We start from the raw sequence: 576,716 nt of genomic DNA on the forward strand, positions 1-576,716 counted from the left end.
TAAAACCCGTTATAATTTTACATACATTGTGTTATATTTAAGCAAAGTAGCTTCAGATTTTTATGATTGCTTATTTCAGAAATATCCCAGACTTTATTGTGTTAGAGTATCAAATGCAAAGCGAATTACACCATTGCCACATCTTGGCCATTGTGGGCAGATAAGAGCTGCTGGCCAAATACATTTTCTAGGAATTATTCTCTCTACACCTACAGTATGAGCATAGTCCAATTTACTTTGTATCCCCAGAAACTTGTAAATCTAATTAAAATAGATAGTATGTTGATAGTTGACAGTATGATTTTCTTTTAATCTGAAGACTATTTTTCTGAATTCTTTGTGCGTCAACCCACCCAAAAAAGCAGCACAGGTAATATATGTATTATAAATTACTTTTTATTACATAACGTTCCAGTAATGCATAATTGCCCAATAAAAGATTCTAAACAAATAGTCTCCTCTTGATACTCTCCCCTATTCACTGGGCTATTACCAAGGCATAGTTCATTTACCACTTCCATATTACAATCTCAGAGTCTTGAGACAGCAGTCATGATCCTTAAAGTGCATTGCTGATTTATGACACGTGGGGTCTTCTATATAAACACTAGTGCAGGGAAAACAACAAGTTGGGCGGTTCACCATTGCAACCAAGTTCTGGAAAAAGTAAGCTGAAACTTTTCACTTTGTCAGCACTAGTTTATACATTGTGGCCCATCGTAGTGTAGGATAGGCAGTTACTGCATTATCTTACTGTAATAAAGTTAAAAAAAAACAGTAAATCATAAGAATGAAAGAAAAGTAGACATTGAAATTATTTCCTCCAAATACCTTGAATTTACAACTTATGTAAAGACATTCAATTCTGAAGTGGTGCTTTAAGTGCAACTCCATACAGTCACCATGTCTGACCATGACACACCGGGACTTTAAATATTTTACATTAGCATGTTCGATCAGCATAGAAAAAGATGCAGTCCTCATAAAAAGTAGGATTGTATACAGTGTCTAAAGGAATGATTAGAAAGAGATCCATTAAATTTACCCTGTATGTGGGCGATCATAGTTCATTGATGCACTTATATCTAAAGAGAAACTTGTTTCCATATCATAGCTCTGTAGTATATGCAAAAGTTCTGTAGCCTCCAGTCTTGCTGCATCTTATGCCATGTTTGCACGCCTTCTCAAATCCTAGTGGGTTAGAGAACTTATGTGGTCATGACAAATCAAATTGTCAGGACAGAATAGTAAAACCTGATTTAAGGAAAAAAAAACAAAAACCTCATCCTAAAGAAATGCCTGACAATTTTGTACCAAAAGTTCAGGTTGAATCAATTTCCACAATGGACAATGAGTATGTACGCTTCCATTACATAGATAATTCGGTATAATTTCCTTCTAGAAGTTCTCTTATAATTCCTTTTTCAAAAGATGGTAATGCCTTTAGTTCTTTGAAGGGTTAAACATGGACAGTGATGCTGGCTCATGCAAGGGGCAGATGTCCACTCTACTGGCGAGGGTAAGTACATGGAGCATAAGCAAGGGTTTTATAGGCGTAAACGCACAGTATGTAAAGTACAGGAAATGGAGAAGAGAAACAATTTTGCATACCAGAACAAGTAAACAATGTCATCTTGTACGTATTAACCTAAAACAACAATGTAGTGATGGAGGGAGGTTAACTCATTCAGAGTAGTACATGTGGCCGTAATGTACACAGGCACTAAATGGATTGCAGATACTACAAGCCCTGAACATCCTGGCCCTGTGGAGAGGTGTCATTTTTCCACCACAGAATGCTATATGATGATTGCTTCATGATAAACTGACCAACCCTACAGCACATTACACATAACCTACTACCAAGCAGGATATGGCCAGTGCTGGGCCTGCAGAAATACGCGTCCATCATCTGCAAGGTAGACCAGAAGTAAGGTAGATCAGAGTTTGGAGTTTCTTGGCCAGTGAAATCAAGGACATTTTCTGTAAGCCCTTTGCAATGCTACATGGCCTGTGATATGCATTAAACATCTCTGGCTGGACTTGATGTATTTGTACAGAACAAGCAGGTAAACAGCGCATACAGAAACCAGAACAAAACATCTTATCTAAAATAATAATAAAAAAAAATACACACAAAAAAAAAACATAGTGCAAAAATCTCACACATTATATCTATATAAAAAGTTCAGTTGGCACCAAAGGTGATAGTCTGTTTTGTGAGAGGGTACAATGCAATGTCTGTTGTATAGTGCTAACATTTCTGAACAAAGTTCTTTGGAAATATCCCAGTTTTCCCATACAGCTCTCCACTCATCCATTCATCATCTACCGATTCCAGTGCACTGATCACATCACCAGCCTACGGAGGAAAGGAAAAAACACCTTAACGAAAAGTACGGCATAGAGAACTCAGACAATGCATGCGATTTTAGTATTAATGATTGCTGCAGATTGTTATTTGCACATGTGAGATTAAATATTCGCTTACAGTTACAATTCTTCTACCATATTATAAATTTCAGGTGCAAAATATCTCTATTACGTGATGGTCTTACCAATGGACCCCGGTTGCAAAAAAATTGAAAACCACCTAAATTTGATTTTCCCAAGCAGAAAAACTCTTACTAGTAATTATGTGTAATTAAGTGTATGGATGTACATCCATATAAAGTCACCCTTAATACTACCTGGTCCAGGGCTGGCGACCAGCAACCATGGCTTCCTGCAAAATACAGAATGTGGAAGTACTGGTGGGAGGTAAGCAATACATAGTACCAGCACTCCTGTAGCATAATAGCTGACCTCTCTTTTTACCATTTATTTCTAGATTTTGCTTTCCTTTAATAAATAATCCATATAAAACAAAGAAGAACTACAGTGGCCCTCACTGTTTATCAGCTGAAGGGGTGGGATTTAACCCCATGAAAGAGAGCTTAAAGGGGTATTTCAATTACTACAAGGTATCTTTGGATAAGGGGTAACTTGCTGATCGGTGGTTGTCCCACCAATCTAGAGAACCTGGACAAGGGAAGGAAACAAACAGTCAACCAATCTTCGCCAAAACATAGTACAGGAGATCCATCACAGTAACTTAGGTGGGAATCGTCACATTAGGGAGTCTAAAGAACTACCATTTTTCAGTACCTTGAATGAAAGTTCATCCTCATTCTCCCCACTGAAGTCATAAAGTGCCCGAGCCTTTCCAAGTTTCCCTCCCTGAGTTTGCTGCACCGGCGGTCCTACAAGAAACACAAATAAATGACTATGGACTAGAGGACAAGCATGCTTTAAACAGGGCATTATACATGGCTTCCTTGTATTTCAGGATTCAATTATTTGAATCATATGCAAGGACAGCATATTACAGGAACAGGTTTGCTTACCCATTAGTCCAAACACAGGAAATATTGAGTCTTACAAAGAATACAGAGGACTCAACGTTTTTAGTCGACTGTATCCATGAAGACTGCTCTCCACCGCCACTGCCAAAAACTTCTATACCACTGACTGCCATGCATCTGTGTATATACAGGTCTGTATACAAGGCAGCGGTCAGTTACTGGCTAGAGGTGTGTAGAGGTGCTCGAGTGTTCTCTATGAGTACAGCAGAATACTATGAGTCATTCATATTGGTTGGAATTCTATAATTCACAAATGCCACAATATTTTCTTGGACTATTAGTAGGGCAAATATGTCCCTCTAATATGGTACTCTAAAACATGTAGGTGGTAGATCTTCCTTGAAGTATGCACTTGCTTCAAAATCAAGTATACAAATCTGTTAATGAAATATGTCACCAGCAGCCCAAAAAAAAGGTGTAGGATCAGTCTGCACACTTGTGTATGGGAGGGGGATATCCTGATTCTCCTCCAATGACACATGTTGGTGAAGAATAGCATATACGTATGAAGGTGCCTGATCTTTTGCTCCTACTGGAGATATCGCCTTACCCGAGTGGCCCGGTACATTTCCCTTGACCCACTGATACATGCATGCTCAGCTGCGCATACCACTGGGTCAAATGTTCAGCCAACAGTTACTGCAGGAGTATGGCCAAAACTTTTAGGTTAATAAAGATTTAACATTAATGAAAAGTTCTGCAACTTTCTAAAATTCCTCACCTTTTTACTTTTTCAATTTCATCTTTTTCTTTCTTTATTTTTTTACATAAGACAACAAAATACAACACAAAAAAGAGATTCACAAACCCACTAATACAACAACACTAAAAACAAACAAAAGAACAATTGTGGCTATATGCTCAGATACAGCAAACAGGCCCATTTTATCTGTCAATCATGATGTACCCAGGAACATCCGGTCATGTTATTTCTCAGTACTCCTACTACGCTAAGATATTGTTTACCATTAGTGCAAACCTGTACACATGGAATCCTCATCCAAACTGAGAAGAGAGTACAACTATATCCAGTCTAGGCAATACCCCCTCCAGATACATTACTATCAGCTAAACAATTCTCTTACTACAATGTCTCGGCCCACAGTCCAGGCTGTATAACTCACAGAAGACTACCTAGCCTGGACACACGAGAGCAGTTCTAGCAAAGTACAAGTTTTGCTGCCTATGAATGTAAAACAAACATTTTCAGATTCACTCAAAGCTAATATTCACTAATATCTTTGATATTAGAAAGTTGTAGAACTTTTCAATTATACCATAAGTCACCGTTATAAAAAAACACACAAAAAAACAAAACAGGGTAGCGAAACAGTTACAGGTAGCAATTGTCTTGTTTATCACACAGTTAAGACATATAACACATAAGACACTCATCAGTTTTACCAGGTCTTGTCAATCACAGCCATATGACATACGTATGAAAACACGTGAGAATGGAGTCTTACAGAAGTGGAGCATATGTGTGACAGATCAGAACTGGGGCAGAGCTTGTGTCTACGTTATACCAACCTATAAAGCTACATGCTCAGTAAATTGTGCATCGTATGGTCTATGGAAAAGAATATCCGTGTACTGTCCATGCCCCCCACAGAACCATTTATTTCATGCAGTGAGTCTGGACCGCAAAATGGACAAAAATAAGACCTGTCCTGAGATTTGCCTTGAGCTCACAACTGCCTTCACAGACATGTGATAACACACAGGCAAGTGTATGGGGCCAAAGAAAAATATTGGGGCCGTGTGTTACAAACATGTCTAGCACACTGACAAAGGACATGGCCTTAAAATTGCATTTAGGCAACATGTACACAAATGTATTTTTGTGGCTGGGCTGGGATGCATGGCATTGGTTACAAAACAGACGGGAATAGGACCAGTCCTGAGTTTTGCTCCCATCTCACGGCCCCATACTCAGAACTGTGAAAATACACGGCTGTGTGTACGGGAACATAAAAATGAATGGGTCAGTGTGCAAGTTGCAAAAAACACAACTAACACACTGACAGTGCACACAGATATGGTGCCTTTGTAGCCAGTACACATGACTAATATACTGCTCATTGATGCTTATTTGAAGCAGAAAACATTGCAATGTTAGGAGGCTTTATAAACAGGTGTTGATTTCTTTCTGGCTGTTGTGACAACCCACCTATATGTGCGACTGTACCAATCTTAATGCACAGCGCACGGTTATAATGTGTCAGTCTACCTAGTGTAAACAGTCTTTATACTAGAGGGTGAAAGGACAAGAGACAGGTATGGACTCTACTTATTTTTGTATTTATTTTCAACAGGCAGCCATCACTGGAGTGGCTTTCCATCCCCAATGAACTACTTAGTAAAATCTGTAAATCTCTGCATATAACCCTGCCCTCTCATTCTGCTCTCTACATTTTTCCCTTTTTAGCCATTTTTCATGTGACATCTGCTTATCTTGGTCAGACAGCTCCCATTCTGTCATTAACCTTCCACCTAATGGTGATAATGAGGTGAATTTCACAGTGGAAAGACGTGGGGAGATTATTACCTGTTTAGCCACTAGATGTCAGCAAATGCAGAAACAAAGCAAAAATTAAAAATCACAGCCAAAAATAAAAATATGTTTAATCTTCTAATGATCCAGTCACTAACATTTCTTTTACAAAAAAAAAAATTCACAAATTCATTAAATAAGATTTTCAGTATGGTACACTGACAACAGGCTGCATAATAATGATTCTCCTATCGCGTGTAAAGGGAACTTGTGTAGAGAGACATAGCAAGGCCTTTAACATTGCTCAATGATTTCAGAAATGTTAAATATAAACTTTGTATAAGAATGACATAGCAAAACTGGTGCCAAAAGATCTGATGTTGGGAAGAGTTCTCATTGATCGTTGGTATCATCTCAGACTAAGGTTGCGTGAGCCCATGCTGTACCTCTGTATGCTTTCAATTATAATTGGAGGCATACAGATGTTTTAGTTCATAAAGAATCTGTATGGAGCGTTGTCTGCCATATTGCAGAGGAATTCTCCTATAGAAGCATTCTTTCTAGGGCAGACTATTTCTGCAATAAGGAACCATTAGGAGCACCATACATAGATACACAGATTGTCTCCAGTGTCTCTGCTACATGCAGAAGGCCTAACATGGTCAATGCCTGAATTTACATAGTTTCTGCTGTGGCCATCTCCCAGGGTAGGCTATTCCACATATCTACATCTAAAGAAGCCATGTCAACTGAAGACTGAAACTTTCCCACTTTCTATTTATAGTACTGTGCAAAAGTTCTAGATGGGTGTGGGACACAATTATACAAAGTAAGAATGCTTTCAAAAAATATAAGTGTAAATATATTATTTTTCTCAATTAACAATTAAATGAATTAACAAAAATCTAAATCATATCAATATTTGGTGTGACCACCCTTTGCAGACGAGCCCTGGAGGTGATGATATGAACCCCAGAGATCCCTGATCTCATCATCAAGTCTGTCTGGGATTACACGAAGCAGCAGAAGGATTTTCAGCAAAGCTACATCTACAGAAGATCTGTGTTTATTTCTTCAAGATGTTTAGAACAACTTCTCTGCTGAGTTCCTTCAACAACTGTGTATAAGTGTACCTAGAAGACTTGTTGCTGTTCTGAAGACAAAGAAAGGTCACACCAAATACTGATTGAATTTAAATTTCGTTTTTGTTCAATAACTTAATTTTACTAACTGATAAACACGAACTATTCGCACCCTATTTATGAAAACATTCTTATTTTGCAGCATTTTTTCTACACCTGTCTAAACCTTCTGTACAGTACAGACTCCCTTTTAAGGGTTTTTGTGTTTTTTGTTAACCAATAACTCCCGCAGATCAGCTGTATATTCTGCTTTACAGGGTTTGTCACATCACATTAATCAGTCACATGGCCTGCCCTCAACGCAGTCCCATTCAAGTGAATGGGCTGAGCTGTGATCCAAGCACAGCTGCTAAACAAATGTATGGCGTTGTGCTTGATTTTCTGTAAAGAGGCCACAGTGTTCTCCCAAACACTGCAGTCTATTCAGACAGCCAATTGGTGGGTGGTCTGGATGTTGGATCCCTGCCGATCTTCAACTAATAACTTATCCTAATGATAGGTTATCAATGAATAAGCATAAAAAAAAACACTTCAGGCTAATGGGCCACAGCGAAAGAAAGAAGCGGAAAAATCTGCAGCGGAAATGCATTGCGTTTTTTCCTACAGCACTTTTTACAGAAAGTCCGCAGAGTTTTCCTCTGCAGACTTTCTGTTTCAAATCATACTTGTAGGGAATCTATGAGCGTTTCCGTAGTTATAATTGACATGTTGCGATTTTTAAAAACGCAACGTTTTTGGAAAATGCAGCATTTCTGCTGTGGGTATTTGTCTGCAATGTGTAGATGGGATTCGCTAGACAGGGACCATAAAACATCACAGCCACACCGTGGTGTTTACACCACCTGGCAATGGTTTTACCTTTAACTGGTTATTTCCACTGCTGGTTACACCACGTCTTTCTAGAGCAGGGGTAGGTAATCTTTGGCACTCCAACTGTTGTAAAACTACAACTCCCAGCATGCATACTTGTTCTGCTCTACTTGGAACTACCACTGAAGTAAATGGAGCATGTTAGGAGTTGTAGTTTCACAGCAGCTGGAGGGCCGAAGGTTGCTGACCCCTGTTCTAGAGGATTAAAACACTTCTGAAGCATTAGTTACACTTCCAGTACACCAATAACGGTAAAAATCAGTATAGTTAGGAAGCCAATGTGACGACTACAAGCAGAATGAATCCTGTGTCCTGATGCTGCAGGCATAAGTATGTACATATGAGAAATGAATTATTAATTCAATATATTTGTTGCTAAGCACGTCACTTTCACAATCTAAAACAAGTTATCTTCCTGGATTTACTTTAGTGTGATTGTATGCACCCAGGCATTTCAGTCCTAACACACAAGTCATGTAGAAAGTGACAACTAAACGCCTCGCTGTCAGCGGCGCGGTGCTGGATACGCTTATAGCCCTCAGAGGATCTCATACATTATTCACAGATCACACTGATGAACCGCAAAGATTTGACATCTTTCTCTTATACAGAAATCTCCACTCATCAAAGCCTTGGCAGACTCAACATGATCACAGGGGTATTTAACACTGGAACCTGAGGTTTTGACATTTTAAATGACATACACACCTGAGCAGAGCTGTACAAACGCAGCTGGCAGAATCCCTTCTCTGCCATTCAGTCGTCCTTTGTACCACTCTGAGTCCAGTCTTTCTATAATCAGTATCTTGTCTCCTTTTTTAAAGGGTAAGTCATCTTCTGTCTCTGCAGTGAAATCGTACAGCGCTTCATACCATTCCCCAGATAGTCGGTTTAGCTGGAATAGAAACCATGTCATGAGTGGCACTGGTACGTCTGCATAGAAAATCACAGCTTATACCTTACACTACTATTGGTGACAGTGTCTAGCACAATCGCACATTTAACACTGGAAAATTGCTTACAATATGAATTTCACCTACAGTAAATATCAACATACTGGACATCAGAACTGACACTATATTTGTGAGCATAGTCTTACAATTACCACAATTATAAATGCTAATGACTCCATACCAAATACCACAGATACAGGCAGAGGTGCAGTATACATTATAAGCAACGTACAACACCGTATTTAAGAGCATGGGCAATAAGACAACAATACCACAAGGGCAATGACAGCCATGTCCACGCTTGGTAACTAAATAATTTCTTCATTACCAAATTATTTATCACCATTTTATTATAACTGCTCAACAGGATAATTTTTATTTTGTTTGCTAAAAGCCCATACATATCTAAAGCTTTGCACAACTGAGAAATTGCAAATATTGTATTAAAATTAATGTATGAAACTACACTAGTCTACAGTCTCAGTCTAGAAAATCCTGTACACCATGCTGATACAAATTACCAACATTGTCAAGGTCTATGATAAGAGGAATTGGAATTGCTGATGAACTAGGGACACAGAAGATTACCAAGACTGCATCTTAAAGGGAGTCTATCATTGGGAAAAGTGGTTTTGAGCTAAACACATGTCTGAATAGCCTATAAAAAGGCTATTGTACTACTACCTTTACTTTTTATGTTGCCCCTGCTGATTCTTTTTAACCCACTTTATTTATGCAAATTAAACCCATGCAGCATCCCGGGCATTCCCCAGGTCCTCCGAGCACCCCCCACGTCATACGTTTAATCCCGACCCTTCACTGCTTGTGCTCCATCTGTCCTCCTTCTCCCTGGATATTGTACCGCGCTGTTCGAGTTCAAATCTCAGTTCTCCAGAGAACTACACCAGAATGGCCGCTCGGCCAGGCCCGTGCATGTCCGAGGGACCATTTTGGTGTAATTCTCCGGAGAACTGAGCATACCAAGCAGTACAGAGTATAGTACTAAGTAGTATGATTAGCCCACTTTAAGGAGGGTCTCGCAACTTCCCCAAACAGACATCAAGAGAAAGTATGATCAGGCTTATTGATATCAACATGTCTGATCCTTCGGTTGTCATGGGATATAAGACACCCAATTCAATGAGAACCAGCGACAGTCGCCTCTTTTCAGGAATCTGGAAAAAAAAGCACCCTGATCCGAATATTCAATGTGAGACTCAGGCTGGTTAGAGTCATTGTGTCTGAGGTTAATCAGCAAGCAAAGCCACAGTAGGATTTCAAAGTTCTGCTTTGGTTTTCACTGTGGTATACCCAGAGTTTGAATATAAAGTGGAATCTGAAGCTGAAAACCGCCTCAAATTCCTCTGTAAATTACACTGCAATTATATCCGTATATCTAGTCTTAAAGGTCCCCAAAAGCAGAATACTTCATGCTTGCCAGTCAAAACAAATACACACTTTGCACAGTCAACTGTGCCTGAGTATGAGGATAGGAAGAAGAGCAGGCGGCAAGCTTTAAACGCAAAAAGTATTTGCTTTTTACTGATTTTAACCCCTTGGTTGATGGAAACATTCTTGATCACAAGACAATCATTCTTGTCCCCTTTGACAATGTGAACATAACATACACTACTTTACTATCAGTCATTTGTCATTCTGCTTCCCAGCTAAAGCCTTTAGAACAAAAACAGGGCACAAACTATTGCTCGTGAATATAGAAAACATCATACCTGTGCAGAAGATGCTGATGGTTTATTTTTTTGTGAGTCCCGCGAATCTGGGGCTAAAATGGAAGCAAAGTGGTACAGATTTTAAAAGATAGAAGGTAAAAGTCTATCTACAGACTTGCAGAAAGTGCTGTAATGTCCAGGGGAGAGCTTTCTCTTCTCAGCATAGATATCAGTAATCCTGCAGAAGGAACAGGTGGCATTAGAGATCTTTCTTCTTGCTAATGTGCATACTTTCCCCAGGGAACATTGCCTATAAGACATCATACACAATCTGGATCTCTTGTTATGCTGCATATACAATACTATTCACAAAATTACCTGTAGTCTTGTGTGACAGATCTTCAAGGATTTCCACAAAATTGATTGGAAAAATGCCAACATGTCCTTTCAGCTCTCCCTTAACCCATTCGTCATTAATGTATTCTCTCAGTATGATTGTGTCGCCCTCGCTAAAGCTGAGCTCATCTTTCTGATCACCAATAAATTCAAAGCGCGCCACACAACGTGGACCCCTGGAAGAAGCATTGACAAATGGGAAAGAGCTAAATGCTGAGTGTTCTTCAGTGAACTACAAGTCTTCTATAACAGTCACAAAAAATTCAATGATTAAAAGGAGCTTGCAATACGTAAATAAAATCCGTTTTCTGTTTTAAGAGTACCTCATCTGCTATGTTTGTTGATACCTGCATTTGCATCTTTCCTCATAACTTTGCTGTGTTGTCTCTCTGTTATTTGGCCTAAAAGTTTAAAGTGCCGCCAACTATATAACAACTGACATGTATAAGGAGCTTTGGAATGTATCATACGTAATAAATGTTTCTGTCTCCAGGTTCTTTCTACATAGAAATTTATGGAGACGGGAGGGTATAAGTAGAAACTGTTGAAAGACACATTTTGCTGCACTGTGAGTGAATAGACCACTTCTGACACTGCTACATTTCAAGATAAGACACAAAAACTTTAGAAAATGAGGCAATAACTCAATTAACAGTACCCTCCTCCCCTCCATAGATTATGTATGAGAATAAGTTGCCGACACAGTCGTGCCATTCCCTTGTCAAAGGAATGTATCACCATGCAGTACAGCACCGTTAGCATCAACAACTGTGTAGGGACATACCCACAACTAACACCACTCAGTTGGCAAACTATTCATAAGATTCTAGCAGGAATAATCCAGGAACGGAAAAAAAGATGCTTCAGAATTATTATATTATGGGAATTGTACACTCAAAAAGGCAAGAAAGGACTTTAAGGCCCTGTTCACATGGGGCAAGATGGGGCGGATTGTGGTGCTGAATCCACGTCATAATCCGCCCCCTCACAACAGCAGTCTATGTAGACCGCTAGCAATCTTTTTTCCGTGAGCATGTTGCTGCTCACAGAAAAAAGAAGCGAGCTGCCCTTTCTTCAGGCAGATTCAGCGGCTGATTCAACCCCGGTGTCCACCTCGTGACAGCACCCTCCAGACTACGCTCATTCATTTGGGCCTACTCCGGAGCGGGAAGCCACGACTGTCGGAAGCCGCGTCAGTTGTGGCAGGCGGATTTTGGCCCTATTCTGATGTGGCTTCCAGCGTCAGAATCAGGACCAAAGTCTGCCATTCCGTTCCCTGTGTGAACGGGGCTTAATAGATCGCTACCTCTAGCCCAAGATCTTTTGATATTTTCCTGCCTAAGGTAACAAAATGTCATAGCACAGTTTTGTTCCTTTTATTTCTGTACTGAAGTCACAAGGCAACTAACATGTTGCATCCCAGACTGATCGTGTTTTTAAGGCTGAAGAGAAACATTGAGTTTTTGTTGCATATTTTTCTGTGTCTTTGACAGGAATGACTTCAGCATCTAGGAGAAGCATACATCATTCCTTTACATTTCCCATTAGTTTTTTTTAGCCAACCCTGGCTTTGGCGCAAAAACTACAACAAATATTCCATGTGTACCTCCAGATTTAGACACTTCTCTCCCCTCAATAATTATGAAAAGGAATTAGAAAAGTAATATGTCTTCAAGAAGTGCAACAACTGCATTAAACTGTGTCAGGAAGCTTAAAGGGGTATTCCCATCAACATAATCAGATCTATATTTGTAGATAATTAAAAGTTAAACAGTTTTGCAAATATAAGTAATTAAAAATTCTGCAGTGTTTTAAAGATTTCCTCTAATGCTAGGTTCACACTAGCGTTCACCTGTCCGTTCTGAGCTTTCCGTCTTCTGCATGCCAGAAGACGGAAACCACAGCCCGGGACTGGCCGTGAGCGGCGGTGAGCGTTTTAGGCTCTCCGCCGCGAAACCGGATTTTTTTATCCGGACACAGAGTACTGCATGTCCGAATTATAAAACCCGGTTTCGCGGCGGAGAGCCTAAAACGCTCACCGCCGCTCACGGATGGACATCTCTCTCACTCATTCAAATGAATGGGTGAGAGAGACTCCTGCAGGTTTCCGTATCCTGCCTGTGTTTTAGGCAGGAAACGGAAACCTGAAGTACGGAGTTCACAACGCTGATGTGAACGAGCCGTAACTATCTTAGTAGTGACAGTCTGTTGTCTTGATCGGTTGCCAATGGTTATGACCACAAACGCAGGAACTTTCTATAGTCTGGGATATGTCAAAAACCCAGCCATGATCTTATTGTAGCCGGGTTATCATGCAGGGACACTACACGTATCAGAAGATATCCCGGCTGCAATAAGGAAATCATAGCTGATTTTCTGACCTTAGAAAGTTCCTGCATTGGTGGTCGTATCCAATGGCAACCAATCAATACCACAAGACTGTGAGCACAATATATTTAGAGAAAATCTTTAAAACTCTGCAAAATGTTTAATTACTTATATTTGCAAAAATGTTTAACTTTTAATTATCTACAAATTTAAAAATAATTATGTACATACCCCTTTAAGTAAAATATTGGTATAAAGTAGTTAAACTGAGAAGTGACATAAAAAAATTAAAAAAACACCTAACATGTCTATGAAGATGCTACATTATTACACAGTGTGATCCACATCTTCTGCCTGTCTAGTCCACTTTTAAGCGGTATAAATTTGTGACGGTAATAATAAATTGATCCCAATGACTTCATACAATTCCCATTATATATTACATCTGAAATAAGAAAGAATTCTAAGACATGTCTATCAAATGTTTTGTGAAGAATACTTACTTTATAAAAGAAGCTGTAGGATTTTTCTTCGGGAACCCCTTATCTGGCACATCAACCTAATGGAAATATATTTGGAGAACATATTCATTAAAATGTCCAGCTTCCCTTACTATTTACAAGAGGCTGTCCATGCCGTCTCAATTATACGGCGGGGTCCATGTGCTATACTTTGGCTAAAGTCACAATGGATCCCAAAATAACATTTCCAAGAAAGAAGGCTTTACCAGTTCCATGATCTATAACTAACACCTCCCAAAGCAAAACCAATCCAAATATTTTTGCCTTGAAGTAGGGCCTAAGGTTTACGTAAGCAGAGGTGTATGCACAAAGCCATACACAGACAGAAAAGAATCCCTACAGCTTGGGACTATGGAGCTGTGAGAAATCTGATGCCTCTGCATTGTATTGTATTACAGAAATATTCTCTCAATAATAATGAGCTGTGTACAACTTTCTTTTGTTGTATGAAATTTCAAGCATATTAGGCTCCATACCGTATAACCTTACAACTGTATAGAACCATAATTCTCTTCCTCCTAGTAAAACAGAATCACATACCAAGATGCGGACATGATTGATAGGGAATATGCCAGTGTTTCCTTTACATTTGCCTTTGTACCATTCTCGATCTATTTTCTCCAGCAGATACACAATCTCCCCTGAGGTCAGACTCAAGTCATCTGCATGTTCTGAAAAGGAGAGAAAAATTGAAATTACTGAATGGATGTGTCAATAAATTCTGGAATATCCTCTTCTTCATATATTTTTCTATAGGGAACGTGCTCACAGATAATGTCAAATAGGGTGTGTGAAAGTTTTGGGTACAGAAATATTTATTCCTAGCCAGGCTGGTGCTTTCCTTAGGGATTTGGGCATCCTATTCATGTATATTCCTCTATGCTATAGTAGTGTTGTACCTACTGTGAATACAACCTTCATCAACTAACCATTTTACAATATGTATACATGTCCTCCAACCACATTCGGCTGTATTATTAACATCACTCCACACAGAGAACTAAATGATCCTGCAGTGTGTCTGTGTTTCTTTCTTTTTTAGTTGCTATGATTCCTAGTATTTCTCTATCTGCCATGAGCTTGTATGCGTTTCTCTCTTGTTATATACTACTGTACCATCTATGAAACTGTATCACTGAAATTTCCCCATAGTGGGACTATTAAAGGATTATCTTATCTTATCTCTTACTTAGAAATATCCTATGATCATTTCTTTTCTTTTCCTTTCTATTTGCTATTGTTCATTATGTGTCAAAGCATCTTAAGAACCAATGCCCAGTTAAGCCTTGTGGACTCTTTTTAGGAAAAGTAGTAGTCTTAATTTCAGCCCATCTTTTGACAACCAAATTGGAATTCACGCAGGATATATTATTCTCCATTTGTCATACACTGCTAACAGCAGAAGACTAGGATGAAGCCCTTGAATCTCCATTATATGTATCCCCTGCAATAAACAACTGCAATGACTTCCACCAACGCTATCCCTCCCTGACGCGTATATATCAAAATGGGACATATCTCGAATGATAGACCACAAGCTGACTTCTGGCACGTCACATGGGCGTGCCCTTATATTAGCTCACTTTTAAAAGAGGTAACCTTTATGCAAGCAAATGACTGACTACTCTAGAGATCTGTTTATTGGGCCTTTTGGAGGAGTTGGCCTGGTCACACCACAAGCATATTTTCCTTCAGGAAGCATTATTCTTTCCTAGGAAGGTCATAGCGACTCAGGGAGACAGACTCCTAACCGTGGGACAGTAGAAGAAATTAGTTACTACCACAACCCAATGTCAGAAAGTTGTGCACTATTATAGAGGCCGTACCCAATAGATTGCAAGGGTGTGGAATACATAGTGTGAATCACCAGTGACTCTCGTCTAGACTTAGGACCCTTTGATCACTAGTATGCTGACTGTAACTTCCGCCTATATCTTGACAGTATATAGATGCACAAATTCATATATTAAACTTCAAACAATTATATACCAGCCATAAGAAAACAGAGAAAAAAATGCTTCGGTATAAAAGTGGAGATCCATCATAGCTGGATGGTGGAGTATGCTCCAGTGACAGTATACTTCTATCGTCTTGTACTGTGAAAGGGGGTGCGGGGGTGTTCTTTACCACCCAGTGATCACAATTTGATGCTAGGCAGACCCCCCTGACATTGCAGTGGTATCGATAGGTGAAACTACCAGCACCGATATCTCCAGAATCAAGACAGAAATCTATGAAAGTGTGCTGAAATCAGTCTCAGACAGCTTTGCAATGGTATATAAAATGACCTATCTTAGAGGACATGATCATTTTCATCATCATTTCCATTTAATTTTTCCTGGAATTCTTGGAAATATTAATTTATACAACATATTTTTATAATTCTATGTATTAAATTATTTTTTTGTAAAAAAAAAATAAAAAAATGCTGTATATAATTTGAGACAAAGGAACCTTCAGTTCTCCCTATAGAGCTTCCTGGTGCTTTAATGCATTTTGGACAGCAGAGGGTGTGCAGGGTCTGTAATAATCCGCCTGGCTGAGAGCTGCAGCAAATGACATCATGAACAGTCTGTCTAACATGGGAATTACCTCAGTCACGCAGATCACAGCCCAGCATGGAATCCCATTGTCTTATCACCTCATTTTTAGGTTCGGAAAAACCATTGATAGACAGTATGGTAAGGGAGCTATGCTACTGGCTGTGTGCAAATAGGAGTTAACTCATTTATTAACATCTTTTACTAGGACCGACATTGAATTCAATCTTTCACTTCACAAAGACAAAAGTACACACAACCACATACCACACATAGCACTATATATATAATAAAAATTACGGGAAGTATTTGTATGCTTCATGCTCCACTTTTCTTTTACTTTATGAAATATATAGTTACTCTGTTAAATCTTTTGTTAAGATTTATGTTTTTCTGTTCCTTTATAAATATCACACTTATTCTCATCTGTGGTATTACAGGAACCTTGAAAGTCAAAATTTATTTCTTCATGTACGAGAGGCAAGTATGTGCGACATTGGCTGGCTTTATTATAACTTGTACTATCTGGTCAGTTAGAGAACGGTTGATAGTGTCGTCTTAGTGGTATCTTTTTATTATGATGTCCTATTTTTATAGAGCCCTACGTGTGCTTTGTAGCTTTATTTCAATTACACAAGGAAAAGCCATCCTTTGAGTGCAAAATACTAATGACAACACAGCAAACCTACAATAGAAAACTTCTCAGTATATACCAGAAAAGGTAGAGATCAAAACTAAAGTGAGCTTAACATACCGCTAACAAAGTCATGCAGCACCAATGCGTGAGGTGTATGGCTGTCCTCCATTCTATGGGGCAAGTCCTTATAAAAACAAAGAGGCACACATTTTTTTTTTTGGTATACAGCATTATAATACATAACACGACATGACATGAAAGATAATGGTTTATGATGACAATTTAGTTCAGACAATGAATTCTTTATGTAAAAAAAGTAATATGTTTGACTATCTTCAACTTAGCACAAATAGTGTCGGCTCAGGGTCTAGAAGAAAAATTAATATGGCGCCTCCTTAAAGAGTTTATCCTGTTTCTGTCCTTAGGACAGGCCATCAGTATTAGATTTGTAGTGGTCAAACACCTGGGACACCCAAAGATCACCTGTACCAAGAAAGCGCAGCTCTCAATAATGTTTACTGCCATGCTGCTCACTCACTGTAGCGACAAGTATAAGTACTGCAGTGCTGTCCCATTGAAGTCTCTGTAACAGCATTGCAGTACCTACAGTAGCTGCTACGATTTGTAGGGTGAGTGTGCAGCATGCCTTGCAGGATGTAAACAACACCAATAGCCGTGCTGTTTTGGTACAGGTGATCTGCAGGGGTCCTGGTCTAATATTGAGAGCCTGTTTGTAATGGTAGCAATAAAAAATACAACATTGTTTTTCAAGTTGAGACCTCCAGGATTCAAGATGAATAAAACCTCTCACCTATCACCACCTTCACCAACTGAGGTTCTTATCATCCTTTAATAGATGCCACTCCTATATTCTAGCATAGTTGGAATGTTTTCCCAAGCCCAACCATTCCCAAGCAATCACTGCAGATAGATTTGGTGCCTGATATGCTAACTAGATTCTTTGAAGTCAAGTGGTGTCCAAACAACGCAGCCCCTTCAAATAAACAGATTGATGGGGGATCTAGGTAGTCAAGCCCCACCAATGCGATATTGATGACCTACTGTAAAGAAAGGTGATCAACATCTTAGCCACAGAAAAATCCTTTAAAGGGGCTCTATCACTAGGAAAAGTCATTTTTTAACTAATCACACCTTTGCATAGCCTTTAGAAAGTCTATTTCACACCTACCTATAGTATGTAGATTGCCTCAGTGGTTTCTGAATAAGTCCGTTTTTATTCATATGCTAATTAGACTGGTGCACGATACATCGTGCACATGTCTCCTATTGTTTTCTATGGGAGACTGCTGATGATGATGACTTAGCTTCCTGTTTGCTTCACACACATAGAAGATAATGGGAGAGAGGAGGCTGCTGGGAACTTCCTGTGCTGGCTGGAGGCTCATTAGCATATAAATAAAAACGGACTTATTAAGACATCACTGAGGCAATCTACATACAAAAGGTAAGTGTGGAATAGACTTTCTAAAGCCTATGCAAGCATGTGTTTAGATAAAAATGACTGTTCCCAGTGATAGAGCCCCTTTAAGATTATTGCATGACCAGTAATATACAAGACTTACAAAAGGCTGCAATGAGACATTAGAAGGAAAAACTAAAGAAAGTACTTGTAAGTAAGTGGAGGTCAGAGTTAAGGGAAAATGCCACTCTGTTAAGAGCCACAATTTGGGGTTAAAGAGGACCTTTCATGTCTTCTAAGATGTGGCATGTTATATATCATTGCAAAGCTGACAATGTGCTGAATTCAGAGCATTTTCAATTTTGCAAGTGTGAGCCCCTGTGTCGGAGATATCACTGGCATTAGTTTCTTCTACCAATATCACCGCACTGTCAGAGGGGCCGTCCTCACATCACAGAGTATATGCCAGTAAATCTGAAAGTGTGCTGATTCAGCACACGGTTAACTATTTGCAGCGGTATAGAACATGTTTCATCTTAGACGACATAAAAAATCGTCTTTAAATACAACTGGAATCAGATTACAGAATCATTGCTGTGATATGCATATGTCAGGATGGAATATAGGGTGTCTATAGACTATACTCCAAATATTACTGTGTCCTTATAATACAATATATGCTTTGATTTGGGGTCCATAAAATCTAAATAAACTAAGAAACCACCTACCTTTTGCTTCTTTTCTGAGCTGTCATTGAGTGGAATGATGATCTTCATATTAGTCGCTTTTACATCCCCAGTTACACCTCCCTTTTGGCAATGGAAATAATTATTATCTTTTTGTTCCAGCAGCACCAGCACCTCTCCACGCTGAATGGAAGGAAAGAAATGGAAAGCTGTAAAGACTGATCCATCATTATTATACATATAATAGATGACGTATTACAGACCGGCTGTTTAATCCAGTCACTGGTCAGGTAAATAACAGAGTCTATATAAACAAGATATTCTAGTGGCTCCATATTTATATTACTATATGCATGCCAGCCTTGCCTCAGTCACACAATTACTCTATATATATATATATATATATATATATATATATATATACACACACATAAAAGAGTATTCCTATCTCCACACATATTTACATTTCTAGCTTAAGCTTACTGAATGGTCTTACATTTCTTTACCTATCATGCCTCATTTGTCAGATTACACCTACAGATACAGTATGTCCTCAGCGATTACAGCTTGTTGTCTAGGTTGCAGACCCCTATCTAGATGCGGTGGTCCGCTGATTCAGCCCCTGTTCCCGACCAGCTCTAGTCTCTTCTCTACACTGTGGTGGACATGTAATAGCTCTGGAAGATGCACTTAGCTGCTGAAAACAGATAAGGACTAAAACCTGCTTCATCATTGCTGCTCATCTCGGTATGTAAATATCAAGCAGAGCAGTGCTAGCCTGAGCTGTACATCACACTGGCTAAGACTACACAGCACATGGTGTGAAACCAGGAAGTGGAAGGGAGTAGAGACAGAAGAGAAGGAGAAACCCTGAGATGAGAAAACCCTCTTAAGTGCCGCCTGAGATTCCACTTAAATTGGCAGAGAGAAAAGTCTTGGACTTTTCTCTCTAGTAATTTCAACATAAAATCAGGAAACCAGGCGGACCCCAGTATATTTTAAGGGGCCCTTGGGTAACCGCTTTTGTAGGCAGACAGGGTTTCTGAACTTCAGATCCCCATGCAGACCTGAAAGATGGAAACCGAGTGATAATGTCAACCTAGCCTTAGATGATACCAGTACTTTTTTCCCCCCTTTCCTCTACTTGTCTCAGCCATTCAATTCTATAGGTCCAGGGACTACACACGTCAAAAATGGATGACACAAGGACGGCACAAGAATAGAATGCAGAAAGAACACAGAAATACACTAGAATGTAAAATGTCCAATTTTTACTTGTCTGCAAAAAGGACAGCTAGTGTTAAAGCAGCCTCAAAGGGAGAAGTAAGATTTACCTTGCACGGCAGCTCTCCATGATTGGAGGATACAATATCCTTTTCAGCAATTCCATGAGGCAGAGGCAACTTTATAAAAACAAAAAAAGAGCAGAAGGTGACATTATTATAAATGACCTCTTTATTTAAAGTGTTCTAAGAATATTATTTAGTATAAGAAACATTTAGAGAGGCTAAAGTACAAATGACAATATAAAATGACCAAAGCATTAAAAATTATGGTAATAGATCCTGCGAGATCAATGAGTGAATGGAACATTTGTCCCCATAAAGAGTTTTTTCTTAGTCAAGTTTTAATCTGCAAGAAAGTCGGTGAAGCCTGGATCACACAAATACACACAAAGCTGCTTCTTTTCAGGGGACCTTGTGCAAAGTAACCAAACAAGGCTTATGTCAATATGTGCAGGTAGTGGTGTGGCAGGAAGCTGTGGCCATTCTGCACTAAAAATAAAAATACATGGGAAAACAGCATTTTAAGACGCACACAACTGTTCCACGTTTTTTGTTTTTTTCAGGAATACACTTTTGCCTGATCTGACATTAATACAGCAATTAACCCACTAAGCGCATGCTACTTTGGGACATTTTTATAGGATGAGTTGCCGTTTTGAATCGCACAGTTTTGGGGTCCATATAAAGTACTAAACAAATTTTTATTAATTTTTTGGGTGGACAGAAAAAAAAAAAAGAAAAAAAGGAATACCCCCTTGCAATTCCTCTGTAATATCTGATGCTTTGTTTTTATGTCGTTCACTGTGCAGTATACATTAGATGTTACTGTACTTTATATATTGTATGTACTTTATATGTTGTAAGCACTTTATGGGTTATTATGAATACACTTGTGCCAAATTCATATAATCTGGGTTTTTTTTTTCTTATACATAGCTTTTATTGTTCAGGAGAAGTAAATTATTTGTTTTTATGGCACCCAATTCTGAGAGTCTCCATTTTTTCGGTTTACTCTGGACTGATAACATATACAAAGTTAAAGAGGACCTTTCACCTCCTGGGGCAGAAGCGGGTTTATACACTGCTAGAAAGCATATAGCGCTGTACTGTGAGAGTGGTGAGAAACGCCTCCACCCTTCCTCCTAATAGTGCTCGTCCATAGATGAGTACTGGGGGGCGTTCCTCACCGCTCAGCATCCTCGCTGGGCGGTAGGCAATGCTCCCTCTCACAGTACAGCACTATAGACACTGCTGTGAGGAAGGGCGTTCCTGACTAACTGTCAGAAACGCCTGTCTGATAGTGAAGAGCTACACCGATAGCTCTCCACCGGGAGGCAAAGAACGGAAAAGTCGATAGTGCGCTGAATTCAGCGCACTGTCAGCTTTCTAGTGGTGTATTACACCGCATGTGCCCCAGGAGGTGAAAGGTCCTTTTTAAAGAGGGGCCTGGATTCCTTTCTTGAAAGCAAGATTATCATAGGTTATAGGAACTAGAAATTTTTGGAATAGAATTTTGACCCAGGGACTTCATCCAATTGACATATTTGGAGTTGGGAAGGAATCTTTTCCCTCATATGGGACAATTGGTGTGAGCCTCATGGGTTATTTTTGCCTTCACCTTATAAATGCATACTTTTTGTGCGCCAAACAGTTGTTCTCATTGGTACCATTCTAGGTTACATACTGTAGGACATATTGAATAACTTATTTCCTTTTAGGGGATAATTTGCAGGATAAGGAATCAGTTAACTTTATAGTATAAGTTATTATAGTCACTTTACTAAAATTAAATGTATTTAGCCTCCTGTATCAAAGCAAAGTCACTGTGTGGGAAATCACATCAGGGGTCCCGTTGTGTGGGAACAAAACATAATGTCTGCACATCGGGACCCCTGATGATTCTTAGTTAGATGACGTGTAGGGTCTAGTTAGAGGTGCAATGACTATTTTGGTGTTATCCTGTGTGAGTGAGAGGAGGTTTACTGCTCTTAGCGTGGCAATGAATTAAGAAAAGTCTTCGTCTAGCAAAATAATAATTTCACTCAAGAGAAAGCAGCAATGTACTGCAAGTTTACCTTTATCCATTGTTGTAAAATTCACATAAAAACGCTGACCATGAGTAAAAAATGAAAATTGTGTTTAATAACTTTTCCCTTCTGTTGCAGTCTAAACAAGGTGTGACCCTGAGCAAGCATTAGCTCTGTTTACATCAGAACTGCCCTTGTATTTCACAAATACTAGATAAAAGTCCCCCGAACCAAGAAATGCAACAAACCGAGAACATTGTTCCCTTTGTTATTTCAATGCACACCAAAATAGTTATTTCATATCAGTGTCCAGGGAATAATAACAAATTGCAAACACAAAAACTGTCCTCCAGAAAATATGTAATATGGCATCTCACACAGAGAAGGACATAGATGTAAGTGGACATGTTCATGCACTAACCATATAGTACTTCATACTTTCATGGTGATATTAGGATTCCAACAGAGTGTAGGATATATGAAATTATATATAGGATTATTGAGTATAGAAATAATAGAAAATGACTGGTATAGTGGCCTTACCATGTACTTATTATATAGAGGATGTCCAGGTTTAGGTCGAGGAGGTAGATCTGGTTGCTGTCTTTTTAATACTTGACTTTTTGATCTGTTGAGCCCAGATGCGTTATGTTTTGCACTTATGCCCGCATCAGAGGATGATCGGGGAAAGGCATCTCGATTTGAGGCATTTTTGGAGATTTTAGGGGGTGGAGGTCTTCCAGGTGGTCCTTTCTGTGGAGGTGGCTGTGAAGTGTCCATTACTTTAACACCAACTGGTCTAGATCAGAATAGAAAGCGTGAAGCAAGAAGTAATCAAAATACATATAAAGTATCAAAAAACACAATGAGGGGTGAATATGATAACTCTGAATGGCAAAGGTAAAAATGTGCAGCACTTGAGGTTTTGCTTTCCATGTTGGTTTTGCTGTCTACAGATCATATAGTATGGAAATTTGGGGAGAATGACAAATGTACAATGTCATACTCAATCAACACAATTTTTAGCACTAAAACACACATTATGTCATGTTGATATATCCCTACCTGGTAGGTAGTACTGGCTTAGCCCAAGACTCTTCTGCATTGTCAAATTGCTCCCATTCCTGCAAAAGTGTGACGGCAATGCTGGTTATTCATACACCCCTGTACGAGTGACCACTGCTACCACAGCCAACAGTATTTCAGGAAAAGCAGCATCTTATATTAGATGGCAAATTTCGTAGTACAAATAAATAGATGATGCTTACCTTTCTGACTGTGGGACGTGCCCTTGCAGTTGGTTTACCATAAAGGGTCCCAACTGGTTTTTCAGTAGGTAATGGTGGAGGAGTCTGAAGTTCTTCACATGCTGTAAATAGAGAACATTAAACTACTATGGACTGTGATGGACAGTCCATGGTCATGTGATGCACACACAGATGCATGGATCGTTACAAGAGAGCTCAGACATGCTGTGACTGTAACGAGCTGTTCACCTGTGAGTACATCACATGACCACTGACTGTATATCACATGACCATGGACTGATTTTTCCACTAAATGTAAACAATGAATCACAACAAGTAGAAATCTAGAAAACTGTTGAGGAACTGATACAAAAAGCATATTGGAAAATAGTTTAACTTTTCATTACACAAACAATAACATTTATTTACTGAAAATGGACAATCCCTTTAAGTCATATAGGAGCAAACTTTGTTCCCTCAAAAAATTATTTTTCTTTTTCTTGCATTGGTATTGTATTTATTCCACAAAGCGCCGGAACACGAACATCCTATATCTATAGATATTATAGGTCAACTTTTCATTTCTGCTACTTCATGTCTGTGTTTTAGTAGGGTCACGATTTAAATAAAAATGCCTAATGTACCAAAGCAAAAACTGCAATGTTTCTTGCTAATTTGACATAGTCCATTTGTGACATTATAACTAGATTACTTTTTATATATCAATATGTTTACTACTATCTGCTATGTCCTGCGCTGTCATGTTAGTGGCAGGAGGATACAAAGTGACAGTCTCTAGAAGTGTGATAATAACCACATAATCATGATGTACGTGTTTGCAGGAGACAAAGAATCTTTGTGAAATTCTCACATTTGCCTAGTTTGCCAGAGATCCGGATGACTGTAGGCTTTCTTAACACGGTAGGAGGAGCTGGCTGCTCCTTCTCAGCCTCATCCTTGGAAAACAGCTGGAAGGGATCTGAGGAGAGAAAAACATTTTTCCTATGAATTTGGAATGTGGACATAACAAAGGCAAACACAGCAATGACATGATTCACTGCTCAATGTGCGGACATAGATGTTAAAGGGACAATAAAGGGAATTTTACAAAATTTACAAATACACTTTCATGGTAAGTCACTTAAATCTGAGACAACCTGTGTATGTCCATCATCCTTCTGTGCAGATTGTTGTATTTGACGCTTGCATATGTTTGTTTGCTGAGAACAGACATCATTCAAAATGTAATACTATAAAGTTAATGTAAAACTATGATGCTAAAAATTTTAAGACAGTCCTTTAATGTTAAAATGGCGCCCGTGGACATAAGTTAGTCATAGGCTATCCCACTGCCCGGACTGTGACTGTAAGCTATGAGTGAACCTGGGAGAATGAGTTTATTTCTCTGCAGCACCTAACTGGAGAAATGAAGCATTAGGCTTCAAACACACGCCAAAGTGCGTCTGATGATCCGTTCAGTTTAAAATAGACGGTCCTATCTTCCTTCAATTTCATTGGAACAGAACGAGTAGGAAGCCCCATAAAAGTAAGTACATAACTGAATGCACTTGGGTGTCACTCAGAGTGTCATTCAACTGCATTCCGCTGCAAAATCGGCCCCAAATTGGATGCACAATAGTTCATGTGCATGGTGTCTTAACAGTTCCTTCTGAAATCTATGGGGTGTCTGCATAATACATTCAAATGATTTGCTGATCACTAGGCATACGAGGGGGGACCCAAAAGTTTCCAGAATGAGGCTGCTGCGCGTGCAGTTTTCATAGTTTTTCTGCACCTAGTTATTTCTTCAACCACGCCTTCTCAGTCAGTGTGCCAAGCGGCGTTGATGCGGAAGGTTTGGTCTACCCGCAGTGAATTTTCTTGCAAGAGCTGTTTTGTCCAGCCGTCGTTTTTCTTCATGGAGAAGTTTTATGAGCAGCGTGCGGCTGTGAAGTTTTGCTTTCTGCTCATGGAAAAAAACATTGAAAACCGTTGAAATGTTGAAGACCGCTTACAAGGATGATGCTATGTGTCAAGCTCAAGTTTACTCGTGGTTCACCAGCTTTAAAAATGGTGAAATGTCAATTGATAATCAACCGCGTTCTGGACGTCCGTCAACTTTCCGAACGGACAAAAGTGTCTAAAAAAAATCAACGAGTTCGTCTGTGAAGATCGACGACGAACCATTGAGGAACTCAAAGAGTTATCTGGAGTGAGTTGGAGCTCAATTCAGTGCATTTTATCGGAGGATTTGGGCATGTCACGGGTCGCTGCAAAGTTTGTGCCGCGGCTCTTGACTGATCAACAGAAAGAGCGTCGCATCGAAACATGCTGTGCCATGAAAGAACATGCCGAAACCGACGGAGAATTTTTTTCTAAAGTTATTACGGGAGATGAGTCTTGGTGCTATGCTTACGACCCAGAAACCAAACAACAATCAAGCCACTAGAAGACGCCATCCTCGCCCCGCGCCAAAAAGGCTCGTCAAGTGAAGTCCAATGTGAAGACAATGGTCATTTGTTTTTTCCATGCAAAAGGGATTGTGCACTTGGAATTGGTTCCAACAGGTCAGACTGTCAACCAGGTTTTCTACTTGGGGGTTCTCAAGAGGTTGCGCAACAGTGTGCGGCGAAAAAGGCCCGAAATGTGGCAGTCTGGTGATTGGTTTTTCCACCACAACAATGCCCCAGTCCACACCGCCATCTCGGTGACCACTTCCATGGCAAGAAACGGCATGGCTGTCTTGCCCCACCCACCCTATTCACCTGATATGGCTCCCAGTGACTTTTTTTTTTATTCCCATGAATGAAGAGAAACCTCAAGGGGAAGCATTTCGCCAACGTGGAGGAGGTGAAGAGGAAAACGACGGAGGCGCTTGCAAAGTAGATGAGTTTAAAAAATGTTTTGAACAATGGCAGACGAGATTTGACAAGTGTATTGCTGCTAAAGAAGAGTACTTTGAAGGAGATTGAAGGAATTTTGTACAAAAAAAATACACGCTTCAAAAACAACTTTTCTGGGAACTTTTGGGTACCCCCTCGTATCTACATTGGGCAATGCTCGGGAACCAAAGCTTGTTCAGCCGATCACTGGATCATATAAAAGAGTCTTAAAGTTTAGCACTCTAAATCCCATGATCAGACAACCATGTTTAATAATTATTGGTAAGCTGGTATCTACATAATATACTCTACTTACACCCAAAACAACCACCCAATAAAACAAAAAATACAAATAATAAAACATTTCTGCATAGATAATTGGTCAGCCCTCCAATTGTTTAGCTATTGACACATGAAGTACATGTTAATACAGTCCCTAATTTATGGAACAAGTTTACAACAGGTGTTCTTTCTGTTACATGAAATATCTATGGATCAATGGTCCATTTAAAGTAGTTGCCCAAAAGACACATATCCCCTATGCACAAGATAGAGAATAAGTGTCAGATTGCTGATCGTCCAAACTCTTAGATACATACTCCTAGCGAAAGGTATGATCGGTTCTACATTCAATGCTATGGGTCTGCCAGGGCTGTAATGACGTTCCATTCAAAAGGAGGAGGCTTTAGGGGACTTTTGGTCCCTCTATTCTCCCGATTACTAGGGAAAACAGCGGTCAAACTCAAAGCAATCTGACACTTATTCCCTATCCACAGGAGAGGGGTTAAGTACCCTTTATGGGACAACCCCTTTAAGAGAAGATTTCAATCTAGTAGTGCATAGAAACAAATAAAATACCACCGAATATAAAGATTGAGCTGTTATCTATTCTTACCAACATTTGCCTTGGAATCACTAACTTCTGGACTGGGCAAAACTGGGGATAAAACATCGTCATCAAAGTTGATCAGGTCCAGGTCACCCACTGACTTGCTCTGCACTACTCTGGCTCCAGGTGTTTCCACGTTGTTAAATGCTTTGGCTTGAGAAGCTACAGAGAATTTTGGAGCTGGAACGAGGGGTTTGGCTCCTGTGGATACTGAAACAAGGCTGTCAGTTTGAATGGATTTCTTAGGCAGCAGAGGCCTGGGAGCAGGAACTGGTAGCTTTCTTTCAGACTCTTTACCGTTGCTTCCAGACGTCCCAAGTAGACCATCAGGGAACTCACTGCTGTTACTTTTTGAGAGATTCGGCTTTGGTTTCTTTGGCAAGTCTGGTTTGGTCACACCACTAGTATCTTGTAGACTTGATGGTACAAGCCCTTCTCTTGGTGTAAATTTTGGTTTGTTGTCTTTCCCAGGGTCCCATTCGCCAGATATTCTGTTGGAAATTGGTTTGGGAGCTAATATAGGCTTTGTGGTGACAGCACCCCTAGTGTTGATGGAACGTGGTGCAACTTCTGGTCTTTTAGGATGTTCCGAACTTTCACCTTGAGACTCAAAGGCTTTAATCCTTGACATAATACTGTTTTGGCTTCTTTCATGGCTCATATTGTTCATTTCAAATAAGTCCTCCAGAAAATTATCATCAAAACCAGAACAAGTCTGGCTGGAATGAAGTTCTCCTTCGGATGTACCCTGGAAGAAGATCTCACTGCTACCTTGATAAATACTTAGATTATTGTTTACAGGTTTAAGGTTAGATTTTGTCCTTGGCCTTGGCACTGGGTATCTGGTGACATTTGATTCTTCGTATCGGGTGCTAGTCCCAGCAGAATTACTGACTGCTATCTGGATGGCACTATCCTGAACATTGTTTGTCACAAAAGGTAGTGGCTGGCGTGGTCTCTCAGTTGTCCTTTGCACTATTAGTACATAAAAAGAATATTAAAAAAAAACATACAAGTACTTGACTACAGGTTACAATAAATTTTAGTTCAACCTTACTAACTAAGCCGAGATAAGACAAACACTTCTAGACAAATTCAATATACTATATCATACATGTAGAATTAAAACTATTTTGCTGCCTTACTACCATAATCTGAAAAGAGGTCACATTTATTCAATACATTTATTCAATACATACTTCAATTTAATAATACATAATAATACATTTTATTTATATAGCGCCAACATATTCCGCAGCACTGTACAATTTGTAGGGTTCAAATACAGACAAAAGATACATTAAAAGGAAATAGTCACTTTACACAATGGGACTGAGGGTCCTGCTCACAAGAGCTTACAATCTATGAGGTAGAGTGGGCAACACAACAGGTAGCAATTTGATAACAACTATGCTGTATCAGCATTTATAACATGCAAAGTTTCTTAGTAAACCATAAAACCTACCTGTGGCTGTAGCTTGATCACAGGTGACTGGCTGATGAATTACATTATTGCCTGGCCCCGTGTAATCATCCTCCAAGCTAAAGTCAGTTTGTGTGGCACATGTGGTTGTCCGCCTGGGTTCAACATTAGAATTGCTTGTGGTTACCTGCACTTGTGAGATTTCCTTAATTACCTGCTCATATGACGGGGGCTGCTGAAAACATACAAAAATGGTCAAATTCTGCTTTCGTGAAACATTCTAAAATATTTCATACTATATATCACTTTTATGTTTGTGAGTTGACTATACCTAAAAACACTCCATAGATAAAGAAGCATAATATCATACTAAGCGGCTCCAAGAAAATGGCCGCAGACATGCGTAGTCGTCTCTGTCCAAAGCCCGATGGCAGTGCCGACTGCATAGTCCTATAGAGAGGCGTTTTTAGGAGGAGAAATTTGAGTCAGTTTCCTGACCAAAAAACTCTGTGTGAATGCAGCCTTAGAAGACCAGCACCGGAAGAGGATGCAGCGAAGAGGCGTTCCAGAAGAAGATGAGGCAGTGCTGGAGATTTTCCAAGCAGCACCGGGAACGCCTCCAGCACTGCTTGACTGCAGGGGAACGCCCCAGTGTTGCAAGAAAAATCATTTGCATACTGAAGAAAACCGGGAATTATCTAAAACTGCGGCACGGAAGACGTCTAAAGGTAGGAGAAGAATAGCAAAATGGTCAGGAATAGGGCCTGCTCCACATTATGCAGCCCGAGTTCATGACCCCCACACAGTCCTGCGAAAAACACGGTTGTGTGCATGGATACTATACATCTGTAAGGATCTATAACTACATATAGTATATGATAAATATATATAGTCATGTACACAGGGCCTTAAGAATAGCATACAGACTGATGCATTGTTTTTTTTAAAAAGTAATGCGTACCTCTGGAGGATGGGAGTCACTAGGCCTCCACTGGGGTGGAGGTGGTGGAGGGAAACCTAAGCCACCAGGTGGGCCACCATGAAACCAAGATCCAGGACCAATAGGTTCAGCAGCAACAATGGTGATCTCAGGACGTCTGTTAACAGAAGAAATCGTTTGTGAAAAAATGCAGTAATATACCACACCACGCATATTTGTCTGTCAATGAAGCGCATAACCAACACAGGATTTGCAACCAGGCATATTATGAGTGAATCTTACAAAAGACAGACAAGACATGTTTATTCCTCTTACTGCTCCAGCAATGTCATATATAAACTACTAAAGAAATTATTGTCCCCTTATGCCATTGTGTTGAAATCAAGGTACTAGCTCTGGAATGGAAGTTTAAAGTTAAAGTTTAAAGGAGTTGTCCTGAAATTGAGATAATCTCTGTGGAAGTGAGGGAAGGTGTAAAATAGAAAAGAAAAAGGCTCATCAGCAACGAGGCCACTGATTTGTCTCAGTGGTCACGTGGGACTTAGACTTTTTTTTTTTTTTTCACCTCTCCCGGTCTCCAAAGGGTTTGGTCCAATTCCTGGACAACCCATGAAAGGGGTCTGTCACCAGCTCACTTGATATGAAACCAGATACAGCGAATTGTTGGGGGACATTATGCAGAGCACCATCACACTTTTAGGTAGTTAAATAGATGCAACATTTCCTTGAAACATCACTACTCCATACTCTGCTTTACATATCTGTGGATACTTACCATATGATCATTTAAATGTCTTGTACTTTATGAATATAAAATTTAAGAGAATTCATTCCTTGTGAGTGCAAAGTTCCATTCACTATGAACTCTTACATCTGCATCCAGAAGTCACTTGAATCTCTTTCTATATGATTATCCCCCTAGAATTTAGTGTTTCTAGTTTGATATTGAGTCTACTGGTGACAGATTCCCTTTCCTGAAAAAAAACCAAAAAAAAAACAAAAACACAACAGCAGTTCCTCCTTTTGTACTGAAGTCACATTAGCTGGTGTCCAGGAAGCTGCAAATAGGTAACTAATGGAATTACCATGCTGTTTATCTGTCCTTGTGCCTGCTGGTGATAAAAGTGGGAACACTGTAGAAATTATAGCGTATTAAGAAAAAATAAAAAGTGACCACAGTCACCATGGAAACATTATTTGTCGGCTGAAGATACAACACAGTAAATAAATATATTCAGACTAGCATCTTCCCGCGACATCGTCTGCGGGTTGGTGTTGGCGCTGAGTCTCTTATATTTAACCAATTGCTGTTGTGGATGATCAGCCTGCTCCCGTGTCTCTTGGCTCTGCTATATCGCTGAATATGCGCAGCATACTCAGTTGTACGTACATCTCTGCATATGGAGAGCGTCCTCAGCAGTGCTACAGCGCTGTCTAAGCTCTGCTACATCTGGCCATTTGGATTAGACGAGTGTTCTTATGTCAGTGTCTGAGCAGCTTCTGTGTTGGAAACGTCTGAACAGATGTTGCAGAAATTTGCCACAGTTCGATCAGCCTGCTCCCGCGTCTCGGCTTTGCTACATTGTTGCATATGCATAGGATACCCAGCTGTATGTACAGGTTTGCACATGGAGAGCCGTGCTACCGCACTGCCTAAACTCTGCTACATAGGTCAATTGTGATTACAGGGGGTTTGGTTATGTGACTGTCTGAACAGTTTCTGTGTTACAAAGGGCTGAACGGATGTTGCTGAAATGTGCCGAAGTTCTCCCCCCTCCCCCATCAGAGGCAGAACAACACATTCCCTGTAGTACTCACTGAAACTCTACACCTGATATAGTCCTCTTGCTCACACACAGCCTGCATGTTCTGTAGTTTCCTGATCTTCTATGAGACTCCATTTTCTTCAGCTTTCACACTGTCCAGCTTCATCCTATATAGCTTTGCCCACAAAATAGTGTGTAGCTCCGCTCACTGCCCAGCATGATCCTATCTGAGAATGGCTCAAGGACCTGTGATGACATCATCACAGGTCCTTTAGTGTTGTGTGAACCTAAATTCCTTCATTCCGGTCGTGTAGGGACATCATTTACCGGGATAAAAAGTAGCCTATGTTTTAATCGGGGTTCCTATTTATGTATGTGGCAAATTTCATGCAAATCCCTTCAGCCATTTTTGCATGATTGAGGAACAAACATCCAAACTCACAAACATCCATACTTTCACATTTATATAATCCTACGGTAGTAGGATTAGTAGGATAGGATGACAACCCAAAATTGCAAGTGTTCTCCTGAGGGTTGATTTTCTCAAAGATAATGGACTTTATACTATATCTGCATAGTAAAGAATTACTTGATTTGTCCAACAGTGGGAGATGCAAAAACATTTTGATGAGATAGTATCTCGCTGTAAACCTATGTTTTTGGTTTTTTTTTAATTTTATATATATATATATATATATATATATATATATATTTTTTATTGATTTTCTTTACATCCTGTATTGGGTCACAGGGGGTATAGCCAATGTGGCAATCACGTGTTCCCCCTTGTCAATACTACGTTAATTTAGGATTTCACCTTATTACTTTCCGTGTTTATGTTTCAGCTGGACCAGCTCTGGCTCGGAGTTTCCTCCATATTTGAAGTCCCTTTGCATATCAGGATTGCAAGGAGGCATTTCATTTTAGCCACCCATACAATTCTAGTGAGAAACTGGAAAACAGTGTTTTGTCTTCAAGTAAACTTCTAATAATATGGAACAACTGTTTGCCAGCAGCAAATAGGCAAACAATGGACGGTTTCAAGTGGTAACATAACACCAACAGCGCTACTCTATCTATATTAGGGATCAGCAATGGTTTGGCTTCTATGGGACTACACCTCCCACTATGCCCCATTCACTTGTATGGGTCAGAAGAGCAGAGCAAGTAGACATGCTGAGAGTTGTCATTGCACAACAGCTGGAATGCTAATATTGGCCTAGCCCGGTCTATTATACTAGCAACTATTTGCAATCCAGACACTCATTTTGTCTGCTTTAAGATTAAAATCTAACACAACACATATCTATTCACCAATTTTGCTACATAATTAGGACACCTGCTGAGTAGGACTTGTAGAAAATAAATGACAACCCCATACAGCTATAATAAGACCTATACTAGTTGTCACTGGGCTTTCCAAGAAATAGATAAGAGTATGTTCACATGGGGAATGTGGTGTTTATTCCTGCTCAATCGGGTCACAGAGTCTAATTATCAGGGGCTGATCACTAATGAAAGCTGCGGTGGAAAGCTAGAGGGTGGGAAACTGAAGAGGAATCTGGGGTGGAAATCTGCCTCAATGACTCCTCATTTTCCATGGTCTGAATGAGCCCTAATAGATAAAAAGGTTAAATCTATTACTTGCTCAACAGGATATGCATTACCAAATTCTGACTAAAATAAGTTAGCTGAATTCCTCGATTATGGTGGGAATGATCGACTATCAGGCATGTAGAATTTCAACATTCAATAACTTTGTTCTCCCTGGAGATAAGCTGCGGCAAGAGGTGGTCAAAATAATCATGTATGTGTATGGGAGAATTGGGGATCAGGCCCTTTTTTTGTTGAGACTTTTAGGTTTTCATTTGATTAGCAAAAATTGTCTTTAATTGAAAAACAGAGTCACATGATGTCTGTCAACCGTGACAATCAGGATTGACCCAACAGCCCTGTGTGGCATCACACTGAAGAAGTGAAAGGGACAGCAGAGGTGGACATTAAAACTCACAGTATGAATGCAGTCTCTTATCATAGAAAAAACTGAATAAAGGAAATGAAGAAAATGAAGCTGAAGATAAAAACAGAACATACTGTACAAACTGCATGCCAAATAATATGAGCAGGAATCTTTCACAGCATATGTCAACTAACATAACCGCTGGCCACAATGGTAACAAAAACATGCAGCCAGGCTGCATAATATGATAAGGTGTGACCAAAGACAAAAAAAAACCAAAAAAAAAACTTGCTGTTACGACAAAATACAGTCCATTAGGTGCCACCTCAACAGGGTATACCTGGCATACAACATGTCTATAACATTAGCATGTCTTGACTTTAAAAAAAAATAGAAAAGTAAAAGGTTCCTAGAAAATCATTACATTAGTCTGTGACCGTCCTGCTCGCATATTGTTGCTATAATTCACTGCAAACAATGGAAATCTTTCCCTCTACTCTTGGCTAGTAGATAAAAGTGTCCAAAAAACAAAAGAATAGTACACAGGGGAAACATTTAACACTTGCCATTGCTAATAAAGAGAAACAAGTCAGCAAAGCTCTGTGGAGTACTGCAGCGGAGTAGAACCTACAAACCACTAGGAATATTTTTGAAAGTTTTGGGTTTTTTTTAAGAAAAAAACAGGGTAATCATCTGAAAACACAACATGTCACTATGCGGAAAACAGTAAATATGTAAGGACAGGACAACCAATCACAGCACAGTGATATCCTTCAGCCGTGCTATGATTGGTTGTTACGGCCAACAAAGAGACAGTTTCATAAATCTCCCTCCTTCCTGCTTACAGATTAACCTGGAGTCTGCTAAGGATTGTGATTTATAGGAGTATCACTACAACCAAGCCAGAAGAGTCCACATGAGTCAGCACAAGGCATATTCCAAGCTGGAATGAAGTCATAGGTTTCCACTGCCAGACAAGTCTAAACTGTGCCATTATAGGAACACTCTATTTACTTCCACGGCTGTTACTGATGAATTGTGAAGCACAAAGAACATTACATCCCGTTATGTCTATAGCTTTCCATGACACGAGTACAAATTGCATAGTACTGAGACTTTTCTATCCCTGTAATTTCTGGCTCACTTTAATATATAATTAACTATAAAATATCACTTCTGACACATCCTTTACGTTATTGTAACCTGCTGCCATCTTTGTAGACAACCCTGCTTGCCCCTTCTTTAAAGACCAAAAAAAAAGAAAACCAAGCAAAGATTATTATAATAATATATTGTAACACATTTGATTTTAGGTTTCATCTGTCTACTTGTATAATGTCTATGTTAAAGGAGAGCCAACAGAGTGGGTTAAAGAAACGAAAAGCTTCATATAAAGTTCCTATAAAGTGCTAGGAAAATAAGATTTTGGAAAACCTTAAAGCAACACTCCAAGTTCTCCCTTACTACACAAAGCCAACAATACCCTTTACACACATGATAGTCCTGCCTACAGAAATTGTGTTCTTGCACACATGCCTTGGTGAAATGGTGCATATGTAACAGGGAGATAGTAGAAATGTGCTTCCAGGCTCCTTAGGTGCTTTTTTTTTTTCAAGCTCTTCCACCCTGACGTCTACTGTCAGATAGATGGCAGATTTGGCCATTACATATCTAATGTAAATGGCCAGCCCAAAGCTTATATGGTTAACAAGTTTGTACTTTATAAACATTCTTTATTTGCTATATTCAGTGAAAGAAATCAGCTCTCCATATATTCACCAGGGAAAATCATCTTTCCATGTCTTACAGAGTCTGTGATAGACTTGTTTTATACACAGCAGCCAATCTGGGGAAGCAAACAGGTAACCTTTGTCTATATGCATCTTTTTATATATCAAATGCTAATAGGGTTTCCAAAATACATGGCTATGGTGGTGTAAGATAAAATAAAAAATATGGAAGTGAAAGTCGCTTTCTCCAGGTCCTCTATTCGGGTAGCATGTGCTCCAGTCCCTCTGGTGTTGGGATTAGCTGGGTCGGAATGGAATCATGCGACCACTACACATCAATGGCCTCCACAGTCACATGTGCAGTAACAGTGACATCACTGCTGATCATTCACAAGTGTGACTGATAAGGACATTTATTGGCTGCAGAAGTCACATGAGCCTCAGCACCTCTAGCCTAGCACTGCAAGAAACGGGAATGTGCTGCTTCAACAAAAGACCAAGAGTAAGAGAACACAATCCCTTTTTAATTGTACGTCATTCCTGGCCTTTCCTTGGTTTTCAGTTTATTTAGGAATACTCCTTTAAACTTCTGGCTGGACAGTTACTTTAAGTTATAGACTTGGTGATTAAAATGACCCTTCTCCTTCGACACCAAGACAACAATCTGAATGTTTCCAAGATACCATCAGGGTAGTCCAAAGACAAAGCCATGGCATACAAGGGGCCAAACTGAAATTTTCTATACTAGATTTGTCAAAACAAATACCAATAAGGTCTCTGGAGAAATGAAACATGTCCGTGATTACATAAAACATAGGAAAATACATCAGTAATACCTTCGATCCCTTTGCTGTTCACTCTGTCCAGTTGTTCTGGATGCTGATAAAAAACATAAGTGGTATAATATGGTAAAAACAATCGTAAGTAAAAAGATATTTACAACAAAATGCAGAACACTAAAGAAAATTATGTATACAATATTTGTACAAATGAATATGCAAAGTAAAAAAGATTAAAATTTATGGTTGTATACAATACTTGCTCTTCATAGCAAAGACTGAAAGCAGCTATGACGAAATGTCTATTTGTAAGCTCAGTAAGAGCAGAGATTACAATGAATAAATGCTCTATAAACGACCTTAGATGAAAACTTCTCATAATTCGGGTTTATACCGTTTTTATTAAATAGGAGCACCACAATGGTAGCGGGTGTGCAAAATGTTTTTTGTACAAGAATCTAATCGAGAGTCAACATCATAGTCTGGCTGGACCCATGCAATTGTTTCCACTATAAAGTTTAACAATGGAGCAACCTGATGCACTGTGTGCCACTTTGTTAAAAACCAGCATAACTGCTGGTCTGTGGGGGTTCCAAGAGGGCAGGTTAGAAATATGACTCCCTATGAAAAGCAACCACATTAATCTACCGCCAGCACTGATCTAGTAGTTACATCTAACACACATAGTTTAGATTCACAAAAGCCTTTTCTGTCTCTCATTCTGTATGGAATCAAATATATCCCTTGTGATGGCTTATATTTTGTCCTCGATGGTCAGTATGAGCGAGAGAGAGTTAATGGAAAGAGAATAGTTAATGTCAGCATCCCTGATGGTCTAGTGTAGTAAGAGGGCTAATACCGGCATATCTCTGGTGATCTAGTGTAGTAATGGGGCTAACACCAGCATTCTTGGTGGTCTGGTGCAGTAAAGGGGTTAATTCCAGAACCATAGGTGGACTAGGTTATTTAATGCTTGGTGTCCAGTGGTTGCCTCTTCTTTCCTGGCTCCAGCCAGGTCTCTACTGACAACAAACTGAACTTAATATAGTCATTGCTTTCAGCGCACTCTTCTACATTTCTAATAGTAATCCATGTAAGGTACAGAAAAGAGAAGAATAGGAGGATGTGATATAGCAGTTACATTTCTGTCTGTAGCATTATGATTGGGCAAAGCACTTGTATATGGGTGGTCTGGTACAGAGCTCCAGTTAATTGGACAGAACGGGTGGCTTTGGCTTTATGTATAAATGAAATATCACTAACAAAAGCTTTAAGCAGATCTCAGAGAAATATTTTACATAGGGAAAGTGAGCGTCACTGTGTTTGTATAAGTTATGGAAATCCATTAACTACATACAGACACTGAGATTTAGCTTTGTGCTCACAAACATGGTTGTGAAAGACGTATGTGAGAAATAAAGTAGAACTTACTTCTCTTAATGACGGCTCTTATGGATGACAGAGGTCCTTGTCTGGAAAACAGAAGAAGAAGGGGTTACTCGAAGGAGAAAAAAAACATCTTGCAGGCTCCACAATAGCGGACTCTGCTGCACACTTTCCATTATAAAAGAAAGGGCTGTTCCAATATCTAAGGCCAATTTACTTTGTTTATTCCAGTGCTGTAAAGCAATCCCAGGATCCCGCCCTCTGTAATAGAAACCAGAATCATGACAGAGCCTCCGCTCCATAGGAAGTACGGTCGGTATTTTTCTTCCAGAAGGTAAGAAGTACCGAGATACAAGGAGATTTCATACACAGCTCTTGTACTTCGCGTGAACTACGGCGAAGTAGCAAGAGGAGGATTTTCTGTTTATCTGCCAGTGAACTTCAAGTCTCCAGATGAATGGTCCCTGGAGAGTCAGACAAGATTAAAAACACGTATGCACTCACAAAACAAGCTGCAACACTAAGCTACACGGCAGCAAGTCAAGTCGCTCACGGTTTCTCAGTAAAAAGCCTCATACCTTCCAACACGACTATCACACAGCTTTCTAGAGAAATGACTAGCAATTTGCACTAGTTATGCATTGTTGAGTCCCCTCATCTGCTGCAAGTCTAGACATTTGTCATTCAATAGTCTAACAAACATGGTTGACAATCTTTGTGGAAACTGTACTGGAGGCCTCTTTTGGTTGTCATCCAGCTCACTCAGTTGTTTGCTTCTCTCTCGACAAGATGCCCCCTTTATTGGGATTGGTATAGGACCTCGCTGTCTTGCATTTATAAATGGTATACATGGGAAACCCATTTATATTTTGTCTTTTCCAAGATTGTTCCCATACTCACAGCCAATTATGAGGGGGAAGGGAGGGATGTGGTTTGAACTGCTGGGACCCCGAATAGCAGCGGTTAATACTGAGCTGTTTAGTCTCTCTGTGTAATAATTCTGGCTAGCAGAGGTGACGACATTCTGTTTCCCAGATAAGTCTACAGATGACAAACCCTTCATGTATATTTTACATCTGCAGAGTAACCGTTCAAACAGCACAGTCAGGCTAAGATAAGATGTGGAGAAAAGGGATGAAGCTAGAACCGAAAATATCTCATAGCCACACGTGTTCTCAATTATAGTTTGCTTTAAAAAGTCAGCATATGCAGATTTTCCTGAAACTTGCTACGACACACCCAGATCCCCAGGCTTTTAGCATTACATCACTTCAGTGTTAGAGGGTGGACAAAATCATATAAAAGCCCGGACACTGTCACATCCAGATACTGGAGAAGATGCAACCAATAGCATCAGATGTTCTTATCATGTGCTAAGGTGTATCAGAAATCCTAAATAAAAGAGGTGCTCCTGGTGCAACTCTGTGGCCACTTCTACATTTTCCCAATACATATTTGTGGGGCTTAAAGAGGACCTTTCATCAGATCGGGCACAGGCAGTTCTATATACTGCTGGAAAGCTGACAGTGTGCTGGATTCAATGCACTATCGGCTTTCCCAATCTGTGCCCGGTGTAAAGCGCTATCGGTCCCGTAGCGCTTTACAGTCAGAAGGGCGTTTCTGACACTTAGCCAGGAACGTCCTTCTGCCCAGCAGCGCCTATCGCGCTGTGCTCTAAGACTAGGGAGGAACTCCCCCCTCCCCTCTTGATAATACTCGTGTATGGACAAGCTGTGTGAGCAGAGGGAGGGGGCGTTCCTCCCCGCTCACACTCTACAGCGCGATAGGCGCTGCTGGGCAGAAGGACGTACCTGACTGACTGTCAGAAACACCCTTCTGACACTAAAGCCCTAAGGTACCGGGACTGATAGCGCTTTACACCGGGCACAGATCGGGAAAGCCGATAGTGCGGTGAATTCAGCACACTGTCAGCTTTCCAGCAGTATATAAAACTGTCTGTGCCCGATCTGATGAAAGGTCCTCTTTAATAAATAAGGTGTTTTGTTTAGATATAATGGGGGGGGGGGGGATTTATTACCCTCCTATCCTAGTATTGTGGCGTGAAAAACTTGCAAACTTTGGGTTTGAAACTTTTTAAACACCAGTTGCGACAAAAATTTTTGCCATTGGTGGTTTCATAACATCCTCGCAATTTTGTGGGAAGGGAGTTTGCTGGGGAAGGGGCCATCATCCCCAATCAGGTTTATCATTTAAGCCAGAAAACTGGTGTTCTTGAAGCCTGAAATCGCTGCCTTAGATTTCAGTGCAGGCGAATCGGCCACTGGCATGTACCTCCTCATAAATCAGGTGCAACCTCTGCTGCAGTAGTAGATATGAAAACTGCTCTTCATAAATCTCACCACTATTTCTCAATATAAATATGAAAACCAAAAAACAGTATTGGTCACGATTAGTCATAAAGGGGTAGTGCCATTAACTAAAACGATATATATCTTTTGAAGTTTTCACTTAAGAAAAAAAAAAAAATACAAAAGCACCAGTCTTCAATAAATAAAATTTGCAGAATAGAAGCACTGATGAGTTTTGCAATTATAAATCACATATTGTACATACAGTAATATAGTCTGAATTAGCACTTACCCAGGAAAACGGTGTTCTGGCTTATTCCTTTCTGGACGTTCTGTTAAAAAAAATAATAATTACATTTAAAAAAGAAAGTAAAATTTGAATGCAAACAAAAAAAACAAAAAACAAACACACCCCCATTAAGAAAAAGGACGCTTGTTGCCACAGTCAAGTGTTCAAGGGTTTATTAGCTAGAGAAGAGGGGTGCGGACGTAGCAATGACTACCAGGCCCAAGAGCTTCAGGGGGTCCAAAGGCCTCTCTATAGCATAAGCCGACACCAGGATTACAGATAGCACATGGTAAGTGGTGTTTCATTACATATTATAAGGGTAACTATATACATCACATCTATTAGTAAAAGTCATTCTTTCTTTGATGATCACTGTGCACAAATAAGGACTCGAAATATGAGCCATGTAATGCTGACAATGCACAGACAAGAAGTCCCATCCTTCCCAGCAATTGAATCGTTTTCAAGTTCACGGAAAGTTGCACAATCACATTTTTGTGAGTTATTTTTACTTCACTACCCTTTTGAAAATACTTTTTTGCAATACACATAAGATACGGATAAACACTGCACATGGGGGGAGAGGGGAGCAAAAATAAAACCCGGTTACACTGGGCATGTCACTGAGTTAGCAGATTCATATATAGTTTTATGGGAAAAGGTTTAGTACAACTTCTAGAACTGAATCTCTTCCCACAAAACTATATACAAATCTGCTCAGCTCCTCCTGCTCTATAAGGGCTAGTTCACACGGAGTTACATGAATTCCGCGTGTACACATTCTGTCGCGGATGCCGGTGCAAACCTGTCATGGCATTCCGCTCTGGATTAGGCCCAAATGAATGGACCTAATCGGGAGGGAGCCTCGTGCCGCAGACACCATGGCCGATTCAGCCGCGGAAAGATAGGGCAGCTTGCTACTTTTTTCCACTACTAGCTAGCAGAAAAAAGAAGCAAGCGGCTCCCCCTAAGAGTCAATGGGAGTCACTTTTGGCAGCAGATTTATTTATTTTTTTAATGTAGATTGTGAGCCCCATATAGGGATCACAATGTACTTTTTTTTTCCTATCAGTATGTCTTTGTAGAATGGGAGGAAATCCACGCAAACATGGGGAGAACAGACAAACTCCTTGCAGATGTTATTCCTGGCAGGATTCGAACCCAGGACTCCAGTGCTGCAAGGCTGCAGTGCTAACCACTGAGCTACTGCGTTGCCCCAATTTTTGGCAGCAGATTTTAAGGTGGATTCCATGTCAAAATCTGCTGCCAACTTCCTTCGTGTGAACTAGCCCTAAAAATGCTGCTTGCCCACAGGTTCTCTTTAATTCCTTCCATATTTAAAGATGGTTGGGCTCTGTCTCATTGTATTTGCCAAGATACTGCTAAAAAAAAAAATAGAATAGAATGAAGTCGGTATTCCTCCAACGGAACACAAGAAACAAGATTTTAACACAACCCTATAAAGTTATAGAATCACAAAACACACAGAGACTAGATGTATAATTTACCCAGCAGTATGTTTTTGGAAGGAAGTCTGGGGGAAACCCACAGAAATGGATATAATCAACCAAATATAGGATCAAGGCAATGGCTTCGCAAAATTAAATCCGAAAGTGAGGACACTTGGTCAATCTAGCACATGTGTATTCCTGGATCAGTCGCTTGCTCCTCCATATAGGTTACATTGTTTCCTTGAGACGATAATTACCAGAGAACTACTAGATAGACACAGAATGCAGCATAAAAATCTACAATTACACATGTGGGAAGCCATTGTTGTATTACAGCAAATATACAAACAGGGTGGAAGAAAATTCAACCAGCTAAATGGATTACAAGTCTACATGCAGCATGCCATATTTATTATTACATGAGTGGTATATTGTACAATGAGGGTAAGGTACGTGCACCTCCATAACATTAGTATTCTGAAGATACACAATTATAGACACAGTATTCACATCACATACAGATATATATATATATATATATATATATATATATATATATATATATATATTATATATCCTATTTAATATTATAAATGTGAAATGTTTGTGAGTTTGTGACTTTGGATGTTCGGATGTTTAGCAGTCAATCACGCAAAACCCGCACCACCGATCTGGCTGAAATTTTCCACAAACATAGTTAATACACAAGATTGCGCAATAGGCTACTTTTGAACACAATAACCCACATACATTTTCCACACGAACCCCTCAAAAAAACAAACTGACATCACCATTTCTGCAATCTCACACACTTTGGACCATAGCAAGCCCCTAAACTTCACATTACCCCCTACAGCCTAGCCCCTAACGCCACACATTCACATTCACATATACTTTCCCACTTTCACCCTCACCTTCACCATCCTGCAGGAGACTACCTCTGTCACTCTCCGGACCAGCCATGTTTGCCCACCCCCACCGCTGGGAGGATCCGTGGCACCGCCCACCACACTCCTCCACTAGCTTCACAGGAGCATGCGCACTTTGCACACAAACAACGTGTTACTAGCACGCCACCATTTTGCGCCTCCACCTTAGGCCGCAGCACAAAAAATCCTGCCTCCAGCCCGCAACGGTACCCGACACCGCTATCACCTCCCTGCTGTTTCCTCTGCACGATCCATCCACCAGCCCGACACTGGTAAGTTCACGTACCACTCTAACACTGCCAGGACCTCTGCCCTCTCTACTCTGCTGTGCCAACACCTGACGCTCCATAATAACCTTACCCCTCTCCCTCAGTGCCCTATCCTTCCACTTGTCCTCCGCAAACACACCTCACAGTCACTTGCACCTCACTTCACCCCTCTTGCTACGGCCCATGCCACTGATGTTCCTATGGCAACCGGCCGCCATAGCCAACGCTTCCTTGCACACCACCGCTCACACTGCCTCTGCTCTCGGCCGCCATACCCCCTTGTACTATGCCGCATGCCGGCACTTTCCGTCTGCCAGGTGGCCGGTAGCTGTATGCCCGCCATAGCCCTTCCCTTACACAATCACGCATACACTGTGCTACCCCCGTCATGTCTCCGGTTCCTGCCAACTTTGCGTCCTCCGCCGCCTTCTCTTACCTGTCCCGCGGCTCCCGTCTGTCCCTCGCTGAGTGGAGGCATCCTCCTGCTCATCTCCGCCGCCTACACTGGGCTAGGCTGCCGCCGCGAAGGTTCCTATAGCAGCCGCTAGCTCTCCCACACCGCTCAGTGTGTCCAGGCTGCTGCAGGCTATGCTACGTAGCCTGCAATAGCACTGGCACGCTTATGCAATACATAGCAATATATTACGATTGCAATGCATTGCATTGTTCAGGACACCCCTGCTGGTGTACAACGGTATTGTTTTGCAAGCTGCTGGATGCAGCCTGCAAACCTCATTAGCATTAAAATAAAAAAATACAAAAAAATAAACAATACTGTGAAATACACACATTACCTATCTCCGCCGCCGAAATCCCCCACTCTACTAACTGAACTAAACATTACGCCTGCATACACTCACACTATTAGGCAATGCATTGCAATACATTACTATTGCAATGCATTGCATTATTCAGCGCACCCCCTGCTCTCCTTCACACCCACTAAACGCCCACATTCACACGGCGTAACGCGGCGCTCATTTGGTGCGTTTGCGCCGCGCTATTTACGGTGTGCATTTACGGTCGCGTGTACGTGGCGTTAACGCGCGTAAACCCGATCATAAAATTTCACCCGCGACTCGATTTACACACTTCTACAATCACCGCAGACGAAGTCGCGGGTAGCAGCTAGTATATATATATATATATATATATATATATAATATATATAGTTTTATTTGCGCACACAAGTGCTATATGTGGGTGTGCATGGTGCAATGGACCCAAATGGTTTAGCCAAAATTTGGTAAAGTAATCCATCTTCAGTTAAATTTGCGTTTATAATCATTTATAGGGTAAGTACAGATGTGGCAGATAATTTACATCAATAACTTTGCTGTGTTATATGTCGATTTTACTCCAGAGGTTACACTATGTCTAGCAAAGTGTGAAATCCATGGTGGCATGCTCATACTTAAATGCAAAAGCTTTATGTTACCAGCAAGTCAGATCTTAAAAACTCTGACCACATATACAGTCCTATGAAAAAGTTTGGGCACCCCTATTAATCTTAATCATTTTTTGTTCTAAATATTTTGGTGTTTGCAACTTCAGTTTGATATATCTAATAACTGATGGACACATTAAGGGTGCATTCACACTACGTAACGCCGGGCGTGTATGAGAGCCGTACACGCCGGCATTACGGCAGACTGCCGAACACTTCCCATTCACTTCAATGGGAGCGCTCGTAACAGCGGCGTTTACGAGCGCTCCCATTGAAGTGAATGGGAAGTGTTCGGCAGTCTGCCGTAATGCCGGCGTGTACGGCTCTCATACACGCCCGGCGTTACGTAGTCTGAATGCACCCTAATATTTCAGGATTGAAATGAGGTTTATTGTACTAACAGAAAATGTGCAATATGCATTAAACCAAAACTTGACCGGTGCAAAAGTATGGGCACCCTTATCATTTTATTGATTTGAATTCCCCTAACTACTTTTTACTGACTTACTGAAGCACAAAATTGGTTTTGTAACCTCAGTGAGCTTTGAACTTCATAGCCAGATGTATCCAATCATAAGAAAAGGTATTTAAGGTGGCCAATTGCAAGTTGATGTCCTATTTGAATCTCCTCTGAAGAGTGGCATCATGGGCTACTCAAAACAACTCTCAAATGATCTGAAAACAAAGATTGTTCAACATAGTTGTTCAGGGGAAGGATACAAAACGTTGTCTCAGAGATTTAACCTGTCAGTTACCACTGTGAGGAACATAGTAAGGAAATGGAAGACCACAGGGACAGTTCTTGTTAAGCCCAGAAGTGGCAGGCCAAGAAAAATATCAGAAAGGCAGAGAAGAAGAATGGTGAGAACAGTCAAGGACAATCCACAGACCACCTCCAAAGAGCTGCAGCATCATCTTGCTGCAGATGGTGTCACTGTGCATCGGTCAACTATACAGCGCACTTTGCACAAATAGAAGCTGTATGGGAGAGTGATGAGAAAGAAGCCGTTTCTGCACGTACGCCACAAATAGAGTTGCCTGAGGTATGAAAAAGCACATTTGGACAAGGCAGCTTCATTTTGGAAACAAAAATTGAGTTGTTTGGTTATAAAAAAAAAAGGCGTTATGCATGGCGTCCAAAAAGAAACAGCATTCCAAGAAAAACACATGCTACCCACTGTAAAATTTGGTGGAGGTTCCATCATGCTTTGGGGCTGTGTGGCCAATGCCGGCATCGGGAATCTTGTTAAAGTTGAGAGTCGCATGGATTCCACTCAGTATCAGCAGATTCTTGAGAATAATGTTCAAGAATCAGTGACGAAGTTGAAGTTACGCCGGGGATGGATATTTCAGCAAGACAATGATCCAAAACACCGCTCCAAATCCTCAGGCATTCATGCAGAGGAACAATTACAATGTTCTGGAATGGCCATCCCAGTCCCCAGACCTGAATATCATTGAACATCTGTGGGATGATTTGAAGCGGGCTGTCCATGCTCGGCGACCATCTAACTTAACTGAACTTGAATTGTTTGTCCAAAATACCTTTATCCAGGATCCAGGAACTGATTAAAAGCTACAGGAAGCGACTAGAGGCTGTTATCTTTGCAAAAGGAGGATCTACTAAATATTAATGTCACTTTTCTGTTGAGGTGCCCATACTTTTGCACCGGTCAAATTTTGGTTTAATGCATATTGCACATTTTCTGTTAGTACAATAAACCTCATTTCAATCCTGAAATATTACTGTGTCCATCAGTTATTAGATATATCAAACTGAAATGGCTGTTATAAACACCAAAATATTTAGAACTAAAAATGATTAAGATTAATAGGGGTGCCCAAACTTTTTCATAGGACTGTATAAGGCTTTAACTTGAAAAATAAATTCCACATTAGCTGGACAATAAATGTAGATTGAAGTCCAAGGTCATTGGCCACAAGTCCGGTCAGGGGGCGTTCACACTTGCGCCTGTGTCCGCCTTGTGTCATTCCGCTGGGTTTCCGTCCTCAGCCCTGCTGAAACTGGACAGGAGACAGCTTCCAAGCAGTCCGCTTTAAAACCCATTCAATTCAACATGCAGGACTTTGTGTCTGTGCAAAAAAACAAACAAACAAACAAACAAAAGGGTTTCCAGGCGGAGGGGCCACATACGGACACCAGCAGTCCCCTTTAAAAATTCATTCAAATGAGTGGATTTTAAAGCTGATCGCCGGCAAGCCGCCCCCTGTCCAGTTTCCATGGAGTTTATGTCGGAAATCATGGGGTGGACAGTGGCGGTAGTGTGAACCCAGCCTAACATTTTTTTCAACTCAAGTTAACAAACAGTTTCAAAACTGTAGCTGGGCTATCCTTCAGAAGGCTTCCAACTGCAAAGGGAACAGGTCAGCTGCTGCAATCTCAACATGCAGGAGCCTCCCTGCAACAGAAAATGTATGGTGCCGGTGCGGACTTTTTATGGGGAATCCTAGCCTCCAATACCTGTGATCAGAGTACACTAGTACACAGAGTACTGTACATTACAGTAGAGGCCCAATAGCTATGGAAGACGCTCTGTATTTTTAAAGACCCAGCATCCACTGCACTATTATGGCGGATGTCAGGAAGGGGTTAAAGAGTCACTAACAATTCTATGTTATTTCATAGAGCATGGGGTTCTGCACCACAATATAATGTACTTTAATTAAACATGTAGCTGCTTTCCGCTTGAAAACTAAAGTTCCTGCCATTAGCTAATGGGAGTCCCATAGCTCTCTGCCTGAATGGAGCAATGGAGCAATGGAGATGCATGCCATTGTGCTTTATTGAAGTCTTCAAGATTACCAGAGATACTAGAGTAACAGTTTTCGGCTACCTCCAGCAGTCACAGAGCCTTGAATGAGGCACAATGGACATTTGCACCCACTGCAAATCTACGAGGGGCAAGGGTGTGAATCTGAGTGTAGTATCAAGTCTCCTTCAGATATACATTATTATATATCTGAATATATAATATAATTGGGATTTTCCATAGGTTTCTATACACCACCATGCAGCCAAGGACCCAATAATAATTACATATAAATATACAAAGGGGTTGTTTTGTTAAGAAAACTCAATTTCTGAGCTAACAGAACAGGGATCTCCTATTCAAGATCCTATTTACTTGGCAAAAGTAGAGTGTGGTTACAAAGTGTGTCTTTTGCTCTGGAGGATCAGTTTGTTCTGTCCTGCCTTGTATTATACAGATAACCCATTGATTTGAATAGCTGATGTGCAATGCATCATTTTTCTTGTGGTGGCCCTATAGTGACACAGAACACATATAAGGGGGACCCTGCTAACAAGTATTGTTTAAAGAGAAGAACCTCTTTAAATGCAGTCACTGTACCTTCTACATTGATTTTTTTTTTGCATTTTCCTGCAGTATAAATTTCTTAAAATAATATTAACCTAATGCTTTTTTTGTTGAACCTTCATTATAACAGGAAGTCCAAAAGTCATGCTTCAACAATACATCTTATATACATTATTTACTTGGATGTGGCTCTGACTGTTCCGTACATACCACAGATTTCCCAACAGTCAATGGGTTAATAATCATGATTTCTTTGGTTTTTAGAATAGCAAAGCTTGCATGAAGAAATATCATGCAGCAGCCAGCCATGCTGACTATTTTTGACACTACAGTCCACCAGAGAGCTTTTTGGCTGGCACAAGACCCATACATCACACCACTGAATGGATTAATGAAAACAAAAGCGGCAGTCTAGAACAAAAAGGCAGCTGAACTGATCTGCAGGGATCTCATTGAAAAGCTACAACAGCATTAGCACTCAGAGGCCACTTGTTGTTTCGGACGATGTTAGCCAACCCGTGCAAAACCTGGTTATTCCATAGCCGGCTGCCTGTTAGTGACACCTCCATTGAGAATCAGTACAATGACGTACACAGGCCACCGTCATAGATGCTGAATAGCGATGAGTTCTTTGCTTTGCCATTTACAGAAACAGGTAAAATTAGGGTCATCCACAAACCGTGCAACAAAAACTCATCATCTGTATATCAAGATCTCCAAGATCTGAAGAAATGCCAAGATGAAATTAAGTAACACATGTTCCAAACTACATCAGTGGGAAAATATGCGTATACTGTAATGAGGCTGTCAAGATGGATCCCAGTCATTTCTATGGGATTTAAACAGATGCCAAAAGCTTCAGTCTTTATCAGATCAGTTTTGATATATTTTACTTTTTTACTTCGGCCACTTGATAAACTGAACAAGCTTATAAGAAGTTGCTCTGTCAGCTGCAAAACAAAAAAGGAGCAAAAAAATAACCCATAACATAAAGTCAGCCGAAGTCATCTATCATTTTTTGCTAGATTCCAAGAGAATGTGGAAAGTGCCATCATGGTACCCCTAATATTTAATAGTATGAATACATACCATATATGCTTTGTTACTCTGGAATATGGAATAGTACTATTTACATAGCTTTTCAGTGAGAGGTGTCATTCCTGTTCCTATGCAGTGTGCATAAGATAATGTGGTGATAAAGCTAGTGATATGTGCAACAGGGGTCATATACAGCGACCCTCTTCATGCCAATAACTGAGTGGATACAAAAGGAATGGGAAATATACAGGAAGGATTTATCCTCTTACTTTCTGCTTAATCCACTTCTGGCTTTGGCCCAAAAAAATGCAGCAAAATCTGCAACAACAAAAAAAGCTGCGTTTCTGCAACGTGGGGCTTCAGTCTTAAATAGAGTTTTTGTTATAATGGAGATTAAACTACTTGGACCACCTATTACCATGCAATTTTAGTTTTATCCAAAAAGGACAAAAGTTTAATGCTTGTATTCTGGAATGCTGAAGGCCAAAACATAAGAGGAGTTCTATAGTGCAAGGTACTCCGATTCTGATATATCGGTCTGTAGATCAATATACCAATTTCAGGATCATCTAGGCGTTTACTTTGCAAATGTGAAATGGAGTGATTTTTACTACGCAGGTCCATCATGAATCCCATGGTTTAAAATCAGAAATCTCAAGTTTAAGATGCATGCAATTGTTCTACAATGCTTTTGTGACTTTAAGACGCTCTATTCCCAGGGTAGAGAGTAAGTGTCATATTGCTGGGATACCCAGTGCTCAGATCGGGAGAATGGGGAACCTAAGTGCTTGCAGCGCTCCATTCACTTCTATGAGGCTTCTGGAATATTACAGTCCCATAACAGTGAATGGAGCACTGGTCACACAAATCCACTGACTCTTCACTCACAGAAAAATTGCAGGGAGACTGTAATAGCACACCCCCTTTAATAAGGCTGATTTACAGTCCAAGTGTCAGGCTAAGAAGCACTGCTAGACTATGTAAAGTGCCTATCTACCTTCATTCACAGCTGTATAAAACAGGCTGATGCAAAGTACACTGGAAGGAATGACCACTGTGGTCCTTTCTCCCCCATTCAATTGCATTAATGATATGCAGCACATCCATGTTTACACTGGGCAATGAGCTGACAATAATCTTGTGTTTGCAATGCTGTATATATAAAATGTAGCCAGTAAACAAACAAGCGCTTGCTCAATTCTCAAGAGCACATTTGAGGAGGCCAGTTATCATGAATGAGTGTTCATATTGCTCCTGATAAGTGTCCCCCCCCTGACTTGAGAAGTTGCATAAACATTGATGTTCATCTTCACCATGTGCACATGTTTTTGCAATAGGAAAAAAAGAGATAAGTGACTGTCAGACAACTTTGGCACTGCTTATCTTATGGGGAAAAATGGAGTCAGGCTGGTTGAATTCCAAACTCTTGGATTCTTGCTTCTCCTGTCAGGGAGGTTCTTCAGCCAGTGCCACTTAGATCAGACCATTAAGAGATTGTGATCAGTAGATTCCAGCAATTTCACATCTATTTCCAGCTTTAAAAATAGCTTTGAACCCTTTGCCAGACTAATTACAACATTTTTCTCATCTTTTGCAAAATTCCCTAATGGTTGCATAGCAGTCATATGGCACATTGCAAATTTACACAACCATAACACACCTACCAGAATTACAGACAAAAATCTAACCACAGACTCGCATGGGTCTAATGCTCAGAATTTACAACAACAATCCTACAAGGCTGCTAATCTGGCTCATTAGACCTGCAGCATGGGTGGGATTTGCAACTGTAAAATGGGTGTCGATACTATTGCCCAAGTCTAGTACATGTAGTCATGTCTGGTCCCTATTCATTCATGGCCAGCGTGTGACTGTGCTGTGGCCAGGAACCCTGTGTGGCAGCACCCTAGGAAGAACCAATGCAATACAACATGAAAACAGCACCTTAAGGATTTTAGATGTCCACTATGAGCATGTACACTCATATAGAAGAATTGAAAACAATGAGGATTCCATACAAATCTAAGAGAGGAATACAATTATGATATGCTTAGATGAATGATATGTTATAGAAGCAAGGCGTTCTGGGAGAATACTTCCATAGCTCAGATACATGGCGTCCAATGGAGCATCATATGGCAGCACAAGCAGTTCCTATAGCTTTGCAGTATTGATTATTACTATCACTCCAAAGTAGAGATATATACGTGCTCAGATTTCCCTGGTCTACAAATGCAGTGTATTTGACAAACACAAATCCTTCATTGTAACAAACCTATAATACCCAGGAATATCTGGAAGAGGCAGAATGGAAGCTTAAATTCATTGTGCACTCATGCACCTATAGCGACATTTTAAACCTTTGATCCTATAAAGGGTCACATAACACGCATACACGGCATTGTGGGTGGAGGTCTATTTAATACACTGTCAAGGTGCATGTAGAGTTATATAGGTAATGCAGGGAGTGTATTATCATACAGCCCATGCTTTTGACAAGATTGTGCAAGAAACCTCAAGAAACCTCAATATGCAGACTATTTCATCCAATCTGCTCATAAATGCTTTCCTGGTCTACCAATGAAGAACTAAATTTAGGAGCATAATAAACTGCTGAGAAAGCAACCCTTTGCAGCTGTATCCTCACCTACAGGTCAGCTCCAGACTTGAGCCATAAGTTTAGAAACAGAGAAGGAAAAAAACGAAAACCACAAAAAGGAAAGGAAAAGAAAACCTTCTTCCATGAATCATTGTTGGCAATGATCCGCGACAGGATAGGGGAGGGGGGGTTCAAAGCAGGTCTATGCAACATCTGGAAATATACTGTGCGGCTCTACACATACCTTTTAATTTATAGGAGACCTTATACATTAACCTTCACTCTTCCAATAGCAGTAGCATATGCTTTCCATAAGGTATATAGCTAAAGCCAGACTGCATTCTAAAGACCCCCAGGTGTCTCACGTATGGAATACATTTAACAGTGTAATCTAAAAAAAACTTAAAAGTTTAGCAAACCATCTAACGGTATACCATAGACTAATGGTTTACGTTTGTTAAATGTGATATAGACTGTGTTCACAACCTGCAGTCATTCTATAGTTTACATATGCCTTTTTAAGTAAAAAATGAGAATTAGGTACCTTTAGGAACGGAAAAACAACACAAACTGCACCATAAACTATGATCTTAAGATCTCAAACCTTATCAACACTTCAAAGAAATGACTCTTCTGCATAAACATAAATATATATCATTTCATTCTTTGGGCTTGTACTTACAATTCATAACACGTTGTAGTATCACGGTGGTGAGGTGTGTCAAAAGAAAACACTCAACTTTGTATGTCCGTACTCTCATACGTAACTATGTGTGTACAAGAGATCAGCAGAGACAAGGTGCACTCATTCCAGGGCTTTAAGGGCAGGGCTTACCTGTATCCAGAGGAAGGGACTTTACTCAGGCCTGTATACAGTATTCTGTAATGCAGAGTAGAGGCATACTTGTAACAGACAGCGAGCGAGGGATGAAATCACAGAGCAGCATCCAGAAGAGAGGCGGAGGAGTGGAGGGATGGGTCCTCTGTTACTACACTTATGATTGGAAAAGCTAAACTGGTCAAAGAGCAATGAAGGAATGCAGCCATTCAGGAAGTGCCTGGTTCCTCCTCATTTTCACCACTCACAAAAAAGGAAGCCTGGTTAAGTACTGAACTTTCTCTAATATATAGCCAGTGGGAAATGAATGAATAGTTATAAGGTTACACGCTTTGACTATCACCACCTACTGTCAACTTTGTGAAATGCACAAATTGCAACTGCATATTCCCTCAATGCAGGATTAGGATTTACCAGGGACAGCGCAAATTTGCAGAGTTTTATCATTAGCAGTAGTATAAAAAAATGATATAAAGTTTTAGCAAAATAAAAGGTGTGCTGTGTTTGTCCAATTCCCTTACAAGGTACGTCATTTGAGATATTATATAAACAGATCTGCTGATAAATCCAATATTATGAGCTGAAGACAAAGAGTAAAACCAGATCTGCTTGTCGAAATTTTTTCTTTTATCTGATTGAGATGGTTAGATTGTAATGGTCATAAAGAGCAGAATCATTATATGACCTAAATACATTAAAAAAAAAAAAATTATAAACTTTTCCTCTCCTTATCACTATACACACTATGAGAACAAAGTGTAAATAAGATTTAGGATAAGTTCACATTGCAGAATTTATAGAAGCAGAAAATTCTGTTTCCAGGAATTTAGAAGCAGAATTTGTATGATTTACCAAATCCGCTGCAGAATCTACCACTGAATTACACATTGGCTAGGTGGTAGTTTTTTACCTCTCGCACATATCAATGTGATTCTCAAGAAGAATCCACCAGAAGACTGGGCAAGATGCTTATTTTTTCCGCTAGCTGAAAATGAATAGAAGCCAATTTCAAACAGAATCTGGAGAGAATTTTGAAATCGGCTCCAAATTTTTTCTTTTTCTTTTATAAATTCTTTATTTATAAAACACAAGAATAAACAAAAGGGAAAACAATGTGAGGCAATGAACAGGCCAGCAGCAAAACCTAGGGGGCCCACAAACAAAATAAGGGCCCAAAAACTCCAAACAGGACAGGGAGCGCGGGGACAGGGCCTCCCTACTAACAGTAATGTGAGAGAGGCACCGATACCGCCCAAGAAGCGCCAAAGAGGTGGAGGAGAGATAAAGAGGAGCAACAAGAGGAGTTCGAGAGGGGAAGGCGGGGAAATAAGGAGAGGGAGGAGAGGAAAAGGGCAGGAGAAAAACAAAAGGGACGTAGAGAAGACAAAAGAGGGGGAGGGGAGGGGGGGCTCCGGAACCGAACCACCAGGCGAAACCCAGAACTAACCCATGACATCTTTGTAGGACTGGGACCCCTGGAAAAGGATCCACGGGGTCCAAGCCTTCAAGAAAGCCTCGTGAGAATCTCGGAGAGACGCCGTGAGGTCTTCCATCGATTGGATGTCCTCTACCTTGCAGATCCAATGGCGAAGAGACGGGGGGTTGGGAGATTTCCATAACACCGGGACACAGCCCCTGGCGGCATTGATCAGATGTCGGATCGCTGATTTACGGTAGGCTCGGCGGGGAATATTTGAAAGGTGGAAGAGGAAACAAGCCGGTGTATTAGGGAGAGCAGTGTGGAAAATCTGGAATATCAAGTGGTGGACACCATCCCAAAAGTCCCTCAGAGCAACCCCAGAAAACATGGAGGAGAGTCCCCTCCTCCGAACCGCAGCGCCAGCAGAGCGGAGAGGCAGACGGAAAGAACTTGTGCAAGAGAGAAGGGACATGATACCACCTAGTAAGGATCTTGTAACCCGCCTCTTGATACTTACAGGCCATAGAGCTCTTATGGGCAAGTTCCAAGATCCTGGAGCATTCCACATCAGAGAAGGAAAGCTTGAGATCAGCCTCCCACTTGGACAGAAAAGCAGGCCTGTGGTCCGGAGGAGGGGAGACCAGCAGCATGTAAAGTTCCGACAAGGAGTAACGCAGAAGCCCAGAGCCCGCACAGGCCTTCTCAAAGCCCGTATAGGCCTATCGAAGTCTCCTGGGTCATGGAAAGAGGAAAGGAAATGGGAGAGCGGCAAAACCCTCCAGGGGCCGAGAGGGGGTAGGCCCATGTCGGAATGTAGATCTGCAAGTCAGCGCCATGAACCATCCGCACGGTAATGAAGGACCCTCTGTAAGCCTGCCTCCAACCAGACTCGGATCGGACCTCCGGAGAGCCCAGCAGGAAATGTCGGGTTCCCTAAAACAGGAAAGAGGGGAGAAGGTGAAGGGGAAAGGCAAGCCTTACGAAGAAGCGATCTACATATCTTAAGAGTCGGCCCGATCGTGGGATGGGAGGTAAGAGAGGGAGGAGCGACTGAGTCCAACCAGGGAAGCAAACGGAGTGGAAGATTCGAAAAAGAATCCTCCAGGGAGACCCACTGTTTGAAGGGGGAGTGGCGGCACCTATCAATCACGCGCTGAAAGAGAGCAGCCTCATAATAGCGGCGGGGGTCCAGGAGGCCCAGTCCCCCCATTGTTTCGGGAGAGTCAGGGTGGAACGCGCCAGCCTAGCACACTTACCCTGCCAAACAAAACGGACTAGATCCGAATAGAGCAACTTAAAAAAGCTAGGAGGGATATGAATCGGCAAAGTTTGCAGTAGGTAAAGGAGCCTAGTTAATGGGCAAATCCAGGATCTCTTTTAAAAACGGAAACAATAATGATAGTGTGAACAAAGTATCACACAATGTAAACAGTAACAGTAAAAACAGATTTTATCTTGACAAATTTACCATAAACTTTTTTCCAGCACTTGACAACTTTAGATGTGTATTTGCTCAATCCTTTCCGCTACAGCTAACCATCTATTGTAGTCTGTAGGAGTCAGGAGTCCCCATGCACAACTACATATGTTGGGCATATAAGGGCTGGATAACTATATTTCAACTGGACAACTTTTTTTGTTCACTGGAGAGATTATCCAATGCCAAAAGGAGTCTGGCAGCAGTTTAGTATGGTGAGTTATGCTAGGTTCACACTTGGGCCCCAAAAAACGAAAACACTATCCGCTTAAAAAGTGTTTACTCACAGAAACTAGACTATGGTGGGGTCTGCTGGAAATTGGCAGACAGAAAAGTCCTGCTTCCAGGACTTCTCTCTGCATATTGTAAGCACAATGGAGGATGGAGTCCTGGAGCAGTCACCCAACACTAGTGTGATGGCAGCCATAGAAAAGAGAGATAACAAAATCTAAAGTGTATGGCCACATCATACTATCAGTTGGTGATAAATGTCAATTGTGGGACAAGAATACACACCCTTCACCTTCTGGAACAATAACACCAGTAATGCGGCGTTCACACTAGCGTCTTCTGTCCGCCCAGGAGTTTCCGTCATAATAAACAGAGAAACTGCATAGGGGACGGCTTGCCGGTGGTCAGTTTTAAAACACATTCATTTAAATGGGCTTTTAAAGCAAACCACTGGTGTCCATCCGCAGCCTCTCTGCGGGGAAACTTTTTTTTGCATGGACATAAAGTCGGACATGCAGGACTTTGTGTCCGTACAAAAAAAACAAAACAAAACACGGTTGAGAGGCTGCATACGGACACCGGTGGTTTGCTTTAAAAGCCCATTCAAGTTAATGGATTTTAAAACTGACCACTGACAAGCTGTCCCCTATGCAGTTTCACCGGGAATTAGGACGGAAACACGGCGGACTGGTAGGGACGCAAGTGTGAACATTCCCTAAGTTTTATAGCCCGATTGAGATGATTACTTGTGTGTTGCGATTATATGTCCAATATAATCTTTGGACACGAAGGTGACAAGAGTGGTCACCAAGATGACACTGCTTCCACCAGCTGCAATGCATTATTATGTACTGGATGTTTGATAAGAACGATAATAAGATAAGATAATCCTTTAATATTCCCACAGTGGGGAAATTTCAGCATGTTACAGCAGCATAGTAATACAGATACAGGATAATACACAGTAATATATTACAGACGTAGACACACATATGCTGAGAAGAGAAGATATACTAGGAGTCCATAGCAGCTAAGGAACAGAAGAAGAAAGAAGGAAGACGTCATAATCATTAGTTTTCTGTGCGGCGTGATCTTCGCTTGGACTGATGTAGATTATACAGCCTGGTCGCGGTTGGAAGGAAGAACTTGTGATAGCGCTCCTTCTCACACTTGGGGTGAAGCAGACGGTTACTTACAGTGCTGTGAAGTGCCATCAGGGTCCCATACATAGGGTGGGATTTGTTCTCCCGTATGGAGGTCACCATGGACAGTATCCTTCTGTCACCCACCACCTGTACTGGGTCCAAGAGGCTCCCCAGGACAGAGCTGGCCCTTCTGATCAGCCTGTCAAGTCTATTTCTGTCCCTTGTTGATATACTGCTCCCCCAGCAGGCCACACCGAAAAAGATGGTTGAAGCAACCACAGAGTTAAAAAGGCCCTAAGAAGTGTCCCCTGGACTCTGAAGGCCCTCAGCCTCCTGAGCAGGTAGAGTCTGCTGTGGCCCTTTCTGTGCAGCGCCTCCAGGTGATCAGCCCAGTCTAGTTTATTGTTGAGGAGCACACGCAGGTACTTATAGGTCCTGACTATCTCAATACATGTCCCTTGGATCTCCACCGGGGTCAGAGCACTTCTCCGTTTACTAAAGTCCACCACCATCTCCTTGGTCTTCCCAGCATTAATCCTGAGGTGGTTCTGCTGGCACCATTCAACAAAATCCCAGTTTAAGTCTCTGTATTGAATGTCCTCCTTGTTGTTCCTGTACAACTGGACATACACATTATGCGATTCTTGCTGAACCTGCTGATTTCATCAGGACAGACCTACTGGACTCCTGCAACCCCCCTTCCGATATCTACCAGATCCTTTTTTGTTCTTGAGGAGGTAAGCCACAGATAACACAGGGAGGATCAAATGAGCTTCAATATTCTGAATTTTTCTTTGTTCATCATGAGAGCCACATCCATCAAACACACATTACACATACATATATATCACACACACACACAGTACTTGAAATTCAAACAACAAACTCACATTTTATACTTTAAAGGGTTAATTATAAACCTCATAGAAGGGCAGTTAAATAAGCGTGAAAATAATCACTGCCAAAATAGATGTGAAACTCTTTCTCCCTATTAAATCAGTAGAGGGCAGTGTGGATCGCTGCTGCAGTGTTACAACAATACAGCGACTGAATACACTGTGACCTGTCATCTTACACCAGAAGAACTTGTTAAATCCAAACACAAAGTGGAAGGACAAGATGATGTTTTTTTGTCATCTCATTTAAATCTGTTCTACCTATATAGAAAAGTATCGGTTTTGCTAGATTTTGCAACATCCAGGTGGCTTGGTCCCACCTTAGGCTTAGGCCACATGGTCAGGGCTGTGGAGTATGGAGGCCAAACCACTGACCCAGACACCTCTACTTTTTCCCCACTCTGACTGACTTCCTAAATAGCTGACAGCCATGGTTAGTCACAAGCAGTAACGCTCCTCTAATTCATTATAAAACTTGTGACTAAATACAAATTGTCTATAATTAAAAAGAATCATTTTATTTTTATAACTTTTTCCCCACCTCCAATTTTGACTTCACAGCCTTATTTTTTTGTTTTATTACAGATTTTTCAAATGAAGTCATAAATGCATCAATGGCTGCACGAAAAGATGGGGCTGTATATACGGTCAACAGCGAGTTATACCAGGGACCCGAAACCTTGTTGAATTTAGTAGGACAATCTCTACCCTTATATGCCAATTGATTATACGATAAAATTAGGTTCACCACTTTCCTCCACCAGGAGAGAAAGGGTTGGGTGAGGAGCCATCCACCGTAGAGCTATGGCTTTCCTAGCTAAGAATAGAGATTCCCGCAACATGATACAAGTATGGTGTAGCCATAGCTCCTCGTCCAAGGCGAGTGGAACAGGGGCGCTCAGGACTTCTGACAGTAGGTGCACAACCTCCGCCCAGAAATTTTTAATGACAGGGCAGTCCCATATCATATATGGCATGTCTAATTTGTAGAATCAGGGAATATTAAACGGTATACTTAGGAAGTCCTCTACGCCAATTTTAAGCAAAACGGGGACGTAGTCTCATACAGACTCAAATGTTAGGAAGAGGAAGTATAATTGCTTCCTTTAGGTTTCCCATACTGTCTGAAGCCACTTCTGGTTATAGGTTCCAAAAAAAAAAAAAAGACACTACAGTAAAATCTGCAAAAATATTTTTTTTTAGCTTTGCAGCAATGCCAACCCTCAGACTTAAAGGGGTTTTCTAGACATTTCATATTAATGACCTATCTTTAGAACAGGTCATCTACAGTATATAAGATCTATAGAGGTTCAACACTAGACACTCCCACTGATCAGCTGTTCTCAGGATCTGTCGGCGCTGGAAGTGCACATTTGACAGTGGACGTAGCTGGCTCTAAACACACGATGCAATATGTTACTACAGATCAGTTTCCACTTGATTGGGTCCCAAGTACATGTCATCATTATCAGCTGCAATGGTCTAAAACGCTGCGTTTCAGCAATGTCTGGCCTCAGCCTAAGTTGGCATAGAAGAACCCTGAGATCTCGGCTTTGCTGAAGCACAATGCAAGTAAAATTTCCTGTGGTGGGGCACACTGGTCCATCTCATGGTATGGCTGAATTCCCCTTTGAGGGCAGATATTATTCTAATTCTAAGTAACAAGGTCAAGAGCTTTACCATTCATTACTTCATAAACAGCACATCATGACAAATGGTTGAAACACTCAACAACTGAACAGATGCCAGAATAATGTGAACAGATGATATTTTACAATTTTCCACGAGACCAGTAACAAGACATATGCTAGAATGTTAATAACCTAAAATACAAGCTGATCACACAGAAAACTAACAAACGTGGAATACTGCTAGCAAGGAGAGTATGATGTGCAATTCTGAACTAAATTCAGGTAAAGCGTGAGCGGGCAGCTGCAAAGATTCACAGGACTAGTAATATCAGAACTGACATCTTGTCCATCTTAAATTGCATCATTCAATTCTTCTAATTGATTATCCTATCCTACTAATATTATAAATGTGATAGTTTGTATGTCTGTGTGTTTGGATGTTTTTTACTCAATCACGCTGAATGGATGAATAGATTTGAATGAAATGTGGCATATAGATAGATTGTAGCCTCGATTAAAATATAGGCTACTTTTTATCCCAGTAAATGACATGGCTTTGTGACTGTTATGAATTTATGTTCATATACTATATTACACTGCTCTTATCTCAGCTTCTGAGAAAGCCAGGGCTGTTTATCTATCTGTGTAAACACACACTAACCCTCTGTGGTTTCTGTACATACATTTGCATATTATCTGATCTGCTGCAGGTACTGCAGACAACTTGACATGGGCAAACACCTTTAATCCAAATTGGCAGTTTGTCAATTTTAAACATGTCTGGAAAAAGAAAATCTAATTTGTCGCAAACAAGAGCTATGAAGGTAGCCAGAAGTCAGAGTTCTCCTCAAGCGGAACTGAGGGAGATCATCGACGCCAACAACACATGCATTATATGGTGTCCCAGCAAGCTGCTGAGATATCGGAACAATTACAGGTACAGTGGGAAGAACAACTTTGGTGCCAGGCCAACTTGAGAGCTGCCGAAACACTGAAGCAGGCGGATCATCAATGTCAACAACACACTCATTATATGGCGTCCCAGCGAGCTGCCGAGATGCCGCAACAATCATGGGCACAACGCGAGGAACGCGTTCAACGACAGGCCAGCTTGACAGCTGTCGAAATGCCGGAGTAGGTGGATCATCAACACCAACAACACGCTCATTATCTCGCATCCCAGCGAGCTGCTGAGATGCCGGAACAATCAAAGGCACGGTGCGAGGAACAAGTTCAGCAGTAGGACAGCTTCCTGTGTAGCTACTACACTAGATCCACATCACTCAGCAACCCCTTCTCTCTCAATTCATTACAAAAGCCTCCTTGTCTCATTAGCGTAGCCCATCTCACCCTGCCTGTCTCACTAAAACTAGCGATCATGCCCATTACTAGCTCCTCCCACATCTCCCTAGCTAACCCATTCCAACCACTGCTAGAAGACAGTTAGAGGGGGAGGAGGTTTTCCCCAGACATAGGAAGGCTTGATAAGTACTGCAGGGGATAGGAGAGGGGGGGGGGGGGGAGAGAGAGAGTAATGGTGACGTTCCGTTTCGGAAGTTGTGAAAAGAAACGTCACTGGATTATCACAAAGTGTCCCTGGAGCGGTCATGTGACCACTCCAGGGACACTTTCTAATATTCCGGTGACGTTTGGGTAATTACAGATTTATTTTTTTTTTAAATTGAATTAAATAAGAAGTTAGGTGGGGGAGGGAGTTTAGTTTAGGGGTTAATTTTCAGTTTATCCTGGATAACACCTTTAAAACGCAGCTTTGCCACCTATTCAGGACTGCCATCTGCAGGCAAAATAAGGTAGTAGGCCATTAGCAACTCTGATGGAATATCATGGTCTAGTACCGTATGAAGTGAAACTGAATTTCTTATAATACAAAGGTACAGTTTAGGCTATGTTCACATCTGGGTTGGAGTCTCTGTTTGGAGACTCGCAACGTGCATCGAAAATTGGCAAATGAAAAATCCTGCAAGACAGACTTTTTCATGCAGCAGTTTCAGTTAAAAAATACATGTGACGTTCTGTGAAGTTACTTGCTAATAAAGTGTCCTTTCTGTTCTGCTTAACAATACAGCAAAATGGGCTCTGGTTGCATGAAAATGCTTGAAGGAGATTTATGGGTAAGCAGTGCAGGTCCAGTTCTGTCCCTGTTGCTACTGCCACTTGCTTTATGCTCAAACGCAACCCTGTCTGAGAAAAGCAAGGCTACCTTTCAGATTCCACTGAGGGAGTAACTCTAAAACATAACTTTTAATAAATAAACATAAAAAGGATTCTAAAATATTAGTCCAGCATACTTAGGTATATGGGGTCAGGTTGATTATCAGATGAGCCTATTGGATAAACTGGCTAATAAATTTGCTACTGTTCCCTGTACCACCATACCACTGCCCCTATAATGGCAAATAAGGGGTTAAATAGTGTGTCACAGCCATATAATTTACATTCAGGCTCTGACCAATTTGGCAGGTATAGCTAGGGTATTGGGCATAGCATTTCCCCAGCCTGCTCACCTATAGTAAGGCTACAAATCAAATGCCGATAGCCTGCCTGCACTTCTATCATAAATCCCCTCAACGCGTTTCTATGTCCTTGTATCAGGACAGTTCATCAGGAGGAGTTTTGTGGTCAAATAGATGAAGTGCGGTGAAAACCGCAGTTCCCCTGTCCCGTGTGGTAGGACAGGGTACCGATGTATGCCGCCGAGCGCGGCGTTCCTCACGACTATAAACCCAAAGACACGCCCCTTCTCCCGCCTCCTGTGTCGTGGCGCGATCCTATTGGTCGCGCCCTCCTATCTCTATTGAAGGCTGAAGCTGCTGTGTCATGCAATCATGTATTGCGATCGTGTGGGATACTGACGTACCGCAGAAACAAGCGAATGACAGGTAAGTGAAGATAATCTTTCAAGCGGCTCTAGAACAGGATTGCCAGATACATCATATAAGCGTCCAAGTCAAGATTTCTCCTTCTACATATCCGTTTGAAGAAAACATCTACATTAGATGGCCACAGACTCTGTACCACATAATATTAATGTGGATTACAGAGAAGGATGTCACGGATGTGTACAATATGTCTGAATCACACCATATAATATAAAGATGTAACGCCTGAAAAAAACGCACTATGTGAACAGTGTTCTACTATCACCTTTGCATATGCCTATGAGGACAGGTGGGAATATATATGAATATGCTACTTTATGGTGGAGCATAATAGTAGTCCAGAAAATTTACAATGATGTTAGTCAAATCCAATCCGTCTATACACAGGTATAGAATCTGATAATTTATTTAAATAAAACATGTATATCCAATGTTTTCATTTAGTCCTTTCGGACTCAAGAACTGTAACCTATATATCCACGCAGCCTCTTTCTGAAGAATTTTCTTGTGCAAATCACCCCCCCTTGGACTGGGTCTCACAAGTTCAATGCCTTGAAAATAAATCGCCTTTATGTCACCTCCATGATGCTCCCAAATATGTCTACTTAATGGTCTATCTTCCTTGCGTCTAACATTACCCACATGTTCTAGGATGCGTTGACGTAATTGGCGTGATGTCATACCCACGTAATTTTTTGGGCAACTACATGTTGCCAAATAGACGACTCCCTCACTGACACATTTAATAAAACTGCGGATGTCATATTCCTTTTCAGTGTGGACGCTCCTAAATGTGGAACCAGGTTTCACATGTTCACACGCTTTACAGTTACCACATCTGAACATTCCATTGGGGATATGTCTATTTAACCATGTGTTAGCTGTCACTGGTGCCAAATGACTATGTACTAGTCTGTCACGGAGGTTCCGACCCCTCCGAAATGTAATCGAGGGTGTCTCGGATAACACTTGTTCAATATCCGTATCTAGTCTAAGAACACTCCAATGTGAGTTTAAGATAGACCTCACTTCCTTATGTTGGTAATCATAAGTGCCAATAATTCTCAACTGACCAGTCAGATCTTCCTTCGGGCGGGGGTTAAGCAAGCTAGTGCGATTTTGGTTACGTGCGTTCAAATATGATGCGGATAAGACATTTTCAGGGTAACCACGTGCTTTTAAGCGACTGGATAGATCTTGTGAGGCATCCTGGAATGCAGTAAATGAGGAGCAATTTCGCCTCATCCTCAAAAATTGGCCTTTAGGGATACCCCTCCTAAGGGGGAGGGGATGATAACTATCCCATGCCAAGATGTTATTCGTGGCAGTATCTTTTCTGAAAACCTCCGTTGACACATCCCCTGCCTCATCTATCTTTATCCTCAAATCCAAGAATGTAAATTGGTATTTGTCAATATTTGCTGTAAATTTTAGATTGAGGTCATTGTCATTGAGTGTATCAACGAAGTCAAAAAACTGTTGCTCAGTTCCTGACCAAAAAATCAGGATGTCATCTATAAATCTGAGCCAAACGTGGACCAATGAAGTCCACGCTTCCATAGATTCCGTAAACACATACTGTTCCTCCCACCACCCTAAGTATAAATTAGCAAAAGTGGGTGCTGCGGGACTACCCATTGCGGTCCCGACCATCTGCAGGTAGAGGCGACCATCGTATGTAAAAAAGTTTTTTTTCAGAATAAACTCCATGAGGTCCAACACGAATTGACTGTGTTGGGCAAACTGACTGCCACGAGTTTGTAAGAAGCGCCCTACAGCTCCACACCCCTTGTCATGGGGGATGGAGCTGTAGAGCGCCTCAACGTCAAGACTGGCGATGAATATGCCAGTAGGAAAAGTTACTTCATCCAATCGTCTTAACACATCCATTGTATCCCTCACAAATGATGGTAAAGAGAATACAAACGACCTTAAGATTTTATCCACATATATACTAATGTTAGTGGAGATGCTATCAATTCCGGATACTATGGGTCTCCCTTTAAGAGGGGAGGTCCCTTTGTGTAGTTTCGGGAGACAATAGAAGGTAGGTGTTACAGGTTTATGGGGTACTAGAAACTCCCATTCTGTGTGAGATATAATCCCATCATTCAAAGCTCGATCTAATAGGGTGACCAACTCTTTGATGAAAATATCAGTTGGATCTTCCTTTAATACCCGATAAGTATTAGGATACCTCAATATGTCGTAGCACATGGTTTTATAGTGCTCACGGTCCATAATAATGATGTTCCCCCCCTTATCTGAGGGTTTTATTACAACTGAGGTATCTGTCTCCAAATCCCTAAGGGCTTTGATTTGTTTTTTTGTGAGATTATTATGAATGGGGTGGGTTTGTAGGCCAAGTGATGCCAAATCTTTCATTACCAGTTGTTCAAAAATATCAGTCTGGTATCAAAGAGAGGTGGATTTTTTCGACTTTTTGGTTTAAGATCCGTGTGTTTAATCACTCCCCCTTGTCCTTCATCCCACATAGCTTCTAGTACAGCTAAATCTGGTAAATCTTCCTGGTTTATGCCAAGCTCTCTACATTTGTTGGCATCATTTATTTTCATGAATTTAGCCCAACGTAATTTTCGGGTAAAAAGATTAATATCTTTCACCCAGCTAAACTCATTGAACCTTGGTGTAGGTACAAAGGATAGTCCTTTGGTTAAGACCTCCTTCTCAGCCAATGTGATGTTCCTTTTAGAGAGATTAACAACTTGGAGATTTTTGTCTACATAGATTGAACCAGATGAATTAGCATCCCCATCCGATGTCCCCACCTCCCCACTTCTTTCAATTTCTACTTCTCTGTTGGGGTTGTTTTCGATTTGCCCCTCAGGAAGTATGTGGAAATCTAGGGACCCTCGGATAAAAAACCAGGTCGATCCCTTCTATTACTTGATTTCTCCCTAGGGTTACGTGATGTCTGTCTGTTGTTACTTTGAAAACCTCCTCCTCTTCCCCTTCCCCTCCCTCTTGTTTGTCGGTTTTGTGAACGGCTACGTCTTTCTGTGTCTGATGCATCTGTGTCAGACATAGACACTTCAGATTCAGCATTTGTGTACTTAGGTAGGTATGCTCTGTTATCTTTGAAATCATTCAGATCTCGTTGGTATTGATGATGTTTTCTACTTTTTATGGTAGAAATATATCTTTCAATATTAGTCTGAAGGTTAGTCTCCAACTTATCATAATCTGATTCACTGCTGAATGTTTTAGCCTTTGAAATAAGTTCTTTTAAATTAGCCGTGTACCTGACAAGAGCAGCTTCTTCCTCCTCAATCAGGAGTTTCATTAGGTTTATTGAACTCATAGTAACCTCCTCCTCCCATTTTTTCATGAAGGAGGGGGATCTAAGTCACTCTGGAGGGAGGGTAGTGTTTCGTAAACCTCTAGGGACAATTTTATTTTCTACATATTTCCCTAATCCTTGTATCTCCCACCAACATCTGATGTACTCTCTATATGATTTCGTCAGAGTTTTAAAGTGGTCTTAATTGACATGGACTGTTCAGATGTCGGTAATTCATTCTCTGAGAAAACATTAGTTGCCTCTTCCAGCCATTTGCTGGGATCTATGTCGTTACTTAGAAACCTTGCCATCAATGCTCAAATTTGTGGGCAAGGACTTCCCCAAATTAAACAAATATCACTGTGGGATCGCTACTCAAGTTTTGTATAGACTTCACTGAGGGAGTAACTCTAAAACATAACTTTTAATAAATAAACATAAAAAGGATTCTAAAATATTAGTCCAGCATACTTAGGTTTTCACCGCACTTCATCTATTTGACCACAAAACTCCTCCTGATGAACTGTCCTGATACAAGGACATAGAAACGCGTTGAGGGGATTTATGATAGAAGTGCAGGCAGGCTATCGGCATTTGATTTGTAGCCTTACTATAGGTGAGCAGGCTGGGGAAATGCTATGCCCAATACCCTAGCTATACCTGCCAAATTGGTCAGAGCCTGAATGTAAATTATATGGCTGTGACACACTATTTAACCCCTTATTTGCCATTATAGGGGCAGTGGTATGGTGGTACAGGGAACAGTAGCAAATTTATTAGCCAGTTTATCCAATAGGCTCATCTGATAATCAACCTGACCCCATATACCTAAGTATGCTGGACTAATATTTTAGAATCCTTTTTATGTTTATTTATTAAAAGTTATGTTTTAGAGTTACTCCCTCAGTGAAGTCTATACAAAACTTGAGTAGCGATCCCACAGTGATATTTACCTTTCAGATTCCGCCTACAGTACAGTAGTACTGTGTCTCTCACTGTCCATATATCCATGTATGAATGAAGCCATATGCTATTTGTATGCCTTAGAGAGTTGCCGGTTGAAAATGCATAAGCTGCACCAAAAGAAAGGTTCCTGCTACACAGAAAGGGGAAAAGTCATTGCGGATGTTGGGGGTACAGTCAGGCTGCCCCACTAAAAACTAGGTTACGTTGGAGTTAGACTCTCATAACAATGTCTATTTAATTGTCAGAAGTTTTGGAACGTCTATATAACTTCAAACATTACATGTATATATGATGGTTCTTATTTTATGCATTTATCTGTCCTACATTACTTACTGTACAGCTTGTGATAACTGTGAGGCACTGTGAGGCGCTCCACGAGCTACACAAATAACACTCTCTACAATGCCTGTTATTGCTTTCAACATAATGAAGGAGGACATGTCAATGATACAGTGATGTCAGAGACAGGAGACAACTTGACCTAACTCTAGCTCACACATCAAAAGACCTAGTAATACAGAAGGAAAAACAAGCAAGAAGATTAGTAACTTGTATAATACCAGATATATCTATGGTGGGCAGACAAAGTGTCGTAGTAGTGGTAGCAAGCAAGAAAACGGATCAAACCCTCAGGCCTCCCATTTCCAAGGAAGCCCCAACAACTGAACAGTCAGGAGAAAGGATAGAGTGGAACATCTAAACCTTCACTACTTTGGACCATTTGGATCTTAACATTAACATATTCCGTATTTAATTACTATATAGAGAAGTTATCTGGACACTGAATAGCAGCTTTATTTAATAACAGTATCAGATGGGAAGTACGTGGCAGTATTATGTGGGCACAACGTGGTACTATTTAGATTTAGAGGAATTGCTTAGACATTATATGGTAGTTTAGACAGTGTGGTATTTCAAGAAAAAAAAAGGGAGGAATTAGATTAATTCACTATTAAGGAACCTGACAATTCTAATTTTAACAGAATTGTTAAATAGATTTTTTAATACCTTACAATGGTGTACCAAACCAAATGGTACAGGAGTTATTCATTCATCTACTGTGTACACTGGCAGCATGCCTTAAGTAGCCACCTGCCCATATCCATTGCCGGCCAGGGTTAAGATGATGATGCCTGTGCTGAGCATTGGTGGTGCACTCGGAGAGTGGCCCCTGTTTTATGTGTAGTATTGTTATTTCCCTCTATACTTCTTACGTGGAGAGAGAAAAGGAATGGTATTCGGGTTACCAGGCCATTTGTGACCTTAACACGTGGGTGCACTGTTCCACCATTCTTTCTTCCAATTGCTGGGCACTGTGGGGCAGATAAACTAATACCGTCTAACCTTTAGACAGTACTAAGTATATGTGAAAAACTACGCACCAAACAATACACTAAAATTAGGGATACTGAGCCAAGGTTTTGTTGGAAACTAAGCCAACTAATAAATGGCTTAAAGTTAGACTAGACAGTCTTAAACTGCACCAGACTTTCAGAACTTAATTCCACTTATTAGCTCAGTTTCCAACAAAATTTTGGAGCATAGTTTTGTGGATTAAGCCACGCCCACCCATCAGACGAGGCACAGAAAGTGTCTAAAACACACAAAAACTGTGTGGAACAGGTACAACAGTTTTTTAGTGCATTATTATTAGTTTATCTGCTCCACTATGTTCAGCAATGGCAGGAAAAACAGACATATACACTCACCGGCCACTTTATTAGGTACACCTGTCCAACTGCTCGTTAACACTTAATTTCTAATCAGCCAATCACACGGCGGCAACTCAGTGCATTTAGGCATGTAGACATGGTCAAGACAATCTCCTGCAGTTCAACCCGAGCATCAGTATGGGGAAGAAAGGTGATTTGAGTGCCTTTGAACGTGGCATGGTTGTTGGTGCCAGAAGGGCTGGTCTGAGTATTTCAGAAACTGCTGATCTACTGGGATTTTCACGCACAACCATCTCTAGGGTTTACAGAGAATGGTCCGAAAAAGAAAAAACATCCAGTGAGCGGCAGTTCTGTGGGCGGAAATGCGTTGTTGATGCCAGAGGTCAGAGGAGAATGGCCAGACTGGTTCGAGCTGATAGAAAGGCAACAGTGACTCAAATAGCCACCCGTTACAACCAAGGTAGCCAGAAGAGCATCTCTGAACGCACAGTACGTCGAACTTTGAGGCAGATGGGCTACAGCAGCAGAAGACCACACCGGGTGCCACTCCTTTCAGCTAAGAACAGGAAACTGAGGCTACAATTTGCACAAGCTCATCGAAATTGGACAATTGAAGATTGGAAAAACGTTGCCTGGTCTGATGAGTCTCGATTTCTGCTGCGACATTCGGATGGTAGGGTCAGAATTTGGCGTCAACAACATGAAAGCATGGATCCATCCTGCCTTGCATCAACGGTTCAGGCTGGTGGTGGTGGTGTCATGGTGTGGGGAATATTTTCTTGGCACTCTTTGGGCCGCTTGGTACCAATTGAGCATCGTTGCAACGCCAAAGCCTACCTGAGTATTGTTGCTGACCATGTCCATCCCTTTATGACCACAATGTACCCAACATCTGATGGCTACTTTCAGCAGGATAATGCAATGCCATGTCATAAAGCTGGAATCATCTCAGACTGGTTTCTTGAACATGACAATGAGTTCACTGTACTCCAATGGCCTCCACAGTCACCAGATCTCAATCCAATACAGCATCTTTGGGATGTGGTGGAACGGGAGATTCGCATCATGGATGTGCAGCCGACAAATCTGCGGCAACTGTGTGATGCCATCATGTCAATATGGACCAAAATCTCTGAGGAATGCTTCCAGCACCTTGTTGAATCTATGCCACGAAGAATTGAGGCAGTTCTGAAGGCAAAAGGGGGGTCCAACCCGTTACTAGCATGGTGTACCTAATAAAGTGGCCGGTGAGTGTATGTGTTACATCCTGGGGACTAGAGTAGTCTAAGTCACCGAGGGCTTCAAGTCACTAGGGTGTATTAGGCATTGTGTATTTGCAATGGCAATACTAAAGTATGACGATCATGGCTGTCCGGTGTTGTCACTGTGTGTCAGTCATGTACGGGGTGTATGAAGTTGATGCAAAGGTTGATAGAGCACAGCAATGTGCTTCCATCTCTGACAGCAGAAACACCCATCATGACAACAAGGTTCATCAATCAAGCAAATAGGATGTGATATATTCCATGTAGGTTTTCTCCTCCTAATACAAACTATGATCAACATTTTGTGAAGTCATCAAGACATCTGAATCAAGTCTAGGTAAACCTTTTACTGGACAAAAACACAGAGGACCAATGGTCCTGACTGGGAGAACTGCGCTCACTGGGACAACAGGAGATGACAAAACAAATATCCAAGATATGAAGCCGCTGTGTATATTGTTACACTATTCACTGTGCGGCGGGGGATATTTGAGGATGCTTTATTGTTTTAGTTGTGCGAGTGCATACTCCATTGTGATTTGTATTTGATATTTCTTATTAAACTTCTACACACATATGTATTATCATATTAGGTCAGATGTAATTTTGCTTTATATGGATCTTATTTTTTTGTATTTCTGTATTCTGTTGCTTTCCAGCCATACTCTCTTTTTTCTGCTTAAGTAAACCTTTTAGACAAACGTTTTTCTTCAGATCACCCAATGATGTATTATGGCCTGTTGATTCTCATTTTCATGCTGCATAGAGAATTCCCCAAACTCAAGGGTAGAAGATTTTCCAAAAATGGAAAAAAATTCCAGCATCACGTGGACAAGATTTTTTTTTTTCTTTAAATAAAATGTAACATTTATTCATGTTAAAAAAAGGAGAGAGAAACAAATAAACCATCTTCATGTAGTCAAAAATGCCTTATGCATTTCAGAGCACATGGCTCCTTACTCAAAGCAAGGATAGATAAACAGGTCACAGGTCATAACATTTCTAATTGACCTTACAAGAACTATAACTATAACCTGAATTTCACCTCCTAGTTCTCTTTAACATCCAATATTTCATCATCTTATTTTCCATCCACTTACAAGAAACACTAGTTAAACAAGGAAGTTGATGGATGGATTGCTCACAAACGGAGTGGCTAGATATCAACTCATGTTTCATGCACATGACCAAGTGCGCAGTCTGAGGTCTTACGAAATTTTTAAAGTCGATCCTATAAAATATCGGAAACAAACAAGCCTTTGGAAGACCCTTGGACTATTTTGTAGAAATATATCACTATCTTACAATGAATTGACCTACATGCAGAGAGGTACTCTTGATAATATCGAATATAAAGTGTTTTAATATCGAATATGTAGATCTTAGAGTTCTCCTTTTCTCTGACTTACTAAGTCGTATGTGACGGTTATAACTTCCCATGCGTTACGGATATATATATATATATATATATATATATATATATATATATTTTTTAAATTACAGAACCTCTTAGCTGTAGAACACTACAGCGAGGTCTACAGGCCCAATAGTAGGCGGCTGTATGTCTGAACTCAATGTGAACTACTGCAAAGACACTGCAGCGTGGACTCAATGTGAACAGTGTGTACTGTGCGACACTCCATGTGAATAAGGTGCAACTAAAATCCTGCCAGTTTAGCTCACTGGCCAGGTGCACCAGTACAAGTGAAACACACATGGCTGCCAAGGGTTAACACTCACCTCAGGCCAGTAAACACACACACTTACCCCTGCAACAGCTAGGGGCCACCACGGAAGTTTAGAACATTCTCCTGCACACAGCTTGGAGTTACCAGGGGAGTTTGCATGGTCCTGCACACAGCTTGGAGCCTTCAAACACCCATCTCCCGCACACAGCTAGGAGCCATACATGAAGTCAGACAGTAACACATGGGCTATCTCAGAGACCAAGCCTGCTGCAGCTCCACAAGCTAGAACGGCGTCTACCGCTCCTAGCCCTGGTGTAGAGCTGACAGTTCAGGGCTTACAGGTCCTACCTAGCAGCACCCAGATTGAAGTAGAGAAACCCCACACAGAGGCCTAGTCTGACAACCTGCCTGAATATTGGAGCCTATCTCTGACTACTGTCATTCACTCCGTGGACTTTGAGGAAATTTTAGACAAAGTGTGAGCACCCGGCGAGCGTCGGCTCACACTATTTAAAGGGAAGGCCCCGCCCAATAGGGGCGGTGGCCATGACCTCACCGCTCATGCTCAGTAGGGGAGAAATGGCACTTAGCTTGTGAGCAGCTCCAATACGTCTGAGCATGCTCAGTAAGGTGAAAGCTGGATGGTTAGTCTGACCCGCAGGTGGAGCTATGCGCTATGATAGCAACCTGCGGGACCCAATCCTAACACCATGTTGACTATGATACCAGTTCTCTAGATCCTTACAAACGTAAGCTTCAAGATTAAACTTACGCATCTACATTTATAACATCCATCTAATATTGACATATAAATTACCGCATCATTTTTTCCTTTACTGCCTACTTGGACATTGACCTTACTTTATATTTTTCATCCTGTGCTAGGTTTATGAAACTGATCGTACACGATTGATCTTTGTATCCATGTTTTTCCTCCAGTGTTATAGTGGTTGAGAACATGTATGTTCTCCATTACATTTACTGTTACATCAATACATCCAGATCTTATACTCTTAAAGAAGGCATGTCTGTATTATAAAATAAGTTGGTTAGGAAAAAATCCACTCCGGACATCATCAGGTGGTTTTTTGACACAACATGGTTTTTCCGCCTGAAAAAACCAATTTGAGTCAATGGGAAGCGGAAAAAACGCCTCATGGTTTTGGTCTTTGCCAATTCTGCGTCCAAAAACCGCAACGCGGTTTTTCCGCCTCTCATTGACTCCTGCTGGTTTTTTCAGGCGGAATCTGCCTGAAGAAAGGTCATGTCACTTCTTGTTTCCACTTGCAGAAAAAAAACGCTAACGGAAAGAAAAACGCTAGCGGGATTACATAGGACTCTATTGTTTTGAGGCAGATTCAGCGTCAAAATCCTGACCATTTTAGTCCGTGTGATCTAACTCTTAAAGTTACACTTTAATATAAGGACAGGGTAGCTATATGAAACTCCATGTGGCTTTTCTTTTAACCCATCTATAGGTGCAGACTGTCCCAGTACTGTTCAATGTCTGTTGCTCCAAGCCAAGATTTTTAAGAGCTGCCTGTATGCTCCTGACAAATTTACAAGGCAGAACTAGGTTATATTTATATATTTTTCTAGTCCTGCGCTTTTATTGGTTCGCACCCACTTGTAAAAGGGACAATTCATTTACTAAAATTGTATCAGAGAGTTGTTATTTATGAAGTTCCCCAATGTATGTGTAGAGCTATCAAGGCAAACCCGCACCTTAGTTTATCAATTGGAAATGTCACATGGAGTCCTAGAAACTTAATCGCGCAACATGTTTACGTAAAAAGCAGGTGTAAAGTTTCACATTTCATATTTTTAGTATCTGATCTGGAGTGACTCACCTTCATGGGTGTTGTCTCATTGTATATTGCACAACCTGATCTGCCTGACTATCCTCATACCTTGCTAGTAACACTGTGCTAAAGCAGAGGTTCTGACACATGTGTCTGCAAGAAAGCAAACCACGGCTGATAAGTACGAGAAGTCCAAGAACATGAAAATACAAGGTAGACATCTCACAAAAGGACTAGAACATTCATGGAGTCAGACTTCTACTCTCCATCAGCATAGCGAATGTGGATGCATGTGGATTTCAATTAATTGAATATCAAAATTTATACATGACTTTATGTCAGTTCATAAGCAATACTGACCCCAACATCACCTCAATCCAATTTGTTTTAAAGAAAAAGAAAAAGCCCTCAATGGGTTAAACTAATAAAAGAAGCCATGCTCATTTTAGTGATCCCACACAAGTTTCTGCACTTCTTACAATAGTGATGACATTCTGACACAGATATGGGATTGCCGCAGCCACTTACTGTTACATATCTTTGTAGTTAGTCATTGCTGCAGCAGGCAATGCAGAAACTGGTGTGTGTGTGTGTGTGTGTGGGGGGGGGGGGGGGTATGGTTGGTTTTATTTCTTTTAACCCATTCTGTGAAGGCCTATTTACGCCCTTCCATCTGCAGCCTATAGGCCTAACTCAGGCCAAATCTATCTAAAATAGAAACATAGAGGGTCATGATTCAGTATAGTAGTTAGAAAAAGCGGGGCGATAAACTGCTGTTCTATTTAACAAGTGACATCAAGGGCTGCTATAGAGATTATTGAATGGAAATTGAAATAATCCATGTATCAGTTTTTCCATACCAACTGGGCGATATACCCATCCCATTACGTCTCCTATGACTCACAACAATTCAACAAGCAGAAAAAAGAAATCCTGAAATCAGGTGATCGATCCTTGGTAAATCATTACCAAACAGCCCTGTTAAAAAATAGCAGACAGCCTTGTAGACAGCTTAAGATAACACTCAAGACCTTACCATGATGTAAACATATGATCTCCAGACTTACAGCACAGCTAAAGGTAGCTATTATTTTAAAGGGATCTTCTGTACAGCAAAAAAAAAATAAAAAGCAAAAAACAAATACCGTAGCTTGTAAAACATAGAATAAAGGTACTTAAAGCTGAGGCTACACTTTGCAGAAAAACTGTGTTTTGTTGCAGATGTTGCTGCGTTTTTTTTGAACCAAAGACAGGAATAGATTTTGCAGAAGGAAAAAGTATATAATAAAAAAAAAAAAAAAAAAAAAAAAAAGCCTACTTTATATTTTGCTTTCCCTTTGAAGCCATCCTTGACTTTGGTTCCAAACAACACGGTAAAATCTGCAATAAAATGGGGCCTTAACTTTACACCCAGAATGCAAGCCTTACATCACCAGGCACAATGAAGTAGTAAAGCAATGGACTCAGGAGCAGTAAAAACATGTTTCATGGCATGTTGAATCAATCTTCTGGCAGTCTGATAGACAAGTCTGGATTTGGTGCATGCCAGGAGAACATTAACTGCTTCAGTGCATTGGGCCAACTGCAGAGATTTATGGAAGAGGGATAATGCTATAGGGCTGTATTTTTAGGGGTCTAGGCCTAGGTCCCATAGTTGCAGTGAAGGAAAATCTTAATGCTTGGACAATTGTATGATTCCAACTTTGTAGGAATAGTTTTTGCAAGGCCCTTTCTGTTCCAGCATGACTGTGCCCCACTGCACAAAGCAAGGTCCATAAAGACATGGATGGATTAGCTGGTGGCCTGTACAGAGCCCTGACCTCAACCTAAACAGACACCTTTAGAATAAATTAGAACGGAGACTGCAAGCCAGACCGTCTTGTCCAACATTTATGTCTGACCTCACTAATGCTTTTCTCAATGACTGAACAAAAACTCCACAGGCCCTAAGTCTTGTAGAAATCCTGTTGGTACTATTCCGTTATCGGGCCAGCAGCAGCGCAGTTCAGCAGCAGCTTTCGGGACAGCAGTTCAGCAGCGGGAATTACAATGACATCCGAGGACTGCTGGCCCGATGCTTGTGCCCAGTAACCAGTACATCGATGACCCCCCTCCCCCATCCTTCTCCTCCTGCCAGTGCTGCCCCCCAGCTCTCCTTACATCTTCCCCGTACCCTCTCCCCGCCACACGACTAGGCCTCACCTCAGCGCTAGTACCGAGACCGAAAGGAAAGACACCGGGGCTCAATCCAGGCCCTGACAAGAAACACGCCGACTATAGGAACGGTGAGCTACAGCGAGCCGGAGGGACAAACTTTCTGCAGCGTCCGGCGGCTATCTAGTAGCATTCATTGCTCAAGATTTACGGTGAGGCCTATTACAGGGAGAGGGTACGGGGCAGATGTAAGAAGAGCTGGGGGGCAGCACTGGAAGGAAGAGGAGGATGAGGGCATCGATCGATGTACTGCCTACTACACACAAGCACGGCCTCTATCATCGGGCCAGCATCGGCTTAGTCATGTGGCGGGGAGAGGGTACGGGGTAGATGTAAGGAGAGCTGGGGGGCAGCACTGGAAGGAGGAGGAGATGGAGGGGGGGTCATTGATGTACTGGCTACTGGGCACAAGCATCGGGCCAGCAGTCCTCGGATGTCATTGTAATTCCCGCTGCTGAACTGAACTGCTGTCCCGAAAGCTGGTGCTGAAATGCGCTGCTGCTGGCCCGATAACGGAATAGTACCATCCTTGTTTAGCTCTAAATGGGGGAGGGAGTTTTATCTCCTTATAATACCTATGGATTTAGAATGGGATATCAAAATATTCTGAAGGTGTAACGTGTACATGTCCCAATACTATGGTTCATATGGTGTACCTAGGGTGATGGTCATAAAGGCTGCATGACTAAAAAACGTCCCTTCACCCTGTGACCACAAGCATCAGGAATTGACCACCACTTGTGCAGTGTCCAGAACTCTCTGTATGGACCTCTCCTCCTCCCTGATGACTGGCAGCGCTAGGAGCTTCCTGACTGGACGCTATAGCCATCACTCATAGCACAGAAAGAGGGTCAGAAAGCATTGGGAACTGCCCGTGAAATAGCCAACAGCTGAGTACATGTGATTGCAAAGTCAGGCTCATTACAACTTGGATTTCTTGACCATGCAAACTGCATGACCAATTCCCCAGGTAATACAGGTCTCTATATAATTGTGGTCACCAATTTTAAGGAGTGAAAAGTGCTAATTCATCTAATCTGAGCTGCACGTTTGAGTGAACATTATTTCATAGGTTTGCTTAAAGACAGTATGTCGCCATGTACAAAATACTGAATACCATACCATACACCATTTGATGCTCTTCCCCAATCAATTTGGTGCTTTTAGTGTTAGAATCTGTCCATCCATTCAAAAGCTACAGCCCCTGGAACATTATATTTAAAGTAACTCTCATTCACCAAGTGGGCAGGAAACTTTAGTTTATTTGCATGGAAAATAAAAGGTTACCGCTCATTTATAGAATAAGAGTTATTTTACATATACTCTTCCAGGCACCGTATCTTATAAATGGGTGGATGGATTTTAAAAATAAAAATGCCAAACTGATCAAAGGCACAGTGAGAATCAAATGATATATGGCCATTAGTATTTTGTACTTGGTGACAGATCGTCTTCTATAAAGAGTTTGTCCAGGGTAAAAAGAATTTATTTTAAATTAGGCTGGGAAAAAAAAAACCAAAACAGGGTCCGTAGCCTCCCAGCGTGGTCCAGTCCTGCCGCTCTGCTCTCTATTGCCAGAAGTCCTTGTTGGCTGCGATGTCCTGTGTCCCTTTCCTTGATTGGCCTCAGCGGTCTAAGCAAAGAACGTGGGACCCCACAGGTAGTGACATGTGACCAGGGGCTTCCACCAGAAAAAAACAGCGGAAATGCAATACCGGACTGTGCTGGGAGGCACCAAGGAAAGGTTAGACTTTTTAATTTATTTTTATTACCTTCCCTGGCCTAAAATAAAAAAAATATATAATTAAATAAATTATCCCTGACAATCCCTTTAAGGATTGAGCAGTATGGAGAAGGATAGCTATATTTTTCACATTCCATTTGTAGCCACAAGTTCATTAAGGGTTTCAAGAATTGGGTTCCCACAGAGAGCATGTACAAACCTGAGCTATATGGACTTTACTTTAGGCTGGGTTTACATGCTGCATTTTCTACTTAAGAACTGCATGCAGTTTTTAATTGCAGTAATGAGTTCCAGATTTATACTATATCAGTAAACCAGAGGCTATTAAAGGATCTAAAAGGATCCCCACAGCTTTTGGAAAGAGCACTCTGACCTCTTCATATAAATATTAAAAAACAAAACAAAAAAGCAGTGTTTTACATTTGGTATCACACCTTATCCCCCATTAAATGAAATGCAGCTCAGCTGTGAAATGGCCTTATATGCTTGTCACAAGTCGAACCGAAACTCAGGGAGCACTGCTGCTTCTTGAAAAAGCTGATCCACAAGGCGCCTGGCTGTCAGACACATTTTAATGCACATGTGCTACTCAATGTAAATTTAATGTAAATGGATTTGCAAATGAAAATAGTGAATCATACTTACCTCTGAGTGTCTTGATTTTACTTCCTACTAGGCTAAGGAGTGGGACCCTAACCTGGCACCAGCAGTGGATTAGGATTGCCGTGCTATACCTTATATCTGCAGACAGTTAGCTGTCATGAAATCCACATCGGCTTACCCCCTGCAATCTCCAGTATCTGCATTGCAACTGCAAATCTCACACTGTCAGTTATTGCTGGAGATTTTTACCCAGACTTCACCCTTTTCAAGGACTTAAAGCCATGGGGTTCCTGCATGGAAACTGGTATGTAAGACACAGCAATAAAGGACGCAATTTTGCCATAGCAGCTTACAGCAGAAAATGCTATAGAGTGGGAAATTCTGCAGTTAATTTACTCTCACTTTTTTCCCCTTTTTTTTTTTGTTTGGGCAAACACTTCCCAAGTAGGAAGAGTGTGATAAAATAACTACCTGTATTAAACACGTATTACCTACTCATTTATGCCCACAACACTCCAGTCTTTATTAACAGTTTTTGTTTACTTGGCCGCAGTGGTGAGGTAGACCAATTCCATGTCACCTCTGCAGTCTTTACCGTCTCAGCAGTACTTGGCATTAGTGTATTCAGGTCCATGGTTGGCTGCGCATCAGTTTAGGACTATATCATCGCTGCAATGATTGCCTAACCTGAAAAGACAATTAAAATCTACTTTTTACTACTATGTATTATTTTTAAAACCTAAACATTTGTACAATTTGAAAGATCTCATCTGGCATCCATGCCAGTAATATGTAAACAGGTAGATGGCTGCAAGATCTAGGCCCAAGATGGCGAACCTATGGCATGCCTGCCAAAGGTGGCACTCAGAGCCCTCTCTGTGGGCACCCATCCGTGGAACAGATTATACTGTGTGGGGCCTGTTTGCAGCAGATTACACTGTGTGGGGCTCACCGTGGCGCAAACTGTATTGTGTATTGGCCACTGTGGAGCAGACTGTACTGTGTGGGGGCCCTTCAGTATTTTTTTTTATCACATAGTATCTGTTTCACAGCGGACAAATGATATTATTACAGCCCGTCCATAACTGTCCACAATTGTGGATCTGCACAGTATTAAGGTTAAATTGCCATGTTGGCACTTTGTGATAAATCAGAGGGTTTTGAGTTGCAGTTTGGGCACTCTGTCTCTAAAAGGATCGCCATCACTGATCTAGGCTGTCCTTTTCTGTTCTTCATCCCATATACTTTGACGCTAATATATTTTATATATGCATTTCTGTTGTGATTATTTTAAGTCAGGGGTATTGTGACAGGGCTCTAGTTCAGCCCATGTAAGAAACTGGCAGCCTAGTGGCAAGATCACCAAAACCTACACCATCCAATGCCCAGGTTAATAAAGTGGTCAACCCACAGAGGTGGGTTGGTCGCTGAGAGATGGTCAATGAACCTCAGCTAGCGGAGGAGAGACACTCAATTGATCATTGATATCATGTCACTATAGGAACCTCCAATGCAGCCTATGTTTACCTTGTTCCAGTTCCTGAGCATCAGCAGTACAACTTAAAAGAATTCCACAACTACATTTGCCAAAACTAGGCCTAACAGGGCTTTCAATGACAGCAATAGGAGTTATTAACCATCACTTATGGCCATAATGCACCATGCCAGTACAAGTAAACATTACACGGGCTCAAGCATGTCTCCTCACAGATACGACGGAGTAAATATAAACCAGTAGGGAGCACCAGAGTGGTAAGGCAACACAATGGCTCAGTTGTTAGCACTGGACTCCTGGGTTCAAATCCAGCTAAGGCCAACATCTGGAAGGAGTTGGCGTTTGTTTTCTCCTGGTACTCCAGTTTCCTCCCACACTGCAAAGAATTGCATTGTGAGCCCTATATGGGACAGTGATTGACATTGACTGTAAAGCGCTGCACAATATGATGGCACTATATAAATAATAATGTGTAAACAATGGCCTAACTTGAGGTTGTGGTTGCAGCCACATCAATGAGACTTAGGGGACTAAAAAGGTGACATTTCCTAATGAGGGGACCAGTACTATATAAGTGAAAGCGCTTGTGATCAGAGTCCTGAATCAGATTGTGTGAACTGATGAATAACTTCTCACTCTGTCGTGTCTGTGTTCAACGATACAGATACCTGCTGATATGTTAAGTGCTGTGGAATATGATAGTGTCACCATATACACTGAATAAAAATCTAACACCACGTTATAGTTTGGGGGCCTGGAACCCATCTTGCACTGGGGCCCAGGATCTCTGTCAGTATCCCCACATGGGTAATTTCCTGACCAGCTTGTAAAATCCCTTTTCAGAAATCTCCCTCAAACTACAGTATATTAGCAATGTACAGAACTACACACGCTACCAGGAAAGCTTAGTGACTACTGATCTAGCTTATACTGATAAAGCATGATTACAGTTTCCATGGAGATGGTTACCCATCTTTCCCAAATTTCTGACCAGCAAACACATCATTTTATATCACTAGAAAAGAAGGCAGATTTGCCACTCCCGTATACAATGAATGAACATACTGATAACAAAGGACAATGCAAAAACATCATTTTTACAGGTATTTGGCCAGCATGTAATAGGCAATGCATTATATAGGATATGGAGGAGAATTCTAGACATTTGGATTCACTATCACCATTGTGCGCTTCAAGGCTCTCCTTATGAAGACATGTCTAATTGCTTACATGGCGGCACCATATTCCGCAGCGCAGTACATGCTGTATTCAGTAAAACTTTTCCCATCCACTGTAGAGGGCTCCTATGCAGACAATGGCCAGTGATAAGACTATTACCTCCCCAGGCCTCACAGCCTTACAGACTGGTTACTTTGTTCCCCTGACATAGAAGTCATATTGTCTAGGTGAATGTTCGGTAGATGACAGTGGGAAATGGCTGCAGCGTGGTATCGGCTTATGTCACCATATGTTCACTATTCCCTGTAAGGATGTAATCCTCCCCTGAGGATTACCCTGGCACACACATCCATCATGTGGGCACTGCAGCCCCCTGCCCATGGTTACCTGCAGCCTGGTTCAGGTTGGACCTCCTGTGTCTCCTGTTGCCAGCACTATCCCTCAGCTCCTCCTCCTCTTCCTCCAGCCAGGCTTCAGCCATCAGCAGACAGCACAGGGTAACAGCATTGGAGGCTCACAAAATCGCATTCCTTGTGGCCAGGGCTGTGGAGAAGCCTTCCCTATCCCAGAGGAGGCCGAGCTGCGATCAGTGTGTGTGGCAGCTCCTTACACAATGCTCAGCACAATGCCCGGTACCATTCCCATCCATTCAATAGACACAAAGATGCCAGTGTCAGCCCTGGATGGCCGTGCACCTGATCCCTCGATGACACATGCAGGCCAGGCTCGGCACACAAACTTTGCCCTGTGTGCACATGCATGCAGCAGCCCCTGCCCCTGTGCCCACGCTCCCACAGGGGCACTCCTCAGCTGCGGTGCAGGAGGAAACTTCCACAGCTCAGATGCTGCCCTCCCTGCCTTCCCTCCTTCCTTGCACTTTCTAAATATTCCGGTGTCAACAGGAAATTGTTCTCTCAGTCTCCCTGTGATAGTAAAACAAAAGGCAGAGGGGGAGGAGGAGGAGGAGGTACCTGCTGCTGCAGGGGCATACTGAGAGCAATGACAGCTCCAACCTCACAAGAGGAATGCCAGCTGAATGGAAGCACAACACACAAATGTGGAGGCTCCTACAACTCATCCCTATACATTGTATCCTCCCTCCCTGACTGCTAAGATGTCTTCTCATACTGGAAGGAATGGATTGCCAATGCTAATGTATACAGAAAGCAGCAAAACACACCAGAATGCTAGATTCTTAACAAAATAAAGGTGGAATAAAACATACAGGTGTAAAAATATACAGGAATAAAAAATAAAGATGATATATAATAATTAGAATTTTATATATTCCACAGCAAATCACAAGATCAGGCATTGCAATAGGATATGAGTATCCAGACAACATTAGGTTCACACATTGCATATTTGTTGTGAAACCACAATATTCTGAAGTATAGCACAATGTAAAAGAATGGGGCTTTAAAGGGTTGGTCCAATTGTGACAAATTGCTTTGATTGTGCTTCAATCAAAATTTTAAGAGGGCTGAAAAAACGAAAAAAAATCAAATCTTGATTTTTTTTTTTGATTTTTTTTTTCCTGCTACAGCATTTCCCATATGGAAAATATATTATTAAGATAAGATAATCCTTTAATAGTCCCACATGGGGAAATTCAGTGTTTTACAGCAGCATAGATAATACAATAAAAATACAAAAGCTCCACGGTAGTGGCATTACAGTGACAGTAGGTACAGATAAAAGATAAAGGTAAAGAAGATAGTAGGAGGGATATCACAACTTAAGAAGTTTATAGACCAGGTGTTTTCTGACACAGGGATAGCTAATGTGTATGTGTTTCACTTTATTTTTTTTATACTTTTTATATAATTATTTATAGGTGTCTTAAACCCCCAGGCATTAGCACCACGTCTCCACTGTATAAAACCTCCTTGCCCGCCACCATATATAAATTCCTGTCATCCACCGCACAGGAATGGGTCAATACTGGAGCCTACACTGAACTTAACTGTTTTTCACAGATTACCAATGCAATGACTGTACACGATTTCTTGTCCTACAGACATAGGATCAGCCAATAGCCCTGGTTTATAATCCGGCAACAAGAGTACTCATCTATAACAGGATGTATACAGAGGTGAAAAGCAGAAAAAGAGGCAAAACACACAGCTGAAAAGCAGAATAACAAGCAGAATACAGTACTGAAAAGCAGAATAACAGGCAGAATACAGTACTAAAAAGCAGAATAACAAGCAGAATACAGTGCTGAAAAGCAGAATAAGGCAGAATATATTGCTGAAAAGCAGAATACAGTGCTGAAAAGCAAAATACAGTGCTGAAAAGCAGAATAACAGGCAGAATACAGTGCTGAAAAGCAGAATAAGGCAGAATATATTGCTGAAAAGCAGAATACAGTGCTGAAAAGCAAAATACAGTGCTGAAAAGCAGAATAACAAGCAGAATACAGTACTGAAAAGCAGAATAACAGGCAGAATACAGTACTAAAAAGCAGAATAACAGGCAGAATACAGTGCTGAAAAGCAGAATAAGGCAGAATATATTGCTGAAAAGCAGAATACAGTGCTGAAAAGCAAAATACAGTGCTGAAAAGCAGAATAACAGGCAGAATACAGTGCTGAAAAGCAGAATAAGGCAGAATATATTGCTGAAAAGCAGAATACAGTGCTGAAAAGCAAAATACAGTGCTGAAAAGCAGAATAACAAGCAGAATACAGTACTGAAAAGCAGAATAACAGGCAGAATACAGTACTAAAAAGCAGAATAACAGGCAGAATACAGTGCTGAAAAGCAGAATAACAGGCAAAATTCAGTGCTGAAAAGCAGAATAAGGCAGAATATATTGCTGAAAAGCAGAATAAAGTGCTGAAAAGCAAAATACAGTGCTGAAAAGCAGAATAACAGGCAGAATACAGTGCTGAAAAGCAGAATAACAGGCAGAATACAGTGCTGAAAAGCAGAATAACAGGCAGAATACAGCGCTGAAAAGCAGAATACAGTGCTGAAAAGCAGAATAACAGGTAGAATACGGTACTAAAAAGCAGACTAAGGGTGCATTCACACTGAGTAAACGCTAGCTTATTTTGTAGAGTAAGGGTGAATTCACACTGAGTAAACGCTAGCTTATTCTGAACGTAAAACACGTTCAGAATAAGCGGCGTCTAAAGCAGCTCCATTCATTTCTATGGGAGCGGGGATACGAGCGCTCCCCATAGAAATGAATGGGCTGCTTCTTTCACTCCGTGCAGTCCCATTGAAGTGAATGGGGAGTGCCGGCGTGTACGCTCCGGCATGAGAAGAGCTTGCCGTATACGCCGGCACTCCCCATTCACTTCAATGGGACTGCACGGAGTGAAAGAAGCAGCCCATTCATTTCTATGGGGAGCGCTCGTATGCCGGCTCCCATAGAGATGAATGGAGCTGCTTTAGACGCCGCTTATTCTGAACGTGTTTTACGTTCAGAATAAGCTAGCGTTTACTCAGTGTGAATGCACCCTAAAATTACACTTGTAAATTTTGCTATCCCATTGACTTCAATGATATTTTTTTACAAGTGTAAAAATACGCCTGTAAAAAATACGCCTGCAAAAATACGCCTGTAAAATGTCATTGAAGTCAATGGGATAGCAAAATTTACAAGTGTAATTTTACTCTACAAAATAAGCTAGCGTTTACTCAGTGTGAATGCACCCTAAGGGTGCATGCACACTACGTAACGCCGGGCGTGTATGAGAGCCGTACACGCCGGCGTTACAGCAGGGCTACCGAACACTTCCCATTCACTTCAATGGGAGCGCTCGTAACAGCGGCGTTTACGAGCGCTCCCATTGAAGTGAATGGGAAGTGTTCGGCAGTCTGCTGTAATGCCGGCGTGTACGGCTCTCATACACGCCCGGCGTTACGTAGTGTGCATGCACCCTAACAGGCAGGATACAATGCTGAAAAGCAGAATACATCAGAATGCAGTAGTGAAAATCAGAATAAAAGGCAGAAAGCAGTACTGAAAAGCAAAATTCAGTAGAATACAGAGGAATATGCGACATTGCAGTACTGAAAAACAGAATAAGAAGCAGAATATAGTGAGCTAAGAGGTGAAGTACAGCTGAAAAAGTAAGATGCAATATACAGTGTTGATATGCAGACTAAGGGTGCATTCACACTGAGCATACGCTCAGCTCCTATGGGAGGCGGCATACGTGCGCTCCCCATTGAAATGAATGGGCTACTTTTTTCCCTATTACTTTCAATGTGATACGCGCATATCACATTGAAAGCAATAGGGGAAAAAAGCCTCCCATTCATTGCAATGGAGAGCGCGTGTATGCCGGCTCCCATAGAAATGAATGGGATCTGCTTTGTATGCGCTCATTCTGAACGTGTTTTACGTTCAGAATGAGCTGAGCGTATGCTCAGTGTGATTGCACCCTAAGAGGCAGAATTAAAGGCTGAAAAAGCAGAATAGACTAAGCAGCAGAATGCAGTGTTGAAAAACATGATACAGTGGAATAAGGGGCATAATACAGTGATGAGGGGGCGTGGCTTGGTCATGGAGGAGTGAGGACGTGTGTTGCCTCTGCTCCATCTCTGGCCCTCGGTGAAAAGCCGTTTTGCAGCTGACCAGCACAACTTTCACTCACCTAGAGATGGGGAAGAACCGTAGGCCTTCCCAGCGGTCCTCTTCTACCCCTCCTGGACCTTCTGGACCGTCGTCTATTACCCGCTTCCTCCGGGTACCGCGCTGTGAAGAGGTCTTCTCCCTGGCCGGATCCAAGATGGCGCCCGTCACTGCAGCTGCTCCACGCGGCCGGCCTGCCGCATCGCCGACTCGCTATCCGGCTGCCTCCGATGACGCTGGCTGCTGTTCTCCTGCCTCCCTTGATGGTCTGGTCGTCTTGCCTTCGGATGAATCCCGTCCTCCGGCGCATCTCTCCTGCGGCTCTGCTCTCCTCTCCCCTGGAGTGACTGATGTCGGTCAGGTAGGCCGCGACTCTCCCCTGCCCTCCCTCCTGCCTGCACATGGTGCGGATAGCTCCTGGCCGTCTCTGCCGCCCTCTCCTGCAGCCCCACAGCTGTCCCCCACTCTGGAGCCTATGCAGGTCGCCCCTGGGGCCCCTGCTTGGGGTGAGAACAGGCCTGCCTGGCTCTCTACTATGTCCCCCCCCCCCTCACAGCTGGACCCTGCATCCCCTCCAGGCTCTACTGGTCTGTCCCTGGATCCTGGGACTGTACCCCTGTGTTACTCGGCCCTGGACTGTGCCCCTCCTGAGGACTATGGCCTATCCCCCTCGCCTGCTGATCCCAGGGATTCTGGCTCCCCTCCTGTTGCTCCTTCCCGGCCTCCCCAAAGTCATCTTGCTTCTACTGCTTCCTTGCCGGTCCCTCCTGGATTATCTTCTGTTGTTGTGGATTGTGGGCCGCGTTCTTGTATTGCTAATGGGCCTGCTAGTGCTTCCCCTGCCTCCATTGCTGATACTCTTGTAGAAGTACGCCGCCTTAGTGCCCACTTGGCGGCTGTCCCCACTAAGTCGGATATGGAGGACTATGTGGTATGACTCGAGCAGTCTTACAAATCGGAACTCTCCGCTGTCCGTTTTTCTGTACAACAACTGGAGACCAAAGTGGATTCCCTTGAGGCGGCCTCTGCTTCCCACGATTCTCGACTCTCCACCCATGAAGTGACCATTGCTTCTCACACCCAACAGCTGCGGTTTCTGTCCGATATGTTGGATGACCTGGAGAATCGCAACCGGCGTAATAACATTAGAGTGCGGGGTCTTCCTGAATCTGTTGAGTCGCAACATCTGGATACTACCCTGCGCACCATCTTCAATTCCATTCTGGGGGCCCCCCTTGATTCGCCCATTGAACTTGACCGCGCGCACCGCTCTCTTGGTGCACGCCCTCCTGATGTCAATAGGCCTCAAGATGTTATTTGCAGGGTTCACCGCTACCAGCTGAAGGAGGCAAATATGCGCAAAGTCCGGGAAGCCCCGAAGGTTCTGTTCCAGGACGCGGAGATACAGTTACTTCCGGACTTGTCTCGCCTTACCCTTGCTAAGCGGAGGGCACTGAAGCCTCTCTTGGAAGTTCTCAACCAGCACCAAGTACCGTATACGTGGGGCTTCCCCTTCCGTCTGCAGGTCCGTCATGGTGGTCGTGTTGTCTCCATGTCCCATCCGGATGAACTTTACAATTTTGCCTCTACCTTGGGCCTCCCATCGGTCCCTGCCCTTTCTTGGCCTCCGTTCCCTGGTGATCTCCTGTCGGCTCCACCTGCTTGCCCCCAGAGGCGCTCTAGGAGGCATCGTAAGACCCGCTCCCCGGAGGGGGCGGATCTGTCTCTGGCTGCTTCTGGTGCTCCCACCTGATTGCTATTGTTGCTGGAGCCGTTCCTGTTTGTTTGCAGTGGACTCTCTTTCTGTTTTTGGGACATTTATGGGAGGGTACTGGGATGTGTCCTGTTTGTGATTTTTCTTTTGCAGGGTTCCCACCCTCTCCATGGAACAGTTCTTTTGTATGGTCTGCTCTCTCCATTTTCTCTGTTTTTGTTTTTGCAGAGACGCCTTGGGGAGCGTCATGCGGACCTCTGAGGTTCTAATTTGTTGGTCAGCTTTTTATACTGTGTTAGTTTATCCATGGTTTTGGTGTTTTCGCCTGGGGGCCTGGGTTGGGGTGCCGGCTCCTTTATTTGGAAAAGCCCGTTTCCCACCGGGGTCTCCACGCTTTCTGTTTGCGTGGTCTTTGGCAACTTCTCTCTTTGCCGTCTCCCCACCTATTTGTGTGGAGTTCTTCCCTCCACCCCACTTAGTTGGTCTTGTTTTTGTTTGTGTCTCCTTTCTGTTTGTTCGTCTCCCCCTTTTTCTCCTCCCCTTTGTCCTCTTTGATTGTTTTTTGTTTGTCTTCTAGTTGCTTCGTCCCTCTCTTCTTTTCCCTTTTTTTTTCTTTCTTTTTCCTTGGCCATGTCCTCTGTCAATTTTTGCACCCTCAATGCTAGGGGCCTTAACGTTCCTCAAAAGCGTAATCAGATTTTGTATCAGTTGCATAAACAGCAGTCACATATCCTTATTTTGCAGGAAACCCATTTCAAGAAGGACCGCGTTCCGGATATTCGCAGTCGTCACTTCCCCAAGTGGTTCCACAGCGTCAATCCAGTTGCTAAGTCCAAGGGAGTCTCGATTGCTATCCACCGTTCCTTACAGCATGAGGTTCTGGACACCTGTATAGACCCCGAGGGTAGGTTTCTCTTCTTGAAATTGCGCACGGGCGGTACGGTCCTTACCGTGGCCGGTTGTTACCTCCCGAATCAGGGTCAATTGGTGTACTGTAGGTCCCTTATCCGCAGACTGGCAGACTTCAGTGAGGGAGTTGTAGTTTTGGGTGGTGATTTTAATTTCGTTCTGGACCCTCACGTTGACTCCTCCCCCCCGCGCCCCTCCCACGCTCCCTTGCAATTGCGCCGTTTGTTGTCGGCCCTTCATAATTCCCAATTGGTTGATGTTTGGCGTATTCTGCATCCTCAGGGTCGAGATTATACTTATTTCTCCCCGGCTCATAACTCGCATAGTCGCATTGACTTTTTTTTGACTAGCCACCACGCTCTGTCTTGGTCCCCGGTAGTTCGTATCGACTCGGTTCTTTGGTCAGACCACGCTCCTGTCCATTTGTCCCTGGATATTCCTGGCTTATCGCGTCGTCCCTTTAACTGGCGCTTGAATGAGGGCCTCCTGAAGGACATCCCTTGTAGGGAGGCTGTCGGGGAGACCATTCGGAATTTTTGGCTTGATCATTCTCTTGATCCTACTTCCCTTCCTATGCAATGGGAAGCCATGAAATGCGTGGTAAGGGGGGTTCTTATCCAACATGGCGCTCGTCTTAAGAGGGAGCGGGCCGTTGGGGTTACTGCCCTTTTGGACCGGATCCACGTCCCGGAGCTGTCTCATAAACGGACCAGCTCCCGTTCAACCTTCACGGAGCTTCTTAATGCTAGGGAGGAACTTCGTACCCTTTTGGACAGGAAATATCTGCGCTTCCGGGACCGCGTTAAAAAGCATTACTATGAGTTTGCTGATAAATGTGGTCGTTTGCTGGCTCGTCGTCTCCATCCGCGAGATTCCCCGGCGTATGTTCCGCGTCTGCGTGCTGGGTCGGGTGGTCTTGTTCATAATCCCACTGACATTGCCGCTGAGTTCCGCTCGTTTTATTCGAACTTATACGATATCCGCGGTCATTACGCGGATTTGGATCCGTCGGTGCTCAGAGACAAGATCCGTCATTATGTCTCGGATACTGCTCTTCCCTCCCCTTCGTGTTCTGATGCGGAAGCCCTTGAGATGCCATTTTCGTTAGAGGAAGTCGCCGTGGTGATTCAGTCTACACCTGCGGGTAAGGCGCCGGGACCGGACGGGTTCTCTGCTCGTTTTTATAAATGCTTCAGCGCTCTCCTTTCCCCAGATCTGGCGCGGGTGTTTAATAGTGTGGGGGATTCGTCTCCGTTCTCTGCGCAATCCTTGTCTGCTCTGATCACTGTGATTCCTAAGCCGGGTAAGGATCCTGTATGCCCGGGAAGTTACCGGCCTATTTCCTTAATTAATATAGATGTGAAATTGTATGCGAAATTATTGGCGAATCGCCTTTCTCCCTTCATGCCCGCTTTGGTTCATAGTGATCAGGTCGGCTTTATCCCGGGTCGGGAAGCGCGGGATAATATTTGTAAAACTGTTCTTGCCATCTCCGTAGCCCGTTCTTCTAGGGTTCCTCTTTGCTTGCTTTCGATTGATGCCGAAAAGGCGTTCGATCGCATCCATTGGGGATTTCTTCGGGAGACTCTGGCACAGATTGGTGTTGGCTCAGGTTTTCTGGGCAAGATCCTAGCTCTCTATGGGAATGCGTCGGCGCGTGTTCGGGCGAACGGAGTGATCTCGGATTCCTTTCCGGTCCGTAATGGTACCCGCCAAGGTTGCCCCCTCTCGCCGTTGCTCTTTGCTTTGGTGATGGAGCATCTGGCGGTGGCGTTACGCCGTTGTCCAGATATCCACGGTATTCAGTTAGGGTCCCGGGTGGTTAAAGCGGCGCTATATGCGGACGACCTTCTACTATATGTCTCCGAACCGCGGGTGTCGTTTCCGGCTGTTTTATGCGAGTTTTCCCGTTTTGGTACCCTTAGTAATTTTAAAGTCAATCTATCTAAGAGTGAGGCTCTTAATGTCTCGCTCCCCCCTTCTGAAGCTGCATTCTTGGCGCAATCTTTCCCTTTTCGGTGGCAACCTTCCTCCTTTAAATACTTAGGGATCCACATTTCCCCTGATCCTGCTTCCCTTTTCCAACTTAATTACCTCCCACTTCTGGAAACCATTACTACTGACCTACGTTCTTATGGTGCTCGTCTCCCCTCCTGGTTTGGCCGAATTCATGCCCTTAAGATGGATGTCCTTCCCCGGTTCCTGTACTTATTCCAGGCCCTTCCCATCCCTCTCCCACGCGCTTTTTTGGCCCGGGTACAGTCCTTGTTTGGGAGGTTTGTATGGGGCTCCTCTCGGAGCAGACTTGGGGTCCGTACTCTTGTCAGGCGTAAATCCAGGGGAGGCGTTGGCCTCCCTGATGTGCGCCTTTACTATCGCGCCTCGGTTCTGCTTCGCCTGTTTGATTGGCAATTTCGTCGCCATGATAAGCAGTGGGTCTCCATTTGAATTCGATCTGATATCATCTTCGCTATCCGCTTGGCCGTGGATTCTGCCGCACTTTCGTCCCAAATCCCCTGGCCTTTACGTTCTCCCTTCGCACTTCCTGAAGGTGTGGGATCTGGTCTGCTCTTCTGGCCACTTGGCCCGTGTCCCGGGCCCTTTGACCCCCCTTTTTGACAACCCTATGTTCCCCCCTGGACACTCTGTTGACCGGTTCCTCTGTTGGGACAGTGGGAGTGGTACTCTTCTTCAGGAGGTGGCGGGTGATTCTCCGATTCTTCCTTTTGCCCAGCTCTGTAGCTCTCACCCTGATCTGCGCCTGTCGTGGTTGGAGTACGCCCAACTCCAGTCCTTTTTGAAGCGGTTCTCGCTCGCCTCTCGTCTCTCTTCTCCATCCTTAGCCTTAGAATCTTATATTGGGCGACAGACTCCCCCCCCTCGTGCTCTTTCCCTACTGTATGATGTTCTTCTTTTGGATGTCGCTACGGAATTCCCTCCCTACGTTGGTGCCTGGAATGCCGATCTCCCTGTGGGTCTGTCATCTGCGGATTGGGATCGGTCTTTCCTGCTTTCCCACAAGTTGGCCCTCCCGTGTAGTGCTCAAGAGAGAAATTATAAGATTCTGTCCCGGTGGTATAGGTGTCCAGTGCTTCTTCATAGGATTTTTCCTGCAGTTTCAGACTTATGTTGGCGCTGTGGCTCCGCTAGGGACACTATGCTACACATTTGGTGGGATTGTGACGTTCTGCGCCCCTTCTGGGACGCGGTGTTTTCTTTGTATTCCAGGGTCAGCGGGCGCTCGGTCGCTATTTCTCCCCAGCTGGCACTTCTGTCGGTCATCCCTGGCAGGTTGTCGGAGATTAAGAAGGACCTCCTGGGGCACTTTCTCATGGCCGCCAGGGCTGTTATTCCAAGACATTGGCGCAGCCCCACCCCTCCCTCTCTGCTCGAGTTCCTTCAGGAGTTCCTTCTTATTCAGCGGATGGAGACCTTGGTGGCGGAAGACTCTCCCGCTTATTCCAAATTTGAACTTCGGTGGCGTCCCTGGGTCCTGTTCCAGGAATCGTCTGCCTTCTCTACTGCTTTTGCATGAGTGTAACATGGCCGTCTGTTTTCTTCTCCTTTCTCTTTCTTGCTTCTTTCCTCTTGCTTGTGGTTTCTTTGTCTTCGTCTTGTGTTTGTTGGTCTGTTTCTTGTCTACTCCTTATTCCCTTTCCTCTTTTTGTTGGGCTGTATTTGATTCGTGCGGAGGGGGGTCTTTTTGGCCTCCCAGCCCGCTGATTTCTATAGTGTTTTATTGTTGCTCGACTTTTTCCTTTTTGATTGTTTTGTATTTTATTGAAAAATCTTTAATATAACCCGTTTAAGCATAATACAGTGATGAAAAACAGAATAAGGCTAGGTCGACACTAGCGCTGCTCCCTGTTGTTTGGGTCCACATGGGGATCCAAACGACAGAGCATATCTGCTAAAAAACAGTTACCCATGGACACCCGCAGACCCATAGACTATAATGGCATCTGCCAGGTGTCCGTTGTCCATGCAGAACTTTTCTCTCCACCAACTTTAGGCAGAATTTGCGGTGGAGTTTCCCATTTAGATGTGAAACTAGCGTAATAGCCAGAATGCAGTGCTGCAAAACAGATGTAGTGGCAGGATACAGTCCTGAGAATCAGTAAGAATTTGGCACAGAATTTGATGTTAAATTTGCCAAGCAGAAAGTTTCTGCTTCAGGAATTTGATGTGGTTCCTACTTGACAAAAACAACAAGAATTTTGACACTGAATTTGAAGCGGAATTTGAAGCAAAATTTGGAGAAAAGTGCACTCTTTTATGCCTTTATTGGGCAGGCACAAACTGCGATTTTGACAAATTCCACACCAACAGAAAAGGTGTACCTTCCACCACCCATTCCTTTCAATGGGATTTCTCAGGCGGAATCCACCTGAAGAACGAGTAGAATGCTCATTTTTCTGCTAGCCAGAAAAATCGGTTAGAAAAAATCTGCTACTGCCTCCTATTGAAATGAATGTAAAGTGGATTTCAGGAGGAATTTAAAATTCACAGAATATAATACTGAGAAGCAGAGTAAGTGACAGTATACAGTGCTGAGGAGTAAAAGAGTAGTTGTTAGAAGCAGAATACAGTTCGGAATACAATTATTATTGTATTTTTCAAATGGGGTTACATGTGGAAGTGGGGGCAAGATTTCGTAAACAAAAGTCCCAGCCAGAGCTGGGTCCTGTTCAGAAAATTATGGAACCACTGTTTTAGTGCAATATAAAAAGAAAAAGTTGTAAACATATAATCAATTCCTATAAATACTAATTGTATAAATGTATAACAAGGCAAGTCACCTGCAAGTGACATATAGATTTAATCTATTCCATGTGTAGTAAGGACAAAAGGCTTTATATATGTAAAGTGGACTAGGACACATCCAATAAATATAATAACCTATTATCTATGTTTAATTATACGTTAATTGATTCTTCAAGAAAAACCTGTTCACTCTCTAGCAAATCTACCAACACTGGTGTTCATATGTAAATCCAGTTCATGATGCACATTTTGTCTGTCAGTCTTTCACTACCAACTAGGGCAAAGCAGGGATCCAGTGGCTTCTTAATCGCCACCACCTTTTGTAAGCAGCAGGCTACTTAGGCATGTGCCCTAGTGGATTTGGGAGGACATCAGAATCCTGGCACAGTCATTGCATATGTAAGTGAAGTGACTACATTTGAGCCCTACATTTATAGCACTGGCCTTAGGTGCTGGGAGAGGACCAGGGATGAAGGGGATGCAGCAGTCGGGCACTAGAAGTGAGGGAATATTGGGCAGACTCCTGGGAGAAGCAGTTGCTGGTGGCATGGACACATGGTGGGCTATTGCTGTTAGGGGTCACAAAGGTTGGCTAATACTGTGTGGGGAAACAAAGATGGAATACTACTGTGTAGCGTACAAAGGTGAGCTACTGCTGTTTGGGGCAGGGGTGAACCTGCCCCTTTCACCGCCTGAGGCGAATGACAGAAAGCCGCCCCCCCCCCCCTGGGAGGAGGGGGCGTGGTGGAGCGGAGGGGGCAGGGCTTAGCGAAGGGGCGGGGCTTAGCGCCGTTCGCAGGCAGAGAGCAGGCACGGAGAGGACCTGCTCTCTGCCTGAGCATGAAGGGAGGCTGCTGGTGCAGCGCTGCTCCAGTGGCCTCCCCAATCCACCGCTCCGCGATAAGCCAATCCAGGACAGCTTGTCCTGGACTGGCTTAGGTAAGAAAAAATGCCGCCCCCCTGGGGCCCTGGCATAACGCCGCCTGAAGCGGTCGCTTCAGGTCGCCTCATGGGAGGTGCGGCGCTGGTTTGGGGCCACTGTGTGCAGTCCAAAGGATGAACTATTACTGTGTGGAGATACAAAGGTGAATACTACTCAGACACAAAGCTACTACTACTCTGTAGAGGCACTGTACGCTACAACTGTGTGGGGAACAAAGTATAGAAATAGTATCATATTAGTCAAAGGGCGGCATTAAATATGGGGAGCACAAATGGCGCATTTTTACTCTACGGGAGCGTAAAAAGGGCATTTACTTTGTGACTGATCTGAGTAATATTAGTGATTGGAGGTACTATTGCTGTTTAGGGGGCTAAGGGCAGCATTATAACTATCAGGAGTTCTATTAGATTATGTGGCATTTTTAACATCTGCGGCATTATAGATGAGTTGCATATTGAGAAATGGGGAGGAGAGTGCTTAAAAACTGAGGAGCCAAAGATGTCTGCGTAACAAGTTCATTACTGAAATAAGTTAGCTATTCCTGTCTAGCCGAGAAGGCAATAACCCTTTAAGCCACCTGTATCCAGCATATCAACACAGTCCTGCAAATAGATTATGGTGAACTGAATCAAATGGTCTCTTCTCTTTGTGAACAGATGCTTCTGAGCTGAAATATTTCTGATCATCTGTTTGTGGAACTATATTTCTTATATCGGTTACTGTGAGGATAGTTTGGGCCCCAAATTCAGCACAAGTCCATCTGGCTTTGTGTTTGTCACTGGTGAATACGTTTATGTGTCTGGGATCTATCTCTCAGTCCTGTGTGAGATTTTAACAGTTAGTACTACGTTTGTTGTCAGTCAGTACTTGCAATTTCTGATATTTGCTCCGCAGATACTAGCATAACACTAATTCCCTGATTTGTTAGCTTTAGGGTAAGGAAAGTAAATAAAACTTGTATGTCAGACTCTCAAGGGTTGCGTGCTTGCACGTAGATTCCAGACCAGAGCAATGGTTGCTTATGTATTGGCAGGGGTCATCGGAAATTAAGGGGCATTGAAGGCAAGTTCAGAACTATTGAGCCAAGAGCTCAGGGTAGTAGTAATGAGTTATTTGTGAATGAGCCATCTTCACCATAAACCCCAACCTTAAGGGAGTAACTCCGTCCCCTTTAACCTGAAGTTATGACGTGATATGACTCAGTCTTGCATACATTATCACCCTGTACTTCCAATCTACTGTTACAACAGCCAGGGGTTATGCCATCAGGTTTAAAGGTAGAGCGGAGGGGTGGGCCCGACAGCACTGACAGTAGCATACTATAAAGAGTTCTTTGGAAGAAGAAAGAGCTGGCTCTTCTTAGCCAAATGATCCAGCTCACTAAAAGAAGCCAACTCTCCTATCAATTCTGTTGTTTCCTTCCATTTCAGACATTATAGAACTGGTACTGTTATTTTTAGTATGGTATCTGTGATGTGAACAATTTTCTATATCAGACAGCGTGATATAGAATATTGTATTGTATAGCAATGTGCTGTATAGCAATCACTTCCCATGTCTAGCACGAACATAAAGGCTATTACATGTCTTCTTTTAAAGGTTAACATGTAAAGAATGCTCTTCCAGTTAATGATATATCTAATTAGCTAATTAGCTGTGTATTTCCTTTTCAATCAACATCTGTTATTTTCATGTATCAATGCTGCATTATACTAAAAAGCATTGCTTTGCAGTACACATCCAACTTGCTAACCTGATAAAAATTAGTTGGTCATTTTCAGCTATGGCTTGGTTCACACTTGCATTGGGTTCTCTGACGTTCAGGTCTCCAGGGAACCCAAACAACTGAGAGCCCAATCTTTAAAACAGTAGTTACTTGTGGACCCCATAGACTGTAATGGAGTCTGCCACGTGACTGTCGGGTTTCTGACATTTTTATACTGAAACTGGCAGATTTCCTCCGTGAAGATGCAGATGTGGACCTAGCCTATGCCTGTTTCAGGAAAATGCATGTTGATAGAGGGACAAAATAAAAAAAGATACCAAAGTACTTACAGAACACTTGAAATTCTTAGCATTTTTTACTCATTGAACACGTTGTATGTGTGATTTTAGAGCCAAATACAGGAATGCACTAGAGAGAAGTACTAGTATTTCCTTTAGGCTAAGACCCCATGGCACATCCCACAGCAAAAAAGTGCTGCTGTTAAAAACACGGTGGCAGCGCTTATTACAGAAAGTACACAGAGGTTTCAACACCCTGGAATGCAACTGGGACAGCAGGGGAAGCATGGCTGGGGGCATCTAACAAGCCCAAGTCACTGTATTATGTCGGAATCCCTGTCAGCTTGCGATATGTGGGAGCTGACTTTTTCCCATAGGAATGCATTGACCAGCGTTGATTGGCCGAATGCCATACAGAGTACAGCATTCGGCCAATCAATGCTGGTTCTGCCAGAGGCTTGTCTGTGAGAAGGCGGAGTCTAATATCGGACCAAAATGGAGACTGATGTTGACCGATCTTAGAATCCGCCTTCTCCGGCAGAACCAGCATTGATTGGCCGAATGCTGTACTCTGTATGGCATTCGGCCAATCAACGCTGGTCAATGCATTCCTATGCCGAGATGTAGCAGAGCTGGCCGTGCACTCAGCTTGACTACTCTGAAGATGCAGCCAAGCTGAGCGCACGGCCAACACTGCTACATCGGATATGAAGCAGAGCTGGCCGTGCGCTCAGCTTGACTACTCTGGTGATGCAGTCGAGCTGAGCGCATGGCCAGAACTGCTACACCGGAGATGTAGCAGTGCTGAGTGTGCGCTGAGCTCTGATACACCCGAGATGCAGCAGAGCTGAGTGTGCAGCAGGGTTCAAGATGTAGCAGTGCTGAGTGTGCGTTGAACCCTGCTGCACACTCAGCTCTGCTGCATCTCAGATGTAGCAGTGCTGAGTGTGTGTTGAACCCTGCTGCACACTCAGCTCTGATGCATCAGAGATGCAGCAGAGCTGAGTGTGCGCTGAACCCTGCTGCACACTCAGCTCTGATGCATCTCTGGTGTGTGTGCTGAGCTCTGCTGCTTCTCCGTGTAGCAGAGCTGTATCAGCACTGCTACATCTGAGATCGGACCACAATGGAAACTGCTGTGGACCGATCTTAGAATCCGCCTCTTCTGGCAGAACCAGCGTTGATTGGCCAAATGCCATATAGAGTACAGCATTCGGCCAATCAATGCTGGTGAATGCATTCCTATGGGAAAAAGTCAGATCGCGCATACCGCAAGCTGACAGGGATCCTGACCAGATAGAGCCCCAAAGAGCTGGGTGAGTAACATTCCCCCCTAAATAAAGGTAATCTCTAGATAACCCTGCCTGTAGATCTATCCCTGTCTCACAGTCACATAGTTCACAGTCTCAAATTAATCGAATGTTAAATCCACCATTCGTTTAAATTGGAGGTCACCTGATTTAGCCAGCCAATTACTTTTTCAGATTTTTTTTCGATGCCTCCGTTGTCGTAGTTCCTGTCCCACCTCCCCTGCACAGTTATTGGTGCAAAAAAAGCACCAGGGAAGGTGGGAGGGGATACGAATTTTTACTGCGTTTGCCTCGTGGTGTTCGATTCCAATCGAATACCTCGAACGGCCTGATATTCGATCGAATATGTATTCGATCGAACAGTGTTCGCTCATCTCTAGTTTTTATACTTCCATGTACGGGGATGCATAGTGTGCCTATTTTGCAGGGCCAGGTATGCTTTTTAGTTATACCATTTAATTATACCATATCACTGGAGAAACAGCAAAAAGACAGAAAAGACGGTAGTTTGGTACTTTTGATTTTTTTTTTTTGCACTATGGCATTCATTCTGTGGGAAAAAATATACATAATGTGTATGTGTTTCACTGAAATTTTTTACTTTTATATGTATCGTAGTGAAAAGGGGGTGATTTTACATTGTTTTACAGTTTTTTAGTTTTTGGGTTTTTTTGGTAATGCTTATTTATCTTAAACCTCATGGGGTCTGATCACCAATAATGCATTGCAATGCTAATGCATTGCAAATTTCCGGCAGCCTGTCATACAAATGAATGACAAAAAAGCATGGGAGCCTGCAATTCTGCCCATAATGGAGGCACTGCCAGGAAAATGGTGCCTCGGTCAGTTTAGACACTGATCACGGCCATTAGCTCTAGGTCTCTGCTGTATAATACTCCTTACTGGCCGCCATATTTAAATACCCGACATCCTCTGGACTATAACGATGGATGTCATGAAGGGGTTAAGTGGAATCTAGCATTAGATTAGCATTACATAGACACATTTTTCTCTAAGCATATGCTGGAATAGCCTTTATTAGGGCCCGTTCACATGGAGTAAACGCGCGTGCATTTTGGCAAAATACACGTGTAAAAAATACACGTGTACAAATAAGACTCCCATTGACTTCAATGACATTTTACACGTGTATTTTGACACGTTTTTTTACACGTGTAAAAAAATGTCATTGAAGTCAATGGGAGTCTTATTTTTACACGTGTATTTTTTACCAATGTATTTTGCCAAAATAGAAGCACGTTTACTTTGTGTGAATGGGCCCTTAGAAAGGCTATTCTAGTCCTACCTTTCATCTTCTTTTCTTCTAAGCTATTTTTGAATTACTCTTACTTATGCAATGCAAATTTTGTGCAGGGAGCACAGGGAGCGTTACTCCTGTGCTCAGTGGCATAAAGATCATGGTTGCAGGGGATGCGACCAGGCCCGGAGGGGTATGGTGCCCGCGGCCAGCTAGAAATGGTCAAGACCCCGGACCACCATGATAGTGGTGAGGGAACCAGGCTTTCCCTGATGGCTATACATGCTAACAGAAAGGGGCCCCATCGGGCCCCTTTTCAGTTAATGCCAGCCCACCTCTCACCCATCCTCAGCTCATCATCCACTCCGAGACTCTTCTGGCTGGTTTTTGCAGAAAACATCATCACACCCCATGTACCCGCTGAGGCACAATCACTGGCCCCAGCAGTGACGTCTGGAGCGCAGGTCCTCAGTCGCAAGACAGAAGAGGAGCGAGGATACACAGAAAAGGTAAGTTAAGGTGAGTATAAGTGTTATTTCTGAGGAGACCCCAAAGTATAATAATAGCACAGGCTTTAGGAGAAAGCACTTGTAAGCTCATAATACTCTGAGGGGACCAATGTGGGCATATAAGGGTATGTTCACATGGATATTTTTGCAGGCGGATTTTGACGCGGAATCCACCTCAAAATCATTCATTTCAATGGGAGCCACTCGCTTTTTTTGTCCCGCTAGCGATTTTTTTCAGGTATCGGAAAAAAGAAGCGACATGCCCTATCTTCCCACGGATTCTGCGGCTGACTCAGCCACAGTGTCCACGGCACAAGTCTCACTACCAGTTAGGCCCATTCATTCAGCATCCTGCATGGAGAATTCATACGGTGAAAAAGGTTTCTGCCGTGTGAACAGACCCTTTTATAACTGTGGGGGCCACTGTGGAGTGCAAAATACTGTATGTGTGCCACTGTGGAGCGCATATTGCTGTGTGGGGCTGCAGTGGAGTGCATAATGCTGTTTGGAGGGCTGCTTTGGATCGCATAATGCTGTGTGGGAGGCCACTGTGGAGCATATAATGTTGTGTGGGAGTTCACTGTGGAGCACATAATGCTGTGTGTGGGGCCGCTGTGGAGCACATAATGCTGTGTGGGGGGCTACTGTGGAGCATATAATGTTGTGTGGGAGTTCACTGTGGAGCACATAATGCTGTTTGGAGGGCCGCTTTGGATTGTATAATGCTGTGTGGGAGGCCGCCGTGGAGCACATAATGTTGTGTGGGAGTTCACTGTGGGGCACATAATGCTGTATGTGGGGCCGCTGTGGAGCACATATTGCTGTGTGGGGGGCTGGTGTGGAGGGTATAATATTGTGTGAGGAATCGCTGTGAAGGGGGCCGCTGTGGAGCACATAATGCTGTGTGGGGGTCCACTGTGGAGCACATAATGCTGTGTGGGGGCGCTATGGAGCACATAATGCTGTGTGGGGGCTACTGTGGAGCACATATTACTATCCCATTTAACATGCCAGCGCTGCGCTGCTCACTCACCATATTCTTGATAACTGAAATTAAGGGTAGTAAAGCAGTATCCCTTTCAAGTATCAGAGTTATCGCTGCAGCACCCATAACCATCACTATCAAGAATTCGCTATAGAGAAGGGCCCCAGACAAAAGTTTGCACCCGGGCCCAGGAGACTTAAGCTACGCCACTGCCTTTACTCCGAGCACATCACCGTCATCGGCAGCCTTCCTGCCTACTCCTGCATTCAGGCCTGCCCCCCTTCTTTCAAAATGTGTCCTCCTCTTAAACCTTTTCACTATGTCGCTGGCAGCATATCTTCGGCGGATATCCAAATCCTGTACTTCTAAGGAGAATTGAACATACAGAACTACAGAAACATACTGCACCTGTGCGGGTTTTAAATCTCAGTGAGCCTGCACACGGAGTTTACGCTCGCTCATACTGGACATAAAACTCGTTCAGAGTGAGCGGCGTAAAAAAACAGATCCCATTGACTTGAATGGGTGCGGGCATATGCGCGTTCTCCATTGAAATCAACAGGTAAAAAAGCCTCCCATTGATTTCAATGGGGAGCGCGCATATGCCGACACTCATTCAAGTCAATGGGATCTGTTTTTTACGCCGCTCACTCTGAACGAGTTTTACGTTCAGAATGAGCGAGCGTAAACTCAGTGTGCAGGCTCCCTCACAGAAAATACTTGCTGCTGAGTATGAACAGGAGGACTCATTTTGAAAGAAGCAGTGAAAAGCACTGCTTGAAAAACCACCTATGTGTTTCCTCTGTGGTTTTTACCGTATCGCCTTTTCACTGGGGCACACTATGTGGGACTTTAGCTTTAAGTGGTGTGTATTTTTGTGCTTTTTTTTTTTTTTTTTTTTTTTAAACATGTCCACACCCTGGAGTTTTTAGGCTGAGGACTCACATTGTGGAAACACAGTATTTTTTAGTGTTGCAAAATCACGACCTTTCACTTGTATGAGCATTCTAAATATAGGTGAGGCTGTACTGTTTGGAACTTCCATACAAGTGAGTGAAGTCACATGCCACTTCACCAATGCCAGAAGGCTACACATGGCCATAAGGCAGAATGAGAGGTAGGGCACGCTTGTATCGAGCATTTATAGAATATCCTGTGGATATGCTCATAAAGGCCCAGATGGGAATATCATTTAAAGAGGATCTTTCACCACCTCTAACAAGTCCAGCTCTTTACATCATTTAATTGGTGCTGTTCCATCAATTAAATTGGAATCTTTCCTCTAGCGCCTACCATTCCAGAGTAATAAGTGCAGTTAGTTTTGATGCCTGATATGCTATTTAGGCTCTATACTGTCAGGGAATCAGAGAAGCGACGTCTGTTAGCAGATGCAAAGAACTTAAAGAGGACCTTTCATGGATTTGGGCACATGTGGCGTTATATACCACTGGAAAGCCGACAGTGTGCTGAATTCAGGGCACTGTCAGCTTTCCCGATCTGTGCCCCGGATGAAGAGCTATCATTGTCGGTACTGTAGCTCTTCACAGTCAGAAGGGCATTTCTGACAGTCTGTCAGGAACGTCCTTCTGCACAGCAGCGCCTATAGCACTGTGCTCTGAGACCGGGGAGGAACGCCCCCTCCCCTCCTGATAATACTTGTCTATGGACGAGTGCTGTGAGAAGAGGGAGGGGACGTTCCTCCCAATAGCTCTTCACCTGGGACACAGATCGGGAAAGCTGACAGTGCGCTGAATTCAGCGCACTGTCGGATTTCCAGCGGTATACAACACCGCATGTGCCCAAATCCATGAAAGGTCCTCTTTAGACTTGTAGAGCTGGCAAAAAGTCCTTTTTAAGAAAATAATATGTCACTGGTAAAGACAATACAGACATTTGTACACAATTTCTTTTTTTAATGTAGATTGTGAACCCCATATAGGGCTTACAATGTACATTTTTTCCTATCAGTATGTCTTTGGAGTATGGGAGGAAATCCACACAAACACGGGGAGAACATACAAACTCCTTGTAGATGTTGTCCTTGGCAGGATTTGAACCCAGGACCCCAGCGCTGCAATGCTAACCACTGAGCCACTGTTGCCCACATTTATACACAATTTCTAACAAAGCTTAATATATTTATTATTCTGAAGTGTGGAGCTATCCTAATAAGTAGCGTACAAAGGAAAATCGTTCAGTTAACAATCTTAGGCCTGTTCACATCTGCGTTTGATATTCCGTTTGGGAAGTCTGCTTTGGGACTCCCCAAACAGAATATCGAACACAGATGTGAACCAGGCCTTACAGTCTAAATGATTTTCGTTATTTTCATAACTGCATCAATTGAATGACAGCATTTCATGGCTTTCTATTGGTAAGACTACTGTTGCTTTCAAGTTACTTTGGCTCAAATATCCCACCCCTACTGCTGCTATCTTCATAGACGTGTGAGATGACCTTCTGTCTGAGAAAGAAAGGTGCAAGTTTTCTAGCATTTGACATATCATTGCTACCTGAATATATAGTGTGTACTCAGGTCTGTCACCTCACTGTGAGAATAAATTGACACAGTTTATTTTTTAGACAGTATTTCCATATAGATATCAAGCAAAATGTCTCTAAATGTGTATGCTGCCACAAATAATGGCTCATATTATACTAATACCATATTAATTCTGTCTAAGACCTCGTGCACACAATAGTGATAAGTGGCCATTTGACGGCTGTTTTTAGAACACATTCTAGTAGATTTATTTAAATGGTCTAAAAGCAACACTGTCTTAGTCTCCCATAGCAACCAATCACTGAGCAGCTTTCATTTTGTATTCTACTGTTCAAACTTTAAAGCTGCGCTGTGATTGGTTGCTATGGGCAGCCAGGAGAGTTTTGCTTCGAGACCACTAATAAATCTGTCCCATTGAATTCAGTGGGCCTATTCACTTGTCTCTTTTATTGATGGTCCGTTTTAAGGGCTCGTTCACACGGAGTTACGTCCTGCGAGATTTGGCACGTGTACGCCGCGTGACCCTTTGCGTGCCATACACGCTCCCATTCATTTCAATGGGAGCGGGGATCATATGCACTGCGCTAGTTAGCGGCCGTGCATTTATAAAGTGAATGTAGAAAAAAGAATATTGCATCAGTTCTTCACAGACGTCATGTGTATGAGGCCTAAGGCAAGGACTACATGGCAACTACTATGGCAACTACTATGTGCTACTTATGTTAGTGAATGGAGACACATTGCAATCCCAAGAATGCCGCAACTGTGACTTCTAGTCGTAAAAAGGTCAAACACTGGCTGATATCTTAGCGACGTCCCACTACGGTGTCGCAACGAAACTCCCTTCATTATTATGAGTGAAGGGCAATACAGCAATCTATTGGTAATGCAACAGAAGTTGCAGCCAAAGTCGTCGTGTGGTCCTACTCTAACAGTTACACAGTAAGACGCTGCAGTAACAAAATGCACTAAACTCATGACAATGGCAAATGCCATTGACTTTCTTCAAACCATTACTTTCTGTTAACCTCCCCCATACACACACACACACACACACACACACACAAAAAAAAACAGGCATAAATCAATTAAAAATATCTCTATACTGATTAGTATCAGATGAAGGTACAATATGTATTCCAGCACAATGGCATCAGTAAATGCAGGCTTTATTGTGACCTGCACCAGATCCCTGAAACACTCCCCAAATGTTATGACTTACCTGCGATATGCAAATCCTGGCATTATGCTTGATCTTGTTTCAGGTAGCACACTTTGCTTTTTTTCATAATCCAATATTTCCAATGAACCTGACCTTGTAATTAATTTCCTAGCAAACATCCTCATTGTTGTTTAAATGTATAACACACTACTATTTATACTGCTTCGTGCATATCATGGGCACAGTATAATAGGTAAAACTAGATATTCTCTGCTGCAGATATTGCTACAGTACAAATCAAAGTGAAATGCATGGTAAATCTACATGTATTGTTAGGGCCCCTTCACACGGAGGATACGCTGGCTGATTTTGAGCGTGTAAACGTTCTGAATCAGCAGCGTTTAAAACAGATCCCATTGCTTTCTATGGGAGTCGGCATACGTGCGCTCCCCATAGAAATGAATGGGCTTCTTTTTCCCATTCATTTATATATACACTCACCGGCCACTTTATTAGGTACACCATGCTAGTAACAGGTTGGACCCCCTTTTGCCTTCAGAACTGCCTCAATTCTTTGTGGCATAGATTCAACAAGGTGCTGGAAGCATTCCTCAGAGATTTTGGTCCATATTGACATGATGGCATCACACAGTTGCCGCAGATTTGTCGGCTGCACATCCATGATGCGAATCTCCCATTCCACCACATCCCAAAGATGCTCTATTGGATTGAGATCTGGTGACTGTGGAGGCCATTGGAGTACAGTGAACTCATTGTCATGTTCAAGAAACCAGTCTGAGATGATTCCAGCTTTATGACATGGCGCATTATCCTGCTGAAAGTAGCCATCAGATGTTGGGTACATTGTGGTCATAAAGGGATGGACATGGTCAGCAACAATACTCAGGTAGGCTTTGGCATTGCAACGATGCTCAATTGGTACCAAGGGGCCCAAAGAGTGCCAAGAAAATATTCCCCACACCATGACACCACCACCACCAGCCTGAACCGTTGATACAAGGCAGGATGGATCCATGCTTTCATGTTGTTGACGCCAAATTCTGACCCTACCATCCGAATGTCGCAGCAGAAATCGAGACTCATCAGACCAGGCAACGTTTTTCCAATCTTGGATCCCCACAACAAGAAGACGGTGCTCAGAAAAGAAGAAAAACATTACTTTTCACCCATAACAAACAATCACAGCACCATTTTATGAGCTGTGCCGTAAATGAAAGTTGTGCTATAATGGGTTTCTGTGGGTAACAAAGATGGTTATGTGGTGTACAAAAATCAATATTTTTAGCCTGGAAATCCACTTTATGATGATTTGATTGCAAAAAGCAACAAAGCTGCAGCAAAAATGAGACAGAAAAGCACTGTGTGAACACACCCTTAAGGGTGCATTCACACTGAGTAAACGCTAGCTTATTTTGTAGAGTAAAATTACACTTGTAAATTTTGCTATCCCATTGACTTCAATGACATTTTACAGGCGTATTTTTACAGGCGTATTTTTTACAGGCGTATTTTTTACAGGCGTATTTTTACACTTGTAAAGAAATATCATTGAAGTCAATGGGATAGCAAAATTTACAAGTGTAATTTTACTCTACAAAATAAGCTAGCGTTTACTCAGTGTGAATGCACCCTTATATAGAGAGAGTGGAAATGCCTGTCACTTCAGTTTAATTAGCAGAACCATTGACAGGAACATGGAGCGTTTGTGATTTTTCCCAAGTAAATCAAACATTACCGTTCTAACTGATGCCACAACAGAAAAAGATCTCATTTCCCCTGCTAATATTGACTGAGGCATAATATTATGCCACAGGAAAGTGAATTGTGTTTAATGTTAAACAGGTTGTCAGTAAATATCAATTAAATATTTGTTCATGCATGTACAAGTGTATACAGCATATATCTAGTAATAGGTTTATTCAGCATATTTCTTGTCTGGCTGCGATCCAGAATGGCTGCCTAAGAAATAAATAGAACATTTTGCATACAATAAAATAAACGAAAATACTAATTTCTAACTACAAACCATGTTTTCCTAAAGTTATATAGCTAGCTGGCTATAATCTTAGTGTTCACTCTGCCATTGCTAATGTCTGTTGCTGTCTTCCATCATAGGAGACAGCAATGGACATTAAACTATCACAGAGAATGGTCACAGATTGATTCTGTGTCTGGTCCCATTGACTTTAATGTAAACAACATGACAAAGATATTATGTTTGTTTACCTTTGTGACGGATGATAAAGTTTAAAGTCGTGCATGCAGGACTTTATATTCCACTAGCAGGAGGACCCGGCTTCGCACGGGTGTATTTCATTTTTTGTTTGTGTAGTGGCCCTATAAGAATTTTGTATTGTGTATTTTGTATTGTGTATTTTGTATGTAGTTTGTGTGTGTGTCTCTGCCTGCGACTTCATCTGCATGTTGTTGGCATCAATGATCTGCCTATATTCAGCAAATTGCTGGCGTCGATGGTTTGCCTGCTCCGGCATTTTGGCAGCTCTTAAGCTGTCCTGCTGCTGAACTTGTTCCTCACGCCGTGCCTGTGATTGTTCCGGTATCTCAGCAGCTTGCTGGGACACCATATAATGAGCGTGTTGTTGGCGCCGATGATCCACCTCAGCTCTGCTTGAGGAGAACTCTGTTGACTTCTGGCTACGTTCAAAGCTGTCATTGTTTTAGAATTTCGCAACAAATTAGATTTCCTTTTTCCTGGCATGGTTAAAAGTGGCAAACTGCCAATTTGTATTAAAGGTATTTATCCATGTCAGTGTGTCAGCATGTTGCCTGGAGCTGATCAGATAATGTAAATGCATGTACACAATCCACTGAGGGTTAGCTGAGTGTTTATACAGAGAGAGATAACAGACCTGGGACCTGAGATAAGCTGCTGCAGGAGCGGTTTAATATAATATGAGAACATAAATACATAACAGTCATGAAGCTATGTCATTTACCGGGATAAAAAGTAGCCTATGTTTTAATCGAGGTTCCAAACTATCTATGTGCCAGATTTCATTCAAATCTGTTCAGCCCTTTTTGCGTGACTGAATAACAAACACACAAACATCCAAACGTTGACATTTATAATGTTAGTAGGATAGGATAGGATTACAAAAGTAAATAAACATAATGGAAGATAGCCATCAGTCACATGGTTTGAAGTAATGGTTAATGAATAGTTAAATAATTTTCTTTACAGGGACTCTATCATTCAGAAAACAGATTTTTCACTAACCCTATGTAGGAATAGCCTTTATAAAGGCTATTCTAATCCTACCTTTGTTTCTGTTTTACAAGCAGCGGTTTTTGTGTAAACTCATTTTTTGCAGACATGCAAATGAAGATAATGGAGCACAGGGGTGTTCCCCCTGTGCTCCGAGCACAGCAGCGTCATAGCCTTCAGTGTGTTCGCTCCGTCCTCCTGGCCGTTGTATTCACACCTCCTCTGATAATGAGATCCCTTGTTTTCCCTTCTCTTTTGCAGAGTCTACAGCGCATGCTCCGGCGTCCATCTTGGTTTTCCTTAGAATTAAACAAGCGTACTTCGCCACAGTACGTTTGTTTAGGATGAAAGCCAAGATGGCCGCCAGAGTATGCGCTGTTGGCTCTGCCCAAACCCGAAGTGGCAGAGCTGACAGCACATGCACAAGATTGAGATCTCGTCGAAGACTGATGGTGCTGATGATGCAGCAGAAGAGGAGGCAGAACAAGGGAGCACATAATCGGAGGGGGCGTGAATACAATGGGCACGAGGAGGGAGCGAACACACTGAAGGCTATGACACTACAACTTGATCTTCATTTGCATATCTACAAAAAATTTAATTTACACAAAAACTGCTGCCTGGAAAACAGAAACAAAGGAGGAAATCGGATAGCCTTTATAAAGGCTATTCCTACATAGGATTAGTGGAAAAAGTGTTTTATGAATGATAGAGTCCCTTTAAGATGTTCTTCAAAAAAGGTGGCCAAATTTTATCCTTTATTATAATTCCTGTACTCTGGTGTGCGTATTAATCTTATTTTAGGTAAAAGTGGTAGAATATTTACATTTGTAATACAGGTTCAGGGGTTCTGCTATTCCTGAACTTTAGAATTAAAGGCCCACAAAAAGAAAACAGTTAATGTCAATTCAGGGAGTAGAAAATTTTCTGTTCAAGGATACGGTAACTGCTTTTGTCTATTGCATCTGCTCATATGTTGTCGTAAAGGTGTGTATGTCCACTCGAAGTCCTGAGCATCAAACAGTGAACACATATGACCGAAAAACTTGGCTCAAAGTCATACACTTCTGCAATTTGAGGGTCCAGCCCAGCCATTTGTTACATAAACCATCATGCATCTGTTACTTTTTTCTTAGTTTAGAAAAGTGATTTAGGAGTTTAATAAGTCTCCTTATTGTTTTGACTATGGCTTCAATATAAATTAGATTTTATTCATCAAATGTTTGAGTAAACCCTAATGTGTGATCCAGTTGATGTTAGGGGAAAACCAGGTGCCAGCAACTTTTAGTCATAATTTGTCTTTAGCAAATATATAAAGTCATGGGTACAAATCTCAACTTCCTAATCCTCGTTTAAATTAAGTAGCTGATCTGCCAGCCTCAAAGGCATCCATTGATTTAAGGGGAGCCATTTGATAGACGCTGTTACCCTGAGCATTTTAATATTTTGTTTATCCAAATCCATTCAGCCATTCCAAAGTGTGAGAGAGTGCAGGGTGTGGTCTGGGAAGACAGGTACATTCCAGCCAGGCACCTACAGGGTGTATGGTAAAGACCCACACCAGGGAGGTCAGCTGACTAATCAGGCCCTAATAACAGTCTGTGTGTGACACCACACAGACAGAGTTGAACTGTCCAGACCGGACCGCCAAAGCAGGTACTGTGCCACCCGTTGTTCTTGCTAAGGTTGGAGACTGGTAGCCAGTCTCCTGTATAGTAAGGGAAAAGTTTCCTTATGTTTAAGTTAGTTTTCTCAGTCGAGAAGGACTTTGTTTTTTGTTTATCCTGTGGCTTTTCAAAAGCAGTGTATGCACTACATGTGAATAAAGCCTGAACTTGTGTGTAATCCAGTGTCTGTGTCCATGTTTCCTGCACTGCTACAAGCATCTACCTGAGCGATTCCCCACATATGGTGCTTCGGATGCGGGCATAAGTGCAGTGAGACATACACAAGCTGAGATAGAAAGCCACAGCTATGGATTGTGAAACAGCCGGTACTGGCTAATCAGCAGCAGCAGCAAGCTATGGCAGTACAGCGAGAGACTAACCAGCAGTTACAGTAGAAACTTGTAGAGACTACTGCAGTGCAACAAGAGGCTAACAGGCTGTTGCAGCAGAGACATGAAGAGGCCTGTCAGCAGCAGCAGCAAGCTAATGCAGCACAACAGGAGACCAACCGTTTTTTGGCCAAGCAAATGTCCATGTTGCTTGCTGCTCAGCAAAAGGCCGACCCAGCAAAGCCAGAGTGGGATGCTAGGAAAGAGGTCGGTACTATTCCGTTATCGGGCCAGCAGCAGCGCATTTCAGCACCAGCTTTCGGGACAGCAGTTCAGTTCAGCAGCGGGAATTACAATGACATCCGAGGACTGCTGGCCCGATGCTTGTGCCCAGTAGCCAGTACATCAATGACCCCCCCTCCATCTCCTCCTCCTTCCAGTGCTGCCCCCCAGCTCTCCTTACATCTACCCCGTACCCTCTCCCCGCCACATGACTAAGCCGATGCTGGCCCGATGATAGAGGCCGTGCTTGTGTGTAGTAGGCAGTACATCGATCGATGCCCTCATCCTCCTCTTCCTTCCAGTGCTGCCCCCCAGCTCTTCTTACATCTGCCCCGTACCCTTTCCCTGTAATAGGCCTCACCGTAAATCTTGAGCAATGAATGCTACTAGATAGCCGCCGGACGCTGCAGAAAGTTTGTCCCTCCGGCTCGCTGTAGCTCACCGTTCCTATAGTCGGCGTGTTTCTTGTCAGGGCCTGGATTGAGCCCCGGTGTCTTTCCTTTCGGTCTCGGTACTAGCGCTGAGGTGAGGCCTAGTCGTGTGGCGGGGAGAGGGTACGGGGAAGATGTAAGGAGAGCTGGGGGGCAGCACTGGCAGGAGGAGAAGGATGGGGGAGGGGGGTCATCGATGTACTGGTTACTGGGCACAAGCATCGGGCCAGCAGTCCTCGGATGTCATTGTAATTCCCGCTGCTGAACTGCTGTCCCGAAAGCTGCTGCTGAACTGCGCTGCTGCTGGCCCGATAACGGAATAGTACCAAGAGGTCAATAAAGCATTGACCAAGATAACATCAGAGGACGAGGTAGAGGCCTATCTGTCTGGGTTTGAAAGAGTGACCACCCGTGAGAGGCTTCCACCGCAACTCTGGGCAAAGGTGTTGGCTCCTTTCTTAGTTGCTGAGCCCCAGCAAGCTTATTTTGACCTGAGTAAACAGGATGCAGGATCCAGGCTCAAAGAATCCATGAGTGGGAATACCAGGAGGCGTTACCACCAAGGTCCCAAATGCACCAGTTAGTAATAGAAAAGAGGACTTTAGTCTTGGAAACAGGAATTTGCTGCTGGCTAACTCTCATGTGTCATAAAAGGTTTGTCCTTTTAAAGAATATTTTGCTATAGTCAAGCAGTGAATAACTATGAGGATTACAGATACCTATCTTTTATCACGGGCAGACCTTGCTTAAAACAAGAGAAAGAAGTTTGTGATGTGACCATCTCAGCAAATAGTCTTTGTCTGCAATTATAGAAGAGTTTCAACCGAAAGTGCCACAGGGGGCAAAAAAAGATATAGCCCTGGCTGACTAATACTGCTTAGTGTGAACGAAGCTTTAGTGCCCATGCTGCTAAAGTAATCATTAGCTCTACACTGTCAGCTTCATTGTTCTTTGAGCAGGTAGTATGACAAGTATGCATGGTTTCTTACATAATATAATGCAAATCTGGATAATCCAAGATGAATGCAAGTTATAGAGATTGATCATACAGCATTTATCATTTATCCACAGTATATGTAATAAACATGGATTTGCTAGGGGTCTGATGTCTGGGACCTCCAGCAATTGCAAGATTGGGTATCCCCAAAAGCCCTATATGGATGAATCAGTGGTGCACACGTTGATCTATTGCTTCAAGTTTTACCTAGCTTTCTATTGATGTATCTGAAAGAAATGAATAGCTCCTCTCCACTATAGCCTGTGTCATCTCTCTGGTAAACTGATTAATTTACTTAATCAAACACTAGAAAAGTCTCATTTCAGATAAATTGTTAATTTAGATTGGGATTCCCCTTCAATAGGCAAAATGTATTGTGGAACTAGATTGCATATTTTATTATATAATCTGTAACATCTAGATAGGTAATATAGATATATAGGTAATGATGATATATGAACCACTAGCCTCTGCCCACAACTTCGTCTGTGTGTTGTTGGCATCGATGAGCCACCTATATTCAGCAAATTGCTGCCTTCGATGGTTTGCCCGCTCCGGGGTTTTGCCAGCTCTCAAGCTGTCCTGCTGCTGAACTTGTTCCTCACACCGTACCTGTGATTCTTCCGGCATCTCAGCAGTTCGCTAGGACTCCATATAATGAGCGTGTCGTTGGCGTCGATGATCCGGATGCATCGGCATTTCGGCAGCTGTCAAGCTGTCCTGCTGCTGAACTTGTTCCTCACACCGTTCCTGTGATTCTTCCGGCATCTCAGCAGCTCGCTAGGACGCCATATAATGAGCATGTTGTTGGCGTCGATGATCCGGATGCTCTGGCATTTTGGCAGCTGTCAAGCTGTCCTGCTGCTGAATTTGTTCCTCACGCCGTGCCTGTGATTCCTCCGGCATCTCTGCAGCTTGCTGGTACACTATATAATGAGTGTATTATTGGCGTCGATGATCCGAATGATCCGGCATTTCGGCAGCTCTCAAACTGGCCTGCCGCTGAACTTGTTCCTCGCACCATGCCTGTGATTGTTCTGGCATCTCAGCAGCTCGCTGGGACACCATATTATGAGCGTGTTGTTGGCGTCCATGATTCCCCTTAGCTTCGCTTGAGGAGTACTCTGTTGACTTCTGGTTATCTTCATATCTCTTGTTGTTTTACAATTTTGTTACAAATTAGATTTTCTTTTTCCCAGAATGTTTAAAATTAGCAAACTGCCAATTTGGATTAAAGGTGTTTTCCCATCCAATGTGTCAGCACACTGCCTGGAGCAAATCAGATAATATGCAAATGCATGTACACAATGGACTGAGGTTTATCTGGTGTTTACATAGAGAGATAACAGACCTGGCTTTATCAGCCTGCTGCCAAGAACAGTTTAATATAGTATGTCAACATTAATTCAAGTAGCCTATGTGTTAGTCGAAGTTTCAAACTATCTAGGTGCCAAATTTCATTCACATCCGTTCAGCTGCTTTTATGTGATTGAGTAACAAACATAAAAACATAATATTAGTAGGATAGGATAGGATTAGCCAGCTCTCAGTTGAGGATAAGCAGAGGGTTTATTATGATATTCCATATATAAACATCCTTTATTGAACTGCTTTTCATCTGTTCTATGTAAGTTTCCATACGACTGTTATGCCATTAGCCTATCTAATAGCATAAATCCCTGTGCTAACATAAAAAAAATGTGAAAACCCTTCTTTCCTGTTAAGATGTTTGGAATAATTTAACCCCTAACGAATTTTAATTTTTTTCATCTGCATTTTCCAAAAGTTATAGCTTTTTAACTTTCAATGTAGGAGACTATTTTTTTGTGGAACTGCTAGTACTTTATAATGGAACTGTAAATATTCCATAGAATGTACTGAGAAGGTGGAAAACAATTAGAATAGGGTAGAATTGACAAAAGAAAGCAAATGCATCATTTTCTTAAAGGATTTTGTTTTTACAGCATTCACTGTGCAGCGAAAAGGTCGGTATGATTACAGCTAAACTAAGCTTACATAGTTTTTATGTTTTATCGTTACGTTTTAATAACTTTGCAAACATTCAAAGCTTTGAAAAATTGTAAAATTCCTATCTGTTCTTTCTTATTCTGACACTCCTAACTTTTTTATATTATTAATAGCATTTTGGGTAATGTATGAAGCTTTGGTCACTTTTTATTAAAGTTCTTTTTTTGGAGATGAAGGAAGGAAAAAAAAAGTTTGATTTCTGCATTTGGACTTTTTCCCCTGCGGAATTCACCAATTTTGGATGAATATGTTTATATTTTTAAAGTTTGGCATTTTCGGTTGCGAGGATGCCTAATTTCTTTCTGTTCATATTTTACTTATTTTTATATGTGATCTACAGTGTAATTAAAACTTTTATTAGTTTATTTTTTCAAACATATTTTAAAACTTTTATAATTTGTTACATTTTTTTAGACCCCATAGAAGACTTGAACATTAGAGTATTTCATCTCTCAAACAATACACTATGACTGTCATTACTTAGTTTCTATTATGGGCTGCTTATGCACACTGCCATTTAGATGCCTATTGCAACTGACCAACAAATCTGAAGTCTAACAGCTACGATTGGTGCAGGCACCGATTGCTGCCATTAGCAGTGGTTGTGTCCTGTATAATACAGCTGGCACATACCAGGAATGGAGAGTGCTCAGCTTCTACGCATTCTCCATATCACCATAATGCAGGGGTGCCCAAAACGTTGATTGCGATCTACCGGTCGATCGCAAAGGACGTATGGGTCGATCGCGTGACATTTTTTGTTTATTTATTTATTTTAACTTTTTTTGTTTGAACCAGTGCAGGAAAGCTGCCGCTCTCCTTGCGCTGGTTCAGACGTCTATGTTTCAGCGTAGGCGGCGTCATCACGCCGCCTACGCGGATATGCAGATGTCTGCCAGGAGAAAAGGATGCAGCGGCGGCAGCGGGAGCAGCAGCAGCATCGTGGTCGGTAAGTATGAGAACTTTATGTTTGTTTGTCCCTGTTCACTGCCGCCCCCGCTTCCCCTTTTACTATAGGCCGCGGCAGGCGGTAGTGAATAGGCCCGGGCCAGGCCGCGATCCCACTACCGCTATTATTATATTCGGGGGTCTGAAAAGAGTATAAGAAGAGTATAATAATCGGAGGCCCAGGGGAGGTGAGAGAACATAATAAACAATGTTACTTACCTCTCAGGGATTCAATGTCAATCTGACAGTGCTGTGGCCCAGGCCCCGCCCACAGGCCCCACCCTCACGAAGTGGGTAGTAGATGTTTTGACTTGGTCATTTTATAAGTAGCTCACATGCTGAAAAAGTGTGAGCACTCCTGCCATAATGATACCATGATGTAATAGTACAACGAAACAAATAGCAAACAAAATCTGAATTGATAAAATGATGGTTGTCTCATGTGTATGTCTAATACATAACACTTTCAAAGTGCCCTAATAGGTACCTGTGCATATTTCTGTAAACCTTTGCATTATGCTGGTATGTAAAATATTATTTATCCAGCATGCGAGAAGAAAACATGGTCAATGTTTTGGTCCTTCCTATACCATGGTCAGAGGTTATCACATAAAGAAAAAAATAAATAAAAATATACTATAAAAGAAGTAACATTTTTTTTAAAATACACACTACATAGATAGATAGATAGATAGATAGATAGATAGATATTATAAACACTAGTCATGAGATAGCATATGTACTTAGCCAATAAGCAAAGCAATATACTACATACCTATTGCATAATGACTAGAGATGAGTGAACACTGAGATGCAGCAGAGCTGAGTGTGCAGTAGGGTTCAGCGCACACTCAGCTCTGCTACATCTCTGATGTCCGCTGATGTCATAGGGGGTCAAGGCCAAGCAGGCCGGGCATCAAAAAGTGTGTTATACAGTACTGTTCATGTACAATAGTGATGCCAGGAAAACACCATAGAGTGGGTTCAAACCAGCGCCCGATCTCCATTATCCAGGTTTCCGTTTTCTGCCAGCTGAAGATGGAAACCTGGCAGTCAGTGTCTGCTGGTGAGCACCCATGAGCGGTTTGAGCTCTCCGCGGCAAAACCGTTTTTTTTAACTGGACACAAAGTCCTGCATGTCCGACTTTGTGTCCGGCTAAAAAAAAAACAGTTTCGCCGTGCAGAGTACAAAACGCTCACAGGCGCTCACGGCCGGACACTTTTCAAACCCATTCAAATGAATAGGTTTGAAAAATGCCTGCAGGTTTCCGTCTCCTGTCCAGTTTTGGGCAGGAAACGGAAACCTGCATAATGGAGGCCGGGGCGCAGGTGTGAACCCGCCCTATTCTAGGAAGAATTAGAAGGCATTTTTTTGCAGTATGGCAGGTGATGGTGCTACAAACTTGGCCCCCCACGTCATAGCACCCCTTTTCCACACAGAATTGTTTCCCATAATTGCAAAAATTTCAGGTTCAGCAGAACCCAAAATTTTGGGGGTACACCAGCACAAACCATTATTATACTCCGGATTATATTCAGACCCCACAGTATAATGATCGGAGGTCCAGGGGAGGTAACAAACATAAAAACCAGTGGTACTCATCTCACCTGCGCTCCGCTGTGACATGCTGCTCTTTTTGATCCTCTTCAATGATGACATAGATGTTGGTTACTCTGGAGTCATTATGTATCACGACATCTGCCTGACCCATGTGTTGCTGTGACGTAACTATAGAGGCCGAAGAAAGCATGGAGTTATGCCAGAGAGATCAGTAACACTGGTATTTATGTTTGCTCTTCTCCCCTGGGCCTCTGATCCTTAAACTTTGGGGTCTAAAGACCCCAAAGTACAATATAGCAGTATTTGTTGGGGTTCTTTCAACAAATACTCTTGCCATGGGCATGAGACTTACTTACCCATACCCTCTTCTGCTCACGGCCTCCTCCTCTTCCCTTTCTTCCCTTCAGAGTGGCCCAGTAATGGCTTATGAGATGCAGAGGGCCCCTGAAGGGTAGAAGGGGAAGCAGAGATGGCTGTGAGCAGTAAGTAAATAGGGCCCATTACCTATTGGGGTTACTCCAGCAGGTAATTACCTATTTTTTTAATTTATTTTCTTTAAAGGGTTGTGGGCCCTTTGGCAGCCATTACGGCGGTAGTTGCACCACTGGCTACAGGTATTATGTGTTCTACACTGTTTGTTTTCTGTGGGAGCCATCATAACAGCCAATCTTAACTCACCAGACAGGTAAAATTTTAAACGGAAGATGAATGCTGCAGAAGGGGAAACCAGGACTGTGGAGTTGGAGTTGAAGACATGGAGTCAGAGTTGGGGTCAGGTTTGGGTGGAGTTGAATCTGTAGTATGTGATCTGGCAGTTTGAAGGGTTAAACATATAAATTTTATACTATATTTATCAATCCTAAGGCCCCTATATAAAACAGACATAGTAGACAGATGATTTCTTCCAATGTTTTTTCCTGTTCCTGCTCAGTTGTTGAAAGTTCTCACATGAAGGTTTTATCTTTTCCTACATAGTTCTGATTTTGTCCGGGGTCATATGAGGGTCTTGTTTGGACTCTTCTGTCCCAGGGCATTGATACCATATAGTCTGTTTATAAATTGTCTGTTTCTCTCTAGCATACTTATCTCAGTCACTAGATTGTATTTCCTGGAATTCCTTAGAATTCCATGGAATAGGCTGTAATCTCTTACCCAAACCTTGCCCCTATTAATATGGTTTTAGCACTGGAGTCATCCTTGCTGTAATCCACACTTCTTGGAGTTAGACGTTCTTTCAGCAATGATTCCGCTTTGTTAGCATAAACTGAGATTTACTTCTTTGGATCACTTCTAGACACTGTTTCTGGACATTGTTTCTAGATAGTTACTTGGTCTGTCTAAATCGACTGGTAAGGGCTTGTTCACACGGGGCAAGAAGGGGCAGATTTTGACACCGAATCCACCTCAAAATCTGCCTCCTCACAATAGAGATCTATGTAGACTGCTAGTGTTTTTTTTTATGCTTGCAGTTTGTTCCTGCTCGCACATAAAAGAAGCGAGCTGCCCTTTCTTCAGGCGGACACCTCCCTCTGGACTAGGCCCATTCATTTGGGCCTAATCCTGCCGTGGCAGCTGTGACCGAATATGCACACACGGAATCCCCGTGTGAACTAGCCCTAACATTTCTATCCTATTTCTCACCATATTGGCCAAAACAGATTGTTAAAAATATATTTCTCCTTTTAATGCTTATTGCTTTGCTACAAATAAGTTATTTCACTATAGATGGGTAAGGAATATGCAACTAAGACCTCATTGTTGAAAAAGAGGAATTTGCTGTTAGCTCCACCTATTGGAAGGTAGCGCCCTAAAGATTAATACCTTCCAATAGGTGGTACTGGGAGCAAATTCCTCTTTTTCACCAGTAAGTTTGTATTTGAATATTCCTTAACCAGACTTCTTAGTAGGATATGCATGGCCTAATTGACCCTTTTGATTCACCATACATGAGAATCTATCTAAAAACAGTCAGCCATTTATAAAGGAGTCAGGCTTGGAGAAGAAAATTTGACTAAGGGTATTTTCAGTAGCGTAACTAGGAATGGCAAAGCCCCGTGGCAAACTTTTGACATGGCCCCCCCCCCCCCGACCGACACCGAAGACCTCGACTGCCCCCCTCCTCCGCATTCCTGCGCGCTCCATTATGCCCTATAGTGGCCCCTGCACACAGTATTATGTCCCTTAGTGGCCCCTGCACACAGTATTATGTCCCTTAGTGGCCCCTGCACACAGTATTATGTCCCTTAGTGGCCCCTGCACACAGTATTATGTCCTTCAGTGGCCCCTGCACACAGTATTATGTCCCTTAGTGGCCCCTGCACACAGTATTATGTCCTTCAGTGGCCCCTGCACACAGTATTATATCCCTTAGTGGCCCCTACACACAGTATTATGTCCCTTAGTGGCCCCTACACACAGTATTATGCCCCACTGTGGACACCCATAAACAATTATTATACTCTGGGGTCTTTTCAGGCCCAGGGGGGATAAAAAATAAAAAAAACACTATTACCTATCTTCCAGCTCTGCTGCAGTCCTCCGCTGTCGGCCTCCGCTGTATTCCATCTTCTATGACGTCAGATGACGCCCGCGGCGTCACTTACCAATCCTGGCCCTGCCAGGATCGGTAAGTAAATAGGGCCGGTTACTAGTTGGAGTAACTCCAGCCGGTAATGGCCTATTAAACCCCCCACAAAAAACCCGCAGCGGTAGCAGTTGTCACCGGGCCCCCTAATGTCCCGGACCCTGTGGCAGCTGCCTCTGCTTCTACGGCGGTAGTTATGCCATTGGGTATGTTCACACAGTGTTTTTTGTAGGCGAATTTTGACGTGGAGTGTGCATCGAAATCCACCTGCAAAAAAAGGCTCTCATTCATTTCCTTGGGAGCTGCTCGCTTTTTTTCCCAGTAGCGATTTTTTTTCATCTAGCGGGAAAAAGAAGCGACATGCTCTATCTTCCCATGAATTCTGAGGCTGACTCAGCCTCAGCGTCTGTGGCGCAAGACTCACTCACGATTAGGCCCATTCATTCGGGCCTAATCAGGAGTGGGATGCCGTGACGGGATGCCGATGCCATGTCAGTTTTAAGGGGTGGTAACCACAGATATACCCATCTATGCGAAAAACTGTCATAAATGGGTTAATAAATTCTCCTTACTGTACTATTGATTTGGGCAAAGTTTGCAGAAATATTAGGTACATATTAACTTTTAATTGAACTTATAAAAGCAGCAAATAGCGCAAATTGACAAATAGCCATTCACAGCACTTATTTCTTGGTGTCTCTTGCACTTTACATGCAGAAAGGTATTTTGCAGATACTGATCCTTTATCAGACTCTCACTGGTGGGGTCACCTGTAGTCACAGTCCCTTCATTCCTTATTGACCATTCTCTTTCTTACAATCTACAGAGTTTCTTCTACTTTGTCAAGGTGTGGGTCAACCAGTCCAAGTATAGTTCTGAACTTGTTTGGCTTATAAGAGTTATGCCATGAAAAATATTTATTTTCTACCACAGGACAGAGAATAAATTGCTGATCAGTAGGGTTCTGACCGTTGAGACTCTAAGGCTGCATTCACACTGAGTAACGCTGGCGTTTTTTGTGCTTATTTTTGCACATAGCGCCGTGTATACGCCGCGTTTGCGCCGTTCAATGCGACCGCAAAATAGCGCGGCGCAAACGCGGCGCTATGTGCAAAAATAAGCACAAAAAACGCCAGCGTTACTCAGTGTGAATGCAGCCTAACAATCCTGAGAAGGAGTGTTTTTATCCCTGCAGTGAATGCAGTCAAACGCCTGGTGGATACCAATACACATTCTCTCCCATACATTTTAACAGAATCCCTGGAGATAGCCAGCACTTGGCTACCGATAGCATTCCTTTTGTATTCAATGGAATCAAGGAGCGTCAGTGTCCACCAGGATTTCGACAGCCTTCAAAGCGGCTGCATTCACAGTAAGGGAAAAACACTGCCTGATCCCAGGAGGACTGGTGGGTGTCAGACCCCCACCAATAAGCAATTTATCATTGCTATAAAAAATCATTTATACTTGATGAACAATTATTTTTCATACCATAACCCCTTTAAACAATGTTATGGGAAAGGCTCCTTTTTCAAATAACTGCTTTGGGGACTGACTTCAGGACATGTCTCATTCTCTATTCCATATCCTCACAGTTTCAGAGGCTCCTCACCTCCTCAGGCTTCCAGACACTCCTTTGGGAAGTGCTTCAATAGATGCAAACAACATTTGTCCATAAATAGAATACAATAGGAGAAATATAGAAATATACACTGCTGTGCACTTTTAGGCAGTAAGGGTGAATTCACACTGAGTAAACGCTAGCTTATTCTGAACGTAAAACACGTTCAGAATAAGCGGCGTCTAAAGCAGCTCCATTCATCTCTATGGGAGCCGGCATACGAGCGCTCCCCATAGAAATGAATGGGCTGCTTCTTTCACTCCGTGCAGTCCCATTGAAGTGAATGGGGAGTGCCGGCGTGTACGCTCCGGCATGAGCAGAGCTTGCCGTATACGCCGGCACTCCCCATTCACTTCAATGGGACTGCACGGAGTGAAAGAAGCAGCCCATTCATTTCTATGGGGAGCGCTCGTATGCCGGCTCCCATAGAGATGAATGGAGCTGCTTTAGACGCCGCTTATTCTGAACGTGTTTTACGTTCAGAATAAGCTAGCGTTTACTCAGTGTGAATGCACCCTAAGAATGCTTTCAAAGATAGAAGTGATACTAGTTTATTTTTGTTAATCAACATAATAAAGTGAACAAAAGAGAAATATAATTTACATCGATATTTGGTGTGACCAGCCTTTGCCTACAAAACAGTATCAATTCTTCTAGGTATACTTGCACACAGTTTTTGAAGGAACTCGACAGGGAGGTTGTTCCAAACATCTTGGAGAACTAAGCACAGATCTTATGTGGATGTAGGCTTGTTCAAATCCTTCATGTAATCTCAGTTAGACTCGATGTCAAGATCATGGCTATTTGGGGGACCATATCATCATCCTAAAGGGTGGGTGGTCACACCAAATATTGATTCGATTTATATTTCTGTTTTGTCCATTCTCTTAACCCTTTCTCACTGCAGCAATTTTTTCGATTTTTGTTATTTACTCCTCATATTCTAAAAGACTTTTTCTATTTTTCCATTCACAGAGCCATAACAAGGTTTAATTTTTGCGGGACACGATGTACTGGGAAGCTATTAAAAATTAAGCATGGGATATAATTAGAAAAAATGGTATTTTCTTTTGGGTTTTGTTTTTACGGTATTTACTGTGCAGCAAAAATTACATGTTTTACATGTTGCATTTCACAGATCCTTACAATTATGGAGATACCAATTCCAAAAATTTGGAAAAAAAAAAATTCTAGGAGTCTCCATATTGTGACACCTGTAACTTTATTATATTTTTGTATACAGTGCTGTTTAAGGTATCATTTTTACGGAACTAGTTGTACCGTACTTTTTATTTATACCATTTTGGGAATGTCTGATATTTTGATCGTTTTTATTCATGATGAAACAGCAACAACAAAAAATGCAGTTCAACCTTTTGATTTTCACCATATGGGAAATAAAGGGTTATATGTAGAGATGAGCGAACAGTGAAATATTCGAGATTCAATATTCGTTTCAAGTAGAGCCTCAATATTTGAATACTCAATTGAATATCAAATCCCATTATAGTCTATGGGAAAAAATGCTTGTTTCAGGGGAAACCAATAAAGGAGAGTCACCAAGTCCACGAGTATAAGGAGGAGAGTGTTTAAGAGGAGCGAAGTGCAGAAAAAGCGCATGGACCCCATTATAGTCTATGGGGTCTGTGTGCTCTAACTGCACAGCGCTTGCAGTTGCGCTGATAAAAATTAAGCTCCATCGTAACCGCAAGCTGCCAGCTCTCCCAACTAACAATGACGAGCCTGTGGCAAATCAATGCTGGTTCTGTAGCAGGCTCGTCCTTGCTAGTCAGGAGAGCTGGCAGCTTGCTGTTACGAGGGAGCTGACTTTTTCTCATAGGAATGAATTGACCAGCGTTGATTGGCAAGTGTACAGCATTCAGCCAATCAACGCTGGTTCTGCCGGAGGCTTGTCTGTGAGGAGGCGGTGTCTAAGATCAGACCACAATGGAGACTGCTGTGGTCCGATCTTAGACTCCGCCTCTTCACAGACGAGCCTCCGGCAGAACCAGTGTTGATTGGCCGAATGCTGTACACTGGCCAATCAACGCTGGTCAATTCATTCCTATGAGAAAAAGTCAGCTCCCTCGTAACAGCAAGCTGCCAGCTCTCCTGACTAGCAAGGACGAGCCTGCTACAGAACCAGCATTGATTTGCCGAATGCTATACACTGTATAGCATTCGGCCCATCAGCGCTGGTTCTGAATCGAATATTTACTGAGAATAGCTAGTAGTATTCGTTCGAGTTCAAATATTTTGAATACTGTAGTATTCGATCGAATACCTACTCGATAGAATACTACTTGTTCATCTCTAGTTATATGCTTGTAGTCTGGCCATTTTTGGATACAGGGATGCCTAATTTGTTTATATTTCTTTTTGCTTATTTATATAAGTATATGATTTAGAGAAGGGGGGTGATTTGAGTTTTTATTTTTTATATATTCTTATCCATTACCTCTCCCCTTTCACCTATATCATTAGATTGTTTGTCCCATAGGCTACAAAACAGCTATATTACAGTCTATGGGAAAATTCACCACTGCACACCTCACCTGCCTAAAACCTTTGCACAGTACTGTATTTCATAGCTATTGTTGTTTGAGTACACAAATAAAGTTGTTATGGTGCAACTGTACCATATAATTTAATAGGAATTTGCAGTGCCAGCGTCATGCAGGTTAGAAGGCATTCATTATATACACTTGTGGAACCCAGGCACATAGGATAGGCAGGACATTTTATTTTTATCTTTCTTTGTATTCTGCATGTAGTTTACATCTGATCTATTCTTATATTAATTCTTTATATATATTACCATGCAGTGTAAGGGTGAGTTCACACTGAGTATACGCCAGCTTATTCTGAACGTAAAACACGTTCAGAATCAGCGCGTATAAAGCAGTTCCCATTCATTTCAATGGGAGCCGGCATACGAGCGCTCCCCATAGAAATGAATGGGCTGCTTTTTTCACTATGAGCGCTCCCATTGAAGTGAATGGAAAGTGCTCGCGTGAACAGCTACCTCTGCTAATGCCGAGCCGTAAACGCGAGCACTTCCCATTCACTTCAATTGGAGTGCTCGTACTGAAAAAAGCAGCCCATTCATTTCTATGGGGAGCGCTCGTATGCCGGCTCTCATTGAAATGAATGGGAACTGCTTTATACGCGCTGATTCTGAACGTGTTTTACGTTCAGAATAAGCTGGTGTATACTCACTGTGAACTCACCCTAACATTGGTTCATATCTGAACACATTTAACAATATTAGGAGATATTAGGAGACCAAGACCGTATAAATGTTTGCAATGACAGGTCTGATAAAGAAAAGTAACCACTGAGAAAACAGGAAGTGGAAGTTTATCTGGACATCCGCAGCTAAGCACTGTATATGTCCATGACATAACTGTTTCATTTCCATGGGATGGCAAAGAGACAACAAAGACTCAGATATGGAGTTGTATGCGAGCGCCCATTCTGGTGCATAAATTTTACTTCTGATTTCATTTGAAGACATAAAGTTTTTTTCTTTCCGTTTATTTCATACAAATCCAAAATAATAAAACATTATGGTAGGCTTCATAGCAAGTCCAATGTAAGGGTCATTGATGAAGTTTGTATGGCAGTTTAGCTTCATCCTAGATCTTGCCTTTATATAATGGCGTAATAAGATCTATGTAAATGATTCATTATGGAGGAAATTATAAAAATATGAAACATGCAATGGACTGGTCTATTCATCAGATGTCAATATCAAATAGTTTGTGACTTCTCAATAATCACAGTCTTAAAGGGGCTCTATCATTGAGAAAATTCATTTTTAACTAAGCACATCCTTGCATAGCCTTTAGAATGGCTATTCCACACCTACCTTTTGTATGTAAATCACCTCAGCGGTTTTTGAATGAGCCCGTTTTTATTCATATGCTAATTAGCCTCTTGGTGCACTCCGGAAGTCTCAACGTGCACCCTCTGTGCTATTCTTTCCTATTTATGTGTAAATCACAGGCTGCTGCTGCTGATGACTTGCTGCTTCCTGTTCGCAAACACTTAGGAGATAATAGCAGAGACGAGTGCTGCTGGGAACTTCCTGTGCTGGTTGGAAGCTAATTAGCATATGAATAAAAACTGACTTATTCAGAAACCAGTGAGGTAATCTACATACAGAAGGTAAGTGTGGAATAGCATTTCTAAAGGCTATGCAAGGATGTGCTTAGTTAAAAAATGACTTTTCCCAATGATAGAATCCCTTTAAACAGATTGTATGGAGAAGGTTACCTGTTCATCATACATTCACATAAAAATGACATATTCCATCTATGTTATGGAATAATAAAGATTATAGGTTTGGCAGTCATAAAACAGTGTTGAGGTGAGATCAGTGGCGTAACTACCACCATAGCAGCAGAGGCAGCTGCCACAGGGCCCGGGACATCAGGGGCCTGGTGACAGCTGCTACCGCTGTTATCATTATTCTCGGAGGTCTTTTCGGACCCCCGAGTATAATGATCGGGGCCCCCTGTGGTGGAATACTTTCCACCAACAGGGGGCCCCGAAGCTGCAGCAACGGCTGACACACAGGAGCTGAAGCTCTGGCTCCTGTCAGCGCTTCAGGACGCTCCCCCTCTCTCCCCCCCTCCCTTTCTCTGTCTGTCCTCTGCCCACCAATGAGAGGAGGAGGCGGGGCTTATCCCTGCCGAGCTCCTGCCGTCCTGCAAGAGAAGAAGAGGAAGAAGCTGCTCCAGGAAAATGAAACTGAAGAAAGAAAACAGGTCCACAGGTACATACTGGGGTTACTATGATTATTAATATCAGGCATTTGGGGTGATTACTTTTGTTTTAGTAACTCCATGTGCCTCATATTAATAGCAGTTAACCCTATCATGTCCCTCACATTAACCCCTGTGAGCCTCACCATAAGAGTTACTGATATGTGAGACATATGGGGGTAATAGTAATTAAGATAGAAGATACTTTATTATTACCTCCATGTCTCACATATCAGTAACTCTTATGGTGAGGCACACAGGGGTTAATGTGAGGGACATGATGGGGTTAACTGCTATTAATACTGTGTGCAGGGGCCACTATTGGGTATAATACGGTGTGCTGGGGCCACTATTGGGTATAATACTGTGTGCAGGGGCCACTATGGGACATAATACTGTGTGCAGGGGCCACTATGGGACATAATACTGTGTGCAGTGGCCACTATTGGGCATAATACTGTGTGCAGGGGCCTCTAAGGGACATAATACTGTGTGCAGTGGCCACTATTGGGCATAATACTGTGTGCTGGGGCCTCTAAGGGACATAATACTGTGTGCAGTGGCCACTATTGGGTATAATACTGTGTGCAGGGGCCACTATGGGACATAATACTGTGTGCAGGGGCCACTATGGGACATAATACTGTGTGCAGTGGCCACTATTGCGCATAATACTGTGTGCAGGGGCCTCTAAGGGACATAATACTGTGTACAGTGGCCACTATTGGGCATAATACTGTGTGCTGGGGCCTCTAAGGGACATAATACTGTGTGCAGTGGCCACTATTGGGTATAATACGGTGTGCAGGGGCCACTATTGGGTATAATACGGTGTGCAGGGGCCTCTAAGGGACATAATACTGTGTGCAGGGGCCACTATTGGGTATAATACGGTGTGCAGGGGCCACTATGGGACATACTACTGTGTGCAGGGGCCACTATGGGGCATAATACTGTGTGCAGGGGCCACTATGGGACATAATATTGTGTGCAGGGGCCACTATGGGACATAATACTGTGTGCAGGGGTCACTATGGGACATAATACGGTGTGCAGGGGCCTCTAAGGGACATAATACGGTGTGCAGGGGCCTCTAAGGGACATAATACTGTGTGCAGGGGCCACTATGGGGCATAATACTGTGTGCAGGGGCCACTATGGGGCATAATACTGTGTGCAGGGGCCACTATGGGACATAATACTGTGTGCAGGGGCCACTATGGGACATAATATGGTGTGCAGGGGCCTCTAAGGGACATAATACTGTGTGCAGGGGCCTCTAAGGGACATAATACTGTGTGCAGGGGCCACTATGGGGCATAATACTGTGTGCAGGGGCCACTATGGGACATAATACTGTGTGCAGGGGCCACTATGGGGCATAATACTGTGTGCAGGGGCCACTATGGGACATAATACTGTGTGCAGTGGCCACTATGGGACATAATACTGTGTGCAGGGGCCACTATGGGACATAATACTGTGTGCAGGGGCCTCTAAGGGACATAATACTGTGTGCAGTGGCCACTATTGGTTATAATACTGTGTGCATGGGCCTCTAAGGGACATAATACTGTGTGCAGGGGCCTCTAAGGGACATAATACTGTGTGCAGGGGCCACTATGGGGCATAATACTGTGTGCAGGGGCCTCTAAGGGACATAATACGGTGTGCAGGGGCCTCTAAGGGACATAATACGGTGTGCAGGGGCCTCTAAGGGACATAATACTGTGTGCAGTGGCCACTATTGGTTATAATACTGTGTGCATGGGCCTCTAAGGGACATAATACTGTGTGCAGGGGCCTCTAAGGGACATAATACTGTGTGCAGGGGCCACTATGGGGCATAATACTGTGTGCAGGGGCCTCTAAGGGACATAATACGGTGTGCAGGGGCCTCTAAGGGACATAATACTGTGTGCAGGGGCCACTATGGGGCATAATACTGTGTGCAGGGGCCACTATGGGACATAATACTGTGTGCAGGGGCCACTATGGGGCATAATACTGTGTGCAGGGGCCACTATGGGACATAATACTGTGTGCAGTGGCCACTATGGGACATAATACTGTGTGCAGGGGCCACTATGGGACATAATACTGTGTGCAGGGGCCTCTAAGGGACATAATACTGTGTGCAGTGGCCACTATTGGTTATAATACTGTGTGCATGGGCCTCTAAGGGACATAATACTGTGTGCAGGGTCCACTATTGGTCATAATAGAGCGCGCAGGAATGCGTAGGAGGGACTCGGTCGAGATCTTCGGTGTCGGGGGGGCCCCATGTCAAAAGTTCGCCACGGGGCCCCGCCATTCCTAGTTACGCCACTGGGTGAGATATTCATTCTCATCCATTTCTCCTTGTGCTACCACATAGTATAACACCACTGCAGTCACCTAATATGATATGTCCCCACATGATAATGTCACCCCCCCAAGTGACCCCATAGTATACAGTCCCTTTCCTGTTGCACCCACAGCATAATGTTTCCCTCCAGCTACAGCCACAGTTTAACCCCTTCCCGACATCCACTGTACTAATTGGGTGGCTGTCATAGCCGCGAGGTGTCTGCTGTTTTATTCACCGACACCCAGAGAAAGCTCTGGGGTTGGGATCTCATTGACGTGACAGCCTTGTGAAAGCTTCCAGGCCTGTCATTCAATGGATTCTATTGTAGGCTACTCAATTGCAGCCTGTGATAGAACTGCTGCTTTTTTTTTTTTTTGCAACACATTGCAATGCATTAGCATTGTAAGCATTGTATTAGTGATAAGTCCCCCTGGGGTTCAAGACCCCTTGGAGATCTAATAAATGCAGAATTTTTAAAAAAAAAAAAAAAAAAAAAAAAGTAGAAAAAAAAAAAATTAAAATAACACATATAAAAGTACTTAAATACTGTGAAACACCTACCGATTAGGTATCCCTGTTTCTGAAAACATGCAGCCAACAAATCTAAAAAATATTTTTCCTGTAGGATAGACGCCAAAGCGGGAAAAAAAATCTAAAGTTTTTTTAAATGTTTTGCCTCTGATAAAAGTTTTAAGAAAAAGTGATCAAAGCAAAAGAAATTCCCCAAAATGGTATAACTAAAAAGTACACAAGGTCCCGAAAAAAGACACCCTATGCATTCCATTACACAGAAGTATAAAAAAGTTACAGGAGTTAGAATACGGCGACTTTTAGGAAAAAAAAAAATTGGCACAGTTTTGGATTTTTGATAAGGGGTTGAAATGTAACTAAAACCATATAAATTTAGTATCCCTGGAATCGCACCAAAACATAGAATACAGATGACATGCCATTTTGGCTGCACAAGGAACGCCGTAAAAACAAAGCCCATAAGAAAGGCACACAAATACACTTTTTCTTCAAATCCCCCCCATTCAGAATTTTTTTCCAGCTTCCCAGTACATTATACAGGATAATTAATGGTGGCATCATGAAGAAAAATTTGTCCTGTAAACATTAACACCTAATATGGCTCTGAGAGAAAAGAATAAAGAAGTTATAGGTTTCGGAATGGGTAGAGTCAAAAACGAAAATCGAAAAATACATGCGGCAAGGGCAAGAAGGAGTTAATGCCCCCCTCCAGTTGCCCCCAGTTTAATGTCCCCCTCAGATACCCGCACAATATAAAGTTCCCCTTCAGCTGCCTCCGCAGTTTAGTTTCTCCACAGTTTAATGTCACCCGCCAGTTGCCTCCAGTTTAACGTCCCCTTCCAGCTACCCCTAAAGTATAAAGTCTTCCTTCAGTTACCCGCAAAGTTTAATTTCTCGCTACAGTTGCTCCACAGTTTAATGTCCCTTAGCAGTTGCCCTACCATTTAATTTCCCTCTCCATCTGCCCCCACAGCATAATGTCCCCCTCCAGCTGCCCCAGTTTAATCTCTGACTCCAGTTTCCCCCATAGTTCAATGCCCCCCTTATTTAAACCCTTCCAGGCTTCTGCCATAATGGTACAGCAGATGTCAGGTATTTAAATATGGCAGCCGCTCAGGAGCTGAATGGCCGCCATAGCCACCTCTGCTGTATTATATATCGGTTGCAATAAGGCCTCTGGCCCCTTGGTCAAAGCTGATCTAGGTGCCATTTTGCCAGGGATTGCTGGCACTCAGAGTGAGATCCAGGGATGGCATCTTGTTGTCATGACAGCTGTGAGCCATGAATGCTCCCAGGCTTACCTGCCATTTATTTGTACAAATGCTGATATTTTGAATTCATTGTTATGATGTAGTGATCAGACACAGTTTTTCATCAGGAGAGGATAATAGATATAGATTATATATATCCAAAAATAATAAATGGTTTTGTGGTTAAAACCACATTTCCCGACCCCCCGGTGGTGGGAGTCAGTACTCAGTGTCAAAACCTGTGTGTACTTAGTGTCTCTCCTGATGAGAAGCTTATTTCGAAACGTGATGAGAGAGTTACATAGCATCAAGCAGTGAGCTCTCCCAGTGTTACTTATCTTTTAGATTGGGAGATCATTCTAATATCTGGGCTTTATCTATAGGTTTTAGGAATTTGAACAGTGGATATTAGGTGTCGGGGAATTTGTGCAATTAGTGGTGCGGCAGAGTATATTCTTAGACTGACTCGCTAATAACTGGCACTCAGAGATTTTATAGTTCAAAAACATCTCTGGAGCGTTCACTGACTGGTCTCTGATGCATTATTTATGGCTCTCTGCCCACCCATTCTTATAAAATCTATTCTGAACATGGGTGTGTGTGAATAGCCTGGGAGAATTTAATTTGGTATTTGGTGCAAAAAATATTAACTAGGGTTGAGCGATCTGGATCAGAAAAGATCGGATTCTGTTCGGCGATCGAGAAAATTTCACGATCGCGATCGGAATTCCGATCCCGATCTTTTCGGGCGGGATCGAGATTGGGGCTTATTTCCCACAATGCTTGGCTACTGGCAAAATCATAGTGGGAAAGGCTTAGCACCCATAGGAATGAATGGAAGCAGCCGGCCACTTAACCCCCTGCGTGTCGGCTGCGTCCACTCATTCCTATGGATTTATCGCAGCCTGCTACTCTTCTGCTTTGTCCCTGTTTTACAGTATACTCAGCTGAAAATACGGTAAAACAGGGACGAAGCAGAAGAGTGGCAGGCTGCGGTAAATCACTGTGTGCTGCGCTGCTGTGAGGACGACGAGGCAATTTCATGAGTAGATAGATACTACTGTACATTGACTTGTCTATCTACTAGAGAAGTCAATGTACAGTAATATCTATCTACTCGTGAACTTCGCTCAACTCACCTGCTCAGAAGTGCTGCGGCTGCCCTCTGCTGGTCCGGTCCTCTGTCCTTCATGTGGCTTCAGAGTGCCCTGCGCCCTGCCCCGTCTCCCTAAGGTGAGCGTGGGGTCCAAAAATTGAATCAATTTTTGGATTACATGCTGTGTAGTCAATAGGATCGTTTTTAAAATCCGATCTCCAATTATTTAAAAAATCCCATTGATATGCATTGGGATCGGGATCGAATGGAAAATGATCAGAAATCAGATTTTAGAAATGATCCTGAAATTTCAAGATCAGCTCAACCCTAGTAGAAGCCAATTTTTCTAATTTTAAGAAAAAAATTCCATCCTGGTTGTAAATAGAGATGAGCGAATACCTTTCGATCAAGTAGATATTCGATCGAATATTAAAGGTATTCGAGATATTTGATTCCAATCGAATACCACATGGTAAGTGCAGTAAAAATTCGTATGCCCTCCCATCTACCCTGGTGCTTTTTTTGCACCAATAACTGTGCAGGGAAGGTGGCAAAGGAAGCAGGAAAATGTAGGCATCAAAAAAAAAATAAGGAAAAAGTCATTGGCTGGCAAAATCAGGTGACCTCCGATTTATAAGAATAGTGTCAGCCATATTCGTGTCAGATGCGGTTTGGAGAGCTAGGGAAAGAAATCGTGAACAGGGTGAGAGAAAGTTTAGCTTGTGCTAGGCAGGAAAAGTGAAAAACAACAGCTCTTTTCAGAGCTATACTGCAGGAACAGTGTACACCTACACTGAACCTTCCAATGATGCATCAGAATAGCATCAAGGGACAGGGGTGGGCACGTGGATGTGGAAATTCAGCTGGGGATCCAGTCCACAGTCCATGTACTGGAGAGGGGCTACCAGCAGAGCCCCTCGTCAGTAGCACAACGAGGCGAGGATGTGGACGTGGAAATCCAGCTGGAGATCCAGTCCACAGTCCAGCTACTGGAGAGGGGCTGCCAGCAGTGCCTCTCGTCAGTAACACAAGGAGTCTGTGCCAGCAAACAACTTCCTCGTCCTCCTCCTCGTCCAACACCACCACCTTCACCGTAAATAAATAAAAGGAAAATGTTTGTTTTGGTACCGTGTTAGCCAGTGGTTATGAAATATATATAAAAAAAAAAACTTTGCAAGTCTTCAGTAGGTGATACCTTTTTTAATGGCTAACTCATAATGATGACAGAATATGACGTTTCGAAGCTTCCTCTGAGCTTCTTCTTCAGATATATCTAAAAACACCTTCTAGAGGCTGCATATTTATAACTGGACACAGGGGTAGGATTACAGGAGGGAGGGGGGAAGAGGCTTATTACTATATACATATAAAAACAAACAATCAATTGCCAGATCCCAGGTTCTTATCTTAATGACTGTCTTAATGATTTGTATAAAAAGACATAAACCCACGTGAAACGTTCATTCCATTGTCCAGCGTCTGGAATAGGGTCATGGCCTTGTACTCATAATTCAGTCGCTGTTTCCTTGATTTAAAGTTCCCTTTCAAGATCAAGATTTTCATGTCATTGATGATGTTGTGATCTTCCTGGCAGAAATGATTTGGCACGGGAAGATCAGTTCTCTGTTGTTTGATTGTATGGCAATGTGAATTAATTCTCATTCTGAGTTTCTGACCGGTCTCTCCAACATACAGATTTTCAGTGGAACATTTGGTGCAAATGATTAAATACACTACATTAGGTGTGTTACAGGTGAACGTACCTGGGATTTTATATTCCCTGTTAGAGTTTGGTATCTCTAGCCTGTCAGTGGTCAGTATGTGCGGGCAGGTCTTGCACCTCTTCTCTCCACATGGAAATGTTCCTTTGTTAGTTGGAGGTGACAGTGAGCTGCTAATAATCATATTCCTGAGGTTTGGTGGCTGTCTGTAGCACAGGAGAGGGGGGTCTGAAAATATGGATTTTAGATGGTTGTCTTTTTGCAGTAGTGGATGTAATTTGCGTGTGATACCTCTCAGCGCCTCCAGGTGTGGGTTATATGTGACGACCAGGGGCACCCGATTGTTCTCCTGTTTGGTATTGTATTTTAATAACTCCGATCTTGGTATTCTGGTGGCCCTGCCTTCCCGTGCCAAATCATTTCTGCCAGGAAGATCACAACATCATCAATGACATGAAAATCTTGATCTTAAAAGGGAACTTTAAATCAAGGAAACAGCGACTGATTTATGAGTACAAGGCCATGACCCTATTCCAGACACTGGACAATGGAATGAACGTTTCACGTGGGTTTATGTCTTTTTATACAAATCATTAAGACAGCCATTAAGATAAGAACCTAGGATCTGGCAATTAATTGTTTGTTTTTATAAAGTATATAGTAATAAGCCTCTTCCCCCCTCCCTCCTGTAATCCTACCCCTGTGTCCAGTTATAAATATGCAGCCTCTAGAAGGTGTTTTTAGATATATCTGAAGAAGAAGCTCAGAGGAAGCTTCGAAACGTCATATTCTGTCATCATTATGAGTTAGCCATTAAAAAAGGTATCACCTACTGAAGACTTGCAAAGTTTTTTTTTTTTGTTTTTTTTTTATATTTCGTAAACAAATAGTTAATAAACCCCATTAATGTTTTAGGGCTCACCTTCAAGGGCCTGAAATCTAATTTTTTAGGGGTCACCCCAAGGGCCAAAAACTAAAACTCTGCTGGTTAAAGGTTCAATTCACCCAAAGGGCCTAAAACACTGCTGGTTAAAGGCTCTACTCACCCCAAGGGCCAAAAAGTAACACACTGCTGATAAAAGGCTCTACTCACCCCAAGGGCCAAAAAGTAAAACATTGCTGGTGCAAGGCTCAACTCACCCCAAGGGCCAAAAACTCTACTGGTTAAAGGCTCAACTCACCCCAAGGGCAAAAAACTCTGCTGGTGCAAGGCTGAACTAACTTAAAGGGCCTAAAACTATGCTGGCAAAAGGCTCAAGTCACCTTAAGGGCCTCAATCTCTGCTGGTAGCTCAGCTTAAGGGCCTCTAACTTAATTTGGAAGGGCTCACCTCTAGGGCCACAAAAGTAATTTTTGGAGGTCTCACCACATCTCACACATATAAACAATGACAGTTAAGGGTGGGGGCTTTTGGATTTCCCATTGCCGATGCCATCTGTGGTTTTCATGGGCAACATGATTCAAAGGGGTGCATGCTAATGTTTCTTTAGCTTTAAATTTGTGTTTCTGTCCATACTATTGTGGAGGAAAGAAGGTTTCCAAGTATTTTTCCACTTTCATAGAGGTTCTATTGAGTTTGGAAAGTGTCTAGTTGATAGGCTGTGATCTTAGGGTAATACTGGGACTTGGGCATGTTAGATGCCCCCAGGCATGCTTCCCCTGCTGTCCCAGTTGCATTCCAGGGTGTTGGCATCATTTGCTGAGGTGTCATTGTGGACTTGGTGACTCTCCTTAGTCGAATTGTGGTTTCCCCTGAAATGAGCATTTTTTCCCCATAGACTGTAATGGGATTCAATATTCGGTCGAATAGTCGAATATTGAGGGGCTACTTGAAACGAATATTGAATACTTCACTACTCGCTCATTTCTAGTAGTAAATAACAGTAAAGAACTTTCTTTAATGTCTGTGGAGAAACCTCCTTTCTTCTAAATGTATAGGATGCCTCCTTGTTACAGTTAAAGTCCTGAGTATAATAGATCCTGGCAGAGATGTCTCTACTGACTTTTGATATATTTGTGCAGTATTTGGCTCTCATTAATCTTTATCCAAACTAAATAACCCTAGCTTGGATAATCTCCTTGGGTACAGTAGTCCATCCATTCCATTCTTTACATAGGTTTCTCACCTGTGAACCCACTCAATCTCTATTTTGCTTTTTTTTGTACAAAACTACCTTTCATTGATCTCCATTTGGTTTACTTAACTTTTATTTTATTGATATTTGTATTTTTATGACAATTTGTTACATCTTGATGCTGGTATATTTGTAAGGGTCTGTTCACACGGTGGGAAATGAAAATGAATTCTGTTTATTGTCCACCGTGGGTAGTTTTGCCATGATCTAGCCGCGACGGGATGCCGATGCAGTGCATCAGTATTCCATCGTGGCATCCCGCACCTGATTAGGCCCAGATGAATGGGCTTATTCAGGAGAGAGTCTTGAACCGCAGACAGAATCCGTGACAAGATCAAGCAGGATGCTTCTTTTTTCCATGTCCCGCTACGATCTCTGCCTCCCATTGAAAACAATGGGAGGTGGATTCCGGGAGGAATCTGCTCCGGATTCAGGGGCAAAATCTGCCCGCGGCAAATTCCTCCGTGTTAACTGACTCTAAATTTGTAAACAATTTTTCTATTAAAATATTGATAAAAAGGAATTGTAAGTCAAATATATGGTATGTAATCAAACAATGTTAGTTTTCATGTAAGCAATGTATACAATAAATTATTTTACTAGAATGTAAGCTCTACTATACAGGAGACAATGCACGTGCCACTTAAATACAATATAAAACACTATTACTTTTGCAATTGAAAAAAACAAACAAACTTCCAGGTGACTAATAACTGGAAAAAAACTTTAATCACTAAATTTGTCTTAAATATTCAATGTTCAGTACAACTAGCTGTTTTCCCTATGGTCTATGACAGTGCTACTGATAAATACACATGGAATGTTTTTACTATCTCAATATACCACAAGAGGGTGCCATTGATAAAGGAAATCGCACTCCGAGCAGCTTTACACACCTGTTTCTTGAAGGCCAGTAAGTCTTTCTTAAAATTTGAGCTATGTTTCTAGCAGTGCCAAGTTGTTAAATTGCATCTGTTTACTACCAGTGATCTTTGTCTTCATCTGTACTACAAAGCGGATAGCAGCGCTAAAACAAAAACATTCTCAATTTCACCCTTATATCCATACTCCAGTTTATAGCACCATTAGAATTAGACAGGATTATATAGATTTAGGTTGGTAGCTGAGTAGATGTAACTTTAAATTCTACCCCTTATTCAACAACCGCTTCATGATTTTATGGGGAAAATTAATCATTTATGAGTATCAGATAGAAAACAAATAAAAAGATAAAAAGCTTCTAAGTGTATTGACACCATTAAAACTGACTTTGTCGGGCTTTGACCGTTACTCTCTTAGTGACACCTTTCTCAAGTTACTTACAGTATATGACTATAGTATAGCATGTCTATGTGCAGTTATTTCTCTGTTTGGAGACTTCCATACGGTCTCCTAATGTCATTCTACTTTTGTCTTTTTGTCACACTGTATCCTATCCTATCCTATCCTATCCTATCCTATCCTACTATCCTGTTTATTCCTCAATCACACAAAAATGACTGAACGGATTTGAATGAAATTCGGCACATAGATAGTTTGTAACCTCAATTAACACACAGTCTACTTTTTATCCCGGTAAATGTCATGGCTTCACGACTGTTATGAACTTATGTTCAAATACTATATTACACTGCTCCTGCAGCAGCCTTATCTCAGCCAGGGCTGTTATCTCTGTGTGTAAACAAATGCTAACCCTCAGTGGTTTGAATACATACATTTGCATATTATCTGATCTGCTCCAGGCAAGCAGACAAACTGACATGGACAATCACCTTTATTCCAAATTGGCAGTTTGTCAGTTTTAAACATGCAGGGAAAAAGAAAATCTAATTTGTCGCAAACAAGGAGAGCTATGATGGTAGCCAGAAGTCACAGAGTTCTCCTCAAGCGGAGATGAGGGGGGTCATCGATGCCAACAACATATGCATTGTATGGCGTCGAAGCGAGCTGATGAGATGCCAGAACAATTACAGGAACAGTGCAAAGAACAACTTCAGTGCCAGGCCAACTAGAGAGCTGCTGAAACGCGGGAGCAGGTGGATCATCAATGCCAACAACACGCTCATTATATGGCGTCCCAGCGAGTTGCTGAGATGCCGCAACAATCACGGGCACAGCGTGAGAAACGAGTTCAGCAGCAGGCCAGCTTGAGAGTTGCCAATTCGCTGGAGCATGCGGATCATCAACGCCAACAACACGCTCATTATGAATAGCTTCCCAGCGAGCTGCTGAGATGACGGAACAATCATGGGCACAGTGCGAGGAACGAATTCAGCGACAGGCCAACTTGAGAGCTGGTGAAACGCCGTAGCATGCGGATCATCAACGCCAACAACACGCTCATTATATGGATTCCCAGCGAGGTGCTGAGATGCCAGAACAACCACCAGCACAGCGCGAGGAATGCGTTCAGCGACGGGCCAGCTTGACAGCTGTCGAAGCGCAGGAGCAGGTGGATCATCAACACCAACAACACGCTCATTATATGACATCCCAGTGAGCTGCTGAGATGCCAGAACAATCACAGGCATGGTGCGAGGGACAAGTTCAGCAGCAGGACAGCTTAAGAACTGCCAAAATGCCGGAGCAGGCAAACCATCAACGGCAGCAATTTGCTGAATATAGGCGGATCATCCACTCCAACAACCCGCAGACAAAGTCGCAGGCAGAGGCTAGTATATTATAATATTCCGACTATGATAATAGTGACAGATGTTGCAGATGGTATAAAGTCTACTTGTGGTGCAGGAGACAGTGTTTGGGTAAAACCTTTCCCCTTTCCTGCACTTGGATGCCAGGAAACAGTGTTTGGGGAAGGTTGTTGCCTTGTTACATGCGTATACTTTCCTGCCATCATTCCAGTTACATATGTACACTTTTTCATGTGTGCTGTTTATGCATGGTGAAATAGCTTTGTTCTGCTGATATGACCGCACATCTGGAATAGATCATGAGTTTGTAGGCAATATGACTAATTTTAATGACTATGCGTGCCTCATTGTGTATATAGAAAGCACTGGAGGATGACGATTTTATTATGCTCTGCAATCATTATTACATTACTTACTAGCCACTGCTCCACAATACGTATACGTTCTGCTGTTGTCAGATCACGGTATGAGGACACAATATAGGATCTCCATGACAACTTCCCTTGTTCTTCCCTCCCCCTACGATGAAGCCAATGGTGTGGGCTGAGACAACAATCTTGTGGATGAGTGGGTTGCCTATATTTCCGATTGGACCACATCATACACACATCTCTAGGGGGACAGAGTCTGAGACATAAAAGACCCTGGTTTCATCAATCCGGCTGTCACTGTGATCTGATACTAAGTCACACCAGTTTCTTGAGAAGTCCCCGAAGAGCCATTGTATATATGGGGAAAGATGTTGGAGAAGTGAGATAACAAGATGTAGTCAGGGACTGACAGTGAGAGTAGGGAAAGGGTTCCAGAGACCTGGGGGAGGTCACTCATTTCAGAACGCTTTGACTCACCTTCTCCGGTCATAATAGAGTTAGACAATTCGTATCACAGTCAGTATAGGGCAATTTAATGGAAGGACAGATGGAATAATAGAATTCTTTAAATAGCAGATGAGTAATGAGATATACTCCACCATCTGCAATTGACTGTGACAGAACTCACAATTTAAGCTGTGGTCTTTTTAAAGCGTACAGGTGTGATTGTGCACCAGCCTATTATCTCTGACCCTATCCCTTTACAATATACTATTATTAATACGTGAATCCTACACTCTCTTCTATCTAAATAATTGATGTTATTATTACATTATTCCATGGATGCTTTGCTTCATCTACGGGTTCTTCTCTTAAACTTAACATTTTAAAATAAATACATTTTAGAGGGGTTATTTGTTATTCTATCCTTTAGATGGGAATAGTTGTGGCATCTTTGCCACACAGACCTTTCTTGAGGCAAAGTTATGTCCATTCCCTTTTTTTGCGTCCCACTCAACACTTTGCATCAACAACCTTTTCACCTCCCAAATTACATCTTCAATCACTAAAATGACGTCTAGGTTTTTGACTTCTGTAATGGTAGTAAAACATGACAAAAACTATATAAATTAGGTATTGCTGTGATCATGCTGTCCCAAAGAATATAAGGAATGTGTCATTTGTAACACACAGTAAATTCTGTGGAAACAAAACCCATAAGAAAATGGTGCTGATGCATTTTTTCTCGAATTCCACCCTTGTTCTGAATTTTTCTCTTGCTTTCCAGTACATCGTATGGAATACGAAATGGTATTATTATGAACTCCAATTTGTCCAACAAAAAATAAGCCCTCATATGGCTCTGAATGGAAAAAAGAAAAGTTATTTTGAAAAGCGGAGAGTAAAAAAAAAAAATTTAAAGCTGAGAAATAGAGATGAGCGAACACTAAAATGTCCGAGGTTCGAAATCCGATTCGAACAGCCGCACACTGTTCGACTGTTCGAACGGATTTCGAACCCCATTATAGTCTATGGGGGGAATGCTCGTTTCAGGGGTACGCAAAATTCGATAAAATTATACTTACCAAGTCCACGAGTGACGGTCGGGCTGGATTCTCCTTGAAGTCTTCACCCGGCACAGCATACATTCTGCCAATCAATGCTGGTTCTTCTCTTACCTTTAGAAGTCTTCTCCGTGCAGCGTCCCCGCGGCGTCTTCCGGCTGGAATTCACTCTGCCTAGGCATCCGGCCTAGGCAGAGCCGACTGCGCATGCGCGGTCATGCGCGGACATGCGCAGTCGGCTCTGCCCGACCCGACGCCTGAGCAGAGCCGACTGCGCATGCGCAGTCAGCTCTGCCTAGGCCGGATGCCTAGGCAGAGTGAATTCCAGCCGGAAGACGCCGCGGGGACGCTGCACGGAGAAGACTTCTAAAGGTAAGAGAAGAACCAGCATTGATTGGCAGAATGTATAGCATTCTGCCAATCAACGCTGGTTCTGCATCGAACCTTAAACTTCGAACAGCTAGTAGTGTTCAATCGAGTACGAGTATTTAGAATACCGTAGTATTCGATCGAACACCTACTCGATCGAACACTACTCATTGGAAATTGTCGCGTGTCCACACCGCAGTTTTTACCATACAGTGGACATGGGATTCACTAGAATCCCATTCACTTTGCAATGACTGTAAATCGCCACAATTTTTTTCACTCCATTTCTGCAGCAGGCAAATCGCAGCGCTTATGACATGTGGGGCCCTGGCCTTATGCTAGGTTCTCTCTGCTTATGTCTTTTGGACACCATAAGGTCCATTCCATGATGGATACCAATGGAGCTATACATGTGTATATATATATATATATATATATATATATATATATATATATATGTCAGGGGCATGGAGAAGTATGGAGAAGTGAGGAGTCAAAGATGTCTTTGTTGCAAACTTTACAGAGTCATGTCACAGCTGGAAGAAGTGGTCATGACGGTCCATAGGGAAGTGACAGGAAATGTGGGAAGACGTCTCCTGTGAGTAAAAAAATATTAATCAAAAGACTAATACCCCCTCCCCCCCAGTACTCAGTTCGGGATGGGGGGGGGGACCTCTTTTGATCATCCACCTCAGGCATCAGAGACTAGGTTCATCACTGTCCCCACTTGTCCCAGTCTTGTATTTGTCCTACTGGGCAGCTCCATTTGGATTTCATATTGGCACCTTTGTTATTATTGCTGATCTGCATTTCAGGCAAACAATAGAAAATATACACTTTAAAGCTACATTAAAAGGCAATTATTAGATGTTTTCTGCATTCACAGAGATGGCGTATTGTTACAAATGCCATTAGAATATCAAGCAGTGTTTTAGTGTTACTGAGCAGCACATTGCATTACTCAGTCACAAGAATGTCTGTTCAGACGTCACAGTTGTCACTGCCAGGTTTGTGCAATTGCTACATGTATTCATTTATTATAGGGTTGAGAAAGCATACTGAACAAAAGCTGTGACGTCAGTTCATGCTACTCAGACAACTAAGGACCAGTTTCAAGGCGTAAAACCCTAGTTACTTTTTATGAATGTGCCTGCTTTAAAAGAAGACATGTCCACATTCCTGACATGAATATGCTAGTAAATATTCTAATTGTATTCTTCATATCCTTTACTCGGTGTTGTGCATGGGGTATCTAGGGCCACACTTCCCTTTGACAAGGAAATAGTAAAATCACTTCTCTATTTACTACAACATTTCTAGTAGGAATAACAGAGACAAAGCTATAAGAAAATATGGTTGAGAATTGCTGGGGAGAGGAAATACATATATTTACTAAGACAGACAAGTCAAGGCGGGGGGTGACAGGTCCTCCTTAAAGGGACTCTACCATTAAAATCAAATTTATTCTCGTTGACACATAATAATAGCCTTAAGAAAGGCTATTTTTCTTCTACCTTTAGATGTCTTCCACTGTTTGGTATAAATCCCAGTATTCGTTGGTATGCAAATGAGTTCTCTCGCAGCACTGGGGGCGGGCCCCAGCGCTCAAGCATCACTGGGGACATCCCCAATGCTGGGAGAGAACACTCTCCAGCACCGCCTCCAACTTCTTCAGGAACGGCCTCTTCTTCTTCCGGCGTGAGCGGTCAAACTTCTAGGTTTCGGGCCTAGGGCAGAGCCGACTGTGCATGTCCACAGGCCACAAGAAAATGGCTGCTTACCCATTGGGGACGCCCCCAGTGCTGCTTAAGTGCTGGGGCCCGCCCCCAGTGCTGCGAGAGAACTCATTTGCAGATCGACGAAAACCGGGATTTATACCGAACGGTGGCATGGAGAAGACATCTAAAGGTAGGAGAAGAAGAGCCTTTCTTAAGTCTATTCCTATGTGTCAATGAGAAAAAATTCGATTTTAATGGCAGAATCCCTTTAAATTTGGTTGCGGTGGACAATATTGACTGCTAAAAGGAGACAGAAGGTTTATACTCCTGTAATCTGGTTCAAGTAGCAGATTACATAATTTACTCACTTGCTCTAGTATAAGGGCTCTGTCGTGACTGTAATACTACTAATAATACATTTTATTTATCTAGCGCCAACATATTCCGCAGCGCTGTACAATTTGTAGGTTCAAGTACAGACAAAAAGATACATTACAAAAGAAATAGTCACTTCACACAATGGGACTGAGGACCCTGCTCACAAGAGCTTACAATCTATGAGGTAGAGGGGGTGATACAAGAGGTAGCAGGGGCGGCATTGCTTATACAGAGGTCAGACACTTTTGTAATAGAGGTGACTGTCATTACACAAACATAAAACCGTATGAACCGTCACCAGTCATATCCTTTAACGTGCAGATGGTATCTGGACATATAAAGTTAGTCTCAAATGGCTACAACTCCATATGGTTGTAGGCAGTTTTGTGCAGAATTCTATGGGACAGAACTATAGGTTTTGTGTCCTGCTGCATTACATGCCATATGACACAAATATTCTTCCCTAAAAAATGCAATCGTAACACATTATCAAGAAAACATCTTTTCACAATTGTGTGTCTGGGTTATTTTGTGACTGATAACAAGTAGTTAGAGCATAAGCATCCTGTTCCCCCATGATACCCAGAACCAGCTTGTCATACATGCTGTTCTGCCACCTATATCTCAAAGACACAAACAGATAAAGACACAAAATGATCATGCAACTTCTACTAAATCAAATGTTATGGGCATTGCTTTTGGGGCCAAACAGCTTGAGCACTATTTATCAATTCATTCTGTTTCTTGCACTTTTTCGCATACTCTTCTGTAGCAGGTGTAAGCGGCCATCTGTTCCTGTCTAAGCCCTGGGCAGCATTGCTAGAATGTTTGTGTTGCTGGGAAAGTTACAGATGTCTTATGGGCGGTAGAGTAAATGGTGCTTTAATCACTGGATGCTATACACCTTCTGACATATTTCACATACCTCCAATACTTAATGCAGCAGATTTTTCATCATTGATGCATGAAACTATGTGCTGCCATTTTCTCTATTGTTTTTGTCTTTTTTCCCTTATAAGACAGCGTGCTATTTTCTGTCTTAGCGTCTGGAAGAATATTTCTCTCCAAACAAAGCAATAATCTACAGGTATTATTGTCAATGACATTGAAACAAACCTTTCACCTGATCATCTTCTTGTCAGATCTATATTTGACAGCCATTTCAAGCGAATATTTTTCATCATAAACAGAAATCTACTTGTAAAGGGCATTAAATGAAGCATACATGGAAAATGAAATACATAAAAAAAATGGACTCTATTCCGATACTATTGGTAGAGAAATATGTGTTTATTTCTATTTCAGCCGTGGGATTATAACATGTCAGGGCTACATAGTTAGACTGAAAAAGTATTTTTTTGCTCAGAAGTAATATGAAGTATGTTTTTTTTTTGTTTTTGTTTTTTTTTTTTTTACCTATATGCCTTCTCAAAAAAAAAACACCCCAAAAAACAACACAACACTCTGCCTTTACTTTTTGATTATCTTTTTGCAGCTGCTAAACCTATACTGTGCCATACTGTATTATGTGGCAAATGTATATAATTCATGCTGTTCAATAAACTATTATTATGCAATTACACCTTTAATTGGGCTATTCTACAGGGGACTAGGGATCACACATGAGACATAGTTGAACCCGGCTAACAGTTGGCTAAAGTAAGGGGATGAGACTCATCCTGTTTCCAACGAGGAAAGATGTGTTCCAAATCTTCCAGTGAGAGAAAGTTTAAGGGTCCATTCACACGGAGGAAAATGGTGAGGAATTTGGTGTAGAAATTAAGCTAGCAGAAAAAGGAAGCCATTGAACTTAATGGGAGGCTTTTTTTTCAGCACTGAAATTCCACACCAAATTCCTCACCATTTTCCTCCGAGTGAATGGACCCTAAGAGTGTATTCACACGGAGGAAAATGGTGAGGAATTTAGCTCAGACCGACACTAATTAACTTGTGATTCAGACTCCAGAAGTAAGACTGAAAGCATGGCTACCCAAAACTATATAAATCAAACTTTGATTTCAAGCACGACTGTTAGAATTTGTTTCTAAATATTTATCTATATTACCAAATTATTGATGATCAATCATCCTTTCCTCACAGTAACAAATACAAGAGTGAGAAAAGGCAGGGTTAAAATTGCAATCCCTCTGCCCAGTAAGGGCTAATTCACACAGGGCAAAATGGTCATGATTTTGACGTGGAATCCACGTCAAAATCCTGCTGCCTCCCATTGAAATCAACGGGAGCTGGTCATTTCCTTCTGGGAGCTGCCCTTTCTTTAGGTGATTCCGCGGCTGATTCAGCGTCCAGACTAGGCCTATTCATTTGGGCCTAATCTGGAGCGGAGAGCTGACTTCGCATGCCCATGGCCACAAGAAAATGGCAGCTTACACTAGCTTACTGTGTAAGTGGCCACAAGAAAATGTGGCCAATTTCTTGTGCTCATGTGCATGCGCAGTCAGCTCTGCCTGAGACCCGATGGCAGACTCGACTACACATGCCTAGAAGATTGAAACCCAGGACTGAAGAAGACACAGGGAGAGGGTGTTCCAGAAGAAGATAGAGGCGTTGCTGGAGATTTCTCTCGCAGCATTGGGGATGCCCCCAGTGCTGTTTGAGTGCTGGGGACCGCCCCCACTTCTGCGAGAAAACTTATTTGCATACCGAAGAAAACCGGGATATCTAACAAACGGCGGCGTGGAGAAGACTTCTAAAGGTAGGAGAAGAATAGCTTTTCTTAAGGCTATTCCTACGTGTTAGTCAGAAAAATAGGGTATCAAATGATAGGATCCCTTTAAAGATAACAACCAGAAATAAGAAAATGTCTGATGTGTGGTTACCAATTATATCTAATTTCATGAAATAAGAATATATCCATGGATAGAGTAAGATTAGTAGCAAGAAGGGATTGACTGTATTCGGTGTACATTTTAATAGTGAACTTACATAGGACAATTGCCTGAAAGTGTAAATAATGTGTGATGTGAAATACAGGCTTAATTATACCCCATTGCAATCCATGTAGTAACTGGAGAAGGTACAAAAATGACTTGTAAAATCCTGTGGTCAAAGCATAAGGTGGAAGACATAAGTGCTGAACGTTGTGTTTTGGTATATTTCCATGGAGTAATCATTATGGAAGTGTAACAAGTTTAGCATAAAACACATCATGAGTTAACTTTGCAACTTATTTCCATACTAAAATGTCATTTTATGGCTTTGTCTACAATGATGTGGAGTTATCCTTTAATCTTCTTGAGAAGCCATTGAAAGAGCTGTCTAAAGCTGGTCATACACATAAGATAAAGTTGGTCAACAATATTCATAAGCAATTCATACAGTGTAGATAGTTATCTTACCCAACATGTCCACACACATTCTCGGACTGCTGAGCAGTGCCTGTGTGCTGCACAGGAAGAGGAGAGAAAGGGCAACTTATCTGGCAGAGAACATAAGAATCATGCATTTACAATCGAACTGCCTGACCCCCTAGCATTTGGCATTGGGGGAATCTCAGAAAGCCGTAATACATATTAAATGGTGGTAGAACCCCTAAAAGTCGGTGTTGAGCTGCTACACAGCTAATGTGTAGCTTAAGACCTACCCTTAAAGGGTACCTGAGTTTTCATGAAAAATTGAAATATGTTCTATGACTCTATAAGCCTATATACATGATGTCCTATCTGCTGCTAATAAAACAGATTAGAGCTGAAATACATTTTGCATTTCTGTCTCAGGCTGTGAGCATCTACAATAAGGAGCAGTCAGCCCCCTCCTCTCTCCATTACCGATAATGTTCTGCCATTTTTCCAGGAGTAACTGTACAATAGCAAACATACACCTGAGAAAAGCCCAAGTGACCATAATTTATGAGATCCAGGAACACTGGACTGTAATTTTAAGGCAAATACATGTAACCAAGCAGATAAACACAACAACAAAAAAGAAAGACAATCCATTGGCACAGCAAGTAAAGCTGCTTGCAGTCTGTGAATAATATCCCATCTGTAATCACTCAAGCAGACTGAAGCAGATACTGTGAAGTACAGAGAAATCTTTTCTGACATTATAAGCTATGAGATTTGCAGAATCCCCAGTATTTTGCACACCGCAACAGTCTGCAGGCATGTCTGTGCAGGCTTCACTGTACTGTAGGAAGAGAGAAAAGAATGGCCTCCTACACTCACTGATAAACAAGATGGAATGGAATGTATCTAGGGACAGACTTCCTTAGTAACAAAACTATGAACAGTAAATTAGCTAGAAGGAAGACACCTAGTGGCCGGAAGTTTAGAGAGGTTTTTCAGGCAGAAAGCAGTCACATTATTAATTAAATGGCATTACATTTTTGTCCAGAAGCTTATGCTCTATGACTTGAGACTAAGTTGTCTGAATAGTTACTGATTATTTAACAGCAGATGTCAGTGAAAGCACATTTAAGGACCCCATACACACTCAAACAGCTTATTTTGTTGAGATCAGGCAACTATCTTATGCATACAGAGGCCTCTGGGAAAGGAAAGATCCGACATAATGGGGAAAATATATTAAACTGTCTAAAAGTAAAACAGTCTTAGTTGCCTATAGCAACCAATCACAGTACCCCTTTCATTTTCTAGTAGCAGAATAAGAAATGAAAGCTGATCTGTAATTTGTTGCTATGGCTAACTAAGACAGTTTCACTTGTAGACATTGAAAATAGTTAAGTTATAGTCAAGTATAATCAATAATTTGCTGTTAGTGATCTGTGCTAGTAGACTTAGATTAGATGTAAAATTCATCTAACACAACTCATAAGCACAGATGTAGCAGTTGTCAATGGGACTTTTAAATTACATCAGCAACGTATTGCTTGTGAATTAGGGGCAAATACCTTCCCCCACTTCCTTTCTGCCCATTCCTGTGCCCTCCCTGCATTCTGCAATATAAATCAATGTGAAACAGTGTGAAGCCGCATCAAATCATGTCGGCGCAACCTCTGTGATAGGGATGTGGAAAGTCTTGCCATGCAAATTTGTAAGAACAGAAATATTGCCATGTTAAATAGTGCTACATCTGTATATAGGGCAGAGAGAGAATAGACAGCTTATAGAATTGCCTCTGCATGTAATGATAGCTTATCCTCAACCTGTAGAGTACACACTGTACAGACTGAGTACAGACTTTCTTTAACAACACTCAAATTAATATGTCAATTCAGACAATGGGACTTGTTCACAAGAGTTTACAATCTATGAGGGGGTGACATAAAAGGTAGCAGGGACAGCGTAGGAAGTAGAATTGCTTATATAGTGGGTCAGCCATTTTTGTAATAAAGGTTATTTTCATCACGCATGCAAATTATGCTGTATGAGCCATCACCAGTCAGTGTCCTTTACTGTGCAGATGGTGCCTGGACATATAAAATTACAGTCTGATACGGCATTATATCCTGTGGAATAATGCAGGAGCGTGAACAGTGGAGGGTTTGTTTTAGGGATTCTAACTGCGGAAGGATTACATTAAGAAATGTGATAGGTCTGTATGAAAAGATGTGTCTTTAGGATTTCTTTGAAGCTGTAGAAATTGGGAGTTAAAGTTAATCTGATTGTCCGGGGTAGAGCATTCTAGAGGAGTGGTACAACTTGGGAAAATCTTGGATATGGAAGTGGGAGGTTCTGATAATGGATGTTAATCTTAGGTCATAGAGTGAACGGAGAGCACAGGTTGGCGGTAGACAGAGATGAGGGAGGAAATGTAGGGAGGTGCGGCGTTATGGAGAGCCTTGTGGATGAGGGTGATAACTTTATATTTTATTCTATAATGAATAGCAGCCAGTGTAGCGACTGGCACAGACCAGAGGCATCGCTGCAGCGTCTAGACTGATAGATGAGCCTGGCCGCTGCATTCAGAATAGATTGTAGATGGGAGAGTTTAGTGAGGGGAAGACCGATTAGTAAGGAGTTACAGTAGTCAATAATATTTCATGGTAAGGAAAGGGCGGATTCTGGAGATGTTTTTGAGGTGGAGGTGACATGAGCATGCAAGTGATTGGATATGGGGGGTGAAGGAAAGGTCTAAGCCAAACACAACCCAGAGGCAGTAGACATACTGCCTAGGAGTTATGGTAAGGCCAGAGACTGAAATGGAGATATCAGGGTTAGGTCTGATAGATGGTAGAAACAGCAGTAATTCAGTGTTTGAGAGATTCAATTTCAGAAAAAGCAAGGATGTGATATTTGAGACAGCAGAGAGACAGTTACTGGTGTTCTGTTTTATTGCAGAGGTGATGTCACAAGATGAGGTATATAGTTGGGTATCATCAGCATAAAGATGATCCTGGAAGCCAAATCTGGTCATAGTTTGTTCAATATGGGCTGTGTAGAGAGAGAAGAGCAGTGGAACTAGGACTGAGCTCTAAGACACCCCAATGGCAAGGGGAAGAGGGGAAGAGACAGAGCTTGCAAATGATACACTAAAAGTGCGGTCTGAGAGATATAAACTTTTGGACCCAGTTATTAAAAGAAAAGCAATACAAATTCCTTAATAAAATGATTTAGAAAAAATGTTCCAAGTAATACAATATTAAAAGCAACTGAAATACCAAATACTCTTTAAGGCTGCCTTCACACGGAGTAATGCTGGGCTTGTAAAAATCCTCATTCACAGCCGTACACGTGAGCGCTGCAGAATGGTCCCGAACACTTCCCATTCACTTAAATGGGAGCGCTCGTAAAGCCGAATGGGAAGTGTTCGGGAGCCTTCCACAGCGCTCGCGTGTACGGCTGTGAATGAGGATTTTTACAAGCCCAGCGTTACTCCAAGTGAAGGCAGCCTAAGGCTAAGGCCCCATGGGTGGTATCCGCAGCACTAACGCACTGCGGGAAGAACCGCTGCATGAACGTATTGCGGTTCTTTCCGCAGCGCTTTTAAGAGAAAGTCCACAGAGTTTTCCTCTGCGGACTTTCTCTTAACATTATATTTTTGGGAAAGCCGCTGGCATTTCTGTAGATATAATTGACAGGCTGCGATTTGCAAAGCCGCAAAGTGGGGATGGGATTCACATGAATCCCATCCACTTTGGCCTGCACTGTATAACGCTGGCGTTTACGTCCCGTGGGGCCCCAGCCTAAGGCTGAAACCAGTGGCGTAACTAGGATTGGCGGGGCCCCGTGGCAAACTTTTGACATGGCCCCCCCCGACCGACACCGAAGACCTCGACCGACCTCCTCCTACGCATTTCTGCACATTCTATTATCCCCCATAGTGGCCCCTGCACACAGTATTATGTCCCTTAGTGGCCCCTGCACACAGTATTATCCCCCATAGTGGCCCCTGCACACAGAATTATCCCCCATAGTGGCTCCTGCAAACAGTATTATCCCCCATAGTGGCCCCTGCAAACAGTATTATCCCCCGTAGTGGCCCCTGCATACAGTATTATCCCCCATAGTGGCCCCTGCACACAGTATTATGTCCCTTAGTGACCCCAGAGTATAATAATCGGAGACCCGGGGGAATAAAAACATAAAAAACTACTGTTACTTACCTGTCCCCCGGCTCCTACACGGCCTTCTCCGCTGCTGTCCTTGTACAATGACGTCAGACGTCACATGACCCGGGACGCAGGCCGGGTTCATGTGACGTCAGAGACGTCAGAAAGGACGTCAGGAAGGAGGCCTTGCAGGATCGGGGAGAGGTAAGTAACATGTTTTTTATGTTTCTTACCTTTCCCGGTCCGCCAATCATTATACTTGGGGGTCTGAAAAGACCCCCGAGTATAATGATAGCAGCGGTAGCAGCTGTCACCGGGCCCCTAATGTCCCGGGCCCTGTGGCAGCTGCCTCCGCTGCTATGGCGGTAGTTACGCCACTGGCTGAAACCCTACATTGTGAAAACACAGTGTGTTTGCTGCGGTACAAATGGTGCAGCAAAAAACACTGTTTTTTTTTATAGACACCTGCAAGGTGGATGGGATTCTGGCTAACCACATCCAAACATTGCAGAAAAAAATGTCAATTATATCTGCGCAAATGCTAGCATTTTCTGTATAGGTATAATAGGGAGAGAACATGCGCAGAGGAAAAAGCTGCAAAAATAAAAAACACTGCAGAAAAAAATGCCATTTGTTTCCGCCGTGTTTTTTCCACATCGTTTTTTTGCTGTGTTTCATTACACGGGGCCTTAGCCTAAATGTCAAAAGATAAGTTTTTCTCTACTTTATGACCTACCAATTAAGCCAGTGAACACAACTGACCTCATATATATATAAGGTACAACATGTCAAAAAAATAGTCACTCCAGCTTGCTAGGCCCTCCGAGTACATCTATAAATATAGACTAAGCTATATATAAGCATCTCATCAAGCAGTCCCTCAGGGTAAAGCTCTCAGCTGTTTAAATACTTTGCAGCTATTTCAACAATTTGGACAGGGTGGTATAATTCACTAAAGTAGGTAGAAAGGCATATAAAATTGTGTAAGCCCTCATAATAACTGCACTAACAAATGTATTCAAACATAGGAATGATGGAAATGTGCTGTACTGGATTTTGCAATGTGTGAAAACAGGGTGCAAAAAAAAATTCATCTAAGCGGTTTCTGTTCTAGGAAAAGCATACATTGTATATTGCATTTACCTTTTCCTGGCACAGATTGGCACAAGAATACGTGAAGCTCTCTAGTTGCTGTGACCTGGCATAGCAGGTACATCTGGTTGATGGTCAGAGCACTGTCTGGCACAACAGACATTTTCTTGACTCTAGGTCAGAACTATACACAGGTCCGCTTTAAGTATAGGGTAAAAAAGTTCTCCTGCATCGATTCTCCTGGCAGCAGCAGCATTTTTAACTCTTTCTATGTTTTCTATGCTGACATGAATGAAGTTATAAACAATGGTGGAGCAAAAGCCTTTTAGACTGAGGTCCCACGTTGCGGAAATGCAGCTTTTTTGTTGCAGATTGTGCTATTTTGTTTTGTTTTTTGAGCCAAAGCCAGGAGTGGATTTAGCAGAAGGGAGCAGTATTAGAACTTCCCATATAGTTCACATATCTTTTGTAGCCATTCTTGGCTTTGGCTAAAAAAAAACGCAGCAAAATCTGCAACAAAAAAGCTGTGCTTCCGCATCGAGGGGCCTCAGCCTTCGGGCTAGTTCACACGGGGACATGGAGGAGGATTTTGATGGCAGAATCCACGTCATAATCCTCCTCCATACAATGTTAGTCTATGTAGACTGCTAGCTTTTTTTTTCTGCTAGCAGAGAAAAAGAAGCGACATAACCTTTCTTCAGGTATTTTCCGCCTGAAGAAAGCAATAGAAGTGAATGAGAGGCGATTTTTACCACGCGTTTTTTTGCAAAAAACCGCATCACTTTTTTTTTTTTACAAAAACCGCGCGGTAAAAAACGCAACGCGCTTTTTGCGGCCCATTCTCTTAAAGGATGGGAAAACCGCCTGGAAGTGGTTTTTACAAAAAAAAAAACGCTCCACAAAAAGCGTGCCATGGTCAAAAAAAGGCTTTTTAGGAAGCGTTTTTTTTCAGGTGCCAAAATAAGCCACACGTTATTTACATGTGAACTAAGCCTTATAGTCAGCAGGACACTAAAGGTTTGCAACCTACAGAGACAAAGGATATAAAGGTCCTGACACAGGTGGTGCAATGACACCACTACATCACACCATCTATGCTGGGAGGCGGATAGCATAGGAGAGGAAGAGAGGATGCTTTTTAGCTGTGAGCATTGAGAAGCAGGCACAAATAATCCCTTCCCATTACTTGACATACATGTACATCATAAGTGGGAAGCTGTTTGTGCAATTTGCCATTAAATAAATGTCAAGGTGATCACACAGGCACAGCAACTGTGCCCATGTGATCACTGTGGGACCCTGGCTGTAACCGATAACCAAGGTCCTTCTGTAACAGCTGGAAATAGCTCCCTTCTTAACCCCATAGATGCTGCAGCCAAAGCTAGCCATGACATTTAAGGGAGTAAATTGGTTATAAGCATAATCATAGGCTCTCCATAATGCTGCACCTCCCTACATTTCCTCCCTCATCTCTGTCTATCACCCAACCTGTGCTCTCCATTCACTCAATGACCTAAGACTTACAATATCTATTATCAGAGCCTCCAACTTCCAGATTCAAGACTTCTCCTGAGTTGTATCACTTCTCTGGAATGCTCAGCCCCAGACAATCAGATCTGCAATTATTTAATTAATTAATTAATTAATTAATGTACAATCTGCACATTAACCCCTTCCCATCATCCTACAGTAGATCTTTGCTTAGTTAATATTAGGCAATATTTGTAATATATTATTAGTGATTATTAAATATCCTTCCTTACTTGTACTACATCTGAAGTAATAGTGTTGGAGTAACTTCCCAGAGACCATCACTGTTACCCTAAATGAACTATGTTTGGGTACTTTGTGACTATGGGGCTTGCTGGATACATTGTTTGGTGGATCTGAATTTGTATGAAATAATATAGGTAACCACAATCTTTGTAAACCACAGTCCTAGTTGGTTTTAATGCAAAAGACCACATTCATTATTCACTGGTGGTTCTAATTATGAAGACTATTAATAGTTAGCAATGGGCAATAAGTACTAGAAGGATTTGACATGTTCAACTGGCAAGGATCATGATTTATATGTGAGGATATGTTCATACTGTGCAGTAAGTGCGAATTATGGAGATCAAAACACAGCAGTAACTTTTTGTAAAATCATGGCAAAAATGTAAAATTTTGCTGAAGTTTTCTATAATTGTTATAATTCTTACATAGTACATGAATATGTACACAAAAAAGAACATACTCATATACATTGTGACCAGGAGCGTAACTACCGTAGAGGCAGCGGAGGCGGCTGCCACAGGGCCCGGGCCATTAGGGGACTCTGTGACAGCCGCTACCGCTGCGCTTTTTTTTTTTAATAGGCCGTTACGGGCCCTATTCACTTGCCGATCCTGGCTGGGCCGGGATCGGTAAGTGACACCGCTGAGATCTGAAAAGACCTCAGAGTATAATAATTGTTTATGGGTGTCTACTATGGGGTATAATACTGTGTGCAGGGGACACTATTGGGGATGATACTGTGTGCAGGGGACACTAATGGACATAATACTGTGTGCAGGGGCCAGTAAGGGACATAATACTGTGTGCATGGGCCAGTAAGGGACATAATACTGTGTGAAGGGGCCAGTAAGGGACATAATACTGTGTGCAGGGGCCAGTAAGGGACATATATACTGTGTGCAGGGGCCACTAAGGGACATAAGGAGATCGGAGGAGGGGGCCGGTCGAGGTCTTCGACGTCAGTGTTGGTTGGGGGGGGGGGGGGCATGTCAGAAGTTCACCACGGGGCCCTGCCATTCCTAGTTACGCCACTGATTGTGACACATCCACACTCTCATATACACATTACAACATATATAAATTTATGTTTACCCTCTGTCACACACATATATATATATATATATATATATATATATATATATTCCCACACATGCTCACACCTATATAAATACACTCATACTCATACATACACTTATACATGCACGCACATATACTCACCAAACTGTGGCACACATACACACACTCACAGGGCTTGATTTAGGTTACATGGCACTTTTTGTGAAATTTATTTTGGCACCCCCCATAAGAAGATATGAGAAGACCAATGGATTATATCATCGGGACTAGCTTTAATCCTGAGGCTGCTGTAAAACTAGGATTCTATAGGAATACAACTGCTAAAAATGTGCTAATACTGTATTACAGCAGTGTGAAAGCAGCCCAAGCCAGACCAAAATATTGCTAATTATTTTAAAGTACATACAAATACAGTACTAACATTTGAGTGGGCAACCAAAGTAATACATGGATTGGGTATAATACAGCACTTACAAGGATTATCAAAATTCAGACCCAGGCCATAACTATAAAAGACCCCATACCAGACCTACAAATAAATGTATACCCCATATCGCTATATAAATTCAGACCCCAGTCACAACCCTAGGCTTACTCCATACTGAACTAAGAGTATAGACTAGACCCCATAATTAATTCAGACTCTAGGTAGACCCCAATTAAATCAGTCAGTTCCCAAAATGAATTCTGACCAGACCCCAAACTAGCCCACAGAGCTCATTTACACCTCAGACCACACAAAAAATCTATTTCAACCCAGATCAGGCTCCATCATTTACTTGCTGATTTTGTTGGGTCCTCTCCACATCCAGCTACCTCTACACCAGATCCTGCTGCAGTTTATCTGCCCCATGTGAACGTGTTCTTCCGGGGGACTTTTGTATTTGGTCTTTCTTTGGTATTTTATTAGAGGTATAGGTGGTAAACTTATTTCCTTATTATTATCTAACTCCAGTGTCATGTGCAAGGGCCTGGGGACAGAGCAAGACATAGATTTCCTCCTATTCAAAATGCAGAATATCAGTTTTCCCCAAAGTATTTCTCTAAGTCCCCCTCCCTTTTAGAGAAACAGTAACTGAAAAAGATGCAGCGAAAAAAACTTTCTGAAGCCAAGTTCTTTAAATGAAAGACTGCCGTTTCTTAACCTTTTTATGATGTTTCCATGGGAAGAAAAATGTTCCTTTACTTAGCATTATTGAGTCTTTATCAGTTTCATATGCTTAGGAGACTGTCTAAGGCTCAGTAGATTAATTTATTTGTTGTAGTGTTATGAGCCACACACAACATTTAATATTAAATGTGCCAAAGAATCATATTTATGTTAGCAAAAAACGGCTTCTAAGGGGCCGATGACTCACAGCCGATAACTATGAGGAATTATGTTTTGTCATTTTAACTGTTCTGCTATAAACAGTTCATAGCACATGAACATTACTGTCATTTTAATAGCGTGCACTGCCATTGACTTGATAACCGTAGTACAATTTGCTGTAGTAACATACAGATCTGAAGCTATATTACATAAAGCTATTAATGGAAGAATTTTAGAACAAAGTACAAAAAGAAAAATATTTTTTTTAAATAGTTACATCTTAAACATTTGAGGACACTTTTTAATTTAAAATGTGACCACCAGGGGGAGCTTCTGCCTCAGGAAAAAAAAAATCAATTCAACTTTTCTTTTAGTTGCAAAGAAGGTACAATAAAAGCTGTGAAATATAAGCTTATACCATACGTGTGACACTGCTTAAAGTTAGTAGAACCACGACGTTGCAGTCAGTGCTTCTGGTATTTACTTATGCATACAGATTTTTTTCAGTACATGGTATATAATAGGTTTATACATGATAATAATAAAGATGTATAAATTGCTTGTCTTTAATAGCAATAATAAGTAGCATAAAGGCAATGTACTTTACATTCGGAATACCGAATGCATAAAAAGCGCTGAGCAATGAAACTACACGGACTCCATAGACTATAATGGGGTCCGTGTATTTTCCCTGCAGTGTCCGCACAAATCATGGGGAGAGAAAAGTACTACTTGAATAAGTTCTGTCCGTATGATTCATGCGGACACCGCACAGAAAACATGTGTATGCCTGATAAAACTGAGAGCCTTCAATAGGCTCCTGACTGTTATGGCAATGGATTGCTGGCCCCAGGTCTCATACTGAAATGGGTGCTTTGGAAAAAGCTTTGACTTAGGTGTCACAGCAGAGGTTATTTTTGCAAAGACCAATTGGCTATGGTGGATGCTCAGATACTAAGAGGCTGCAATATTTAATTACCCAACATTACTGGGTTTTTTTTGGTCCGGAACCTGAGGCAGCCTCCGTGTCAAATTCGGGACCAAAAAGCTCCGTCTGAACTCAGCCTTATACTTACATAGACATGAGTCTGATGAATCTCATCAGACTCACTGCTGATGCTCTCAGCACCTGCGCAGTTCTTCAGTGAAGCTGAGCAGCGCCGCAGCTCCCATGAGGCGACCTGAAGCGACCGCTTCAGGCGGCGCTATATCAGGGCCCCAGGGAGGGCGGCATTTTTGATTACCTAAGCCAGTCCAGGACAAGCTGTCCCGGACTGGCTTAGCACCGAGCGGTGGTTTGGGGAGGCCACTGGAGCAGTGCTGCTCCGGCAGCCTCCCCTCACGCTCAGGCAGAGAGCAGGTCTTCTCCGTGCCTGCTCTCTGCCTGCGAACGGCGCTAAGCCCCGCCCCTTCACTCAGCCCCGCCCCTCTACCCCGCCCCCTCCTCTTGGGGGGGAGGGCTGCTTTCCGTAGTTCACCTCGGGCGGCGAAAGGGGTAGGTTCACCCCTGAAGCTGAGAACATACACCCTGGCTTCACAGCACAAGTGCCATAGGTGTAAGGCATGCACATTGAAACTGAGGTGCACTCCTCTGGCTTCAGTGAAGAACTGCATTGGCATAGGGAGTGTGATAGCAGGATGGGTATAAAACTTTTTTATTTTTACTGTGGGCATGGATATCTTTACATCAGGGTGATTTGGGATGCTAAATCCTGATCCATAAGGACTTGTGGGTGGTTTAGGGGATGTTCACATGGCAGAAAGCTTCCGCCATGTGGCTTTTTCACGCGGCATCCTGCTCCTGATTAGGCCGGGATGAATGGGCCTAAGGGTGTCTCGAGCTGTGTGCGCCGTGGCTGACAGCCACAGAATCTGCGTGAAGATTGGGCATGTCACATTTTTTTTCATCTACCTGATAAAAATTGCTAGCGGAAAAAAACTGCAAGTGACTCCCATTGAAATGAATGGGAGGCATTTTTACTGGCGGATTTTGAGGTGGATTCCGCGTCAAAATCTGCCTGCAAAAAACTCTGTGTGAACATACCCTTAGTGTTCCAAATCACCCTGACAGGCTCCCTTTAATGTTTGTAAAGTTTTTATAGAGGTGTGGAATACTTCTTTGTGATACTTTGTGTAAATAACAATCTGTTAATGGACATATTTTAAGGGAGTTCTTAAGGATTTAAGGCAGCAAATTATTCAGATCTTTCTAAAAAAAAATCTCCGATATTTCCATATTATATTTATCAAAATGGCAAAACAGCTTCCTCAAACTGCCTGCAACAATCTGTCATAGCACTGTAGATGGGCCTGTGTAAATATTTTATCATGTACATATAATTCACATTTGTAGTGCTGACTGGTTGTGCATTCATTGTAAAATATATGTCAATGGGGAGTAGTCATATGGGATTACTTTACACTAACATACAAACATCGGAAGTAATAACTTTTAACAAGACACTTTGTAGATGATTTGTTTCATACTTGAGTTCTATTTACTGTAACTTTGGCTTTTTATGGGCCATTATGTCAATAGAAAGGTATGGTGAGACTGTTTGTTGTCAAAAGTTAAATATTTGTTTTTAGACATTCACAGACAGTTAACATGTAATATTATATTGGGGAATGTAAGGCTTGTTACTTAAGATAGGCAAACTGCTTTGTAATGAGCTGTGATCAGCACAAATATTCCAAATTGTTCAGTTTTTAATGAAACAGAACAAATGGCGACTTATTTTGGATAAACAAACATGGCCGTGCTTTGAGAAAATGTTTAACCGGGAATTACAGAGGAGACACATGTGTATGACTGAGACACTTTCTGTGACATTGGAGCACCAGCTGACCTCTCAGCCAATAGACAGTGGTAGGTGGACTTTACAGTGCTGTCCCACATCTATTATCTATTACTTCTGGGACACCCCTACACCCCTCTCTACCCCCCCCTTCCCCATCCCTTACACCACAACTTGGGAGTGTGACCTGCAGATACCAATTTTTCCAACTGAATGGTCTAGATCTTTTTTAGTTTACTAATAAGCTGGTGGGACTGCGCGGGGAAACAAACATTTTGGAAGTTTGTATTTGATACGTATATTAAAGTCAGTGATAGTGCCCTCATGCTCTCTCTCCAGATGGCCTTTCTTTTCTTAGTCCAAGGTAAATTGTCTAAAGTAAAGGGTGACCTCCTACAAGACTTCCTTCTGGCAGCCAGAGTTGTCACTCCCAGACACTGGGGCTGTCCTGCCTCCCCCTCCATGTAGGAATGGCTCCAGGAGTTCCTTCACATAAGGTAGATGAAGATTCTGGTCGTAGCAGACTCTTCCAAAACCTCTAAGTTAGATGCTTTCTGGCAGCCGTCAGTGGAGTTCCAGGAATCAGACAATTTTTTTTACCTCATTCTCTTGATCCTCCACTTCATGCTCTTGGTGTGACTCTGATTTTGCACTTTTCTCCTGACTTCTTTTCCCTCCTCTCCCTTTGTCTCCTCCCTTTGTTTTCATGCTCATCAATAGTGGTCTCTCAGCCAAGAGAATTGCCAAACTGCAATATGTGAGGGCCATGACAGCTGGTAGAATATGAAATGAAGTATGTCTATCCTTTCAAAAGCCAAGAGGTGGACAGCCAGGCAAAATTTTCAACAGGTCGGCTGATCACAAGGTCTATCAGTTCTGGTGCAACAAAAACGGCAGTGGAGGTGACTTGTATGCTTCGTCATAGTACGATCACAGACATTCATGCAAGCACAGTGTGACACGTTACACAAGTCTCAATTTGAATATCATCATAAGAAATGTCGGATCAAGTTTTCAAAAAAGTACAAAAAGTATACAGCAGATTGGAAATGGGTGATTTGGAGCAATGAGACAAAAGTCAATAGACTGGGCTTTGATAGGTGCAAATGAATGGCGAAGAAACAAGGGAAAAGGGGGCTAATGGATTAAGAAGGAACTGTCAAGTTTGGTGGAGGAAGTCTGTTGATATGATATGGGATTGTTTCACAGCCAAAGGCATTGGATACTTGACCAGGATCGATTGTGGTCTCAACGCTGAGCTATAAGTGAGTATCCTAATAATAAAAATAATAATAATGCATTTTATTTATATAGCGCCAACATATTCCGTTGCGCTGTACAATTTGTGGGGTTCAAATACAGACAGAAAGATACATTACAAAGAAATAGTCATTTCACACAATGGGACTGAGGGCCCTGCTCGCAAGAGCTTACAATCTATGAGGTAGAGGGGTGACACAAGAGGTAGCAGGGGCGGCATTGCTTATACAGAGGTCAGACACCTTTGTAATAGAGGTTGCTGTCATTACACAAATATAAAACTTTATGAGCCGTCAACAGTCGTGTCCTTTAACATGTGGATGGAGCTTGGACATATAAAGTTAGACTGAGATGGCATCATATCATGTGGGGTAATGTGGGAGCGGAGACAGAGGAGAGTTACATTTTGGGGATTCTAATTATATTACGGAAGGGTTTACGTTAGAAATTGTGATAGGCTTGTCTGAAAAGATGTGTCTTTAGTTTGCGTTTGAAACTGTAGAAATTGGGAGTTAATCTGATTGTCCGGGGTAGAAGGAAAATGTTTGTTCTTGTACCGTGTTAGCCAGTGGGTAGGAAATATAAAAAAAACAAAAAACTTGATAGTCTTCAGTAGTTGATACCTTTTTAATGGCTAACTAATAATGATGACAGATTACAACATTTCGGAACTCTAGGCTCCTTTCTCAAGTAAATTTAAAACCATTTCTGAAGGATGCATATTTATATACAAAAAGGGCACATAGGGATAGAATTCCAGGAGGAAGGAGCTTAGAGGGTTATTAGTAATTGGTAGAAACAATGCAAACACTTGCAGGTCCTTATCAGTTCTCAGGGTCTCAGGTCAGTGGTTTCTGTAAAATGACATAAAATCATGTGACAGATTTAGCCCCCTCTCCAGTGTTTGAAGCAGGGTCATAAATTTACACTCATAAATGCGTCGTTCTCTCTTTGATTTGAAATTCCCTCCCAAAACCAAAACTTTCATGTAATCGGTGATATTATGATCCTCATTGCAAAAATGCTTTGATACAGGAAGGTCTACACAGAACGAATGCGTATGAATTCACATCGCCATACAATTAAAGAACGAAGACTTGACCTTGACAATCATGCGCTTACCCAATGTAATAACAGACAAATATTCTCCCTGCTTCTTTAACTTAACTTCATAGCTTTGTTAATATAGCTGTTATTAAACAAAAGCACAAGAGGGAAAATATCCAAAGTGCAGAAATGATATTTCCAGATTTTCTCGAAAAGTTCTGATATATTTCACATTCACAGCATATGCTTTCTTACTGTGTTATTTCAACATGGCTTTTGTTTCTGTACAATGGGTCAAATTTGATGCAGTATTTTCTACCAAATATTCCCTCTCAAACATGTTTAAAATATGAACAATTATCTGCTTTCTCAATAAATAGATTCTCCTGTCTCCAAATATCCTATGGAATATATAATAAGTAGAGATGAGCGAACACTAAAATGTTCGAGGTTCGAAATTCGATTCGAACAGCCGCTCAATGTTCGTGTGTTCGAACGGGTTTCGAACCCCATTATAGTCTATGGGGAACAGATACTCGTTAAGGGGGAAACCCAAATCCGTGTCTGGAGGGTCACCAAGTCCACTATGACACCCCAGGAAATGATGCCAACACCTCTGGAATGACACTGGGACAGCAGGGGAAGCATGTCTGGGGGCATCTAACACACCAAAGACCCTCTATTACCCCAACATCACAGCCTAACAACTACACACTTTACACACTCAATACCACCTCCCTGACAGTAGGAAAACACCTTGAAACATGTGTATTTGGCACTTGCAGTGAGGAGAGCTTGTCACCAGCAGTGAATTTGGCCCTTGTAGTAAGTTGAGGTTGGCACCAACATTTGTTTTGAAAATCAGGGTGGATTGAGCCTCTAACCAGCAGAGTTTGGGCAAATTCATGGTGGAGGGAGCCTCTAAAAACCCCAGTTTGGACCAATTCATGGTGGAGGGAGCCTCTAACCAGCCCAGTTTGGGCAAATTCATGGTGGAGGGAGCCTCTAAAAAACCCAGTTTGGACCAATTCATGGTGGAGGGAGCCTCTAACCAGCCCAGTTTGGACCAATTAATGGTGGAGGGAGCCTCTAAAAAACCCAGTTTGGACCAATTCATGGTGGAGGGAGCCTCTAAACAGCCCAGTTTGGGCAAATTCATGGTGGAGGGAGCCTCTAAAAAACCCAGTTTGGACCAATTCATGGTGGAGGGAGCCTCTAACCAGCCCAGTTTGGACCAATTAATGGTGGAGGGAGCCTCTAAACAGCCAAGTTTGGACCAATTCATGGTGGAGGGAGCCTCTAAAAAACCCAGTTTGGACCAATTCATGGTGGAGGGAGCCTCTAAACAGCCCAGTTTGGGCAAATTCATGGTGGAGGGAGCCTCTAAAAAACCCAGTTTGGACCAATTCATGGTGGAGGGAGCCTCTAACCAGCCCAGTTTGGACCAATTAATGGTGGAGGGAGCCTCTAAACAGCCAAGTTTGGACCAATTCATGGTGGAGGGAGCCTCTAAAAACCCCAGTTTGGACCAATTCATGGTGGAGGGAGCCTCTAACCAGCCCAGTTTGGACCAATTAATGGTGGAGGGAGCCTCTAACCACCCCAGTTTGGACCAATTCATGGTGGAGGGAGCCTCTAACCAGCCCAGTTTGGGCAAATTCATGGTGGAGGGAGCCTCTAAACAGCCCAGTTTGGGCAAATTCATGGTGGAGGGAGCCTCTAACCAGCCCAGTTTGGACCAATTAATGGTGGAGGGAGCCTCTAACCAGCCCAGTTTGGACCAATTAATGGTGGAGGGAGCCTCTAACCACCCCAGTTTGGACCAATTCATGGTGGAGGGAGCCTCTAAACAGCCAAGTTTGGACCAATTCATGGTGGAGGGAGCCTCTAAAAACCCCAGTTTGGACCAATTCATGGTGGAGGGAGCCTCTAACCAGCCCAGTTTGGGCAAATTCATGGTGGAGGGAGCCTCTAAACAGCCCAGTTTGGGCAAATTCATGGTGGAGGGAGCCTCTAACCAGCCCAGTTTGGACCAATTAATGGTGGAGGGAGCCTCTAACCAGCCCAGTTTGGACCAATTAATGGTGGAGGGAGCCTCTAACCACCCCAGTTTGGACCAATTCATGGTGGAGGGAGCCTCTAAAAACCCCAGTTTGGACCAATTCATGGTGGAGGGAGCCTCTAACCAGCCCAGTTTGGGCAAATTCATGGTGGAGGGAGCCTCTAAACAGCCCAGTTTGGGCAAATTCATGGTGGAGGGAGCCTCTAACCAGCCCAGTTTGGACCAATTAATGGTGGAGGGAGCCTCTAACCAGCCCAGTTTGGACCAATTAATGGTGGAGGGAGCCTCTAACCACCCCAGTTTGGACCAATTCATGGTGGAGGGAGCCTCTAAACAGCCAAGTTTGGACCAATTCATGGTGGAGGGAGCCTCTAAAAACCCCAGTTTGGACCAATTCATGGTGGAGGGAGCCTCTAACCAGCCCAGTTTGGGCAAATTCATGGTGGAGGGAGCCTCTAAACAGCCCAGTTTGGGCAAATTCATGGTGGAGGGAGCCTCTAACCAGCCCAGTTTGGACCAATTAATGGTGGAGGGAGCCTCTAACCAGCCCAGTTTGGACCAATTAATGGTGGAGGGAGCCTCTAAAAAACCCAGTTTGGACCAATTCATGGTGGAGGGAGCCTCTAAACAGCCCAGTTTGGGCAAATTCATGGTGGAGGGAGCCTCTAAAAAACCCAGTTTGGACCAATTCATGGTGGAGGGAGCCTCTAACCAGCCCAGTTTGGACCAATTAATGGTGGAGGGAGCCTCTAAACAGCCAAGTTTGGACCAATTCATGGTGGAGGGAGCCTCTAAAAAACCCAGTTTGGACCAATTCATGGTGGAGGGAGCCTCTAAACAGCCCAGTTTGGGCAAATTCATGGTGGAGGGAGCCTCTAAAAAACCCAGTTTGGACCAATTCATGGTGGAGGGAGCCTCTAACCAGCCCAGTTTGGACCAATTAATGGTGGAGGGAGCCTCTAAACAGCCAAGTTTGGACCAATTCATGGTGGAGGGAGCCTCTAAAAACCCCAGTTTGGACCAATTCATGGTGGAGGGAGCCTCTAACCAGCCCAGTTTGGACCAATTAATGGTGGAGGGAGCCTCTAACCACCCCAGTTTGGACCAATTCATGGTGGAGGGAGCCTCTAACCAGCCCAGTTTGGGCAAATTCATGGTGGAGGGAGCCTCTAAACAGCCCAGTTTGGGCAAATTCATGGTGGAGGGAGCCTCTAACCAGCCCAGTTTGGACCAATTAATGGTGGAGGGAGCCTCTAACCAGCCCAGTTTGGACCAATTAATGGTGGAGGGAGCCTCTAACCACCCCAGTTTGGACCAATTCATGGTGGAGGGAGCCTCTAAACAGCCAAGTTTGGACCAATTCATGGTGGAGGGAGCCTCTAAAAACCCCAGTTTGGACCAATTCATGGTGGAGGGAGCCTCTAACCAGCCCAGTTTGGGCAAATTCATGGTGGAGGGAGCCTCTAAACAGCCCAGTTTGGGCAAATTCATGGTGGAGGGAGCCTCTAACCAGCCCAGTTTGGACCAATTAATGGTGGAGGGAGCCTCTAACCAGCCCAGTTTGGACCAATTAATGGTGGAGGGAGCCTCTAACCACCCCAGTTTGGACCAATTCATGGTGGAGGGAGCCTCTAACCAGCCCAGTTTGGGCAAATTCATGGTGGAGGGAGCCTCTAAACAGCCCAGTTTGGGCAAATTCATGGTGGAGGGAGCCTCTAACCAGCCCAGTTTGGACCAATTAATGGTGGAGGGAGCCTCTAACCAGCCCAGTTTGGACCAATTAATGGTGGAGGGAGCCTCTAACCACCCCAGTTTGGACCAATTCATGGTGGAGGGAGCCTCTAAACAGCCAAGTTTGGACCAATTCATGGTGGAGGGAGCCTCTAAAAACCCCAGTTTGGACCAATTCATGGTGGAGGGAGCCTCTAACCAGCCCAGTTTGGGCAAATTCATGGTGGAGGGAGCCTCTAAACAGCCCAGTTTGGGCAAATTCATGGTGGAGGGAGCCTCTAACCAGCCCAGTTTGGACCAATTAATGGTGGAGGGAGCCTCTAACCAGCCCAGTTTGGACCAATTAATGGTGGAGGGAGCCTCTAACCACCCCAGTTTGGACCAATTCATGGTGGAGGGAGCCTCTAAAAACCCCAGTTTGGACCAATTCATGGTGGAGGGAGCCTCTAACCAGCCCAGTTTGGGCAAATTCATGGTGGAGGGAGCCTCTAAACAGCCCAGTTTGGGCAAATTCATGGTGGAGGGAGCCTCTAACCAGCCCAGTTTGGACCAATTAATGGTGGAGGGAGCCTCTAACCAGCCCAGTTTGGACCAATTAATGGTGGAGGGAGCCTCTAACCAGCCCAGTTTGGACCAATTAATGGTGGAGGGAGCCTCTAACCACCCCAGTTTGGACCAATTCATGGTGGAGGGAGCCTCTAAAAACCCCAGTTTGGACCAATTCATGGTGGAGGGAGCCTCTAACCAGCCCAGTTTGGGCAAATTCATGGTGGAGGGAGCCTCTAAACAGCCCAGTTTGGGCAAATTCATGGTGGAGGGAGCCTCTAACCAGCCCAGTTTGGACCAATTAATGGTGGAGGGAGCCTCTAACCAGCCCAGTTTGGACCAATTAATGGTGGAGGGAGCCTCTAACCACCCCAGTTTGGACCAATTCATGGTGGAGGGAGCCTCTAAACAGCCAAGTTTGGACCAATTCATGGTGGAGGGAGCCTCTAAAAACCCCAGTTTGGACCAATTCATGGTGGAGGGAGCCTCTAACCAGCCCAGTTTGGACCAATTAATGGTGGAGGGAGCCTCTAACCACCCCAATTTGGACCAATTCATGGTGGAGGGAGCCTCTAAACAGCCAAGTTTGGACCAATTCATGGTGGAGGGAGCCTCTAAAAACCCCAGTTTGGACCAATTCATGGTGGAGGGAGCCTCTAACCAGCCCAGTTTGGGCAAATTCATGGTGGAGGGAGCCTCTAAACAGCCCAGTTTGGGCAAATTCATGGTGGAGGGAGCCTCTAACCAGCCCAGTTTGGACCAATTAATGGTGGAGGGAGCCTCTAACCAGCCCAGTTTGGACCAATTAATGGTGGAGGGAGCCTCTAACCACCCCAGTTTGGACCAATTCATGGTGGAGGGAGCCTCTAAAAACCCCAGTTTGGACCAATTCATGGTGGAGGGAGCCTCTAACCAGCCCAGTTTGGGCAAATTCATGGTGGAGGGAGCCTCTAAACAGCCCAGTTTGGGCAAATTCATGGTGGAGGGAGCCTCTAACCAGCCCAGTTTGGACCAATTAATGGTGGAGGGAGCCTCTAACCAGCCCAGTTTGGACCAATTAATGGTGGAGGGAGCCTCTAACCACCCCAGTTTGGACCAATTCATGGTGGAGGGAGCCTCTAAACAGCCAAGTTTGGACCAATTCATGGTGGAGGGAGCCTCTAAAAACCCCAGTTTGGACCAATTCATGGTGGAGGGAGCCTCTAACCAGCCCAGTTTGGGCAAATTCATGGTGGAGGGAGCCTCTAAACAGCCCAGTTTGGGCAAATTCATGGTGGAGGGAGCCTCTAACCAGCCCAGTTTGGACCAATTAATGGTGGAGGGAGCCTCTAACCAGCCCAGTTTGGACCAATTAATGGTGGAGGGAGCCTCTAACCACCCCAGTTTGGACCAATTCATGGTGGAGGGAGCCTCTAAAAACCCCAGTTTGGACCAATTCATGGTGGAGGGAGCCTCTAACCAGCCCAGTTTGGGCAAATTCATGGTGGAGGGAGCCTCTAAACAGCCCAGTTTGGGCAAATTCATGGTGGAGGGAGCCTCTAACCAGCCCAGTTTGGACCAATTAATGGTGGAGGGAGCCTCTAACCAGCCCAGTTTGGACCAATTAATGGTGGAGGGAGCCTCTAACCAGCCCAGTTTGGACCAATTAATGGTGGAGGGAGCCTCTAACCACCCCAGTTTGGACCAATTCATGGTGGAGGGAGCCTCTAAAAACCCCAGTTTGGACCAATTCATGGTGGAGGGAGCCTCTAACCAGCCCAGTTTGGGCAAATTCATGGTGGAGGGAGCCTCTAAACAGCCCAGTTTGGGCAAATTCATGGTGGAGGGAGCCTCTAACCAGCCCAGTTTGGACCAATTAATGGTGGAGGGAGCCTCTAACCAGCCCAGTTTGGACCAATTAATGGTGGAGGGAGCCTCTAACCACCCCAGTTTGGACCAATTCATGGTGGAGGGAGCCTCTAAACAGCCAAGTTTGGACCAATTCATGGTGGAGGGAGCCTCTAAAAACCCCAGTTTGGACCAATTCATGGTGGAGGGAGCCTCTAACCAGCCCAGTTTGGACCAATTAATGGTGGAGGGAGCCTCTAACCAGCCCAGTTTGGACCAATTAATGGTGGAGGGAGCCTCTAACCACCCCAGTTTGGACCAATTCATGGTGGAGGGAGCCTCTAAAAACCCCAGTTTGGACCAATTCATGGTGGAGGGAGCCTCTAACCAGCCCAGTTTGGGCAAATTCATGGTGGAGGGAGCCTCTAAACAGCCCAGTTTGGGCAAATTCATGGTGGAGGGAGCCTCTAACCAGCCCAGTTTGGGCAAATTCATGGTGGAGGGAGCCTCTAAACAGCCCAGTTTGGGCAAATTCATGGTGGAGGGAGCCTCTAACCAGCCCAGTTTGGACCAATTCATGGTGGAGGGAGCCTCTAAACAGCCAAGTTTGGACCAATTCATGGTGGAGGGAGCCTCTAAAAACCCCAGTTTGGACCAATTCATGGTGGAGGGAGCCTCTAACCAGCCCAGTTTGGGCAAATTCATGGTGGAGGGAGCCTCTAAACAGCCCAGTTTGGGCAAATTCATGGTGGAGGGAGCCTCTAACCAGCCCAGTTTGGACCAATTAATGGTGGAGGGAGCCTCTAACCAGCCCAGTTTGGACCAATTAATGGTGGAGGGAGCCTCTAACCACCCCAGTTTGGACCAATTCATGGTGGAGGGAGCCTCTAAAAACCCCAGTTTGGACCAATTCATGGTGGAGGGAGCCTCTAACCAGCCCAGTTTGGGCAAATTCATGGTGGAGGGAGCCTCTAAACAGCCCAGTTTGGGCAAATTCATGGTGGAGGGAGCCTCTAACCAGCCCAGTTTGGACCAATTAATGGTGGAGGGAGCCTCTAACCAGCCCAGTTTGGACCAATTAATGGTGGAGGGAGCCTCTAACCAGCCCAGTTTGGACCAATTAATGGTGGAGGGAGCCTCTAACCACCCCAGTTTGGACCAATTCATGGTGGAGGGAGCCTCTAAAAACCCCAGTTTGGACCAATTCATGGTGGAGGGAGCCTCTAACCAGCCCAGTTTGGGCAAATTCATGGTGGAGGGAGCCTCTAAACAGCCCAGTTTGGGCAAATTCATGGTGGAGGGAGCCTCTAACCAGCCCAGTTTGGACCAATTAATGGTGGAGGGAGCCTCTAACCAGCCCAGTTTGGACCAATTAATGGTGGAGGGAGCCTCTAACCACCCCAGTTTGGACCAATTCATGGTGGAGGGAGCCTCTAAACAGCCAAGTTTGGACCAATTCATGGTGGAGGGAGCCTCTAAAAACCCCAGTTTGGACCAATTCATGGTGGAGGGAGCCTCTAACCAGCCCAGTTTGGACCAATTAATGGTGGAGGGAGCCTCTAACCACCCCAATTTGGACCAATTCATGGTGGAGGGAGCCTCTAAACAGCCAAGTTTGGACCAATTCATGGTGGAGGGAGCCTCTAAAAACCCCAGTTTGGACCAATTCATGGTGGAGGGAGCCTCTAAAAAACCCAGTTTGGACCAATTCATGGTGGAGGGAGCCTCTAAACAGCCCAGTTTGGGCAAATTCATGGTGGAGGGAGCCTCTAAACAGCCCAGTTTGGGCAAATTCATGGTGGAGGGAGCCTCTAACCAGCCCAGTTTGGACCAATTAATGGTGGAGGGAGCCTCTAACCAGCCCAGTTTGGACCAATTCATGGTGGAGGGAGCCTCTAAACAGCCCAGTTTGGGCAAATTCATGGTGGAAGGAGCCTCTAACCAGCAGAGTTGTGGGAAAGCAGGGTGGAGGGAGCCTCTAACCAGCAGAGTTGGTGGAAATCAGGGTGGAGGGAGCCTCTAACCAGCAGAGTTGGGGGAAATCATGTTGGAGGGAGCCTAGTATTAGCAGAATTGTGCAACGCTTATGGTGGATGAGTATGAGGATGCGGAGGAATTGGAGAGGTTGAGTACAGACATGGAGTTTCATGTTGGGGTGCTTTACACAGGTGGGCACAAAAATGAAGGCTCTATCCAGTGGTGGTTCATTTTTATCAAAGTGAGCCGGTCGGCACTCTCAGCTGACAGACGGGTGCGCTTGTCAGTGATGATGCCACCGGCTGCACTGAACACCCTCTCAGATAGGACGCTGGCGGCAGGACAGGACAGCACCTCCAAGGCATATAGGGCAAGTTCAAGCCACAGGTCCAACTTCGACACCCAATACGTGTAGGGCGCAGAGGGGTCGGAGAGGACAGGGCTGTGGTCGGAAAGGTATTCCCGCAACATGCGCCTATACTTCTCACGCCTGGTGACACTAGGACCCTCCGTGGCGGCACTTTGGCGAGGGGGTGCCATCAAGGTGTCCCAGACCTTAGACAGTGTGCCCCTCGTTTGTGTGGACCGGTGAGAACTTGGTTGCCTACTGGAGGAACTGCCCTCCCTGCCGCCACTGTCACATGCTGGAAACATCTCCATCATATTCTGCACCAATTGCCTGTGGCAAGCATTGATGCGATTGGCCCTCCCCTCTACCGGAATAAAAGACGAGATGTTGTTTTTATACCGGGGGTCAAGGATAGCAAAGATCCAGTACTGGTTGTCCTCCATGATTTTGACAATACGCTTGTCGGTTGTAAAGCACCCCAACATGAACTCAGCCATGTCTGCCACAGTGTTAGTTGGCATGACTCCTCTGGCCCCACCGGAAAGTTCAATCTCCATTTCCTCCTCATCCTCCATGTCTACCCATCCGCGCTGCAACAATGGGACGATTCGAAGTTGCCCGGAAGCCTCCTGTATCACCATCACATCATCGGACAACTCTTCTTCCTCCTCCTCCTCCTCCTCCTCCATTAAACGCAGTGAAGCGGACAGATGTGTGGACCTACTCTCCAGCTGTGACGGATCGGATGCTATCCCTAACTCCTCTGTGTGATCTGAGTTATCCCTGATGTCAATCAGGGATTCTCTCAGAACACACAAGAGCGGGATTGTAAGGCTCACCATCGCATCCTCAGAGCTCACCCTCCTTGTGGACTCCTCAAAGACCCGTAGGATGTCACAAAGGTCTCTCATCCATGGCCACTCATGGATGTGAAACTGAGGCAGCTGACTTTGTGGCACCCTAGGGTTTTGTAGCTGGTATTCCATCAAAGGTCTCTGCTGCTCAACCACTCTATTCAACATCTGAAACGTTGAGTTCCAGCGTGTGGGGACGTCGCACAAAAGCCGGTGTTGTGGCACATGCAGGCGTTGCTGGAGAGATTTTAAGCTAGCAGCGGCTACTGTCGACTTGCGAAAGTGGGCGCACATGCGCCGCACTTTCACCAGTAGCTCTGGAACATTGGGGTAGCTCTTTAGGAAACGTTGCACCACTAGGTTGAAGACGTGGGCCAGGCATGGAACATGTTGGAGTCCGGCAAGCTCCAGAGCTGCTACCAGGTTCCGGCCGTTATCACAAACGACCATGCCTGGGCCCAGGTGCAGCGGCTCAAACCATATTGCCGTCTCATCGAGGAGGGCATCCCTCACCTCGGAGGCAGTGTGCTGTCTGTCCCCCAAGCTGATCAGCTTCAGCACAGCCTGCTGACGTCTACCAACGCCAGTGCTGCAACGTTTCCAACTCGTAGCTGGGGTCAATCTAACAGCGGAGGAGGAGGCGGTGGCGGAGGAGGAGGCGGTGGCGGAGGAGGAGGCGGTAGAGGAGGAGGAGGAGGGGGGTGTTCTTCTCGTGTCCCTGCCAGGAATGTTAGGCGGGGAGACGAGGTACACCGGGCCAGTTTGGGAAGCAGTCCCAGCCTCAACTACATTCACCCAGTGTGCCGTCAGTGAAATGTAGCGTCCCTGTCCGCATGCACTTGTCCACGCGTCGGTGGTCAAGTGGACCTTTGTGCAAAGCGCGGAACTAAGGGCCCGCCTGATGTTGAGTGACACGTGCTGGTGCAAGGCGGGGACGGCACACCGGGAGAAGTAGTGACGGCTAGGGACGGCATAGCGAGGTGCCGCAGTTGCCATCAGGTCCAGGAAGGCGGGAGTTTCAACAAGCCGGAACGCCAACATCTCCTGGGCCAGCAGTTTAGCGATGTTGGCGTTCAAGGCTTGCGTGTGTGGGTGGTTAGCAGTGTATTTCTGCCGCCGCTCCAATGTCTGAGAGATGGTGGGTTGTTGTAAAGAAACGCCTGATGGTGCCTTTGATGGTGCAGGAGAAGGAGATAAGACAGGACCAGGGGAGGATGAGGTAGAAGTCAACAAAGTGGCGGAGGCAGATGAAGTGGTGTCCTGGCTCGTCCTCTGGAGTGCATCGCCAGCACAGTCAGCAGTGGCAGTGGCAGAGGCAGAGGCAGAGGCAGTGGCAGTGGCGTGAACGGCAGGCGGCCTTTGTCCTGCCGTTGCTGCCTGCCACTGATTCCAGTGCTTGGATTCCAAATGACGGCGCATTGAAGTGGTGGACAGGTTGCTCTTCTCAGAGCCCCTAATCAATTTCGAGAGGCAAATTGTGCAGACAACACTATATCTGTCCTCGGCGCATTCCTTGAAAAAACTCCACACCTTCGAGAAACGTGCCCTCGAGGTGGGAGTTTTTCGGGGCTGGGTACGAACTGGAACATCTTGGGAGATTCCGGGTGTGGCCTGGCTTCGCCTAAGCTGCTGACCTCTGCCTCTGCCTCTAGCTACCCTTTTTGGTGCTGCACCTGCCTCAACATCCACACTACTTTCCCCGCTTGACATCCCCCCTGTCCAGGTCGGGTCAGTGTCCTCATCATCCACCACTTCCTCTTCCAACTCCTGTCTCATCTCCTCCTCCCGCACAATGCGCCAGTCAACTGGATGCCCTGACGGCAACTGCGTCACATCATCGTCGATGAGGGTGGGTTGCTGGTCATCCACCACCAAATCGAACGGAGATGGAGGAGACTCTAGTGTTTGAGCATCTGGACACAGATGCTCCTCTGTTAGGTTCGTGGAATCGTGACGTGGAGAGGCAGGTTGAGGGACAATGAAAGGAGCGGAGAACAGCTCTGGGGAGCAGGGACAGTTTGGGTTATTGTTCTGTAAAGCTTCGGAATTTTGGGAGGAAGGAAGACAAGACTGTTGGGTAATAGGAGGAGAGGAGGCAGAGTCTGACTGGCTGCTGGACAATGTGCTGTAAGCGTTCTCTGACAGCCATTGCAAGACCTGTTCCTGGTTCTCGGGCCTACTAAGGTTTGTACCCTGCAGTTTAGTTAATGTGGCAAGCAACCCTGGCACTGTGGAGTGGCGCAATGCTTGCTGCCCCACAGGAGTAGGCACGGGACGCCCTGTGGCTTCACTGCTACCTTGCTCCCCAGAACCATTCCCCCGACCTCGCCCACGGCCTCGTCCACGTCCCTTTCCGGGAGCCTTGCGCATTTTGAATTCCTAGTTAGAAATTGGCACTGTATACCAGTAGTAAAAATTGTGGGTGCACGTAACCCCAATATATTCTTTGAATTCCCAGTCAGACACTGGCACTATATGGCAGTAGCAAGAAATGAGGGTATTTGTATTCCCAATATACTCTTTGAATTCCCAGTCAGACAATGGCACTGTATACCAGTAGTAAAAATTGTGGGTGCACGTAACCCCAATATATTCTTTGAATTACCAGTCAGAAACTGGCACTATATGGCAGTAGCAAGAAATGAGGGTATTTGTATTCCCAATATATTCTTTGAATTCCCAGTCAGACAATGGCACTGTATACCAGTAGTAAAAATTGAGGGTGCACGTAACCCCAATATATTCTTTGAATTACCAGTCAGAAACTGGCACTATATGGCAGTAGCAAGAAATGAGGGTATTTATAACCCCAATATATTCTTTGAATTCCCAGTCAGACAATGGCACTGTATACCAGTAGTAAAAATTGTGGGTGCACGTAACCCCAATATATTCTTTGAATTCCCAGTCAGACACTGGCACTATATGGCAGTAGCAAGAAATGAGGGTATTTGTATTCCCAATATACTCTTTGAATTCCCAGTCAGACAATGGCACTGTATACCAGTAGTAAAAATTGTGGGTGCACGTAACCCCAATATATTCTTTGAATTACCAGTCAGAAACTGGCACTATATGGCAGTAGCAAGAAATGAGGGTATTTATAACCCCAATATATTCTTTGAATTCCCAGTCAGACAATGGCACTGTATACCAGTAGTAAAAATTGTGGGTGCACGTAACCCCAATATATTCTTTGAATTCCCAGTCAGACACTGGCACTATATGGCAGTAGCAAGAAATGAGGGTATTTGTATTCCCAATATATTCTTTGAATTCCCAGTCAGACAATGGCACTGTATACCAGTAGTAAAAATTGTGGGTGCACGTAACCCCAATATATTCTTTGAATTACCAGTCAGAAACTGGCACTATATGGCAGTAGCAAGAAATGAGGGTATTTATAACCCCAATATATTCTTTGAATTCCCAGTCAGACAATGGCACTGTATACCAGTAGTAAAAATTGTGGGTGCACGTAACCCCAATATATTCTTTGAATTACCAGTCAGAAACTGGCACTATATGGCAGTAGCAAGAAATGAGGGTATTTGTATTCCCAATATACTCTTTGAATTCCCAGTCAGACAATGGCACTGTATACCAGTAGTAAAAATTGTGGGTGCACGTAACCCCAATATATTCTTTGAATTCCCAGTCAGAAACTGGCACTATATGGCAGTAGCAAGAAATGAGGGTATTTGTATTCCCAATATATTCTTTGAATTCCCAGTCAGACAATGGCACTGTATACCAGTAGTAAAAATTGTGGGTGCACGTAACCCCAATATATTCTTTGAATTACCAGTCAGAAACTGGCACTATATGGCAGTAGCAAGAAATGAGGGTATTTATAACCCCAATATATTCTTTGAATTCCCAGTCAGACAATGGCACTGTATACCAGTAGTAAAAATTGTGGGTGCACGTAACCCCAATATATTCTTTGAATTCCCAGTCAGAAACTGGCACTATATGGCAGTAGCAAGAAATGAGGGTATTTGTATTCCCAATATATTCTTTGAATTCCCAGTCAGACAATGGCACTGTATACCAGTAGTAAAAATTGTGGGTGCACGTAACCCCAATATATTCTTTGAATTACCAGTCAGAAACTGGCACTATATGGCAGTAGCAAGAAATGAGGGTATTTATAACCCCAATATATTCTTTGAATTCCCAGTCAGACAATGGCACTGTATACCAGTAGTAAAAATTGTGGGTGCACGTAACCCCAATATATTCTTTGAATTACCAGTCAGAAACTGGCACTATATGGCAGTAGCAAGAAATGAGGGTATTTGTATTCCCAATATATTCTTTGAATTCCCAGTCAGACAATGGCACTGTATACCAGTAGTAAAAATTGTGGGTGCACGTAACCCCAATATATTCTTTGAATTACCAGTCAGAAACTGGCACTATATGGCAGTAGCAAGAAATGAGGGTATTTGTATTCCCAATATACTCTTTGAATTCCCAGTCAGACAATGGCACTGTATACCAGTAGTAAAAATTGTGGGTGCACGTAACCCCAATATATTCTTTGAATTCCCAGTCAGAAACTGGCACTATATGGCAGTAGCAAGAAATGAGGGTATTTGTATTCCCAATATATTCTTTGAATTCCCAGTCAGACAATGGCACTGTATACCAGTAGTAAAAATTGTGGGTGCACGTAACCCCAATATATTCTTTGAATTACCAGTCAGAAACTGGCACTATATGGCAGTAGCAAGAAATGAGGGTATTTGTATTCCCAATATACTCTTTGAATTCCCAGTCAGACAATGGCACTGTATACCAGTAGTAAAAATTGTGGGTGCACGTAACCCCAATATATTCTTTGAATTCCCAGTCAGAAACTGGCACTATATGGCAGTAGCAAGAAATGAGGGTATTTGTATTCCCAATATATTCTTTGAATTCCCAGTCAGACAATGGCACTGTATACCAGTAGTAAAAATTGTGGGTGCACGTAACCCCAATATATTCTTTGAATTACCAGTCAGAAACTGGCACTATATGGCAGTAGCAAGAAATGAGGGTATTTATAACCCCAATATATTCTTTGAATTCCCAGTCAGACAATGGCACTGTATACCAGTAGTAAAAATTGTGGGTGCACGTAACCCCAATATATTCTTTGAATTACCAGTCAGAAACTGGCACTATATGGCAGTAGCAAGAAATGAGGGTATTTGTATTCCCAATATATTCTTTGAATTCCCAGTCAGACAATGGCACTGTATACCAGTAGTAAAAATTGTGGGTGCACGTAACCCCAATATATTCTTTGAATTACCAGTCAGAAACTGGCACTATATGGCAGTAGCAAGAAATGAGGGTATTTGTATTCCCAATATATTCTTTGAATTCCCAGTCAGACAATGGCACTGTATACCAGTAGTAAAAATTGTGGGTGCACGTAACCCCAATATATTCTTTGAATTACCAGTCAGAAACTGGCACTATATGGCAGTAGCAAGAAATGAGGGTATTTGTATTCCCAATATATTCTTTGAATTCCCAGTCAGACAATGGCACTGTATACCAGTAGTAAAAATTGTGGGTGTATATAGCCCCAATTCTATTGCTAGGGGACTTGCAGGGTATTTCTGGGGTGAAGGTGGGGGGGCACACCGTTGGAACGGGTATCGGGGTATATATCGGGTATACGGGAATACACTGACAGTGTATTCCATTCAGGATCCTGGGAAAGCTGGGTTGCGGCGATTGAGCCCGTCAGTGCCACGTTACACTGACAAGCTTCTCCCTGGAATTTAGCTCTTACAAGAGCTGTTGGTTGTCTTCTCCTTCCTATCCTAGCCTGTCCCTGCCTACCCAGAATCTAAGCCCTAGCTAGCTGGACGGAAACCTCCGTCCTCGGTGAATTGCAAGCTCAGAATGACGCGAAGCTGGGCGTCGCTGTTCTTTTAAATTAGAGGTCACATGTTTTCGGCAGCCAATGGGTTTTGCCTACTTTTTTCAACGTCACCGGTGTCGTAGTTCCTGTCCCACCTACCCTGCGCTGTTATTGGAGCAAAAAAGGCGCCAGGGAAGGTGGGAGGGGAATCGAGTAATGGCGCACTTTACCACGCGGTGTTCGATTCGATTCGAACATGCCGAACAGCCTAATATCCGATCGAACATGAGTTCGATAGAACACTGTTCGCTCATCTCTAATAATAAGCATTTGGCAATATCAAAGGAACCTCTCTGTATTTACAGTGGATGTACTGCCACTATATCCTAAAATAGTTCTTAACTTCCAGGAGGTCACTCATCATTCCAGGAACAAGCTGTTATACCAGACTGCTGCATTACAGGAGAAATTAGGTCTAAAGTACTAAAAATAACATTCAGTTTATTTATATGTAGTTTCAGCAAACGTTTTAACCAGTGGCGTAACTAGGAATGGCGGTGCCCCGTGGCGAACTTTTGACATGGTCAAAAATGACTGGCCCCCTCCTCCGCACTCTATTATGTCCCTTAGTGGCCCCTGCACACAGTATTATCCCCCATAGTGGCCCCTGAACACACTATTATGTCCCTTACTGGCCCCTGCACACAGTATTATGTCCCTTACTGGCCCCTGCACACACTATTATGTCCCTTACTGGCCCCTGCACACACTATTATGTCCCTTACTGGCCCCTGCACACACTATTATGTCCCTTAGTGGCCCCTGCACACACTATTATGTCCCTTACTGGCCCCTGCACACAGTATTTTGTCCCTTACTGGCCCCTGCACACAGTATCATCCCCAATAGTGTCCCCTGTATACAGTATTATACCCCATAGTGGACACCCATAAACAATTATTACACTCTGGGGTCTTTTCAGACCCCAGAGTATAATAATCAGAGACCCAGGGGAATAAAAACATAAAAAATTACTGTTTCTTACCTGTCCCCGGCTCCTACGCTGTCTTCTCCACTGGCGTCCTTCTGAAATGACGTCAGACGTCACATAACCCGGGACGCAGGCTGGGTTCATGTGATGTCAGAGACGTCAGAAAGGACGTCAGGATGGAGGCCTGGCCGGATCGTGGAGAGGTAAGTAACAGTGTTTTTTATGTTTATTACCTCTCCCGGTCCGCTGATCATTATACTCGGGGGTCTGCAAAGACCCCCGAGTATAATGATAGTATATGTGGGGCCCACGGTGTCACTTACCGATCCTGGCCCAGCAAGGATCGGCAAGTGAATAAGGCCCGTTACGGCCTATTAAAAAAAACAAACAAAAAAACGCAGTGGTAGCGGCTGTCACCGGGCCCCCTAATGGCCCGGGCCCTGTGGCAGCCGCCTCCGCTTCCTCTACGGTAGTTACGTCCCTGGTTTTAACCCTCAAAATTGCCACCATCTGCTCGCACACAGTGCAGTGCAGGAGGCGAGTTCAGTTTGATTACTTGCTTAGGGTTGTTGTCGCTCTATCTGAACACTGCTCTATTACCTATTCTCTGTTATTGAATTTCCACCACACCTATCTCCTGTACCTTTATTTCCCTCTGCTCCTTTAACTCCTTCCCTCCACAGGCATATTTCGATTTTCCTTTTTCGTTTTTGACTTCCCTCCTTCCAAACCCCATGCCTTTTTTTTTTTTTTCCCACTCGCAGAGCCATATGAGGATTGAATCTTTGCGGGACAAATTGTTCTTCGTGATGCCACCATTAATTGTTCTGTACAATATACAGGGAAGCTGGAAAAAAATTCTGAATGGGGTAGATTTGAAGAAAAAAGTGCATTTGTGCAACTTTGTTATGGGCTTTGGTTTTATGGCGTTCACTTTGTAGCTAAAGTGACATGTCACCTGTATTCTATATTTCTATATTTACTCTTGGCTTGCTGACTCCTCTTCTGTGTTGTGTTGTCCTGTCTGCGTTCTGTGTGACACTTATTCAGAGAAGGGACTGTCTCCCAGTTGCCATCTGTTGCCTAGGGCAGTTCTGGCAAGTAGGTAGGGACAGGGACTGGGTAGGACTCACTGTCTCTTTCTTCTCTTCTTCCTAGTTTCAGTAGCAGCACTAGGGAATTGCTAAACAGAAAAATGTTTAAAATTCAAGGCCTATTCACATGGCTAAAAACATCACAAAAAGTTTTTCTTATTTTGTTACATTCATAATATAGCATGTGCATTTCTGTACATATTTGGTATCTAAAATCTTAGCCCATAACTAGAATTGAGCTGTAGTTCTGTTACCTTGGCATTTATTTGAATGGAATTACCTTGGAATTGCTTTTCATGATGTTATGGCAAAGGTCACGTTTTCTACAATAATTTTATTTAGAACTAAATTCTACTGATTTCATATTATTGCCAAGTTTCATGTAATTTATGCAACCTTTATTGTAGCAGTATATAATATACGCAATCTAAACTGTGAGGTGTGTCTGCATATAAGTAGTCTGTTAATGTCCTATTAGCCTAAAATGCCCACAGGACGAGGGCTGGTTAACAATAAACATATTGATTGACATTTGCTTGGTCTGTCCTATTACACTGGCCAAGACAAAATTAGAGGGGAAAAGATTTCTTCCCCATTCAGAATCATTGACTATTGGCAAATATCCTTGCTTCCAGGTCGATGTGCTGCCAATGATCTTGCATCTTTTTTGCTGCATTATGCTGCACAATTCAATGATATTACTATTAACATTGGCCTAACTATAGTGCTTATAGCTAAGACTACGCTCCTAAGCCAGGGGATCCATGGGTCTCCAGCATCACATAGTATATGCAAAAGAAGTTCTAGTAGTATTCTGTAGCTGCTTTGATGGATCCATAGTCACAGAAGACTACACACCCAGACTATATGCACACCTGCCCTCATTGCCCGTTTTGGCATTCTGTCCATATTTCTGTTTAAAAAATGCGGAGAGAAAATTCTATGGAGTCTGCGGGTTTCTGTCGGTAGCCCCAAAAGGACCCCACGAGTGGAAACCCGAACACAAGTGTGAACCTAACGTTATTCATGCAGGTTGGTGTTATTATTTAAGTTTCTGACGGGTAGGGGAGGGCTTCTTGTGAAAAGCAACTCTTCTCTCATTTGCTTGACTGGCATAACCAGAAAGCTTTATGATAGACTGTAAATATCTGAATGGTGTGAGACCAACAGTCAGCCCCTACACAGACTAGCCGTTCAGGGCTTTCTGCTTCCAGATTTGTGCACTGTATAGTACAAAGACTGGACAGACCCCCAAAGAACTGATCCATGTGGATGCTAGCTGGTGCTCCCCATATTCATGGCATAACATTTTGCCATAAATAATGAAGCTCTCAAACAACCCCTTTAAATGAATCTATCTACAAGCCTTTAGCATTCCTCTGATTCTAATAACACAAATGAAATTACTAAATTACATTGTCTACAGTAGTATCATCCTATTGTGAACTGTAATAAATCTAGTGATTCAATTGTAACAAGTAGAGATGGGTGAAACTCTCAAAATTTGTTTTGTTCTGGGTTCGGATGACTCAGGACCAAGATTTGTTTTGGGTTGGACAAGTTCAGTACAAACCACACGTTAAATTGGCACATGGTGTAGAACACTCTTACAGCTCCTAGGAACTTATCTATCCAATTTCTAGCTCTCTAAGGCAAACACAGACAAATTTATGTCAAAGTGAAAGTTACATATACACACGTGGACAAAATTGTTGGTACCCGTCGTTTACTGAAAGAAAAACCCACAATGGTCACAGAAATAACTTGAATCTGACAAAAGTAATAATAAATAAAAAATTCTATGAAAATGAACAAATGAAAGTCAGACATTGCTTTTCAACCATGCTTCAAGAGAATTTTTTTAAAAAAAGAAAACTCATGAAACAGGCCTGGACAGAAATGATGGTTTCCCTGAAAATAATGTGACCAAAGGGACATGTTAAATCAAGGAGTAAGATAAGATAAGATAAGATATTCCTTTAATAGTCCCACAATGGGGAAATTTCAGTGATACAGTTTCATAGATGGTACAGTAGTATATAACAAGAGAGAAACACATAGAAGCTCATGGCAGATAGAGAAATCCTAGGAATCATAGCAACTAAAAAAGAAAGAAACACAGACACACTGCAGGATCATTTAGTTCTCTGTGCAGATTGATGTTAATACTACTACTACTACTACTAATAATAATAATAATAATACAGCCGACTTGGTTGTAGGACACGAGGAGGGGGGTCACAGCATGTGGATATAACAAGCAGAAATTTTTGCAGAGGTGGGGGACATGTGCAGCTATCATGATAACATGTGGTAGTTCCTTTGGTAGGTGGTGAGATCTCCTGCTCACAGCTGATAGTTCGGTATCTTGCATCAGCACTATTGTCCTTTTAACCACAAAAAATGCCCCAAATGTCCTTCATCACAAGCCCTCCTCCTCCTTACCACAGTGTTCTACTGCCCCAAGGAAGTCAGAGACCATCCAGGTATACATGGTGCTGCTCTCTTGCCAAGCTTCCATAACTCCTGGGGTAGGTGGGTGATGGTAGGTTTCCAGGTTGTAACAGTGTCCCACGTGTCCACAGTAATAGAAAGAAATACCAGTCAGCTGTAGCATCTTCACACATCAGCAATTGACGCCAGAAATCATCTCCTTGAACAAAGAAGTCCACATTTCCATGTAGGTTTCTCTTCCATGCCGCATGTTGAGCCATGCTGTCCTAGCTGGGGGATGGTAACAGGCACATGTGGAAACCAGCTGAACCAGGTCTTGAGTCCATGCTTTACAATGGAAACAAAAAGGAACAAAAAAAACTCCACAGGGTCTTCCATTCAATTTATAGTTGCTAAATTCATAGTGCTAGATTGCTTGGTTACCGGATTCTTGAAGATACAGAGAAAAAGAGTGAAAAAGGAAAGAAAAGTTTGCTCCCAGCTTGGAGCACTGCATCAAGGCAGCCAGCCTCTCAGGGGGCGTAATTAGAGTAATTAGCATCACAGGTGTCTACAATCTTGTAATTAGTCAGTGGGCCTGTATATAGGGCTACCCCCTTCCTGTGATGTCACCCGATCACAATGACTTGGTTTTCAGGTCTTATCCCTTGTACTTCGGCATCGGGTTGATGCTGTGGAACCAGCTATGGAAGTGCCGATTGCGAGTCTCCGGAACATGCTTATCCTTGCAGTGAGTCTTCTGCAATATTAAAATGTGAGGATGAGATTTTTGGAGCTGGTATAAAATCTAATTACGCTTCTGAGGGATGATATAACCACCCTAGTCTGATTTAAAGGGTGTAGGGTCAAATTCCAAGTGGGAGACCATTAGACATGTGCAGAACACAGTTTTTGGAAAGTTCTTTGAGGAAAGAGAGGTTGAAGGCGCTGTAAACATAAATGAGCAGTATATTCTATGCCAGTCAACCTATTTAACTCCAGACATCAGCATGGTTTCCTATTATCTTTGATTTGCCTTATATCTTCCTCTAAGTTGGGCATAAGTCTTCCCTTTTATTTATTCTTGCTTATTTTTTTCTTAAAATCGCCTAAACCAGTAGTGTGTGGCATTCTTGATTCTTTCCCTAGAACACAAAGTAAAACCGATATATAAAGATTTATTAGGACAATTATGGACATATTGCACTACGCTAGGATCTTGTAGCAAGATAAGCCATGATCCATCATATTTCCACAGCAAATAAGGCATTTAAGGTAACACTCTTTAACAACAAATGCTGCTATATAATCTAAGCAAACTTCTTGCTATACACTGTCAATAATTGCTCATTAAGTAAATTGTATCTCGACTAGTTTTAATTTGCTGGACAGGTAAATCTGAAGGGGACTCATCAAAGTTTAATGCAACATATGGAAGAAAACACTTGAGTATCAGATTTGCTTTGTGCCTAATTAAAATTTGTAAAAGGAAAACAAAAAGTGCTGAATGTGCCCAGTAAGGATTGCTGATATGTTTGTATACCTATATCTATACCGGGATGAGTGATAAGAAATGATCGTATATTCTGGGAAATAAAACAGCCCTATATGTACGAGAGTCCCAGGTCATCACTGGCAACGGTTAAATATTAATGATACCTCACTCGATCTGAAAGGGTTCTCACATCCATATTGATATGAACAAAATTCTTGCACTCATATACTTTGCTTTAAACACTCCAAATATTTATTTCATCCGTATACTGTATGTGACATGTTATGAAATGTTTCGGTCCCACAATTAGACCTTTATTAGTCATCTTGATATCACATGAAACATAAAAATAGAATCAATGATCACAATATAATCCATAGAAAAGAACACATACGAAAATAAAAAAGTAACAGAAACATACAATGAAAAATTCATCTGACGTGAAAAGTGAATCGACCATGGACAGTACATTACCCGCAAATGAGTGGGTTGGGTGCTGTCCATGAATATCACGGACCTCATATGTCCATGGATACGGAAGTTTTGATGAAGTGTTAGCCTTCCATGTTACTATTGTTTCTCAAGCTAGTAAGGTATTATTTTAGGAAGAGGTGCATGCTTCTCCTACTGTAAGTCATGAGTCATGAAAGGTAATATGGATCTTTACTATGGTGTATGGTGTTGAGTGTAGATGGAAGAACAGAATAGTTGTTTGTTTCTGAAAGAGTTCACGAAGCAAGAGTGTATGTTCTTTATTGGGACACATATAATGGGGGAATAAGAGGGCAGAATAATGTTTGGATTACGTTGTTAAGTATAAACAACCGTGTTAGGTCTTACTCTCACTATGGTATTTTATTCAGTGGTTGGCATTAGTGTTTGTAAACCATAAATAGGGACTACCAGGTAGGGACTACCATGTTTCTCTGAAAATAAGACCTACTCCGAAAATAAGACCTAGCATGACTTTTCAGGATTTTTGGAGTTTGCTTAAAATATAAGTCCTAGTAACAGTTCTTTAATAAAAAGTGGTCAGGCAGCTATACATGTAAAAATTAAATAGAATACTGCAGGACAGATACAGTAGACCCTTCATCAAGGGTGAGCGAGTTCTCCACAACAGTATGGGTTGTATACCGGTAGTGCTGATTTCTGACACACAGATCAGGTAGTCCCTCTAGCATCACTCTGTTGTGGCTGTTTCCAGCCACCAGGAGGAACCAACTGCTGTTAGGAGTATTTAGGTTCATTACTTTCTATTTTTCTTACCTGGGGAGTTTTTGGCTGCGCAGTGTCTGGGGTGGCATCCTGGCGCTGCGGGGTTGTCCTGTCGTGAGTATTGGTGCACACCTTCTGACTTGCATGCGCGCACTGCTGGTAGGCAGCTTTATCTCCTGGTGGATTAGTCTGTCCTCCCATTTGCACCTGGGAGGAGTGGTCTCTACTCTGTATTTAAACCCATGCCTCCCATGGTTCTGTGCTGAGTGTCGCTTTTACAGAGCTAGGCCTTAGCAGGAGGAGTAGGTGGTTATCATGGATAGAGGAAGTTCCGTGGTTGGTTTTTGGGAGGTTTGGGTGAACGAGTTGGTTTGTGTGTTTTCCCTTCTGTGTTCACCAATCCTCCCTCTGTTTATAATTGACTGTGTGAGTGAATTGCCTTATCCTTTGATTTCTATTCAGTTTCCCTGTGTTTGTTTCCTAGTGTATGGTTCCTTCCCATATTGGTTTGGGGGAATCCTTTCCCACATTTTTCCTGTGTGCTGCTTGTGTTGTTAGTCAGCGCACACCCTTGTCAGTCCCTGTCAGTAGCAGCTTCACTTGTTCGTTAGGGGTGACCCCCTTTAGTCTCCAGTCCCTAGAGATCTTATAGGGCATTCCTTCTCCCACTTCCCTCTAGGCCTACGGTATCAGTGAGAGAGGAGCTGTCGGGGTCAGGCTTAGCCTGAGAACAGCCGACCCACACCCGTGAGGCAGGGACCGGGATAGCTAGTGGGAGTAGTGCAGGGCGAGGTTTCCTACTGCTATTCCTTAGCCCCGTTGCAGCTACCTGGACTGACATAACAACTGCTACACTTGGCTGCAGTGGAACATTACCGCAGTGGTAAGGGACAAGTCAGTGATAGACCTTTGACAGGAGTGACACAGATCTGTGTGTGAGAGACCATCCACCAATTTTACATGCATACTCTAATTGTTTTGGATCTATGAAGGCCTGCTGAGTGGATTGTTGTTCATGGAAAAAAATAAGATCTAATCCATCTTTCAGAGTAAAAAAAAAAAAATATATGACCCTACTTTATGTTTGAAGAACTTATCCGCTGTGTGAACTTACCCTTAGGTAGTTAAGTTATGGCATAATCATGAATAGCAGAAATGAGGATGAGAATTCTGATTATACAGTAGTTACTTTGGAATAAAAGACAATTGATATTCTCTTATCAAATCCAATTTAACAGATAATTCATTTTTGTAGCTAATTAGAGGTGTTTTTTTAAAGGATATTCTTCATATGATTGAAAAGTACAGATAAAGTGGATTTGTTAACTGACTATGCTTCCCTATTTAAGTCATATTACAACTACAGTTCCATACGCCTAGAAATGAAAACCAACCAAAAATATAGGAGCACTGACAAAATACAAGGCACTCACATTTCTGAGTTCACTGTATTGATAAGAAGAGATAAGATTGATAAGAGATAAGAGATAAGATTGATAAGAAGAGATCCCCACTTTAGGCTGGCAAATGACAGGCTGCTGTGTACATATGAATAAATAGCAGTCTGTCAGTCATGTGAGAGGGCCAGGAAGGTAGTACAAGGACTCCCATCAAGAATACACCGAACTCTTAAGTATGAATATTGTTTAAATGCTACAAGTTCTTGGGATTAATATTTTTAGTAACTGATTCCCGAGTTTGCTGAGATATACATGCAGCGGTGCTTTTTGTATAGTGTGCTGTAGAAAATTATACCTAACTTAATAAACATATACTAATTGTAATATGTGACCTATTAAAGGGATTCTATCATTAGAATCCCTTTTTTTATATCAGCACGTAGGAATAGCCTTAAGAAAGGCTATTCTTCTCCTACCGGTGACATTCCCGGTTTTCTGTGTATGCGAATGATTTTGCTTGCAGTACTGGTGACGCCCCCAGTACTGCTTGAAAAATCTCTAGCGCCGCCTCATCTTCTTCTGGAACGCCTTTCCCCCACGTTTTCTTCCGGCCTGGTCTTCTAAACCCTAGACATGTGCAGTAGGCTTTGGGCAGAGCCAACTGCGCATGTCTACAGCCATTTTCTTGTGGCTACTTACACGAGCGTACTGCATGCCCAAAATACATGTAACAAGAAGGACCTATGCATACAATGTAAAATAAAATCGGAATAATGTACAAACCTGTTTTTAAGTCTGGCTGGGAGCACAGCAGGAAGTAGTTGGGCAGACTCTGCAGACGGCGTGTATCTGAAATTATGACCCTGAATAACAGAGCTGTAGCTAGGGGTTCAGCAAAATTCCTCCTCTACTACGCATTTTAACTAGATCAGTGTTATGCACCTTGGGGACGCTGCCAAACCCGCTAGCTAGGCTTCTGATTCGCTGGTCTCGTTTCTGGAACCTCCTACCAGTGATGTCATAATTTTCCTTTGTCAGATATCAGAGCTTTGGGCATCCATGCTCTCAGACTGACTCGGAGGCAGATGTCTGTTACAATCCAATTCCTGGGATTTATTTGACCACCTGTATCCTGGTTTGTGGATTGAATTTACCATATGAATTACACAGGAGCTGTGCTGACACATTGAAGCAAACCCCCACCACAAGTATAAACACAAAAGTTAAGACATGACTAGACACATGTCATGAAACAATATAATATATATTTACATATATATTCATATTTCAGGGACCAATAGAATATATTATAGATTATGATAATTTGAACTAGTGCAACAGATATAAACAATATCTTGTTTTGTTTGTGACAGCACTGAGGGCTGCAGCGGCCATGTGCCGTGCATCTGACTGACCCACCCAATATCTAAACAACAGTAACTATATATAGGAGAAGGTGTTGAATTACTATTACTGTTATTTATGGAACAAAAGCGGGAATATCCATATAATTCATGTGCCAAAGTAAATGCCCCTTAGGCCAGGACCCCACAGGCCGGAAACGCAGCGATTTGCCCTTGGCAGAAACGCCGCAGGAAAATCACGGCGTTTTACAGTAACTGCAAAGTGGATGGGATTCTTGTGATTCTTGCACACTCTGTGGCACATTTGTGCACATACTTTTAGCACGCTGTATGACTGTACAGTAGTGTTGTCCCCTGTGGACTAGTGGATATCTGCTCCATACTAAGCACACCCTTAGGCTAAGGCCCCACGTTACGGAAACACAGCTTTTATTGCTGCAGATTTTGTTGCGTTTTTTTGAGCCAAAGCCAAGAATGGCTACAAAAGGTATGTGAACTCTATAAAAAGTTTATATTTCTCCCTTATGCTTAATCCACTCCTGGTTTTGGCACAAAAAAACGCAACAAAATCTGCAACAAAAAAAGCTGAGTTTCTGCAACGTGGGGGCTTATCCTTTAAAGGGGTTTTCCTATCTCAGTGTATCAGCCAGGCTGCCTGCAGCATCTGCTTTTCACTTCCTGTGTTTTTCCTCCCCCCCCCCCCCATGGGTGGAGGGGGGAGGGACGAACACACAACTTCTTCTGTAAGTGTTCTTCAACATTTCTGTAGGTCAGATAATATGCAGATACCGGTAAAGAATGGACTGATTGTTATCTGTGTGTTACATAGAGAGACAAGAGACTTGGCTTTATCAGCCAATTAGCTGGACGGATTGTCCTGCCAACACTGAGTAAGTGACGTCACTTGTCCTATCTCCGAGGTCCGGTCCGTGGTTATAGAAACGCAGTGCAAACAATGGGAGGAATAAATTCACATATCAGGCAAACAAAGCAGCATTCTAAAGCAATTTATTTAGAAAAAGGCTTCAATTTACATAAGCTACCAGTATAGATAGGATCCTTGAGATGGGACAACCCCTTTAAGTCTAAGGCCCCACGTTGCAGAAATACAGCTTTTTTGTTCCAGATTATACTGCGTTTTTTGAGCCAAAGCCAGGAGTGGATTGAGCAGAAGGTAGAAGTATAAGTACTTTCTATATTTTTTCCCATTCCTTTTGTAGCCATTCTTGGCTTTAGCACAAAAAAAATGCAGCCAAATCTGCAACAAAAAAGCTGCATTTCTGCAACGTGGGGCTTTAGCCCAAATAACTCTGTGTACAACAAGATGCAGTGTTGCTTTAAAATGTTGTATGTATTGTTTAGCCTTGAATTACTTAGTGTTCCGGAATAGCATCCTAGAGTTGTTTAGAAGTTGACTGCATAACATTAAGATCACACATGTCATGCCTCCAGTCTCAACTAATGATGGTGAATGCAGTTGCACAATAATACAGCAGGGTTGGATTTCTGCTGAATGTTGGTTCAGAGTTGCACCATTTTGCACGTTACAATGCGAATACTCTCACTATCATAACAAGCAATGTAATAGGGACTTGTGATCTTATGTCACATGACTACTGGATGCCATGTAGCACTAGCCATATATAAAATTTGTTCTATCCAACGTATATTATATCAAGTTTTTATTGCAGTCTCTTCACAAACAACAAGCTATTGGTATAGCCCTCAGACTATAAGAAATTGCTCCCTTACTACATAGACAAAATAAAAGTTGATAAGCTCTTATATTATTGTTCTTAATGTCTCTGGAAGGAGACTTCACAGTAATTCGTTTTTTTTTTATAACTATTATACTTGTGAGAAAACATTTTTTTGTTTTTAGAAAAAAGTTTAATTGTTAATATGCACAGAGGAATACTATTGTTGTTGCTACCTAGAACATTATGGATATTGAGTGAGAGCTGTATGTACGCAGCATATTGTTACTAACACCAAATTGGCTTCATTAACATGGATTCCATGTCTTTTCCACTCCTGCGTCCAAACATCAGAGCCAAAACAATAATCTTGTACTTGTTTTAATGAAATTGCTGATGCCCTTTAATAAAAATGCTAAATAGTTCTCAAATGATGCCCCCGTGTTCAGATGTGGCGGATTTGTAGTGGAATTTAGACTGAAAATTTTAGTAAAGTATAATACAATACTTTTGGAAGTGAATGTGACTTTTAAAATCTCATTTATGTGTATTGGATTTTTCATTTGCTGATTCAGTGACGTGTCAGGATTTTTACATAGTCGGTTTGCTGGGATATTCACAGCAAGTTTCAACCTCTGCAGTGTTCATTTCTGGCATATTTCTTTTAGATAAGTTGAATCTACATAAAGTGATTTATTTATGAATTAATTAATTAATTAATTAATTAATCATGTATTATTTATTTCTGTAGTCTACAGTCCTATGAAAAAGTTTGGACACCCCTATTAATCTTAATCATTTTTAGTTCTAAATATTTTGGTGTTTATAACAGCCATTTCAGTTTGATATATCTAATAACTGATGGACACAGTAATATTTCAGGATTGAAATGAGGTTTATTGTACTAACAGAAAATGTGCAATATGCATTAAACCAAAATTTGACCGGTGCAAAAGTATGGGCACCTCAACAGAAAAGTGACATTAATATTTAGTAGATCCTCCTTTGGCAAAGATAACAGCCTCTAGTCGCTTCCTGTAGCTTTTAATCAGTTCCTGGATCCTGGATGAAGGTATTTTGGACCATTCCTCTTTACAAAACAATTCAAGTTCAGTTAAGTTAGATGGTCGCCGAGCATGGACAACCTGCTTCAAATCATCCCACAGATGTTCAATGATATTCAGGTCTGGGGACTGGGATGGCCATTCCAGAACATTGTAATTGTTCCTCTGCATGAATGCCTGAGTTGATTTGGAGCAGTGTTTTGGATCATTGTCTTGCTGAAATATCCATCCCCGGCGTAACTTCAACTTCGTCACTGATTCTTGAACATTATTCTCAAGAATCTGCTGATACTGAGTGGAATCCATGCGACCCTCAACTTTAACAAGATTCCCGGTGCCGGCATTGGCCACACAGCCCCAAAGCATGATGGAACCTCCACCAAATTTTACAGTGGGTAGCAAGTGTTTTTCTTGGAATGCTGTTTTTTTGGACGCCATGCATAATGCCTTTTTGTATGACCAAACAACTCAATCTTTGTTTCATCAGTCCACAGGACCTTCTTCCAAAATGAAGCTGGCTTGTCCAAATGTGCTTTTGCATACCTCAGGCGACTCTGTTTGTGGCGTACTTGCAGAAACGGCTTCTTTCTCATCACTGTCCCATACAGCTTTTCCTTATGCAAAGTGCGCTGTATTGTTGACCGATGCACAGTGACACCATCTGCAGCAAGATGATGCTGCAGCTCTTTGGAGGTGGTCTGTGGATTGTCCTTGACTGTTCTCACCATTCTTCTTCTCTGCCTTTCTGATATTTTTCTTGGCCTGCCACTTCTGGGCTTAACAAGAACTGTCCCTGTGGTCTTCCATTTCCTTACTATGGTACTCACAGTGGAAACTGACAGGTTAAATCTCTGAGACAACTTTTTGTATCCTTTCCCTGAACAACTATGTTGAACAATCTTTGTTTTCAGATCATTTGAGAGCGGGCTGTCCATGCTCGGCGACCATCAAACTTAACTGAACTTGAATTGTTTTGTAAAGAGGAATGGTCCAAAATACCTTCATCCAGGATCCAGAGATTGATTAAAAGCTACAGGAAGCGACTAGAGGCTGTTATCTTTGCAAAAGGAGGATCTACTAAATATTAATGTCACTTTTCTGCTGAGGTGCCCATACTTTTGCACCGGGCAAATTTTGGTTTACTGCATATTGCACATTTTCTGTTAGTACAATAAACCTCATTTCAATCCTGAAATATTACTGTGTCCATCAGTTATTAGATATATCAAACTGAAATGGCTGTTGCAAACACCAAAATATTTAGAACTAAAAATGATTAAGATTAATAGGGGTGCCCAAACTTTTTCATAGGACTGTATATAGTGCAGCTATTTTCCTTATTCTATGGAGATTGTAGTTACTCATTATTAGTCACTGTTTCCAGTTGGGATTTACAATCTAATTTCCCTATTACTCGCAACACGCAAAGTATCACCAAATATAAGCCATTGTGATAAATCTGGTACATTTCCAGACTGCTTGCCTAAATTTGATCTGTTAGACCACTAAACCAGTAAGGAAGAGATTTCACCTTGCAGTCTGATGAATTGTGAACACAGCTTTGGTCAGGGGCATAGTTATGGCGGGTGCAGTGGTAGCAGTCACTACCAGGCCCTGGACTCTGAGGGGACTCAAAGGTCCCTATGACAGGTAAAATATATCAATATTCTAAATGGCACAATATATTTGCAAACCTATCCAACTTTTTATGGAAAAATATGAATATATTGATTATTTATGAAGAGCTGTTTTTCTTAACAATAATAATTATAATTTCCATTCGTTTATGTATAATGATTTCCTGTGGACGTTTCCTGTGTTGCATGAAACAAATGGGAATATAGGGGGGAATTTATCATTCGTTCCAAGGCAGATTTTTTAGTCTAAAATTTTTGCTAATTTTTGCAATTTTTTTTCCAAAAAAACTTTTCAGTATTTTAAGGCTGGGGTCGTGACGTAAACACCTCAATTTTCCCACGGTGGAAAAAATTACCTCATTTTACAGTCAGAGCAAAGTGGATGGGATTCTAATAGAGATGAGCACTAAAATGTCCGAGGTTCGAAATCCGATTCGAACAGCCGCACACTGTTCGAACGGATTTTGAACCCCATTATAGTTTATGGGGGGAAATTCTCATTTCAGGGGTAGGCAACATTCGATAAAATTATACTTACCAAGTCCACGAGTGACGGTCGGGCTGGATCCTCCGTGCAGCGTCCCCGCGTCCTCTTCCGGCTGGAATTCACTCTGTCTAGGCATCGGGACCTAGGCAGAGCCGACTGCGCATGCGCGGGCATGCACTTGCATGCGCAGTCGGCTCTGCTCAGGCGTCGGGCCGGCCCGACGCCTGAGCAGAGCCGACTGCGCATGCAAGTGCATGCCCGCGCATGCGCAGTCGGCTCTGCCTAGGCCGGATGCCTAGGCAGAGTGAATTCCAGCCGGAAGACGCCGCGGGGACGCTGCATGGAGAAGACTTCTAAAGGTAAGAGAAGAACCAGCGTTGATTGGCAGAATGTATAGCATTCTGCCAATCAACGCTGGTTCTGCATCGAACCTTAAACTTCGAACAGCTAGTAGTGTTCGATCGAGTACGAGTATCTCGAATACCGTAGTATTCGATCGAACACCTACTTGATCGAACACTACTCGCTCATCTCTAGATTCTAACGAATCCCATACCCACTTTGCAGTAAAAACTGTACAGCGGAAGTGCAGTGATTTCCAAAACCGGCGCAGTTATGGAAACTGCAGCATGTCAATTATACCCATGGAAACACCAACGGTTTCCCCATAGGTATAACTGATACAGAAAGTCTGCAGTGGAAACCTCTGAGAACTTTATGTCTAAAGCGCTGCGAGACGCCATCTAATTGCTGGTTCTCCTTATTGTACAATATAAGATCAGGTTGTCTAGCAGTTATTAATCTTCCTACGTAGATTACCGCTGCATTCAGATCTACCAGACTGGAGACTTCTCAGTTGGTTACGCAGGCCTTTTTAGGTCATTTCCTTATACAACGGGATTGCAGAAGAAATTGTACAGCTCAGAACAAATAAACATTCATGGGATGTGGGTAAAGGTACAGGAATTAGAAAAATGTTATAGTATGTGCCGTGCCCTGAAAAAAAGCTTGGGGGAGACATTGTACAGTAAAGGGACTCAAGGGTAACATTGAGATCAGCCATAATATTGAAGCGCTGCAGAGTTTGAGTTTTGCAGTTTCATGCACTGCTACCTGTTTATATGTGAAGGAATGTGTCAATAGATTCAGTCCAGAGAACACCTTGAGTCTGATAACAGCTGTGAAGACGTTCTTCTTGTGTACTTTATTACTCATGTAAATCTAGTGCAGCTTAGAGGGCAGCAGTGCAAGTGTGCGCTATCCATTTCTGAATGTAATGAAGCAAGTGACATATTGTAAATGATCACACAGAGAACATGAAGACTGAAGACAGCCTATGTCATAGAACTGATATATACCTCATGATATTTTCATTTGATAGGTTTAAAGAAACTCTTCGGGTGAGGCTCCATGTGGCGTAAATGCCACGAAAATATTTTTAAAGTCACTGCAAAGTGGAATCCTATCCACACATTGCGAAAAAATACATGCAGCGGACTCGCTGCAATTTCCAAAACTGTCGCAGTTTTCTAGGCTATTTTCTAGACCTTTTTATTTGGACTTTTTTTTTTCTTCAAGTCAGTATTTATTGGATTAGTTCAACATTTTACAATAAACACCCTAAACAAGCAGTGACCAGCAATACATTTATCATGCTATGCAGGGGAGAACCTGCCCCTTTCGCCACCCGAGGCGAACTACAGAAAGCCGCCCCCCTCCCGCCGGGAGGAGGGGGCGGAACGGAGGGGGCGTGGTGGAGCGGAGGGGGCGGGGCTTAGCACAGTTCGCCGGCAGAGAGCAGGCACGGTGATGACCTGCTCTCTGCCTGAGCGTGAGAGTAGGCTGCTGGAGCAGCGCTGCTCCAGTGGCCTCCCCAAACTACCGCTCGGTGCTTTGGACTGGCTTAGGTAACCAAAAATGCCGCCCTCCCTGAGGCCCTGGCATAGCGCCGCCTGAAGCGGTCGCTTCAGGTCGCCTCATGGGAGGTGCGGCGCTGATGCTATGATAGATGCCGGGTAGAGGTAGGTGCTGGGTACAAAAACAATGAGGTATAGTACTTGAGTTGGGTACAATACAATGGAGAACCAAGTAAATGGAGATGTAGTCAGAAGATATTGACAAAATCACTGCAAATTCAAGTGTGTAGATTAAAGGGATCCCATCTTTCAAACACATTTTTTCTAACTGACATGTCGGAATAGCCTTAAGAAAGGCTATTCTTCTCCTACCTTTCGTTTTCTGCTCCGCGCCGCCGTTTGCTTGAAATTCCATTTTTTTGTCAGTGTTCCGGTTTTTGTTCTTTTGCAGCACTGGGAGCGGGCCCCAGCACCCAAACAGCACTGGGGGTGTCCCCAATGCTGCCAGAGAACTCTCCAGTGCTGCCTCCATCTTCTTCTGGAACGAGGTTTTCACTGCGTCTTTTTCCGTCGGAGTCTTCTAACTTCTATGCCTCAGACCTAGGGCAAAGCCGACTGCGCATGCTCGTGGCCACAAGAAAAATGGCCGCTTACACAGTATTGGAAGCAGCCATTTTCTCGTGGCTGGCCAAGGCCTAGAAGTTAGAAGCTACCGCCGGAAGAAGACGTGGTGAAGACCTTCCAGAAGAAGATGGAGGCGGCGCTGGAGAGTTCTCTGGCAGCATTGGGGCCCACCCCCAGTGCTAAGAAAAAACTCATTTACATACCGACAAAAACTGGAATTTCAAGCGAACGGCGGCCCGGAGAAGACAACGAAAGGTAGGAGAAGAATAGCCTTTCTTAAGGCTATTCCGTCGTGTTAGAAAAAAATGTGTTTGAAAGATAGGATCCCTTTAAGGAATATACAAGTATATATACACTAACACAGGAAGAGTAGATTATCACAAAGGTTATTTTAATAATTTGAATAATTTTTTGGCAATATATATTCTTTTTATTTTATCTTAATTTTTTGTCTTAACTTTTTTATTTTTTACACATTGTGCCCCAATAAATTCATCATAGATCTTTTGGGGAGTTATTTAAACATTACTTTTTTCTGGCTTATACATTAGTCACAGTTTCAGGCAGCATACAGCCTCCTATTATTAAAGGCAAAGTTAATCTAGGCTGTCTAGGACCCAGCAGATCCTGCTGTTTCTACAACTGGCAGATTACATTAACACTGGGTTTGTTGGGAAAGCTGCATCATGCTGTATACACAGTGACAAGGGGGCCTGAAGTGCAAATAATGGTGGTTGTGGTGCACACCCTAGTGCAGGGGTAGGGAACGTACGGCTCTCCAGCTGTTGCAAAACTACAGCTCCCAGCATGCATACTTGCTCTGCTGTTCTTGGAACTCCCATGGAAGTGAGTGGAGCATGTTGGGAGTTGTCGTTTCACAGCAGCTGGAGAGCCGAAGGTTCCCTACCCCTGCCCTAGTGTAATGTCTCCTGACTGACCGCTTCAGGTGGTGCTATGCCAGGGCCCCGGGGAGGGCGGCATTTTTGCTTACCTAAGCCAGTCCAGGACAAGCTGTCCTGGACTGGCTTAGCGTCACCGAGCGGTGGATTGGGGAGGCCCTGTGGACACAGCACTGCTCTAGCGCCCCCCCCTCACGCTCAAACAGAGAGCAGGTCCTTACCCTGCCTGCTCTCTGCCTGCTAACGCCCCGCCCCCTCCGTTCCGCCCCCTCCTCTGGGGGGGGGGTGCGGCTTTCTGTTGTCTGCCTTGGGCGGCGAATAAGGTAGGCTCACCCCCTGATTTTACATTACCTGCAAAGTGGATGGGATTCTGGCTAATCCCATTTACACAGTGCAGAAAAAAATCCACAGGGGAAATACTGTGGTTTCAAAAATGCAATCATTTTTGTAAGCATGTCAATTATACTTACAGAAACGCCGTATAGGTATATAGAAGCAGAAAGTCTGCAGCGGAAAACTCTGCAGACTTTCCGTGAAAAACATTGCAGAAAAAACAGCAATGCGTTTCCTCCTGGTCTGTTCTGATGGATTTTTTGGCTGCGGCTTGCTACGTGGGGGCTTAGCCTAAAATGGTTTTGCAGGCTTTGCTATTTGATATTGATGATCTATCAGTAAGTCAATATCAGATGATATGGGTTTGACACCTTGCACCACCTATAGGGCTAGTTCACACGTGAACTGCCCGCGCGGGTTTTGACACAGAGAGAGACGCGGCAAGCCGCGTCTCTCTCTTGTCAAAACCCGCCCGCCGCGACCATCGCTGTCGCGGCTTAACCCTCTGCTGTCGGCTCAAATGAATGAGCCGACATAGGAGGGAGCTGCCGGGGGCGGAAGCCGCGCGGCTGAGCCTGCGCGGCTTCCGCCTGAAGAAAGGACATGTCCTTTCTTTTCTCCGCTAGCGGCAGCCCGCCGGTAGCGGAGAAAAGAAGCCCGGCGGTCTCCATAGACCACCATTATAAGGGGAGGTTTTGGACGCGAAATCCGCTGTCAAAAACCTCCCCTTATACTCACGTGTGAACTAGCCCATAAGATCCCAGAACTATATAGTGTACAGATTTGAGAGCAGAATAAAATGTATATTGTGTAGTAGCTGTGCAAGAGAACTTCAGCTCGGTTTCTAGTCACTTAAAATGGAGGAGAGCTGCGGTACTCCAGCATGTCAGTGTTCAGTTTGTGTGTAGTCCATTAACATGCTAAGACAATTGATATCAGTGTCATCTGTCCTTGATATCTGCTGTTGGGGAAAACAAGGTTCACTTTAGGAAAGGTAATGAAGGTTAAAAATTGCCTAAAGTGGAAAGCATGTAATATTAGAATGTACCATACCAAAAACAGCACATGCGGTTCTACTGTTACGTGTTTTCCACTTTAGGCTATTTTTAACCTTCATTACCTTTCCTGAGGGTCCCTATGTCCTATTGACCTATGCTGTATTTCTCTCATTATGCATATTGGTTTGGTATGACATTATTACTCTTTGATCACCTCAGTAGTTGCCTGTATATTTAACTATAAACTGACCCCTTTGGGTTTACCTGTTGTTTATATGTATGCATAGCACATTTTCCTCTGCCGTACAATTTTTCGTTAGCAATCTGTATATCCATCTTTGTACCCACTCAATTTATTTATGATCTTGTCATGTATTTTAATGCGTATTGTAAAATAAAAAAAAATATTTTTTCCATATTAGTGTGGGACTTATTTAGTTTTTTGTGTCTCTGACATGGGCTCTGGACAAATCATCTTTACCTGGAAAAGAAGAATTTGTTCCTTCACCTTGGTCAGGGGATAATCATACACATTAGGGAGAGTGTGTGCCTACATAGGCAGTACGGAGACTTACAAGTCATTCCTGCTCCGCTAGGGATTCTGGGTAAAAAATATGCAAATCTATTCTCCAGGATGTAACTAGGAGAACAGTGCCTCTGTATGCTGCCCTCGAGAGGGCAGCCTTCTTAACATCATGCATGACTCAGTTAATAAGCCTAATATCATGATGCGGATTTAATTGCCAAATTAGTATTTCTATTCCAAAAGGATCATGGGAAGAATATGCAAATCTGTCTTCCATGATGTAATTGGGAAAACAGCTGCTGCCTCAGTATTGCAAACCAATAGAGGGCGCTCACTGGAATGTGCAAGCCTGTCTTCTCTGATGTAGTTAGGAAGACAGAACTCCAGTGAAATAACCCAATAAAGGCTGCTCCCTTTTGCATCATGCTCGACCTTCCAAGAGGCCTTTGTTTTGCAATGATGCTGGGATTATTACCAGGTATAGTCTCTCAATCGAGGACGGCCGTTTCGATGTACTTGCATCTCATCAGCTCGATGTAGAGAGGACTATAACCTGGTAGAGGCGAGAGGCTTAGACAGGGTTAAGAGGATATTGTCACTCCTTAGGGAGAGACCACCATATAGGTGTGTGGAGACTTATTAAGCCTTTAGCACTCCACTTCGCAAAGGATCATGGGAAGAATATGCAAATCTGTCTTCCATGATGTAATTGGGAAAACAGCTGCTGCCTCAGTATTGCAAACCAATAGAGGGCGCTCACTGGAATGTGCAAGCCTGTCTTCCCTGATGTAGTTAGGAAGACAGAACTCCAGTGAAATAACCCAATAAAGGCTGCTCCCTTTTGCATCATGCTCGACCTTCCAAGAGGCCTTTGTTTTGCAATGACGCTGGGATTATTACCAGGTATAGGCTCTCAATTGAGGACGGCCGTTTTGATGTACTTGCGACTCATCAGCTCGATGTAGAGAGGACTATAACCTGGTAGAGGCGAGAGGCTTAGACAGGGTTAAGGGGATATTGTCACTCCTTAGGGAGAGACCACCATATAGGTGTGTGGAGACTTATTAAGCCTTTAGCACTCCACTTCGCAAAGGATCATGGGAAGAATATGCAAATCTGTTTTCCATGATGTAATTGGGAAAACAGCTGCTGCCTCAGTATTGCAAACCAATAGAGGGCGCTCACTGGAATGTGCAAGCCTGTCTTCCCTGATGTAGTTAGGAAGACAGAACTCCAGTGAAATAACCCAATAAAGGCTGCTCCCTTTTGCATCATGCTCGACCTTCCAAGAGGCCTTTGTTTTGCAATGACGCTGGGATTATTACCAGGTATAGTCTCTCAATTGAGGACGGCCGTTTTGATGTACTTGTGACTCATCAGCTCGATGTAGAGAGGACTATAACCTGGTAAAGGCGAGACACTTAGACAGGGTTAAGGGGATATTGTCACTCCTTAGGGAGAGACCACCATATAGGTGTGTGGAGACTTACCGTATATACTCGAGTATAAGCCGAATTTTTTAGCCCAGTTTTTGTGCTGAAAAAGCCTCCCTCGGCTTATACTCGAGTCAGCAAAAAAAAAAAAAAAAATTTTTTTTTTTTTTTTTTAAGGAGGGTGAGGGGGGTCTATGACCAGCCACAATATCAATGTATAGAATCTCCCATAAAATAGTGCAGAAAAAAAAATCAAAAAAATAAAAGTTCTAAATCACTCCTTTCCCTAGAATACATACAAAAGTAGAAAATTAGTGTGAAACACAAACACATTAGGTATCCCTGTGTCTGAAAGTGCCTGGTCTATTGAATGTAGGGGATCTGCAGTGCTCCTGTTCTGTCGGGATGGGGATAATAGGACCACTACAGATACCCTATATTCAGCCAGGCTAAATTCCAAGTGGGGGAAGAAAAAAAACAGTCCTCAAGCTCCGGGAAGGGGCAGACAGACAACCAAAACACCCCCTCCCCTTCCCCAGCATCTACTGCACCCAAAAACTCCGACCATTTTCATTTTTGAAATTTTCCAGTAGCTGCTGCATTTTCCCCCCTCGGCTTATACTCAAGTCAATAAGTTTTCCCAGTTTTTTGTGGTAAAATTAGGGGGGTCGGCTTATATTCGGGTCGGCTTATACTCGAGTATATACGGTATTAAGCCTTTATCCCCCTTAATATCCCCTCAACCCCGTCTAAGCCTCTCGCCTCTACCAGGTTATAGTCCTCTCTACATCGAGCTGATGAGATGCAAGTACATCGAAACGGCCATTGCTCAATTGCTCAGTTTTCTGGGCTCTAGTGCTGTTTTTATTCTTCTTCATGCCTTTTCTGGCCTTCTAAATTATGTAATTGACCACTGAGGCCTGTGATTGGGACTCAACAGTCGACTGGGTCATCCCATTGTGATGCTTGTATCGTTGCGTCATGATGCCATTTGACTGGTAAGGGCCAATCACAGGCCTGGCACTCCTTGATGTTATTCAGGAGACTAGAAGAGACCTGAAGAAGTTGAAAAGTTGTGCTGCAGCCCAGGGGAGGTGAGTAACCCTGTTTTTTAAATTTATGTTTGCTCACCTCCCATATACCTCTGATAATTATACTCTAGGGTCTGAAGAGATCCCAGACTATATTAGCAGTTATGGTTTAGGTGTGCTCAGTCTGGACGAAACTGCAGAAAAGCTCACAAATACTGTAACAACCGAACCCAAATAACTGACCTGCACCAAATCACGTTGGTTATCTGGATTGGCTGTCATTTTTGGGTTATTTTTCAATTAGTTGCCCAGTCCTAGGTGAAGTCCAGCTCTGCTGCTTTGCGACCAGCTTGTATTGTTAAATTGTTCCTACAGTCTGACCCTATTAGGAGCTGAAGCAGCGCTCCATTGTTTGGACCCCATGAAACAACCCCCCATAATGTACAGGTATCTTCAGTATTTTCTATTAGTATGTCATGGGGGAGGAGCAGGATATTGCAGTTAATTTCAGTTATATCTGAATTTTTACGTTAAGTTGAGTTAACTTAAAAAAGGTTGAAATTTTATTTCTTTGTTAAATAACACATCAGATCCCCACACTTATCTGATTGTAAGTTGCTAGAGTCTCATGTATCTTGGACACCATGAAAAGTGTTTTCCGTAGAAGTTGTCACATTATCTGTAATTTCCTGTCTTCTATTATCACATGAATATCTTCTGCAGGCAATTGAGGGGAAAGGCTTTGTTTTCAGGTTTATTGACTATGATGGAAAAAAGAGCAAAATGTACTTTAAATGTATTATCAATGGACCTTTTCTATATGTTCAGTTCGGTGCCTCTTATCTAGACATGTTCATTTGCATAATGTCTTAAGTTCCTTTACAGCTTTCCTTGCAGGTAATTCATCCAAAATGTCAAAGGTAAGTGTCTGAATATCAAGACAAATACAATGAGGTTACCAGAGAAAGTGTTCAATTTGAGCAAAGTGTGCAGGCAATTGGAGTGAAATCAGGTTCTTAGAATATATTCCAAAATGTATACAGGAATGAAGCTGTCTGCCTGCTAGTGAGGTCAGTCTTGGAAATCAGAATAGAAAATGCATTGAAATATAAGTTTATTTTTTAGAAACTGACTTCATGAAAAGTATTACAGATATTAAGGGCTAGAGCTCAGGGTTATGATTATTTGCTGTGCTGCAGTTTGCCTTTTGTATGTGTCAGTCAAGTGGAGCAATGTTAATGCTGGGTAGACATTTGCATCTCATTTTAGTTTTCTATTTATAGACAGCCAAAAAGCATATAGAATTCATTTGTGAAACTTTCCCTTTTTCCTATCTCTAGGATCCATTCCTGATTTTAGTTAAGAAAGTAAGAAAGTCCCTATAAGTCATCACCAAAACGCCGGATTAGTTTTGAGGAAACAGATCACATTGGAATGACGTAATGAATTCTGCAGTATACGATGGATATGTTCTTTATTTTTTATGTGTAGATGGATAGGCAACAAAGTAGTGTGGAGAAGATCTGCAGTTAACTTTTTTTGATTTATGGATATGGGATGGACCCTCACTCACTAGCACAGTGACCCAAAATACATTAAAGGGGCTCTATCTTTGGGAAAAGTCATTTTTAACTAATGACATCCTTGAATACCCTTTAGAAATGCTATTCCACACCTATCTTTTGTATGTAAATTGCCTCAGTGGTTTTTGAATGAGCCAATTTTTATTCATATGCTAATTAGCTTCCAGCCAGCACAGGAAGTTCCCAGCAGCACTCGTCTCTTCTATTATCTCCTATGTGTGTGTAAACAGGAAGCAGGAAGTCATCAGTAGCAGCAACAGCAGCCTGTGCTGTGCACATACATCGGAAAGAATAGCAGAGGGTGCACGATGAGACTTCTGGGGTGCACCAAGAGGCTAATTAACATATGAATAAAAATGGGCTCATTCAAAAACTACTGAGGTGATTTACATTCAAAAGGTATGTGTGGAATAGACTTTCTAAAGGCAATGCAAGGATTCTATATAACTCAATAACTGTTACAATGCACAGACTAACTGGAACAGCACTGCATGTCCACTTACGGTCTGGGCTAAAAAAAACTTTATCTGGACACCATGATTACAGTTCAAGTTCCCACATCTGTCTATATCACATCATAATTGTCCCAAATTGCCCACAAGTTTGCTAGATACATATGTATTTAAATTGCTCTCACTGATGAAAATGTTAGCAGTATAATATAGATATATATATATGTGGTGAATTTTCTCTGTTAATTCTATTACAGCATGAAAATTTCTGCTGTATTATCACGGATATCACACATCTGCAAAATTACCAAATAAGCTATTATGGCTTTTGGAAGGAGGTAGGGGAGCAAAAAATTAAAAATGGAAAATTCACTGCTGCAGGAAGGGCGTAAAAGCTATACTGGTAAATGTGATCAAAGTCTATTGTTGGAAAAGTCGCACGTCCAAACCCTCAACCACTCCTGTCGCCTCCAACTTAACAATGTACATCACATCCCTTCATTCCTCACCCCTGAAACTACAAGATACCAGTCTATGTACTGCACTCATAATCTCCCACTTAGACTACTGTAACACCCTTCTCCATGGACTCCCAGCTAACACCCTCGCCCCCCTCCAGTCCACCTTAAACTGCGCTGCTCGCTTAATTCACCTCACCCCCCGTTCTTCATCAGCTGCTCCCCTCTGTCAATCCTTTCACAGGCTACCCATTGCCCAGCGAATAGAGTTCAAGCTACTAACGCTAACATACAAAGCTATCCACAACCTGTCCCCTCCATATATCTCTGACCTAATCTCCCGCTACCTGCCCACACGTAACATCAGATCCTCCAAAGACCTCCTACTCCGCTCTGCTCTTATCTGCTCTTCACACAACCATCTCCAAGATTTCTCCCATGCTTCCCCCATACTCTTAAACTTCTTACCAGAATACTTAAGACTGACCCCCACAATCACAGGCTTCAAGAAGGCCCTGAAGACTCACCTATTCAGGAAGGCCTACAACCTCCAATAACACTACTGTCACCACACCGCCATCTGTACAGCATCCCCCCTCACCTTCTGTCTCTATCCCCCCTTCCCTCATAGATTGTAAGCCCTCGCGGGCAGGGCCCTCTACCCCACTGTGCCAGTCGGTCATTGTATTATATTTGTTTGTATATTTTGTGTACTGTATATAAACCCTCAAATGTAAAGCACCATGGAATTAATGGTGCTATCTGAATAAACAATAATACATACAAGACATAATCATACATTTTATTACGCTGACCAAAGTGCATTACCTTACATTTGTCAACATTAAACTTCATTTGCCAAGTCGCCGCCCATGCTTCCAGTTTCCTTAGATTCCCCTGTAATGTTCTACTATCCTCCTCATTTTTGATTACCTTGCAGAGTTTAGTATCATCTGCAAATATGGACACCCTGCTTTGTAAACCCTCTACCAGGTCATTAATAAAGATATTAAACAGGAGAGGACCTAATCCTGACCCCTGTGGCACTTCACTGGTGATTGTGACCCATGAATTTCCCATTAACAAGTACCCTTTGTTTCCCATGATTGAGTCAGTTGTGAACCCAAATTCATATTTTACCCCAGTCCGAAACATTTACTTTGATCTGTGTGTTATTGATTCTATTGCAGATCTGTATGGTGTCTTTTTACAACTAAAACCTAATAGACTAACAAAAAATTCTGTTTTCTGCCTATATTTGTTACTGTATTTCAATATGTTCAAATGCATGAGGTGCAAAACTGTGTTCTTACTTAGCAGCGGCCACATGCAGACAAATCCCAACCTGCGTGTGGCTACCAATGATGACACAATTATATAGGTAAACACCCGTATAATCGTGTGATCATTGGCAGCCACATGCCGGCAGGGTGTTGTCTGAATGTGGCTGCCAAAGCGTATTGATGCATCCTAGCACTTTGTGTGGAAAACGCTGATCAAACACCATTGTCAAGAGAGAGAATAAATACCTGCAGAATCTTTGCCTCACCTGGCTCTCTGCTTGTATCTCTGCATACTGATAACTGTAATTTCATTAATTTTACATGTGATTTAGTCGTTTTCTATCAGGATTCAGATATAATTATCCCATCTATACTGAAAGACGTGCATTCCCAATATATTCTGAAGCAAACAAATGATTTCTCTCTTAAAATATTTAACATTTCATTATTTGTTCTTAGGCTTTACATAAAATATTCAGTCAGGGATTAGAATTACAATTATTTTCCATGGCAGAAAATAGATGGCAATTACATAACATTACACTGATAAAGTGCAGCTCCTGCAGCCATTTACTAACATATACAAATGTAATATTTGTCAGCAGAATTTGTTCCTAGTCTTACGATATGGGTATGACCAGACAGCCAGACAGGCCGAAGCCTCGTCCACCCGTAGCTGAATGGTTTTGCAGGTAACAGTAGAAAGTTCCTGTTTTTTTTTTTCAAGCCTTGATGTGGTTTGTCTATAGGATACACATTACATCTGACATATGCAGTATTGTGCAAAAGTTTTAGGCATGCATAGGAAAATGCTTTCAAAAATTGTGAATATTAATACTTGCAAAAAATGCAAAGTGAATGAACAAATGAGAAAACAGAATCAATTTAATATTCAGTGTGACCATCCTTTGGAGGAATTGTGATCTCAACATCTTTATGTCTGTCTGGGATTGCATGAAGAGAGAAGGATTTGAGCAAGCCTACATCTACAGAAGATCTGTGTTTAGCTCTTCAAGGTGTTCTGAACAATCTCCCTGCCGAGTTCCTTGAAAAGCTGTATCTAGAAGAATGTTTTAAAGGCAAAGGCTGGTCACACCAAATATTGATGTGATTTAGATTTCTCTTTTGTTCATTCACTTCATTTTGTTAATTGGCAAAAATAAACTATTAATCAGGGCTGTGGAATTGGAGCCATGAAGTCAAGAAAAAAGTTACCAGCTCCGACTTCAAAATAAAATTATTCATTATTTTCAATTATATTATACAATTATTGTTATTGCATAAGTCATTAGAGCCATAGTTTGTTGCATATTTACTTTTCAGCTCTTTCCCGACATCTAGCGTAATAGTACTGCAGTACTGCATCTTTAAAGATGGCGGCCGCTCCGCTCCAGCGCAGCCGCCATAGCAATCGGGTCTCCGCTGTTTTCTACATCACTCTGATCGTGGGCATTGCAGGCTAGAATCCTCCCCTCAAAGTTAAATATTAACCTCTGAGGCTGGTCTCCACCGGCCCCAACAGGCCAGCTCCCGCACAGTGAGATCACAGGAGCCGACCTGTTCCTCCAACAATCAGGAGCCTTATGAAAGCTCCTAGGCTTGTCCTTGCACTATAGCTATTGAGGCTGGCCTATGACCAGCCTCAACAGCTATGTTTGTAAATCTCCCATAGACTGCAATACAGTATGCATTATGGAGTATGTACTATGGGTGTCAGAATCTGGCTATTTAGAAAACATTTTTTCTGCAAAGTTTACCTTTTTTAAGGGGTTCAAATGTAAATAAAACCATGAAAATTTGGTATCACCGGAATTGTACCGAAACATAGAATACAGGTGACATGTCACGCCAAAAAAACATAGCCTGTAAGAAAATCGCACAAATGCACTTTTTCTTCAAATCCACACAATTCTGAATATTTGTACAGCTTTCCAGTACACTTTAAAGAATAATAAATGGTAGCAACATGAAGAACAATTTGTCCTGCAAACATGAAGAACAATTTGTCCTGCAAAAATTAAGCCCTCATTTGGTCTGAGAATGGAAAAATAAAAATTAATAGGGTTAGTAAGGTGGGGAGTCAAAAATGAAAATCAAAAATTGAAAAATATCACCAGTGGGAAGGGGTTAATCATTTAGATGAGCTTTACTGCTTTTGAGTGACCATGGCCATCAGTCATTTATGAAAGAGTTGGGAGTCAAGCAGGAGTCAGAGTTGGGCTGTAGAAAAATAGAAAGTTGGAATTGATGGTATGGCTTACCAACTCCACAACCCTGCTATTAATACAGTGGCGTAAGTACCGCCATAGCAGCCATAGTGTCTTTCACAGGACCTGCTACACTAAAAGGCCTGATGGGCCCCTGGTGTTTTTTTTAATAGGCCATTACCTACTGTAATAATTCCAGCAGATAACAGGCCTTATTTGCTTACTGATGCCTGTTACTGCTCATGGCCTTCTCTGCTTTCCCTTCTGCCCTCCAGGGCACCTCGTGCATCCCATATCAAGTTGCGGGGCTTTGCCACTCAAACCACTACCATCTCCTATCTGCACTATCTTGTGCAGTAAGAGTTGATTTTCCTACTGCTATGACATCACCCATCTTACTTGGAACAGAAGTCTTGCCCCCAGTGAACCAACTGCCTCATTTCCATGAGATTTTAAAGTTGTCTTTCTCCAAATCTAAAATAGTGACATATATAACAAAGGTATGTTATTTATCACAGTAACATGCTCTGTTAGAGGGTGGAGACAGTTAAAATGCTTGGGGGTGGTGTTAGACTCCCTTTAAGCATTTACAAGATTCCAAAATTAATATGACTTGAATGTTAGTTTTTATGTTCAGTACTGAAAACTTACATAAATAAAAAAAACACAAATAAAAAACATCCCCTTCAATATTATCATTTGAATCCATTTCTATAGCTCGGAATAGCACACATGGCGTTTATTTGCACATGATTTGATCTAACCAAAACCTTAAAGAGGACCTTTCATGGGCGGTTTTATATACCACTGGAAAGCAGACAGTGTGCTGAATTCAGCGCACTGTCGGCTTTCACGATTTGTGCCCCAGGTGAAGAGCTATCACTGCCGATACCGTAACTCTTCACAGTCAGAAGGGCGGTCCTGACAGTCTGTCAGGAACGTCCTTCTTCACAGCAGCGCCTATAGCGCTGTACTGTGAGACCGGGGAGGAACGCCTCCCTCCCCTCCTGCTAGTGGTCATCTATGAACTAGTGCTGTGAGGAGAGAGAGGGGACGTTCCTCCCTGATCTCACAGTACAGCGCTATAGGTGCTGCTGTGAAGAAGGACGTTCCTCACAGACTGTCAGGAACGTCCTTTTGACTGTGAAGATTTACGGTATCGGCACCGATATCCAGGGAGGTGGTGACATGGGAGACATGGCATGTACTTCTGCAAAACCAGGTATCAATCAGGACTCTGGGAAAGCTGAGTACATAATTTCCACAATTACAATGGAAGTTTCTGTTTACCTGTGGACGATGTTGTGTCTATGGAGGAACTGGAGTCCACATGCTATCTCTGCTGTGTACAATCTGAGGACAGAGTATAGAGTCAGTGACATGAAATCTTCTCTATTACTTCTTTAATATCACATTAATATTAAAGTGTCAGTCACCAGCATGATAGAGGAGGCTCTGTATATGGCCGCTTGTATTCCCTCCAGGCTCTGCATTCTTCTATACCTGATCTGTCATGTCACCCTAGACTTTCCTCCCTTCAGTCCACTTTCAGTGTTTTTCCCCGTCTCCTGATACGTTATTTACTCGTCTTACGCTGTCGATGTTCAGACTGCCGCACATTCTAAGTAAATCCTCCAGGCTGCCGCCAGACAGATACTCCGTGATGAAATACACGGCATCCTGAGACTGGTGTGCAGCATATAGGTGGCAAAGAAATGGGCAGTGTCGGGCCTTCAGGAGTATCTGCCGCTCTCTCATCAGAACTGCTGCGTTGCGACCTGTCTTGGTGACAACCTTGACGGCCAAACCTTGAAGGTGTTTCTGCCGGGTAATGATGCCAGGAACACCTGAAGAAAAAGATAAAAACTGGTTACAGGAGAAATTCTATAACATTTATTACATTGGGGATTTATCTGCAGGGGTTTCTGGCTATTCTGCTGCCTGTGACAGAGGGATGGACTGAATGGTCGGTCAGTCAGGGGGCATCCAGACCCTACAGCAGAAGTGAGCAAATATAATGTGGTGTCTGCTCTTGGGGACTTTATGGGAATGACCAAACATTAGCAAATATACAACAGGCCCTTCATTCCCTGAGACCAGCTTTCCATCACACTGGAGATAGACCTTTCTAGCAGACAACACCTAATACAGAGGCTTATTACAGTGCAATGGTATATACAGACAGGGCTGCTGATACAGTCACACATATGGACATAACGTTACATGAGATCTGAAGAAGGGGTGAACAGGACATTACTGGACATCCTAATATTCATGCAATTGGTAGAAACTACAGTTAGCCTGATACACATTCATTGGCTGATAACAGGAAACAATAGCTTACATACAGATGAACAACAAATGAAATACAAAATTATTTCTTTACCTTTATCAAAAAATAAGAAGTTATAAAACTTACTTTGACGAAGCCGCCCCTACCCAACACCTGATGGATGGTGAGACGACCGATGTAAAAGTCAGGATAGGGGATGGATGTTGCAGGGTCCTGGCTGCTGCCCAGTCTTGGCCCATCATCCTCCAATATTCTAGCCTCTCCTCTCCTCTATATCTCTTGATCCATTCATGTCATCCTATTCTCTCTTCCTCTTTTCCTCTTTCTTCCCTTCTTCTCTCTTCTCCTCTCCTCTCTTCCTCACTCTTCTCTTCTTCCCTCTTCTCCTCTCTCTTCTTTTCACCCTGTCCTCCTTGTCCAGTGGATGCCATGTTCTATAGATCCGCAGGTAATCCTGTTTTCCAGTCCTATCTCTGCCATCGACAGTTGAGACTAACTGTCAGTTAGTCGTGTGCAGGCCACATGAAGCCACTTGCCTGCCAGTACTACATGTACCAGCTCTGCCATATAGGATGTGGGTATCATGACTGATAGCCCAGTGTCCAGAGGAATGGAGAACTTCATGGCTGGTTCTTCTAATGCTTTATTATCTGATGATGGGGCAGAGGATGTGACTTTATGAATGGGTTGGCAGTGATGCCCATAGTCCACCAGAATCTCAGCTGGCATTTCAAAATAAGTGTAATTGTGTAGAAACCCAAATAATCCAGATATATTACTATATGTTTATCTCCATAGCTTTCAATGGACAGTGCCCCTCATCTATGTATCTGGGTGTAAAGGGGAGGAGATGTTTCTTTGCGTTCTTTCACTCTAAGGGTATGTTCACACTGAGTTTTTTGCAGGCATATTTTGACACAGAATATTCCTCAAAATCCCCCTGCAAAAAGGCCTCCCATTCATTTTGATGGGAGTCCGTTTGCTGAAAAAAATCTCTAGCGGAAAAATAAAGCGACATGTTCTATCTTCCCATGGATTCTGCGGCTGAGTCAGTCGCGGCATCCGCGACTCAAGACACCCTCCTGCTTAGGCCCATTCATTTGGGCCCTTTCAGGAGCAAGATGCTGCAACGGGATGCCAAGTTTGAACCCAGCTCCGGAAGAAGATGTGCAGAGAGGCCGTTCCTGAAGAAGATGGAGGCGGCGCTGGAGATTTTCTCGGGACTCCCCCATTGCTGTTTGAGCTCTGGGAACCACCCCCAGTGCTGCAAGAGAACTCATTTGCATACAGACGAAAACCAGGATTTCTACCGAACGGCGGTGCAGAGAAGACATCTGAAGGTAGGAGAAGAATAGCCTTTCTTAAGGCTATTCCTATGTGTAAGTTACAAAAAATGGAGTTTTAATGATAGAATCCTTTTAATGTAATCCAAGACAAACATGATGATGTTGAGATCAGGGATCTGGGGGACCATATCATTACTTCCAGATCTCCTCTTCCAAAGAATGGCCACACCAAATACTGATTTAGACTTTGCTCATTCACTTAATTTTGTTAATTAAGAAAAATTTAATTATTAAGACTAGAGATGAGCGAACAGTAAAATGTTCGAGGTTCGAAATTCGATTCGAACAGCCGCTCACTGTTCGTGTGTTCGAACGGGTTTCGAACCCCATTATAGTCTATGGGGAACATATACTCGTTAAGGGGGAAACCCAAATCCGTGTCTGGAGGGTCACCAAGTCCACTATGACACCACAGGAAATGATGCCAACACCTATGGAATACAACTGGGACAGCAGGGGAAGCATGTCTGGGGGCATCTAACACACCAAAGACCCTCTATTACCCCAACATCACAGCCTAACAACTACACACTTTACACACTCAATACCACCTCTCTGACAGTAGGAAAACACCTTGAAACATGTGTATTTGGCACTTGCAGTGAGGAGAGCTTGTCACCAGCAGTGAATTTGGCCCTTGTAGTAAGTTGAGGTTGGCACCAACATTTGTTTTGAAAATCAGGGTGGATTGAGCCTCTAACCAGCAGAGTTGGGGCAAATTCATGGTGGAGGGAGCCTCTAAAAACCCCAGTTTGGACCAATTCATGGTGGAGGGAGCCTCTAAAAACCCCAGTTTAGACCAATTCATGGTGGAGGGAGCCTCTAAAAAACCCAGTTTGGACCAATTCATGGTGGAGGGAGCCTCTAAAAAACCCAGTTTGGACCAATTCATGGTGGAGGGAGCCTCTAAAAAACCCAGTTTGGACCAATTCATGGTGGAGGGAGCCTCTAAACAGCCCAGTTTGGGCAAATTCATGGTGGAGGGAGCCTCTAAAAACCCCAGTTTGTACCAATTCATGGTGGAGGGAGCCTCTAAAAAACCCAGTTTGGACCAATTCATGGTGGAGGGAGCCTCTAAACAGCCCAGTTTGGACCAATTCATGGTGGAGGGAGCCTCTAAAAAACCCAGTTTGGACCAATTCATGGTGGAGGGAGCCTCTAAAAACCCCAGTTTGGACCAATTCATGGTGGAGGGAGCCTCTAAACAGCCCAGTTTGGGCAAATTCATGGTGGAGGGAGCCTCTAAAAACCCCAGTTTGGACCAATTCATGGTGGAGGGAGCCTCTAAAAACCCCAGTTTGGACCAATTCATGGTGGACGGAGCCTCTAAAAAACCCAGTTTGGACCAATTCATGGTGGAGGTAGTCTCTAAACAGCCCAGTTTGGGCAAATTCATGGTGGAGGGAGCCTCTAAAAACCCCAGTTTGGACCAATTCATGGTGGAGGGAGCCTCTAAAAACCCCAGTTTGGACCAATTCATGGTGGAGGGAGCCTCTAAAAACCCCAGTTTGGACCAATTCATGGTGGAGGGAGCCTCTAAAAACTCCAGTTTGGACCAATTCATGGTGGAGGGAGCCTCTAAAAACCCCAGTTTGGACCAATTCATGGTGGAGGGAGCCTCTAAAAACCCCAGTTTGGACCAATTCATGGTGGAGGGAGCCTCTAAACAGCCCAGTTTGGGCAAATTCATGGTGGAGGGAGCCTCTAAAAACCCCAGTTTGGACCAATTCATGGTGGAGGGAGCCTCTAAAAACCCCAGTTTGGACCAATTCATGGTGGAGGGAGTCTCTAAAAACCCCAGTTTGGACCAATTCATGGTGGAGGGAGCCTCTAAACAGCCCAGTTTGGGCAAATTCATGGTGGAGGGAGCCTCTAAAAACCCCAGTTTGGACCAATTCATGGTGGAGGGAGCCTCTAAAAAACCCAGTTTGGACCAATTCATGGTGGAGGGAGCCTCTAAACAGCCCAGTTTGGGCAAATTCATGGTGGAGGGAGCCTCTAAAAAACCCAGTTTGGACCAATTCATGGTGGAGGGAGCCTCTAAAAAACCCAGTTTGGACCAATTCATAGTGGAAGGAGCCTCTAAAAACCCCAGTTTGGACCAATTCATGGTGGAGGGAGCCTCTAAACAGCCCAGTTTGGGCAAATTCATGGTGGAGGGAGCCTCTAAAAACCCCAGTTTGGACCAATTCATGGTGGAGGGAGCCTCTAAACAGCCCAGTTTGGGCAAATTCATGGTGGAGGGAGCCTCTAAAAACCCCAGTTTGGACCAATTCATGGTGGAGGGAGCCTCTAAAAACCCCAGTTTGGACCAAATCATGGTGGAGGGAGCCTCTAAAAAACCCAGTTTGGACCAATTCATGGTGGAGGGAGCCTCTAAACAGCCCAGTTTGGGCAAATTCATGGTGGAGGGAGCCTCTAAAAACCCCAGTTTGGACCAATTCATGGTGGAGGGAGCCTCTAAAAACCCCAGTTTGGACCAATTCATGGTGGCGGGAGCCTCTAAAAACCCCAGTTTGGACCAATTCATGGTGGAGGGAGCCTCTAAAAACCCCAGTTTGGACCAATTCATGGTGGAGGGAGCCTCTAAAAAACCCAGTTTGGACCAATTCATGGTGGAGGGAGCCTCTAAAAACCCCAGTTTGGACCAATTCATGGTAAAGGGAGCCTCTAAACAGCCCAGTTTGGGCATATTCATGGTGGAGGGAGCCTCTAAAAACCCCAGTTTGGACCAATTCATGGTGGAGGGAGCCTCTAAAAAACCCAGTTTGGACCAATTCATGGTGGAGGGAGCCTCTAAAAACCCCAGTTTGGACCAATTCATGGTGGAGGGAGCCTCTAAAAAACCCAGTTTGGACCAATTCATGGTGGAGGGAGCCTCTAAACAGCCCAGTTTGGGCAAATTCATGGTGGAGGGAGCCTCTAACCAGCAGAGTTGGTGGAAATCAGGGTGGAGGGAGCCTCTAACCAGCAGAGTTGGGGGAAATCAGGGTGGAGGGAGCCTCTAACCAGCAGAGTTGTGGGAAAGCAGGGTGGAGGGAGCCTCTAACCAGCAGAGTTGTGGGAAATCAGGGTGGAGGGAGCCTCTAACCAGCAGAGTTGGTGGAAATCAGGGTGGAGGGAGCCTCTAACCAGCAGAGTTGGGGGAAATCAGGGTGGAGGGAGCCTAGTATTAGCAGAATTGTGCAACGCTTAAGTTCACTCAGTTCTGCTGAGAGAAGTTACACATCTGTGCTTTCTGTGTTATCACCCTAGACTCACTGCCTGTCAAGTTAACCCTTTTGTCACTTAAGTCAGGAATTTTTCGGATACTTTACTTAGTATATTTTATTGGATCTAATAATCCAGTGCTAGAATTTTTTTTAATAAACAGATAATCCTCCATCTCACCAAGTTAGGTAAGCGTTCTCATTATAGGTAGTGTCCCTGCCTGATAACCCAGTTACAATAAGAAAATCTTAGCTGGGTTCCTGACAAGTCCCAGACCATTTAAAGGTTCCGCATTTGTGGTCGTATCCATTGGCAACCAGAGGCGGATCCAGGGCCGGGCGAGCCGGGCAACCGCCCGGGGCCCCACGCTTAGCGGGGCCCCGCGGCCCGGCCCTAACAAAATGGTCCCGGTCAGCCTCGGCATAGTCGGGCAAGTGCCGGGGCCCGCAGAGCCTCTAGGGGCCCCCCGGCACTTGCCTGTCACGATTTCAGCTCATCGGCGGACGGATTTCAGCTCAGCTCCTGCTTTAAAGCTCCGGCCCGGCTTGCGTGTGTAGGCGCGATGACGTCATCATGCTTACACACGCAAGCCGGGCCGCAGCTAAGCAGGAGCTGAGGTCACAGCTCCTGCATCGCGTATGTGACTGCACTGGAGTGAGAGAGAGGAGCGTCGGGGGAACGATGGAAGGTGAGTGATAGAAGGTGAGTGTAAGTGTTTGTTTTGTATTAAATATTAAGGTGGAACATAAGGGGGCCCATGAAACTGGGGGCAAATGAAGTGGAGGGGGGAACGGCATGACACTGGGGCAGATGGAGGGGGGAGAACAGCATGACACTGGGGCAGATGGAGGGGGGGAGAAATGCATGACACTGTGGCAAATGAAGGGGGGGGAGAATGGCATGACACTTGTGCAGATGAAGGGGGAGAGAACAGCATGACACTGGGGCAGATGGAGGGGGGAGAACGGCATGACACTGGGGCAGATGGAGGGGGGGGAGAACGGCATGACACTGGGGCAGATGGAGGGATGGAGAACGGCATGACACTGGGGCAGATGAAGGGGGGGAGAACAGCACGACACTGGGGCAGATGAAGGGGGGGAGAACAGCATGACACTGTGGCAAATGAAGGGGGGAGAGAACGGCATGACACTGAGGCAGATGAAGGGGGGAGAACAGCATGACACTGGGGTGGATGGAGGGGGGAGAACAGCATGACACTGGGGCAGATGAAGGGGCGAGAACGGCATGACACTGGGGCAAATGAAGGGAGAGAGAACGGCATGACACTGGGGCAAATGAAGGGGGAGAGAACGGCATGACACTGGGGCAAATGAAGGGGGGGAGAACGGCATGACACTGAGGCAGATGAAGGGGGGAGAATGGCATGATACTGGGGCAGATGAAGGGGGATGGCATGACACTGGGGCAGATGAAGGGGGGAGAATGGCATGACAATGGGGCAGATGAAGGGGGAGAATGGCATGACATTGGGGCAGATGAAGGGGGGAGAATGGCATGACACTGGGGCAGAGACGGGGGGGGGGGACATGAAACTGTGCGCAGATAAAGGGGGAGAATGGCATGAAACTGGGGACAGAGATAGAGGGGGAGGACATGAAACTAAGGGTAGATGAAGGGTGTATATGAAAATGGGGAGAGATGGAAGGGGGACATATAATTTACGGGTGACTGTAGGAGGATTATACTGTGTGGAATCACATGAAAAATGAATGAGAATGGGCGGAGTCAACATAAAAGTGGGCAGGGCCTAATTTGCTGCGGCGCGCTGTGCGTAGGGCCCCGCCAAAGTCAATTGCCCAGGGCCCCGCAAACCCTGGATCCGCCACTGTTGGCAACCGATCAAGACAACAGACTGTCACCACTAATATAGATAGAGAAAATTTTTAAAACGCTGCAGAATTTTTAGCTACTTATATTTGCAAACATGTTTAACTTTTAACTATCTACAAATATAGATACAATTATGTACATGGGAATACCCCTTTAAGTTTTCATTTATTGATCATATATATGAGGTGACATCTATCTCACAACATGGCATGAAATGTATGTATCTGTGTTAGAGCTTCAGAGAATGTTCCCAGACATTATCACTTTACTTAGTATAATTTTATGGAAGGTTATTAAAGAAAAATTAAATAAGTGCATGTAAATCCCTTAGGCCCGTTCACACGGGGCACAGGATGGCGTATTTTGGTCCTGATTTTGACGCGGCAAGCCACGTCAGAATAGGACCAAAGTGCGCCTGCCTCGACTGTTGCGGCTTCCTGCTCCGGAATAGGCCCAAATGAATGAGCCTAGCCAGGAGGGTGCTACCACAAGGCGGATGCCGCAACTGGATCAGCCGTGGAATCCGCCTGAAGAATGGTCAGCTCGCTTCTTTTTTCTGTGAGCGGGAACAAACCGCTCATGGTAAAAAGGAAGCTAGCGGTCTACATAGACCGCTATTGTGAGGGAATGGATTTTGAGGAGGATTCAGCACAAAAATCTACCCCGTGTGAATGGTGCCTTACTGGACTTGTTTCCAGTGTTAGTTTACATGTTCCCTGTCTGATGTTATGGTTTTATTCTTGTGATATTCAATATAGTGTAGCCCCTTTTCCAAGACACAGTATCATGGTGGGGTGATCCATGGTGTCAATTGCCATAGATTGGAAATTCTTGCGAGCAGGTCCCTCATTCCTATGTTCATTATTGTGTTATGTTTGATATTGTCTGTTCATCCACCCTCTTTGTAAAGTGCTATGAAATATGTTGGCACTATATAAATAAAATTATTATTGTCACTGCCAAAGAACAGCCAATGTTGTATGTCTATGGGAACCTTATATAAATCTTATATTGTTTCATGTCTTAAGTAGCTCTTTTGTATCTGCTCATTTATCTTCAGTTGTAAGTAGCCAGGTATTGTCTGCTTGTGTTGATGATGTCTTCAAATAGACTACAAGTCAAACTATGGCAGTAAAGAGTAGTGATCAGTGTCCTCATATTGCAAAGGAGGAGTAACACAATTCACACACCTTAGCCAGGAGATCTGCAGGTCTAACCACTCCTCCCTTTGCTCTCCAGTTCTCCCCTCCCCCACCCCTCTGGCCTTCCCTGTTCTAAGTCAGAAACAAATTCTCAGCCAGTGTACTAATCCTGTGTCTCTCCTCCCCACCCATACATGCAATCTGCTCTTGTGTATTTCATGTTTGTAAGGGGTGAGGATAAACCTGCCAGAAGCTTACCAGTCTGGTCTCTTTCTGACAATCCCTCAGCATCTCCTTGGATTACATCGTAAGACTGTGCTCCTTGTCTCTGGAGAGTTTACCTGGCGAGCTTACCTGTCTGCATAGTGTGTACAGTAAAGCTGCCTGGCGTGCCTCTGCCCAGGAAAACTTTGCTTATTGCATGTTATAAGGATCGTCCTGTCAAGCATCTACATATCCCAGGCTGGGGTGTACAGGTATGATGACATATTCTTGTTGTTTTGTAGAATTTGTGGTTTTTCAGTATAATTTTGTTGATAGGTAAGAAATCGAGGTAATGTAATATTGTCTGCTACGGCAGATGATATTATAATACAACATACGAAGCGAAGCGAAGAAGAGAGCAAATAATACTTAGGCATGCCAGTAACATGTGATCTTCTCTGACACGTCCAATATCACTCAGTAAGAACTGCTAGGTAAAAAGGTGAGCACAGGTCGGGTGTTTACGTCTATCAGACTAGTTTAGTGAAAATCTGCTGTTATTGTTGTTACATGTGAACCAATAAGGGTGTTTAGATCAATAAAGGATTTGTTCTCATATGATAACCTATGACCTTTAAGACAAGGGGAGTCCTGCATTTTGGCACGAGACAGTTAAACAGTGGCTAACATCTAATGGACTCAACAAGACCATATATTACATCATTGCGGCTCATTCATATCAATGAACATGGTACAATGCTTTATTTCACTTGTAGCGGCTGTAGGGAAAATGATCAGATATCTACAACTTTCCATTGCGATAGCTGCTGATCATTGGTTGCTAGAGAAGCCAGGATAGCTTTCTTCTTAAGCTGGTCATGCACCTTCAATAACTGTCAGCCAAGTGTTGTGTTCACCTGAATGTCCAATTGCTGTGAACAGATAGAGAATACTGAGCCACTGACAGAACCTCTGGGCAAGGTTATCGCCAGTGAGTACACATTGAATTTTAACATGCGCAATCCTTCTTTCTCCCGTTATCATGTCGAGGGACAATATTGCACACATTAGCTGGTCAGCCAGTACCACCAAAAATGGTAGGTTTGGCTAACATTAATTTTATATGTATGGACGATTGGAACGGATTGTCCGGAAAGGTAATATTGGTGTTACATAGGTGTTTTGTAAAATGTAAGCCCGCAAAACGGAATTTAGAAGGTTAGAGGCCTACTTGTTCTGTGTTAGCTGTTCTTCTTTAACCTCAGGGTGCTTTCTAACATAGTGGAATCTGATATGCAAACACAAATTTGCAACAAGATCATAGTATTATGTGTATGCTGCTTCGAGATTGGAACAAATTCTAAATTCATAGAAACATTCCAATTTGTTTCAGTGGCCTGTATTGTATGTCTTGAAACATAAATTAATCTCTACAGTAAATATGGCTTTATGCAATGTTTCTCTTATAAGCGGTCTATAAGTGTTTCAGAACTTTCTTACCATTGTCAGACATGTTATAGTAGTTGTCTGTTAACTGGACACCATGAAGGTCCTCCTCTCCTGGCTGTCAAAGTAAAGGAACACTTTGATCTGTTTCGCCATGTGATATTTACTTGATGCTATTTTTGCATTTTGAGAAACGATATGTTATGTATGTGCTAAACTAGAGCCTTTATCCTATATGTCATGGATGTGCTAAACCAGGGCCTTCACCTTTATATTGTCATGGGTGTGCTAAACCAGGGCCTTCACCTTATATTGTTATAGATGTGCTAAACCAGGAGCTTCACCTTATTTTGTCATGGATGTGCTAAGCCAGGGCCTTCACCTTTATATTGTCATGGGTGTGCTAAATCAGGGCCTTCACCTTATATTGTCATGGATGCGGTAAACCAGGGCCTTCTCCTTATATGTCATGGATGCGGTAAACCAGGGCCTTCACCTTATATTGTCATGGATGTGCTAAGCCAGGGCCTTCACCTGTATATTGTCATGGGTGTGCTAAACCAGGGCCTTCTCCTTATATGTCATGGATGCGGTAAACCATGGCCTTCACCTTATATTGTCATGGATGCGGTAAACCAGGGCCTCTTCCTTAATTTATTTTGGAATGCTGAGAAGTATGTTTTAAAACTAAAATAAGTTATGAAGGAAGTAGCTAACTTCTCTTCATACTTGAGTTCCTGTAGACATGAATTTTCTAGATACCTGAAGCCCCTAGATGTTCATTGCCTGAACAATTTTTTCAGGTCCCTGGAGATATGCTTTGAATTGTACCTATTTGTTATCCTGCTACATCTAACATTTGTTTGGAAAGATTCATGGTGCACACAGGGTTGTACCATTGCCAAAGGTGACTGTGTTAGGTCTGAAGAGTCTTCAGCATTCATCCTATTCTTATTAATAGGAACCAACTACAGGACTCTTCGTGTGTCACACAGTGACCTATTATGTATGGCTACCTTCACATCATGACAAAACCCTTTTATCTGCTCTGACAATTTCCACAGTTATGGATTAGGGCAAACAGAACCTAGGTGCAATTTATTAAACCATGGAGCCAGAATATAGTGAGGGAATATTTTGAAGCATTTCTGATATGTTCTTGTTAGTTTAATGGCTGAATTATTATTAATACACATATCCATACAGCTATGATAAACCACTGATCTAGCCTGGGTAAAACAACTAAAATGGTCACTTTCCCAATCTTTAACCATTCTCAGGCTGTTGTATTTGGCATGTACTAACCTGCAATCACATAATGCTTTGTGTACTCTAGGCTGGGAACATCTGAAAGACTGTCATACACAATTCAAAGTATCTTTTCATGTGTATCTTGTTAATAGAGAATTATCTGAGATCTTATCCTTCCTAATTACATTTGCTTGCACATAATGAGATACATTTACTTCTTTCTTGATGAAGCCTTTATTTTCGACAGGGGAGCTCTATAGTGTATATAGCTATTTAAAAAGATTCAGGTACAAGTATCAATTATTTTTTTTATGTTTTTTTGTACATTTACAATGTGGTAAGTGTTTCCATGTGTTCACTTGTGTCCAGCTTTTACTGAAGGAGTACAAAGGTCATCATCCAAAATGAAAGAGATTGTTTCTGATACAGGTGAATGAAAGCAAAAATCATCTACGTTGTTGTCCTGTTGTGTTAAAATATTTCTTAAAGGCATTACGGTGTATTCACATGGAGGAATTTGCCATGGATTTAGGGGCGGATTTGCCCCCGAAACCAAAGTAGATTCCTTCCAGAATTTGCCTCCCATTGTTTTCAATGGGAGGCAGAGATCGCAGCAGGATGTGGAAAAAAAAGCGACCTGCTCGATCTTGCCGTGGATTCCACAGGTGATTCAGCCGCAGGGTCCACAACTCAAGACTCCCTCCTGATTAGGCCCATTCATCTGGGCCTAATCAGGAGCAGGATTCTGCGACAGAAAGCTGATGCAACGCATCTCCATCCCGTGCGAAAATGCCGGCGGCAGAAAATGAAGAGGAATTCCTCTTCATTTTCCGCCGTGTGAACACACCCTTATGAGCGCAGGCTCAAAGTCTTCCCTAAGTATAAGTTAATGCTAGGGAATCTTGCTGTTTGAATCTCCCACTATCGCCTGGAGCATTGAACAGTCTTTTTGAAACTAACAGATTGTTCATATATTTTACACTCATGTCCTCCTAAATGGTCTTTTTTTTGTAGTCACTTTATACTTTAGCTGAGAGAAGTTGGTCCAATACATGAGATTTCCTCTTTACGGAGCCTTCACACAAAGTTAGGCTTGAATGGGAGCCGGCATACGTGTGCTCCCCATTGAAATCAATGGGAGGCTTTTTTCCCTATTGCTTTCAATGTATTATGCTGACAGAGCCCCACATATGCGTGAATAGCCTTTAAAAAGGCTATTCAGGCACCGCTAAATCTAATTTTACTTCCAGCGACGTCCTCCTCTTCTGCATCTTCTCCGCCTTCATCTTCTGCTTTTCCAGCGGGTTGTGTTCAAATCCTACGCATGCGCAGTAGCGCTCCCTCTGAAGCACTACTGCACACGCGCCGCCGCCATTTTTGTTGAAGTTCTAAGTATCCTTAGAACTACGTGAGCATGCGCAGAACGCTCACGAACGTCTTCATATCCGGAAGAAAAGAAGATGAAGACGGAGAAGAGCCAGGACAGGAGGACGTCGCTGGAAGAGGAAAGGAGAGGAAGGAGGGACCGAAGATGACGTTGAATCGTGCACAACCACGTTCAGGTATGATTTACATATATGTTTTTATAGTTTTAGTTTAAAACGGGCGGGGGGTTTAAAATTAGATTAGTGGTGCCTGAATAGCCTTTTTAAAGGCTATTCACACATATGTGGGGCTCTATCAGCATAATTTTGCTGACAGAGCCCCTTTAAACTGTACTGGAATCAGGAGAGCAGTGACTGTTATATGATGTAAAAATTTGGCAATGCCAGAGGAAGTGAAGTGCAAGATTCTTTTTAAAAGGAACACTAATCTATAAATTACTGATAAGAGTAAAACAAAAACTGTTGCTTGCATTATCTTTCAGTCTACAGCATTCTCTTGAAACAAACAGCCTTATAGAAATTCAGCCAAGAACACAAGAATTGTATTTTACTAAAGATAGGGCAGCGGGGGGAGGCTCCTGCTGCAGCCAGTTGTCTTACAGGCAGACAAAAGATTGGAAAGCTATGGAGGGGAATGGCTGATCTCCTGAGAAACATGCAGAAGGTTTTCTTTATATATTTCTCAGTTTTAATTGCACTTAGATCTTATTTTGAATATGCACAAGGATCAAATTAAAGGAGGAGATTAAGGAATAAATTGCTTGATTATTATTATATTTTTATTATTGTAACAGGACATTATTACAAAAGTGTGTGGCTGGTTGTCTAGATCAAACCTCATTATTATTCATTCTTGAAATGTTACACCAACATAAATTATTACACTTGTCAAAGGGAATCATTTTTTCCTTTGTATGCCATTAATCTCTATTTGTGCTTTGCTATTTATCTCACTGTGCTAGGTCTCAGCTCCACACTGTACTTCTCCAAACACTCCCTGACATAACCCAGCATGCCATGGTGCCAGTGACCTTTCTCTTCTCAAGAGAAACCTGTGGTGGCAAAAACTGGAAGGCTTCTGTTTAACTTAGTAAAGTTCAGAGTTGCAATTGTACAAAGTAGCAAAAAATATTATATCTAATATTATATAAATCTTTCTCTCTCTCTCTCTCTCTCTCTCTCTCTCTCTCTCTCTCTCCACCTGTTTTAATAAAAGATAAAAAATTTTCAAAACTAAATTTTCTTTACATCAACATATTCACAACCCCTCTTAAATTTTTATATTTCCGTCTATAGAATTATGTAAGCATTCTTTCTTTTTTTTTTTTTAACGGATGGATGAAGTTTTTGCAAGTATCATTATGGGTACATGTAACCTTGTAATGAGCTATTCACTAATTTTTGGGATGTGAAATTACAAAAAATAGTCCAGTATGCAGAGTAGGGATAGTTTAGTTTTATATGTATTACTAGCTGGTACCCGCGACTTCGTCTGCGGTGATTGTAGAAGTGGGTATATACAGGCGTGGGTAAGGTTTCATACTGTGTATAAGGTATGGGATATGAAATGTAAGTTTGTATCTTGTTTTTGGTGTAATTCAGAGAATACGTGAGACTTTTGTGTTGAAGTTAATTTGTATTTGAGCTGCTATACGGTGTTGTGAGAAACTTTACATAGTGACTTTGGGACAGAAGTATTTGAAGTTAACCCTTTCCCGCCAATGGCATTTCTTGAATTTCGTTTTTGACTTCCCTCCTTCTAAACCCCATAACTTTTTTATTTCTCCGCTCCCAGAGCCATATGAGGTCTTAATTTTTGCGGGACAAATTTTTCTTCATGATGCCACCATTAATCCTATTAATATTATAAATGTGAAAGTTTGTGAGTTTGGATGTTTGTGGGTTTGTGTGTTCGGATGTTTGTTAGTCAATCACGCAAAACCCGCTTGACCGATTTGGCTGAAATTTTCCTCAAACATAGTTAATACACCCCATTACGCAATAGGCTACTTTTCGTCACAATAGCGCACATACGTTTTTCCCAGGACCCCCACAAACCCCAAACTCACATCACTATCTCTGCAATCTCACACACTTTGGACCCCGATTTGGCTGAAATTTTCCACAAACATAGTCCCTACACTCGATTGCGCAATAGGCTACTTTTCATCACAATAGCGCACATACGTTTTTCCCAGGACCCTTTGGATGTTCGGATGTTTGGCGGTCAATCACGCAAAAACCGCTCCACCGATTTGGCTGAAATTTTCCACAAACATAGTCCCTACACTCGATTGCGCAATAGGCTACTTTTCGTCACAATAGCGCACATACGTTTTTCCCAGGACCCCCACAAAACCCAAACTCACATCACTATCTCTGCAATCTCACACACTTTGGACCATAGCAAGCCACAAAATTCATATTACCCCCTACAGCAGAGGGCAGCAACCCCTGGCACACATGCCAAGAGTGGCACTCCTGCCATATTTCACTGGCATGCCAGCAGCACAGGACCTGCAAGAGTTAAATAAAGTCTCTGCTAGAGCTGAGGCATAAGGACACTCCCCTTTGAAAGGGGTGCAGGAAACCCAGGGGGTGGAGCTTAGTCGCTCAAGTCTCTGGCTGCTATAGTGATAGCTCCTGCGAAGCTGCTAGCAAACTGAAAGTAAGAAACACACAGCTCCCTTCCTTTACTTCCTATTCTCATTAATGTCAGGCATGGGGTTATTAGTTTAGTGTTAGTAACTCCATGTACCTCACATTAATAGGAATAAACCCCATCATGTCCCTCATATTAACCCCTGTGTGCCCCATATAAAGGTTACTAATATGTGAGACATATGGAGGTACTAATAAAAGACCTCAGTAATGAAGATACTTAATTATTACCTCCAAGTCTCTCACATATCAGTAACTAGAGATGAGCGAGTACTGTTGGGATCAGCCGATCTGAACAGCACGCTCCATAGAAATGAATGGATGCACCTGGTACTTCCGCTTGGACGTAGCCAGCGCGCTTAACCCCCCGCGTGCCGGCTACGTCCATTCATTTCTTTGCGAGCGTGCTGTTCGGATCGGCTGATCCCAACAGAACTCGCTCATCTCTATCAGTAACTCTTACACTGGGGTTAATGTGAGGGACATGATGGGGTTAATTGCTATTAATAAGAGGCACATGGAGTTACTAAACTGTCATGCACAGGGCCAGACTTTATGTTGCTTACTCAAGAGTATCCTGTGCCCAAAACTTACATGTACTGGCGGAAAATAACAAATCATACAATGTCGTATATCGAAGTATATTAACCTGAAATACCTCTGTCCCAAAGTCACTATGTACAGTTTATACCAACACCGTATAGCGGCTGAAATACAAATTACATTCAACACAAAAGTCTCATGTGCTCTCAGAATTACAGCAACAACAAGATACACAGTTACATTTTATATCCCATACCTTATACACAGTACGGAAACCTTACCCGCGCCTGTATATACCCACTTCTACAATCACCGCAGACGAAGTCGCGGGTACCAGCTAGTTATTCTATATAATGTACTGGGAAGCAGGGAAAAATGCAAAATGGGGTGGATTTCAAGAAAAAATGCATTTCTGCGACTTTCTTACGGGCTTTGGTTTTACGGCGTTCACTGTGCAACCAAAATGACATGTCCCCTGTATTTTTTTTTTTTTTTTTTGAAAAGTCACCATATTCCGACAGCCGTAACTTTTTTATACGTGCATGTACGGGGATGTATATGGCGTCTTTTTTTTGCGGGACTGGGTGTACTTTGTAGTTCTACCATTTTCGGGAAATGTTATTGCTTTGATCACTTTTTATTCAAATTTTTATCAGAATCAAAACAGTGAAAAAACGGCGGTTTGGCAATTTTGACCATTTTTCCCGCTACGGCGTTTACCGAACAGGAAAAATATTTGTATAGCTTTGTAGAGCGGGCGATTTTGGACGCGGGGATACCTAACATGTATGTGTTTCACAGTTTTTAACTACTTTTATATGTGTTCTAGGGAAAGGGGGGTGATTTGAATTTTTAATCCTTTTTTTTTGTTTTTAATATTTTTTTTTACTTTTTTTAAACTTTTTTTTTTTTGCATTTATTAGACCGCCTAGGGGTATTGACATGGGTGGGCGGTGTCGCGGATTGTCAGAGCGGTGGGGGTTGGCAAACATGTCCGCTCTGGAGCGTTAAAGATAGCCTCCTAGAGTATCGTTAAGGTGAGGGGCAAAGTGGTAAAGTGTATGTATATGAGATTGTGTGGGGTTAGGGGCGAGGCTGCAGAGGGCAATATGAATTTTGTGGCTTGCTATGGTCCAAAGTGTGTGAGATTGCAGAGATGGTGATGTGAGTTTGGGGTTTGTGGGGGTCCTGGGAAAAACGTATGTGCGCTATTGTGACGAAAAGTAGCCTATTGCGCAATGGAGTGTATTAACTATGTTTGTGGAAAATTTCAGCCAAATCGGTCGAGTGGATTTTGCGTGATTGACTAACAAACATGCGAACACACAAACCCACAAACATCCAAACTCACAAACTTTCACATTTATAATATTAATAGGATTAGAGATGTTAATCAATCTCTCGCTATTTTTCAACCTCCAATCAATAGATTGCTTATACCATATATTGTAGTATTCTTGTATTGCAGTTTATAGTAGCATCGGTGTGTTATAATTTATATCTGTAGATATTTATTTTGCTTAATTGAGCCCTGAACATTCTTAGTGCAGGCCTGGAAGCTTTCAGACCAGAAGAGAACAAGCAGCTATAGCACCTACTCAGCTCCTTGGTGGGTGCTATGTTTAAATGTCTGACATCCATTGTTCAATGCACAGCTAACTATAAGACTGGAACACTGATTTGGGAACCCAAATGCAGCCTCATGGGAAAAGTACTTGCTCGCTTTCTATTTGCTTTCATGGTGCTGCTAATTTAACACTTAATACTTGGCTTCTGCCCAAATTATAGTTGAATGTTGGGGGTTCCAGCAAGTAGGGGTGATCGAAAGTAAACAACCCCACAGGTCGGAAATGCTGTATTCGGCGCACTATTGACTTTCCCGTTCTGTGCCTCCGGTGAAGAGCTATCGGTGCTGGTACCATAGCTCTTCACTGTCAGAAACGTCTATTGCACTGTACTGTGAGAGGGGGCGTTCCTTACCACGTAGCAATGATGCTGAGCGGTGAGGAACACCCCCCCCCAGTACACGTTTATGAACGAGCACTATCAGGAGGGGAAGGAGACGTTCCTCACCGCTCTCGCAGTACAGCGCAATAGACACTACTTTGAAGAAGGGCATTCCTGACTATCAAAAATTCCCTTCTGACAGTGAAGAGCTACGATACCGACACTGATAGCTCTTCACCGGGGGCACAGAATATAAAAGCCGATAGTGCACTGAATTCAGCGCACTGTCGGCTTTCTAGCGGTATATCAAACTGCATGTGCCCCAGAAGGTGAAAGGTCCTCTTTAAATAATGTAAAACAGGTTGGTTGATATACTGACTATTGGCTACAACCTGTCATGACCTGGTTGTTTGTATATGTTGGTGTGTGTGTCAGCTGGGGATTTGATCCAGGCTCCTATGTTCTGCTGGTGGTTGCTTTGCCACTGGACAATCTGGTTTGGTATTGCTGTCAGTCCTCTTAGCATACTTGAGGTTCCAGGAATCGAACCTCAGGTGTTTTATATTGCCATCATCCTATGGGAGGATTCTGGGGCCTTTTTAAGGAAGAGGGCTGGCTCCACATGTTGCCGGTTTTCGTGGTTTACACCTTAGGATTCTTGGCTCTAGGAGGAGGATGGTTTTGGTGAAAGTTCCAGCAGATTAGGAAGTGGTGTGAGAGTTGCCTGTTGTGTGTATCTGGTTTGTTCCCTCACACGTCATCTCCACCCTGTCCTTCTGCTCTGTTTGCCTGGCACTTTCTTGTGGTTTGAGAGGTTTTGGGTTCCAGTGTTTTCCCCAGTCCTGTGTTTACCCTTTCCTCACCTCTCCACTGTCCCTCTCCTCATTTTCTTGTTTTGCTTTGTGTTGCGCTGCGTGTCCGTTGTCCAGCACCTCCCAGCCCGTTTGTCTGTCTGCAGCTGCACCTGGATTTCTGTAGGGGTCACCACTTTAGAAACCCCAGTCCCTAGCTCTCCTATAGCTCTTGCCCTATCTGTCTGCTAGGTCTTCGTGTTAGAGAGCCAGGAATTGTCGGGGCCAAGAATAGCTTGGGGACAGCTGACCACCACCTGTAGGCAGGGCCTAGCTAGCCACCGTAGTGCCAGGGATAGTCTCCCTCCCCTGTTTCCTTAGCGGTGCAACCTGCAGTCCAGAATCTGGGTCTGGACTCAGACACGATCATAACACAACCTTGTTAGAGGAAATTTGTCACCTAAATATGAGACACTAAGCCAACAATAGGTCCTTATGTACTGGTAAATTAGAGTCTCATATATCCTTTTATAAAGCCGCTCTACTCTTTATACTTATCTAGGGAAGACTTCTCTGCTGCTCTCATCATATGCACACTTTGGGTGAAGTCAATGTTAGGTAAAAATAACAGTCTATAAATTCCACTGGTCCCCTTTAGGCTAAGGACCCAAGGGCCGTATCCGCAGCACTAAAGCGTTGCGGGAAGAACTGCTGCGTGAATGCATTGCGGTTCTTTCCACAGCTCTTTTAAGAGAAAGTTCACAGAGTTTTCCTTTGCGGACTTTCTCCTTAATATTATATCTACGGGAAAGCTGCCAGCGTTTCCATAGATATAATTGACATGCTGCGATTTGCAAAGCCACAACGGCTTTGCAAATCGCAGTGTGTCTGCCCTGCGATCTTTTCTGCAAAGTGGGGATGGGATTCTCATGAATACCATCCACTTTGCCTGCACTGTACAGCGCCGTGATTTTTCCTGCAGCGTCTCCACTGCAGGCAAATCGCGGCGTTTCCGGTCCGTGGGGCCCCGGCCTCAAACTGTGTTGTCAGGAACAGCATCTATAGCTACCAGCCTGTCTTAGACTACTCATATTTTCAGTTTGAGCCCGAACAGGCTTCTGGTTAAGGGCAGGTGAGCCAGCATACAAATACACACTTTAATGTTATGCTACTATAGTTACAAGATTTGCAAAAAGTACCCTAAGATAGAAAACTTACTAGTTTACTATACAAGCAGACGTATATTCTTTAAACCTTAACTTTCAAGTTTTGAAGATGTGACATAAAAAAATCAAGTAAAAACAGCACATGAAATTAGCAATGCATGTTCCTTCATAAAGCAATGATGTGTGTACCCTCCCTGTCTGTATTTACAATGCTGAGCTCAGCACATTATAGAATGCTACAAGTACAACTGGTTCAACAAATACTCTTTTTTTTGGCTAAGGCCCCATGTTGCGGAAACGCAGCTTTTTTTGTTGCACTTTTTGCTGTGGTTTCTAGATCCCAAGCCATGAATGGCTACAAAAGGAATGAGAAATATATAGGAAGTTCTTATACTTCTCCCTCAAAAAAAAAAAAAAAAAAATCCACAGCAAAATCTGCAACAAAAAAAGCTGCGTTTCCGCAATTTGGGGCCTCAAGCTTTCATTTATTTTCTTCTTCTGAAGTGTGCTTGCCCCCAGTGACTATAGATTGTTAGCTCTTTGGCTTAGTTTTCATATGGTCTGCACTTTTATATGCTCTTTACTAATTTAAAACGTATAGTTAAACATATAACCTTTTCCATCTTTACTTTCTTTTTGCAGATTGTTGTATATTTATATTGTAAACGTATTTAAGAGCAGAAAGAAGCATTTTCTAATAATAAGATTAGAAAGTTTCTTCCCGTTCTGTGCCTCCGGTGAAGAGCTATCGGTGCTGGTACCATAGCTCTTCACTGTCAGAAACGTCTATTGCACTGTACTGTGAGAGGGGGCGTTCCTTACCACGTAGCAATGATGCTGAGCGGTGAGGAACACCCCCCCCCCAGTACACGTTTATGAACGAGCACTATCAGGAGGGGAAGGAGACGTTCCTCACCGCTCTCGCAGTACAGCGCAATAGACACTACTTTGAAGAAGGGCATTCCTGACTATCAAAAATTCCCTTCTGACAGTGAAGAGCTACGATACCGACACTGATAGCTCTTCACCGGGGGCACAGAATATAAAAGCCGATAGTGCACTGAATTCAGCGCACTGTCGGCTTTCTAGCGGTATATCAAACTGCATGTGCCCCAGAAGGTGAAAGGTCCTCTTTAAATAATGTAAAACAGGTTGGTTGATATACTGACTATTGGCTACAACCTGTCATGACCTGGTTGTTTGTATATGTTGGTGTGTGTGTCAGCTGGGGATTTGATCCAGGCTCCTATGTTCTGCTGGTGGTTGCTTTGCCACTGGACAATCTGGTTTGGTATTGCTGTCAGTCCTCTTAGCATACTTGAGGTTCCAGGAATCGAACCTCAGGTGTTTTATATTGCCATCATCCTATGGGAGGATTCTGGGGCCTTTTTAAGGAAGAGGGCTGGCTCCACATGTTGCCGGTTTTCGTGGTTTACACCTTAGGATTCTTGGCTCTAGGAGGAGGATGGTTTTGGTGAAAGTTCCAGCAGATTAGGAAGTGGTGTGAGAGTTGCCTGTTGTGTGTATCTGGTTTGTTCCCTCACACGTCATCTCCACCCTGTCCTTCTGCTCTGTTTGCCTGGCACTTTCTTGTGGTTTGAGAGGTTTTGGGTTCCAGTGTTTTCCCCAGTCCTGTGTTTACCCTTTCCTCACCTCTCCACTGTCCCTCTCCTCATTTTCTTGTTTTGCTTTGTGTTGCGCTGCGTGTCCGTTGTCCAGCACCTCCCAGCCCGTTTGTCTGTCTGCAGCTGCACCTGGATTTCTGTAGGGGTCACCACTTTAGAAACCCCAGTCCCTAGCTCTCCTATAGCTCTTGCCCTATCTGTCTGCTAGGTCTTCGTGTTAGAGAGCCAGGAATTGTCGGGGCCAAGAATAGCTTGGGGACAGCTGACCACCACCTGTAGGCAGGGCCTAGCTAGCCACCGTAGTGCCAGGGATAGTCTCCCTCCCCTGTTTCCTTAGCGGTGCAACCTGCAGTCCAGAATCTGGGTCTGGACTCAGACACGATCATAACACAACCTTGTTAGAGGAAATTTGTCACCTAAATATGAGACACTAAGCCAACAATAGGTCCTTATGTACTGGTAAATTAGAGTCTCATATATCCTTTTATAAAGCCGCTCTACTCTTTATACTTATCTAGGGAAGACTTCTCTGCTGCTCTCATCATATGCACACTTTGGGTGAAGTCAATGTTAGGTAAAAATAACAGTCTATAAATTCCACTGGTCCCCTTTAGGCTAAGGACCCAAGGGCCGTATCCGCAGCACTAAAGCGTTGCGGGAAGAACTGCTGCGTGAATGCATTGCGGTTCTTTCCACAGCTCTTTTAAGAGAAAGTTCACAGAGTTTTCCTTTGCGGACTTTCTCCTTAATATTATATCTACGGGAAAGCTGCCAGCGTTTCCATAGATATAATTGACATGCTGCGATTTGCAAAGCCACAACGGCTTTGCAAATCGCAGTGTGTCTGCCCTGCGATCTTTTCTGCAAAGTGGGGATGGGATTCTCATGAATACCATCCACTTTGCCTGCACTGTACAGCGCCGTGATTTTTCCTGCAGCGTCTCCACTGCAGGCAAATCGCGGCGTTTCCGGTCCGTGGGGCCCCGGCCTCAAACTGTGTTGTCAGGAACAGCATCTATAGCTACCAGCCTGTCTTAGACTACTCATATTTTCAGTTTGAGCCCGAACAGGCTTCTGGTTAAGGGCAGGTGAGCCAGCATACAAATACACACTTTAATGTTATGCTACTATAGTTACAAGATTTGCAAAAAGTACCCTAAGATAGAAAACTTACTAGTTTACTATACAAGCAGACGTATATTCTTTAAACCTTAACTTTCAAGTTTTGAAGATGTGACATAAAAAAATCAAGTAAAAACAGCACATGAAATTAGCAATGCATGTTCCTTCATAAAGCAATGATGTGTGTACCCTCCCTGTCTGTATTTACAATGCTGAGCTCAGCACATTATAGAATGCTACAAGTACAACTGGTTCAACAAATACTCTTTTTTTTGGCTAAGGCCCCATGTTGCGGAAACGCAGCTTTTTTTGTTGCACTTTTTGCTGTGGTTTCTAGATCCCAAGCCATGAATGGCTACAAAAGGAATGAGAAATATATAGGAAGTTCTTATACTTCTCCCTCAAAAAAAAAAAAAAAAAAATCCACAGCAAAATCTGCAACAAAAAAAGCTGCGTTTCCGCAATTTGGGGCCTCAAGCTTTCATTTATTTTCTTCTTCTGAAGTGTGCTTGCCCCCAGTGACTATAGATTGTTAGCTCTTTGGCTTAGTTTTCATATGGTCTGCACTTTTATATGCTCTTTACTAATTTAAAACGTATAGTTAAACATATAACCTTTTCCATCTTTACTTTCTTTTTGCAGATTGTTGTATATTTATATTGTAAACGTATTTAAGAGCAGAAAGAAGCATTTTCTAATAATAAGATTAGAAAGTTTCTTACAATGATCTGTGCTATTGAGATATACAGTTTATAGGTTTGTTGAAAAATGAGTGCTCATTTAAAGAAATGCTCTATAGGAGTCACATGGACCCTAAATAGGCCGAACAGTCTGGAGTTGTGCAGAGGTCATTGTGCAGTAGAGCAGATAAGTCATGTCCATCACCTATTGTGAATTGTGGTTCTTATGTTACCGATATAGGTGTTATCTTTCTATGTAATCCAGCCTGTGCTCATAAAGAGAATTAGATGTATAGAAATCTCTTACAGACCAGGAAGTGTCAACCTATTACTAGGCTAAGTGGCCAGAGTGAAAACTGCAGGATTTGTATAAAAAATCAAATACAGACATGGGGAATTAAGAAAAAAAAAACAAGAAAAATCATTCAAACTTATCTAACATAAAAACATAACATAAACTTGTTTAACCTAAAAAGTTCTTTTCTGACTATACATTTCCTAGAATTGCACAGTTGTCTATTTTTTTCCGAGGATATTTGGAACATTTTAACCACATAATTATACTGTAAATTGCAGATGTGTCTCTCTAATAATAAATGCACACAATGATTTTTTTACTGTGAAGTTGCCATCACACAATATGTTCCTATTCATGTATTCTACATCCTCTGGTTTTGTACCTGTTTTTCAGCCTTCACACATAATGAAGCAGAGCTTTTCTTTCTTGTATAATTCAATTACAATATTTTCCTGTACAGTATTGATGGAACTATTTTGCTTCTAGTTAAGTAGGGTAGGATGACCTGACGCGAACTGTACTTATTTGTTCCCTATGGACATGTAATATCGATATCTAAAACTTGGAAAATATTAAAAATGGGTGATTATTACAGTCCAACAATCAGAATAAATGATGTCGGTGGTCTTGTGAATGATGTATGTTACCCGCAAGTTGCCCCCGAGAACCTTCATCTTCTATAGTGATGCACTTTGTAAAACAGTTACTGTATAAGTGTTATACAATACCTCATAAGTGTTTTAGATGTCAAAGGGACACCATTGCGCCCCTTTACAGTGACCCATAACGGAGCCATGTTATTACATGCTGGCAATTTTGTATTATTTTTATGTTTAGTTGTTACATATTGCCCAAGTTCTTTTCTTTTAACTTTGCGAACATGAAGTACATGAACTTTATTGTATGGATTTAATGCTAGTAGGTCAGATGAGACACAGTGGAGAAATGTGGTTAGTAACAACATGAGACTGAATGTTACCTTACCAGGTTCTTATTGTTCTTGACTCGTTGACACAAGCCTGTCCTAATTTTTAAGATATTCATTAGGTAAAATGTATGACATTTATTAATATTAGCTTACTGACATCACCATCTGATCAATGCATACCAAAGGACTGACACCACACAAAGTCATGCCTGTTAAAACATTGACAGCCACTGTGATGAGGATAGACTGGTTAGCGGTATTGGCGGTATTCAAGGGATACACTATATATAATGTATAGTGTCAATGTCAGTCATGTATGTACATAGTGAATAAATTCATACTATGCATGTATATAAGTATATAGAGAGTGTATGTGTACAGTATTTGCTATATTTTTGAAATTTGTAGTTAGTATTGTATGTAATGTATGTATCCTTTGCATGTATATATCCTGTTCATATATACTGTAGGAATGATCTATGTATATGTGTATACAGTGCCTACAAGTAGTATTCAACCCCCTGCAGATTTAGCAGGTTTGATAAGATGCAAATAAGTTAGAGCCTTCAAACTTCAAACAAGAGCAGGATTTATTAACAGATGCATAAATCTTACAAACCAAAAAGTTATGTTGCTCAGTTAAATTTTAATAAATGTTAAACATAAAAGTGTAGGTCAATTATTATTCAACCCCTAGGTTTAATATTTTGTGGAATAACCCTTGTTTGCAATTACAGCTAATAATCGTCTTTTATAAGACCTGATCAGGCCGGCACAGGTCTCTGGAGTTATCTTGGCCCACTCCTCCATGCAGATCTTATCCAAGTTATCTAGGTTCTTTGGGTGTCTCATGTGGACTTTAATCTTGAGCTCCTTCCACAAGTTTTCAATTGGGTTAAGGTCAGGAGACTGACTAGGCCACTGCAACACCTTGATTTTTTTCCCTCTTGAACCAGGCCTTGGTTTTCTTGGCTGTGTGCTTTGGGTCGTTGTCTTGTTGGAAGATGAAATGACGACCCATCTTAAGATCCTTGATGGAGGAGCGGAGGTTCTTGGCCAAAATCTCCAGGTAGGCCGTGCTATCCATCTTCCCATGGATGCGGACCAGATGGCCAGGCCCCTTGGCTGAGAAGCAGCCCCACAGCATGATGCTGCCACCACCATGCTTGACTGTAGGGATGGTATTCTTGGGGTCGTATGCAGTGCCATCCAATCTCCAAACGTCACGTGTGTGGTTGGCACCAAAGATCTCGATCTTGGTCTCATCAGACCAGAGAACCTTGAACCAGTCTGTCTCAGAGTCCTCCAAGTGATCATGAGCAAACTGTAGACGAGCCTTGACATGACGCTTTGAAAGTAAAGGTACCTTACGGGCTCGTCTGGAACGGAGACCATTGCGGTGGAGTACATAACTTATGGTATTGACTGAAACCAATGTCCCCACTGCCATGAGATCTTCCCGGAGCTCCTTCCTTGTTGTCCTTAGGTTAGCCTTGACTCTTCGGACAAGCCTGGCCTCGGCACGGGAGGAAACTTTCAAAGGCTGTCCAGGCCTTGGAAGGCTAACAGTAGTTCCATAAGCCTTCCACTTCCGGATGATGCTCCCAACAGTGGAGACAGGTAGGCCCAACTCCTTGGAAAGGGTTTTGTACCCCTTGCCAGCCTTGTGACCCTCCACGATCTTGTCTCTGATGACCTTGGAATGCTCCTTTGTCTTTCCCATGTTGACCATGTATGAGTGCTGTTCACAAGTTTGGGGAGGGTCTTAAATAGTCAGAAAAGGCTGGAAAAAGAGATAATTAATCCAAACATGTGAAGCTCATTGTTCTTTGTGCCTGAACTACTTCTTAATACTTTAGGGGAACCAAACAGAATTCTGGTGGTTTGAGGGGTTGAATAATAAATGACCCTCTGAATAAACTTTTCACAATTTTAAAAAAAAATTAAACAAAGAAATAACATTCTTTTTTGTTGCAGAGCATTTCACACTTCCAGGCTGATCTACAGTCCAAATGTCACAATGCCAAGTTAATTCCGAATGTGTAAACCTGCTAAATCTGCAGGGGGTTGAATACTACTTGTAGGCACTGTATATGCTGAATGTGTATTTAGATGAATATGCTGAACGTATGTGTGTTAAGAACCAAATACAGTAAATGCCTAATTGCACTATACCTATGGATGTCCATATTGTTACAACTGTAGATTAATAACATTTATGACCATATTTGTTCTTAATATTGTTTTCAACAAGTTAATGTGTATCACCTGTTTTTGAAGAAGTCAGATTTAGGTCTCCTGCACACGAATATTTTTTTTTTCTTTTTTTATCATCCGCATAGGCCCCATTCACACAGGGGAAGAGGGGGCGGATTTTGGCGCTGAATCCACATCATAATCTGCCCCCTCACAATAGCGGTCTATGTATGCTGATAACTTACTTTTTTCCATGAGCGGCATGTTGCTGCTCACAGAAAAAAGAGGCGAGCTGCCCTTTCTTCAGGCGGATTCCGCAGCTGATTCGGCCCCGGCGTCCACCTCGCGGCAGCACCCTCTGGGCTAGGTCCTTTCATTTGGGCCTACTCCGGAGTGGGAAGCCGCGACTGTAGGAAGCCACAGTCGTGGCAGGCGCATTTTGGCCCTATTCTGATGTGGCTTCCCGCGTCACAATCAGGAACAAGATCCGCCATTCCATGCCCCGTGTGAATGGGGCCTTATACTGTTCAAAAATCTGCAAAAATCATGTCAGTATTTTATCCGCAAGCACAAATCTGCAAAAAGACTTGTCTGTGCCACATATGCGGGTTAAAATAGATAATGCTTCATAATCTAGAATTCTTGTAAATTACATGGACATATGAGCCCATAGAAATGAATTGGGATAAAAACTACGATAATGTGCAGGAGGCCTTGCAAGAATGTCTTCAACGAAAAAAATGGCTGGATTCAGCCATCGGTAATGCACCTGTATTATGTAAGCCATATCAACCAAAGGGCGACACTTTCCTTATATCAAAGGAAACTGTTGTTTTATGCAGAATGTAGACGTGGTGAATATAGCACAAGCGCAGAATACTGATAATACAACCACTCACACACCTAAGCCAACATTTCAGATGCACACAAGTAAAACTTATATCACGTGCCGGTCACTGATGAAGAGTGAGACGGACAGCGCTGGTTTACAACCAATTAATGACGCCATCTTTTCCACCAGTTGGGCTTTCCAGCATCTTCAATCGTGTACGCCATTAGTACCAGAACCATCAGACAATATAATGGGGTCTGACTGCTTCCTTCAAAATAATGTATTACTAACCATGAGGTATTAGTTAATATTTTTGGGCTAAAATACACAAGTTCACAAACCATATTAGGGTGCATTCACACTGAGTAAACGCTAGCTTATTTTGTAGAGTAAAATTACACTTGTAAATTTTGCAATCCCATTGACTTCAATGACATTTTACAGGCGTATTTTTTACAGGCGTATTTTTACACTTGTAAAAAAAATATCATTGAACTCAATGGGATAGCAAAATTTACAAGTGTAATTTTACTCTACAAAATAAGCTAGCGTTTACTCAGTGTGAATGCACCCTTAAGGTTGCCCATGTCTTGTGAGTCCCTATGCTAAAATCAAAGATAACTGTAAAAGTACATATAGTGGCGGCCAAAAAACCTACACCATTTTGCAAAATGTAATGATTGTCTTTTTCCATTTCTATCCTCTTCTCTCCTGGATGACGAGTATTTGGCAATTTTGTACTTGTTATGTGACATTTTTCAGTCAATTTCGTAGTAGGCGGTATACATATCATCTACAGGGACTCAATTTATATGCATCACATACATTTGACAAAATCCACTGGTAGTGCATTTTTTTTGGCCGCCAGTGTATTATAAAATCATATAGCTGCAGAATGCAGACCGGCCCAATGGTGTAGATAGAACAGGTGCAGAATTCTGTTAATGCAGCCACTTACACTCCTACAATCCATGATGGTGTTGGATGTTTGCATTTCAAATGAACATAACTAAAGCTTGATTTAAGTGCAAGTCACAAGATCGTGTGATTCGCATAGCGCCGGTTTACAACCTATTAATCACGCCGTCTTTTTGACCAGGCGAGCTGTACAGCACCTCCATATTTGCATCCCATGTATTACAGTTGCAAATCTTGTTCCACCTGAGTGCAATGATCCAAACCAGCATCATCTTGGGGATGATTCAGATTAGGCCTTTGGTCTGGATAGAGTTTTACCACTGTAATATGGTCTGTATATTATGTACATATTATAGGCTTCCATCTGAATGTTATTTCCGGAGCTTGTGCGTGGATTTTGCCAAACCACATTTAGCTAAATGGGATAGTGACAGCAATTTTTGCAACAAATCTGTCATGTGAACTTACCTTAAAGAGTCAAGTTTCAGTCCCTTGGTTATATCAGCAAGGTAAATGATCTTTTCAATTCTTCCTTGGGAAAAGTAACAAAATGTAAAATCTGACTATGCAACAATTTCTTATGGATTCCCAGGAGCCAAGTTAGACATTTCATTAGGAGTAGACAGAAGAACTGAATATTACCAGTGTGCTCTGTGCATCTTCTACACATGGGTATTAATCAAGTTCAGACTCTCTTCTCCATCTCCGGTTCCCCATTGTTAAGTAGTATTTTTTTTCTCAATCCTATCAAGCAGTTTTTTTCCTATGGTCACAGAGGACAGGTTCCGATTGTATAATTAATATCTACGGTTGTCTACTTGAGGTGCTGGGCATCTCAATTTCCGCAGAGACTGGAGCTCCCTGACATGCCTAGAATATTTATCTGTGCAGTTAGACTTAGAACGTTTTCCCAAGATCTGTCATATAGGATTAAGTTTTATTTGAGTGCTCTTATAAATTCTCCACAGGTAGCATTTCATCCATGTGTGTCTTCATGTAATGGGATTGTGATTGCTAACTAGGTAGAGACAGGAAGATGTATCGAGTGAGTGCAATAGGTGCTTCTTGCCTTTAGCAAATCACATCTAAAATGAAATTACTTGACCCTTTCTTTATAGAAATTACACTATTTTCTTTATTTTCTGCTCGTGTTTCATTATCCATTTGAGGATAAAGAATACAGATAGTGTAATGTCATAAATCACTGAAAATACTAGCCCCCATTTAAGCTGCCTTATCGTAATCCTTTTCTACTTAGAGAGAACAACAGTAGGGTAAATATAAAACAACTTGATTAAATTCTAAGGAGGCCGACCTTCATTCTGTCTTAAATTAAACCTGCCTTAGTAGCTCCATGTCACCTCTAGCTTTTCACTGCTGTTTTCTCTTCCCCTATCCCTCTTTCCCAATTTATATTTATTTTTCTCCAATTTTTGTTTGCTTTGATGCCTTCCATGTTTGATATGCTGGAATTACTGATCAGTTATGTCAGAAAAGCATTGAAGTCCATCTGTCTTACTTCTATTTTAGAAAAGACTTGATGCTAAGTGACACATTTCTATATACTGTAATTCTTCTTCCGGGTATACTTAAATTGTTCCCAATAGAGATGTGGCACATAAAATAGTATTAGTTAGATATTATACTTAATTTTACCTCACAATATTATGTCCTGTCGTTTTATGCATTTTTATCTTAGCTATGCTTAATGAGGGCCCGTTCACACGGAGTAAACGCGCGTGTATTTTGGCAAAATACACGTGTAAAACTAAGACTCCCATTGACTTCAATGACATTTTTTTTACACATGTAAAAAAAAAACCACATCAAAATACACGTGTAAAATGTCATTGAAGTCAATGGGAGTCTTATTTTTACACGTGTATTTTGCCAAAATACACGCACGTTTACTCCGTGTGAACAGGCCCTAATAGGTAAAGTTTTTCTTAATATTAGGCTATATCCACATTTGGTACATGGTTGCCTTTACTGCTGGGAAATACATCTGATTTATACTTGAAATATGTTTACTACTAGAGATGAGCGAACACTAAAATGTTCGAGGTTCGAAATTCGATTCGAACAGCCGCTCAATGTTCGTGTGTTCGAACGGGTTTCGAACCCCATTATAGTCTATGGGGAACAGATACTCGTTAAGGGGGAAACCCAAATCCGTGTCTGGAGGGTCACCAAGTCCACTATGACACCCCAGGAAATGATGCCAACACCTCTGGAATGACACTGGGACAGCAGGGGAAGCATGTCTGGGGGCATCTAACACACCAAAGACCCTCTATTACCCCAACATCACAGCCTAACAACTACACACTTTACACACTCAATACCACCTCTCTGACAGTAGGAAAACACCTTGAAACATGTGTATTTGGCACTTGCAGTGAGGAGAGCTTGTCACCAGCAGTGAATTTGGCCCTTGTAGTAAGTTGAGGTTGGCACCAACATTTGTTTTGAAAATCAGGGTGGATTGAGCCTCTAACCAGCAGAGTTTGGGCAAATTCATGGTGGAGGGAGCCTCTAAAAACCCCAGTTTGGACCAATTCATGGTGGAGGGAGACTCTAAAAACCCCAGTTTGGACCAATTCATGGTGGAGGGAGACTCTAAAAACCCCAGTTTGGACCAATTCATGGTGGAGGGAGCCTCTAAAAACCCCAGTTTGGACCAATTCATGGTGGAGGGAGCCTCTAACCAGCCCAGTTTGGACCAATTAATGGTGGAGGGAGCCTCTAAACAGCCAAGTTTTGGGAAATTCATGGTGGAGGGAGCCTCTAACCAGCCCAGTTTGGACCAATTCATGGTGGAGGGAGCCTCTAAACAGCCCAGTTTGGGCAAATTCATGGTGGAGGGAGCCTCTAACCAGCCCAGTTTGGACCAATTAATGGTGGAGGGAGCCTCTAACCAGCCCAGTTTGGACCAATTAATGGTGGAGGGAGCCTCTAACCACCCCAGTTTGGGCAAATTCATGGTGGAGGGAGCCTCTAACCAGCCCAGTTTGGACCAATTAATGGTGGAGGGAGCCTCTAAACAGCCCAGTTTGGGCAAATTCATGGTGGAGGGAGCCTCTAAACAGCCAAGTTTGGACCAATTAATGGTGGAGGGAGCCTCTAAACAGCCCAGTTTGGGCAAATTCATGGTGGAGGGAGCCTCTAAAAAACCCAGTTTGGACCAATTCATGGTGGAGGGAGCCTCTAATTAGCCCAGTTTGGACCAATTAATTGTGGAGGGAGCCTCTAACCAGCCCAGTTTGGACCAATTAATGGTGGAGGGAGCCTCTAAAAAACCCAGTTTGGACCAATTCATGGTGGAGGGAGCCTCTAATTAGCCCAGTTTGGACCAATTAATTGTGGAGGGAGCCTCTAACCAGCCCAGTTTGGACCAATTAATGGTGGAGGGAGCCTCTAACCACCCCAGTTTGGACCAATTCATGGTGGAGGGAGCCTCTAACCACCCCAGTTTGGACCAATTCATGGTGGAGGGAGCCTCTAAACAGCCCAGTTTGGGCAAATTCATGGTGGAGGGAGCCTCTAACCAGCCCAGTTTGGACCAATTAATGGTGGAGGGAGCCTCTAAACAGCCCAGTTTGGGCAAATTCATGGTGGAGGGAGCCTCTAACCAGCCCAGTTTGGACCAATTAATGGTGGAGGGAGCCTCTAAACAGCCAAGTTTTGGGAAATTCATGGTGGAGGGAGCCTCTAACCAGCCCAGTTTGGACCAATTAATGGTGGAGGGAGCCTCTAACCACCCCAGTTTGGGCAAATTCATGGTGGAGGGAGCCTCTAACCAGCCCAGTTTGGACCAATTAATGGTGGAGGGAGCCTCTAAACAGCCCAGTTTGGGCAAATTCATGGTGGAGGGAGCCTCTAAACAGCCAAGTTTTGGGAAATTCATGGTGGAGGGAGCCTCTAACCAGCCCAGTTTGGACCAATTCATGGTGGAGGGAGCCTCTAAACAGCCCAGTTTGGGCAAATTCATGGTGGAGGGAGCCTCTAAAAAACCCAGTTTGGACCAATTCATGGTGGAGGGAGCCTCTAATTAGCCCAGTTTGGACCAATTAATTGTGGAGGGAGCCTCTAACCAGCCCAGTTTGGACCAATTAATGGTGGAGGGAGCCTCTAACCACCCCAGTTTGGGCAAATTCATGGTGGAGGGAGCCTCTAACCAGCCCAGTTTGGACCAATTAATGGTGGAGGGAGCCTCTAACCAGCCCAGTTTGGACCAATTAATGGTGGAGGGAGCCTCTAACCACCCCAGTTTGGACCAATTCATGGTGGAGGGAGCCTCTAACCAGCCCAGTTTGGACCAATTCATGGTGGAGGGAGCCTCTAAACAGCCCAGTTTGGGCAAATTCATGGTGGAGGGAGCCTCTAAAAAACCCAGTTTGGACCAATTCATGGTGGAGGGAGCCTCTAATTAGCCCAGTTTGGACCAATTAATTGTGGAGGGAGCCTCTAACCAGCCCAGTTTGGACCAATTAATGGTGGAGGGAGCCTCTAAAAAACCCAGTTTGGACCAATTCATGGTGGAGGGAGCCTCTAAACAGCCCAGTTTGGGCAAATTCATGGTGGAGGGAGCCTCTAACCAGCCCAGTTTGGACCAATTAATGGTGGAGGGAGCCTCTAAACAGCCAAGTTTTGGGAAATTCATGGTGGAGGGAGCCTCTAACCAGCCCAGTTTGGACCAATTAATGGTGGAGGGAGCCTCTAACCAGCCCAGTTTGGACCAATTAATGGTGGAGGGAGCCTCTAACCAGCCCAGTTTGGACCAATTAATGGTGGAGGGAGCCTCTAAACAGCCAAGTTTTGGGAAATTCATGGTGGAGGGAGCCTCTAACCAGCCCAGTTTGGACCAATTCATGGTGGAGGGAGCCTCTAAACAGCCCAGTTTGGGCAAATTCATGGTGGAGGGAGCCTCTAAAAAACCCAGTTTGGACCAATTCATGGTGGAGGGAGCCTCTAATTAGCCCAGTTTGGACCAATTAATTGTGGAGGGAGCCTCTAACCAGCCCAGTTTGGACCAATTAATGGTGGAGGGAGCCTCTAACCACCCCAGTTTGGGCAAATTCATGGTGGAGGGAGCCTCTAACCAGCCCAGTTTGGACCAATTAATGGTGGAGGGAGCCTCTAACCAGCCCAGTTTGGACCAATTAATGGTGGAGGGAGCCTCTAACCACCCCAGTTTGGACCAATTCATGGTGGAGGGAGCCTCTAACCAGCCCAGTTTGGACCAATTCATGGTGGAGGGAGCCTCTAAACAGCCCAGTTTGGGCAAATTCATGGTGGAGGGAGCCTCTAAAAAACCCAGTTTGGACCAATTCATGGTGGAGGGAGCCTCTAATTAGCCCAGTTTGGACCAATTAATTGTGGAGGGAGCCTCTAACCAGCCCAGTTTGGACCAATTAATGGTGGAGGGAGCCTCTAACCACCCCAGTTTGGACCAATTCATGGTGGAGGGAGCCTCTAACCACCCCAGTTTGGACCAATTCATGGTGGAGGGAGCCTCTAAACAGCCCAGTTTGGGCAAATTCATGGTGGAGGGAGCCTCTAACCAGCCCAGTTTGGACCAATTAATGGTGGAGGGAGCCTCTAAACAGCCCAGTTTGGGCAAATTCATGGTGGAGGGAGCCTCTAACCAGCCCAGTTTGGACCAATTAATGGTGGAGGGAGCCTCTAAACAGCCAAGTTTTGGGAAATTCATGGTGGAGGGAGCCTCTAACCAGCCCAGTTTGGACCAATTAATGGTGGAGGGAGCCTCTAACCACCCCAGTTTGGGCAAATTCATGGTGGAGGGAGCCTCTAACCAGCCCAGTTTGGACCAATTAATGGTGGAGGGAGCCTCTAAACAGCCCAGTTTGGGCAAATTCATGGTGGAGGGAGCCTCTAAACAGCCAAGTTTTGGGAAATTCATGGTGGAGGGAGCCTCTAACCAGCCCAGTTTGGACCAATTCATGGTGGAGGGAGCCTCTAAACAGCCCAGTTTGGGCAAATTCATGGTGGAGGGAGCCTCTAAAAAACCCAGTTTGGACCAATTCATGGTGGAGGGAGCCTCTAAACAGCCCAGTTTGGGCAAATTCATGGTGGAGGGAGCCTCTAACCAGCAGAGTTGGGGGAAATCAGGGTGGAGGGAGCCTAGTATTAGCAGAATTGTGCAACGCTTATGGTGGATGAGTATGAGGATGCGGAGGAATTGGAGAGGTTGAGTACAGACATGGAGTTTCATGTTGGGGTGCTTTACACAGGTGGGCACAAAAATGACGGCTCTACCCAGTGGTGGTTCATTTTTATCAAAGTGAGCCGGTCGGCACTCTCAGCTGACAGACGGGTGCGCTTGTCAGTGATGATGCCACCGGCTGCACTGAACACCCTCTCAGATAGGACGCTGGCGGCAGGACAGGACAGCACCTCCAAGGCATATAGGGCAAGTTCAAGCCACAGGTCCAACTTCGACACCCAATACGTGTAGGGCGCAGAGGGGTCGGAGAGGACAGGGCTGTGGTCGGAAAGGTATTCCCGCAACATGCGCCTATACTTCTCACGCCTGGTGACACTAGGACCCTCCGTGGCGGCACTTTGGCGAGGGGGTGCCATCAAGGTGTCCCAGACCTTAGACAGTGTGCCCCTCGTTTGTGTGGACCGGTGAGAACTTGGTTGCCTACTGGAGGAACTGCCCTCCCTGCCGCCAACGTCACATGCTGGAAACATCTCCATCATATTCTGCACCAATTGCCTGTGGCAAGCATTGATGCGATTGGCCCTCCCCTCTACCGGAATAAAAGACGAGATGTTGTTTTTATACCGGGGGTCAAGGATAGCAAAGATCCAGTACTGGTTGTCCTCCATGATTTTGACAATACGCTTGTCGGTTGTAAAGCACCCCAACATGAACTCAGCCATGTCTGCCACAGTGTTAGTTGGCATGACTCCTCTGGCCCCACCGGAAAGTTCAATCTCCATTTCCTCCTCATCCTCCATGTCTACCCATCCGCGCTGCAACAATGGGACGATTCGAAGTTGCCCGGAAGCCTCCTGTATCACCATCACATCATCGGACAACTCTTCTTCCTCCTCCTCCTCCTCCTCCTCCTCCATTAAACGCAGTGAAGCGGACAGATGTGTGGACCTACTCTCCAGCTGTGACGGATCGGATGCTATCCCTAACTCCTCTGTGTGATCTGAGTTATCCCTGATGTCAATCAGGGATTCTCTCAGAACACACAAGAGCGGGATTGTAAGGCTCACCATCGCATCCTCAGAGCTCACCCTCCTTGTGGACTCCTCAAAGACCCGTAGGATGTCACAAAGGTCTCTCATCCATGGCCACTCATGGATGTGAAACTGAGGCAGCTGACTTTGTGGCACCCTAGGGTTTTGTAGCTGGTATTCCATCAAAGGTCTCTGCTGCTCAACCACTCTATTCAACATCTGAAACGTTGAGTTCCAGCGTGTGGGGACGTCGCACAAAAGCCGGTGTTGTGGCACATGCAGGCGTTGCTGGAGAGATTTTAAGCTAGCAGCGGCTACTGTCGACTTGCGAAAGTGGGCGCACATGCGCCGCACTTTCACCAGTAGCTCTGGAACATTGGGGTAGCTCTTTAGGAAACGTTGCACCACTAGGTTGAAGACGTGGGCCAGGCATGGAACATGTTGGAGTCCGGCAAGCTCCAGAGCTGCTACCAGGTTCCGGCCGTTATCACAAACGACCATGCCTGGGCCCAGGTGCAGCGGCTCAAACCATATTGCCGTCTCATCGAGGAGGGCATCCCTCACCTCGGAGGCAGTGTGCTGTCTGTCCCCCAAGCTGATCAGCTTCAGCACAGCCTGCTGACGTCTACCAACGCCAGTGCTGCAACGTTTCCAACTCGTAGCTGGGGTCAATCTAACAGCGGAGGAGGAGGCGGTGGCGGAGGAGGAGGCGGTGGCGGAGGAGGAGGCGGTAGAGGAGGAGGAGGAGGAGGGGGGTGTTCTTCTCGTGTCCCTGCCAGGAATGTTAGGCGGGGAGACGAGGTACACCGGGCCAGTTTGGGAAGCAGTCCCAGCCTCAACTACATTCACCCAGTGTGCCGTCAGTGAAATGTAGCGTCCCTGTCCGCATGCACTTGTCCACGCGTCGGTGGTCAAGTGGACCTTTGTGCAAAGCGCGGAACTAAGGGCCCGCCTGATGTTGAGTGACACGTGCTGGTGCAAGGCGGGGACGGCACACCGGGAGAAGTAGTGACGGCTAGGGACGGCATAGCGAGGTGCCGCAGTTGCCATCAGGTCCAGGAAGGCGGGAGTTTCAACAAGCCGGAACGCCAACATCTCCTGGGCCAGCAGTTTAGCGATGTTGGCGTTCAAGGCTTGCGCGTGTGGGTGGTTAGCAGTGTATTTCTGCCGCCGCTCCAATGTCTGAGAGATGGTGGGTTGTTGTAAAGAAACGCCTGATGGTGCCTTTGATGGTGCAGGAGAAGGAGATAAGACAGGACCAGGGGAGGATGAGGTAGAAGTCAACAAAGTGGCGGAGGCAGATGAAGTGGTGTCCTGGCTCGTCCTCTGGAGTGCATCGCCAGCACAGTCAGCAGTGGCAGTGGCAGAGGCAGAGGCAGTGGCAGTGGCGTGAACGGCAGTCGGCCTTTGTCCTGCCGTTGCTGCCTGCCACTGATTCCAGTGCTTGGATTCCAAATGACGGCGCATTGAAGTGGTGGACAGGTTGCTCTTCTCAGAGCCCCTAATCAATTTCGAGAGGCAAATTGTGCAGACAACACTATATCTGTCCTCGGCGCATTCCTTGAAAAAACTCCACACCTTCGAGAAACGTGCCCTCGAGGTGGGAGTTTTTCGGGGCTGGGTACGAACTGGAACATCTTGGGAGATTCCGGGTGTGGCCTGGCTTCGCCTAAGCTGCTGACCTCTGCCTCTGCCTCTAGCTACCCTTTTTGGTGCTGCACCTGCCTCAACATCCACACTACTTTCCCCGCTTGACATCCCCCCTGTCCAGGTCGGGTCAGTGTCCTCATCATCCACCACTTCCTCTTCCAACTCCTGTCTCATCTCCTCCTCCCGCACAATGCGCCGGTCAACTGGATGCCCTGACGGCAACTGCGTCACATCATCGTCGATGAGGGTGGGTTGCTGGTCATCCACCACCAAATCGAACGGAGATGGAGGAGACTCTAGTGTTTGAGCATCTGGATACAGATGCTCCTCTGTTAGGTTCGTGGAATCGTGACGTGGAGAGGCAGGTTGAGGGACAATGAAAGGAGCGGAGAACAGCTCTGGGGAGCAGGGACAGTTTGGGTTATTGTTCTGTAAAGCTTCGGAATTTTGGGAGGAAGGAAGACAAGACTGTTGGGTAATAGGAGGAGAGGAGGCAGAGTCTGACTGGCTGCTGGACAATGTGCTGTAAGCGTTCTCTGACAGCCATTGCAAGACCTGTTCCTGGTTCTCGGGCCTACTAAGGTTTGTACCCTGCAGTTTAGTTAATGTGGCAAGCAACCCTGGCACTGTGGAGTGGCGCAATGCTTGCTGCCCCACAGGAGTAGGCACGGGACGCCCTGTGGCTTCACTGCTACCTTGCTCCCCAGAACCATTCCCCCGACCTCGCCCACGGCCTCGTCCACGTCCCTTTCCGGGAGCCTTGCGCATTTTGAATTCCTAGTTAGAAATTGGCACTGTATACCAGTAGTAAAAATTGTGGGTGCACGTAACCCCAATATATTCTTTGAATTCCCAGTCAGACACTGGCACTATATGGCAGTAGCAAGAAATGAGGGTATTTGTATTCCCAATATACTCTTTGAATTCCCAGTCAGACAATGGCACTGTATACCAGTAGTAAAAATTGTGGGTGCACGTAACCCCAATATATTCTTTGAATTCCCAGTCAGAAACTGGCACTATATGGCAGTAGCAAGAAATGAGGGTATTTGTATTCCCAATATACTCTTTGAATTCCCAGTCAGACAATGGCACTGTATACCAGTAGTAAAAATTGTGGGTGCACGTAACCCCAATATATTCTTTGAATTCCCAGTCAGACACTGGCACTATATGGCAGTAGCAAGAAATGAGGGTATTTGTATTCCCAATATACTCTTTGAATTCCCAGTCAGACAATGGCACTGTATACCAGTAGTAAAAATTGTGGGTGCACGTAACCCCAATATATTCTTTGAATTCCCAGTCAGAAACTGGCACTATATGGCAGTAGCAAGAAATGAGGGTATTTGTATTCCCAATATACTCTTTGAATTCCCAGTCAGACAATGGCACTGTATACCAGTAGTAAAAATTGTGGGTGCACGTAACCCCAATATATTCTTTGAATTCCCAGTCAGACACTGGCACTATATGGCAGTAGCAAGAAATGAGGGTATTTGTATTCCCAATATACTCTTTGAATTCCCAGTCAGACAATGGCACTGTATACCAGTAGTAAAAATTGTGGGTGCACGTAACCCCAATATATTCTTTGAATTACCAGTCAGAAACTGGCACTATATGGCAGTAGCAAGAAATGAGGGTATTTATAACCCCAATATATTCTTTGAATTCCCAGTCAGACAATGGCACTGTATACCAGTAGTAAAAATTGTGGGTGCACGTAACCCCAATATATTCTTTGAATTCCCAGTCAGAAACTGGCACTATATGGCAGTAGCAAGAAATGAGGGTATTTATAACCCCAATATATTCTTTGAATTCCCAGTCAGACAATGGCACTGTATACCAGTAGTAAAAATTGTGGGTGCACGTAACCCCAATATATTCTTTGAATTCCCAGTCAGAAACTGGCACTATATGGCAGTAGCAAGAAATGAGGGTATTTGTATTCCCAATATACTCTTTGAATTCCCAGTCAGACAATGGCACTGTATACCAGTAGTAAAAATTGTGGGTGCACGTAACCCCAATATATTCTTTGAATTCCCAGTCAGACACTGGCACTATATGGCAGTAGCAAGAAATGAGGGTATTTGTATTCCCAATATACTCTTTGAATTCCCAGTCAGACAATGGCACTGTATACCAGTAGTAAAAATTGTGGGTGCACGTAACCCCAATATATTCTTTGAATTACCAGTCAGAAACTGGCACTATATGGCAGTAGCAAGAAATGAGGGTATTTATAACCCCAATATATTCTTTGAATTCCCAGTCAGACAATGGCACTGTATACCAGTAGTAAAAATTGTGGGTGCACGTAACCCCAATATATTCTTTGAATTCCCAGTCAGAAACTGGCACTATATGGCAGTAGCAAGAAATGAGGGTATTTATAACCCCAATATATTCTTTGAATTCCCAGTCAGACAATGGCACTGTATACCAGTAGTAAAAATTGTGGGTGCACGTAACCCCAATATATTCTTTGAATTCCCAGTCAGAAACTGGCACTATATGGCAGTAGCAAGAAATGAGGGTATTTGTATTCCCAATATACTCTTTGAATTCCCAGTCAGACAATGGCACTGTATACCAGTAGTAAAAATTGTGGGTGCACGTAACCCCAATATATTCTTTGAATTCCCAGTCAGACACTGGCACTATATGGCAGTAGCAAGAAATGAGGGTATTTGTATTCCCAATATACTCTTTGAATTCCCAGTCAGACAATGGCACTGTATACCAGTAGTAAAAATTGTGGGTGCACGTAACCCCAATATATTCTTTGAATTACCAGTCAGAAACTGGCACTATATGGCAGTAGCAAGAAATGAGGGTATTTATAACCCCAATATATTCTTTGAATTCCCAGTCAGACAATGGCACTGTATACCAGTAGTAAAAATTGTGGGTGCACGTAACCCCAATATATTCTTTGAATTCCCAGTCAGAAACTGGCACTATATGGCAGTAGCAAGAAATGAGGGTATTTATAACCCCAATATATTCTTTGAATTCCCAGTCAGACAATGGCACTGTATACCAGTAGTAAAAATTGTGGGTGCACGTAACCCCAATATATTCTTTGAATTCCCAGTCAGAAACTGGCACTATATGGCAGTAGCAAGAAATGAGGGTATTTGTATTCCCAATATACTCTTTGAATTCCCAGTCAGACAATGGCACTGTATACCAGTAGTAAAAATTGTGGGTGCACGTAACCCCAATATATTCTTTGAATTCCCAGTCAGACACTGGCACTATATGGCAGTAGCAAGAAATGAGGGTATTTGTATTCCCAATATACTCTTTGAATTCCCAGTCAGACAATGGCACTGTATACCAGTAGTAAAAATTGTGGGTGCACGTAACCCCAATATATTCTTTGAATTCCCAGTCAGAAACTGGCACTATATGGCAGTAGCAAGAAATGAGGGTATTTGTATTCCCAATATATTCTTTGAATTCCCAGTCAGACAATGGCACTGTATACCAGTAGTAAAAATTGTGGGTGCACGTAACCCCAATATATTCTTTGAATTACCAGTCAGAAACTGGCACTATATGGCAGTAGCAAGAAATGAGGGTATTTGTATTCCCAATATATTCTTTGAATTCCCAGTCAGACAATGGCACTGTATACCAGTAGTAAAAATTGTGGGTGTATATAGCCCCAATTCTATTGCTAGGGGACTTGCAGGGTATTTCTGGGGTGAAGGTGGGGGGGCACACCGTTGGAACGGGTATCGGGGTATATATCGGGTATACGGGAATACACTGACAGTGTATTCCATTCAGGATCCTGGGAAAGCTGGGTTGCGGCGATTGAGCCCGTCAGTGCCACGTTACACTGACAAGCTTCTCCCTGGAATTTAGCTCTTACAAGAGCTGTTGGTTGTCTTCTCCTTCCTATCCTAGCCTGTCCCTGCCTACCCAGAATCTAAGCCCTAGCTAGCTGGACGGAAACCTCCGTCCTCGGTGAATTGCAAGCTCAGAATGACGCGAAGCTGGGCGTCGCTGTTCTTTTAAATTAGAGGTCACATGTTTTCGGCAGCCAATGGGTTTTGCCTACTTTTTTCAACGTCACCGGTGTCGTAGTTCCTGTCCCACCTACCCAGCGCTGTTATTGGAGCAAAAAAGGCGCCAGGGAAGGTGGGAGGGGAATCGAGTAATGGCGCACTTTACCACGCGGTGTTCGATTCGATTCGAACATGCCGAACAGCCTAATATCCGATCGAACATGAGTTCGATAGAACACTGTTCGCTCATCTCTATTTACTACCTATAGTGATCAGAATATATGCCAAAAAGCATACCCTTGCCAAATGTATGGAGAACCTGTAAAAATGTATACTGTGATTATACTGGTAGCTGATGTAGAATTCAGACCTTCAGAAAAGTCTGAAACAATATTCTTTCTGCAGGGACGTAACTATCAAAGGGCCCAGGATATTAGGGAGCCCAGTGACAGCCGCTACCACTGTGTGTGTGGTTTTTTGTTTTTTTTTAAATAGGCCGTTACCTACTGGAGTAACTCCAGCAGGTAATGGGTCCTATTTACTTACAGGTAAGTATAACGATTTTTGGAGCTCACCATGTATGCTGTGGAACACTTCGGGGTGCACGAACTTACTCCCTCGGACTCACAGGGCTTCAACACGTACAGGAAAGAAAAAGAAAAAAGTTCCGCAACTCTCCGATGTTCTCTTTATCTTAAAATTTGGTTTTTATTTCATTCATTAATAAAAAGAAAAACAAACAAAAAGAAAGAAAAAAAGAAGAAATATAAAAAACGGCAGGCATTTTTTTATATTTCTTCTTTTTTCTTTCTTTTTGTATGTTTTTCTTTTTATTAATGAGTGAAATAAAAACCAAATTTTAAGATAAAGAGAACAACGGAGAGTTGCGGAACTTTTTTCTTTTTCTTTCCTGTACGCCCTATTTACTTACCGATTCTGGCTCCTGCTCACGGCCTAAAAGACCCCAGAGTGTAATAATTGTTCATGGGTGTCCACAATGGGGCATAATACTTTGTTCAAGGGCCACTATGGGGCATAATATTGTGTATAGGGGCCACAACGGGGCATAATACTGTGTACAGGGGCCACTATGGGGCATAGTAGTGCATGTAGGAATGCACTAATGGGGCGTTCACATTACCATTGGTGTCCGGTCAGCAGTGTCTGTGGCTATTGTCCGTACAAGATTTTAGCAATGGACACAAGCTGGCCCGTTTGCAATTTCATTTCATTCAATGGGATTTCTTGTGTCCTTTACTGTCCGTTTACAACCATGTCCATTTTTTCAAGCAGACAAAAAAATCCTACATGCAGGACTTTTCTGTCCATTTGAAAAAACAGACAGCAAGTATCCGTTTGTTTTTTTTTGTTGTTGATTTTTTTTAACATTGATATCTATAGCCATCAGTTACTGTCCCTTATGATAAGTGTCCGTTTTATTTGTTTTTGTTTTCAAACAGACACCAACGGTAGTGTGAACCCTACCTTAGAGAAAACTAATTATGCAATAACACATATGTGAGTGGGACAAAAGTATGTGACCCTTTGCTTTCAGTGTCTATTGCCTCTCAGCTTTTCACGTAATTGTTGGTTAGTGCTGCACTTGGAACAATTTTAGCCCAATCCTCCTTACAAAACAGCTGCAACTTTCATGAGCTGTTCAAACGTTAACTTTATTCTTTTTTTTAACTATTCTTTGGTAGAACGACTTCTGTGGATAGGATTTCCATCTTTTGGGTTCCCAAGTGGACCCGAAAGATGAAAACTAAAGTGCTAGTGTGAACCTAGCATAACTTAATGATGTGACACATATGGTGTATATGTGATCTCCTTCAATAAATCAGGCCACACCTATGTTGGTGACGTGTCTATCACATCTTTGTATTGCAACTCATTTATAATTACCAATGCAGTATATACAATTAAAGTGAGTGCCTAGCTACCTAACCACTCACTATATAGTCATATTATACTTACTGGTATGTAGTCCCATCATCTAAAGTGACAACACAAGTATTAAGGTATTACACCTTACAGATAGTATGCAGCAAGTAACATAACATGTTGCCCACAAATCAGAGGACATGTTTTTGTTTTTTTTTTTGTTTTTTTTTTGTGGTAGAGTTGGAAGGGACCTCAAGGGCCATCGGGTCCAACCCCCTGTGAGTGCAGGTTTTCCTAAATCATCCCAGCTATATGTTTATCCAGATTCCGCTTGAAGATTTCCATTGATGGAGCGCCCACCACCTCCCGTGGCAGCCTATTCCACTCTCTCACTACCCTCACTATCCACTCAATGTTTAGTATGACAAGATCTCTCTAATGGCTTTTATGCCATTTTAATTTCCCTTATCGCAGAGTTTCCCAGAAGAGTCCCATGCCATGTCTAATTTTTATTGCCATCTTGCATATGTATGTGCCAAATGGTTCAAAAGAGAACTGCACCACAACTTTATAACCCTGGGTTCTAGGAATCTGTTTCATCCATTGTCCTTTGCCACATGAAACACCAGTTTTAAATTGAAATGATTTTCTGTATTATACTGCCACTAAGAGAATGAAAAGCTGATATATTGTGGACAAATGTGTAATATACTTGCCATGTCCTCTCCATGCCCCATCCCATCATGATACAGGATCGTCCGTCCCTTCTTGTCATTGCATTTTGATGACCAAGTGACCATTCCTGGCAATCTTTGTCTGGTAATGCCATTTTGGAAAACATGACACTGGTGTGGTCAATGAATCTATGAGTAATAACTCATTGCTATACTTTCTTGTTATACGATGGCAGTATGACTTTCTTTTGCATTCAGAAGTCTAAGGACTAGGATAGTTTTGCATTTGTAGAAGTATAGCTAACTCTTATGTGAGCTGAGAAATACAGCAGCCTTTCCATGCCCAGCATTTCCTTGGCAGACCGTACCTGATACAGCGGAGTCGTGATTAGACAAGGTGAGGAGTTGCCAATTCAGCAATCACCAGTAGCTTATTATACAGTGTGGCTGGTCCTGGTAGCTGCATCCTGCTGATTCTGTAATCAGCTCCTAACACTCTTATCATATACAGATTTTAACAACTATCATCATTCGCCTTCCTGTTCGAGATATATGATTTCCTAGAGCAAAAATGTTCTTCTTTTAGTACAGCAGTGACACTTTAATGCACTCCAATACGTTCTTCTAAATACCTCAAATGACACTAACTCTGGGTACTTTATGATATGCTGGGAACTGGCTCAGGTTAAAGCCTTTGCATTTTGGCTAGAGGCTTAGGTCATCAGACTTTGACAGATAATCTCACCTCCCTTCAGATCAAATGTCATCAATCATCTGAAATCCAACAAGATATGCAGTATATATATATAGTATTTATCAGCATTACTCCACACTCAGATTGCATAGACATGTCTAGGACATTTCAAAGGAAGAAGAGACAGATAAAGAGACAGAAATGTTTAATTTTGCCATCTGATGCTTGAGATCAGGTGCTCGAAAGCCATGTTGTCAGCAGTGTAAATTATCTTCAGTAACAGTCTAACGACCTAGTGAATCTTAGCTTATCTCCATCACACAATGCATTCTCTCTAGACCTTGTCAGAATATAAAACCTTCAAACTTTACTCAAACAAATATAACTGTGCTTTGTAATCTGAATTAAAAATATAAATGATGATAATAATAATAATAATAATAATGATATAGGAAAGAAACTAGCAAAGACTGGGCCCCACCACAAACTTTTGACTTGGGCCCCCCACCCCCACACTGACAATCGCCTCCTTTCCTAACCTCCACATGATATAGGGACCCATTCACACACACTATAATATTCCAAAGAGGTCTCCAGACTGTATAATATCCCATAGAGGCCCCGATACACAGCATAATGTCCTATAGCACCCCTTTCACACAGTATAAGGTTACATAGCAGCCCCTTCCCACAGTATAATGACACATAGTGGCTACGTCACATAGTATATTGTCCCACAGTAGCCCTTAGAGTGTTTGTTACACATATTGCAAAAACTTTGTCTTCGGCAGAACCAGAAATTTTTTGGGTTCAACACCTACAAACTGTTATTATACTCTGGGGTCTTTTTAGACCTCAAAGGATAATGACCGGAGCAAGCAAACATAAAAATCAGTGAGTGTTACTTACCTCTCCTTGGTTTCAGTGCGACTTCACACCAGAGCCTAGGAAAGGTAAATAACACTTTTTTTTTATGTTTGATCATTTCCTTTGGGCCTCTGATCATTATACTGCGGGGTCTGAAGAGACCCCAGATTGTAATAATAGCAGTTTCAATTCAGCATATTCAGTCTGAATGGAACTGCCAGGCAAACATTGCAAAACGATTCTCACGGGGTTCACTCTTGCTGCACAGGGCCTCCCTGGAGTGCTGGAGTGGAAGCAGAGGTGTCTTTTAGCAGGAACGGGTATCAGTAAGTAAATAGAATCCGTTACCTGCTGGGGTTACTACTATGCCCATCTACAAAATATAGGGGTTGGATCCATCACCTTATAGTCTTATGTAGCCAATCCTTATCTACGTATGAACATCACAGAGGTGGTCTCCCACTTCAGACCCATGTCTATGAGCCAGAATGGCCATGCAGAAGTGGCTCCCATTCCACAGTCACATGGATGCATGCGCCTAAGCTTCAGTTCACCTCTTGTGATCATTGAGGCACAATCAACTAGGAGCCTGAAAGAGGCCAAAAGGGAACTGAAGACACCCATTAAGGAGTCTTGGCTTCTACCAGGCCAGGAGAGGTAAGGGAAGGAGAGTATCACTGTTTATCCATTTTCTATACCTATCCTAAGCCTCTACTTATTATACACTAGGGTCTGAAGAGACCTCAGAGTATAATAGTACTTTCAGTTTGGCCCCAATAAGTTCACACTGAACCTAGAGCTTGTCAACCTTAATTTGTCTTGCCACATTTGTAAATCTCTATTTGTTACACGCTGGGACTTCAGAAGTAATTTTTCTCCCACAGTGTAGGAATATCTGCAAAATCTCTTGCAAATTAACCATTGATTTTGCACTGAATCTCACAGTATTAAATCACTCTAGCTAGGTATATGCTATGCTCTTTAGCTGTATAAATCCCACAGTTTCTCGTAGCCAGTGCCAGTGAGAAGGCCGTCACAGCCATAAACCAAATGTAGAGAATCCAATGCACTACATTATGTTGCAGAAAGATATAGAGTCTTCATTTAAGTATCACATAAGTAGAATCCAGGCAATAAATGTGTAATAATAACAGTCCCAAATGGTTTCATCTAATTTACCTTTGTCAATTGGGCTCTGTAAAAAGGAGAAATGAGATGTGCCTGGGCCCGTGGCAAGGACCAGAGTGTGTACAACACTGTTTTGGACACTGATTTTATAGGGATTTTTTGTAGTGTGGTAAGATGTCTAGGTATAGCCTATGCACCTTCAGATGTAGGCAGAATCAAATACCACTTGGCCATAAACACATCGGCCTGCATTACTAAGGCGCCTGGAGAAGTGGGAAAAAATTTGCCTCAGCTGACACCGTGGCACATATCAGCCACATTTTTAGACAGTGGGCAAAGCTGGGCATGAGTTGGGGGTGGAGAAGCTTGGTCCAATAGATTTATTATAACTCATTCGAGAAAAAAGCCAAGAATTATGCCACAAATCTATACAGTACCTGGCTGGTGAAGATCTGCGACCAGGTTCATTAACATACTCAGCTAGTCATGCCCCTGGAGGAGATTGAATTAAGACTGGAGGATGTATTGTCAGTCTTAATGAATTATCCCCAAGCTCCACTGATTATTGGCAGCTCATCCCTGTTTACATCGAATAATGAGCTACTGATAATCTACGTGTTTTATTCTGTGTAAAGATGCCGACCATCAAGCAGCAGCACAATTATAACACAACCACATAGTGTGGGGTCTGTAATGTAGTTGATGCATTCAAGTAAATGATGTGTAAGATTGCATTTCTTAGGGCGCTGCCACACAATGTATCATGTAGCGATGTAGCCAATGCTTTTGCTATAATAAGTGAACTATTTGATTAGCGGCTCCTCATTACTGGCCATGGAGTTTTGCAGGCTACTATGCCCAGTAATAAGTCGGAACCCATAATCATAGTGCTTTCACTTAAAGGGATTCAATCATTAAAACTGCATTTTTTTCTCCCTAAAAATGTAGGAATAGCTTTAAGACAGGCTATTCTTCTCCTACCTTTAGAAGTCTTCCCTGCGCCATCGTTCCCTAGATAGCCTGGTTTTCATCAGTATGCAAATGAGTTTTCTCGCAGTACTGGGGGTGGTCCACAGCACTCAAACAGCACTGGGGGCGTCCCCAGTGCTGCAAGAAAACTCTCTAGCGATGGCCTCTTCTTCCTCTGGAACGCCCTCTCCGTGAAGTGTTCTTCAGATGGCTTCTTCTGGCTTTAAATGGGATGCATGCACAGTCAGCCCTTCCATGCCTGTGGCCATTTTCTTGTGGCCGCTTATACAGTACACTCGTGTAAGCGGACACAAGAAATGGCTGCAGGCATGCGCAGTCATCTCTGCCATCAGGCAGATCCGCCTGCGCATGTGTCCCATTTAAAGCCAGAAAAAAACATCCAAAGAACACGTCACGGAGACGGCGTTCCAAAGAAAGAAGAGGCCGTTGCTGAGAGTTTTTTGCTGTTTGAGCCCCGGAGGTCCCCTTCCAGTGCTGCGAGAAAACTCATTTGCATACCGATGAAAACCAGGACATCTACGGGACGGTGGCGCGGAAAAGACTTCTAAAGCTACGAGCAGAATAGCCTTTCTTAAGGCTATTCCTATGTGTTAGGGAGAAAAAATGCAGTTTCAATGATTGAATCCCTTTAAGTACTGTCTAAAACCAGTTGCACACAACTGTGTTCTAACTGCGTGGCGTAAATGAAAGCTATGGGTGGTGCATGGGATCACACAGATGTTATCTAAATGCCGGCTGTGCTTCTATAGACCCTTTCATTCAATGAATAGGAGCCGCGGAAGCAGGGCTGCAAAATCGGACAGAAATAAGACCTTTTCCATACTTTGTGGGCTGGACTGTGGGCCTGTGTAATTCATGGTCATGTATATAGGTCCATAGAAATTAATGGGTCAGTTTTCTAACCAGGAAAAACCCAGATAGCACACTGACCCTTCATACAGTCATCTGCAAGGTGCTTAGAGTACGACTACTTCACCTCACCATACATAGCGTAGCCTTAAAGAGGACCTTTCATGTCTTAGGCACATGCGGTGTAATACACTGCTAGAAAGCCGACAGTGTGCTGAATTCATTGTACTATCGGCTTTCCCGTTCTGTGCCCCTGCTGAAGAGCTATCAGTGCTGGTACCATAGCTTTCACTGTCAGAAGGGCGTTTCTGACAGTCTGTCAGGAACGCCCTTCTTCACAGTAACGTCTATTGCGCTGTACTGAGAGGGTTGTCATCATTGGGCGGTAAGGAATGCCCCCCAATCCTCGTGTTTGGAGTAGGGGAGGTGTTCCTAACCGCTCAGCGTCATGGCTGGGCAATAAGTAACACCCTCTCTCACAGTACAGCGCAATAGATGCTACTGTAAGGAGGGCGTTCCTGACACATTGTTAGAAACGCCCTTCTGACACTGAAGAGCTAAGCTATTGGAACTGATAGTGTGCTGAATTCAGCGGACCATGAGCTTTCTAGTGGTGTATTGCACTGCATGCGCCTGAGGAGGTGAAAGGTTCTCTTTAAGTATTTTGGGAAAGAAAATATTATTGTTGAAGTGACGCCACCATGTGTGTTTCCAAGTCAGCTGTTGTTTGAACTGCAGATGTAAACACCAGCCGTGCTTTAGTACCAGCATGTGACCTGAAACATTATGGACACATGTGGTTCATTCACAGGAAGGCTTCAGCACCACATACAGTCCTATGAAAAAGTTTGGGCACCCCTATTAATCTTAATCATTTTTAGTTCTAAATATTTTGGTATTTGCAACAGCCATTTCAGTTTGATATATCTAATAACTGATGGACACAGTAATATTTCAGGATTGAAATGAGGTTTATTGTACTAACAGAAAATGTGCAATATGCATTAAACCAAAATTTGACCGGTGCAAAAGTATGGGCACCTCAACAGAAAAGTGACATTAATATTTAGTACATCCTCCTTTTGCAAAGATAACAGCCTCTAGTCGCTTCCTGTAGCTTTTAATCAGTTCCTGGATCCTGGATAAAGGTATTTTGGACAAACAATTCAAGTTCAGTTAAGTTAGATGGTCGCCGAGCATGGACAGCCCGCTTCAAATCATCCCACAGATGTTCAATGATATTCAGGTCTGGGGACTGGGATGGCCATTCCAGAACATTGTAATTGTTCCTCTGCATGAATGCCTGAGGATTTGGAGCGGTGTTTTGGATCATTGTCTTGCTGAAATATCCATCCCCGGCGTAACTTCAACTTCGTCACTGATTCTTGAACATTATTCTCAAGAATCTGCTGATACTGAGTGGAATCCATGCGACTCTCAACTTTAACAAGATTCCCGATGCCGGCATTGGCCACACAGCCCCAAAGCATGATGGAACCTCCACCAAATTTTACAGTGGGTAGCATGTGTTTTTCTTGGAATGCTGTTTCTTTTTGGACGCCATGCATAACGCCTTTTTTTTTTATAACCAAACAACTCAATTTTTGTTTCCAAAATGAAGCTGCCTTGTCCAAATGTGTTTTTTCATACCTCAGGCAACTCTATTTGTGGCGTACGTGCAGAAACGGCTTCTTTCTCATCACTCTCCCATACAGCTTCTCCTTGTGCAAAGTGCGCTGTATTGCTGACTGATGCACAGTGACACCATCTACAGCAAGATGATGCTGCAGCTCTTTGGAGGTGGTCTGTGGATTGTCCTTGACTGTTCTCACCATTCTTCTTCTCTGCCTTTCTGATATTTTTCTTGGCCTGCCACTTCTGGGCTTAACAAGAACTGTCCCTGTGGTCTTCCATTTCCTTACTATGTTCCTCACAGTGGAAACTGACAGGTTAAATCTCTGAGACAACGTTTTGTATCCTTCCCCTGAACAACTATGTTGAACAATCTTTGTTTTCAGATCATTTGAGAGCGGGTTGTCCATGTTCGGTGACCATCAAACTTAACTGAACTTGAATTGTTTTGTAGAAAGAAATGGTCCAAAATACCTTCATCCAGGATCCAGGAACTGATTAAAAGCTGCAGGAAGCGACTAGAGGCTGTTATCTTTGCAAAAGGAGGATGTACTAAATATTAATGTCACTTTTCTGTTGAGGTGCCCATATTTTTGCACCGGTCAAATTTTGGTTTAATGCATATTGCGCATTTTCTGTTAGTACAATAAACCTCATTTCAATCCTGAAATATTACTGTGTCCATCAGTTATTAGATATATCAAACTGAAATGGCTGTTGCAAACACCAAAATATTTAGAACTAAAAATGATTAAGATTAATAGGGGTGCCCAAACTTTTTCATAGGACTGTATAAGTTATTGCACACGTGGTGTCCTATGTTCAAGTGATGGATTATGAGAATTTGTGCATGACTGTTTTATTGCATTGCAGTGTATGCAATCTCTAATATTTAGGGCAAACTACAAAATCTAACCTGAAACTGTATTGTAGATGTATTGTGCTGCACTCCAGCTGCTCCACTACATGCACGTCCATTCCAGCTAATCCATAAATCACCTTTGATTTAATCCATTGGGCATTTTTCCTTCTATTCTGTGGACTAGTGGCTGTCTGCTGATATTTGCAAGGGAGCCAGAATCGACCAGAAATAATGTTGTTAAATCTGCTGCAGCGGATTGGCCAGGCTAATATCCTCCAGCTTTTCATAAGGCTGAAGGCACAAATGATGTAGTAGGTGGCTTCTTATCTGCCAGTTTTGTATGGTGCAGCTGCAGAACTATGTAAATATCATTTTATTTCCATTCTGTTGAAATGTTTGGGCTTAGCAAGCAGGAATACAAATATCTCCTGCATGAGCTTCTCAGATGTATCTTGTTTTAGATATTGCAATCGTCATTAGCTTTGATATGTGCATTTATCTTTCTTGTCTGTGTAGTTGTGTTAGCTAGGAGCTTGTATACACTGTCTTTCTTATAATACATTATTAATAGGATTTATAATACATAATAAAGTATGTACAAGCTATCAGATAGCAGACACCAACAGGCAAGTAGTGTAAAATATAGATTGGTACACAATCGTGGGTAGTTCAGCATGTTTGCCTGTTATTTATATATGCGTAGAAACTGCAGAGGTGAGAAATTAGAATTCAATCTAATATCATGATGAAGCATTTACTTGCACACAGACAGCTTGTAAATGTCACTGGGAGTCAGGGGTAATATTGGATCTGAACAGATGTGTATGCTCTAAAGATCTGTTATTTATGAGTCCCTAGTGCCATGTAAATGTAACATGCAGCCAGCCACTATACATTGCAAAAATGCAAAATATGTAGTAAAAATCCATGCCAGGATCCCTATTTTTTTGTTAAATATTGATAAATGTAAGGTCTGGTTCACATCAACGTTTGGGGAGTCCAGTTGGGGACCCCTCAAATGGAAACCTATACACATTAAAATGTGATTACAAAAGAAACCACACGGACCCCATAGACTATAATGAGGCCCGTGTGGTTTCCGTACGAAACATGCAGAGAGAAAAGTACTGCAAGCAGCCCTTTTTTCTCTGCATGTTTCGTGTGGAAACTGAGCGGGAACCACATGGACCTCATTATAGTCTAGGGGGTTTGTGTGGTTTCTTAGGTAACCGTTTTAATGTGTATAGATTTCCTTTCGATTGGTCCCCAAACGGACTCCCCAAATGGAAATCCAAACGCTAATGTGAACTGGGCCTAAGGCTTGGTTCACACATCAGTATGCCATCTGTCCGTTTGAATTCAGTTTGAGACTTTAAAACGGACTGATGCACATACTGATTGTATACTGACAGCTTTTTATGCTGATAGCAAACCAAAAGGATGTCTGTCCCCTAGAGGACAGATAAGGGGATTAAAAGTAGAAAATTGTAAACAGAGTAGAGATAAGGACATTTATTATATGAGATAAGGACATTTAGACAGCCTTTGCTATCAGCATAAAAATGAGTCAGTATACAATCAGTATGTGCATCAGTCCGTTTTTATCCTTAAACTGAATTAAAACAGACGGATGGCATACTGATGTGTGAACCAAGCATAAGAGCTGATGAATTTAAAAGGATAATCCAAATACAAGTTACCCCCAGTTTAAAAAATAGGCAGCAACGGGGGTCACACGGTGGCTCAGTGGTTAGCACTGCAGCGCTGGAGTTCTGGTGTTCAATCCTGCCAAGGGCAAAAAACCATCTGCAAGGAGTTTGTATGTTCTCCCCGTGTTTGCATGTATTTCTATCCCATATTCTAAAGACATACTGATAGGGAAAAAAATGTACATTGTGAGCTCTATGAGGGGCTCACAATCTACATTAAAAAAATAAAAATAAAAATAGGCAGCAACTTGCTGATCGATGGGGAGCTGAGCACAGAGCCCACAAAGATTCTGAGATCGAATTGAGGGGCAGGTTGGGCAGTGCAAGTCGCTTCATTCTTTTCAAGCGGAGCACTGGAGATAGTTGAGTGCGCTGTTTCGGCTACCTCTGGTGGTTCAATTGACTTGAATGGACTCGCACTCTCACCTGCTGCTCCATTCAAATTGGGGTAAAAACCAACCCAGTTCCTGTGAACAATTGTTTTTACTGGGATACCCCCTTAAAGTCACAGTGTACCATTCTTAAATTTGGAAGATTTTTAAATAAAAAGATTTCACAACTTCTCCAAAATATTAGTTAACAAAAAAGTAAAATATAAAGAAAAATAAGATATGAGAGGACAAGGGTCAGAATGGTTTAAATAACACTAAGTGCTACTGCTGTTTAGAGAGACTTGCTGTCACTTTTATTAATGTCATTGATAGTTTGCCACTTGTACCTGCTGAGTAGCTATGGGCAGAAAGCACAACTAATGTCCTCTTAAATAGTAGTTTACAAACTTCAGCATTCAGACGGGGTCACTTTCAATCACCTATGTGTGTGACTGTAGTATGGTAATAATTGTGCAGAGTCACATGCTTCACCTTCTCCTTTGAAGGTTATGTGTATATTAGCATATGAGGACTACTATAGACAAAATGATAAGAAGACGGGTGTGCAGTAAATCTATCAATATAAATACAATATAATACAGGTATATTAAGATTAATAGGATTTAGTGCTAGTGCGAATAAAAAGGATTTAACCCACAGGAAACAATCCCAGAATTCACCATACATCAAAAACTACTGTGTGAATAAACCCAGCCATTGACGGTAAAGCAAGTATCTCCAAGGATACGTATACAGAGTACCAGAGGGATGGCTTCACTTGTTTACCACTTCAGAAATCCTTGTCACTTGTGGATGCAGGTGACATACAGCTTTGTCTATGTGCCCATAAGCAGAGCAGCTTGTTTAGATCCCAGAGGTGGAAACACCTGACTGACTTGTTTTCTGCAGGCTACACCTATGTTTGGGGCTGTTACTAGTCTTGTTTATGAGCCACACTTTACGTGCCTGAAATATTACTTAAATCTTTCCGAAAGAAGCTTGGCAAGTGTAAATCTGCTGCGCTTGTCATTTGGTGCAGCTTGCCTTGATATTATGAGATACTACCTATGGGGTTAGACAGGACCGCAGGTAAACCTGCTGAGAATCCTGATCTGCTAACTATATGTATAGTCACAAAGTCCTAGGAGCTAAATTATCTGTTCCAGGTTCTAGAATTCACATAGGAAAGTAGTTAATAATAAATCAGATTTATAGATTAAAGTTTCTTATTCTTATCAGGTTTCTAAGTATAAAATTGCAATATATTTAGAAATGGTAATGGAAGGAAGTATTCTCTGCTGATAGCTGGGCATTGCTAGGACCAATATCACACAGGTCTCAGGGATGTATTCCCTATGACCTAGAGATCGGTATTGATTGGTTTCCAGGGTCATAGGTAAATTTCACCAGCAATGTACTCCAACAACAATTATTAATTGATCCAGTATGGGCCACAGAGTGGATAAAATTGTGTATAGCACTATGGGTCTTGACCAGACTCTAGCACTGTCATCTAGAAGCCACCCACCCACCTTTCCAGTTGTTAATTGTATGTTGTGTCTTGTATCATGGCTTTATCTGAAGCGGTTTATTGGCTCATTTTAAAGTGTATCTCCAGTTATATACAACTATTTATAAATGTATAGTACAGTTGAATATAAGAAACGTTGTAATATGTGTTAAGAAGATCTGTTTCCTTCCTATTAAGCTGTCATCCTGCTCCTTATCTTCAGTATGACTGCTGGTTTACATTGTATTCACACATAGAACTCTATGGAGAAAGGAGGGGTGGAGTAGGGAGCTGTTGCCAACTAGATAATTGATTTATTGCTTCATTCTGTATACCAGCAGCCTCTTATGTACAACCTAGTAAATTATATAGGTTGTCTTTTCTGTATCCCTCCCCTCTTCATAGACTAATATGGATTAATATTAAAGTAATTATTAGCACCAAAATTTTTATTAAACCACTTCTTTATTAATGGTATGTCATATAATCCCATATACAGTGCAATAATACTGTATGTCATCAATGGCACATACCAATTTCATTCTGTACTAATACGCATTTCAGCTGTGCTTTGGTTCCATGACCTGTATGACTGTTCTGACCTGTCTTAGGTCTTCTCCACATGATTTTTCCCTAGCATTCCTATAGAAAAAAAGAACGGAAAAAACCTTATAACAAGAACATGCTGTACCAAATGTGCAAATGACCTCCATAATGCCAGAAAAACAACACAAACCAAAATGCTGCTTAAATAGACTTTTATCTCAAAAATGCAAAGAAAAACAATTATGCACTGAATATTGTGAAAGTGGCACAAATCTACTATCTGTTCCTTAGCAACACTAAGTTATTACTGTATGTACTGAGTATGTGCACCAGTGTGTTATCTTTTATATTTGTATGATATATTTATATATTTATAGATGTTCCCGACTGACTAAGCAGTGATAATGTATATTCAGATAAGAGCTTATTCACACTGCAGTACAAAGTTCTTATAGACATATTTGAGCAGATCCAGCATTCTACAACTGCATGTTATAAACTGTTATAAAGTTATTTCTGTTGCAGGGATGTTTTATAGTCAGGAAACCAAGACAGCTTTAGGCTAAGGGTAAATTCACATGGAGTTTTTTGGTCAGGATTTTGAGGCCATATCCTCCTCTTGACCAAAAAAAGACGGCTCCCATTGAAATCAATTGGAGCCGGTCAGTTCTTTCTTCCGGGAGCCGTTTGTTCCGGTTCCTGGAAAAAAGAAGCAACTTGCTCATTCTTTCAGGCGGATTCGCCTCACGACATCCGCCTGAAGACACTCCCGACTAGGCCCATTCATTTAGGCCTAATCCGGAGTGGAGCTACCTGTATTTTGGTCCGGAACCTGAGGCGGCCTCACGATTCAGCCTGAAACACTCCCGACTAGGCCTATTCATTGGGCCTAATCTGGAGCAGAGTGTGTGACTGGATACTGGTGCAGTGCACCGGCATTCAGTCACGGCTACCCGTATATTGGTTCCAGTCAAAAATACTCCATCTGAACGTACCCTTAAGGGTGCATTCACAGCCATGAAACTCGGTCTGTTGTTGGTTGGTCAGCACCTTATGCCAGGAGGGAGACTGCTATTACTATAGTTATCTATGCTGCTAGAAGCCCCTGCCTCACAGCGACATACTGTCCCCTACTGTAATCGGTACAGGGCAGTACGTTGCTGGTAGGCAGGGACTCCAAGCATCATAAATAATGATAAATAACAATGACGCTAGGAATCCCAGGAACAGGCCAGTAAATCCAGGTAAAACTCCGTCATGTGAACTTAGTCTTACTCAAACCTTTCAGTTTTTCATGTGTCAGACATTTGTGAAAAATGTACCTATTGATTTTAGCCTTATTCACACAACAGTGAAAAACAGTCAAGTTGTGTCTGTTTTTGAAATGGCCGTCACACAGGCCATTTTAAAACCTGTTAAAGTGTATGGGTGTATTAGCATGTGTTTTTTAAACCATCAAAATCGACAATTATAGGATAGGTCAGTTTTTTGGACAGACCATTTTTACTGCAAAAAAAAAATCCATTTTTCATTTCCACGTGTTTTTTTCTGTAGTATTTTTAGCCTGTTGTTGCCTCAGCCTTAAATTTTTTAAAGAGAATCTGCCTTGTGACAATGATGCTTTTACTTTATCAGTGGTTACTGAGTTACTTCTAATGATTATTAAGATAACATCTAAACATGTAATAACTTAGAATGATGCATTGTGATGTCTGCAATGACTTCCCTGAGAACAAAGTTCAACAAGCTTGACGCTTCCTTCCCTTACCTTTATCTTCTGAAATAGAGTGGGGAGACCCGCGTGCTCTTAAGCGGATAAGATCAGTGGGCTTGGACAATTGTTGTTATGTCTGTGAAGACCTTTAATTTTTCCTTCTGACATCTGATACAGTTTGTGGAATTCATAAACATTAGATGATTATTGGCATCTTAAATGGATTTACTCATCCACTATACTTGTACTGTTCATCACAGCACTGCGAGTTCACAGCAGCTAAGCCAATGTATGTCTCAGGGTGTCACCGCCTTAAATGCATTGCATTATTAAAAATACATACTGAAACATGAATATGGTGCAGCCATCTTGCAGCAGGGGCTCAATGATCTGCTTTACTGCAGGAACCTGGGCATAGGAAGGCTTATTCATAAAATTATCTATTGACCTGTTTAGAAATGTGGACATATTCTAGGGGCCACACAGTGGTTAGCACTGCAACCTTGCAGAATCTGAGTCCTGGGTTCGAATCCTTGCAAGGATAACATCTACAAGGAGTTTGTATATTCTCCTCGTGTTTGTGTGGATTTGCTCCCATACTCCAAAGACATAGGGAAAAATGTAGATTGTGAGCCCTATATGGGGCTCACAATTTGCATTAAAAATAAATACATTTGGACATATTCTGTGACCTGTGGTGAGAGCAATGCACTGAGAGTGCAGCACCTACTGTTTGTGGTGTGGCCCTGATATCTGCCTCCAGTTTTATCACAGAGAAAATTACTTTTCTTTGTAAGACCACCATGACCACTACAGGGGAAGTAGAAAATGCTAACACAAGCAGGTCACACCATGGATACTGTGAGTTGGTGAATTTGAGTGTCCATTTGTACTATCCCTTTACTATGCTGCATTTGAGGTATAGTCTCCACTGTTAGAATTTCATATGCACTACATTCTGTAAACCTTGCTTTCTTACAGATAATAATATTCTGCCACTAAATTATGAAATATACAGTTTCCATGACACTATACTGCTGGGAAATGACTAAACAGCTGAACTAAAACAAATACATAAGGGCGCAAATTTAGCTTTATAATTGGCACACCAGATTTTGGATTGTGGATGATCAAGATAGAGTAGACTCCGTGACTACAAAGTGACCAGGTCCTGTGGCTGCAAAACAAGACCAAATCACCACTCCAATGCCACCATACTTGACTGTTAGTGTGAGGTGTTTGTGCTGGTATGTTTTTGTTTTTCACCAAACAGCACTGTTCATTGTGGGAAAACATCTCCACTTTGGTCTTGTCTGTCCAAAGGACATTGTTCCAGAAGTCTTGTGGCCTGCTCAGATGAAACTTTCCAAACTAAGGGTCAGTGCACACAGGAGAAAGCGTTTCCTATTTATAAAGAACATGGCAGCACAGCTTAAGGGTCAGTGCACACAGAGTTTTTTGGCGCTTATTTTGACGCTGAATCCGCCTCAAAATCAGCCTCCAAAAAAAAGTTTCCCAATAGAGTTCTATTGGGAGGCTTTTTTTTTTGGAGGCTAATTTTGGGGCAGATTCAGCATCAAAATAAGCGCCAAAAATCTCTGTGTGCACTGACCCTTAAGCTGTGCTGCCATGCTCTTTATAAATAGGAAACGCTTTCTCCTGGTAAAACTTCCAGACACACCATACTTGTTCAGCCTTTGTCTAATTGCCATAACACTTAACATGCTAACTGAAGCCTGTAGACTCTGAGCTCTTGGACCATTGATGGTGAATTTGCTGGGACAAAGATTGTTAGCTGTCTTGAATGTTTTCTCTTTGTGAATACAGTAATCGTTCTCATTGTAGAATGATTAACTTTAATTTGTTTGCAAAAAGTTTGCTGGTGCTTTTCCTCCTTTGCATTGTATTAACATATTACTGAGTACTTCAGACCTCTCACAGTCTATCTCCTCATTGGCCTCCTTACAGCTCCATTTTGACTATACACTATTACAGCAATCTGACTGTTTGATAAAGGTCTATTACCAGACTGCATGGTCACAAATGTGTTTTGATTGCTAAAAAATATTAATAAAATGTACGTGGTTGCAGTATACCCATTGGAGGGTCATATGTCCTATTTATATATTCCTTACTAGATTGTGAATACTGGAATTGCTGTATTGACCATTATGACCATTTTAATAGCTCATAAAGTCTTATGTTTATGTAATGACAGTCACCTCTATTACAAAAGTGTCTGACCTCTGCATAAGCAATGCCGCCCCTGCTACCTCTTGTGTCACCCCCTCTACCTCATAGATTGTAAGCTCTTGTGAGCAGGGCCCTCAGTCCCATTGTGTGAAATGACTTTCTTTGTAATGTATCTTTCTGTCTGTATTTGAACCCTACTAATTGTACAGCACTGCGGAATATGTTGGCGCTATATAAATAAAATGTATTTATTTTATGTATTTACTTTACAAGATAGATGTAGGGACAAACAAATCCCAAGCCTACCCTGCTAGCCATCAGTCTACTGTGAGACTGTATTCTTTGTCCCATTGGTAAATAAAAGGTTCTCTGTTACTCATATTGAGGATTTAGCCTATTATGTATCTTATTCATGTAATATGAAGTTATTAAACATATGTTGGGTAAAATGACACTTTTCTGTTAAAGTTTTCTGCCTCAAACTCCTCTATACAGTAATGTTTTAGCCGCAGCCATCTTCTCACAAAGCAAATCCGTTAGTAAGGGGCTGAAGCCAAGCTGAGCGCTCCTAGTAAACAGATGGCAAAATCTAAGCACATGAGAACACATGACCACATGCTGCCTTTTTCAGAGGCATTGTGACTTCAATCAGTCAACAAGTGCCTCGCTGGATAAGCCGCTGATTTAATAGGTCATCATGGGAGAAGGAGGTTTTTCTGAACTGGCAATAAAATCCTGCCCATACTAATAATTCAGGGAGTGTAAGACTGGGTCCATGCACACCATAGTTGTATGTTGTGCTTTACAAAGCTTTTTTCATGCCATTTAAAGTCTTATCTGCCATATTGTTAACCCCTTAATACATGAAATCGTATGTCAAGGCACCCAGGAAGTTGAAACACTTTGATGTACTATTATGTCAAGGAGATTTTGAGGACACTGCCACTGTGCCTTATGAATAGTGGTAGAAAACTTTGATCCTGGCAGTTAACCATATCAGTGCCATGATCATGATAGCTGGGGCTGGCCTTGCTATGTGGATAGCCAGGGTTACAGCTTGTAAAATCATGCAAATATTTATATACAGATACAATATATTGACATATCTAAGTATACAATAATATAAATCTAAGCATACTTGGTATCCCATAACATCATATTATGATTATATCTTATTAAGAAAACATCCAAAAAAAGAAAGAATAGCAAAATGGTTGTCCTGACAAACAAGATCCCATATTGCTACATTGGTGAAGAAGTAAATCAGTAACCAATATAGACTGGAATGCAGAAAAGAAAATGTGGTGTGTTGTTTAAGGGGTTAATATTGTTGTCCCCTAATTGCTTTAATAGGGGAAATAATATCCGCAGTTCAGGAACATTTCCTAGAGCTGATTTAGACAAAACCCACAACCTCAGGGCTGTCGAATGTAGGTGAACTATGGCGCACCTGACCTGTGATTGCAGCTGTGTTTGAGGTGTAGTAGTGTATCTTTGTGTTATACTATACTCCAATACAGTTCAGTGCAGAAGTGTTTGTACTGGGTTCACTGTACACATGAGAATGTGTGACTCACAAATTAACTGTTTAGCATCCGATATAATCATATATGTAATGCACATTAGTATAACGATGCTGTAGGACTCTCATATACTTGTGAAGATAAATGGCTGCTGCAGTTTCTTTACGTGTGCAGTGACCCAGAGCGGCCACTGATAGTGAGTTAGGGCCCTTGTGCGCCTGTGGCCAGTAGCTTACTCCTGGGCACTGCTCCCCAGCACCTCTGTGGCACCCCTGTCAGTATTTAGGCAGATGTATCTCTCTTTTATATAGGTTCTGATGTACTCTGCATTATAAATGTATTGTTATGTACTGTCACTTTAAGTTTCCTGTGTCTGCTAAACATGTGAGTTGTGAGCACCAATCCCTATCCAGTCCTCTCCCTGGGAGGAGCTTCCTTCCTATCAGGTCCTCAGTCTAGACCTAGAGTCTAGGGAAGGCAGACATCCCTGCCACCAGCTCTTAGCTCCTGTGTAGGCCTCAAGCCTGAGGTCTATACACACTTGTTTTCTCTGAAGTTGCAGTGAGACTGTAGGTCTCAGCCGAGACCCCTGACAAGCTGAAATCCGGGTCTGGAAGATATAGCCCGCCGGTACAGCTGGGCTGGAGTGCCTGCACCCCTGAAATCAACTCCTGCACCTTCTACCTCTCCGGACAGAGCCCCGCGAGCTGCGGAAACTCTGCAAGGTCTCCTACCTCCCTAAAGTACTGTGCATACTGTTTGCCAGGAGGGGCAACTACTTCAAGGACCCTCCTGCCTTGCCAGTGGCCTTTCATCGGTTTCCGAGCCACTGCACCCCGACATCACCAAACGTGAGTCTTTATCCGTAACGAGCCAAGTTACGAAGCCGCAGTTGTCGTTGTCTCCCACAAGGGCTGGCCTGTCCTATCATCTACCTTCCTACTGTCTATGAACACCTTCACGTTGCTAATAGCAACCGTCCTCCCAACTACTGCTAAGGGACATAAGGATTGGTGATTGGTGCTTCACTTAACTCTTCAGTGCCTGTACTGGACTTTGTCACATTGCACTGTGAACCTGCTGCTGCAAAGCACTGTAAGACTGTCGCTTTCTTCAGTAAAGTTAACCTGTTCACCTTAACCCTGTGTGGTCGACTGTTATCCTGCACATCGCACCTGGGTGAATGGAAGAGTGGAAAGGGTTGTGGATAATCAGGGATACACCGGGACACCACTCTGCCCAAACGTGACAACACTACATTGCCCGTTGCCCCTGGTTACCACAAGATGTTATGGAAATAATTAATTGAATAGCCGACATTGTATATACAGCATCCCAGTGGACACTGCTAAACACTTTATACAGTCTTATGAAAAAGTTTGGGCACCCCTATTAATCTTAATCATTTTTTGTTCTAAATATTTTGGTGTTTGCAACAGCCATTTCAGTTTGATATATCTAATAACTGATGGACACAGTAATATTTCAGGATTGAAATGAGGTTTATTGTACTAACAGAAAATGTGCAATATGCATTAAACCAAAATTTGACCGGTGCAAAAGTATGGGCACCCTTATCATTTTATTGATTTGAATTCCCCTAACTACTTTTTACTGACTTACTGAAGCACAAAATTGGTTTTGTAACCTCAGTGAGCTTTGAACTTCATAGCCAGATGTATCCAATCATAAGAAAAGGTATTTAAGGTGGCCAATTGCAAGTTGATCTCCTATTTGAATCTCCTCTGAAGAGTGGCATCATGGGCTACTCAAAACAACTCTCAAATGATCTGAAAACAAAGATTGTCCAACATAGTTGTTCAGGGGAAGGATACAAAAAGTTGTCTCAGAGATTTAACCTGTCAGTTTCCACTGTGAGGAACATAGTAAGGAAATGGAAGACCACAGGGACAGTTCTTGTTAAGCCCAGAAGTGGCAGGCCAAGAAAAATATCAGAAAGGCAGAGAAGAAGAATGGAGAGAACAGTCAAGGACAATCCACAGACCACCTCCAAAGAGCTGCAGCATCATCTTGCTGCAGATGGTGTCACTGTGCATCGGTCACCTATACAGCGCACTTTGCACAAATAGAAGCTGTATGGGAGAGTGATGAGAAAGAAGCCGTTTCTGCACGTACGCCACAAATAGAGTTGCCTGAGGTATGAAAAAGCACATTTGGACAAGGCAGCTTCATTTTGGAAACAAAAATTGAGTTGTTTGGTTATAAAAAAAGGCGTTATGCATGGCGTCCAAAAAGAAACAGCATTCCAAGAAAAACACATGCTACCCACTGTAAAATTTGGTGGAGGTTCCATCATGCTTTGGGGCTGTGTGGCCAATGCCGGCATCGGGAATCTTGTTAAAGTTGAGAGTCGCATGGATTCCACTCAGTATCAGCAGATTCTTGAGAATAATGTTCAAGAATCAGTGACGAAGTTGAAGTTACGCCGGGGATGGATATTTCAGCAAGACAATGATCCAAAACACCGCTCCAAATCCTCAGGCATTCATGCAGAGGAACAATTACAATGTTCTGGAATGGCCACCCCAGTCCCCAGACCTGAATATCATTGAACATCTGTGGGATGATTTGAAGCGGGCTGTCCATGCTCGGCGACCATCTAACTTAACTGAACTTGAATTGTTTGTCCAAAATACCTTTATCCAGGATCCAGGAACTGATTAAAAGCTACAGGAAGCGACTAGAGGCTGTTATCTTTGCAAAAGGAGGATGTACTAAATATTAATGTCACTTTTCTGTTGAGGTGCCCATACTTTTGCACCGGTCAAATTTTGGTTTAATGCATATTGCACATTTTCTGTTAGTACAATAAACCTCATTTCAATCCTGAAATATTACTGTGTCCATCAGTTATTAGATATATCAAACTGAAATGGCTGTTATAAACACCAAAATATTTAGAACTAAAAATGATTAAGATTAATAGGGGTGCCCAAACTTTTTCATAGGACTGTATAATGTCTGTGCCATATCTACATGGTTATTGCTGTTTTTCATGCTTCCAAAAGTGTGATTTCCCTATCTTAGGCTAAGGCCCCACAGGACGTCCCGCAGCTAAAAAAGTGCTGTGGGAAAAACCGCAACGGCACGCATTGCGGTTCTTCCCGCAGCACTTTTAAATAGAGTTTGCAGAATTTTCCTCTGCAGACTTTCTGTTGCAATTATATCTATGGGGAATCGGTTTTGGAAATCACGGCATGTCTGCACTGCAGTTTTTACCGCAAGGTGGGCATGGGATTTGCTAGAATCCCAGCCACTTTGTACTGTAAAATTCCGCGACTTTTCCCACGGCGTTTTCGCCGTGCACAAATCACGGTGTTTCCAAGCCATCGAGCCATGGCCTTTTTTTTCCCCTACGTTTTTTCCTCGCACTTGCATTTTGGATTACTCAACTTCTGTTTATCAGACTGACCTCTGCTGATATGTTAAGACCTCTGGTTACATATATTTTGCAAGTTTTGAAGTGTAAGACTGTCTTGGTGTGCCATATTTGCTTGCTTCGGTGACACTATGTCTTTTTTTTAACTGATTATATTAAAAGTTACACTCACCGGCCACTTTATTAGGTACACCTGTCCAACTGCTCGTTAACACTTAATTTCTAATCAGCCACTCACATGGCGGCAACTCAGTGCATTTAGGCATGTAGACATGGTCAAGACAATCTCCTGCAGTTCAAACCGAGCATCAGTATGGGGAAGAAAGGTGATTTGAGTGCCTTTGAACGTGGCATGGTTGTTGGTGCCAGAAGGGCTGGTCTGAGTATTTCAGAAACTGCTGATCTACTGGGATTTTCACGCACAACCATCTCTAGGGTTTACAGAGAATGGTCCGAAAAAGAAAAAACATCCAGTGAGCGGCAGTTCTGTGGGCGGAAATGCGTTGTTGATGCCAGAGGTCAGAGGAGAATGGCCAGACTGGTTCGAGCTGATAGAAAGGCAACAGTGACTCAAATAGCCACCCGTTACAACCAAGGTAGCCAGAAGAGCATCTCTGAATGCACAGTACGTCGAACTTTGAGGCAGATGGGCTACAGCAGCAGAAGACCACACCGGGTGCCACTCCTTTCAGCTAAGAACAGGAAACTGAGGCTACAATTTGCACAAGCTCATCGAAATTGGACAATTGAAGATTGGAAAAACGTTGCCTGGTCTGATGAGTCTCGATTTCTGCTGCGACATTCGGATGGTAGGGTCAGAATTTGGCGTCAACAACATGAAAGCATGGATCCATCCTGCCTTGTATCAACGGTTCAGGCTGGTGGTGGTGGTGTCATGGTGTGGGGAATATTTTCTTGGCACTCTTTGGGCCCCTTGGTACCAATTGAGCATCGTTGCAACGCCAAAGCCTACCTGAGTATTGTTGCTGACCATGTCCATCCCTTTATGACCACAATGTACCCAACATCTGATGGCTACTTTCAGCAGGATAATGCGCCATGTCATAAAGCTGGAATCATCTCAGACTGGTTTCTTGAACATGACAATGAGTTCACTGTACTCCAATGGCCTCCACAGTCACCAGATCTCAATCCAATAGAGCATCTTTGGGATGTGGTGGAACGGGAGATTCGCATCATGGATGTGCAGCCGACAAATCTGCGGCAACTGTGTGATGCCATCATGTCAATATGGACCAAAATCTCTGAGGAATGCTTCCAGCACCTTGTTGAATCTATGCCACGAAGAATTGAGGCAGTTCTGAAAGCAAAAGGGGGTCCAACCCGTTACTAGCATGGTGTACCTAATAAAGTGGCCGGTGAGTGTATATTTTAGTCTATTCACCTGTTAGATTTTGTCTCTGTCCCAGCATGAGGCTCAGGTTGGTAAAACAGACAAATACACAGACTGAGTTTCATGGGTGAAATTCATTTGTCTGAATCTAGCCTTTGGGCCCGTGCACACGGAGTTAAGGCGAGCGCATTTTAGCATAATACACATGTATAGAATACACGTGTAAAATAACACTCCCATTGACTTCAATGAAATATTTTACACATGTAAAAAACGCGTCAAAATCCGTGCCAAAAAACGCGTATTTTCTACACGTAAAAAATTTCATTGAAGTCAATGGGAGTGTTATTTTTACACGTGTATTATGCTAAAATGCGCTCGCGTGCACGGGCCCAAAATCTTACTCATCTTCTGTTTTTCATGTATTCCCAAACACGTTCAATCCAGAACTGGGCTCTGGGAAAGCCAGCCCATCCTTCTGAAAACACCCATCTTGATCTTCACAGAAGTTGCTTGGGGCAGGTAGCCTGTTGTATTTTTCTTAGTCAAACATTTTTTAGAGGGTATATTTGTTATTTTGTAAAAAAATTTTGTACTTCAATCTAAAACAAATCACCATCTCCAGATGTTGTTCCCACAGTCTGGCATACTTCATTGATGATAGTAGACATGGTTTGAGGAGTCTGACAATGCTTTAGACGTATGCATACTGCCTTCTAATACTTCCAAACATCTCAGATTTACACTGTTTTCTCTATTTCCTTTTGTCAGTGATGGCTTCTTCACACTACACATTCTTCTAGATAGCATTAAGTTGTCTTCTTACACTGCAAGCATAGACAGAACTTTTGATAATTTTTTAGGCTCAAAGCAACAATGAAATATTCTTGTGTCTTTAAAGAGTCAGATTAATTTTCTGACACCAAAAGCAAATTTGTAACTAAATAGGTTCTCCTTAACATCATCGAACTGATCAGTGATTGATGGGATCTGCCCTCCAGTATCCTTGTGGATCATCATGATCTAGGGCAGTAGTGATCCCCTTAAACAAGTTTACTACCACCAAAATCACTTCTACACCACTTACTGTAGTAGGGGCTGTTAGAAGTATAGTGAATATGCATTTTTTGTGTTAAATTGAAATCTTGCTGCAAGGAAAATTACTTTTTACATTATTTTACTTGGTTTAACAAAAGGAACACATAATCATATAAATGTGTTGTTGAGTGTCAGGCAGTACAATAAGAAACATAACCTAAGATGATTATTGGCTACTAGAGATGAGCGAACACTGTTCGGATCAGCCGATCTGAACAGCACGCTCCCATAGAAATGAATGGAAGCACCTGGCACGCAGACTTTGCCGGCAGCCGTCCGCTTATCCCCCGCGTGACGGCCGTTTCCATTCATTTCTATGGGAGCGTGCTGTGAGCCTGCTGTTCGGAACGGCTGTTCCGAACAGTGTTCGCTCATCTCTATTGGCTACCCAAAATAATATAGCAAGATAATTGAGGGGAGTAAAAAAAAAAAAATAGGAGAAAAAAAGAAGAAAAGAGAGACATGGATAGGATGGATAGGTTTTCCTGTAGAGATGAGCGAACGGCGTTCGATCGAATTGGTATTCGATCGAATATCAGGCTGCTCGAGATATTCGATTCCAATCGAATACCACGCGGCAAAGGCACTAAAAATTTGTATCTCCTCCACCTTCCCTGGTGCTTTTCTTTGCACCAATAACTAAGCAGGGGAGGTGGTACAGGAACTACGACAACAGAGGCATCGAAAAAAAATCGTAAAAACTAATAGACTGGCTAAATCAGGTGACCTCCACTTTATATAAATGGTGGATTTCAGATTCGGTTCATATGAGATTGTGAACTGTGTGACTGTGAGACAGGGATAGATGTACTGGCAGGGTTAGGTAGAAATTAGCTTTAGTTAGGTAGGAATCTTACTCAAACAGCTCTTTGGGGCTCTATCTCATGGCAGCCCATTATATGCTAGTCGGGATCCCTGTCAGCATGCGTTATGAGGGAGCTGACTTTTTCTCATAGCAATGCATTGCCCAGCATTGATTGGCCGAATGCTGTACACTGTATGGCATTCGGCCAATCAACGCTGGTTCTGCCGGAGGAGGCGGAGCCTAAGATCGGTCCACAGCAGTCTCCATTGTGGTCCGATCTCAGATGTAGCAGAGTTGACAGAGCACTGTGCAATGGTCTGTTTTTCAGAAAGGAACACCAAGTCTGAATTGACTGGGGTTGAACTTGGCTGTCCTGTGTTAGAAGGCTTTGCATGTTTTTTCTAGAGTTGAACATAAAAGAGAGAAAAAATGAGTTCATATACCCTAGACCAGAACCAGATCAGCTTTGGGCATTTCCACCATATATGCAATACATCTGTTGGCCACGACCTCGAAAACACAAGCAGGGGATATCCTGGGAGAGCCTTAGCTATTCAAGTCCCCAAGTATAACACACTAATTGAGGGCAAAAAATCTTGTGAAATTAGTATCTCCCTTAAAGAATTAGGTAACTAAACAGGCAACAATAATGATCAAGACAAATGGTTGTGACTGATAAATGTTATAAAAGTATTGGTTCAATCCCCCTTCAAAAGTTTCGGTATGTAAAATGTAATTAGTATTTAGTTAGTTTTCAAAAGTAGGTCTACTGAACTCTCTTGCTATGTTAAGATGTAAAAGAAATATATTGCCTGCTGTAAATTAGAGCAATATGCATTATGCCATAGTGCTGAAGTACAGCATAATGCCTAATGTAAAGTGACTCACTTATATGGTGCAAGGTTCTCTCTATTCAGCCTCTCAATGGCTCCCCCTCCAGCTGACCTATCAATTCACACACCAACTGGAAGTCACTTTTCTGGATGATGTGTGAATCAGCAACAGTGTAGGACTGGGGTATCTGGGGCCCACCAGTAAAATTCATTCTGCGGCCCACTAAACAGCCACATTGAAATATTATCCTAAAATCATACATACAATTTTCAGTAGTATTGTGCTCCCTGGCACTTGCCTTGAACTAGCACCTTCTCAGCTCTGTGAGCCAGGGATATGTGCCCACATAGCAGCAGGTCTCGTACGGGAGAAAGGTGCTGCAAGATTGTGATTAGGGCCCTGCAATGGGCCCCAGTGAGGAAAGTTAGTGGTTGATCTTTCTCTAGAGTACAAAATAATAAACTGGTTAATTTCTTAATCTACCCGGTATATTATACTGACTTGTAGCTTGACATGAAGTATAGTGAGTGTATTGTGCCATGCTAGGGTGAGCTGGGGGCCTACCTGGGTCGGGGGCCCACTGGGAACTCGTCTGTGGTCCAGTCTGAGTCTGATCAAGAGGTCAGTTTGCCGATCACATGACCGGTCAAGGGATCCCTTCAGAAGCTGAATAAAGTAAACAATATACCTGGTTTGTGGGTGTATTGTTCACTTTATATTAGTATACCCTGTGCTGTAGTGTTATAGCGGGGCTGAAAATTCTATTTTGTTCAAAGATTTCACTTTTCTTAAGTTTTTATTGCAATCTATATATCAAGGGCCACCCTATACATAGTATAGTTGTTTTCTCACTGTTAGATACCAGCACTAAAAATGAGCAAAAGAAAGAGGTCAAAAGAATAAGTTGTATAATAGGTGTCTCACCCTGCACACCTCCCATGCCGGAGGCTCCCACACCCCAAATCACATATAATGTCATATCATATCTTCATGACAAATGGTTATTTGATGTACAGTATATATGACTTTCCCTGCTCTATGTGTGCTTAGGCTGGAAAGGTTGTACTGTATTCTTAGCATATTAGTATATTACAGCATTTCAGGGCTTTTATAACTGTTAAATTAATTGTATATTATTAAAACTGTAGTTTCCTGAATGCAGAGGTGAAACGAGCCTCAAGCTAGCATCTTATAATATATAAGAATCAGGATTGGCTACTGTATGTGCCAGTCTTGATCCCTATGTATTAAAAGGGTTTAGGTCCATATATCTGAACTCACATGTGAGATTTTTTTTGGAAACATTAAAAACTCACCAGGTAGAACATTCCCTGTTTCTTCTGGTTCACAGGCCATGAGTGAAGATGGTTAGGTAACCACTGAGGCCAACCACCGGCCTCAGCAGTCACATGTTGGATACTGGTCTATCGACAGTGATGTCACTGGTACCAAACGTGACCGCTGAGGCCACTGATTTGCAGTAGTGGTCCCTGACCCTTTGCCTTTTTGGCCTGGGAAATCTATGGTGTGGAAGGTATGGACAACAAACTGCCCTAACCGAGGAGTGGGGGAAGGTGAGGATCATTGTCATGCCATCCTTATTTTTTTTTTCTCACGCAATTCCTTTTCGCTATTTTGTTTAAACATGTGGATGTTTTTTGCTCTTTGGCTTCTGACATCTTTAAGAACATAATAAAGCACATTCTATAACCCACATGATCTTACTAAAAGCTAAAGCTACTCACATGTATTATAATCCTCTTATGTATGCTGCCATGTAGGTATGGCTTGTCATAGACTGAATATATTTATTAATATTGGCATAGCAGTATATATTCACAGTGCAGTATGGCCTGTAGGGCTGAAGATATACATTAGGTAGCAACACATGGAATAATGCAGTTTAAAGTGGCTTAAAATCCAATAAATCAGCTGTACACAATGAAACTTGAATGTCATTTCCTCTTTATTCCTTACAAATATCAAAAGTAATGACCCATTGGAGAAGTGTCCAAGAGCTTAAAAGGATTGTCCAACCAAAAATTATAATGCTTAGGATTGGATATGATAACAATAGATGTATTCACTTCATCAATTCAATGGCTCTCCTTTTCTGATGCTGACAGTTCCAAGCATAAAAAAATACTCTTTACTGGATGACCTTTTAATAATCTTCACATTTGTATCAAATAAAAATGTCTAAATGAGTGAGAATTCCTAACTCTCAATACATTATTGCATATATATATATATATATATATATATATATATATATATATATATACATACACTCACCGGCCACTTTATTAGGTACACCTGTCCAACTGCTCGTTAACACTTAATTTCTAATCAGCCAATCACATGGCGGCAAGTCAGTGCATTTAGGCATGTAGACATGGTCAAGACAATCTCCTGCAGTTCAAACCGAGCATCAGTATGGGGAAGAAAGGTGATTTGAGTGCCTTTGAACGTGGCATGGTTGTTGGTGCCAGAAGGGCTGGTCTGAGTATTTCAGAAACTGCTGATCTACTGGGATTTTCACGCACAACCATCTCTAGGGTTTACAGAGAATGGTCCGAAAAAGAAAAAACATCCAGTGAGCGGCAGTTCTGTGGGCAGAAATGCGTTGTTGATGCCAGAGGTCAGAGGAGAATGGCCAGACTGGTTCGAGCTGATAGAAAGGCAACAGTGACTCAAATAGCCATCCGTTACAACCAAGGTAGCCAGAAGAGCATCTCTGAACGCACAGTACGTCGAACTTTGAGGCAGATGGGCTACAGCAGCAGAAGACCACACCGGGTGCCACTCCTTTCAGCTAAGAACAGGAAACTGAGGCTACAATTTGCACAAGCTCATCGAAATTGGACAATTGAAGATTGGAAAAACGTTGCCTGGTCTGATGAGTCTCGATTTCTGCTGCGACATTTGGATGGTAGGGTCAGAATTTGGCGTCAACAACATGAAAGCATGGATCCATCCTGCCTTGTATCAACGGTTCAGGCTGGTGGTGGTGCTGTCATGGTGTGGGGAATATTTTCTTGGCACTCTTTGGGCCCCTTGGTACCAATTGAGCATCGTTGCAACGCCAAAGCCTACCTGAGTATTGTTGCTGACCATGTCCATCCCTTTATGACCACAATGTACCCAACATCTGATGGCTACTTTCAGCAGGATAATGCGCCATGTCATAAAGCTGGAATCATCTCAGACTGGTTTCTTGAACATGACAATGAGTTCACTGTACTCCAATGGCCTCCACAGTCACCAGATCTCAATCCAATAGAGCATCTTTGGGATGTGGTGGAACGGGAGATTCGCATCATGGATGTGCAGCCGACAAATCTGCAGCAACTGTGTGATGCCATCATGTCAATATGGACCAAAATCTCTGAGGAATGCTTCCATCACCTTGTTAAATCTATGCCACGAAGAATTGAGGCAGTTCTGAAGGCAAAAGGGGGTCCAACCCGTTACTAGCATGGTGTACCTAATAAAGTGGCCGGTGAGTGTATATATATATATATATATATATATATATATATATATATATATATCTGTATCTACTTGCAGAGAATACACCTGCAGAGAACATCATCTCTTGTTTCCGTTAGTCCTAGCAAGTATAGGGAGAAATCCACACTTAGTTGTGGCTTTCTAATCATCTATTGATTCTATGCCATTATGTAATAGTGATAAGATATACTTACTGTATAATATAATAATAAGCTTTCCAAAGATTGAGGAAGCCAATTGTCATCTGCTTGCATACAAGGGAGATGGTGTGGGCACACTGTGTAAGACCTGATGTCCCCCAATTAATTAGAATATATACAGTATATACAGTGTTAGAATATATGAATTTTTAATACTCCAATTTGTGTACTAAGTTACATATTAAAACGTCTAGCTCATTGGAATTGCAGACTTGAAAGACTGATCTACATAATGTGGATTATTTTCTTCACTGCAATTACATGTATTTGGGTTTTCTGGCAAAGCTGCATCGAGAAGTATGGAGTTTACTGTATTTATCAAGCGCCAAGACAGTTTTAGGACTTCACTGCCAAGAAATGTTGCAGTAAGCTATAGCTGGTTGTAGTAATCATAGAACTTTATAGGTATTAAAGATAACCTATCGCAAGAGTTTACAATCTATGAGGTAGCAGGGGCGATATCAGAGGTAGAAGGCGGCATCGGAGGTAGCATTGCTTATACAGTGGTCAGACAATTTTGTAATAGAGGTTACTGTCATTACACAAACATAAACTGTATGAGCCGTCACCAGTTGTGTCCGTTAACATGCAGATGGTGCCTGGACATATAAAGTTAGACTCAAATGGCACCATATCGTGTTAATGTTACCTCCGATGCGTCCCCCACTACGTCTTGTGTCACCCCCTCTACTCATAGATTGTAAGCTCTTGTGAGCAGGGCTGTCAGTCCCATTGTGTGAAGTGACTATTTCTTTATAATGTATCTTTTTTTTTTTTTTTTATCTGTACGTGAACCCTACAAATTGTACAGTGCTGCAGAATATGTTGGTGCTAAATAAAATGTATTATTAGAAACAAGAACTATCAACTGTATATTCCCAGACTGATGCTGCTGCTCTGAATCTGATGCCATTACTTTTAGCTGCCAATAGGGGTCTATTATCAACTGGGTGGTCTCCACTGTCCAGTGTCACTGCTACCCACTTCATCGTATTCTTCTATTGGTAGCTGAACTGCACCAGTATCTTTGAGACCATGCAAGCTGCAGAACTAATAATAATAAGTCCAGCAATGCCAGTCTAGGGGTAGTGTCAGAGGTCATGACAAGTCGTCTTTAAGACCCTAAAAAATGATAGCTATGACACGTTTAGCTATGGAACCTTTCTTCTCCAAATATTCATTGTATTTATTGGATAATTATGGACATACAGACTAGAAATGATTTGTAACTGTGACTAAAAAGAGTTTGCTGCTTTGGAAACACATCTAGATTTTGAAGCAGAATGGATGATGCTGAGTACAAAGCATGGCAACTGGACTATACACTCTACAGGGATTCTTCTTTTCTTCTGTGTAGAGTACCTCGGGGTCTCCTGCTGGCATAAACGCTTTTTATTTAATAATAAAATAAGGTGAATCAGTGTATTTTATAAATAATTCACATTGCTTTCCCCCTGAATGGATCTTTGAAGGATTACTCATTGAGCAGTTTTTTTTGTCAGAATTAACAGTGCCTGCATTAGAAGATAAGAAATAAGAATCAAAAGACCATTCTATATACCTATAGAGCAATACTTGGGAATACACACTATTTTTTTTCATTAATATTAATAACTTCTTTTGCCAGAAACAAAAATTAATTGCTTGTATTCAGAAAAGAATTATCTCAATATAACACAATATATTACATGAATGCCTTTACAACAGGAGCTTCTGATGATATCTTGAAAAACACAGCTTAGGGTAACATTATTATTGTTACAGTGACATATTATTCTCTTTATCAAGTGTTAATAAAGCCTTTGAATGCATTTAGAGACTTACAATAGTTGGACAATGTAGTACAGTACTTGAAAAGTAGTGCTGGACTGATTCGGTGGGCCCACCTGCCATCCATACAGAACGGGGCCACTTTTATTCACACTGTATATGGTGCTGCTATTATTGTATCAACCTCAGTAAGATCTGGTTATTTATAAATCAACCCACAAGCAGTGGCGTAACTAGGAATGGCTGGGCCCCAAGGCGAGCATTTAACATGGGGTCCCTCCTTCCCGACCGACCCAACCTGCCCTCACCCCATGCGTGCGCACAAACCGCATTCCTGCACACACTACAGGGTGGGCCATTTATATGGATTCACCTAAATAAAATGGGAATGGTTGGTGATATCAACGTCCTGTTTGTGGCACATTAGCATATGGGAGGGGAAGAACTTTTCAAGATGGGTGGTGACCATGGTGGCCATTTTGAACTCAGCCATTTTGCATCCAACTTTCAATGGGAAGAGGGTCATGTGAAACATCAAGCTCATTGAGAATTTGACAAGAAAAACAATGGTGTGCTTGGTTTTACTGTAACTTTATTCTTTCATGAGTTATTTACAAATTTCTGACCACTTATAAAATGTATTCAAAGTGCTGCCCATTGTGTTGGATTGTCAATGCAACCCTCTTCTCCCACTCTTGACACACTGATAGTAACACTGCACAAGAAATGCTAGCACAGGCTTCCAGTATCCGTTGCTTCAGGTACTACAGATCTCGTATCTTCACAGCTTAAACAATTGGTGGCAGAGTTTCATCGTTCCATTAATGTCCCATAGTGGCTCGTGCGCACAGTATTATGCCCCATAATGACCCCTGCACACAGTATTATGTCCCATAGTGGCCCTTGCACACAGTATTAGTCCCCACTGTGGACCACCCATGAACAATTATTATACTCTGAGGTCTTTTCAGACCCCAGAGTATAATGATCGGAGTCCCAGGGGAGGATACAAACATAAAAAGCAATGTTACTTACCTCTCCCTGGCTCCAGCTCTCCTGTTGATGTCGGCCATCTTCAATGATGGACCAGACGTCACATGAGCCGGTCATGACGCATAATGATGCAAGCCCGGCTCATGTGATGTCTGGGATGTCAACAAATAGGCCCGAAGCCTTCCGGAGCCAGGAGAGGTAAATAACAGTGTTTTTTATGTTCCATCACCTCTCCTAGCCCTCTGGTCATTATACTCAGGGGTCTTAAAAGAACCCCCGAGTTTAATGATAGCGGTGTTTGTAGGGTTCGTAGTCCTGCAGCCTTACTTACCGATCTGCTCTGCTGATCACAGCCACCTCCACAGAAGGGAAGCGCAGGCGGCCATGATCAGGAGCCAGGATCGGTCCTATTAAAAATTTTTTTAAAAATCATCTGCAGCTGGGCCCTGTGGCAGCCAATACCCCGGTAGCTACGCCCCTGCCCATTAGAAATAGACCCAGTGGTCAGTCCCTGACTCCAACCTCAGCTTCAAATGGAACTGCCTTCTTCTGGGTTCTATTATTATGTCACAGGCTTTGCATACTGAGAGATACTCTCATACTTTATTCAACAATGCTGAATACTTGGCGGTAACACAACCAGTCCTCTGTATTAGTACACAAAGCATGTTTTAAGATAACACAGATTACACTGGGTACTAGCAATACATTATTTTATTTTCCACTTGATCTTCTCTATCTTGGTCCTACTAATGGTCTCATTTTCTCCATGGTATAAGGAACTTTGGAGCATAACATATTGTAGGGCTTACTGCGGTTGTTAGAATCTGTCAACTCTCCTGACATGTCTATTTTAGCAAATCATTGTATTTCCACAAAATGACATTTCCAGAGTATCTTTTGTTTCAATTCCGTGTTGTGCCATTTCTCTGTTATGCTTCCTAGAAATCTAGAATGTATTATTTGAGATTTTATTATTTGGGGGCTGTCTCCTTATACATTTTGTCACTGTCCAATCATTGCTGACAGAGAGGGGCATAGGGACACAATCAATGTATTATGTAATGTATATCACGTAATGGAAGGAATAACAGAGGAATGACATGGAGTAATGAGAATAGATGTTCCAGAATTGTTGTATCATGGTGAATACAACAGACACGACAGGTGTGAGAACAGGTCCTCTTAACCTCATACGTTCTCCTACACTGTGCCTATGGATGCAGTATTTTGGCAATAATATTTTTTCTATTTTAATATAATACTGATATCTTGTTTTCCAGTATACCTCTTGATTTTAGTATGTTCATTCATCTACAAGGCAGTTCTGTGGGGTCTAGAGATAACAAGACTATGGACATTATTAATCTGCAAATCTACATCTTAATATTGGTGCATAGTGATCATGATCACAGGCTTCATAGAGTGCGCTGTCATGACATCTACAAGTATTGTAATCTGAGCTCTGCTGTAATGAATAAAGTTAAATATTTAAAGCCCGTGTCAGGTAATATCACACCACCCCATTGTATTGTATACATGTTGCTAGGGAGTTTCTGGATTATATTGTGGCTGTATGTAATAGGCTAGCATATTAATGTAGAAAGATGTCATTGGTATTCGGTACGCTGTTCTTATCTTTTTCTCATGTCTTTTGGCATTTTTTGGTTCATGGTTAAGGTATAAGTGTGATTTTGTATTTGATATTAAAAAATAAAATTCTTTACATCTTCCGTTTTAGCTTTTCTGCTACATTGTCTGCTACTCCTTTCCTATAGTGCTTCCTCTTGTCTCCCAGTTTGCCATATCTGCTGCTAGCGCATTTACGTCTAGAAGAGGCATAGACTAGCACAGGCCTTCTGTGACTAGGGAGGAGCAGGTCACTTCCAGTCTTCTTCACCATGAAGGGATTATAAACCAGAAACTGCAATGATATTCTAGCCTTGCATTATCAGAGCAGTTTCCTTGGCTAGAGAGGCTGAAGGACCTGTGATTACATCACCACCAATAATCCACAGGTCCTTTATCCAGGAGATTCTGCAGGTTGAATGCTCTAATCTGGAGGCTGAAACAACATAGACTGGTAATGGTGGTTGGAGGTTCCTCTCATATCAATTCTCTGTTATGGAGGTACCCCTAACAATGGTGGAGGTGTGGGGACGATGATTTTTGGTTGCCACCAGTGAGGGTATTATGTGTACAGCACTGTGGCATATGTTTGGCACTCTGTGCGGACTATTAAGGCCTGAATCAAAAAAGCCTGGACTAGCAGGTTACATCCAGTTCACTTGTAAGTGTGTCCATTAAATGCATAGGATTGTATGACATGATATGCTCACTGGTCGAATTTACCTGATTAATAAAGGAATGACTTATGTTGTACTATGTGTCTCAGATCAGAGAGAGGTGTCAGGAACTTCAGATGCATTGAAGAAGCACATGCTTAACTACACTTACAGTCCTATGAAAAAGTTTGGGCACCCCTATTAATCGTAATCATTTTTAGTTCTAAATATTTTGGTGTTTATAACAGCCATTTCAGTTTGATATATCTAATAACTGATGGACACAGTAATATTTCAGGATTGAAATGAGGTTTATTGTACTAACAGAAAATGTGCAATATGCATTAAACCAAAATTTGACCGGTGCAAAAGTATGGGCACCTCAACAGAAAAGTGACATTAATATTTAGTACATCCTCCTTTTGCAAAGATAACAGCCTCTAGTCGCTTCCTGTAGCTTTTAATCAGTTCCTGGATCCTGGATAAAGGTATTTTGGACAAACAATTCAAGTTCAGTTAAGTTAGATGGTCGCCGAGCATGGACAGCCCGCTTCAAATCATCCCACAGATGTTCAATGATATTCAGGTCTGGGGACTGGGGTGGCCATTCCAGAACATTGTAATTGTTCCTCTGCATGAATGCCTGAGGATTTGGAGCGGTGTTTTGGATCATTGTCTTGCTGAAATATCCATCCCCGGCGTAACTTCAACTTCGTCACTGATTCTTGAACATTATTCTCAAGAATCTGCTGATACTGAGTGGAATCCATGCGACTCTCAACTTTAACAAGATTCCCGATGCCGGCATTGGCCACACAGCCCCAAAGCATGATGGAACCTCCACCAAATTTTACAGTGGGTAGCATGTGTTTTTCTTGGAATGCTGTTTCTTTTTGGACGCCATGCATAACGCCTTTTTTTTATAACCAAACAACTCAATTTTTGTTTCCAAAATGAAGCTGCCTTGTCCAAATGTGCTTTTTCATACCTCAGGCAACTCTATTTGTGGCGTACGTGCAGAAACGGCTTCTTTCTCATCACTCTCCCATACAGCTTCTATTTGTGCAAAGTGCGCTGTATAGTTGACCGATGCACAGTGACCCCATCTGCAGCAAGATGATGCTGCAGCTCTTTGGAGGTGGTCTGTGGATTGTCCTTGACTGTTCTCACCATTCTTCTTCTCTGCCTTTCTGATATTTTTCTTGGCCTGCCACTTCTGGGCTTAACAAGAACTGTCCCTGTGGTCTTCCATTTCCTTACTATGTTCCTCACAGTGGAAACTGACAGGTTAAATCTCTGAGACAGCTTTTTGTATCCTTCCCCTGAACAACTATGTTGAACAATCTTTGTTTTCAGATCATTTGAGAGTTGTTTTGAGTAGCCCATGATGCCACTCTTCAGAGGAGATTCAAATAGGAGATCAACTTGCAATTGGCCACCTTAAATACCTTTTCTTATGATTGGATACATCTGGCTATGAAGTTCAAAACTCACTGAGGTTACAAAACCAATTTTGTGCTTCAGTAAGTCAGTAAAAAGTAGTTAGGGGAATTCAAATCAATAAAATGATAAGGGTGCCCATACTTTTGCACCGGTCAAATTTTGGTTTAATGCATATTGCACATTTTCTGTTAGTACAATAAACCTCATTTCAATCCTGAAATATTACTGTGTCCATCAGTTATTAGATATATCAAACTGAAATGGCTGTTGCAAACACCAAAATATTTAGAACAAAAAATGATTAAGATTAATAGGGGTGCCCAAACTTTTTCATAGGACTGTATGTTAGCTAGACTTAATATGACACTCTTCATGCCAGCCCAGACAGCCCAGATATAATTAAATTATCACTAGTCCTACTAGGACCTACTATCATACTAGCTAGGATAGTTGTATATAGGTGTATATTATATAGACCTTTTTATTGATTCGTCGCCTTTAATTATTTGAATTCAATTTGAAGCTTTTCCATTTCACTAACCTTTAAACCAATGTTGCATTAAACAATAGTACAGTGTGTACATGAGGATTACACTGTTTCTGGCTATTATATGATTTTCAGTCTGTAGCTTTAAGAAGTTTAGCGCCTCTTCAAATTTTACTTATTGCATACATTTCTGTCTGAGCTAATAGGTGGAGACTAGCTGCCATACAATACTCCAGTATGTAGAGGAGAATCTGTTCTATAACTGTATCTAATTCACAAACAGCCCCAAAGATCATGTAGTACAAATAAAACGAAGTACTAGCCTGTCATGATGCCAAGTACCAAGCTTTGGTTTGTGATAGAAAGCTCCTATTCAGCTCCTGAATCAGACTAAGGCTATTTGCACGTGATTGAATGGCATGGACGGCACACGGATGCTTCTGCGGCCCTAGTCCCATTCTTTCAATGAATAGGAGCCATGGAAGCAAGGTCACAAAACCGGATAGGAATTCGACCTGTCCTGAGTTTTGCGGCCCGGATTGTCGGATTGGACGTTGATTTGTGTAATACATGGTTATATGCGCGGGCTGACAGAAATTAATGGGTCAGTGTGCTATCCATGAAAAACTTAGATAGCACATTACCTAGCCCACGGTCCTCTGCAAGGGGCCTAGGCTTGTGTTTCTGCTGTTATGTCTTTTCCTCTGCTCACTCATCCCCTCCCCTCTCCATAGAGATCTATAGACATGTATAATCTGAATTATATGACCTGTATTTTTCTCTAATAAGATATATTAAACAGTTTTTTTTTTATATTCACCTGTACTATTGAGTGCATAGTATTGTCATGATAAACATGTCTCACTGAACATTCGACTGTTTGATAAATGCTTGTGTGCCATTTACACATGCTGGCAGCCTCAAAGTAGAGGAAACACATTAGATGATATCACAGAGAGAGAGCATTAGTTGTAAAAAGTGGTAACTCTGTCATTGCAAGGTTTGCCAAGTGAGAAAGTGTGAATTTTTCTGTTGTTGCTATGTTCTAATTAGTAAGCTAAATGAGGTAGGTCTGTTATTAGATACATACAATGTGGGAGCAAATGAGTCTCTCGTGGATTAGAAAGATGTGTATTGTATCTCTTTATTATTCAGTGTCTTAAAGGACTAAATTGATCTTACTAATGTTTTGTGTTTTGCTGCAATTATGTTTAACCATGGATTGTAAACTGAGAATAAACACTAGGAAATGCATTGAATAATCCAGGAGTTGTTAATTTATGGGCTCATTGAAAATCATAGCTAACCTATACTTGCATGCATAGATCATAGTATATCATCTTCTTACTATAACTATACCCGCACTGTGCCTCTGTGTACCTCCCATTTGCATAGTGACACATAGTAAATAGGGACATACAGCATTGAATGCCTTGAGGTGCCTAGTGTAATGCAGCCATAGCCTACATTATGCAATTTTACCACCAGTTGTGCCATTGACAAATTGAATATTAATGGCTGTTGTGAGATGGTGACAGGCAGAGTCGTAGAGTGATGGTATATCTCCCCCAGATTCCTGACATGTGTGGTCCGGGGTGGATCTTGAATATGCCTCAGCCCAGGTGTGGGTCCTGGGCATGTTACTGGGCCATAAAAGGCTGCAAAGCCTGCACATCAGGGAAGATCCTGGGGGAGGGTGGAGGAGCTGGGTTCTGTCCCAACACCCTGTTATCTGGGTGTTGGGACAGAACCCAGATTTATTTATTTTTTTTTGGCATATTAACTAGTGAGAGGGCCCAGGCCTCCTAAGGTGTCGGGCCCTGTGGCAGCTGCGACCACTGCTACCGTGGTAGTTACGCCACTGGTTTTATACTCAAATTTGCCCATTTTGGGGACTAGTCAGTGCAACAGGCATCTTACTTTGAAGGAAAAAAATGGGGCAATGTTCCTGGTTGAAAAGTAATGAAGAATAAGAATTGGTTTTCCAGAAAAAGACACCACTATTACTCTTTTGTGGGAGCAGAATGCCACACTAAACATGGCAATGGTATTTGAAGTAACTTTCTAATATTTTGTGACCTCCCCACCATTGTATTTAAGGAGTAACTATTGTTTTGATTTCATGCCTACAATGTAATATAATCTGAGGATTTTGCTCTAGAATCACCATAGATGTATCCCAAATTTGTAGTAGACTGTACGAAGGGGTGGGGACCAGCAGGGAAAGATAGCTGATTTGAATAACCCCAGAAAAAAACATTTCTGGATACATTTCATGTGAAAAATATTTATAGATGATAGGTGATTTTTGATTTATAGTAATAGTTATGTTTTCAAGAAAAAGTTCTGGTATCCCCCCAAATGAAAAGGGGATGGGGGCTTACATGAAAAGGAGTTGGGTTTCCAAAAATGAGGCAATGTATACCAGAATTGCATGGGAATTCTGTTGCAAGGTAAGCCAACTTATTAGTGAGATAAACTATAAATTTAGCAGAGTCTGAAAGTTTTTTTTTTTTAAACATGTTAATGGTGACTTTTTTTTTCTTGATAGGTTGCCAGTGGATACGACTATGAATGCAGAAACTTTCTATGGTCTGGTGCTTGATTTCTTTTTGTGGCCAAGGTTATCTTCTTGGGCGAGAATACGACCTGTCCATAATAAGGAAATCATGGCTGCTTTCCAGACAAGTATCAGACAATAGAAAGTTCCTGCACTCATGGTCTTATCCATGAGCAACTGATCACGATATCAGACTGTCACCACTAAGATGGTTAGAGAGCACAATTTTTAGTTATTTATGTTTGCAAAATTGTTGCTTAAAGTTTAATTGTCTAAAAATTTAAATGTAGTTATGCTTGGGGCAAAACAGTTTAGGCTAATGCCCCATGTAGCGAAATGCAGCAAAACTACCCTGTGGAAAAGCCCAGCAGAAACACATTGCATTTTTCATTGAGTTTTCCTCTGACTTTCTTCCCTTATTATTCTTTTATGGAACACGCCAGCTTTTCTGCAGATATAATTGACATATTGTGACTTTAAAAATGCTGGTGGTTTTTAAAACCCATATTTTCTACTGCATATTTTTGTCTGCAATGTATGGATGGCATTAGCTAAGGCCCCATGTTGCAGAAATGCAGATTTTTTTTTTTTGTTGCAGATTTTGTTGCATTTGCACGATGTGGGGCCTCAGCCTTAAGGTAGCACCCAAATGGCTAATAATCAATAAACCAGAAAACATATTGTAAGCCGATGGCTGTTCAGGTAATGGAGGGGGTGTATATCTCACCCAGACTACTCAGGTGGGTGAGATGAGAAAACTCAAGAAGGATTGTTTGTTCTCAGCAGACAACTTTCGTCTGCTGAGCATTTTGGTAAATGCTCAGTATTGGGCTGGATTTTTAGGAATGACAGGTAGGTTGGTAGTGGGACCTGTCATTCCACCCCCCTCCAGTCCACACTTTGGGGATGTTCTGGCAGCGAATCAGCTGTAGAGAGTCTCCTCATCAAGAAGGCTTAAGAAGTTGCTCTAGCAGCAACACTTTGGCAGAGCTTGGCTGGAGTGTCAAAGAGAGAGGTCATGTTTTTGGAGCTGTGTCCTGAATGATTCTACTGGCTTTTTGATTTCTGTTATTCTAGGTGAGGTAACCTATTCTTTGTTTAGTTAGAGCCTAGCCGGGCAGGTATTTATTTTTGTATTGTTTCCTTTTGTTGCTACACTATATTTTTGAGTGAAAATAAATTCTACCTTTGTTTTGGACTAAAGAAACTGGACTTGTGTGTCTATGCCACCCCACCTAGCAACCCCAGACCCTGACAATATGTAATAATAACATGTAATGTGTTGCAAAATCTATGAGTTTAAAAATTATACTCACCTTTTCTCGTTGCTCCGGTGCCTCTTAGCGCAGTCCAGTCCTGCCGGTCCAGTGTTGCCTTCAGTGGAAGACCCCACAGTACGTGACCGCTGAGGCTAATCAGAGGCTGCAGCAAGGGGTGAGGTTCCCTACCTGTGACACCTCGTCTTCCTGAGGCTCCTGATTGGCTTCAGCGGTCACTTGTCGGCTAAGGCCAGTCAGTGGCTTCAGCGGAAGGGATCTGGGACGTCACAGATGCCGAGGATTTTCTCTTCCTGAAGACACCGGAGCAACGGGGACAGGAGAATATGATTTTTTTTTTAAATGTTCTCACTTCCCCCAAACTATTTTCCAAAAATAATTTTTTGGCCTGGACGACCTCTTTAGATCTTGGCGATCAGATGATACCAAAAGGAATTTTAATTTAATGTAAAGTAAGAACCTTTTTGTTTCAATGTATTGCTGTTTCCTGTAACAAGTGTCTGTTGTCTTGTGGCTCTGTCTGGAGGTATTTATGACTGTCATTCATTGCAATGGTTTGATTATAGCGTTTTTGTATGTGTTTACTTAGCTGCCTATAATGTAACTAGGTCTCTGACTATATTATCTCATATAGCATGCATCATCTAGGAGATCAGACCAATGATTACTGCTGCCTGTGATATCTATATACATGTCAATATCGCCATCACTCCCACTCATTTCTGTAGAGCACATCAATTCAGTTAGAAGAGGAATGCTGGAGAAAACATGTGAATGATAATTTCCTGGTCATCTTATTTTTCTGGAAGATATACAGTACCGTAGTTCAGAAAATGGCTTCTGTACACAGTAAGCATTAGACATTGACACTTTAGCACCAAGTCAGTTTTTTATTCAGCCTGCCTATCTGTCATATGTTGCACTTCATATTCTTCAGTGATACAAATAAACCAGCTGTAGTTGTGTTAGCTATCTGGTATATAGAGATTGCACCTGTATTTTGGCCACAGTGCCTCGGGGACAACAGCCACGGTGACAGATTACAGAATGCCAGTGATTATTCCCCGTACTATGAAATGACTGTTTATTACCTCTGTACTGTGACATTACTCTGCATTATCCCTGTGACATAGCTGTGCATTAGCTTTTATCTTTATGACTGTGTTTATTACCCTTGTGCTGTCACATCACTGGATTTATTTTCTCTCCTCTCCTTATTCGGAGGACATGAACACTCAACCAAGGCGAGAGTGCATGTGTATGGCAAAGTTGAGAGGAATAGCAACCACATTAACAAGCAGTCACTTGATAACCATTAACTGTGTATTGTCACCTTTACCCTTAGGCATTTACCACTAGCATAATAATAATAATTATCATCATCTTTATTCATATGGCGCCAACATATACAGTAGCACTTTACAACTCAGAGGACACATGAACAGACAATATGAGACATTACAATGTGACAAAGAAATAAACATATCAAACAATAGGAGTGAGGGTCGTTACAATCTATGAGCTTTATCATTTTTTATGTTTATTACCTGTATTTTATACATTTCTTTGTAACCTTGCATTCTTTTATTTCCCTTAGTGAACTGACTGACTCCAATTCTACAAATGGATCTCATTTTCATGGTGAGTACAGTATCAGATCATGTCTGTATTTTTTTTCTTTTAATTCTATATAGATATATGGGGTGCAGCTTTAAAAACTACAATGTAGTATCCATTTTTTTGGTACAATGTAGGAACTTAACTGGGCCACACTGATTTGTATAGCTCTACAACTTTTGTGACTTTTTTGTAAGAGGTAATTCTACCTTAGACATTTGTGGTATATCCATGTTCCATAAATATCTTATAAATGCAGGTTGCCCGTCTTAGGCTGAGGCCCCATGTTGCGGAAACACAGATTTTTCTGTTTGTAGATTTTTTGCATTTTTTTTTTTTTTTTTTTTTTTTGAGCCAAAGTCAAAAATACCTACAAAAGGAATAGGAAATATATAGGAAGTTCTTATACTTCTCCCTTCTGCTCAATCCACTCCTGGTTTTGGCTCAAAAAACTGCAGCAAAATCTGTACCAAAAAAAGCTGTGTTTCCACAATGTGGGGCTTTAGCCTTATACTCAGAATTGGAGTCACTTGCCCAACCTGGTGGCTACTGCATCCAGATGGAAAATAAATGAAGGGGAAAGAGACAACACAATTTGGCTTTTCTTTTACCATGGCTCCCACAGCAGTAAATGGAGAGAGTTGTGCACATGCTAAGGTGGGGAGTCCCCTTTAAAAGGCTCCACAAAACTGTCCATTATTATTATTCTGCTACTGGATATGGATTTTGCTGTTCAAAGACAATTCTGCATGCTACGTTATATTGAATACAACATTTCAGGAGCTATGAAGCATGACTCATTTTTCAGACATACGTTTACGATTTACCCTTAGATCAGTGTGATTATGGATAATAATTGTATGGTGAGATATCATTATATGATGTTGTGGTTACTTGTTGCTATGACCTACTTTCTTGAACAAAATAATTGCATACAGTATTTCAGAATTCCAATGATGCCTTTTATGAAACAATTATTTCTATATATATTTTTTTCCTTTTTACTTGATCACCTTCAAAGTATACATCTCAAAAGGTGTTTTTCTTTTGTTACTTTGTCTTACACTTTCATTGCTGCTAGAAAACGTATTGCTGAATACCCTATGAATTATCTGATATAGCTGGTGAAAGCCTGGGACAGCCACACCATTTTAGGTAAAAATAAAAGGATTTTCTGATAGTTCAAAATGATACGTATGCAGGAGGTCTATCACTTTCTAATGTACTGTCTGTAGCTGAAATGCACATATGCAGATACATGACCATGTTCCTGTTGTTTATTTTCTACATATGTGACATCCCATACTCTCTGGTCATTGCCTCTCTCCATTTCGAACAGTATCACATCATATGACTCGTCTTCATCTGCAATCTCAACTGGTTCCTGATTTTCCTGTCTTCTTCACTCTCTAACACTGTAGTAAGGTTTTTTTTTTTTTTAAGCTGCACCTCATCTCCTGTTTTTTTCAGAGCAGAGCAATGTCTCAGTGGCAGACTTGTTCTTGGGAGCAAACACTATTTTTTAAAAAAATTTAATTTAGATGTTTAGATGTTACAAAGTGCCTCCAAAAAGCCACTGCACCACCCTCCACCCATAAATATAGTGCAATAATATGACACAAAATCCTTGATGTCCACATACAGGGGTGAACCTAGCCTCTCTTCCTGAGGTGACCTATAGAAAGGTCTCCCCCACCCCCAAAAAAAGACATATACACAGTAGCCAACTCCTTTTTTCCTCCCTACATGGTCCAACCATCTTTTTTTGGCCCGTCTTTTTTTGCGAAATGAAATACATACAGCATAATAAAAATCAGAAGTGTGTAAAACATAACTTTTAATTTAAAGGGGCTCTATCATTTGGAAAACTCATTTTTAACTAAGCACATACTTGCATAGCCTTTAGAATGACTATTCCACATATACCTTTTGCAAGTTAATCCCCTCAGTCGTTTTTGAATGAGCCCGCTTTTATTCACATGCTAATTAGCCCCTGGCGTGCTCCCCGGAAGTCTCAGTGAGTACTGTCTCCTGTGAGAGCAGGGAGATGAGTCATCAGCAGCAGCAGCCCCTCCCCCCTGCTCTCACACACAGACAGTGCTCACTGAGACTTCTGGGGTGCATGCTGGAGGCTAATTAGCATATGAATAAAAGTGGGCTCATTCAAAAATGACTAAGGGGATTAACATACAAAAGGTTTTCCCAATGATAGAGCCCCTTTAACATGTAAAAAATATATAAAAATTGGAAGAAGAGCAATACATGTAACTTTGCCTACGTTTCAAGGTATAAGTCTCTTAATCACAGCATGAAGTTCATGACATGCTGTCCACAATAAAAACCATCCCAGAACCAGACACACCACAGTGCTAATAAACCGCAAGTGATGTAATCACCAAACAAAGCAATGAAATGATTAACCCTTACAAATCCGATCATTCATACAGATTAGACTCATATTAGACAGGGAAAAAAACTTAATAAAAACAATAAACTATCATCATCATGCACATGTAGTGTGAGAGAGTGCAGGGTGTGGTCTGGGAGGACAAGTATATTCCTGCCAGGCACCTAAAGGGTGTTTGGTAAAGGCCCACACCAGGGAGGTCAGCTGGGTAATCAAGGCCTGATAAAGTCTGTGTGTGAGGACTGGGAAGTGTGGCACTACACTGACAGAGCTGACCTGTTCAGACTGAACATACAAAACAGGTATACAAAAAAGCAAAAATTAGATTGGAGCTCACCGTATGAATGTAGAAAAGCTTCGGGGTGCACAGATCCCTCCTCCGGACTCTGAAGGTGTAGATAGTATCCAAATGGTATATCAGTAACGGGTTGGGAACACTTCGAAGTTCAAATAAAAATTTACTTTTATTCCGTATATTGAAAAAAACATACAAAAAAGTGAAGAAGAATTAAAATAAAAAAAGAAAAAAGAAAGATTAAAAAACGCCTACGCGTTTCGGAAACATCTGTACCTTAGTCGTGGCACTGCAAGTAAATAAAGCCTGAACTTGTGTGCAACCCAGTCTCTTTGTCCCTGTTTCTTGCACTGCTACCGAGCATCTACTTGAGCGGTTCCCCACAGTAGTTAAAAAGCAAGAGATATACCAATGCATACAAGTAAAACACGAATAATGAATATGGATATTCCTATTGCAAAATGAATCACCATGAACAATAATAATAATTATAATACATTTTACTTATATAGCGCCAATATATTCTACAGCACTGTACAATTTGTAGGGTTCAAGTACACACAAAAAAGATACATTACAAAGAAATAGTCACTTCACACAATGGGACTGAGGCAGTGCCGCACCTCCCATGAGGCGACCTGAAGCGAGCTGTCCTGGACTGGCTTAGTACGGAGCGGTGGATTGGGGAGGCCGCTGAAGCAGTGCTGCTCCAGCAGCCTCCCCTCACACTCAGGCAGAGAGCAGGCCTGCTCTCTGCCTGCGAACGGCGCTAAGCCCCGCCCCCTCACACTCAGGCAGAGAGCAGGCCTGCTCTCATGCCTGTGAATGGTGCTAAGCCCCGCCCCTCCGCTAAGCCCCGCCCTCTCTGCTAAGCCCCGACCCTCCCCTGCGGGGGGGGGGGGGGGGGCGGCTTTCTCTCGTTCGCTTCGGGCGGCAAGAGGGGCAGGTTCACCCCTGGACTGAGGGCCCTGCTTTCAAGAGGTTACAATCTATGAGGTAGAGGGGGTGACACAAGAGGTAGCAGGGGCGGTATCAGAGGTAACATTGGTTATACAGTGGTCAGACAATTTTATAATAGAGATTATTGTCATTACACAAACTTAAAACTGTATGAGCCATCACCAGTCGTGTCCTTTAACATGCAGATGGTGCCTGGACATATAAAGTTAGTCTGAATCGGCATTATATCATGTGGGAGCAGGAACAGAGGAGGTTTCATTATAGGGATTGAAATTACGGTGTGGAGGGGTTTACATTAGGAATTGTGATAGGCCTGTCTGAAAAGATGTGTCTTTAGTTTGCGCTTGTAGCTTTAGAAATTGGGAGTTAATCTGATTGTCCAAGGTAGAGCATTCCAGAGAAGTGGTGCAACTCAGGAGAAGTATTTTATACAAGCGTGGGAGGTTCTGATCATAGAGAATGTTAGTCTCAGGTCATTGAGTGAACGGAGTTGTGCATTGGTTGTGCGGTAGACAGAGATGAGGCAGGAAATGTAGGGAGGTGCAGGATTATGGAGAGCCTTCTGGATGATAGTGATAAGTTTATGTTGTATTGTGTAATGAATAGGCAGCCATTGTAGTGACTGACACTGACTGGGGGCATCGCTGTAGCATCTAGACTGATAGATGAGCCTGGCCGCAGTATTCATAATAGATTGTAGAGGGGAGAGTTTAGTAAGGAGAAGACCGATTAGTTAGGAGTTACAGTAATCAAGGCGAGAATGAATCAGGGCGACAATAAGTGTCTTTAATGTATCTGTGGGGTGTATCCTGGAGATGTTTTTGAGGTGGAGCTGACACGAGCGTGCGAGTGATTGGATATGAGGGAGTAGGAAAGGTCTGAGTCAAACACAACCTCAAGGCAGCGAGCATGCTGCCTAGGAGTTATAGTAAGGCCAGAGACTGCAATGGATATCTATTAGATGGTGGAAACAGCAGTAGTTCAGTCTTTGAGACTTATACGTCACCTAAACCTATTCCTGGCTTTAGCTCAAAATGTTAACCAAAATTCAACTTTGGTCTTTGCTTTGCTCTGAGCCTCAGGATGGTTTCTGAAATGCAAAGCTAGAAGTGGATCTGGTAGAAAAAAGATATACTGCATAAGTTCTTTCCTTACATGTCCTATTCTTGTTAAATGTACTCTGGATCTTGGCTCACAAAAATTGCAGACAATCTGCAGTGGCATTTTTTGTAATTGGGCAGCCATGAATACATAGTTTTGGCAAGTCATATATTGAGAAAGTCACTATGTGTTCTGAGGCTTCATTTATGATATCCATATTTCCTCTAATGGGGCAACTCTTCATTTTATTTAGCACAGAAGGATCTATTAACCAGGAGTATGTGAATTCTAAATCAAATGGTTTATCTTTTTAGGCTCCTTCCATATTGAAAATATTGTCCTGATCATCAATTCCAAGTTATTATAAATTGTAAATCTCATGAAAAATGAGCTCTGGGGATATTTCAGGCTTAACACAAAATGCTTTACAGAAAATACAGAAATTCAATTCTGTTTGTTTTCCATGAAACAAACAATGTGCAGTGAGAGTAACTACAGCATATTCAGGAAAGTAAATAGACTTAATGGACTGCGAATGTTTGGAAAATTCAGATTAACACATGACCTTTGCTCATAGCTCAAAAATAATTCATTGTTAAGTTTAAAGGCAAAATTTAGACGGAAGGTGGGAAAACGCGTCGGTCTGTGTATATACACGCTCTAGGACCTTTGGGCTGCGCAGTGATACTTTTTCCATGGAATTAACTAATCTCATTGGTGGAACACCATGAACTGCACTATACAGGAACATCTTTGATAAATATTTGAGTATCCATGGAGTGCTGACCCCGTCTCATATTATGTATTATTTATATCAGCTCAACAAAATCTTACTTGGCAACATGTTGTGCCTACAGGCAGCTTAACTTTACATCTGGTACTAGGCACAGGCAATGAGCTGCTCAACCTTAGAGACATTTCACCCATGAGTAGATATATAGTCTGAAAGGTGTAGGAGAAAATTAGCCATGTTGCATTATCAAATGATATCTGGGTTGTGTCAAAATTTGGAATTGAATGTAGGCAGTTCCTATTAGGGCTCATACACATGACAGCAACAAATTATATTTAATGAGAGGCAGAGATCAAAGCAGGACACTAAAAAATAAAAAATGAACGTCCGGCTCTATCTTGCTATGGATTCCATGGCTGATTCGCCTGCAGATTCCATAACATAAGATTCCCCCCTCATTAGGCCCATTCATCTCCTCTAAAAAGCCGCAGTGGAAGGCCAAAATCTCTGCTTCAGCCTTCCCTGTGGGGAGCCAGTGACAGAAAATGAGGAGGACTCTGAGGCAGATGTCCACCTCAAATTCCTCTTCATTTTCCGCTGTCGGAAAATACCTATACCTTTCAGTTTGAGTACTCTTATAAAAGTGATACGAAAACCTGTAAACCAAAATCAGATACAGTATAACATAAGACTTTTCTAGCGTATGCAAAATACATGTTTCCATAACTTGTACCTTGTAGTCTGCAGTTAAAGTTGCTGCTATACTCCATTCGAGTGAGTAGCATTGCTCCCGAGCCATACTGTGCCAGAACAGCTGATCTGCAGGGTTCACAGGTATCAAAACGCAGCATATCTAATATTGATAACCTATCCTAAGGTTAGGCTATCAATATTATAAAGTGGATAATCCCTTTAAGAGACATTCCCTCCATCTTACTTCTCCCCCTTAGACTCTGTTCTAGGCATAATACAATGCATCAGCATTCCTAGACAGTTATAAATGTTTTTTATGCCTACAGCTTCCTATTGAATGTTGCACAAGGGCTAAAATTCCTTTAATTATTCTGCCATTGCCCATTAATAGACTGTATTTAACAAGAATCACAATAAATGACTTGAATTTTCTGTTTTATAAATTGTGTCACAGGTGTTACCCTTTCTCCCAATCTGCATATTTCTTTTATTAAATTACAGATTGATGTCTTTTATAGAGAATGCCTTTCTACCATCGCCACTGAAATAGAAATGTCATTAGTTGCCCATTTCCTTGGGATAACTCACCGCATTTATTTCTATGACGCAGATCCCTCTCGGACTTGGATCTCTTTCTATGAGGCCCCAAGAAGGGTATAAAAAGGTTTTGCCAGACTATAATGCTTTATCCCTGGCATTTAAATAATTTTAAAGCAATTTTTTTTCTTCATCTTTGTGGAAGTCAATTAAATGTTCTACATTTTTTAAGAAGGAATTAGATAATTGAAGTCTGTATTCTCTGCTGAAGTGCTAATGGCTCCTTTTATGTTTTAATTCCAGCAGTAGTGTAGTGGAGATTTCTGTATTACATGCCTAGCTTATAACAGAAGGACTTTAAATACAGACTAGATTTGGATGATTTATTATCAGGAAGAATTCTTTTTATCTAGTATTATTGTTATCACGGATTAGACTGTGCCATTTTCTGATAAGTTGGTGTTTACAATTTATTTCAATAAAACTAGAATATACATAGACACTGATGATTCTCTTCTCCTGGTGCTCATTTACTGTGCAGCATCAAGTGTCTATAATGTTAACTGCATTATAGAAAAGTAATAAATCAAGAACATGTAAAGACATAAACTTAATTTTTTATGTCAAGGTTGAAGGCCCACATGGCATAAATACTGGTTTGGCCACAGCGGAAACTCCATGGCAAAAACCGCTGCGTTTTAGGCTAAGGCCCCACAAGACGATCCGCAGCACAACAGCGCAGCGGGAAAAACTGCGGCGCGAACACATCGCGGTTTGAACATATAATTTGCATAGTTTTCCTCCTCGAACTTTCTGTTACAATTATATCTACGGGAAAGCCACCATAGATATAATTGACATGCTGCGATTTCCAAAACCACAAAAGTTCTGAAAATCGCAGCACGTTGGCACTGCGGTTTTAAATGCAAAGTGGGCATGGGATTCGCATGAATCCCATCCACTTTGCAGTTACTGTAAAATGTTGTGACTTTTCCCGAGCTGTTTCTGGCAAATCGTGGTGTTTCTGGCCTGTGGGGCCCCGGCCTTACAGTCCCTGCAAAGTGGATTGGGTTCAAGTGAATCTCATCCACACATTGCCAAAAAAAAAATACCCATAGAGTAAATGCGATTTTCAAAACCGTGTTGTTTTTAGAAATTGAAGGAAATGCTGATGGTTCTTATATAGGTATAATTGAAGCAAAAAGTCTGCAAAGGAAAACTGCTGAATTTCTGTGAAAAGTGATGCAGGAAAAACTGTGATGCGTTTCCACTATGGTTTTTCCACAGTGATTTTTTTTTTTTGTTTGCAGCCTGCTACATGGAGCCTTAGTCTAAAAGAGGTTTTATAAGACCCCAAGTGTTTTGGAATCTGATTGATAGGAGTCTAACACCCAGCCCCTGCACCAATGATCTCATCTGGCTGTCAAAAGCTAAATACAGAGTATGCTGGGTGCTGCTCTGTACATGGGAGCAGAGCTGCAGTTCCCTAGTGCCACCACTGCTTACACTCCCATTCACTTCAAAAACTTTCTGCTCCTAATGAAGTGAATGGAGGATTATGTAGATAATCTGTTTTCCCATAGTCCAAACAGCAGCACAACAGATGGGGTATTCCTGCCCCTGCGTGCAATCAGGACAGGTGGAACTTTTACTCAATCAAAGAACCTCCCCTATAAGAGGTCACCAGACCTCCCCCTCCTCGTGTTAGTTCTAAAGTAGAGATTTCCAAACCCTTCAGAAAATTAACAAGCCAAACATACAGGGAGGGAGCTTTGTGCTGCTGTTTGGACTATGGGAAAACAGATTATCTACATAATCCTCCATTCCCCATACGTCCAACACAGCAGCACAACAGATGGGGAGGTAGCAAGAAATCCCCCCCTAGGGTGGGACTTCCTGACAAACGGATGTCAATACCGAGCGACCGAAGGCAGCCGCCTCCGCGCTAAAATCATCCAACCTATCATGTCTCACAAAAGTTAAGTGAGAACTCCAGGTCGCTGCCGCACAAATCTGGTCCAGGGAGATGGAATATCTCTCCCCACATGTCGTGGCAACTGCACAACTAGAATGTGCCCTTAAAACTCAGGCGGAAGTAGGCCCTGAGTACTGAATGCTTGAGAGATGGCCTCCTTGATCCATCTCGCCAATGTTGCCTTCAAGGCTCTACACCCCTTGTATTTTCTGAAAAGACTTACCAGAAAGGTTTTCTGGGTCGACGGGACTTTTTGGAATAAATCCCGGGAGATATCTTAATTGTACCCTGTCTGGAAGAATAGTAAATACGGCTCAGAGGCTGCTAAAGCCTGCAGTTCTCCAGTACGCTTAGCTGATGTGACGGCTAAGAGGAATTCCACTTTGCAGAAGAGGAACTTTAGTCCTATGTCTTGTAGTGGTTCAAAGGGGGGCCCACAGAGCCCCTGCCGTACCATAGCTAAATCCCATTGGGGGATTAGGACTTGGATTGCGGGTCGGAGCCACCGGCCCCTCTTAAGGATTAACTTACCAACGAATCTTGAGACAATCTTATCCCTAATACGGCTGAAAGGGCAGCTACATGCACTTTTAATGTCATCGGGGTGAGGGCTTTCTCCAGCCCGCTTTACCAAAACTCCAATACCGTCTCCATAACTGGTATTGCACGTTGATTCTCTGTGCATCATTGCTGGTAAATTCTGCCAATCCTCATGTAGCTTCTATTCATAGAATCTGCCCTTGAGCAGGCCAGTGTTGTCCGCATGGCCTGTGACAATCCCCCATGTCCGTATAGGGTGCGGTCAACCTCCAGGCTGTCAGGTTGAACCTCTTCAGGTCCTGGCATAGCCACTTGTTTCGGGTTACCAGGTTGTGAAGAAGTGGAAGCCTCCAGTAATTCCCTCGACTCATCTGTATGAGGTGGGTAAATCATGCCCTTTTTGGCCAGAACGGTATGATGGCAATCACCCATACCTGGTCTTGACTGATCTTGGCCAATACCTTCGAAACCATGGGAAGTGGAGGGAAGATGTATGCCAGCCTGAACCTCCAAGGTATTGATAGGGCATCTACTGCCAAGGGGTTGTCCTCCTGGTAGAGGGAACAGACCCTCTCCCCTTGGCATTGTACTGGGTGGCCATCAGATCCACCTCGGGGAGACCCCTCATCCGAGTCAACTGACGAAAGACCTCCTGGTTGAGGGACCACTCGCCCGACACTGCTTCTCCCCTGCTGAGCTGGTCTGCCAGCACATTCAGATGTCCCCTTATGTGCACCGCACTGAGGTGGCTTAGATTTTCCTCAGCCCAGGAAAAAAATCTGATCTGTTAGCTTGAAGAGGGAGGGGACCTCATCCCTCCCTGCTTGTTCAGGTAGAGGACCACCGTGACGTTGTCCGTCCTGACTCTGACGCCTTGCCGCGTAGATCCTGGGTGAAGTATAGCAGGGTTCAATACACTGCGCAGACTCGCGCCAATTCGATGACTGAGCAGTCTCCAGTCGGCTCCATGTCCCTTGTGCCAGGGTCTCCCCAAGGATGCGCTCCTCAGCCATGGAAGGAGGCATCCGTTGTCAACAGGGTCCAGTCGGGCTGGGCCGTGGACATCCCGTCCTTCAATAGGGACCACCATTGCAGTGATCGACGGGTACTGATGGACAACTGGATAGGCTTCTTCAGCCCTGAGGGGCTGCGGCTCCAAACCTTGAGGATCTCGCTCTGTAGTGGACGCATATGCTCTAGTGCCCATGGAACTGCATCTGCAGCTGCTGACATTAAACCTAGGACCTTCATTGAGGTTCTTACCCGAACCTCCCGCGTATCCGCCAGATGTTGCAACGCCCGACAAATCTACTCCTTCTGACTGTGAGGGAGAGATATCTCCATCCTCTGAGAGTCCACAATGAAACCAAGAACTGGATTCTGGTGGTGGGGACGACTGCCGAGTTTTGACCATTGATCAGCCCGCCTAACTCTTCTAGGAAGGCGATAGTGATCCTTAGGTGGGCCGCGAGAACCTCTGTTGAGTGGGCCTTTAACAGCCAATCGTCTAGGTACGGTATGATGAATATACCTTGGAGCCGAAGAGCTGCAACGACCGGGGCCACGACCTTTGTAAAGGTGTGGGGGGCCGAGGATATTCCGAACGGAAGAGCTGTGAACTGCAGATGACACAGAGTACCGTTCAGCACAACCCCGATCCTCAAGAACCTTCTGTGTGGCGGAAATATCGGGACGTGTAAATATGCGTCCCTTAAATCTAGGGTGACAAACCTGTCTCCTCGGTGCAGAAAAGGTGTCACTGACCTGATAGTTCCCTTCCGGAAACGGGTCTTGAGGACGTATTGGTTGAGAAATCTTAAATCGACCACCATTCTCTGACTCCCGATGTTTTGGGTCCCAAAAACACTGGAGAGTAAAATCCGGTCGATTGCTCTGCCAGGCACTGGCTCTAGAGCGCCTTTGTCCAGGTATCCCTGAACAGCGTTCTCCAGAAGGATCTGCTTTTGAACACAAAACGCGGGTTTACACAAATTTGTCGGGTGGGTGAGATGTGAACTTTATTTTGTAGCTCGAATACACGAGCTGGAGGCCCCATGGGTCCTGAATGTGACGGCTCCATGCTGCCGAGAAGTGGGAAAGTCGACCTTCCACTGGCAAAGCGGATACAAGGGGAGGGGGGAGTAGACGTCAGAAGGTAGTTTCTCCTTCTCAGGCTCTCGGATGGTGTGTCAATTTATACCTCCATAATGGTATCCAGCTCTTTCCAAAAGAGCCTGCCCGGCTCAAACGGAAGTGCGCACAAGTTGTATTTGGAAGTACTATCTGCCCTCCAGGGCTTCATCCACAGGGGGCGTTTTGCGGCCGTGGCTAATGAGATAGCCTTCGCCGCAATCTTCACTTGATACAAACCTGCTTCTGCCAAATAATCCACTGCTACGGAGGTGGAGGATAGGAACTAGAGATGAGCGAACAGTGTTCTATCGAACTCATGTTCGATCGGATATTAGGCTGTTCGGCATGTTCGAATCGAACACCGCGTGGTAAAGTGCGCCATTACTCGATTCCCCTCCCACCTTCCCTGGCGCCTTTTTTGCTCCAATAACAGCGCAGGGTAGGTGGGACAGGAACTACGACACCGGTGACGTTGAAAAAAGTAGGCAAAACCCATTGGCTGCCGAAAACATGTGACCTCTAATTTAAAAGAACAGCGCCGCCCAGCTTCGCGTCATTCTGAGCTTGCAATTCACCGAGGACGGAGGTTTCCGTCCAGTTAGCTAGGGGTTAGATTCTGGGTAGGCAGGGACAGGCTAGGATAGGAAGGAGAAGACAACCAACAGCTCTTATAAGAGCTAAATTCCAGGGAGAAGCTTGTCAGTGTAACGTGGCACTGACGGGCTCAATCGCCGCAACCCAGCTTTCCCAGGATCCTGAATGGAATACACTGTCAGTGTATTCCCGTATACCCGATATATACCCCCGATACCCGTTCCAACGGTGTGCCCCCCCACCTTCACCCCAGAAATACCCTGCAAGTCCCCTAGCAATAGAATTGGGGCTATATACACCCACTATTTTTGCTACTGCCATATAGTGCCATTGTCTCACTGGGAATTCAAAGAATATATTGGGCTTACATATAACTTCAATTCCAGGGAGAAGCTTGTCAGTGTAACGTGGCACTGACGGGCTCAATCGCCGCAACCCAGCTTTCCCAGGATCCTGAATGGAACACACTGACAGTGTATTCCCGTATACCCCATATATACACCCCAAATCCCCGTTCCAACGGTGTGCCCCCCCACCTTCACCTCAGAAATACCCTGCAAGTCCCCTAGCAATAGAATTGGGGCTATATACACCCACAATTTTTGCTACTGGTATACAGTGCCATTGTCTCACTGGGAATTCAAAGAATATATGGGGGTTATGTGCACCCACAATTTTTAATACTGCTATACAGTGCCATTGTCTGACTGGGAATTCAAAGAATATATGGGGGTTATGTGCACCCACAATTTTTAATACTGGTATATAGTGCCATTGTCTGACTGGGAATTCAAAGAATATATGGGGGTTACGTGCACCCACAATTTTTAATACTGGTATACAGTGCCATTGTCTGACTGGGAATTCAAAGAATATATGGGGGTTATGTGCACCCACAATTTTTAATACTGGTATACAGTGCCATTGTCTGACTGGGAATTCAAAGAATATATTGGGGTGACGTGCACCCACAATTTTTGCTACTGCTATACAGTTCCATTGTCTCACTGGGAATTCAAAGAATATATGGGGGTTATGTGCACCCACAATTTTTAATACTGGTATACAGTGCCATTGTCTGACTGGGAATTCAAAGAATATATGGGGGTTATGTGCACCCACAATTTTTAATACTGGTATACAGTGCCATTGTCTGACTGGGAATTCAAAGAATATATGGGGGTTATGTGCACCCACAATTTTTAATACTGGTATACAGTGCCATTGTCTGACTGGGAATTCAAAGAATATATGGGGGTTACGTGCACCCACAATTTTTAATACTGCTATACAGTTCCTTTGTCTCACTGGGAATTCAAAGAATATATGGGGGTTATGTGCACCCACAATTTTTAATACTGGTATACAGTGCCATTGTCTGACTGGGAATTCAAAGAATATATGGGGGTTATGTGCACCCACAATTTTTAATACTGGTATACAGTGCCATTGTCTGACTGGGAATTCAAAGAATATATGGGGGTTATGTGCACCCACAATTTTTAATACTGGTAGACAGTGCCATTGTCTGACTGGGAATTCAAAGAATATATGGGGGTTACGTGCACCCACAATTTTTAATACTGCTATACAGTTCCTTTGTCTCACTGGGAATTCAAAGAATATATGGGGGTTATGTGCACCCACAATTTTTAATACTGGTATACAGTGCCATTGTCTGACTGGGAATTCAAAGAATATATGGGGGTTATGTGCACCCACAATTTTTAATACTGGTATACAGTGCCATTGTCTGACTGGGAATTCAAAGAATATATGGGGGTTACGTGCACCCACAATTTTTAATACTGCTATACAGTTCCTTTGTCTCACTGGGAATTCAAAGAATATATGGGGGTTATGTGCACCCACAATTTTTAATACTGGTATACAGTGCCATTGTCTGACTGGGAATTCAAAGAATATATGGGGGTTACGTGCACCCACAATTTTTAATACTGCTATACAGTTCCTTTGTCTGACTGGGAATTCAAAGAATATGTGGGGGTTATGTGCACCCACAATTTTTAATACTGGTATACAGTGCCATTGTCTGACTGGGAATTCAAAGAATATATGGGGGTTATGTGCACCCACAATTTTTAATACTGGTATACAGTGCCATTGTCTGACTGGGAATTCAAAGAATATATGGGGGTTACGTGCACCCACAATTTTTAATACTGCTATACAGTTCCTTTGTCTCACTGGGAATTCAAAGAATATATGGGGGTTATGTGCACCCACAATTTTTAATACTGGTATACAGTGCCATTGTCTGACTGGGAATTCAAAGAATATATGGGGGTTATGTGCACCCACAATTTTTAATACTGGTATACAGTGCCATTGTCTAACTGGGAATTCAAAGAATATATTGGGGTGACGTGCACCCACAATTTTTGCTACTGCTATACAGTTCCATTGTCTCACTGGGAATTCAAAGAATATATGGGGGTTATGTGCACCCACAATTTTTAATACTGGTATACAGTGCCATTGTTTGACTGGGAATTCAAAGAATATATGGGGGTTACGTGCACCCACAATTTTTAATACTGCTATACAGTTCCTTTGTCTGACTGGGAATTCAAAGAATATATGGGGGTTATGTGCACCCACAATTTTTAATACTGGTATACAGTGCCATTGTCTGACTGGGAATTCAAAGAATATATGGGGGTTATGTGCACCCACAATTTTTAATACTGGTATACAGTGCCATTGTCTGACTGGGAATTCAAAGAATATATGGGGGTTATGTGCACCCACAATTTTTAATACTGGTATACAGTGCCATTGTCTGACTGGGAATTCAAAGAATATATGGGGGTTACGTGCACCCACAATTTTTACTACTGGTATACAGTGCCATTGTCTAACTGGGAATTCAAAGAATATATTGGGGTGACGTGCACCCACAATTTTTGCTACTGCTATACAGTTCCATTGTCTCACTGGGAATTCAAAGAATATATGGGGGTTATGTGCACCCACAATTTTTAATACTGGTATACAGTGCCATTGTCTGACTGGGAATTCAAAGAATATATGGGGGTTATGTGCACCCACAATTTTTAATACTGGTATACAGTGCCATTGTCTGACTGGGAATTCAAAGAATATATGGGGGTTACGTGCACCCACAATTTTTAATACTGCTATACAGTTCCTTTGTCTCACTGGGAATTCAAAGAATATATGGGGGTTATGTGCACCCACAATTTTTAATACTGGTATACAGTGCCATTGTCTGACTGGGAATTCAAAGAATATATGGGGGTTACGTGCACCCACAATTTTTAATACTGCTATACAGTTCCTTTGTCTCACTGGGAATTCAAAGAATATATGGGGGTTATGTGCACCCACAATTTTTAATACTGGTATACAGTGCCATTGTCTGACTGGGAATTCAAAGAATATATGGGGGTTATGTGCACCCACAATTTTTAATACTGGTATACAGTGCCATTGTCTGACTGGGAATTCAAAGAATATATGGGGGTTATGTGCACCCACAATTTTTACTACTGGTATACAGTGCCATTGTCTAACTGGGAATTCAAAGAATATATGGGGGTTATGTGCACCCACAATTTTTAATACTGGTATACAGTGCCATTGTCTGACTGGGAATTCAAAGAATATATGGGGGTTATGTGCACCCACAATTTTTAATACTGGTATACAGTGCCATTGTCTGACTGGGAATTCAAAGAATATATGGGGGTTACGTGCACCCACAATTTTTAATACTGCTATACAGTTCCTTTGTCTGACTGGGAATTCAAAGAATATGTGGGGGTTATGTGCACCCACAATTTTTAATACTGGTATACAGTGCCATTGTCTGACTGGGAATTCAAAGAATATATGGGGGTTATGTGCACCCACAATTTTTAATACTGGTATACAGTGCCATTGTCTGACTGGGAATTCAAAGAATATATGGGGGTTACGTGCACCCACAATTTTTAATACTGCTATACAGTTCCTTTGTCTCACTGGGAATTCAAAGAATATATGGGGGTTATGTGCACCCACAATTTTTAATACTGGTATACAGTGCCATTGTCTGACTGGGAATTCAAAGAATATATGGGGGTTATGTGCACCCACAATTTTTAATACTGGTATACAGTGCCATTGTCTGACTGGGAATTCAAAGAATATATGGGGGTTATGTGCACCCACAATTTTTACTACTGGTATACAGTGCCATTGTCTAACTGGGAATTCAAAGAATATATTGGGGTGACGTGCACCCACAATTTTTGCTACTGCTATACAGTTCCATTGTCTCACTGGGAATTCAAAGAATATATGGGGGTTATGTGCACCCACAATTTTTAATACTGGTATACAGTGCCATTGTCTGACTGGGAATTCAAAGAATATATGGGGGTTATGTGCACCCACAATTTTTAATACTGGTATACAGTGCCATTGTCTGACTGGGAATTCAAAGAATATATGGGGGTTACGTGCACCCACAATTTTTAATACTGCTATACAGTTCCTTTGTCTCACTGGGAATTCAAAGAATATATGGGGGTTATGTGCACCCACAATTTTTAATACTGGTATACAGTGCCATTGTCTGACTGGGAATTCAAAGAATATATGGGGGTTATGTGCACCCACAATTTTTAATACTGGTATACAGTGCCATTGTCTGACTGGGAATTCAAAGAATATATGGGGGTTACGTGCACCCACAATTTTTAATACTGCTATACAGTTCCTTTGTCTCACTGGGAATTCAAAGAATATATGGGGGTTATGTGCACCCACAATTTTTAATACTGGTATACAGTGCCATTGTTTGACTGGGAATTCAAAGAATATATGGGGGTTACGTGCACCCACAATTTTTAATACTGCTATACAGTTCCTTTGTCTGACTGGGAATTCAAAGAATATATGGGGGTTATGTGCACCCACAATTTTTAATACTGCTATACAGTTCCATTGTCTCACTGGGAATTCAAAGAATATATGGGGGTTATGTGCACCCACAATTTTTAATACTGGTATACAGTGCCATTGTTTGACTGGGAATTCAAAGAATATATGGGGGTTACGTGCACCCACAATTTTTAATACTGCTATACAGTTCCTTTGTCTGACTGGGAATTCAAAGAATATATGGGGGTTACGTGCACCCACAATTTTTAATACTGGTATACAGTGCCATTGTTTGACTGGGAATTCAAAGAATATATGGGGGTTACGTGCACCCACAATTTTTAATACTGCTATACAGTTCCTTTGTCTGACTGGGAATTCAAAGAATATATGGGGGTTATGTGCACCCACAATTTTTAATACTGGTATACAGTGCCATTGTCTGACTGGGAATTCAAAGAATATATGGGGGTTATGTGCACCCACAATTTTTAATACTGGTATACAGTGCCATTGTCTGACTGGGAATTCAAAGAATATATGGGGGTTATGTGCACCCACAATTTTTAATACTGGTATACAGTGCCATTGTCTCACTGGGAATTCCACAAATAATTTGGGGATTCATTCACCCTACATCTCAGGCTCTTGCCATATTCACCCAGGTTGTCAGTGCTGCACCAGCTCGTTCCCAGACAGCTCGGCCCGAAAAACGCGTTACCTATATAGAGGATTTGGACAATGAAGACAACATGTTCTAAATCTAATGTCTGCACCTTCTCCAGAATTAAAATAAAGGCAGCGTTTAACTTTCAAATAGCACTGCACAAAGGAAGAGCTTATCAGCTTGTCTCATGACATGCTACTGAAAAGTTTCATTTGTGTATCTTAATGTAAATATAGTTGTATAAGCTTTTTGGGTTTTAGGCACTGCCAAGTTATTTATTACCACCCACTCCCTTATAATGATGATGACGCCAAAGTCACTGTGGGTGTTCAGAGCTCACAGCTTTGGGTGACATTTGTCTTGCTCTCTGTCGGTACCAGCTGTCTTTTTGGATACCGTAAAGTTATGTTGACTTTATTAACAGCTATAGAAGCTTTAGCCAGGTTGTGACGGTGTGTAACCCTAACAACACTAAGTGGGATACACATTAATAGTCAGTCTATGTACGCTAAACGTATCACTGAAGTAATTTTTTTTCCCTCTCCCCTAATATAAGAAAGGAACAGACATTAGACCTAGACCGGGGTTCGAGGCTTGAAAAAATCCAGTATTATTTGTTCTTCATGATGTGAAATATGTGTTGAAAAGCAACCCAAGATGAAGTCAGCCATGTGTGCCAGTGTGTTACTTGGCATGCCTTTGCTGGCCCCAACTGTAAGGGTCACTCTCCATTTCCTCCATTTTCCACTCCCCTTCACACCATTTGTGGTGAAGCAATGGGATGCACTGAAGTGCACCCTCTAGCCTCGTGTGGGATAGGGACATCAGATGCCACTCCAACCCCCTCGTCTTCCTCCGCCAGCCAACGGTGCGAAGATGAGAGGAGTGTGCTCTGAATGTTTTCTGCCTAGCAGAGGCTAGTTCTCACTTACGAAAATGGCCCCACTTTGACCTGTATATCAGGCACAATGGTGTAGGTTTCAAAGAAACATGGCACCAACAAGTTGGAAAACGTGGGCCATGCGTGGACCGTGTTTGAGTCTGGCAAGCTCCAGATCTGCTACCAGGTTCCAGCCATTATCACAGGCGCAAAAATGCCAGGCCCCAGGTGTAGCAGGGAAAAAAAAATGCCATCTCAGCCAGGATGGCATCCCTGACCTCGGAGGCACTGTGCTGTCTGTCCCCCAAGCTGATCAGTTTCAGCACGGCCTACTGACATCTCCCCATGCCAGTGTTACAGTGTTTTCCGCTAGTAGCTGGGGTGGAGGTTGCAGCTTCGTAGGGTTTCAGTCTACTCCTGCCATGAATTTTGGCCTGGGAGAGGAGATAGGCCACCCCAGTTTGCACCCGGGGAACAGACTCCACCACATTCACCCTGCCTGTCATTAAAGATAAGCACTGCAGCATCCCTGACCACAGGGGCTTGTCCATGTGTCGGTGGTCAAGTGGACCTTGCAGCAAAGCGCAGAGCTCTGGGCCCGACTGATGTTATGGGACACATGCAGGCGCAAGGCAGAGACAGCACACCAAGAGAAGTAGTAACGGCTAGGCCCAGCATAGGGAGGTGCCCCAGCTGCCATCTGCTGACGGAAGGCCTGGGTCTCCAGAAGCATAAACAAACACCAACATCTCCAGGGCCAGCAGTTTATCGATGAGGCTGTTACAGGCTTGGGCATGGGGGTGGGTTGTATTGTACTTCTGCCTGCAATGAAAAGCTTGGGAAATGTGGAGTGGCTGGGAAGAGGCGCATGATGGTGCAGGCCAAAAGGGCGCATGAGGGTGAACTCCCCAATGTGTCAGAGATAGGTGTGTAGGTGTCCTTGCATCATATACTTGCACCATATTTGGCTTTGGAAGTTAATTTTGTGCCAAAAAGTGGTTAAGACAGCGATCCCTCAGCTACTCCCGTTACACTGTCTAGTGAAATTACCATCTTTGGAAGTGGACCACCACTTGTAAGATCCCAAAGGAAGCAGGCAAGAGATGTGCAGTTCAGAAAAAAAGATGAGAAAATAAGTTTAGGCTGTAGAGCACAGAGGGATCGGAGAGGACAGAGCTGGTGTCGGCCAGGTATTCCCACAAACATGCGCCTATACTTGTCCCTCCTGGTGACACTAGGCCCCTGAGTGGCAGTAATTTGTCCAGGGGGGCCATTAACGTGTTCCAGACCTAGGAATAAGTCTTCCAACAGGGTAGAGTTTTGCATGCCTTTGCTTCTACCCACTGTTTTTGCTGCTTAGCTTCCCTCCACATCTACTCTGCTTTCACCCCTAAACATCACCCCAGTTTATGCCTTTGCTTCTACCCAGGTTTTTTGTTGATTTAGCTTCCCTCTACATCTACACTGCTTTAGCCCCTAGACATCACCCCTGTCCATGTGGGGTCGGTGGCCTCGTCATCCACCAACTCCTCTTCCAATTGCGCACTGCCCCCTTACTGCAAACCGCACATGACCACAGCTTGCCTTGATGGCAACTGTGTCTCATGATCCCCACTTAGGTCCAGACAAGTCGGTGGCGGGTCCAAAACCCCAAAATTGGAAGGAAATGGCAGATGCTGCAGTATTTCTAACACCTGTTCCTGGTGCTCGGGCCTGGTCTGTGTTGTACCCTGCACCCTGCTTAACGCATCTGCCATATCCGAAGTTGTGCTGAGCGCATGCTAATGTTTCGTGTCCAGTGCAATGGATGGGATGGGATTTCACATAAGTCTGCCACCCATGGCCACTCATGGTTGAGCAACTGAGGGAGTTGACTTTGACGAACCCGAGGGTTTTGGAGTTGGAACTACATCAAAGGTCTGTGCTGCTCACACACTCTGCTCAACACATGATATGTTTAGTGCCAGCAGTGTGGAGACGTCGCACAACAGCCGTTGTTCCAGCAGGTACAGGCGTTGTAGGAGTGCATAGAGGCTAGCAGCGGCAACTATAGACTTTAAAAACTATCCGCACAAGCGCCACACTTTCACCAGTAGCTCAGGAACATTGGGGTACCTTTTTCAAAAGATTAGCAGCAATGAGTTAAAAACGTGGCCCAGGCATGGAATATGTTGCAGGCTGCCAAGCTACAGAGCCAATCCCAGGTTACGGCCATTATCACACATGACAACATGCCTGGGCCCAGGTGCAGTGGCAAAAACCACATTGCCGTCTCATCGAGGATGGCATGACTCACTTTGTAGGCAGTGTGCTGTCTGGCCCCCAAGCTGATGAGCTTCAGCACGGCCCGCTGACGTCTCCCCACACCAGTGTTGCAGCGTTTCCAGCTCGTAGCTGGGGTCAATTTAACAGCGGAGGAGGGTGGTGTTTCAGCCCTCCTCCCAGGAATGTTGTGTGGGGAGACAAGTCAGGCCACCACATTTTGCGACCCGGTCCACGCCTCAACTACATTCAACCACTGTGCCCAAATTGAAAGGTAGCGTCCCTGTCCGCATGCACTTGTCCATTCGTAACTGGTCACATGGAACTTTAGGGCTAAGCGCTGAATTTAGGGACCGCCTCATGTTTGGGGGAAAGTGCTGGTGTGGACGGCACAGTGCGGTGGCGCAGTAGACACTCTGCCCAAAAAGGGCAGAGTGTCCCCCAGCCGGGATTCCAACATCTCCTGGGCCAGATTTCTTGAGATGAGGCCGTTGAAGCCTTGGGCATGTGGGTGGGTTGCGCTGTACTTTAGCATGAAATGAAAGGCTTGGGAGATGGGGAGTTGCTGGGAAGAGGCGCATGATGGCGCGGGCAAAAGGAGAAATGGCAGGAAAAGGTGAGGATAAGGGTGAACTCCCCAAAGTGTCAGAGGCAGATGTGGAGGTGTCCTGGCTCCTGGTCTGGACTGCAGCGCCAGCCCTGTCAACAGTGGAAGAGGCAGTGGCCGCCAGGCCAAACGACGATTATCCTGCGCTTGCTCTCACCCACTGAGCCCAGGGCTTGCCTTCCAAATGATGGCACCCGCAAGAGGTGGTGAGATTCCTCTCCGCAGATCTCCAAACCATCTTGGACTTGCAAATTGCACTAAATTTGTCATGTAACTGACATGTATATGATGAGTCTATCCATTGTCTGTTCATTTTGGTGAAAGTCAGCCTGTCAGCTGACAGACAGCTGTGCTTGTCAGTGATGATGTCACCGGCTGCTTGTACCCCCAGTTTTTGCTGCTTAGCTTGCCTCCACATCCACACTGCTTTTGCCCCTACACATCACCCCTATCCATGCCTGTGCCTCTAGCCATAAGTCTGCCACCCATGGAAACTCATGGTGCAGAAAGTGAGGGAGCTGACTCTGAGGAACCCTTGGGTTTTGTAGCTGGTACTCCATCAAAGGTCTCTGCTGCTCACACACCCTGCTGAACATACGGTATCTAGGGTTAGAGCGTGTGGTGACCTCGCACAACAGTAGGTGCTTCAGGCAGATGTAGGCCTTGCTGGAGTGTATTGCGGCTAGCTCCAGGTACTGTAGACTTGGGAAAGTGGGTGTCCAAGTGCCGCACTTTCACCCTTAGCTCAGCTAATTTGGGGTATGTTTTTAAAAATCATTGCACCACTACATTGAACATGTGGGCCAGGCATGGAACGTGTTGGAGGCTGGCAAGCTCCAGAGCCCTCCAACAAGCTAAAAAACCTGGCCCCAGGGGCAGCGGGGATAAACAAATTGCCATCTCATCCAGGATGGCATCCCTGACCTCAGAGGCAGTGTGCTGTCCGTCTCCCAAGCTGATGAGCTTCAGCCCAGCCTGCTGACGTCTCCCCACACCAGTGTTGCAGCGTTTTCAGCTCGTAGCTGGGGTAAATCTAACAGCGGAGGAGGAGGAGGGTGGTGTTTCAGCCCTCCTCCCAGGAATGTTTTGTGGGGAAACAAGTCAGGAAAATTCTTGAAACGGGAGAGTTTTGCATCTTTGCCCTTGCTGCCTATGGACATCCCTTTGCCTCTAGCCACCATTTTCCCTGCTTTGCTTGCCTCCAAATCCACACTGCTTTTGCCCCTAGACATCACCCCAGTCCATGCCTTAGCTTGTACCCCCAGTTTTTCCTGCTTAGCTTGCCTCCACATCCACACTGCTTTTGCCCCTAGACATCACCCCAGTCCATGCCTTAGCTTGTACCCCCAGTTTTTCCTGCTTAGCTTGCCTCCACATCCACACTTCTTTTGCCCCTAGACATCACCCCAGTCCATGCCTTAGCTTGTACCCCCAGTTTTTCCTGCTTAGCTTGCCTCCACATCCACACTGCTTTTGCCCCTAGACATCACCCCAGTCCATGCCTTAGCTTGTATCCCCAGTTTTTCCTGCTTAGCTTGCCTCCACATCCACACTGCTTTTGCCCCTAGACATCACCCCAGTCCATGCCTTAGCTTGTACCCCCAGTTTTTCCTGCTTAGCTTGCCTCCACATCCACACTGCTTTTGCCCCTAGACATCATCCCTATCCATGCCTCTTCCCCTAGCCATAACTCTGCCACCCCTGGAAACTCATGGTGCAGAAACTTTGGTTGCTGACTTTGAGGAACCCTTGGGTTTTGTAGATGGAACTCCATCAAAGGTCTGTGCAGCTCACACACCCTGCTCAAGATATGGTATTGTAGGGTTTCAGCGTGTGTGAATGACGGACAACAGCCTGTGTTTGGACAGATGTAGGCCTTGCTAGAGTGTTTTTAGGCTAGCAGCGACTCCTGTGCACTTGCAAAAGTGGGCGCACAAGCGCCGCATTTTCAACAGTAGCTTCGGTACATTTGGGTATGTTTTTAAAAAACTTTGCACCACTAGGTTAGACGTGGGCCAAACATGGAACGTGTTGGAGGCTGGCAAGCTCCAGAGCCGCTACCAGGTTCCAGCCATTATCACAGGCGTAAAAATGCCAGGCCCCAGGTGTAGCAGGGAAAAAAAAATGCCATCTCAGCCAGGATGGCATCCCTGACCTCGGAGGCACTGTGCTGTCTGTCCCCCAAGCTGATGAGCTTCAGCACCGCCTGCTGACGTCTCCCCACACCAGTGTTTTAGCGTTTGCCGCTAGTAGCTGTGGTGGAGGTTGCAGCGTCGTAGGGTTTCAGTCTACTCCTGCCATGAATTTTGGCCTGGGAGAGGAGATAGGCCACCCCAGTTTGCACCCGGGGAACAGACTCCACCACATTCACCCTGCCTGTCATTAAAGATAAGCACTGCAGCATCCCTGACCACAGGCGCTTGTCCAAGTGTCGGTGGTCAAGTGGACCTTGCAGCAAAGCGCGGAACTAAGGGCCCACCTGATGTTGAGTGACACGTGCTGGTGCAAGGCGGGGACGCCACACCGGGAGAAGTTGAGACGGCTAGGGACGGCATAGTGAGGTGCCACAGTTGCCATCAGGTCCGGGAAGGCGGGAGTTTCAACAAGCCGGAACGCCAACCTCTCCTGGGCCAGCAGTTTAGCGATGTTGGCGTTCTAGGCTTGCGTGGGTGGGTGGTTAGCGGTGTATTTCTGCCGGCGCTCCAATGTCTGAGAGATGGTGGGTTGTTGTAAAGAAGCGCCTGATGGTGCCTTTGATGGTGCAGGAGAAGGAGATAAGACAGAAACAGGGGAGGATGAGGGAGAAGTCAACAAAGTGGCGGAGGCAGATGAAGTGATGTCCTGGCTCGTCCTCTGGAGTGCATCGCCAGCACTGTGAGCAGAGGCAGTGGCATGAACGGCGGGCGACGTTTGTCCTGCCGTTGCTGCCTGCCACTGATTCCATTGCTTGGATTCCAAATGACGGTGCATTGAAGTGGTGGACAGGTTGCTCTTCTCAGGGCCCCTACTCGATTTCGAGAGGCAAATTGTGTAGACGACACTATATCTGTCCTCGGCGCATTCCTTGAAAAAACTCTACACCTTCAAGAAACGTGCCCTCGATGGGGGAGTTTTTCTGGGCTGGGTACAAAAGGGAACATCTTCGGACATTCCGGGTCTGGCCTGGCTTCGGCAAAGCAGCTGACCTCTGCCTCTGGACATGTCTCTGCCTCTAGCTACCCTTTTTGGTGCTGCACCTGCCTCAACATCCACACTACTTTCCCAGCTTGACATCTGCCTTGTCCAGGTGGGGTCGGTGTCCTCGTCGTCCACCACCTCCTCTTCCAACTCCTGTCTCGCCTCCTCCTCCTGCACAATGCGCATGTCAACTGGCTGCCCTGACAGCAACTGCGTCTCATCGTCGTCGATGAGGGTGGGTTGCTGGTCATCCGCCACCAAATCGACCGGAGATGGAATGGAGGAGACTCTAGTGTTTGAGCATCTGGACACAGATACTCGTCTGTTAGGTCCGTGGAATCGCGAAATGGAGGGGCAGGTTGCGGTACAGTCAAAGGAAGGGAGAACAGCTCTGGGGAGCAGGGACAGTTGGGGTTATTGTTCTGAGAAGATTGGGAATTTTGGGTGGAAGGAGGACAAGACTGTTGGGTAAGAGGAGGTAGAGGCTGACTGGCTGGTGGACAATGTGCTTTAAGCGTTATCCGACAGCCATTGCAAGACCTGTTCCTGGTTCTCGGGCCTACTAATCTTTGTACCATTCAGCCTAGTTAATGTGGAACTTTTGTGCAAAGCGCAGAACTTAGGGCCCGCCTGATGTTAAGGGACACACGCTGGTACAAGGCTCAACTCACCCTAAGTGCCAAAAACACTGCTGGTGCAAGGCTCTACTCATGCCAAGGGCCTCAATCTCTGCTGGTAGCTCAGCTTAAGGTCATGTAACTTTGTTTGGAAGGGCTCATGTTAAGGGCTAGAAAAGTGAATTTTGGAAGGTCTTACCACATCACACACACACACACACACACACACACACACACACACACACACTCACTCAAAATGACAGTTAAGGGTGAGGGCTTTTGGAATTCCCATTGCCTATTCCATTTGTGGTTGTCATGGGGAACGTGATTTAAAGGGGTGGTTGTTACTGTTTGTTGAGCTTAAATTGGGGTTTGTGTCCATCCATTTGGGGAGTAAAGAAGGTTTCCAGGTATTTTCCCACTTTGATAGAGGTTTTTTTGAATGTGGAAAGTGTGTAGTTGTTAGGCAGTGATGTTGGGGTAATAGAGGGTCTTTGGTGTGTTAGATGCCCCCAGGCATGCTTCCCCTGCTGTCCCAGTGTCATTCCAGAGGTGTTGGCATCATTTCCTGGGGTGTCATAGTGGACTTGGTGACCCTCCAGACACGGATTTGGGTTTCCCCCTTAACGAGTATCTGTTCCCCATAGACTATAATGGGGTTCGAAACCCGTTCGAACACACGAACATTGAGCGGCTGTTCGAATCGAATTTCGAACCTCGAACATTTTAGTGTTCGCTCATCTCTAATAGGAACGCCAGAAGATCATCACAGGGAACACCTGTATAGATATCTCTACACAGAGTAGATCTATTACCTCGCAGGAACTGAACGACTTCTCCTGTTGAACTCCCACGGAGGCCTGCGCAGATGCTGCAGTATAAATTCGGTGCAGGGAACCCTCTGCACGCCTGTATATCGCCTCCTGGAGATTTGAGCCATCTTCTGATGGCACTAACGTGCGCCTCGATAATTTAGAGACAGCCATATCGACTCTTGGGGGACGACCCCAATGATCAAATTTGTAGTGACGCCGACACAGTAGGCGTTAGTCAGGCAGCCCACAGGCAGATGGCACAGATGGAGAAGGCAGATCTAGCCTTCGGGTAGAGTACGAACAGTATAGAACTCTAGACCCGGTGCACTTAACATAAAAGTCTGTTTCCTTACAGACAGCAACACAAAAAAAAACTCCCCCTTTTTTTTTTTTTTTTTTTATTTATTTATTTTTTTTTAAAGGGACTTGTTCACTCACAAAAGTAGTCTTGGTGCACCTTAGCTTACCTCACCAGAGCTGTGGGAGTTGCTGGATAACTCACTGCCATCTCATAGGCTGCAGTTCCCATTAGCTGCGCTTTAGGGCAGCGGGAAGACCCGGCCAGATAGGTGCGGTAAAGCCATAACAATCGCACAGGGCATCGCAATAGACATGCACAACTATGCACTAAGCATAAAGGGAGCAGAAGCTGACACACAAATTCCATGCCTGTGAACTGTAACACAGCCAGGCACCTACAGGCCACAGTAATAGACATAAGTGCTCATACTATGCACTAAGCATGAAGGGAGCAAAGGCTCCACCCAAATTCCATGCCTGACTGTAACACAGACAGGCCATTGCAATAGAAATGAGTGCTCACACTATGCACTAAGCATGAAGGGAAGCAAGGCTCCCACACAAATTCCATGCCAGACTGTAACACAGACAGGTACATACAGGCTACTGCAATAGACATAAGTGCTACACTATGCACTAAGCATGAAGGGAAGCAAGGCTCCACACAAATTCCATGCCTGACTGTAACACAAACAGGCTATTGCAATAGACATAAGTGCTACACTATGCACTAAGCATGAAGGGAAGCAAGGCTCCCACAAAAATTCCATGCCTGACTGTAACACAGACAGGTACATACAGGCCATTGCAATAGACATACAATCGACATAATAGAGTGCCCATAGCAAAAAGTATCAGTGCTTTTAGTTTTCAGAAAACACAGAGGAAAGCTAGGACTCAGCTTACCTTCTTGGGCAGTGAATGAGCTGTGCACAGCTGAACCATCAGACATCCTGCAAAGCAGGTAAGACAAAACCTAAATCTTTCTCTCAGAAGGAAAGAAAGAGAAGGAAAGAAAGGGAAAGAAGAAGGAGCTAACAGCCACCTTCTTCAGATCCCGGAGGAGGCCACAGGCCTCCTCACCACCTGTCCCTGTCCGCAGGACAGAAAAAAACACGAGGAGGGGGAGGTCTGGTGACCTCTTATAGGGGAGGTTCTTTGATTGAGTAAAAGTTCCACCTGTCCTGATTGCACGCAGGGGCAGGAATACCCCATCTGTTTTGCTGCTGTGTTGGACGTATGGGGAATGGGAGTGTAAGAAGATGTGGAACTGCAGCTCTGCTCCCATTTACAGAGGGCTGGTTGTTACACTGTATACAGCCTTCAGCAGCCCAACTAGTAGAACAGCGCGTCAGACCCTCACCCATTAGATACTGAATAATATCCAAAACACTTATGGTCTTAGGCAAATACCTTTAAGACTTGTTATATGTTCTGTAAGTACAGTGCGGTTAGTCATAAACAAACCTTCTGATCACATTGGATGTATTAGCAGTTATCTATAACTAGTTTAGGCTATGTCCACATTTGTGCCTGAGTCTCAGTTGGAGACTGTAGCGCAATGTTCTCTTGAAATGTTTTAAAATGACGGGCACCTGACAGACCCTATTATAGTCAAAGGGGGCCATTGACTCTTTTTTTGCAGTCCACTTACCACCTATTTAGTAGTCTGGAAATACAAATGATGCCAGTTTCACAGTAGCATCTCCTATCCATAGTACTGATCCATCAGAGGACCCGAACAATGGTGAGACGACACTAGCGTCAACCTGGAATCATTTGTATTTCCAGACTACTAAGTAAATTTCATCACAAAACAAGAACAGTTCGCAAGTTTGTTGAAATATATATCAAATTTCATTTCTTTAGTTTCCTTCTTTTATGAATAATAATATTGTATACATAAAGTATAAGGAAGTGAAAACAAAATGATTAAAAAGTACTGTCCAGTAAGTGAATGGAAATGGTAAGATAAATTTACCGTTTATTCCTAAATAATAAGTTAACTTTAGAGTGATTCATATATAGACAACTTTACTCAACACATTTACCTTTTGCTTTTCATGTCACTTTGTATATTTGTGTTAACATTTTCTTTCTAAATCTGTGTATGACTGTAATGAACTAAAGCAGACGACCACAACTTCTGCTAAAAAGGTTTAGTTTTAGATATCAAGTCTAGAGTAAAAGTCATGTGATATCATCTGATTTACTATGTTTTAAGACCTGAGCTGATGTCATTTAAAACTGGACTACTAAATTATTGGTTAATTACTGTGTACAAGGGGCTGCGGGCCTGTAATGTGATTGGAAATCGATTTATTTCTAAGTTATGGAGTTTGGTATAGACTCAACTGATCATCCTGAATAAATTCACATCAGAACAGAACCTTCAGTGTTCAGTCTCCTTGCTGAAGAAAAGCAAATTTGTATCTTAATAATCTTAAATATTAAATTTAAAAATTATTATTAAAGAAGATTCTGAAAGGGAGACTGTCATCACCAAAATTGTTATTAACCTCCAGAGCTTTGAATTCCCCTAAGGCCTGGTTCACATCTGTATTCGGTATTCTGTTCAGGTAGTCCACTTGGAGACCCCCCCGAATGGAATACCAAAGGCATTAAAAAGCAGTTAGTTAAGAAACCACACGGACCACATAGACTATAATGAGGTCCGTGTGTTTTCCGCACAGTGTTCGCATGAATAATGTGGAGAAAAGTAGTGCAAGCAGCATTTTTCTCTCCGCATGATTCACACAGACACTGCACGGAAAACACATGGACTCCATTGTAGTCTATGGGGTCTGTGTGGTTTCATAGCTAACCGTTTTTTAATGCCTTCAGTATTCCTTTCAGGGGGTCCCCAAGCGGACACCCTATACGGAATACGAACACGGATGTGAACCAGGCCTTATAGGAGTTTGAGCAAATTGCATTACAGTTTATGCCGAGCAGGATGGGAATCAGTGAGACTGCAGAGATGTCAGTCAGTTTAAACATCTCTAACTCTGGAACCGTTTGGGCAGTCATAGAAGAGCTTCTTGTGCTGGTCCTGCCTTGTATTGACTCTGCCTACTTGCAGTAAGCCTGCCTATAAAATGAGGCCATTTTTACATTACTTCACCGCTTTCAGGTCCCAACCCACCCCTACCCACCATATTATTCAGTTAGTAAATACATCTCTCACAGGGACTGAGTTTCATGAATGAACCTTGGTAATGGGAATGGCCTCTAACCTTGTATGCCCAGGCACTATGTATCTGTATATAAAAGAACACTTACTGGTGATCAACTAATACAACTTTGCTTAATTTTATTTCACAAACGGCTAGACCACTGTATAAGCAGTAATGTGTCTTGTGTTCCCGTTCTACATCAAAGATTGTAAGCTTTTGCAAGCCTCTCCCCTATAGTGTAAATTGATTTATTACTCTGAAATGTCTTATATTCTCTGTACACATACTGTATGATTTGTAAAGTGCTGCAGATTATTATTATTATTATTATTCCCTGCTGTCTCAGTACTAGTGATCTTTGGAAGAGGTGGGGTCCTGGGCATCAGACCTCTGCTTATCAAATAATATAAGGATAGGTCATCAGTCTTAGAAACCAGATAATCTCTTTAAGGCTAAGTTCACACATAGCTTTTTGGTCAGGATTTCGAGGCGGTATTGGCCTCAAAATCCGGACCAAAAAAATGGCTCCCATTGAAATCAACATGCTCATTCTTCAGGTGGATTTGCCTTGCGAATCCACCTGAAGACACTCCCTCCTCCTGACTAGGCCCATTCATTTGGGCCTAATCTGGAGCGGAGTGTGCGACTGGATGCTGGTACACTGCACCGGCATCCAATCGCAGCTACCCGTTTTTTTGGTCCAAAAACTGAGGCGGCCTCCGCCTCAGTTTCTGGACCCAAAAAACCCCTTTGAACCTGGCCTAAAGCAGGTAAATCCAACATACATTGTAAGCATTTCTAATTGCTTTCATACATAAGTGTTTTTTGTTTTTAATTTGGTGACATTTTGCCTTTTTCCTGATAATGTTGAAGTCCTATTGAAAATCTGAGAAGAAAAACACTCTAAGGCCGGGGCCCCACAGACCAGAAACGCCGCTATTTGCCCGCAGCGGAGACGCTGCGGGAAAAATCACGGTGTTGTACAGCGCAGGCAAAGTGGATGGGATTCATGCGAATCCCATGCCCACTTTGCGGAAAAGATCACAGTGCGGACACGCTGTGATTTGCAAAGCTGTTGCGGCTTTGCAAATCGCAGCATGTCAATTATATCTACGGAAACGCTGGCGGCTTTCCCGTAGATATAATGTTAAGAGAAAGTCCGCAGAGGAAAACTGTGAACTTTCTCTTAAAACGCTGCAGAAAGAACCGCAATGCGTTCACGCAGCGGTTCTTCCCGCAGCGCTTTAGTGCTGCGGATACGGCCCGTGGGGCCATAGCCTAAAGAGCACCATATACTGTATAGTGCATTCTGTATTTTTACAGAAATGCCACTTATCCTAAAAAAAAATGCTGCAAAAACCCAGATTATGTATGCAGACTTTACTGTATTGTACTAAGCACTTTGAAAATACCTGTGAACTCTGACATGTCTGCTTGAGTAAATACTTGTATTCTTCATGAAATAACAATTCTGTAGACTCTTTCCTGTACATTTACATTGTGCATTCCTCTGTTATTCCTCCTATACATTTATGAATAGATGAAGAACTTGGTGTTATCACTTCCCTTCACAAAGGAGTGTCCTTACACATTATGATGCTATGATCACTTTACAGTTTACAGTGTGCGACTGTACCGGAACACACCCCAACCAGTAACTCCCAGCTGTCAATGGAGTTAGGAGAATAGCAGAGGAATGATACAATCAAAAGTTAGACAATGCTCCAGAATTGTTACTTCATGGAGAATACAGCATTTATTTAAACACACAAGTCAGGAGCGATGAAAGATTCCTTTTAACCTTTTCCTGACATCTTCGATAATTATTATTATTCACTAAATTACTTAAATTAATTAAAATAAGTTAATTTAAGTAATTTAATTTAATTAAAACTGTGGGATTGATGGAGTATGGTACTCGGCTGTCTTCATCAATCTAGTAGAAGGGAGAGGAGTGGTGGTCATGTATGTACACCGACGCTCCATTCACATGGGTGACACGGGGACCTGTGGATATGGGATACGTAGTGTTAGTGGAAAACTCTATTTAGGAAATAAAGGTTAAGCTTCAATTGTTTGTTATGATTAGCATTTATGCCGGGGACCCATGGGACTGAATGGCTGCAGGAAAAATCACCGTATTTTAAAGTACAGGCAAAGTGGATGGGATTTTTTAGGGAATCCTGTGCCCACTTTGTGGTAAAAACCGCTGTGCGTACACGCCACGATTTCCAAAACTGGCGCAGTTTTGGAAATCGCAGCATGACAATTATATCTACGGAAACGTCAGCGGTTTCCCATATGTATAATTGTAACAAAAATTTCATGGAGTAAAACTCTGCAAACTTTCTGTTTAAAGCGCTGCGGGAAGAACCACGATGCGTTGCTGTCACGATTTTTCCTGCAGCTCTTTATTGCTGCGGGATGTCCCGTGGGGTCTGAACCTTACAGTTTGGGTTTTTTTTCATCGTTTTTCTGGAACTGTATTCAAGATATTGGAGCAGATTTATTAAAGCTGTCTAAAAGTGAAACTGTCTTAGTTGCTCACAGCAACCAATCACAACCCAGCTTTTATTTTTCAGGAGAGAAATGCAGAATAGTAGTCACATAAGCATTAGAAGGAATTCCATTAGAATGCCTTTGGTTCACCTTAGACCTTGTATTCTCTTTTGTGAGCTTTACATTTTGAGCTTTTATTACAAACAATCAAAGCATTAAAACTACAATTATGTGATAAGATCTGTACATTACTAAATTATCTAACATAACATTTCACAGCAGGGTGATACGATAAGAGCATTTTTTATCCCAGCAGGCTTCATCAGATCTTGTGCACAACCTATCAACAGTATCAATTTTATACTGTATCTCAGGCAATCTTATTTAGTCCCATACCCGAGGGAGGCGCAGTAACATAAAAGAAAGGTATTATCTAGCCATCGCTTGATACATCATTGTCCTCAAGCTACTATGTATTTTTAAAGTTCCAATCAAGGTAGTCATTGTGAGAGGCCAGGTTTACACAGCTTTGGAGACATGGAAGTAGAAGTCTTTCCTTTAGGACACACACATTTTTTATGGTGTTTTTTGTAGCTTTCTTTTGCACTATAGCCAGATGTTACGCTAAAGAGGACTTTCCACCACCTCCGCCAATTCCTTGCATCCTCCACTTATTCTAGCATAGTTGGGATTTTTTCTCTAGTCATAACTATTAAAGAACTATCAATGCTGTAAGTTTCTGCACCCAATATGCTAATTAGACTGCCAGTTGGAGTCCAATACCACCCACCTGACTGTAGGGAACCTAATTAGCATATAGTGTGCAGAAACTAACAAAAATAATATATTTGGTTTATATTATTAACAGTACTGTTGTATTGCAGTCTATGGAGAAATCCTCATATAGCTATTGAATCCTGTCTAGAAGCTAAATATAAGTGGGAGGGAAGGAATGGGAGGAAGAAAAAGGTAGCATAGAAACCGGGACTGCATGTGGCATAAATGCTGCAGAAAATAACACAGCGTTTTACAGAATCAAAACCATACATTGCGAAAAAATATGTGCAGGCGATGCACTGCGATTTTCAAAACCATTGTGGTTTTGGAAATTGCAGCATGTCAATTATACCTACAGAAATGCTGGTGGTTTCCCTATAGGTACAATGGAAGCAGAAAGTCTGCAGAGGAAACCTGTGAAAAGCTCTTTTTTTTTTTTTTTTTTTTTTTTTTTTTTGCTGTGGCTGCTACGTGGCCTCAAAAAGTAAATGTTCACGATCAAGACATAATGTAGACATTAACCCCGCATTTCTGCTGTGTATGATGGTGAAGACCAGGCGGTTATACCAACAGCTCCACTTTTGAATGTGGGTAAATTTGAAAACTCAAAATCCACTGTACCATAATCATCATCATCATAATAATTAATAAGCCTATATCATAATAATCATATATCATAATATATAATATATCATAATTATAATTGATTTGACTCTTGCTTTATTTTTATTAATGCAAAATGTATTTATCTCAACTACATGTACAAAGCATCTCTCAAACTTTAGCCATTTCTCTGGGTTTTTAATGCAGTTTTAGAGTAAAAAAGACCATGTGTATTTTGTTACACTTTGTTCTATTTTTTTAAATAATTTTTAGGGAAATGTAGAATGTAAAATTACTGCATAAACTATAAAGAAATGTAATTTAGCAGATGTTATTTTTGCTGTAGTCTCAGCGTATCGGTGCTTCTGAGGACAGAGCATACGGTATTCTTCAGGTGAACACATGAATATCCTTGCCTCTTAAATGGAAATCTTCCTGATCTATTGGTTTATTTTACATGGCAATACCTAGTTGCTAGGTGACATTCAGTCCTCGTGGTTAGACTTCAAGGTCTACATGAGTAAGCACAAATCGATCCTGTGTGCTTGTATGGAGCTGAAAGCAGAGACATGAACTATATCATATACCTTTGTTTCTCTCTTTACACAGGAGAGCTCCAGGTGTAACGCTACACAAAAGTAACCTTCAGAAGACAATGACCTAAGAGGACGGACAAAAACTGAGCATGGCTTAGTGATCCAAGGCAGCTGTGTACACGACACACCATGGCACAGATCTTCAGTGTCAGCAAGCCTCGCCAAAGTATCAACCTGCAGGGGGTGGATCCTGAGACGTGTGCTATAGTGTTTAAGAACCACTGGGCTCAGGTAATGTGGCTGGGGACGTAATCTCTCTCTATATAGGTGACACTTTCTTAGCAGGAATGAAGCTGTAAATTCTAGCAGGTTTAATATTGTCTTCATAGATCTCTAGCTCTAGGTTTTCTTTTCTGGTTAACCAGTTTATAAACCTCACATTACGAGCGTAGAAAACTGAATATGCAAAGCCAGCCAATAACAACGTGTGGGAAGAGCCAAATGGGATCCTGTAATCTTACATAAAGTAAGATACACAGCGGAGCTGTGATGCCTCAGGCAGACGTGATATCTACTAACTCTCATTGTGCCCATGTGTTCCCATGGCACACCTGAGGCACCTGGATTAACAGGATTATAAAACATAGATTACTGTCATGCTTTTTCTCTCGGCAGCCAGAAATGACATTGGTATTAGCTTGCTATAACAGGCACGCTAAACAGAGAAAATATACACAGATGAACTAACTAGGAACATCTGCAGAATTTTATTCTTAGGCTGAAACACTACATTGTGAAAATGCAGCGTTTGAGATTCTGGCTATTCCTAGCCACATATTGCAGAAAAAAAATTTCCAACGGAAAAACTGCATTTACAACAATGCGTGCCTTTTTAAAAATCGTAGCATGTCAATTATACCAGTGGAAACGCTGACTTTTTCCCTGCAGGTTTAATAAGGGAAGAAAATCCGCTGAGAAAAACTCTGCAAAATGCATTGAAAAACGCTGTGTATTTTAGCTGTGTTTAGCTTCATTGGGTCTTAGCCTTAAAGGGAACCTATCATTGGATTCCCTTTTTTTCTCGATAACACGTCGGAATAGTCTTAAGAAGAACCTTAAGAAAGGCTATTCGTCTCCTACATTTAGAGGTCTTCTCCACGCTGCCATTCGGTAGAAAACCCGGGTTTTCTTCGGTATGCAAATGAGTTCACTCGCAGCACTGGGGGAGGACCCCAGCACTCAAACAGCACTGAGAACTCTCCAGCGATGCCTCCATCTTCTTCAGGAATGCGCCTCTCCGCACGTCTTCTTCTGTCCTGGGTTTTCAATTATCTAGGCCTCGGACAGAGCCCACTGCTCATGACAAGGCCACAAGAAAATGGCCGCTTACACTGTATGCTGTGTAAGCGGCCATTTTCTTGTGGCCCGGGCATGCACAGTCGGCTCTGCCCAAGGCCTAGATATTTGAAAACCCAGGACGGAAGAAAATGCACAGAGAGGCGAGCTCCTGAAGAAGATGGAGGCGTCGCTGGAGAGTTCTCTCGCAGCATTGGGAATGCCCCCAGTGCTGTGAGAGAACTCATTTGCATACCTGTCGGGGGAAATCATAATACCCCAGAGATATGCTGTCTGTAAAGGAAAATTAATTAACAGGCCAAGATCGGCCTCCGCCATCTTGGCCTGGAGAACCACAAGACACATGGTGGTCGTGTATCAAAATGGATTCTGCTTTAATGGTGGCTAGAACAAAGTATATATCACATGGCATAGACAGAACAGGATTGGCTAGTATAATTAGCATACATCCATTGGTGGAGAAGTTTGTAACAATAGCCCTGATGCATATCTATTGGATAAGAAACTGGAGAGAGGTCACACCCCCCTGAAGGCTAGTTTTACTCTAAAATGGAGTCAGTGACCTCATGGTAGCCGCATGTATCAATCAAAATGGCAGCCATCAGCACATGTCTCAAATACACATCCTAGATGTCTATTTCATGGTATTCTAAAGACAATAGACATCCTTGTTGGAGACAATTAGCTTAATTACCCTTCTCTTGTCCCTTTATCTTTGGAAGGGTCTTTGGTCTTTGATCCTTTCCTAACAATGCCCGTAGTCCCTGCCGAACTGTCTCCATTTTAATTAGTTTCTTTGTAAGATAGCACAGTGCATAATGTCTTGCATAACCAGTCTGGCAAGATCCAAACTGCATCTCTCTGGGAGAGAGATGGACAGATAGAATAATCGCTGCCTCTACCTCTATACATAATTTTTCATAAGATATTATTAGCCCCCCACATACCAAAGAAAACCCGTTTTTTTACCGAACGGCGGCACGGAGAAGACATCTAAAGGTAGGAAACAAATAGCCTTTCTTAAGGCTATTCTGACGTGATACTGAGAAAAAAGGGTATCCAATGATAGGATCCCTTTAATATACTCCTTTACATGTAAACAAATGGTTAAATATGCAGGTTTGTTGGGATATGAATTTAGATCAAATAAGCAAACAAAAATAAAAAAGTTTGAGCCAAGCACCCATTGATGAAATCCCTGTCCTACTTTTATCTGAAAAATTTATATGTGAGCATTGATTCAGAGCTCTGACCAGGAGCAGGGCATAGATTTTTGGCCACATGCAAGAACACCTCGAGAAGAAGTCTAACTTCAATCGCACCCTTCACTGGCTCAGGATATCTTAAGACCAATGAACAATACTCTTGTCTTGATGATTTCAGAGTTTGTCTGTTCTCCCTGTGTTTGTGTGGGTTTCCTCTGGGTTCTCCCATTTCCTCATACACTCCAAAGACATACTGATAGAGAATTTAGATTGTGAGTCCTATATGGGACAATGACTGTAAATGTCTGTAAAGTGCAGCAGAATATAATGGTGCTATACAAGTAAGCAAGAATAAATAAATCCACACACACTCACATATACACACATGCACAAAAGTAAAGATACTGGAATACTACTGGCATTGGGGAAGTGTCCCAGTACATTGCTTTTATGGAATGCCAATATTAATAAATTTACCCATCGGTGTTTTGCTATAAATTACTGCAGCATGCTGATATAAATACAAATAAGATATTAAGATATATATTCTCTGTGTCTTACATTTTTGTGACTTTTTTTTTCATTTCATCCACACTTGTAAATGTTCCTACTCCCAAGAGCAGATGAGATGTGAGTGCCAACAATATTTTGGTGGTAAACTATGGTAGCTTTGGAGTTGCAGTTAGAAACGGATATATTTTGTGTGTTTTGTAATGATTGTATGATCAGAATCACACGAGCATTGTCAGATAAACAGAATAAATCCATGATGAGGAGGGGCAGAGGTTGGCTTCTGCATAGTGGAGATGATAATGCAGAGCAGCAGATGTTGTTCTCGTAATCTCAGCATACATCGAACAAAAGCAAGAGCATTTTTATGAGTTTATATAATAAATGGATTTTACAGTGAATAAAAGCTGATGTAACATAATATTACACAGAGCAAAAGACAGACATAGTTAAAAGTAAAACTGTGCACATGTAGCTTTATATAAATTTTAGATATATTATCAGTTCTCTAAAGAAGATGCTGCATGCACCTATAATATCATTGTCTTAAGTTTGTATAAATACAGACCTCCAGCCTTGATATGTTATTGGAGGATTGTGCAGATATATTTCCCTTTTTAATATTTGATGATATGGGATATAGTCATTGATGTTAAAGATGGTTATTAATTTAATTAAAAAAAAATTACTTATTGTTTAAAGGGGTTTTGCAAGATTTTGATACTGGTGACCTATTTATTAGAACGTTCATCAATATCAGACTGGTGAAGTCCAAACTGCACAGCGCACAGATCAAGAAGCAGCCAGCTCTGCATAGTGCCCACACCATGTTATAGCAGCTCAGGTCATTGACTTTTTCATTGTTGTTTGGCGCTCGTTCCATAGCCACATCTGCTGTTGTAAAAGGACCCTCACACAAGAATTATATTGAACATTGTCCCTCATTTAAGTGGCCGTATTGCTGCAGCATTTTAACCTCTGTGTCATGGTTACAAGCCCCAGCCCATCCATGGGTCTGATGACCTGAAGTTACAACAACATACATAGATCACCATAGAATGTTGTTCGCTTGAGTGAGTAGACCCGCAGTTAGGATGGGACTGACCATAATCAAGAGGTTAAAATGCAGCCGCGATACGGACATCTGAATAAGTCCTTAGGTTAAAATAGCAGATTTTACATTTTTATTAAATCTTTAGAATGCATGAGGAGCCTGAGGAGAGTGGTTAGTTACGTAATTAGTAGTGGTGTGCCCAAAACACCATGCAGTCATTCATATTCCCACCAAGTTCCCCTCCAGGTAACAAAGTCAACAAAAGTGGGGAATCGTAAACAACCAAACTCCATGCCACAACAGCCATCCCTGGCCATGAGGTTTCAAACAGTGGAGAATTGCAAATTCCTTAAATTCCTTATCAAAGATTCTATCACTTACACTGCTGATGGTCCTTCAAGGCTCCAACTTGTCTGTAATGCAGAGTGAGCACTGATAACTCTATTGAGTGGGCCAGGAGAGGGTTAAAAAATATGTTGAATTAAAATTTATTTTTTTAGTGCTTCTACATCTAGACCCCGCAATTAGACACCCCCTGACTGGCCCTCCAGTGCCTAGTGGCAAATAAAGTCTGGACACTGTGTTTTTGCCACCACCACAGCTCACGCTATCGGCCGATCAGTGGGTGTCTGACGTCAGCATTCCCACTGATGTCTGACATCCCACTGTCACCCTAAAGTGAACTAGTAGCTTCTTAATGTATCCTAGATTGCAGAGGCTATTCTAATTACAATTACCGAGACTTAAGACACAAGACTCCCATGTCTTACATGTGGACTTTCTGCTTTTTGTATCTGCCCCGAGCCATCTAAATAATACTCATGTGCACTGTAAATATATATCCTATGGAATAAATAAAGCCTTAATGGCATGTAGGGAGCATATGCATAAAAGTGTCTTTGTGCCGGGGAACAATATGTTATTAAGAGTAATTGGAACAACATGAACACAATGTGCTGAAATACATTTTTAAGATTTTAGAAATATTTCCTGTGGCTACTAGTTATTGAAAATACTTCATAAGGCCTAAAATGTCACGCTAATGTCACAGAATAAATGAACTTTTAACAACTATTGGCAAATGTACATTTACAAGGCCGGGCCAGATTACTGCAGACCATTCACTTGAATGGGAACTGAACTTCAGTGACTTGACTTGGCAACTGCACCAAGAGTGGAGCCAAATACTTCCGGCTCTAGTCTCTGTGTATCTGGTGCCAGCGCCTGCCATGAACAGCTCACTATGGGCTGAGGATAGGTCATCAATATCATTAGTTTGGAAACTCCTTTAGGGAAATAGACTTGCCTTAAATCCAGTCTGGTCTTTGTGAAGAGAGTCAGGATTACATTATTTGGTTTGTGGCTTACATGCTGCTTAGATTCACAACCAACATACTCTTTTGTATCTGTTTAGCAGAGGCTTCTATGGCATACGGTGCCAATGGGATATGTTTGTGCCAACTTTTAGTATAGTCCGAATTAAGCAGATATAGAAGCACGACTTTATCTGAAGAGAAAATACAGTCCAGCTAGAGGAGGTTTATCACATAGCAGGTACGAGTGACCTGTCTGCCGTCATATAGATGCCTTGATAACTTTGTAAACATCTAATGCGTCACCTTGAAGTTTTTTTTCCCTTAAGTTATGTAAGTTATTATATAACAGCTGTGAGAACACACCTGTAGGGAATGTGAATACTGGCCAGAATATTTATTGAAGGCAGTACAGCAGGTGCAAACCTCTTATTGCCTGTCAGTGTGATCTCTAGACCGCCTGTGGAATACATCTAGGAAACGAATCTGCGGTGACTAATGGCTTCTGACTAGTTTCTCCTGTACCATCCAAGTGTTATAGCTAAAGTATTGCTCAGGGAAAGATAAAGCTTTATTTAAAGTGGTATTGTAAGAATGTATTCCCAGGCAGGCATGATAGTTGTGTGCCATTCATTTACAACATCTAGATTCAGAGGTGGAACTCGGAGCTTATCGACCTAAATGCAAAAAGTGGACCAGTGCCTCTGCCGACCATGTGCCATTTATAATACCAGCATGTTCTCCTATGGCTCAGGCACAAGTATCCTGCCGCTACCTCAACCCCCCTTATATAAGTTTCAATCTTCCTTTATTTGTAAACCAAGTAAAACATGTTTCAAGAGTCAATACAGGCACAATCCTCACACTTATGGCCCATTCACATGGCTACTGATTTTCATTTTCTACCATCTGAACTTAGAATTATGCATTTAAAGAGGACCTTTCATGTCCTCGGGCATGGTTTTATATACCGCTAGAAAGCCGACAGTGCGCTGAATTCAACGCACTTTCAGCTTTCCTGTTATGTGCCCCAGGGCTGGAGATGTCAGGGGCTTTGCCGATCTCTGCCTACTGTCAAAAGGGCATTCCTGACAGTCTAGCTGGGCTGTGAGGAACGCCCCTCCTGACAGTACTTGACCTGTGAAGTAAAAGTCTATGGACGAGTACAGTCAGGGGGCGTTCCTCACAGCTTGGTGTCATCACTGGGCGGGAAGGAACGCATCTGACAGTCTAAAGCTATGGACAAGTACTGTCAGGAAGGGGGCCTTCCTCACAGCCCAGCTAGACTACCAGGAACGCCCTTCTGACAGTGGGCAGAGATCGGTGCTGTTATAACGACATAAATATCTCCAGCCCCGGGGCACATAACGGGAAAGACATCAGTGTGCTGAATTCAGTGCACTGTCTGCTTTCTAGCGGTATATAAAACTGCATGTGCCTGAGGACATGAAAGGTCCTCTTTAAATCACATGGTTCTTAGTCATAGGCATGACTAATGCCTCTTGTACATGGCAGTGCCGTTTTTCAAGAACATAATGTCCGTAAAAAATGACCATGCATGTCCGTTCAATTGCAATCACCTCCTAGTGAATAACGGCCATGCCCAGCTGTTTTTGAAAAGCTGCTCTTCTCTGTGTTATCTGCCCCCAATAACTAAACTTCTGCCTGTCTCTGTAAGCTTACAACCTGCAAATAAATTGATCCCATATTTATCCCTTAGTAATTATTGTCCACCTCCTGGGTCCTCTGAATCAACATGATAGGATTATGGGCTGGATCGGATGAAATTGTATTTTTTTCAACCTAATTATCTATGCTACCATGTTCCTAAGAATAAAATGATAAAAGCCTGTGGTTCATCTTGTTTCCATTTCCATACATTATCAGTGCAGCTAATATAATGAGAAGATACCATTAATAGCAGCCTGTGCATTGGCCTTTCCTTGGCTACATTTACTATTAATTTGCTATTGAATTGTATGATAATGATATACTACTTTCACTTATAGTTTCTATTTTTCTGGTATGCCTAATTCGTATATAGGGAAATACAAGGTTAATAGCTCCCTCCTTTCCATTTCAATTCTGCAACTTTTATACCAATTTGTATTTATCAACTTTGCTTTAATTATTTATTTTTAATACATAAAAAGTAAGCCGAGACGCAATTAAAGTCGTCACCCCCGAGTGTAATTTCAGCTATATTCTTCTAATATGAGAAATGCAATTATGCATAACAAAATTGTGGCTGCAGGTAATAAGTTGTGGTAGTTAGGTTTTTTTTTCTATAAAGGCTCATTTTAAAGATATGAAGACATCTGTCCGTTCACACATAGGTCATGGGTAGATTTAGCATTTTAAACAAATGTTCTGTGGCTCTGGGACCATTTGGCTCCTGTTCACCAATTGACAAAATACTGCAAATGAAGGTTTGTGGCGTCTTCATTGCACAGTGGTGATTTTATGTGATCACTGAGAGTGGTTCAGATTAAGCTTCATTAAGATTATTGCTCATTCTGAGGCACGCTTTTTGTATCTGTGCTGCGTAAGCTGATGTCTAAATTGCGTTTTCTTCTATGAGCTGCTTCTCGTCGGCTCCTCATTAACAATAATATTCTAAACACTACACAGTTCCCAATAATTGTTGTCATTGTAAAAGTGCTATGTTTTGAGTTTTTTATGATGATTGTTTTCTTCTAGGTTCAACGTATTTTGGAAAAACATGACCCCTTTAAGAACGCCCATGCAAAGTACGGCTCTATTTCGTCTGATGAAGTCAGCGCTGTACAGAACTATGTGGAACACATGATCTTGCTTTTAATTGAAGAGCGGGTGAAAGATGCTTCTATGGGGCCTATTCTGGAGTTTGTTGTATCAGAGAATATTATGGAGAAACTGTTTTTATGGAGTCTCAGGAGAGAATTTACGGACGAGACTAAATATGAGCAACTGAGGATGTATGAGTTATTGGTTACTCAGTCTCATCAGCCTTTACTACATCACAAGCCTATTTTGAAGCCATTGATGATGCTACTAAGCACATGTTCCTCAACATCCACTCCAAATGTCGAAACCAAACTAGTTGTCTTACTTAACCAGCTCTGTTCAATTCTTGCCAAAGATCCATCTATCCTAGAACTATTTTTCCACACAAGTGAAGACCAGGGAGCTGCCAACTTCCTTATATTCTCCCTGCTGATACCTTTTATCCATCGAGAAGGCACAGTGGGACAACAGGCCCGAGACGCATTGCTTTTCATCATGTCCTTGTCAGCAGAGAACAACATGGTGGCTAAACACATAGTGGAGAGCACTTACTTCTGTCCGGTAAGATTAATATTCTATACATTGTATTGCTTATAAAGTGTAGAAAATTTTTAATTGATGTTTGTTAAAGGGCTTGTGCAGGATTAGAACACATAGCTTATTTCCTCTTCTTAGGAAGTGACATCATGTACGTTAGTCACATGGCCATGCTGCAGTTCAGTCTCATTCAATTTAATAGGACTGAGCTATAGCTGTAAGGATTGAAGTCAGGGTCAGGCAGTGCAAAGTGACACAGCTGGGAAAGCAACACTGTGCAACTAATGACAAAAGGGGTCGTAGGCCCTGCAGCTATAACTATGCTGTAATATCTGAGATGAGGCAGACCCATGCACTTCCTAATTGAAGTGCGCCTACCACGGCTCCTAACCTTCTATCCGGCGGCTAGGATAAGGGGAGAGGAGGCCCTGAAAGTCCTAGGGACTGGAGTCACGGGGTCACACCTAAACAGAAAGCACAGTGTAAATGCAACGCAAAACAAAAGACTAAACAGCATGGAACCAGGGAGGACCACAAGTCCCAGCAAGACACAGAAGAGAAGGCGAGGTCAGACGAGCAAGAGATCAAGCCAGGAGATATAATAAAAGGTACGAAATCAAAAGACAAGGGATAGTCAAAAATACAAGCCGGGTCTAAAAACCAAGAAACATATGGAATACAAACAGACAGGGAATCAGACTGAGCAGGGGGACCAGGAAACACAAAGTGAATGGCTGGCAAGGATCCATGCCTGGGTGGGGATTAAATAGCAGCAGAGAAACACACCTGATGGCTAATGGCATGGAGACTGAAGGCAAGGAAAAGATTAACCCTTAATGACCTAAGCACACCCAATAGAACTCCTAACAAGTCTCCCAGGGAGACGCCGCGCAGCAAGGAGACCGCGGCGACTCCGTATCCTGACAATAGCATTGCCATGTAACTAACGGACGTGAGGTCACTTCCTGAGAAGAAGAAAACAGACATGTTTTCTAATCCTGCAGACCCCCTTTAATGCTAGTTTAATATAGATTGGTATACATTATTTGCATAAAAATCATATATATTTAAAGAGATACTTTGCCTAATTTATTTACTATGCAGATAAAAACATTTTAGGGGGCGTTCACACTACCGTTGGATTCCGTCAGCAGTGTCCGTGGCTATTGTCCGTACAAGATTTTACAACGGACACTAGCTGATTAGTCTGAAATTTCCATTCATTTTAATGGGATTTTATCTTGTGTCCTTTAGGGTGCTTCAAAATGCACGGAGCGTTATTCCGTGTGAAGGCACCTAAATGTGACAATATTTACTATCATTGGTTGAAATTTAGCAGTTTGACATTACAATCTGCCGTGTGGATGAAGTCACCATGTTGCACAAGTCTAAGGTAGGGTTTACACTACTGTTGGATTCCATTAAGAAGGTCTCTGTTTAAAAAAAAAAAAAAAAAAAAAAAAAGGACACCTATTATAACGGACATAAATGGACAGTAACTGATGGCTATCAGTTACTGTCTGTTGGAAGTCCGTTGCCCATAGACGTCAATGTTAAAATTAAATAATGGACACTTGCTATCCGTTTTTTCAAACAGACAGAAAAGTCCTGAATGTAGGATTTTTTTGTCCTCTTGAAAAAACAGTCATGGGTGTAAACGGACACTAAGGGTGCCTTCTCATGGCGTAGCACGCCGCTCCTTTAGACACGTATACACGTGTCTGAGCATGGCGCTTGAAAACAGAGCCCATTGATTTCAATGGGTGCTGATATACGCACGCTACCCATTGAAATCAATCGGAGGCTTTTTTACCTATTGATTTCAATGGGTAGTGCGCATATATCGGCACCCATTGAAATCAATGGGCTTTGTTTTGAAGCGCCACGCTCGGACACGTGTATACGTGTCTAAAGGAGCAGCGCGCTACGCCATGAGAAGGCACCCTTAGTGTCCGTTTACACCCATGACTGTTTTTTCAAGAGGACAAAAAATCCTACATTCAGGACTTTTCTGTCTGTTTGAAAAAACAGATAGCAAGTGTCCATTATTTAATTTTAACATTGACGTCTATGGGCAACGGACTTCCAACAGACAGTAACTGATAGCCATCAGTTACTGTCCATTTATGTCCGTTATAATAGGTGTCCTTTTTTTTTTTTTTTTTTTTTTTTTAAACAGAGACCTTCTTAATGGAATCCAACAGTAGTGTAAACCCTACCTTAGACTTGTGCAACATGGTGACTTCATCCACACGGCAGATTGCAATGTCAAACTGCTAAATTTCAACCAACGATAGTAAATATTGTCACATTTAGGTGCCTTTACACGGAATAACGCTCCGTGCATTTTGCTACACTTTACACGTGTAAAAATACATGTGTAAAATGTAGTAAGCCATTGAGTTCAATGTTTTTTTTCGTATAACACGTGACTTTTTGCGCGCGTTAAAAAAAAACTCCATTGAACTCAATGGCTAACTACATTTTACACGTGTATTTTTACACATGTAAAATGGACAAAAAGCATGGAGCGTAACTCCGTGTGAAGGCACCCTTAGTCATGTTAAAGGGGTTTTCTAAGTTTAAAATTTTGCACAGCACTACGAATTGGGACAAAACATGAAAATAACTTGTACTCACTCTTTTATTCCCCCACTGCTCCAGCACCACCACTCTGGTCCTCCCCACTTTGTCTACTTGGCTGCAGTGATGATGTGCCCATATAACCCAAGCAACCACTCGCTACAGCCACTCATTGACTTCAGCAGTTTTGTGCAGTACATCATTGAAGCTTGTAATTAACGGAGTATTGATGACAGGTATATAGGCCTATCATTGCAGCAGCCACGTAAATAAAGCCCAGCAGGGAGGCGCAGAGCGGTAATAGTGGAACAATGAGAAATAAACAGGTGAGAATAGTTTCTCATGTCATTTTTTTACAAACTCTTAGTAATGGTCATTTTTTTTTTTTTTATAAACCGGAAAACATTTTTAGCTCGACTGCAACACAAGTCTTACATTTGTTATCATTAGTTAGCAGTGTAACACTATGATCTTAAGGTTGCAAGGCCAAAGTTATTAAAAATCCCTAATCTTATTGCTCTGTAAAGCAGCCATGGGGGCTGGTGAGAGGGTAGCTTCACAGTTTTTCCATAGGATTACTGCTAGATTAAATTTTACTCCTTTGCATTATTTTATGGTGTCTACACAACAATACTTCTATTATGCTTCCCTTACATATCATAGGGCGAATGGCAGCCTGGTAGAATTATTCTACTTTTCAGCCTGTGCTAACTGATTCAAACACATAGCACATCGGTGTCTCAGCAGCTCAAGAACTGCTTTGTTGCTTTTGACCTGTATCAGATCTGTTTACTAGACCTGCCTGAAGACATAGAACGACTTTCGGCAGTCTGTAATTGTTCATTTTCTTTAAAAATGCAGTAAAATGCCCACTAGATAATCTAAAAAATACAAAATATGGGTGCATCTTACTTTATACTAGACATATGTGTAATGTCTTAACAACTGTGTACATGGATGCAAGTGTTATGTGCAATAAGTAAAACTGTAACCAAAGCAAGATTTTTAATCATGCTTTTTTATATGTCACAAAAGGTGATTACATTTTCCTATGAGAGAGAGAGAGAGAGAGAGAGAGAGAGACATCATTATAAGCAGGATCAGCTATATGTCTTCCCAATGGACACAGCATTAAAAAAAACACAGCATGAACCAGTCTCAATGACTATCTGTGCAAACACAGATATAAAATACCCCACTGCAGAATCTGTAACAGGGCACCCGCAGACCCCAATAACTGAGAGCCTGTCCGCTATAAAAGCGGTTAGCCATGGTCCCCACTAGAGTATAATGGGGTCCATGGAGGACTTATCCTGACACTAAGGGTGAATTCACACTGAGTAAACGCTAGCTTATTCTGAACGTAAAACACGTTCAGAATAAGCGGCGTCTAAAGCAGCTCCATTCATTTCTATGGGAGCGGGGATACGAGCGCTCCCCATAGAAATGAATGGGCTGCTTCTTTCACTCCGTGCAGTCCCATTGAAGTGAATGGGGAGTGCCGGCGTGTACGCTCCGGCATGAGCAGAGCTTGCCGTATACGCCGGCACTCCCCATTCACTTCAATGGGACTGCACGGAGTGAAAGAAGCAGCCCATTCATTTCTATGGGGAGCGCTCGTATCCCCGCTCCCATAGAAATGAATGGAGCTGCTTTAGACGCCGCTTATTCTGAACGTGTTTTACGTTCAGAATAAGCTAGCGTTTACTCAGTGTGAATTCACCCTAACTCTTATGTGAACAACATTACATAAGCTGTCATCCATCATGTTTGTTTTCTTTTGTAAGGGAAGATAAAATCGTGCATGCAAGACTTGATCTTCCGCTACAAAGGTAAACAAACATGATGGAAGATAGTGTTCGTCATGTTCTTTAAATTAGTGTCTATGGGAACAGACACAGAATCGGTCTGTGTCCATTGTGTGCAACAGTTTAATGCTCATTATGAGTTAGCCATTAAAAAAGGTATCACCTACTGAAGACTTAAAAAGTTTTTTTGTTTTTTTTCATATGTCCATTGCTGTCATACTATGATGGAAAACAGCAACAGACATTAGTAGGCTTATATACCCCCTTATAGCAATTCCTAAGTGGGCAGAGGCCGTTAATATGTATAAAGGCTTTCTGCTGTCTGTATTTATCTCACCAATTTGGGAATGTGTGTGTATGTACATACATGTACATATATATATATATATATATATATATATATATATATATATATATATTTCGGTTTTAGGAAAATACCAATATGATTCCATTTTTTTTGGCAGGACTATGATATTAATTGCTTTGGCTTCTTCACTACTTACCAAGCACAGAACTGTACAGTATATGTAGTTGAGCTTAATATTTTAGCACAGCCCCGTTCACTGTGCTGCAGTATGGTTATGTCATCACTGGGCTGAGAAGAGTAAGTGCAGCTCAATATTACGGTCCTGGAAAACTTCTTAAGGCTGAGGCCCCAAGTTGCAGAAACGCAGCTTTTTTTGTTGCAGATTTTGCTCCAGTTTTTTGAGCCAAAGCCAGGAGTGGAGTGAGTAGAAGGGAAAAGTATAAGAACTTCCTATATATTTCCTATTCCCTTTGTAGCCACTCTTGGTTTTCGCTCAAAAAGACGCAACAAAATCTGCAACAAGAAAAGCTGCATTTCTGCAATGTGGGGCCTTAGCTTAAGGCTAAAGCCCCACGTTGCAGAAACACTTTTTTTTTTTTTTTGCAGACTTTTTGTTGTGTTTTTTTGAACCAAAGCCAAGAATGGCTGCAAAAGGAATGTGGAATATATAGGAAATACTTATATTTGTATCTTTTGCTCAATCCATTCTGGGCTTTGGCTCAAAAAAAACCCAAAAAACAACACAACAAGATCTTCAACATGGGCCTCAGCCTTAATATAAGTTTTAATGTTGCCTCAAGGAGCACTGACATTTTAATTGTTATATTATGGAATTACATTGTGAGCAGGTCTCTATCATAGATCACTTTAATTGTTCCCTATGGGAGATTGAACGATGCAAATAATATCATATGAAGGACTCATAATATAATAATTTTCTATTCTAATAGGGAACTACCACAACAGGAGCTTCACATTACACAGACTTATAAGTAATTATGACATTGGAAGTGTAATGAATTCATGTGATATATTGAACAATATTTCAGGCTTTCCAGATCCCGCAGCTTCTCAGGAGACAGACATAATACTTGATTTCTTTTTGTTTACTGCAAATCTTCTGCACAAATGAGATAGGTAGAAAATGTCAGAAACCCTCCAGCCTACTAAACGTGGCGATTTGCATATGTTTACACTGAAGCATGTGTTGCTATGGAGTCTTTGCAGGACTATGTAATTATGCAGGAAGCCATTTCTGTGTGCACCTGCCTCACAAATAAAGAAGCTTATAGGATTTGTCACTTCCACCAGTCTCTAGTACTGGATATGCTTAACCACAAGGAAACATTTGTTTTAGGTGTCAGACACCTGAACTATAGCGTGATTATGAATACATTAGTTGCAAATGAGGAAAAGCGACGTAGAGGACAATATTTCTAAAGCCTATAAACAATACTTATATGTATCATACACCAAACAGATTACTTAAAGAAATCCACATGTTTTAGCTGTGTAACCATAAGGAGATGCATTATACGTAGGCTCTTATCCAGGGCAGGATACAAATTTTTAACAGATTCCGTAGGAGGATGCTGGGAAAGCGAAACGGGCAAGGTGCATGATGGCACATGCGGAGTACCATGAAAATTTTCAGGCAACACCCCTTTGGCACAAAGTTATAGCTCCTTTATAATATCAATGCCTATGCTTAGCATGGGCCGTCAGTATTACATCTGCAGGGGTCCGATATCCAGGGCTCTTGCAGATCAGGTGTTATGAGACAGCCAGGCTACCGCTAATGTTAACATGCTTGGAGTCGTGCTGTTCACCTGCCGTACAATGTGCACTGTTGCAGGTGCTACATAGTTCCAAAGACATAGTAGATGAGGTTGGATGAAGACACAGGTCCTCTTACCCTACAGTGTTGAAACCTAAACCCACCACTATACATTGTATGACCAGTAAGGAGTGTGGCCCCCAGCATCTCAACATTACCAGTTGCCACTCTGTCCTGAAACAGCTGATATGTTGGGATCTGTTTGACCCCTTAAGCCTTGTTTCATATGGTGGAAAATAAAGAGAAATTTGAGGCAGTATAATGGCCTCCATCACTACCCCAATATAGTATAATGGCCTCTCATATAATATAATGTCCCCCATACAGTGGCCCCATACAAAATAATGTCCCCATATAGTGGACCCTCGCATGTTTTTTTGTATAGTACTCACATCTTTGATTGCTCCCTGGCCCTTCTTCTCCATCCTGTTGGGGAAGAGCACATAGAGCAGAGAGGTAGTTACAATACCAATACTTATCTGTTGTAGTTTGTAGGCTACAAGCCTAATGTGACCTGTGGCCTACAAGTCAGAAAGTTTTAGGGCCTATGGCTTCCTGATTCCAGCTTCTGACACATCCCATTGCCATTGAATACTATACACCCTTATGGAGTGGCACATATGACAATGTGAACCAGCATAAGGTATAGCATCAGCTTATAACTGGCATAGATTTATATTTGTGGCACATGGACAGACAAAAAGATTTATTAAACACTATATAATTATTAATTACCCCCTTTTTTAACTTCCTAATATAATCAACATGAAATAAAGGATGAATTGTGGAGCAATAACTGTCGATCTCCCCCCTCCCCCCATTCTGAATCCAATAGCTTTATAGTCAATACACCACATAACCATAATCTTGCTTATCAAATATTGCACTGTACTCTTTCAATTATTTGATTCACAGTACCTAAGAAGAACGTGTTCACCTAGTGCACATTCACAGTCTGATATAATCATCCTTAAACTTAGGAGTCAGGGCAAAAATGTTCCAACAATACAATAATACTGTACATCCGGGAGCTATATATTAACGTCTTGTTTCCAAGCCAAACACATACAAGGCAAGAGAGAAGGCGTAATGACATCATATTATGCTGCAACATTTTGCAGGACCAGTGACAGCTAGCAGCTTTGTGTTGTGAGGGGCACCGTCAGCCACATAGACTTTAAATGGATTGCTAGCTCACCTGCTCAACCACCCCTCCATTCAAACTCCTCCTTACTGCGGTTGTGCAGTGGGAAGAATGGGGTCTGTAAGACAAGCTGCTGAGTGGGTATACTCAGGTAGAGACTGACTGTATGTGTTCTCCCTTCTACTTGTCTTCTAGTAAGATATTTCACTAGAATTGCTAGGTCACTAAACATCTACAGAGAAAGGAAAAATAATACAGGCATTTAGAAGGTGAGAAAGGAAGGTGTCAATTTCCCCATTATATATGATATAATATATTAAATGAAATACTAAAAACCAGTAGGTGCACTTTTAGTTCAAACTCCTTTGTATTGGACCCGTCACTATTCTGAGACCAGCATATAATACCGAAGGAAAGCTACTGATTAGAGATGAGCGAACACTAAAATGTTCGAGGTTCGAAATTCGATTCGAACAGCCGCTCAATGTTCGTGTGTTCGAACGGGTTTCGAACCCCATTATAGTCTATGGGGAACAGATACTCGTTAAGGGGGAAACCCAAATCCGTGTCTGGAGGGTCACCAAGTCCACTATGACACCCCAGGAAATTATGCCAACACCTCTGGAATGACACTGGGACAGCAGGGGAAGCATGTCTGGGGGCATCTAACACACCAAAGACCCTCTATTACCCCAACATCACTGCCTAACAACTACACACTTTACACACTCAATACCACCTCTCTGACAGTAGGAAAACACCTTGAAACATGTGTATTTGGCACTTGCAGTGAGGAGAGCTTGTCACCAGCAGTGAATTTGGCCCTTGTAGTAAGTTGAGGTTGGCACCAACATTTGTTTTGAAAATCAGGGTGGATTGAGCCTCTAACCAGCAGAGTTTGGGCAAATTCATGGTGGAGGGAGCCTCTAAACACCCCAGTTTGGGCAAATTCATGGTGGAGGGAGCCTCTAAAAACCCCAGTTTGGACCAATTCATGGTGGAGGGAGCCTCTAACCAGCCCAGTTTGGGCAAATTCATGGTGGAGGGAGCCTCTAAAAAACCCAGTTTGGACCAATTCATGGTGGAGGGAGCCTCTAACCAGCCCAGTTTGGGCAAATTCATGGTGGAGGGAGCCTCTAACCAGCCCAGTTTGGACCAATTAATGGTGGAGGGAGCCTCTAACCAGCCCAGTTTGGACCAATTAATGGTGGAGGGAGCCTCTAACCAGCCCAGTTTGGACCAATTCATGGTGGAGGGAGCCTCTAAAAAACCCAGTTTGGACCAATTCATGGTGGAGGGAGCCTCTAACCAGCCCAGTTTGGACCAATTAATGGTGGAGGGAGCCTCTAACCAGCCCAGTTTGGACCAATTCATGGTGGAGGGAGCCTCTAAACAGCCAAGTTTTGGGAAATTCATGGTGGAGGGAGCCTCTAACCAGCCCAGTTTGGACCAATTCATGGTGGAGGGAGCCTCTAAACAGCCAAGTTTTGGGAAATTCATGGTGGAGGGAGCCTCTAACCAGCCCAGTTTGGACCAATTCATGGTGGAGGGAGCCTCTAAAAAACCCAGTTTGGACCAATTCATGGTGGAGGGAGCCTCTAAACAGCCCAGTTTGGGCAAATTCATGGTGGAGGGAGCCTCTAACCAGCCCAGTTTGGACCAATTAATGGTGGAGGGAGCCTCTAAACAGCCCAGTTTGGGCAAATTCATGGTGGAGGGAGCCTCTAACCAGCCCAGTTTGGACCAATTCATGGTGGAGGGAGCCTCTAACCAGCCCAGTTTGGACCAATTAATGGTGGAGGGAGCCTCTAACCAGCCCAGTTTGGACCAATTCATGGTGGAGGGAGCCTCTAAACAGCCCAGTTTGGGCAAATTCATGGTGGAGGGAGCCTCTAAAAAACCCAGTTTGGACCAATTCATGGTGGAGGGAGCCTCTAACCAGCCCAGTTTGGACCAATTCATGGTGGAGGGAGCCTCTAACCAGCCCAGTTTGGACCAATTCATGGTGGAGGGAGCCTCTAAACAGCCCAGTTTGGGCAAATTCATGGTGGAGGGAGCCTCTAAAAAACCCAGTTTGGACCAATTCATGGTGGAGGGAGCCTCTAACCAGCCCAGTTTGGACCAATTAATGGTGGAGGGAGCCTCTAACCAGCCCAGTTTGGACCAATTCATGGTGGAGGGAGCCTCTAAACAGCCAAGTTTTGGGAAATTCATGGTGGAGGGAGCCTCTAACCAGCCCAGTTTGGACCAATTCATGGTGGAGGGAGCCTCTAAACAGCCAAGTTTTGGGAAATTCATGGTGGAGGGAGCCTCTAACCAGCCCAGTTTGGACCAATTCATGGTGGAGGGAGCCTCTAAAAAACCCAGTTTGGACCAATTCATGGTGGAGGGAGCCTCTAACCAGCCCAGTTTGGACCAATTCATGGTGGAGGGAGCCTCTAACCAGCCCAGTTTGGGCAAATTCATGGTGGAGGGAGCCTCTAAAAAACCCAGTTTGGACCAATTCATGGTGGAGGGAGCCTCTAAACAGCCCAGTTTGGGCAAATTCATGGTGGAGGGAGCCTCTAACCAGCCCAGTTTGGACCAATTAATGGTGGAGGGAGCCTCTAAACAGCCCAGTTTGGACCAATTAATGGTGGAGGGAGCCTCTAACCAGCCCAGTTTGGACCAATTAATGGTGGAGGGAGCCTCTAACCAGCCCAGTTTGGACCAATTAATGGTGGAGGGAGCCTCTAACCACCCCAGTTTGGACCAATTAATGGTGGAGGGAGCCTCTAACCAGCCCAGTTTGGACCAATTCATGGTGGAGGGAGCCTCTAAAAAACCCAGTTTGGACCAATTCATGGTGGAGGGAGCCTCTAAACAGCCCAGTTTGGGCAAATTCATGGTGGAGGGAGCCTCTAAACAGCCCAGTTTGGGCAAATTCATGGTGGAGGGAGCCTCTAACCAGCCCAGTTTGGACCAATTAATGGTGGAGGGAGCCTCTAACCAGCCCAGTTTGGACCAATTCATGGTGGAGGGAGCCTCTAAACAGCCAAGTTTGGACCAATTCATGGTGGAGGGAGCCTCTAACCAGCCCAGTTTGGACCAATTCATGGTGGAGGGAGCCTCTAAACAGCCCAGTTTGGGCAAATTCATGGTGGAGGGAGCCTCTAAAAAACCCAGTTTGGACCAATTCATGGTGGAGGGAGCCTCTAACCAGCCCAGTTTGGACCAATTAATGGTGGAGGGAGCCTCTAACCAGCCCAGTTTGGACCAATTAATGGTGGAGGGAGCCTCTAACCACCCCAGTTTGGACCAATTAATGGTGGAGGGAGCCTCTAACCAGCCCAGTTTGGACCAATTCATGGTGGAGGGAGCCTCTAAAAAACCCAGTTTGGACCAATTCATGGTGGAGGGAGCCTCTAAACAGCCCAGTTTGGGCAAATTCATGGTGGAGGGAGCCTCTAAACAGCCCAGTTTGGGCAAATTCATGGTGGAGGGAGCCTCTAACCAGCCCAGTTTGGACCAATTAATGGTGGAGGGAGCCTCTAAACAGCCAAGTTTTGGGAAATTCATGGTGGAGGGAGCCTCTAACCAGCCCAGTTTGGACCAATTCATGGTGGAGGGAGCCTCTAACCAGCCCAGTTTGGACCAATTAATGGTGGAGGGAGCCTCTAACCAGCCCAGTTTGGACCAATTAATGGTGGAGGGAGCCTCTAACCAGCCCAGTTTGGACCAATTAATGGTGGAGGGAGCCTCTAACCACCCCAGTTTGGACCAATTAATGGTGGAGGGAGCCTCTAACCAGCCCAGTTTGGACCAATTCATGGTGGAGGGAGCCTCTAAAAAACCCAGTTTGGACCAATTCATGGTGGAGGGAGCCTCTAAACAGCCCAGTTTGGGCAAATTCATGGTGGAGGGAGCCTCTAACCAGCAGAGTTGGTGGAAATCAGGGTGGAGGGAGCCTCTAACCAGCAGAGTTGGGGGAAATCAGGGTGGAGGGAGCCTAGTATTAGCAGAATTGTGCAACGCTTATGGTGGATGAGTATGAGGATGCGGAGGAATTGGAGAGGTTGAGTACAGACATGGAGTTTCATGTTGGGGTGCTTTACACAGGTGGGCACAAAAATGACGGCTCTACCCAGTGGTGGTTCATTTTTATCAAAGTGAGCCGGTCGGCACTCTCAGCTGACAGACGGGTGCGCTTGTCAGTGATGATGCCACCGGCTGCACTGAACACCCTCTCAGATAGGACGCTGGCGGCAGGACAGGACAGCACCTCCAAGGCATATAGGGCAAGTTCAAGCCACAGGTCCAACTTCGACACCCAATACGTGTAGGGCGCAGAGGGGTCGGAGAGGACAGGGCTGTGGTCGGAAAGGTATTCCCGCAACATGCGCCTATACTTCTCACGCCTGGTGACACTAGGACCCTCCGTGGTGGCACTTTGGCGAGGGGGTGCCATCAAGGTGTCCCAGACCTTAGACAGTGTGCCCCTCGTTTGTGTGGACCGGTGAGAACTTGGTTGCCTACTGGAGGAACTGCCCTCCCTGCCGCCAACGTCACATGCTGGAAACATCTCCATCATATTCTGCACCAATTGCCTGTGGCAAGCATTGATGCGATTGGCCCTCCCCTCTACCGGAATAAAAGACGAGATGTTGTTTTTATACCGGGGGTCAAGGATAGCAAAGATCCAGTACTGGTTGTCCTCCATGATTTTGACAATACGCTTGTCGGTTGTAAAGCACCCCAACATGAACTCAGCCATGTCTGCCACAGTGTTAGTTGGCATGACTCCTCTGGCTCCACCGGAAAGTTCAATCTCCATTTCCTCCTCATCCTCCATGTCTACCCATCCGCGCTGCAACAATGGGACGATTCGAAGTTGCCCGGAAGCCTCCTGTATCACCATCACATCATCGGACAACTCTTCTTCCTCCTCCTCCTCCTCCTCCTCCATTAAACGCAGTGAAGCGGACAGATGTGTGGACCTACTCTCCAGCTGTGACGGATCGGATGCTATCCCTAACTCCTCTGTGTGATCTGAGTTATCCCTGATGTCAATCAGGGATTCTCTCAGAACACACAAGAGCGGGATTGTAAGGCTCACCATCGCATCCTCAGAGCTCACCCTCCTTGTGGACTCCTCAAAGACCCGTAGGATGTCACAAAGGTCTCTCATCCATGGCCACTCATGGATGTGAAACTGAGGCAGCTGACTTTGTGGCACCCTAGGGTTTTGTAGCTGGTATTCCATCAAAGGTCTCTGCTGCTCAACCACTCTATTCAACATCTGAAACGTTGAGTTCCAGCGTGTGGGGACGTCGCACAAAAGCCGGTGTTGTGGCACATGCAGGCGTTGCTGGAGAGATTTTAAGCTAGCAGCGGCTACTGTCGACTTGCGAAAGTGGGCGCACATGCGCCGCACTTTCACCAGTAGCTCTGGAACATTGGGGTAGCTCTTTAGGAAACGTTGCACCACTAGGTTGAAGACGTGGGCCAGGCATGGAACATGTTGGAGTCCGGCAAGCTCCAGAGCTGCTACCAGGTTCCGGCCGTTATCACAAACGACCATGCCTGGGCCCAGGTGCAGCGGCTCAAACCATATTGCCGTCTCATCGAGGAGGGCATCCCTCACCTCGGAGGCAGTGTGCTGTCTGTCCCCCAAGCTGATCAGCTTCAGCACAGCCTGCTGACGTCTACCAACGCCAGTGCTGCAACGTTTCCAACTCGTAGCTGGGGTCAATCTAACAGCGGAGGAGGAGGCGGTGGCGGAGGAGGAGGCGGTGGCGGAGGAGGAGGCGGTGGAGGAGGAGGAGGGGGGTGTTCTTCTCGTGTCCCTGCCAGGAATGTTAGGCGGGGAGACGAGGTACACCGGGCCAGTTTGGGAAGCAGTCCCAGCCTCAACTACATTCACCCAGTGTGCCGTCAGTGAAATGTAGCGTCCCTGTCCGCATGCACTTGTCCACGCGTCGGTGGTCAAGTGGACCTTTGTGCAAAGCGCGGAACTAAGGGCCCGCCTGATGTTGAGTGACACGTGCTGGTGCAAGGCGGGGACGGCACACCGGGAGAAGTAGTGACGGCTAGGGACGGCATAGCGAGGTGCCGCAGTTGCCATCAGGTCCAGGAAGGCGGGAGTTTCAACAAGCCAGAACGCCAACATCTCCTGGGCCAGCAGTTTAGCGATGTTGGCGTTCAAGGCTTGCGCGTGTGGGTGGTTAGCAGTGTATTTCTGCCGCCGCTCCAATGTCTGAGAGATGGTGGGTTGTTGTAAAGAAACGCCTGATGGTGCCTTTGATGGTGCAGGAGAAGGAGATAAGACAGGACCAGGGGAGGATGAGGTAGAAGTCAACAAAGTGGCGGAGGCAGATGAAGTGGTGTCCTGGCTCGTCCTCTGGAGTGTATCGCCAGCACAGTCAGCAGTGGCAGTGGCAGAGGCAGTGGCAGAGGCAGTGGCAGTGGCGTGAACGGCAGGCGGCCTTTGTCCTGCCGTTGCTGCCTGCCACTGATTCCAGTGCTTGGATTCCAAATGACGGCGCATTGAAGTGGTGGACAGGTTGCTCTTCTCAGAGCCCCTAATCAATTTCGAGAGGCAAATTGTGCAGACAACACTATATCTGTCCTTGGCGCATTCCTTGAAAAAACTCCACACCTTCGAGAAACGTGCCCTCGAGGTGGGAGTTTTTCGGGGCTGGGTACGAACTGGAACATCTTGGGAGATTCCGGGTGTGGCCTGGCTTCGCCTAAGCTGCTGACCTCTGCCTCTGCCTCTAGCTACCCTTTTTGGTGCTGCACCTGCCTCAACATCCACACTACTTTCCCCGCTTGATATCCCCCCTGTCCAGGTCGGGTCAGTGTCCTCATCATCCACCACTTCCTCTTCCAACTCCTGTCTCATCTCCTCCTCCCGCACAATGCGCCGGTCAACTGGATGCCCTGACGGCAACTGCGTCACATCATCGTCGATGAGGGTGGGTTGCTGGTCATCCACCACCAAATCGAACGGAGATGGAGGAGACTCTAGTGTTTGAGCATCTGGACACAGATGCTCCTCTGTTAGGTTTGTGGAATCGTGACGTGGAGAGGCAGGTTGAGGGACAATGAAAGGAGCGGAGAACAGCTCTGGGGAGCAGGGACAGTTTGGGTTATTGTTCTGTAAAGCTTCGGAATTTTGGGAGGAAGGAAGACAAGACTGTTGGGTAATAGGAGGAGAGGAGGCAGAGTCTGACTGGCTGCTGGACAATGTGCTGTAAGCGTTCTCTGACAGCCATTGCAAGACCTGTTCCTGGTTCTCGGGCCTACTAAGGTTTGTACCCTGCAGTTTAGTTAATGTGGCAAGCAACCCTGGCACTGTGGAGTGGCGCAATGCTTGCTGCCCCACAGGAGTAGGCACGGGACGCCCTGTGGCTTCACTGCTACCTTGCTCCCCAGAACCATTCCCCCGACCTCGCCCACGGCCTCGTCCACGTCCCTTTCCGGGAGCCTTGCGCATTTTGAATTCCTAGTTAGAAATTGGCACTGTATACCAGTAGTAAAAATTGTGGGTGAACGTAACCCCAATATATTCTTTGAATTCCCAGTCAGACACTGGCACTATATGGCAGTAGCAAGAAATGAGGGTATTTGTATTCCCAATATACTCTTTGAATTCCCAGTCAGACAATGGCACTGTATACCAGTAGTAAAAATTGTGGGTGCACGTAACCCCAATATATTCTTTGAATTCCCAGTCAGACACTGGCACTATATGGCAGTAGCAAGAAATGAGGGTATTTGTATTCCCAATATACTCTTTGAATTCCCAGTCAGACAATGGCACTGTATACCAGTAGTAAAAATTGTGGGTGCACGTAACCCCAATATATTCTTTGAATTCCCAGTCAGAAACTGGCACTATATGGCAGTAGCAAGAAATGAGGGTATTTGTATTCCCAATATACTCTTTGAATTCCCAGTCAGACAATGGCACTGTATACCAGTAGTAAAAATTGTGGGTGCACGTAACCCCAATATATTCTTTGAATTACCAGTCAGAAACTGGCACTATATGGCAGTAGCAAGAAATGAGGGTATTTATAACCCCAATATATTCTTTGAATTCCCAGTCAGACAATGGCACTGTATACCAGTAGTAAAAATTGTGGGTGCACGTAACCCCAATATATTCTTTGAATTACCAGTCAGAAACTGGCACTATATGGCAGTAGCAAGAAATGAGGGTATTTATAACCCCAATATATTCTTTGAATTCCCAGTCAGACAATGGCACTGTATACCAGTAGTAAAAATTGTGGGTGCACGTAACCCCAATATATTCTTTGAATTACCAGTCAGAAACTGGCACTATATGGCAGTAGCAAGAAATGAGGGTATTTATAACCCCAATATATTCTTTGAATTCCCAGTCAGACAATGGCACTGTATACCAGTAGTAAAAATTGTGGGTGCACGTAACCCCAATATATTCTTTGAATTCCCAGTCAGACACTGGCACTATATGGCAGTAGCAAGAAATGAGGGTATTTGTATTCCCAATATACTCTTTGAATTCCCAGTCAGACAATGGCACTGTATACCAGTAGTAAAAATTGTGGGTGCACGTAACCCCAATATATTCTTTGAATTACCAGTCAGAAACTGGCACTATATGGCAGTAGCAAGAAATGAGGGTATTTGTATTCCCAATATACTCTTTGAATTCCCAGTCAGACAATGGCACTGTATACCAGTAGTAAAAATTGTGGGTGCACGTAACCCCAATATATTCTTTGAATTCCCAGTCAGACACTGGCACTATATGGCAGTAGCAAGAAATGAGGGTATTTGTATTCCCAATATACTCTTTGAATTCCCAGTCAGACAATGGCACTGTATACCAGTAGTAAAAATTGTGGGTGCACGTAACCCCAATATATTCTTTGAATTCCCAGTCAGACAATGGCACTGTATACCAGTAGTAAAAATTGTGGGTGCACGTAACCCCAATATATTCTTTGAATTCCCAGTCAGACACTGGCACTATATGGCAGTAGCAAGAAATGAGGGTATTTGTATTCCCAATATACTCTTTGAATTCCCAGTCAGACAATGGCACTGTATACCAGTAGTAAAAATTGTGGGTGCACGTAACCCCAATATATTCTTTGAATTCCCAGTCAGAAACTGGCACTATATGGCAGTAGCAAGAAATGAGGGTATTTGTATTCCCAATATACTCTTTGAATTCCCAGTCAGACAATGGCACTGTATACCAGTAGTAAAAATTGTGGGTGCACGTAACCCCAATATATTCTTTGAATTACCAGTCAGAAACTGGCACTATATGGCAGTAGCAAGAAATGAGGGTATTTGTATTCCCAATATACTCTTTGAATTCCCAGTCAGACAATGGCACTGTATACCAGTAGTAAAAATTGTGGGTGCACGTAACCCCAATATATTCTTTGAATTCCCAGTCAGACACTGGCACTATATGGCAGTAGCAAGAAATGAGGGTATTTGTATTCCCAATATACTCTTTGAATTCCCAGTCAGACAATGGCACTGTATACCAGTAGTAAAAATTGTGGGTGCACGTAACCCCAATATATTCTTTGAATTCCCAGTCAGACAATGGCACTGTATACCAGTAGTAAAAATTGTGGGTGCACGTAACCCCAATATATTCTTTGAATTCCCAGTCAGACACTGGCACTATATGGCAGTAGCAAGAAATGAGGGTATTTGTATTCCCAATATACTCTTTGAATTCCCAGTCAGACAATGGCACTGTATACCAGTAGTAAAAATTGTGGGTGCACGTAACCCCAATATATTCTTTGAATTCCCAGTCAGAAACTGGCACTATATGGCAGTAGCAAGAAATGAGGGTATTTGTATTCCCAATATACTCTTTGAATTCCCAGTCAGACAATGGCACTGTATACCAGTAGTAAAAATTGTGGGTGCACGTAACCCCAATATATTCTTTGAATTACCAGTCAGAAACTGGCACTATATGGCAGTAGCAAGAAATGAGGGTATTTATAACCCCAATATATTCTTTGAATTCCCAGTCAGACAATGGCACTGTATACCAGTAGTAAAAATTGTGGGTGCACGTAACCCCAATATATTCTTTGAATTACCAGTCAGAAACTGGCACTATATGGCAGTAGCAAGAAATGAGGGTATTTATAACCCCAATATATTCTTTGAATTCCCAGTCAGACAATGGCACTGTATACCAGTAGTAAAAATTGTGGGTGCACGTAACCCCAATATATTCTTTGAATTCCCAGTCAGAAACTGGCACTATATGGCAGTAGCAAGAAATGAGGGTATTTGTATTCCCAATATACTCTTTGAATTCCCAGTCAGACAATGGCACTGTATACCAGTAGTAAAAATTGTGGGTGCACGTAACCCCAATATATTCTTTGAATTACCAGTCAGAAACTGGCACTATATGGCAGTAGCAAGAAATGAGGGTATTTGTATTCCCAATATACTCTTTGAATTCCCAGTCAGACAATGGCACTGTATACCAGTAGTAAAAATTGTGGGTGCACGTAACCCCAATATATTCTTTGAATTCCCAGTCAGAAACTGGCACTATATGGCAGTAGCAAGAAATGAGGGTATTTGTATTCCCAATATACTCTTTGAATTCCCAGTCAGACAATGGCACTGTATACCAGTAGTAAAAATTGTGGGTGCACGTAACCCCAATATATTCTTTGAATTACCAGTCAGAAACTGGCACTATATGGCAGTAGCAAGAAATGAGGGTATTTATAACCCCAATATATTCTTTGAATTCCCAGTCAGACAATGGCACTGTATACCAGTAGTAAAAATTGTGGGTGCACGTAACCCCAATATATTCTTTGAATTACCAGTCAGAAACTGGCACTATATGGCAGTAGCAAGAAATGAGGGTATTTATAACCCCAATATATTCTTTGAATTCCCAGTCAGACAATGGCACTGTATACCAGTAGTAAAAATTGTGGGTGCACGTAACCCCAATATATTCTTTGAATTCCCAGTCAGAAACTGGCACTATATGGCAGTAGCAAGAAATGAGGGTATTTGTATTCCCAATATACTCTTTGAATTCCCAGTCAGACAATGGCACTGTATACCAGTAGTAAAAATTGTGGGTGCACGTAACCCCAATATATTCTTTGAATTACCAGTCAGAAACTGGCACTATATGGCAGTAGCAAGAAATGAGGGTATTTGTATTCCCAATATACTCTTTGAATTCCCAGTCAGACAATGGCACTGTATACCAGTAGTAAAAATTGTGGGTGCACGTAACCCCAATATATTCTTTGAATTCCCAGTCAGAAACTGGCACTATATGGCAGTAGCAAGAAATGAGGGTATTTGTATTCCCAATATACTCTTTGAATTCCCAGTCAGACAATGGCACTGTATACCAGTAGTAAAAATTGTGGGTGCACGTAACCCCAATATATTCTTTGAATTACCAGTCAGAAACTGGCACTATATGGCAGTAGCAAGAAATGAGGGTATTTATAACCCCAATATATTCTTTGAATTCCCAGTCAGACAATGGCACTGTATACCAGTAGTAAAAATTGTGGGTGCACGTAACCCCAATATATTCTTTGAATTACCAGTCAGAAACTGGCACTATATGGCAGTAGCAAGAAATGAGGGTATTTGTATTCCCAATATACTCTTTGAATTCCCAGTCAGACAATGGCACTGTATACCAGTAGTAAAAATTGTGGGTGCACGTAACCCCAATATATTCTTTGAATTACCAGTCAGAAACTGGCACTATATGGCAGTAGCAAGAAATGAGGGTATTTATAACCCCAATATATTCTTTGAATTCCCAGTCAGACAATGGCACTGTATACCAGTAGTAAAAATTGTGGGTGCACGTAACCCCAATATATTCTTTGAATTCCCAGTCAGAAACTGGCACTATGTGGCAGTAGCAAGAAATGAGGGTATTTGTATTCCCAATATACTCTTTGAATTCCCAGTCAGACAATGGCACTGTATACCAGTAGTAAAAATTGTGGGTGCACGTAACCCCAATATATTCTTTGAATTCCCAGTCAGAAACTGGCACTATATGGCAGTAGCAAGAAATGAGGGTATTTGTATTCCCAATATACTCTTTGAATTCCCAGTCAGACAATGGCACTGTATACCAGTAGTAAAAATTGTGGGTGCACGTAACCCCAATATATTCTTTGAATTACCAGTCAGAAACTGGCACTATATGGCAGTAGCAAGAAATGAGGGTATTTGTATTCCCAATATACTCTTTGAATTCCCAGTCAGACAATGGCACTGTATACCAGTAGTAAAAATTGTGGGTGCACGTAACCCCAATATATTCTTTGAATTACCAGTCAGAAACTGGCACTATATGGCAGTAGCAAGAAATGAGGGTATTTATAACCCCAATATATTCTTTGAATTCCCAGTCAGACAATGGCACTGTATACCAGTAGTAAAAATTGTGGGTGCACGTAACCCCAATATATTCTTTGAATTCCCAATCAGAAACTGGCACTATATGGCAGTAGCAAGAAATGAGGGTATTTGTATTCCCAATATACTCTTTGAATTCCCAGTCAGACAATGGCACTGTATACCAGTAGTAAAAATTGTGGGTGCACGTAACCCCAATATATTCTTTGAATTACCAGTCAGAAACTGGCACTATATGGCAGTAGCAAGAAATGAGGGTATTTATAACCCCAATATATTCTTTGAATTCCCAGTCAGACAATGGCACTGTATACCAGTAGTAAAAATTGTGGGTGTATATAGCCCCAATTCTATTGCTAGGGGACTTGCAGGGTATTTCTGGGGTGAAGGTGGGGGGGCACACCGTTGGAACGGGTATCGGGGTATATATCGGGTATACGGGAATACACTGACAGTGTATTCCATTCAGGATCCTGGGAAAGCTGGGTTGCGGCGATTGAGCCCGTCAGTGCCACGTTACACTGACAAGCTTCTCCCTGGAATTTAGCTCTTATAAGAGCTGTTGGTTGTCTTCTCCTTCCTATCCTAGCCTGTCCCTGCCTACCCAGAATCTAAGCCCTAGCTAGCTGGACGGAAACCTCCGTCCTCGGTGAATTGCAAGCTCAGAATGACGCGAAGCTGGGCGGCGCTGTTCTTTTAAATTAGAGGTCACGTGTTTTCGGCAGCCAATGGGTTTTGCCTACTTTTCTCAACGTCACCGGTGTCGTAGTTCCTGTCCCACCTACCCTGCGCTGTTATTGGAGCAAAAAAGGCGCCAGGGAAGGTGGGAGGGGAATCGAGTAATGGCGCACTTTACCACGCGGTGTTCGATTCGATTCGAACATGCCGAACAGCCTAATATCCGATCGAACATGAGTTCGATAGAACACTGTTCGCTCATCTCTACTACTGATGTGTTGGCAGTATGTATGTACTATAGTGCTAGTTTGTGTGGCTTTCATGATGTCCTTGAATAGAAGAGCAAAGGTTTGGAGTAAGGGGCAAGGAATTGGTCAATCCTGGCATCATACTGAAGAGCCAAGTATGAATTTTGTAATGAGGCTTTATCTATTATATGTATATTTTATTTTGAAAGGTATGCTAACATTTACATTGTTGAGCAGTTATGATCCAGACAGGAATTTACACTACATTTCACACAAACATTTTATATCAGTTAAAAAAGCTCTCCCAACTCTGTGGATGAAAGGACGCGGTACTGGTTTAATACTTTGGCCCTTCACTGCTTTTCCAATATACACCAGTGTCTTGGCATAGTTAAATATACGTGAACCTGATGTGCAGAGAAGCCATATTCCTGCTGATTATAAGGTGATAGCATATCCTAGCAATATGCCATCAATTTATAAGATGAGAAAAAAACCTTTATTATAAATCTATATTAGTGACCCTAGTGTTTACCCCTAATATATAATTCTCTCCTCAAATAGGTTTCATACTAGAGGTGACCAGTCTATTCTAAACATGGCTACTTACAACCTGGAGTCCTAGATTCAAATCTAACCAAAGACTTTCCTACCACAATGATTGACAATGTCTATAAAGCTCTGTGGAATATGTTGGTGCTAAATAAATCGGAGATATTGTATTTATTTGTAGAACAATTCATTTCTGTAGTCCTTATTCTGTTCCCAAAGGACACTACTTTGTTGTTATCTTTCTACACTTATCTTCTGCCTTTGGCACAGTTGACCACTCTCTCCTGTTACAAACTTCCTATTCCTTTGTCATCACAGATTGACCCTCTCTTGGATCTCTTTGTACCTCACAAATCATACATCTATAATCTCCCATTCACACACAACTTTCTCTCCATTGCCTCTATTTGTAGGTATCCCACAAAGCTATGCCATAGGAAACCTACTATTCCCAGCTATACCCTTGGCCTGGGTCAACTCATAGAGTCCAATGCCAACAACATTCAAATATATCTATCTGGCCCATATATTAAGGCTACTATCTACAGTTCCAGAGTGTGCAGCTACAGCCTGTGTCTTCTCCTCCTGCTAGCGGACCCCCTACCCTCACCTACTTTCTCTATTTTATAGTTGTAAGCCCTTATAGGCAGAGTCCTCTTCAAATGTAGAGTACCATGAAATTAATTGTGCTCTAAAAATAATAATATATTCATAACTTTGATGTTTTTTATTTTCTGTTCTTGGTTGTCTCTCCTTTTGGTTGGCTGCTGACTTTAAAGGTGTCTGGAGAGTTATTTGTTTGGATAAATCATTCAAGCAGGCTGAGAGGGGAGATGGCTGCTGAGCTATATCCAAGGCTCCATGTGTAGAATGAGTCAGTCCTGTAAACTTTATCTTGGCGATTTATGTATATCTGCTCTTCATGGTAAATAATCTTTCTCTCCATTGAATACTGACTTAAGTTGCCTGGGACTTATTCATCTGAAGAAATCTCTTAAGCTTTTGTATCTGTTAGCTTCTCAGCAATACAAATTGCTGTGTTAGGACTATGATATCTGGAAATATGATGATGCTCTAGCAGTCAAAGATACAAAGAATATCAAGAATCCTTCAGTAATGTGAATATGAAACCGACATGCACTACAGTTACAGAGATCCATATGGAAGCCTTAGATGGTGGTTGGGCTGAGTCTGACACCTATGTCTTATTTTGGCCAGTATGCATATAATACATTTTTCTTTGGGCACAACATATTTGATCCCACATGGGTAAAGGAACTTGATATTTAATATGGGTGTTTACATAGGGCTCCAGTAGGAAGCTTCTGAATGCTACACGATAACCATCCTCGGATTTTATGGTCCTTATGTGTATTCAGTAATGATACATTTTATGACGTGTGGAGTTCTGTGTTGTGTGTGTGTGTGTATATATCTATAATAGGTTGGCTTAAATTGGGGATCCCTTTTTGTAAATGGGGTTTTTTCCATTTGTTGGTAAAATATACATGTTTGTATAATGAAAACTTTTTGTAACCTTCTAATATACTTTTTATCAGTTCGTCACCATTTCCAATAACACTGTTTGCTGTCATTGAATATGAATACAGATGAGCGAACAGCGTTCGACCGAGTAGATGTTCGATCGGATATCAGGCTGTTCGAGATGTTTTATTCCAATTTGAACACCACATGGCAAAATCACTAAAAATTTGATTCCCCTCCCACCTTCCCTGGCGCTTTTTTTGCACCAATAACTGTGCAGGGGAGGTGGGACAGGAACTACGACTACGGAGGCATTGAAAAAAAATCGGAAAAAGCCATTGGCTGCCGAAATCAGGTGACCTCCACTTTAGACGAATAGTGGATATGAGATCCGGTTCACATGAGACTGTGAACTATGTGACTGTGAGACAGGGATAGATGTACCGGCAGGGTTAGCTAGGAATTAGCTTTATTTAGGTAGAAATGTTACTCAAACAGCTCTTAGGGACTCTATCTCGTGGCAGCCCATTATATGCTAGTTGGAATCCCTGTCAGCTTGCGTTATGCGGGAGCTGACTTTTCCCCATAGGAAAGCATTGGGCCAGCATTGATTGGCCGACTGCGTGTTAGATGCCCCCAGGCATGCTTCCCCTGCTGTCCCAGTTGCATTCCCGAGGTGTTGTCATCATTTGCTGAGGTGTCATAGTGGACTTGGTGATCCTTCTGAGTCGAATATTGGTTTCCCCCTAAATGAGTATTTTTTCCACATAGACTATAATGAGGTTCGATATTTGTTCGAACAGTTGAGTTTTGAGGGGCTATTCGAATTGAATATCGAACTTCGAATATTTCACTGTTCGCGCATCTCTAAATATGAATATACTATTTTGTATCCAAATTCTTAAAGTCCCAACCGGTCTAATATTTCTTATTGCTGATGATTTTCTAGGAAATGTCCATTCTAGACAATCCTCCATTGAACTGAATATATCAGGAACACCAGTATTTTCTGTGGTGCTATATTTTATGCAATATACCAATGTAAGTGTTATGGTTCAGACTAAAGTCCAGCACATAGTAGATTGTTTAGTCTTGAGGAACGTTGTTAAGTGGGTGACCATGTAATGGGGACACGAGGCATAATATCTCTCTATGGTATCAATTACCATTCATACCATTAAATCACTAAAAATAAGTAGTTGCACTATTTATGCACATGATATCTTTATAGATATTCCTCTTTTGCAAGGAAGAATTAGTAATCCTTTTATATGAGGTGTACAGTTTGAATGGGAAGAAAAGGAAGATTTATTGCTCTTTGTTCTTGACAACTTTACAGATATATAACTTCTCTACATAAATGTGTATTAAAAGCTATAATCTATATCCTCAAGCTGGAGCAGTTGCAAGGTTTTATCCTTATTATAATGTATGCATTATAAAATATTCCATTGCTTAGTTCATACAGTAAATAATATAATAATAATAATAATAATAAATTTAATATTTCAACACAAAAAAATGCACCAAGAACTATGTTTAAGAAAGCAATGTTTAAGGTGGAATATAAATACAACAATAGAAATATCTCAATATCACAACATATGTCAATAAACTGCAATTTTAAATTGAATCTATTCGAACATTAATTTGTAGTTAACCAACATCTAATACTGTGAAAAAAATCAGAATGGCTGAATTACCGTTTTTTTTTTTGTTTGTTTTTTGCTGCTAGGATCCCCCCAAAATAAATTGCAATACATTACCGTATTTTACGGACTATAAGGCGCACTGGACTATAAGGCGCATTGCCCATGAGCGCCTTATAGTCCGTCTCGGTTCATATATAAGGCGCACCGGACTATAAGGCGCAGTCCGGTGCGCATTGTATGTTATTGAAAGCGGCGGCACGCAGACTTTGCCAGCGGCCGCTTAACCCCCCCGCGTGCCAGCCGCTTCTATTGGAAGCGCTCGGCAGGCGAGGAGGGGCTCTATCAGCAAAATCATGCTGATAGAACCCAACCGTAAAAGTTATATTAAACTACCCTCCCGTTTTAACATAAAACCCTGAAACAGAATGTGAAACTTACCGAGCGGTGCAGGGTGGGCGGGCATTCAGGCCTCCTCTTCCTCCGATGTTCCGTCCTCCTCCTCCGGCGCTCGTGAACTGATAATGGCCTGGGCGAATGCGCAGTAGCCGTAGTAGAAGCATTATGATATTGCGCATGCGCCCAGGCCATTATCAGTTAGCGAGCGCCAGAGGAAGTGGTCAGGACATCGGAGGAAGAGGAGGCCTGAATGCCCGCCCGCCTACCCTGCACCGCTCGGTAAGTTTCACGTTCTGTTTCAGGGTTCTTTTTCACGCCGGCGTGACAGCAGGGCTGCCGGACACTTCCCATTCATTTCTATGGGAGCCGGCATGCGAGCGCTCCCCATAGAAATGAATGGACTGCTTTTTTCCATTCATTTCTATGGGGAGCGCTCGCATGCCGGCTCCCATAGAAATGAATGGGAAGTGTACGGCAGCCCTGCTGTCACGCCAGCGTGTATGGCTGTGATATACGCTGGCGTTTCGTAGTGTGAATGCACCCTTACGGTGCCTTTTATGTATGTATGGAAGCGGCACGCAGACTTTGCCGCCGCTTCCATCCATATATAAGGCGCACCGGACTATAAGGCGCACTTACGATTTCTGAGGAAATCGTAGATTTTTATGTGCGCCTTATAGTCCGGAAAATACGGTACATAGCTCCATATGCTGGAATATAAAAAAAAAGGTACAGGTGTCTATGGCGCCTCCAAAGAAATATTTTTCTTCAAAATGCAGAATTTTTGTTAAAAAAAAAAAAAAAAAGAAAAAAGAAAAAAAAGCTATATCAATCTGGTATCACCTACCTAAAGAATAAAGCTAACCTGTCATTTTACTGCAAAGTGGAATCCATATAACCTGTAAGAAAATTATGGCACTACATTTTTTTCCTAGTACAATTGTACAGAATATTAAAAGGTTCCATTTTGAAGCACATTTTGTCTTAAAAACTATGACTATGTAAACAGAAAAATAAAAAATTTATGACATTTGTAAGCAGGTAAAAAAACGAAAACACAAAAATGAACCATGGGGAGGGTAGCAGCAGTGGTGCGGCCCCAACCAACCAACCCAACCAACCAGTCAGAGACAGGGACACAAAATCTGGTGCAAACAGGTTTATTTACTAACACCGCGAAATAAATAAACCTTACATCAGGTACAAAAATAAGCAAAATAAATACAGTCTTAACTTCAGGCAAAACAAAACTCCTGCCCGTCCGAGCTCTACCTAATAAAGAATAAGGCTAACTATATGTGTGGCTTATTTCCAGCCACACGATGAAACAAAATACAAGTCACAGTTTGGTCTCACCGAAACTCTGCTCTCCAAGACAGACCCAAGCACTTCCCCTCACTCCCAGGATCTGCCCTAAAGTGCAGGCTCTGCAGCCTTTTATGGCCCAGTAACGAACCCAGGACACACAACTGGGGTGAGGCCTACTCCAGATCTGCCCTGGACCACACATAGCTCAGAAATCTGGGGGAGATATACCGGGACTCCAGCACTCTGCCTCACCTTCTCACAGAACAAAAATGAAAAATGTCTGCCTCCTGTATGTATTAACCCCTTAAGGACCAGGCCATTTTTTGGTTTCGCATTTTCGTTTTTCCCTCCTCACATTTCAAGAGCCATAACTTTTTCATTTTTCAGTTCACAGAGTCACATGATGGCTTATTGTTTGCGGGACAAATTGTACTTTGTAATGGCACCATTCAATATGCTGTGCAATGTACTGGGAAGCTGGAAAAAAAATCAGAATGAGGTGCAATTGGAGAAAAAATGCATTTGCGCCATTTTCTTATGAGTTTAATTTTTACAGCGTTCACTGTTTGGTACAAATGACATGTTACCTGTGTTCTATGTGTCAGTACGAACGCGGTGATACCAAATTTATATAGTATTTGAAATGTTTTGATACTTTTAAAAAAATGATAAACTTTGCAAAATAGAAAAAAAAAAATTGTGTCATCATGTTCTAACACCTGTAACTTTTTCATATTTCCATGTATGGAGCTGGTTGTGGTGTCTTTTTATGCGGGACAAGATGACGTTTCTATTGATACCATTTGGGGAAAGATCTGATGGTTTGATCACTTTTTATTCAATTTTTTATAGGAGGCAAAGTGTTGAAAAAAACGCTTTTTGGCTGTTTTTATTTTTTTTGCCGCTACGTTGTTCGCAGTACGGGATAAATGTTTTAATATTCTAATAGTTCGGGCATTTTGGAGCGCGGGGATACCTAATATGTTTATGTTTAATGTTCTTTAATTACTTTTATAGCTGATCTAGGGAAAGGGGGGTGATTTGAACTTTTATATTTTTTTTATTTTTTTAATACTTTTAAAAACTTTTTTTTATCTTCTGTTACATTTATGATCAGACCCCTTAGGTACCTTGAAACCTAGGGGGTCTGATCGCTCATACTATTCACTGCAATACTACAGTATTGCAGTGAATAGCAAAATCCCAGCACTTCTATTAGACGATGCCTCTGGCATCGTCTAATAGATCTAGTGCAGAGACAAGCCTGGAAGCCTTCAATAGGCTTCCGGCTGTCATAGCAACCGATCACCGCCCTCATGTGACGTTCAGGAGGGCGGCGATCGGCAAAACATGGCGGCGCCCATGCCGCCGGCGCCGTTTACACACTGCGGTCACGTTTGACCGCAGTGTGTAAAGGGTTAACAGCAGCGATCGGCTCGGGCACCGACCGCTGCTGTTATTGGCAGGTCCTGGCTGTATGATACAGCCGGCATCTGCCCTGTATGGAGCGAGCTCAGCGTGTGAGCTCGCTCCATACATCCCCATGCGACCCATGACGTACAGTTACATCAAGGGTCGCTAAGGGGTTAAGGGTTATATCAGCTGAAAAAGCTGCAGAAATCAACCTACACAGTTTTTAGCTATTTAAAGACATTTCCTATAGACAACCATTATGGCATTTCACAAGTTTATGCTATAACTATAGGTTTGTAGCAGTCTGACCAATAGACCTCCCAGTGTTCACTGAGTGGCTGCAGAGCTAGTAAACCAAAGACATTACACAGTTGTATCTATTCTACTAATGGTGAAGTTCCAGGATATCAATATGTTTCATTCAACTCTTCTCGGTGGTGGAGAGAGAATTCTTGGCAACCATGTTGTTCAGTACATCTTACCAGTGAGGACACTATGCATCTATATATACTGAATGTGAACGTTAAAAGTGACTTCCATTAAATGTGTCTACACTACTCATTTTCTCAAGACTGAGATTGCAATGTAATGTATGTTACTTCATCTCGACAAGAAAAGACTTGAACAAGAATAGCATTTTTGTATTTTAGTAAAAAGCTCATAAATTGCACATATTTAAGGATTTCTACCATAGACTAGAAGCCGAGCTTAAAAAGCAATTTAGCTTTCTTGTTGAGTTCCACAATGGACAGGATGGATATATATATATATATATATATATATATATATAGTGGGTCATCGAAAGGTTTCAAACAAGATGTGATGACAGGAAACGAAGAATTGACAGTCTATGCAGGAGTCTTATTTAGTGCTCACCAAGGTTCTGCGTACAGTGAGTTGTAGTTGCAGTATACATTTGGACGTATCATTCAATGTACATGAAATATGCATTATTTTATATGTAACCACATTAACTATCATAACAGTGTATTATTATCATGGGTCCTCTAGGAATTTTATTTACTTTGCCAAGTTTTTTTTTCAGTTTATACACGCCATGGACATATTATTTTATATTCCACTTTATTTTTTAACCAACCTTTTTTTAAGTATTAAAGTACAACAAAAACTATATAAATTTGGTATAACCGTAATTGTGCCAAATTGCATAAAATTGGTAGCATGTCATTTTGGCTGAATATTGAACACCGGAAAAAAACAAAACCCATAAGAAAGTGCTGCAGTTATTCTCTCTGGCCTGCTACTTCTGAAATACATCCAACACATTGTTTCTATGTTGTCTCTCTCTTTTTTTATCATTGATAGAAGTAGGAGCAGGGAGGTGGGTATACATGGCAGATTAGAGTATGGAGAGGAAGCAGAAGCATTCAAGATTTCGGGGAGGGCCATACAGAAAGAAATGTATCTGAAGGTAAGGGAGAACAGCGTACACATGTCAGGGGTATGGGGTGAACCACATTGGCTGTGAATTAGCAGAGAAAAAGGGATGATCCCATAGCGGACTCTGTGGATGGGGAGGGGATATCACACACTCATCATCGGATTATCCAGCAGTGAAAGAGCAGTCCAAGAATGAAGCAGTGTGTAACATCTTCGCCCATCAGGGCTTTGGCTTCATCCTCTGGCTGTAGGCTGTGACACAGGAGATGTGTCCAGCTGTGATTTCTTCTTTTGGGTTCTTCTTGTATTGTCTGAACACTGTCCTATTCCCTCACCTTGGTAATTGATTTTCCACCAAACCCATCTCCTTCACCTTCTTTTCCCTCTGCTCCTCTAATAGTTAATTTTAGCCTTACCTGTGTGATTGAGAGCCTATCTTCCTATCAAGTCCAGGGCGGGTTCTTCCTCCCTATTTATTCTTGGCTCACATTCACATTGGTGCTTGCTATTGCCCTGCACGTGCTGGTATTACTTTTGCTTACCTGTTATCTGAACTCTTATTATTGATCTTTGACTTTACCTTTGACTATTCTCTTGGATTGCAATTTTGTACTGTGTTTCTCGACTGTTATCGGACCCTTGGCTAGCTGACCTCCCTTTGTTGTTGTTTGTCTCTTCTGCGTTCTGTGTTGTCACTCATATATAGGAAGGGCTTGTCAACCAGTTGTTGCCTGTTCCTTAGGACAGGAACAACAAGCAGGAAGGGACAGTGCGGGGGTTTCAGCTTAGGGCTCACTGTCTTGTTGTGCCCCTCCCCCCAGGGTTCACCAGCAGCTACTGGGGAATTGCTCTGCTAGCAATTAACTTACACTGTGCTAGCTTATTAGACTAAGACCCAGGTTCATATCTGCATTCAGTATTCCATTTGGGGAGTCTGCTTGGGGACCCCTGAATAGAAACCTATACGCATTAAAAAGCAGTTGGCTAAGAAACTACACGGACCCCATAGGCTATAATGGGGTCCGTGTGGTTTCTGCTCAGTATCCGCACAAAATATGTGGAGAGAAAAGTACTTTCTCAGCTAACTGCATCTTAATGCGTATAGGTTTCCATTCAGGGAGTCCCCAAGAGGACTCTCCGAACGGAATACCGAACACAGATGTGTACCGGGAGTAAGTGAGGGTAGCAGTATTCTGGACACCATACATCTAGCATGTAATATTGGGAGATAGAAACCCATATGTGAAATGTCTAAAACTAGGAAATAGGCTTGGAGTTTGCATCCTGCAACTTTTTTACTCTTTAGGTAACAATAACATATATCTAGTACCATTTGTTATATTAATAGCATCTTTAATATTGCCTACTGGACAACCCCTTCAAGCAGAACACAACTAGCTTTCTAGTCTGTGCTCAGAGCTAGTTTTATCTCAACCCGGTACCTTACAGATATTAAGTTCATGATCCTATATAAAAGGCAATGCCACATAAAATCCATACTTAGTTTATTTCTAGAATAGCTAGGTAGTTGTTGTACACTCATTTCTCGTGTCCGCATTATCTCCAGTCTATATTGTTTGGTAGCCAATGTTCCAGGTTTCATGGTTTGTCCCTACTGGGAACATCACTGAGTTGTTATATTTACAGTCATTCCTGACCACAAGGCTTTTTCTAAGTCATTCTTCTTTTTCATTTCATCTTCACAAAAGATCGTATCAGAGCAGGGGTTTGTGACAGAGGAAAAGAATAATATTCTTTATGTATTAGAAGATATTACTTTACACCTGTCATTTTTTCTTGTTTGATAGATTTCTTAGCAAAAGAACTTGAATAAAACATTTGTCATTTTAGGAATTGATCACTATTGCTAGTTATCTGTGTATAATAAATACATGACATTGGGAGGTAAGAGGTGAGCAGCATGCTTGTATAGTGTCTTTTCTATACGAGTGGTTCTTTTTCATACTGTGCTGCTTTTTGCTGTCCTATGTCTTACATAATAAATGGACAGATCTAGATGATGTTTGGTGGAGGGTCAATATGAACAGGTAGAGTCTCCAACAAGGAGGGAAGCTGACCTCTACTTCCTTCTACTATCCTTCTGATATGCAGAGGATCCTTGAACAAAGTCTTGTTCAGTCTGCCCTGGTTGTGAAATTGTCCTTACAGGGATTGATCGATATTTATATTAAAGGAGCTCTATCAGCAAAATCATGCTGATAGAGCCCTACATATGCGTGAATAGCCTTTAAAAAGGCTATTCAGGAACCGCTAAAGTTATATTGAACTCCCCCCCCCCCCCCTGTTTTAAAATAAAACCCTAAAAAGAATGTGTTAATCTTATCTATCGTGCACAGTGGGCGGGCATTCAGGGTCTGACGTCCTCTTCAGCCACGTCTCCTCTTCCAGCGATGTCCGTGGATCCCGTCTTTCCCCGGCGCCTGTGAAATGCCATTGATAAAAAATGGCGTGGGTGCATGCGCAGTAGCAGTAGTAGCAGCATGAGGAGGCGTGGCTAAAGATGACGTTGGATCCTGAATGCCCGCCCACCGTGCACGATAGATAAGATTAACATATTCTTTTTTAGGGTTTTGTTTTAAAATGGGGGGAGGGGTGGGGTGGTAGTTTAATATAACTTTAGCGGTGCCTGAATAGCCTTCAGGCATATGTGGGGCTCTATCAGCATAATTTTGCTGATAGAGCCCCTTTAAAGTGTGAATTCACAGTTGTAGCAAGGAAAGACACGGGGGAAAGGGAGGGAAAAAATATACAGCCCACTACCAGAAAAATGTCATTATATTGAAGAAAAGTTGACTTTGGTAACACTCACATTCCTGTATATAAGCAGCGGTGCACGGAAAGAGCCCCTCGGTCCGGAGCGCTCCTGGGCACGACAATCTTTGAAAAGTGAATCCAGCAACCAGCCACTTCTTAAAAATAAGGAAATATTTTCCGAAACACGTTAGCTGTTCTTCTGTCCATCGAAGGAGTGTCACCTAGATGTTGTACATCATGCGATTTTAATGGAATTATGCCAATAAAATGAAATATTTTTAAGAAGTGGCTGGTTGCTGGATTCACTTTTCAAAGATTCCCTTTAAAGTGTCTCCATCTCATAATGCCACATTATAAGAGGTGCCCTCTTCCTCTTTAGCGACGATTGATTGGACAGGTGACACGAGTAGTGAGCAAAAGATTACAATATGTGACACTATTATACAGGCACCATGTGATACTGCACCACATTGTACATAGTCACAAAATTTGGGTCTTCTATAGCATTATTATGTGAGTGTGGCCCACTCACATTTCTTCTACTTCAATTTGCATCTCTGATCTCATCTTGGTCGCCACTAATATGATATTACTAACATGGATGATTTATCACAGGATTTATAAATATAAGGAAAATTCTTATTGCGCGTTCATGTTTACCTGGCTAGCAGGTGATATAACCAGGTCTTCCTATTCTTACAGAGAATAGGAATAGGTGACTGTCATGATTCAACAGTAGAGATGATGGTACATGTTGAGAGGAAGATGGAGACCAGGTCCCAGCACCCACATAATTTACCAACATGTACAGTTTCTTACATTGGGGAGAGCACAAAGAGACTTAATGGTAATAATTCTTGGGGTAAAGTCAATGCCATAGGCATACTCATATGAGACATGAAACATTATGATAAATTTCCTTTTACTGGTGACAGTGACATGATAATCTGTTTCCCACTATACGCATATATATAATAATTTGTCAATTAATTAAATGATTTTTGTATTGCTGCCATGTGGTTCTTTGAGGGCAGGTAAATTAATGAAACAATCCTTATTTCTATGTTAAAGACAAATGAGCTGACTTCATGGTAGGAATATTTAAACATCCTATGTCATGAGGAATCAAAGTCAGAGTATTCCTTCGGGACCACTTTAGCACGTGTTCTACCGGCTCAGGATACAGATGTAGCGGATGAATGTTTGGAATGCTAATGAATTATCATTCATTCATTTTATACTACAACAGCTATTTTATCCCATAGAGTGAACACGGTGCAGTAAATAATAGTTTTACGGTATCTACAGTTTGACCTTAAATGTATGTAGCAAGCTTTAAATCTTTATACTACAAAACCCTCACCTTAAAGCCTAAGGAAGGTGCTGTATAAAGCAGAACTGTGGAGTTGGTAGGCCACACCATCAACTCCAACTCCTCTATTTTTCCAGAGCCTAATTCCGAGTCGAAGTCCTGGTCCGACTCTTGACTCCTTCATAAATAACTAACAGCCATGGTCAGTCAGATGCAGTAAATCTCCTCTAATTCATAAAAAATCTAGTATAAGGAAAATGTTTGTTCTCGTACCGTGTTAGCCAGTGGGTAGGAAATATTTGTAGATATATTGAAATATTGGTAGAAACATTGTTTCTACCAATGACTAATGACCCTCTATACCCCCTTCCTCCTAGAATTCTATCCCTATGTGTCCTTTTGTACATAAATATACATCCTTCAGAAATGGTTTTTAAATTTACTTGAGAAAGGAGCCTAGAGTTCCGAAACGTTGTAATCTGTCATCATTATTAGTTAGCCATTAAAAAGGTATCAACTACTGAAAACTATCAAGCTTTTAGGGGTTTTTTTATATAAAAAAATCTAGTGATTGAATTACTGTGAAAGTAAGTATGCAACAAACTATGCATCTAATTCATTATACAATACCAATAATTGTAGAATATAATTCAAAATAATTAGTAATTTTAGTTTGAAGCCAGAGACTTTTTTTCCAACTCCATCCACATTATTTTGACTCTGACTCCATGATTTCACCACTCTGGTGAATGGTGTCCCTCTTTGATGTCGGTACTATCTGTAGTTGGCTTGTACATTGTCCATCATTGGATACTGTCCCTGTTTGGCATTAAAACAGGGCCTAATTAGCTATTCATACAGAATCTACATGGATAATATCCACACCTAATGGGGACACTATTCATGCCAATTAAGGAAACTATATATGCCAGTCAGGAGGTTGATCCATGCCAACTAGGGACAGTAATAAAGGCCAACTAGGGACAGTATCCTCCCTACCATAGGGTTAGGGTTTGTTGTTCAGGTAGTTAAAGTTTAGTACATACAGATAAAGACTACCGAGTTGGTAGAGAACACGTTGAAATGTCAACTGAATGTGAACTGAGTTGGTGGAGCACACACACTGAATTACAGTGGATGGAACTCCTATTATTATCTTTACGCTGGACTGTGCAACTGTCTATATAAAGGAAAGAGCCACAATCACAAGTCGGAAATATTAATTAAGAAAATATGAATATAGACCTTTATTATGATTAAATGCACCTATAACATTAGGTACATCAAACTGCAAATCAGCAAAGAGTCTTTATAGGTTCAGATTAATATTAAATAAGCTATACCTCAAACTCGTATCTACATTTTCATTGCCGCTCTATGTAATTACTTATATAGAAGTTAACCATCCCAGCATTTTATTATATTGCTTGCAATTTTCTTGCATTCGTTACTGGGAATTTTTGTCCTTGGCAGTGGATCATTGGCTGCTTATGAGGGAAATGCCTTGTCTGCAACCCTGAAAAATGAATATGTTGTGCCAGACAATAATGGAAAGTTCTATACCATTTTCTACTTAGGCAGCAATCAGTCTCACAAGATGAAGCTTGATCTTCCTGGAATATAGAGGGCACTAGATAAAAGGTCGATTTTGCATAGTGATATTGTTGACATTTGGGGAGATATATACACATGGATCATTTATTGATGAAGTATGACTGGTGATGTAATCTTGATCAGTTTTTTAGTACCTGACAAAGTAATACATTAGCTGAATTCAGGTATTCTAATTTGATTCTCTGCATAAAAATCTGCCTATGATCTATGTACTATATAAAATGATGCTACAATGGCCAGAAGTACCCGATAACAATACCCCTTTGTAGGTTGGAATCTTAGAACACATAACATACAGACACAAGTATATCTTATGTACCATCACAAGCCATTACAGGTGTAGAAGATATTTGTTTACTAGGTGGCAGTTTTACATTTGTAATAAGATAAAACAGGACCCAATTTTTGCTGCTACATTTTAGTATCTCAGACCCAATAAGATTATTGTCTCTGCTTTCACAGTAAAGTAACTTTAATTTCATTGTAGTGTGGAGATTCTGAAACCACAGAACCAGATACTGTGAATAACATGTATAGGGCACTTAATGAACACATGTACATACTCATCGTCAGTCCAGTTGCCGACCCCATATCCTCTTCCTGTTTTGCATGACACATCAGATGTATATGTATTGTATATTAATTGTTTCATCTTGGCCTTTTCATTCTTCTAATAGGCAGCATTGTCCATCTCTATATACCATGCAGTAATGGCAATAAAGGTGATGGGATTACTGTATGAAAGCAGACCAGGTCTTTCTGAGCAACAGTATTATTTTTACAGTTTTTTTTTAATAATTTACCTTATCCCTTCTGAATATTATGTTATATATAGATGTTTAACATACTGCATTTATGTCTATGTACCATGTTCTGGATAAAGAGTAACTGTTGTATTACATATATTTTGTTCAAGCTTTTGAAGATGGTCAGTTTGTCACAGTTGCTGTATGTTGTATGAGCCCCACATATGCTTGAATAGCCTTTAAAAAGGCTATTCAGGCACCGCTAATCTTATTTTAAAGCCCCCGCCGTTTTCAAATAAAACTATAAAAACATATATGTAAATCATTCCTTTGCATGCACAGGGGGTGGTCGTGCACGATCCGACGTCATCTTTGGTCCCGCCTTCCTCCTCTTTCTTCTTCCAGCGACGTCTTCTCCGCCTTCATCTTCTGTTCTTCCGGCGGGTTGTGTTCAAATCCCGCGCGTGTGCAGTAGCGCTCCTTCTGGAGCGCTACTGCGCACACGCCGACGCCATTTTTGTTGTAGTTTTAAGTATCCCTTAGAACTACGCGAGTATGTGCAGTACGCTCGCGAAATTCTTCACTCCGGAAGAAAAGAAGATGAAAGCGGAGAAGAGCCAGGACAGGAGGACGTCGCTGGAAGAAGAAAGAAGAGAAGGCGGGACAGAAGATGACGTCGGATCGTTTATGACATCAGATAAGTTTATGACGCTCAAAAAACCTTGAAGAGTTATATTGATTCTCATTTCCAGTTGACCGTATGCCAAGATACACTGTGTTCTAACATATTTTGTATTTCACCATTGTATGTAAAAACATGTCTTTATAGTACCATTTCTTGCTGTTTACAGGTGCTAGCAACTGGATTGAGTGGTCTCTATTCTTCCTTACCAACAAAGCTAGATGATAAAGGGGAAGAATGGCATTGTCTTGTTAAAGAAGATTGGCTGCAGGTCCCCTCACTTATACAGTTCATGAATTCTCTAGAGTTCTGCAATGCAGTTATACAGGTTAGTTATACATTTTTGTAGTTAAAAAATAAGCTACTTTAATCAGATCTTCTTTATTTATTTGGTTGAATGTAATGTTGCATGTTTTTATATAAAACAGCAGAACGGCATAACCCTTATACATAAAATATACTGAGGTTCATGTTCCCAATGACTTTGTCTTCTGCAAGTTTGTGACCTTGTTATCGGAGCTTTTACTTTTTGTATTTCAATTGATTAAACTATAAGTGCCTTAAAATCCTGTTCATTTCTAAGATAATTCTCCTAAGTGTTTTCTGCATGTTTAGTTTAATATGCTATGACTATTATTTTACTGCCAGACAAGTCTCCTTTAGAATCAAAAGAACATTTGAAGGTTGTTGAGAAATGAATGCTTCAGGCCTCAAACTGCATTTTAAAAGCTTCACCTGAAGTTTATGACTAAATTACTAGCGTACACCACTTATCCCCTTTATTCTTTTACACTACTTTAATTGACAATTTTACCTCTGAACAATAAATATCTGACATAAAGGCAATATAATGTTATACTTTCACGTCAGTGTATACACTCAAAACATGACACCATACGAAATGCAGTTTCTAAATGGATGAGTGATTTTGCAATCTTTTGTCAATTATTTTGTTATATTTGCTTTTAATGTGGCTTTATTTCCTCAAGCACTAGGCATTTTAAGGTATATAAAGTCAAACAATACGCGACTTCACTTTATGTTTGTGAGCATACTCCATCCTGTTATCTTTGGAAATAAAATTAAAGAGATTGCAAGACTTTGAGAACATGGCTGCTTCCGTTTTCTCTGGAAGTGACCTCATGTCTGTAGGTCATGTGCCAGTGCCTTATCTCTTTCCCAATAAAATGAAAGGGACTGAGCTGCCACATGGCCAGGTGACTTGATGTCACTTCCGGAGAAGAAGAAAGCAGTCATGTTTTTGAAGTCGTGCACAACCCCTTTATTATCCATAGTAACTCATTTCCATTGTGAAGGTCCAAGTGTTCATTCAATCTAAGGGAAAGATGAAGGAGATCGTTAATGTTAATGGAAAATAATTTGTATTATTTAAAGAATCTGTACTTGTTATAAGAGTTCCTTGACAATAAGGGCAGGTTCACAAGCACAAAAAGCTCATGGGCGGTCACTTTGCAAAACCATTCAAGTGAATGGGTTTGAAAGCTCACTGCAGGGTTTCTGTCCCCTGTCCAGTTTCTTGGAGCAGAAGATGGAAACCCATTAAGATTGCCGAAAGCGGGCACAGGCGGAGGTGTGAACCCTCCCTAAGCCGATTATAAAGTGTCCCTCCCTCCTGGGACATCCAGAAATCATCTAGGATCTATGAGGAAACCTGGTAGTGTTTAGTTTCCTTGCAGTGCCACCACAGGAAAGATTAAAGAAGCACTCTAGGAAAAACACTATTTTTTTCAGTCCTCACACCCATCACCTGACTGTCTGTCATCCTCCAGGCTTCTTTCATGTGTGGACCTATTTGGTATCTGTATCAAATAATAAATATAACCACAAAAATCAGTATTTCCAATAAATAGATATTTTTTATAATGATCATCAAAAGAAAAAAAATTAGACACAATAAAAACAATTAAAATCACATCGATGTGAGTGGAGGTCACACTGCCGCACAGTATATAGTGATCACACACATGTAGATAATCAAATACAAATACAACAACAGTGTTTAGATGATAAGAAGTACACAATTGTATGCATTAAATACATGAATGTAGATACCTTCAGTACCAGAGGTTATGGTGTGAATTGAGGTTGTCTCACACTAAATAGATTAGGTATCCAAGGGGTTAATACATGGTTGGAGTGTATTTCAAATACTCAGAATATAGTCCTTAATGAGGTAATATAATATCAATCCAAAATAGCTGGAACCCTCTGACATACTCCTTAATAGGGAGGCATGATATAACTACAGGGTCTCCCAAACTACCAACATGTCATTCTTAGTAAATAGATATACTAATACTATAAGAAGTGGATATATTGCATCAAGTTACAACCTATAAACAACTCAAAAATGGACTCATTTCTGAGTGAGATAAAGTACCTATAAAAGTGACACCACATACAAAAATAGTACAACAAACAATTGTATATCCATGTGCTTACTACAGCGACCTCCACTCAGAACCCCCCAAGGAAGCACGTTTCGCACCCTGCTTCATCAGAAGAAGCACTCCAGGAAAAACACTATTTCTTTCAATCCTCGCACCCATCTCCTGATTGTCTGTCACCCTCCAGGCTTCTTTCATGTTTACTGCATGCATATTGCTACAATCCCACTTCTCCTCCGTTACTGTTTGGACATCACCTTGGCTTTTATATTTCTATTTGCTCTGTTATCAATCCCTTGAGGGCTTAGCACAGCGTCATATAGGCAGCTAAAGACTGTAAAATCTCTACCTGCTGTGGGCAGTGCAATTATCTCTTTCTCTCTATATTGTCCTGAATAATCTAAGGCTGGTCTTACACGACCGTAGTGGTGTTTGCGATCTGCAATTTGCTGATCAGCAACACTTTATTACACTCCAAAAAGTCATTCGGCAGACATCTGTGTCCAGCCGCACGCGCCCATAGAGTACTATGGGACAGTTCGTGCCGTGAATTCACTGCCTTTGCGGACCTGCGGTATTCAGTGCGGACCTCGGTCATGGCACGGCGCCCCACGGATAAAATATCCAGTGATGTAAGAGATCGCGCTGAATACAATGTGTCCGCAAATGGTCCACAATTGAGAATCCACAATTGCGGACCATTTGCGGACTAAACTTACTGTCGTGTAAGACCAGCCTAAGGCTATGGACTGGCTTTACTGTTGTTACAATTCGACACTATTGTGTCTATTCTAAGGATAGGTCATTAATAATAGAAACTAGGTAACCCCTTTAAGGACGTATAAAACGACCCAATTATTATACCAGTGCACATCTACATAAACACTGTGAAGTATCCTTTGATGATACACAGTGCACCTAAGATAATTACTGGAATAGTAGCGTTCTGTATTTGTCATCTAATCATTACTTGCATGAACTTTTAGTATTAGTATTAGCACTTCCCATTAGTAGGATGTAGACAGTAGAGAAACTGCCATAAATCTGCTTCAGATGTATCAGACCTCACCATGATGGCTGCTGCTTGATAATTAGCTCTTATTAATTGCTTCTATTTGTAGCACAAAATGTTAGACTTATGTGGTAGCTGAAGGGCAATGTGTTCCACATCTATAAATAATAATACAGACTGGTAAAAAGGAATGTAGATGTCTTCTAGATAAGTAGACATTGCACCACTATGATACATGTATGGTGTCAGGTCTGGGGTTGCTAGGTGGAGTGGCATAGACACACAAGTCCAGTTTCTTTTAGTCCAAAACAAAGGTAGAGTTTATTTTCACTCAAAACGGTAGTGCAGCAACAAAAGGAGACAATACAAAAATAAATACCTGCCCGGCTAGGCTCTAAGGGAGCGTTCACACTACCGTCGGTGTCCGACATGTAGTGTCCGCTCCTAGTGTCCGCTCAAAATCTGTCACGGACACTAGGAGCGGACATTAGATGTGTCCGTGACACCTGTCATTCACTTGAATGGGCATCGGGTGCGTTCTTTTGCACTCCGTGCCCGTCCTTCCCTGCATGCAGGGTTTTTCTGTCCGCTTGAGAAGTCGGACATCTTCTCTTGCGGACAGGGAAGGACGGGCACGGAGTGCAAAAGAACGCACCCGATGCCCATTCAAGTGAATGACAGGTGTCACGGACACATCTAGTGTCCGCTCCTAGTGTCCATGACAGATTTTGAGCGGACACTACATGTCGGACACCGACGGTAGTGTGAACGCCCCCTAACTAAACATAGAATAGGTTACCTCACCTAGAATAACAGAAATCCAAAAAAAAACAGTAGAATCATTCAGGACACAGCTCCCAAAAATATGACACCTCTGTCAGCTCTCCAGCCAAACTCTGCCAAAGTGTTGCTGCTGGAGCTGGCTTCTTAAGCCTCCATGATGAGGAGACTCTCTGCAGCTGAGTCGCTGCCGGAACATCCCCAAAGTGTGGACTGGAGGGGGGTGGAATAACAGGTCCCACTATCAATCCTACCTGCCATTGCTAAAAATCCAGCCCAGTACTGAGCATTTACCAAAATGCTCAGCAGACGAAAGTTGTCTGCTGAGAACAAACATTCCTGGAGATTTCTTATCTCACCCACCTGAGTAGTCTGGGTGAGATGTACACCCCCTCCATTACCTGACCAGCCATCCGCTTACAATGGTTACAAGTTTTATAAATACTTATAAATATTACTATGGTTAACAGTAAAAATTTCACTGAGCTTTACAGAAATATGCATGCTTCAAGGATACAAATGTCAAAATTGTGTTGTAATAGGTAAGTGGTAGAGCATTGGCATGTCTTAGGATTAGAGATGAGCAAGTAGTGTTCGATCGAGTAGGTGTTCGATCAAATACTACGGTACTCAAAAAACTTGTACTCGATCGAACACTACTAGCTGTTCGAAGTTTAATGTTCGATGCAGAACCAGCGTTAATTGGCAGAATGCTATACATTCTGCCAATCAACGCTGGTTCTTCTCTTACCTTTCCGAAGTCTTCTCCGCACTGCGTCCCCGCGTCTTCTTCCGGGTGGAATTCACTCTGCCTAGGCATCCGGCCTAGGCAGAGCCGACTGCGCATGTGCGGGCATGCACGAGCATACACGCGCATGCGCAGTCGGCTCTGCTCAGGCGTCGGGCCTGGGCAGAGCCGCACGCGCATGCGAAGTTGGCTCTGCCTAGGCCGGATGCCTAGGCAGAGTGAATTCCACCCGGATGAGGACGCGGGGACCCTGCACCGGGAGAAGACTTCAAGCAGAATCCAGCCCGACCGTCACTCGTGGACTTGGTAAGTATGATTTTATCGAATGTTGTCTACCCCTGAAACGAGCATTTCCCCCCATAGACTATAATGGGGTTCAAAATCCGTTTGAACAGTCGAACAGTGTGCGGCTGTTCGAATCGGATTTCGAACCTCGGACACTTTAGTGTTCGCTCATCTCTACTTAGGATTACAGCATCAATTGACAGAATCCAGTCTAACCATTTGATATTTCTGCTGAGTTAAGTTAACAAGAGTCCCTAATAATGTTTAATGGTGGTCTGTCAGCAGTAACCTGGTTAGAAATATAATCTTAGGGGCCCCATTTCCATGGAAATAGCTCTTTATCCATATGCAAATGTTCAGGAATCTAGAGCGAAGACTGAAGCCCAGGCAAGCTAAGGTACAACCCCAAAGCACCACGCCTCATTTCTATATAAATAAAAAGGGATTTACTGAATAACTGAGGCATATTTGGAAATTATAGAATCACCCTTCAGGTACTGGGATTAGGTTTATAACCAATTTATTGCTGACAGACTCTCTTTAATGGTGCCCATAGACATCAAGGTTGTTACCTGATTCTGTTACAATTCGGACACATCTGTCTAATGTCTATTGTCACCTAAAGTAATACTTTAGAATGGATTGATGGACCTGAAGCAGATATCTTCTTGGCTATAATGACCACATAGTTTTATGTATTTTTGTGTTGACTTTTTTGGCGATTACTCATCCACCAATATTTTTCGCAAAGTAAATGAATATTACAATTTCTCCTTTTAGGTTGCTCATCCTCTAATACGTGCTCAGCTGGTAGACTATATTTACAATGGGTTCCTTTTACCAGTTTTGGCTCCTGCATTGCACAAGGTCAGTTACAAATCTTATCTTAACATCTGTCCAGTTTATATACTACTCTAGCAATTGCGTAGGTTCTTTTTGCTTTAGATGAAAGCGAAGGATCACAAGTGAAGATTAACTGGTTAATAAAATATGGAAACACTGCAACAGATACGGTTTATTTTCTTTAAAGGGGAGGTCCAGTTTTTGTAAATAAATCTTAATCAATGTATAATGAAGATATGCCACTTTCTTATGCACTTTGTCTTTAAATTCCTCCTATTTATGCAGCTGTAACTTGTTAGAATAAAGGGCAAGATGCCGAGCTCAAACATATACGCTTTCTATTATTTGATGCGGCAGAGTGATTGACACCCTTTCCTCTATAAAAATGTGTATTGTAAAATCTGTCTATCACTTTGTGTAGGCGGGGGAAGCAGGATTCCAAGGCTTTCTCTGCAGAACTAGAATACAGTTTTAGAAAATTTCAGAATTCTTATCATACAGTGATTAAAGTGAACCAGGTCTTCTGTGTTACTCTAATTGAAGACAGCATAGAAATCATGACAGATTAACTTTTAAGGGGTTATCCACCATAATAATATTGGTGGCCTATCCATAGGATAAGTCCTCAATATCAGATTGACGGATTCGACAACTGGCATCTATCTGAAGACGCAGCAGGATTAATTCGAGCACTGTGGCCTCTTCACTGCATACAAAGCACATTGGCTGATCAGCAGTGGTGCCAGGAGTCTGTCATATCAATTATGCCTGATAAAGAAAATCCCGCACCTTAAACATGTATAGAAACCTTTGTGGCCTTTGATGGAATTATACCTCACACTGTAATCACCTCATAAGGAACAATTGATCTGGCAGACTCCCTTTAAGAATTCTGCAGCTATATTTCCTTTGTGAACCATATAATAATCAGGTAAATGTTACTTGTTATAACCCATGGTACTGCTAAAATGTGATTTCTTCTTCTTGCTCTTCATCCTCTTCTTCTTCTCCATAAAATGCATTTTCAGTTTTCCCACTTAATACTTCCTTTTGCATTAAAATAGTACTATTATTAGTTCTCTCCCTTTAAATATACTTTTTAAGAATATGCGGTACTGGAGGGGCAACATGGTGGCTCAGTGGTTAGCACTGCAGCCTTGCAGCACTGGAGTCCTGAGTTGAAATCCTGCCAGGAATAACATCTGCAAGGAGTTTGTATGTTCTCCCCGAATTTGCATGGATTTCCTCCCATACCACAAAAACATACTGATAGGTAAAAAAAAAAAAAGTACATTGTGAGCCCTATATGGGACTCACAATCTACAAAAAAAAGAATAAAAAAAATGCAGTGCTGGTGATTTTGATATTTTACGTCACTATTTATATAAAAGTAAATTAGTAAATTGTCTTCTATGACACCTCCTGTTCTGCAGTTTGTTCTGTTTAGCAGTCCTCTCATCACCAGTAGTTTTATAATGAAAGATAACACCTCTACTATAGCAATTACAAGTCACAATAGGTGATGGTCACAGCTTCCATTCTCCTTATCTCACACAGTGACCTCTCCATAGGTCATAGATCAGGTCCAGAACATTCTGTCATAGAAATCCTTGTCTATGGTCCATGATGTAAAAGCTCTAAATGCTGTTAACAGCAGCGCCGGCAAAATATCAGGCCCTCATACTCTTATACAGAAAGTAGAATAAAAAGATATACAACCAAAATATTAACAAAGATTAGAAAAAAATAATATATTTTACCTGCTTTTTTTATTTACCTGTTTTTTTGTTTTTTTTTTAATTAGTAAAAAGATATAAGTATTATATTCCCTTTAAGGTGTCATTCTCTGCAGACTATACACTATACCTATATAATAAAGGTGCTTTCACACGGAGTAACGTTCCGCGTGACCTGGCACGTATACGCCGTGTAAGATTTTGAGCGTCGTATATGCTCCCATTGATTTCAATGGGAGTTAGTCTCGTATACGCCGCGTTATTTTGTGGCCGTGATTTTGCGGCAAGTGTGCAAAAATTTCCTATAATGTAATGGAACAGACAAAAATTGAAAGGATAGACATTAGAGATGAGCGAACAGTGTTCTATCGAACTCATGTTCGATCGGATATTAGGCTGTTCGGCATGTTCGAATCGAATCGAACACCGCGTGGTAAAGTGCGCCATTACTCGATTCCCCTCCCACCTTCCCTGGCGCCTTTTTTGCTCCAATAACAGCGCAGGGTAGGTGGGACAGGAACTACGACACCGGTGACGTTGAAAAAAGTAGGCAAAACCCATTGGCAGCCGAAAACATGTGACCTCTAATTTAAAAGAACAGCGCCGCCCAGGTTCGCGTCATTCTGAGCTTGCAATTCACCGAGGATGGAGGTTTCCGTCCAGCTAGCTAGGGCTTAGATTCTGGGTAGGCAGGGACAGGCTAGGATAGGAAGGAGAAGACAACCAACAGCTCTTATAAATTCCAGGGAGAAGCTTGTCAGTGTAACGTGGCACTGACGGGCTCAATCGCCGCAACCCAGCTTTCCCAGGATCCTGAATGGAATACACTGTCAGTGTATTCCCGTATACCCGATATATACCCCGATACCCGTTCCAACGGTGTGCCCCCCCACCTTCACCCCAGAAATACCCTGCAAGTCCCCTAGCAATAGAATTGGGGCTATATACACCCACAATTTTTACTACTGGTATACAGTGCCATTGTCTGACTGGGAATTCAAAGAATATATTGGGAATACAAATACCCTCATTTCTTGCTACTGCCATATAGTGCCAGTGTCTGACTGGGAATTCAAAGAATATATTGGGGTTACGTGCACCCACAATTTTTACTACTGGTATACAGTGCCATTGTCTGACTGGGAATTCAAAGAATATATTGGGAATACAAATACCCTCATTTCTTGCTACTGCCATATAGTGCCAGTGTCTGACTGGGAATTCAAAGAATATATTGGGGTTACGTGCACCCACAATTTTTACTACTGGTATACAGTGCCATTGTCTGACTGGGAATTCAAAGAATATATTGGGAATACAAATACCCTCATTTCTTGCTACTGCCATATAGTGCCAGTGTCTGACTGGGAATTCAAAGAATATATTGGGGTTACGTGCACCCACAATTTTTACTACTGGTATACAGTGCCATTGTCTGACTGGGAATTCAAAGAATATATTGGGAATACAAATACCCTCATTTCTTGCTACTGCCATATAGTGCCAGTGTCTGACTGGGAATTCAAAGAATATATTGGGGTTACGTGCACCCACAATTTTTACTACTGGTATACAGTGCCATTGTCTGACTGGGAATTCAAAGAATATATTGGGAATACAAATACCCTCATTTCTTGCTACTGCCATATAGTGCCAGTGTCTGACTGGGAATTCAAAGAATATATTGGGAATACAAATACCCTCATTTCTTGCTACTGCCATATAGTGCCAGTTTCTGACTGGTAATTCAAAGAATATATTGGGGTTACGTGCACCCACAATTTTTACTACTGGTATACAGTGCCATTGTCTGACTGGGAATTCAAAGAATATATTGGGAATACAAATACCCTCATTTCTTGCTACTGCCATATAGTGCCAGTGTCTGACTGGGAATTCAAAGAATATATTGGGGTTACGTGCACCCACAATTTTTACTACTGGTATACAGTGCCATTGTCTGACTGGGAATTCAAAGAATATATTGGGAATACAAATACCCTCATTTCTTGCTACTGCCATATAGTGCCAGTGTCTGACTGGGAATTCAAAGAATATATTGGGGTTACGTGCACCCACAATTTTTACTACTGGTATACAGTGCCATTGTCTGACTGGGAATTCAAAGAATATATTGGGAATACAAATACCCTCATTTCTTGCTACTGCCATATAGTGCCAGTGTCTGACTGGGAATTCAAAGAATATATTGGGGTTACGTGCACCCACAATTTTTACTACTGGTATACAGTGCCATTGTCTGACTGGGAATTCAAAGAATATATTGGGGTTATAAATACCCTCATTTCTTGCTACTGCCATATAGTGCCAGTGTCTGACTGGGAATTCAAAGAATATATTGGGGTTACGTGCACCCACAATTTTTACTACTGGTATACAGTGCCATTGTCTGACTGGGAATTCAAAGAATATATTGGGAATACAAATACCCTCATTTCTTGCTACTGCCATATAGTGCCAGTGTCTGACTGGGAATTCAAAGAATATATTGGGGTTACGTGCACCCACAATTTTTACTACTGGTATACAGTGCCATTGTCTGACTGGGAATTCAAAGAATATATTGGGGTTATAAATACCCTCATTTCTTGCTACTGCCATATACTGCCAGTTTCTGACTGGTAATTCAAAGAATATATTGGGGTTACGTGCACCCACAATTTTTACTACTGGTATACAGTGCCATTGTCTGACTGGGAATTCAAAGAATATATTGGGAATACAAATACCCTCATTTCTTGCTACTGCCATATAGTGCCAGTGTCTGACTGGGAATTCAAAGAATATATTGGGAATACAAATACCCTCATTTCTTGCTACTGCCATATAGTGCCAGTTTCTGACTGGTAATTCAAAGAATATATTGGGGTTACGTGCACCCACAATTTTTACTACTGGTATACAGTGCCATTGTCTGACTGGGAATTCAAAGAATATATTGGGGTTATAAATACCCTCATTTCTTGCTACTGCCATATAGTGCCAGTTTCTGACTGGTAATTCAAAGAATATATTGGGGTTACGTGCACCCACAATTTTTACTACTGGTATACAGTGCCATTGTCTGACTGGGAATTCAAAGAATATATTGGGAATACAAATACCCTCATTTCTTGCTACTGCCATATAGTGCCAGTGTCTGACTGGGAATTCAAAGAATATATTGGGGTTACGTGCACCCACAATTTTTACTACTGGTATACAGTGCCATTGTCTGACTGGGAATTCAAAGAATATATTGGGAATACAAATACCCTCATTTCTTGCTACTGCCATATAGTGCCAGTGTCTGACTGGGAATTCAAAGAATATATTGGGAATACAAATACCCTCATTTCTTGCTACTGCCATATAGTGCCAGTTTCTGACTGGTAATTCAAAGAATATATTGGGGTTACGTGCACCCACAATTTTTACTACTGGTATACAGTGCCATTGTCTGACTGGGAATTCAAAGAATATATTGGGAATACAAATACCCTCATTTCTTGCTACTGCCATATAGTGCCAGTGTCTGACTGGGAATTCAAAGAATATATTGGGGTTACGTGCACCCACAATTTTTACTACTGGTATACAGTGCCATTGTCTGACTGGGAATTCAAAGAATATATTGGGAATACAAATACCCTCATTTCTTGCTACTGCCATATAGTGCCAGTGTCTGACTGGGAATTCAAAGAATATATTGGGGTTACGTGCACCCACAATTTTTACTACTGGTATACAGTGCCATTGTCTGACTGGGAATTCAAAGAATATATTGGGAATACAAATACCCTCATTTCTTGCTACTGCCATATAGTGCCAGTGTCTGACTGGGAATTCAAAGAATATATTGGGGTTACGTGCACCCACAATTTTTACTACTGGTATACAGTGCCATTGTCTGACTGGGAATTCAAAGAATATATTGGGAATACAAATACCCTCATTTCTTGCTACTGCCATATAGTGCCAGTGTCTGACTGGGAATTCAAAGAATATATTGGGGTTACGTGCACCCACAATTTTTACTACTGGTATACAGTGCCATTGTCTGACTGGGAATTCAAAGAATATATTGGGAATACAAATACCCTCATTTCTTGCTACTGCCATATAGTGCCAGTGTCTGACTGGGAATTCAAAGAATATATTGGGGTTACGTGCACCCACAATTTTTACTACTGGTATACAATGCCATTGTCTGACTGGGAATTCAAAGAATATATTGGGAATACAAATACCCTCATTTCTTGCTACTGCCATATAGTGCCAGTGTCTGACTGGGAATTCAAAGAATATATTGGGAATACAAATACCCTCATTTCTTGCTACTGCCATATAGTGCCAGTTTCTGACTGGTAATTCAAAGAATATATTGGGGTTACGTGCACCCACAATTTTTACTACTGGTATACAGTGCCATTGTCTGACTGGGAATTCAAAGAATATATTGGGGTTATAAATACCCTCATTTCTTGCTACTGCCATATAGTGCCAGTGTCTGACTGGGAATTCAAAGAATATATTGGGGTTACGTGCACCCACAATTTTTACTACTGGTATACAGTGCCATTGTCTGACTGGGAATTCAAAGAATATATTGGGAATACAAATACCCTCATTTCTTGCTACTGCCATATAGTGCCAGTGTCTGACTGGGAATTCAAAGAATATATTGGGGTTACGTGCACCCACAATTTTTACTACTGGTATACAGTGCCATTGTCTGACTGGGAATTCAAAGAATATATTGGGGTTATAAATACCCTCATTTCTTGCTACTGCCATATAGTGCCAGTGTCTGACTGGGAATTCAAAGAATATATTGGGGTTACGTGCACCCACAATTTTTACTACTGGTATACAGTGCCATTGTCTGACTGGGAATTCAAAGAATATATTGGGAATACAAATACCCTCATTTCTTGCTACTGCCATATAGTGCCAGTGTCTGACTGGGAATTCAAAGAATATATTGGGGTTACGTGCACCCACAATTTTTACTACTGGTATACAGTGCCATTGTCTGACTGGGAATTCAAAGAATATATTGGGGTTATAAATACCCTCATTTCTTGCTACTGCCATATAGTGCCAGTTTCTGACTGGTAATTCAAAGAATATATTGGGGTTACGTGCACCCACAATTTTTACTACTGGTATACAGTGCCATTGTCTGACTGGGAATTCAAAGAATATATTGGGAATACAAATACCCTCATTTCTTGCTACTGCCATATAGTGCCAGTGTCTGACTGGGAATTCAAAGAATATATTGGGAATACAAATACCCTCATTTCTTGCTACTGCCATATAGTGCCAGTTTCTGACTGGTAATTCAAAGAATATATTGGGGTTACGTGCACCCACAATTTTTACTACTGGTATACAGTGCCATTGTCTGACTGGGAATTCAAAGAATATATTGGGGTTATAAATACCCTCATTTCTTGCTACTGCCATATAGTGCCAGTGTCTGACTGGGAATTCAAAGAATATATTGGGGTTACGTGCACCCACAATTTTTACTACTGGTATACAGTGCCATTGTCTGACTGGGAATTCAAAGAATATATTGGGAATACAAATACCCTCATTTCTTGCTACTGCCATATAGTGCCAGTGTCTGACTGGGAATTCAAAGAATATATTGGGGTTACGTGCACCCACAATTTTTACTACTGGTATACAGTGCCATTGTCTGACTGGGAATTCAAAGAATATATTGGGAATACAAATACCCTCATTTCTTGCTACTGCCATATAGTGCCAGTGTCTGACTGGGAATTCAAAGAATATATTGGGAATACAAATACCCTCATTTCTTGCTACTGCCATATAGTGCCAGTTTCTGACTGGTAATTCAAAGAATATATTGGGGTTACGTGCACCCACAATTTTTACTACTGGTATACAGTGCCATTGTCTGACTGGGAATTCAAAGAATATATTGGGGTTATAAATACCCTCATTTCTTGCTACTGCCATATAGTGCCAGTGTCTGACTGGGAATTCAAAGAATATATTGGGGTTACGTGCACCCACAATTTTTACTACTGGTATACAGTGCCAATTTCTAACTAGGAATTCAAAATGCGCAAGGCTCCCGGAAAGGGACGTGGACGAGGCCGTGGGCGAGGTCGGGGGAATGGTTCTGGGGAGCAAGGTAGCAGTGAAGCCACAGGGCGTCCCGTGCCTACTCCTGTGGGGCAGCAAGCATTGCGCCACTCCACAGTGCCAGGGTTGCTTGCCACATTAACTAAACTGCAGGGTACAAACCTTAGTAGGCCCGAGAACCAGGAACAGGTCTTGCAATGGCTGTCAGAGAACGCTTACAGCACATTGTCCAGCAGCCAGTCAGACTCTGCCTCCTCTCCTCCTATTACCCAACAGTCTTGTCTTCCTTCCTCCCAAAATTCCGAAGCTTTACAGAACAATAACCCAAACTGTCCCTGCTCCCCAGAGCTGTTCTCCGCTCCTTTCATTGTCCCTCAACCTGCCTCTCCACGTCACGATTCCACGAACCTAACAGAGGAGCATCTGTGTCCAGATGCTCAAACACTAGAGTCTCCTCCATCTCCGTTCGATTTGGTGGTGGATGACCAGCAACCCACCCTCATCGACGATGATGTGACGCAGTTGCCGTCAGGGCATCCAGTTGACCGGCGCATTGTGCGGGAGGAGGAGATGAGACAGGAGTTGGAAGAGGAAGTGGTGGATGATGAGGACACTGACCCGACCTGGACAGGGGGGATGTCAAGCGGGGAAAGTAGTGTGGATGTTGAGGCAGGTGCAGCACCAAAAAGGGTAGCTAGAGGCAGAGGCAGAGGTCAGCAGCTTAGGCGAAGCCAGGCCACACCCGGAATCTCCCAAGATGTTCCAGTTCGTACCCAGCCCCGAAAAACTCCCACCTCGAGGGCACGTTTCTCGAAGGTGTGGAGTTTTTTCAAGGAATGCGCCGAGGACAGATATAGTGTTGTCTGCACAATTTGCCTCTCGAAATTGATTAGGGGCTCTGAGAAGAGCAACCTGTCCACCACTTCAATGCGCCGTCATTTGGAATCCAAGCACTGGAATCAGTGGCAGGCAGCAACGGCAGGACAAAGGCCGCCTGCCGTTCACGCCACTGCCACTGCCTCTGCCACTGCCTCTGCCTCTGCCACTGCCACTGCTGACTGTGCTGGCGATGCACTCCAGAGGACGAGCCAGGACACCACTTCATCTGCCTCCGCCACTTTGTTGACTTCTACCTCATCCTCCCCTGGTCCTGTCTTATCTCCTTCTCCTGCACCATCAAAGGCACCATAAGGCGTTTCTTTACAACAACCCACCATCTCTCAGACATTGGAGCGGCGGCAGAAATACACTGCTAACCACCCACACGCGCAAGCCTTGAACGCCAACATCGCTAAACTGCTGGCCCAGGAGATGTTGGCGTTCCGGCTTGTTGAAACTCCCGCCTTCCTGGACCTGATGGCAACTGCGGCACCTCGCTATGCCGTCCCTAGCCGTCACTACTTCTCCCGGTGTGCTGTCCCCGCCTTGCACCAGCACGTGTCACTCAACATCAGGCGGGCCCTTAGTTCCGCGCTTTGCACAAAGGTCCACTTGACCACCGACGCGTGGACAAGTGCATGCGGACAGGGACGCTACATTTCACTGACGGCACACTGGGTGAATGTAGTTGAGGCTGGGACTGCTTCCCAAACTGGCCCGGTGTACCTCGTCTCCCCGCCTAACATTCCTGGCAGGGACACGAGAAGAACACCCCCCTCCTCCTCCTCCTCTACCGCCTCCTCCTCCGCCACCGCCTCCTCCTCCACTGTTAGATTGACCCCAGCTACGAGTTGGAAACGTTGCAGCACTGGCGTTGGTAGACGTCAGCAGGCTGTGCTGAAGCTGATCAGCTTGGGGGACAGACAGCACACTGCCTCCGAGGTGAGGGATGCCCTCCTCGATGAGACGGCAATATGGTTTGAGCCGCTGCACCTGGGCCCAGGCATGGTCGTTTGTGATAACGGCCGGAACCTGGTAGCAGCTCTGGAGCTTGCCGGACTCCAACATGTTCCATGCCTGGCCCACGTCTTCAACCTAGTGGTGCAACGTTTCCTAAAGAGCTACCCCAATGTTCCAGAGCTACTGGTGAAAGTGCGGCGCATGTGCGCCCACTTTCGCAAGTCGACAGTAGCCGCTGCTAGCTTAAAATCTCTCCAGCAACGCCTGCATGTGCCACAACACCGGCTTTTGTGCGACGTCCCCACACGCTGGAACTCAACGTTTCAGATGTTGAATAGAGTGGTTGAGCAGCAGAGACCTTTGATGGAATACCAGCTACAAAACCCTAGGGTGCCACAAAGTCAGCTGCCTCAGTTTCACATCCATGAGTGGCCATGGATGAGAGACCTTTGTGACATCCTACGGGTCTTTGAGGAGTCCACAAGGAGGGTGAGCTCTGAGGATGCGATGGTGAGCCTTACAATCCCGCTCTTGTGTGTTCTGAGAGAATCCCTGATTGACATCAGGGATAACTCAGATCACACAGAGGAGTTAGGGATAGCATCCGATCCGTCACAGCTGGAGAGTAGGTCCACACATCTGTCCGCTTCACTGCGTTTAATGGAGGAGGAGGAGGAGGAGGAGGAGGAGGAGGAAGAAGAGTTGTCCGATGATGTGATGGTGATACAGGAGGCTTCCGGGCAACTTCGAATCGTCCCATTGTTGCAGCGCGGATGGGTAGACATGGAGGATGAGGAGGAAATGGAGATTGAACTTTCCGGTGGGGCCAGAGGAGTCATGCCAACTAACACTGTGGCAGACATGGCTGAGTTCATGTTGGGGTGCTTTACAACCGACAAGCGTATTGTCAAAATCATGGAGGACAACCAGTACTGGATCTTTGCTATCCTTGACCCCCGGTATAAAAACAACATCTCGTCTTTTATTCCGGTAGAGGGGAGGGCCAATCGCATCAATGCTTGCCACAGGCAATTGGTGCAGAATATGATGGAGATGTTTCCAGCATGTGACGTTGGCGGCAGGGAGGGCAGTTCCTCCAGTAGGCAACCAAGTTCTCACCGGTCCACACAAACGAGGGGCACACTGTCTAAGGTCTGGGACACCTTGATGGCACCCCCTCGCCAAAGTGCCGCCACGGAGGGTCCTAGTGTCACCAGGCGTGAGAAGTATAGGCGCATGTTGCGGGAATACCTTTCCGACCACAGCCCTGTCCTCTCCGACCCCTCTGCGCCCTACACGTATTGGGTGTCGAAGTTGGACCTGTGGCTTGAACTTGCCCTATATGCCTTGGAGGTGCTGTCCTGTCCTGCCGCCAGCGTCCTATCTGAGAGGGTGTTCAGTGCAGCCGGTGGCATCATCACTGACAAGCGCACCCGTCTGTCAGCTGAGAGTGCCGACCGGCTCACTTTGATAAAAATGAACCACCACTGGATAGAGCCTTCATTTTTGTGCCCACCTGTGTAAAGCACCCCAACATGAAACTCCATGTCTGTACTCAACCTCTCCAATTCCTCCGCATCCTCATACTCATCCACCATAAGCGTTGCACAATTCTGCTAATACTAGGCTCCCTCCAACATGATTTCCCCCAACTCTGCTGGTTAGAGGCTCCCTCCACCCTGATTTCCACCAACTCTGCTGGTTAGAGGCTCCCTCCACCCTGCTTTCCCACAACTCTGCTGGTTAGAGGCTCCCTCCACCATGAATTTGCCCAAACTGGGCTGTTTAGAGGCTCCCTCCACCATGAATTGGTCCAAACTGGGGTTTTTAGAGGCTCCCTCCACCATGAATTGGTCCAAACTTGGCTGTTTAGAGGCTCCCTCCACCATGAATTGGTCCAAACTGGGGTGGTTAGAGGCTCCCTCCACCATTAATTGGTCCAAACTGGGCTGGTTAGAGGCTCCCTCCACCATTAATTGGTCCAAACTGGGCTGGTTAGAGGCTCCCTCCACCATGAATTGGTCCAAACTGGGGTTTTTAGAGGCTCCCTCCACCATGAATTGGTCCAAACTTGGCTGTTTAGAGGCTCCCTCCACCATTAATTGGTCCAAACTGGGCTGGTTAGAGGCTCCCTCCACCATGAATTGGTCCAAACTGGGTTTTTTAGAGGCTCCCTCCACCATGAATTGGTCCAAACTGGGGTTTTTAGAGGCTCCCTCCACCATGAATTGGTCCAAACTGGGCTGTTTAGCGGCTCCCTCCACCATTAATTGGTCCAAACTGGGCTGTTTAGAGGCTCCCTCCACCATGAATTTGCCCAAACTGGGCTGGTTAGAGGCTCCCTCCACCATGAATTGGTCCAAACTGGGGTTTTTAGAGGCTCCCTCCACCATGAATTGGTCCAAACTTGGCTGTTTAGAGGCTCCCTCCACCATTAATTGGTCCAAACTGGGCTGGTTAGAGGCTCCCTCCACCATGAATTGGTCCAAACTGGGTTTTTTAGAGGCTCCCTCCACCATGAATTTGCCCAAACTGGGCTGTTTAGAGGCTCCCTCCACCATGAATTGGTCCAAACTGGGCTGGTTAGAGGCTCCCTCCACCATGAATTTCCCAAAACTTGGCTGTTTAGAGGCTCCCTCCACCATTAATTGGTCCAAACTGGGCTGGTTAGAGGCTCCCTCCACCATGAATTTGCCCAAACTGGGCTGTTTAGAGGCTCCCTCCACCATGAATTTGCCCAAACTGGGCTGTTTAGAGGCTCCCTCCACCATGAATTGGTCCAAACTGGGTTTTTTAGAGGCTCCCTCCACCATGAATTGGTCCAAACTGGGCTGTTTAGAGGCTCCCTCCACCATGAATTTGCCCAAACTGGGCTGTTTAGCGGCTCCCTCCACCATTAATTGGTCCAAACTGGGCTGGTTAGAGGCTCCCTCCACCATGAATTTGCCCAAACTGGGCTGGTTAGAGGCTCCCTCCACCATGAATTGGTCCAAACTGGGGTTTTTAGAGGCTCCCTCCACCATGAATTGGTCCAAACTTGGCTGTTTAGAGGCTCCCTCCACCATGAATTGGTCCAAACTGGGGTGGTTAGAGGCTCCCTCCACCATTAATTGGTCCAAACTGGGCTGGTTAGAGGCTCCCTCCACCATTAATTGGTCCAAACTGGGCTGGTTAGAGGCTCCCTCCACCATTAATTGGTCCAAACTGGGCTGGTTAGAGGCTCCCTCCACCATTAATTGGTCCAAACTGGGCTGGTTAGAGGCTCCCTCCACCATGAATTTGCCCAAACTGGGCTGTTTAGAGGCTCCCTCCACCATGAATTTGCCCAAACTGGGCTGGTTAGAGGCTCCCTCCACCATGAATTGGTCCAAACTGGGCTGGTTAGAGGCTCCCTCCACCATGAATTGGTCCAAACTTGGCTGTTTAGAGGCTCCCTCCACCATGAATTGGTCCAAACTGGGGTGGTTAGAGGCTCCCTCCACCATTAATTGGTCCAAACTGGGCTGGTTAGAGGCTCCCTCCACCATTAATTGGTCCAAACTGGGCTGGTTAGAGGCTCCCTCCACCATGAATTTGCCCAAACTGGGCTGTTTAGAGGCTCCCTCCACCATGAATTTGCCCAAACTGGGCTGGTTAGAGGCTCCCTCCACCATGAATTGGTCCAAACTGGGGTTTTTAGAGGCTCCCTCCACCATGAATTGGTCCAAACTTGGCTGTTTAGAGGCTCCCTCCACCATTAATTGGTCCAAACTGGGCTGGTTAGAGGCTCCCTCCACCATGAATTGGTCCAAACTGGGTTTTTTAGAGGCTCCCTCCACCATGAATTTGCCCAAACTGGGCTGTTTAGAGGCTCCCTCCACCATGAATTGGTCCAAACTGGGCTGGTTAGAGGCTCCCTCCACCATGAATTTCCCAAAACTTGGCTGTTTAGAGGCTCCCTCCACCATTAATTGGTCCAAACTGGGCTTGTTAGAGGCTCCCTCCACCATGAATTTGCCCAAACTGGGCTGTTTAGAGGCTCCCTCCACCATGAATTTGCCCAAACTGGGCTGTTTAGAGGCTCCCTCCACCATGAATTGGTCCAAACTGGGTTTTTTAGAGGCTCCCTCCACCATGAATTGGTCCAAACTGGGCTGTTTAGAGGCTCCCTCCACCATGAATTTGCCCAAACTGGGCTGTTTAGCGGCTCCCTCCACCATTAATTGGTCCAAACTGGGCTGGTTAGAGGCTCCCTCCACCATGAATTTGCCCAAACTGGGCTGTTAGAGGCTCCCTCCACCATGAATTGGTCCAAACTGGGGTTTTTAGAGGCTCCCTCCACCATGAATTGGTCCAAACTTGGCTGTTTAGAGGCTCCCTCCACCATGAATTGGTCCAAACTGGGGTGGTTAGAGGCTCCCTCCACCATTAATTGGTCCAAACTGGGCTGGTTAGAGGCTCCCTCCACCATTTATTGGTCCAAACTGGGCTGGTTAGAGTCTCCCTCCACCATTAATTGGTCCAAACTGGGCTGGTTAGAGGCTCCCTCCACCATTAATTGGTCCAAACTGGGCTGGTTAGAGGCTCCCTCCACCATGAATTGGTCCAAACTGGGCTGTTTAGAGGCTCCCTCCACCATGAATTTGCCCAAACTGGGCTGGTTAGAGGCTCCCTCCACCATGAATTGGTCCAAACTGGGGTTTTTAGAGGCTCCCTCCACCATGAATTGGTCCAAACTTGGCTGTTTAGAGGCTCCCTCCACCATGAATTGGTCCAAACTGGGGTGGTTAGAGGCTCCCTCCACCATTAATTGGTCCAAACTGGGCTGGTTAGAGGCTCCCTCCACCATTAATTGGTCCAAACTGGGCTGGTTAGAGGCTCCCTCCACCATGAATTTGCCCAAACTGGGCTGGTTAGAGGCTCCCTCCACCATGAATTGGTCCAAACTGGGTTTTTTAGAGGCTCCCTCCACCATGAATTTGCCCAAACTGGGCTGGTTAGAGGCTCCCTCCACCATGAATTGGTCCAAACTGGGGTTTTTAGAGGCTCCCTCCACCATGAATTTGCCCAAACTGGGGTGTTTAGAGGCTCCCTCCACCATTAATTGGTCCAAACTGGGCTGGTTAGAGGCTCCCTCCACCATGAATTTGCCCAAACTGGGCTGGTTAGAGGCTCCCTCCACCATGAATTTGCCCAAACTGGGGTTTTTAGAGGCTCCCTCCACCATGAATTTGCCCAAACTCTGCTGGTTAGAGGCTCAATCCACCCTGATTTTCAAAACAAATGTTGGTGCCAACCTCAACTTACTACAAGGGCCAAATTCACTGCTGGTGACAAGCTCTCCTCACTGCAAGTGCCAAATACACATGTTTCAAGGTGTTTTCCTACTGTCAGAGAGGTGGTATTGAGTGTGTAAAGTGTGTAGTTGTTAGGCTGTGATGTTGGGGTAATAGAGGGTCTTTGGTGTGTTAGATGCCCCCAGACATGCTTCCCCTGCTGTCCCAGTGTCATTCCAGAGGTGTTGGCATCATTTCCTGGGGTGTCATAGTGGACTTGGTGACCCTCCAGACACGGATTTGGGTTTCCCCCTTAACGAGTATCTGTTCCCCATAGACTATAATGGGGTTCGAAACCCGTTCGAACACACGAACATTGAGCGGCTGTTCGAATCGAATTTCGAACCTCGAACATTTTAGTGTTCGCTCATCTCTAATAGACATGATTTCATATATGAACGACTTCTGTGTGATACTGATATAATCTCACATGAAACAGAATATGATGCTTTGAAACTGTGTAGCGGTGGGAGGTGGAAGATGTGAGAAGGAGATAGAACTTTATACCAGTTTGTCACTAGTGATAGGTAGCAGGGCTGTGATTTTTATTTAATTTTTTTTCAGAAATATAAACAAGGTATACATAGAGTACTATGATAAGAGTCCTACCAATTTTGTGCTGCCATCCAAACAGTATTGTATGGAGTATTTTTGTGATGTTGTTTAGACATACATTTGTCATGCACCTTTATCACACAAGTTTGGAGTAAGAAAATCAGTGGCTGCCTTATAGGCGCTCATACCCAATACCCTCAATATATTTTGGGAATGTGGGATGAAACTGGAGGACCTGGTGGTAATCCATGTATACAAACTTCATGCAGATGTAGACTTACTTGCTCCAAATTTCTTCCACCTCCCAAATGTCTCTATATGATTCAGATGCTAATAAGTTTTCAATCCACCAGTAAGAGGTCGAAGTGTTCACCATTTTAACCGTTAAAGTGCTTCTTGCTTCTACTGCATGACAATGATGCTTAAAAACAATGACTTAACATAATACATGTAAAATGTAACTGCATTGTTCTTTAGTCTTACCTATATAATAGTGATGAGGGCAATCTCTGTGACGCTTGGCACGCTTCTGTCATCTTCTGTAACATTGACAAAGATAGAAATGTTTTTGAACACAACATAATGGGGAGATTAGAAAGTTTAAACACTGAAATGTGCTGTAATCCACAAGGAGTCCTTCTTAAATGACAGTACGTGAAGTACCTTTGTTCTCTTCCAGACTCCAGAAGTGTGATCAAGCAATTCATTTAGTGGCTATTAAGTGCTCTCTTATGATACAGAAGGAATTGACCTCGTCAGCAGCAATAATGCTAATACCAGGGCTCAGAGGACTGTGTTGCCTGATGCAGTTAATCTAGCGCCGTCTTCTATAATACAGATTTTGAGGTGTTTTGTTGTTTCCTATCATCAGTATGAGGGAGATGTGAAATATTTTCAAGATGCTCACAAAGTGTAATACTTTTGTATCAGACAGCAGTGAGCTGTGCTACCAAACCGATTGACTTTGCTCCACATCTAAGGGTGCTGTCTAAGCAGAATCCCTGGAAAATACAGATTAAAATCAGAAAAAAAAGAGTAAAAACGGACAGATGTTCAGGAATGGTAACAGAGGTACTAAATCAGGAACAGGCCACAATAGCCAAATAACACAGGCTAAAATTGGAATCCAAGGCAGGACATTAAGTCAGATAGCAGAAGTACAACAGAGGCCCATATTCCAAACATTCATAACAGAAACCTGAAGCTCCCAGGTAGCAGAGGTATTGCAGAAGCCCATAGGCCAAATGTAGCAGAAGTAAAACAGAATTATGTAATTCAGATACTCATATTATAAACCCAAAGGTCACAAGTACTAGAGGTATTGCAGAACCCCATAGGCCAAACGTAGCAGAAATAAAACAGAATTATGTAATTCAGATACTCATAATATAAACCCAAAATTTTCATGTCATTAATGATGCTATGATCTTGATTGCAAAAGTGTTTTGGCACGGGGAGGTCCATTCTGACATGGAAATTTTGGTTTTAAGGGGAAACTTCAAATCCAAGAAAGACAGAAAAATTCATGAATACAAGCTGTTTGGTATAAGGAAAATGTTTGTTTTTGTACCGTGTTAGCCAGTGGTTATAAAATATAAAAAAACTTGCAAGTCTTCAGTAGGTGATACCTTTTTTAATGGCTAACTCATAATGATTACAGAATGTAATGTTTCGAAGCTTACTCTGGGCTTCTTACTCAGATATATCTAAAAACACTCTCTGCAGGCTGCATATTTATGTATAATTGGACACATAGGGATACGATTACAGGAGGAAGGGGGGGAAGAGGCTTGTTACTATATACATATAAAACAAATAATCAATTCCTTGTTCCCAGGTTATTTATCTTTATTGCTGTCTTACTTCAGTGATTTGTATAGAATGGGTTCATTCTATAGAATGGGTTCATGTCATTCAGCCATATGTGGGGCTCATACAGCATCATTTTGGTGTTAGAGCCCCTTTAACCACAAGGCCAATGTGGCTCTTGCACTGGACTCTATGGTAGAGGGGCTCCCTTGGGACAGCAGGCTAGCCCTATATTTAGAGTGCTGTCCCAGGCAGTGGGTCTGGGCTGCTCCAACTACCACTCATTCCTGGATGCAGATGAGTTGAAGACAATGGTGAAGCTGGGGGCAGTCCACTCCCTGATTCAACATTCAGCCTGTCTTGAAAGGCACAATAAAACCCCCATAGACCTTAGTGAGCTGGTTCCAGTCTATTGCTGCCTTTGACTATGAGACTACTGTAAAGCATATCACCAGGTGCTGTTAACCGAGGTACAGCTCATGCAACCCCCATAATCGTGTAGAGAAAATAGAATTAAAACACGTACAATCAGAAAATAAAAACATAATAGAAAAAAGGTGATGTATTTCATTATCTGGTTTTAATTTTTTTTTTTTTTAAGTGAAACATTCTAGTTAAGGGATACATTTTATTTGAGAAAGTGAACTAAACTTTGTAATAAAGAAAATCTTCTGAAAAAGAAAAGATTCATAGTACAATTCTAATTCTAAAGTGGGGTGCTAAATACTAAGTGCCAGAACGATGACAGTACATTAAATTGCCAAGTGACTCTTCAGAATGAGTTAATAATTAATTTCTCATTAAAGCCTTCTATGATCAGTGGTGCAGTATACCGCCTTATGTTGTTTTGCTCACCGTTAGATTCCTTTGGTCACTGGGCATAAATTGCCATGCCAGTCCCTTTACTGGTCCCAGAGGTGAACAGTCTGGTGGATTATTGAGCTGCTGCTCGTATAGAATGTGAAGCGAGTACTCCTGAAATACACCTCAGTGGTGCCATTAGTATTTTACTGGCCTCATTTCCGGGACAGTATGTGTAGCTTGAACACAATAAATATAGTGCTTGTTAGGCAGGAATTACAGGGGTATAATAAAGGGCATGTTATTAAAACTCTTTATGAAACTGACATTGTTTGGCAATAAAGACTGGTTATGCTTGATCAGTATTTTCTCCATGAGTCTATATCTTCCTGATATACAGAGAATGGTGTAAGTTTTATATATTCCAGTGCAGGTTTTTTATGCTGTTTTGCAGATAAAAAGTCCTTGGTCTGTTGACCACTTGTCCCTGCAATTTATGTTGAAGAATTTGTCCATGTACAGAAAAAGGTTTGCTTTTCATTTCCAGAAATATAAGCAGCACTATTAGACATAGTTCATTCACAGATTTGACCCTGTTTTTTGGAGAATAACAATTTTTTTTTCTAATGCTAGACCACCATTTTAAAGGGAGTCTTTCATTGCCTAGATAATTTTTTAAAGAAGCATATCTTTGCATAGCCTTTAGAAAGACTATTCTAGGCATACCTGGCTTTTCTTGATCCTTGAAGCCAATTTCAAATTAACCTGGTTTTCTTCATATGCAGAAGTGCTATTCCTGTGCCCCAAGCACCCCTGCGTCATCAGCCACCTCTGTTTATCACCATCCCTTCTTGAAAGACCATCCCTCCTTCTACACCTATTCGCTGTTTCCAGAGCAGCTACTCACATACAGCGCATGTGCGAGATTTTAATTGCGCTGTACATTGTGAGAAACGGAGTCAGCTGATAACGCAGGGGTGCTCGGGGAACAGGGATAAACCTTCTGGTGCTCCCTGAAGATTAATTTGCATATGAAGTAAACTGGGTTAATTTGAAAACTGTGAATCAATTAAAGGGGCTCTATCAGCAAAATCATGCTGATAGAGCCCCACATATGCGTGAATAGCCTTTAAAAAGGCTATTCAGGCACCGTAAATGTTATATTAAACTACCCCCCCAGTTTTAAAATAATACCCTAAAACAGAATGTGATAAACTTACCGAACGTGCACGCTGGGCGGGGCATTCAGGGTGTGCCGTCTTCTTCATCCATGCCTCCTCTTCCTCTGACGTCCTCGGGTCCCGTCCTCCGGCGCTCGCGAACTGACATTGCTTTAAAAAAAAAAATGGCCTGGGCGCATGCGCAGTAGCATGCTGCTTCCACTACGGCTACTGCGCATGCGCCCAGGCTACTTTAAAAAAAAAATGTCAGTTCGCGAGCGCCAGAGGAGGACGGGACCCAAGGACATCGGAGGAAGAGGAGGCGTGGATGAAGAAGACGGCACACCCTGAATGCCCACCCAGCGTGCATGTTCGGTAAGTTTATCACATTCTGTTTTAGGGTATTATTTTAAAACTGGGGGGGGGGGGTAGTTTAATATAACATTTACGGTGCCTGAATAGCCTTTTTAAAGGCTATTCACGCATATGTGGGGCTCTATCAGCATGATTTTGCTGATAGAGCCCCTTTAAAGACAGGTATGCCTAGAATAGCCTTTCCAATGACTATGTAAAGATATGCTTATTTAAAAAATGATTTAGGCAATGATATAGACTCCCTTTAAACTCTGTTCAGACTCTGCATATTTGTGGTGTAAATTACAAATTGCAGTAGAATACATGTGTATGAGGTTTTGTAATCCCATCCATGTGCTTGAAAATCAGAGCATGCTGTGGATTTTCAGATTTGCAGTTTGCAGTTGAGCCTGTTGCGTATTTGTAGAATATTCTCATCTTGGATTTCTCTCCTTCAGTATGGGAAAAATTGTCTTGAATCTGTAGCACAGTCCATAAGGCAATATCTGCTACAGATTTCTTTTGTCAAATTCACAGGCCATATTTTGCTTATTCTATTTTGCCGTCATGCAGACAATTTATGTGCAATACATTTTTTAGATGAACTTTAACAGCAAAAACATAATGGTGCACTTTTGAGAGCAGGGAATACGCTGCTTAGTAACAGTCAAGTCATGCCATTCTTCATGTAAGCCTGAGTTAATAATCAGAAATGCAATATGAATGAGTCCAGAGACATCATAACTACTATTCATTACACATATCCTACCTTACCGTACAAGAACACAGGTTATCAGCTACGGGATCTGTTTCTGCATGCAAAAGTCTACATAAGATTATTAAGTTTCCTTTTTCTCTTGAAACCCTGAAGAACTTACCGTATATACTCGAGTATAAGCCGACCCGAGTATAAGCCGACCCCCCTAATTTTACCACAAAAAACTGGGAAAACTTATTGACTCGCGTATAAGCCTAGGGGGGAAATGCAGCAGCTACTGGAAAATTTTTCAAAAATTAAAATGGTCGGAGTTTTTGGGTGCAGTAGATGCTGGGTGCTGGGAAAGGGGAGGGGGTGTTTTGGTTGTCTGTCTGCCCCTTCCCTGAGCTTGAGGACTGTTTTTCTTCCCCCACTTGGAATTCAGTCTGGCAGTGCTCCTATTAACCCCTTTCCGACGGAACAGGAGCACTGCAGATACCCTATTTCAGTAGACCGGGCACTGTCAGACACAGGGATACCTGATGTGTATGTGTTTCACAGTAATTTTCTACTTTTATATGTATTCTAGGGAAAGGAGGGATTTAGAACCTTTATTTTTTTATGAAATCTTCTTTTTTTTTTTTTTGCACTATTTTATGGGAGATTCTATACATTAATATTGTGGCTGGTCATAGACTCCCCCTCCTAAAAAAAAAAAAAAAAAAAAAAAAAAAAAAAAAAAAATTTTTTTTTTTTTTTTTTTTTGCTGACTCGAGTATAAGCCGAGGGGGGCTTTTTCAGCACAAAAACTGGGCTGAAAAATTCGGCTTATACTCGAGTATATACGGTAGCTTCTCTTTATGCCTAAGCTTTGCAATAGCTGCACTACTAGGAGAATGTCAGCTGCTGAGAAACCACAGCACGTTTTGTTGTCTTGTACCATGCTGAGGTTCTATAAATCACTGAGCAGTGAAGCGAGGGACAGGTATATGTGCCATGCCCTTCCAAGCCCTGCTGATCACATATTTCAACAGCCTTCTGCAGCATGAAATACCCAACATTTATAGAGAAGTAATTCTTCTTCAGCTACATCATTTACATTATTATATGCAATATCACCATATAACCAGCACGTGTAATCCTATGCAGGGTAGGGGTGGGGCTTCATTTAATTTGTACTGTGCAATGATATCTAACAACCTATTGCAACTCACCCTTGCCCTGGGCATCATCTGCTCCCACACCACCTAGCTGCACTTCCCCTACCTAGAATTACTGTCCACATGCCCTAGATCTCACCAGCATTATATTGGCACTCTGGCATTCAGGCCATTATTATAACTTATATCATACCTATGCTAATGTGTGTCCAATCTCTCAGCCAGGGTCCTCCCATGTAAGGAGTCATTCACACGACAGGATTTCACAGCCGTGTGCTGGCTGCTAGTATAACCCTCATAGACTTTAATGGATCTATTCACACAACTGTTGTTTTTACAGTCCATGTGGACAAATTGAGAAAAATTAGAGGAATTCAAGGATCCCTCAATAGACTCATGTCTTTGAAGGATCCATGAAAACGAATTACCCTTGGGTTTACATTCTGCCATGTAACGGTAGTTGTTTATGGCCGACTGAACACCACTGTCTGTGAATATATCCTTATTCCCAGCTGCTGAGTGAGTGTCTCGCTTTGCTGGTATCCACAACAGTTTAAAGGGATTCTACCATTAAAACCTATTTTTTTGTAGATAAGACGTCGGAATAGCCTTTAGAAAGGCTATTTTTCTCTTACCTTTAGATGTGATCTCCGCCGCGCCGTTCCTTAGAAATACTGTTTTTTACCGGTATGCAAATTAGTTCTCTCACAGCGATGGGGGCGGGCCCCAGTGCTGAAAATGCGATGGGGACGTCCCCACTGCAGCTCGAGAACACGATCCTGCGACGCCTCTATCTTCGGCTGGATCCTCCCCTTCTCTGTTGTCTTCCTTCTGCGTCACCTCCGACGCCTGCGCAGTTGGCTTTCCGAGTGCGAACGCCGGCTGGCAGCCATTTTTGGGAGGCCGCTCCTGCATTGAACTACAAGAGCAAGAGCGGCCTCCCAAAAAATGGCCGCCGGCATGCGCACTCGGCTCTGCTGGTGTCTAACTAGACACTTTCTGTCTTGTCTGATAAAGAACACATTATATATACACTCACCGGCCACTTTATTAGGTACACCATGCTAGTAACGGGTTGGACCCCCTTTTGCCTTCAGAACTGCCTCAATTCTTCGTGGCATAGATTCAACAAGGTGCTGGAAGCATTCCTCAGAGATTTTGGTCCATATTGACATGATGGCATCACACAGTTGCCGCAGATTTGTCGGCTGCACATCCATGATGCGAATCTCCCGTTCCACCACATCCCAAAGATGCTGTATTGGATTGAGATCTGGTGACTGTGGAGGCCATTGGAGTACAGTGAACTCATTGTCATGTTCAAGAAACCAGTCTGAGATGATTCCATCTTTATGACATGGCACATTATCCTGCTGAAAGTAGCCATCAGATGTTGGGTACATTGTGGTCATAAAGGGATGGACATGGTCAGCAACAATACTCAGGTAGGCTTTGGCGTTGCAACGATGCTCAATTGGTACCAAGGGGCCCAAAGAGTGCCAAGAAAATATTCCCCACACCATGACACCACCACCACCAGCCTGAACCGTTGATACAAGGCAAGATGGATCCATGCTTTCATGTTGTTGACGCCATATTCTGACCCTACCATCCGAATGTCGCAGCAGAAATCGAGACTCATCAGACCAAGCAACGTTTTTCCAATCTTCAATTGTCCAATTTCGATGAGCTTGTGCAAATTGTAGCCTCAGTTTCCTGTTCTTAGCTGAAAGGAGTGGCACCCGGTGTGGTCTTCTGCTGCTGTAGCCCATCTGCCTCAAAGTTCGACGTACTGTGCGTTCAGAGATGCTCTTCTGGCTACCTTGGTTGTAACGGGTGGCTATTTGAGTCACTGTTGCCTTTCTATCAGCTCGAACCAGTCTGGCCATTCTCCTCTGACCTCTGGCATCAACAACGCATTTCCGCCCACAGAACTGCCGCTCACTGGATGTTTTTTCTTTTTCGGACCATTCTCTGTAAACCCTAGAGATGGTTGTGCGTGAAAATCCCAGTAGATCAGCAGTTTCTGAAATACTCAGACCAGCCCTTCTGGCACCAACAACCATGCCACGTTCAAAGGCACTCAAATCACCTTTCTTCCCCATACTGATGCTCGGTTTGAACTGCAGGAGATTGTCTTGACCATGTCTACATGCCTAGATGCACTGAATTGCCGCCATGTGATTGGCTGATTAGAAATTAAGTGTTAACGAGCAGTTGGACAGGTGTACCTAATAAAGTGGCCGGTGAGTGTAGAGGAAAATGGTGAGGAATTTGGTGTGGAATTTCAGCGCTGAAAAAAAGTCTCCCATTGACTTCAACGGGTTCCATTTTCTGCTAGCATATTTTGCTAGCAGAAAAAGGAACCCATTGAAGTCAATGAGCGGCTGTTTTTTCACCGCTGAAATTCCACACCAAATTCCTCACTATTCTCCTCCATGTGTATGGACCCTCATACTGTATGCCAAAATTCACCAAACCTAAACCGTAAACAGTAAAATACATTTTTGGATACTTAAATTATTTTCCTACCTTTATCATAATCTGGGTCATCCCAGAATATTATAGTATTATCATGGTAAATATTTTTTTAAGTTATTAATTTTACTTATATGAACCTACTGAAGCATCACTCAAAGATGGTCATGTTTGAGAATAACTCTTGTCCCCTGTATTCTGTAATGATTGTTGGTGCAAACGATGATGTGAAAGGTGACAGACACAGAAAGCATACTGTAACTTGTGTTATACCCCTTGTATCTCGCTTTATACAGAAGGAATAAAGAGGCCTACAGAAATCTCTAGAATTGGAGCAGACTATTGTCGTCCCATTTCTTAGCGCCCCGCGATGACACTGAGCTATTATTAATATTATTATTACTATGAGGAACGTCCTTCTGACAGTGGGGAGATATTGGTGCCGAAATTAACGGCACAAATATCTCCATTTCCTGGGCACATACCAGGAGAGTCGACAATGCGCTGAATTCAGCACACTGTCGACTTCCTAGCAGTATGTAAAAGCGCATGTGCCCGAGGACATGAAAAGCCCTCTTTAGTGTTTCAAAGGGGTTGTCCATCCCCAAATTGAGTTTTTATACTGATGACCTAGCCACAGATCACAGATCCTGTTGCTAGGACATGAGTATAAAAAATCAATTTGAGGCTTGACAATCCCTTTAAGAGTAAAACAAAAGTTTGTAGTAGCCTTATAAATATATATTCTGCTGTATAAGTAATAGAAAATAAATTCAGGGCACTCAAGATCGCTGCCAACCCTAAAGATTAATTGCACACTAGATTTGGCTGGATACTGGTTATCGGCTGCATTCTTGCTTATCAGTCCAGTTTTTTATGTTGTAGAAATCATTGCTTTCTTGCTACTGATACAAGTCATTAATGAAGCTAATTAACTCTGTATTTACTCATCTGCCTTTAAGCAGAAGTTCTCGGCTATATCTCTTAATTAGTAACACCCTGCAAAGGCAGCAGAATTTATTTATCACCCACTTACTAATGAACATTATTAGTATCTATTTACAGACGCCATCAGTACCTGAGGACCTCTGCACTGTGACCCAATGCTTGCGTTTCTTGCACCTACTCATGCTAATGGCCAGTGTGAATAATTATGGGTTGAAGGTCTGCATTGTGTTCCAAGTAGCCTTATCGTTAACTATTGTACATGCTCCTTTAATGGAGAAAGGGAACATTTTGCTAAATTTACTATTGCAGTGGTAAGTAGTTACTTGCTCATAGGGTCTCTGACTGGAACGATTCTTCTTGCAAATTAGGATAATTGATCCCAGTGTACTCACAGTATCTTTATGTCCCTCAGATATTATTAGAAACCAATTACTAGTCTGTGGCCCATGTACAGCATGCAAACAAATTGGCATGAGCCTTTAGATTACACTTTTTTTTTTTTTTAACTCTATTGTTAGGATATTGGGAAGTTGCTAAATCTAGTTCCTGCATCCCATATAATATTCTAAGTTCTCCAAATATGGTGTAAGATGAGCACATAACAATGAAAAACTCCCCTGGCAAAGTGTACTAGTAGGAATGATCTAAGCAATGGTTCTCAACCTTACTATTGCCGCAACCCTTAAATACAGTTACTTAAGTTATGGTGACCCCATAACTGTAATTTTGCTACTGTTATGAATGTTAATGTAAATATCTGATATGTAGGATGTATTTTCATTGTTACATTTTTCTTTTTTTTGCAGTAGTTGATGATTTTATATTTACCCAGTAATTATAATTCATAGTTTAATTTCTCCCTCCAGTGGCCCCAGTTTAAACTGGGGTCAACTAGAGGGGGACGTTAAACTGGGGTAGCTGGAGAGGGAAACTAAACCGTGGTGTCAACTAGACATTAATGTGCATCTGCCCCCAGTTTACTGTCCTCCTCTAATTGCCCCCAGTTTAATGTCCCCCTCTAATTGCCCCCAGTTTAATGTCCCCCTCTAGTTGCCCCCAGTTTAATGTCTTCTTCAAGTTACTCCCAGGTTAATGCCTTCTCCATCTTCCCCCATCTTCACCTACAGTATATTAAAAGTATGATGTAACCACTAGTTGTTTATCAAAACAAACCACAAAAGGGGGAGAATGTACCAGCACTATATTATAATATGAACTAATTTAATATGAAACTTAGGGGATGGGAATAATGAGAAGCTTGCGTACAACTGTGCCCGGGTAAAGTAGGAAAAGTAAATGTAAATACTACTAAAATTCATGGATGAGACACTATTGACACTTGTGAGGTTAAGTTGAAAAGGGGAGTCCAAGCTGAGCTTTTACAGCGGGCCATGGGCCTTTAGTTACACTCCAGGTTGTTGCTTTATAACAGAAATTCAGTAAGGAACATTGTGGCCATAGTCTTTGGCATTTTATGTATATAACAACATAAAACCCTGTGAGCAGTATGTTAAAGGTGTGATATCAATTTACAGATGAAGACTTTCCTTTAGCAAATATTTAACACACTACTGATATATTTACATCACACACTTTACACATTCCTCTTTGCCATTTTTAAACAGATGGTATTACACTGTTTCATTGCATGTCTGTTTAATCCTGCCTACTTTCATGTTCCATAGAAACATATAGGTGGCTTGTATATTTGTAGTAGTGCCCCAGACTGACCCTTGTCTTCGTCTATATGGTATGCTGTGAATGCTGAATGTGTACATCTGAACTATTTCATGAGTAACATGAGATTCTTGGTGAGAGATTGCCAAATCCTTTTACTAGCCTTAAGTATTTCATGTCTTCATGATCTTAATGACACATGAAGAACCTTGTCCTATCCTACTAACAATCGATCTGTGTAAATCTATTCACATTTCACTAGGCCTTGTAGTATAGTGACTAGAGATGAGCGAGTACTGTTCGGATCAGCCGATCCGAAGAGCATGCTCCATAGAAATGAATGGATGCACCTGGTACTTCCGCTTTGACGGCGGCCGGCCGCTTAACCCCCCGCGTGCCGGCTACGTCCATTCATTTCTATGCGAGCGTGCTGTTCGGATCGGCTGATCCGAACAGTACTCACTCATCTCTAATAGTGACCACAAGATCACAACATGTTTTTAGGTTAGAAGGATGCATGCATCTTGCAATTTTGAAGGAGCCAGACAATTTCTGTATTACTATTCTCCGCATTTCCCTGCCTGCTGGAGCCTTCCCTGTGCTATTCTCAGTTCCTTCTATAGATTCAGCTACTCCTGACCTGTCATCTAGGCTAGCCTTCATTCTAGGCCGGAGTATTCCTGGTCGTCACACTTACAGAGTTGCTGATCTACAAAGCAGAGAGGAAAAGTCAGTGATAAGAGGCAGCAAAGTTCACAGCAACATCTGAACGATTTCCCAGCAGGGATTTCACTGCGGCTGAAGGACAGTACTAAAATGAGACCAAATACATTTAAAACCAAAAAAGCACAAAAAATATGTTCTGTTTATCAGATGCTTATATTGCATGGAAAAAAACCTACAAAATCTTATGTTGTTTTTATAGATAGGCGAATCGATCACAAGCCTGGTTTGACCCGAATGTTACAGATTGTTCAGTTTTAACTAAATAACTGGCAAGTAGTTTTGGACGAAGTAAATGGGCCACACGGACTGCACAGTAATAATACAAACAGTCACTTGTCTGGTGAGTTACTGTGATGTTCTCGTGGCACCTGACAGTCTCTCAGTGCTGATGTTTCATACACTATAGAAGGGTATGTGGGATGGAACAGGAGGCGTCTCAATGATAACAAGGGATGGATGTGTTATTCATCACTACATGATACAAAGCATTGCAAAAATTGCCATAGAGCTAGACAATCTTTAGAGTAAGGGAATTACAACAGAGTTTAGTCAGATATATTCAAATACAAGCAGATTAGTGATAGAAATCATAGATAGGAGTGAGGGAGAATATCTGTGCTGTGTGAGCCTGCTGCAGCCGTAATACAGACAAAGGACAGTTAACCCTTTCATTGCCAATAATCTAATTTTGTCTAAGTCCATCATATTACTCCATACTTTACTGTCTGCCATTCATGTTTCCACAGCTGCCACCTCTCAACCAGAGAGGCCTGATCCACTAGATTAATCCATGCCATCCTGTCACTAATGCTGCCACAGCTACCACCACTCAACCACACATGTCCTGTGGCCTTGTCGATAGTATTATTCCATGCCATACTCCCACTCATGCTTCCAAAACTGCCACTACTCAACCACACATGTCCTGTGGCCTTGTCGATTGTATTATTCCATGCTGTACTGCCACACGTATTGCCATGACTACCACCACACCCACCATTTTTACTTCAAAAGCATTTTTATTTCCTATCTGCTCCCATAAAAGGATTATTTTTGGTGGCTTTATTTCAACTAGACGCTCAGCCACATATTTTTCTTCCAATTATCAACATGGCTGTAGCACTTACTAGTCAGACTATATTCACAAATGCCTCAAAGACTCTGTCACAAGCTCTGTCTGAAAATCATCAGAGGAAACAGTCCTACATGAAGGCCTTGGACCGTTTCTCTTCTCGGGTCTTGTCAGAAGTTGCTTCTTGGCTCTTGTCTTGGACTAGTCTAGACTAGAGTAACGTGCCGCGTGATGTTATTTTGCGGCCATGATTTTGAAAAACGCGGCGTTTGCGATCCACGCTTCCATTGAAATCAATGGGAGCGTATACGGCCCGCAAAATCTCACACAGCGTATACGTGCCACATCACGCGGCACGTTACTCCGTATGAACTCCCCTTTAGATCTCTAACCCAGACCGATATGTGCCCACTCAGCAGCAGGCTTCAGGTAGTTGAAAGGTAATTGGTTATTGGGGCCCCTGTAGAGTAACTGAGCAGAAGGGGCCCAGGGAGGAAGGATACTAGTTGGCCTGACAATTTTTCAATTGTAGAACTTCTTGCAGTACATCTACCACGTTTTAATATAGGGATCAGACTTTTTAACTATTTCCAATGAGTAGAATTATAGATACAGTTCCTGGAATATAACATTTTATAACTCAGAATCAGCACAAATAATGTAATGTATTTACAATGATCCTTTAAAGGAATTGTGCTAATTTGACACATCCACAGGATAGCTGATAAATGTCTTATCAGTGGGGGTCTGACCCATACCTACCATAAGAAGGGTCACCCATTGTTTATCCTTATAGGTTTGACATAGATAGCAGAGCACTGTACTTGGCCTCCCATAGATGAATCCACAGTGAATCTACGGTATGTGACCACTACTTCATTCAGATGGAATCCTCATTCTTTAGATTAGTGGTTGTATGTATGTTCGGATCAGACACTTATCGCCTATCCTGTGTACAGGTGATTCGCTGTTAACTTGGCACAACCCATTTAACATTTTTCTAGAGTATATTTCTGTGTAAAACATGAAAATTTTGGGCAGGTCTGCTATCACTAGTAAATTACATACCCTCTTTGTTTTAGTTCTTTGCATGCAATGAATATTTTGGCAAAAATACAATCAGGCTACCTTTTCCACCTTCCGAATTCCATTTCACAGACCATTGGAATCAATGGGATATGCAATACCGACACTTACTAAATATGGCTCTTTATGGCCAATTCACTTCAATGAACTATAAGGAGTCTTGCAGAGCAGTGCTTATTAATAAATATGGCCTTTTATCTTCAGATGAAGTGCTTTAATATCTCTCTAGGAACTTTCATCGCTTTAGTGTTCGTACTGTGTGCACCACTGCTATTTTATTGCTACAAATCTGGTGTAAAAGAATTCACTAGCAAAATTGTTAGGCCTACTATACATACAATATTAATGCAGTCTCGCTGGGAGATTTCGTGTGGGCAATAATACCAGATTCAACTGAGTTATGAAGGTAGCAATAAAAAATGGCTGCAACTATTTTGGATAGGACTAAACAAAGCAGGCAAGATGCATCGTCTTATAAATATCTTATCCAAACTTCTGTGTTTCACCTTGTAAACTACCATTGGAATGCTTGGTAATATCTGTGAAATACAATACTTTGCCTTATAATAGCACCGGTGTTTTCATTTGGATAAAGTCATTTTATTTTAGGCAAAACAAATGTTTTTGTTGTCAGTCGACGCTTGTTCTGTCCAGAACTCGGTAGAGTAAGGCTAAGTTCACACTGCGTTTTTGGTCAGGGTTTTGAGGCCGCATCCGCCTCAAAACCCTGACCAAAACAACGGCTCCCATTGAAATCAATCGGAGCCACTCAGGTCTTTTTTCTGGGAGCCATTTCTTCTGGCTCCCAGTAAAAAGAAGCGAGATGCTCATTCTTCAGGCCGAGTCGCCTAGCGATTCGGCCTGAAGACACTCTCTCTTCCGGACTAGGCCCATTCATTGGGCCTAATCCGGAGCGGAGTGCACGGCTGGATGCCGGTGGAGTGCACTGGCTTTCAGTTGCAGCTACCTGGGTTTGGACTGGAACCTGAGGTGGCCTCCGCCTCAGGTTCCGGTCCAAAAAACCTGGTGTGAACTTACTCTAATAGGGCCTGAACTATTCTCCATTCTGGCCAAGAGATGAGGATCTTGTACACAAAATTAATCTTTGTTAATGGGGGTTACACAACGAAAAGTATTTATCCTCTACCCATAGATCCTTAGAAGGGGGGGGGTGTTTTGCCATGTTCTGCATTCAGCTTGACTGCCACCAGGCTGAATATGGACATGTATGTGAAGACAGGATATATCCACACTCCCTTTCACTTCATTGGGAGCACCGAAGTGAATGGGAGTGCTCCCATTGAAGTGAACAAGAGCGAAAATGCGTCTCATCCAGCACAGGTACACCTACATTTAGCCTGGCTGCAGTCTGGACAAATTTATAAGAGGAGGAATACACTCACCGGCCACTTTATTAGGTACACCATGCTAGTAACGGGTTGGACCCCCTTTTGCCTTCAGAACTGCCTCAATTCTTCGTGGCATAGATTCAACAAGGTGCTGGAAGCATTCCTCAGAGATTTTGGTCCATATTGACATGATGGCATCACACAGTTGCCGCAGATTTGTCGGCTGCACATCCATGATGCGAATCTCCCGTTCCACCACATCCCAAAGATGCTCTATTGGATTGAGATCTGGTGACTGTGGAGGCCATTGGAGTACAGTGAACTCATTGTCATGTTCAAGAAACCAGTCTGAGATGATTCCAGATTTATGACATGGTGCATTATCCTGCTGAAAGTAGCCATCAGATGTTGGGTACATTGTGGTCATAAAGGGATGGACATGGTCAGCAACAATACTCAGGTAGGCTTTGGCGTTGCAACGATGCTCAATTGGTACCAAGGGGCCCAAAGAGTGCCAAGAAAATATTCCCCACACCATGACACCACCACCACCAGCCTGAACCGTTGATACAAGGCAAGATGGATCCATGCTTTCATGTTGTTGACGCCATATTCTGACCCTACCATCCGAATGTCGCAGCAGAAATCGAGACTCATCAGACCAAGCAACGTTTTTCCAATCTTCAATTGTCCAATTTCGATGAGCTTGTGCAAATTGTGGTCTTCTGCTGCTGTAGCCCATCTGCCTCAAAGTTCGACGTACTGTGCGTTCAGAGATGCTCTTCTGGCTACCTTGGTTGTAACGGGTGGCTATTTGAGTCACTGTTGCCTTTCTATCAGCTCGAACCAGTCTGGCCATTCTCCTCTGACCTCTGGCATCAACAACGCATTTCCGCCCACAGAACTGCCGCTCACTGGATGTTTTTTCTTTTTCGGACCATTCTCTGTAAACCCTAGAGATGGTTGTGCGTGAAAATCCCAGTAGATCAGCAGTTTCTGAAATACTCAGACCAGCCCTTCTGGCACCAACAACCATGCCACGTTCAAAGGCACTCAAATCACCTTTCTTCCCCATACTGATGCTCGGTTTGAACTGCAGGAGATTGTCTTGACCATGTCTACATGCCTAAATGCACTGAGTTGCCGCCATGTGATTGGCTGATTAGAAATTAAGTGTTAACGAGCAGTTGGACAGGTGTACCTAATAAAGTGGCCGGTGAGTGTATACCCCAATTCTCAGCGATCGATCAGACCCCCAATGATCAGCAAGTTATCCTCTATACTATAGGCAGAGGATAGATACTTTTTATGACATAACCCCTTTTCACTCAAAATTCTCTTAACAGGGTATAAATTAAAAGTATTATTTTTTTTTTGCACATTTTGAATTTATGGCTTAAATAAATATTTTTGGTACATATCTCTGTGTATTATGTGCATATTAACCCTTCAGCAATCTAACACATTTTATCCATAACCCTTTAAGAGGGCATCGTAGTTTGTACATTAATGCTCTTAAAGGGATTGTCCAGGATAACTTTTATTCTTTTTTAAATTAGGCTCAACGCCTAATTTAGAAAAAAAACATCATCCAGGGTGACCCATTTTATAGCATTAATGTACAAACTACTCTGTGACCCTGTGTCACGGTGAGTATGTTTTTTGTTTTTTGTTTTTATTTTCCGTTCACAGAGCCATATGAGGGCTTAATGTTTTCAGGACAAATTGTTCTTCCCAATGATTCCATTTATTATTCTATACTAGGAAGATTGGAAAAAGTGCATTTGTGTGACTTTCTTACGGGCTTAGTTTGTGTTTGCTTAGTTTGTTTTGGTACGATTCCAAGGATACCTAATTTAAATAGTTTTATTTACATTTTAACCTCTTAATAAAAATATGTGCTTTGCCCCCCCCCAAGTTAAAACAATGCCCCCCGGGGCTGGTCCCCATCAGCTCCGTACCTTTATCGTTGCAGGTTTGCTCCTGCGTGAAAAAATTGCTGGAGCCTATTTCAACGACAAACCAGCCTCAATAATAATATTCCTATGACAAGCTTAACAAGCCTTGGAAACCTTCTCAAGGCTCTCAGCTGTCATAGGGACAGATCGGCTCTCGCGGTCTTGCAACTTTAAAGGTACGGAGCTGTTGGGTACCAGCTCTCAAGGGCATTGTTTTAACTTTGGGGCCACAGAAAAGTGCAGTGCCCACAATCACAGTGAACTTTGATCATGGGCATTAGCTCCGGGTCTCAGCTGTACATTACAGCAGAGGTCCAGTAGGTATAACAGCCATTATGCAGCAGAGCGGCCGTCATCTTTAAAGACCTGGCATTCGCCTAATAGTATGGCAGAAGTTGGGCAAGGGTTAATTACTTTTTTCATATTTTCCTTCTCATCTTCCAGCCTTCCAAAATTCATAACTTTTTTATTTTTCTGTCAACATAGCTATGTGAGGGCTTATTCTTTGTGTGACTACGTGTACCTTTGTTTGCTCCCATTTTGGGATACATGTCAATCATGTCAGACATTCATCACTGAAATTAAATAGTTATGTCAAGTCTCAGTAGCACCCGCCGAAACTAGTCTACCACAACAGACAGGACACATTGTAGCAGGCCCTCAGCTGTAACAAGCTGGACTTTCTGAAGATATCCCAGAAACATGTAGTCATAATAAAAAAGAAAGTTGCACAGTTTTCTTTTCAGGCTGAGAATTTTAAGTCTGTTGCCTTCCCGCACATCTTGGCATTTCTATCTTGTGTAAAGTGTCACTGACAAAGCTGATACCTAAACATACATCTTTTATGTATAAGGGAGGGTTCACACTACCATTCTTTAATGTCCATTGCTCTCATCCAACACAGGATGAGAGCAACAGACTGTAATAATGGTAGTGTGAAAAAAAACCTAAGAAAACAAAACCATTGTCAGCTGCTGCTATGTTAATGTTCTGGGATGGGAAATATGACTCAAGTGATAAGTGAAGTAAATAAGAATTCCATACATTTCCATAAGCATCAATACTATTTTGCTGAAAAAAATGTATCTAAGCTGTTTTGAAGCCGTTTCTACTTTGTAAAAAAAGAAATGATAGTATTTATTATTCTATTGGTATGACTAGTGCAATTGTTTTGCAACTCAGTGCTTGGAACAGTTTTTTATTTAGTCAACACTGCGTTTATTGTTCATTTACATCTGATATTTGACACTATAGTATTACCATATGGATAGATAAATGTATCTGCATGTCAACATTCAGAGATTAGCCATTGTTGTCAGAGGATTGAGAAACCGTGTGCCCTCTAGTGGTTAAGTAATAAGATAGAAAATACTATTGTGCAGGTTTAACAGTAAATTTCACATCCTGTCAACAAATCATATGAGACATTGACGGATTTTATTTTTTTAGCACCAGCATACAGTGTTATATTTATGAAAATGCCTTCACATTGGTCTCTGTACCTGGTTAAAAGTGCCACCTAATAATATCCATCAACCTCTCTCCTCTATATTGTATTTCACCTTTGTATTAAGGGTCTGGTCCATGGTGCAGTCAAAACCCAGTTTCACATAAATGGAAGCATTCTGCTGTAATTTTGTGGCACTTTCAGCAAAAATATTTTATTTGACCATAACAAGTGAATGTACTGAATTAGAGATGAGCGAACAGTAAAATATTCTATATTCGTTTCGAATAGCCCCTCAATATTCGTCTATTCAAAGGAATGTCGAACCCCATTATAGTCTATGGGGAAAAAATGCTCGTTTCAGGGGATCCCACCATTCGACTCAGGAGAGTCACCAAGTCCACTATGACACCCCAGGAAATTATGCCAACACCCTTGACAGTAGTGGAAGCATGTCTGGGGGCATCTAACATGCCCAAGTCACTGTATTACGTCGGGATCTATCTGGTCGGGATCCCGGTCAGCTTGCGATATGCGCAAGCTGACTTTTTCCCATAGGAATGCATTGACCAGCGTTGATTGGCTGAATGCCATACAGAGTACAGCGTTTGGCCAATCAACGCTGGTTCTGTCAGAGGAGGCGGAGTCTAAGATCGGTCCACAGCAGTCTCCATTCTGGTCCAAACTTAGACTCCGCCTCCACACAGACGAGCCTCCGGCAGAACCAGCGTTGATTGGCCGAATGCTGTACTCTGTATGGCATTCAGCCAATCAACGCTGGTCAATGCATTCCTATGGGAAAAAGTCAGCTCGCGCATATCGCAAGCTGACCGGGATCCCGACCAGATAGAGCCCCAAAGAGCTGTGTGAGTGACATTCCCACCTAAATAAAGGTAATCCCTAGCTAATCCTGCCTGTACATCTATCCCTGTCTCACAGTCACATAGTTCAGAGTCTCAAGTTAACCGAATGTTAAATCCACCATTCGTCTAAATTGGAGGTCACCTAATTTAGCCAGCCAATTCCTTTTTCCAATTTTTTTTCGATGCCTCCGTTGTCGAAGTTCCTGTCCCACCTCCCCTGCGCTGTTATTGGTGCAAAAAAAGTGCCAGGGAAGGTGGGAGGGGATATGATTTTTTAGTGCGTTTGCCTCGTGGTATTCGATTGGAATCGAATACCTTGAACGGCCTGATATTCAATCGAACAGTGTTTGCTCATCTCTATACTATATGTACTGTAGATTTTAACCATGAAATGTTATTAGGAGCAGAATTGTTCTCTAAACTGAACCTTTTCAGATTCTGGTATGGTTATTAGTACGGTGCCTCGGGTACAAGGCCCAGTCCTTTTTAATATTCATTATAAATTTTAAGCTTTTCAAAACTATTATGATTGAATTTATTAACCCTATAAGATATTATATTGTTGAAATGTCAAACTAGGCAAAAAAATCCATGTAGAAAAATAGAAATTACTAATATATTTATAGGGAGAGCTTGAAATCATGCTTGAGAGTTAATCATTGTTTTCCATGATAAATTCTAATACTGAACATCATTATATAATCATACTGTGTTCACTCTATGTCACCCTATGTCACCTTATGTCACCCTATGTCACCTTATGTCACCCTATGTACACCTTTGAACATCATTTTACTGTTCATGCAAGAAATTAATCTACCTACAGGTAAAAAATGAAGTACCTTGCATTTTAGAAATGTATTTTGTGCTGATCCCAAGTTGCAGACTATAGTGCAGAGCTGATTCACCTGGTTAAAATGCAATACCAGAAACATGTAGTATGACGCCATTCTTTTTGGTCTGAAACACTAAGGTTTATAGAGCTTGTTGTTACTCTTTTTTACACTTTTTGCAAGTGCTCGACCTGCTGTATTACTGGGATTAATGCACAATGTTGATCCAGGGATCTGCCTGTAGAGAATGAGGAACGTTTATTCGACCGTATACCAAGTTGGTCTATACCACTCATTGGTGGGTTTTTTGCCTACTTTTGGGTCACCTGGGGTTGGTATAACTATAAAATGTGACTTGCTTAAATCTCTTTAAACCCAAATACTATGAATTATGTAATTTATGGGAAGGTTTAGAAGACTTGTGGATTTGTGGGACTTAAGCTAAGCCCCCACGTTGCGGAAACACAGCTTTTTTTGTTGCAGTTTTTTGAGCCAAAGCCTAGAATGGCTACAGAAGGAATGGGACAGATAAAGGAAGTTCTTGTATTTCTACCTACAGCTCAATCCACTCCTGGCCTTGGCTCAAAAAACCGCAACAAATCCGCAACAAAAAAAGCTGCGATTCCGCAACGTGGGCCTTTAGCCTTAAAACCAATTTCACGAGTCATGTCATGTGTCATAATTATGTGAATGTTCCAGTGCAGGCCCATCATGTGTGTACAGTAAAGGACATGTATGGACAGAGGTAAATTGCCCTCTGTCACAGAAATTGTTTGGTGTTTTCTCCAAAAATTTTTAAAAGTAATTTTTTTTTTAAATTTTAACAAATACGGATATTAAAGAGTTGTAGAATTGAATTGGGAACTGCAAAGATTATGGCTTTAGCAAAAATTGCACGTCCACGGACTTGGATAGAATAAGTGTAACCCAGGCAATGGCAGAAGCTCAGTCAGCTATACATAGTGTGATGAGCACCACTTTGTTATATCTGAACCTTGCCTGGGGTATTCTTCATAAGTAACTTAAGAAGCCCTTCATATGACTTGTTATATTCTAAAATAGAGATGTGCAGAGGATGTAAAGTGCTCGTTGCTGGCTATCTCCCTTTCTATATGTTTTACTGAACATTTTATTGAAAAATAACTTGAAGGTAAAGTCTGCTTGTAAACGGGATATATCTTCCGTTTAACAAGTGGAAGCGAACGCTGTGCGGAGACTTGTTTTAGTGTCTGTAATACAGGGATGTTTTACTGTCTGTTATGGACTTCATTTGCAGGGTGTGTGAATCAAAGGAATCACACACTTTGCTGAGCTGAAGAATTTTAGAGGTGTTTGAAACGCGACATCCCTCCAGCTCTGAGCAGTGCTAAGCCGAGGATCAAGCTGTCTGCATGGAACATTCCTGACAATTTATTCCTTCTGAGCGTTTCCTGAATAAAACTCTACTAGCTGCACAATGCTGGAGACTGGATCTCACAGAAATCCCTGCGCCTGATACTTTACAATCTAATAATTGCACACTTCATGTGGGTCAGAGATGGATCACTGGGTTAAGCAGCTTTTATATTACAAAGACAGCCAAAGATATGCCATGATCGATTATATTCTTCCTCCATGTAGCAGAGGAATTTTCTATATTCCTTATGTAATGTAGATATCGGCTGGTGGTGAAGAATGTGAGATTAATCACTCCATATGCGCTCAGTAAATGAAACAGTTACGCCTGGAAATATGAAGGACTGAAGTTAATCCTGTCACAAATGGCATCGCCGTGCATGGGAAATCTCAGACCCTCTACTTCAGAGACGTAATGTGCCGCTCCTGCTCCAAATCAAAATCCTGGACAGTTTTCATCAAGAGCGGGTTCGCTGCGGGAAATCCCACACAGCGGACCACCACATGTGGTCATAGCCATAAGCTTTCTTAAACGGAAAATATTTTTAGAAAATGATGCACTAATTTAAATCCTGTTTTTACATGAAATATACTTTGTTTAAAATTTTAGATTTTTTTTTAATTTTCCAAGTCACTGTATTTCGCCCCTTCCTGCTATAGTAATTTTTCGTTTTTTGTTTTTTAGTCCCCACCTTCCAAAACTTTTTTATTCATCCATTCATAGAGTCATATGAGAGCTAAATTTTTTAGGAAAAAATCGTACTTCATCATGGTACCATTTAAAGGGGTTGTCCAGAATGTATTAATTTACTTACCTGGTCCCATGGATCACTGATAATGGACCTGGGGGTTGACGGGACATCATGACTCCTTGTTCATCGGTTCAGACCCCCAGTTTTCTCTCGGCCCCTTTCTCCCCTGATCACACCGGTAATTAATTACCTGTGCAATGGGGGTTGGCTGACTATAGTAAACAACAATCAGATTGAAAGATATACATACCCAGATTGGTACAAATATAAAAATGTCAACCCATCCTGCAATCCTTCTTCAACCATTCCATCTCCAAACAAAAGTTTTCGAATACATTATATATATATATATATATATATATATATATATATATATATATATATATATATATATATATAATGTCCACCTTTGTATTGCGCACCTGAGGAATTAATTATCATGACTATAACATATTCCCCTGGGGCGATATCATCATAAAACCATAACTCTTTGAATATGTCCTGAAGAAAGTGCGGTGCCGCATAGTATAATGTCTGTTGGTTTCAACCCTTGTGTTGCAGGAAAGCCCCCTGCGGAGCTAACTAGCTTGCATAGGTATGCTAAAGGGGGTTTGCCAGGAGATAACAATAGGCTTTAATCCAAGCAATTTCCAGCAGGTCACAGGGACTCCCAATAGTTAATTAGACTTGGCCATTTGTCATCAGCCTTCACACCCTGCTAAGGTAAGAAGATCATTTAGCAAGAGGGTGCATTAGCAAGGCAAATGGCAATAATACCAGATAGGCCCCCAAGATATATAATTGAGGGTCAGTTCATCACAGGGGTGATCCAGCAGAAATGTTTCAGCAGAGATGTCAGAGTGAGTGAAGAATTTAGGAGAGGGGAGCAGGAAAAAAGCCTTCCCTTTAGCTGACACCATCATTGACTTGGTTGATGCATAGTTCATAACTGCCGCTTTCAGATATGTCCTCTAATTCCTCTTCTGCCATCTTCTGGGTTAGGCACGGATAAGCGCAATTTCTTGTTTCCTATTTCCTGTGCTTCATGTTACACTCAACCCTAGTTCTTCTCTCAGTGCTGTTGCCTTAGTAAAAAGGTTTAATTGCTTTGGTGTACACTCCTGGTTATCTTCTGTTGGTTTTTCACTCAGGATTCTAGCCCATTATTGTTGCATGCGAATGTAACTCAGCCTGCCCTGATCTGTCTGCTGCAAGCGCTACTTTCCCAGAGTTTAGTCAGCTGCGACTATAAAGGACTATTTTAGTATACTTATTGTTCTCTTCCCAATCCTATGTGTTAGATGACCCACTATAGGGCTCTGCAGGACAGGACATATTGTGCACAGTTTAGTTTTAGACTTTCAGAAATATGTTTTGATAGAGCAAAGTAATCTGACTAATATGAACTAAATATATTTTCTCCTGTGCATTTCATTCCAGGTGACAGTGGAGGAGGTAATGACCACAACTGCATATCTGGACTTGTTCCTACGAAGCATCTCAGAACCAACATTACTTAAGATTTTTCTCCGCTTTATTCTCATCTACCAGCATGAAAATGTTCAGATCCTTGACACACTAGTCAGCCGAATCAATACACCGTTTCGGGTACAATACAAATGCTTACATTTGAAGTGTTTGAAGTTTCTAGTAAAGTGCTTTATTTGATATTTGCTTTCTTGTACAGACATTTCAGAAAAAGTAATGGTATTTTAGTTGGTATAGGCATTCTGAGACCCCTACCTATTGGGAGGACATACTGTATTCCCTGCTAACATTATCCAAGCCAAAGCAAATGTTGATGGTTGTAAAGAGATCAATATTGAGGTGAATATATACGGTACTGTGCAAATGTTTTAGGCAGGAGTGGACTAATACTCCAAAGTAAGAATGCTTTCAAAAATAGAAGTGTTAATAGTTTATTTTTGTCAAGTCAAAATATTAAAGGGATTCTACCACTAAAACACTTTTTTTTCTAGTTACCACATCGGAATAGCCTTTAAAAAGGCTATTCGTCTCTTACCTGTGGAAGTGCTCTCCGCCGCGCCATTCGTTCAAAATACCGGTTTGTACCGGTATGCTAATGAGTTCTCTCGCAGCGATGGGGGCGTCCCCATCGCAGGAGCAGCGATGGGGGCGTCCCCATTGCAGCTCGAAAACTCACCGCAGCGCCGCCTCTCCTGTCTTCGGTGTCCTCCCCTTGCTTCTTCAGCGTACTGTCGGACGCCTGCGCAGTACGCTCTGTTCGACGAAGATTGCCGAACGTACTGCGCATGCGCGAAATTGCGATCCCAGCCATAGTGCGGGCACCGAACTTTCGCGCATGCGCAGTACGTTCGGCAATCTTCGCCGAACAGAGAGCATACTGCGCAGGCGTCCGACAGACGCTGAAGAGGCAAGGGGAGGACACCGAAGACCGGAGAGGCGGCGCTGCGGTGAGTTTTCGAGCTGCAATGGGGACGCCCCCATCGCTGCTCCTGCGATGGGGACGCCCCCATCGCTGCGAGAGAACTCATTAGCATACCGGTACAAACCGGTATTTTGAACGAACGGCGCGGCGGAGAGCACTTCCACAGGTAAGAGACGAATAGCCTTTCTAAAGGCTATTCCGACGTGGTAACTAGAAAAAAAAGTGTGTTAGTGGTAGAATCCCTTCAAGTGAATGAACAAAAGAAAAATCTCAAACTCATGTAGATACACTTGCATACCAAGTAACTCGGCTGATGTTCTAAAAACACAGATCTGAGGATTTGGGCATGTTCAAATCCTTCTGTTTCTTCATGTAATCCCAGACAGACTGGATTATGTTGTGATCAGAGCTCTGCGCAGAGATATAGCATCACTTCCAGGACTCCTCCTACAAAGGGTGGTCTCACTAAATATTTTGTGTTTTTAGTATTTAGTATATATTTTGTTCATTGACTTAATTTTGTTAATTGACAAAAAGAAACTGCTAACATTTTTATTTTTTAAACCATTCTTTCGTTTTGAATTTTTTTCTCAAACCTGCCTAAAACATTTGCACAGTAATGTATATACACAGCTATCTGTATTAGAGCCCACTTGACTGTTTCCATAGATTTATGGAATCACTCCATGTTCAGACCCATAAAATGCTAAACCTAATATCTACATATTTCTTTTTTTTCTTGTTCACTTTTAACTTTTTAGCATTTTTTTTTTTGCTTTTTTAAATCTTTTCTGTGATTTTTTTTTTCCTTCTTCCTTCCTCTATCTCTATCCCCAGCTGTAAGTTAACAGATTATTCATATCTATGACACTTATAACATATCCATTACATATGCCATAAATGTTGTAACCTGCACCTATTCTGAGTACCTCCAACCCCTGTGTATAGAGCTCTCCATTCATTTCCAATGGAGTTTGTAGAATATCTGAGTAGGAGATCCTGTGGATATGTCATAAATGTCCCAGATGTGAATACCTGTTTAAGGCCGGGGCCCCACAGGCCAGAAACACCACAGGAAAAATTGCAGCGTTATACAGTAACTGCAAAGGGGATGGGAATCATGCGAATCGCAGCACCGACACGCTGTGCTTTCCAAAACCGGCATGGTTTTGGAAATTGCAGCATGTCAATTATATCTATGGAAATGCCAGTGTCTTTCCCGTAGACATAATTGTAACAGAAAGTCCGCGGAGGAAAACTCTGTGAACTTTCTGTTCAAAGTGCTGTGGGAAGAACCGCAATGCGTTTCCACCGCAGTCTTTCCCACAGCGCTTCAGCGCTGCGTATCGCCCAGTGGGGCATTAGCCTTAGGCTGAAGTCCCATGTTGCAAAAACTCAGCGATGATGCAGATTTGTCAGCTGCCAATTACAAAAGGCTCAATTTGATAATACAGTCCGGTGTCGATTGACAAATATTGGTTCTTATCTGGTCTGTGCCCCCTCCATTATTAGGCTAAGGCTACACAGCAACTTGTGTCGTGACATGTTGCCATGTTGTCCTAGCCTAAATCTCTAGGCAATGAATATATACAACCCACTTTTTGACACAAAAAACATAAAATCCCATATAACTGTATTGCCTGCTTTACCTAGGATTCCCTTGTTTTCTATTAAAAAAAAAGTTGTAAAAAAAAATAGATCTAATCAAAGGTGTGAGAATCTCTAGCCCCACACATTTATCATTCCCAGTAAAACATGTATTTACTTCGATGGGTAAGAAGGATAGAATCATAGAGAGGACTAGTGTGCTCTTTTTCTATGGCATAAGCTAAATTCCCTTATGTTTTATAGCAGAAACATTTGTAGACAAGGTTTTATACTTAATACTCAGAGCACGGACACTGTGATGTGTATCTATTTTAATCATAGGATCTCAGTGATTTCTTACCATAGCTTAGAAGGTGAAGAGTGAAAGTGCAGATAAAGAGAAGTCAAATGGATTTTGGAAGCGAAATACTATTGTTAATTAAGAGCTTGCTGCGTGCGGTGCGTGCCTGTAATCCATATCCTGGCATGGCCTGCGCGGCTGCCAGTGCCTATTGTAATACAGATGGCCTTGTTACTGAACGATTCTAGTCTAGTAGAGTATTGGCTCAGACTGGGAAGCTCTGTACATAAAAATGAAATAATCATATATCCTATAAACCACTCCGCCATATAAACTAAATCAATGAACTGTAAAATCCAAACACACATTTCAGAATATTAAAGAAGAGGCAAACTACTGCATCTTATGTTATTGCACATTATCATAACTGATTATTGGGCTGGAGGTCTTTTCCTTCCAAAAGTTTTCATACAGGTTTTGTCACTAGATGGCGCTGTTTTCATGTTTTGTAATGTTTTTAGACTATTAGGAAGTAAACAAGGAAGGATTGGTAAAACAGAAAACAATGTGTTCAAATAGGTGGTTACTAAACAAATATTGGAAAAATCCCTTAATCCAGCAGTCAATAATCCAGAAAATGTGAGAATCGAGTACTTGTCACAACACATGGCTGATGTATAATGAGGAACTTTACAAGTCCAGATCAGATGGATGACAGATAAGCAGTTGTTCTGTCACTGGCTGATCATTCACAATATCTGATAATCTGGCTCATATCAAGTATTAGCAAAGAAGTTTACTGTATTTATATATTCACACCAGCGAGTGGATTCTGTTCGGGGGTTTTCATCCCCAAATCCACTTGAAAAATGTGGAGAGAGCAGCCCTGCAAGTAGGACTTTTCTATCCACGTTTTTTTGGGTGGAATCTGGGCAGACCCCCATTGTAGTCTATGAGATCCACGGTTTTGCGTGAGTAACTGCCATATAAGTGGATTGAGTTTCCTTTTCTCGGGTCCCCAAGCGGACCCGAAGAATGGAAGCCCCAGCACAAATGTGAACCTAGAGTAATACACTGATATTGTGCCTATAATGATGATGAGTGAATTGTTCTTTGTATTTCTCTTCTAGTTGTGTGTGGTATCTTTGGCAATGTTCCGAACACTCATTGGCTTTCATTGCGAAGATGTCATGTTACAACTTATCTTAAGGTAATACTTTATAGTGTATATTTTGTGTTTAATAGACAGGCCCTAAAAAAAAAAAAAAAAAGAAACAAAAAAACACATCATTTTGGGATCACATACCCCCAGTTTGGTTGTATATATGTCCTCGGCAGTGCCTGCTGTAGACAAAGTGCATTAAAGAGTGACTCTTGTTTCGCATAGAAGGTGTCCCTGAAAGGGACCTGACTCTATGATATATAATATAACAATATGGTTTATGGACAGAGGATGATTTGATAAGACATCTAAAATGCTAGCCACTTTGTTATTCATGTTGCTAAAATTAAAGGGGTATTCCCATGAGTAGTGAGGCATACATATGTTTCGTCAAACGCCCCTTTTTTGAGGTTTGACAGGTGCCACGCCCCCAACCACGCCCTAACCACACCCCCTTTGGACCATTCAACACGCCCAGTTACGCCCCTTTTCTTTGTCTACGGACGGGTTTCCCCTCCCAACCACGCCCCTAGCCCGCCTACAGGGTGTGTCTGGACAAGCCCCTTTTCACCCCTCCCTTCGGAATGCGCACATTCCTGAGGTTGAGGAATGCGAGGCGATCAAGAATGTTAATTTGATACAGGTTTGATAAGGTTTTATATCGATCGAGGTTGAGGAATGCGATCAAGAATGTTAATTGATACAGGTTTGATAAGGTTTTATATCTAGATGCGTCGTTATAGGCTTATTGAATGAGAATGATATTGATTGTGATCATGAATGTTAATTTGATACGACCCTGAGATCAAGAATGTTAATTTGATACGTCCCTGAGAATGTGCGACGCTTTTATAGAAAGCTGTGTTGTTATAGGTCGCCGGAATGAGAATGATATTGACTGAGAGGAGTATACAGCGACAAGGGGTGTATACGGATTAAACACAGTAAAAGAGGCAAAGTTTCAATAACTTTATTCAACAAATCCGAGGTACATTATATAATAACATCAATGTTTCAATAACTTTATTCACATTATTATATACACACGAATAGTATTTACAATTTACAAGCTTAACCAAGAAGCTTGTAATATGGAAGGAACACGCTGTTTGGGAAATAAGCTGGCTTTTGTAACACCAATAGCTGAGGAGGGTTTGACCAGGAGATGGCGCTTAGGGGTGACATTTACAGGAGAGTCAGTCAGGTTAGTTTTTAAACCGTCCAAAATTTCTCTCGTAGATGAATTACCTACAACAGTAGAAGGAATATTTATGTCCGCCATGGCCAGCATAAACGCATCCCATCCAGGAGGGGCTTTGTTTCTCGAGAGTCTATGGCTCTGCGTAGCATTGCGTACAAGGTCCAACATGTTAGAGCCCGGAACAACATCGCCCTTGTAAATAAATTCACCTTTATCATTCCAGGTAGCAATCTCACCACTCTGCAGCATCCTACTTAACAAAAGTTCAGCATTCTTCTTAAAACGGGGGTTAACATGGGTTACAATCTCATGAATCGGATCGCTTTTATTAGCGGTTGTATTTGACAATTGCTGATGATCAGGCTCAGAACGATTAACAAGGTGTAAAGTAGCGCTCTCTTTAGCGCTCTGCTTAGCAAGAACCAAGTACCTTTGCATTACGTCCGTGTACCTTTTAATTTTCACATCATCCTCTAAGTCAGAGCTGCGTAAAATATCGCTAATTTCAGTATCCAAGCGTTGTATTACGCTCTGTCTTACATCGGGCGGCGGTGTAAAGACTTGACTTATTCTGTTGAGTTCGTGTTTGGGCACCAAGTACATTTTCTCAGCATGATTCATTGTTTGTTAAAAAGTAAGCTCGTTATTAACGGAATTGCAAATCCCAATAGCGAACCTATGAATCCGCCCGTCTGATAGAATTGTTGGTGGCTTTGGATAAGGGTTACAGACTGGCAGAGATCTATGAGATTTGGCATTTCCCCGACACGACTGACAAACTGTTTGCCCCCTACATCGAGCTCCATCTTAGGGCTAAGCAAGAGGCGTCGGGGTATCCGGGCTGGTGTACGGATTCTGGTAAGAAAAAAGAATACGTTGACGCCTTTTTTGAAAAAGAAGGTGTACAGTTGGATCCGGCAAATATCGCCGTGAATCCCGCGAAAAGACAGGTCTCCAAACTTTTCTTAAACTCATTATGGGGAAAGTTTGCGCAGAGAGCTAATTTACCTCGCACCAGTATCGTGAATGACCCCGACGAACTCTTTAGGCTCGTCTTTCTCCCATACTACGAGGTGTCGGAGCTCAATTTCATCGATGATGAAACAGCCTCGGTCAATTGGAAATACGCAGAAGGGCACCACACAATCAACAGAAACACAAACATTTTTATAGCCTGTTTTACAACCGCCTACGCCAGACTAGAGCTCTACAATCTGTTGGATGGTCTGCAGGAAAGGTGCCTGTATCACGACACAGACTCTGTCATTTTTGTTCATCGTGAAGGTGACTGGTGTCCCCCTTTAGGTGATTATTTGGGCGAGTTAACCAGCGAGATACCCGATATTACCTACATCACAGAATTTGTATCTACAGGGCCAAAATCCTACGGGTACAAACTGAATACCGGTAAGACGGTTTTGAAGGTTAAGGGCATCACGCTGAACGTTGCTAATTCTAGGGACGTCAATTTTGAGAGTTTGAAGGATTTGGTTTTGGATTACATCCACAAACGTAGTCTTGAGACTCAGAAATGCATCTCTGTGGAGCAGCCCGGCATTGTTAGAAACAGGAAATTGTGGCAGATTGAAACAAGGCCTTTGCGCAAAACCCAGCGGTGTGTATACACAAAGAGACGGCTACAAGACGATTTTACCACACTACCTTACGGTCTCTAATACACTTATGACACACTTACACTATTCTTTTTCAGGCGAATTAGTTGCTCTTTTTAAGAAGCTCCTGGATCCTGTTTTTGAAAGACGCTCGCCACACGATTTTACAGAAGGGTCATTCGATTTTTAATACCATGGACACACGCCTACAACATCCTTTTTCATGCATATTGGCCGGTCCGTCAGGATCTGGAAAAAGCTATTTTGTAACAAAACTGTTAGAAAATACTGACACGCATTTATCACACAAACCCGATAATATTGTTTGGTTTTATGCTTGTTGGCAAAAACTGTACGATGAACTCTCTCTACGCTTTCCACACATCAGGTTTATTGAAGGATTACCAGATAGCTTCGTAGATGACGATCTTTTCCCGCCCGACAAGGTAAATTTGGCTGTTGTTGATGATCTTATGGAAACCGCTAGTGTAAACAATGAGCTTGAAAAGGCATTTACCAAGTACGTCCATCATAGAAACCTAAGTATTTTGTATCTGGTACAGAACATATTCTGTCAGGGTAAAAAAAGTAGAACGATAAGTTTAAACACCAAGTACATGGTTCTCTTTCATAACTCTCGTGATAAATTGCAAATTCTAACATTAGCGAGACAGATGTATCCTGGTAAAACACATTTCTTCTTGGAAGCCTTTGAGGATGCTACGCGGGAGCCTTATGGGCACCTGCTGGTAGATTTAAGGGCTACCACCCCCGACCACCTACGTTTAAGGTCGGGGTTCTTACCACCGGCACTGCCGGCTGTGTATATTCTGAAGAAAAATACTTTTAAAAAGTGAGATTTAGACGGTTAAGCGCATTCTAGGCCGACTACGTAGTAGCGGCGAGATGTCGTAGAGATTATGCCGTAATTGGGCTCTCTTAAAAACGCTTGTAAAAGCGACGCCTTCTGTCAGGAAGTCTATTGTGCGTCATGCTAGCGATGATTTAATAGCGACCATAGGCGAAATCGCCTTAAACATCTTGAAAGGTCGAATTCCGTTAAAGGAACGACAGAGAAAGGTTCTAAAGAGGTGGCGAAAAGCTATAAGGAAGCTTTGTGATAAATCAGTCTCCATAAAGAAAAAGAAGCGCTTAGTGAATCAGACGGGCGGATTCATAGGTTCGCTATTGGGATTTGCAATTTCGTTAATAACGAGCTTACTTTTTAACAAACAATGAATCATGCTGAGAAAATGTACTTGGTGCCCAAACACGAACTCAACAGAATAAGTCAAGTCTTTACACCGCCGCCCGATGTAAGACAGAGCGTAATACAACGCTTGGATACTGAAATTAGCGATATTTTACGCAGCTCTGACTTAGAGGATGATGTGAAAATTAAAAGGTACACGGACATAATGCAAAGGTACTTGGTTCTTGCTAAGCAGAGCGCTAAAGAGAGCGCTACTTTACACCTTGTTAATCGTTCTGAGCCTGATCATCAGCAATTGTCAAATACACCCGCTAATAAAAGCGATCCGATTCATGAGATTGTAACCCATGTTAACCCCCGTTTTAAGAAGAATGCTGAACTTTTGTTAAGTAGGATGCTGCAGAGTGGTGAGATTGCTACCTGGAATGATAAAGGTGAATTTATTTACAAGGGCGACGTTGTTCCGGGCTCTAACATGTTGGACCTTGTACGCAACGCTACGCAGAGCCATAGACTCTCGAGAAACAAAGCCCCTCCTGGATGGGATGCGTTTATGCTGGCCATGGCGGACATAAATATTCCTTCTACTGTTGTAGGTAATTCATCTACGAGAGAAATTTTGGACGGTTTAAAAACTAACCTGACTGACTCTCCTGTAAATGTCACCCCTAAGCGCCATCTCCTGGTCAAACCCTCCTCAGCTATTGGTGTTACAAAAGCCAGCTTATTTCCCAAACAGCGTGTTCCTTCCATATTACAAGCTTCTTGGTTAAGCTTATAAATTGTAAATACTATTCGTGTGTATATAATAATGTGAATAAAGTTATTGAAACATTGATGTTATTATATAATGTACCTCGGATTTGTTGAATAAAGTTATTGAAACTTTGCCTCTTTTACTGTGTTTAATCCGTATACACCCCTTGTCGCTGTATACTCCTCTCAGTCAATATCATTCTCATTCCGGCGACCTATAACAACACAGCTTTCTATAAAAGCGTCGCACATTCTCAGGGATGTATCAAATTAACATTCTTGATCTCAGGGTCGTATCAAATTAACATTCATGATCACAATCAATATCATTCTCATTCAATAAGCCTATAACGATGCATCTAGATATAAAACCTTATCAAACACGTATCAATTAACATTCTTGATCACAATCAATATCATTCTCATTCAATAAGCCTATAACAACGCATCTAGATATAAAACCTTACCAAACCTGTATCAATTAACATTCTTGATCGCATTCCTCAACCTCGATCGATATAAAACCTTATCAAACCTGTATCAAATTAACATTCTTGATCACCTCGCATTCCTCAACCTCAGGAATGTGCGCATTCCGAAGGGAGGGGTGAAAAGGGGCTTGTCCAGACACACCCTGTAGGCGGGCTAGGGGCGTGGTTGGGAGGGGAAACCCGTCCGTAGACAAAGAAAAGGGGCGTAACTGGGCGTGTTGAATGGCCCAAAAGGGGTGTGGTTAGGGCGTGGTTGGGGGCGTGGCACCTGTCAAACCTCAAAAAAGGGGCGTTTGACGAAACATATGTATGCCTCACTACTCATTACTGCCCACCAGGGTTTAACTGGCCAACCTACCTATTAAAGGAAGCTCTCGTTGGTCCATGTTTGATCTTATGGGTATGTTGTGTGGCCCTATTAATAAAAAACAAACAAACTGTTGTGATCTGTATAGATGGAGCATGGGCTCTTAGAATTATTTCTTCTGGTGGACCCAAATCTAGGAAACCCAGTGCGACAATCCATTAATTGTACATAGAATACAATACATACAAGCATGTGGCTATATGGAGACCTGGAGGGTGTAGTGAAATGTTATGACTGTATTTAGGTACACTTCACAAGAATACATTGTTAGGATTATACGGACTCAATACAAGTGTGCAATGTTCAATTATATAATTCTTAAAAAGTAAGAATGTATTTAAGTTAATCAAAGCCCAGCTTTATTTAATGCTTGAGCCACAGCATTCCCTGCGGGATGGAACCTGCGCGTTCTGCACCTTTATGCCTGCTGCCTCATTGACTTCCTACTGTGAACAAAGTCTCATTTTATTCATTAAAGCCTTCTTTTTATGTATAACACCAATTGGATGTAAAATATGCGCTGTTATACATGGCAGGCTTAGCCCTCTGGTTATTATAGTAGCTGTTGTAAGAAAGACAAAATGACAACTGAACTCCCCCCCATATTAAACACTCCATTTTATTTGTAAATTTATTTATTTTTTCACATTTTTCTATGTAGCATCTATTGGATTTATTGGTTACTACAATATTCTTGTCCTATACAAAGGCTTTTTAACCAATTGGTGTACTATAATTGTGAAGGTGATCAGATCTTCTTCTTTTAGTCAATCTCCCCCATATCTATGTGTTTTGGTATAAGAATGCCAATAGGTAATGCTGGTTCTTCTTCTAACCCATATATGGTGCCGTTGCATGTCACTATACCATACCCCTTGTCAGTCTGAATGTTCTTTGTCAGCAATATATTTCCAATGGCCAGTCACAACAGTATTCCTTGTATTGTTTTCAATTAATACAATTGCAGCCACAAAGACCCCTAATGCAAAAGCCTCACTACATAGTCCTCCTCCACTATTGTTATAAGTAAGCAACCTGTATGGGGCAACTAATATGTAACATGCCTGGCAGATGTAACTAACAGAGAGGACTATGCAGCATGTATGTAGTGCTGTCATGTTTTGACATCATTGATGTTATGCTGTCATGGATTGACATTATACACATCAATAAGGAAAATGCTTGTCTTGTATTGTAATGGGAAGAATATGCAAATATGTTTCCCAAGAGGGCAGCATACAGAGGCACTGTTTCCCTATTTACATCTTGGGAAACATATTTGCATATTCTTCCCATGATTCCCCACAGTGGAGCGAAAAGGGCTTTGTAAGACTCTACACACCTACAAGGTGGTCTCTCCCTAAGGAGTGACAATATCCCCATAATCTAGTATTGTAATGGTATTATAATGTTTATAAAGATTTCCATAAACCACTAAGTCTCTCCAAATGGATGCTGTATTGTACACCACTTAAAATTAATTAATTTATACATATATATATATATATATATATATTTATTAATACACATATGTGTGACATTAAGAATGACAAAATGCTCTTGATTTTTCAGGTATCTCTTGCCATGTAATCACGTAATGGTAAGCCAGCGCAGTGCGGTAAAAGAACGAGACTGCTATTCTGCTGCTAAATATTTGGCCTTAACTCCTGACTGCTGCTCTAACACTACAGTTAATGCAGAAGATTTGGGAAAAAATTATATAATGTTGCTAAAAGTCAAACAAAAAGGTAAAAAAAAATAAAAAATCACTAAATTGTGACAATATATCAGTTGCAAAGTAGACCCATGGAATATTATCAGCTTTATTTTAAAAAAATTATATATATGAGGAAGTGGTTGTGATTTATAAGAATTTTAACAGGGTTTTACCGGACAAAACATTAATGGTCTGTTTTAAGGGCTGTGCATGAATATATAACAGGTGGGGATATGGCCATCACAATTCGGCAAACCGGTTTATCCAGATCCATTCTATATGCATGTGTATGTATGGGCAGCTATTTCTGGATAAACAATAAAATGTGCTCGTCTTCATTCTGCTAGTCGGGGTGAAGATAGAGGTCTACATCCCACTTATCACACATTAATGGCTTCTCCTAACAACAGGCTATAAATATTTTTTTCCCCAGAAAAATCCTTTTACCTGTTTTATATATTCTCATAATATACCTATATTTTGGTACAATCCTTACTTTTATCTCTAGTAGAGTAAAACGAATGACAGTTCCCTAAAGCTTTTCCTAAAGATTTAATAGCCTGTCATTTCTGTGCATACAGCATAGGTAAAACTCCCACCAAATGTAACAGAAAGGATTATTTCAATAATATGTCACCCAATGTATCCTCCAGACATATATTTTGAAAAGCGAGCAAAATCTTTTCTTCTCGTATATCTTTTAACAAAAAACATAAAGTCTAACTATCTTGGCCTGAAATGACGCCTTTCAATAGCTCAGATTAAACCGCTGCCCTGTTTGTTATCTCTGGAGTGTGTGTGCACTCCAGTGTAACGTTCCTAAGGTTAAGAGGATCAGGATTCAGAACAATGGCAATAATAACTTTCCAGTTTACAATCAGCTGGATGTCAGGAGAGCATTTACCTTAGAGGAAGATGTTCCCAGTGACAGGAAGTGCAATTCATTCATAGACTGTGAGCTGGAAAAATTGTGTGATGCTTAGAAGTGATCTAGCAATCCAAACCCCCATGTTAAAGAGCACGTTACAGGGATAAACAATCCTATCTGTGTTATGTATGTCACTTTTGTAGAAACAAGTTTGAAATGTTTTGCAAATGAGATAGTTGGTGCACTGGGGGCGGGCATTCTGCACCATTGTTGCTGCTCAAGTAGCGTTGATAATGTCATTGCAATGGGAGGGTCAACTCCCACTACATAAAGTAGCACAGGCAGGAGATGGTAGAGGAGCAGACACCATTGCAGTTTCCATGTTTTTCCATTTTCACATTTTTTATTATAGTAATAGTGCAAGCTAGCGGACATTATGCTAAGCAAGTTCATGCCTACACCGAAAGATACACCACAGTCTAATACATATTACCTAGAAAAAGGCTCATGTGTGATAAGGATGTGCCTATAGCACTTGAGCTTCATGTGCATAAATATAATAACAGCTTTTCTAAGGAAATGGTCTATTCGACTATCTAAATATGGACTTAAAACTTAAAATGTACATTGTACACATAAAAGAATATGAAAGCCATTGTAAAGTCCAATCCTTATGGGCTCCATTTTCAGCATTTTAAAATCTGTGGAAAAACCACCAGATGTTTTATGTTTTTTTTTTTTTTTTTAAATGTAGATTGTGAGCCCCACATAGAGCTCACAATGTACATTTTTTCCTATCAGTATGTCTTTTTTTGGAATATGGGATGGAAATCCATGCAAACACGGGGAGAACATACAAACTCCTTGCAGATGGTTTTTTGCCCATGGCGGGATTTGAACACCAGGACTCCAGCGCTGCAAGGCTGCAGTGCTAACCACTGAGCCACCGTGTGGCCCCCGTTTTTTTATGATAGATTTTTTTTTAGCTATCTTGTACATAACAAAAACATATTTTTGTGCCATATTAACAAGTAGATATAAAAGATAAAAAATTGGCGTTGATACCGTTTACTGGCCAAATGAAAAGATTTCAAGATAAATCTAAGTACATAATTACATAGTAGATGAGGTTGGATGAAGACATCAGTCCATCAAGTCCAACCTATAACCCTACAATCTCCTACAGTGTTGATCTAGAGGAAGGCAAAAAAAAAAAAACATGAGGCTTATGCCAGTTGCCCCATTTCAGGGGAAAAACTCCTTCCCGACATCAATCTGACAGTCAGTATAAAAGCTCTGGATCAACGTGTCCTTAAAATCTAGAATCCATAACCAGTAATATTGTTCTCTTCAAGAAAGGCATCCAGGCCCTCTTTGAAGGCTACTTAGGTCTCTTCATCAGGTCCGGTATTATTTTGTATGAGCATTTTCCACAGTGTGTTTTAAGTGTTATTGAGAAGCTCATGGAGATAAACACCACAAACTATACCTAGAGTATGCTGTGTTTCAAGAGAAACACTACTGAATGACAAAAGCTAAAGAAAATGCTTCAAAATAAAGCTATGGCAGGGACTTATTAGTCACTCTACACCGGTTGGGGCCTTTATTAAGACTGACATACAAAATGCCAGCCTTAATAAATCTGCCCAAATGTGTATAAACATTTTCATATTTCACCATAACCTTCCGGCTGCAATGATTTGGCAATGAAAAAGTGAAAAATAAACCACCACCACCACCACAAAATGCTGTGTGTGAAACCAGCCTTATAATGAAAAAGAGGATAGTGACAAATCTATGGATAGATGGATAGGAGAAACATGAAAGAAAGGTAGTGAAAAAGTGAACAAATAATAATAAAAAAAATATTGAAAATGGGTAGCAAAGGAAAAATAAGACAGATACAGAAGTGGAGTGAAAAACTTTCTATTGTAGCTATTTTTTGCTAGTTTTTTATTAATTGACTTGACAATGTTCATTTGGAGTGTTCCAAATTGTATATTACAGACAGTAGTGAAGCAAATTCATCATCAAGTTCATATAAAGCAGAATCCATATTTCCAGAGGAATATATGCAAACTGTTGATGCAAGCTACCTTAAGTACCTTTGTGAAGCTGAAGAAAATATTCTTAGATGTGCAGAGGACTGTAAAGTTTGGTCAGCTCCATACGATGGTGAAAACCCAGACCCTGAAACTTCTTTTCAAGCTTTACTAGAGAACAGTTTCCGAAGAGGAGACTTTCCAACTTTCAGAGGTGGAAGAAGACAGCACTTGGGTTCCTTCTCTTCTGAGATTCCTTCCCTTGGAGGAAAACTGCAAGATGACCTTGAATGGGATGACAGTTATGACACAGGGATATCTCCAGACTCAGGAACGAGTTCACCACAACCACCTCAGGATTCTGTGTTACCCCCAGAACCTCCGAAACATATTCAAGAGATGAAAAAGAATGCAATAATGTTTATTAAAGGCACGTACAATGAAGAAGATGACTTTGATAATGATGCCATGGTATACATGTTATGTGCTGAAAAGGATTCTGTGGAAACCCAAGTGGAGAAAATTGAAAATGTTTCAGATAAAAATCCAGTAACTGTTGTGCCTCATACAGAACAGCATTTTCAGGCTCAGGAAGGTAGCGATACAAAAAGAAATAACAAGAAAAACTCAAGTCTTAAAGAAAATGCAGTAAAAAAGCAAACTACACAAAGACGGAAGGATACTCCAAAATTACAGCTTGACTTCTCTGGTGAGGGAGACTCTGACTTTAATAGGAATCCATTAAGTCCAGACAGTCAAGAATTCATAGCTCGCTGTGATGAAATCATAAATGGACTGAACGCCACAACAGAAGACATGTCCACTTCTCCAGCTCCCGAAAGTGTTCTTAATGAGAATGAGGATGAGTTTGAGAAGTATTCTTTAAGCACACCGTCTGTAGAAAGCATACCATCGCCCTTTGGGACAAGGGATGTTACGGTCCCCTCAAATTATCCTTCCAGGACCCAAGCAGCTCCATTTACAGGTGTGGACATAAATCATAGTTTTTTGGAGTATCTCAATTAGAAATGTATACATTAAACACAATCCATATAGCTAGTGCTGATGAACAAATAGAACACCAATGATGATCACTCACCAATGATGATTCCTGTATACACCTACATATTATATTATACCAAGTTACCAGTTCTGAGGAGAATAAGCAACTGTCAAACCCCACTGCTTGGGGGGGAACAAAGGGTTGGACATGATATAGTTATGTATTTCTGATCCTTACTTCCATGACATAATCTTTAGAGAGTTGAAAGGCCCCCATACACATAAAATAGTGTGATGATTACAAGAAAAACTTGTACAATACACCGCTGACGTCCTAATTTCTGTCTACATAGTCACCTACAATGTCCCCTTTAGTAGAAACAAAGCAGGATCCACAGATAATCAGTAGGCCTCATTGGGGTTACTGTATATCAGCAATGACTTCATTGTAACTATGCAGTCTCTTGCCGTCACTATTTGCTTATCTATAAACTTAATTGTGGCCTATAAGAGTATAAGGTGTGCCACATGTCCCATATTAATAGGCATGTACATATACAATATTAATGATTGTATTTTTGCTGAATATTTTTCTTCTTAAAGGATATGAATATGTATTTTATTACAGTGCTTACAGTGCATTGCATTTGTGTGTACTGTATGGTGAGGATATCACCTTTACTTATTTTTAACCTTTTTTCCCCCCCTCAGGACCATTTATCAGTGTTGTTTTATCAAAATTAGAGAACATGCTAGAAAACTCCTTGCATGTCAATTTGTTGTTACTTGGGATCATTACGCAGCTTGCCAGCTATCCCCAACCTCTTATCAGATCCTTCCTACTCAACACAAATATGGTCTTCCAGCCCAGTGTACGCTCCCTCTATCAGGTACTGTAAAATCATACATCATAGCATAAAGTAGATGTATAGATATGACAGCTCTCTGCCCCAGTGTGGCACTGCTCATTTTTCAGAATGCTAGGGAGTGGACGCAGCATTATTTGTGAGGTGAGAACTGTGGGAATCAGATGATACAACTGAAAGACATAATTTCTGACCGAAATACTGTGAACGTACAAATGTGTCAGAAATTGGTCTGTGGATTTGTACTATATGAAATATTATACAGTATCTACTGGTACATATCAGAGATGTATAAATTCAGGGACAAACAAATCAGGGGATGCAGTAGGTAAGGAGGGCCTACCACCTTAGCAGCTTTCCCCTGACTATTACATTGCAGGTATATGCCTAAGTAGGGGCGTAACTACTGGGATAGCAGCGGTAGCGGCTGCCACAGGGCCCGGGACATTGGGGGGCCGTCGACAGCCACTACCACTGTGGTTTTTTTTTTTTTTTTTATAGAACGTTACCATCTGGAGTAACTCTAGCCGGTAATGGGCCCTATTTACTTACTTCTCCCCAGAGTATAATAATTGTTCATGGGTGTCCACAATGGGACATAATACTGTGTGCAAGGGCCACTATGGAGCATCATACTGTGTGTGCAGGGGCCACTATGGGGCATCATACTGTGTGTGCAGGGGCCACTATGGGGCATCATACTGTGTGTGCAGGGGCCACTGTGGGGCATAATACTTTGTATGCAGGGGCCACTATGGGGCATCATACTGTATGCGGGGGCCACTATGGGACATAACACTGTGTGCAGGGGCCACTATGGGGCAAAATAGTGCATGCAGGGATGAGGGGGTCGGTTGGGGGGGCCCCATGTCATAACTTCGTCACGGGGCACCGCCATTCCTAGTTATGCCGCTGTGCCTAAGATAATGGAATTCATAGCTAATACCTACTGGTGGATTGTTAGACAGATATAAAAGGAGTGCTCTATGCTGAGATATTGGAAAACTAGGGGCACATAGCTATCTTTGCACTGGGGCCTTTAGAGATCTGCGTCTGTATATAAATTGATGGCCTCTCTGATCATAAATGTCAAATGGATGTCCAAAATATAAACTAGATAAAGCCTTAGATGGAGATGGTAAAAGCTGTTGTACATTTAGGATGTGCTTCTTGTAAATGGTGTAAAGTCCTAAAAAGCAACCACAACATTCTGAAAATATATACAATAAATAACATCTAAAGTATGTATTTTTAACCTAGAAAAAGAGAGTTTTACTGACAGGTACACTTAAATGACTACTCTGATACTTGATGGCAGAGGACGAGAAAAGTCAGAGGACTGTGAAGATTTGTCAGATCTCAGTGAAACTCACATTTCTTTTCTATTACTTCAATGTGTCTTTCTATTTTGCTGATAGACACCTAGTACACATGGCAACAAAATACTTCTCTATATTTCATAATGGACACTGAGGGAATGGAGGACAAAATAAGTAAACCTCGGCACACAAAGTGCTCTGCCTGCTCATAATCTCTTGACATGACAGACTTTCTGAACACTCTTCAATGGATTGCAGGCCCCAAAGCATTTAGCAGGGTAGTAAAAGACATGTTGTCTGCTTAAAGCTAGTGTGATTTCTATACAAATAGGAATCAGCTAGAAGTTTCTCATTTTTATTTAACCCCTGTTATTTTCCTGTATAATTTAGGTAAGATTTAAAGGGGTTTTCCCATGTCATACATGTGTTATAGATTTGAGTCCCACCTAATGTCAGAGATGGCTACGACTTTCTATTAACTTCTATGAGTGAGCTGTTTTCAGACCTCCCATAAAGTAAATGGAGTGAGTCATGCATGTATGGCTATCTTTTCATGAACAGTGGTTAGGCTTCTCAGTATGTGTTCTCCTCACTGCAACATTGCTTGCTGCTATTGTTTCAAGGTTGTCATGCCTGCCACTGACTGCCACTATTCAAAGTTCTGAGATGCTGAACCAATCAGCAGCTGAGGAGGGATATTTAAGGATATTTAAGTTCTGTTCTGAACTCCCCATGTGCCTACTATTAATTATTTGTGAGTAGTTAGGCTCATGTGTTCTTAACATATCTGTTGGTTCCCTGTACTCCTGACCTTGGCCTGTTTACTGAAGATTAGCTTGTTTTGTGATTTTGGCTTTAATTGTTAACTCTCTGATAAATTCAGTTAACCATTCTTACTGTGCAGCATTGTATCCACACTTGTATATTTTTTTCAACAGTTATGTGTATATAGATATATTAAACTTCCATGTATATATATACTTTAGCTGGCATATCTAGTGGTCTCTGTCATTCACAATGTTATAAAGCTCCATGATGGCTATTATATAGTATAAGATTGATGATTACAATATCATTGACATACTGTCATGTTAGTGTTGTCTGCATTATGTCTATTATGACTGATATATCAAAATGTATACTCTTCCAGTTCTGCCATTTTCTTACAGACTTCCTACAGTTTTCTCGATGTTCTAAGAAATAAATCATTTTGGGTATATATGGTAAAATCCCCAATGTGCCTGGCAGTGTGCCCTCAGCTTAGGTTTGGAGAGGTTTTAGTTGAGAAAGTAGAGCTGAATTGAAATGATCATTTAGTTTCAGGGCTCGGGATGTCAAGTAGGCTGCCAGGTATATTAGCGACTTCATCATGACACAGACACTTGCTTCCTCAGCTGCTTCGAGCTCAGTCTCTTCTGGGACTTTGGCGCTTATTTGTTGCAAAATGGCTCATTCATCACCTCATGAAATCAACTCAACCCCACTTCTAAACATCTGAGGAGAAAAGTAATTTCAGCAAAGAAAACCTTAAATGACATATATTTTCCCTCTTCGTTTGCAGGTTCTGGCCTCTGTCAAATATAAAATTGAACAATTTGCTTCTGTAGAAAAAAATTTTCCTGCGCTCCTGGCTGAAGCTCAACAGTACCTGCTGGCTCGTGTGAACATGAGCCAGGGATCGACAGATGTGTTAACCAAAGGTATGCAAAATAGTATTGTTCACCTTGTGCATGTAAAAATGGCAGGGGATCTCTATAATACACACAAGTAGGGGTCTACCGTTCTTCATTGTACAGCAGCATGGAAAGTCATGGCACTGTATGCAATAAACACAAGGCATATATGTGGTACAATACTGCGAAATGCCATCTGGTGATAGAAAATATCCTTCCCCCGGGATTTCAATATGGGTATGATACTATGTGTAACTTCTATCCATATGGCTGCAAGGGCGTAGCTATAGTGGGTGCAGAGGTAGCAGCTACTACTGGACTCAAACGGGGCTCCATAAAGTGTACTAGTATTCTCAATTGCTCAATGTGCGTGAGGTCCCATTACAGATTTTGCATAGGGGTCCAGAAGCTTCAAGATATGTCTTCAAGTTTGGCTGTAAGGGGTCTTGGAATATATACTCATCCCTCACTATAAAATAAAGATGATAGTGGGTAGAGAAATACATTACAGCAAATGCTAGTATGTCTTATCTCATCCTGGCATTGATAGAATGAAGCTTTCTCCATATTAGTGAATGCAGGTCTAACGTTACATTTGCATGCAGACAGGCAGGGATTTCTAGTGTTGAAGCTCTTTATTATTCCAGACATCACTTTGCCATAGTTATTGCTGTTGTTATTATTATTATGTCTTTTTGCTGTGCAGTGATTACCTTCTGCAGTATCTTTCCTTCCCAGACTAGCTCCATATCTTTGACAAATGCCTGGTTTGCAGGTTATAGCTGTCTTGTAACTCTCTTCTAGTTCTTCACACTTCTTGAACTGCAAGACTCCTTGTGCTAGCAATGCATAAGCAATCAGCATATAAATCTCATGGTCCTACAATATCAAGTATGTCAGGAGTCCCAGAACTTTCTAACTTTTCTGCTCTTTAGTACAGCTTTGCCTTCCATACAGTTCAGTGAAAGTTTTACATTGATTTCCACTTATGTTTTGGAATTTGTATCAGTCAACTTTTCATAGTATATGTATTTTATAGTTTATACATGTTATTACTGTATACTTTTTTCAAATTAGACATATTTACTAGAGATGAGTGAATGGCGTTTGATCGAATTGATATTGAATATCAGGCCGTTCGAGGTATTCGATTACAATCGAATTACCACGAGGCAAACGCACTAAAAATTCATATCCCCTCCCACCTTCCCTGGTGTTTTTTTTTGCACCAATAACTACGCAGGGGAGGTGGGACAGGAACTTTGACAACGGAGGCATCGAAAAAAAATCGGAAGAAGGAATTGGCTGGCTAAATTAGGTGATCTCCAATTTATACGAGTAGTGGATTTAAGATCCGGGTCATATGAGACTGTGAACTATGTGACTGTGAGACAGGGATAGATCTACAGGCAGGGTTAGCTAGGGATTACCTTTATTTAGGTGAGAATGTTACTCAAACAGCTCTTTGGGGCTCTATCTCATCGGGATCCCTGTCAGCTTGCGATATGCGGGAGCTGACTTTTTCCCATAGGAATGCATTGAACAGCATTGATTGACTGAATGCCATACAGAGTACAGCATTTGGCCAATCAACGCTGGTTCTGCCGGAGGAGGCAGAGTCTAAGATCGGTCCACAGCAGTCTCCATTGTGGTCCGATCTCAGCTGTAGCAGTGTTGAGCGCACAGCTCTGCTACACCTGAGATGTAGCAGAGCTGGCCATGCGCTGAGCTCTGCTACACCCGAGATGTAGCAGAGCTGGCCATGCGCTGAGCTCTGCTACACCAGAGATGTAGCAGAGCTGGCTGTGCGCTGAGCTCTGCTACACCAGAGATGTAGCAGAGCTGGCTGTGCGCTGAGCTCTGCTACACCCAAGATGTAGCAGAGCTGGCTGTGCGCTGAACTCTGCTACACCAGAGATGTAGCAAAGCTAAGTGTGCGCTGAGCTCTGCTACACCCGAGATGTAGCAGGAGCTGGCCGTGCACTGAGCTCTGCTACACTCGAGATGTAGCAGAGCTTAGCGCACACTTATCTCTGCTACATCTCTGGTGTAGCAGAGCTCAGCGCACACTCAGCTCTGCTACTTCACTGGTGTAGCAGAGCTCAGCGCACACTCAGCTGTGCTACATCTTGAGTGTAGCAGAGCTCAGCGTACACTCAGCTGTGTTACATCTCAGGTGTAGCAGAGCTGTGCGCTCAACACTGCTACATCTGAGATCGGACCAAAATGGAGATTCTTCAGTCAATGAGAAAATAAAGGGGGCACTCACCAATTCGATGAATTTTTCTTTAAAAAATCTTTCTTTATTGCGACATGTTCATAAAAACATTCTTCAGGAAGAGAGAACATGCATGAACAGGCGTATAGAGGCAACAGCCATTTCGCGCTAACAAAAGCACTTTCTCAAGCCTTAAATGCAAAGGTTGTATTTAAGGCTTGAGAAAGCGCTTTTGTTAGCGCGAAACGGCTGTTGCCTCTATACGCCTGTTCATGCATATTCTCCCTTCCTGAAGAATGTTTTTTATGAACATGTCACAATAAAGAAAGATTTTTTAAAGAAAAATTCATCGAATTGGTGAGTGCCCCCTTTATTTTCTCATTGACTGAAGATTTTCCTAAAAGGTTTTTTGGGCTGTTGAGCACCACCTACGATCAATGATAACATCCATAGTGATTCAATGTACTGTTTACTTTTTATTGAGTTCCGTGTCACTTTAAAAGGAACAGCAGTGCCATCTTCCATCTTTATACCACTTTACAAAATGGAGATTGCTGTGGACCAATCTTAGACTCCGCCTCCTCGGCATGAACCAGCATTGATTGGCTGCATGCTGTACTCTGTATGGCATTCGGCCAATCAACGCTGGTCAATGTATTCCTATGGGAAAAATTCAGCTCCCGCATATCGCAAGCTGACAGGGATTCCGGTGAGATAGTGGCGTAATACAGGTACTTGGGCATGTTAGATGCCCCCAGCCATGCTTCCCCTGCTGTCCCAGTTGCATTCCAGGGTGTTGGCATCATTTCCTGGGGTGTCTTAGTGGACTTGGTGACTTTCCTAAGTCGAAGTGTGGCTTCCCCTGAAACAAAGCATTTTTCCCCACAGACTATAACGGGGTTCGATTATTCATTCGAATAGTTGAATATTGAGGGGCTATTCGAAACGAATATCGAATCTCGAATAATTCACTGTTTGCTCATCTCTAAATTTTTTTTTATTTTTAAGCAAATATCACATGAAAGCAATATTAGAATAGGAAAGTTTGCCAGCATCCACAGTAATACCACATCATGTGCAGCAAATCCCCAGGTATAGAAAGACATGTCATCCAGTTACATATTAACAATTAAGATAGGAAATAAGAATCAACGTGATATTGTAGAATTATAAATTGTTTCAATATATCAACCATGCAAGAACAGATACTGTTCATATGCATCAAAGTTATAGTGATATCATCCATATACAGTACAATAAATGAATGTTCATATACAAGACATCTAAAAACAAGTGTTCACTGATAGAGTGGATAGAAGCAGTCTTTTACCAGGAGTTGCTGTCAAAACCTTCAGATGGCATTTTATGGTAAGAAATGGACACATGATTGTTTTATACTGGTATAGATGCACTTGAGAAAGACTGCACTGAGAGTTCACATTTTGTGTTACTATGCATAAGTGCAAATAATGGCTTATAGTAACGTAGATGCTGGCAAACTCTCTGTTTCTTTGATACTTTGAAGTCTGGCATGAAACTAGACTGTTTGACTGCGGCATATGGCAATTGCTCCATACTAGTCATCATTTTGTTGTAATGAAAGAGATCTTGTCGAGGGCGCTTTCAAATGCACTTTATAGAAAACCATTGTCTTTTCTGTCTGAGAGTAGACAGAGGTATAAAGGGCTGCAATTCAAAATCGGTAAGGGGACCACTCACCTACCATGTGTCATATATCACGCTAATGCTCCTGCTGCCTCCATACCGCATTTATCTATGCCCCTGCGATCAGATACAAGTAAATGGAAAAAGAAAAACAAGATTCCTGAAGAAAAGGTTTCAAAATGTATTCTCTTGTCCAGCCTTCGTGACAAAGATGAACGGAGAGCAGAAACCTTTAAACAGAGTGTGGATAAGCCTGAAAGATAACCTTCTGGTGTTTTGTAGCTTTTGTAAGAATGTATAAAGTGCACATTTTGAAGAAATAACAAATGTACTATAATTAAAAATGCCTTTGAACTTTGACGTAAAATAGAGATGGTCATTAACCTCTGCTCCCTACTCTATTTAAAAGGGACTGTCCCATAACTAAAGATTACATTCCTCCCTTAGAGCACTTTAAACTGTTTTTTTTCCCCGATTGTAATTATTAATACCAAATACTCTTTTGTCCTTTTTTATTCTCTTTATCAACATCAACTCACTGGACCTGATCTTCACCGGCCTCTGTTCCCTATCCAACCACAACTTACTAACATTCTCATCCCTTTCCTCTGTAAGGCTCCATTCCCACGGAGTAACGCGCCGCTCATTTAGACATGTATACACGTGTCAGAGCGAGGCGCTTCAAAACAGATCCCATTGATTTCAATGGGAAGCGCGTGTAAGCCGGCACCTATTGAAATCAATGGGATCTGTTTTGAAACGCCTCGCTCTGACACATGTATACGGAGACGGAGCCTTAACAGAAACCCCATTCTGGAAAGTAATTCCTTCCCCCACAAGAACCTTAACCACCTTGACATCCACACATGCTCTCACTCAGTTCTACCAATTTTTTTATTTTTTTTTTAATGCAGATTGTGAGCCCCACATAGGGATCACAATGAACATTTTTTTCCCCTATCAGTATGTCTTTTGGAGTATGGGATGGAAATCCACACAAACACGGGGAGAACATACAAACTCCTTGCAGATGTTTTTTTGCCCTTGGCAGGATTCGAACCAAGGACTCAAGCGCTGCAGTGCTAACCAATGAGCCACCATTTGGCCCCATCGGTTCTACCAGTGTCTGTCATATGCTCTCTCCAGGACACAGATGGCGCCACTGCTTTCTCTAATACCACCATTACTTCAGCCCTCGACTCAGTGGCCCCCTTCACATACATCAGAGCTTGAACAATCAATAGGCAACCCTTACATGTGGTCTTGACAAAAAACTGAGACATTCTTCACGGGTTGCAGAACGCCTCTGGAAGAAAAGCCACCGCAAGAAAGACTTCATGAGTTATAAAGAGGCAGTTCTCAACTTCAAGAATTCACTCACCTCTGCAAAAAGGTCTATTTTACCGCATTTTTATATCATCCCATTCCCACAACTCCAAACAATTATTTGAAACCTTCAACTCACTTCATTTCTTTGTCCTCGGTGCCCCTGTGATAACACTTATCTCAGATAAAAACTTTGCCTCTTACTTTAAGAACAAAATGGACGTCATCAGAGAGACATCCCCCATGACCACTCTACCCAACTATATGCTGCGCTTCATCCTTAAGCTGGTTTTCCACTGTCCAATCTAGTTTCAAAATCCCACCTCACCACCTATACATTTGGGCCAATTCAATCTCACCCCATTACCAATCTCACCGAAGTCTTTACTCCTGCTGTAACCCAAATCTTCAACCTTTCTCTAACAAGAGAAAAGCCAAATAGCCTTTCCTCTGCCTTCAACACAGTCAACCACTCCCTCTTGTTGCAAATTCTTTCATCCCTTGACAGCATCAACTTTGCTCTCTTCTAGCTCTGCTTATACCTTATCATCTTTACATGCAGCCTCTCCTCTTTACACACCACCTCTTCACTGCACTCTCGTTTTGTAGGTGTCCATCAAGACTCTGTTGTGGGACACCTCTCTACAACTTTGGCCTTGGCCAACTCATAGAACCCCACAGTTTTCCATACCATTGCTATGCCAAGACAATTGCATATATCTCTCTGGCCAAGAAATTACTGCTTTGTTGTCCCAAGTGGCTAGCAGCCATAGTCTCCATCCTCTCTTCCTGATTTCTGAAACTCAACATGGAGAAAACAGAGTTAACCATTTTTGCCCCACCTCGCATGGCCCCCCTACCTGACTCATCTATCATAGTTAATGGGACCACACTTAACGCAGTCCACAAGCTCATTGGCTTGGGATAACCTTAGACTCTGACCTATCCTGAAAGCCAAACATCCAAGCCCTCAACACCTCCTGCCGCTTCCAATTCAAGAACATCCATCGAATCTGCTCCTTTCTCACCCCTGAAACTACAAAAATGCTAGTCTACCCCCTCATATTCTCCTGCTTAGACTACTGTAACACCCTTCTTCACAGCCTCCCAGCAAATGCTCTCGCCCCTCTCCAGTCCACCCTAAACTCTGCCACTTGCTTAATCCACCTCTTCCCTCGTTTCTCATCTGTTTCCTCCCTCTGCAAGTCCCTTCACTGCTTCCCTATCGCCCAGTGAATAGAGTTTAAAATGTTAACACTGACCTACAAAGCCATCCACAACCTGTCCCCTCCATATACTGAGTCGCCCAGTTACTCAGTCCACCTGCTTGGATCCTCTTATAGATGGGTAGTATTTATTGTGCAAGCCAAAAGGTAAAAATCCTCACACTTGAAGTGGCTAATTTTCAGCAGCAGTGGACAAAATAGGTGGACATTGTGAGTGGGGATTGCAGGAACACCAGATGGCATGTTAATAAGTATAAAAAGCCACATCTAGACATAGAAACAGTTTTAAAAAATTGGAAAAAATATATTTTATGATCTAACAAAAATTTTTATATTTAATTTGGGGACAACCTCTTTAAACCCTTTCACTGCCAAGGATGCATGTATATACATCATGACTTCAATTGATTGCAGTGACTATTGGCATTTTACCTCTTTACGGCTGCAGACAGTCAGGAAGTATCTTGGCTGGACATCAACAGGCTCCAGGCATATGAAAAATGGAGTCTCCAGGCATATGAAAAATTTACCAAATTTTACCTTATGATATTTTTAAAATACTGTCACGTGTTGGCAGGATATAGTACTGTAAGACTATCTGTATGTTGACATATGACTATATGTATGCAGTCATTTTGCTCACAGTTACAATTATCTACATATACAATGCATTGTTGTTATTTAAAGCATTGAGGAAGCCATCTGCAATTCACGCTACTGGCTATCACTTTGCTTTATGACTTTATGTTTACTTTCGCTAGAAGCCTATCCAGGACAATGATAGCATGCCTCATTTAGTTCTATATTACAGCGGAAGCAATAGCAATTTGATAATCCAATAATCCTAAACTAGCGGACAGGATTGTAGACGTGTTTTATGATGGGTTGTAAGACTGGAATTACGATGAGATATCAGGTGTAAATTAGGAACATTCCACTACAAACTATTTAATTATCATTGTTTATTGCCAAGCACAACTCCTGTCCAGGGATATAAGTCATAACTTTTCATTTCATTTCTAATTTTAATATTCAACAATTTTTTACGAACAAGGCGCTTCATGAGTTACATGCAATGTGATGCAATTAGTATTGTACAATGTCCAATTACATGTATTGCTCTAATAACAATTATCATATTTTGACAGATAATATACTGGGGACTGGAAACACGGAGATGATTTCTGGAGAACATTTACATGCTGGAATACAGAGAGATAAGCTAGCACCCCCTCTTTCTACAGTCGCTGTTCACACTAGAAATGCTTTGCTTGCAGCTGCCATATTTCCAGAATTCTTAAAAGAACTTGCAGCTCTGGCTCAACAACATTCTGTGTTATATTATGTGCTTGGGGACTGTTTTTAGCACTTTGGTACTTTGTGTAGGTCTCAAGATTGTTATTTTATAGTTTTTATGTTAGTTGTTGTTTTTAATGAAGATGATCTATTTTCTTAGAGTTATCTTGGTAATGTGATAAATTCCTTTACCTTAAGAAACTTTTGACTATTTCCTGTAATACTTGATAGAAAGTGGGCTTTTTGGTCCTGGTTACTGTGGTGGTTGTTCTTCCTATGTGGGGTTAATAATAATGGGTCATATTTTCCTATACTGTAGTCTGTGCCTCTATGCTTTATTAACCATTTAAATGGTTTGCACAGTCCCAAATGGATTTACAAACTGATGACCTAGGCCATTAGTATATGACCTGTGAGGCCAACACACAGACCCACAAACATGAGCTATTCCGGTAGTCTCCGGGTGCCGGAAGTTGCTGTAACAGTAATAGGAACAGTTCGGCAATTACCTGGAACAACCACTATACAGAGGATGGGGCTACAGTGCAGCTTCTATTTTCTGAACACATTTCCCGATCACTGCAGCAGCTTCTGGCATCCAAAGGCTACCAAAACAGCTGATTTGTGTGGGGATCAAATTTTGGACCCCCATAGATCAGATACTGATTACCTATCCAGTGGACAGGTCATCCATGTGAAAATTACCTTTTGGGCTGGAAAACCACATTAAGGGGTTCTGTCTGCATTGTAGTTTCCATTTATAATGTAGACCACAAGCTTTTGCTGGATCCTTGGGTTCTGCCAATGTGCTTGGAAAATGCAGCTTATTTTTATTGAAGCCTTTAAAGAGTTTGTTTCATCTGGTGTAAACCTTGGTTGTGTTGGGCAAAGCCATGCCCGGCCAGGCACTCACTGTAAAGGATGTATGGTATTACATAGTGGCCATTCAGACGGATGATAATAGATAACTACTACACCATACGACTGGGAAATTACCTAAATCAAAATTATTTGGACATTTTACCTCAATTACAATTATTGGCAATTATTTAAGTAATTCCCTCATGGATAACCTCATGTAATTCGTCTTACAAGGTTTGCCCTGTGGTGTTGTATGAGTTGCCATGTCTAAACCAAAATTCCTATTATACTCTGAGTACTCTTCATAATACATGGAGGCTCAGGGGTGGTGATTAAACATAAAAAACAGAGTTAGGATTGGTTCACGCCAGCATTGGCTCTCCATATGGTAATTCTGTTCCTTTCTTTGATTGAAATTTTTTTTGCCCTTTTCGAGTCAAAACTGAGCGGAAACCAAAAGCACCCCATTATAGTCTATGGGGTCTGTCGATTTCTGCGGGTAACCACTTTTTTTAAGCAGATTAGGTTTTCGTTCAAGGGTTCCCAATCAGACCTCCGAACAGAAACCCTAACCTAGATGTGAAACTAGCTTTACTCAAGTCTCCTGAGATCCGTCGTGGCTCCCTCTGTTCATTGGGTCTTCTGCTTAACATCACTGACCACTGAGGCCTGTGACTGGGCTTCAGCAGTTACATGGTATTGTGATGCATAGACACAAGCATTGCAATGCTGCATGACCCAAGTGACTGCTGAGGCCCAATTACAGGCCTCTACAATGAGACGTGAATAACATTATTTTTTATGTTTACTCACCGCCACCACATATTATACTTTAGGTTGTGAAAAGACCCCAGGTATAATAATAGCAGTTTCGTTGCAAACATCACGAATATTGTAATAGCCAAAGCAAAATAACCATTGTGAACAAAGTCCAGTTGGTTATCTGGGTTGACATTCAGTTTTGGTTAATTCCCCAGCCGCACTAGACCACATAATGCTCAAAGTACATAACAATTTGTTGACAATAGTCCTGGATGAGACTTTTTACTTGTTCATGGATATTTTTTTTAAAGAAATATTGTTATGAAGATAGAGCTCTATATGTGTTAGATTAGTAGTATGTATTAAAAATGGTAGTACCACCTGTAAGAAAGCTATAATATATTATATAAGTACTCTAGATCCAATTGAAAGCATAGAAGACTCAAGTGCGTAGATAACTTGTGCACTATACGGTATCCATACTTTAGACAGAACACATGTAAAAGAAAAAGGAAACCCAATATAGTTCATGGAATTTGAATTTACACTCAATTTTGTGCCTCTTAAGAGTGTGCCGCACTCTCTAAAGTATCCTCACACGCACTCAGTCCATGTGATAGGGATTTCTTCTAGGCATACTATCGGGAATAACTGTTTACTGGAACAGTTCTTATTGATGCCTGGCCTGTGTAAATTGGGGGGTCAGCTGACAAATGGGCGAATGCATGTTTGTCCGCTGATTGCATCTTTCTGAAGAATAGAAGATGCTAGAATGTTGGGAACATATCACATGTGCAAAGAGGAAAATAAAGCCTACAGTCTACTGTATGTGCCCGAATTATTGCATTGAATATCATTTGGGTACATACAGTCCCAATACTTTCTCCATGTAAATGGTGCTAAATGAGTGTCCATCAATATGCTGTTTGACAATCTGTGCTTGATAAATACTGATACTTCACACAGTCCAATTTGCATTTATTGTAATTGCTTCTCAATATTGAGGATTGTAAATCCTGGATTGGTTGTAGCAGAGCAGTTTAGTAAACCAGTCTCTGATGTGAGAGTCTTGCTCTATTCGGCACTGTAGGATCTCATACAAGTTGCAAAATAGAAAAATAGAACACAGTAGTGATTGATCCTTCTACTCTGAATATAAAGTGTGGGGAATCGCTCAGGTAGATGCTTGTAGCCGTGCAGGAAACAGGGACACAGACACTGGATTGCACACAGGTTCAGGCTTTATTCACATGTAACGCATACACTGCTTTTGCAAAGCCACAGGATAAACAAAAGACACCTTCTCAGCTGAGAAACTAACTTAAACGTAAGGAAACTTTTCTCTGACTATACAGGAGACTGGCTACCAGTCTCCAACCTTGGCAATGACAACGGGTGGCACAGTACCTGTTTTGGAGGTCCGGTCTGGACACTTCAACTCTGTGTGGTGCCACACTGCTAGTCTTCACACTCAGACTGTTCTGAGGACCTGATTAGTCAGCTGACCTCCCTGGTGTGAAGCTTTACCAAACACCCTTTAGGTGCCTGGCTGGAATGTACCTGTCTTCCCAGACCACACCCTTCACTCTCAAACAAAGGATAGATGTCAAAGGAAATCACCAGGAGTGTAACCTGAGGGGGTGCAGAGGGTGCAATTACATCGGGTCCCAGTAGCCTTAGGTGGCCCATAAGCACTGGCATCAGTATTGAGATTGCAGGTTCCTTCTGGCCCATAAGCCAAGGAGACCCACAGATTACCCTAACCACACTAAGGTGGATTAAACTCCTTAGCACCCGTAACCATCACTATCAAGAATTTGCTGTAGGGATGGGGTAGGGGTCCCTGGACAAAAGATTGCATCGGGGCCCTCAAAACATTAGTTAAACCACTGGAAATCACGCTACTATGAGTGTAATTTTGAGGTGCTTGAAGTAGAATACCAACAAAATCAAATGGTTCAAAAAAATTCAGCATTCTCATGTGCAAGGTGAATTTTTTTTATTTGAGGTATAGGATAATCTGTACATCCAAGGCACAATGAATAGAACCATAGAGGCAATAGCTACACAAGCCACACAAGAATATAAAGGATATCCTGTTTGTCTGATGAAGGTTTAGTGACCAAAACTGTTAACCACGGTACAGATTTAGTGTCTTTACTTAAAAAATTCTATTGAACAGGTTATTAGGGTAGGTCCATACAGAATAGAGAAGCAATGAATTTTACCTATGAAGTTAAACAGGCAGCAGAGTACACATTTAAAGGAAAAGTCAACAAATCTCATCAATTTGCTGCAGAATTTTGCCACACGTCGCCATGCAGTACGGTGCAGATTTAAAATCTGCAGCATGTAAGTTTTTTGCTGCAGATTGTCACCACAGATATTATAGCTTTTAGTATAGTAGTGTATTTGCAGAAAAAAACTGGCTGTGAGCTTGCAGCAGAAAATGCTGTGTGTGGACCCAGCCTTAAGGGTTAATTCTTACTTGCTTGCACTCGCTGTTAGGGCTAGTTCACACGGGGACAAGAGGTGGATTTTGACAGCAGATTTCGCCTCAAAATCTGCCTCCATACAATGGTGGTCTATGTAGAGGGCTAGCGTTTTTTTTTTACTCTAGTGTTTTTTTCCGCTAGGTGAAAAAAGAAGCGACATGACCTTTCTTCAGGCTTTTTTCGCCTGAAGAAAGCAGTAGAAGTGAATGGGAAGCGAAAAACACACGTTTTTTTGCATAAAAATGCATCACGGTTTTTTGCAAAAAAAAAAAACCACGTGGAAAAAAACGCAACGCGTTTTTGCGGCCCATTAGGAAGCATTTTTTTCCAGGACCAAAATAAGCCACACATAATTTACGTGTGAACTAGCCCTTAGAATAAGTATCATCCTCCAGCAAAAAAGAGCGACGGGCTTAACCAGAGAGGCAACACATCTTGGTTTTTCCCGCAGCACTTTTCACAGAATGTCCACAGAAGTTTTCTCCGCGGACTTTCTACTTCCATTATACCTATAGGGAAACCACTGGCATTTCCGTAGGTATTATTGACATGCTGCGATTTTCAAAACCACAGCGGTTTTGGAAATCGCACCATATCCACTGCGTGTATTTTCCCACACTGTGGGGTGAGATTCGCTAGAATCCCATCCACTACACAGTGACTATAAAATGCTGCATTTTTTTCTGTAGCATTTGCGCTGCGGGCAAACAGCGGTGTTTACGCCATGTGGGGCCCCGGCCTTAAGTGTAAGGTCCTGGGTGATTTGTTTCATTTATCACCTGTAACCTGCTCTGGGCTTGGGATATATAGTTTTCTATAGTCTGATTCAGTATTTTAGAGTAAAAGTTGATTATATGCCAAGTCCAGGCATGTTATGTGAGCTATACATTGTAAAACTTTACAAGCAGAGTTACTTGGCTATATAAATATGCCTTTCCACAGATTAGTGGATTATGAAGGCCAAAACATATATATATACATAATAGGTGCATTTATAGTGAAGAAAATATACTAGGGAACCCTGGGCCACACAGATTTACCATAACTCGCTCCAGAAAACTGGAATGAGTTATGCCAGTGCCTTTCTGGTGTAGATTTCAGTTGTGGTATACATGACCTTCCACAGTGCACTAGAATTATTAATAATTTTGACACATTTGCCAACATTACATGCTCATTATATTAAAAATAAGACCAGTCCACAGTACGTTAGTTTGAAGTCATTTCACCCTTTCTACTTGCCCTAGTATATTTTGCATTGTTACACAGGCTTATTGTGAGATATTTTTGAAAGACAATTGAGGAAACAGCAAAGCGATGAGTAACAATACTGTACACTATGTGGGCTACCCTGGAGGCTTGTGCCACAAGTTCTGGCCATTTTCCAACTTACTTGCAACTTTTTTAGAAGTGGGAGAAGTAGTATGGAGATCAAGCTATGCTGGGGACTCCTTGTCTGATCAGATTTACTATAACTCATGCCAGAAAAGTGGAATGAGTTACATCTACAATCTATGCCAGTCCCTAACTGCACTGGACCTCCAGTGGTGCACCAGAATTATTAAAGGGGTTGTCCAGAATTTAAAAAAAAAAAATACATGCATGTAGGCACTGAGGGCTGTAAAATAAATATGCATCCTCCTGCTTTCTCCTCTCTGTTTCCGTGCTGGGCTGGCCGTCACCGATAGCATCCTGTTTAGATACAGAGCGACTGCAGTAAAACACTGTTCTCAGTGCGCAGGGAGCGTTGTAGCGTACAGCTGAGTCCCCTGGTAAGAAAAAACACATTCTAAATATGTCATTGTCATGATATAATTTCATATTTACTTCATAGCCCTCTCCTCCTAAATGCATGTAATACGTAAATCCCAAACAACTGCTTTAAGAGGCTGGAGCCTCTAAAATTTCTGACACATCTGCCACCATCGCTCACACTCTTACATTTAGGGCTGGCGTAGGATGCAATGGTCTCAATAAATTACTTACTTATGGCCTCAACCGTGTACATCAATAGATTTCTGCCAGGTACTACTGTATATCTCAGGCCATTTAGTCAGATCCTAACGTGCCAAATGTTTGACTGTCAAGTCCTTAAATATACTGGAGAGAATAATCGAGGAAATATTTTTGTCCATCCACAAGGAGGAGAATATAAAATATGAACCTAAAGAATCCAAGGCACGGTTTGGCTGCCAAGACTTCTCTGTGTTGGGTCAATATTGCACTCAGAACCTGTTTATAGTCCCGTCAGCCTTGTTTATTGTGTTATTTACAATGTACACTGACTTGTCTGCTTATAAGGACATTAGAAAAGATAAAGAACGTGTAATTTATACATATATTTCTGCCATATTTTATTCATACCTTCAGGAGCACATGTACTTGACAATTCCTAAAGTTCTATATAAACCAAGCAAATAGGTCACAGATGTAGATAAATGTGGATGGGACCAATTTGCCTAAGGATCTCAACAGGCTAGAACATGTCACTTGCTGATCAGTGGGGGTCACTAACACTCTATGTGAAGTAATGTAGCTGCTTCAGAATTTTTCCCAGCACCTCTCCTGCACAGGTGCTGTACAGATGGTACAACTGAAGCTTCTGAAGGTAACATAAAGAGAACTGCAACTATGGAGGGAAATTGTGTTCTCATCGTAGGAGGGTCCTGTTGCATCTCTACTGGGCCAGTGATGACATATTCTATTGATATCCCATAAGCCCTGCTAAAATGGGAAAATCCATTGGAAAGTGCAGATGCACTCATAGACCAAACATAACCCAGTTGGGCTCTGTCTTGTACCTTCAGTAGTTACTCATATTTATTAAGCTTTTCACTCATCTTACCTAATTGACAATTGGCACAAGTTATTGAGTGAGGCAATTTTGGCCATGTCTATTTTAACACTAACAAATTTTGTTTTTCATTAATACTTTAATAACTCCAAAAACATCAACAATTAAACCCTCTACATTATCAAAATTATCTGAGGGAACACAATCTACTTAAAATGTACCCGAACAGCCCATATGCAAAAGATGAAATGTTAAAAAACTAAGACATTTGGTAAAGAGAAATACAAATCCTAACAGCAGAACTCCCATAATGCACTGCTCTTTGGTAACTGTTCCCATGTATAGGAAAATATTAACTGTACTACAACATTGCAAAGGTATTTAGTTCTTATGTAGTTATGTGGGGTGTTGTACATATGGTGTTTGCACCTTGACAATTTTTGATATTCATCCCTATCTAGCTGAACTTTAGTGCGACAAACTGTGGCCTTACACTATAGATGTGCCTTAATAGATCACCTATGTTTATGTGGTTATGACATTTTTCAATCTGGTCAAGCATCTGACTGTATGAATGGCAACATTCTGAAATGATACTGTAATGATTCATCCTGAATGTCCGCTCACTACTTTTTAGCATCCTATGAAGATATTTAATAAGGACATAAACGGGGTATTTCACCCTAAAGCATTTATCATCTTTCCGCTCCTCAACTCCCCCAAACTACACACTACCACGGCTGAGCACCTTTTTTTTTTACATTGGCATGGCCCTTTAAGTGGCTTCATACTAGATAAAGTATGAGGAACCTGTCCAATAACAATTGAAGCTTTTGGTAGTGACGAGATAACCTGATCAGCTCTATTAATATCATGATGGATCTCAATACACCCCTCTGTCTTATAATAATGTTTGTTAAGTTTCCATTGTATAGGGTAGGCCATAAGTATGGATACACCTAGATAAAATGAAAGTGGTTACTGATATCACCTTACCGTTTGTGGCATATTAGTACATGGGAGGGGGAAAACATTTGACCCCCTTCCCATTGAAAAAAGTAGAGTTGAACCCAAAATGGCAGCTTTGCCGATGGCCGCCATGGCATTACCCGGCCACAAATGTTTCCCCCTCCCACGTATTAATATGCCACAAACGGTAAGGTGATAACCACTTCCATTTTATCTGGGTGTATCCATACTTATGGTCCACCCTATATTTCCTATATTCTGATTTGCTGCAGTAATCTGGCCATCAAATCTGATGGAACTGCTCATGGATGCTCCAAATAGTAATGTGATAAGAGTCTAAGCTCTTTATATCATATAAGACTGTGTGCATACTTGCATCCTAGGTCAATGAAAATAAGGATAAGTGGTCCATTCTGTGGATTGTTTTGCGGCCTCTGACTATAGAGGTTTTAACCTTATGGTTGGCCACACACCAACCAGAAAATAGCAGCAAACTAACATTGTGACCCTCACTGCACATTCATACGTGTGCTTATAATGTCAGCTGCAGTTGTGTATTCCAGCCAGACCCCTAAATGTCCTCATCAATGATTATACATTATGTATATGTGTATATAAGTGTCATCTAGTGCTTGTTCATGAAGACCAGCAATTTTGTCCAAAATTGTATGTTCATGCTAACCTCGGTGTTGGCACATGGCTGATCATACCGTGAGCCTTATTCAATATGTTTTGCACAAAATACATTTTCTACTTTCCTATGAATTTTAGAAGTCTATGAAATAAAAGGGTTTTCCGTCATAATAAAGTCTGAATGTCACATAAATGTGTCAGAAGGTCACCTCAGCTGGAAACCTCACTGATCTCCTAAATAAATGGACACCGTTTCATTGGAGAGATGGCCACACATGAGATGAATAGGCGTTATGGAAACCTGCCAATAAAAACTCTTGTAGGTTTGTGGCATTGATCTCAATAGAGAGGTGGCCATGAATGCAAAATTAGTGTTAGAAACCCTGAGGACGTAAGAACTTCATAACATCCATTGACATCAATAGAGAAGTAGCTAAACCACCAGCATCATCTCTCAGTTCAATACCACTTTTATTTAGGAGCTGGAATATTGGACTCCGCTGATGTGACCTTCTAATATCTCAGGATGACATGAAAGAAGCTATAATAGGAAGTTACATCTTGTTATGTATTGGTGTATGTTTAGTATTAGTATCTTATCTAGGATGGGTTGCATATTTATTATATTTGTATACTGTATTCTGCTTTGTTTTTGCACATTATATGTTCTGCAATATATACAATAAAACATTCATGTAAACAATCGTGCCCTATTTCTTAAGCAAGCGGTGCACTTGAAAGATCTAAGAGTTCTTATTAATATGGAATTCTTGTAACAATGTATATAAATCCATAGCTATTACAGACAGCGTTTCCCAGTTAATTTACAGTTTGCGTCATAAATCTATCATTTCATCTGGTAAATTATCAAGTGTTCTGAAAGCCTAAACTTGATAATTAGCTGGTATTGAATACTTCTAAAAGTTCATTACGTCTGTGTAAATGAAACATTAGCAGAAATAAAATATTTGCAAAATACCATTAATTGGTCTTTGATGTATGAGCCCTGGAAGTGAACAATGCTGCCCAGCAGACGGATGGAAAATAAGCCAGGAGTTCACTTAACGCTTTATGAAATGTTACAAGTAAGTGCTCCGATATAAAAGCTCTATAATTTTCTCTAATTATGTATATTGTTTGCACTTAGACTGAAAGAGATTATGACCTGACCTCGATAACCTTCAGACAAACAACAGAGCCATCCTTGTGGCTGATGAGTTGTCTGCACCCAAGATCTGATGCATAATTCAGATTTGCTACCACCAACATAGAGCGGATCAGATATAAATAGCAAGTCCTACATAGATTACTCATCTCTGATCACTCGGAATATATGCATCAAGTCAGTAATTAGAGACGTCTGAGATGGTATTATAACAGGTCACAGAAATGCTTGTCAGAGTAGGCTGAACCAATGGAGCAATCTAGCAGCTGTACGAGGCTCTTCAAAGTATATAATTCACATATCCGAACATAAAACCTTCTGAAGACATGTGCAGAGTATTGCTAGCACAACTCTTAGTATGGCCAATCACAACATTTAATATATAATCCTATCCAAAACTGATAATATAGTTTATTCCATATAAATATATAAAGAATTCATTATAATCACCTCGAACTCTGTAGGCCCAAGTGTCCACCTTATTCAGTGTCAGGAAGTATCTTCTGCACATGGTCTGGATTATGGCTTCAAGCGCTGTCATAATAACTGTTCATCATTGGGGCAATACTTCCTAGATGATCACAGGAGTGAAGGCATCTATAGGGGAGGTGAATCTCCCATTCAGAGTATTGCTTCTCGGCTCTGCTGTCATGCTAAACATACACTCACCGGCCACTTTATTAGGTACACCATGCTAGTAACGGGTTGGACCCCCTTTTGCCTTCAGAACTGCCTCAATTCTTTGTGGCATAGATTCAACAAGGTGCTGGAAGCATTCCTCAGAGATTTTGGTCCATATTGACATGATGGCAATAACACAGTTGCCGTAGATTTGTCAGCTGCACATCCATGATGCGAATCTCCCGTTCCACCACATCCCAAAGATGCTCTATTGGATTGAGATCTGGTGACTGTGGAGGCCATTGGAGTACAGTGAACTTATTGTCATGTTCAAGAAACCAGTCTGAGATGATTCCAGCTTTATGACATGGCGCATTATCCTGCTGAAAGTAGCCATCAGATGTTGGGTACATTGTGGTCATAAAGGGATGGACATGGTCAGCAACAATACTCAGGTAGGCTTTGGCGTTGCAACGATGCTCAATTGGTACCAAGGGGCCCACAGAGTGCCAAGAAAATATTCCCCGCACCATGACACCACCACCACCAGCCTGAACCATTGATACAAGGCAGGATGGATCCATGCTTTCATGTTGTTGACGCCAAATTCTGACCCTACCATCCGAATGTTGCAGCAGAAATCGAGACTCATCAGACCAGGCAACGTTTTTCCAATCTTCAATTGTCCAATTTCGATGAGCTTGTGCAAATTGTAGTCTCAGTTTCCTGTTCTTAGCTGAAAGGAGTGGCACCCGGTGTGGTCTTCTGCTGCTGTAGCCCATCTGCCTCAAAGTTCGACATACTGTGCGTTCAGAGATGCTCTTCTGGCTACCTTGGTTGTAACGGGTGGCTATTTGAGTCACTGTTGCCTTTCTATCAGCTCGAACCAGTCTGGCCATTCTCCTCTGACCTCTGGCATCAACAACGCATTTCCGCCCACAGAACTGCCGCTCACTGGATGTTTTTTCTTTTTCGGACCATTCTCTGTAAGCCCTAGAGATGGTTGTGCGTGAAAATCCCAGTAGATCAGCAGTTTCTGAAATACTCAGACCAGCCCTTCTGGCACCAACAACCATGCCACGTTCAAAGGCACTCAAATCACCTTTCTTCCCCATACTGATGCTCGGTTTGAACTGCAGGAGATTGTCTTGACCATGTCTACATGCCTAAATGCACTGAGTTGCCGCCATGTGATTGGCTGATTAGAAATTAAGTGTTAACGAGCAGTTGGACAGGTGTACCTAATAAAGTGGCCGGTGAGTGTAGACACGATACATCATTTCTAAAATACAGCCCCATTCAAGGCTAAGGCCTCATGTTGCGTAAACACATCTTTTTTTGTTACAGAATCCATTGTGGTTTTTTTGAACCAAAGCCAAGAGTGGCTGCAAGAGGAATGGGAAATATATAGGAAGCTCTTACACTTCTGCCTTTTGGCATTGGCTCAAAAAAAAGGCAATCAAATCTGCAACCAAAAAAGCTGTGTCTCCGCAACATAGGGCCTCAGCCTAAAAGCTGATCTTAAATCGGCTCCTGCGTAGGCCGATACATGATGGTTTTTGGCTGCATTTAAGGCTAAGGCTCCACATTGTGGAAAAGCAGCTTTTTTGTTGTTGCAGATTTTGTTGTGTTTTTTTATTCCAAAGCCAGGAGTGGATTGAGCAGAAGGTAGAAATATAATAACTTCCTTTAAGCCCATTCACACAGGGCACGAGATGGCATATTTTGGTCCTGATTTTGACATGGGAACAATAGGACCAAAATGCGCCTGCCGTGGCTTCCCGCTCCGGAGCAGGCCCAAATGAATGGGCCTAGTACAGAGGATGCTGCCGCGAAGCGGACGCTGTGGCTGAATCAGCCGCGAAATCCGCCTGAAGAAAGGGCAGCTTGCTTCTTTTTTCCGTGAGCGGCAACATACCACTCACAAATAAAAAGAAACTAATGGTCTGCATAGACCTCTATTGTGAGGGGGTGGATTCTGATGTGGATTCAGCGCCAAAATCTACTCCCTCTTGCCCCGTGTGAATGAGCCCTTATATTTCCCATTCCTTTTGTAGCCATTGTTGGCTTTGGCTCACCAAACCGCTACACAATCTGCAACAAAATATACTGCGTTTCCAGAACGTGGGGCCTTAGCCTAAAAAAGGATTACATCCATTAAAGATACTGACAGGTGAACCTTTTTTATCTATCTGCATGCGTTGTGATTGAGCTGCATTTTATATGCCCATACTACTTACAAACAGACCCAAACGCTGTGTTCCTCAAGCAGAACTGTTTTTGTAGTGTTTTTAAAATAACATTTTCCAACTCAATAACTATTTTTAGAGAATCATATTGCAGTATTCACATTGGCCACTGAGCTTTCACAGCAAGCTGACACTGTTTTGTACAAATCACATTTGGTTCTTAAGGAAAAAAAAAAAAACGGCAAAACCTACAATAACAACCGGTATTCTAGTATTACTTAAAGATAAATTGGACACTGAACTAAGAATTGATCATGATCTTTAAATTAGCAGCAGATTTTGTCTACTTTAGGAAACCTGCAATTGTACTGTAATGGGATCCCTTGGGATTCGTCTTTATTGTTTAATCCATTCTTTTATTCGGTGATGGAGTAGAACGGATTAAATAATACAAGTGAGAAAGCTCCCTTTAAATATTTACAATAAAACAATTACATTCACCTTAACAAATGACTTTGAGTATGCATTAAGTGTATGACTTGATATCCAATTTTATTTTAATAGAACATAACTTTTTCGTTTGATGGGGTGAACTACTGAGACCATACCTCCCAACTTTTGAAGGGTAGAAAGAGGGACAAAATGGCTCCGCCCACTTTTATGTTGACTCCGCTCATTCTAATTCATTTTTCATGTGCTCCCACACAGTATAATCCTCCTACAGTCACCCGTAAATTATATGTCCCCCTCCATCTCTCCCCCAGTTTCATATACACCCTTCATCTGCCCCTAGTTTCATGTCCCCCCCTCCATCTCTGTCCCCAGGTTCATATCCCCCCAATATCATGTCCCCATCACTGCCCAGTTTCATGCCGTTCTCCCCCCTTCATCTGCCCACAGTTTCATGTCCCCCCGTCTTTGCCCCAGTGTCATGCCGTTCTTTCCCCCCCTCATCTGCCCCAGTGTCATGCCGTTCTCCCTCCCCTTCATTTGCCCCAGTGTCATGCCATTCTCCCCCCTTCATCTGCTCTAGTGTCATGCCGTTCTCCCTCCCCTTCATTTGCCCCAGTGTCATGCCGTTCTCCCCCCCCTTCATCTGCTCCAGTGTCATGCCGTTCTTCCCCCCTTCATCTGCTTCAGTGTCATGCCGTTCCCCCCTTCATCTGCCCCAGTTTCATGCCGTTCTCCCCCCTTCATCTGCCCACAGTTTCATGTCCCCCCGTCTTTGCCCCAGTGTCATGCCGTTCTTTCCCCCCCTCATCTGCTCCAGTGTCATGCCGTCTCCCCCCCTTCATCTGCCCCAGTGTCATGCAGTTCTCCATCCCCTTCATTTGCCCCAGTGTCATGCCGTTCTCCCCCCTTCATCTGCTCTAGTGTCATGCCGTTCTCCCTCCCCTTCATTTGCCCCAGTGTCATGCCGTTCTCCCCCCCTTCATCTGCTCCAGTGTCATGCCGTTCTTCCCCCCTTCATCTGCTCCAGTGTCATGCCGTTCCAACCCTTCATCTGCCCCAGTGTCATGCCGTTCTCCCTCCCCTTCATTTGCCCGAGAGTCCTGCTTTTCTCCCCCTTTCATCTGCCCCAGTCTCATGCTGTTCTCCCCTCCCCTGCAGATAACTTGTTTTCCTTTGGTGGTGTTTGCTACACCGTACTCTTAATAGCAGACTAGATAGGGACAACTACTACAGCACTCACTGCGGCTGCTATTAATAGTATAGTGATAGTGAACACAGCAGCGTATACTGGCATGGGCATATAGTGGATGTGTGGTGTCCCTGCATTCAGACTCCCGCTGATCTAAAATTGATGTCCTAACCCTTTCATTTTCTTATATATTCTTAATTAGAACATAAATAAGGTACTATGTTCGCTTTATACACTGGTTTTGCTGCTGATCTTCCTCTTCTTCGATTTACAAAATCTGCACAGTACAGGAAATTTCTAGTGTTCCAGGCAGAATATGCTGCAGATAATTTTACTTTACATTTCTAGACAGCAGTGTGAATTTATTTATTTTTTTACAATCTTTTTAAATGTATTTTATTGGATGAACTAAAATTAAGGATACTTGTGTCTGGAAGGCTGAATGTCTCACACAGGCAATAAAAACATGACTGCCTTTGCTTATAAGACACTTTTCTTATTACTATAGATGATGGTGAATGAATCTTGGGAAATATGTTTCAGCATTCTCGAGGTATAAACATTTCTCCCTAGACAACTATGGCAAAAAAATAATGCATACCTCCCAACCGTCCCGATTTCCGCAGGACACTCACGATTTTGGTGTCCTGTCCCGTGGTCCAAGTCGGCAGGAGGTATGTCCCGATTTCAAATAAGATCTGCGTCCGGAGGAATACATACGCGACTAAAGCAAGGAGCTGTCACAGCTCAGCTCCTTGCTTTGCCATGGCACTCCGGCTAGTGGATGTGTAAGCGCAATGTGATGACGTCACATCGCACCTACAACTCTGATAGTGAAAAAGCGGAGAGAGCTGCGGGGGAGCATTGGAAGGTGAGTTTCAGTGTTTTTTTGTGTTAAATATTGAGGTGGAACATAATGAAGGGGGCCCATGAAACTGGGGGCAGAGATGGGGGGACATGATTCTGGGGGCAGAGATGGGGGGACATGAATCTGGGGCAGAGATGGGGGACATGAATCTGGGGGCAGAGATGGGGGGACATGAATCTGGGGGCAGAGATGGGGGGACATGAATCTGGGGGCAGAGATGGGGGGACATGAATCTGGGGGCAGAGATGGGGGGACATGAATCTGGGGGCAGAGATGGGGGACATGAAACTGGGGACAGAGATGGGGGGACATATCATTTACTGGTGACTGTAGGAGGATTATACTGTTTGGGGGCACATGAAAAATGAATAAGAATGGGCGGAGTCAACATAAAAGTGGGTGGGGCTATGCGTGCCACACACTTTGTCCCTCTTTCAGTTCTTCAAAAGTTGGGAGGTATGAATAATGTTCAGATATCTTAGAAGTTACTATGGTATCCACACAAAGCTGGGATCAACAGCTGGCTTCTTCACACTAGATTCTTCATAGTATTGGAGTAGCTTCACACCTGTCAGTTCCCAAACTATCTGTATTCTATCCATTATCTGCATCAGAAAAATTCAGAGATACATGCATGTCTGCCAATGATGAGTCTCCAATTTATGAACCATGCTTGGAATCCATACATATGATTGACAGGCAAAACAAGCGCCCTGTCTTCTGTCTCATATGGGATCCTTGGTAATACATCGTCTGCAGTGTATAAAAGATCAGTTCATTTACCCACATCAGCCTACAGAAGAATACACACTTACAGCCATGTATAACAGATCAGACAGTCTTCAACTGCAGTGTTAAAAAATAATTGAGGATTAGCAGATAGCCTCGGACTTCAAGGTAGAAAGTAAAATTCACATTGACTCTGAGTTGCTTGTAAAGAATGCTAGATCGGGGCCACACGGTGGCTCAGTGGTTAGCACTGCAGCCTTGCAGCGCTGGAGTCCTGGTGTTCAAATCCCGCCAAGGGCAAAAAACCATCTGCAAGGAGTTTGTATGTTCTCCCCGTGTTTGCATGGATTTCCATCCCATATTCCAAAAAAAAAAACATACTGATAGGGAAAAAAATGTACATTGTGAGCCCTATGTGGGGCTCATAATCTACATTTAAAAAAAAAAAAAAAAAAAAAAAGAATGCTAGATCACAGGATGTCTATGATAATGGAAGTATATATTACCATTTATGGCCAGGATCCCATGTGGTGTATGGGAATCCTGTAAAGTGTATGGGATTCTAGTGAATCACTTTCACACATTGCGAAAATAAAGGCAGAGCATACACACTGTGATTTCCAAAAACAGTCGAGGTTTTGGGAGTTGCAGCACATCAATTACAGCTACAGTCACACTGGCGGTTTCCCTATAGGTATAGTGGAAGCAGAAATGTCATGTTACCAATGTAACAATAGTTCCAATAACCTTTGTTACACCAAGCAATCCTCGGCATTGCTTCTGGCAGTTGTTGTAAAGGTATCAATAAACATTAGATTTTCGTCACCTAAATGGCCTATTTTGGCCCACAATCAGCCATGTAAACACCTAGAACTTTCATTCCAAACCAACTGACAACAGACTTTAGTTTGCCAATAGAATATCGGCCGTATTACGTATTTTAAGCCAGCAGACTGCCGAAAATATACATTTTTGGAATAATTGGCTATGACCAGGTAGTTTAGTAGTTAATATTAATATTGGGAAAGTTCATAAGATTCACACATAGATTCACGTTCATAGATTCACACGTGATGGCTACTCAAAAAGTATTACATATAGCTAGCTTATCTTACCTTGTCACATTCTCAGAGAGTCGTTGGCTACCAAAACATAACTTTTAAGCTATTAAAATCAAGGGTGGAGGACATTTTGTTTGCGACTTTGTAGTGGTTGATAGAGTCCTATAATATGTTTCAGGAACTAATCTCTTAGTAACTGGGCATAAAGCCATATAGTAATAGTAGTATTTCAGGATTCTCTGCAGATTATTGACCAACACAGAGTCCTAATGCTTGTGGCCCACACTAACGGAGGGTAAAGTGGCTGGAAGTCTAAACACCACACAGTGCCCCACAGTCACATATAGTTGGGTGGCAGGGATGGGTACTAGATATTAGTGCCTAGGGTAGTGTATCATAGGACATGGTTGTCCACAACTGAACTCTAGTTACCCTTAACAGGACATTTTGAAAATATCAGAATAAAATAGTCTCCACCGTCCTACCTAGTCATAAGTGAGGTCCTCCATGCCCCTTATCAATATTGTGGCCATCTGTTGAACCCTTTCCAACTCTTGGACATCCTTTCTATGTTTCTATTAAAGCAGTAATAGTACACCCCATTCCCGCGATTCCATACCCTTTTTAATAAGGCCTTAGAAACAGCCAAATAACCTTGTATCCTGTTATTTGATTAACCCTGATTGTGTCTTCAGCCTAAATGGTAACCAGCACCTGGATGTAGCATAAGGCAACGTACATAGCGTCCCGCAGGTGTCCTCCTGCTTCAGTTATACTTATAGGGAACCCGCTGGTGTTTCCATAGGTATAATTGACCTTGCTGCAATTTCCAAAACCATATCTACTGCACGTATTTTACCGCACTACTACGCAGTGACTGTAAAACGCTGCATTTTTGTCCATTGCGTTTATACCATGTGAGGCCCTGGCCTATATTAACATCTGCAGAAGACAAATTATGCAAAACTTTTAATGAAAAACCTGTGTGCATTTTTTAAAATCCCAAATACATGGAAATCAATGATAAAAATGGTTCTAAAAGGTGTACATAGCCTTCAGAAATGTAAGTATGACATTAACATACGTTCTCTGATCCGCTACTATGACATTCAGAGCCGAGTTCATTGGCGTCCTGCTTTCATTGATCTCCCTCGCAATGTTTCTACAAGTTCAGTGGAGTCCACCTGTGGTAACTTCTATTGGCTGGACATGATTTGTACCCGTGTGCAATACGGCTACCTGAATATTGATGACAATTCCCATGGTTTTATTACCAGTTTCCAGCAGGGTGACTTGCACAGGTATATACAATTGAGATTATAGTGATGCTTCTCTGAGACAACCATAATATTTTAATGTTGCTGAAACTTCACCTGTGTAACAAACCTAAATCTAGTAAGCACATTTCATTCCGTACAAAATACCCTTCTATTTCATGTACAATACACAACCTTTACCATTCAGGATAATGTCAGAAAGATATTTTACCTTGCTTTTTAATCTATAAGGTGGCCTGGGCTGGAGACGGAAGTTAAACCTGATCTAAGCCGCCTGAAGACTGTTATTAGATAGAAAGCGTCAGCTCGATGTTCAGAAAGAAGCATTGTCCTTTTAATGGGTATTTTATTTTTACTGTCATCAGCTGCGGAATCGGGTTTTATATGCTTAGAGTCGCCGCTGATCACTCTCAAATTGCTCTGTTCTCTGTATATACTAAAAGCATAGAAAACACCTTGATGGAAATGCTTTCAGCGTTCATCCATTTTTCCTCCTTTCTCTTACATAAGAGCATATAAATAGTGGTTAAAACAACAACAAAAAAATACAGTAGCATACATCTGCTGCTGACAAGTGTGTATTGATCTGGCAGTGATAGAAGGTTTTCACAGTAAAATTATAGCCCAGGCGGCTTTGGCTTCTATGGTTATGACTGCAGTGTGCTATTTGGTGCAGATGGTCCTAAGATCGAAGACTGCGATACACAGGCCAAGGGCACATGTATGGGCTGAAAAGTTCTCAAATGCATTGCTGTCCATATCCGAACTCCTGGCCCCCGCATGCATATGGACAAACCTGACCCACTTGATACTACAAAGGCTGCAAAAAGTGCTATTTTGGGCCAAAAATGACACAAAACAATTGGACCAAATAATGATCACAATGTGAAACTGCACAATTTCCCATTTCTTAATGTCTGCATCCAGACACAAAGAAATAACATTATGCATGGGTCTGGTGTTAACCTCACTGAGCGTTATTATGCCCATGCCAACATTTTTGGGCCTGCCAGTGCACATTGAATACAAAGTTGGAGCTGACTCATTGTAAGATATATTTATTCTGACTACATTCCAAAGAAAACAAATTCATTCAAGCAAGCAGTTTGCTGCAATGCCCAGTTCTAATGTATTTATACACTTAATGATTGCTTAGACTCATACACCATAGAATAATTCTGTCAATACGGTGACACCATAGAATTAGAGATAGCAAGCTCGTTTTTTGGAACAATGTAGAGTATGTTGATATTGTTGCAATATTATATTAGCTCTCTGGCTTGCTTCTGTGCCTATGGCTGTTTATACATTTAGCCTGGCCTTTTTTGCTCTGTTTTTTTTAGGTTTATACACAATTGTTTCTATGTAATTATTGACCCCAATAGTGCTGTGGAATATGTTGGCACTACATAAATAAAATGTATTATTATTATTAATAATAATAATAATTAATAATAATAAAATGAGGTTTATAATTTGGTAATATATTAGTGGACATTTGCCCTTTGGTTTTCTTGGTTATTATCAATCTGTAAATAATAACAGTCATTTTTCAAGTCCTGCAAGCCAGAATTCTCCTTCAAAAAGTTGCAAAGTTCGGTTTTGCAACTTTTGGTTTAATTTGCGGAAAATTTTGCATTTTTACCGCACTCACTCTACTTTCAAAAAGTGGTTAGGGAAGTACAGTGCCTTGCGAAAGTATTCGGCCCCCTTGAACTTTTCAACCTTTTGCCACATTTCAGGCTTCAAACATAAAGATATCACATTTTAATGTTTTGGGGAAGAGTCAACAACAAGTAGGACACAATTGTGAAGTAGAACAAAATATATTGGATATTTTAAACTTTTTTAACAAAGAAAAAACTGAAAAGTGGGGCGTGCAATATTATTCGGCCCCTTTACTTTCAGTGCAGCAAACTCACTCCGTTCAGTTCAGTTCAGATCTCTGTATGATCCAATGTTGTCCTAAATGAGTGATAATGATAAATAGAATCCGCCTGTATGTAATCAAGTCTCCGTATAAATGCACCTGCTCTGTGATAGGCTCAGGGTTCTGTTTAACGCGCAAAGTGTATCATGAAGACCAAGGAACACACCAGGCAGATCCGAGATACTATTGTGGAGAAGTTTAAAGCAGGATTTCGATACAAAAAGATTTCCCAAGCTAAAACATACCAAGGAGCACTGAGCAAGCAATCATATTGAAATGGAAGGAATATCAGACCACTGCAAATCTACCAAGACCCGGCCGTCCCTCTAAACTTTCATCTCAAACAAGGAGAAGACTGATCAGAGATGCAGCCAAGAGGCCCATGATCACTCTGGATGAACTGCAGAGATCTACAGCTGAGGTGGGAGAGTCTATCCATAGGACAACAATCAGACGTACACTGCACAAATCTGGCCTTTATGGAAGAGTGGCAAGAAGAAAGCCATTTCTCAAAGATATCCATAAAAAGTCTTGTTTAAAGTTTGCCACAAGCCTCCTGGGAGACACATCAAACATGTGGAAGAAGGTGCTCTGGTCACATGAAACCAAAATTGAACTTTTTGGCCACAATGCAAAACGATATGTTCGGCATAAAAGCAACACAGCTCATCACCCTCAACACACCATCTCCACTGTCAGACATGGTGGTGGCAGCATCATGGTTTGGGCCTGCTTTTCTTCAGCAGGCACAGGGAAGATGGTTAAAATTGATGGGAAGATGGATGGAGCCAAATACAAGACCAATCTGGAAGAAAATCTGTTGGAGTCTGGGACGGAGATTTATCTTCCAACAAGACAATGATCCAAAACATAAAGTAAAATCTACAATGGAATGGTTCACAAATAAACGTATCCAGGTGTTAGAATGGCCAAGTCAAAGTCCAGACCTGAATCCAATTGAGAATCTGTGGAAAGAGCTGAAAACTGCTGTTCACAAACGCTCTCCATCCAACCTCACTGAGCTCCAGCTGTTTTGCAGGGAAGAATGGGCAAGAATTTCAGTCTCTCGATGTGCAAAACTGGTAGAGACATACCCCAAGCGACTTGCAGCTGTAATCGCAGCAAAATGTTGCGCTACAAAGTATTAACGCAAGGGAGCCGGATAATTCTGCACCCTCAATTTTTCAGTTTTTTCTTTGTTAAAAATGTTTAAAATATCCAATAAAGTTCGTTCCACTTCACAATTGTGTTCCACTTGTTGATTCTTCCCCAAAAATTAAAAATTTTATACCTTTATGTTTGAAGCCTGAAATGTGGCAAAAGGTTAAAAAGTTCAAGAGGGCCGAATACTTTCGCAAGGCACTGTACATGTGATAAAATCTGTTAAGCTTTTTTTAACAAGACGTTTTGAAAATTAGCAAAAAACCCCTAACATTTTACACCAGTTAGGGGGTGATAATAGTGGAGTAAGAGCAACATCTTTGGATAGAAGTCTTAGACTTAAATATGTACCAAATTTATCGAACATCATTAAACATTTACTTTTGAAGATGAAAGATTGACTTGTGCAAAACACATAGGGATTTGCTGCTGTCTTTAAGGCAGATTCCAACTCAAAATCAGGATCAAATTCCGCACTGAAGGCAGAGATCGATGGGAGGCAGAAATCGAAGCAGGACACAAAAAAATAAGCTAGTAAAAGCTGCAGGGCCGGAAAATGAAGAGGGATCTGAGACAGCAATTTCTGCTGTCTGAACAGGCCCTAAGAATCCTTTTTACACCAGCAGATTTTCTGCCAGTAACAAGCAGCGATCAAAAATATAGCAAGCTGATCAGTACTAGCTTAGCCCCCTTTATATAGAGAGATCATTGGTACTGTATGTGACTGAATGACTGGCGTAGTGATCACTTGGGCACATGCATTTTCATTATTGTTGGCAGCAGATACAGTCCTATGAAAAAGTTTGGGCACCCCTATTAATCTTAATCATTTTTAGTTCTAAATATTTTGGTGTTTGCAACAGCCATTTCAGTTTGATATATCTAATAACTGATGGACACAGTAATATTTCAGGATTGAAATGAGGTTTATTGTACTAACAGAAAATGTGCAATATGCATTAAACCAAAATTTGACCGGTGCAAAAGTATGGGCACCTCAACAGAAAAGTGACATTAATAGATTAGTAGATCCTCCTTTTGCAAAGATAACAGCCTCTAGTCACTTCCTGTAGCTTTTAATCAGTTCCTGGATCCTGGATGAAGGTATTTTGGACCATTCCTCTTTACAAAACAATTCAAGTTCAGTTAAGTTTGATGTTCGCCGAGCATGGACAGCCCGCTCTCAAATGATCTGAAAACAAAGATTGTTCAACATAGTTGTTCATGGGAAGGATACAAAAAGTTGTCTCAGAGATTTAACCTGTCAGTTTCCACTGTGAGGAACATAGTAAGGAAATGGAAGACCACAGGGACAGTTCTTGTTAAGCCCAGAAGTGGCAGGCCAAGAAAAATATCAGAAAGGCAGAGAAGAAGAATGGTGAGAACAGTCAAGGACAATCCACAGACCACCTCCAAAGAGCTGCAGCATCATCTTGCTGCAGATGGTGTCACTGTGCATCGGTCAACAATACAGCGCACTTTGCACAAGAAGAAGCTGTATGGAAGAGTGATGAGAAAGAAGCCATTTCTGCAAGCACGCCACAAACAGAGTCGCCTGAAGTATGCAACAGCACATTTGGACAAGCCAGCTTCATTTCGGAAGAAGGTCCTGTGGACTGATGAAACAAAGATTGAGTTGTTTGGTCAAACAAAAAGGCGTTATGCATGACGTTAAAAAAAAACAGCATTCCAAGAAAAACACTTGCTACCCACTGTAAAATTTGGTGGAGGTTCCATCATGCTTTGGGGCTGTGTGGCCAATGCCGGCATCGGGAATCTTGTTAAAGTTGCGGGTCACATGGATTCCACTCAGTATCAGCAGATTCTTGAGAATAATGTTCAAGAATCAGTGATGAAGTTGAAGTTACGCCGGGGATGGATATTTCAGCAAGACAATGATCCAAAACACCGCTCCAAATCGACTGAGGCATTCATGCAGAGGAACAATTACAATGTTCTGGAATGGCCATCCCAGTCCCCAGACCTGAATATCATTGAACATCTGTGGGATGATTTGAGAGCGGGCTGTCCATGCTCGGCGACCATCAAACTGAACTGAACTTGAATTGTTTTGTAAAGAGGAATGGTCCAAAATACCTTCATCCAGGATCCAGGAACTGATTAAAAGCTACAGGAAGCGGCTAGAGGCTGTTATCTGTGCAAAGGGAGGATCTACTAAATATTAATGTCACTTTTCTGTTGAGGTGCCCATACTTTTGCACCGGTCAAATTTTGGTTTAATGCATATTGCACATTTTCTGTTAGTACAATAAACCTCATTTCAATCCTGAAATATTACTGTGTCCATCAGTTATTAGATACAGTCCTATGAAAAAGTTTGGGCACCCCTATTAATCTTAATCATTTTTAGTTTTAAATATTTTGGTGTTTGCAACAGCCATTTCAGTTTGATATATCTAATAACTGATGGACACAGTAATATTTCAGGATTGAAATGAGGTTTATTGTACTAACAGAAAATGTGCAATATGCATTAAACCAAAATTTGCCCGGTGCAAAAGTATGGGCACCTCAACAGAAAAGTGACATTAATATTTAGTAGATCCTCCTTTGGCAAAGATAACAGCCTCTAGTTACTTCCTGTAGCTTTTAATCAGTTCCTGGATCCTGGATGAAGGGATTTTGGACCATTCCTCTTTACAAAACAATTCAAGTTCAGTTAAGTTTGATGGTCGCCGAGCATGGGCAGCCCGCTCTCAAATGATCTGAAAACAAAGATTGTTCAACATAGTTGTTCAGGGGAAGGATACAAAAAGTTGTCTCAGAGATTTAACCTGTCAGTTTCCACTGTGAGGACCATAGTAAGGAAATGGAAGACCACAGGGACAGTTCTTGTTAAGCCCAGAAGTGGCAGGCCAAGAAAAATATCAGAAAGGTAGAGAAGAAGAATGGTGAGAACAGCCAAGGACAATCCACAGACCACCTCCAAAGAGCTGCAGCATCATCTTGCTGCAGATGGTGTCACTGTGCATCGGTCAACAATACAGTGCACTTTGCATAAGGAGAAGCTGTATGTGAGAGTGATGAGAAAGAATCCGTTTCTGCAAACACGCCACAAACAGAGTCGCCTGAGGTATGCAAAAGCACATTTGGACAAGCCAGCTTCATTTTGGAAGAAGGTCCTGTGGACTGATGAAACAAAGAATGAGTTGTTTGGTCATACAAAAAGGTATTATGCATGGCGTCCAAAAAAACAGCATTCCAAGAAAAACACTTGCTACCCACTGTAAAATTTGGTGGAGGTTCCATCATGCTTTGTGGCTGTGTGGCCAATGCCGGCACCGGGAACCTTGTTAAAGTTGAGGGTCGCATGGATTCCACTCAGTATCAGCAGATTCTTGAGAATAATGTTCAAGAATCAGTGATGAAGTTGAAGTTACGCCGGGGATGGATATTTCAGCAAGACAATGATCCAAAACACCGCTCCAAATCGACTCAGGCATTCATGCAGAGGAACAATTACAATGTTCTGGAATGGCCATCCCAGTCCCCAGACCTGAATATCATTGAACATCTGTGGGATGATTTGAAGCGGGTTGTCCATGCTCGGCGACCATCAAACTTAACTGAACTTGAATTGTTTTGTAGAAAGAAATGGTCCAAAATACCTTCATCCAGGAACTGATTAAAAGCTACAGGAAGCGACTAGAGGCTGTTATCTTTGCCAAAGGAGGATCTACTAAATATTAATGTCACTTTTCTGTTGAGGTGCCCATACTTTTGCACCGGTCAAATTTTGGTTTAATGCATATTGCACATTTTCTGTTAGTACAATAAACCTCATTTCAATCCTGAAATATTACTGTGTCCATCAGTTATTAGATATATCAAACTGAAATGGCTGTTGCAAACACCAAAATATTTAGAACTAAAATTGATTAAGATTAATAGGGGTGCCAAACTTTTTCATAGGACTGTATCTGTTTACACCATGGTGAGTTTTATGACCTCATAAAAATGCTATTATAGCTGGCAAAATAACTTAACTTTGCTGTTCAAAGACATTTTACATGGGGTAATGGTTTGGTATAGAGATGAGTGAGTAGGTATTCGATCGAATAGTCGAATATTGAGGTGTACTCAAATCGAATTTTCGAATATTTCACTACTCGCTCATCTCTACTGTATACATTTTTTTTTTGCCTATGTTGTCCTAGTTCTGTCCCACCTCCCCTGCATAGTTATTGGTGTAAAAAAGCGCCAGGGAAGGTGTGAGGGGAATCAAATTTTTACTGCGTTTACCGCGTGGTATTCAACTGAGTACGAGTATTTCGAATACCGTAGTATTCGATCGAATACCTACTCAATCGAATACTACTCGCTCATCTCTAGTCAGGAACAGTCCTTTTTTCAATTGTCCACCAGCTTTAGACTGAGGGCACACATTATGGAAAAGCTGAAAATTTTTTTGCAGATTTTCTGTGGTTTTGGGGTCAAAACCCAGATTGGATTTAGGAGAGGGGAAAAGTATCTGTGATTTCTTTATATTTCCCATTCCTTCAAGGGCTCAAAAACACTCAGCAAAATCTGGTATAAAAAAGCAGCTTTTCTGCAACATGTGGCCTCAGCCTTAAGCATGTTGTGTTCTTAGCATTTGCTTTGGAAGTGTTTTGTTTTATCTTTGGTCCACAGCTCTTCTTCTGTTATCCCCTGACAATGCATGTAATACTGTGTATATGTAATATTTTACATAATTTGATCAATGGATTGGATTTGACATGCCACAGGCATTCTCTCTTTATGATGCATAATCCTACATTATGTTGTATGTCACAGAAATGATTTTAGGTAGCTGTCATGAATCAAATACCACATTTAATATCGCCTGTCATACTAATTGACATAGACGACGTCTGCTCCTGACATCCACACTGACAGATACGTTCATTTTAACATGACTGTGATTTCCTTGATGACCCTTATTGCAAGTCTGACAGAAAGCACCATAAGCAATAAAAAGAATTTCTGAGATGATGAAGAAATAAAGTCCCATTGGATATCCACGGCAGGATGACTGCACACACGTACATACAGGCTACAAATTATTCTGTTATTCTTGCTTTTCACGGAAGTTTCACCCATGAAGAATTGAACAGTAGTGTGAATAAGGTCTCAGAGAACTGATTTCATAGCAAGTACCAATTGATCAATCTGCAACCATTTACAAGGCCTTTGTACTCCACATACAGGTTGCATATTCTCACTAGAACATCTCCGGTTTACATGGGAAGCTGTGTTGCTAGAAATGATCGTTTTCAGTCTTCCATAAAAGATGTGGTCAGACGACATGCAAGCATTTGCTCATGAGTCACCAGACCACTCCCGGCTTACACCCAATCATCAGTCTATGAAAACAGGGCCCTAATCCAACTCATTGCCATCTTCATGGTAGAGATTAGTCTGTAGTCCTTGATAACTTATCCAGGTAAAGCAGGCCATACATTTCAGATAGCTTTCAGGTCAACCAGCCATCACACGTACAACCCCACAAATAAGACTGCTTGTCTGACAGGAAGAGGGGAGTATATTGCTCTCAGACTCCTCCGGAAATGACTTATCACTGGGAGAACAAAATGATCGGGCCAGTTGGATTTCATCCTTATCCTGACATTTGTGGCTGAGGCTACCATACATAGTTGATGCAGATTAGATCTAATGGAACTGATTTATTATGTCTTGTATGCCAGTTTTCTCATACCAGACGATGGAGAGACACAACCTTCTATCCAATCATCTATTCCGAGACACCCCTAAAGAATAAACAAGTCTAAGCGTATCTGTGGTAGTCACACACTGCATTCCTGGATTGTTGCTATGGATCAGGCTAGGGACATAAACGCAACAAATTCGGGCAACACGATGGCTTAGTGGTTAGCACTGCAGCCTTGCAACGCTGGAGTCCTGGGTTCGAAACCCGCCAGGAACAACATCTGCAAGGAGTTTATATGTTCTCCCTGTGTTTGCGTGCATTTCCTCCCATTCTACAAAGACATACTGATAGGAAAAAAAAAAAGTACATTGTGATCCCTACATAGGGCTCTCAATCTACATTAAAAAAAATAAACGCAACTAATTTTGCATAGATCAAAAGTATAAATTTAACAAATATACCCTTTTAGAGAAAAATGCCTTTTTTGTGCTTATCCAGCTTCTTTCCTGAGCATGCAACTTCAATGGATCAACATGTTGTCTCTTGTATCACAGATCTGTCACCACATCATAGCATCTGCAATATAGAGTAGCCATGGCACTGGTGCGAACATAACCACACCTAAAATGAACATGTGAGTCCATCTGTAAGCAATGAGCAGTATATGGTTCATACAGTCTTGGGTTCTGGATGCAAACATCAAAGGTTGTATTCACTGATAGAAAACACTGGCGAGGAATTTAAAGAAAATATATCAGAATAATGGAATTTTGTTAAATCATGAATGGTGTAATGCTGGGAGGAATCAAAAGGAGGCGCTCATAGTATAAAGACATATATAGGAATCAGACAGCATAACGTATTAAACCTGTCCAATGTAAGTAAGGTGAAATAATATATAATCTTTAGGCCTTAGAAAACTACAAATTCCAGAGTCACATTGTACACGCTGAACTAGGGACCATTTTTGCTAATAAACTTCTCTTCTTTTTTTTTTTTTTTTTTTTTTTTTTTTATTTGGTTTGGTTTGAAACAATGGTTTCTCTCTCTAAAGAACATGAGGTGGAGACAAGAACATGTCATGTGTGCATTGTATACTGCACAGGAAAGCTGTCCTTCAGGTTAAGACGTATCACATGATCAACAAAAAAAAACCCATTTCTGATTAGAAAATAAATATATTTCATGTACACATATGTGATATTATGTCACATTTTATAACAAAGCTAGACAAACTAAAAAATAAATGTCTCTTGGAGGTGAGGGCATATGACTTGGGAATTTGGTAGTCCAATTCATCACAGGAATTTGATGGTGAACGCCGAATACAAAGGAGAAATCCACAAGCTGCTGTATTCAGTTTTTAGATGAAATATTTTTGAGGTTAAATTAAGGTAACAATTTTTCTTCTAGTATTGTCTTTACAAGAACTGGATCTGACCGCCCTTTAGTCGTCTTCTGAACTAAGCCAATAAGTTTATGCATAACTTTAAGGTTTCCTTGTTGTACGGCAGACACCTATGAAGAAACAAAAAAAAAAAAAAGTAATGCCATGTGAACTAAGGCTTATGGAATAGCTCCTACAATTTTAGGATGTTTTCTATATCTACTGTCTGGCTTGTAAAAAAAACCCCAGATAAATTAAAAGTTTTGGTACTCATTAAAATGAAAAAAAAAAACCAAACAAAAACCCACAAATGAAGTAAAGCACCCACAAAAAACATTAGTCACCTTTCTAATCGCTGCCGTAATCTGTTATGTTAAATTAGACGTGTAACATATGAAAAGTAATGCTAATAGATTCCTAACAGTTTACTAAATAATAAATTATACCAAACTTATCTCTACAAACCAAATAATTCTAATAAAAATCTTTCACAAACAATGTTGCAAAATTAGGTAAAATCATAACTTTTCACACTGCGTTTGTTATAAAAAAAATAAAATATTACATATAGTTATATATTTATTTTATTACATACATTTATTTATACATACACACACAACTGAGATATGTTCCCATTGTATATATTGAACATATCTTTAGTCTTCTGTCAACCTGACATACTGTATGCCAAATGTTCTCTCATAGAATGTTGAAAAAGCAAATGAGCTACTTAAATAAACAGACCATTAGTAACACTGCAATACCTCTGTTTTGTGTCCATCTATAATCTTCTGGCAGATTTCCTCGAGCTGTGCCCTGTCAATGATGAGCCCTAGATTCTTCTCTTTTATTATTTCTGTTGGGGTCTTCCCTTCCCCATTGCAGAGGTCCTGGAACACCTGGAGTTCACCACAAAGAAACAAGCTTCAGATTTGTTATAGATACAGTATATTTTCTACACTTTCCCTGACCGACCCTTATTTTCTTTCAATAGTGATATCACAGGCTTCCCACTTTGTGGAATTACTAATGCATAATCTAACATTTGTCTTTATACCGTACCCCAACCATCCAGAAGCCACGATCGCTATTGATCATAGTATCTGAGGGGCTAAGCTGCCGGATTCTGGGCATTTTCCGACATCTGCAGCTTAGTCCACAGTCCCGGCTATATAATACAGCTGGAATCCATAAGTCATGTAGCAGGCCCAGCTCTGTACTATTACAGCACTGAATGTCAATCTGGTTGTTCAGTTTCAAACAAATATTGAATGAGAAATGTTATTGTTTGTATTACTAAAAGTTCTACAATTTTCCAATATATTTCCTGTATCAACTTCTTGCGGTATTCTAAATCACTGCTGCTTGTTATCATTCTGCTTACTTCCCATGAATAAAAATCACTCCATGGTCATGTGGTGAACAGGCAGAGGTCTGAATAGCGTGTCTGTAAGGGCGGGTTCACACCTGCGCTCGGTCTCCAGTTTAACCATTTTGGCCGGTTTCCGTCTTCTGCCCCGCGAAACTGGACAGGCGACGGAAACCCGGCAGTCAGCTTTCAAACCCATTCAGTTGAATGGGTTTGCAAAGTGAACACCCGTATGCGTCTTCTGCCTGTCTGTGGGGAAACAGTTTTTTTTTTTAACCGGACACAAAGTCCTGCATGTCTGACTAAAAAAAAATAAAATGGTTTCCCCACAGTAGGGCAGAAGACACACATGGGAGGTCACTTTGCAAACCCATTCAAGCAAGTGGGTTTGAAAGCTGACTGCTAGGTTTCCATCTCCTGTCCAGTTTCGCAGGGCAGAAGACGCAAACCATCCGGATTGGCTAAATCGGAGACCGGGCGCAGATGTGAACCTGCCCTAACATGCTGTACACCTGTGTGTCCTCACATGCTCATGGAATTCATTTTATCAACTGGAAAGAAGTGTGAATAAATTAGCGCTAGCAAGCAAAGATCTAGAAAACCAAGAGATAGCAATTGTATAACTTTTCATCATACAAACAATAACGTGTCAGAAACTGGATAACTCCTTTCAGTATATGCTCAGCATGAAGAAATAGTATGATTCTGAGTGGGAAGGGTGTTAGGATCACATCCTCCATCTTGTATTTTGTCAGCCATCTTGTCCCTATCAAAGATAAGTAGCTTTGTCTCAAAAAGGAATTCGTTAGACTAATTAACACAGAGACGCTATGGGCTGTGCACTATTGAGACTTTAAACAAAAGACCAAAGAAGAGAAACCCTTCTTTAGGTGATAAGGAAATAGAATGGTAACACTAATTGTCTCCAAGGAGAATGTGAACACAAGATGTCTATTGAAATGTTAGCCCCGAGACTAGCACCGAGCCTTGAGATATACATCTAGAATGACTGTGAGGTATATTGCATTAGGCCTCAACCAATCATGTCAGGCCAACTATGTCCCAATCTGCTCTTGTCTGTATTGTATTTAAACTACCTTTTCCTACCATTAAAATCAAAATACTCATAAAACTTACTTGATACACTACCAGCTGTGTGTGTGTGTGACTTCTCCAGGCCTGATATTTAATTTGGAACTCTGCAACATACTCTATTATGAGGACCCCTTGATGTCCCTAACAAGGGGTTAAGTTTACCATGGGTCTTGGGTTGTGTAAAGATTGTGGGCCATCATACTAAAATTTTAAATGATCTTGCACAAATGCTATACTGTAAAAGAACCAAATTTACTGCATAGAAACAGCACAAGAACCAGGTTCATTACACAGATACGACACTAAAGCCAAAGTTACTGAATAGATACAATTACAGAACCAAGCTTGTTAAATAGATACAATACAAGAACTAAGCTTACTAAATAAATACAATAACAGAGCCAAGCATATCGGTATTATACAAGAACCAAAACTTACCACATCGATATGGTACTGGTGCCCATATTTAAGCAATAAAAAAGTGGTACTGTAAAGGCAAGAGAAGGGGTGCCATGCAGTGCCCATAAATACGGGATGAACATTTGCAATATGTAGTGCACATATATAGAGGGTTAAATATGTGGTAATGTGCAATGCTTATATAAACAGGATCAGTGAAAAGATTATATAAAATAATATACTTCACTATCTGGTTCTAATTAGTAAAAATAAATATAGGCCATACATTAGCCATTACTGCTTTACACCAACAAGACACATCTACTATTGTAGATATAATAATACACCAGGGAGAAAGTGAACGCATCTCTACTTTTTTTCATTTTTTCAGTACTCCTTCTACCATGGCCATTTTTACAACATAGATGAAAAAAGCAAATTAGAAGATAAAAAAATGAAATGGCTTTCATTAAGCTATTGGATTCGTGGTAAAAAAGACCTTAAATCATATGTGTCATGAGAAAATGGCACATTATGGAAATCAAGTTTTTATGTTAAACATTTTTTTTACTATTTTGTGATAATTTTATTTTTTTTACATTTTCCATTGTTATTATCTATATTTAAAAAGAAAAAAATCTAAAAATTCTACAGTCACACCTGTGACTACCGAGCCTAAAATAGATTGTCAGCTCCTGTTTCCTGGCCAAAGTGACAACAGTCTGGAGCAGACCCTACTATTACTAGGCCTACTCTGTGACCTGTGTAGAGAGGACAGTAGATAAGCAGTGAATCACCTTTTGTGACTCATCCACATATACACAAAGGCTGCGAACCTCAGTGTTCTAATAAGTGATGTGGATGCACAAAGAAATCACAGTCTGCTATACAAATCCCCCATATTTTGCAATGCATTAGCATTGTAATGCTTTACATTAGTGATCAGACCTTCCGGGGTTCAAGACATACCATATTTTTCGGACTATAAGACGCACTTTTTTTCCCCAAAATTTTTGGGGAAAAGAAGGGTGCGTCTTATAGTCTGAATGTGCCTGCCCTGGCACCCGCCGTAATAGAGAGGCGAATGCCGGCAAGTGATAGACGCCGGGGCCTGAGACATCGCTGCGATCCTCTGCCCTGAATGAAGCCAGCAGCGGGAGGAGTGATGCTATTCCGCTCCTCCGTCCCCCCGCTGCTGGCTTCAGGCAGGGCAGAGGAGCGATGTCTCAGGCCCCGGCGTCTATCCCTCCCCGGCATCCGCCTCTCTAGTACAGCGGATGCCGGGTCTGCAGTCTGTCAGCGGCCTCTTCTCCCCCGGGGCCGGTCCCCACCGGCCCCGTACCTGTAGAGTTGCAGGCCGGCTCCTGCGCGGCGATATCGCAGGAGCCGACCTGTTCGGGTGACAGCCAGGAGCCTAATGAGGCTCCCAGGCCTGTCACTGCTGTATTAGTATTGCGGCTGGTCTCTATGACCAGCCGTAATACTAATAGACAGAATGTCCCATAGACGGCAATACACTTGTATTGCCGTCTATGGGACTTGCGATCAAGTGACCGCAGGTTCAAGCCCCCGGGGGGGAATAAAATAGTAAAAAAAAAAAAAACCTTTAAAAATATATAATAAAAATATGAAAAATAAAAGTTCTAAATCACCTCCTGTCCCTAGAATATATATATAAAAGTAGAAAATCATATATAATAAACCACCGGGTTTTTTTTTTCAATACAAGGTGATCTAAGCAATAGATATTCCCCAAAATGGTATAACTAAAAAGTACTTCTGGCCCCGCAAAAAAACCCACTCTATACATCCCCGTACAGCTGCAGGGTCACCTGTCAATGTGGCCTTGCAGCTGTTGCAAAACTACAACTCCCATATATTAAATATTTTACCATTTTTTGCTTCAAATTTTTTTTCCCCTATTTTCCTCCTCTAAAACCTAGGTGCGTCTTATAGTCCGAAAAATACGGTAAATGCAATAAGTGAATTAAAAAAAAATATATATTAAAAATTAAAATTGCCCTCTTTCTCTAGAACACATATAAAAGTACTTAAATACTGTGGAACACAAACACATTAGGTATCCCTGTGTCCAAAAACGACCGATCTGCAAACCTATAAAAATATTTTTCCCATACAGTGAACGCTGTAGAGGGTAAAAAAACAAACAAACCTGTGTTGAACCGCCATTTTTTGGTCAGGACAGTTTTGCCTCTGTTAACAATCAGAATGCAAATAGATAATAATTTGAATAAAAATTGATCAAAGCAATAGACATTCCTCAAAATGGCATAACAAAAGTACACCTAGTCGCACAAAAAAAGATGCTCTACAAATCCCCATATATGGAAATATAAAAGTTACGGGTGTCAGAATATGGCAACTTTAAGGCTCAGATTTTTGGTCAGGAATCCGCCTCAAAATCAGCCTCCAAAAAAAGACTCCCGGGCCTTGAAAGCTTGCAATCTGTCATCATTTTAGTTAGCCATTAAGAAAGGTATCAACTACTGAGGACTCTCAATCTTTTATATTTCATATCCACTGGCTAATACAGTACAAAGATATTATTCCTTATCCCAGTACATTGTTCTTCATAATGGTACCATTTACTATTCTGTACAATTTGTCCGGCAAACATTAAGCCCTCATATGGCAATAGTACTAACCACTGTGACACCGTGCTGCAATAAATGGCTGTTCCTCAGAACATGAACGTGATCATGTGATCTTTGGGACTGGAATAAGGAATGTGAGTGGCAATTAGAGATGAGCGAACACTGTTTGGATCAGCCGTTCCGAACAGCATGCTCCCATAGAAATGAATGGAAGCACCTGGCATGTACACTTTGCCGGCGGCCGGTCGCCGTGCCAGGTGCTTCCATTCATTTCTATGGGAGCGTGCTGTTCGGAACGGCTGCTCCGAACAGTGTTCGCTCATCTCTAGTGGCAATCTTTCGCCTCCACTTATACGCATACAAAAAATTCTACAGTTTAACAAGACTAAAAAATGGCTTTCTTTTCTAATATTCACCTGCAATATGACATCTTGGATCTAACTGGTTGCTTTTGACAAAACAGTTTTTTTTTAAAATTAAATTTGCTTTAATACATGACCATTAGTGTGTACACCGATCCATGGAAACACAGACACATCAGTCACAACAGAAGGAGATCACACAATCTTACAGCTTAACCGTTCTCGACATGAATAGATAAACTTCGTACAGATCAAAAAGATTTCTCATGGACTACGCCATATTTTATTTTGAACTGGTATATTTAGTTCTATTACTAAACAAGGCGCTGATGTCACAGAAGAACAAGGGGGATTTTCTGCCATTTCCTTTAAGTTAAATGTGGGTGGGGAGTGGAATGTAGTTGGAACACGTCCTCCGGTATTTTTATGGCTAGTATTAATAGCCATGTATTATGTTCTGAACATCATAATTCCATGCGCTCATCATCCTTCAAGCCACCCCTGGAGTTTAAGGCACATTGAAATAAGAATAGACCTGTTACAACCAGTCATTAGCGCATTCCTTGATGGACAAGCTCTTGTTTAATCACTTCTAAACTACAACGTCACCCTTATGTATTTCTTGCCAAGTGCAACACTTTTTTTTTTTTTAAACAGATAGATGAGAAATGTGCTAAACCTATTTTTTTTAATTGAAACCACATAAAAATATTCTAGTCTTTTGGAGAATTGTATTAGCAACAAAGTCTATGTTAGGAAAAGCCCCACGTTGCGGAAACGCAGCTTTTTTGTTGCAGATTTTGCTGTGGTTTTTTGAGCCAAAGCCAAGAATGGCTTCAAAATGAATGGAAAATATATAAAAAGCTCTTACACTTTTCTCTTCTGCTCAATCCACTCCTGGTTTTGGCTCCAAAAAACGCAGCAAAATCTGCAACAAAAAAGGCTTTGTTTCCACAATGTGGGGCCTTAGCCTTAGAATCACTTCCTGACTGGTTCTGATCATGTGCCATTCATTGTGCACATGACTTTGGTTGTTAGCTACACCCATCATGAACGTGATGTTGTTATTGATGAAAGCAGCATTTGTCTAAACTTTATTGACTGCCAGAGCAGCCAGGAGGAGGTGGGAGCTGGTCCTGATCACCAGACAAGCCAGCACCTGCTTCACACATCTAGATGATCACAGCAGTGATCAGAGGTAGCAGCAGGTAGACAAACTTTATATTTATTTATTTTTATTTTAACTATTCAAGCCTCTCCCCTGGCATCACAATAGATCTAAGGGAAGAGTGAAGGAGATGAGTAACATGTGCAATAGCTCTGAATGCTTGATCAGCATCATGAAGAATCCTGCTCAGGTCCTGTTCACATCATGCATTATTGCCCAAAAACCTGGAAAACTGCATGCGTATGTGAACAATGTATGTAGTTTCCTATCTCTCTCTCAGATTGTTATATATATATATATATATATATATATATATATATTTAGAGAGGGTGAGTGAGAAAGAAATATACATGAGTACCGAGCAAATGAACATATCACTGTAGCCCTTCATTCTTAGTATTAGTGAGGGGCCTACAGGTTGCACCCCCACTGATACTAACGTGATAGCACCTCACTGCACAATTCCCTCACTTTATAAAATGGGAGTACATTATACAGTACTTTCCACGACATACTACAAAAGTTTTGCATGCAGGTTAAAATCCTTCCAAGGTTGTTGGCACAGAAACAATTGATCAATGCTGAACAATTGAGTAAAATTGCTGATGCTGTACCTCCTTGGCATTGTGTTAACACACACCTAAACGCTGCAAACCAGCAAACTGACACAACATCCCCTTATACAGAGGTGGTCACACTTACTGATGATCAATTACACCTGGCTGCTACTTATCTTCTTAATTCCTGAAGAAGTGAGGTAGGGTTTACACAACTTTTTTTTTTGTTGAACTGCATTTTTTAATTTTACTATGTATTTCACCTGTATGTTAACAACTAGGTTTTCATTTTAGTGGCTGCTACCATACAGGTGAAATACATAATAACTTGTGCTAAATGTTACTGCAATTAAAAACCATATGCAGTTCTTCACTAAAAAAATTGCCTTAATATGTCAATCACAGTTTACTTAATTTTCACAAACTGTTTCTACATTTTGACCTACTTTTTGTAGGAAGATCAGCCTTGCCATTGACTGTCACAATAGGGGTCGGTTTTCACCTATACCTGAGTTCTCAAAGCATCTATGTACCAGCTATTGTATAGTGAAAAATGTACAACTAAAAAGAATGAGTTCTTTTGTGGCCTTATAGGGGATTTATTATGTAACACAATTATATAGAATTTAAGTTAAAAAAAATACAATTAAAGGAGAAAAGCACTGCCCACACCAATGCAAACTATCACCATAGTTTCCCATTTACCCAAAACTATGCATACTATATATCAGAATGACCATAACACTATAGGGAAGGTACATTAGAAACCCAGAAATGAAGGTTATTAGTACAGAAACAGAGTATTCCTATTTTCAGTCAGAAGAATGTTCTTCATGATCATTACAGAAATAGTTTTAACAAAATGCTGCAGGGAGCAAAGTTGTTAATGTCTTGCAAAGATTCTCCTTTTCTAGTCACAGATTGGTAAAAAGGCTTTACCAAGGGGGAAGGGCTTAACGAGTCATTATCTAACTGCAGTCAGGGCACAATAGGGAGGCTCCTGTAGTGTGTGTATATATATTATATAAACATGTGGATAAAATTGTTGGTACCCCTCGTTTAATGAAAGAAAAACCCACAATGGTCACAGGAATAACGTGAATCTGACAAAAGTAATAGTAGTAAAACTACAGGTTGACAAGCAACACAGTTTCTGGGAGAATGTCCTATGGACAGATGAGACGAAATCAACCTTTTTAGCAAGGCACATAAGTTCTATGTTCACAAATGGAAAAATGAAGCATATCTTGAAAAGAACACTGTCCCTACTGTGAGACATGGAGGCGGCTCTGTTATGTTCTCAGGCTGCTTTGCTGCATCTGGCACAGGGTGTCTTGTATCTGTGCAGGGTACAATGAAATCTAAAGACTATCAAGGGATTCTAGACAAAAATGTGCTGCCCAGTGTCAGAAAGCTTGGTCTCAGTCGCAGGTCATGGGTCTTGCAACAGGATAATGACCGAAAACACACAGCTAAAAACACCCAAGAATGGCTAAGAGGAAAACATTGGACTATTCTGAAGTGGCCTTCTATGAGCCCTGACCTAAATCCTATTGAGCATTTTTGGAAGCAGCTGAAACATGCCGTCTGGAAAAGGCACCCTTCAAACCCGAGACCACTGCAGCAGTTTCCTCATGAGGAGTGGGCCAAAATACCTGTTGAGAGGTGCAGAAGTCTCAATGACAGTTACAGGAATAGTTTGATTGCAGTGATTGCCTCAAAAGGTTGTGCAACAAAATATTAAGTTATAGGTACCATCATTTCTATCCAGGCCTGTTTCATGAGTTTTATTTTTATTTTTTTAAATTCCATTGAAGCGAAAAGCAATTTCTGACTTTAATTTGTTCATTTCCATGGAATTTTTATTTATTATTAATTATGTCAGACTCACGTTATTTCTGTGACCATTGTGAGTTTTTCTTTCATTAAAGAGGACCTTTCATCAGATTGGGCACAGGCAGTTCTATATACTGCTGGAAAGCTGACAGTGCACTGAATTCAGCGCAGTGTCGGCTTTCCCGATCTGTGCCCGGTGTAAAGCGCTATCGGTCCCGGTACTGTAGGGCTTTACAGTCAGAAGGGCGTTTCTGACACTTATCCAGGGACGCCCTTCTGCCTAGCAGCGCCTATCGCGCTGTACTGTGGAGCGGGGAGGAACGCCCCCTCCCTCTGCTCACACAGCTCATCCATAGGCGAGTATTATCAGGAGCGGGAGGGGGGAGTTCCTCCCTGCTCCACAGTACAGCGCGATAGGCGCTGCTGGGCAGAAGGGCGTCCCTGGCTAAGTGTCAGAAATGCCCTTCTGACACTAAAGCGCTACGGTACCAGGACCGATAGTGCTTTACCCGGGGCACAAATCGGGAAAGCCAACAGCGTGCTGAATTCAGTGCACTGTCAGCTTTCCAGCAGTATATAGAACTGCCTGTGCCCAATCTGATGAAAGGTCCTCTTTAAACAACGGGTACCAACAATTTTGTCCGTGTTTGTATATATATGTATGTATATATCCTATTAATATTATAAATGTGAAATGTTTGTGAGTTTGTGACTTTGAATGTTCGGATGTTTGGCGGTCAATCACGCAAAAACCGCTCCACCGATTTGGCTGAAATTTTCCACAAACATAGTCACTACACTCGATTGCGCAATAGGCTACTTTTTGTCACAATAGCGCACATACGTTTTTCCCAGGACCCCCACAAAATCCAAACTCACATCACTATCTCTGCAATCTCACACACTTTGGACCATAGCAAGCCACAAAATTCATATTACCCCCTACAGCAGAGGTCAGCAACCCCTGGCACACATGCCAAGAGTGGCACTCCTGCCATATTTCACTGGCACGCCAGCAGCACAGGACCTGCAAGAGTTAATTGAAGTCTCTGCTAGAGCTGAGGCATAAGGACACTCCCCTTTGAGAGGGGTGCAGGAAACCCAGGGGGTGGAGCTTAATCGCTCAAGTCTCTGCCTGCTATAGTGATAGCTCCTGCCAAAGCTGCTAGTAAACTGAAAGTAAGAAGCACACAGCTCCCTTCCTTTACTTCCTATTCTCATTAATGTCAGGCATTTGGGGTTATTAGTTTAGTGTTATTAACTCCATGTGCCTCACATTAATAGGAATAAACCCCATCTTGTCCCTCATATTAACCCCTGTGTGCCCCATATAAAGGTAACTAACAGGCTCGGACTGGCCCACCGGTGTACCGGGGAATCCCCCGGTGGGCCCCCGAGCCCTGACTTAAAGTTTTGATTTTTACCAATGCAGATGCATTGGTCGGGGCCCGATCGGGATGGCCAGGGGCCCCAACCGGGCACCTGGCCAATGCATCTGCCTCCACACACAGGGGCCCCCATTAGCTAATGCTGAAGAAGTACACATCGGAGGACAACGTGTCTTTCTTCAGCATCAGCTAACGGCCTCTCCCTTCACTTACCTGCAGCTGCTGTGCTGCTCTCCAGTGAGATCTCCTGTACTGCACGCACGCACTTCCTCCCCCTCCCCCTCACACTGAGTCCTCTTACATCGCAGCGTGTGGGGAGGACAGGAGCCGACTGCTGAGTTCACTACTGCTGGAATAGGTGAGTAAACTCTTTTTGTAAAATCTGTATGTTTAATATGTATATATGTACATTTGTGTAAAGTATGTGACTTGTATACTGTGTGAGTACTGTATGTTTGTATACAGGTATGTGTGAGTATATACTGTATGCTATAATAATGTGTATGTATATATGTGTGTGTGTGTGTGTGTGTGTGTATATATAGTATTCATACAAGTATATATATGACTTATATGGTATATGAATGTATATAAATGTATATGTGCTATAGTATTGTATGTGTATATTGTATTGTATATGTGTGAGTATATATGGTATATGTATAAGGCCTGGTTCACATCTGCGTTCGGTGATCTGTTTGGGGAGTCTGCATGGGAACCCCCTCCCCCTTCCCCCCGAATGGATTACCAAACGCATTAGCAAGCGGTGTGCAGTGAAAGTACGCGGACCGCATAGACTATAATGGGGTCCGTGTGCTTTCCATGCGGTGTCCGCATGAGTCATGTGGACAGGAAAGTAGATTGTAAAGTACTTTTCTGTCCGCATGTTGTATGCGGACACCGCACGGAAAGCACATGGACCCCATTATAGTCTATGTGTGCTTTCACTGCACACCGCTTGCTAATGCGTTCGGTAGTCTGTTTGGGAGGGTCCCCATGCGGACTCCCCGAATGCATTATTGAACGCAGTGAGTGCAATCCCATCCACACATTGCAGAAAAACACACACGGTGGACACACTGCAATTTCCAAAACTGTTGCGGTTTTGGAAATTGCAGCATGTCACTTATATCTACAGAAACACCTGCAGTTTCCCTATAGGTATAAGGCTAAGTTCACACGGGGTTTTTTGGTCCGGAACCTGAGGCGGAGGCCGCCTCAGGTTCCGGACCAAAAATCGGGTAGCCGCGACTGAATGCCAGTGCACTGCACCGGCATCCAGTCACGCACTCTGCTCCAGATTAGGCCCAATAAATGGGCCTAGATGGGAGGAGGGAGTGTCTTCAGGCTGAATCGTGAGGCGAAACGACCTGAAGAATCAGCACCACGCTTCTTTTTCTGGGAGCTGGAACAAACCGGCTCCCGGAAAAAAAAGAACTGACCGGCTCCCATTGATTTCAATGGGAGCCATCTTTTTGGTCAGGATTTTGAGGCAGATACGGCCTCAAAATCCTGACCAAAAATCCCTGCGTGAACTTACCCTAAAGGAAACAAAGTCCTCAGAGGAAACCTCTGCGGAGTTTCTGCAATAAGCGCTGCAGGAAAAACTGATGTGTTGCCACCGGGGTTTTTCCCGCAGCGCTTTTTGCTTTGTCTTGCTACATGGGGCTTTAGGCTAACGCTAGGTTCACACTAGCGTTCGGCAGTCCGTTCTCAGCTTTCCGTCTTCTGCATGTAGAAGACAGAAAGCTGTCAGACCGGGTGCGGCGGTGTGCGTTTTATGCTCTCCGCCGCAAAACTGTTTTTTTTAAAAAAAATCAGACACAGAGTACTGCGTGTTCGACTCTGTGTCCGATTTTAAAAAATCGGTTTAATGGCGGAGAGCATAAAACGCTCACCGCCGCTCACAGCCGGACATCTTTCTCACCCATTCAAATGAATGGGTATGAAAGAGTCCTGCAGGTTTCTGTCTCCAGCCTCTGTTTTGTGCAGGAAATGGAAACCTGCAGAACGGAGACCAGGCGCAGATGTGAACGAGCCCTAAGGCTGAGTTCACACGGAGTTGTTTGGTCAGGAATCCACCTCAAAATCATCCTCCAAAAAAGCCTCCCAATAGAACTCTAACCCAATAGAACCAAATTCCTGACCAGAAAACTCTGTGTGAACTCAGCCTTATAGTATAATGCTCAGTCTATTGAGATAATAAGGATGAGGCCCAACAGTGAGACGCGGCTAAAAAAAATAGCTGTGGGAAAAAAATAGCGGCGAATCTCAATGTATTTTTTCCACAGTGTTTTTTTCCCCGCACTTTCTTCCAATTGCGCAGCTGAAAGTAACCGGCCATGTTTTTAGAAGCGCTCACATTTTAGAGTTTGTGGCTCTTCCACATCTTTTTTCCTGCAGTGTGCGGATGAGGTAAATTTGATTATATTTCATTCACTTTGCTGGTTTTTTCTGTAGTAGCCAAAGACGTTGTGTTTCTGCAATGTGAGGTTTGAGGTATTTATGGCCTATCCAGAGTATAGGCCATAAAAAAAGTTTAACCCTGGAAACTCCTTTAATATGCCCCACACGTTTTAACATCCCCCTTCCTCACAATGTTAGCCCCATCACTGCTCCCACACAGTATAATGGCCCCACAACTGTATCCCATACATTATGGGGGACCAGTGAAGTGGCCATAAAATATTTGGCCCAGACAACCCCTTAAAACAGGTTGTCTATAAACTGGAGTGATCACTGGGCCGCCAGGGAGGTGTAAAAATATATATATATTTTTTTTAAAAAGAGCCTTCTCACCTGTCCCCAGCCCCCCGTTGTCCCCGCCTGTGTTTGGTCTCATGGCCTCATTTCTGGAGTTCCTGTACCTAATTGGTCTCAGCGATCACATGAGGTGCAGGACTCCCAGCAAGTAGTGCCAGCACGAGACTGAATGGACACTGGCGGCAGACAACGGAGCGACGGGGACAGATGAGTATTCTTTTTTTATTTATTTGTTTTTTATTTTACACCTCCCGCCCACCACATGAGTTGCTCCAATTCCTGGACAACCACTTTAAAGGATTTATCCATCTTTCTAATATTGATGGTCTGTCCTTAGGATAGGCCATCAATATTACATCTGCGATGATACAACAGCCAGGACCTCTGCAGATCAGCTTTTCCAGGACACTTCAGCTACGGGTAATGGTAACATTTCTAGGAGCCATGCTGTTCACTTGCCATACAGTCTGTAGCAGTAGGTATATGTAGTGCACATGGTATAGTGCGTGAGTAGCATGGCTCCCAACATGTTATTACCTTTAACCGCCCTGTCTCGGTACCGCTGATCTGCAGGGTCCTGGCGGTGGGCCCCTAGAAACAATTCCACTGGTGGGCCCTAGACATCCCAGTCCGACCCTGGTTACTAATATGTGAGACATATGGAGGGACTAATAAAAGACCTCAGTAATGAAGATACTTAATTATTACCTCCAAGTCTCTCACATATCAGTAACTAGAGATGAGCGAGTACTGTTGGGATCAGCCGATCCGAACAGCACGCTCCATAGAAATGAATGGATGCACCTGGTACTTCCGCTTGGACGTAGCCAGCGCGCTTAACCCCCCGCGTGCCGGCTACGTCCATTCATTTCTATGCGAGCGTGCTGTTCGGATCGGCTGATCCCAACAGTACTCGCTCATCTCTATCAGTAACTGGGGTTAATGTGAGGGACATGATGAGGTTAATTGCTATTACTAAGAGGCGCATGGAGTTACTGAACTGTCATGCACAGGGCCAGACTTTATGTTGCTTGCTCAAGAGTATCCTGTGCCCAAAACGTACATGTACTGGCGCAAAATAACAACTCATACAATGTCGTATATCGAAGTATATTAACCTGAAATACCTCTGTCCCAAAGACACTATGTACAGTTTATACCAACACAGTATTGCAGCTGAAATACAAATTACATTCAACACAAAAGTCTCATGTGCTCTCAGAATTACTGCAAAAACAAGATACACAGTTACATTTTATATCGCAGACCTTATACACAGTACGAAAACCTTACCCGCGCCTGTATATACCCACTTCTACAAACACGGGTACCAGCTAGTGTATTATATATATATATATATATATATATATATATATATATTTATTATATATTTATTTTTTTTGTAATACTGCTATATGTGAGGAAGTGAATGCAGTCATGGCTGAGCTCCTGGAACACACAGAGAAGATTTGGAAGGGAAAAAGACTAATGGAGGAAAAGATGGGAGATTTAATTAGTTTTCTGTGCATTTCCTGGGTTTAGCGTTGCCTAAAACACATTTCTTGCATTGATTTACACGTTTTAAAAATAAGGTATTATTAAAATTAAATAAAACTAACAAAGGAGAAAAAAACATCCTGAAATAGGAGTTACCAAAGGGCCATATGTCCCTGGCAACCAATAAAGAAACGGAAGAAGAGAGATTTTGCACTATAATGTGTATAAAAACGTCTGGTCATTAAGGGGTTGAATAGAAATGTGTAATAACAATAGCGACGATGGTGATGCAAAAAACTTAATCACTGAAAGAACTTGTTCTCCCTGTTCGTTGAAAACTGTATAGTATTTGAGTCACATAAAATTTGTGAAAAGCGCTAAAACAAACAGCAAATTGTGTTTTTCATGCAGCATAGCTAAACTGAGAAGATCCAATTTATTCTGTCACATCCGACTGGCAGACAATGAGCACAGGTTTTTGAAAAGCAGATTATAATCTAGAATTACATTTATATTTGCTGGTTATTTTCTGCTATGAATGTTCTTACATTCTGAATCTGAAGTATCTAATGTGGTAAATTAACTTGTCCTTTAAAAGGAAAAAAAAGCACCAGAGCCAGACACATTACCTCCAGTGTAGCGGAAATGCACAACTTCATTTTAGCTGTTCGTACTTCAAAGTTATAGAAAACCAAAAATGTATGTAAGACAGCCAACTGCGTACAGGATTATTTCTTTAAATATATGCCTTTCCATTACATGAACATAGTTCCACACTAATATTATTTGCAATAAAATTTACAAAAGACTTAAATCCTCCAGCAAATGTTTTCTTTTTTTTTTTTTTTTTTTTTTTTTTTTATAAAAAAAGGGGTTATCTGGGGAGAGAGAAGTTTTTCTATAGTGCATTCATTGAGCATCAGCAGGGGGGTAGAGGAAAGGGGCTTGTTGCTCCCACTGCGCTTTGCAAATCTAAAAATCGGCGCACCAGGTGAGCCATATCTTTAAGTAAGCCTAAATTTACTCTGTCTCTGTGACTGCCTCATTTCCCAGCCAGAATACTGTGCAGGGACTTCTAGTATTATAGCCATCTATGACGCTAGTAGTCCCTCTCCTTGGATGATGTTCACACCAAACACAATGACCAAGCTTCATGGGTGAAAAAAATCGATCGTTTGTATCCAGGCTAAGGATGTTTAGCTAGTGCAGTGAATTGATTTCCCAACATACCCCCTTTAATTTAACTTTTTATTAGCATAACCTATTTTGTTTAAGTATTGGTATAATCACGTGCCTTTATAACTAAGGGGGCGTCCACACTACCATTGGTGTCGACAGCTAGTGTCCGCTGCTAATGTCCGTTCAAAATCTTGCACGGACATTAGGAGCGGACACTAGCTGTGCCCGTGACATTTTGCATTCATTTAAATGGAGATCGGGTGCGTTGTTTTATAGTCCGTGTTTGTCCTTAAGTGTCTGTTCCCAAAGATGTCCGACTTTTCAAGTGGACAGCAAAACCCGACATGTAGGTTTTGCTGTCCGCTTGAAAAGTCGGACATCTTTGGGAACGGATACTTAAGGACAGGCACGGAGTGTAAAACAACGCATCCGATGTCCATTTAAATGAATGCAAAATGTCACAGACACGGCTAGTGTCCGCTCCTAATGTCCGTGCAAGATTTTGAACGGACATTAGCAGCGGACACTACCTGTCGACACCGATGGTAGTGTGAACGCCCCCTTACTGGTGTAAGTGCTAATGTGACAGAATGGAGGTCACCATACATATAGGTTCTAGTAGTGGAGCAGTAAATCTTCTTAGTAAATCACACTATGCCCCTCACCACATCCCTTCCAGGAAAATGGCAAGAGCTACGTAAAAGTAAAAAAAAAAGCTGCAAATTTTTGCACAAATTTTTTTTTAAAAATTGTCTTTTTCATGCCTTATATGTCAGAAAACTGGCATACAAGACATGATAAATTTTCACCTAATATGTTTAATATCGTAGTATATTTCACTATAATTGAGTAAACTGATTATACCTCATTATATTTTACATATTTCACACCGGCCATCAGCCACCATTGTAAGGCAAGCTGTAGGATGCCAATACATGAACATACATTACATACCTGTTTAGCAGTAGATGAAGAAATAATTCTCTTCTCTAAAAGTATTAGAAGTTCGGACAATGAGCTGGGACTGATCATACTACATAAAGAAGACACAGACATTATAACAGCATTTACACCTTATAGAAACATTGCAGTAAATTTATAGGTGTCAAAGAAACCTGTAGGCCTCCTGCACAAGGGAATAAATAATGTCTAGATTTCCTGGCCCCCGTATTATAGTCATCCAGGAATCACTGCCTGCCCATGGGACTACAGTCCCATACTAAATGCAGTGCAGGACAGTAGAGTTGTATGGAGGCATGGACACCTAACATTATACATCACTATGGTGCAGAAAGTCTGGGTCTCCAGACCAGACTCACTCTAGAAAGTGGTCCGGATTTTTATTACAGTGCAGTCTTACTGATACACAAGAGGGTCTCCTGATGTTTTGTAGAACACAGCAGGGTTAGTTATAAGTCTCGGAGTGTCCGCAGGGGAGGATAAGGATTGAAGCTTCCACCCTCCCTGCTGCGCTCTGCAAAGCAAAACCTCGGGACACCAGAGGACCCTCTTGTATAGGAGTAAAATGTCTCTCCAGTGCTGTATCTGCACTGTAATAAAAGTAATATGCCCACATCGCCCCTATAATCTAGTTGGGACAAATCCTTAGCAGAAATGTGATACTCAGATGAAGAGACTATTATGGGGTGATATTTTGAGTTATACAGCGAGACAGACATTCTCATCCATGTTGTATCTGCATTGCATTATACACACCAGCATCTCTCTATAATAATAATATACAATAACTTGTAAGCAGCTGTATCACTATTCTCTAGCAGTATTATGTGTAATATACACACCAGCATCTTACTATATTATTAATATGGAAAACAACTGTATTAATATCCCCTTGCAGTGATATGGGCAATATACTGTACAGTAAGGAATTCTCATCCAAATACCATTATGTTGTATCTTCATCTCATTCTACACATTGGTATCTCTCTATATTATTAATATACTGTAACTAGAAAACATGTGTATCACTATTCCGTTGCATGCTCTGGTGAGCATATAGTTCTATTTTAAGGAACTGCATAGGACCCTGTGGAAGGAAAAGCCTGTGCACAGCCTGTGCTTGGAACAATGTGCCATTAACAGAATGACCTATGCTTTGAGGTTATCATTGGAGATGAGCGAACAGTAAAATGTCCGAGGTTCGATATTCGTTTCGAGTAGCCACTCAATATTCGACTACTCGAATCAAATATCGAACCCCATTATAGTCTATGGGGGAAAATGCTCGTTTCAGGGGTAGGCAACGTTCGATCAAATTACACTTACCAAGCCCACGAGTGAGGGTTGGACTGGATCCTCCGAGAAGTCTTCTCCTTGCAGCGTCCCCGCGGCATCTTCCGGCTCTGAATTAACTCTGCCCAGGCCCGATGCCTGGAAGAGTGAAATCAGAGCCATAAGACGCCGTGGGGAAGCTGCACGGAGAAGACTTCTAAAGGTAGGAGAAGAACCAGCGTTGATTGGCCGACTGTATAGCAATCAATGCTGGTTCTGCATCGAACTTTTCCATTCGAATAGCGAGTGGTACTCAATCGAGTACGAGTATTTCGAATACCGTAGTATTCGATCGAATACCTACTCGCTCGAGTACTACTCGCTCATCTCTAGTTATCATTAATAGACTGTAAGCTCTTGTGAGCAGGACCCTCTCACCTATTGTTTGATATGTTATTTCTTTGTCACATTGTAATGTCTGTACATATACTATCTGATATGTAAAGCGCTGCAGAATATGTTGGTGCTATATCAATAAAGATATTATTATCACCATTATTATCTCAAGTTAGAATACAATTCTATCCAATAATTCAGATAAGCTTTAGCTGATATACCAAGAAAGAGGAATAACTGAAGCTTTGGCTTGGGAAGCTGGCCATTGTATCCTCTATATTATTCTACTTGTAATACTACCAGTATAAGTCATTTGAAAAGATCTCGTAAAGTCATACATTCCTCTCTTTAAGAGCTCCATTTGTCACCAAAGGACGCTACAATTAATGATTCTTGAGAGTAGTAGGTATCTTGACATTTGTGAAGTGTGTTACTGCTATACCAAAGGGACATGATTTCAATTCACAAGAATGGCATGTTTATTAGAAAGGCAAAGTAAACAAGACTAACCTTTGTTTGACAGTAAGATTCTGCTGCCTTAGGTGACCAAGCAAATCCTTAATTACCCAGCCAATTATTTTCTTGGGGTCAACGTTAGACAGTTTTACGACTGATACAAAGTATTCTTGAAGTCCATCTTCATTCTAGGAGAAAATGAAAAGCTGAATTTCAAGAAATAATAGTTTCACTTGAATACACCACCTAAGTGTTACTGTGTTAGGTATAAGATACTAGAAAACTACTTGTTTAAACAAGATTATGCAAATTAAATAATGAAAAAAAATACAATAAGGTGATAATTTAATGAGTGACCTCAAGTAGAGTTCATGGGTAATGCACAGTGTGGTTTCATTATGTATCAAAACACATTTCTACTTGTTTATTAAGAAATGTAATTCTATTTGTGGCCACAACATTGCAACAGAAAAGGATACAGAACATTTATGGTTAACAAGACAAAGCAAATACAGTGCAACTAACGCATTTTAGGAATTAAATAGGAACTTTCATATCCTCATGCATATGTGGTGTTATATACCGCTATAAAGCTGACAGTGATGTAAATTTAGCGCACTATTGGCTTTCCCGTTATGTGCCCCCAGGCTGGAGATATTGGTACCATTAATTTCGGCACCAATCTCTCCCCACTGTCAGGAGAGCTTTCCTGACAGTCTAGGGTCATCGCTGGACTGTGAGGTGCGCCCCCCCCCCCCCTTACCCTGACAATACTTGTTCATAGCCCTGTGCTGTCAGAGGGGATGTTCCTTACTACCCAGTGATGACACCCCCCCAGTACAAGTCTATGGATAAGAACAGTCAGGAAAGAGGGATCGTTCCTCAATGACGCTATACTTTCAGGAACACCCTTCTGACAGTGGCGAGATTTGTACAAAAACTAATATCTCCAGCCCAGGAGCACATAACAGGAAAGCCAATAGTGCTCTGAATTTAGTGCATTGTCAGCTTTTCCAGGATCAATACTTAGGTCATCAAGAGGGTAATATCAACATACATCCAGCCAGCTATATAACACATACTAAATCTCTACAATACGTGCTTAAAGGGAATATGTTTCCAGAAAATGGCCTATTGTTTAAATGACAAATTTAAGATAAAACATATTTTTCAATGTAGGTGAAGTTTTTTTACTTCACATGTCTATAATAAAAAAAATGTAGAAAACCTGGTTTGAACTCTTGCCACAAGTTTAAAATATTTTGTGACCTCCTCTTTCCAGGAGATAAGCTGTGAAATCACCTATTTTGACTGATGGATTTTATCATGTATCTTGTCTTACCTACATATACATGATAGCTGTGATCATGATAAGTAAGGAAAAGAAATCTCAGCATTTGATTTGGGTTAGTGTCCAAAGTTAGAACCGTAAGATTTGTGGTATTTTTTTTATAGATATCGATAATATCATGAATAAGTTTCCAAAAATTCTTTAGAAATATGTTTAACATAAAACTTTCTTTAAAAAAAAGAGGTAATTTTCTGCTGACAAAGTGCCATTAAAGGCAATCTATTTTCTAAAATGACCTGCTGTCAGATGCAAATTTCATGCTAAATATGTTTTAGAAGCTTAAGATTTCAGAAATCTTGTGGTTTTCACAATGGCCATTCACAATAAGCTGACATTTCTTGTTCTCTACAGATTGCTTCTCAGCAATTGTTAAGTTATCATCACAGTGACAGTGAAAGGTAAAGCCTTTGTTTTTTTGGCGCGGTTGCCATCACAGCATCCCGCTTCTGATTAGGCCCGAATGAATGGGCCTAAACCAGAGCGTGCCTCGAGCCGCGGAATCTGTGGCAAGATAGGGCATGTCGCTTCTTTTTTCCACTACTAGCTAGCGGGAAAAAAAAGGGAGCGGCTCCCATTCAAGTCAATGAGAGCTGTTTATGGCAGCGAATTTTGAGGTGGATTCCGTGTCAAAAAACTCAGTGTGAACATACCCCTAGACTACTTACCTGCAGCTATAATGTGCCGCACATTGAGACTACCTCAATGGCTAAGGATGGTGACTGGCTGCAGTAGTCAGATGCATGTATGGAATGTCATCAATGCAGGACCAGTAAACGGACTGGAAGAAACTCTGGAGAGGCAAGGACTTTTTATTTTATCATGTCTTGTTATTAGCCAAACGTGGTACATTCCTAACAACCCATTTAACAAAACTAAAGAGAAACATTGAGGCAGACTTCTTAACACTGGCGTTTCGTACAAAAGTCTTGATAAAGGACCTGACAATTGCAAGGCAGACATGAGCTCTCAAGATGCTCCTGCCTCTTAATAAATCAGGTGCACCTGCGTGAAAATCTATACCAGTCAGGAACTGGCATACATTTCATGTACAATTCACGTGCGAAATGTCCCCATCCCTCTCTACTCACATTTGTGGAAAATGTTGAGTGCAGAACAGGGTATGTGCCACATCTTTGGCGTAAGAAAGAGCCTTGAACCAAAGATGCGCCAAATTATCGCACATATAATAAAGAAAACAGGCATAGTGGGGTTGATAAACTCCCCTGTCATCTCAACTATCAGCTACATTGTCTACTATGAATAGCAATTCCAGCATGTGAACCTTTTTCGCTGTAACAAGTATTGGCTTTAGCATGGTTTGCTCCAAGGACCCTTATCCACTCAACTCTTCTATATACAGAAAGGATTCATTTAGGATTTCAGAGATTTGTGGAATATATGGCCTAACTTGCATACGTGCACAGAGTACATAAAAAACTTACACTATGGTCACATTTGCAATGGAGAACAAAGGCTCCATCTGAAACGATGGTAAGAATAGTGCTGCATGGAGAACAAGGACAGAACCCATTATAAGTCAATAGGATTCATCTGGATCCATTATACTACACATCCAAGACAGCTTTATGAATGACAGCCACAATGAATATGTGAACAGAGCCCAGACAAGAAGTATTGTGTAGTACTGTCGCTGTATCTTAGTGAAATCATTTGAAGGCTCGCAGTAAGACATCGGAGGGTTAATGGTATTCCTTCGGAGCTCAGTAAGAATTCTCCTGAACATGATTAAGAGTAAGCATAAGGGGCATGGTATAAGAAACACTTTGTGCCACATCACATCCACAGACAATTTGCCAGCATATAAACAGAGAGGTTTTGATTTACAGATCCGCACAGATAGTGCGCACTCATATACTTCATAACAAAAAACCCGTAACAAACAGAAGACATGATGAGTAAACATCCGCTGGGAGGTGACATTTGGACTGCGCTGTCTGCCAGTTAGTCTTTAGTAAGTTGACATATTTTAGTGTGTCTGCCAGGATTCCAGCAGACTGATAACTACAAAGTGAAAACCAATTTAGAAGATCACAGACATGCCATTAAAGATGAGAGTCTATTCTAGTCAAGACAATACACTGTACAAGACAGTTGGTAGCACAGACTAAACTATGCAAAGTCCTCACTCCAATGTAAACAACTGCAAAGCATGCACTTTGCCTTTAACTGCGCTAGGGACAACCGGTACAAAGATCTGTACAAAACCACTTCAAAGATGGAAGCTGAAATAGGTGTGAAGAAACTGTGCCAGAGGCTTGTCTTGTAAGTAAAGAAAATCAATATATATATATCCATCCAAACACACAGAGGAAATATGTACAAAAATGAACACGAACGTAGTCAGTATCTGCCAAAAAGTTATATAAACGGACAGACCACATGTAACATAATATATAATATACTGTACTTTACATGTAAACATGTCGCACTTTAAATTATATTATTGCTAGATTTGTAATACCTCTACATGTAAGGTTCCCAATGCCCGTTTTTACTAAACTGTGTGAGCAGATCTGTCACAACAAGGCGACCTCATTGTGTCCCTAAACCACATAATGTACCTGTACAAGAGGAGACATAGATGCAGGACAAGGCTCAGGATAAGGCTGGGTTTACATGGCACTTTTCTACTAAAGGCCTATATGCATTTAGTAATTGCAGTAATGCCCAGCACAATGGATGTCACCTGTATAGTGAAAGCTATTGAACTGAAAATCTCTGGTTTATGGGTTGTCATCATACAGGTATAATGCAAAGGAACATGTGCTATTCATTCCTCAAGTTCTTCAGAAACAGAATGACATTGTGTATACACAGCCTTGTAGGAACCTGTTTTGTTCTATATCATTAAAAACACCTAGGACAGGTGGGTGGAGGGTATGACCAAAAAAAAAGGAAGTCAAGACCCCCACATGCACAAAAAAAGGAACAGAAACTGAGTTTTATTTATTTTTACATTGATCTGCTAAACGGATGTAATAAATGGGATGTGAATTGAGCCCAAGACCTGTGTGCATTGCAAGTGTGTTGGCCATGTTTTTCTAGTACATTGACCCATTACTTCCAATGGCCTCCATATACTTATCTGTGTATGAAAATGGGTCTGTGTATGGTGCAGTGATCCCAGGGCAAATCTCAGGACAGTTTTTATACCTGTCTGTTTTGTGGCCCATGCTTGCTGAAAGAAATCAATGGGTCCATAGAGGCACAAGGTGGCACACAGATATCATTCATGTGCCATTTGTGCAGTTTTTCTATGGACCCATTGTTGCATACGCTTGTGTACATATAGCCTTAGGCTGATCATATGCAGTAAGCATCCAGCTGTTTTTCTTGTTACACCTTACACATGCACACTGCAGATCTTAGTGGGGAAAAAGTCACCTGGAGACACCTTTGGTGGCTTCTTATTCTCTTCAGAACAAAAGGATAGAGCATGTTGAAATCCAACAAGCCTGACTCTCCTCTTCCCTGGCACCTGCTGTTGAGGGGGAGTCAGGAGGTCCCCCATATACATTAGTTGTTACGTTTGCCTACTACATATTGTAAGCATTTCTTATTAAAGTAAAAGAAATCGCCAGTTTCCAATCTGCTGCGTCTACAATGCAAAAGCAGCAAACATAAAGATCTGGCCGCACCCTGCAGGATATGTATATCTAGATCTATAACACATATACAATAATGCTACGGAAAAAAGTGCATGCTATAATTAAAGGATATAGGATACTTCAAGTATCTTGTCAGGAACAAAACCCCTTTCCTGATCAACATTTTACCACCAGACAATGCCAAAATACTAGTAGGATTAAGTTGCTATGTGGGAGTAAGGAAGAGTGCCAAAGTACATTAAGCGGCATCCAGGTTATTCTTATTAGGTCTTTGTGCCTTGCCCCCTACAGAATTTTCCTGCTGCCCCTAGAGCTATAAAGTACACAATGTGTTTATTGATGGAAATAAATCATATTTTAATCTTTGCAAGAAATATATTATATAGTAGTGTAGGCTTAGCCAGCCCCGGGGTCTTGGTATATGCCAAGCAAATTAGCATCATCTCACTGCTTCATAAATGTTATGGATTACTCAGAAATGTTGTTCTCTGAATCAAAAAAAAGGGAAAGGATATTTTTCTGAATTAAGACTTAGTATAAAATGTTGCCTACAGACACAATGAAACAGGTTCCTGATAAATGGTACAACATAAAACAGAGATTTCTGGTTCTTACCGTCTGTCTGTTCTGCTTTCCAGCCAGAAACAGAAATTCTGGCCAATTTTTAGACATTCAAGCTCATCTGACTTTAAACAAATGTGTAGAGCCACAAAATGTTAGTAGTTAAAACCAAAGTTTCTGCAAAGTGGAATTTCTGAGCAATGTTTGAAGTTGTATTAGAGGATTGGATAAAGATCTACTCTACCACAAGTACATGGGCAAGTAACCATCACAGCCATATGAGCTTCTTGGTCAGCCCATTCCAAACCTATGACTGTTATTGTGGAGCTTTACAATCCAATTCTCAGGAACTGCTTTCAGAGTATGTGGGAATATTTGTCCCATTCAGCCATAATGGCATTTGTGGGGTCAGAATCTATAGTTGGACAAGGCAGTCTATTCCAGTTCACCCTTTAAGGGTGTCCAACATAGTTGAGGCCAAGGCTCCACATTAAATTCACTCAACCGTGTCTTTATGGACCTCAATTTGTGCTGAAAGTCACAGTCTTTCTGGAATATCAAAGAGGCCTTTCCAAATAGTTTTTAGTAAGTTAGAAGCATATAATTGTGTAAAATGATTCGTATGCTGAAGGATAGTCATTATTTGTGGAAACAAAGGGCTTAGCCCAAAACAGAAAAAGAGCACCATACCATTATTCCTACTCCAATCAAATTTTACAGCGGGTACAATATTTTCCTCTAGGTAGAATTTTGTCACATCTGCTACAATCAGATTTTCTCATCAGACCAGATAGTAAAATGCTAATGCTTCCACTGCAGCTTCATATAAATATACCATATAAATTGTTCAAGTAGGATTGAATCCCCTCTTTCATAAGACACCAGAAGCAAGTTTCGACATTATATAATGCCCAAAGTACAAATGCCCAAAATACAAATGAAGTGACCCCTACCTACCCTGATTTTCCCTGCTTTTACACGCACAAGTGCCTACACTGTGAGAACCAGGGAACAGCTCTCAATAAAAAAGAAATAGAAAAAGTAATAAATAAATAAATTTAAAAAAAAAATTGCAGGAGTTCACAGAAAGGAGGCAAAATTTGTCACATAAGTATATTACAAAATGTATTGAAGGCTCAAATGTTGCCAGGAAATTATAAGTTGTCTCAAAGTTTGGTTACACTTTAAGATAAACCATCAATTTTAGATTGGCGGGGGTCCAACCGTCAAGACTCCCGTCCTCCTGATCTGTGTTTCCACCGGACTGCAGCTCTCAGCTTTCTTTATATGTTTGGAGCTATAGTGTTCTCTCGTAGCCTCTTTCAGAGCAACAGTTACTGCAGCAATGTCCCATACACAAATGAACACTCAATGATCTAAATTTGATGGCTTATCATAAAGATTGGCCATCAATCTTAGAAAATGTGGATAACGCCTTTAACAGCCACCACAAGTAGCAAATTGTAAAAAGTAGGAAAAAGCCCTTTGAAACTTTATAAAAAAAATTTAACATTTTTTTTTAACAATTATGTTGCATGATGAGGTTTCTGTAAGCAGGCTGCTTAACACACGGGAAACAGGTTTTATATCATTTCCCATACACACTCATACAAATTGCTAAAAAAAATTTGAACTTGACATCATAAAATACAAATTTGCACTCACCAGGGTTGACATGCTTTAGATACAAATTAATGGAGGTCAGGAGATACAATTATATATTTTTCCCACTGGTAGAAATGGAATTTTATATTTTCTAGAACTTATTGAAATTGTATAAATGTATTATAATTGATGGTACCATAAATGAAGTGTCACCTACATCACATAAAAGGGGATTTTTTTGTATCTAGCACAATTTAAAAGGGAACTTATCCTTTGTTTTTCCTACCCTAAACCGGTCCCAGGTTGTGCAGGATCAAGTAATGACTTTTTCTATGGGGACCCTCACTAGGTTAAGTTATAAGCTTTGAAAGCTTTAGTTTGGCATATACAAATTTATCCTAACTAGCCATAGGTGACAGGGATAAACTTCATCTGGTGAAGAGCTCATTGTGTTAAATTACACCCAATGTGAGTGACAAGCCCTCACGGTCAGCCTCACAAGGTGTGATACATCACTATAACTGTATAAAGCTGCTCTAGTCCCTATGTGACTAATTAAAGAAAATTTGCAAGGTTCTAAACGCTTATAAGTTTATATTTCAGCAATAGACATTTTAGAGAGGGGTACCATAGTAAAAGTCATTACTTAATGATGCACAGTCTAGAGCCAGAACCCAAACCAACACATAGGTTAGAGTCACTAGAATCAAATGGTGTTGCCCCCTTGTGAATGAGAGTACCTTTGTTGTTGTTTTTTATTTTTATTATTTATCAATATGCAATGGAGCAGTAAGGGCCTTGCAAAAGTATTAGCTCACTGTCAATGAGTACACAGGGAAATTCAGGTTGTCTGATACAAAAACTAACCTTGTTTCGGTCAACAGGCAGTTGCAGTCAGGTGTCTGCAAACTTATATGTGGTTCTCTCAACAAAGAAACAAAACAAAAAAACCTTGTCCTATATTAAAGCATGCTAAATATTAAAGGGTACATCCTCAGTAAACAAACTGCCCATGTGCTTCAATAATGGGTTCTTGCTAACACCTATCTGTTGTCACTGTGACAACTTTTCACAACTTTTAGCGTCTCCATGGCAAACCTGTATTTCTTAGAACAAAGCAGAAAATCTGGGTGGGCTGTGAGAGTTTTCCCTGATGTCCTCTTCCCTTTTTCACACACAGTAAAGGCTGCACAAGGGGTAAACCTATGCAAAACAACATATACTTTATAGGTCTGCTGAAAGTGTTCCTTCTCTGGATGTGCCTGGCCCTGCTGATCTGCTCCTGTAGATTTTTGGGTAAAACCTTTATGTTGGTTTCTAATGTATATTATTTTACATGTATCCTGGTATGATCCATCATAACGGCAAGACACTCTGACCTAATTTATTCCCCCATAGGTAGATGCTTAATGCTATGTATGGGATGACAGCTATTTGTATGCATCTGAGTATTATCTGGGAGGTATAGCAATAGACAAAATGCTTTTACTGATATTATTTGTGCATTTGTACAGGTTTCCCTTTCCACAATGGGTGCCACTTCTGTACTTTTACCTGTATTCCTTTTCTTTGTTTTTGTGTTCTGAGTCTTGAATATGTATTTTTTCGGATTTCTCAGCTACCTCGGACGTCATGGCTCCATTGATGTGACCAAGTTAGGAGTGGCTATCATACAATATATACCTAGATATTGTCATAGTGTTTCAGACAGTAGATAGCTAGCAGTACAATCCCAATGTGGATTTGAAACAAGTGGTTTGTTCCCCTAGGATGTGAGCATTGATTTTCAACCTGCTTTAATAAAGAATTGTCTTTATACCCTCTGGTGCTAGAGAATCAGGTATATATATTTGAACATCCCTTAAAAATGAACACATAGGACACAGAGGTCACTTAAATCATATATTGCTCAGTTGGTCAGGCAAGAGACTCAAGGCTACCATATTTAGTAAGACAGAGAGTCCTCCAAACTAGGAGATGCATGTACCACATGTTCACACCAAATGAATTGCACAGAAAAATTATTATAACAAGGTTTAGTTATATAGCGCCAATATGCAACGTGCATCACTTTACAAATTGTAGGGTTCAAGCAAGAGAAAGAAAGAGACATTACAGAGTAATAGTCAATTCACACAAAGGGACCGAAGGCCCTGCTTGCAAGAACTTGCAATCTATTAGGTAGAGGAGGTGACCCAAAAGGTAGCAGTGGCGGCATCGGAGTTAGCATTGCTTATGGTCAGCTGCTTTTGTAATAAAGGTTATTTCCATTACATATAAATTATGCTGAATGAGCCATCACCGATCAGTGTCCTTTAATGTGCAGATGGTGCCTGGACATATAAAATTACAGCCCCATACAGCATCATATCCTGTGGAATAATGCAGGAGCGTGAACAGACGAGGGTTAGTTTTATAGATACTAAATGTGGAAGGGTTTACATTAGGAATTGTGATAGGTCTGTCTGAAAAGATGTGTCTTTAGTTTGTGCTTGAAGCTGTAGAAATTGGGAGCTAATCTGATTGCCCGGGGTAGAGCATTCCAGAAAAGTGGTGCAACTCGTGGGAAATCTTGGATACGGGAGTGGGAGGTTCTGATAATAGAGGATGTATTTAACTCTAGATCAACAGAAATTGTAAGATGATGGTTCCCAAGTTCTGTCACTTTAGAATTTTAGGCAAAATGCTTTACAGTCTAGAATTACATATAAAAATATATAGAATCTGCACAACATTATGAATGATAATATGTGTAGATAATATGAGATAATGAGATATACTGAAGAGGACAATTTTATTTGGAGTGGTTAATTTAGTATAATTGGCTTACCATATATACTCGAGGATAAGCCGAGTTTTTCAGCACAGCTTTTGTAAAAAAAAAATTATATATATATATATATATATATATATATATATATATATATATATATATATATATACACATATATATATATATACTGTATATATATATATATATATATATATATATATATATTTTGCACATTGACAAAAACAGTGATACCTGGGCAATGGAGGTAGCGATTCATAAAGGGAAAGCGCGGTTTAATCTGCACTTATATGCTGGGTTCTAATAACAAACTGCCTTAAACCAAATTAATTTTTCTGTTTTAATCCCCTATCTTCCAAAATCCGTAGCTTTTTTTTTATATTTTAACTTTAAAATTGCAATTGCTACTCAATTTGTGTATTTTTATGTATGATGTAGTTTAGCTGATGGAGCTATACTACCCAAGTGTCGACCTTAGAAAATTAGCAATAAGCTCCAGAGCGAGAAACTGAGAAGAGGCCGACAATGAACTTAACAAGAGGCGGCCCTGGATGGAATTTATGATGGAAACGCAAAGCTGGAAATGGAGTCCACCCAAGGCTCTAACATGCCCTGACTGCACTTCAGGATCACATGCATATTAATAAGACACGATTTTCAGAGAAATGGAAAAGTATTGGCAATTATAAAAACATGACTGTGCTTATGATGGTGTTTATTAGTAATTTCCCTGGTGACAGAATGGCCTTTAGTGGACTGTAACAAAAACAAATATGACATATAAAAGGCACCATGTAACAGGTCTACCATGTAACCAAAGCTCCTGTTTTTCTAAATGTAACATTTGACTGGGTTTTTAGTGGAACCGCAACAATGACAAATATATTCAATTAGCGCTGTCAATAACTAACACAATGTTAAATAATCCCTTCTCTTACCAGAATGTGATACAGCAATGAAAACACCTCTTCTAAACCTTCCTAGCACGCTTCAATGGTTTCCGAATCTTCTTTTCAAGAATAATTGACAACAGGTAGTCATAGAAACAGAAGAAGTACGATGCTGTGCCGGCTACTTTACCACTTACAATAGTGTATTATCGCAACACATCCAGTAAGTACCTTTCATTGTAAGGGAATCCCTCTCTAGCACTTACTCTATATCTGCGGTATGGTGACATAGCTTCACAAAAATGCAAGTGCAAGAGGAAATATACACTATTTTATCAAATATTTCATTTCAAGGTTAGGGGACAGCCAATGTAGTCATCCTTATGGCTTCCGAAGCGGCTGTCACCAGACTTCTCCACGCTCATGAACTAATGAAGAAATTATACCTTTGATGGAAAGAAAGTTTCCAGCCATTGCAAGTGACAAGATAACATTAGAGTACCGTATATACTCGAGTATAAGCCGACCCGAATATAAGCCGAGGCCCCTAATTTTACCACAAAAAACTGGGAAAACTTATTGACTCGAGTATAAGCCTAGAGGGGATATGCAGCAGCTACTGGAAAATTTCAAAAATTAAAATGGTCTGAGTTTTTGGGTGCAGTAGGTGCTGGGAAAGGGGAGGGGGTGTTTTGGTTGTCTGTATGCCCCTTCCCTGAGCTTGAGGACTGTTTTTTCTTCCTCCACTTGGAATTCAGTCTGGCTGAATATAGGGGATCTGCAGTGCTCCTATTAACCCCTTCCCGACGGAATAGGAGCACTGCAGATACCCTAGATTCAGTAGACCGGGCACTTTCAGACACAGGGATACCTAATGTGTATGTGTTTCACAGTAATTTTCTACTTTTATATGTATTCTAGGGAAAGGAGAGATTTAGAACTTTTATTTTTTAATTTAAAAAAAAATAAATATATATATATATATATATATATATATATATATATATATATATTTTTTTTTTGCACTATTTTATGGGAGATTCTATACATTAATATTGTGGCTGGTCATAGACCCCCCCCCTCTTAAAAAAAAAAAAAAAAAATATATATATATATATATATATATATATATATATATATATATATATATATATATATATATATTTTGGGCTTTTTAAGCACAAAAACTGGGCTGAACAATTTGGCTTATATTCGAGTATATTTACGGTATGCTGTCATCTACTTATCAGCACCCCACAAGAACAGGGGTCTGCAAGTGCATTCACTTCTATGGGATTTCCTTCCTATACACATGGGGCACTGGCAGACCCTTGATTTAGGGATTTCTGGGATACCAGCAGTTGCACCCCTAGTGATCAGACACTTATTCCCTTTTCTGTAAATAAGTTTCATTAGTGAATAACCCACTTTTAAAAAGAAATTAAGACCACTGAATCCACTAGCAAGTCTATATGCTGCTGGAGTTTAGCTTTCTTGACATGTCCATATAAAAATCATCTGTTTTAGAATGTAGTAGTGAAAGATCTTATAAGTTAATGGAATATGTTGCTTAGTCCTATAGCAATAGAGCACCTTGCTTTCCTGCACATTCACTGTATGTATGAACAGCATGTATAAACGATAAATATGGAGGGCTACTTACCACCAAGGTAAAACTATGTTCAGGTAATATACCATACTGCTCAACAAGCCTCTCCCTGGTGACACTGGGAAGTTCTGGAAGTTTCTCCTTAATCACATCAATATTGATGACTTGATCAGGCTTCACATTAGGTGGTAAAGACTTGGCATCATATAGGATCAGAGGGGGGAGGTTAGGTTCTGGTATAAACCTTCATAAACAAGAACATTTATTAGAATGGGAAAAACATACTGGAAGATAATTAGGATTTGCTTTTTTCCTAAAATAATCCCTCTATTGTTTTATGATGACCTACATTTTTATGATGTCACTATTTTTTTTGTTCATCTCATGTAATCCTCTTATATGTATTTCCACAAATAGCTCAGTATGAGGAAAGGGAAAATTCTCTTGAAGATTTCTCAGGGCAGGGAACTTATTGGCACTTGTTCTGTTACACTAGGACAATAGTTTTCTATGTATATTTGTCATAGGTGTATTTACAGATCAATATGCATAGATAATAATGATCCTATACAGATAGGCAATAAAACAAACCTGTAATCCTGCTTTCCTTCCTTGTCCCTCATAGGTATGGTAACACTTAAAATAGTAAAAATGAAAAAAAAAAAAAAAATATGAAAAAGTCATACAACATAGGTATATAATAAAATATTTTCTCTCCATCTATCATGTCACATATCTCATATATATATATATCATATATCTCCACTAATAGATCAATCTGGTTTCACAGCAACTGTTTTATTGTAATGCAAACTCTCAGAAACAAAACAAAAAACTATTTCCAATAATATTTATAATTATGGAATTCGAATTAATAATAAAGGGTCACCGATCTTCTAGTCAGAATGGACAGTGGCTACAAAGAGACTATATTCCTATACAGGACCAGGCTATTCATTTCAGTGGGAGCTGTAATGTAAAGCTTCATTGATGTCGCTTCATTGATGTTGCAGGGGAACTGAACACTTGCTGTCAGCTCCCCCACAAATGAAAGGAATTGGAGCAACGCGTATGAGATGTAAATTAAAGAAAAAAAAAAGGCATACCAGGAGCTCCACTGTCCACCGCCAATGTCCATTCAGTCTCATGCCAGTGCCATGTTGCTAGACATCCTGAGCCTGGACTGACCTCTTCCAGTCACTCCACGGGTCAATCCAATTCCACTCCATTAAAGCTGATTGTTGTGGCTGCTTACACAGTAAGTTGGTGTAAGCGGCCATTTTCTTGTGGCCCAGGCATGCACAGTCAGCTTTGCCTGAGGCCTAGAAGATTGAAACCCAGGACGGAAGAAGACACAGGGAGAGGGCGTTCCAGAAGAAAAGAGACATGTCACTGGAGAGTTCTCTCGCAGCATTGGGGATGCCCCCAGTACTGTTTGAGCGCTGTGGACCACCCTCAGTGCTGCGAGAGAACTCATTTGCATACCAAAGAAAACCGGGATTTATACCGAATGGCGGCGCGGAGAATACATCTAAAGGTAGGAGAAGAATAGACTTTCTTAAGGGTATTCCTATGTGTTAGTCAGAAAAAAGGGTATCCACTGGTAGGATCCCTTTAAGAGTATCCAATATGAAAAAACAAAAACAAAACACATTGGCTAAAAATATATAGTGTCTTAGGACCCTACAGTTCATGGATGCAAGCACATATGTTAACCAAAGATGATATCTGTAATGACATTGACATTTTCCTGTCTTTGTGACATCCTTGTGATCACTGCACTGATCTATCTGATCAGTATGGGGGAGAGGAGTATCTGAATTACTGGAACTGACCTAGTAAATTGAAGTACACATAGAAAATACATCTTACCCAAGTTTGTAGTCAAAGGCCATGGTCTCATTGAGAACTGTACCACCATTTTCGAGTATTTCCGTCTGTCTTTTAATTTCATAATCTAGGTAGGAAGAAGACGTTAGACTAAAGTTTCGAATTCATTGTGAAAACAAAATCGGGGATCAGAAATGATTAGAGATGAAAATGATATTTAGTCCTAACTAGTGGAGACATGAATATTTTATAACTCATTTTACTTGTTATTTTTATAAATGTCCCCGAGAGTATTGTATGAGCTGCAAAACCAGGAATTGACTGTATGACTAATAACTGAGCACTAGTTATAAAAAGAAAGTGTCCGCAGTCTGCATTATTGAGTCATTACACCTATAATAAAGTAAGTCTGTTTCTACAAAATCATAAGGCGATTGTCTAGAAAACTGAAAATGGGTACCGTACCGATGGCTTTTGCTAGAAAGCGTGCACTGTTTATATTCTTCACTTCTGTTCTCACACCATATGGCTCGCCAGGATGATGAACAGAAATATTGGCGTCGACTCTCAACTGGCCCTCTGAAATAATAAAAAAAAAAAACCCAAAAAACAACACACACTTTAGAATTGATACACATTACGACACAAGTAATGTTAACTAGTCAATTTTATGTTACAGAAAACTAAAACAAAATCTTTTACCATCACCTTGTTATAGCTAAAAATATTATCAACTCTAGCAAACAGTTTCTGAAAATGGTTTCCACTTCTATGCCATGGCAGAATATACAGTCCTATGAAAAAGTTTGGGCACCCCTATTAATCTTAATCATTTTTAGTTCTAAATATTTTGGTGTTTGTAACAGCCATTTCAGTTTGATATATCTAATAACTGATGGACGCAGTAATATTTCAGGATTGAAATGAGGTTTATTGTACTAACAGAAAATGTGCAATATGCATTAAACCAAAATTTGACTGGTGCAAAAGTATGGGCACCTCAACAGAAAAGTGACATTAATATTTAGTAGATCCTCCTTTTGCAAAGATAACAGCCTCTAGTTGCTTCCTGTAGCTTTTAATCAGTTCCTGAATCCTGGATGAAGGGATTTTGGACCATTCCTCTTTACAAAACAATTCAAGTTCAGTTAAGTTTGATGGTCGCCGAGCATGGACAGACTGTGTCCATCAGTTATTAGATATATCAAACTGAAATGGCTGTTGCAAACACCAAAATATTTAGAACTAAAAATGATTAAAATTAATAGGGGTGCCCAAACTTTTTCATAGGACTGTAATCTGTTTTGCACATGGTGACATGGGCATTTAAATAATAGTTGTGCTCTGAGCTAAAAAGTAAATGTTTCATTATAAACATGGTAATTCACAGTGAACAGCGCTATCACTGCACACAAGGGGCTGTGGGAGAGCGCGGTTTCTTTTTTACTTGTACACTTGATAAAGGGGGTAACCCTCCCCGAAACGCGTAGTGTTGTCATCAATAAAGTTGTGTTATTTGAAATTATCCGTGGGGGAGTGCAATTCCTCGTTCTCCTGACCCAAGTTGTGGTTCTGGTCCTGTTCTGTGTATCATTGAGCATAATGTGACTGTAAGGTGTAGGCATTTTTTATGTTCGAGATAAAAACAGGCAGAAGGTTCATGGTGTTCAAGATCAGTAAAGGGGTTGTTCACATTGAAACCAATATTTAGAGACAAAGGTATACAATAAGCAGAGATCTAGATAACGGTGTGGAATTGAAACAAAAAAATATTGGAAAATTCTCTAGCTTTTTATTATGCAAACAATAAAATTTCTCTCTCAGTATCAGTCTGAAACTGGACCATCCCTTTAAAGAGCATCTTTCAGTAACGGACACTGCTCCACTGATTCCCGCAAAGTTGGAAGTTTTTCTCTAGCCCCCACCATTCCTGAGCAATTAGTACTTTAGTTAGTTTAGTTTTTTTTCTTTATTTTAAGCAAGTTCCTGTCTTCAATCAAGTTTTTCCATATCTTAGACAATCCTATATATATATATATATATATATATATATATATATATATATATATATATATATATATATTTATTTATTTATTTTTTATCTTGGAAAATCCTTTGGTGGGTGACTCCAACACATGATTGGAATGTGGAAGATCCACATTCCAGTCATCACATACAAAATGATTCCTTTATTAGTTGTGATACTCACTCAGAGGTACATAAAACTTAATCTAAGGAGTGCAGAGTGCACTAGAAAATTTAGACATGGATTAGAAAATAACTTTCATCTACATACATAGAAAACAGACACAATCTTCGCTGCTGTAAAACATGTTAATGGTTTGGAACAGGCTAAAGGATTGATTCTGATGGCCTGTCCATAACAAAGGTCCACCAATATAAATTTGGTGGGGGTGGTGTAGCCACAGGATCTGCTTATTGTATGGAGCCAGATGTGGACAGCTCTGGCGGTGGCTAGTGGCTGATTGAGTGTGATACCATTCAAGTGAATGGAAGCTGAGCTGCGATGGAGTGTGTTTGCTTGCACTTCAATCTTGATTCCTTTCTTTTAATTTCCCTTTGGTAGTGTATGAAAACTGTGGCAGTCAGTCTGGGGTCCATATTTGTGCTGCTGTTTCTAATTTTCGTTCCGTTACAGAATAAATAGGAATAAAAGCAGTATCAGATCTGTTACATAATGGACACCAATGACCATAATGAGATCCATTTCCTTTCTGCCATTTTAATCTAAAAAGTAGGCTACCATGCTGTTCTTACGTAAAACACTGCAGTGTCTGAGATAGCACACGTCTTAGGTAAGGTGTTCTGTGATTTCATTAAGATGTTAATAATCCACACGCCTGAATAGAAAACTCTAGAAGGAACACACTGCCCTCACGGCTAGCGTGGCTTCATTTTCTCCTGTTATGTTCTTAAGATTGAAATGAGATCAATTAGAAGCCGCTCATTCTTCAGAATAAAAGGAGGTCATGACTGGCTTGGACTCACCTGCTTAACAAATGTTATTATTGGCCAGACATCATTTTTACTATGGCTCCAGACGTGTTTAGGGTCACTGAAGCGTTTTCTTTTTGTCATACATTCTGCTGCAACATTTATATCTCCCAATTAAGCAAAGCTCCATTGCTACAGATAATAAGAAATGCTTCAAAGGTTTCTGCCAATTCATAGGCGCATCACACTCTCCTGTGTTTAAACAAGTCTCACTACCCATTTATCTAAGGTTTAACATGAAAAGTATATCACAACTTCAGTAATAAGCGGCAATGGTACACTGCACTCACTGTCTGGAAGTAGCTTATGATCCGCAACGCAAACTGCTCAATGCTAAACAAAGGTAGGATCAGTAATCCAATGAGCAACGTACACCTATGGCTAACTTTTACAGGTCTTATAACCACCGGATGCAAAGCAGTTCAGACTGGTGGGCAGAAGAGGTATACATGTAATGATGATACAATGTAAGTGAATACACATAAGAGCAAAGAGCAAAAGGAGAAGTTAAATGGGGAAAACTGTACAACTGAAGGGTGGTTCTCGTACCCAGTTAGCTGCCTCTAGACTAGATACAAGATGAGATATGGTTGGGCATGGAGGAATACAAATTCTGTATGGTATCCTGCAGCACATTTGCCCAAAGATGTTGCAGCTAGATCAGTAGATCCCGCACGCTCACAGGTTATTGAAGAGGTCACCCAGCCAGTCCCATAAACGCTTGGTTGGCGATAAATCGGGTAATCCTTGCTGTGTGTGAGTGAGCATTATCCTGCTGAAAAATGGCAGTTGGAAGTCCCAAAATGAGATGCAACAAATGTTGCTAAATGATGTCCTGCACGTATTACTGAGGTGTCCCTCATATCATTAGCAAGGGTGACTGATTGTCGTATGTGATGGCGCTCCAGATTATCACACCAGCAACTGGGGAAGTGTGTTGGTCCCCAGAATAGACCGGATTGAAGCACACACAAGGCCTCCCATACTCAAACTAATGACAAATTCAGAGTTCCAAGTTCATAGCAATCCAGGTTTTTTGCCTACATCACCATTGCAAATGAAATCAACAATGGCTGGCTGTCAAAACACGTAATGGGTGCAGTGACTATAAATTTCCTTCTGCTAAGCACCTGGAAATGGTCCGGGCAGAGCCCTAGGTGTGTAGTGAAGGTGAAATGTAACTGTGGGAGCTGCTTGCGCTTGTCAGTGGATCCAACAATCATCTGCACTGGTTGTCCGTCTGGGCCATCCAGAGCCTGTTGCCCTCATTTAACCACTGCTCCCTACACCAGGTCAGAACAGCCTAAAAGGTGGACAGTTCATAATAATGACCATCAAAGCCTGTCAACTGGACAAAATGACGGAGTATGTCACAGAGGCGTGTCTATTAGTCAATGATCTCTCACTGAGAAGTACACTACTGAAAAGTACAGTGCCGCACCTCTAATGAGGCGACGTGAGGCGGCCGCTTCGGGTGGCACACGGGAGGGGGGCGGCGCACGGGCGACTTTTTTTTTTTTTTTACTTTGAACTAGCGCAGGAGAGCTGCTTCTCTCTGTGCTGGTTCAGACGTCTGCATAGGCGGCGATATGTACTCAGACGTCTAGGTATCAGCGTGGGCGGCGTCACACGTGATGACGCTCGCTGATACCTAGACATCTGAGTACGTATCAGCGTGCGTAGGCGGCCTAGTGACGCCGCCTACGCAGACGTCAGCCTGCAGGAGAAGAGGATCGCGGAGGCGGCGGGAGCAACAACAAGATCGGTAAGTACCGTATATACTCGAGTATAAGCCGAGTTTTTCAGCACAGTTTTTGTGCTGAAAAAGTGCTCCTCGGCTTATATTCGGGTCATTACGGTAATTTTCTGCTAGCAGGCCAGGATAGCAGACCCCGCCCCCCCACCACTCCATCACACGCCGGGTGACGTGGCCACGTAAGCTCAGGCCCGCACCTGGCGTGTGTCTGCTTCCTGGCCTGCTAGCAGAAGTACCGTAAGTACTTCTGCAGCTCTTAATGTACAGCATCGCCACGCTCCTAGCAGGAGCGCGGCGATGCTTTGGGCCCCGACACCCGCCGCGGTGTCTGGATGCCGGGTCTGTAAATGTAATGGCGCCGCTCTGCAGAGCGGTCGCCATAGAAACCGGCACCTCCGCTGTAATGCTTACAGCAAAGATGCTGAAGCTTATGCCTGCGATCTCTGATTGTAGGCATAAGCTTTGGAATCTCCGCTGTAAGCGTTACAGCGGAGGTGCCCTCCGGAGATGTCCTCCCCCCCTCCGGAGATGTCCTCCCCCCCTTCTGCCTGCCGCATACCTTTAAAGATGCAGGCCGGCTCCTGCGCAGGGAGCTCGCAGTAGCCGACCTGTTCCGACGACAGCCGGGAGCCTAATGAAGGCTCCCAGCCTGTCATCGCTGTATTACTATTACGGCTGGTCTATGATCAGCCGTAATAGTAATGTAGAGAATCTCCCATAGACGGCAATACACTGGTAAAAAACCCAGTCCTCAAGCTCAGGGAAGGGGCAGACAGACAACCAAAACACCCCCTCCCCTTCCCCAGCACCTACTGCACCCAAGAACTCGGCCATTTTAATTTTTTAAATTTTCCAGCAGCTGCTGCATTTCCCCCCTAGGCTTATACTCGAGTCAATAAGTTTTCCCAGTTTTTTGTGGTAAAATTAGGGGCCTCGGCTTATACTCGAGTATATATGGTATAAAACTTCTTTTTTTGTTTTATAATAGGCCGCTACCTGCTGGAGTATCTCCAGCAGTTAGCGGCCTATTTACCTACCTCCCCAGACCTGCTCACTGCCGCCCCCGCTTCCCCTTGTACTATAGGCCGCGGAGGCCGGCAGTGAGTAGGCCCGGGCAGGCCGCGATCCCACTACCGCCATTATTATACCCGGGGGTCTTTTCAGACCCCCGAGTATAATAATCGGAGCCCCAGGGGAGGTGAGGGAACATAATAAACAATGTTACTTACCTCTCCGGGATCCGATGTTACTCCTAGCAGGCTTCGGGCCTATATGGTAATGCCCAGACGTCACGTGGTCTGGAATATTACTATATAGGCCCGAAGCCTGCCCTAGCAGTACCATATAGGCCCGAAGCCTGTGCTAGTAGTAATAGCCTGTTACTGTTAACACAGGCTTTGGCCTGTATGGTACTGCTAGGGCAGGTTTCGGGCCTATATGGTAATATCCCAGACCACGTGTTGTTTGGGCATTACCATATAGGCCCGAAGCCTGCCAGCATTAAAGAGGACCTTTCATGGGTTTGGGCACAGGCAGTTTTATATACTGCTTGAAAGCTGACAGTGCGCTGAATTCAGTGCACTGTCGGCTTTCCCGATCTGTGCCCCGGGTGAAGAGCTATTGGTGCCGGTACCATAGCTCTTCACAGTCAGAAGGGCGTTCCTGACAGTCTGTCAGGAATGTCCTTCCCAGCAGCGCCTATATCGCTGTACTGTGTGAGCGGGGAGGAACACTCCCTCCCCTCCTGATAGTGCTCTTCTATGGACGAGTACTGTGAGCAGAGGGAGGGGGCTCGCACAGCACTATAGGCGCTGCTGGGAAGAACGCCCTTCTGACTGTGAAGAGTTACGGTACCGGCACCAATAGCTCTTCACCCGGGGCACAGATCGGGAAAGCCAACAGTGTGCTGAATTCAGCGCACTGTCAGCTTTCCAGCAGTATATAGAACTGCCTTTGCCCAAACCCATGAAAGGTCCTCTTTAACATCGGGTCCCGGAGAGGTGAGTAACAGTGTTTATTATGTTCCCTCATCTCCCCTGGGGCTCCGATTATTATACTCGGGGGTCTGGGGGGGGGGGCGTCTTTCGATTGTCCGCCTCAGGCAGCAGAGAGGCTAGGTTCACCACTGGAAAAGTAACCTCTGAGAGCCTTTCTGTAGGACAGTGGGGTTAGCACTTTTATACCTTCTTGTGGAAGATCTGCCATCTAATCAGACCACACCAGTAATTACTAATTTACATAGTTTCCTGAGACAAAACTGCATGCCGAGTTTTGAAGCATTTCTATCTGGATGCATTATGTTTTTGTCAATGAATGTTTTTCTTTTTTGTATCAGCATCATGGATTTTCAATTGTTACATTGTTGCAGCAGTTCATCACTGCAGGCCCTCTAAAATCCAGATGAAAATTGGCTTAATAGTGAGAATTTACCACTGATCTTACCTATGATAACACAATACAGTACCTACACTGAGAATGTGAAACAAATCCAGAATACAGTAGAATAGAGTACCTGTGGATATTAAAATCAGCAGTAAGTTCGGAGATTCATATAGCTTTTTCATCTGTGTATGACCAGTTATTTTTATGCATCATGTTCATACACTGTACACTAAGGCCCATTTTGGCTGCAGAATACAAAAGAAAAAAAACACTAGAGAAAAACTAATGCATGAGCTTTAACAGCAATGCATAAAGTTTCCTAGATTTTAGGGCTATAACCTACAATTCCTATCAATTGCCTCCCGTTCTCGCGCACTCTTTACAGTAGTTAGCATTTCCATCTTTTTGTAGAACTGCTATGATATATCTGACTCAATCATCTCTCCTTTAACACTTTCACGATTTAGAAATATTAAGCAGTAAATGAAAGGAAATAGATAAAAGAGGTCTAGGAAACTAACAAGAGGGGAACGCTTTTCTTGGAAGTATAACAGAACAGGTAAGTGCAAAATAAGTGCTGCTAACATATCAGCCACAATGTACCATTGAGCATTTATGGATAAGACCATCTCGTACATGCATTTGTATTAACCCTTTCATTTTGAAGAACGTCAGCATACTGCAGTTTTGGACAGCATTTTCTTTTATGCATAAAACTAATAGATCAATGGGGGTCTGATACCAGCCACCTTGGTATCTTGCATTCACTAGAGTGAAAAAGAGTTCTGCAGCAACTGGGCACAGCAACTACACAGTGTACAGTGCTATGCTTCCAGCTGGAACACTGTGTACTAAGTTGTACTGGTTCTCCTTCACATTGGGCTCTACAATCAGTCACTGGGTAGCAGTGGTGGAAGTCAGACCTCCACTGATCTGTAAGCAATGTGAAGTATGGATATGTCATCAACACCAATTCCTTTAGCTCATTTTCAAGGCTGGGCCATATTAAAGGAGGACACCAGTATTATCTGTTTAGACAAGGCAAGATGTGTATACCAAATGGCGTATATCTTTGTATAAATTCTATACATATAAGTCAAACATTCATTTATATAGCAAAGTGTGTCTATAACATGGTCACCCCACAACACGCACTGGATTTTTCTGTGACTCCCATGGACTTCTCAGGAGTAGGGGATTTGCTGTTACTGACACCTCTGCACCCCCTGCAGCTACGACACTGAAGTCATGTATTTGTCAATATTAAAGTTCTAGTAATACAAAAGCTACTAATAGTCTTATGAATTTATTTAATATTCACTGTTTAGTTTGTGGATGATTTACATAATACACAAAGAAGCATCACTGTATATTACTGTGCAGCTAGTAGAAAGTGGCAGGTTTCTGAGACACTTTAATGGCCTCGCTGTCAATGTAATTCCAGATTTGTAAATTAAATATGACAAACAGGAGATATGAAAATGGGAAAAACATGCAGTGATGGAACTTCAGTACAGAGTCACCAATTAAATAGTGCGCAAGTCACTCACAAAATGGAACATGCATACACACTTGCTGGAGTCCCATAGGAAAATAGAAAATAAAGATAATATGCTCCAAGTCTGATTTCATCATGTACTTGATAAATCTAATGTACAAGCAAGTACATCCGGATAATATGAAATAGCATTACATAACCTCACACGTCTCTAAATGTTGTTATTAACAAAGAACAAGTTACTTACATACAATAAAGAACAAAGAAATTAGTTATGACAGCAAAACAAGTGACAATGAAGATACTTAGTACGAGATAATTTCTATTTAGTAGCATCCAAATATTCCACAGCACTTTACGAATCAGTCTTTGATATTCTGGCAGTCTTTGCGTCATTAATACATTTTTTAATTTACTTTATTATATTTTGTCTCCTTTCTGTGAAAACCTGACTCTCGTTGTTCTTCCCCTTGCTGAACAAAGAGGCATTTTTTCTGTACAGCAGCGATATATTATACAATGTATTTTATCTTTGCTTGCATTACTGATTTAGGGAGCGTTCACACTACCGTCGGTGTCCGACAGGTAGTGTCCGTTGCTAATGTCCGTTCCAAATCTTGTGCGGACATTAGCAGCGGACTAGCTGTGTCCGTGACATTTTGCATTAATTTAAATAGAGATCGGGTGCGTTCTTTTACTGTCCGTGGGTGTCCTTAACTGTCCGTTCCCAAAGATGTCTGACTTTTCAAGCGGACAGCAAAACCTGACATGTAAAGTCGGACATCTTTGTAAACAGACAGTTAAGGACAGGCACGGACTGTAAAAGAACGCACCCGATGTCCATTTAAATCAATACAAAATGTCACGGACACAGCTAGTATCCGCTGCTAATCTCTGCACAAGATTTTGAACGGACATTAGCAGCGGACACTACCTGTAGAACACCGACGGTAGTGTGAACGCTCCCTTATGGAAAGAAATGTAAAACATAGTCTTTAATGTCACTTTTACATCCTTGTGAACTTCAAGGGAGAGGTAGTGTTTTCAGCAGCTTAGTTTTGAAACTACCGAAATAGTGAAAGCATGGGATTTATACAAACCAGGAAGTTCTTGTTGTCTGCAACAAATCAGGCTACTCTTTCAATTTTTTACTTAAACTGGTTTTCCAGGACTACGATATTGATCAATGTGTCTTCACATTACCGACCAAGCACAGCAATGTACATTGTATAGTGGCTGTACCTCCTAGAATTACAGCTCAGTCTCATTCATTTGAATGGAAAGCTGCAAAATAGCCTTGTGACCAATGGGCGCAGATCAATGCCTAAAAAGATGAATTGGAGCCCAAAATCAAAGTCCTGGGAAACCCCATTTAAGAAAAAAGAAAACATAATTTATTGTTACCGTCATTAATTTTTCTTTGCTCTAGCTCTCCATTACACATCTCAATATGTTAATTCCAGTGCAGGTTATTGTATATGTGATCAGCTGTTTGTACAGTTAAAACACAGAAATCATTATTCTCACTGGAAGAGTGATAATACAGAGAGAAATACAATTTCACAACATATTACCTGACATGTTTGCATAGCTTGTTCCAAGGGCCTGCAATATTAGCTGGAGTTCCCGCACAGCTGCTGCAGCTTCTTCTCCACAGGTCATGTCTGGTTCCATTACTATTTCCATAAGACCAATTCCTGTAACAAAAAAAAAAAAAAAACCCTATAGTCTAAGGAAATTAAATGACATGCTGCTACAATAAAAGGGTTTGCCCTGCTTAGGACAGAACAAACTACAAGGAAAGGTAACTTAGAAACATGCAGCTAAATGGATACCCCCTCTTGCCCCAACTTCATCCATTTACAAACTTCTGCTTTAACATAGCCTAATAATCAAAATCATTGCATTGCAGGCTTCAGAGCTGAATTCATCCAGAATTCATTGATGACTGAATATTGGTACCATGATTATTCTGGGAAGTGTCACATTTACAGATATGTCCACCCATAGAGCATACCTAGGCTTTCAAAGAACTTTGATTTTCTGGCAATATCTTTGACGTTAATATTGTAATACATTTTATTAATGGATTCTGGCTCTGTTCCATGAAAAGGATTTTCTGAAAGCAACAACCATTCCTTTTGTTTTATTTGCTTTGGTTCTCATTGGATTATGGGTTTAATGGCATACAGGCTCGAATAAAGAAGGTAAACTGGGTCCGGGGGTGGGGGGGGGGGGGTGTTTAACTACTTATAACAGGTAAAACAAAGGAGCTCATCAGATATATATTATAACTTGTCATTTAACCAGTGAAATCTCTGATCTCGGAGACTTCAAGGAAAGAGTCCTATCTGAGAGTGATAGCTAGCACTATATGCAAGGACATGGGGGTTTATGAATCACTGAAAAGACCACCACCTTGATTTCATAAAAGAATAGAGCTTTTAATGGTTAAAGCGTACTTCCAGCTCTAAACAACTTTTCATAAATGATTAGTACATGTGAATATAAGAAACTCTATATATCTTATTAAGAATATCTTTCCTATGTTTCCTTCAGCACTTACCATGTTGTTCTCCTGCTCCTTATCTTCAACCTGACTGCTTATTTACATTATATTAGTTTCTGTATTCAGCCTCACACAGATTTCTATGGAGGGGAAGGAGGAAGTAAGATTCTCTTCCTGGCTAGTTGAATTCATTGCCTTATTTTTTTATACTAGTAGCCTCTTATCTAAAACCTAACAGTGTTAAAATAGTGTCTTTTCCATCCCCCTCCCCTCTTTATAGACTAATATGTAGAAAGTAACTCTGCCTGAAAGGTGGAGAAAAAAAACATTTACTTATTAAAATATATACACTGAAGACAAGTCTGAGCTCTGAATTAAGCAGTCTGGCAAGAAACTGAAGGATGATACAAAGAGACAGAAGCATTTCATCTTAAAAAAATATTTTAAAAATTGCTCTTTTAGGAAAAGTTCAGTTTGTAATAGGATATCTTGAAATTATGTTGCTTTGAAAAGCTGCTCATTTTGTGACACACATGTCTTGTAATGTCTAGCCAAGAGGACAGCTAAGAAAGGCCACATTTAAGTAATGCAATACTGCTCAAAAGGAACTACATTTTTAATTCAAGATTAAATCTATTTTTCAAAGTGAACATACACTTTAAGACTACTTGGAAACATACAAACACGAATGGGTACACTTTAACTATAACTCAAAACTGGCAAAAATTGTGAATATAAAACTCAAACTTTATTAGTAATATTAAAAACTTTGACATATATATATAGTGATGAAATGTCCACTCCCATATTAGTGAAACCCCAGTTTGTGGTGTTAAGGATGTATTACACCTTACTGAGGAAATAAGGAGTTAACTGGAAAACACCCTTCCAGATATGATTCACTGGATGGGAACAATTATGAAAACACTCTGATAAAAGTATTATATATCAGCGTGATTAGAATGTCAGTGCTTAAATAGAATGAGAGGGACAATACCCTCACATCTGATTCTTCCGTAATGAAATCAGCGATGTGTTTCCTAAAGCACCTATCGTTCATTCATTCACTCATGAAGCTCATATACAGCTCTGGGGTTAAATAAGGAAACCTTGATTTCAAGTCCCTATTTCTAAATAGCATTAGGCATAGGACCCAATATAACTCTCTGGCTAGATAGATGTTAAGCCTAGTTTAATCCATGCCCATTACTCACTAAAGCAGCTATAGCGTGGTGTTAGTAGACCCACTGACTACAGATAGACGGGAGCCCCCATGTCACGGAGCACCACGCTATGCCTAACATCAGTCTCTCTACGCGTTTCCCCCAGTGAGATTCCCTACACTGGGTTCATCAGGAGAGTTTTAGATCATTAAGTAATATGCACTAAGACCCCGATAAACCAAAATGTTGCAGTTAAAACCGCATTTCTCGGCGCCCTGATGGTGGACGCCGATACTTATGTTGAAGTCAGCGAGCGCTTCCAAATGTGCTCTCTATATATGGTATATTGGAAACATATAACCAAACATTCATGCACACTTCTAGTACCAGCCGCAAATATGACAAGACCCAGATATTCGCTTTACTAAGAAGTCATCGTCTTGGATATAAAACAACATGTTTACCATTACCACTCTTGGCAAAGTTGAAGAAAATCAAAGTACCCCAAGTCTTCTCTCTAGGATAAGCTTATAATCCACAAAAAACCTGTAATTTTCCTTGCAGCAGGGTGAAGGGACGTGATGGGAGAATAATTCTGCTATTCACCAACACGCAGAATTAATAAGAGGCCATGCCGCACAGCAGATTCTTCATACTCCAGGACATTATAATGACACCATAAAACACAGCAGTCCTGTGATCCTAGAAATGGTAATCCTAGTATCTCAGTTCGGATTTAATGTGTCTAAGCTGCATTTTATTGAATGTGGCGGCTTTCTTCTTTTTCTCAATTACAAAGACATATTGTACTAAGTAAAGAGAAGAAGACATTTACTGCAAAATGTAAAGGGCAAAACTAATAATTAAAACGTCTGAATATTTGTTACAAGAACACTAACCCTGAAAGTGAATGGTAGAAATAAACAGGAAAAAAATTTGCCCCAGTGTTTTTGTTTTTATTTATCTGTTACATTTTGCCTAAGGGGAAGGGGTTTAAAAGGTTGTGCCACTAAACTCACTTACCCCTTCCCCCCATCCATGGGATAGGGTGTAAGTGTCAGATTGCTGAGGAAAACAGAAAGTCCCCATGAATCATCCCTGTGAATGAAGTACAAGTGCACCTATGTGATTGGCGTTCCTTTCACATCTATGGACTGACACCTCCTGAAGCCCTACAGAAGTAAACTGAACATTGACCTACTGGTAATTCATTTGTCTTCTGATTCTGCCTTTGACATACCCACTTGGATCTCTTGGAACTGAACCTTGGCTTTGTATTGGATATCTGTTTTGTCTCCTGATTTAGCCTCTGATGATATCTCATCTCTCTCAGTAAGATGTTTATCGAGCGAATTAAATGCAATGTAAAAAATATAATCGTTCCACATAATACACATGCAAATATGAGAAGCAACAGTTCCCTGGGCAGAATTAGTCTTAGGCTGAGGACCAATGTCGTAGAAACACAACTTTTTTTTTGTTGCCGATTTTGCTGCCTTTTTTTTGAGCCAATGCCAAAAATGGCTACAAAAGTAATGAATAATATGTAGAAAGTACATATACTTCTACCTTCTGCTCAATTCACTCCTGGCTTTTGCTCAAAAAAATGCAGCAAAATCCGCAACAAAAAAGCAGTGTTTCTGCAATGTGGGGCCTTGGCCTTAAAGTAAAACCAATGCTGCAAGCAGACAATATAAAAGTCCAGCACTGTAAATATTCTATCATTACCCATTGCAAGTAACTTACCAGCCCTATTCAAGTCAATGAGTGTCTGGTGCATTGCATCATCATGGAGACTCTTGCCGCTGTCCTGCTCCAGCTGGACCTGTTTGATCCGCACGCACTTAGTAACCATGTGATTCCATGATGTCCCTACTTGATAGCGATATGTAAGCATCCCGTTTACTGCAATTGGGAGTCTTTGCTGGGTAATCTGATAACCAGCCTGCATAATAAAACAAAGCAAGATAGTGAAATACATAGTGTACATAGTAGTTATCACATGTTGTCAGTCATTTATACATGAAACCAGAATCAGGAAACCGGCCAGAGCGATTTGGAATGCTAAATCACTCCGATTTAGCATTCCAAATCGCTCTGACCGATTCCCTTTAAGGCTCCAGCCATACATTATAGAAAATCTGCATTTTCTGTTGCAGATTTTGAGGCATTTTAAGGCCAAAGTCAAGAGTGATTTCAAAACCCACTCCTGGGTTAGGCAAAGAAAAAAGAAAAGCAATATCTGCAAGAGAAAAATGCAGGTTTTCTGCCATGTGTGGCCTCAGCCTTATGCATTTTAGTGTTGTCTTTCTTAAAAATAAATTAATAATAAATTAAATAAATTAAAGGGGTTGTCCCATCACAAGGATCCTATCTATGCTGCTTGTTAATGTGGATATAAGACTTTTCCTAAATACACTGCTTCAGCAAAACTGCTTTGTTTGTCCACTATATTACTTTATTCAATTCTTTGTTGACACAGCCCTTGACTTAGCTGCTCATGAGTCAAGTGATGTATCTGCTGCTCTCAGGGGGGAGGGAGGAGGGGCTAAGTGCACGGGAGCGAGCCTGTGTTTCTAGCTATTCCTGTGTCTACACCACGTGACCTAGCTTCCTGCTCTCAGATAAGGGAGAGGAGCTGCTTTCATTTCTGAACTCGTCTTCTGTTCTCCCAGTTATCAGGCTAGCTAATTCAATTGTGTTCATTATGGCAGACAGGCAGTCTCTGTATGTAACACAGAATGGAGTTGCTCCTGCCTGTACTTCATAGTCCAATATTGTGCATATAGTGTTGTTTGAGGGACCTTTGATGACATCACAGGCCCTTCAGCTGCCCCATAGGATCACGCTATGTGGTGGGCGGAGCTACACGCTAATTTGGGGGTGGAGCTAAACAGCAGGTTGCATATGAAACTCCACCTACCAAATGACGCAAGAAACCAGGAAGAAAGAAGATTTTACAGCAGTGAAGACTGCAGTGAAGACTGCTGCGACGTGGGAATACACCTTTAATCTTTGTGCAGTCCTAGCTTTATAATATACTTTAGGCTCAATGAATACTACTAGTCACACAAATACAGATACCTAGAAGTCAATATTATATCAATGACGACTGAAGAAGGGTTAACATTTCTGCAATGTCCTTGATTAAAACTTTTATCTCTTCTGTGATATATATGTATATAACTATAGCTGGACAGAAGATATGTCTGAATATAAATGCAGGTTTTAATATGCTGAATATCATAGAATGATTAAATACTCAAGGAAAGCAGACACAGTACATTAAGTTAATTCATCATAAGAGAAGCGTTGAGAGTGTTTATACACATGTACAATGCGGATTGATGGATCCCCACTTTATATCACTCTGTCCAGAAGCAGACAAGGTCACCAAAACACTGATGCATGAGGAAATTAATTTTCATTAAGCAGTTCACGTTTAGGGAGAAATCTCCGAAATTGCAGATACTGAGAATGAAATTGTAATCACGGTAAAAAAGCACCAGGCCATCTGTGGATTTATAGCATCCTTAAAAGGTCCTGCTGGATCACAAGAGCTGGGATGGCAAGTGTTAATTAATGTATTATCGAACAGACCTCTAAGGACATGTCTTCACTGGTGAAATTAAGGTCTGGATTTGATTCTGTATTATTTTCTTCTAAATGGCAGCTAAAAGGTTGAGTTCACATTCTGCATTGTAATTGCTGAATTGCTTTGGAGATGGTAGAATATATCCTACTTAAAAAAAACAAACAAGAAAACAAAACACAATAAAAAGACAACAGACTTCTTATATTAAAACTGATGCGGAGAAATGCCGACCCTCCTGTGCATTGCAACTTTTATTTCTTATATGGCACTGCAAAATAAGTAAAGTAAACTATAACAACAACAAAGTGTAGCGAGATCGCTTGTTCTCTGCATAGTGTGAGAGCGCCATTTCAATAATTGTTCCTGGATATTAAACTAAAAGTATTCCATAGCATATTTAACAGCGGATCATAAAGCAGATTCAAGGCTCTAAGATGTAGCCTGTTACCAAGAAATCTTAAAAGGAAATGTCAGTTTAGAAAGCTACACTAAATAGCTAGTCTATTACATATACCAATCTAGGCGCGCTCTTTCAGAGCTTCAGCCATTTGTCATTGTATACATGTGTATAAGAGGCTGCCCATAAAACATTCCCAACACCATTTCTCCACCTTCATCAGCCTAAACATGACACACGACAGGAAGAGTTAATCGATTCATGTCTGCAGCAAATTTTGATCCATCCCAATCCGCTCTCATCTGACAAGGCAATGCTTTTCACTTCTCACTTACGGTAAGGCCCCACAATGCAGACATGCAGCTTTTTTGTTGCAGATTTTTGAGCCAAAGCCAACCATGGCTACAATAGGAATAAAAAATATATAGGAAGTACTTCTACTTCTACTTACTACTTCATCCTCTCTTGGCTTTGGATCAAAAAAATGCAAAAAAAAAAAAGCTGCTTTTCTACAACGTGGGGCCTTAGCCTTATACAGTTATTGGGTTCTTCTGAAAACTGGAATCTTGCTGTTTCTCATAAGGCCCCTTCACACAGCGTAAGCGCGCCGCTCATTTAGACACCTATACATGTGTCCGAGCGCGGCGCTTCAAAACAGAGCCCATTAATTTCAATGGGAAACGCGCGTATATCGTGTTGGCAGCATTTGAAATATTTTCTCTGGTTATGCCAGCACCGACTCCTATGGCGTCACACAGATCACTTGATCCTTCCATTTTCATTTGGATTCATATTTAACCTTCGATTTTATGTTGCAGAGGGTCACATGTCTAATTTCCAACTCTAATTGTGGAAGGGCACGTGACTCTAGTAAAGTGACCACTCAATGTATCAACAATATGCTATAGAGCAGAATATTATTTTAAGAAAATATTCCAAATAAATTTTAATTTATGCCTTTAAATACCTGTTAATTCTGGGAAATGAGTCCAGTGGGCGGTCCTAAGCAGTAAGTGATAGCCTTCTTGTATGAATAAAGAGATGACTGCCAATCACTGACAAGGACCGCCCACTAGACTCATCTATGTTTTTTAAAAAGCACTAAATCCTGCTACTAAGCCTCATAATAGACTGACACTTGCCAATATCTAGGGGTTTTCCTTGTAGAAGTCACCTTATTTACATCACAAATAAGATATTACAAATTAAGTATTATAATAAAAGAAAACACCTGTAAAGATAACAAAATCCATCATTGCACCCACTACTGACAATAATGTCACAACTTATCTACTCACTTCTTGATACAGAGCACGTCTAGAAAACTTTCCCAAAGACCTTAATGAGTTGGCTCCAGTCTATTGTTGCCTATGGCCATGCTATAAAACACTGATTACTATTAATTAAAAAAAATAAGTGATATATTTTACTATCTGGTTTTAATAAATTTTAAAAAAAGTACTTTCCCTTTAAATTACCCACTGAATGACAAACTTGACAGATTTCATTGAATGTGAAAACCTGTTGCAAGCATTTTCCATTCAGATTACTTCTGCTACTAGCGGGTCAGATTTTAAAAACTTATCCTTATGTATTTTACTGCAAATCTGCAGCATATAAATCCTCTCTTAGGGGGCATTCACACGATGTAACGCGGCGTTGATTAAGACATGTAAACTCGAGTCAGAATCAGTGCTGCAAAACAGAATCCCATGGAGTTCAATGCGTTCCGTTTAGCATACGTAACATATTGTGAGGCTTTTTAAAAGATTGATTTCAAAGTGTTACGCACGCTAAACGAAACCCATTAAAGTCAATGGGATTCTCTTGTGCAGCGCTGATTCTGACACGAGTTTACGTGTCAGAATCAACGCCGCGTTACATCTTGTGAATGCCTCCTTACGATTCAACTATACATTAATAATGTCACCGATGAAGTTTTTGTCATAGCTTTGCTGAATTTTTTGTATAAAATAAGGTAAATATATTTCCTGTCATCTTAACCCTGTAGTGACCGCCTCGATGTCAGAACCATTTTCTGCACGTTTCCATTATCACATACCAAGCCCTATAGTTTTTGGTTTTTTCCCATGAATGTAACTGTATGAGGGCATGGTGGACAAGTGGTATTGTGTAATGGCTCTATTTTTGGGTAGATATATCTTAATTTATTAACTCTTCCTAGTAAGGAATTTTTCCATTGCCTTTGTAAGTTTGAAATTTTGTGCTATTCACCATATGGCTTAAATAACCTGATAAATTTATTCACTGGGTCAGTTCGATTAAATTGATACTAAATGTGTGTAGCTTTACTACTTTAACAAAGTAATAACATTTTTTTTTTCAATAGCCGCTTTCCAAGACCCATAACTTAATTTTTTTGTTAACGGAATTGTACAAGGGCTTATATTTTTGAAGGAAGACCTGACGTTGGGATTGTTGCCATATTGGGAACATTAACGCTTTGTGATTGCTTTTTATAACGCTATAACAGTTGTATTGCTCAGGTCCTTTTGGATGCAAAATGTGTGTTACGTTTTTATTTTTTACTATTTATGAAATATTTAGAAATGGGGAATTGTTATTGTAATTTTAAACATTAACTTTTTTTTAAATTTATTTACGGTACATATTTTTCCCCTAGACAAATTTATATTGTGATCTTTTGATCGCTTTTATAATGCATTGCTCTAACTATGTAGTGTAATGCATAATTATATCTGACAATTTATAACTTTTTGCCCTTGGCATGGCCAAATAGGAATGTACATAGGCAGCCCTAAAGGCCTTTATTAGCCCCCTGGCTGCCATGTTTAGGCATCAGACCCTTGTGATCTTGTTCGCAAAGGTTCTGAGGCCTCTAGGAGGGAGACCCCTCCCTCCAAAAACCCTTAGATGCCAAGGCTGCAAACTGCCAATCCTAGGCATTAGGAGCAGGTACCCGCATCTGAGTGTGCGGGAGACCCCGTATTATTCCACTTCAACTGACAAAGAAAGTCAACTGAGGCGAAATAAGGCTCATTAGTGACAGACGTAGAAAGTCTATACATCTGTCAGTGATAGGTTAAATGAAGAATGGCAAAAAAAATAAAAATTGCTCAGTTTTTGTAAAATACTAGATTAAGTGTTCCCTGTACAGGTCATTACAGTTATAGAAATACTAAGTACATCGACATTACCTACTGTTTTGTTACATTAGTTAATCCCTTAACACCCCATGCTTAACAGTCACATTATGAGAATTATGCAGTTTCCACAAAATAATGTAAATGTTCAGCACAGTGATAGTACAGGAACAGGCGCTGTGTCTGTGTCATTACTTGTGGGTACCAGCTGTAATTTACAGCTGTCACCCCCCTTTAACAGCCAGGGGCCCCTGTCATTCAATTCCTTAGATGCGACAATCAATAGAGAACACAAGATCTAAGAGAGCTCCATCTGTCACCTATGTCGATGGAGAAATAACAAAGTTCTTGCTTTTGGAAGGACCCAAAAAACAAGAAAACTACTGTATCCTGAAGGACAAAATAGGCCTCCTTTAGAGCATAATAAAATAGATTACAAAAATTTGTTTGGTGTAATTATTTATGCAACAATCATTTTACTGAAATAAAATGTAACTTTTCCTTTTCAGCTTTTTTTTTTTTTTCTAGTAATAAAGTATTAGCGTATAAAAATGTATCAGTACGCCATACCAGTGAAGAAAGGAAATACGGAGTTTTTAAGTCAGAGGACAACCTCTCAGTGGAGCCTGTAGCTTGCTGCTACCTGTTTCAGTCTTGTACATAAATAGGTAAATAATGGTACCATACTCTCTGGTGGTAGTGCCTGTGATAGGGATCTCCAACCCACTTGGACAATGTAGAGTGAAAACATAACACACACACACACACTATAGTAGTAAAGCAAATTCCAAGTCATTTTTAATGAACCACAATTATTTTATTTTTTTTACACCCACCACATGTATATGCTTATTTATTCTTAATATATTGAAGGTCAATAAGTAGTAAATCAATTAGTGACATTTCGGTCTGATCTGTATAGGAATAAGGGTAAGGCATAATGTGCAAACAGGAGTGCCTGTGTTAAAGCTGAAGGGAACTGTTAGGACAAACTACACAGGACTGATGATAACGCACTTTCATGTATAGTTTCTCATGCCCTGTTTAGGCAAATACAGAGTAACAGTGAGCCCCCTATTCCAGGGGGCCAAGCATCTAGAAGCTTCCATTCCAGGTGCTGATGTTGGCCTTTACAAACATTTCTAACCAGTAGGTACAGATGATGTCATCCTAAACATGAATATGATCATTTACTGCACCATCATAACCATTCAAAACATTGGAAAAAGCTAAAAGTTAACTATATATTTAAAAGTCAGGTTAAACTTGTATGTGCAGTTTATGGATGAAATTATATATTTTGTACCTACGTTATTCCATTTTGGGTCTCACGCCAAGTCTGTAAAAAGGCAGATGGCAATGGCGTTGAACATAAATTAATTTATCTCGGCAAGCTTGCCCTGTCGGTAACTTTTAAGCAAATTATATATTTGACTTTGACTGGACACAGACTTTTTCTAGGACATTGTAATTCTGTAAAATGAATATGGATTAAGAATATAATGTATTATTTAATCTCCAGGATAAGTAAAAATCCAGAACAATGACTCTGTTAAACTGCTGTATTATTCCAGCTCCAAGATAACGTTCAATTCAAGAACAATTATACTTTAAGACTGTTGCATTATTCAATTACATCTCTGTAAACCTGCTGTATATGGAGACTCGTGGGCAGGGGCGTTTAGTGGCCTTAAAACCAAACAAGGAGACCTGTTATGATTGCCTTTGCTGGTCATACTTATATTGAACTAGCTTTTACCCGCGACTTCGTCTGCGGTGATTTGAGAATTGGGCGGACACAGACGTGTGACACTGTAAAAGTGCTTTAAAAAGTTTGGTGGGTAGCAAATGTGATGTGATGTGTTATATTGTGTATATAGAAAAAATATATATCCTTGTACCGTGTTAGCCAGTGGATATGAAATGAAAGAAATTTTTGAGAGAAGTCCTCAGTAGTTGATACCTTTTTTAATGGCTAACTCAAAAAGTTTTTTGATGACATATCAAGCTTTCGAGACTCTATCGAGGTCTCTTCATCAGGATGGTATAACACAATTTCTGAAGGTAGGCATATATATACACAGAGAAATGGAGTGTTAGATGCAAAATAGATGGAGAACAGAACACAATGTAAATAAACATATATATCAGTTCCCAGGGAAGTTCTCTGGGTTTATAGCTTCTTTGATCAGTGACGTGGTGTCTAGTGGTTGTAAAATGTCATAAAACCCTGGGCCTGGTTTAACCCCCTTTGGAGCGTGTCAAAGTTTGCCATAAGTTTAACCTCCCATATGAGGCGATGTTTTCTGCTCTTGAAATTCCCTCTCAGTACCAGGATCTTCATATCCTGGGTCATATTATGATTTTGATTGCAGAAGTGTTTTGGCACAGGGAGGTCCATTCTCTGTTCTCTAATCGTATGTCTGTGTGAGTTCATCCTAAGAGACTGTCCTGTCTCACCTACATACAGGCCCTCAGGACACTTAGTACACAATATCAAATACACTACATTAGGTGTGCTGCAGGTGAAGTTACCTGGGATCTTGTAGTGTCGATCGGAGTTCGGGATCTTTATTTTGTCTGTAGTAGTATGTGCGGGCAGGTCTCAACAGGGCCACCAGAATACCAAGATCGGAGTTATTAAAATACAACACCAAACAGGAGAACACTCGGGTGCCCCTGGTTGTCACATATAACCCCCACCTGGAGACGCTGAGAGGAATCACACGCAAATTACATCCACTACTGCAAAAAGACCACCGTCTAAAATCCATATTTCCAGACCCCCCTCTCCTGTGTTACAGACAGCCACCAAACCAAAGGAATATGATTATTAGCAGCTCACTGTCACCTCCAACTAACAAAGGAACATTTCCATGTGGAAATAAGAGGTGCAAGACCTGCCCGCACATACTGACTACGGACAAAATAAAGATCCCGAACTCCGATCGACACTACAAGATCCCAGGTAACTTCACCTGCAGCACACCTAATGTAGTGTATTTGATATTGTGTACTAAGTGTCCTGAGGGCCTGTATGTAGGTGAGACAGGACAGTCACTTAGGATGAGGATGAACTCACACAGACATACGATTAGAGAACAGAGAATGGACCTCCCTGTGCCAAAACACTTCTGCAATCAAAATCATAATATGACCCAGGATATGAAGATCCTGGTACTGAGAGGGAATTTCAAGAGCAGAAAACATCGCCTCATATGGGAGGTTAAACTTATGGCGAACTTTGACACGCTCCAAAGGGGGTTAAACCAGGCCCAGGGTTTTATGACGTTTTACAACCACTAGACACCACGTCACTGATCAAAGAAGCTATAAACCCAGAGAACTTCCCTGGGAACTGATATATATGTTTATTTACATTGTGTTCTGTTCTCCATCTATTTTGCATCGAATACTCCATTTCTCTCTGTATATATATATGCCTACCTTCAGAAATTGTGTTATACCATCCTGATGAAGAGACCTCGATAGAGTCTCGAAAGCTTGATATGTCATCAAAAAACTTTTTGAGTTAGCCATTAAAAAAGGTATCAACTACTGAGGACTTCTCTCAAAAATTTCATACATTGTGTATATAGTAATACAGACAATGTGATGTGTTATATTGTGTATGTAGTGATACAGACAATGTGATCTGTTATATAGTGGAAAGCTATAGGTAAATGTGAGTGAGTAGAGTGAGGGCTACTCCTGAGGTGACAGTAAGGAGTGTGCAGGCAGGTTGAGGCAGGAAATGCCAGGCAGTGTGTGTGAGTCTATAGCTGGGGCTAGGAGTCCTGCTTTTGTGAGTCTCCTGCTAGAAAGCCATGTTGTTTAGTGGCACCAAAAGTAGCCTGTGACTCAATCCTAAGGGAAAACTATGTTTGTGGAAAATTGCACGCAAATCCGTCCAGGCAGTTTAGCGTGATTGAGGAACAAACATCCAAACTCACAAACATCCAAACACACAAACTTTCACACTTATAATATTAGTAGGATCATTGAATCATGAAAAGGCTAAATTGCTATAATTAGGGTCAATTACGGTTTGGGTTTACATGATATTTCTTATGATCAACTGGAAAGGTTAGTTTATAAAAATATTCCCTGCATGTACCTAGGTAAAAAAAAAAAAAGTCACAAAATTACAAACATTATTTGATCTGCTACTTTTATTTCCATGTATGTAAAATAATTCTATAACTCCTTAAAAGGGTATTCCCATCTCAAGGATCCTATCTATACTGCTAACTTATGTAAATCGAAGATGCTGCTTTGTTTGCCTGCTATATGAAATTATTCCTCCCATTGTTTACATATCATTTCCATGGAACTGGATCTGTCTGATAAGACATGACAAATGATGTCAGTTGCTGCTCTCTGGAGGGGGGCTGAGTTCCCTTCCCTCTTATCTACAGCTCTGCCTGGAGGAGAACTAGTTCAGCTAATTGCAGTTTGCTCCAGACCATATCTGTTATCTCTCTATGTAAACACAAAGATAAAACGGAGTCAGTTCTCTAGAAGCATGGTAAGTGTTCTATGCAAACCTGTGTATTGTAATTTTCACGTCCTGTGCCTACTATTTGATCTGCTTTTATATTAGATTTCTAGTAATAATAAATAATCTCTCATGCTAAGGGTAAAGTCTAGATTCTGTTACTTCATAGTGTCTGGTTCAGCAAACTGGGAGGAGGCGGCTTTGACCTGTTTTATGAAGAGTACAGGAAGCAAGAAGAGGAGACAGCAGGCAAAGCTGCTGAAACACGGAAATGGGAAGAACCCCTTTAAGCTGAGGATCCGTTCCCAAGGAGTAAACACGTGTCAGAGTGAGCACTTCAAAACAAAATCCCATTGACTTCAATGGGTTCCGTTTAACGCGCATAACACATTGAAATCAATGGGTTAAAAAGCCTCCCATTGATTTCAATGTGTAGTGCGCGTAAGACGGAACCCATTGAAGTCAATGGGATTCTGGTTTGAAGCGCTCACTCTGACACGTGTTTACGTGTCAGAATGAGTGGCGCTTTACTCCGTGGGAACGGAGCCTGAGACCCCAAGTTGCGGAAACGTAGCTTCTTTTTTTTTTTTTGCAGATTTTGCTGTTGTTTTTTTGAGCCAAAACCCAAGACTGGGTACAGTTCCCTTTTGCTCAATCCAATCCTGGCTTTGGCTGCCTGTGCCCAATCTGATGAAAAGTCCTCTTTAAATGTAAAATCTTTGAGGAGCTTGAGGCTTTGCTAGTTATTCAATACATTTTTTATGAAGAAATTATTTTTGTATCTTCTAAAAGCCATAACATTTTAATTTTATCTTGCGCCAAGCTGGTTGACGGCTTATTTTTTGTGAGACAATACGTGATTTTCATTACTACTATTCAGGGATACCAAGGAAATTTTGATCACTTTTTATTTAATTTTTTTTGGAGGCAAGCTGACCAAAAAACAACATTTTCTTTTCTTTTATGGGACAGCAGTACCAAATATGTTGTTTTTTTTAAAAAAAAAAAAAAAAAAATTGAAGTTTTATTTCTTTTTTATTGTTTCATGAGTGGCCTGGCATGACCTGACATAGGGTGGCATGCCCAAGGCCTTGATAAGGCTCTCCTGGCTGCCATGGAAATGCATTGGTGCCCCAGATGCAGTAGAGGAGAAGGAGTTTAGGCCAGTGCTCAGGACTGAACTGTATAAGCCTCAGCTGTTTGGCAATATGAGTGTTTTCCATTCAGTCACCTGTTTATTGAGCTGACTGTGAAAGAGGAGGTACCTCGCTGAGAATGAGCATTGATTGTTAGAAAATCCTGAGTTTTTAGGAGGGGAACACAGGGCTTTGGAGAAGTAAGGAGACGCAAGGCTGTACATGGCAAATGTCACTGTTAAAACTAATTGGCTACTTAGCAGTCAGTCTGATTATAGCGACACTTGACATCTAAAGCCCTTGCAGAGTGTGCACAATGGACTACATGAGGACCAACAGCTGTAACTAATAAACAACGTGAAATCTACTAACAAAAGGTATTGAAATTTTTGCCAGTAAATGTTGTTTAATGGTATATTTTACATTAAACAGGCAGTAGACTTTAGGTAACCAAGAATACAAAAAACTGGGATTGTGAAAGGGCAGATTAAGAATACAATACTGAATATAGTATCAGGCTAATTTCACTTCACTTCAGAGATATTTCTCTTCTAATGCTGTGGATATCATATACCAATCACTAGATAGAAAGGATTAGAGGTGGAAAAGTCAAGCATTAAGTGCCGTCATGTTCTAGAGAAGAGACCAGTCATTCTTTCCTGATCAGAGTTCATGCATCAAAGAACGCATTTTAATCTCAGCGCAGAGCCTAGACTTACGTGTACCGTCTTTTCATTACAACCTTTGAAAGGCTTCAAAACAGTAGATTTATTTCAGAACTGTTCAATATAAGAAGCAGCCTAGTGAATGAAAGGTGAAGAATAACAGATAATAAGAGGCAAGGCTGTAATGTGTTTTCCATATATAAAACACGGGATTATTTCATCAAATCATCTGCGGACTACCGGATTATAAAATCTAAATATATACTTGAGGATATTTGGGTGTAAATCTGCAGCTATGTAGATAGTGTGCATGCAGAACAATGTAAAAAGTGAAGAGGCCCCAGCCCTTCAATGAGCTGATCAGTGGTAACAGAGGTCGGACCCTCACTATCGTGAGAGGCCATCAATGTTTTGAAAACTAGAGGCCTCGTGCTGTAAACGTCGCGATTTTCGCCGTTTTACAGTCAGAAAAAAGTGGATGGGATTCTAGTGGATCCCAGGCCCATTTTGCAGTGAAAACTGCAGTGTGGACACTCTGCATTTTCCAAAACCGGTGCGGTTTTGGAAGTCGCAGCATGTCAATTACATCTACAAAAATGCCGTTGTTTTCCCCATAGGTATAACTGAAACAGAAAGTCCAATAGAAAATACCAAAACAATGGCACTTATATCTCTGCAAACAGGGCATATACTGGCAAAACGGGTAGTATGCTGAATTCAGAGCGCTGTTCGTTTTGCAGCGGTATATAACATGACCCAATGTTAGAGAACATGAAAGGTCATCTTTAATGGATATTTTTAACTGTCCCAATAAATCTAAATGCAATACACTGTCTACCAATAAGTATTTGGACACCTGTGGTAGAATAGAAAAACAACATTTATTCATGTTCAATATGAGCAGCAATTATACCCACAACCCTCTGAGGCATGCTTTCCACAAGTCCTTGTATAACGGCTAGTGGTATTCTATTCCATTCAGCTTGGAGAAGACAGGTAAGTTCTTTCACCGATTTTGGACGGCTGCAGTTTCGGGGGTCTGCCAACTCGGGGCACATTCTGACAATCATCGTTCACCTTCCACTTCGTAATCACATAGGCCACTGTCAATTTTGGGTAATTCAGTTTGCTTGCTTAAGGATCGACCATTTCTGTGGTACTCCATAATTACCCCTTTCTCGAAATCGAACAACTCTGCACTTCGTGCCCTCTTTCATGCGACTAATGCCAATGCTGTTTCCTACATGATATATAAAGGCGGAAGGTGTGACGTACATCACAACCAGAGAGATCTTCATTTGTATTTGCATGGGTGTCCAAATATTTATTGGTAGACAGTGAAGGTTATAAAGAGGACTAAGTATTGATTCACCAAGCACAGCGTCATACATTGTACAATGGTATTGTGGGTCAGCCCCATTCATATGAATTGGACTAAGCCACAGCATGGCCATATGACCAAATGTCCTACTATTTTTGTTTCTACTTCTACAGCTCCTATGCAGACAGCATCTCCAAACAAATTATGTGTCCCTATTTAATTCTGTTTATAGAACATCTGACTTGTTCAACTATACTGTATCTATAGTCCAAGCACACGTTATTGCAACTGATTTAGTATGTATGATAGTAAGGCCTCTTGCTGACAACTGTGGTGTGGGTCAGTGTGCTATCCAGGATTTCTAAGGGCCTGTACACACAACTGAATTTCACGGTCCTATGTTCGGGCCGACAGTCCAGGCCACAAAATATAGAACAGGTCCTATTCCTGTCCTTTCCTATTTTGCTGCCCATACTTTTGTGACTCCTATTCATTTAATGAAAGGAACTGTTGAAGCACGGCTTGTGCATGGGCAGTACACAGGGAATATCCCCATGTCCCCCATGTGCCGCACGTGCTTTTAATTCATGGCAGGCCGGTTGCAGCACGGTCATCTGCAACCGGCCTTAAAAGGTCAGAATGTGAATGCCTCAAGTGACTATAGATGCCCCGCCACTCAGGTGCAATTTACCCCCTTAGTGGCAAAACTAAGTTTTAAACTTTTAAATTTTAGTTTTAAGGGTCAGTACAATTTTTCCCTCTCTGTATTACTTTATTTAATCTTTGACTGTAAAACCACTTCAATGCTGGGGTCAACAAAGACCACAACACCTGGAAGGCTAAAGGCCATTTTAGCCTTGTAAACTGGTTAGAGGGAAATGTAAGAGAAGAGGTAAACAGACAGACAACATAGAGGACAATATTATTTACTGCAGCTCATGGACAGTATAATCAAAGGAGATTACACATTATAGGGACTGGAGCACAGAAAGGGGAATCTGTTAGGAATTTAACCATTTAATCACCATTTAGACAGGCCTTATAACACAGTGACACTATGCAGGTGGTGACTTAAGTGTTAACTCTCTTACACATATACACACACAGAAGGTGCCAGACTGGAAAACATTTTATTACTGAGAAGGGAATGAAAAGCCTGTACAGAACAGAGCAAAAAGGTTAAGCGACACTGGACTGAAGTATTGAATTATTGAAGGGAGTGCACATAAAGGAGATGAGGAGTATAGGGACTAAAGTATAGCTTTCTACTTTGGAAGTAAAACGCAGATGAAGGGTGGAGGCATGGCAGAGCAGAATACATTTTATTTTTGCAGACTACATAGACTAGAGATGATGGGGACAATTCACTGCCCCAAATAATCTGGCTTTATTTTACTTATCGGGTACTGGAGTTTTCATGAACAGTTGAAATACTGTATATGCAGGGTATTGCTGGGCAATCTTTTCTATCAGTTTTTCCGCTGCTAATAACCACATTATGGCCATAACACGTTTCACATTGTCTCTGAGGATGTGTACAATAAGGAACCATTTGCCCCTCCCTCCTAACCATTATAAATAATTTAAGCAAATGCAAAAGATGAGGCAGGAGAGCGCTGGTCCAAATAAAAGGAGTCTTCATTCCAAAATGGTGCACACAACGCGTTTCAGGACTTGCCCTTCCTCTAATGTGTATTATAGCATATGGCGGGAAATACAACATATATATTGGGACACTCACTGATCATAATAATGGTGGTCCCAAGCTCCCTGTTAGAATAGAACAGTTGTTGTGCATGGACACAGCTTCTCCATTCATTTCTACGGGACTGTGAAGTGAAATCAAATACTGTGCTCATATCTCCAGCAGTCCCATAAAGTTCATAGGAAACTCAATGCACATTTGATTGCCGTTGCATTCAACAGGTTACCTGGGGACCACGTGAATGATGGGATCACAGCAATAGTTGGCAACGGTTACGCTCACCATTACACAATTAGTCACTAGCATCACACAGACAACAGTATATTAGAAGTTCTAAACATTTCTGGTACATTTTAACCAGCCAAAAACATATTTTAACAATGCTAAATTTGCTTTTAGATGGGGACCGAAAATCAATAAGGACCACCACGCTCGACCAATCATTCAAATAGTGCTTTAATTCCGAAAGTAGAACACAACGCGTTTCGGGCCTATGCCCTTTTTCAAGTGCAACAACCACAGTAAGCTGACGGTCTGATATGCAACTAGACTCCTTAAACAACAGTACATGGTGAGTGTAGTATGTACAGACCGTTAGGCATACACCAGGTGTATGCCTAACGGTCTGTACATACTACACTCCCCATGTACTGTTGTTTAAGGAGTCTAGTTGAATATCAGACCGTCAGCTTACTGTGGTTGTTGCACTTGAAAAAGGGCATAGGCCCGAAACGTGTTGTGTTCTACTTTCGGAATTAAAGCACTGTTTGAATAATTGGTCGAGCGCGGTGGTCCTTATTGATTTTCGGTCCCCATCCAATTTTGCTGACACCAAGAGTGATACAGACCCCGCCGTCTCATCACCTGGGGAATAACCCCCCCCCCCTCCCTAAGTGGTTTACAAGCCTATTAATTGGTTGTTATATACAACCTCTCAAGGTGAGAAGCTCTCCTATCACGCACATTTCCGTATACCTAATGGTACCTCACTATGTGCTGCTCGGTGCTGCCTCTGTTTTTTGTTTACCTAAATTTGCTTTTAGGGAACATGTCATAAGATTTAAGACACAAAATCATCCACAAGTGCATATGGATTGTGTGTTTAGTGTCTGAATCAGCTATGTTGTAAAGCTGTCCATGCCAGCATTAAAAAAAAAACAACTTACCTACCTAGTGGCTGTACTGCCGGCATCTCCACAGTGGTTCAATGAAACTGTGGAAAGTACACCTGGAATTCAATGCGCATGTGCCAGACTTCGGGTTTGTGTGCAGTGAAGTCGGAGTGTATTTCCCTTGCTTCACTAAACCACTGTGCAGGTGCCGTTGGCATCAGGTAAGCATAAAGTTCTCTTTTATTTAAATGTGGGCCAGGAAAGTTTTCCATAAAGGACCTATGGGTGGTTTGTTGTCCCAAATTGCCCTGACAGCTTCCCTTTAAAGAAAATGGAAGAAGATACGTACAGGCAGGTCAGCGTAGAAATAGTGTTTTCGATCAAACAGGGACTTCTTGTTTATGTTGCAGTTTAGGGCAAGGCCAGTCATTACAGCAGCTTCAACACATCTTCTGTTGATGATCTACAATAACAAGAAACATAAAGTTAAACCATTGAATGGAGTGAATAGCAGTAATGTTACGCTGCATGCAGGAATCACGATCTGAAAATGAAGTGAAGTAGAATTCCTACGTGAGTGAGTGAAGAGCCATTAGCCTAGAAGACACAGATCAAAAGCTACTATACTACTTAGAATCCACTGGTGACTGTGCGAAGGTAGAATTAGACTCATTAGATTTTAGGGGAAAACAAGAGCTAAATGATTTAGAAAAAAACTCAGCAACCAGGAAGAAGCGAGAAAGAAGAAGAAAATATCTACTCATATGAGCTGTTGTTCTGTCTTGCTAACTGCATGCAAAAGTGGCATGAATGTTGCCAAAAGCAAAATTAAACAGAAAAATAAAACTAGAAAACGAAATATATTCCCACTGCCGAGATCACCTGCATATGATTTGAAAACTAGAGCTCTGTTTTCTTAAGAAAATCCAAGTAGTAAACTCATTTGATTAAAGAAAAGTGAGGCAGATTTATCAATGTACATATCTACATCTTTTGTACATGTCGGAAAATCTGGACGGATCTTTAGAGTTGCGCCGATTGTTTCTCATTTATCAATATATTCCATCATTCTTTTGATTAGGAATAAAAAAGCTGGAATCTGGTACATGGAATAGACACAGGCATACTGCTTACATGGCATGCAATGGATCCTGCTTTTTAATATAAAGATAAGATACCAAAAAGTTCAGCCTATTACCCTGAAGTGTTGATCTAGTGAAAGGCAAACCCCACAGGAGGAATAAGACAATTACAACTAATATAGGATCAAAAACAAGGTATGAGCAACAATTAATATCCATCTTCAGTAATCTAGTATACCGTAATATTATTACTGTCAGGAAAAAGGCAACCAGGTCCCCGATAAAGAGGGAGCCCAATACAATTTTTGTCCCCTGCAGAGGCTTAAATAAAATATGCATACTCGCCTCTCCATTCAGCTGGAGATTCAGTGGGTCTCAGGGCTTCCTCCACTAGATGGAGGAAGGCTTCCATCTTATTTTTAACATTTAAGTCAATGATAAAGGATGCAGACAGAATCCATGGAAATTATCAACCCATCTCTGGTAGAGATTGGTGATATTGAAGGCCTTTCTTCTACAGGAAATCTAAGTTTCCATTTAGGCTCATCAGCCTATACAAATCAGGTGACCCTTGAATATTCTCAGGGGCTGTTATTAAGACTTGCTTACGAAACGTCAGTCTTAACAAACCTGCCTCAATGTGTACCTTCTATATCATTCATTTTTCAGTCTGTTTTTCTGATCTTATGATGGATCAGAACAATGGACTTTTGTCCAGTAGGGAGATATCCAACTTTTTCATAGATGAATCTGCACTGGTGCCTTGTCCCACATCCACCGTGAGCTTGTGTTTGACACAAGATTTAGTTTCCTGTGTCGGCACATCATCAGCACTAGACATGAAAAGGGCTACCCTGTTTCCCCGAAAATAAGACACCCCCCTCCTTCACCACATGGACCACCTACAACCGGCAGTTAGCGGAGCACCGGCATGACTGCCGATTTTCCCCCGCTCCAGCCGCTGCATAAGACATCCTCCAAAAATAAGACAAGTCATATATTTCGGAAGAGAATTTAATATAAGACACTTATTTTCGGGGAAAAGGGGTAGCAGACACCTGCCAATGCTGGTTTTGGGCAATGCAGATAGAAGTTTTCATTTAATGTCCCAAAGTTTTCTTTAGAATGGGGTTGTCCACAACAACTCCCAATGGTTTATGTCTGGAATTAAAGCTCAGCTGCATTGAGGTGACTGAGGTCGAGCTGCAATACCACACACAACCTATGGACAGGTGTGATGCTGTTTTTGTAAAACACCAGCCATGTTTTTCTCATTCTGGACCATTTTAATGATGTTATCTTCTCACAGTTTTCATAGAAGAACATAAAAGGCAGCTTTACCAAGGAAGTCTAGAGGTCATTTCACCTACTCGAGGTTTGGAGAAGAAAGAGGACAATAACTAATCAAACCATATACAAAATTTCATGCCCCAGGACGTGGGCGGTTGAGTCTTTATAACAGTATTGTTCTGTTCCGGGTTCTAGAATACAGGAGTATAGTTTATTTCTAATCATGTTATTAAAACACCACCATATTATTATAACTGGAATGTAAAATAATTATCTCTCTTGTTTCCTATGTTTAGATAGTGCTGTACACAGCTCACATATGCGCAATACAAAACTGACCTAAACCATTACAAACTGCATGAAGCCAAACTCCCTTGACTGCGGCAAATCGAACCCCTGGCCCCTATCAAATACTTGTATTCTCTTTTAAGCCATGGCTACACCAAGATTTTTTGTAGCACTACTGACTGATTTTAACTATTGAGTGACAGCTGCAGGCTACCACACTGCATACAACCCAATGCATTCATTTGCACCACAGCTGTAACTCAATAGTTAAAGGGGTTATCCAGTTTCTATTATAATTGGCCCATCCTTAAGATAGGTCATCAATATTAAATCTGTGGTGGACCCCAGCAGATCACCTACACAGAGACAGCACAGCTCTAGGTATTGTTTACAGTGGCCCAGAGCTAGCCTAGCAGCAGGGTTGCTATCTCTGTGCTACAGTGGTAGTGGTTGCTGTGGGGTGCCACATCCACCAGACTAGGGCCCCACTACATAAAAGTCGCCGACAAGTGGCTACTGGGCTTATACATCTTAATCAATATGTATACGAAGACCCTTATATTCATTTTTGTACATTTTTCTGAAAAGTATAGATAAAAGTATAAATACTGGGATAAGCAGTCCATGTCTTTTTCTCTAAAATATTGACCATCAGTCAAAGAGGGTATCCAGTTTCTATAATCGAAGGTTATCCTTAGGACAGGCCATCAATATTAGATCTGCGGTGGTTAGACACCCGGAAAACAAGCAGATCATCTGTAACAAGACAGAACAATTCTGGATAATGCTTACATACCGCACGCCGATCTGCTCACTCACCATATAAACAGGTAGTGGTTTTATTCCTGTTTAGAGATACTTCTCTAAACCCAAGCACCCTGAATGATATCCCTTCAGAACCACCTCATTTTATGCTGAAAGAATTATGATTTTCATGCTTGATCAAGTCATATCACTGTTCACCTAGTGCGTGGTCACCAGTTGAAGGTTCACAAAAGGAACTGGGATAAGGCTCATACAAAAATTGGTCATTTACAAGATATTATTGTCAGATATCAGGAAATGTGACCAAGTTTGTAATTGTGTATTAAAGATGAGCGAACAGTAAAATGTTCGAGGTTCGATATTCGTTTTGAGTAGCTTCTTAATATTCGACTACTCGAATCGAATATCGAACCCCATTATAGTCTATGGGGGGAAAATGCTCGTTTCAGGGGTAGGCAACGTTCGATCAAATTACACTTACCAAGTCCATGAGTGAGGGTCGGGCTGGATCCTCCGAGCAGTCTTCTCCTTGCAGCATCCCCGCAGCATCTTCCGGCTCTGAATTCACTCTGCCAGGCATCGGGCCTGGGCAGAGCTGACTGCGCATGCCCACACTACAAGCGGACATGCGCAGTCGGCTCTGCCCAGGCCCAATGCCTGGCAAAGTGAATTCAGAGCCAGAAGACGCCGCGGGGAAGCTGCATGGAGAAGACTTCTAAAGGTAGGAGAAGAACCAGCATTGATTGGCTGACTGTATAGCATTCGGCCAATCAATGCTGGTTCTGCATCGAACTTTTACATTTGAACAGCGAGTGGTACTCGATCGAGTAAGAGTATTTCGAATACCGTAGTATTGATCGAATACCTACTCGAACGAATACTACTAGCTCATCTCTAATGTTTATGTTACTCCCTTACCATAAGAAGTGGGTGGTAGCAGCTATGTGTAGAATGTATGGATGTTGAAGGCGCTTCATTCCTTTCATGCTGAGTGAGATAGATTAGTGTGGAAGCAGAGTACCCCTTTTAGGATCACATAGGTTTGTGTGGCTTGGGGTTGTTTGGATCCCTGACATAGATATTATGAACAATGTATTTTTTTTTTCAATAGTTCTCTCTAAAAACAACAAATCAGAATTACTTCTTACTGTTTTTCAGCACATTTGTGGTCTAAAATATGCTCACTTGCAGTTTTTATACGTTGGAGCAATCTTACAGATGTATCACAAGATGTAACTTTAACTATAATGCTGATTTGACCTTTACTGATTTGACCTTTTTTTGTGTATATAACGCTTTGTACAAACTTCACAAATGTGATAATTCTGATACTTTAATAAAACAAAAACAAAACGTGCGTAATTTCTAAATCCACGTCTATTGCCTCTAGCACTTTTTAGAAATATGCCCCATCATTTCATTATGTATTTATAGTATTTAGAAGAGCATTAGGAAAACTGGGACACTTTCATGATGGCACTGAAAAAAAGTCATGCCGTGCCAAATTTATGCCCTTTCAGTAGGAAAAAAAAGTAGAACTTAGAGAGTTTCAAATGTATTCCATTTCAGCACACAGCAACATAATCTGCTGTATATCAAAAATGAGAATTCATTTTTATAATAATAAAATTGCCAGCCATTTCTATGTAACTTTAGTTACAAGATCGTCATATCTAAAAAGACTACAGTAATCCAGAGGCCACTGTTAAGTCAATATTAATGCTATTCATTTTTCTGTCAAAAGGTGACATGATAGAGAAAATGTGATTGCTAATGTGAAATGGAGATAGCACAATTTTTTTTTAACTTTAAAAGAAAATTGGCTTTAGACTCATTTTATCCGAACAAGCAAAATTTAATAAATGACAGTACAAGAAACTGCCTGTGGTTATCTCTCTCTCTTCTGGCAATAGCTAGAACTGTGATACAAAAATCAGGCGGCTATAAAATGTTCAGAACAAAAGGGAATGTTACAAAAGACATTTAAAACTGTATCATGTCTCTTAAAAGGAGATTATCCATCCCGAAGAGGTAAAATGTATGCACGTTTAGACATGATTAGAAGCAAAAGCTTCAATTACAATGGCTTGGAGACTTTATATGTGCGACTGGGGAGAGTCACAAAGGAACCAAATTATTAGGTACACTTCTAAAACGATCTACATATAACAGAAACCTGTTAGACGACTGCTCTCCTCCATCACTGGATGGCCATCAATACAAGCCCAATAATGGTGACTCTGATGCTAATGAATGGCTAGATTCCATCTAATACAGTCCATGCAGACTCGCCTATGGCAGCAGCCTCAGATAGACTCAGATAGACTCCCCAGGCAGCCAACACAAAGTCTGCCACTGTCCCAGCAGCCCATGGTTAGGTTATGTATGATGTATGCATGTCTGGTTTTGCTAGCATTCAGTTGGTTTCATGTGAAGCTTGACTTAACCAAAATTAGACCTAGGTTAAAAGGTGGGCACTTTAATGTTACTAGCACCACAAAAAGGTTCTAGTACTATACTAACATTCCACACAGGACTTTAATACAAAACTAGAACCCCAAATAAACTTTGGCACTAAACTTGTAGCCCGCTGAGACTGTAATACAGCACAAACAATGAATATTAAGGACAATATTTGTTTCGTCCATCTACATGTTAGTTAAACCTTTACAAACAGTCTTTGTGCTATGTTTTCCCAGCTCTGCCCTTTTAGATCCATTTTCAGGGCTGCAATATTAAAGAGGACCTTTCATGTCCTCGGGCATACATGGTTATATATAGCGCTAGAAAGCCACCAGTAAGCTGAATTCAGCGCACTGTCGCCTTTCCCGTTATGTGCCCCGGGGCAAGAGCTATCAGTGCAGTTACCGATTGCTCTTCACCGTCAGAAGGGCATTCCTGACAGTCTAGCTGGGAATGCCCCTCTTGACAGTACTGTCCATAGAGCTGTACTGGCAGTGGGGGCATTCCTCACTGCCCAGCCATGACGCTGAGCGGTGAGGAAACCCCCCCCCCCCCCCAAGTACTGTCAGGGGGGGGGGCGTTCCTCACCGCTCAGTGTCATGGCTGGGCAGTAAGGAACGCCCCCTCTGACAGTACAGAGCTATGGACAGTACCTAGACTGTCAGGAACACCCTTCTGACAATGAAGAGATATCAGTATCGGCACCGATAGCTCTTGCCCCAGAGCACATTACGGGAAAGACAGCGTACTGTCGGCTTTCTAGCGGTATATAAAACCATGTGTGCCCAAGGACATGAAAGGTCCTCTTTAATGCAGAGATGGCATATTTTACAAATTGTACTTTAATTGTCTGTCATACATATTTTGCAGAGCTCCGAAGATTACATATTGAATACACACTACAACCTCTATAGATGCTGCCTTCCTCCATAATAATTTATGAACATTGTATACATTTTGTTATCAGGAGACAACATCTATAAGGTAGGGTTCACATTACCCTTGGTGTCTGCACATAAAGTATCCGTTAAAAAAAAAACAGACACCTATCATAACGGACACAAAAGGATAGTAACTGATGGGTATTAGTTACTGTCCGTTATATGTCGATTGCCCAATGACTTCAATGTTAAAAAAAAATAACGGACACTTGCTGTAGGATTTTTTTGTCCACTTGAAAAAACGGACATGGTTGTAAATGAACACTAAAGGACACAAGATAAAATCCCATTGAAATGAATGGAAATTGCAAACGGACCAGCTAGTGACCGTTGCTAAAATCTTGTACGGACAATAACCGTGGACACTGCTGAGCGGACACCAACGGCAATGTGAACGGGTTTTTCTGTCCGCTTGAGAAGTCGGACATCTTTACATGCGGACAGTGAAGGAAGGGCACGGAGTGCAAAAGAACGCACCTGATCGCCATTTAAATAAATGACAGGTGTCATGGACACAGCTAGTGTCCGCTCTTAATGTCCATGCAAGATTTTGAGCGGACACTAGGAGCGGACACTACCTGTCGGACACAGACGGTAGTGTGAACGCCCCCGTAGCTTCAAGATGGACAAGAACTCCAATTTCTCATGAAACCAATTTAAAACAATATCACAACATGCTAGTTAACCCATCAACAGGCTGCAAGTCCCAACACAACCACTGTTTGGACACACACATAAAGGATCCGATGACAACTTATCTAGAAATCATGTAGTTTTGAAAAACTGGTCATTTCATGACACAATCCCTGGACAAATCAGACAAGTAGAAAGTTAAGATACGTTTATAGGTGTCCTTCACATTGCCAAAACAGATCTAATTTGTCAAGGCATGAACTCTGAAAATGGCCTGTGATATTTGTGCAGCCACACAACCAGCTGCATTGCTCTGTATGCCAAATACCGGTCTATCATAGCCAGCATTTTCAACAACTTACTTTACAGAAGCTCTTCTGTAGGACTAGACCACAATGGCCATGTCTTCACTCCTAGTCAGCATCATTGAGGCTGGGGTGCCAATGACCCTGCAGCTTGTTCACCAGTTCTCCTTCCCTGGACTAGGTATTAACCACTGCATACAAGGAACATTTCACAAGTCTTGACGTTTTGTAGATGTTCTGTTATAGCCTCTAGCAAAATCACAGAGAACCTTACACTTGCCCATTTGCCTTGCTTCCAACACATCACATATAAGAACTGTTCACTTGCTGCCCAATAAATCCCATCCCTTGACAGGTGCTATTGGCATAAGATAATGAATGGTCAAATCTACCTACACTTGTATAGTACAAGTCCCATCTCTTCATAGACTCCATCAAGAACACTTTTTATTTTGAACAGCAAAGAAAAAAAAAAAAAAATCAACAGAAGAACAAAAAGTGATCTTTGTATTTTCATAAAGCATTTCCCTGAAGGCTGCTTCCAGGCGACACGACAATAGCACAAGGCTCTGTACACATGCAGGGTGTTCTGCAGTGAATTACATTACATATTATCAAGCCAAAATTACTCCACTAATTCAGCCTTCCTGTTATGCAGGGACAAATAGACCAAATACACTGGGATAATCCTGGACTCCAGAGTAATGAATAAGACATTGTTCCACTCAATGCGACCAATTGTTAGTGATGTCAACAAGAATATCTATAAGGGATTAAAAGTAAGGTCTACGGCAGATGATGGGTGAACAAGTGATCCTTGGAAAGCTTGTTCCTATATACAGCTGATGTTACAGGAGTCTACCGCCATCAGAACAGCTTCTAAACCACTTGCTGTTACTAGTGATTAGCGTGCATACTTTCTGTCAAACAGTAAATCCACTTTTAACCAACATCCAAATGTGAACCACCCTGCATGGTACCAGAATGTAAAGACTGACAGGTCCCAATGTGTGGTAACCACAAGCTTTTGCTGGTGCTCAAGTAGACATGGCCATGCCCAGGGTGCACCAAAGAGATCATTTGCATACGCATTAAAAGTTGACTTTCATAGAAGCAGAACTGACCTTTGACACATGAAAGGTAAGTTCACTCTGCCACTAACTTGCCCTACAACATATAAGTGGTTTAATTTAGGTGGTGGTAGACACCTTTACTTACGCAAACCCATATAAGTCATCTGACTAGCTGATTTATTAACCTAGGAAAAAAAAAAAAAAGTCATGTTCTATCTTCAAGAGAATTCAGTCTTGTAAACCATATTGAAATGAATAGGACGCAGAAAAAAAATGCTAGCATTTTAGCATTACTCAAGTGTTTTTTTCTGCTTCCCATTCATTTCAATGGGGTTTGCAAGTAGATATCCACCTAAAGATAGGTCATGATTAGAGATGAGTGAACACTATTCGAAACAGCCATTTTGAATTGCATGCTCCCATGGAAATGAATGGAAGCGGCCAGCACGCTTAACTCCCCTGCGTGCCAGCTACGTCCATTCATTTCTATGGGAGCGTGCTATTCAAAATGGCTGTTTCGAATAGTGTTCACTCATCTCTAGTCATGATGCTTCTTTTTACCTCTAGCAGAAAAAAATTTACTAGAGGAAAAAATCTGTGACTTCCTTTGAAATGAATGGAATAGTTAGCAGGCGTATTTTTTAAGGCAGAATTTAAGGAGTACCATATATACTCGAGTATAAGATGGCCCCTAATTTTACCACAAAAAACTGGGAAAACTTATTGACTCAAGTATAAGCCGAGGGGGGGAAATGCAGCAGCTACTGGAAAATTTCAAAAATAAAATGGTCGGAGTTTTTGCTGGGAAAGGGTAGGGGGTGTTTTGGTTGTCTGTCTGCCCCTTTCCTGAGCTTGAGGACTGGGTTTTTTTTTTCTCCCAAATGGAATTCAGCCTGGCTGAATATAGGGGATCTGCAGTGCTCCTATTAACCCCTTCCCGATGGAACAGGAGCTCTGCAGATCCCCTATATTCAGTAGAACGGGCACTTTCAGACACAGGGATACCTAATGTGTATGTGTTTCACAGTCATTTTCTACTTTTATATGTATTCTATGAAAAGGAGGGATTTAGAACTTTTATTTACTTTGGTTTTTTTTATATTTTTTTTAAAAAAGCTTGTTTTCCCCACCATTTTATGGGAGATTCTATACATTACTATTGCGGCTAGTCATAGACCCCCCCCTCCCAAAAAAAATAATAAAAAAAATTATATATATATATATATATATATATATATATATATATATATATATATATACACACACACATATATTTTTTTTATTTATTCATTTATTTATTTTGCTCGACTCGAGTATAAGCCGAGGGGGGCTTTTTCAGCACAAAAACTGTGCTGAAAAATTTGGCTTATACTCGAGTATATACGGTTTTCCTTCAAAATCCACCTGCAAAAAAAATGGCAGATTATATTGGCGTTTCACTTTAGTGCCACTATTAAAGCATACCTTTATAACTTTATAAGATAAGCAATCATGTGCATACATGTGGAGTAATACCATTATATGTCTTGTATTTAAGTAGTTTCCTCTTTGCAGTCTATTGCTAATACTTAGTTGTATCTGGCCAAGTGGGTGGAGACTATCTGCTATGATGTCTCCCATGGGCTACACATGGATAAGACAAGAGATTCTACTCCTTAAAGGGATTCTACCATTAAAACCTTTTTGTTTGTGGATAAAAGACGTCGGAATAGCCTTTAGAAAGGCTATTTGTCTCTTACCTTTAGATGTGGTCTCCGCTGCCACAGGCCACGGGAAAATGGCTGCTTGCACAGTATTGTTAGCGGCCATTTTCCCGTGGCCTTTGCGCCTGTGCAGTCTGCTCTTCTCAAGGCTCGAGGCCTAGAAGTTACGAGCCTGCGCCGGAAGAAGACACTGAAGATGATGCTGCGGACGAAAGAGGCGGCGGCGCTGGAGACAATTCTCTGGCAGCAGTTGGGACGCCCCCATCACTGTTTGAGTGCTGGGGCCCTACCCCCATCGCTGCAAGAGAACTCATTTGCATACCGGTAAAAATCGGTATTTCTAAGGAACAACGCAGCGGAGACCATGTCTAAAGGTAAGAGACGAATAGCCTTTCTAAAGGCTATTTTGACTTCTTATCCACAAAAAAAAAAAGGTTTTAATAGTAGAATCCCTTTATGACTCTCTCTCACTCAGAAACATAACAAGAATTACAGAGTGGTACTGAATAGTATGTGTCTATATACAGAACCCAAGTGAGAGAAAAAACTTACTGATAGCTGTAGCATGTGCTTATGTCTTTCCTTGTCTCTTAAATTGCATTCTCTTCCCTCCACCCCTCTCCATAGATTTGTAAGGTAGAGTTCACTCTACTGTTGGTGTCCGCTCAGAGGGTGTCCATAAAAAATGGACACCTATCATAACAGGCACAAACGGACAGTAGTGGATGGCCATCAGTTACTGTTCATTATATGTCCATTGTCCATAGACCTTAATGTTAAAAAAAACATTTTTTCAAACGGACAGAAAAGTCCTGCATCCTGCATTTTTTTGTCCGCTTGAAAAAACGGACATGGTTGTAAACGGACACTAAAGGGCACAAGATAAAATCCCAGTGAAATGAATGGAAGTTGCAAACAGACCAGCTAGTGACCGTTGCTAAAATCTTGTATGAACAATAGCCACGGACACTGCTGAGCGGACACCAATGGTAGTTTGAACGCCCCCCTAAGGGTACATGTCATCTGAAACCTATAAAAGCAGAGTGGCCATCTTGAGAAACCAAGATGAAATTCATCAGCAATTTCAGAGTGAATGTTAATTTAGCGGTGGGAGAGCAATGACGAGAGTGGAGAGAGAAGCAGTTTCCCATAATAACATATATCATAAGCTTGCTTTATGCATACTTTGGTGAAAAGTTAGAGATGATTTTCAAGAAAATGTATAACTATAACAGTCTCTCAAACAGTCTTTAAGACTGCTCACACAGCGATTATTTAATTACAAATATACATACACGTACCTAGGAAACATCAACTATAAGAATAAATAATGCATGCAATTCAAGCAAATACGTACCGGCAGAGTTCCTGGCAATGAAGCATCAAAAAACGATACTGTTGAATTTGGAGGTGCCGCAAACTTAACTTCAGAGCTCGAAAAAAGTTTGGAAACTGAATTAATCTGGGCATGGATTTCAAGTCCAACAACGCTTTCCCAGGGCAAGGAGCTGTAAGAGAACAACACTTGGTTTATTCTATTGGTCGAGCGCTTTAAATCACTCCAGTTTAAGAAGCAAACTGTGCAAGAGTTATTGAAGTGCTTAATCCTTAGAACTGCGCAAGTCATGTGGGACGAAGCAGGAATAAAACTGGCATTTGTAAATATTAAAATGAATACAGCACAAACGCTAAGTCTCCGGCGCTGGCAGACATCAGTGAGTGATCATGCCTTAAAACGCAGAACTGGAAAGCTGCACTGGGAAGCTGGGAGTTGTGTCTCTCAAAAGGTTTAGCCGAAAAAAAAAAAAAAAAACACAAAGAAATTTAGGAAACAACTAGCATTACCTCTCTAAAATGTGAGCTAAGTAATACACAGGCGTGGGCAGACCAATCAATGGTTTTATCTGTCAGGATTTTAGTCTGAACACATTGCACGACCTGGGCTTCTATTCACTAAGTCTCTCTAAGGAGTCTTTCAGATCTGACAGTAATCCAACAGCACTATTGTTTATTGATCTTTTAGTCATAAAGCACTTCAACTGACAGCAGATAAGAGCCAAGAGAACATTTTCTTATGTCCTAAATTCCCTTATTTACTTGAACATCATATTCCCCACTCTGCATTCAGTACTTTAGTCCGAGCAGCTTGCCCTGCGCTAAGCCAAGTCATTTCAGCACGATTTTATCAGTTATCTCCTTGACACTTTGCAGTGCGATTGTCACTGGGCCAAAATATGAAAGGGCTGTAGCTTGTTAAATTCTGTCTGCTGATCTTCACATCGATCCGGAATTAGGTGTTAACAAGAAAATAAATAGCTAAAAGGAGAAGACAGCGTTTCCTTAGCACAACTACTGTACACCCTACAAAGACAAACATATATATATATATATATATATATATATATATATATATATATATATATATATATATATATTGTAAGCTGATGCCTGGTCAGGTAATAGAGGGGGTGTACATCTCACCCAGACTGCTCAGGTGGGTGAGATGAGAAAACTCCATAAAAAACATTTCTCAGCAGATAACTATTGTCTGCTGAGGGTTATTTCAAAGTTCCAGTTACTGGGCTGGATTTTTAGGAATGGCAGGTAGGATTGGTAGTGGGACCTGTCATTCCACACTTTGGGGATGTTTCAGCAGCGACTCAGCTGTTGAGAGTCTCCTTGTCAAGGAGACTTAAGCCAGCTCCAGATAATTGGCAGAGCTTGGCTGGAGAGCCAACAGAGAGGTCATATTTTTTGGAGCTGTGTCCTGATTCTACTGGCTTTTGGATTTCTGTTATTCTAGGTGAGGTAACCTATTCTATGTTTAGTTAGAGCCTAACCGGGCAGGTATTTATTTTTGTATTTTTTCCTTTTGTTGCTGCACTACCTTTTTGAGTGAAAATAAAACTCTACTCTTGTTTTGAACTAAAGAAACTGGACTTTTGTGTCTATGCTTCCCCACCTAGCAACCCCAGACCCTGACAATATATATATATATATATATATATATATATATATATATATATTTCTGGTGACAGATGCCCTTTAAAGTGTGGTCCTTTCCCTTGGCCAGACCAGATATAGCTAAGTGCTGTACTTCAATTATCTCTGGTGCTCCCATTAAAGTGGACACGGATAGGTTGAAGCAGAAGTCAAACCCCCACCTATTAGGTATTTGGCCTATATACTATTGGCAGAGAATATATAGCTTTCATGGCATAAGCCCACAAACTGGCATTTGCCACACACTGCATATACATTTTGTCTAGTTAATGACACGGTGTAATTTGTCATGTGTTATGTTGTATTTGCCTGATTTTTATGTCTTGATATGTAAAAACTATAGAATTCAAGCAGGGCATACTTAGTCTTTGTCATAGCACTGTGCTAAAAGTAAAACAGTTAATTTTATTTTATAAAAAAGGATATGTGGTATTCATTTTTTAACCGTCAAAATGAACGTTTTTTTTTTTATGTCAGGTTTTTATGATAGACCATTGCCACTGTGTGTACACACGGGAACATCTATAGATTTGAGTGGGTTCTATGTTTTTTGCTGCACTAAAGTTAAAAATCTGTTTGTTGAACATGTGATAATTAGAAATGGAAAAAAAAAAAAAAAAAAAACACTATACATGCAGTACGTTTTACCGCACACTCTACATACATCTTTTATACACACTCTATATACATATGTTTATTTATTTTTAAATGTAGATTGTGAGTCCCATATAGGGCTCACAATGTACATTTTTCCCTATTAGTATGTCTTTGGGGTATGGGAGGAAATCCACACAAACATGAGGAAAACCTACAAACTCCTTGCAGATGTTGTTCCTGGCGGGATTTGACCCCAGTGCTGAAAAGCTGCAGTGCTAACCACTGAGCCACCATGTTGCCCCACTAAATATACATTTTACCGCACAATCAATAACCATTTTAATGCACACTTTAATATATGTTTTATCACACTGATTACTATAGATTTTGCTGCATACTCAATATACATTTTACCGCACACTCAATATACATTTTATATTTACCTGCAATATCTTCCCCTGGTGTTCACAATGAATAAGTCTGTTTAATTTATTTTCGTAAGGCTCTGCTAGATGTGCAAGTCCATTAAAATACAGTATAGCAGACGCTAGGTTCACACTAGCTTTTGGCTTGCCGATTAAAGCAGGAGGATGTGTGGATTTGTATTCCTCAGGCCTGCCACACTGAATCCGGTGATAATCAGTGACATCCTTCGATTTGCTCATTTATAAATTCCCCGGGCCTATCCCACAAGTCCCAGTCCATTCTTTCAGGGTATTATATCACTGTTTGAAGGAGCTGCTGCTGAATACTGAGCACTGAGGCCTACCACTGCCTCACCTGGGAGATTGCCATCTTGGATGCCTGAGCCTTTCTTCTCTTACCTGCTACTTACTCAGACATGCTGGGCTGAAGATTTGCCTGCCGTACTACACAGACCTCTTCTCACCTCATAAAACAGCACCCACAGCTGCCGCTCACCATCTTCGGAGACCCAGCCCTCTTCCTCTGACTGCAAACCCGGCCACCACTTATGAGCACTGTACTCAGTGGCTTAAGGGAGATCTCCACAAATGACCCTCCAGTGTGGTTTAGCCCCTATGTAACATCTCTAGGCCCATTGACATCCTTCCCATGGGTCCCAACACTGCTTCTGACTACGGGCAACATATACCTGGATAATACAGTCCATTGGCCCAATTCTCTCTGGAACCTCACCCGGGCACCTCCACAGTTCACTCTCCATACAATTCTGCCACCCACAGATCCTTCTATGCTTTCTGATCCTCAGGCTGCTACTCCTGGCAGAGTCACCAGACAAACTCCAGTGAGTGCAAAGTCTCTACACTTCCATTCTGCCTATCTTCAGCTCCAACACCGTTATCTTCCTACCTGCTACTCCTACTTGAACTTTCATTGGCTCGGTCCTACCATAACTCCTCATGGCACAACACATTCTTGGATTGTAATTGTTTCATTTCTAGTGTTGAGACTTCATGCTGCCACCAGGGAGATTCCTCGCATACTTTCCTGCTTCCACCTTTCCGACAACACCACCTTCAAGCTAGGTCCTTCTAGAAGATAGCCCTCATAATGCTACCCATGGTGGCATAAACCCCAAGCCTGAGCTCGACAAGTGACCCAACGTTACAATAACCCTTTACTTCAAACCTTCATCTTCTCACACCTCTTATACGATAGCAAACCCAATAACCATGATGAAAGGCAAAAAAAACAAAACACAAACAGCTGAATAACACCTTAACTAACTATTCGGAGTGGGAACACAGTAGAGATGGTGAAAGTTGCCATATAACATCCAGTCTTATAGAAATCACTCCTCTGTCTCCTACCACCTATCTTATGGACCCAGAGGAATGTCTCTCTCATGCCATCCCTGATCACTTTATGGTTACCGCTGCTTTGCATCTACCTCCTACTCCAGAGGACATCCGCTCTACTGTTCAGAAGCTTTGGCCTCAACAAGAGTCATACTCGGAACCTAAACATCTAGTCCCAAACACAATGGCTCCTATCAACAGCTTGGTCACGCAAAAACCACACTTGAACTTGCCATCTTGAATGGAGGACAATGTTGGCTGTACATCATCTCAGACTTCCACATGTGTTCCAGAAGGAGACCTTAATAAATTCCACACTACCACACGTCTCTGAAAACGCCTTAAAGGAAATGCTTATGGCCCTATGCAGCTCCCTACTGGTGGACATGTCGCAGCTACTACTACAGTCTTCTGTCATGGCCCTAGAGGGCAGAATACTACATAGTAAAAACAAACTGGGAAATTTTGCAGCTTCTCAGAACAAATTTATTGATGCACACAATGGCTTAGCAGAGGACCAAAACCAATCTAGTGTACATGGAGGGTCGCTCCCGCAGGAATAATATTAAGTTCCACGGTATCACAGAAAGTATAGCACCTGCTGATCTTCACTCATATATACAGGACTTTGCTATATTTCTGCTCCCGGATTGCTCCCCATCAATATCGTAATTGATAAAGCTCACAGAATCCCACGTCCATACCATCTCAGCTATGACATATCACAAGATGTTCTTGCCAGATTCCATTTCTTCCACATTAAGGAACAAATCATGGCTTTATCTCACAAATAAAAATCTTGGCCTACAAGATTCAGAGACATCCAGCTTTATACTGACCTATCTGCAACTACCATGTGCCTCCGGCACAAACTGGCACCTGTTACAACTTCGCTCCTTAAAGACAAGATTCTATATCGATGGGGATTTCCTGTCAAACTTCTCATCAGTAGAGATGGCATTGTTCATACCATCCACACGAAGGAAAATTACTGCTCTCCTGAAACATCCCGATTTCCTTTCTGCATGACAGCAAACATCGCCCTCACTCCGATTGAGATTGATCCTACTACTGGGCATGAGCCTTCTCATCTCTGGTACAAGGCTCTGCCCGTGTTGCCTAGAACTGTTACACCAAACTTAATACAGTACTTCTGTTTGTCTTCTGAACCGTCAGTTTATTCACTGTTTCACTTATTGCCATTTAGTTTTGCATTCTATACCGTGAAGTTGCCATTTGCTCTACAATACACCATATTGCTGGACACTGACTAAGGACATAGAGACTGCACATAAAAACATGTTCAAATTTACTTCTCTCAACATCCAGGGTTAAATGGCCCCTGAAAACGGCCCTTACTATGGAAGGAGGAACTCTCACCTGATATCCTATGTATCCAAGAGACTTATCTTCTACACAAAGATGCCATTAGCATAAAACATCCTTCATTTCCAGTCATTCTTCACACACATCACACTAAAAAATTAGGTAAATTCATAGCTTTTAAGAACTCAGTTGACTCTCACTACTCAACAGACAGGCTGACCCACGGGGCAGATCCTCAAATTGCCTAATGAGTCTGTCACAACTTTATGCTCCATTTACAATGTGATCAGATCTAAAGTTGAGTTTGTTCTAACTTACCCTCTACACAGCTGGGAATTCTCCAACCAAAAATACTTTTCTCAATTACAAGGGAAATTTTGGACTTTACCAAACAGACCTTTAATTGTGTAACACACTACGAGACAACAACTAAAATCCTCCTTCACTAGTACTACATTCCAGAGAACCTCCATCACATGTTCCCTCAATTCCTGAGCACTTGCTAAAGAGGATGTACAGATAGTGGTTCCCTCTATCATCTCCATTCGTCTTGCCCTCACCTGCAAACCTACTGGTGTAATGTCTTCCATTCGCTATCAACCATAGTGGGCCTCCCAATTCCTCCCTCTCTAGAATTAGTTCTACTGTTGCTAAGGGGGCATTCACACTACCGTTGATGTCCACTCAGCAGTGTCCATGGCTATTGTCCGTACAAGATTTTACCAACGGACACGAGCTGGTCCATTTGCAATTTCCATTCATTTCAAAGGGATCTTACCTTGTGTACTTTAGTGTCCATTTACAACCATGTCTGTTTTTTCAAGCAGACAAAAAAATCCTACATGCAAGAATTTTGTCTGTTGAAAAAACGATTAGTAAATGTCCGTTGTTTTTTTTTTTTTTTAACATTGAGGTCTGTGGGCAACGGACATATAATGGACAGTAACTGATAGACATCAGATACTGTATGTTTGTGTCCGTTATGATAAGTGTCTTTTTTTGGGTTTTTGTTTTTTTTAAACGGACACCTTCTGAGTGGACACAACGTTAGTTTGAACCCTACCTTAATCTACATGTTTTCCCTCTTGATATTTATTGACTACTTAGTACTCTCAGCTACGTTGGCTCTTCTCAGAAAGTGGAAATCCATCCATCCTGACAATTTACGCTTATTTCTTTCCTGTATGTTTGTTATTCTGAAAAAAAATGCATAAAAATGTATGGAATAGAAAAAGTGGTTAAATTCCTAGTCCATAAATACCTAAGAGTGGTTTAGTGTCCTAAATTTCCCTCACAGGTTCCTCTTAAGACTAAGGCCACACAGAAAAGCGGTGCTTTTGATGCATAGGTTTCAGGAGTTCTTTGAGCAAAAGTCAATAGCGGATTAAAAAGAATGGGAAATATAAAGGAAGAGAAAAAACACAGCAACATATGTCCTAAGCTGCTAAGCAAATCCCCTGAAGCCTACTTTACCTACATTTACTATTGTAACCACAGTCATGTGTTTAAATTCAGATAAAATATCATATAAATCAGCTACTGCCTACCAGTCAATGGCATCAATATGGCCAACATGACATTAACTAAAAATCTTAACAAAGGAGCAAAAGTTCAAAAGGAAATATATTGAAAAGAAATTATTGGTACTATTCCGTTATCGGGCCAGCAGCAGCGCATTTCAGCACCAGCTTTCGGGACAGCAGTTCAGTTCAGCAGCGGGAATTACAATGACATCCGAGGACTGCTGGCCCGATGCTTGTGCCCAGTAGCCAGTACATCAATGACCCCCCCTCCATCTCCTCCTCCTTCCAGTGCTGCCCCCCAGCTCTCCTTACATCTACCCCGTACCCTCTCCCCGCCACATGACTAAGCCGATGCTGGCCCGATGATAGAGGCCGTGCTTGTGTGTAGTAGGCAGTACATCGATCGATGCCCTCATCCTCCTCTTCCTTCCAGTGCTGCCCCCCAGCTCTTCTTACATCTGCCCCGTACCCTCTCCCTGTAATAGGCCTCACCGTAAATCTTGAGCAATGAATGCTACTAGATAGCCGCCGGACGCTGCAGAAAGTTTGTCCCTCCGGCTCGCTGTAGCTCACCGTTCCTATAGTCGGCGTGTTTCTTGTCAGGGCCTGGATTGAGCCCCGGTGTCTTTCCTTTCGGTCTCGGTACTAGCGCTGAGGTGAGGCCTAGTCGTGTGGCGGGGAGAGGGTACGGGGAAGATGTAAGGAGAGCTGGGGGGCAGCACTGGCAGGAGGAGAAGGATGGGGGAGGGGGGTCATCGATGTACTGGTTACTGGGCACAAGCATCGGGCCAGCAGTCCTCGGATGTCATTGTAATTCCCGCTGCTGAACTGCTGTCCCGAAAGCTGCTGCTGAACTGCGCTGCTGCTGGCCCGATAACGGAATAGTACCAAATTATTTTTCAATGATGAAGGGGGGGGGGGGGGGGGGTCAGCAGATTTCCTTATTCTCTCATAACCCCTATAACACCATTAACACATACAGGTAACTATATTTTCATGGTCTCAGAGCTGACATACAATCCTGATCAGGGAGGTGTATAGACCTGCAAAGTCTCAGAGCTGGCATACACTAGTGATCATGGAGAAAGATATACCTATAGAGGGTCTCAGAGCTGGCAAACACTGGGGATCATTGTGACACGGTTACCTATAGAGGGTCTCAGAGCTGGCATACACTAGTGATCATTTTCAGTTAGCTATAGACGGTCTCAGAGCTGGCATACACTAGTGATCATGGTGGCACAGTTAGCTATAGACGGTCTCGGAGCTGGCATACACTAGTGATCATGGTGATAGAGTTACCTATAGAGATCATAGTGGAAGGCACCTTTGCACATGTCATCAGTTATCCCATTGGATAACACTGCAGTCAGTCTCTACACAAAATGAATAACAGAGACTATAACAGTATTCAATGGAACAGAACCGCACTTTATGATTACTGTCCTTACAGACAACCTGTAACTTTATTTTCAGCCATGACCACACTGGAGTGATACAGGACATGCGCTATTATTCTAGATTAGTATCTACCCGGCGTCTCTGGCATGTTTGCAGCTGGTGCTGGCAGTCCTCGGGGATCTTCTGGCCTGGGACAGATGTGTCAGACACTGAGCAGGCTGCCCAACCTGCACCAGAAGCAAAAGGCAACCACGTCTGGCATCATGCAGCAAGGTCGCAGCCATTTCTACGCGACAGCAGCCAGTCCTGTCCGAGAGCCGCTTGATGACGTCATGGTCAGCTGACTGGTATTACTGTATCATGTGACCCGCGCTGTCATGTGCGGCCGGTTCGAACGCTGCAGCGTGTTGTGTATTGTGACGTGTCTGAGGCTGTGCGAGAAGGCTGTATAGCAACGGAACTGAATAGGGGAGAGCGTCCCTGTAAGATAGCGCTGTGCAATATGTGAGGTTATGAGAGTAGGCGCAATGGCCTGTATGTAAGCGGTGTAGGGAGGTGACTGCCTAATGTATGGGGGGGGGGGAACGGTTTACACTGCTTTTTATATGACACAGATAATCCCTCTAAGCTATTTCACACAACAGCATTACATAATTGAGAGTAAAGAAATTTACAGGAAAACGGTAAGAAGTTGATAGTGAAGAGGGTTTCTCAGATTAGTTTTAACCTTTAAAGAGGTTATCCTCCTACAACAAAATATCCACAGCAGTGCTAAGTGCTCACTGTTCCCTTGTGCACCCTGTGCTTGGCTTTATTTTACTTGCTGCTCCTTGTATCACTTTTATTTACATGCAGTGAATTGTGAAAAACTACATTTCCCATGATTCATTTGCCTGCTCCCATTTTCTATGTACCCCACTCTTCTCCATTCTCCAGACATGAATCTGGAGACAGAGATGGAGGGGACATGAAACTGGGGGCAGAGATGGAGGGGGGGGACATGAATCTGGGGGCAGAGATGGAGGGGGGGGGGATTGTTGGGGTATCGGGTGTGCGGCACTGCAGAGAGGGAATGTCTGGGGTAATAATATATACGTTTTTAGCTGGAGAACTACAAAGCACACAATACCTCCAAAGGTATGTGTGCTTTATATTAATAATGATGTAGGCTGCTATGCAGTGGCGTAACTAGGAATGGCAGGGCCCCGTGGCGAACTTTTGCCCCCCCCCCCCCGACCGACGCTGAAGACCTCGACCAACTGACCCCTACCACCGCCGCCACCCCCACCCCCCCGCGCGCATTTCTGCACACACTATATTGGCCCCCATATTGGCCCCTGCACACTGTATTGTGTCCCCATAGTGGCCCCTGCACACAGTATTATGTCCCATAGTGGCCCCTGCACACAGTGTTATGTCCCCATAGTGGCCCCTGCACACAGTATTATGTCCCCATAGTGGCCCCTGCACACAGTATTATGTCCCCATAGTGGCCCCTGCACACAGTATTATGTCCCCATAGTGGCCCCTGCACACAGTGTTATGTCCCCATAGTGGCCCCTGCACACAGTATTATGTCCCCATAGTGGCCCCTGCACACAGTATTATGTCCCCATAGTGGCCCCTGCACACAGTATTATGTCCCCATAGTGGCCCCTGCACACAGTATTATGTCCCCATAGTGGCCCCTGCACACAGTATTATGTCCCTATAGTGGCCCCTGCACACAGTATTATGTCCCTATAGTGGACACCCATTAACAATTATTATACTCTGGGGTCTTTTCAGACCCAGGAGTATAATAATCGGAGATCCAAGGGGGGGATACAAACATAAAAAAACTGTCTTACTTACCTTTCTCCCGACTCCCCTCCTCTCCGTCGGCCATTTTCCGGGACGTCATGTGACAGGGCCCTGCGTCGCGGGTCATATGACGTCACGCAAGTAGGCCGAAGCCTGCGCGGAGCCTGGAGAGGTAAGTAACAGTGTTTTTTATGTTTCTTACCTCTCCGGGCCTCCTATCATTATAATCGGGGGTCCGAAAAGACCCCCGAGTATAACAGTGCTTGTGGGGCCCGCGGTGTCACTTACCGATCCCGGCCCCTGCCAGGATCGGTAAGTATATGGGGCCCGTTACCGGCTGAGGTAATTCCAGCCGGTAACGGCCTATTAAAAAAAAAAAAAAACAACGCAGCGGTAGCGGCTGTCACCTAATGTCCCGGGCCCTGTGGCAGCTGCTCTTCTGCTACCACGGTAGTTACGCCACTGCTGCTATGCTACTAGCCTGTTTGGGGGTGTTCACATTGTGTTTTTGGCCTCCCTTGCCGGGATACGTTGGTAACCAGTCACAATCAGCTCCCCACTTTCCCTGCAGGGAGAACTGCAGGCCCCCGCTTTTTTTAATGGCCAGCTCTTCGTGCAGGGATAAGTTGACAGCTGATTTTGACTGGTTACCAACGTATCCCGGCAAGGGAGGCCAAAAACGCAATGTGAAAAAGCCCTGAGGATTTATTAGGAGGGCTCTTATAAATGGTGTTGGCCCTCTATAGGCACTGTCACACGTAGCAGATTTTACCTGCAAATAGAATCTGATTAAGCCTTGTAATGCTGCTAAATAAAGGGAAATGTAATACATAATTGGTATGTCGCAAAATAAAGTAGTTTTAAAATGGGGGGGGGGGGGCAGACATTTAGGCTGTATGGGGCCCCAAAATTCCTGATGGCAGCCCTGGCTGAGACTAGTGATTGGCTACAATGATCACAAGATGAAGAGGGTCTTCACTTTCGATTATTCATAGGGTGAGAACTGCTTCTCTATTTATTTTAAACCATTTTCTGTATTTACAATTCTTTTATATGACACAGATAATCCCACTAAGCTATTTCACACAACAGTATTACATAATTGAGAGTTGTGTTGCTCGATCTACTGACTTTTGGGAACAGCCAAGGTAAATCTACAGTCACTTTACACTGGCATGAGAAAACGCCTAATATAGGAAGCTGACAGTAGAGCCCCAAGCAGCAGCATACAAAGGAAGCACGAATAGATGTAACCTGCAGCACAGCCAATAGGTGAAACAGTGCTGTACAATGAGCGTTCTGTGACATGCCAGGGTGAGATGGAGGTCCACCTGGCTTAGGGACCCTCTGGGGGATTTAAATGCGGGCCACTCTGAGCCTGATCAAAACAAAAAGATCTATACAAAGATACAAAACAAAATCTTATCAGAAATTTTACATTGGCATTATGTGGCAGGAAATAAAAAATATAGATTTATGTCACAATAAGGGTGCATTCACACGGAGTAAAATGGAGTGTAATTTGGAGCGTTTACGGAGCGTATACGGAGCGTTTACGGAGCGTATACGCTCCGTAAACGCTCCAAATTACACTCCATTTTACTCCGTGTGAATGCACCCTAAGGGTGCATTCACACTGAGTAAATGCTAGCTTATTTTGTAGAGTAAAATTACACTTGTAAATTTTGCTATCCCATTGACTTCAATGATATTTTTTTACAAGTGTAAAAATACGCCTGTAAAAAATACGCCTGTAAAAATACGCCTGTAAAAATACGCCTGTAAAATGTCATTGAAGTCAATGGGATAGCAAAATTTACAAGTGTAATTTTACTTTACAAAATAAGCTAGCGTTTACTCAGTGTGAATGCACCCTAAGGGTGCATTCAGACTACGTAACGCCGGGCGTGTATGAGAGCCGTACACGCCGGCATTACGGCAGACTGCCGAACACTTCCCATTCACTTCAATGGGAGCGCTCGTAAACGCCGCTGTTACGAGCGCTCCCATTGAAGTGAATGGGAAGTGTTCGGCAGTCTGCCGTAATGCCGGCGTGTACGGCTCTCATACACGCCCGGCGTTACGTAGTCTGAATGCACCCTAAGGGTGAATTCACACTGAGTAAACGCTAGCTTATTCTGAACGTAAAACACGTTCAGAATAAGCGGCGTCTAAAGCAGCTCCATTCATTTCTATGGGAGCGGGGATACGAGCGCTCCCCATAGAAATGAATGGGCTGCTTCTTTCACTCCGTGCAGTCCCATTGAAGTGAATGGGGAGTGCCGGCGTGTACGCTCCGGCATGAGCAGAGCTTGCCGTATACGCCGGCACTCCCCATTCACTTCAATGGGACTGCACGGAGTGAAAGAAGCAGCCCATTCATTTCTATGGGGAGCGCTCGTATCCCCGCTCCCATAGAAATGAATGGAGCTGCTTTAGACGCCGCTTATTCTGAACGTGTTTTACGTTCAGAATAAGCTAGCGTTTACTCAGTGTGAATTCACCCTAAGAGTGAAATGTAAAGATTGAGAGTCCTTAGTAGTTGATACCATTTTAATGGCTAACAAAAAATGATGACATATTGCGAGCTTTTGGAACAACTTGGTTCCTTCATCAGGCTAGTATAGCACAATATCTGAAGGCAGGCACATTTATACAGTAAAACGGTGTTTGATGCACAAATGATGGAAAACAGTACAGCAAATAAACACATAAGTCCAAAAAAAATGTCAGTTCACAGGAAGGCTCTCTGAGTTTTATGATTCCTTTGATTAGTGACGTGGTGTCTAGTTGTTGTAAAAGGACATAAAACCGTGTGACTGGTTTAACCCCCTTTGCAGTGTGTTAAAGGTCATCATTAGTTTATATTTACACACACGCCAATCTTTTTTGCTTTTAAAATTTCCTCTTAGAACCAGGACCTTCACGTCATTGATGATATTTTGATGTTGATTGCAGAAGGGTGCTATAATTGAGTTCACACTAGCATTGGATGTCTTTTCTGAAAGTGTCGGTTAAACCCCCCCCCCCAAAAAAAAAAAACAGACACCTATCATAACAGACATTAATGGACACTAACTGATGTTAATGTGTCCATTTAATAGATCAATTAATAAACAGAAACATTAGCATCAGTTAGGGCTAGTTCACATGGGGCAAGAGGGGGCGGATTTTGGTGCTGAATCCTCCTCAAACTCTGCCCGTTCACAATAGAAGTCTATGCAGACCACTAGCGGAAAAAAAGAAGTGAGCTGCCCTTTCTTCAGGCGGATTCCATGGCTGATTCAGCTGCGACGTCCGCCTCCCGACAGCACCCTCCGGACTAGGCCCATTCATTTGGGCCTAATCCGGAGCGGAAAGCCGTGACAGGATGCCGTGCACTGCACCGGCATCATGTCGCGGCAGCCGCGACGGAAAGTGCACATGCGGAATTCCGTGTGAACTAGCCCTTTGTGTCCGTTAGTGTTTATTTTTATACTGTCCGTTATTTTGCTTTTTTGTTTCTGCTTTCTGAGCATGCGTAGAAGAAAAACGGACAGTATAACGGACACATGTCCATTACTGTCCATTACCCATAGACTTTAAAGGGGTTGTCCCATCACAAGGATCCTATCTATACTGCTGGTTAATGTGGATGTAAGACTTTTCCTAAATACACTGCTTCAGCAAAACTGCTTTGTTTGTCCACTATCTTACTTTATTCAATTCTTTGTGGCCACAGCCCTGACTTATCTGCTCCTGAGTCAAGTGATGTGTCAGCCTGCTCTGAGGGGGGAGGGAGGAGGGGCTAAGTGCACGGGAGCGAGGCTGTGTATCTAGCTCTTCCTGTGTCAACACCACCTGACCTAGCTTCCTGCTCTCAGATAGGGGAGAGGAGCTGCTTTCATTTCTTCTGTTCTCCCAGTTATCAGGCTAGCTAATTCAATTGTGTTCATTATGGCAGAGACAGGCAGTCTCTGTATGTAATACAGAATGGAGTTGCTGCTGCCTGTACTTCATAGTCCAATATGGGTGGGCGGAGCTACATGTGAATTTGGGGGCGGAGCTAAACGGCAGGTTACATGTGAAACCCCGCCCATCAAATTAAGCAAGATACCAGGAAGAAAGAAGATTTTACAGCAGTAAAGACTGGTGAGTATGCGACGTGGGAATACCCCTTTAATGTTAAAAAATAACGGGCGCTTGACGTCTGTCTTGAAACCGTTATTTTTCATGGACACAGAAATCCTGCATGCAGGATTTTATGTCCGTGATAAATAACAGAGGTGACGGATTTGGTGTAAACAGTTGCTAATTGAAATGGACTTAATGGATTTGTGTCTGTTCTCCTTGTCTCCGTTGCTAAAATCTCATAACAGACAATAGCAATGGATACTACTCACGGTCACCAGCAGTAGTGTGAACGATCCCTAAGATTGAGACAATCTAGAAGCAAGGGAATGGGTCTGTTAACATCTATTATAAGAAGATGTTAAAATCAAAGTAAGGTAACCAAATTATACACCAGATCCTCTTTGTGCCATTTTCTTTTCTATTGCAATAAGTTATGTCACATTTAGTAATGTCATTCTTACATCAGCTCAGTAAGGCCCGGTTCACATCTGCAAGCAGCACTTTTCTCTCCACATTTTTGTGCGGAAACCACAGGGACCCCATTTTAGCCTATGGGGTCCATGGGTTTCCTAAGATAACTGCTTTTTTATATGGAACAGGTTTCCGTTCGGGGGATCTCCAAGCGGACCACCGAACAGAAACTCATGCGCAGATGTGAACCGGGCCTATGGGGAGGGTCACTTCAAACCGTTTTATCTCAGACATTATAAAACATACACACTTGCTTTTGGTGTCATATGAAAGAGAAGATTATCCTCTTTCGTAAGACACTACAGTGCTATCTGAATTACTTCCAGAGATATGACAGGTTGAAAACACAGTAGGGATTAGGGTATTTATATGCAGCTGCATAATATATATGATATCCCGACTGTGTCATATGAAAGAAGAGTCTCCTCTTTCATATGATTCAAAAGCAGTTTCTATGTTTTCTGTCTGAGATATAACTATTTAAAGTGACCCTCCTGTCCCCTCATTTTCTCTACGTTACAGTCTCGTACTCCCATACACTGTAACATTCAGTGAGATGCCGAAACAGCTCTCAATACAGAAACAAGGGAAAGGGAAAAAATGCAGGATTTCACCGAAAGGATCCAAAATTTGTTAATAAAGTATATTACAAAATTTATTAATGACAGAAATACTGCCAGAACATCAAAAGTTTTCTGAAAGTTTAGTTACGCTTTAACATTAATTTATTGGATTGGCAAGTCGATTTGCAGATCAAGCATTTACCTGGATGTAGCTATTGATCTGGCATGCATGATTGAAGTGCATTTGTGCTATTTTTTTCATTGTTAATTTGTTAAGTTATGTTTAGCAATGTCATGCTTTAGTTCTGACACATTTTGGCATAATCTCTCAAGTTATAGGCCAAATCCTGAAATTGAATTTAACTACTTCAGTACTGTGCCAATTTTTCCGGTTCGGGACCAGACACTTTTTTTTTTTCATATATATGCGGTTTTGAGGGCTATAACATTATTATGATTAGGATTATTCAGCTAATTTTTGCAATGTATTTTTGGTGACAAATAGGGCTTTATTTTTATGTTATTTTTATTTTTTATATTGAAGAAAATATAAACAAAAGAGGAGGAAATATGTGCCTGTTTTTCACGTTATTGTTTCTTTTAATAGCAGAAAGTGCTACTAAAAAAATTTTTTAATTATTTTCCCTCTCCATTACGGTAATTTTTATTTTGTATTGTGTCGTTGGGGGTGGATCTAGAACCTGTGATGTGGGCGTAGTATTGGTGTGGTTTTTTTTTTTTTAATTATTATTTTACTTTAATTTTTATTTTGCACATATTCATTTATTATTATTTTTACATTGTATTTCCATAAGGTCATAATAGACCTTTGGGGGCAGCTGAACACTATATTTTTTTTGTTGGGGGGCTGCTGATTTTCCCTGTAACTGGGGCTGATACTTATAGCCCCAGTTGCAGGAGGTATGTAGTCTCCTGCCAATGACTTCTGAGCTGATCTGGGTCCTCCAGGACCCAGCAGCTGTAACAGTTACTGATCCCTGGTGGATAACATGACTGCCAAGTCAGAGGGGAGCCACATCATGGAGGCTCCTATAGCAGTTTATGCAGCATTCATTGAGCACTGTGTACACAGCGATGAGGAAAGCATGGATGGGAATAAACTGCCCCTACTTTCTCTAGAGGAACTATGGCTGTAGTAAAAGCCTGTTTCCCTCTTCTGCAACTGCACAATTTCACACAGCTGCTTAAAATTGCAAGGACGTATGGGTATGTTTTTGCAGAACAAGAAAGGGACCGCCCAGACGTATCTGAGCCGCCACACTATACCACCACCGCATTATGATATATTGCAAAGTTTAACCCCTGATTAGAGATTTATTTCATGAAATGCACAGGGTTTGATATACGTATATTATTTAGTCAGTATTGAGTAGCGGCACTAATGATGAGTTTTTCTAGCTTGGCTGCATATGTTGTATCTTTTGGAAATATTTGCTGCATTCTCCGCCAGAGAAAAGTTTTGGCTGAGGAGATTAGTTGGGGTCAGGATCAGTAATCACATACCAGGATTTAGCTCAGGGTGCCCTTGCAGTAATGTGTGTACTTAGAGGCACCATTACTGTTTGGAACACCTGTAGCTCCTAGTTTTTTGTTTTTAAGTAATTAAATTGGAAAAAGTGAACCATATATATTATGTTAAGTCATTACAAACAGAGTGAATTTTTTCAAGTGTTTATTTCTGTTAATGTTGATGATTATGACTTACAGCCAAGGAAAATCCAAAAGTCATTATCTCTGAAAATTAGAATTATTAACCCAAACAGCTGCAAAGGCTTCCTAGCACTTAAAAAGGTCCCTTAGTCTGGTTCAGTATGCAACACAATCATGGGGAAGACTGCTGACTCCAGAAGGCAGTCATCGACACACTCCACAAGGAGGGTAAACCACAAAAGGTCATTGCTAAAGAAGCTGGCTGTTCAGAGTGCTGTATCAAAGCATATTAATGGAGGTTAAGTGAAAGGAAAACGTGTGATAGGAAAAGGTGCACAAGCAACCGGGATAACTGCATATGTCTTGATAGGATTGTAAAGAAAATGCCATTCAAAAATTTTGGGAAGATTTACAAGGGTTAGACTGCTGCTGGAGTAAGTACTTTAAGAGCCACCACACACAAACGTATCCAGGACATGGGCTACAAGTGTCGCATTCCATGTGTCAAGCCATTCATGACCAATAGACAACGCCAGAAGCGTCTTACCAAGCCCAAGGAAAGAAAGAACAGGACTGTTGCTCCGTGGTCAAAGGTGTTGTTTTCAAATGAAAGTAAATTTTGTATTTCATTTGGAAATCGCGGTCCCAGAGTCTGGAGGAAGAGTGGAGAGGCTGCACACAATTTAAGTGGCTTGAGGTCTAGTGTGAAGTTTTCACAATCAGTGATGGTTTGGAGAGCCATGTCATCTGCTGGTGTAGGTCCACTGTGTTTTATCAAAACCAAAGTCAGCGCAGCCGTCTACCAGGAATTCTAGAGCTCTTCATGCTTCCCTCTTCCGACAAGCTTTTTGGAGATGGAATTTTCATTTTCCAACAGGACTTGGCACTTGTCCACACTGCCAAAAGTACCAATACCTGATGTAATAACCACAGTATCACTGTGCTTGATTGGCCAGCAAACTCGCCTGACCTTAACCCTATAGAGAATGTATGGGGTATTGTCAAGAGGAAGATGAGAGACCCCAGACCCAACAATGCAGACAAAATGAAGGCTAATATCATCCAACCTAGGCTTCCATAACACCTCTGCAGTGCCAAAGGCTGATCCCTCCATGCCACATTGCCGCATTGATACCGTCATTCATGTAAAAGGAGCCCCCACCAAGTATTGAAAGCATTTACTGGGGAGACTTTTCATTTGTATTGAAAAAAAGAGAAAAAGGTAGGAAGGGCACTCACCCACCAGTTGTATTCTTCTAAAACAACATCCTTTATTAAGGTAAACTTTAAAAACAGCCTTAGGGAGGGAGGCACAGCATTATAGGCGAGTGAAAAAGGCAACAACCGTTTCGTGCTCCGCAGAGCCCTTTTTCAAGTCTTAGGCCTTAGCCTCTGAAGAGCACGAAACGGCTGTTGCCTTTTTCACTTGCCTATAATGCTGTACCTCCCTCCCTAAGGCTGTTTTTAACGTTTACCTTAATAAAGAATGTTGTTTTAGAAGAATACAACTGGTGGGAGAGCGCCCTTCTTATTTTTTTCTCTTTTTTTCAATACACTGCTCTATGCTAATTAATTTTGGATGTTGAGCACCACCTATGTTCTAAAGCTACAGTTGCTTTCTGTTGACTAACACACTTGCTAGTAAGTCTAAGAATTATGGACTTTATTGAGAGTTAGCAGTGCCATCCTTGCTTTCCTTTATTATGAGATTTTTCATTTGGCCAACATTTCTGGGTTAAATATTTTTTTTACATTTGGTCTTATATAACATTCTAATTTTCTGAGATAATGACTTTTGTGTTTTCCTTGGCTGTAAGCCATAATCATTAACATAAAGAAACATTTGAAAATGTTCACGCTGTTTGTAATGACTCAATATAATATATGGGTTTCACTTTTTCAATTGAATTACAAAAAAAAAAACAAAAAACTTTTTGATGATATTCTAATTTATTGAGATGCACTTGTACATATTCTTTGATACTGGGATGTACATCTTTTTAGCAAAGCCTTATGGATTTGCTTTCTTTTAGGATTTATGAATAAATGTTAAGTTGTAATAACTATCAGTGTCTTCACATTTTGCGTCTTTGAGCCTACTGCCCAGATGTAGTCTATGGGCGATCCGGAACTGGTTAAAAGCACGGAGGTGAAAAAAACCAAAAATATTACAAAAATAAATAAATGTTTCTGAAAATAAATGTTGGGAGAATTCTCAATACCACTTATTTTTCTTTCTATATATCCATGTTTCCCTCTTGGAGGCTGCAAATGATAGATGTTGATGAGAAAAAGTTGACAATTGAAAACCAATATGGCAGCCTACACAAAATGGAAAAGCTAATTTGCATAAATGGAACACTGTGTCTGTCACAGTGACGATTAGAGATGAGCGAACACTGTTCGGATCAGCCGATCCGAACAGCACGCTCCCATAGAAATGAATGGAAGCACCTGGCACGGCGATCGGCCGCTGGCAAAGTCAGCGTCACAGGTGCTTCCTTTCATTTCTATGGGAGCGTGCTGTTCGGATCGGCTGATCCGAACAGTGTTCGCTCATCTCTAGTGACGATGCCTAGCAATTACAACAAGGAACTCATAAAGGGACTTTCGCTGGGGGATGCCATAACAGTTTCATTGCTCATATAAACTTTACAGCTGAGTAGTACAGTAGCATGGGAGGTGGTGTGCACAACACGTTCATCCAAACTTGCATGAAAATACCAACACAAGTTAATTAATATGCCCAAAAAGGTAGCCATCTGCAAATTTATAGAAGACAATTTTTTAATTACAAGAGTCAGGTCGTATCATTTGCTTGTGTCAGGGTGACCCTCAAATTTTGCAAACAGAGGCACTGTTCTCCTAATTACATCCTGGAGAATAGATTTGCATATTTTACCCATAATCCCCAGCAGAGCAGAAATGGCTTGTAAGTCTCCATATGCCTGTGTAGGTGCACACTCTCCCTAATGAGTATGATTATCCCCTGATCCTGGTCTATAGTTTCTCACTCTGCCAAACTAGTATCCCTACGCTATGCTGAAGAGATCCAACAGATCGAAACAGCGATGTCCATAGCTGGGAATCTGTTCCTTTTGGAAAAGAAATACTAGTTTGGCAATAATCCCCGCATTATGTTATTAGGCTCATTAAACGAGTCATGCCTGATGTTAGAAGGGCTGCCCCTAGTGGGCAGCAGAGGCACTGTTCTCCTAATTACATCCTGGAGAATAGATTTGCATATTTTACCTCACATTTTGGTAAATTTCCCCGGGAATACTCAACATTAATTGAATAGTTTGAACAGAGTACTTCCATTTAGAGCCCTAATCCAATCTTCAATAAAATTAATCCAGCCTGTGTAACATACGGGAAGAATGGTTACAAAAATAAGGAAAAGATTACAAATATTTTGGTGGATGCGAGCATCACTTATATATGTTTATTTCTCTTTTGTAGATTGTGAACCCCATATAGGGATCACAATGTACATTTATTTTTCTATCAGTATGTCTTTGTAGAATGGGAGGAAATCCATGCAAACACGAGAACAACATACAATCTCCTTGCAGATTTTGTTCCTGGTGGGATTAAAACCCAGGATTCCAGCACTGCAAGGCTGCAGTGCTAACCACTGAGCCACCATGTTGCCCCTGTTTATTTCTCATTTTGAATGCCCTTGCTTCCCTTATATGGGCTTCAAATTGCAGCTGTTGAGAGCATGTTGGTAACAGAAAACCAATATGATATCCAAACAAAATGATAAAACTTATTTACATAAATGGAACACTATACATGTCACAGTGAAGCCTCTTAAAAGTTAGATCCATGACATCATAAAGGACCTGTCTTTAGGAGGCTCTCATAACAGGTTCATTGCTTATTCAAGCTTTACAGTTGTGCAAGGCAGATGCATGAGAGGGGGTGTGCATAGGTGCTGATTCAAGGGTACATGAATAGAGATGAGCGAACACTGTTCGGATCAGCCGATCCGAACAGCACGCTCCCATAGAAACATGAAAATATCAACACAGGTAAATAGGTATGTTCAAAAGTGGAGCCTTATTTAAATTGAGAGACTGGTCACGTCAAGTTTGTGATTCCTGGATTTTGTTAAGGGCCAAGAATACAGTATATTAAGTGAATATTTTTAACAGGGTACCTCCAGGTATAGTCTTAATACAGGTTACAAAAAATGAAACCAAGATAGCGGTGCATCTTCAAAGCACCATGCAGGGAGAGCACCTAAGTCACTTGTTTGCACATTCCCCAAGAGGTAAGAATAAGGGGCCTCCTAATATTTATTACTACAAATTATCCCTATGCTCTTTTACCCATGAATGTAGCTTTACCTCACCACCCATACAAATTTTACAAAAAGGGACTAGATTGTAGAACACAGTCGCTCATGATCACCAGACTGATCGTCGACTGTACTAGATCCGTAGCTGTATTGGTCAGGTATTATATCCTGATTGGCTACTAATGAGAATATTGAGTCTGCAAAGAGGTTAATAGCAGGTGGTGGCAATCACAAACAAAGGAGGGAGTAGTACATTCTAAAGGTGTAGAACTACAGGTAACAGCAATGTAGTAAATGTATTATATTAAGGGGCAAGGCAGAACAAAATCAAGATTAGCCAAAGGTCAAGTCTAGGGTATAGAATCAGTATCACTAAAAAAAAGTATAAAATAGTTTATACAAATGGCAGAGTACAGTAAACATGGATCAGTAAAGTGAAAACAAGTAGAGAGTAATCCAATGATAAGTAAGCCGAGCTTAGCACAGAATAGTCCAGAAGTTCAAGATGAAGCTGCAACATGAACCAGAGTTCAGCAGCAGCAATGACTGACAGCGATTGAGGCGAGCTGAAGAATTAAATAGGATGCCCTGTGTGCTGATTGGCTGAGCAATAGAGATGAGCGAGTACTGTTCGGATCAGCCGATCCGAACAGCACGCTCGCATAGAAATGAATGGACGTAGCCAGCACGCGGGGGGGGGGGGGGGGGGTTAAGCGACCGGTCGACGTCAAAGCGGAAGTACCAGGTGCATCCATTCATTTCTATGGAGTGTGCTGTTCGGATCGGCTGATCCCAACTGTACTCGCTCATCTCTACTGAGCAACAAACCACTCTGATTGGCTGGGCAGTGTGCAGAGATTGGCGGGTGTGTATTGGAATAGAGCAGCAGGAGTATTGCTAGCGGAACACATTACAGTCAGCAAGTTCAGCGTCGCTATATCAAGCACAATGTATACTGTATAATATCCACTGCTACTCAGTTATTAGCCCATTACCATTCATTTCCATTAATGCTGGTAGAAATTAAGGGTTATTATGTCACTTCCTAAATGAATGTTCTGTTGAGGTCAATACAGTGCACAGTATTTTGTTAACAGTTGTTTAAACATTTCCCTGTTACTCATTTATTGTATTTTCATGCTGTGCTTGTTTCTTGTCTAATGAAGGTAATTAGTCCTTGTCCTAATTCCTTCCCTTAAACCTTTCTGTATAATCAATATGTAGCAAAACATGGTCTCTTGACAATCCTTTTTGTTCTGTGTTCTAAGTCTGTTTGTAGGAACACCTTATTCTTGGAACATTATATTTACATCCAAATAATCAGTTCAAGTGCTTGACTTGCACATTTAGCATTGAAATCATAGATATTAACACAGCAATGAGGTTTCAATAGTGTTTTGTTTTTAATTAAAAAAGATATTGATTTTTATATAGCATCCACATATTTCCCAGTACCTTGCTGGGAAATCGGGGAACAAAAATCATGGCTATGTACACATGGGGCAGATTTAGTTGTAACTTGGTCTTCGCATAAAATGCACTACAAATAAATGCTCTTTGGGGTATTGTGTTTTAGATCAAATTTTCTGACTCACTCAAAAGGGGCCAAGGCTACATGGAAAAGAGGCATGGTTTTGCAGGAAGAGGAGGCAAAGCTTAAAAGTGCCAAAAATTGGCAAAAATTTTGACATTAACTTCTGAGTCACAATTAGCCAACCCTAGGTTTAGTGTAATGATGCATCAGATTTACTATCCAGCATAAGCCATTATGATAAATCTGGAATAAGCATGTGTTCACATATATTAATTTTATAAGTATTAGTTTTATTGTCCTTCACATGATCCCAACTGATGCTGAAAATAATGCAAAAATGCTTCGGGTCAGTGCACATGGAGGTTTTTTGCTCTGATTTTGACGCCTCAAAATCAGCCTCCAAAAAAAGCCTCCCAATAGAACTCTATTGGGAGGCTGGTTTTGAGGCGGATTCAGCGTCAAAATCAGCGCCAAAAAACTCTGCATGCACTGATCTTTCAGTTGCCAACAAAGCTGTACTCCAAAACCATTGGTTGTATTTAGGTTAAGGCCGTATTCACAATACAGTCAAAACGGCTACGTGACATCTGTTTTAATTAAAAAGAAAAAGAAAAAAAAAAAGCAGTAAATGAATTTATTCACATCTCTGTAAAAAAAAAAAAAAAAAAAAAAAAAAAAACATGCTCTACCTTGTCGGTAAAAATGGTGTCGTGAATAAATCCATGCACGTTCATAGGTATGGGTCTATCATGTGACTTAGTCCCTACAAAGGACTTGAACAGACTGACACAGCCATTTTTATGAGTGTTCTGTGAAAAACAGCACTGCCATGTTCTGTGGCCATAGGAGGGCTAGTTTATGCAGGATGAGATGCATTTTTCAATTACCTCATTTTGGGGTGTCTATAACTTACTGAATGCATTTTATTAACCTGTTTGTGGAAAAAATTAACAGCTTTAGCATCACAGTCTTCTGAGAGGCATATTTATTTTTTTTTTACTTTTCTGTTGATGGAATAGGTTGAGAGCTTGTATTTGTAGAATCATGGAATTGGGATTATTTTGGGGTACATACAACTTTTTAATCACTTTTTATTCCATTTTTATAAGGTGACCAAAAAAAAATATTATATTAAATAATACTTCTATCTTCTTTTATGAGTTGTTACGGATGTGGTGGTATCAAATATGTGTTGTATTTTATTGTGTCATAACTTTTTATATTTTAGAGCACTTTTTAGTGGTAATAAGGCAAGGGCATGTTTCTATATTTTTTACTTTTTTAGGTTCAATATGTTTTTATTGAGTAGCATCAAGACATGTCATAAATTGTCATGCAAACACATGAATAGCACAAAAAGTTTAGCTGCCACTTTTAAAGATAATAAGGTGCAGAGGGAAAGAGGAGAGTGGGAGGGAGAGTTCAACAGACCAGCAAGGTTAGGTATTGAAGGAGAGGGGACAGGAATGGAAGGAACACTGGCAATATCCATGGGTCTGGCACTAATCAAAAGGGCTGGTGTAGAAAAAAGTGGTGAAGTGGAGGGGGAAGAGAAAGGAAGAAAAGAGAAGAGAAGAAACAAAAGAAAGGATAAAAGTCAAAAAATAAAATGAGATAAGAAATTCTGCAACCTAGTTCGGCTCTGGGTATCAGACAGGTTGTGGTCCACCACCCAAGACCAAGTCTAGAAGCCCTGAGAGAAACAAAATGCATACAAAGGCATCCAGATAGAATTAACAGCATTCTGACTGGCAAGAGTAACCATGTCCATGGGTAGGGACCTCTGTCAATCTCCAAAGACCCTCAATAGACCCTTTTTTATTTTTGATAGAGGACCCATCATGATCCACAGGAGGGATCATTCAGGTGTCGTTTCCACTGGTGGCCACCATATAGTATTGTACAGGTGGAAAACATCTACCCAAAGGACATTGACTTGGGGGCATCTCTACCGTTACTGGAGCATGGTACCCTCTGTCTGCTCACATCACAGGTGGGAGGAGGAGACCAATGTAAAAATCTGACGCAATTTATCAGGAGTCCCACTCCAATGTGTCCAAATTTTATAGTTACGCTCCTGTGCAGCCTGTGAGGTTTGCTAACTAAGGCCTCTGAGTCCTGGTGCACACAGATGTGATAATATCACTGAATTGTACCTTCTACACCAAGATGCAGAGGTTTTTGTTTGTGGTCCTGATGCTTTGTAGACCACACACAGAAAGTGGTTTGACGTCTACAGAAACAAGAAGTGAGACAGTGGTGACTCAGGGGATCAAAGGTAGGCGAGTATAGTTTTTTAAATTATTTTAGTTTTTGTTTTGAGGGACTTTTTAAATCGCCATAATAATAGGGAGGATGTTGAGTATTTAAATAAGCGTCTGTCATAGCTGCCGGGTCTTTGCTGTATTATACAGCAGAGACCCTGCACTAATGTGCACAATCAGTATCAGAACCCCGACAGATAAGATATCGGTGACCTTTTCTGTGAGTTGTTTATCAGTATGCAATATCCATTTGGGGCAGAAAACCCCTTTAAAGGGGTAGTTGGAGGTATTATGAATATAAAGAGTAATAACAATATTGGGGGCATAATAATACAAGGGAACTATAGGGGATTTTATATACAAGGGACATTTTTTATATGATAGAGCAAATGGGTGAAATATGAATATAAGTGGCAATAACATTGTAAGGGGGCAGTATTAAAGCTGTTATTGAACTGAATTTCCTGCTCTGGTTAGGCTTTATTACTAATAAACACATTCATCTTCCGGAGTTCCATTTACTACTTTTGCTGAGGGAAGCTGGGGAGGTCAGAACTTTTCATTTACCGTATTTTTCGGACTATAAGACACACCAGACCTTAAGATGCACTAAGGTTTTAGAGGAGGAAAGTAGGGGAAAAAATTTTTGAAGCAAAAAAATTTGTCAAATATTTAATAACATAGTAATATAATATTTCACCGATGTAAATAGAACCGGGGGTTTTCGGACACAGGGATACCAAATGTGTATGTGTTTCAACAGTAATGTTTTTATTTTATATGTATTCTAGGGATATGGGGGTGATTTGAACATATATACATACACCGTATTTTCCAGCGTATAAGACCACCCCAGACTTTTCCAGTTAAAATATAGACTTTGGGATATACTTGCCGTATAAGAAAATAATCATTGGTCTCCGTTTGGTGCCATCAGCTGTACATGTTAATACCACTGTAAAACTGGACTTCTCATGCCCTGTAATTTTAATTAAAATTGTTTCATGCACTTTGTGCACAGGTTTGGCATCCATGGATGGAAAGAGACACCCTCAACATGCTGTATTTTCATTCTGATGTTAGGAGGCATTCAGGGTCTAAACTAATTTGGTGGATGTCAGAAGAAATACAATAGAAAGAAATAGGATCAACTCTAATTTCAGATCTCACTCCTGCAGTGAAGCTATGCAAGAAGAGAAAAGGGGCGGGCCAGACGGGTGAAGGAGATGTGGTTTTCTAAGCAAACTTGAAAACACACCTCCTTCACCCATCTGGCCTGCCCCTCCTTCCCTCCTGTGTCGCTTCATTGCAGGAGCGAGATCTGAGAGGCAGTGAAGGAGGGGTGGGCCAGACAGGAAAAGGAGGCGTGGTTTTCTCGACAAGCTTGAAACCACACCTCCTTCACCCGTCCGGCCCGCCCCTCCTTCCCTGCCTCTCATATCTCGCTCCTGCAATGAAGCCACACAGGAGGGAAGGAGGGGCAGGCCAGACAGTTTCTCGGCACAGGGCTGCCCTCCTTTTGCTTTGCACAGACGCATAGCCGCTGCATTCAGACTATAAGATGCACCCCCATTTTCCTCCCATATTTGGAGGAAAAAAAGTGCGTCTTATAGTCCGAAAAATACAATATTTGCTGCTTCTGCTTTGCTTTGACTCATCTGACTGACTCCGCTCCACTCAATGAAACTTCTGCCTGAGCAGAGGGGAGTCAGTCACTGAGAATCAGAGTGGCTACAGTGAAGCAGAGGAATGTGTGTTCTGGCCTCCCCAGCTGTCATCTGCATAGTTAAAGGAGATCTATCATTGGGAAAAGTCATTTTTAGATAAGTACATCCTTGCATAGCCTTTAGAAAGGCTATTCCACACCTACCTTTTGCATGTAAATTGCCTCAGTGTTTTTTGTTGGTATATGCATATATGTAACAGATATAGACTTATTGTGTTATACTGTGTTGGAGGAACTTACAGATTCCGGACATTAGATGGTGATGTTGTTATTGTGCACCCTCTGCCTATTCTTTCCTCTGTATGAGTACAGCACAGGCTGCTGCTGCTGATGACTTCCTGTTTGCACACACATAGGAGAGAATAGCAGAGACGAGTGCTGCAGGGAACTTCCTGTGCTGGCTGGAGTCTCATTAGCATATGAATAAAAACGGGCTCATTTAAAAACCACTGAGGCAATTTACATACAAAAGGTAGGTGTGGAATAGCCTTTCTAAAGGCTATACAAGGATGTGATTAGTTAAAAAATGACTTTTCCCAATGTTAGAGCCCCTTTAATAAATGGGGCTCCAGTGGATAGTGGTATATTTTAGTTGTAAAGCGTAACTTTTTTTTATATAAAGGGGTTATTGAGAGGCATTATTAATATTAGGAGGCAGTATATAAGGGGGCATCAGGAGCATAATGAATACTAGGGGAGTGTATTATTACTATCATTATTATGTTATGGACGGGATTTGGTTATTAAGGATTGAAGGGGATACACAAGGGGCATTATTAATTGATCATGGATACTATTAATTAAACGGGGTATACAGGAGCCTTATTAAATTAAAGAGGACATGGGGCATTATTCGTTTCAAGGGCATTTTTATATCCTATATTTTAGTATTACGAATATTAGCAGGAAGGGAATTTGTTGTGCTGAACTCCTAACTACACCTCTCTTCCTCCCCCTATACTTTCCTTTATTCTCTGTTAACCATGATGTTCCTCAAATGACTCTAGACATACTCTTCTACTTTCAAAGCTTTACTTAGTTTTGATATGTCCCTAGACATCTATTGGGATCAACTGTATTGTTGCTGACTTCAACTTAGATGAACATTGTGGCAATAAAATGCTCCACCTTTCCTATTGCCGGGTCTGAAACAGTGATTGAAGTGGAGACCTTCATGGGAGAATAGGGATTGTAAGAGTCAAGTAGTGGAAGATATGTACACTACAGTATATGGTTTACGGAAGGCAGGGATGTTTTTTTAAAAACAGCAACATTAAAGTATAGATTTTTTTTTCTTTTATTTAGAAATTTTTAGAAAACATTTATAGAGTAAGTTCTGTAGTTCTTTACAGTCCTACTCTACTACCTATACATAATGTTACAGGGACACATTTCTGCTGCATTTATATCTGCACATTTTAATATCTTTATTGCATTGCCTCATTATTTCATGAATAATATCAGGATCTACTTTCTAGAAGAATCTCTCCTTCTGTACTACCTAGATGATTTGCAATTCCATTCTTTTGGTTTGCTGTTTAGTTTTCTGAACAAGAGCAATAATTGTAGGGTACTTTTACACTATATTCACACTGCAGTTAAAATCAGATTTATTTTTTTTAATGGTTGTCACACAGACACATTGATTTCACTGTCTGTGAATGGGGGCTATTCACATGACTGGTATTTTGATGATCTGTTTTATCAGACCGTCAAAACATAGCTCATGATCTATTTTTGTCCATTTTAATAGATCCCAGATCCCTCCATACACTGCAATGTAGGAGGGATCATTGAAAATGGGCACCCCTCCCTGTACAAAATGGCAATGAAAAATACATGTTTTATAAAGTATTACTATATTTAATTCTAGGTAATGTATAATGTACGGTAAATCTATATACAGTTAAAATTAACTTTTATTGAGAACAAATTGAAAGGGCTAATTACCGCATATACTCGAGTATAAGCTGACCCGAATATAAGCCGAGACCTCTGATTTTACCACAAAAAATGGGAGTATTGACTCGACTAGGGGGGGTTTGGGTGCAGTAGATGCTGGAGAAGGAGAGGGGGTGTATTGGTTGTCTGTCTGCCCCTTCCCTGAGCTTGAGGACTGGGTTTTTTCTGCCTACTTGGAACTCAGACTGGCTGAATATAGGGTTCTGCAGTGCTCCTATTAACCCCTTCCCGACGGAATAGGAGCCCTGCAGATACCCTATATTCAGTAGACCAGGCACTTTCAGACACAGGGATACCTAATGTGTATGTTTCACAGTAATTTTCCACTTTGAGGGCAGGTTCACACCAGCGCCCAATCTCCATTATACAGGTTTTCATTTCCTGCCCGAGAAACTGGGCAGGAGACTGAAATCGGCAGGCAGTTTTCAAACCCATTCATGAGTTTGAAAAGTGTCCGCCGGTTACCGTCTTCTGCTCTCCGCAGCGAAACGTTTTTTGGTTTTTTTTAACCGGACACAAAGTTGGACATGCAGGACTTTGTGTCTGGTAAAAGAAAAAACAGTTTTGCCACGGAGAGCAGAAGACGCTCACCGGTGGACAATGAATGTCGGTTTCTGTCTTCTGCCAACAGAAAATGGAAACCTGCATAACAGAGATCGGGTGCTGGTGTGAACCCGCCCTTATATGTATTCTAGGGAAAGTAGTGATTTAGAACTTTTATTTATTATATTTTTTAAAACTTTTTTTTCACTATTTTATTAGGCCCCCCCAGGGGACTTGAACTTGCAATCATTTGGGTGGGGGGTGGGGTCGGGGTTCTGAGTTCCTGGCCTGCTAGCAGAAAATTACCGTAATGACTCTAGTATAAGCCGGGGAGCACTTTTTCAGCACAAAAACTGTGCTGAAAAACTCGGCTTATACTTGAGTATATTTGGTATTAAAATCATGGCTGATTCATTTGTGTGAACACCAAACACTATTTATCCCTATACTCTGTCCCATTCATCAGACACTATAGAGCTACTTTTTTATGACTGATATATACTTCATCTGGACACAACTGGAATTTGTGTCTGGGATGTAAACACATATGAAACCATTTACCCATCAGTGCACCACCCCTTCTTTCCATCTCCAGATCCTAATGAACACTGTGGCTGATCCAGCATTTGGTTCTGTAACTAATCAACAATGCAGTCTGTAAGACATCATCACTTAGGGTACCAGCATTCCTATGGATAGGGGGTAACTTGCTGTTACCAGAATATCACTTTAATCAATTTCAATAATGGGAACCATGTTGGTGTAAGCTTCTGTACCACCATGAAGGAAGTCACAATTTGAGTTTGTTACTATGTGACTCTATTCTTTTTGTATGTCCATATACACCATGTACCTCTACTACCATGATTTATGTCTGTATCTTTGATGGTAATTATTATAGATTATTATATTTAAATGAATATAAAAGAATACTTATTAAATATAGTGCAGGGAAGGTAGTTCAGTAGAAGCAGTGGTGCGGACTCAAACAGTCAAGACAGGGACACAAAATATGCAGCAAACTGGTTTATTTAGAAAAAAACAGGAAAATAAATAAGCCTTGACTTCAGGCACAAAATAAACAAAACAAAATACAGTCTTAATTTCAGGCAAAAACAAAATAAAAACCTGTTCATCTGAGCCTCTAGTTAAACAGAATGGATAACATAACTATACGTGTGGCTTACTAGCAGCCATACAAACAAAACAGGAGCAATATATAGTCTCACCGGACTCAGGGTTACAGGACAGAACCACACACCTCCTTTCACCTCAACCACACATGTCAGAAACCTGCGGCTAATATATCTGGACTCTAGCACTCTGCTTGTCACCTTCTCACAATAGATAAACATTACTTGATAAAAACTTGAAAATCCAATTACAGGTGAAGCACATTGGTACTATTATGTAGAAGAATCACTTTGAAAACCACAGTAAAACAAATGGTTTTGCCACTGGAAATTTGTCAGTATATATATGTAAATCAGATTACATTGTAAGGAAGTATTTTGGTCACCAACAACCACGTAGAGCACAAATACTAGTAGTGAAAAGCACAATGGAAAAAATGTATCTTTTTTATTTCTTTGAGTGGGTTGTTTTGTTTAGAAAATTTTATCACAAAATAAAATTCAATGTCTTGTTTATTCAACACAAATGTCTAGAACTTACTGATGCTCCTATACTTTACAGTAGTAGGGGTACAGGTTGTGTGTGGACATATAAAAAGTCTCATAGTAAAGCTGAATGTGACTTCCTTCTTGGTGGTCCAGTAGCTTACACCAACACTTTGTCCCCATTCAAGGACAAGAAAACCTAATACTTGCTTAATATTGTCATTTACACTTTATTTAATCAATAGTCACAGCACGGGCACCCTCTATGGCACCCTCTATGTCACCCTCTATGGCACTCTCTATGGCACATTCCCTGTTTGTGCTACATATTTATTCAACTAATGGGTGCATTTATCAAAGACTTTTAGTGTGTATATTTGGGAAGTAAATCTCAGGTTCTGATTTGTGTCTATTACTCCAGAAAACTTCATAAAAGCAAAATTTCTGTTTTTAATACAACCGTGATATATTTCCTGTATTATTATCAAGGAGCTGTGTACACATTCACCTAAGAATATAAATCTCAACCTGTAAATTACTGAACAAAATTGCGTGCCGATAGATTTAATACCTTTGCTGCTCTGGAGATCCTAACAGTGAACGTTACACACCTCTCTATTACTGTTGAGTACATTAATAAGTGTCTTGCGAAAAAGCTTCATTCTGACTAATTTATGAATTTCAAATAAAGCAATATGGAAAATCATAAACATTTGTTCTAGCCATGTCTTCAGAAATATGCTATAATAATTCCTAGTTACATTTTTATGAGCCTATTATTCACATACTGAGTTGAAGGAATTGTTTGGTCTGATTATTGCATGGTACATCTATGATTAGGCAGTGTTCACGTCTACATCAAATTCTTTGATTCAAGCCTACCTTGCAGACTTTGCAATTTTTTTAATAGGAAAAATAGTGATGTATTCAGCACAAGTTTTATAGAATTATGTGCTCTTCTGTGGAACCTGACAGAACATGATGTGTCTGTAGGATCAATCGGATGCCACAACAGAGCCATTATTAATATAAGCCAAAAGATACATATAGAGCTACTTCAGGCTCCTTTTACATACAGTCCTATGAAAAAGTTTGGGCACCCCTATTAATCTTAATCATTTTTAGTTCTAAATATTTTGGTGTTTATAACAGCCATTTCAGTTTGATATATCTAATAACTGATGGACACAGTAATATTTCAGGATTGAAATGAGGTTTATTGTACTAACAGAAAATGTGCAATATGCATTAAACCAAAATTTGACCGGTGCAAAAGTATGGGCACCTCAACAGAAAAGTGACATTAATATTTAGTAGATCCTCCTTTTGCAAAGATAACAGCCTCTAGTCGCTTCCTGTAGCTTTTAATCAGTTCCTGGATCCTGGATAAAGGTATTTTGGACAAACAATTCAAGTTCAGTTAAGTTAGATGGTCGCCGAGCATGGACAGCCCGCTTCAAATCATCCCACAGATGTTCAATGATATTCAGGTCTGGGGACTGGGATGGCCATTCCAGAACATTGTAATTGTTCCTCTGCATGAATGCCTGAGGATTTGGAGCGGTGTTTTGGATCATTGTCTTGCTGAAATATCCATCCCCGGCGTAACTTCAACTTCGTCACTGATTCTTGAACATTATTCTCAAGAATCTGCTGATACTGAGTGGAATCCATGCGACTCTCAACTTTAACAAGATTCCCGATGCCGGCATTGGCCACACAGCCCCAAAGCATGATGGAACCTCCACCAAATTTTACAGTGGGTAGCATGTGTTTTTCTTGGAATGCTGTTTCTTTTTGGACGCCATGCATAACGCCTTTTTTTATAACCAAACAACTCAATTTTTGTTTCCAAAATGAAGCTGCCTTGTCCAAATGTGCTTTTTCATACCTCAGGCAACTCTATTTGTGGCGTACGTGCAGAAACGGCTTCTTTCTCATCACTCTCCCATACAGCTTCTATTTGTGCAAAGTGCGCTGTATAGTTGACCGATGCACAGTGACACCATCTGCAGCAAGATGATGCTGCAGCTCTTTGGAGGTGGTCTGTGGATTGTCCTTGACTGTTCTCACCATTCTTCTTCTCTGCCTTTCTGATATTTTTCTTGGCCTGCCACTTCTGGGCTTAACAAGAACTGTCCCTGTGGTCTTCCATTTCCTTACTATGTTCCTCACAGTGGAAACTGACAGGTTAAATCTCTGAGACAACGTTTTGTATCCTTCCCCTGAACAACTATGTTGAACAATCTTTGTTTTCAGATCATTTGAGAGTTGTTTTGAGTAGCCCATGATGCCACTCTTCAGAGGAGATTCAAATAGGAGATCAACTTGCAATTGGCCACCTTAAATACCTTTTCTTATGATTGGATACATCTGGCTATGAAGTTCAAAGCTCACTGAGGTTACAAAACCAATTTTGTGCTTCAGTAAGTCAGTAAAAAGTAGTTAGGGGAATTCAAATCAATAAAATGATAAGGGTGCCCATACTTTTGCACCGGTCAAATTTTGGTTTAATGCATATTGCACATTTTCTGTTAGTACAATAAACCTCATTTCAATCCTGAAATATTACTGTGTCCATCAGTTATTAGATATATCAAACTGAAATGGCTGTTGCAAACACCAAAATATTTAGAACAAAAAATGATTAAGATTAATAAGGGTGCCCAAACTTTTTCATAGGACTGTACCATCTTGTCCATTCATTTAGAGTATGCTTTGGTAAAGCTTTCACCACATATATTAACTGCTTCCAGACCACCTGCTGACTATGTACACTTTGGTCTTCCACTCAACCCTGCAAGGACGTATATACAGTCCTATGAAAAAGTTTGGGCACCCCTATTAATCTTAATCATTTTTAGTTCTAAATATTTTGGTGTTTGCAACAGCCATTTCAGTTTGATATATCTAATAACTGATGGACACAGTAATATTTCAGGATTGAAATGAGGTTTATTGTACTAACAGAAAATGTGCAATATGCATTAAACCAAAATTTGACCGGTGCAAAAATATGGGCACCTCAACAGAAAAGTGACATTAATATTTAGTACATCCTCCTTTTGCAAAGATAACAGCCTCTAGTCGCTTCCTGTAGCTTTTAATCAGTTCCTGGATCCTGGATGAAGGTATTTTGGACCATTTCTTTCTACAAAACAATTCAAGTTCAGTTAAGTTTGATGGTCGCCGAACATGGACAGCCCGCTCTCAAATGATCTGAAAACAAAGATTGTTCAACATAGTTGTTCAGGGGAAGGATACAAAACGTTGTCTCAGAGATTTAACCTGTCAGTTTCCACTGTGAGGAACATAGTAAGGAAATGGAAGACCACAGGGACAGTTCTTGTTAAGCCCAGAAGTGGCAGGCCAAGAAAAATATCAGAAAGGCAGAGAAGAAGAATGGTGAGAACAGTCAAGGACAATCCACAGACCACCTCCAAAGAGCTGCAGCATCATCTTGCTGCAGATGGTGTCACTGTGCATCGGTCAACTATACAGCGCACTTTGCACAAATAGAAGCTGTATGGGAGAGTGATGAGAAAGAAGCCGTTTCTGCACGTACGCCACAAATAGAGTTGCCTGAGGTATGAAAAAGCACATTTGGACAAGGCAGCTTCATTTTGGAAACAAAAATTGAGTTGTTTGGTTATAAAAAAAAGGCGTTATGCATGGCGTCCAAAAAGAAACAGCATTCCAAGAAAAACACATGCTACCCACTGTAAAATTTGGTGGAGGTTCCATCATGCTTTGGGGCTGTGTGGCCAATGCCGGCATCGGGAATCTTGTTAAAGTTGAGAGTCGCATGGATTCCACTCAGTATCAGCAGATTCTTGAGAATAATGTTCAAGAATCAGTGACGAAGTTGAAGTTACGCCGGGGATGGATATTTCAGCAAGACAATGATCCAAAACACCGCTCCAAATCCTCAGGCATTCATGCAGAGGAACAATTACAATGTTCTGGAATGGCCATCCCAGTCCCCAGACCTGAATATCATTGAACATCTGTGGGATGATTTGAAGCGGGCTGTCCATGCTCGGCGACCATCTAACTTAACTGAACTTGAATTGTTTGTCCAAAATACCTTTATCCAGGATCCAGGAACTGATTAAAAGCTACAGGAAGCGACTAGAGGCTGTTATCTTTGCAAAAGGAGGATCTACTAAATATTAATGTCACTTTTCTGTTGAGGTGCCCATACTTTTGCACCGGTCAAATTTTGGTTTAATGCATATTGCACATTTTCTGTTAGTACAATAAACCTCATTTCAATCCTGAAATATTACTGTGTCCATCAGTTATTAGATATATCAAACTGAAATAGCTGTTGCAAACACCAAAATATTTAGAACTAAAAATGATTAAGATTAATAGGGGTGCCCAAACTTTTTCATAGGACTGTATATGTCCTTGCAATGTTAAGCAGCTGCACAGAATTGTCCAGTAGCAGAAGTGTGGGACTGTCTTCCCGATTGCTGTCTATATAGCGTGTAATGAATGCTTTGTACACAACTGTGAAAGCTGCCATGATGCAACTCTACTTCAGCTCGTGGTCGTATGACTGTAAAGGGCCAGGAACTGCATGACCTGCTGGATCCTAGAGGGCTAAGATTAGCTCTGCCGATTCTGAACTGGCCATTCCAAAGCAAAATTCTTATTTTTTAGCTATTCTTTAGTTGATAAACATTTGTGTTTTTGGTTATTGTCTTGTTGCTTCACGCAACATCATGGCAACACTTACTATTCTCATTCCCATTTGTAAGGGGCTGATACTGATGAAAACACATTTATTATTGCAGCTCAATCTGTCATTCTTTCTGAAATATGGCTTTGGCTTAGGTTAAAAATGTTGGCAGAGTCCAACAAGCACCAGTATTTAGACCATTGGGTCAATAGTAGACTCCCTTTAAATTGTATAAGGGGTAGCTGTAGAGCCAGTAGTATTACTTACCTGCTGGAACAGTTTTTGGATGGCATACTGACCATCTTAAAAAAACATAACTAA

The 576,716-nt window shown here is 42.1% G+C and overlaps 3 protein-coding genes across 5 annotated transcripts; 1 reads left to right on the plus strand and 2 right to left on the minus strand.

Moving 5' to 3' along the window:
* Positions 1-413: 413 nt before the first annotated feature.
* On the minus strand, positions 414-80,455 carry SH3D19 (SH3 domain containing 19). 3 transcript variants are annotated; one of them, XM_075288076.1, is made up of 21 exons: positions 79,901-80,453; positions 39,978-40,017; positions 37,422-37,462; positions 36,048-36,090; positions 29,777-29,912; positions 28,858-29,047; positions 27,399-28,367; positions 24,493-24,600; positions 23,643-23,743; positions 23,440-23,498; positions 22,918-23,173; positions 20,396-20,464; positions 19,104-19,244; positions 17,073-17,139; positions 14,319-14,449; positions 13,761-13,816; positions 10,912-11,105; positions 10,594-10,646; positions 8,619-8,805; positions 3,148-3,242; positions 414-2,362 (listed from the first exon to the last, which is right to left on the minus strand). In XM_075288076.1, exons 1-21 carry the CDS (start codon positions 79,992-79,994, stop codon positions 2,255-2,257), a joined length of 3,138 nt encoding a protein of 1,045 aa, XP_075144177.1. In that variant the 5' UTR covers positions 79,995-80,453; the 3' UTR covers positions 414-2,254. The 3 variants fall into 3 exon arrangements, with proteins under 3 accessions (XP_075144177.1, XP_075144162.1, XP_075144169.1); XM_075288061.1 differs by having other exon boundaries at positions 28,858-29,050; XM_075288068.1 differs by lacking the exons at positions 414-2,362; positions 3,148-3,242 and adding an exon at positions 5,715-5,963 and having other exon boundaries at positions 28,858-29,050; positions 79,901-80,455.
* Positions 80,456-210,330: 129,875 nt separating this feature from the next.
* Positions 210,331-437,721, plus strand: FHIP1A (FHF complex subunit HOOK interacting protein 1A). Its single transcript, XM_075257937.1, has 13 exons — positions 210,331-210,639; positions 285,815-285,858; positions 319,703-319,920; positions 327,768-328,394; positions 364,928-365,086; positions 370,772-370,858; positions 410,411-410,578; positions 414,399-414,478; positions 421,644-421,819; positions 424,664-425,683; positions 426,412-426,590; positions 429,447-429,585; positions 437,142-437,721. Exons 3-13 carry the CDS (start codon positions 319,819-319,821, stop codon positions 437,357-437,359), a joined length of 2,955 nt encoding a protein of 984 aa, XP_075114038.1. The 5' UTR covers positions 210,331-210,639; positions 285,815-285,858; positions 319,703-319,818; the 3' UTR covers positions 437,360-437,721.
* A 27,537-nt stretch (positions 437,722-465,258) lies between these two features.
* GATB (glutamyl-tRNA amidotransferase subunit B) lies at positions 465,259-549,436 on the minus strand. Its single transcript, XM_075257511.1, has 13 exons — positions 549,266-549,436; positions 540,860-541,010; positions 529,309-529,422; positions 513,152-513,350; positions 509,308-509,430; positions 499,548-499,661; positions 499,125-499,209; positions 497,844-497,888; positions 497,307-497,496; positions 484,871-485,004; positions 482,687-482,765; positions 466,269-466,403; positions 465,259-465,635 (listed from the first exon to the last, which is right to left on the minus strand). Exons 1-13 carry the CDS (start codon positions 549,415-549,417, stop codon positions 465,507-465,509), a joined length of 1,650 nt encoding a protein of 549 aa, XP_075113612.1. The 5' UTR covers positions 549,418-549,436; the 3' UTR covers positions 465,259-465,506.
* Positions 549,437-576,716: the final 27,280 nt, after the last annotated feature.

Source organism: Leptodactylus fuscus, chromosome 1 (assembly GCF_031893055.1).
Source record: "Leptodactylus fuscus isolate aLepFus1 chromosome 1, aLepFus1.hap2, whole genome shotgun sequence".
In the NCBI taxonomy this organism is placed as follows: domain Eukaryota; kingdom Metazoa; phylum Chordata; class Amphibia; order Anura; family Leptodactylidae; genus Leptodactylus; species Leptodactylus fuscus.

Bases quoted from the DNA above. Each gene is read 5' to 3' on its own strand.
- GATB (XM_075257511.1), bottom strand. From the start codon at position 549,417: ATGGCTGCGACCTTGCTGCATGATGCCAGACGTGGTTGCCTTTTGCTT. The intron at 541,011-549,265 runs GTAGATACTAAT...GTTCTCTTACAG, and splicing joins AAACATGCCAGAGACGCCGG to CTCCTTGCCCTGGGAAAGCG. The intron at 499,662-509,307 runs GTAATATGTTGT...TTATTATTTCAG, and splicing joins AAGCTATGCAAACATGTCAG to AGGGCCAGTTGAGAGTCGAC.
- SH3D19 (XM_075288061.1), bottom strand. From the start codon at position 79,994: ATGGCTGAAGCCTGGCTGGAGGAAGAGGAGGAGGAGCTGAGGGATAGT. The intron at 36,091-37,421 runs GTAAGTTCTACT...GTTTTTTATCAG, and splicing joins AAGAGCCGTCATTAAGAGAA to CATCCAGAACAACTGGACAG. The intron at 24,601-27,398 runs GTAAGAATAGAT...TTCTCTCCTCAG, and splicing joins TGATTCCAAGGCAAATGTTG to ATCCCTTCCAGCTGTTTTCC.
- FHIP1A (XM_075257937.1), top strand. From the start codon at position 319,819: ATGGCACAGATCTTCAGTGTCAGCAAGCCTCGCCAAAGTATCAACCTG. The intron at 328,395-364,927 runs GTAAGATTAATA...TGCTGTTTACAG, and splicing joins AGAGCACTTACTTCTGTCCG to GTGCTAGCAACTGGATTGAG. The intron at 429,586-437,141 runs GTATGCAAAATA...ATATTTTGACAG, and splicing joins GACAGATGTGTTAACCAAAG to ATAATATACTGGGGACTGGA.